This window comes from Scyliorhinus canicula, chromosome 15, assembly GCF_902713615.1.
Source record: "Scyliorhinus canicula chromosome 15, sScyCan1.1, whole genome shotgun sequence".
NCBI lineage: Eukaryota > Metazoa > Chordata > Chondrichthyes > Carcharhiniformes > Scyliorhinidae > Scyliorhinus > Scyliorhinus canicula.
Window position 1 is genome coordinate 9,418,289 of NC_052160.1, and position 536,238 is coordinate 9,954,526.

General features: G+C 47.8%; 5 protein-coding genes and 1 long non-coding RNA gene across 14 annotated transcripts; 2 read left to right on the forward strand and 4 right to left on the reverse strand.

The window, feature by feature from the left end:
- Positions 1-174,916: 174,916 nt before the first annotated feature.
- On the forward strand, positions 174,917-206,006 carry smim22 (small integral membrane protein 22). 4 transcript variants are annotated; one of them, XM_038820772.1, is made up of 5 exons: positions 187,745-187,952; positions 196,162-196,233; positions 199,797-200,000; positions 202,276-202,355; positions 205,711-206,006. In XM_038820772.1, the coding sequence occupies exons 3-5, from the start codon at positions 199,871-199,873 to the stop codon at positions 205,756-205,758; spliced, it is 258 nt and encodes an 85-aa protein (XP_038676700.1). In that variant the 5' UTR covers positions 187,745-187,952; positions 196,162-196,233; positions 199,797-199,870; the 3' UTR covers positions 205,759-206,006. The 4 variants fall into 4 exon arrangements, with proteins under 4 accessions (XP_038676702.1, XP_038676700.1, XP_038676699.1 ...); XM_038820774.1 differs by lacking the exons at positions 187,745-187,952; positions 196,162-196,233 and adding an exon at positions 174,917-175,030; XM_038820771.1 differs by lacking the exon at positions 196,162-196,233.
- Positions 206,007-211,049: 5,043 nt separating this feature from the next.
- On the reverse strand, positions 211,050-254,798 carry rogdi (rogdi atypical leucine zipper). Its single transcript, XM_038819928.1, has 11 exons — positions 254,655-254,798; positions 242,811-242,882; positions 238,222-238,304; positions 229,118-229,172; positions 225,612-225,692; positions 224,344-224,439; positions 222,824-222,922; positions 221,658-221,771; positions 217,985-218,034; positions 216,003-216,129; positions 211,050-214,610 (listed from the first exon to the last, which is right to left on the reverse strand). The coding sequence occupies exons 1-11, from the start codon at positions 254,694-254,696 to the stop codon at positions 214,569-214,571; spliced, it is 861 nt and encodes a 286-aa protein (XP_038675856.1). The 5' UTR covers positions 254,697-254,798; the 3' UTR covers positions 211,050-214,568.
- Positions 254,799-256,024: 1,226 nt separating this feature from the next.
- Positions 256,025-299,074, reverse strand: glyr1 (glyoxylate reductase 1 homolog (Arabidopsis)). Of its 3 annotated transcripts, none has more exons than XM_038819372.1 (16): positions 298,999-299,074; positions 298,773-298,809; positions 296,345-296,424; positions 292,750-292,873; positions 281,996-282,127; positions 281,582-281,650; positions 274,670-274,723; positions 271,566-271,616; positions 269,465-269,538; positions 268,445-268,544; positions 267,056-267,148; positions 265,204-265,305; positions 263,209-263,371; positions 261,617-261,796; positions 261,065-261,189; positions 256,025-259,256 (listed from the first exon to the last, which is right to left on the reverse strand). In XM_038819372.1, exons 1-16 carry the CDS (start codon positions 299,034-299,036, stop codon positions 259,182-259,184), a joined length of 1,497 nt encoding a protein of 498 aa, XP_038675300.1. In that variant the 5' UTR covers positions 299,037-299,074; the 3' UTR covers positions 256,025-259,181. The 3 variants fall into 3 exon arrangements, with proteins under 3 accessions (XP_038675300.1, XP_038675299.1, XP_038675301.1); XM_038819371.1 differs by having other exon boundaries at positions 267,056-267,166; XM_038819373.1 differs by lacking the exon at positions 274,670-274,723 and having other exon boundaries at positions 267,056-267,166.
- Positions 299,075-299,294: 220 nt separating this feature from the next.
- On the forward strand, positions 299,295-384,863 carry LOC119979077 (ubinuclein-1-like). Of its 4 annotated transcripts, none has more exons than XM_038821072.1 (18): positions 299,295-299,819; positions 319,609-319,701; positions 321,588-321,683; positions 326,403-326,546; positions 330,476-330,582; positions 333,549-334,014; positions 337,594-337,664; positions 340,750-340,879; positions 357,463-357,507; positions 358,114-358,232; positions 359,926-360,048; positions 362,155-362,298; positions 366,318-366,368; positions 367,742-367,784; positions 370,668-371,912; positions 375,233-375,503; positions 379,714-379,803; positions 382,863-384,863. In XM_038821072.1, the coding sequence occupies exons 1-18, from the start codon at positions 299,514-299,516 to the stop codon at positions 382,913-382,915; spliced, it is 3,597 nt and encodes a 1,198-aa protein (XP_038677000.1). In that variant the 5' UTR covers positions 299,295-299,513; the 3' UTR covers positions 382,916-384,863. The 4 variants fall into 4 exon arrangements, with proteins under 4 accessions (XP_038677000.1, XP_038677002.1, XP_038677001.1 ...); XM_038821074.1 differs by having other exon boundaries at positions 299,295-299,735; XM_038821073.1 differs by lacking the exon at positions 357,463-357,507.
- An 11,072-nt stretch (positions 384,864-395,935) lies between these two features.
- On the reverse strand, positions 395,936-486,766 carry ppl (periplakin). Its single transcript, XM_038819489.1, has 23 exons — positions 486,548-486,766; positions 448,412-448,511; positions 444,328-444,482; positions 441,678-441,798; positions 439,865-439,990; positions 437,672-437,713; positions 437,269-437,430; positions 433,990-434,097; positions 432,713-432,808; positions 429,374-429,496; positions 427,054-427,200; positions 424,647-424,801; positions 421,637-421,734; positions 420,299-420,328; positions 416,569-416,726; positions 414,530-414,708; positions 412,269-412,407; positions 408,801-408,994; positions 406,918-407,068; positions 404,268-404,351; positions 402,975-403,085; positions 402,269-402,361; positions 395,936-400,807 (listed from the first exon to the last, which is right to left on the reverse strand). Exons 1-23 carry the CDS (start codon positions 486,589-486,591, stop codon positions 397,436-397,438), a joined length of 5,988 nt encoding a protein of 1,995 aa, XP_038675417.1. The 5' UTR covers positions 486,592-486,766; the 3' UTR covers positions 395,936-397,435.
- Positions 486,767-503,381: 16,615 nt separating this feature from the next.
- On the reverse strand, positions 503,382-510,575 carry LOC119978815. Its single transcript, XR_005463577.1, has 3 exons — positions 510,342-510,575; positions 506,170-506,295; positions 503,382-503,640 (listed from the first exon to the last, which is right to left on the reverse strand). It is a non-coding gene; the product is annotated as an uncharacterized LOC119978815 (long non-coding RNA).
- Positions 510,576-536,238: the final 25,663 nt, after the last annotated feature.

A 536,238-nucleotide genomic window follows, 5' to 3' on the forward strand; every position in this document is an offset into this window, starting at 1 on the left:
TGTTCATTTTGTTAATAAACTATCTTACTAGTAAAGAACCAGATGTTCTGTATGCATCTTTACCATGGCCACAACACAGAACATAACAATGGGGAGGACGTGCACAATCCACACAGACAGTCGGCCAAGGCAGGAATTGAACCCAGCTCCCTGGCACTGTGAGGCAGTGGTGCTAACCTCTATGACATCATGGCGGCGATAACACTCTGGGGGCGGGGGTAAACAGGTTCAGAGTTCACAAGATCATAGGATGTAGGAGCAGAAATAGGCATTTGGCCCATCGAATGTGCTCTACCACTCCTACCCTTGAGAGCTGTTGGCCAATCAGTTTAGCCGGCAGTTCTAGCCATCCCAGCAGCAGTATTGGCTGCTGCCGGAACTGCAAAGATATGGAGGAAGAAGATTGATGGTGACGGGATCCAGGGAAGCCCTGGGCCCTTGGGCTGGGGTGGGATCGGCGAGGTAGAGAAAAGAGAGGGATGGGGTGGGGCCATGGATTTGGAAGGGAAATGGGGATGAAAAAAGAAGGGTTGCCATCTTGGTGCTGTGCCCCTGGCGCACACAGGGTGTCCCTGCAATTAATGTGACCTCCCCCTTCCTTCCCACACACCCTGACGGACCTGCTCTGTTTTTCCAGCACTTCCTCTTTTTATTTCGGGTTTCCAGCACCTGGGGTATTTTGCTTTTATTACTAAGCTTTTTCTCACGGATGCACATTTGCGATTTTCCTTCCTGTGCACCGCGCAGAGAATCAGCTTTCAGCAAACGAGCTGGTGAAGTGGGTCATTTACATTGGAGTTGTTAACATTCATCCAGTGCATAGATCTGACCAGAGGTTGCCCAAGTGACAATGGTTTGACTCTCAACCAGTAACCTCCCGTGGGCTCCGGCCAATTGGGACTTCCCAGTGGGCGACATGACCAAGTTGCAAAACGCTCTCATCCACCCAGCACTGCAAATGTTGAATTGAGGTATTGGGGACCGTACCATTGGAGACTCAGCCATGACTTGTGAGTCGAAGCTCTCATTGGGTTTCAAGTTATGAACTATTGAGGCTAACGCCAGGCTCCATCAATCCCCAGACTCGATGGGCCGAATGGCCTCCTTTGGGCAGCAGGGTAGCATGGTGGTTAGCATAAATGCTTCACAGCTCCAGGGTCCCAGGTTCGATTCCCAGCTGGATCACTGTCTGTGCGGAGTCTGCACGTCCTCCCCGTGTGTGCGTGGGTTTCCTCCGGGTGCTCCGGTTTCCTCCCACAGTCCAAAGATGTGCGGGTTAGGTGGATTGGCCATGATAAATTGCCCGTAGTGTCCTAAAAAGTAAGGTTAAGGGGGGGGTTGTTGAATTACGGGTATAGGGTGGATTAGTGGGTTTGAGTAGGGTGATCATGGCTCGGCACAACATCGAGGGCCGAAGGGCCTGTTCTGTGCTGTACTGTTCTATATGCACTGTAGGGATTCTATAGTCACGTGGAGGCAGGAGAGCAGGTAGCAGGATGTGAGAGGGCAATGGTGTTGAGTCTTGTATCGCGTGCTGGGCTTCATTGTGGGGCAGGTCACTGTCTTATCTTAACTTGTTTGGTCTCACAGATTATTATACCAGTGCTGGCCTCTGGTGCTCAATGAAAATCAGTTTTCAATAGTAAGGGTGAGGTACCTCGGCCAACACCTGAAATTATTTTCCTGATGCCAGTGCTGGTGGGTGAGGTACTTTGATGGGGACCCAGGCATTTGAGGCTTCAGGTTATTTTGACAGTGGACTGCGGCATAATTCACGTTAAATCCAAAGGTATCCGGGCAACGATAAATAACGGACCTCCTCACTCTCCCTCCTTTAGCAATGAGGGACTGGAGGGCTGCCTTTGCACTTAGAGCTGCACCACATCAGGAATCGTTCTTTTTTCCCATTACTTACGGGCAAGGGAGAACATTTTTAAACAGAAATAACAAAGAGAAAAATGCGAAAAAGAGCCTTGCATTTATCAATATCTTTAGATCGGGCCTTGTTTTAGGCTTTGGATTGAACAGGGAGCTCACTTGAAAAGCTCGCAGCAAGAGAGCTACCCTGTGATAAATGGTTCGAAAAATGAAAATAGAGCGCGCCCCACTGTAAAAATAAAAAGCTTAGACTTACGAATGACCTGTCGCACACGTATCATAGATTCATACAATCCCTACAGTGCAGAAGGAGGCCATTTGGCCCATCGCGTCTTCACAAACCCTCTGAAAGACCACTCCACATAGGCCCAATCCCCCACTCTCTCCCCGTGACCCCACTTAACCTTTGGACACTAAGGTAAATTTAGCACAGCCGGTCCAACTAACCTGCACATCTTTGGAGTAAGTACAACTACCAAAACCTATTTGTAAGGGCTGTAACAGCCCCCGGGACTCAACGCTGAGTTCAACACCTTTAGATTGTGACCGTTCTCCCCCATCTTAAACCCTTTGTTTAAATTTCCCAGACATTATACCCAATGCAGGGTCCCCATACCAGGTCATCTGTCTCGTCTTCTTCAGGTTGCTATGTCTTGTTGCGATATCTCCCAGCTGCTGTTTAATATCCAACACATTTCTCCCTCTCTCCAGTTCTGAAGAGTCAGACGGACTCAAAATGTTAACTCTGTTTTCTCCCTGTTGCTATCTTTTAGTGCTCTAAATATGGCGGTTAATAAGGTCGCCTTTCTTAATCTTAATTATGAATATGCTTTCAGAGTCCCCAGGTATCTCTCGATACCGCCACAAGGTTCAACCGAATATCGATCAAAGAGCCAATACACCAGTTAGTTAGTTCAAAGTCAATGGTACTTTATTTACACACAGTATGGTTTACTCATGCACAATAACACTACAGGCTAAACTGTATCTATTACTAACACCTATACTTAACTTCGGGTGCCCACTTAGGTCAGAGGAACAATGGCCATTGTTCGGATCTGAAACTGTTGGGTTCCAAGAGGTAACAGGAGAACAGCTAAGGTCGTCCGTCTGGTAGCGAGCGTTGAACTTGAACTTACTTGCTTCTGGTAGTGCAGATGGAGAGGTCTCTCCAGTTGAGAGCCGAATCCAAGAGAGCGAACACATGGCAGGGTTCCTTCTTATACTCGGGGGGGGGGCTTCGCGCGCTTTCAGGCGGTCCTTAAACTTGGTCCCAATCAATTGGGCAGTTCTCGATCACCGCCATCGATCTGAGCCAATAAAGGGGTGGGTGCCTTGATGGCTGGGTGTGTCCTAAGTGGCCATTGGCCTTGCTTTGTTTGTATCTTCTTACTGGGGTAGTGGCGCCGGAATGTCTGGGACAGTATCGGCTACCTGAGCACTAGTCTTTTGTTCATCGGAGATGGGCCATCAGTGTGCAAATCGGTTCCGTCTGCAGTCTGACTTCTAAATACACATTCAGGCTCTGTGCCTGCTTGTTACTTTGCATTGTCCATTTTTCCCTGTAAGTGTCCATTTTATCTGCTGAAAGTGGCCATCCTGGAGTTTATAGCTTGAGGGACATCGCTCCATGTCAAGCGTGTCTGACCAGGAGTCTCTCCCACTTTTAACCCTGGTCATTGGCATATTTGGAAGGATTTTGCAGGTTGACACTCTCAACCTGTTTGGCCGCGTTATGAATGCACCTTCCTTGACCATCAGGTCCTGCTAGACCCGCCGAGGTTTCCCAGCATTCTCTGTTCTTGTTCCAGATTCCAGCATCCGCAGTATTTCGCTTATCTTTCTGTAAGGAGGTTGTTCCAAATTCAGGTTTTTGCTGCTACTTGGGCCCAGTCCTAACCTCAGGTACATTCAGACTTGCCTCCAATTCTGTCGGATACCCCAGTCCATAAATGTTTTATGAACAATGAGCAATAATATTCTCCCTTCAGCCCGAATCCCCTCATTAACCACATTCAGCAGTTTTCCATTTCCCGATAACACCCACCGTTTTAAAAAAAAGTCCTTCATACGTCAGTTTTATGAGGTGTCGGACGGCACTGTGGCGCAGTGGTTAGCCCTGCTGCCTCACGGCGCCGAGGACCCGGGTTCGATCCCGGACCTGGGTCACTGTCCGTGTGGAGTTTGCACATTCTCCCCGTGGCTGTGTGGGTCTCACAACCCCCAGAATCTAAAGATGTGCAGGTTAGGTGGATTGGCCACGCTAAATTGCCCCTTAATTGAAAAAGAATAATTGAGTACTCTAAATTTAAAAAGGAAGAAAAAAAAGTTTTACGAGATGCTTAAAATGAGAGAATTGAACTGAAAATCGCTCATTGTCACAAGTAGGCTTCAAATGAAGTTACTGTGAAAAGCCCCTAGTCGCCGCATTCCGGCGCCTGTTCGGGGAGGCTGGTACGGGAATTGAACCATGCTGCTGGCCTGCCTTGGTCTGCTTTAAAAGCCAGCTCTTTAGCCCTGTGCTAAACCAGCCCCTTCAAGCTTCCATGATTGCTGTACAACAAAAATGGAAGAATTAGGAGGGATGGTGCGAGGAGGGATTTGGGAAGAAGCGCTGCGGAGGAATTAACATGTCCTCGTCATGTGCCAGACATAGTCTTATTCAGTTTAAGGTTGAACACAGAGCACATATGACGCCGGTAAGGTTGAGCTGATTCTCCCTAGTGGTTGATTATTGAGTGCGATGTGTTGGGTCCCCAGTGAATCATACCCCCCATGTTCTGGGCCTGCCCGAAGTTGGTGGGGTTCTGGAGTACAGTCACTGATGCATTGTCTAAGGTATTGGGTAGTCACGCCTTCCCCATGGGTAGCTATTTTCGGAGTGCCTGGAGATGCGGGTGCTCTGGTGGGGGAAGAAGCCGATGTTGTGGCCTTTGCATCCCTGTTAGCCCGGAGGAGAATTTTGCTAAACTGGCCGTCCTCAGATACACCAGGTCTTGGGAGCAAAACCTTGCTGAGTTTCTTCATTTGGAGAAAATTAAGTTCGTCATGAGAGGAATGGGTTCTTGGGGCAAAGGATATGGAGGGAAGGCGGGATCAGGGTATGAACTTGATGATCAGCCATGATCATGATGAATGGTGGAGCAGGCACGACGGGCTGAATGGCCTCCTCAAGCCTGTTCGGGGAGGCTGGTACGGGATTTGAACTGTGCTGCTGGCCTGCCTTGGTCTGCTTTCAAAGCCAGCGATTTAGCCCTGTGCTAAACCAGCAACTGCTGTGATATCCTTTAATGGGTGAATTGAGCCATGAATAGCTCAGGGACTAAGACAAATACAATTGTGTTTAATGAGCAGCAGTTATAGTGATTTCTGTAACAATCGGTGGGATTTTTTGTCATTATGCCAATTGCCGTCCCACATCAATCCTGCCCATTGTCCATTCTCAGTCTGTGAAGGGAATTAATCAAATATTGACGTCGCATTTGCTGCAATCACTCGCCTGCTCCTGATTGCTCCACCTATTTACAATCTGATAGGTTTCGGAGCAAAAGAGAATTGAGGATGTTCTGGGATATCAGGAAAGTTTCCAACTCTTCTGAGCTGCCAGGCTTAAAGAAGTCAGATATTCATTCATGAGATGAACAGAGCATTGTTGCGATGCAAAGAACATCACTCGAAATATTTCATTCCCTTGACATATAAAGGCTAATTCTCCGATCCTGAGAAGAATGATTACACAGCGGCAGCTGCTCTGTCTGAGTTCAATATGAAGTAGATGTAAATTATATGAGACCTGTGACTTAATAAGTATAAGCATAGATTACAAATAGATAATTATATAAAACACAAGATAGGCCTCAGCTGGAGGTTTGTGTCCAATTCTGGGCACTTTAAGGACCTTACAGAGGGGGCAGAGGAGATTTACTAGAAAGGTTCCCGGGGATAGAATCCCTACAGTGCAGAAGGAGGCCGTTCAGCCCATCGAGTTTGCACCGGCCCTCTGATGGAGCACTCTACCTAGGCCCATAGCCCTACCTAACCAGCACATCCCTGGACACTAAGTAGGCAATTTATCATGGCCAATCTACCTAACCTGCACTGTGGACTGTGGGAGGAAACCGGAGCACCCGGAGGAAACCTACGCAGACCCGGGGAGAAAGTGCAAACTCCGCACAGAAGCCCAAGGCCGGAATTTAACCTAGCTCCCAGGCGCTGTGAGGCAGCAGTGCTAACCACTGTGCCACAGTGCCACCCCCCCCCCCCCCCCCCCCGGACAAGGAAATGAGGGGTGGAGAGATTCCAGCTCTGATCGAGGAGAGGTTGGAGAAGTTGGCTGGTCTCCTTAGCGTGCAGAAGGAAAAGAGGAGATTTGAGAGAGTAATGATGGGACATAATAGATTAAGTAAAGAAAAACTGTTTCTACTGGAGGAGGGTCAGTCACCAAAGGACACAGACATGAGCAAAAGAATCAGAGGGAAGATGAGGAGCATTTTTATTCACGCAATGAGTTTTTAACGATTCGGAATGCAGTGCCTGAAGCCTTTTCAAGAGTAACTTTTTAAGAGAGAATCGGATAAATGCATCAAAAGGAAAGCAGTTATAAAACTATCGGGAAAGAGCAGAGAGAGTGGACTTGATGCATGTCCCATTCAAAGCGGTGGCACAGGTACAGTGATGTGGAATGTCCGCCTTCCGTGTTGTATGATTCTGTAAATGTACAACCTCCGCACGGCAAGGCTCCAACAAGACGAGGGGATCTGGCGGCAAGATGGAGAACGAGGGCGCCGCAGATTAAATGCAGTTGGCAAAAGAAGCAATGGCGACACGAGGAGAAACCTTTTCACCCCGTGAGTGGTTAGAATCTGGCATGCGCTGCCTGAGACTACGATGCAGGCCTGGCCAATTCGGGCATTCAAGAGGGAACTGGATTCTTATCTGAGAAGGAAGAATGTGCAGGGTTATGGGGAAAAGGCGGGGGGGGGGGGGGGGGGGGGGGGGGGGGGGGGGGGGGGGGGGGGGGATGGCAATTGCTCGGTACGGGGAGCCAGGTGCAAACATGATGGGCTGAATGGCCTCCTTCTGTGCTGTGCCCCCTTCTGTGATTCTGAGATAGCAATATATCTAGACCCACTTGCTCGGCCGTAGGGAAATGTGACTTCATACCCACACCTCCATTTTCGCCAAGGTACGGGCTCTTTCCATTTCACCAAGTGGAGGGCAGATACAGGGCAGAAGCTGGGACAGAATCACCAGAGACTCTGGGCTGGATTCTCCACCCCCCCCCCCCCCCCCCCCCCACCGGTCAGATACAGGGCAGAAACTGGGACAGAATCACCAGAGACTCTGGGCTGGATTCTCCACCCCCCCCGCCCCGCCATTCTCCGCCCCCGACCGGCCGAAGTCCTGACGGCGTGGACCACTCATGGTCCTGCCATACGGGATACGAGCGTGGCAGCTGCGGACTCAGTCCGCGGCCGCCATGGTCGGGGATGGGCCGATCGGAGGGCATTGGGTGCCTCATAAGGGCCCGGGGTTATTTTGGGCGGGCGGACCCGGTTGTGCAGGCGGCCAATCGGGGGCACTATTTGTGAGGTCCAGCTCCGCGGTCTGAGTCCGCCATGAATCACGGCGCGGACGCTGGAGGCCGCCACCGTGCGCACGGAAGTCCAGTGGGCCCGTATCTGCAGCAAAGGCTGCTCGATTGACGACTGCAGCCCCCTGCAGGGCTATGAATCTGTGGCCTTTCACGCCTGTTTTTCGGGCGTGAAAGGCCAGTTTTTATGACGGCATGAGGACATAATCCCAATAACGGAGAATCCAGCCCTCTATTCTACCAGTGAGAGTGATGATGGCACAGAGTGATCATGGCTCGGCACAACATTGAGGGCCGAAGGGCCTGTTCTGTGCTGTACTGTTCTATGTTCTATGTAGATCTGACAACAGAATTCCCATTCAGCTGCAGGGTACAGCTTCACACGGTTTAGGGAGTACCGCCTTCTCGAAAATACTACCACTACTAATAATAATATTTATTGTCACAAGTAGGCTCACATTAACACTGCAATGAAGTTACTGTGAAAAGCCTCCAGTCGCCACACTCCGGCGCCTGCTCGGGTACACTGAGAGGGAGAATTCAGAATGTCTAATGTCCCCAACAGCACGTCTTTCGGGACTTGTGGGAGGAAACCGGAGTACCCGGAGGAAACCCACGCCGACCCGGAGAGAACGTAGAGACTCTGCACAGGCAGTAACCCAAGCCGGGAATCAAACCTGGGACCCGGGCGTTGTGAAGCAACCGTGCTAACCACTGTGCTACCGTGCTAATCATTTGTATTGAAGGAATTTGGAATGGGGCTCAGCTACGTAACGGGATTGTTACCCAGAGGTTAGAACATACGAAATAGGAGCAGGAACAGGCAATTCATCCCCTGGAGTTTGCACTGTCATTCTGTGCAGCAGTTAACAGCGTTATCTTATGAAGAGAGTTCTGTTATTCCTCAGCTGACCATATTAGTTCAATCCATCACTGGCATCCTGATTGAAACCCTGGTAGATTCAGCAAATGGCCTGAATACAGCGCACAAATGGAAGGTTAAATGTTCACCTTTCCCTGGTGAGTGTAATGACTGGATGTGGGGGTTAGGGGAGGACAGGATGGTTTATCGACAACTGACAACAATAGACAGATCCCATCAAACAAGGAGAATGCAGAAAGCAACAAGGAATTCTGGTACATTGTATCTTTATTTACAATTTATGTGAGGTTTGGAAAAGAATCACGTGCCATTGTGTAAAGGACATGCCGTTAATCTGTCGTTTGTGTTGCCAATATGGTGAATCATTTTGTGTGGACTGGGAAATGTTTGCAGCTAGGTGAAATCAAGCAGGAGTTTTGATGGAAATGAGTTTGGATTTTCAGTTTCCCTTCACTTAATGAAAGCACTCCCTTATCAGACATTCAGGACTGACTGCCCCTGGCCACAGTGTTCAGCTATAAATCGGAGAAACCATTGTTGCAGACTGGTTGGGGGTTAGGGTGAATTGTGGGGGAATTGGCCCTCAGTGTGGAATACTGTGAAATTGCAATGAGACAAACTCAGATGCGATGAAATTCCGGATGTGTTGAAGTCGTCAATCGTTCCTGTCGGCAGAACGGCGAATCCCATGGAACGCGACTGTGAGAAGCTGCAATCCAGGGGCGGGATTCTCCGACCCCACGCAGGGTCGGAGAATCGGCTGGCAGCGGCGTTATTTCCGCTCCCGCAGGATTTTGAAATCTCCCACCGGCCAAAAACCGGCGTTATGCAAATCCCGCCGGCAGCCTCTGAAAACAGCTGGCGCCGGCGGGATTTCATTATATTTTTAGATTCCACAATACTCCGGCCCGGATGGGCCGAAGTCCCGCCGACGTGGCCACGGGTCACGTCGGCGAAAATCACAGTTGATTTAAAACGGCGTCAACCATTGATGATGGTTGACGCCGTTCAGTGTCGGGGGGTGGGTTGCGGCATCGGGGGGGGGGGGTGGGTTCCGGCATCGGGGGGGGGTGGGTTGCGGCATCGGGGGGGGGGGGGGGTGGGTTGTGGCATCGGGGGGGGGGGGGGTTGTGGCATCGGGGGGGGGGGGGTGCGGCATCGGGGGAGTGGGTTGCGGCATCGGGGGAGTGGGTTGCGGCATCGGGGGGTTGCGGCATCGGGGGGGCATCGGGGGAGTGGGTTGCGGCATCGGGGGAGTGGGTTGCGGCATCGGGGGGGCATGGGGGGGCATCGGGGGGGTGGGTTGCGGCATGGGGGGGTTTGGGGGCAGCGGCGTGCAGAGAGGGGGGCGACGGATGCCCGGGGCCAACGCACCGTCGCCCCCCCTCTGTACACCGCTGCCCCCTACCCCAACCACCCCCCCCTCACCACCCCTACCTCCCTCCAACGCCCCTACCCCCCTCCCCACCACTCCTACCCCCCTCCCCACCACCCCTACCCCCCTCCAACGCCGCCCCCCATCTCTCGCAACGCCGCAACCCCCCCCCCCCCAACGCCGGTACCCACACCCCGTCCCCCTCCCTCTGAAGGCCGGTACCCACACCCCCCCCTCCTTCCTCCTCCCCCTCCTCCTTCCTCCTCCCCCCCTCCTTCCTCCTCCCCCCCTTCCTTCCTCCTCCCCCCTTCCTTCCTCCTCCCCCCCTTCCTTCCTCCGTCCCTCCCCCTTCCTTCCTCTCCCCCTTCCTTCCTCCGTTAGTGGGGGGTGGGGGAGTGCGGCGTTGGAGGGGGGTAGGGGTGGTGAAGGGGTAGGGGTGGTGAAGGGGGTAGGGGTGGTGAGGGGGGGGTTGGGGTAGGGGCAGCGGCGTGCAGAGGAGGGGGGCGACGGATGCCCGGGGCCAACGCACCGTCGCCCCCCCTCTGCACGCAGCTGACCCTACCCCAACCCCCTCCCCTCACCACCCCTACCCCCTTCACCACCCCTACCCCCCTCCAACGCCGCACCCCCACACCCCCACCCCCCACCCCCACCCCCCACTAACGCCGCACCCCCCCCCCCCACTAACGGAGGAAGGAAGGGGGGAGGAGCGAGGGAGGGGAGGAGAGAGGGAGGGGGGGGAGGAGAGAGGGAGGGGTGGGAGGAGAGAGGGAGGGGGGAGGAGAGAGGGAGGGGGGAGGAGAGAGGGAGGGGGGAGGAGAGAGGGAGGAGAGAGGGAGGGGGGGAGGAGAGGGGGGAGGAGAGAGGGAGGGGGGGAGGAGAGAGGGAGGGGTGGGAGGAGAGAGGGAGGGGGGAGGAGAGAGGGAGGGGGGAGGAGAGAGGGAGGGGGGAGGAGAGAGGGAGGGGGGAGGAGAGAGGGAGGGGGGGGAGGGGAGGGGGGGGAGGAGAGAGGGAGGGGGGGGAGGAGAGGGGGGGGGAGACCCGGCGTTGAGGGGGGGGGAGACCCGGCGTTGAGGAGGGGGGGGACCCGGCGTTGAGGGGGGGGGGGACCCGGCGTTGGCGGGGGGGAGACCCGCGTTGAGGGGGGGGGAGACCCGGCGTTGGAGGGGGGTAGGGGTGAAGGGGAGGGAGGTAGGGGTGGTGGGGAGGGAGGTTGGGGTGGTGGGGAGGGAAGTAGGGGTGGTGGGGAGGGAGGTAGGGGTGGTGGGGAGGGAGGTAGGGGTGGTGAGGGGGGGGTTGGGGTAGGGGGCAGCGGCGTACAGGGGGGGGGGCGACGGTGCGTTGGCCCCGGGCATCCGTCGCCCCCCCCTCTCTGCCCGCCGCTGCCCCCAAACCCCCCCCCCAAATGCCGGAACACACCCCCCCCCCCCAAATGCCGGAACACACCCCCCCCCCCACCCAAATGCCGGAACACCCCCCCCCCCAAATGCCGGAACACACCCCCCCCCACCCAAAATGCCGGAACACACCACCACCCCCCAAAATGCCGGAACACACCACCAACCCCCCCCCCCCCCACCCCCACCCCCACCCCCCCACCCCACCCCCACCCCCCACCCACCCCCACCCCACCCCCACCCCCCACCCCCACCCCCACCCCCACCCCCACCCCCACCATGCCGGAACACACCACCCCCCCAAATGCCGGAACACACCCCCCCCCAAATGCCGGGTCTGTCTCTCTCCTCCTCCTCCTCCTCCAAAATACGCCGGGTCTCACAACTTCCGCAGCTGGAGAAACTGACGCGTATAGCGTCAGTCAGCTGCTGGCCCCTCCGGGAACGGAGAATAGCGGCCTTAAAGAAGGCCCCGACGCCAGAGTGATTAACACCGATTTTTCTCGCCGGAAACCCGCGTTACGACGGGCAACGGAGAATCCCACCCCAGGACTGGGATTAGCCAGACTAAGTTTGGCATATGATTGCACTGACCAATCAAAGAAGAGATTGATCACGCAAGACCGTGTAATTGTGGAGCTCTGGGCAAGCCATCGTTTGACATTGTGATCTCCCTGTAAACTCTGCGGGTACGGCTAAACCTGTGAGAACGTTGTATTGTCGATTAGAGAGAAGGTGAAGCTGATACAGCAAGCAGAAAACCGTGATGCCAAGCGGAATGTGGACATGGCAAAGGAGTGGGAGATTCTACCATCGGGTTTGTCCATCACTATGAAACCCGAAGCAAACATCTCGAATAGTTCGTCAGGCGGGCATTCTCTCCAACAAGAAGAGGATGAGAACAAATACATATCACAACATTGAAGAAGCTCAGCTACCATGGCAATCTGAGCAGAGACCGTTCCCATCTCCCACCCAATCCTGAAGGGAAGGGGAGTCTCCCTGGTCACGTGGAGCTCACCGGCAGTGATGGATGGCTGGACCAATTCAAGACAAGGCACAGAATCATCTTCCACACGGAAAGGAGTCCCCAAGGGCAGTGTCCTCAACCCAACCATCTTCAGCTGCTTCATCAATGTCCTTCCATTATATTGTCAGAAGTGGGATGTTCATGATCACTGCACAATGTTCAGCATCATTCGAGATTCCTCAGATACTGAAGCAGCCCATGACCAAATTCAACAAGACCTGGACAATATCCAGGCTCGGGCTGACAAGTGCTAAATAACATTTCAGGCACACAAGTGCCAGATAATGACCATCTTGAAAAAGAGAGGATCTACCATTGCCCCTTGACATTCAATAGCACTTCCTTTACTGAATCTCCCACTATCAATATCCTGGGGGTTACCATTATATAGTTACTAACTATATAAATGCAGTGGCTACCAGAGTAGGTCAGAAGCTAGAAATCCTGCAGCGAGTAACTCATGACTCTCCAAAGCCTGTCCACCATCTACAAGGCACAAGTCAGGAGTGTGATGGAATACTCTCCACTTGCCTGGATGAGTGCAACTCCAACACTCAAGAAGCTCAACACCATTCAGGGCAAAGCAGCCCGCTTGCTGGTACCCATTCCAAAACAATTCACTCCCTCCACTACTGACACACAGTAGCAGCAGTGTACCGCCTACAAGGTGCACTGCAGGAACTTGCCAAGGCTCCTTAGGCAGTACCTTCCAAATCCATGACTACTACCATCTAGGAGGAAAGGGCCGCAGATACCTGGGAACCCCACCACCTGGAGGCTCCCCTCCAAGTCACTCCCCAACCTGACTGGGAAATATATCGCCGTTCCGTCACTGTCGCTGGGGCAACATCCTGGAATTCCCTCCCTAACAGCACTTTAGGTATACCTACGCCTCAGAGACTACAGCAGTTCAACTACTCACCATCTGAAGGGCAGTTAGGGAATGGGCAATAAATGCTTGCCGAACCAGTGATGCCCGCATCACGTAAATTAGTTTTTAAAAATAGTACACAGGTAGTTTCAATCACATTCCCATGAGGGGAACTCAATGTGGCAGAGGTTAGATTGTGTAGCTCAGAGAATGACTGAAAGCTGTCACCCAGCGCAGTCCTAAAACCATGTTGTGGTCTGATTGGGCCAGAGGGTGGGATTTTCCTGTCCCTCGTGTCACAGGTATCTTCCGATCCCAGGTTGACTCCTTGTTCCCTGGCGGTTGGGTGGGTGATTCACACAGACGCCCATAGACTTGTGGTTTCATGTTTGTTCCTCGTTGAAACACGGTCATTTTAAGAGTCAGATCACATACTGTATTGATGACATCATTGGCCGTTTGCACGGGCAAACGGGCAGTCTATCCCAACAGCTGGTAGAGTAAACACCTTTCCAATAAAGCTCTTGTTTGGTTGTACCTTCATGGTCTGCAAGCCTATTCATTAAAAATACCACAAAGAAAACGGCAATGAGGAGGTGGGATCCACGCTGGCAGCCTTCGGAGCAGTAAAAAAGAAGAAGAAAGAAAATGTTGATCCATACGCAGACTTTAAAAAGGGATTAAGAAGCCAGAAATGTCGCTGCACCAAAGTTGGAGATGGAGGGGTAACAAATATTGGGAGCAGCCATCGAAGGAATTGAAATTTAAATGTAGATTTCAGAGGAAACAACATTGAAAAGAAGCTTGCTGCGTGCTCTGCCTGGAAAGATCTGGATGAGTAGAGGGGGCACTATGAGTAGCAATTACCCTGTAACAATAGTTTAGAGCTACTGGGGGGGGGGGGTTCCAAAACTTGGAAGGAAACCGGCTGAGCTCAGGGGTTCCTTGTTTGAAAAGAAAAGAAGCGAGGTAGTGTTAAAACAACTCATGGCACTTTGAGCTTATGCAAGCCCTTTCTGTAGTAAAAATGGCAGGATATTTGGTGCCATGGGAATGTATGACGAGAGTGGTGAAGCTCATGCACTGAAAGATTTGATTATTTTGTCCAAACAAATAAAGTTGCAGTAGATATTATGGTCCCAACTTTCCTGAGTACAATTCATGGGCGGGGGGGGGGGGGGGGGGGGGGGGGGGGGGGGTTGGATGGGGGGGGGGGGGGGGGTGGTTAGGGGGGAACAATTCAATCTCCTGCAAAGTCTGGTGCAGCCAGAAAAAACAGGCTAACAATTCTATGCTGAGATTGTAGAGATTGTGGACGTCAGGATTGTTTAGCACAGCGGGCTAGACAGCTGGCCTGTAATGCAGAACAAGGCCAGCAGCGCGGGTCCAATTCCCGTACCGGCCTCCCCAAACAGGCGCCGGGATGTGGTGACTAGGGGCTTTTCACAGTAGCTTCATTGAAGCCTACTTGTGACAATAAGCAATTATTATTATTAGTCTTGTTGAAGTTGTACAAGTCTTTGGTAAGACCACACGTGGAATACTGTGTTCAGTTCTGGTCACCCTATCATAGGAAGGATATTGTTAAACTAGAAAGAGTGAAGAAGAGGTTTGCGAGGATGCGACCAGGACTTGATGGTCTGAGCTATAAGGAGAGGCTGGATAGGCTGGGACTTTTTTCCCTGGAGCGCAGGAGGCTTAGGGGTGATCTTATCAAGGTCTATAAAATAATGGTAAGAAGTCTTACAACACCAGGTTAAAGTCCAACAGGTTTGTTTCAAACACGAGCTTTCGGAGCACAGCTCCTTCCTCTTTTCCCAAAGGCAGAGGAGTCTAGAACTAGTGGGCACAGGTTTAAGGTGAGAGGAGAAGAGATACAAAAGAAACCAGATGGGAAATTTCTTCAAACAGAGGATGGTGAGTGTCTGGAACGAGCTGCCAGAGGCAGTACTGTAATAGAGGCGGGTACAATTTTGTCCTTTAAAAAGCAGTTGGACAGTTACATGGACAGGGTGGGTATAGAGGGATATGGGCCAAAATCAGGCAAGTGGGTCTAGCTTAGCGATAGAAACTGGGCGGCATGGACAAGCTGGGCCGAAGGACCTGTTTCCAAGCCGGAAACATCTATGGCTCTATATTGCAGGGTCACCTCTTACCTAAAACTTTGGTCAATGCCGAGAGGTTCTGGTTCCATAAACGTAACCCAACAGCAAGGTGAATCAATCACAGAGCTCGTGGCTTCTTTGAAGAAATTCACTGAATACTGTGAATTAGGAGAGGTCTTGAATGACACCATTAGAGACAGACTAGTGTGTGGGTTAAGAAGTGAAGCGATCCAAAAAATGTTGCCAACAGAAAGCAACTTAATCCTAAAGAAGGCTTTAGAAGTTGCGATCTCTATGGATAGATAAGGAAGCCCAACAATTAAGTTTTAGTGCTGAGATAAGAACACAGATGAAGGTTCAAAATTGCCACTGATGTGCAAAGACTGAGCCACGCAGCATCAGACTGCTGGTGCAAAGATGCAAATGTAGGAATTGTGGTAAAAGGGGGCACATTGAACATGCATGTTGGGGAAAGAAACCAGTTCCAAACAAGAACTATAAAAAGCAAGAACCAAGTGTATCAAATGGAAAACCAAATAGAGGGAAAAAGGATCCATGTGATACAAAAAGGACGAGTAAAAGAACCAGAATCACAGTCAGGTGACAAACAGCCATTGGCAACACAGTAGCATGGTGGTTAGCACAATTGCTTCACAGCTCCAGGGTCCCAGGTTCGATTCCCCGCTGGGGTCACTGCCCGTGCGGAGTCTGCATGTTCTCCCCGTGTGTGCGTGGGTTTCATCCGGGTGCTCCGGTTTCCTCCCACAGTCCAAAGACGTGCAGGTTAGGTGGATTGGCCATGCTAAATTGCCCTTAGTGTCCAAAATTGTCCTTAGTGTTGGCTGGGGTTACTGGGTTATGGGGATAGGGTGGAGGTGTGGGCTTGGGTAGGTTGCTCTTTCAAAGAGCCGGTGCAGACTTGATGGGCCGAATGGCCTCCTTCTGCACTGTAAATTCTATGAAATCTATGAACATACTGGCCATTTCGGGTGCAAAAAACCATTACTCGCGTCATGATATACAGACACACACATAATGATATACAGACAAGCTGCTAATGAACACAGAGAACAGGACATGAGCAATAAGCAGGCAGGACACTCAAGGGTGGGATCTGACTATAAAAGACACGAGGCACTTACACACCGCCTCTTTCCACTGATGAACATCTAGAGAGTCAGTCAAGGGTGTTGTTACAATCTCACACCTCCACCACGTGGCTAAGAGCTAGTTTGGTTCAGTCAGACAGAGTAACCACACTTAAGTTAGCAGAAAGTCGAAATCACAAAGAACTGTACTAACAGTGCCATTAGTTCAATAAACCTGATTGAACTAACTTCAAGGTCTGGAGTATCTTTTTGATCTATGCTGCATCCAGTTGCAGCCAGTGTTATACCAGTGTACCTAGCACGACAACTGGGTCACCCCTTTACAGGGGGGACAATGGGAGAAGATGGGAGCAGACACTGGAATAGCAGTTTCAATGGCAACAAACGCTGGCTTATCCAGGAAAGGCCACATTCCATAAAAAATAAATCAAAAAGAAAACAGGAACTGTTTACCAAGAGAACCTACGACATGTTTCCTTAAAACCCTCAATATTAAAAAGCTATACTGGGAATTTGTTTTGTTGAGGGGCCGTATCGATGTAAATGTGCAGCTAAACGGACAGATCACAGACTTGCCCCTGCCCATCGTTAAAGGTAACTATCCAACCTCAATGGGGAGAACCTGGCTGGAGAGAATCGAGTTGAACAGGGCCGAGGTGAATGCCTTGTCAGAGTCCGAAGCAGGTCTACCCAAGATTTTAAAGAAACATCTCATTGTTTTTAATGGAGAGGCGGAAGCATGGAAGAAATCTCAGTCAAGCTAATGATCAAGATCTCAGTCAAGCTAATGAAAGAATTTACAGTGCAGAAAGAGGCCATTCAGCCCATCGAGTCTGCACTGGCTCTTGGAAAGAGCACCCTACCCAAGCCCACACCTCCACCCTATCCCCATAACCCAGTAACCCCACCCAACACTAAGGGCAATTTTGGACACTAAGGGCAATTTAGCACGGCCAATCCACCTAACCTGCACATCTTTGGACTGTGGGAGGAAACCGGAGCACCCGGAGGAAACCCACGCACACACGGGGAGGATGTGCAGACTCCGCACAGACAGTGACCCAAGCCAGGAATCGAACCTGGGACCCTGGAGCTGTGAAGCAGTTGTGCTAACCACTATGCTACCATGCTGCCCAAATGTGCTAGGTCAGTTCCGTACGCCATCAGGCTTAAGGCTGAGGCAGAATTGGAGAAGCTGGTCAAGATGTGGGTCCGCGAATCTGTTAATGTAACTGATTGGGCCACACCGATAGTACCTGTGCTAAAGAAAGATAGTTCTGTATGTATATGTGGAGATTTTAGTCACTATCAATACGGTATTGTCTGCAGAGCTGTACCCTCTTCCTTTAACTGATGATTTATTTATTGGAGACCAGCATCTCAGTAAAGTTGACCTTAGTCAAACTTAACTCGAGATTAATGTGGATCCAGATTCACAACAATATTTGACAATCGTGACACACAAAGGGCTATTCAGATATAAAAAATCTTCCATTTGGCATCACGTCCACACCTGTGTTATTCCCACGTGCCATGGATCAAATTCTAAGCAGACTAGAAGCCCAGAGCTACTGAGTCGATATCTTAGTTACTGGAAAGAATGAAATAGAACATCTTCAAAATTTAAATCCACACTCCAGAGACGGGAAGATTAAGGAATACAAGTACAGAAGGTTATGTCATAATATCCACTCATGTATATCATGAGATGCAGACAGGCAGTGATTGACACACAGGATGACCAATGAACACACACGACACAGAACAACCAATCACCAGACAGGACACCACCACTATAAAGCCCACAGGGCATTAAGGCTCTCCCTCTCTCACAGGGAGGGAGAGCTAGTCTGGTCAAGCCAGTAGGAGGTTATCCGTTAGGTTAATAGAGTGTCAACCCACAGCAGATCATACACCAATCAACAGGTTCAATAAAACAGTGTTGGACCATCTCCTGTGTCGGAAGCCTGTTTCTCGTTTTACTGCATCCAGTTGCAGTCGATGTTAGACCAACACAGATAACACATCAGGTTAAATGTGAATTCTTCAAATCTTCTATTTAAGACCTAGGGCACGTCATAGATGCAAAGTGACCGCACAAATCACGGTCAAAAGTAAAAGCCGTAACTGAGGCACCTGCACCTCAAATGTAAATGATCTTTGACCATTTTTGGGCTTATTAAACCAATATAGAAGGTTTGTCCCTCATCCTGCAACTATTCTCAATCCTTTAAACAACTTATTGTTGCATGACCAGTCTTTTGTTTTAATTTAGAGTATCCAATTCATTTTTTTCCAATTAAGGGGCAATTTAGCGTGGCCAATTCACCTAGCCTGCACATCTTCGTGTTGTGGGGGTGAAACCCACACAAACACGGGGAGAATGTACAAACTTCACCCGGACAGTGACCCAGAGCCAGGATCGAACCTGGGACCTTGGCGCAGTGAGGCAACAGAGCTAACCCCCTGCGCCACTGTGCTGCCTGCTGCATGACCAGTCTGAGTGACCGCTTTGCAGAACATCTTTGATCCGTCCGCAAGCAGGACCCAGATCTTTCTGTCGTTGCAATTTCAACTCACCGTCCAGCTCTCACGTCCACATGTCCGTCCTTGGCCTGCTGCAATGTTCCAGTGAAGCCCAGCGCAAACTGGAGGATTAAGCACATTACAGCCTTCCGGACTTAATATTGAGTTCAACAACTTCAGACTGTGAACTCTCTCCTCCACCTTCACCCCATTTTATTTCTATCAATTTATTTTCATTTCTCCCATCGATCTGTTTTCCCTCAGCATTGTTCCCCCCCTCCCCCCCCCCCCCCCCCACTCCACGTGGGCCATCTGCTCCTAGTTGCCCGTTGCCCTTTGTTCTGCCATTCACACATTCTAATCTCTTTATGTGCCACTATCAGCCCCTTCTTAGCCTTAAACACCCCAATTTATGTCTTCTGTCCCCGACACCTTTGTCCATCTCCACCTATCGCTGGCCTTCTGTCCAGCCTCACCACTCCACCGCCCCTCCCCATTACAGTTTAAATCTGACTCTATTCCCAGTTCTCTTCAGCTTTGACAGAGAGTCATCCAGACTCGGAATGTTAGCTCCCTTCTCTCTCCACAGAATCTGCCAGACCTGCTGAGATTGTCCAGCATTTTCTGTTGTTGTGGAAGGAAATATACTTTACTGACAGATCATCGATCGCTGCCAACAATACAGGGGCCGCACCCCGGTATTCCATCTCTAGCAGAGCCAGATGCTGAAATGGGCATTGCTGGCGTCAGAACATACATACACAATGAAATATCATTGAGCAAATCTCCATGGGAACACTGATGGATTCTTTAGATTATCTTTACCTAACGAGTCGTCAATGAATAATTCCAGTGGTAATATTTTCGATTTTGAAGAAAGCGATAACTTCTCCTGTGGTTAGAGGAATGTTAAGAAGTAAACCAGGAATATTCCACTCCTGTCAGAAGTTAAGGACGTGGAACTTTGTGAAAAGACCATGGCAGCAAACCCAGTGTTGAGGCCATATGTTACCCGGAGACCTGGCTGATCCGTACAGACTGGTTGGCTCCTCTGGGGACGAGGGCATCATTCCGCCATTGTTAAGAAACTGTCCTAAACCAACTTCATGGTCATTGTGGGATAGTAAGGATGAAGGAGATGGCCAGAAGTTATTTTTGGTTTCCAGATAGCGAAATCGAGGAAAAGGCGGGTATGTGTTTGGCTTGTGCAAAGGTTCGAAAACTGCCACCTCCATCGCCATTGCACCCACGGGAATGGCCAGAAGGGCCCCGGCAAAGAGTTCATATAGATCATGCTGGACCTTTCGAAGAACTAATGTTTTTCAATGTGGTAGATGCACATTCAAAATGGCGTGAGGTCTCCATTATGAAGACCATGTCCTCTGAGAGAACAATAGAAGGACTGGGTGAGCTGTTTGCAAGATTCAGTTGCCCTGAGCAACAATGGGCCACAGTTCACTTCACAAGAATCCACAAATTATCTAAAGGAGAATGGAATCCAACACATCCGATCTGCTCCTTATCATCCTGCCTCAAATGGGCTGGCTGAAAGGTTTGTTCAGACAATGGAACTCATGAGCAGAGATCAGTATCTAAATGGCGCAGTCAATTCCTAATGACATACAGGGATGCAACATGTTCAACAACCCAAAGTTCTCCGGCATTGCACATGGTAAAACGTCAGTTACGCACAGCGTCTGATTTGCTAAAGACGCCCAAGATGAGAAATTGAAAGTCAGGTTTTGTGGCTGAGAACAGGGATAAACGCCGTGTTTTTCAGAAAGGTCAGGAAGTATTGGTGGGGAACTATACCCCCCGTGAGAAATGGGTACCTGCCATCGTCTTAGCACAGACAGGGCCGGTCTACAAGGATGAAGGGGCCTATTTGAGTAGTCCATGGTTAACAGTTAAGTTGGACCAGCCCCCAATATAAAGTTGGTGATCTGCACTCCTAGGGATGGTCTGTGTTCTGGAATTGGCAGTTTGAAAAAAGTTTCATTAAACTTTTCGTGAAACCTCAAGTGAAACCAAGGCATGGTTGTGCTGATAGTGACCTTACTTCTGCCCTTGAAAGCAACTTGAAATGAAATGAAATGAAAATCGCTTATTGTCACGAGTAGGCTTCAATGAAGTTACTGTGACAAGCCCCTAGTCACCACATTCCGGCGCCTGTTCAGGGAGGCTGGTACGGGAATTGAACCGTGCTGCTGGCCTGCCTTGGTCTGCTTTAAAAGCCAGCGATTTAGCCCTGTGCAAAACCAGCCCCTTTTACTTCCGATGCAAATTGTAACATGCTGGCGCTTATGGACTTATACTGAAGGCCAAGTCATTAGCTATGAATAGACAGAGCATTGCAGTCACCTTTTTCTGACCATTGAAGAGAGGTGACAACTGGGGCACTGATAATAAGAATGGGTTGTTTGTGCAAAGTATGTTACCAGCCCCCTATTTATCACGTTGATGAGCCCATCATTGACATTGTGTAAAAGTCCCGATCCTCACAATAATCCTTCTAAATGCAGCACACCCCACCGGTGCCACTGAACTTTCTGCAGACAATCATTCGCAATTACATATAATTATTTATAATTGCTCACTTTTTGTCAATGCTGACTTCTGCAGGGCGACTAATCTTCTTTGTTTGAAAAGTCCCCAGGAGATTATTTGAGAGATACAAACAATATAAAAATGACAGGTCCCTATTGACCACGAATCCCGTACCTTTGTTATAACAGTGAATGATGGGTATATTTGTACTCTACATACACACACACACCGGCAGACACACAGACAGACACAGTCACATGGCATCACACAGACACACATACACAGAAGACCAAGCATGATGCTTAATCAGAGGCTGCCGTCCACCAACAAAGACTTAGTTTAGCTCATCAGGACAAGGGGTCTTTTTCAGGACGGCAGCCAGTGACTAGGGGTGTGCCTCAGGGGTCTGTGCTGGGACTTTTCACAATATACATTAACAATCTGGAGGAAGGAACTGAAGGCACTGTTGCTACGTTTGCAGAAGGCACAAAGATATGTCGAGGGACAGGTAGTACTGGAAGGCTACAGAAGGACTTGGACAGGCGAGGAGAGTGGGCAAAGAAGTGGCAGATGGTGGAAAAGTGTGAGGTTTTGCACTTTGGTAGGAAGAATGGAGGCACAGGCTATTTGCTAAGTAGGAAAAGGCTTCGGAAATCAGAAGCACAAAGGGACTTGGAAGTCGTAGTGCAGATTTCTCTTAATGTTAACAAGCAGGTTTAGTTGGCAGTTAGGAAGGCAAAAGCAATGTTAGCATTCATGTCAAGAGGGTTAGAATACAAGACCAGGGATGTACAGCTGAGGCTGTATAAGGCTCTGGTCAGACCCCATTTGGAGTATTGTGAGCAGTTTTGGGCCCCGTATCTAAGGAAGGACGTGCTGGCCTTGGAAAGGGTCCAGAAGAGGTTCACAAGAATGATCCCTGGAATGAAGAGCTTGTCATTTGAGGAACGGTTGAGGACTCTGGATCTGTACTCATTGGAGATTAGAAAGATGAGGGAGATCTTATTGAAACTTACAAAATACTGCGAGGCCTGGATAGAGTGATCCTGCGGAGGATCTTTCCACTAGTAGGAGAAACTAGAACCAGAGGACACAATCTCAGAGTAAAGGGACGATCCTTTAAAACTGAGATAATGAAGAATTTCTTCAGCCAGAGGGTGGTGAATCTGTGGAACTCTTTGCCGCAGAAAGCTGTGGAGGCCAAATCATTGAGTATCTTTAAGACAGAGATAGATAGGCTCTTGATTAATAAGGGGACCAGGGTTTATGGGGAGAAGGCAAGGGAATGAGGATGAAAAATATATCAATCATGAACGAATGGCGGAGCAGACTCGATGGGTCAAATGGCCTAATTTTGCTCCTGTCTTGTAATAAAGACAATCATTGTTACTGGTGGATATGTTAGAATAAAATGTCCATTTTAATGGAAACTGCACTTATTGGAGAAGGCAGAGATAATGCTAATTGTTTCTTCCATTGTTTTCTATCTCTTTCTTTGTGTTTGTGTTCTCTGCTCTTGCTAGTCATTGTGATTTAATGGTCTCACTTAGACCAGCAGCAACACAAATATAAAGGCCCACTGGGCAGCCAGATTCAACCAGAGTGTGTCCATTGGAAATTCTTTCAAGGTGGCCCTAACCACAGGCCCCAAACTGTTTAAAGCAAACATTTTCAAGGTGGGGGTCGGACTTCCCTCTGTGTTCCATTGTTCATGATCCTTGTTTTTTAACATCATCCTCACCCACCTCCTTGCCCCTCTGCCTTCCATTGTGCACCCTCGCCTTTCCTCTCCCGCACTTGCCCTCCTTTCACATTGCCCCCGCTTGTTTTTGTCACCCACCCCCCCCCCCTTCACCTTGCACCCCATCCCTGGTCGAACTGCAGTCCATTAGAGTGGAGAGTTCATGCATCCCGCCGCACAGTGCTGCCCATAAAGACCAGCCTGGCATGGGGCTGGAGGGCACGAACCAGCCTGCCCCAGGCAGAGTGGCGTTCAGCACAACAGGAGTGGCGGAGCGTTATGATAGGCAGGCTGTGTATGTTGTAAACCTCCTCTTGCACCCTTGCCACCCTCAGTGTTTCAGAATGTTTTCCAATCCCCTCCTTACCCATCAACCAATCCTTATGTAATATAGAATACCAATGGCTACTGAAATGGAAGCTTGCCAAGTGTACGTGGGCATCATTCCTCCGCAATATAGGGGCGATAAAATACATTGTGAGCGGCATGTTTGTAGTATAAATGAATGTTACATCAGGGCTCCCGATGCAGTGCAGACTGGAGAAATGCAGCGAATGCCACAAATCCTCCTCCAATTAACACGTGTCAAGCATAAACCACATGACCTATTGGATCGGAATGAGGATAATGGAGCTTTGCCGCAGTGAGACTAAATTAGTGAGAGGCTTGCATCAGCTGTACTTCTGCTGACATTTATCAGTGTCTCAGTCTGACTTGACAACCTTCATTCTGTTGCGCTAATCACTAACTGTTGAAACACACAGAGGCGTTCAAAGACGTTTGTGAACGCTGCTGTGAGCCAATTTGTGGAGGGCGAGAAGCCAGAGAAATCTGTGCACTTTATCCCACAGCTGTTAGTTATAATTCCACAACAACCTGATACATAACTGAAATATAAATAAGTAGGCCATTCCCACGCAATGGATCAGGGTATATGGATCCGTATTCCACCAATCAGGCACCAACAGAAATTCCATTGTGTTGCAAGTTGGGAGTTAATGGTTACTCTGTTGGTAAGCTGTGGAGGAGAGGTTGAAGAGAAGATTGGTCAGCTGAAGAGGTGGACAGGGTGCGGGGTACCTCCTCAGTGGAAGTATTTGAGACACAACCTCACTGGAGACAGAGAAGCAAGAGTTTTTGATCTTTCGTCCACCACTGTGCCAAGTCTGCAATGACAGTCAGAGACTCCACAGCGGGCAAGCTCCACGGTTCCAGAGCCGGTGGACTAAGATTCCTGAGAGGTGCTGCTACAAACAGGAGGATGCTGGGTGAGCATCAGACTCATAAGGTGGTACCTAGAACCATCTTAGCGTATCCAAGATGGATGACAGGAGGAGGGGACAGTGGACCGGACTAGTAATCCAGACCGCTCGGGTAATCCGCTAGGTTCAAACCCCACCACGGCAGGGGGTGGAATTTAAACATCTACAATTAAAAGTCTAAAGGCGACCATCAAACCATTGTCGATTTTTGGAAAAACCCATCTGGTGCACAAATGTCCTTTCGAGAAGGAAATCTGCTGCCCTTACCTACATGTGACTCCAGACCCACAGCAACGTGGTTGACACTTAAATTTCCTCCAGCCAGTCACTCAGTTGTATTCAATCACTACAAAGAAAATACAAAGGAATGGAACCGGACGGACCATCCGGCATCTACCCAGGCCCCGAAAACGACAACGGCAAACCCAGCCCTGCCGACCCTGCAAAGTCCTCCTTACTAACATCTGGGGGCTTGTGCCAAAGTTGGGAGAGCTGTCTCTCAAACTAATGCAATGAAGTTTCTGTGAAAAGCCCCTAGTCGCCGCATTCCAGCGCCTGTTCGGGTACACAGAGGGAAAATTCAGAATGTCCAAATTCACCTAACAGCACGTCTTTCAGGACTTGTGGGAGGAAACCGGAGCACCCGGAGGAAACCCACGCAGACACGGGGAGAACATGCAGACTCCGCACAGACAGTGACCCAAGCCGGGAATCGAACCTGGGCCAAGGCAGCAGCGGATAGTGTCTTGGTGCCAAGTCCGTGGACTTGGGTTTCCCCCTCGGGATCGGGGTGGCCTGGCTCAGACCCTCATTGCTGCAGTCGGTCTTTTAAACACACCCCTTTGCTGCTACTTACAGGTTCCTGGCTGCTCACTTTGCTGAGTGCTGCCTGTGTCCTTTAAATACTCAGAAGGCCTCTGGTCATCTGGGAGCCCACCCAGGACGCCCCTCTGATCACCCTCATACCCCAGCTGTATCAAAGAGGACCAGGCTCAATAAGTAGCCCACCAGGTGTTGGCACTGCTCAGAAGCGCTGCCCCATTGCAGAGGGAGCAGGGGATCAGCAGAGCTCACCTCAACCAGAGGACATCCACACCATGGCATTTGAACCCTCCTTGGTTCTCTGTCCCTCTCAGGGCAGAGGACTCACCAGTGATCCCCATCCCTCCGGCTCACCAGCTGTCTCCTGCTGAGACTGGCAGCACAGACTGCCTCTGCCACCACCTTCCAGGCAGTGTTCGGGAGGGCAGACTTGAGCCTGTGGCCCACCCTGGGAAAGAGGGTGTCCCTCCGCTCCTCACTGATATGGAGCTGTGGGTCTACCTCGGACTCCCAGTCTCAGGGGGCAGGTCTTCTCTGAGCCATCTTGGTGGCTGCAGTGAGTGTGTGGTAAGTGGAGCGCTTAAAAACAGCTCAAGCTGCCAGGCTCTTTGCTGCTCATTCCGACTCCAGTGGTTAGAACATCCGCTGGGCTGGGAATTGCTCCGAATTCGCACCAGTAGAGTGCTGGCCCATTCGCATGTCCTGAATTTCTCCCCGAATAGCGCCCCCAATGGGAATGCAAACAGTACTGCAATTCAGTCTCCCAAAAGGAGAATTTCCCCCAGGGTCTGCATGACTAGATCAGGTTTACCCTACTACTGGTCAGTGATAACCTATAGCCAGAACATTTAGCTGGACTCCACATATCTGATGCATCTTCTCTCCTGATAACAGCTCAGTTGACCTATCTTGACAACCTCATGAGGCACCTGCTCGTGTTGATGGAAGGAGACACGACCAAACTGATGATACTAATGACGATGATTCCTGAAAAACGTTTTTTATTTTTCTTCCTGAACATTTGATCCAATTCCACATGTTTAGACAATTTTTAAGAACTCTAAAAAATACTTCTCTTGATTGTTTGATGAGGCCTCAGTTGTTGATCTTTGAAGCGTTTTCAGGTCATGGAAATGAACGCTGTTTGTTGAACAGTTATGTTTTGTTCAATGGAGATTTACTATTCACAACGCTGACAGGACCCAATAAAGATGCCTTGGACCTGGGATTTCCTTGCAGTAAGTTAACCCTGGCCGCTGCAGGAGGTAATTGCAATGATCTGTTCATTTACTTTCCCAATGGTGTTATTAACGGTACAAAATGGTGCAGAACGGGCGTAAGCAGCTGGAACCAAGTAACCAAGAAACATCTGTCCAGTCCAAAGATGTGCAAGTTAGGTGGATTGGCCATGATAAATTGCCCCTAGTGTCCAAAATTGCCCTTAGTGTTGGGTGGGGTTACTGGGTTATGGGATAGGGTGGAGGTGTTAACCTTGGGTAGGGTGCTCTTTCCAGGAGCCGGTGCAGACTCGATGGGCCGAATGGCCTCCTTCTGCACTATAAATTCTATGTAAAGCCTTTACAAAGAGAGTTCTACCTCTTACCAGCAGCAGCAAACTGGGAAGTGAGATCAGAACTCTCTTTGTAAAGGCTATACATAGAATTTACAGTGCAGAAGGAGGCCATTCAGCCCATCGAGTCTGCACCGGCTCCTGGAAAGAGCACCCTACCCAAGGTTAACACCTCCACCTTATCCCCATAACCCAGTAACCCCACCCAACACTAAGGGCAATTTTGGACACTAGGGGCAATTTATCATGGCCAATCCACCTAACCTGCACATTTTTGGACTGGACAGATGTTTCTTGGTTACTTGGTTCCGGCTGCTTACGCCCGTTCTGCACCATTTTGTACCGTTAATAACACCATTGGGAAAGTAAATGAACAGATCCTCCAATTCATTCTTTGCTTCACTTGTCTTGGCAATGTTTAGAGAAACATGGGAAATAGAAGGCGGCCATTTGGCCCTTCGAGCCTGCTCCTCCATTCATTATGATCAGGGCTGATCATCCGACTCAGTGGCCTAATACCCCCCTAGGCCCCAAATGTTATATCTAACTGCTTCTTGAAAATGATTTGGCTTCAACTACTTTCTGTGGGAACAAATTCCACAGGCTCATCACTCTCTGGATGAAGAAATGTCTCCTCATCTCTGTCCTAAAACATTGAATATATTCAATATATTGGAGAATGGGATCAAAGGCTATGGGGAGAAAGCAGGATTAGGCTATTGAGTTGGATGATCAGCCATGATCGTGATGAATGGCGGAGCAGGCTCGAAGGCCCAAAAGGCCTCGTCCTGCTTCTATCTTCTATTTATCTATGTCCTAAATGGTCTACCCCGTATCCTCAGATTATATTACACTTGAACAGCAATAATACTCATGCGCAGAAGGGCAAGCAGTGGTGTCATGGTAATAATAATAATAATCTTTATTGTCATAAGTAGGCTTACATAAACACTGCAATGAAGTTACTGTGAAAATCCCCTCGGTCGCCACATTCCAGCACTGTTCGGGTACACTGAGGGAATGGGCAGCACGGTAGCACAAATGATTAGCACTGTAGCTTCACAGCGCCAGGGTTCCAGGTTCGATTCCCCGTTGGGTCACTGTCTGTGCGGAGTCTGCATGTTCTCCCCGTGTCTGCGTGGGTTTCCTCCGGGTGCTCCGGTTTCCTCCCACAGTCCAAAGACGTGCAGGTTAGGTGGATTGTCCATGATAAATTGCCCTGAGTGACCAAAAAAGGTTAGGAGGGGTTATTGGGTTACGGGGATAGGGTGGAAGTGAGGGCTTAAATGGGTCGGTGCAGACTCGATGGGCCAAATGGCCTCCTTCTGCACTGTATGTTCTAATGCAATTCAGAATGTCCAATTCACCTAACAAGCAAAAATGTCAAGACTTGTGGGAGGAAACCGGAGCACCCGGAGGAAACCCACGCAGACACGGGGAGAACGTGCAGGCTCCGCACAGAGAGTGACCCAAGCCAGGAATAGAACCTGGGACCCTGGAGCTGTGAAGCAACAGTGCTAACCACTGTGCTATCGTGCTGCCCCTAATGACACTGGACTAGTAATCCTGACGGGACATGGGTTAATAACTCCCATCACTCCCCCGCCCCCAATGACATCTGGTGAGATTTAAATCTGGAATTATAAAGTTAGTATCAGTAATGGTGACCATCACAGCTATTATTGATTGACGTAAACCCCCCCCCCCCCCCCCCAATCTAGTTTAGTAATGCCCTTTTAAGGAAATAAATCTGCCACCCTTACCCGATCTGGCCTACATGTGACTCCAGACAAACAGCAATGGATCTGGAGTCCCCCCAAGCAACTGGGTTCAGGGGCAATTGAGGACGGGAAATAAACGCGGGCCCAGTCAGCGATGCCCGCATCTCATGAATTAATTTTTAAAAACTTTGCTCGCTGAAACAGCCAGCCAACATCGGCCCCTGGGTTTGTGGCCTATATTTGACACTGTAAAAACCTCCAGAAGCAAAAGAAGGCATGTCAGACTGCGATTAGAAAAAAAAGTTATATCCTGCAAGACCAACACCTGCATTCAAATGTCAGGGCTGGAATTCACCCCCCATTCACCGTTGGGCAGCACAGTAGCACAGTGGTTATCACAGTTGCTTCACAGCTCCAGGGTCCCAGGTTCGATTCCCGGCTTGTCTGCGGAGACTGCACGTTCTCCCCTTGTCAACTAGGGTTTCCTCCGGCTGTTCCGGTTTCCTCCCACGGTCCAAAGATGTGCCGTTGTAGGTGGATTGGCTATAGTAAAAGGTTAGGTGGAGATAGGGGATAGGGTGGAGGTGTGGGCTTAGGTAGAGTGCTCTTTCCAAGGGCCGGTGCAGACTCGATGGGCTGAATGGCCTCCTTCTGCACTGTAAATTCTATGATAACACCCACCCCTTCCCCCACGCCCTCCAATATCAACTTAGTTTCCCCCCCCCCCCCCCACCCCACCATCCCCTGTTGTCCGTTCCCTGGCATTATTTACCGTGAGTGCATCCATAATCCACATCCAGGATATTTGGTACTGTTTCGCCTCTGGCTCTCACTTAGGAGAGAAGTGGTGGCTCAGTGAGGAGGCTGCGGGGGACATATACAGAAACCTGGGGTGGGGCGAGGGGAGCCATCTTTCAGACAGGATAACTTCCATCTTAATTTCCACCTGAAATAATTCCCTTGGCTGTTCTTGGATGGGGAGCGTTGAGGAAATTTCTTCTCATAAAATACATCACCAAAGTTCAGCTGAACATTACTGAACGTCGGAAGAAAAAATGTCGAATGACCATCTGTGCAGCCATATGGAAACAAGAAGAAATAAATCACACTGATAGCAATTTGGCGAATAGACCCCGGGAATGATTGAAGCAGCTGTATTGTATGAAATGATACCAAATACTTAATGAAATAGAACAAGATGAATAACAGTCCATTCAAAATGTGCCCTTGTTGGAGGAGATTTAATTCCTATGGAAAAATGTGCTGGCTTCTGGTTCCATTTCCAGGTGGAACTTAAAGAGATATCAAAGACCCAACTTTGTCAGGGGAGGGGTAAGGGAGGAAACTGATCGTCAAGCTCCGATGATGTGTCTGATCCCACAGGCTCAGAGTCCAAGTCACATTGGTCCCCATGACAACACATTCTTCATCGCAGCTAACTGCACCTGGAGGCATTTTGAATGCTACAGGTGCTAGTTGAATAAAATTGGAAGGATTCTCCGCTTTACAGATCCAGGTCCTGCAAGAGAAGGTCAGCAGGAGGGAGAATCTAATAATCGCTTATTGTCACAAGTAGGCTTCAATGAAGTTACTGTGAAAAGCCCCTAGTCGCCACATTCCAGCGTCTGTTTGGGGAGGTTGGTATGGGAATTGAACCGTGCTGCTGGTCTTGTTCTGCATTACAAGCCAGCTGCTTAGCCCACTGTGCTAAACCAGCCCCTTTCCCCACCCAGCAGTGCGAGGGTGTCCTGGTTAACATCACAGCCACACTGGACAGAGGCAACCGAGCAAGTTAACACCAGAAGCATTACTCCAAGGACTTGGCTAAAATGCAGAAGAAGTTCAACGACCTGACAAGAGTAACTGAGGTAAAAGTCCTAGTTTATATATCCCAATATGCAGCACTTGTTACCCCAGTAGTCACAACCATGTTTTCGCCTTCACGCTCAGTGACGAAGAAGCTCCACAATTCACCACACCTGTTTGATGAGAAGTTTCTAGTGAGACTGAGGAGGCTAGTGTAACCCTAAGTTCCAGTTTAAAGTCGCCCAGGCTGTTTACCTGCCCTCGGGACTTGTGGATTCGATCAAACACGGTTTTCAGACAGGCTTCTGGGAAAACAGCAAAGGTGCCTGCTCCAACGTGCCAGTGTCCTCCTTATTAACACCTCACCCCTCTTCCCACAGCACCGTCCCATGCAATCACATGAAGATGCCCCTTTGCCTCCTCTCTGCTCACCCTCCAAGGGCCCGAACGCTCTTTTTCAGGTGAAGCGCTTCCCGCGCACCTCCCTCAATTTAGTCTCTTGCATTTGCTGCTCCCAGTGAGGTCTACTCAACATTATGAGAGGAAATGCAGACTGGGTGACCGCTTTGCAACCACCTTCTGCTACCTGATTCAGCAAATGGATATCCACCAGTTTAACAAGCAGCAATATGATAATGACCGGATTAACTGCTGTAGTGATCTTGGTTGAGGGGATCAGGACACAATGGAGAACTCCCCGGTTCCTCTTTGCTGTAGTGCTATGGGATCATTTTTGTTCCCCCGAGGGAGCTCCCTCAACAGTGCAGCACTCCCTCAGAACTGTACTGGGGCGCAAGCCTAGGTAATGCGCTCAAGTGTCTGGAGAGGGGCAGCCCACAACCTTTTGATTTACAGGAGAACCAGGTACCGACTGAGCGACGGTCGAACATCGAAGATTTGAAGAAAGATTCTGTCCACGTTGGCCCAATCTGCAGATGAGTGGGCCAGGAGGTGGTTGGCTCAATCCTGTTCTAATCCTGCCTCTCCCTAACCCACCACTCCAGGTCTTCTTGGAGGGGGGGGCGGGGGGTTGGACTGGTGGGCGTTGGTATAGAATTTTTCTCTCTGGTTAACACGCACACTTTTTCCTAAAGTTGACTTGAATCATCACAGTGACATAAAGAGTGAGAATCCTGGCCTTTGCCCAGCATTAATAATGCCACATTAGGGCGAGCTCGATGAAAACTCTCCAGTCCTCATTGGCATCTCACTCTACAGCATGAAGCAATACTAGAAATGGTGAGTGATGATGCCCTTTACAATATAGTGCTAATAGAGACTGAATTTATTGGTGTTCTGTTGAGGATGTAGCCCTGCTAATGTGTGGAGTGAAGATAATATGTGATGCATATCACAGATTTCAGAAAATATTTAATAAGAGATTTATGGTTAAACAGTAAATGAAGATAGATTGAGTGGTGAATCAGTTGGATGAAATGCAATGAAAATGCTAATAGTTTTGCTTTGCAATTATGGCAAATGCCTCCAGTTACAATATTTATTGACGACATTCATTGTAAATAAAATTTCTCAAGGCAGCTTTGTGCATATATCAACGAACACAGAATCCGAGACGTAAAAGATCTCCCTGTTGCCATGGTAAAGAAAGGAAGTCCTGCGTTAACATATCACCGTTCACGGCATCAGGACATCCCAGAATTGCTGATGAAGTACTTTCGAAGTCTGCTGGGTGTTGAACTGTGGAAAATATCAAGTAAGTTGTTTTTCTTGTGTGTGGTCTGCGCACTGCCCACGCACACGCCGAGACTCTGGAGGTGTTTTCATTTTAACTCTGCCCAGTCCCATCGAATCGTAGAATGGTAATAGCACGGAAGGAGGCCATTCAGCCCATCGTTTCCATGCTGGTTCCTGACGAGAGGATTCGCCTGGTGCCACTCCCCTGCGTGTTCCCCAAAACCCCGGCACACTTCCCCCCCTTGGGATAATGATGCCCTTCCCATTGGGAAGCCAGGATTGAACCTGCCTCAACCGCACTCTCAGGCAGTGCATTGCATCCACTAATTGCACGCTGCATATAGAACAAAGAACAAAGAAAATTACAGCACAGGAACAGGCCCTTCGGCCCTCCCAGCCTGCGCCGATCCAGATCCTTTATCTAAACCTGTCTCCTATTTTCCAAGGTCTACTTCCCTCTGTTCCCGCCCATTCATATACCTGTCTAGATGCTTCTTAAATGATGCTATCGTGCCCGCCTCTACCACATATGGAAGGTATACTTTTGTAATAACTTTCTCAAAGTTAATATTTAACTTTTAATTCATTTATCACAAAGAAGAAATTTAATATTCTGCAAATACTCTTTCACGGTCAGTGATAATCACCCTAAATGGGTTACTCTTAATCCTACCACCAATGATAACAGTTTCTACCCCCCCCCCCCCCCCCCCCACACACACACACATTGGTCGGGGCCCTGTGCCCAGGCATGGGTGTGTCTCATTGTAAATCCACCTCTGACTACTCTATAAAAGAAATCTATTGGTGGTTTTGCGAGATGCTGAGGATGTTGGCAGGTACTATATAAATGCAGATTTCTACTTCTTACCGAAAAGGACAGACATTCGCTTCGCGTTTTCAGTCCCTACAGAGCTCACTGTGTTCGTACCCTATGCTGGGTGGCGGGGAGGGGGGTGCCCGGGAGGGCGGGCGGTATTACGCCATTGCCAGGACTGGAGGATTCCGCTACCAGGAATGGCCGGAAAATCCCGCCCAAGAAATTTCAGAACCTGCAAGTGTATTGTCAAAGTTCAGAAGTTTCCATCAGTGATTCCCTACTTCCCCAAAGAGTGCACTGTTAAAGCCACCGCTTCACCCACCTCGGTGTTGTGTTTGGTCTTCTATACCTTACGAAGGAATCCACCAAACATTTCGACTTGTCCAAACCAGAATCTTTATTGAGCCTTGTGTGGTAAGATAGCAATCTGATACAGAGCACATTATCGTGGAGTCTGCTTATTACTCCTCTGGAATCTGTACCTAGCACTGACCATTCGCATGTGTGTCTTATCACCCTCTCAATCTTCTTCTGAAGATGGCCAAACCTGTCTCCCCTTATAAGGGAGTAACTGGTCACATGACCTTTGTCTAGAGACCACATGGTGTGTTTGCACCGCCACCTGCTGGTTGGAGGTCACACACCATCCATCTGTGATATAGCCCATAGGCATACCACCACACACACAACTGCAAAAAGCATTGAACTGGCGAAAACATCCATTTTGACACTTGCAATCTCACAGTAAAAACCCTCAAAAGTTACATCTTGTGGAATGAGGCGTAATTGGGTGTTTAACAATGTATAAACATCACAATCACTGTTAAACAGCCTCACCGGCTCTGAATAAGAGTGATTTTGTATATTCTCAACGTAAAGTTTCTCCTTTATGATAAGAAACGTCACATATTTTAAAAATAACTGTTTCAAAGCTGTTTAGGGTATTTTAATGCCTACGTCCAATCCATGTAGAACATAGAACATAGAACAGTACAGCACAGAACAGGCCCTTCGGCCCTCGATGTTGTGCCGAGCAATGATCACCCTACTCAAACCCACGTATCCACCATATACCCGTAACCCAACAACCCCCCCCTTAACCTTACTATTAGGACACTACGGGCAATTTAGCTTGGCCAATCAACCTAACCCGCACATCTTTGGACTGTGGGAAGAAACCGGAACACCCGGAGGAAACCCACGCACACACGGGGAGGACGTGCAGACTCCGCACAGACATGTGTATGTCTCGATCATTGATTTCACTGTCTACAAAACTGGGCAAAATGAAAAGTAAACGATTCGGTGATTTTTACTTCCGAGACTTTGATTCCACGTTCCTTTGCTGCAGTGGGATTTTCCCTTCCCGCTGTAGTGAATGGGAGATTTGTGCTGAGCGCCAAATTCTTCGGCCTCGCCGGGCGGATTCACAACGGCGAGTCCCATCCCTGATCCGCCGTCTGCCAGAATACTTTTGGAATTAGTTCATGGGAAAGGAACGTGACTGGCTCGGCCAGCATTTGCTCGAATTGCCCTTGAGGAGGCGATGGTGAGCCACCTTCTTGATCTCTTGCCGTGCGTGTGAAGAAAGTAGTTCCATGGTTTTGATCCAGCAACAGTGAAGAAATAGCGATATAGTTCCAAGTTATAAAGACCGGGGCTCATGTGCCTCCGTTGCAGATGTCAATCTGTTAAACTTGTACATTGATGAGACCATCAATTCACGCGACACGTGATTAGAAGTGAACAGTGGTTTTAATCGTCTTACAACAGAGCCTGCCTGTGACGGGATGAACTCTAGATGAACTGGCAGGCAGGCTCCGACTGCCAAGTTTTATACAACCAGAGGGGGGGAGGAGTCATGGGCGGAGCCAAGGGTGGAGCCCAGTATAAACTTCCGTACATTCCCAGTACACCTCCCCCTAGGGGCAGAGCAGCGCAACTGCTCATGTGCCGAGCTTACAGAGGCATGGTACAACATGTGTGATAACAGTGTGAATTATGCTATTATGATTCAACACATACATTTCCACCTCTTGTGGTGCGAGTGGCAGCGGAAGGGATGGGGAGTCATGAAATCACAGCTTCCAACAATGATTCTGTCTCTGCCGCCTGCCTGGCTGAATGTTTCCCATCAGTTTGTGTTGCTGATGCTCTCACTTAGCCTCCGGGAGTAGTTTTTGGGGCTCTGATAACACAGGAAAGTGATTCTTGTTTGTGGCTGAAGTTGTCGGTGGCCGGCTCGGGGTGGCTCATTAATCTTTTGCGTTCTGGTTATATAATCCATGTACATCTGGTTAAATGATAATCTTTCATAAATTAATCATTTTCCTGGGGGCCAGTATTTTAGTGTGTATGACCTCACACCTTATTCCCATTATTTATGCTCAGTTATGGGTCTCCTCTGGCGATAAAACAAAGTTTCCTGTATTCCATTTGTCATTCGTATCTTTAAACCTGCTGCATAATGTCTCAAAAATACTTTCACCAGGCTGGAGGCAAAATTTGATTGCATATTGCATTGTGGTCAGCTCAGGATCTGCACATAGAGACTCGAGCACAGATAAACCGAGCCTGCCGCTTTGGTGGGTTACTCAGAGTGCCGCCACTGGCAGAGATTACATCTTTTGAATATTATGGGCATCTAGATTTGTCCTGCCCAATAGTATTTAATAATATCTGCAGATCAGTCTGGTCATTGGCGTTGACGTTGACCTTGGGACACAGTTTAGAGAGGCTCTTGACAACTGGATTCTGACCTGAGCAGTGAGGTATCTCGGCTGGCGTGAGGAATCTCCAGTTCACTCTGAAGTTTGAGGGATATCAGTTCTTCCCTCGGGTCCGCCCTTCTGCAGGTTGTGAGCTACCAGCCTCCTCTTTCCAGCTGAGGGCGGAGAGCTAACTGGCTCGCCGAGGAGGCTGCTTTCACTCAAGGCAAAGGTGTCTTTGGGTTCTTCAAAAATGAAGATTTCAGAAGATTGCTCTGGGCAAAAATCTGCAGGTACGGCAAAAACTAGAGCCCAAGCTATTTTCTTACCTTCTAGATTGCCTTACAAAGGCCTTGTTTGCTCTGTGACCTCCTGAGTTCAATAGGGTGGGAATTCAAGATGGGTTGATTCAAGAATGATTCAGCCAAATTGAAAACACCTCCAATGGCATTTCTTTTTCGCTTATTGATTGACGGAATGTGGGCGCTGCTGGCTAGGCCAGCATTTATTGCCCATCCCTAGTTGCCCTTGAGAAGGTGGTGGTGAGCTGCCTTCTTGAACCGCTGCAGTCACGTGGTGTAGGTACACCCGCCGTGCTGATAGGGAGGAAAGAACATGGATTCCAATGGGGCTGAAAGCAGCTGGGCCAATCAGGAACAGATACGTTTCTCTGCCCTCCTACTCGAAGTGACTTGTGCCGTTTGGATACTTGTGGCCACCCAAGGTTCTGGGGAAATGTGGGTGCTGTTCAGCTGAGGCAGGAACACTGTGGTGAACGTTGTGGGTGGGACTAAAAGCAGGTAGTGGCCACCGTTGGGACTACACGAGGTCTCAAGGAAGAAAGAAGATGAAGGTGAGTTGGGGTATCATGGTCAGGGAGGGATTGACGACCCCAACAAGTGTGGTGTGTGGGTGGGGAGGGATAAGTGGGTGTTGGGTTTTAGAGGTCAGAAGGGGCAGGCACAAAGTGGGGGAGACTATTTTGGGAAGGGGGGGGCGGTTACCCTCAATGGCCGCAGGAGACTCCACGAATGGAAGTACCTAACTTCCTGCCCCTCTTTACCCATGAAGTGGAATCCCAGGCTGGATGTCTTCCTTCCACCTTCCCCAGCTGTAAATATTTTAGCGGGGGAGCTGGGATGAGGTCCTTAAATGGCCCTTAGTTGGCTTGAGGGCCTCAATAAGGTGGGCAGACTGCCTTGTCGCCCCCAGTAATATAGGGGACAGGTTTGGGGACGAGCTGGGAGGTAGTCAGCTAGCCTTCGCCTTATTTCACATTGCCCCCCCCAATCTTCAGATATGCCATTAGGGGACCATCAAATTGACCCCCTTGAGCCCCATCACCAATTCCTATGTAATAACCCAACCTCCATCAGTCCATCACAAGAACCTGCCTCCCATCCATTGAGTCCATCTACACCTTCCGCTGCCTGGGGAAAGCAGGCAGCATAATTTTTGGAGGTAGGTGAGCACTTTGGTGATAGTGACCACAATTCAATTACGTTTACTTTAGTGATGGAAAGGGATAGGTATATACCGCAGTGCAAGAGTTATATCAGGGGCAAAGGCAATTATGATGCGATAAGGCAAGACGTAGGATGCATCGGATGGGGAAGGAAACTGCAGGGGATGGGCACAATTGAAATGTGAAGCTTGTTCAAGGAATAGCTACTACGTGTCCTTGATAAGTATGTACCTGTGAGGCAAGGAGGAAGTGATCAAGCGAGGGAACCATGGTTTATTAAACACTTGTCAAGAGGAAGAAGGAGGCTTATGTAAAGATGAGATGTGAAGGTTCAGTTAGGGTGCTCGAGAGTTACAAGTTAGCTAGGAAAGACCTAAAGAGAGAGCTAAGAAGAGCCAGGAGGGGACATGAGAAGTCTTTGGCAGGTAGGATCAAGGATAGCCCTAAAGCTTTCTATAGATATGTCAGGAATGAAAGAATGACTAGGGTAAGAGTAGGGCCAGTCAAGGACAGTAGTGGGAAGTTGTGCGTGGAGTCCGAGGAGATAGGAGAGGTACTAAATTAATATTTTTCGTCAGTATTCACACAGGAAAAAGACAATGTTGCCGAGGAGAATACTGAGATACAGGCTACTAGACTAGAAGGGCTTGAAGTTCATAAGGAGGAGGTATTAGCAATTCTGGAAAGTGTGAAAATAGATAAGTCCCCTGGACCAGATAGGATTTATCTTAGGATTCTCTGGGAAGCCAGGGAGGAGATTGCAGAGCCTTTGTCCTTGATCTTTAAGTCATCTTTGTCGACAGGAATAGTGCCGGAAGACTGGAGGATAGCAAATGTTGTCCCCTTGTTCAAGAAGGGGAGTAGAGACAACCCTGGTAATTATAGACCTGTGAGCCTTACTTCGGTTGTGGGTAAAATATTGGAAACGGTTATAAGAGATAGGGTTTATAATCATCTTGAAAAGAACAAGTTGATTAGCGATACTCAACACGGTTTTGTGAAGGGTAGGTCATGCCTCACAAACCTTATTGAGTTCTTTGAGAAGGTGACCAAACAGGTGGATGAGGGTAAAGCAGTTGATGTGGTGTATATGGATTTCAATAAAGCATTTGATAAGGTTCCCCATGGTAGGCTATTGCAGAAAATACGGAGACATGGGATTCAGGGTGATTTAGCAGTTTGGATCAGAAATTGGCTAGCTGGAAGAAGACAAAGGGCGATGGTTGATGGGAAAAGTTCAGACTGCAGTCCAGTTACTAGTGATGTACCACAAGGATCTGTTTTGGGGCCACTGCTGTTTATCATTTTTATAAATGACCTGGAGGAGGGCGTAGAAGGATGGGTGAGTAAATTTGCAGATGACACTAAAGTCGGTGGAGTTGTGGACAGTGCGGAAGGATGTTACAAGTTACAGAGGGACATAGATAAGCTGCAGAGCTGGGCTGAGAGGTGGCAAATGGAGTTTAATGCAGAAAAGTGTGAGGTGATTCATCTTGGAAGGAATAACAGGAAGACAGAGTACTGGGCTAATGGTAAGATTCTTGGCAGTGTGGACGAGCAGAGAGATCTCGGTGTCCATGTACATAGATCCCTGAATGTTGCCACGCAGGTTGAGAGGGTTGTTAAGAAGGCGTACGGTGTGTTAGCTTTTATTGGTAGAGGGATTGAGTTTCAAAGCCATGAGGTCATGTTGCAGCTGTACAAAACTCTGGTGCGGCTGCATTTGGAGTATTGTGTGCAGTTCTGGTCGCCACATTATAGGAAGGATGTGGAAGCATTGGAAAGGGTGCAGAGATTTACCAGGATGTTGCCTGGTATGGAGGGAAGATCTTAGGAGGAAAGGCTGAGGGACTTGAGGCTGTTTTCATTAGAGAGAAGAAGGTTCAGAGGTGACTTAATTGAGGCATACAAGATGATCAGAGGATTAGACAGGGTGGACGGTGAGAGCCTTTTTCCTTGGATGGAGACGTCTAGCACGAAGGGACATAGCTTTAAATTGAGGGGAGATAGATATAAGACAGATGTCAGAGGTAGGTTCTTTACTCAGAGTAGTAAGGGCGTGGAATGCCCTGCCTGCAACAGTAGTGGACTCGCCAACACTAAGGGCATTCAAATGGTCATTGGATAGACATATGGACGATAAGGGAATAGTGTAGATGGGCTTTAGAGTGGTTTCACAGGTCGGCGCAACATCGAGGGCCGAAGGGCCTGTACTGCGCTGTAATGTTCTATGTTCTATGTTCTATAATCAAAGACCCCTCCCACCCGACTTACTCACTCTTCCAACTTCTTCCATCGGGCAGGAGATACAGAAGCCTGAAAACACGCACGAATAGATTCAAAAACAGCTTCTTCCCCGCTGTCACCAGACTCCTCAACGACCCTCTTATGGACTAACGTCATTAACAATACACCTTGTATGCTTCATCCGATGCCAGTGCTTATGTAGTTACATTGTGTACCTTGTGTTGCCCTATTATGTATTTTCTTTTATTCCCTTTTCTTCCCATGTACTTAATGATCTGTTGAGCTGCTCGCAGAAAAGTACTTTTCACTGTACCTCGGTACACGTGACAATAAACAAATCCAATCCAATCCAATCCATTTCACCTTCTCGAAACCCAGCCATATCTGGCCCCCTTAATACGACTCTGAACATACGAGGCGTGTTTCACAATTCCAAGACAATAGCCAACTGACGCACACAAACTAAAATGACCACTCAGTGTCATAACCCCCGGGAGGACCATGGGGAAACCTTCAGTGATCTTCCCGGGGGACTGGTGGAGCACAAGCTCCCCAGGTAGAGGGCGGAGGCCTATCACCTGGGGCTCGTGATGAGCAAAGGTTAAAAGCAGGCCCAGATTGGGGCCTGGTAAGTTAGGCCTCCCAGCTAGGATGGCTCAGGAAGTGAGATGCTGCGTAAGGCAGACACTTGAAAATACTTGCAAATAAATCTATCTTATGTTTAGCCATCTGCCTCCTCTGTGACTATACTCTGTGCGTAAAGATTTCAGCACTTCCTACTCCCTGAACAGGGACCACCATTGCAATGTAATTTCCTCCTACATTGGTGTGGGATTTATTATTTAATCACAGGTTGTCATTTTCCAGCACATCCAGCCATTCTCACTGAGCCCGCGAGGTTGCTGTTGGTTTAAGAGCTCTCAAGATGAGAGGCCTGTTTTGTCAGGTTAATCTACATATTCACCTGAACAGCGGGAAACATTGAGGACATTAAAAAACAATCTTCCTTCCTTCCTCGTCGAATACCCAGAAGTGGCAGAAATCCAGCTGCTGACACATACTTGCCCCATTTTCCAATTGCCTACTTCACTGGTAAGTGTTGCAAACAAGCTCTAATCTCAATATTAAGCTGCAGGAGGAATTTAACCTTTTCGGTGTACAGCTGCACATTTACAAGAGGAATCGATATTGGGCCGGATTCTCTGGTCGCCGACAGCACAATCGCGTTTAGCGATTGGCCGGAGAACCCCCGTTTGCACCAAAATGGGGGCCGGCGCCGCTTTTGCAGAGCTCCGCCCCTCGGAAACATCACCTGAGGCCCTCCCAAGATGCTCCTGTTTTGTTATGCTCTTGATGTAGCATAAGCTACTTCCTTGATGTGCACTCAGACTTGGAGATAGCTTTAACACATTTATTAAACTGTTAACAATTCTCCTACTTGGATTCGACTCTCCTGTTAATCCTGCTATAGCTACTCAGACTGACGAACCAGTCTGCTACAATCCACGTGGTGGGTGTGATGTGTTTCAAATCAACCCTGTTTACTCACTGAGAGTCTCCACTGGAAAGAGGAAGATCATGTGTGCTGTGTCCTCATATATGGGTTGGTGTAATGCCCCCCTGTGGTAGTGTCACCTCTGTGTGTATCGTGAATGCCCATTGGTCGTGTCCTAGCTTACTGACCTATTGGTTGAATGTCTGTGTCTCATGTCTCTGGTGCTCCCCCTAGTGTCTAGCTAGGTCTAGTGTGTTAACATTAACCCCTTGTGTATTTACAGTGATGCATATCACCACAGCTCCGTCCCCTGATGGGCCGAGTTCCCGACTGCGTGGACCATTGGTCCGTTTTATTTGCGTGAACCCAGCATGGCGGCTGCGGACTGTGCCCTGCGCCACCACAGTCGGACGGGGAGGGGAGCCATTCCGCGGGTAGGGGGGCTTCGATGGGGGCTGGGGGCACTGGTGGGGGTTGTTCCGGGGGTGGTGAGGCTGATTACAGGGCGGGCAGTTTTTGGCAAGCTAGGTCCACGCACGGCCGACGCCATGTTGCACGGTGTGGCCGCTGCAGACCGCCGTTCGCATGCGCGACCATGGACTGGACAATTGTTTGGCCGTGTCTGCAGGTAAAACCGGGGGCTTTACGCTGCATGCCTGCTAGCCACCCACCAGACGGAGGATCGGTGCAGCTATTGCGACGTTTTTACGGACGTAAAACACCACCGTTCCCACGCTGGCGTCAAAACTTAGGGCGGAATTCTCCGCTCCCGGGAAAAATCGGAAGGGCCGTCGTGAACTCAGTTGAGTTTCACGACGGCCTCGGAGGCCACTCCTCGCCCTCTATTCTCCCCTCCCGGCGGGGCTAGGAGCGGCGCTCCGTAACTCTCGGCCGCGGGGGCGTCTCGCCGAGAATGACGCGGCCGGCGCACCTAATGACGTCAGCCGCGCATGCGCAGGTTGGCCGGCTCCAACCCACGCATGCGCGGCTGACGTCACGACATTGACAGCTTGAACCCGCGCATGCGCGGTGGCCGTATTTCCCCTCGGCCGCCCCGCAAGACGTGGCGGCTTGATCTTGCGGGTCGGCGGAGGGGTAATAGTGCGTCCGATTGAGACGCCGGCCTGACGATCGGTGGGCACCGATCGTGGGCCTGTCCCCTCCCGAGCACAGTCGTGGTGCTCATTCCCCACCAAGCCCCCTACAAGCCCCAAACGGGCATCTCCACACACGTTTCACGACGGCAGCGACCAGGTGTGGTTGCCGCCGTCGTGAAACGGTCGCGAAAAGCAGGCCGCTCGGCCCATCTTGGTCGGAGAATCGGCGGTAGCGCCGATTCTTCCGAGCGGGGGGAAGAATCGCGGGGGGCACGAGGGGGGCGTGAAATTTGTCGGGGGCCCTCACGCGATTCTCCCAGGCGCCGTGGGGAGCTGAGAATCGCGCCCTTAGTCTGCAAATCGGAGAATCCAGTCCAAGGTTTCGTCAGACTGGTCTACGGGGAGGCGGAGAGCAGTAAATGCCATTTGGCAGCATTACATCTGCAAAGTATTTAATCAAGATGAGTGTGACCTGCATGATGGAGGTGAACACATCTGATTAAAAAGAAAACCTCATCACTACGGGGCTTCATGTTACAAATTGAAAATGCGGTAGCCTTCTGTGTGTTTCAGCGTAATGCCGTTGTTCGACTATGTACATTGGGACAGGAACTGATTCCCCTGCCACTGGAGCGATCGAAAACACTATCCCCAGCAAAACTAAAGAGTCAACATTCCTGCAATGTGTACGTGGCCTTCAGGCTGCTTTTCCTAATAGTGTTCGAACCCATTTCATTAAACGGGCCAAAGGTTTGAGCTGCCTTTTCACAGCATTTTGCCAGTTTTCAATCTCGCACTGGAATCAACCTGTTCATGGCCAATGTATGAAATTTGTTAGTACCCTAATTTAGAATCATAGAATTTACAGTGCAGAAGGAGGCCATTTGGCCCATCGAGCCTGCACTGGCCCTTGGAAAGAGCACCCATGCCCAAGCCCACATCTCTACCCTATTCCACACCCACCCGATCCCCGTAACCCAACCTTACCTTTTTTGGACACTAAGGACAATTTAGCATAGCCAATCCGCCTAACTCTGCACATCTTTTGACATTTAAACAAATGTATTCCTTACCGATATTGCCTGTTATAGAATCCTTTAAAAATCCTTCGTAAATCACAGAATCGTTGCAGTGCATAAGGACGCCATTGAACCCAACGGGTCTGCACTGACCCTCTGAAAGCACTCCCTACCTAGGCCCACTCCCCCGCCCTACCCCCGTGTCCCTGTAGCCCCACTTGCACTAAGGGGCAATTTAGCATGGCCAATCCACCTAACCTGCACATCTTTGGACTGTGGGAGGAAACCGGAGCACCCGGAGGAAACCCACGCGCACACGGGGAGAACATGCAGACTCCGCACAGACAGTGACCCAAGCTGGGAAACAAACCCAGGTCTCTGGCACTGTGAGGCAGCAGTGCTATCCACAATGCTACCGTGCTGCCTGCTTGCTCCTCTTTTGCTGGAAGTTCTATTGGAGTGGAATCAGATTGCAACCAGACTGCATTGCCCAATGAGGCCAGCGGCACAGCTCATTAGGGTGGCATTGGCTTGCCAGTCAAGGCAGTGGGCATGGGTGGCAGCAAGATTGACCAGGCCAAACGCCTGCCTCTGGAGGGTGGGGCGCAGCGGACAGACGTGTGGTTTTAATATTGCTTCATTGGTGAACAGCAAAAGGTTTATTTACAAGCATCTACACGAGCAGCAGCATGTGTGCAGCTAGTTCTAGCACTCTGAATCTCAGTTAGTCATCCAGGCCAGGTGACCCTTACTCTGCTGTGTTGCCCTTAAAGGGTCAATCACCACAAATATACAGTCTGGAGGACCGCTCCTGCCCTCTTGGGTTCTGCGATAAGATAGGTGTGGAAGGAGAAAATCTCAGCAGGTCAGGCAGCATCTGTAGGGAGAGAAAAGAGCTAACGTTTCGAGTCCAGATGACCTTTTGTCAAAGCTCAGTAGCTCAATTTTTTAGAATAGTGTCCCTGGATACCTAGAGATGAGAAAACATAATAAATATGTTTTTGTGTGTGCGTGTGTGTGTGTGCATGTGTGCGTGAGTGTGTGCGTGTGTGTGCATGTGTGTGTGTGTGTGTGTGCATGTGTGCGTGAGTGTGTGTGTACGTGTGTGTGCATGTGTGCGTGAGTGTGTGTGTGTGTGCATGTGTGTGTGCATGTGTGCGTGAGTGTGTGTGTGTGTGTGCATGTGTACGTGAGTGTGTGTGTGTGTGCATGTGTGCGTGAGTGTGTGCGTGCGTGCGTCTGCATGTGTCCGTGTGTGTGTGAGTGTGTGCGTACGTGTGTGCATGTGTGCGTGAATGTGTGTGTATGTGTGCATGAGTGTGTGTGTGCGTGAGTGTGTGCGTGCGTGCGTGTGTGTGTGAGTGTGTGCATGTGTGTGTGTGTGCGTGAGTGTGTGCGTGTGTGTGTGCATGAGTGTGTGCGTGCGTGTATGTGTGTGTGTGCATGAGTGTGTGTGTGTGCGTGAGTGTGTGCGTGCGTGTGTGCGTGTGTGTGTGTGTGCGTGAGTGTGTGCCACTTGCCATGTTGGACACTTTTTGCCACTTGGCCCAAAGAAATGGGCACTTTTGGGTTTAAATTGAGTGCCATTAATAATCAAGATGTTTGTATGAAATTCCTTTGTCCCCTATGAAAAACACCCTCACTGATATTGCCCAGTGTGCACACCCATTATTGAAAAGTGTTTCGCTTTTAATCAGAGCACAATCTAGGACAAATAGATTTTGACAATAAATTTGACAGTGCCAATGGATCCAAATCTCTCTTTCAAATTAAAATCTCCAATTTTGGTTCCCTAATCCAAGGCACGATTTCTTTTACTGAGGTCAATGCAAGTCTCTTTGCCTGGATAGCAGCGAACAGTCACATTTATTTGGCTGAAGTTTGAAAATTATTTCCTCGTTTGAAAATCAACATCAAATGGACAAATTTGTTCTTCTTGGAGTCACTCTGGAATCAGACAAGACATTTGCAAAAGGATATGTGCAAACTGGGCACGCATATTTCATAGAATTTACAATGCAGAAAGAGGCCATTCGGCCCATCGAGTCTGCACCGGCTCCTGGAAAGAGCACCCTACCAAAGGTCAGCGCCTCCACCCTACCCCCCCCCTCCATAACCCAGTAACCCCACCCAACCCTAAGGGCAATTTTGGACACTGAGGGCAATTTATCATGGCCAATCCACCTAACCTGCACATCTTTGGACTGTGGGAGGAAACCGGAGCACCCAGAGGAAACCCATGTACACACGGGGAGAAAGTGCAGACTCCGCCCAGACAGTGACCCAAGCCGGAATCGAACCTGGGACCCTGGAGCTGTGAAGCAATTGTGTTATCCACAATGCTACCGTGCTGCCCAATATAGATTACGCAAGTTGTTATTCAGGTTTTTATTGAAGGAACAAACCTATACTACAAAGAGACATGCTGTCGAAGTTTTTGTCTTGCACTCATCAGCACTGAATCACGAGGATACCAAATCTCTGAGAGTTTTTAAGCACTGTTCCCTCTGATATTTGGACAGAAATCCTCCAGTCGCGCTCGCTGTGGGATTCATCACGGGCGTGATGGCGAATTCAATGGACAAGTTGACAATCCATTGACCTCAAGCAGGGATTTCTGGTCCCGAGGAGGGTGTGACTGGAAAGTCCTGCCCTTGGTATTCGAGTCCAGATTACCTTTTGTCAAAGCTCTGAAGTTAAAACTCACCACTATTCTTAGAATTCCCCCTATACCAAAAAAAAGGTTGATATTCTAAATGGTGAACAGGGATTCTCACTCCCTGACTCCAGTGCAGGCTTCTGTGGGTGCCATTCAGGTCAAACTATCTTTTCAAGTTATCCCCCGGTATAACCCATACCTTCACCGAAGAATTTTACCTACTTACCCCTTAATAGCATTGATGTCCTGGGTCCTGCGTTATTAAGGAAGTGAAGTAAGCTAATAACCACTTTTTCAGGTTAAGTTATTTTTATTATTATATTTTTTCTTTTAAAAGCTGCAAACACTTTCTTTACAGAAAGGAAAAAAGATCTTGCTTCTGGCTGCTTCAGGCCCACCTTGGCAATCGATCTTCTTAAAATCTGGTCTTCTTGAGTTGTATTCGCTGGTGAACTCGGTTGCTATGTCCTGTTCTTCCCATGCACCAAGCTGTGAGAGCTGGTTCTGCTAGCTATCTCTAAGCTGACTCTGACTCCTGTTTAAATTCTAGTCTTCCTTAGATGTATAACTGTTTAAACTCGGCTGCTTGTCTTGTCTTTCCCATGACCGAGCTCTCTCTCTCTCTCTCTCTGAGTTCTCCTCCCCTTCTCTCCTGTTGCTGTTTGCCTCTGTCCTCTGCTGCTGCTCCCTGGGTTTATATTCTCTTTCTGAGAGTTATTAAGTTTTAACGACTTTATTGTAAATGGGCTTGTTTCACTTTGATAGTTTAAAAGTATCTTTGATGTAAACATCTTACTACTACTAATTATTCATTTTGGGCATATCGTCTCCTCTCAGATCTGATTTAAAAATGCTTTGGTTTCAATAGGTGTTACTTTTAATTCTGTGATTTCAAATCGTTTAATTTTCCAATTGTCCCCAGCTCATAACTTTGCCTTTGATTTTGACTTACATGATGTTTCTCGTAGACAGGTCGTCTCCAATTTTCTTTTAATTGTTTGATGTTCATAGAATTTTACACTTTAAATTTGACACCAAATTTGACTGAGTATCTTCCATCCTTTCCAGCTGTTTACTAAGAGAGTTTATTTCAATTAAGGTGTGAAACTTTGCTTTTAGCGGTATGCTAAAATTTAACTTGGTTATGACTTGAAAGACTTGCCTGTTTTAAACATTCGTCACTTAATGCAATTGAAACTCTCATCCATGCTTTTTCAGATGCTTCCTGACATAGTTACATTCCATGAAGGTGTGAGCCATTGTTTTAGCTTACCACATGAGACCGGTGTGTTTGATTAGCCTGCTTGTGAGCAAGAATCTGCATTTTACAACCCTGCTCTTTGAAGCTGCTATGAAACTTTTGTGGGATCTTTCCCTGTACCCTCTCAAACCAGATATTGCCAGACTTCCATGTTTCAAATGACACATTTTTCTGTATTTTCAAGAACAGCTCAATAGCACAATTTTTTAGAATGGTGACCCTGGATACCTACAGATGGTATTCTTGGTATTCTTACGATTCTGACTTGATGAGTGCAAGAAGAAAAGTTTCAACAACATTTCTCTTTTCTTTTCAGCAATACTCCAGTGACATACGACCAAAACGACTGTTCATACATACAAGTATATTAAAGAATCCCTTCAATTCCAGAGGCACATAGCAACAGACAATGCAAGTTTAAATAATTAATCAACCTTGAAGTGCATATAACAACCAAATCATTATGATTTTGTCAGGGAATGAATTGATAGAGAATTGCTTCATGCATATTGAATGGCCTCTGAATGTCGAACCTTCTTCCCCTCCGTGTCGATCATTACATTTGTGTACCTGTGTTCAATATGTTCCAGCTGTCTCGATCTGGGCATCAACATTTCCTTTTCTCAAAATCCAAGCAAGAAATAGGACCTGGAGTAAACCACAAGACCTGCTAAACCTGCTCCGCCATTCAATACGACCATGGCTGAGTTGGGGCTTCAATTCAATTGTCCTGACTGACAATCCCCCCCCCCCCCCCCCCCCCCCCCCCACACCCCTGCCATATCCTTTAATTCCCTGAGAGACCAAATATCTCTCCATCCCCCAGCCTTAAATATATTCAACGGTGGAGCTTCCACAATCAAAGAACAATACAGCACAGGAACAGGCCCTTCGGCCCTCCAAGCCTGTACCGGCCATGATACCAACCTTTGCCAAAACCCTCAGCGCTTCCTTGTGCCGTATCCTTCTATACCCATCCCATCCATGTGTTTGTCAAGATGTCTTTTGAACGCCGTTAATGTATCTGCTTCCACAACCTCCCCCGGCAACACGTTCCAGGCACTCAACACCCTCTGCGTAAAAAAAACCTGCCTCGCACTCTAAACTTTGCCCCACGGACCTTAAACCTATGCCCCCTGGTGATTGACCCCTCCACCCTGGGAAAGAGTGCCTGCCCATCCACTCTATAAATGCCCCTCAATCTTGTAGACCTCTATCAGGTCAACCCTCAACCTCCGTCGTTCTAATGAATGAATTCTCTAACCTCTGGGGTAAATAATTTGAAAGATTCACAGCCCTTTGAGTGAAGAAATTTCTCCTCATCTCAACCTTAATTGATCGGCCCCTGATCCTGGGGCTGCGTTTTAGGCTGCCCCCCCCAACGTCTTTTAAACCCCAGAGAAACCCCAATTTACTCAGCCTCTCTCTGTAGAACAACACTCCCATCCCAGGGACTAATTTAACGAACCTTCGCTGTACCCCGTCCAATGGGGAGGTCAGAACTGCACACAGCAATCCAACTGTGGTCTCATAGAGCAGGCATTGTCAAACTCAGGGGCACGACCCGCGGGTGGGTCGCGGGCAGGTGTCGGGAGGGTCGCGGAGCGGTCCATCGCGGCGCTCCCGATCCCAGGTACCAGCATGGGTTGGTACCTGGGATCTCGATGTTGTGCCGATTTCGGAGACATGGGTAGAGCAGGGACAGGAATGGTTGTTGCAGGTTCCAGGATTTCGATGTTTCTGTAAGAACAGAGAAGATGGTAAAAAGGGGGGGGGGCATTGTTAATCAAGGAAAGTATTATGGCGGCAGAAAGGACGTTTGAGGACTCGTCTACTGAGGTAGTATGGGCCGAGGTTAGGAACAGGAGAGGAGAGGTCACCCTGGTGGGAGTTGTCTATAGACCTCCGAATAGTTCCAGAGATGTAGAGGAAAGGATAGCAAAGATGATTCTTATTAATAATTATAATAATCTTTATTTTCACAAGGAGGGTTACATTAACCCTGCAAGTTACTGTGAAAGGCCCCGAGTCGCCACACTCCGGCGCCTGCTTGGTTACACAGAGGGAGAATTCGGAATATCCAATTCACCTAACAAGCACGTCTTTTGGGACTTGTGGGAGGAAACCGGAGCACCCGGAGGAAACTCACGCAGACACGGGGAGAACATGCAGACTCCGCACAGACATTGACCCAAGCCGGGAATCGAATCTGGGACCCTGGAGCTGTGAAACAACAGTGCTACCCACAGTGCTGGCCTGTCGCCCAAAGTGGCAATTTATGCGGTACCTTATCGAACGCTTTTTGGAAATCCAAGTATATTACATCTACCTTTTCTCCTTTATCTACCCTGCTAGTGCCATGTCATAGAATTCTAATAAATTTGCCAGGCAAGAGTACCACAATATGAAGCCACGCTGAATCTGCTTGATTACATTGTGTCAAGTCTACCTGTCTCCTGCAGTTCCAATCCTTTTCATTTCTGGACAGCAACAACAGCAGAGCACTGTTACACGAGTTGGTCTATTGCCTGGAAACATGCACTTATTAATCATTGTTTCAGGAGCACTCTGGTGTAGTGGTCTGGCTATCCATATATCTGATGTGTTCAGTGTTGTAGTCAGAGGTGGATTTACAGTTCCTGAGGCCCTGTGCTCAGCTTTATTTATGGATCTCTCTACTCCAACCTTGCACACACTCTCTCGACACCGATCCCCGCACACATTCGCTCTCCATGCAGCCTCACGCACACTCTCTCTGCAACCACCCCTCCCACACACTCTCTCTGCACCCACCCCTTCCACACACTCTCTCTACCTCCCGCAACGCAGTCGCTCAATTGCACACACGCCCTCACACACACACACTTACTTCCTTCCCACACTTCATGCGTGGTCTCTCTTACCCTTCCCCCTCACAGTCGCTCTGCTCTAGACCCCCCCCCCCCACCCCCCGCCCATCCACTCACCCTGCCCCCACCACTACCACCCGTGGTGTAGTGGGGAATTTTAAAATGCAGAATCTCGAAGAAAATATCTTGGCCATATAATTTCTTGATATTCTATTAAATTGTTTTCCTATGTATTAATCATTTCAGTCCCCAAAGATCTGTAGCGATGCTTTTTAATTGAAAAATATTAGTGCCGGTTGGCATTTTATTTCAAACCATGAACTATTGGAGCAGTAATCTTTAGCATAGCTAGAAATTCATTATGCAACAGTTTAATAACCTAATTCCAGCCTATTAAAAACATGAATTATAGACCTCTACCAACACAATATGAAACAAAACTGGGTAAATAGATTTAAGATACAGGACAACCGTAATAGCAGAACCAGCTTATGGGGCTGATTGGCCTGCTCTTGTTCCTGTGTTCCTATCTACTTGTTAATTAATGGGCCTCGGCACAGGTACAAGCATTCCTGCATCAAGCTCAACCTTCAATCAATTCAAACTAGTCCTGATCTCAAATAGCTGTTGCTTCACATCTCCAGGGACCCAGGTTCGATTCCCGGCTTGGGTCACTGTCTGTGCGGAGTCTGCCCGTTCTCCCCGTGTCTGTGTGGGTTTCCTCCGGGCGCTCCGGTTTCCTCCCACAAGTCCTGAAAGACGTGCAGGTTAGGTAATTTGGACATTCTGAATTCACCCTCTCTGTGTACCCGAACAGGCGTTGGAATGTGGCGACGAGGGGCTTTTCACAGTAACTTCATTGCAGTGTTAATGTAAGCCTACTTGTGACAATAATGATTATTATTATTCATCTAAATGGATAGCTTGCATAGTACCTCTCCGATTTTCTGTGAAATTCAAGGTTAAATGTTATCAGAGCCAGCAACTTGATCAATCTTCATTGCCTCAAACCACTCTAAGGCCATTTATGAATTTATAATATCTAAAGCATTTATACCTACTGCTGCATCATCTTCAATGGTGAAAATGAATATAATACATATATATATTTACACGTAAGCTATACGCTAATCCTCAATCTTAGCCACTGTGCTAAATCTTTCAAAGGAACTATGTGGCTTTGCTGGCCACTAACAGAACTTATAAAGCGTTACCATGAAAATGCCACCTGACAAACTGTTTTGTTTCAATTTATTTTTGGCGTTTCAATACGTCTTTAGTTAACTTCAGCTCTATCTAATCCCTCTACATGGAACCTTGCCAATGTTTTATATTTTGTGAAATATTTATTTTTGAGGCTACTTTCTAACTATGTAAATAACTTTATTTTTCTTCTCCGTAACTTATTTCCGTCAAGCAGCACCCCCCCCCCCCCCCCCCCCCCCCCCCCAATCTCCGTTTTGGAAAACCTTTCTTTATCTGAAAATGGATCACGTTCTTACAGCAGGTATCTGCTTGTCTGCAACTATAATTTTCTCAACCAAATAAACGTGATGATTCAATGACTATTGATATGAACTGAGGGGTTGTTAGGACATGAGATGTTCCCACTAGAAACAGAGACAGGAATAGACCCCATCATATTTTTAAGATCTGCAATTTAAAAAGAGGAGTAAGGGAAATAGGACGACATGGATTGCTCTTTCTATGCATTGACAATGATGAGCTGTGAAACTCTACCGATCCCACATGGAAATCGGATATCATTCAGGAGTAATAATAATAATCTTTTATTGTCACAAGTACAGGCAGCACGGTAGCACAAGTGATTAGCACTGTGGCTTTACAGTGCCAGGGTCCCAGGTTTGATTCCCCGCTGGGTCACTGTCTGTGCAGAGTCTGCACGTTCTCCCCGTGTCTGCGTGGGTTTCCTCCGGGTGCTCCGGTTTCCTCCCACAGTCCAAAGGCGTGCAGGTTAGGTGGATTGGCATGATAAATTGCCCTTAGTGTCCAAAAAAGGTTAGGAGGGGTATTGGGTTACGGGGATAGGGTGGAAATGAGGGCTTAAGTGGATTGGTGCAGACTCGATGGGCCGAATGGCCTCCTTCTGCACTGTATGTTCTAAGTATGAAGCTACTGTGAAAAGCCCCTCGTCGCCACATTCCGGCGCCTGCTCAGGGAGGCCGGTACGGGAATTGAACCCGCGCTGCTGGCCTTGTTCTGCCTAGCCCACTGAGCTAAACCGGCTCCAATAATCTACCTTATTGTCACAAGAAGCCTTACCTTAATACTGCAATGAGGTTACTGTGAAAAATCACCTCGTGCCTCAATAGATGAATTTGTTTGGGAGTTATGTACCAGAAGATGTCGTGCATTATAGTTTTATTTATCACCTTTTAAAAATGTCAGCTGTCTTCCTGTTCTATCTCCTAATTCCATTCTGCCCCATTTTTCCTTTTGGTCAGTGTATTTTCCACTCTGATTTTTTTTTTAAATTTATTCATGAGATGTGGGCATCGCTGATTAGGCCAGCACTAATTGCCCATCCCTAATTGCCCTTGAACTGAGTGGCTTGCTGATCTCTTTCAGCGGGGCATTTAACAGTAAAACTGCTGTGGGTCTGGAGTCACATGTAGGCCAGACCAGGTAAGGACGGCAGATTTCCTTCTCGAAAGATCATTACTCAACCAAATGGTTATTTTTTGTTGCAATAATGGTTTCATGGCCAACATTAGAGTTTTATTGAATTCAAATTCCAATGGTGGGATTCGAAGCTTACCGTACGTTTCTGGATTATTAGTGACAATACCACTATGCCTCCCCCACCACATGTGCTCAGATATGTTTCTGAAGTTATACCACAGATGCTGCTTTGCCTATTGAAGACATGCATGATTATTTGATCCTTAATCACCAATACAGGCAGCTCGTATCCCAAAAGCACCTTCAGGTCATCTTTTTCTGGAAATTCTGGTTTAAATCAGCACAGTTTTTATCCATTACACGATATAATGAAGCAGAAAATTATTGAAGAACACAAGAGCTGTATCATCTACATTCGAGTTCCAGTGGATAACGAATTCTGAATGGTGAACGCACTCTCTTTAATGTCACATTTTTCCTTTAGTGTGTGGATTTATTTCATCACCAATAAAGTTTGCGATAAATTATCCTGAGCCCAGTATAATGTCTCTGCTCCTTTTCCAAATAACCTGTACCCAGTGTTGACAGAACAGCTTTGTGACAAAAATTACGATGTGTTTCTTCAAAAGTGACCACTGTGTTTTACACAGACATGTTGCTCATTTTGCACAGCAAACAATTTTAATTTCTTTGCTTGTAGTTTTTTTATTCTTTCCTAGGCTGTGAGCATCACCAGCTGGGCCAGTATTTGCTGCCCATTCCTAATCATCCTGGAGAAGGCGAAAGTGAGCTGCCTTCTTGAACTGCTGCCAAGTGGTGTAGGTACAGTGTTGGGACATAGTGGGCGCGATTCTCCGCACTCCCGACGGTGCGGAGAATAGCGTGGCTCGTAAAATTTTACGGCCACGCTGTTCCGACGCCCTCCCGCTATTCTCCCCCCCCCCCCCCCACGCCCGACTCCCGATACGAATCGCTGCCGCCGTTTTTTTACAGCCAGCAGCAATTCTCAGCTGATGGATGGGCCGAGTTCCCAGCCCTTTACGGCTGTTTTTACGAACGGCAAACACACCTGGTCTGGCCGTTCGTAAAAACGGCCGTAAACTGTCGATTTTTAAAACCATGGCACCGATCGCGGGCAGCGGGCCCGATGCCCGCGCACTCTTTGTCCTTCCGCCGCCCCGCAGTATCCATTCGCGGGGCGGCTGAGGGGCATCCCGGCCCGCGCATACGCGGGTTTCGCGCAAATGCACGATGACGTCATCCGCGCATGCGCGGGTTGGAGTCTTCCAATCCGCGCATGCGCGGCTGACGTCATATGACGCGTCAGCCGGCGCTAACTCCGGCAAGCGGGCTTAACGATTTTCGTTAAGCCCGTCTTGCCGGAGCCTACGGAGTCGGGCTGCTAGCCCCGACCGGGGACCAGAATCGGTCCCCGGTCGGGAAGGGGCGCGCTGCCGTAAAACCCGCCCGGGTTTAGTTGGCTTAGTTGGTCTGCTCTTTTGAAAAGCCAGTGCAGATACGATGGGCTGAATGGCCTCCTTCTGCACTGTAAATTCTATGATTCTATGTACAACATTCTGGCTCAGAGAGAAAGTGTTCCCCTTCAGCCACAGAAATACAGGGCGAAATTCTCCGCCCCCCACGACGGGTGGGAGAATAGCGGGAGGGCCTTCCCGACATTTTTGCCGCCCTCCCGCTATTCTCCCCCCCCCCCCCCGCCGAAGTCCCGACCCGAATCGCTGCCGCCGTTTTTTTACGGCCGGCAGCGATTCACAGCTGTTAGATGGGCCGAAGTCCCAGCCCTTTACGCCGTTTTTACGAACGGCAAACACACCTGGTCTTGCCGTTCGTAAAAACGGCGTGACTAACTCGCTATTAATAACCATGGCACCGATTGGCACGGCCGTACCACGATGCCCGCGCACTACTTGTCCTTCCGCCGCCCCGCAGTATCCATTCGCGGGGCGGCTGAGGGGCAACCCGGCCCGCGCATGTGCGGGTTTCGCGCAAAAAACGCGATGACGTCACCCGCGCATGCGCGGGTTGGAGTCTTCCAAACTGCGCGTGCGCGGCTGACGTCATATGACGCGTCAGCCGGCGCTAACTCCGGCAAGCGGGCTTAACGATTTTCGTTAAGCCCGTCTTGCCGGAGCCTACGGCGTCGGGCTGCTAGCCCCGACCGGGGACCAGAATCGGTCCCCGGTCGGGAAGGGGCGCGCTGCCGTAAAACCCGCCCGGGTTTTACGCCAGCTTTACGATTTCTCCCATTTTGGGAGAATCGCGCCCACAGTAACTACGAGGGCATATGTCCTCCGAATGATTACCATCATGGTAAAGTTGAGATTGGCAGCCTCTTTTCCTGTGGATCGGGAGGTTGGTGAGATTTTGAACAACCGTCTGGCTATTTTGTGGCCTTGCATCAGTTATTTTATTAAATGTTGTTTCTGATTACATTTTCAACCTTTTCAAGTGATTTGAACCATGGCTGATGAACAAGTATCTAAATGTCACTGGGCCCTTCTGAGGTGCATTGCAATCAGTTGTACTGTTCCGCTTTGTAAGTTAGAGATATTTGCCTTGATGGGAATGCATATTTGTCTTACGTTACCAATGAAGTAGCAGTTGCTAAGAAAGATGAGGTTTTGTTTTAATTTGGAAACTATTTGTGAAACAACATGTGTCGGGTCTTCTTGACCTAAGACATTGACCCGAATTCAAATGCAGATTAAAAGGCTCTTCACCTTAGCGAAAATGGCTGCAGAGGTACAAATTTGTCAGTCCTGTCCCCGAACCCAGACTCCACCATATTTACAGGCTGATTGTGTGTGTGTGTGTGTGTGTGTGTGTGGTGGTGTGGGGGGGAGGGGGAGAATTGAAGTGGGCATGCGGACATAGTTCATGGAGGCAATTGCACATATTAAAGTGCAGCTTTCCAAATCCTATTTTGGCTGGTGGGATGTCCAACACACAACATGTGCACTTGGGACCTGCTAGGAGAAGATCTAAAGCTGATGTAGATTCTTGGAGAAGCAGGATGTCCTTTGGGATTGTTAAAATTAGATATCAATGCATTCAAAATGTGCAAATGCACGGGAGCTGTCAAGCTCATTGGAGCTGCCAAGAGGAGGCAAGAGAACTGTCAAGTTGTGTTTTTTTTTAAATCAGTGCTTGCTATTTCACTCTTGCGATTGACATAAGCCTGAAGGCTACTATTACAGGATTGGTGAAACGATGAATACAAATATTGTTTTCATAAGGGATTGAAGGAAGTTGAATGTAGTGGATGGGTTTTATCAATGGGAGTGTTTTCTTCTTAATCGCGAATTCATCAATGGACACTTAAGGACTTTCTTTAATCTCAGCATGGATCCTAAGGTCTGCCAATGTTGTTTACTGGGTGAGTTGGCATGGTAGGGAAACGGGAAAATTGTTGTGGCATGGGTTGGCACTAAGTTGGCACAGGGGCTATAAAGAGCCATGGGGATGAGTAGAGGTTTTGTTTTAATTTAGTGCATAGGTTGGCATTGACGGTATGAGGAGCCATGGGGTGGATGGGGGTATATGAGATGGTACTAGTTGGAGGGGCATATGGGGAGATGGGGCGTGTGAGGGGGCACACTCTTACCTGAACTTTGGGGACATCTTAATGTGGAAACCCCTCCACTGCCCTCTACAGGTGGCATGGTGGCATAGTGATTGGTGCTGTTGCCTCACAGAGCCAGAGACCGGGTTCAATCCCGGCCTCAAGTGACTGTCTGTGTGGAGTTTGCATCTTCTCCCCGTGTCTGCGTGGGTTTCCTCCGAGTGCTCCGGTTTCCCCCCTCAGACTAAAGATATGCAGGTTAAGTGGATTGTCCCATAGTGTTCAAAACATGAGAGTGAAGTTACTGGGTTACGATCTCAGGGGAGGAGAATGGGGGCATGGGCCTAGGCACAATGCTCTTTCAGGGGGTCAGTACAGACTCGATGGGCCGAATGACCTCCACCTGCAGCCTCCGCAGCACCCACCTCTGTCAGTAACACTGCTGTTTGGCCCTTGCAGCTCTGAGAGGTGGGTCAAATGACCTTGTAACTGGCTGCCGCTGGTAAAATCCCGCCCAGGGGTACCTCCTCTGTTGGTTCTGGACCGGCTTTCACTCCCTGGGCGGAGACTGCCAAGGGTTTGGAGAAATGCAACCAGATTATCTCACTGCTATTTGTGACAGATTCCCAAACCACTTACAGCAAGGACGACACTTCAGAGGGCATTTCAGAGTTAAGCACATTGCCGTGGGTCTGGAGTCACATGTAGGCCAGACCAGGTAAGGACGGCAGATTTCCTTCCCTCAAGGGCACTAGTGAACCCGATGTTTTTACTACAATCGATCGATCATTAGTGGCGGCTAATGGCACAGTGGTTAGCACTGCTGCCTCACAGCGCCAGGGACCCAGGTTAAATTCCGGCCTTGGGTGACTGCGTGGAATTTGCACTTTCCCGCGTCTGCGTGGGTTTCCTCCGGATGCTCCGGTTTCCTCCAAAGGTCCAAAGATGTGCAGGTTAGGTGGATTGGCCGTGTTAAATTGCCCTTTCGTGTCCAAAAGGTGAGGAGGGGGTACTGGGATAGGGTGGGGGCATCGTCTTAAGAAGGCTGCTCTTTCTAAGGGCAAGTGCAGACTCAAGAGACTGAATGGCCTCATCTTGCACTGTTGATTCTGTGATCAGACATTTACTTCCATGTTTTCTATTGGCTTCAGATTTCACCATCTGCTGTGGTGGGATTTGAACCTGGGTCCCTCAGAGCTTTACCCTGAGTCTCAGGATTACACATCCGGTGACAATACCTCTACACCATGTTCTTTCAGTGACAATTCCTGCCTCCAATATTTATGGTGTTAGTTTCCCTGCAGGGATTGCAAACTGCAACCCCATCGAGAACTCCAGATGGTATCAGGAACACTTTATGACCAATCCTGTAAATGCCGAAATGACCCTGTGACCTTGAACTCTCAAGTTACCTTGAGGGCTTGTTACTCCCAATGCTACCTGTCCACAATTTCATAATTTCTCAAGCAGAGTTTATTGAAGTTTTTTATCGTCATCTTGGGTTCATTGTTTTTGCTCGCAGCAGCTGTTTTGTATTTTTAATATTCTGTGTGCAGCCTCCGTATTGAGCCAGATGTAAATGGTAAAGCTCATCAACGCCTCGGGAACACCATCTCGGATCAAAAGGATATTGATTCCTATTTGTTTCGATGGCCTGTTTACTGCCTTCAATTTGCGCCTCTGTCCAAGTGTCGAATTCTTGTAGATATGTGGGAGGCAATCCATGAAGGAGGCACAGTTATTCAATAACTGCACAACATCATTTCAGAGACATATTTTACATTGAGAAAAAAGCTCCTTTAACCCCAGAGAAAGGTTGGGCGGTATTCTCCCCCCCCCCCCCCCCCCCCCACGCTGGGTGGGAGAATCGGCGGGGCGCCGTGCGAATCGCGCCACGCAGCCCCGACCCCCGCACGCGATTCTCCCACCCGTCCGAAACCAGCGGCATGCGAATTGCGCCGGGCCGTTCGGAGAATCAGCAGAAACGGCGAGCGGCGATTCTTCGGTCCGGATGGGCCGAGCGGCCACTCCGACACGACAGGTTCTCCCCTGGTCGCTGCTGGCGGGAACTGTGTGGGAACGCTGGGGGGGGGGCGGCCTGTGAGGGGGGGAGGGGGGCTTCTTCACCCGGGGTGGGCCTCCAATGGGGTCTGGCCCGCGATCAGGGCCCACCAATCGGCCGGCCGGCCTCACCCCCCCCCCCCCCCCCCCCCCCCGGGCCTACCTCCTTCTGCGGCTGGCCCCAGAACACCGGCGCCATGTTGGTGAGGGGCTGGCGCGCGTACGAAGTTCCCCGCGCATGCGCAGGATGGCACGGCCCAACTGCGCATGCGCAGGATTGAACTGCCCCAACTGCGCATGCGCGGGTTGGCGCAGCGTCCATTTGGCATGAACCACTCCAGCGCCGTGCCGGCCTCCTGTTGCGGCCAGAATAGGTCGTGCCCGGGACCTGTTCGCCCCGTCGAGTAACGCGACGGCGTTCACGATGGCGCGGGCACTTAGTCCCGGGAGCGGAGAATCCTGCCCGTTCTCTTTTAAAATAGGTCATTTCGGATATTGTTTAGAGATTGAAAAAGCCATACGTCATGAACTCTCGGCTATTTTTCTCTTATGTTATTTAAATTCACCAACCACGTTAAACAAGAAATGAATCAATTAAGGGACCAAACAGCTTTTTAATGGCATCTTTTTCACAACAAGGTACCTGTCAACATTCGTACAGCGCTCTCTGCAAACATGGACAAAAGAGCTGGACTTAAGGGGTGAATTATGAGTGACTTTCCTTGATATCAAGGCAGCTATTGACCGCGTGTGGCATCAAGGAAACCCAATAAAATTGAATTGAATGGGAAATATGGGTGGAGCTCTCCATTGGCTGGGGTCATATCTGGCACAAAGTTTGTGTGTTACTGTAGGTCAATCATCTCAGTACTGGGTTATTCTGCAAGAGTTCCTCAGGGTAGTTTGTGTCCTAGGTCCAATAACCTCCAGCTGCTTCATCAATGACCTTCCTTCCATCGTAAGGTCAGAACAACATAGACCATACAGTGCAGAAGGAGGTAATTCGGCCCATCGAGTCTGCACCAGCCCACTTAAGCCCTCACTTCCACCCTATCCCCGTAACTCAATAACCCCTCCTAACCTTTTGGACACTAAGGGCAATTTATCATGGCCAATCCGCCTAACCTGCATATCTTGGGACTGTGGGAGGGGACTGGAGCACCCGGAGGAAACCCACACAGACTCGGGGAGAACGTGCAGGCTCCACACAGACAGTGACCCAAGCTGGGAATCGAACCTGGGACCCTGGCACTGTGAAGCCACAGTTCTAGCCACTGTACTACCTTGGATGCTCACTGGTGATTGGACAATTAGAACATAGAACATACAGTGCAGAAGGAGGCCATTCGGCCCATCGAGTCTGCACTGACCCACTTAATCCCTCCCTCAGACAGTGACACAGCAGGGAATTGAACCTGGGACCCTGGTGCTACCGTGCAGCCCCAAATGATGATTGAACAATGTTCAGCACCGTGTCCATGTGCGGCAAAACCTGGAATGTGGTAAGCAACATTTGGACAACACAAGTGCCCGGCAATGACCATCTCCAACAAGAGAGAATCTAACCATCTCCTCATGACATTCAATGGCATTATCATCGCTGAATTCCCCCACAGTCAGCATCTTGGGTGTTACCATGCCGGGGGCTATCATTGACCAGAAACTGAACTGGACTAGCCACATAAATAATATGGTTACAAGATCCAAAGACGTGCAGGTTAGGCGGATTGGCCATGATAAATTGCCCTTAGTGTCCAAAAAGGTTATGTGGGGTTTCTGGGTTATGGGGATATGGTGGAAGCGTGGCTTAAGTAGGGTGCTCTTTCCAAGAGCCGGTGCACAGTCGATGGGCCAAATGGCCTCCTTCTGCACTGTAAATCCTATGATTCTAAGAGCAGGTCAGAGGCTGGGAATCCTGTGGCGAGTAACTATCTGATTCGCCATCTACAGTATGTACTGCAGTTAGTCCCCTACTTGATTGGCACCTCACCCACCACCTTCAACATTTACACCCTCCACACAGAGGCAGAAGCAAGCACCCGTGGACAACGTGCATTGCAGTAACTCATTGAAGCTCCTTCAACAGCACCTTCCAAACCCACCAGCTCAGCTACCTGGGAGGGCAAGGGCAAGTAGGTGGATGGGAACATTGGCACCAGTCATGCCTATACCCTGTCATAGAATTTTAAAAACTATTAACGTGCTTCAAGATTGAAAGAAAGTACATCCCCTATTTCACAAAAAAAACACCTTTGCTACATTACCCATTAAAGCCAGGGGCTGAGCGGCGTGTGCAAAAGGAATTGGCTTGAGGGGTAATTGAGGCGGCATTAATCTAATCCATCTGGATTGAGCAGATCCAAAGTTAATTTTCTTCTCTACTTTTACGTTTCAGCGACCATCACTCTCCAATAGACATGTTGTCAGCAATCCAAGGAGGCCAAGGCTGATGTCGTGAGCTCTTTTGTTAGCATTCGGTAAATGCTGAAATAACCCTGCAACCTCATGTTTCCTTGAACCCGTGAACCTATTCCCATGGTGTCTATCGTTTTCCGTCAGAATTTGTACTTGGGTTAGAAATGTGGTGCTCGTTACCGCACGTAAGTACAGGTGCATTTGACGAAATACTAGAAAAACACTGGAGGGAAAAAAGAGGAGGTTATGCAGATAGGGTTATATAAAGAGGGGTAGGAGGAGGCTCATGCGGAGATCAAACACCAGCATGGACCATGTGGGCTGAATGGCCTGTTTCTGTGATGTACACTCCATGAACATCTCCGTAGATTAATTCCTCAATTCATTCTGAGTTGTCCATTTGTTAGTACGAAGAAGTTAAAAGGGAGATAGACAAGGTGGCAGAACTTTCCTGGCTCATCTCATGCATAGGATCTATTGCAAGAGCCTTCTCTCTGCTTCACCAAACCTGATGAAACGAGATTCTTGGGGTTAGTCTGATTTTCACCAACTCAAAACTGTCTGTGTGGAGTTTGCACGTTCTCCCCGTGTGTGCATGTGTTTCCTCCGGGTGCTCTCGTTTCCACCCACAGTCCAAAGATATGCAGGTTTTTTAGCCATACCAAAAATTGCTCCTTAGTGTCCAAAGATGTGCAGGTTGCATATCTGGTTTAGGGGCTGGTTTAGCACAGGGCTAAATCGCTGGCTTTTAAAGCAGACCAAGGCAGGCCAGCAGCACGGTTCAATTCCCGTACCAGCCTCCCCGAACAGGCGCCGGAATGTGGCGACTAGGGGCTTTTCACAGTAACTTCATTGAAGCCTACTTGTGACAATAAGCGATTTTCATTTTCAGTTTAGGTGGGGTTATGGCGATTGGGCGGGGGAGTGGGCCTAGGTAGGGTGTTCTTTATGTGGGTCGGTGCAGACTCGATGGGCCAAATGGCCTCCTTCTGCACTGTAGGGATTCTATGCAGGGAGAAAAGTGCATTATTGAGGTTTAGTCAAGAAATGATTGGTTGAATGATGGTTGCTACTTTAGTATGTCTGACAGCACAGCTATTCATTGAAATTGTCATCAGAAATTCATTAACTATCTACAGAAGAGTTGAATCATTAATGTCTCCCCAGAACACCAGCAATATAATGCTGGTGAGTAAAACATTTATATCCATTTTAATTAAGAGAAGGCATAACATTAGTGCATATCTCACGTTGTTAAAGAAATATTATGGACGCATCTTCTGTTTTCAGATTTTAAATTGAAGGAAGGCAGAGTTCATTATATATTCCATCCATACTTCCTGTTACTCGGCAACGTGAAATGCTCACTGATATTGGCGGAGTTTCTTTTTTTTTGTCAGGTTTCTATCTATTCCTTACTTTAAAACTTTGTTCTTATCTCTAGCTGTGTTATTTTGGTAAGACGTGCTCGGAATGTCGCCCAGCAGGAAGAGGGGGAGAAATTCCTGGCCAAGGATGTGACGGATAGAATGTTGGGATCTCAACCATCAGTATCCATACCTCCAGACGGCAAGGCGCATGTAAAGAGTGTGTGTTGCCACAGCACTCCCCTGAGTAAACTGTAGCACACTAGCACCACAGGGACCTGTATCCTTGAGGTAGGCACTGTCTGGGACCCACTCAATTTCTCAGAAGGAGGTCGGAGGAAGGAGAGGTTAGATCGTGCCAGACTCTGGTGACAGGTGAGCTGCAAAGTTGCTTTGGATCCCAAAAGGAGTTCTCCTCACTGCCCTCTCAACGGGGAATTTGATGAGGAAAGAGCCAAAGAGGATATATACAAAGCATGAGCTGGCAAAGGGCTCAAATGCCTTTCTGCATTAAACCATTCCCAATTGGTTATTCCCTTACTGTAGGTTAGAGTACAATGACAAACGAGGAGAGATTGAGTCGGTTATCATAGAATCTACAGTGCAGAAGGAGGCCATTTGGCCCATCGAGTCTGCACTGGAGGCCATTCGGCCCATCGAGTCTACACCCCACTTAAGCCCACGCCTCCACCGCATCCCCGTAACCCAGTAACCCCACCTAACCTTTTGGACACTAAGGGGCGATTTAGCCTGGCCAATCCACCGCATCTGCACATCTTTGGACTGTGGGAGGAAACCGGAGGAAATCCACGCAGACAGGGGGAGAACGTGCAGACTCCATGCAGAGAGTGACCCGAGACCGGAATTGAACCCAGGACCCTGGAGCTGTGAGGCAGTAGTCTAATCACCGTGCCACTGTGCTGCCCCATCGCTGGAGTTCAGAAAAATGAGGTGAGGGGGAGGGGCTAAGATCTCATAGGAACCTATAAAATGCTAACAGGACTAGACAGCATAGATGCAAGAGGGATGTTCCTGATAGTGGAGGTGTCCAGAACTGGGGTCACAGTCTGAGGATATGGAGTAGACCATTGAGGACAGAGATGAGGAGAAATTTCTTCACCCAGGGAGTGGTGGGCCTGTCGAATTTGTTACTACAGAAAGTAGTTGAGGCCAAAACATTTTCAAGAAGCAGTTAGATCTAGCACTTGAAGCAAATGGGATCAAAGCATATGGTGGGGAATGCGTGACCAGGCTATTGAGTTGGATGGTCAGCCATGATCATAATGAATGTCAGAGCAGGCTCGAAGGGCTGAATGGCCTCCTCCTGCTCCTAGTTTCCAGTTTCTATGTTACTAGGTATTCACTGGAAGATAGGAATGAGAGTGGGCCCATTGGCCCCCTTTAGTCACGTCTGCCAATCAGTTAGTTCACAGTTGCTCTGCATTTTACCTCCACTTTCCCACGTCTGATCCATATTTATTAATACCTAATAAAAAATCTCTTTCAATTAACTCCCAGGCTCAGCAGAGGGAGAGAGTTCCTGATTTCCAACGCCCTTTGGGAGAGCAACTGATTCTTCTTCCCCCTCCCTGTGAAAGCTCTCTAAGCACAAGCCCCAATTTGTTGTGATTCCGGATTGCGCACCCACACATTATTGTGACCCCCCCCCCCCAAACCCGGGTAAGGAGCCACGAACTGGCTCCCTTTTGTTATTCAATCCCCTTGGTTGGTGGCTACAAGGTCAATTTAAGAAAGGATCTCTTCCCTTGTGGACACCTTCTCCCAGTCCAAATGTATTTATATTTTCAAAGGAGCCAATTTAACCAGGCGGTCTTGAGTTGAAGAAAAAGTGAGTTTATTCACTTACCAGAAAAGTAATAAAAAATGTCTGCATTTATATACACACAGAATTGGAGTGAGGAGCAAGTCCCAAAAAGTTAAAAGTAAGACATACAAAGCAGTCTTTTACTTGTCCGCGAGGAGTAGATGGTGATACACTGTGGTGGTTGAGGTGTGTAGATCCAGTAGTGATGACTTCAGTAGTTGAGCGGTTAGTTTGGATACACTGGATTCTGCAGGGTAGCTCGCGAGCTCTGACTGTCTCAGAGGCTGCATCCCAAGAGAGCGGGATAACTAGTGCCCTCTGGCTTTATAGTGGTCGTGTCCTGTCTGGTGATTGGCTGCTGTGTTCTGTGTGTTCACTGGTCATCCTGTGTGTCAATCACTGCCTGTCTGTGCACCATCATATACCTGTGTGTATATTATGACAGTGCCTTTGTTGTCTTTATTTATTTCTGTACCACACACTCTGACACTCCCAACACTGATCAGGTGGGCAACTGGATTTATCACCCAATACCCTGCGTATTCCTGGAAAGGACAAGTCACAAATAGACCTGAAATATAACCTGTAGGATATGATGCCTGCTGAGCTGATAATCAGCTTCCATTGTCTCCACAGGAGATGACAGTTCCATTCGGCACTGCTTCTTCCTTTGCGATGTCTGTCTGAAAAAGAGCGTGTCATCCCACTGTCTCTCTCTCAGGACAAAGTAGAATCTACACAGGAGCTGTTCAGCCAATTACTGAAATACATTCTCAGAACTTATGCCCTCAGTCATCTTTGGCTTTTACGGCCCTTTTTAAAAACCCTGTCTAATTTAAAAATTCAATATGTCTGTACGTAATTCAGGGTTTTGATCTAGTCTTATGATCATAGTTAGATTGGTTACAACAGAACATAAGAAATAGGACCATGGATAGGCTATTTGGTATCCCTTCAGTGACACCATGGGGGCAATTTAATGGGGAAAAACAGAGTCCTGGGTGGCACAAGCTGCCTCATGGTGCCCAAGACCCGGGTTCGAACCAGGGCCCGGGGTCACTGTCTGTGTGGAGTTTGCACATTCTCCCCCTTTCTGTGTGGGTCTCAGCCCCACAACCCAAAGATGTGTTGGGTAGGTGGATTGGCCATGCTAAATGTTCCCTGAATTAGGCGGGTTTAGTGGGGTGTTTCTGCCTGCAGCACCTGGAAAGGCCCCGTTATCAAACGGGACTCTGTTTTTATTTCTGGCCTTGGCGATGGAGTTTCAAAGAACGAGAGGTGATCTGATTGAAACATATCATATTCTGAGGGAGGTTGATAGGGTAGGTGCTGAGGGAATGTTTTCTCTTCTGGGAAATCCAGAAAGGGCAAAGTTTCAAAATTAAGAGTCTTCCATTTATGACAGAGATGAGCAGGAATTTCTTCTCTCAGACTGTCCTTAAGTCTTTAATGAGACTGGGTTTGAAACTCCAGTGGGTATGGACCCGAACTGCTCAAAGTTCCACTATACGTTTTGCCAGCCAAGAGGAATAAGTCTAAGAAAAAGGTTTAGATGCGGCACAGCAAAAGTGAAATAGGCTCCCCCACTCTCATGAAGATGTCATTGAAAAATCATTAGCTCAGTGGCAAAGCAGTGTGAACATCCCACACTCTGTGAAGCATTCTGGTCAGGGTGAGCCATTACTTTCTGTCTTGACATGATTTATACCATCCTATTAAGGGTCCCTGTCGCTAATGAGAAAACGCGGCTGGTGGGGAGTAAGCAAATTGTCGAGCGTTACGCCTGGGATTGCGCTGCTTCAACAGGCAGTGAAAACAGATTTGACATATTGGCTAGGAGCAGGAGTAGACGACTCGGCCCCTTGACCCTGCTCCGCCGTTCAATAAGATCATAGAATCATGGAATTTCTGGCCCTTCGGCCCATGATGTCTGTGCCGGCCATCAAGCACCTCGCTATTCTAACACATTTTCCAACACTTGGTCCTGTGGCATTTGAAGCGCTCATCTAAATGCTGCTTAAATGTTGCGAGGGTTCCCGCCTCTCCCACCCTTTCAGGCAGCGAGTTCCAGATTCCCACCACCCGCTGGGTGAAATAGTTTCCCCTCACATCCCCTCGAAAAAATCCCCTGGCCCTCATCTTCAATCTATGCCCCCCGGTTATTGACCCCCCTCCACTAAGGAGAACATTTTCTTCTTGTCTACCTTATCTGTGTCCCTCATAATGTTGCACACTTCAATCAGGTCCCCCCCCCCCCCCCCCCACCCCACCCTCAGCCTTCTCTGCTCAGCCTACCCAGCGTCTCTTCATTGCTGAAATACTCCAGCCCAGGCGACATGCTAGTGAATCTCCTCTGCACCCTCTCCAGTGCAATCACATCATGGCTGAACACGCTCCCGCCTACCCCCATAACCTTTGACCCCCCTTGCCGTTCATGAATCCATCCGGCTCTACCTTAAACATACTCAAAGACTCTGCCTCCCCCACCTTCTCAGGAAGCGAGTTCCAGAGACTCTCCGCCCTCTGAGTGAAAAATATTTTTCCTCATTCTCTGTCTTCAATGGCGAGGGACCCCTTATTTTTAAACAGTGACCCCCTGGTTCTAGATTCTCCCACAAGAGGAAACATCCTCTCCACATCCACCCTGTCGATACCCCTCAGGATCTTATATGCTTCGTACCAGCCTGGCCTGCCCAACCTTTCCTCATAAGACAACCCGCCCATTCCAGGTATTAATCTACTAAACCTTCTCGGAGTTGCTTCCAATACATTTATATCTTCCTCAAATATGAAGATCAATAATGGCTAGCCAGTGGGCGGAGTCTGGCTCAGCTGGGACTCGTTACCTGGCTCGAACTAGGACCAGCATCCTCCTCGTCCTGAGCAGGACCTATTGGGTTGTATGCTGCTGTAGCAGCTGTTTCTATGACCTTAAATAAACTACAGTTAACGTACCTCCTCGGACCTCCTAGATCTCTATAGATTTAAAAAGGTTAACTCTGTTTTAGAAAGATAGAAAATAGGAGTGGGAGGAGGCCATTCAGCCCTTCGAACCTGCTCCGCCATTCATTATGATCATGGCTGATGATCCGACTCAATACCCTGATCCCTCCATATCATCTGATCCCCTGCGCTCCAAGTGCTGTATCTAACTGCTTCTTGAAGACATACAGTGTTTTGTTCTCAACTACTTTCTGTGGTTATGAATTTCACAGGCCTACATTCTCTGGGCGAAGAAATCTCTCCTCATCGCTGCCCTAAACAGTCTACCCTGTATCCTCAGAAAGTGACCCCTCGTTCTGGACACACCCACCATCGGGAACATCCTTCCTGCATCTACCCTGTCCAGTCCGGTGAGAATTTTTAAAGGTTTATATGAGATCCCTGCTCATTCTTCTAAACTCCAGCGAATACAATCCTCACCGACTCAATCCCTCCGCATACGTCAGCACCGCATCCCAAGACTCAGTCTGATAAACCTTCTCTGGATTCCTTCCGCAGAAAGTACATCCTTCCTCAGATAAGGAGACCAAAACTGTTTCTTAGCAGGTTTTATTTTCAAATCTTTTCTCTTGGATGTAAAAGCTAATTGGTCCAATGTTCCTCTGTCACAGACTGGCATTATAGAATCTCTTCATTCTAGTCGGCTTTGATCTGGAGGCTGATCATTAGTCTTACTGTACACTCGCTGCTCATTGCTAATGAATGGCCATGAGCTTATCCGAATACAACAAAAGGATCCTTGCTGAGGTTGCTACCCGTGAGAAGTAATTACCTTTATCAGTCTTGATTTGATCTTCTTTCATTTCCCACCAACACGGAGGACTGGTACAAAATGAGTCGTAATTGCCAGTATATTGGACACTAACCTGCTCAATGTGCTGCCTGTGGTCACAAAGCAGCTACACATTGAGGGAGTGAAATCCCTTACCATGACAATGATGCCAGCACGGTAGCACAGTGGTTAGCACTACTGCTTCACAGCGCCAGAGACCCGGGTTCGATTCCCGGCTTGGGCCACTTTATGTGCGGAGTCTGCACATTCTCCCCGTGTCTGCGTGGGTTTCCTCCGGGTGCTCCGGTTTCCTCCCACAAGTCCCGAACGACGTGCTTGGTGGGTGAATTGGACATTCTGAATTCTCCCTCTGTGTACCCGAACAGGTGCCGGAGTATGGCGACTAGGGGCTTTTCATAGTCACTTCATTGCAGTGTTAATGTAAGCCAACTTGTGGCAATAATAAAGATTAATATTAATGTGGGTGCAGTTGATGGCACCTTCCAGTCTAGGGGACCCTGGCATGCAGGCGAAGCCCAGGATTTCTCTCTTCCTGTTTTGGTGGTGATGGGAAGGCCCCCTCACCGTCAGATCCTTCATGTCCACCCGAGTTCTCAGCACCACCGTACACTGCCCTCAAAGCGGCAGCGGTGGGGAACTAACTGCTGTCCTCCTCTTTGTGGGACGTGTCTTTGGAAAGAAGGCCTGGATGGAGATACAGTGGTTTGTGGTCAGAAGCGATGGTAAAGTGTCTACCGTGTATACACTGGAGGAATTTCTTGATGCTGAAGATTACTGATAGTCCTTCCTTCTTGATTTCGGAGTAGCTGTTTGCGGCCTTTGAGATAATTCTTGACGCATATGCTATCGGCATTTCAGAGCCATCGTCCATCTCGTGGGCCAACACCACATGGAGAGGCGTCACAGGTCAATATCAGTCCTTTGGATGAGTCAAAGTGCAATAACAGGTTGAGTAATGAAGCAATTGCTTCAATTGTTTGAAAGCTTCTTCCTGGGGAGCCTTACAAGACCAACGGTGGAGTTCCGATAGCAGAATATGCCAAGGGGCATATTAGTGCCGTCAATAAATTTGGTTAAAGAAGATGGGCAGCACGGTAGAATAAGTGGTTAGCACTGTGGCTTCACAGCGCCAGGGTCCCAGGTTCGATTCCCGGTTTGGGTCACTGACTGTGCAGAGTCTGCACATCCTCCCCGTGTGTGCGTGGGTTTCCTCCGGGGGCTCCGGTTTCCTCCCACATTCCAAAGACGTGCTGTTAGGTGGATTGACCATGGTAAATAGCCCTTAGTGTCCAAAAGGTTAGGATGGTTTATTGGGTTACGGGGATAGGGTGGAAGTGAAGACTTAAGTGGGTCGGTGCAGACTCGATGGGCCGAATGGCCTCCTTCTGCACTGTATGTTCTATGTGTAAAGTAGTTTTCCAGTGCAGAAACCTTTCGGCCCATCGAGTCAGCAGCACCCCTCCAAAAGAGTGCTCTACCTGGGTGCACTCGCCCACCCTATCCCCGTAACCCTGCGCACTGATCATGGCCTAATCACTGTGCATCTTTGGGTATTAAGGGGCAATTTAGCGTGGCTAATCCACCTAACCTGCGCATCTTTGGACTGTGGGAGGGAACTGGAGCACCCGGAGGAAACCCACACACACACGGGGAGAACGTGCAGACTCCGCACAGACAGTGACCCGAGGCCAGAATAGAATCCAAGACCCTGGAGATATGGGGCAAGCCATGCTAGCCACTGTGTTCCCTTGCTGCTCCCGAGTCTTCTGAAAATCCAGATAAATGACATCTTCTGAACCTGCAGACCTCATCTGCCAGTTCAGCTGCTAGTGTCCGGATGGAATAATAAGAAATGAGATACTACTTCAATTTCGTTCCGGGCCCATGTTTTCAGCTTCTTTATGAACCGCTTGTGATGAGAAACTGTAAATCACTTTGATGCAGTCTGTACCTACCATTTCCCTCTCTGTCGTGATCACGAAACATGGTAATAAATTATTCTAATGCTGCAAGACAACTGGTAACAAGGCAAGATGGAACTTGCAGCCTTGCTGGTGAAAGAGAGAAAGAGCATTAATCCCTTCCTTATCGTGTACCGCTCCCAATTAAATTGCACTGCAATCACTCGCCAATCAGTCTTCACAAAGAATGGTGGACTTTTATTGACCGAATATTGTCCAGCTTTGTTCACCAATCCATCTTTACACTTTTGAAAGCCGGCCATAGTCCAGCAGCTTTTCTGTCCTTCACTATAGATTCGACTGAGGATTTACCTTTTGTGGTAGTCACCACTGATGTATATACTGTATATATATATGTGTGTGTGTGTTTTACGGTAAGGCCCCTGTACTACAGGTACGGGGATAGATCCCTGCCTGCTGGCTCCGCCCAGTAGGCGGAGTATAAATATGTGTGCTCCCCGTACAGCAGCCATTTGGTCAGCTGCTGTAGGAGGCCACACATCTCAGTGTAATAAAGTCTCCATTACATCCTACTCTCGTCTTGTCGTAATTGATAGTGCATCACCTTTGTGTAAAATTACGGACAGTGAGAGGCTCCAGCTGCAGCGTCCCATGTTCCTCTTGGCCACCAGTAAACTCCTTTGAGTCATGGCTGGAATAATCAGTACCTGCTGGAAGTTACTCAGGAGGCAAGATATTAAGGAAATTCAATCAAGTCATTCTGGGTCATTGCATGGAACCAGGGTAAAATCACGCATGTGTTGGGAACACAACACTTGAAGGTGGAGGCCTCGGGCCTGTGCCAGATAGGATCTCGGGCCTCGTCTCCATATCTCTGCCGCTCATTGAGCATCTGTCTCATTGAGACTTGAACCAGTGTCAACCACTCGCGCTTGAGCTGCCTTGTACAGCTTCTGAGTTGGACAAAATACCAGACACTGAGGCGTTCACCCGGGCTGGCATTTTTATAATAATGATTGTTATTGTCACAAATAGGCTTACATTAACACTGCAATGAAGTTACTGTGAAAAGCCCCTAGTCGCCACATTCTGGCGCCTGTTCAGGTACACGGAGGGAGAATTCAGAATGTCCAATTCACCTAACAGCACGTCTTTCGGGACTTGTGGGAGGAAACCGGAGCACCCGGAGGAAACCCACGCAGACACAGGGAGAACGTGCAGACTCCGCACAGACAGTGACCCAAGCCGGGAATAGAACCTGGGACCCTGGAGCTGTGAAGCAACAGTGCTACCCACTGTGCTGCCGTGCTGCCCATTGCTAAACATCCACACCAGGTTGAGACTGTCACAGCTGAGTTGGGCTGCTCACATTGCCAGAATGCTTGACATTTGCTTCCTAAAGCGAATTTGCAATGGAGACCTTGAGACTGGGGTGCACTCTGGTGGTGGTCAAAGGAAGCACTACAAGGACACTCTGAAGGTATCCCTTCGGAGTTTTGATGTTGCCTTTGATTCTTGGGAGAAGCTCTCGCAGGATTACAGCACCTGACACGGCCAAATAAAGGACGGTGTGCCCTCATCCAATAGCGAGGGCGTAGCAGCGGCAGACAGGAAACGTACGGTCAGGAAATCCCGAGTCAGCAGCTCGCCCATAACTTAATTGTCTGCGGGATCCTTTCCCATTTGTAGCAAAAGCGTCCAGGCACAGATCAGTGACCTGCTTGCTCACCGGAACCCTATCAACCACCCCAAATGGTGAACATTGCCACCTTCACCTGAAAGGATGAATAGGTTACAGCGATGGCCATTTGCAGGGGGAGGCAGATATAATCCGCAATTTCTGGAGACTGTCTCTTTTAGACTGTTATCCACCTGTTCCAAAGGGTGATGCAGTTGTACCTGAAGTTCCTTTTGATGGAGCTTTGCTGTCTCTGTGGTGGATTTCAAACTGGACAGAGATGTGGGGCGGGATTCTCCCTTTTGGGAATAAGTCGCCCCTCCCACCAGAAAATGGGCGAGAATCATTCCGGAGAATCGCGGAAGCGCCGTCGCGCCGGATTTCCGGTGTGAATGTCTATTCTCCACCCCCACGCCGTGCGCGATTCCGGCGCGGAGGGTCGGAGAATCCTGCCCAGGGTCTGGAACGTTAGCGAGAAGGGGAGAGGGATGGTATTACTGCTTCATTGGGAGATTTCTTCTGGACCCTCATTATTAGCAGTTAGTTGCGTTATACTAAAATACATTTCAAATGGTTATTCTGGTCACGTGACCTCCTCCCCCCCCCCCCCCCCCCCCCCCCCCCCCCCCGGGCAGTGATTTCAGAAGATAATTGGGTAGCTCATGTCTGTACAGACCATAACTAGTGTTTTATGGCCTAGGTGATTAGATTTTGCAATGCCCCAGCAATATCTCTGCATGGACCATTCTTTTGCCTGTGATGAGCAGAACAAAGACCTTCCATGTGGCCATTGTCCCAGTAAGACTTTCTATCTCTGCTGAAAGAGTGGCTTTATAAAGATGCAGACGGTAAGAGCCAGTAAGGTTTCAGCTCATTTTGTGAAGTAGTTCTTGACTTTAGCAGATGTGAAATTCAATGGGTGGTGTGAGGTTATGCACTTTGGAAGGAGGAATCTAGGCTTAGACTACTTTCTAAATGGGGAAATGCTTCGGAAAGCAGAAGCACAAAGGGACTTGGGAGTCCTTGTTTATGATTCTCTCACGGTTAATGTGCAGATTCAGTCGGCAGTTAAGAAAGCAAATGCAATGTTAGCATTCATGTCAAGAGGGCTAGACTACAAGACCAGGGATGTACTTCTGAGGCTGTATAAGGCTCTGGTCAGACCCCATTTGGAGTATTGTAAGCAGTTTTGGGCCCCAAATCTAAGGAAGGATGTGTTGGCCTTGAAAAGGGTCCAGAGGAGGGTCACAAGAATGATCCCTTGAATGAAGAACTTGTTGTATGAGGAACGTTTGAGGACTCTGGGTCTGTACTTGTTGGAGTTTAGAAGGATGAGAAGGGATCTCATTGAAACTTACAGGATATTGCGAGGCCTCGATAGAGTGGATGTGGAGAGGATGTTTCCACTTGTAAGAAAAACTAGAAGCAGAGGACAGCATCTCAGACTAAAGGGACAATCCTTTAAAACTGAGATGAGGAGGAATTTCTTCAGCCAGAGGGTGGTGAATCTGTGGAACGCTTTGCCGCAGAAGGCTGTGGAGGCCAATTCACTGAGTGTCTTTAAGAGAAAGATAGATAGGTTCTTGATTAATAAGGGGATGAGGGGTTATGGGGTGAAGGCAGGAGAATGGGGATGAGAAAATATCAGCCTCGATGGGCCGAGTGGCCTAATTCTGCTCCTGTGTTTTATGGTCTTATTGTCTATGGTATTCTTGGTATGCCTCAATTGTCATTCACATTGGAACTGACCAACTGTCCAGCAACTGACCAACTTAGAATTCCAGACTTCAGATGACCTGTGGCAGCCATCTGAAGTCAGTTCCTGTGCTTGCTGTTTTAAAGTTTATTTAAAGCAGTTGAATATATGTTTGACCAGATGATAAAATTAAAGATTCATATCACACAAGCACATGCCACATCATTGTGACACATTTTTCTACCTTCTCTCCATAACCTTGCACATTCTTCTTCTTCAGATAACAGTCAAACCCACTTTTGAATGCCTTGATTGAAGCTGGTTGCAATATACCTTTAAGGGGTAGAAGCATGGTATCACCAGAAGGGAAATGTGTCATGCAATCCAGTCTCAGTTTCACTTTTGCCTTTGAGCAGAACACAGCATAGCTGTGAAAAAGTTGTTATTCTCAAATTGCCTTTACATCTTTTGTTAATTACTTTAAACCTGTGCCCTCTCTTTCTAGACCCTTGCACCAACAGGAACAGTTTCACCCAGTCTACTCTGTCCAGACCCTTCTTGATTTTTAATACCTCCAACAGATCTCCTCTCATATATAGACATAGAACATTTTCACACATTCGTTATGGGATGTGGTCAGAACCCATTTGGAGTATTGTGAGCAGTTTTGGGCCCCGTATCTAAGGAAGGATGTGCTGGGGCCTTGGAAAGGGTCCAGAGGAGGTTCACAAGAATGATCCCTGGAATGAAGAACTTGTCGTAGGAGGAACGGTTGAGGACTCTGGGTCTGTACTCGTTGGAGTTTAGAAGGATGAGGGGGGATCTTATTGAAACTTGCAAGATACTGGGAGGCCTGGATAGAGTGGACAGGGAGAGGATGTTTCCACTTGTAGAAAAAACTAGAAGCAGAGGACAGTATCTCAGACTAAAGGGACGATCCTTTAAAACAGAGATGAGGAGGAATTTCTTCAGCCAGAGGGTGGTGAATCTGTGGAAATGTTGGCTAGGTCAACATTTGTTGCCCACCCCTTATTGCCCTTGAGAAGGGGGCAGTGAGATGACTTTTTGGACTGCTGCAGACTGAGTGGTGCAGGTACACCCACAGTGTTGTTAGGTAGGTTAACAGTCAGCAAACAAGATGTTGTTCAACATACTCTTTTAGTAATGCACACTGAATAGTCTGTACGATGGATAAAGTCAAAGCATTTCATTTTGGAACAAAAATACCGATGTACAGGCACTGCTGAGATATGGAATCATGACTTTGCATTTTAATTAGAGCGAGTGCTATAGACCGTGACTGTTAATTACACATTAGCCTAGAGCTGGTAAACCTTTGCAGCTGAAATAGAATTCTCTGTTTCTGTCCTGAAATGTAATTTCTGGGTTATCTGTGATGCAGCAATGAAGACTGAGACGTTTCGAAAACCTACTGTTGGCAAGATTATTGAGATTTTACAATTCTGCCCATTTCTCCTTCTTGCCAAGTTGCTGTGATAGCCTTTCATAGATACTGCCAGTGTAAAGGAAAGTAAGGGTGGCACAGTGGTCAACACTGCTCCCCCAGAGTGCCGGGGACCCAGGTTCAGTTTTGGCCTTAAGCCTCTGTCTGTGTGTAATTTGCACGTTCTTCCCGTGTGTGCGTGGGTTTCCTCCGGGTGCTCCGGTTTCCTCCCAGAGTCCGAAGATCTGCAGGTTAGGTGGATTGGCCGTGCTAAATTGCCCCTCAGTGTCCAAAAGTAAAAGATGTGTAGGTTAGGTCAAGTGGTTAGGGGGATTGGGCAGGGGAGTGGACCTTTCAGAGGGTCGGTGCAGACTCAATGGGCCAAACGGCCTCCTTTTGCACAGTCGGATTCTATGTTCTAAGCGACTTGTGTCAATCCAATTGCTCTTTGCAATGTTAGAATTTCTTTGAAGGTGTTGCCACTTAGGATATGTGACAGCCAATTTATGCACGGGAAGACCCTGGTGTTGGCAACACTCTCCAATGAGGAGAGATTGGTTCAGCTGGGCCTGTATTCACTAGCGTTTAGAAGGGGGAGCGGAGATAATTGAAATGTATAAAATTCTAAGTGTTGGACAGACTAGATGCAGGGAGGATTTTTCCCTGGTTGGGGAGTCTAGAACCAGGGGGGCGCAGTCTCTGGTTTTAGGACTGAGATGAGGAAAAGTTTCTTCACTCAAAGGGTGGAATTCTCTGCTACAAATGTAGATTTTAATGACAGTAAGTGGCATGGGGAGAACGCTGGAACATGGCATTGAGATTGAGGATCAACCGTGATCATTGAATGGCGGAGCAGGCTTAGAACATAGAACATAGAACAGTACAGCACAGAACAGGCCCTTCGGCCCTCGATGTTGTGCCGAGCAATGATCACCCTACTTAAACCCACGTAACCCGTATACCCGTAACCCAACAATCCCCCCATTAACCTTACACTACGGGAAATTTATCATGGCCAATCCACCTAACCTGCACATCTTTGGACTGTGGGAGGAAACCGGAGCACCCGGAGGAAACCCACGCACACAGGGGGAGGACGTGCAGACTCCACACAGACAGTGACCCAGCCGGGAATCGAACCTGGGACCCTGGAGCTGTGAAGCATTGATGCTAACCACCATGCTACCGTGAGGCCCTTGTTGGGCCAAATAGCCTACTCTTGCTTCTAGTTTTTTGAAGCTGCAATGTGTAACTGGCCAGAACAATCTGAGTTTCAGGGATAAATATCATCCAGGACGAAAGGGAGAACTCCCCGGCTCGTCATAAGAATAATGCTGGAAAACCTTTCGCACCCACCTGAGAGGAAAGAGGGGCTGAAGGTCCCTTGTGAGAGAGAAGGCACCTCTGACAGTGTAGCACTTGGCCAGCGCTGGGAAAGGCAGCCCCGAGGTTCCGCACTCGAGTTTCGGGAGTGGTTTTTGAACCACCTTCAATGGTATGTATGCACGTACAATTCCCAATGGTTCCTGGAGCGAACGCAACAGCAGGAACTCTGGAATTACATAACTTTGTGTCAGTATCGGACAAAACAGCGCATTCCAATTTCAGCATTGCTTTCTGATTTGGGACCCAGCACTTGCCCCTGAGAATTTCTTGGCAATAACCTACTTCTTGTCTCATCTGTCTTGTCAAGAATTTGACACATTAAACTGCTCTTATTTGTCAGTTTGAGAAATATTGCGTCTTTATGAACTAGACAAGAATCTATTTACTCCTCTTTTCTTATGTAAATTATTTTTTGCCAGCTTGTGCAAAGAAACGAAAAGCCGAAGCAAAATTTTCTCCAAATGTAATCACATCTCTGAACACTGCCTGTGTTATTTTTATGCTGTGCTAGCTTTTTGATGCAGCAGTGCATCAAACTGCCGACTATGTCAGTCGTGAAGAAAATGCTAGACTCCATCATAGGATGTAACTAGTAGAGTTGATGAGGGGGGATGTGGTTTATTTGGACTTTCAGAAGGTTTTTGACACAGTCCCACATAAGAGAGTAAAACTAAAGCGCGAGGGATTGGGAGAAGTGTACAGAGATGGATAGAAAACTGGTTGGCAGACAGGAAACAAAGAGTAGGAATAAATGGGTCATTCATTGAATGACAGGCAGTGACTAGTGGGGTACCGCAGGAATCGATGCGAGGACCCCAGCTATTCACAATGTATATCAATGATTTAGATGAGGGAATGAAATGTAATGGGCGCGATTCAGTGATCCTGTTGCATCCAGCATGGATTAATTGTTCGGGAGCCCCACATCGGGCTCTGAGCCGGGCGTGGGGCCGAGAACGAGTCACCTGATTATCTCCACCCGGTACGGTCTGGACCTTGCCTTTACTGGCATGGACAAGCCGTAACGGCACCTCGGGGATCTCGCAGGCAATTAAAGACCCTTGAGTGGTCGGGGACAGGGCAGGATGTTACCCCAGCACTCCCCTTGGCACCTGGGCACCTTGGCACTGCCACACTGGCACAGCCAGGGTTTGGGCTGGGGGGGGGAAGGGCTTGCCTCTGGCTGGGCGGGGGCAGCAGAAGTTCCCAGGGGCATTAGGAAGTTTGGGTAGTGAGGGGCAGGAGGGGGGACAGAAAGTGGGGGGTCCTCAAAGTATAGGGGTGAAGATCCGGGCTGGCAGACAAAATGGCGCTCCAATCGGAAAGCAGCCAACAGCAGAAATTTATTTAAGTGCGGCCTAGATGAGGAGAAAGCCTCCAGGTCATAAAAAATAGCAAAGTGCCATTGAATAGCTGGATGTTTGTCGGTGCTGCACCTCTGAGAAAAATCCGCTAAAAGTGCATGACACAGAACTTTGTTTTAAGTTTGCTGAATCATGCCCATTATTTCCAAACTTGCAGATGACACGAAGCTGGGTGGGAGAATGAGCTTTGAGGAGGACGCAAAGGTGCTGGAGGGCGATTTGGACAAGTTGAGTGAGTGAGCAAATGCATGGCAGATGCAGTATAATGAGGATAAATGGGAGGATAAGGTTGTCCACGTTGGTCGCAAAGGCAGGAAGGCAGATTATTATCTGAATGGCTACAGGTTGAGAGAGGGGAATGTGCAACGGTACCTGGGTGTCCTCGTACACCAGTCACTGAAGGTGAGCGTGCAGGTAGAGCAGGCAGTAAAGAAGGCAAATGGTACGTCAGAGCGAGAGGATTCGAGTACAGGAGCAGGGATGTCTTGCTGCAATTATACAGGGCCTCGTTGAGGCCACACCTGGAGTATTGTGAGCAGTTTTGGTCTCCCTCTCTGAGGAAGGATGTTCTTGCTCTAGAGGGAGCGCAGCGAAGGTTTACCAGGCTGATTCCTGGGATAGCAGAACTGACATATGGCGAAAATTGAGTTGGTAAGATTTATATTCATAGGCGTTCAGAAGAATGAGGGTAGATCGCAGGGAAACCTATAAAATTATAACAAGGCTAGGCAGGATAGATATAGGAAGGATGTTCCCAATGGTGTGGTGTCCAGAACCAGGGGTCACAGTCTGAGGATACGAAGTAGACCATCTAGAATTGAGATGAAGACAACCAGAGGGTGCTTGGCCTGTGGCATTCGGTACCACAGGAAGTAGTTGAGGCCAAAATATAGTGGGCGGGATTCTCCGTCAGTGGGATCCTTCGCTTTGCCAGCACCGCACTCGCGCCCACGGATTTCCCGACGGCGTGGGATGGTCACAATGGGAAATCCCATTGGCCGGCTGCCGGGATGGAGAATCCCACTGTCGGGGGGGGCACACCGCACCAGAAAACGGGTGCGGAGGGATGGAGAGTCCCGTCCAATATGTTTTCAAGGAGTTAGGCAGAACACTTGGGGCTAAAGGGATCGAAGGATGCAGGGGTAGTCGAGAACAGGCTACCGAGTTGGATGATCAGCCGTGATCATAATGAATGGTGGAGCAGGCTCGAGGGGTCGAATGGCTTCCTCCTGCTCCTACTTTCTATGTTTCTATGGTGCTTCTTTTGGTTTCAAACTGAAATATGCAACACCCTCTTTGCTGAAAGGCTTTCATATTGCAATGTTTGTTTATTATTGTTAACTCCCTGGATACGGAGGAAGAAAAGTGCATCGTAAGAGCTAAAGTGTTGCAGAGGAGTACGATTACAGCATGCACACAGGGATAACGACTTTACAGCAAACTCAGTGAACAAAGGGGATATTAATAGGCTGTACTGCACTGAACATGTATGCTATCAACATCAGTATTAATTACTGCTCAACAGTTGTTCCGAATTAGTTCTCGTGTCCACCAAAATTGTGCAACAACAACCGCTTGCCTTTATATTGCTCCTTAAATGTCTTTGTGTCAGCTCTGGTTCAGTTTGGTAGCACCCGTGCCTCCTCTTCAGATGGTCATGGATTCAAGCCCCACTCCAAGATCTGAGCACCGGAGATCAGTACTTTGCGCTTGTGCCCACAGACCCGCTGCAAAGCTCCAGTGAAGCCTGGCACCAGCTGGAGGAGCAGCATCTCATCTTCAAGGTGGGCACGTTGAAATCCTCGGGAACCAACATGGAGTTTCTCCTCCATCTTAAACCCTTTAAAAAAATATCCCACACATGTATTGCCTCAATGCAAATCCCCCCGCCACCACTCCACAAACTTTGTTCTCAAAGTTGCTACATTTTGTTGCACTCTCTCACAGCTACACTTAAATATCCAACACATTCTCCCTCTCTTCAGTTCTGACAAAGAGCCAAAAGGACTCGAAAGGCTTGGTTTTGAAAACTCACCACTATTCTTAGAATTCCCCCTATACCAAAAAGGGTCGACATTCTAAATGGTGAACAGGGATTCTCACTCCCTGACTCCGATGCAGGCTTCGGTGGGTGCTATTCAGGTCAAAATATATTTTCAAGTTATCCCCCGGTATAACCCATACCTTCACCGAAGATTTTATCTACTTACCACTTAGTAGCATCGATGTCCTGGGTCCTGCATTGCTAAGTAAGTAAAGTAGACTTTAGGAATAACCACTGTTTCAGGTTAAATTAAGTTATTTTATTATTATATTTTTTCTTTTAAAATCTGAAATCGCTTTCTTTACAGAAAGGTAAAAAGATCTTGCTTCTGGATCCTGCTGGTTGGTTGAAGGGACCTTCAGGCCCACCTTGACAATCTTCTTTAAAGTCTGGTCTTCTTGAGATGCATTCGCTGGTTAGCTTGGTTGCTGTGTCTTGTCGATCTATGTACTGAGCTATGAGAGCTGGCTCTGCTGGCTATCTCTCAGCTGACTCTGACTCCTGTTTAAATTCTAGTCTTCCTTAGATGTATAGCTGTTTAAGCTCAGCTGCTTGTCTCATCTTTCCCATGACCGAGCTGTGAAAGCTGAATATGCTTCTCTCCTCTCTCCTCTCTCTGAGTTCTCTGAGTTCTCCTCGGCTTCTGCTACTCCTTCCGCTTCTGCTCCCTGGGTTTATATTCTCTTTCTAACAATTATTAAGTTTTTATTACCTTATTGTCAATTAACTTATTTCACTTTGATTGTTAAAAAGTATCTTTAATCTAAATATTCTAATACAACTAAGTATTCATTTTGGGCGTGGCCTTAGCCCTCAGATCTGATTACATTGTCCTTTGTGATGTTCAAAGTTCCTTTGTGAAATTCAAAATGCTTTTGTTTCAATAGAGGTGTTACTTTTAATTCCTGTGATTTCTATAGTTTAATTATCCAATTGTCCCCAGCTCATAACTTTGCCTTTGATTTTGACTTTAAATTATGTTTCTCGCAGACAGGTTGTCTCCAATTTTCTTTAATTTACTTGATATTAGTAGAATTTCACACTTAGAATTGACACCTAATTCAACTGAACCTCATCTTTTCCTTTCCAGTTGTTTACTAAGATAGTTACTTTCAATGAAGGTGTGAACCATTGTTTTTAGCTTAATACAAGAATCCTGTGTGTTTACTAAGCCTGCTTGAGAGAAAGAATCTGCATTTTTTAATCCTGCTCTTTGCAGCTGCTATTCACCCTTTGTGGGATCTTTCCCTGTATTCTCTCAGGTTTCTCTCAGACCAGATATTGCCAGACTTCCATGTTTCAACTGACACATTTTTCTGTATTTTCAACAACAGGCTAACTCTGTCTCTCCTTCCAGACACTGCCAGACCTGATGAGTTTTACCAGCGCTCTCTGTTCTGGGGCGAAATTCTCCGACCCCACGCAGAGTCGGAGAATCGCCCGGGGCCGCCGAGATCCCGCCCCCGCCTAGGCAGAAATTCTCCACCACCCGGGAATTGGCGGGGGCGGGAATCGCGCCACGTCAAGCGGCGAGCCCCCTGCGGCGATTCTCCGGCCCGCAAGGGGCCGAAGTCCCGCCGCTGGGAGGCCTCTCCCGCTGCCGAGGTTTGAACCACCTCTGGTGGCGGCAGGATCGGCGGCGCGAGCGGGCCCCCGGGGTCCTGGGGGGGCGCGGGCCGATCGGACCCCGGGGGGTGCCCTCACGGTGGCCAGGCCCGCGATCGGGGCCCACCGATCGGCGGGCGGGTCAGTGCCGTGGGGGCACTCTTTTTCTTCCGCCGCCGCCACTGCCTCCACCATGGCGGAGGCGGAAGAGAATCCCCCAGCGTGCATGCGCCAGTGGTGATGTCAGCGGCTGCTGCCGCTGACGTCACCACCGGCGCATGCGCGAACCGGCGAAGGTCTTTCGGCCAGCACCGGCGCCGGGCAGTGGGCGTCAAAGGCCGTTGGTGCCGGTTTTGGCAGCAGTCGGCGTGGTGCCAACCGCTCCGGCGCGGGGCTAGCCCCCTAAGGTGCGGAGAATTCCACACCTTTGGGGAGGCCCGACACCAGAGTGGTTGGCGCCACTCCCCTACGCCGGGACCCCCCGCCCCGCCGGGTAGGGGAGAATCCCACCCCTGGTTTCAGTTCAAGGTTGATAATCTAGCACAGCACTGGGGGAGTGCTTCACTGTTGGAGATGCTGTCTTCTAATGGGACATTAAACACACATTAGACACATGGAGGGGGAGGGGAGGCAGGTAAGTGCCCACTAGCCTTCCCTCCCATTAGGCTGACTAAGGCCTGATGAATGGTCATTTAAGGACCTTGGGCAGGATCGCCGGGGGAGGAGGTGTACATCCCGCCCCGCTGCTCTGATGCCAGCTACCGAATTGTCCGGCGCCGTTTTTTTTGGCCGGGGCGGAGATCGTGCCGCACCGGTCGAGGGCCGTTGGCAGCGCTCCCCCCCCTGGCGATTCTCAGGTCCACAATGGGCCGAGCGGCCGCCCGTTTGCGGCCAGTTCCGCCGGCGTGGATTAGACCAGGTTTGTACCGGCGGGACCTGGTTCTGAGGGCGGCCTACGGAGTCCTCGGGGGGGTGCGGGGGGATCCACCGTGGCCTGGCACGCGATCAGGGCCCATCGATCTGCGGGCAGGCCTGTGCCTTGGGGGCACTCTTTCCCTCCGCACCGGCCTGTGTAACGCTTCGCCATGGCCGGCGCAGGGAAGAAATCCCCTGCGCATGCGCAGGAAACACGGCAGCGGTTCTGCGCATGCGTGAGAACACGCTGGCATTCCTGCGCATGCGCCAACTCGTGCCGGCCGGAGGATACCCTTCAGCGCCAGTTGGCATTGCAGCAACCACTCCAACACCGGCCTAGCCCCAGGAGGTGCAGAGGATTCCGCACCGACCGGGCGGCTCGGCGCCGGAGTGGTTCACGCCACTCTTTGGCGTCAGTATGGCCCGCCCTGCCGGATAGCGGAGAATCCTGGCCCTTAATCCCCCATCGCTGGCATAGTAAGTAAGTGGGTGTGCATCCTTTGGTGGAGGGGGAGGGGGGTTTTGTCCTGTGCGCATTGGGCGCAATCCCCTAAGAACATAGCCCCCCCACCCCATTTTGTGCCTCTCTACCTGGCATCCAAAACCCACCCCTTAACCACCTCGCCCCTCCCCACCCACTCCCCACCCAGGACTTTCCCGGGTCTGGTCACCATCGAACTTCCCAGCAGCGTCCACGGCTGCGTTCTGGCACTGCTCGGGCTGCTCAGGTTTCCGCCCACTGAAGGCAGGAAGCCCCACCCTCCACCAACTAGAAAATCTAAACACTGCAGCCTCTGAAAACCTGAGATAAAAACAGAAAGTGCTGGAAAAGCCCAGCCGGTCCGGCAGCATCTGTGGACAAACAGAGTTAACATCTCGAGTCCGTAGGACGCCTCTTCAGAACACACAGCTTCAGGGAGAATCATATTGGGCTGGAAGCATTGGGGCGAATTTCCACCCCCCCCCCCCGTTTTCGGTGGGTGGGAGCAGTGGAGTGGGCGGAGTGTCCAGTGGGAGTCCCAGAACAGTTTTAATGCCGGTGGGAATTTCCGTTGAGATCGTACCCACACCCTGCCGATGACTGGATTCCCACCACAACATGTCCCAGTGGTGGTGGTGGGGGGGGGGGGGGTTGCGAGGGTTCCATGGGGTATTTGCGGTTTATTTTCAGATCGGACTCCCTTTAAAAGCAGAGCCCCGATCTGACATGGGCCGAGGTCGCTGGCGGGGTGGGCTGGGTGGGCTCGTTCACAGAGCTGCCCCGTCCATTTTTTTTTTAAGTGCAGACAAATTACATTTTTTTTTTGCTAAGCGTTAACTTGGCCGGAAAAGCAGAGCGCAGCCCACCAGCTGCCTCGTTGGGTTTTCCCGCTGTCTTTTTAAACACATAAACAGTGATGGGTGGTGGGTTAGTGCCTTACACAGACTTCACGACCGTGGCCAGGAATGTGAGGGCAGCCATTGTGGTTTGTCGGTGCTGTGTGTCAGATGTAGTGAAAGTCTTTCTTGCTGGATCAATGGGAGATGCCTTGATGGCTACAGGAATGCAGTCAGCCGCATCCTCGGAACAAGCCAGTCTACAGCAGGAAAGCCTACAGCCATTGGCTGCAGACTACTGGAGTCCCAGGGGACTGTTCTGAAATCGACCTTGGCGACGAGGATAAAGGTGACCTGCTTCATACAGACACAGTCAGCACACTAACTAAAGTGACCGATGCCAGCCGTCACACCGTGGAAAGAGCCTCAGGTGAAAACTATGAAGGGATGTCGACTCTTTGACTGCCTGAGGTTTCACAATCCCCTCTGACAGCCTCGATGCAGAAGCACAGCCTCTGCATATTGTTCACCTTTGCTTTCAGAGATTTCACATGGACAAATATCAGTCATGTTTTCTGCTGTAATGGCTGTTTCTTGGTGCAATGGGGGAGTGCTCGCTGAGTCATAAATAGATCACACGTCCATCGCTCTCCATGCCGTTCATGCAATTTGTTCAATGGCTGCAAATATCTGCTAATAAATTCAGACAGGAGATATTCCCTTGCTGTTATCATCCATCCTCTCACTAAAATGCAACGTGCTGCCCGTTCCTGGAAAGCTCGTGGTACGATCGGCATTTTACCCTGATGCGGGTCCATCTTTTGTTTTATTTTGCACTCAATTAACGCAGACACTTATCTCCAAAAGGCTTATCGTGTCCTTTACACATGCAGCACAATGGTTTTGTCTTAAAATATAAAGGAGTATGGGTTAGAATTTTTAGAATCCCTGCAGTGCAGAAGGAGGCCATTCGGCCCATCGAGTCTGCACCGACCCTCCGAAATAGCACTCTACCCCGGCCCAGCCCTGTAGCCCCACCTAATCTTTGGACACTGAGTGGCAATTTTAGCATGGCCAATTCACCTAACCCGCACATCTTTGGACTGTGGGAGGAAACCGGAGCACCCGGAGGAGACCCACACAGACACGGGGAGAACGTGTAGACTCCGCACAGACAGTGACCCGAGGCTGGAATTGAACCTGGGCCCCTGGCGTTGCGAGACAGCAGTGCTAACCACTGTGCTGCCTGCACTGCTGCCTCAAGCTGCTGAGGACCCGGGTTCGATCCCGGCCCCGGGTCACTGTCCGTGTGGAGTTTGCACATTCTCCCCGTGTCTGCGTGGGTCTCACCCCCATAACCCAAAGATGTGCAGGGTAGGTGGATTGGCCACGCTATATTGCCCTTAATTGACATTTTTTTGTAAATTTAAAAAATATATAAAGGAATAAAAATGTTTTTGTATCAGCGAACTTAAGTAATTGGACAAAATTTACAATCTTCAAGGGGAAAATAAATTACAGACCCAAAAATTTTCACTCAACCCCATGTTTTCCCTTTCACACTTATCTATATGCTAATTGCTATATCATACAATTGAGCGACTCAAATATCGTATTCATAAAACATAAAGCCATTATAGTCAAACAGATAGGCAATGTATTAACTGGAAGCTGGCGTATATTTGCAATAATTTTTTTTTTATTTTTTTTTATAAATTTAGAGTACCCAATTCATTTTTTCCAATTAAGGGGCAATTTAGTGTGGCCAATCCACCTATCCTGCACATCTTTGGGTTGTGGGGGCGAAACCCACGCAAACACGGGGAGAATGTGCAAACTCCACACGGACAGTGACCCAGAGCTGGGATTGAACCTGGGACCTCGGCGCCGTGAGGCAGCAGTGCTAACCCACTGCGCCATCGTGCTGTCCTATGTTTGCAATAATAACAAGGATAATAACAAGGGAATTATTCAAGGACTGTTCCCCATGTTGGAAATGGTTCATTTTGAAGGCCTGTAAAGAGTTTGGGTCTTTATGTGACTTTGCAAATTGATCACTGCCAACAGGAGACATCAGGAGGCAGCAAGCTTTATTCGAATTTGTGTCAACATTTCCAGAACTTTTCAAGAAAGGAATCGGCACCAAAAGAAAACCTAACCAGGCCTATCTCCCGCCAGGTTTTATTGGATTCTGCTGTATTTTGAGGAGGATTCCGCCAAAGATGTAACAGGAAACTAGGAAAAGCAGAATGGCATTTTAGCGTTAATAGCCAGCACAGAGACATTTTAAATTATGTTTTCAATTGCTGATTTAAAAATTCATCTTTTTATGCTTTTTCATGAAAAACAGGGGAAAAGTAAATCCAGGAAAAATCTGGTTTTGCTTTGAACACCACCACATCCCAAGTGATACGCAAAGTAAAATAAAATGATAAAGTTATCACTCTCATGGACTTCAGTGGCCGTTTGATTTTCTCTTTTCTTTCATAGGACGTGGTGTCGCTGGCTGTGCCAGCATTTATTGCCCATCCCTAATTGCCCTGGAGGGGGCAGTTGAGAGTCAACCACATTGCTGTGGGTCTGGAGTCACATGTAGGCCAGACCGGGTAAGGATGGCAGATTTCCTTCCGTAAAGGACATTAGTGAACCAGATGGGTTTTTACAACAATCGATGATCGTCTCAGGTTCACCATTATTCAGGCTAGCCTTCGATTCCAGATTTAATTGAATTTTAATTCCACCAGTGGGATTTGAGCCCATGTTCCCAAACCATGGGCAGCACGGGCATTACACGATGGTGCAATGGCTAGCACGGCTGCTTCACGGCTCAGAGGATCTGTGTTCGGCCCTGGGGTCACTCTCCGTCTGGATTTGCACATTCTCACTGTGTGGGTCTCACCCCCACAACCCAAAGATGTGCAGGGTAGGTGGATTAGCCATGCTAAAATTGCCCCTTAATTAGAATTTTCGTTTATAAAACATGGGCAGCATGGTGACTCAGTGGTTAGCACTGCTCCCTCACAGCACCAGGGACCCGGGCTCAATTCCGGCCTTGGGTGATTATATGGAGTCTGCACGTTCTCCCAGTGTCTACTTGGGTTTCCTCCGGGTGCTCTGGTTTCGTCCCACAGTCCAAAGATGTGCCAATTAGGTGGATTGGCCATGATAAATTGCCCCTTAGTGTCCAAAGATGTGCTGGTTAGGTGGGGTTACGGGGATAGGGGCGGGGGGGGGGGGGTTGTACACTTTCTAGCAATTCTTTGCATTTGGGGGGGAAAGAATCTCATGTGAAAGTTCTCTATCAATCTCGCAGAGGAGCCGAGACTTTTCAGTTGATGATTGAGCGACGCCTGTCAGAGTGAGACTTCACCGTTGAATATGTCAAGGAGAGACACAGCATGACAAAGCGGGATTCCATCCTTCTCACTGCTCCTGAAATAAAGACGGAATCTCCGTCTCTTACAGAAGGTGCCACAATTGACAGGTGGAGTCATTCAATTGGGAATTTGCAGCTTTTTGCTCCAGCTTTGCTTTAACAGCCAGACTGCCTCAAGCATCAGATTCGAGAACATTTTTTAAACTTTATTCATTAATGGGGTGCGGCATCGCTGGCTAGACCAGCGTTTATTGTCCATTACTAATTGAGAAGGTGGCTGTGGGCGACCTGCTTCAATCTCTGCAGTCCCTGAGATGTAGGTACACCCACTGTGCTGTTAGGAAGGGAGTCCAGGATTTTAACACAGCTGCAGTGAGCAGAAATATTTCCGAGTCAGGATGATGTGTGAGTTGGAGGGGAGCTTGAGGTGACGGTGTTCCCATGTGTCTGCTGCTCTAGTTCTTCCAGGTGGTAGAGGTCACGGGTTTGTGTTTGTAGAAGGAGAGGATTCCAGCAATAAATGAAAAGTTTCCATAGTCCCCAGGGCCCACAGGCTGCTTTCCCCTTTGAGGGGGGGAGCTGACTGGTGGTTATTTAACCGGAGAGTCACCACAGCCTCAGGCGAGGAGCAAGGTTGAGTAGGTGGGGATAACCTCAGCCGGAATTGAACCCGCGCTGTTGGCTTTGTTCCGCATCACAAACCAGCTATCCAGCCAACTGAGTTAACCGGGGATAGAACATTTCCTAGTACAAGTGTGAAAACCATCACTACACCAGCTAATTTCCAATGGTTTTGCAAATATGAAATGGGTTAGAAGAGAGGCGCTTTAATTAACTTCAACACATTTCTCTCAGTTCATAAAAATAATAATAATCTTTATTAGTGTAGCAATGAAGTTCCTGTGAAAATCCCCTAGTCGCCACATTCCGACGCCTGTTCGGGAACACAGAGGGAGAATTCAGAATGTCCAGTTCACCTAACAAGCACGCCTTTCGGGACTTGTGGGAGGAAACCGGAGCGCCCGGAGGAAACCCACGCAGACACGGGGAGAACGTACAGACTCCGCACAGACAGTGACCCAAAGTGTACTGAAGAAATGATGCAGCCTATTAACTATAGTTTGTTCCTGAGCTGGAGCATTTAGTTATGATCTGCAACACTTTCAATTAATTTAAGTTCCCTTGGAGCAGGAGGAGGCCATTCAGCCCCTTGAGCCTGCTCTACCATTCAATAAGATCATGGCCGATCTAATTGTGGCCTTAACTCCATTCATCCAAGTCATTAATATAGATCATGAAGACCCAGCTCTGATCCACTAATTCGTTTACCATCCTGAAAATTTCCACTTATCTCCGATCTCTGTTTCCCGTTGGTTAGCCAATCCTCTATCCACAATAATATATCACCCCCAGCACCATGAGCTCTTATGCAACCATTTATGTGGCACCTTTACGAATGTCGCTTGGAAATCTAAATACACCACATCAACTCACTTCCCTTTATCTACCCTGCTAATTACAGCCTCAAAGAACTCTAATAAATTTTCCAAACATGATTTCCTTTTCACGAAATTGTTCTGACTCTGTCTGATTGCGTGAGGGTTTTCCCACTTGTCTTAATATTACTTCTCTGATAATGGATTCCCCCATTCCCCCCTTCAGTGACAGATGTTAGACTAGCTGGCCAAGGATCTCTTCCTTTCTGTCTCTTTCCTTTCCTGAAGAAATTGTGGTTTTCCAATAGGACATTAGGCCCCAGCACTGATCTCCGTGACACTCCGCTGGTTACACTTTGCCATCCTGAATATTCCCATTTAGCTCCATTCTGGGACTGTCAAAAGGTTGCGTCTAGGGTGTAACTGGGCGATGATTCCACATGATCTCATTACTAAAGGAGCTAAGATACCCAGGGAAATATGAAGAGCAACTATACACAGTAGTTGATGGTTTGTAGAGGAAGGATCTGTCAGAGATGCTTGTAAACTCAAAGTCTGTACACTTACATTTTTAAATGCTATCCAAGTACAATGATTTCTATTTCCAATAAGTGGTAGCAATTTTATTCTGACAGCTTTAAAAGGGACAATATGGAAGGGAAATTACTGCCAGTGATAATAAGGGAGGATCATTTACTGTGTCCATTTGACATTCCTCCATCTGTTACTTTAATGGGAGGGCATTATCATTTATTAGAACATTACCCTATAATGTCCTGAAGAGTGTACAATGTGTTTTGTTTACATACTTAAAATATGTTGCTGCCTTGCCAGAGAAACATTGGGCAGGATTCTCCATTTGGGAGACTCTCCCGTTGGAGATGAATTGCCTCAGATTGGAGCTCGCGCTGGGAGCGGCAGTCCGAGGTGATTCATTCTTGCCATGCTAATTTATGCATGGAAGGGATTTCGAGGGATTCCATTGAGAATCCCACTCTCGGAGTACCATTTTGTGAGGCTGGGCTCCGCCAAACGCCTCTACGATGCAATTCTGCCCCCACCCCCACCACGGGACTTTCTGCCCTTCCCCCCTCCCCCCTCCCCATGGTATGAGGGTGACCCGACGCACCCCCCCACCAGAGACCCCCCCCCCCCCCATTACAGAGACCTCACCAGAGACCCTCCCGTGAGAGAGTAGGATGAGGGAAGAGGGAGAGGGAGGGAGATGGAATGTTTACCAGCTCAAGGATCCTGCTTCTTCAACCTCTCTCCTTCTATCCTGTGGCCTGGAGAGAAGCAATTTCTTAAACACAAAAGAGGGTTAGTTGGCTCACCACATGATGCCATCTCACTGACTGACCAGTTAGCCAACGATGGTCACAGCTAGTTGATTCTAGGTCCATGATTTAGACATGATTATATTATGGCTGAATGAATCCCTTTGTCAGCCATAGTCCGTTGGTCAAAGTTATTTTGGGGGGATCATTGCTCGGCACAACATCGAGGGCCGAAGGGCCTGTTCTGTGCTATCCTGTTCTATGTTCTATTGTCTAATGCTTGATGGATCCAGATGATGATTGGAATGTGTTGTGAGTGGGTCAGGAATTGTTCCATTCACACTCCTCCAAGTGATTATCTCTGATGGGGCCTCCAAGGTGATAGTCTCCGAAGGGGGTTACTAGACAGGCTGACTCCATTTTAATGGCTTGGGAACTTTTAAGGTTCAGTGATTCAAATGTCCAGCCATCTTCGTTGCTGCTATCTTAAGATCATAGAATTTACAGTACGGATGGAGGCCATTTGGCCCATCGAGTCCACACCTTCACCCAATAACCCAGTAACCCCACCCAACACTAAGGGCAATTTTGGAAACTAAGAGCAATTTAACATGGCCAATCCACCTAACCTGCACATCTTTGGACTATGGGAGGAAACCGGAGCACCCAGAGGAAACCCACACACACAAGGGGAGAATGTGCAGACTCCGCACAGACAGTGACCCAAGCCGGGAATCGAACCTGGGACCCTGGAGCTGTGAAGCAATTGTGCTATCCACAATGCTACCCTGCTGCCCTAACTCATGCCTTTTCTTTTAAAAGCTACTGTTCAGCCGTTTTGAAACTCAAACAGTGATTGGGTTCCCAGCCCGATAACTACATAGTCATTTTGATATGAAGTGTGGCTCATAACAATTTTAATGAGGGCCACGGAGAATCCAGCATGAGGTTGTAGAATCAAACAGAAAGCAACAGCATTTACAACAATATGTACACCAGGGGTGGGCAAACTACAGCCCGCGGGCCGCATGCGGCCTGCCAAAGGTCTTTATGCGGCCCACCAAGTCATTAAAAAAAAAGATTTTTTTTTTTTTTAAATCTTTTTTAATTTTTAATTATTTTTTTTAAGGTTAATGGGGGGGGCTGTTGGGTTACTTACTGGTATATGGTGGATACGTTGAATTGAGTAGGGTGATCATTATCGGCACAACGTCGCGGGCCGAAGGGCCTGTTCTGTGCTGTACTGTTCTATGTTCTATATGAGGCGCCCAGAATCATAACCGGGTGAAGTAATTATTTTTCTTAATATACTATGCGGCCCTTTAAAATTGTGAATTTCTGAATGTGGCCCTTGCATGGAAAAGTTTGCCCACCCCTGATGTACACGGTACCAGCCGTTTATACAGCTGCATTGCTAATTGCCCCGACTACCTCAATGGGGTAGCTCACATTCTCCAAGGAACATGGCGTAACTAATTGTTCTTGAATAAGAGTGATGGCCCCACGTTCTGCCAAAACCCCCCCCATCCCCCGCAAGGCTCTCTTGAATTATGCTATCCCACCCCGCTAATCGCCAATGCCCCAACCCCAACCAGGCCATTGTTACCCTCCTACGGCCTCTTAACTCCTAACTCCCATGGCAGCTCACTTATGTGATGGGGTTTACCCTTCGCCAATTGGCTTTTTGTGTCATGCCAGCATGGTCAGCACGATAGCACAATGGTTAGCACTGTTGCTTCACAGCACCAGGGTCCCAGGTTCGATTCCCGGCTTGGGTCACTGTCTGTGTGGAGTCTGCACGACCTCCCTGTGTCTGAGTGGGTTTCCTCCGGGTGCTCCGGTTTCCTCCCACATGTCCCGAAAGATCCGCTCCCCACGTGGCGTGGGAGAATCGCGGGAGGGCCCCCCGACAAAATTCACGCCCCCCTGGCGCCCCCCGCGATTCCCCACCCCAGGCTCGGAAGAATCGCCGGTCGCCGTTTTTCACGGCGACTGGCGGTTCCCCGACCCAGATGGGCCGAGCGGCCTACCGTTCGTGACCGTTTCACGATGGCGGCAAACGCACCTGGTCACTGCCGTCATGAAACGGGAGTGAGAAGCCCGTTTGGGACTTGTAGGTGGCCTAGAAAGGAAAGAGCACCACGACTGTGCTCGGGAGGGGACAGGCCCGTGATCGGTGCCCGCCGATCGTCGGGCCGGCGTCCAAATCGGACGCACTATTTCCCCTCCGCCGCCCCACAAGATCAAGCCGCCACGTCTTGCGGGGCTGCTGAGGGGAAAGACGGCCACCGCGCATGCGCGGGTTCATGCTGTCAGCGTCATGACGTCAGCCGCTCATGCGCGGGTTGGAGCCGCCCAACCTGCGCATGCTCGGCTGACGTCATTAGGCGCGCCGGCCGCATCATTCTCGGCGCGACACCCCCGCGGCCGAGATTTACGGAGCGCCGCTCCTAGCCCCGCCGGGAGGGGAGAATAGGGGGCGAGGGGTGGCCTCCGAGGCCGTCGTGAAACTCGGCCGATTCACAACGGCCCTCCCGATTCTTCCCGGGAGCGGAGAATTCCGCCCATGCTATTTAGTAATTTGGACATTTTGAATTCTCCCTGTGTGTACTGGAAAAGGCGCTGGAATGTGGCGACTAGGGGGATTGTCACAGTAACCTCATTGCAGTGTTAATGTAAGCCTCCTTGTGACAATAACGATTATTATTATTATTATTGAATTGAGGCCTAAGGCTTATATCAGGGATGCCTGGGCCTTTGCCATTTAGGAACAGGAAACATACCCTGTACCTCCTCCCCGCTCCCCCTTCGCACCCCAATCCATAAATGGGTATGTAATATTCTTATATTAGTTGAAAAGCGTGAGGAATTCTGCTATTATGCGCATGGATACATGTACTTCCAGAATGCCACATCGCTCACTCCTGTATCACAGGCATCGTGTCAAAGCAATAATGCAATAATGTACCCAGTGAGATCTGAAGAAATATACTCGATGCCAGCTCCAATATTTGTGTCCAAACGTTATATGATTATATGAGACTTCTGGAAGCCGCCAGTCAGGGTACACTTGAGTTCCTGCTCAGCAGAGTTTTCAGTTCATTTTCAGGGCCCTGTAATTGCTTCTTATTTCCTCAAAGTTCACTTCCTTGAGATAAGGAAGACACACGAACATGAACATGAGCATGAGCAGCACGATTGTGACAGAGGGAAAAGGCCAAAAGGACCTTCATCACCTCTCCTCGGCAGCTGAGGGCCAACCCATTCATGGTGATACAAAAATAGGTGGGACAGTAAGTTGCAATGGGGAAATCAGAACCTGACAAATGGATATGGATAGGTCAGGGAGAATGGGCCAAAATGTGGCAGATGGAGTTTAACGTGGATAAGTGTGAGGTCGTGCATTTTGCTCGAAAAAACGGAAAGGCAACTTATTATCTAAATGGGAAGAGACTTGGGTGGGGCATTTTAAAACGAGAGGCCTTAATCTTAGAATAAGAGATAACAAATTTAAAACAGATTTGAGGAAAAATGACTTCTCCCAAAGGGATTCGCTACCCCAGAGTGTGGTCGATGCTGGGACGGTGAGTAAATTTAAGGAGGAGTTAGACAGGTTTTTAATTGGTAATGGGTTGAAGGGTTATGGAGAACGGGCAGGACGGGGGAGTTGAGGGCGTTAGGCCCAGGAGGCTAAATTGCCGACTCCCGCTCCAAGGTCATGTGTTCCAGGGAGGAGATGCTCTGGCTGATTTTGCAATCCAGCTCTTGGCCTGTCACATGATAGGGAGCAGATGAGGAACATATCAGCCATGATAGAATGGCGGAGCAAACTCAATGGGCCGAATGGCCTAATTCTGCTCCTATATCCCACATCTTATGAACTTATGCAGAGCACTGGGAGAATAATAAACAGCTTGTTGCAAACAAACGCTTTCTTCAGAACCAAAATAAGGAAACCATTGTGAGCAATTTGAACAACTGTCACATTTATTCAGTCAATCAATTGAGGAGTATTATACCACCATTGACACTTGGATACAGAGTTTGAATACAAAATGTGTTGGCCTGAAAATTAATGAAACATTATTCACTGGGTACTTGATTATATTGAAATGGTTGTAAATTCGACCTGATAATAATTAAATTCCTTTCAATGTTTCCAATATTCTCATTTATTGCTTTATATCTAATTTGGGATACTTTTATATCAGTAAAACTAAGTCTCGCCGTGGCATTGTGATGGTTAGGGATATTGTACATTATTGTCCACTGTGGAGAGCTAGTGGCTTAGTTGCAATTTCGCTTGACTAGTGACCCAAAGACTCAGGCTATTGGTCTCAGGCCACGGGTTCAAAGGTCACCGTGGCAGCTGGTGTAACATGAATTCCACAAATAAAATCTGGAGTACGAAACTAGTCCCAGTAACCGCGGTTGTTGTAAAAACCCATCTGGTTCACTCTCGTGTCCTTTAGGGAAGGAAATCGGCCGTCCTTACCTGGTCTGGACTACCCGTGACTCCTGACTCAGAGCAATGTGGTTGGCTCTTAACTGCCCCTCTGACATAGCCCAGCAAGCCACTCAGGTCCGGGGCAGTTAGGGAAGAGCAACAAATACGGACCTCGCCAGAGATACTCAAATCCCACAACATAATTTGAAAAAACTCTTTTGTAAAAGGTCCCATGGCAATATATTGAAGAAGAGAAGGGGAATGATTCCTGATGTCCTAACCTGGTGGAAACAGATACGAAAGCGACGTTTAAGAGCCATCTTGACGAATACATGAATAGGATGGGAATAGAGGGATGGGGACCTCAGAATGCAGAAGGTTTTAGTTTAGACAGGTGACGCGACCATCAATTCACACGAGACGGAGAGTTGAAGTGAACAGTGGTTTTAATCAGCTTGATCTGTGCCTGCCTGCGACTGCTCTGTACTGAGTGCCGCCTACAGGCAGCAGATCTATATACCTCCCCCGAGGGGCGGAGCCATAGGCGGAGCCCACAAGGGCATCAACATAATACAATACAATGTAATGTAATACAATGGTGAATGGTAGCAGAAATACATTCACCACAACAGGCATCATAATAAGCACAGGCTTGGAGGGCCGAAGGGCCTGTTCCTGTGCTGTACTTTTCTTTGTTCAATACCTAACCCTCTATCAGCAGGACTGAAAGATTATCCAACCACTATAACATTCCTGTCTGTGGGAGCTTGTTGTGTCTACATTGTCTGCCATGTCTTTTATATTACGAGATACTACACTTCTTTGCGAGTAAAATGCTTTGGGATAAACTAAGGATGTGAAAGGTGCTATATCAATGCTTGTCTTTCTTTAGATCAAGAGCTCCAACAATACTCAAGAAGCTTGACACCACCCAGGACAAAGCAGCCGTTTGATTGCTCCCCTTCCACAAACATTCGATCCCTGCACCATAATAATAATAACAATAATAATCCTTATTATTGTCACAAGTAGGCTTACATTAACACTGCAATGACGTTACTGTGAAAATCCCCTCAATGTCGCATGACTAGTCGCTTGACATTCCAGCGCCTGTTCGGGTACCCAGGGAGAATTCAGAATGTCCAATTCACCTAACAAGCACGTCTTTCGGGACTTGTGGGAGGAAACCGGAGCACCCGGAGGAAACCCACGCAGACACGGGGAGAACGTGCAGATTTCGCACAGACAGTGACCCAAGCTGGGAATCGAACCAGGGTCCCTGGCTCTGTGAAGCAACAGTGCTCATCGCTGCCGATCAGTGGCAGCCGTGTGTGTCATCTGCACCAAGGTTCCTTCGGCAGCACCTTCCAAACCCACGGCCGCTACCATCTAGAAGGACAAGAGCAGCAGATACCTGGGAACCCCACCACCTGGAGGTTCCCATCCCAGTCACTCACCACCCTGACTTAGAAATATATCGCCGTTCCTTCACTGTCGCTGGGTCAAAATCCTCAAACTCCCTCCCTAACAGCACTGTGGGTGTAACTACACTTCTGGGATTGCAGCGGTTCAAGAAGGCAGCTCACCACCACCTTCTGAAGGGCAACTAGTGATGGGCAATAAATGTTGAGACACCCACATCCCTTAAATGAATTTTTTTAAAAGCTCCCTGTCAAACTGCTGGGCATGCGGTCACTAACACTTGAAAAGAACAATTACATATTAATTCTCACTGACTCATCCACTGGTATAGAGGAAGCAGGAGTACTCCATGTTCAGGGGCTGCCAACTGAAAAACCTTTCCAGAACAATACTGCGAGATCTGCTGCATTATGATAGCCCAGGGAGTTTTAAACGGCTCCTCCGATGTGCACACGTGTGCATAAGTTGTGCAGCCTGCTGAACATGCTGAACTCAGTAACTCCCACACTCATTCTCTTCAGAAGGTAATCTCACGGAGAGTAATGGTTTAGAATTAATGAGCTAGTGATATGTCAAATCAACAGTTATTAAAGGAAAGTTAGGAAGTGTCTTCACATTTCAGCGGCACTGGAGAAAAACAAAGGGGACGACTGAAAAGATTGAATTTATGATAATTCAGTGAATCTCCTGTAAATATAATTCCCTGAGGAGCATAAGCATTTATTGTGAAATATACAGTTAAAATCACTCTTCAACTACTTAAATATGGATTTATTCCGACGACCGGTAACAGCCTCCGCTCCAAAATTTAATAGGAACAAGCCTCAGACTAGGTCGGCATGGTAGCACAGTGGTTGGCACCGCTGCCTCACAGCACCGGGGTCCTGAGATTCATTCCAGCTTGGGTCATCTGTCTGTGTGGAATCATAGAATTTACAGTGCAGAAGGAGGCCATTCGGCCCATTGAGTGTGCACTGGCCCGTGGAAAGAGCACTCTACTTCAGCCCCACGCCTCCACCCTATCCCCGTTATCCCCTTAACCCCATCTCACCTTTTTGGACACTAAGGGCAATTTATCCAAAATAGCACCCTACCTAGGCCCAATCCTCCACCTTATTCCTGTAACCCCATGGGTACATTTAGAAGCAATTTAGCCTGGCCAATCCACCTAACCTGCACATCTTTGGACTGTGGGAGGAAACCGGAGCACCCGGAGGAAACTCACGCAGACACGGGGAGAATGTGGAGACTCTGCACAGACATAGCAATAATAATAGCTTATTGTCACAAGTAGGCTTCAATGAAGTTACTGTGAAAAGCCCCTAGTCGCCACATTCCGGCATCTGTTCAGGGAGGCCGGTACGGGAATTGAACCCGCGCTGCTGGCCATGTTCTGCATTACAAGCCAGCTATTTAGCCCACGGTGCTAAACCAGACAGTGACCCAAGTGGGGAATCGAACCTGCGACCCTGGAGCTGTGAAGCAACTGTGCTAACCACTGGGCTACCATGCTGCCCTGGAGTATGCACGTTCTCACCGTGACTGCGTGGGTTTCCTCCGGGTGCCCACGTTTCCCCCCACAGTCCATAGAAATGCAGTTTAGCCCATGCTAAATTGCTTCTAAATGTCCCATGGGGTTACAGGAATAAGGTGGAGGATTGGGCATCGGTGGTGTGCCGTTTTGGAGGGTCGGTGCAGACTCGATGTGCTGAATGGCCTCCTTCTGCTCCAAAGGGATTCTATAGATTAAAGATTTTTTTTCCAGAATACATTTCAATAATTATGTTGAAAGCTATAGTTTGTTTGCATAACATAACAAAGCTTCTTATTTGCATTTCCAAAGGATCAAGTCCATTTAGTTCAAGGAGACTATCTTCTCCCCCATGTCATGTCAGTGACCTTATGTTGACAAAGGTTGTTTGTTGGAGTATTAGATGTGCTCTAACTTCACTATAAGACGTAGCGGAGAGCATTTCGGTGATGCCTTTTGGGGAAGGAAATCTGCCGACACGGGACTCCTGACCCACAGCAATGTGGTTGACTCCTAACTGCTCTCTGAAATGGCCCAGCAAGCCACTCAGTTCAAGAGTAATTAGGAATGGGTAACAAATGCTGATCTTGCCAGCGATGCCCAACGTATGAACTCGCCAAGATTCCTTAGATAGCACCTTCCAAAGCCACAAGTGCTACGAGGACAGCAGACGCCAGGTGCTATGCTTTTGTTCCTGGTGCCTTTCAAGATCGATCAATACACAAGTAGGCACAGGATGATAAACAAAAACAGAAACTACTGGACAATCTCAGCAGGTCTGACAACATCTGTGGAGAGAGAAGGAAGCCAACGTTTCGAGTCTGGATGACTCTTTGGACGCGATCAAATGGCGTCGCCACGTGCAGCATGGCCACTAGAGACGGGGAGACGCCGCTCCCGGGATCTACCCAGTTCGCAACCCCTCACGGGATCTAACATGATCTCGCGAGACATTACGTTGTAAACTCCAGCCATTGTAGGCAAATCTGCATATCAGAGTGAGTCAGCTAGTCTCACTTTACTGTGAAGATTCTCGAGGTACCTGAAGCTTTGGGATCTAACCCCTTTGTCTTGGAGATCTTGGGTGAGCACTGTCCAGTCCTGGTCTCCACTAACTGGGATGAGACGGAATGGCACTCATGGGAGTCTCCCAGGGGATTGGAGGCCTCCAGGTGCATGCCCTTTGGGCATGGTGGTACCCTGGGATTGCTGATGCCACCTGGGCACCCTGGCAGTGCCAGTGCTGCCTGATGCTGTCAAGGTGCCAAACTGGTATTTTGTGTGCTGTGGCAACTGGGTTGGTGTAGCCTGTGCCAATCCTGGGAGGTGCTGGGATCCTCACAGGTTGGATAATGCTTCGATGGCATCCTGATCTCTCGCTACACTGAGGAGTTCCAGCAAGCGGAGCCCCTCAGTGCAGGAAACGGAACTATGTGCAGTGTTGGGCACGCATTCCCCGCCGAGACCCCCTATCTAACCCAGGTGCCGTTTCATAGCGTTGTGTATCTCAGCACTGGGAGCACCGGGAAACACGTGGCTAAACGCACTTGCTATGGGACTTTGTTCCCATTTAGTTAAATCCCGCCCTTTGTCAAGGTTAGAGGGGACTGTTGTAGAGAGGAGGGGGGGTGCATGCAGTAGTGGGGCTGAATAGGGGGCCAGCGATAGGTTGAGTTTGATAATGGTGGCATGAACAGAAAGACAAAGGAATGTAAATGGCGCTGATCAAGGCTGATAGTGGCAGATAAAGAGATTAGAATGTGTGAATGGCAGAATAAAGGAAGCAGTGCGCCATAGGGCAACTAGGAACAGATGGCTCAAGTGGGGTGGGGGGGGAGTGGAGACAACGGTGAGGGAAAAACAGATCAATGGAAGAAATGAAAATGAAGTGATAGAAAGAAAAATGGGGTGAAGGTGGACGAGAGAGTTCACAGTCTGAAGATGTTGAACACAGGAGGTGGTTAACATTGCAACTATTCGCCAATGAGAAAATCTGAATCCTGTGATGCCACAATGCACTGGCTCCCTCCCTAACAGCAGCTCAAGAAGGTGGCTCACCATCACCTTCTCGAGGCCAATTAGGGATGGGTAATAAACGCTGGTCCAGCTCGCGACACCCATATCCGCTGATTGAATAGACAATTTGGAAGTAAAAGTCCTTTGCATCCTCCAGTGGATATTCTTAGCACATGCAACAGAAAACGATCTTGTACACTCCAAGCATGGAATGAGGAGTTCGGAGAATGTTTAGCATCATAGGAAATGAACATTTGTTGTAGTCATTATCTGAAGCTCCCTGGACAGTCTCATCAGCTGCAGACCGGTAGAGGCTCAGGAAACAGGTTGGGCTTCGTTGCAAAAGTAATTGAAGAACAGATATATTAAAAAAAACAATTGGAGTATACTGTACTAGTGACAGTAATTAACAAACTGCAGACAACCAGGCAGGGGTCAGCGGGACCTATTGAAGGACTGCAGAGGAGCAACATGTATTAACATTGTGCATGAAATGCTTATCAAACGCAGATTGTACTCCCATGTGAAAAGGGAATAAAAATAGAACTCTGGAACGAGCAGCTGACATCATTACTCTACGCACTCCATAAGCTGGACTTTTCGGCCGCTCCTGCTGCAAGATTGTCAGGAGATTGTCCGTTGACCTCGGCCAGGAATTTCCAGTCGCCGGGAGGGCTCAGCCGAAAAATTCTGCCCGATGGGTCCAATTCTCCGGCCACATTACACTCGAGCGAGAGGGCAACCCGGCCGGAGAATCTGGGGAGGGCCCTCTCGTGGGCCCGGGAATCTAGGCAGAGCTCTCTCCTGAAGTTCTGAAGTTCTACTTGGAGGATGCACATTTCTGATTCCTCTCGTGGGAATCGCAGTAAATAAGTCGTTAGCATTTCATCTGAATGTAGATAACCGTATGTTTTTTGGAAACATTTGCAATCAAATGAATTGGCTTTAAAAAGTTGAGTTATATCATAAGATGGAGTGCCGCAGGGGATAGACCCGGGGTGGCACGGTAGCACAGTGGTTGTTACTGTTGCTTCACAGCTCCAAGGTCCCGGGTTCGATTCCCGGCTTGGGTCACTGTCGGTGTGGAGTCTGCACGTTCTCCCCGTGTCTGCATGGGTTTCCTCCGGGCGCTCCGGTTTCCTCCCATAAGTCCCGAAAGACGTGCTGTTGGGTGAATTGAACATTCTGAATTCTCCCTCTGTGTACCCGAACAGGCGCCGGAGTGTGGCGACTAGGGGATTTTCACAGAGCTTCATTGCGGTGTTAATGTAAGCCTGCTTGTGACAGTAATTAAAGTTATTATTCTTATAAATATTCGCAGCATTTGGAATCAGGTTCGGCCACCAGGAAATTGGCAAAATAAACTTCTCATGCTATTCCCCCGCCGTGTTGTTGCTGTGGTGACCAATTGTTCAGTGTTTGAATATGTGAGTCAGGTAAGCGATCTATGCTCACTGTGCTTGATTGGTTGAGCCAGCTGGATGATGAAAAGTAAACTAAACTCGCAGAAACAGCTGAAGGCTGGAGTGAGAACAATATGGAGACGTCTTCAAGTAGTGTAAATAAAATCTGTGATCACAAGGATCCTGCTACTGAGAATCCTGGTGGTTAAGAAAGTCATTCCAGCCCCTCCCTCACTTTGCACCACTCCCTCTTACACCCCATGGAGTGCAGCTGCTCTGCCACTGCTGTGGACGTTATAGGCCTCCCTCACATAACACCTCAAACCGAACACCCCTAATATCTATTTAGGTGGCAAACGGCAAGTCCGCAAGACAGCGGATGCGTTACTGAAACCTGGGCCGGGATTCTCCGACCCCCCCCCCCCCCCGGCGATTCTCCGGCCCGCGATGGGCCGAAGTCCCGCCGCTGTCATGCCTCTCCCGCCGGCGTGGATCAAACCACCTACCTTACCTTACCGGTGGGACCAGGCAACACGGGTGGGCTCCGGGGTCCTGGGGGGGGGGGGCGGGGCGATCTGGCCCCGGGGGGTGCCCCCACTGTGGCCTGGCCTGCGATCGGGGCCCACCGATCAGCGAGTGGGCCTGTGCCGTGGGGGCACTGTTTTCCTTCCGCCTTCGCCATCGTCTTCACCATGGCGGAGGCGGTAGTGACCCCCTCCCCTGCGCATGCATGGGGATTACGTCAGCAGCCACTGACGCTCCGGCGCATGCGCGGACCTCTGCCGGCCGGCGAAGTCCCTTCGGCCCCGGCTGGCGGGGCGCCAAAGGCCGTTCCCGCCAGCCGGCGGAGTGCCAACCACTCCGGCGCGGGCCTAGCCCCTCAATGTTAGGGCTTGGCCCCTAAAGGTGTGGAGACTTCCGCACCTTTGTGGCGGCCCGACGCCGGAGTGGTTCACGCCACTCCATCACGCCGGGACCCCCAGCCCCGCCGGGTAGGGGAGAATCCCGGCCGTGGAATGGGCTTTTAATATTGGACTCCCAACACCGAGAGGCGAAATGCAACCCATTAATCCCTTGTCAAACTGCAGGGTGAAAGCCTCATTGGTAACACTCACTGTCCTGAAGGGGTAAATTGTAACACACTTCATTATTGTTTATGGGACGTGGGCATCGCTGGCTGTGCCAACATTTATTGCCCATCCCTAATTGCCCTTGAGGAGGCAGCTAAGAGTCAATCACATTGCTGTGGGTCACATGTAGGCCAGGCCAGGTAAGGACGGCAGATTTCCTTCCGTAAAGGACATTAGTCAACCAGATGGGTTTTTACAACGATCGACAATGGTTTCATGGTCATCATTAGACTGTTAATTCCAGATTTTTATTCAATTCAAATTTCACCATCTGCAGTGGTGGGATTTGAACCTGGGTCCGCAGAGCCTTTCTCTGGGCCCCTGGTTTACTAGTCCAGTGACAATACTACTACTAGTGACAATAAAGATTATTATTATTAAACCTTAATGAGCACCAAGCTTTCAAGGCATACAGAGATAGGAAGGGCCTTGCGGGCCGATCTTGGGGAAAGTTTCAGTGAGCCCTTTTCCCCTTGCGTTGCCTAGGATACAGAACAAAAATTAGGATAAGCGAGCTGCACCGCATTACCATATTTTTTTGGTGTGGAAAGTGCGGAGAGATTAGCTGATTGCTAACCGCAGCCTGTGAATAGAGACATAATTACAGTCACACTATGACAAATTACACCCAACAATCCGAGCTATCACCAGAATCATCCTGATGGAGCTCAACCCTCGAGGATGAAAGAGTTCTCAGTAATACCTGCCCATGATATGAAGCTAAATCAGCCATCCAGACACTGGGGGGATTTATTTCGTGTGACATTCGTTTTCAGTGAAAACGTGGAGACCGCTGATAGAGAATTGGTGACATGCTTTACAGCGTGATTGGCTCGCCTGTCAGCTGAGGATTGATGGCAGCACATTTACCACAGAGACAAAAGGATCTGGGTTCAAGGCCCACTCCAGATGCTTCAGCCCAAAATGTCTGAGCTGCTCCAACCTTGTGAGTGGCAAATGGACTGATAATTCGCTCCTGCCCAATGGGGGTCTCCTGTTAAAGGCAAATTCACCCCCTGCTGTGTGGGCCGGTTTTCCAACTGCACTTTCCCACTATCTTTAATCATTTTTTTCTCTACGCGTCGTTCCTCAGCTGAAATGGAAATCTGCTCCAAAATCCCTGTTCCTCTGGCCTTGAAATTCTTTTTTTTTTATAAATTTAGAGTAGCGGCCTTGAAATTCTACCGCTTTGCCGCAGGGGAGGGGGTCACGTCCCGGAAGGAAAAGAGTGCCTCCATGGCACAGGCACGCCCCCGGATTGGTGGGCTCCGATCGCGGGCCAGACCTCCGTGGGGGCACCCCGGCGGGGGGCCAGAGAATCCAGCCCCTGCTCTCGCTGCGGTCAATGAGAATTCCCATTGACGCTACTCCATGCCGGTGGGTGGGTGGGTGGGGGGGTGTGCGCTGCCAGTGGGACCAGAGAATCGCGCCACCAGCAAACAGCAGAAGAATTGCGGCCATTATAAGGAAATTCAAAAATGGAATGAGGTGGTGACCTTGACCAACTTTCATCGCTGTCGGGAGCCACAGATTCCAAAGGTAAAAAAAGTTTATCTCCTGAGTGACACCATCTCAGGACATCCCAAAGGACTTCACGACAGATGAAATACTTTTGAAATGCTGTCACTGTTATAATGTGAGAAACGCAGCAGCAAATTTGCACACAGCAAGATCCCGCAGTCAGATAACTCGAGTGTTTGTGATGCTGATCATGGGAGACTATTGCCCTGGGTGCCAGAGAGAACTCTACTGCTCTTCTTTCATATTCACATGACCGGGCAGAACCAGCCTGGGCTTCAGGTATGGTCCAGAAAGCGAATTAAATCAGTGTCCCAGAAGTCCAATTTTATGCTTGTTTTCTAAGAAAGAAAAATTAACGGGAGGGGTGACAGCCCCTGATGGGGCGCTGCAACTAAAACAAAACATCAAAGTAAACTTGCTTAACTGAGCCAAAATATAATTCCCAGGGGTGATGGTGCACCCTAGTCCCCATGGTGCTCACTGGGTACGGGAAGGCCTGTAGTGAACTGGTGGGCACTCCATTTTTATGTGTGTTCAAAGACAATTAACCAATTAATGCCCACCACTTGTTTACCCTTAACCTTAACATTCTAATTGACTGTCGCCATAGTTATTTACAGGACAGATATTCAGGAATAAAAGCAAAATACTGCGTTTGCTGGAAATCTGAACTGAAAACAGAAACTTCCGGATAAACCCAGCCAGTCTGGCAGCATCTGTGAAGAGAGAGAAACAGAGTGAACGTTTCGAATCCGATATTATTATTATAATCCAGAACCTAGATTGAATCTGGACACCAAAAAGACAAAAACAGTGGCAGCTGTAAGGAATACATGAAGAAACGAGAGTGAAGTTTGAAGTGGACAGCGTCACACTGGAACAAGTAGATTAGTTTGTCCGCTGAAGACAAATGATCACAGGAGACAGAAGACGTGGTGAGGAAATTAGGAGGATAGAGAGAGAGCCAGTAGTAATTTTGTGAAGATGAAGGATGTGTGAACAACAAGAAAATTCTTTGAGAAGGAAAAACAACCTCAAGATGCGAACAGACTTTCCTGTTGGCCTCAGAACCGTGGACAGTAAGGAAAGCTCTGTCAAGTTATGTGGAGGCCTTGGAAATGTGGATGCTAAGGCGCGCTCGAAACATTCCATGTACAGATAATAAGACAAACAAAGCGGCGGGTGAAACTGCAAGAGGGGCTGGTTTAGCACACTGGGCTAAATCGCTGGCTTTTAAAGCAGACCAAGGCAGGCCAGCAGCACGGTTCAATTCCCGTACCAGCCTCTCCGAACAGGTGCCGGAATGTGGCGACTAGGGGCTTTTCACAGTAACTTCATTGAAGCCTACTCGTTACAATAAGCGATTTTCAATTCATTCAAGAGCAGAAAGAACTCTGAAAAGTGGCATCCAGTAACGAATATTTCAACATTTCACCCAGGGTATTGAACTTGATGATCAGCCGTGATCATAATGAATGGCGGAGCAGGCTCGAAGGGCCGAATGGCCTCCTCCCGCTCCTATTGTCTATGTTTCTATGTTGATTGGAGCTGAAAAACTCCAGAGGCCCCTTCCAGAGGGCAGAGTGTTGGGCAGCAGAAAGGAGCAGTGGACCTCGGCATGGTTGGATGACGGGTTTCACAGCAGTGGCAGACGCGCCACAGGGTATGTGAGGGTGGCACAGGAGAGACAAGTGTGGCACACCGTGACAACACATCTGGCAGGAGTGCCTACAAGCAACAGCAGTGCACACGTGAAGCGACGTCATAACTATCACGTCAACTTATCCATGTCACTACTTATTTTCACATCTCTAACTCAATCTTGAGCTAGTTCTTTCTGGCAGGGTGTGGTGGTGGTGGTGGGGGGGGGGGGGGGTGGGGGTGGCGGGGGGGGGGGGGGGGGGGGGGGTCTGCTGTCTCTTTTGAGACTACTGAGCAACATTTGCCAGAATCAGGTTAGCTGTTGCGAAGATAGTTCGGTGCACAGAAATGGCGACGTTCTTCCCGAAACGTGATTCCTGGAGTTGCACCGGTGTAGGGTCTGCATTCGAACATCTGCCGCGACTTTAAACCATCACCTGTTGCCTCCTAACCCAAATTCTCATATAAATTTATTCAAAATGTTACATATTTCAGCCTGTTAGGAATCGCACAGAGCTGCTACTTTCAGCAGTTTGCTCAGCGATGCCATGGCAGAAGGGATATGGAATGATTGCCGCTTTCGATTGGACAGAGAGCTGGGGGTTTAACCATCTGCTCGCAAGCCTGGATTTCAGTTAATGGCCTCAAATAATCGACGCGGGTCAAGCAATGAGTTCACTGCGGTGAATTCTCACAGTCTGCCACCTGGTTGGAATCCATTAACATTCTTGAGCCGCAGGTGAATGATTTTGCAATAAATAACACAAGCCCTCACACAGAATTACCTGTGTTACTAACGTCTGGGAGCAGGCAGTGATATGTCCACTTCTCCATCCTGGACCTGCTCCAGTGACCCCCAATTCAAACTGGAGGAGCGGCAGCTCATCTTCCGATTGGGCACTTTGCAACTCTCGGGAGTCAGCATGGAATTCAGCAGCTTTAGACTGTGACCTTTTGTGGTAGTATGACTAGGGGTATTACAGTACCTGGAAATGGGCTGCTATTGGTGCGGAGGACTCGCTGCCCATTGGCCCAGGTAAGTTATGTGCCTCTCAGCCGTTTGGCTGAGAGGTAGGTAGCTCCGCCTACGAGGCGGGATATAAGAACCCGTGCTTCCCGGCAGTCGGCCTTTCTTCTGTACGTCTGCTGCCGGGCCATGTGTATTAAAGCCTATCGTTTGGATCTCATCTACGTTTCGTGTCCATTGATTGTGCATCACCTTTCTCCTTCATCTTAAAACCTTTTTGTAAAACCTACCCCATACATGTATTGCCTCGCCCACACTAGGCCATCTGTCTTTTGTTCTTTTATAGAAACTCTGCACTGCAGAAAAGAGGCCATCCAGCCCATCGAGTCTCCACCGACTGTTCGAAAGACCACCCTATCTCGGCCCAATCCCCGCCCTATTCCTGTAACCCCACCCAACCTTTGGACACCAACGGGCAATTTAGCATGGCCAATCCACCTGCACATCTTTGGACTGTGGGAGGAAACTGGAGCACCGAAGGAAACCCACGCAGACACGGAGGGAAAGTGCGAACTCCACACAGTCACCCGAGGCCGGAACTGAACACTGGTACCTGGTGCAATGAGGTAGCAGTGCTAACTGTAACAATATGGATATTGATGGGAGATGAAGAGTTAACAATTTTATATAAATATTTCTTACCACCAGACGGTGATCAAGAGCAGGCGCATGTATATCACGTGATGCCCCTTGATTCCAGGAGAAGGTGTTTAGGTGTGAGAGAGAGTAGTTGTGTATTTGAGAGTTCTGTAGTTAGAGTTACAGCATAGTTTATTTTAGTAAAATTGTACTTAGGAATACGTTTGAATCTAGTTTAAGTAGTGTTAATAAATCAGCTTTGTTAATTTACTTAGTTTGATGTTCTTTGTTCAACACTACGCATTCAAGACATCCAGGCAAAAAAAACAGAGAACATCACATGGTATCAGGGTTGGTCCCGAAGGTAGTATAGAAAAGTATAAAGAAAAAGAAAAATATCCGTGCGGAAAAAAACTTGCAAAGTTCGAAGGAGGAAAAATTCTCAACCAGACTCCGATTGCAATGACCTCATGGTAGCCAGTATTGCTGAAACAACTGGCCAGCAAAGCACCATTGTGCCACCATGCTGCCCCTTGTTACAATCTCTCCCAGCTACACTTTAATATCTAACACAGTGGTTCCCAACCTTTTCATTTCTGTGGACCATAGATCGCCATTAAAAGCTTTTGTGGACCACAATGTATCCAAGCTGTTTCAAACATTATTTTCCAACATAGCAGAGGGAGGCAGACTTACATATCACCAGGTATTTGTTTGTCAAGCCAATTACATGGCAAATAACACTGTAACATCACCTGTGATACATACGAAGCACATTTAATTGTATCGTCCTTTTTCGCGGACCACCTGCAGTACTCTCATGGACCACCGGAGGCTTGCGGTCCACAGGTTGGGCACCAGTGATCTAACACATTGTCTCTCGTTTCAAATCCCAGCATTGCGCATTTTAGTGTTTGCTCCTCGTTTTCTCATCATTCCTGATCTCCCACTTCCCAGTACATCCACTTTAAAATTCTCATCCTGTCAAACCCCCCCCCCATGGCTGTACCTCTCTCTACCCCGAATATCTTGCAGTCCTGCCACATGCGCCTATATGCCTCTCCCCCCACCCCCCCAACCCCCCAACGCCCGCACCAAGCCCAGTGATCCTCCATTCCTGACCCTATTTTGAATCACTCCTCCCTTCGCTCCACTTTGAAGGAGGCATGAAAGCTCAGTGGGCAGCCTACCATCCTCGATAGCCAGAACCTCCAGCTTCAAATCTCATTCCAGGACCTGTTAGACTCATTACTCCCCGAAGGGGATTAAAGCGTTCCTCAGGATCTGAAATTCCCGTACCAGCCTCCCCGGACAGGCGCCGGAATGTGGCGACTAGGGGCTTTTCACAGTAACTTCATTGAAGCCTACTTGTGACAATAAGCGATTTTCATTTCAAATGAACAACGTTCGCCATTAGTGTCTGTGCCTTTAGCTATCTAGACCCCCACACCCTGGAATGCTACCTTAGTTTCTCTCCCTCTCGTCCTTATCACCCACCTCTATGACCATATTTCTGGTCAACAACTCCTAATGGGGGCAGATGGTGGTGCTGTGGTATTGTAGCTGGATGACTAATCCAGAGGCCGACATTAATGCTCCAGGTTCAAGGGTTCAAATCCCACCCTGGCAATGGTGGAATTTAAATTCCACGAATAAAGACATCTGGAATATAAAGTTTATCTCAGTAATGGTGACCATGACAACTAACATTGGTGAACCAGATGGGTTTTTACAGCAATCACTGTGGCTTCACAGTGCCAGGGTCCCAGGTTCGATTCCCGGCTTGGGTCACTGTCTGTGCGGAGTCTGCACGTTCTCCCCGTGTCTGCGTGGGTTTCCTCCGGGTGCTCCGGTTTACTCCCACAGTCCAAAGACGTGCAGGATAGGTGGATTGGCGATGCTAAATTGCCCTTAGTGTCCAAACAAAAAGGTTGGGAGGGGTTATTGGGTTACGGGGATAGGGTGGAAGTGAGGGCTTAAGAAGGTCGGTGCAGACTCGATGGGCCAAATGGCCTCCTTCTGCACTGTATGTTCTACGTTCTAACATTGGCTTGGATACCATCTCGTTGCAAACCTTCATTTTATGAGCAGTGCTTCATCACATCTGATGGCGTGTATCAACACAATTTATACAACAACCAATTTGTGGCATCAAATCCTCTGTCGGCAGGAAAGGAAAGTTTGCCAAATAATTCCATAAAGGCAGTGGCTATTAAATAGAGTTAAGGTCTGCAAGGTATCCCCAGTGGCCCAGCAATGTCTTTTTTGCAATTAATTTCTTCAAAGTAGTTTCTCGGGTAACTTAGTGCCAAATGTTGCTGAATGTCTCATTCCTTTATTGATTGAGAAGTTAAACTATGAAACTGTAACAGTTTATTGACGAGCTGCCTCAGGAGGGAGGCAGATCCATTTACTGAACATCAACTGAACAACTAATATCTGCGAGGAATCCCAGATGCATCAATGCGTTCTTTCAGCCAAATTTAGTTCCAGGATGTAGCGAATTAATGAGCAATATCGACAGAGTCGAAATCACTCAGATCTATTAAATTTAGGTTAGGGCTAATTTATTAAGGTCGGGATTTTCAATAGTAACAGAGACAAAGTCCATCGAGTCTGAGAAAGACGGTGATGTTGGATGGACTATCTGGAGAGATGGGCAGGGAATCAAGAACAAGGGTCTTGCATCACATGGCCAGAGATTGATGGGAAGAGCAACAAGTGGCAACACATAACAAGGGCAGCACGGTAGCATTGTGGATAGCACAATCGCTTCACAGCGCCAGGGTCCCAGGTTCGATTCCGGCTTGGGTCACTGTCTGTGCGGAGTCTGCACATCCTCCCCGTGTGTGCGTGGGTTTCCTCCGGGTGCTCCGGTTTCCTCCCACAGTCCAAAGATGTGCAGGTTAGGTGGATTGGCCATGATAAATTGCCCTTAGTGTCCAAAATTGCACTTAGTGTTGGGTGGGGTTACTGGGTTATGGGGGTAGGGTGGAGGTGTTAACCTTGGGTAGTGTGCTCTTTCCAGGAGCCGGTGCAGACTCGATGAGCCAAATGGCCTCCTTCTGCACTGTAAATTCTATGAAATAACACCATAAGATATAGGAGCAGAAATGGGCCATTCGGCCCATCGAGTTTGCTCCGCCATTCAATCATGGCTGATATGTTTCTCTGCCCCATTCTCCTGCCTTCTCCCCGTAGCCATTAATCAAGAAATTGGGTGGGATTCTCCGTTTCTGAGACTAAGGGCGGGATTCTCCGATTGCCGACGCCAAAATCGCTTTCGGCAATCGGCTGGAGAGTCCATTATTACGCCGGAATCGGGGGGCAGCGCTGTTTTTCCGATGCTCCACCCCCTCAAAATCGGCATACTCAAGGAATACGCTACACGCCGTATGGACGGCCTCAGGACGTCACCTGAGGCCCTCCCCCGATGCTCCACCCCTGATAGGCCGCATCCCCGATGGTGTGGGGCGCGTGTCCTCCCACTTTTGGGGTCCTTGCATGGCGACTGCGGACTGTGACCAGCGCTGCCACAGTTGGGGGGGGGGGGGGGGAACGGGACTGTTCCTCTGGCCAGAGGGGCTTCGACGGCAGCTGGGGGCATTGGTGGGGGAGTGGTCCGGGGATGGCAAGAGGGGTTACAGGGGGGGCAGTTTTTGGCAGGCTGGGTCCGTGTGCAGCTGGCACCATGTTGTATGGAGCAGCCGCTGCAGGCCGGAGTTGTGCGCATGTGCGGCCATGGACCCGGCCATTCTGCGTCCGTATTGGCAGGTAATTTTACATGGCGTGGCTGCCAGCTCCCCACTGGGCGGAGCATCGGTGCAGGGCCGGCGTCGACCTTCTGCTTGTAAAACCAGACGGATCCTACGGACATTGCCGCAGAATCGGCGAATCTGGCCCTAGGTGTTGCCGCCGGGGCAGGATTCATGGACTTCCACGACAGCAAAACTGGCGCTGCACCTGGACCAATTCTGCAACTGTTTTTTAATATAATCTAGAGTACCCAATTAATTCTTTCCAATTAAAGGGCAATTTAGTGTGGCCAATCCACCTAACCTGCACATCTTTGGGTTGTGGGGGTTAAACCCACGCAGACACGGGGAGAATGTGCAAACTCCACATGGACAGTGACCCAGAGCCGGGATTGAACCTGGGACCTTGGCACCATGAGGCAGCAGTGCTAACCACTGCGTCGCCGTGCTGCCCTTGGACCTCAGCACCATGAGGCAGCAGTGCTAACCCACTGCGTCGCCGTGCTACCCCGGTTCTGCTACTGTTGAGGGGCAGGCACCGGCGCCACATGGAACACAATCGATTCTGACGATAAACGGTACAGGATTTGCCGGAGTCGTGATTGACACTCAGGAGGCTGACAAGCTGCAGCCGCATGTACGCACTTCACTCCCCACATACACACACACACACACACCATCCCAGCCAACAAGATGGCAGCAAGGAGAACAGCTCCACACTTCACCAAGGCTGTACCTCCCTGTATCCCGGCCCGGGAAGGAGGCTGCCAGCTGCCACTGCTCACCGTGTCTGGGCACAAGTGGCAGAGGCAGTCAGCATCATGGGTAACACCATCCGGACCGGCCAGCCGTGCCGGCAAAAACTCCACGACATACTCAGGGTGGACAGGGTGATATGAGTCCGCACTTTCCACCCGTGAGAACTAGAAATGTGCTCAAAATCTGGAGAGAATCGAGAAACAGGATTGGGATTTTCATTCATGTGAAGCAGGGGTGCGACCCATTCCTGAGATCAGGTGACCAGAAGCTTAGCCAGAGGGTAGGTTTTTAAGAGGCGGTTCAGGGAGGAGACAGAGTTTGGGAGACGGAAAGCTTTAGGATAGGAATTCCAGAGCTGACGTCCTGGGCAGCTAAAGATATATGGCCACTGCTAGTGGCGTGATTAAGATAGGGACTATTGAAGGAGGCCTGAGTTGGAAGAGTGAAGACACCTCAAATGCTTGTAGGGCTGGAGGAAGCTGCAGAGACTGGGAGGAGGAGCAACGTGGGATTTGAACATTGTAGGAGCTTGTCCCAATCTGGTGGGCGTTTCACCAGCCAGTCTTTGAATGCACTATTTCTCCAATGGTAATCCAATATAGGTGAATGGTCACAGGAAGGAAACCTACTTCCCCCATTGTAAATGCAAGCAACGTCTACCAGGATCAGGTCCTAGTGAGCATGTCTGTCTGCTTTGTACAAGAACAATGGAATAAATAGAACATAGAATATACAGTGCAGAAGGAGGCCATTTGGCCCATCAAGTCTGCACCAATCCACTTAAGCCCTCAATGGCATCCACAAGGGTGGAACCCGGCTTGATAGATCCAAACTTTTCTTTTTCGTTTCGGTAAGTGGAAGACAGCTGCTAAACAGGGTCACATAATCTGCTTATGTACTTGAAGGAGGGGGGGTTCTGAGCTGAAACACCTTAAAGCTGGATAGCTAGGATAACACTAGATTGGCTCTATATACTTTAGTTTATTGAGGATTGAGACTAATCGTAGAATAGTTGGGAATTATAATGGATGTCTTCCGAGGGTCATAGAATCGTAGAATCCCGACAGTGCAGAAGGAGGCCATTCTGTCCATCGAGTCTGCACTGACCCTCCGAAAGAGCACCCGATCCAGGCCCATTCCCTGCCTGGTCCCCATAACCCCCACCTAACCTTTGGACACGAAGAGGCAATGTATCATGGTCAATCCACCTAACCTGCACGCCTTTGGACTGTGGGAGGAAACCGGAGCGCCCGGAAGAAACCAAGACAGACACGGGAACAAAGTGCCAACTCCACACAGAGAGTCACCCAAGGTCAGACTCGAACCCAGGACCCTGGCACTGTGAGGCAGCAGTGCTAACCACTGTGCCACTGTGATGCCCTGAACATTTTTGTGTTCATTCCCATTTGGAATGGGTCCCATGGATAAAGGAGTGAGAGGTGGTGGTGTAGTGGTACTGTCACTGGGCTAGTAATCCAGAGACCCAGCACAATACTCTGGGGACCCAGGTTCAAATCTCGCTGGATGGTGATATTTGAATTCAATAATAATCTGGAATTAAAAGTCTATTGATGACCACAAAACTATTGTCGATTGTCGTAAATCACTAATATCCTACAGGGAAGGAAATCTGCCACCTTTACCTGGTTTGGACTATGTATGACCCCAGACCCACAGCAATGTGGTTGTGATTGACTCTTAGGGAAATTGTGGATGGGCAATAAATGCTGGCATAGCCAGCAACGCCCATACGCCATGTTCGAATAAACAAAAACTTCTGCCCCCGCGAATCGTGAAAACAGTGTTGATGTGCGATCAAGGAAATGTATTTATTTATCGCAGTAAAACCTCAGCGGAGGCAGAAACAAATACTGCTGGAAAAAGCCACCTGAATGCTGTGCCCGCAAAGGGATTTTGACAGTTAGATTAAAAATTTCTCCTGGCAAGTTTGGGCTTGCTACCTCAACAATGTTCGAAAACACTTATTTTAATGGATCATTTCCAGGAACGCTACTGAGTGATAACTTCAATAAAAACTGATAAGGCAGCAAGCAAAGCTTCTCAGATACATGAGTGGGTACTATCTATCCTGTGAAAAGAAGCATTTATAAGGGCTCCTGTTACTATCCCAGCTGATATTACTACTGGACAAGGGTGGAACCCGGCTTGACAGATCCAAACTTTTCTTTTTTGTTTCGGTAAGTGGAGGGCAGCCGTTAAACAGAGCCACATAACCATAACACTAGATTAGCTCTATATACGTTAGTTTATTGAAGATTGAGGCTAATCATAGAAAGTATACCCAGTAATCATTATTAACCATTAAATATGTGTTGTTAGAACACAGCAATAACAAGTATTCAAACTTTTGCTAAAAGCAGTGGCCGCAGTGCATGATGGGATTTAAGCTAGCTAACTTGGCCACATTCTTAAGACAAACAGAATCTGACAGAAATAATGTGGTTATGTGGATGTGGCTCATAATGTGGATAACACTAGATTAGCTCTATATACGTTAGTTTATTGAGGATTGAGACTAATCATAGAAAGTATACCCAGTAATCATTATTAACCATTAAATATGTGTTGTTAGAACACAGCAATAACAAGTATTCAAACTTTTGCTAAAAGCAGTGGCCGCAGTGCATGATGGGATTTAAGCTAGCTAACTTGGCCACATTCTTAAGACAAACAGAATCTGACAGAAATAATGTGGTCAGCAATAACATAGCCAGCTCAATAAGCAGTTCTTATCAGTCGCCCCAACATCCTGCGCCCAGACAAACAATGATACAAACAGGAACCACTGAAATAAAGGAAGATGGGAGCAGGAGAGAACAAGAGGTAGCGATTACAAGAATCCTGGAAAACAACAGATGGCCAGGGAACAGAATGGGGCTAAATTATGAGCTGATCATGCAGTCACCATGCTGCCTAAAGTAAAATTCATTGTCAAGGTACAATCGACAGCGTCAAGGATTGGACCGAGTCCAACTAAGGTGAGCTATTGATCATTGGAAATTGTATAACTGTTGCATCTGAAACAATGTGAAGTAGAGTGGTTTGAGCATTTATCCAAATCGCTCTCCCTCTTACGTTGACCAAGCTTGGAAAATAAAGCCGCCTTAGCAAGAGTTGATGTATCCGCAGGTCTTTGTGTGTTTAGCTGAGCCTAACTAAGAGGAGGAGTCCCACGTAAAAGTCAGCTCAATACTCAGTCCCTGAAAACGCTCCTACAGTGCTTTTAACAAAAGAATAAAGCATTTATTAAACAGGAAAAGATATACTATAATACACTACTCCTTCACCCAAAACTACGGGGGGGGGGGGGGGGGGGAATTCTCCGACCTCCCCCCCCCCCCCCCCCCCCCTCCCCGCTGGATTTTGTAAGGATAACACAAGTTACAAAATCCAACTTATACTCTAATGTTCACAGTAGGTACACAACCTATGTAAACTAATAGGTGAGCTGTGGTCAGACATCCCACACTCTGAAACCTCATGAAAAATGTTCCCCAAAACAACTTCTATTGATTTACCCTCAATTCCCCCAAGATACTTTTCACACTGTGAGCCAACTGGTCTCACTGAAACTCTGACTTCTACATGAGGGTTTCCAATCTCCACTCTTAAAGAACGCTTTTACTCGGTTGTCTTCACCAAGGATCCACTGCCAAGATTTCAACATCTCCTTCCATTTTTTTCTCTGCATGGATCACCACATGCATTCAGTTTTTGCATTCTGCACACTCTCTCAGATACCCACACATGCCAACAGAACACCACGACATCACAGATCACATTAAGGTGTCACCAACCTTTGACACACATTGGATCTCTGGCTTCTCACAAGTCCACTTTGGTTTCCATCTGCTTTCTGCAGTTTTGCCTTTTTGGAGTCTATTGTCTCCCCATTCTCAGAACCCTTACAGATTCCTCTTATTTGTTCTTTGACTTCACAGTCTTCCTGGAACATTCTTCTGTCCCGTTCTCTGTTTTCTGGCATGTTTCTGATCTTTAGTTTTGGACTTGCTTTCTGTCCGTGCGTGGCCTTGCCTTTCTGGCAATTTCTGTGGCATGCTGTTTTCTTCTGGGCTACCTTGTTCCAACTGCACTTAAGATGCTCTTGCTTTTCTGTGTGGGCCCCTGGTTGCTAGGCAACAGCCCAGTGTTTGTTTTGAGTCAATAAAGCTGATTAAAATTCAGGCAAAGTTTAAAGTGAAACTAACTCTTCTTAACACACAAATATACAAACACAAATTAAGCTTACTTAAAGCTATATCTTATTCCTAACACTCACAAAAACAAATATAAATGACTTTAAACTATCTCTATTTCTTAACATATCTTTCGCACCTCAAGATGTTCCAAGGGGCTTCAGAGCTCATTGAGTAGATTTGAAGTGTGGCCACTGTAGTAATGTAGGAAACACAGCAACAAACTTATGCATAGCAATATCCCACAATATCAATGAAAGAAATTATGAAAAAGTTTGTTTAATAACCATCCATGAAGAGATAAATGTTGACCAGGACATGGGAAGAACTGCAGTGCTCCTTTTTCCAACCGGTGCATGGGATTTTCTTTCCACCTATTGAGAGAGCGGACAGGGCCTCACTTCAGTATCTCATCTGAGAGATGGCACCTGCAACGATACAGCGTTCCCTCAATACAGCACTGAAGTATCAGCCTTCACTCGGTGCTGATGTTGCCTAGCCTGAGATTGTTATCCAACTGTCCTTTGACTCAGAATCAGGAGCACGCCTGCCCAGTGAGCTGAGATCGCAGCCGATCCATATAATTCACTGTGGGACATTTAGGAATTCATCATTTAGGAATGATTCATCATCAATGAATGAGTTAGGCAGATAGTCAGTATATGATGCATGTATATTAATCATGTACATGATTCATGAGTACATGAATACATAATTGCCCTGGCATTAACCCCGGTTGTGCCCCTGATGGGCCCATTACTCATCCAGACCAAGAAAATAACACTAGTTAAGATTAATTCTGTGGAGCCTATTGTTATCTTTCTTTGTACTCTATGTCTTTGTTGCAGCTGATCATCTCATCCTCTACCATTCTGTTGGATTGCTTTCTATTGCTCTCTCTTTCTCTTTTCTATTATACTCCATTATTCCAACATCCCCTTTTCTCGTATTCCTCTTCTCCAAATTCCACCTTTTCCAAAACACAGCCATCCATATCCTTTCCCATTTTAAGTCACATTTGACTATCTACGCCTTCCTTATTTGCACATGCACTGTCCCCACTGTCCCCATATTTAAACTATTCACCCTTATCTTACTGGTGGCAGCATGGTAGCACAAGTGGATAGCACTGTGGCTTCACAGCTCCAGGGTCCCAGGTTCGATTCCCGGCTTGGGTCACTGTCTGTGCAGAGTCTGCACGTCCTCCCCGTGTCTGCATCGGTTTCCTCCGGGTGCTCCGGTTTCCTCCCACAGTCCAAAGACGTGCAGGTTAGGTGGATTGGCCGTGCTAAATTGCCCTTGTTGACCTTGGAGGGGCTATTGGGTTATGGGGATAGGGGAGAAGTGAGGGCTTAAGTGGGTCAGTGCAGATTCGATGGGCCGAATGGCCTCCTTCTGCATCGTATGTTCCATGGTCTTGTAATCCAGAATATTAGACTGTGATGGGAGTTCAAATCCCACCATGGTAGGCCAGGAATTTAAATTTAAGTAAATTGGTCATTAGCTTGTGCCAATAATAGTGTCCATGAAACAACTAATTGTCATTAAAAGGCAACTGGTTCAATTATGTCCCTTCAGGAATCAAATTGCGGCACTGGCCCATAAATGAATTTGATAACATGGCAGCACTCTCAAAATAGTACAGAAAGGCTGCTCCTCAAGGGCAGTTGTTTGTCTTTTCCCCTACTTTTCTCCTAATCCCTCCATCCAGAGTGTTCATTTCTCCCTTAATTCCCACAGGGTAAAGAAATGAGCGATAGGAAGCCTGCCTGTACACAGTTTACACAAAAGGTTACATATATGTGTTATGGTAATTGGGTGCAGTGTTTCTTTAAGAAACCAAGTCTTTGTGAGCTTTTGGGGAGTCTAGTACCAAACCTTGTGTAGTGAAGACCGGCAATAAACCTCTGCTGATCTTGCAAAGGTACTTAGGTGTTTGGGAAACTCATTTATTCTGTACTGTTAGTCTAAAGATACAACAGATAACAAATAGAAAACTGGCGATGAGGAATGGATCATAGAATCATAGAATCCCGATGGTGCAGAAGGAGGCCATTAGGCCCAACGGGTTTGCACTGACCCATCGAAAGAGCATTTTACCTATGTTCACTCCGCTCCATCCCCATAACCTAACCTGCACATCGTTAGAAACTAAGGGGCAATTTTATCACGGCCGATCCACCTAACCCGCACATCTTTGGAGTGTGGGAGGAAACCGGAGCACCCGGACGAAACCAACGCAGACACGGGGAGAACGTGCAGACTCCAGACAGACAGTGACCTGAGGCCAGAATTGAACCAGTGTACCTGGCGTTGTGAAGCAGCAGTGCTAACCACTATGCTACCGTGCCGCGCGGAGAAGAACAAAGTGCCCCCATGGCACAGGCCCGCCCACCGATTGGTGGGCCACGATCGCGGGCGAGGCCACCGTGGGGGCACCCCACGGGGTCAGATCATCCCGCGCCCCCCCCCCCTCCAGGACCCCGGCGCCCGCCCACACCACCAATCCCGCTGGACAGGTAGGTGTTTTGATTCCCGCCGGCGGGAGGGGCTTGACAGCGGCGGGACTTCGGCCCATCGCGGGCCGGAGAATCGCCGGGGCAGGGGCCCGCTGACTGGCGTGTTGCGATTCCCACCCCCGCCAAATCTCTGGAGGCAGAGAATTGGGGACACGGCGGGGGGGGATTGACGCCGGCCCCTGGCGTTTCTCCGACCCAGCGGGGGATTGGAGAATCCCGCCCCTGATCTTTATTAATAATAACCACAAGACGCGAGTATGTTCCATGTATTGGACAAATGACCACACAACCAGTATATTAGTTCAATTACTGTTTATTATTAAACATAGGCTTGGTTCTATGCAAAATAATCTACGCGTGGCTATACGTCAAACTATACCTAACAGCTTAAATAACGTTTACCTAACTTTCAGGTGACCAGCTCTGTGCAGGTTAGACAAGGCCTTTGTCTGAATCCCCACCTGTGGCAGCTGGAAGTTGTCAGGTACGTCTAGGCTGCGGCTCGTCCTTCAGGTAGCGATCGCGGGTCCTTGAACTTGGCTGGTCAATGTGCTGCAGTTGGTGGAGCAGAGGCCGGAACCAAAAGGGACAGAAAGTTAGTCGCGCTGGTCCTCTTATCCGCCGATCTTTCACGCTCTTTTGGTCGGTCCCAGCCCAGGATCCAATGGATCGATGGGATTTCGATCACCTTAATCAATTCTGGCCAATTAGGCGCCGGTACCTTGATGGCTGGGCGGGTCCTAGTTGTTATTGTCCACGGCACGTGTGCACTCCCAAATAAGGCGAATAGGCGCCCCCGAGTCTGTTACTGCTGCTATGTTTCAATCTGAGTCCATTGTCCTGGGGAGATCGGTGATTGACCTTTAGCAGGTGCAAGAATCGGTGTAGGTCTGGTTTCCTCTGCACAATACACAGGGGCTGTGCATCGTCTGTGTCCCAACCTGACCACAACTCCCATTATCCTTTGCGGGCGGCCATTTTGGATGGCCACATATAGTTTGAAAAATGAGGCCATTCAAAGAAGGTTAGTAACAGAGCGTAATTTAGGTCTGAAGACTGGATTGGGTATTGCTCTTTCGATGGGCCACGCGGCTAAGGAGGCTTCCCAGCTCGAGGCCAACACGAGGGCCCACAATGGCTGCTGCCATCCAGAAGTCTACCCAGCAACGGGCATGTCCAATCACTGTCCAAAAAGGGGCCATTCACAGGCTGGAGCAAGGACAGCCAGTGTCAAAAATTGTGGCAAAATTTCCCACACAGCAAGAGCTTGCTGGAGTAAAATAACTTCTCCAGTGAAGGACACTCAAGGGAGGGCACAGAACCCCTTTAAAGGAGAAAACCAAACAAATTCAGCTGAGAAAATTCACAATGTGGAAGGAAAGAACAACAATCGCAATGAAATTAAAGTAATTCATTCTGATGAAGAATCGAAGTTGAACGTGCTCTCAGTCCAGGGTGACTCACAGCGTTTCCGGTAGTGCCAGAAATAAATGGTCAACCTATTAAAATGGGAGGTCAATACAGGGGGCTGCCATCTCTCTCATTCCTGAGACCATCTACGAATGGAGACTAAGCCACCTGCCTTTGAAACCAGCAGATGTGATCTTGAGGTCCTGCAGTGGAGATAGAGCCACTGCGAGGTTATATCACTGCCAAGATTGAGTTAAATGGACAAACTGCAGAGTTGCCTCTCTGTGTGGTACAAGGAAGCTTTCCAGCTTTCTTTGTCTGCTATTGGAGCGCTGTCAACAGCTTAGTTGATTAAAAATCAGACTTACAAAGCTAAATGGAAAAGTACAGCAGTGTTTCTGAAGCGACATCAGGATGCATGAAAGATGTACAAGTGTTCCTGAAGCCGCCCAAAATATCTAAAGACTAGAGCTGTGCCCTATGCAATATGTCCGAAGGTAGAACCTAAATTACCAAGACTTGTGGGAACAGGGGTCTTAGAGCTGCCACTGCTAGTGACTGGGCAACCCCTATTGTACCTGTCATAAAACAGGATGGTACACTTCGTATCTGCAGAAATTTTAAGATGACAATCAATCCGGTCCTTTGCGCAGATCAATACCCGCTACCATTGATTGAATATTTGTTCGCAGGCCTAGCAGGAAGACAGAAGTTCAGCTAGGTTGACCTATCACAGGGATAACTGCAAATTAATGTTTCCAATGAATCTCAAAGCCTGTGCACCATCATCACTCACAAAGGCCTACTCCGCTAGAAGAGATTACCTTTTGGATTAACGTCAGTACTGGCTCTTAGACACGTAATTGACAGTAAAGATTTGCACAAAGCATGTAGAAAAATGGAAGCTATAATGGAGGCTCCATGACCAGTGAATATCACTCAACTTTGGTCATTCCTAGGATTAATCAATTACTACGGGAAATTCGTCCAGAATCTAGCAATCCTATTGGGACCATTATATACATTATTGTATGCAAAGCAAGTGTGGCAAAGGACATCAGAATTTACATCCCACAAGTTTGAAGATTACTTAATATGTTGAACTACACACATCTTTAAGTCAGCACCGTACCACCCATCAACAAATGATTTTGCCGAGAGGTTTGTCCAGTTCTTGAAGCATGCACTGAAGGCTGCTTAAGACTAAGGTTCACTTCATCGCCGTGTGAACGTGTTTCTTGCAACTGATTGTAAGACGACACATGCACCGATTCAAAGTTCACCGGCTTTGTTATTGTTAAAGAGAAAGCTGAGGACGACCCTTTGATTTGCCCTTACCAGAGGAGACATCTGACATAGTAGAGCAGAATTAACAGTCACAGACATTGAGTCAAAAAAGTAACTCGAAGAACTTTGAACATAAAAACCTTGGCTGCCAAGTCATGCAGTGCTGCGGGAGTGGGATCTGCTCTCTCAGGCACTATGTCAAAGAAGAGCTGGGTGGTTAGCCGTGGCATATTTATTTATTTATCCCCCAACCAAAAATAGATTATCGGATCATTATCACATTGCAGTTTGTGGGAGAAGTCTGTAAATTGGTCCCTGTGTTTCCTACAGTCACTATGTTTGAAAAGTGCTTTAGCGGCGATAAAAACACTTTGACATGCCCAATGGTTGCAAAACACTCTATATAAATGCAAGTTTTAAAATATTTTATGGGGCCTCCTGAATCTGTCTGGTTGAGATCCAGACTCTCCAGAGTATCCACCAATGGTGTCTTGGCAAGCAGTCAGGAAGCTCGGCATGAATAAGGTTCATGTGTCCAATACAAACTCTATTTTGAGTGAGAACACTCAACAGCAAAGACGAATCTGTTAGAAATGAACCATTTCTGCATTTGAAGCTATTCATGCCTTGCTGTTTGAATCAAGCCCTGAATATTTAACAATGGCTCCAGCAATGGGCGTCCATTTCCTTTCCAACATACCAGTATCAGACGTGGGTCCCTAGTAGGAAAAATAACCCATAATGCACCTTCCGGCACTACATAGATACCCATGGGACTGCTGGATACAGCGTTGCGTACAGTGCTGCATTCTGTCTCAAAGCAAAGGGAAGAGGAGAGTTAAAAAAATTAGGCAAGGGCCATTTTCAAGAAAGAGAACGCCTTTCTTGTAGCACAGTGGTTAGCACTGTTGCTTCACAGCCCCAGGGTCCCAGGTTCGATTCCCGGCTTGGGTCACTGTCTGCGCGGAGTCTGCATGTTCTCCCCGTGTCTGCGTGGGTTTCCTCCGGGTGCTCCGGTTTCCTCCCACAAGTCCCGATAGACGTGCTGTTAGGTGAATTGGACATTCTGAATTCTCCCTCTCTGTACCCGAACAGGCGGCGGAGTGTGGCGATTAGGGGCTTTTCACAGTAACTTCATTGAATGAAATGAAAGAAAATCGCTTATTGTCACAAGTAGGCTTCAAATGAAGTTACTGTGAAAAGCCCCTAGTCGCCACATTCCGGCGCCTGTTTGGGGAGGCTGGTACGGGAATTGAACCGTGCTACTGGCCTGCTTTCGAAGCCAGCGATTTAGCCCAGTGTGCTAAACCAGCCCCTGTTGCAGTGCTAATGTAAGCCTGCTTGTGGCAATAAAGATTATTATTACCACACAACAGCAAACAAAAATAATTTATATATATGCTATGGGCTGAAAGGCAGCAAAAAGGCAGTTATGATGGAAACATAAATAAATTTATTTTCCTAATCCTCTTGTGATGAGATAAGTATAAATAGGTTCTACTCAAAAGAGATAACTAAAAACCTTTGAGTCTGCCTTTGTAAACAAAATTCAAGTCAATGCCGAACAAAAGTCGTATACTTATTTTTTGGTCTAAAAATAAGGATTGTATCACTCTAGGCAGCCTTATCTATTGTTCTCACCTTATTGTCATGATAATAGTCAGTCACACACGTTCCAGCTTATACAGAATGTTAATCAATGCTCCCTGCTAGCCTTACTTACCTAAGCATTTAAACTTATCCAGTTTAAAGTTTCCTACTCTTTCTTTCTGAGATGTTTGCAAAGCCATTGTTCAGAACCAGGAGGGTGAAGCCAATCACGAATAGCTTTCAGCATCACTGGTCCAAACGCTAGTCAGGCAGAAAACTACCCAAGAACTCCCCCCAGCGCAGGAACCCTCACAGAGAGCAAGGAGGAGAAGCCATGCCCCCAGCTGTCAAATTGTGGAAAGGACTGAATGGCCCCAAATGGGAAGGTTTGTTCGTGAGTGAAGTGAATGCATGGGTGGGTAGGAAGGTGAGGTGGGCAGAGTGGCCGGTGGGCAGGTGGCAGTGGATGAGGTGGCAGGGGGTGGGGTGGCAGGGGGTGAGGTGGCAGTGGATGAGGTGGCGGGGGGTGGGGTGGCAGGGGGTGGGGTGGCAGGGATGAGGTGGCAGGGGGTGGGGTGGCAGGGGGGTGAGGTGGCAGGTGGGTGAGGTGGCGGGGATGAGGTGGCAGGGGATGAGGTGGCGGGGTGGGGTGGCAGGGGGTGAGGTGGCAGGGGATGGGGTGGCGGGGATGAGGTGGCAGGGGGTGGGGTGGCGGGGATGAGGTGGCAGGGGGTGGGGTGGCGGGGATGAGGTGGCAGGTGGTGGGGTGGCAGGGGGTGAGGTGGCAGGTGGTGGGGTGGCAGGTGGTGGGGTGGCAGGTGGTGGGGTGGCAGGTGGTGGGGTGGCAGGTGGTGGGGTGGCAGGTGGTGAGGTGGCAGGGGGTGAGGTGGCAGGTGGTGGGGTGGCAGGTGGGTGAGGTGGCAGTGGATGAGGTGGCAGGGGATGGGGTGGCAGGGGGTGAGGTGGCAGTGGATGAGGTGGCGGGGTGGGGTGGCAGGGGGTGAGGTGGCAGGGGATGGGGTGGCGGGGATGAGGTGGCAGTGGATGAGGTGGCGGGGTGAGGTGGCAGGTGGGCAAGGTGGCAGGGGGTGAGGTGGCAGGGATGAGTTGGCAGGTGGGCAAGGTGGCAGGGGGTGAGGTGGCAGGGGTTAGTTGGCAGGGGATGGGGTGGCAGGGGTGAGTTGGCAGGGGATGAGGTGGCAGGGGATGGGGTGGCAGGGGTGAGTTGGCAGGGGATGGGGTGGCAGGGGTGAGTTGGCAGGGGGGTGAAGTGGGTAGGCTGGCCCGTGGGCAGGTGGGTGAGGTGGCAGGGTGGGTGGTGTTACTACAACCAGGGGCTATGGTGGGAGAATCAATTCAGTCTGGCCTTTAAGGTGCAAACTGATATTACAATCACAGGAATCCTGAGAAAGATTCAAATCGAAAGGTTTATTCAACAAGCCATAGCTAAGCCACAAAGCGTTGGGAAGTACATCTAATCCCAGCCGGAACCACCCGGAGATGCCGGTTCCCTTCCTTGTTTATTGTGAGACACTTCCTCACAGCTATTGGGCGAGATTCTCCCAAAACGGGAGAAATCGTAAACCCGGGCGGGTTTTACGGCAGCGCGCCCCTTCCCGACCGGGGACCGATTCTGGTCCCCGGTCGGGGCTAGCAGCCCGACGCCGTAGGCTCCGGCAAGACGGGCTTAACGAAAATCATATGACGTCAGCCGCGCATGCGCAGTTTGGAAGACTCCAACACGCGCATGCGCGGGTGACGTCATCGCGTTTTTGCGCGAAACCCGCGCATGCGCGGGCCGGGTTGCCCCTCAGCCGCCCCGCGAATGGATACTGCGGGGCGGCGGAAGGACAAGTAGTGGGCACCGATCGCGGGCCCATGGCACCCTTGGCACGGCCGTGGTACTGCCGTGCCAATCGGTGCCATGGTTATTAATAGCGAGTTTGTGACGCCGTTTTTACGAACGGCAAGACCAGGTGTGTTTGCCGTTCGTGAAAACGGCGGAAAGGGCTGGGACTTCGGCCCATCTAACAGCTGAGAATCGCTGCCGGCCGTAAAAAACGGCGGCAGCGATTCGGGTCGGGACTTCGGCGGGGGGGTGGGAGAATAGCGGGAAGGCGGCAAAAATGTCGGGAAGGCCCTCCCGCTATTCTCCCACCCGTCGTGGGGGGCGGAGAATTGCGCCCATTATACCACAAGAAACTCTCACCCCAAAGTGTTCCAAAGTGTTTGTATTTATGGGATAATCAATGTCACATGATTAACGAGCACTTCCCTTCAGAAGGTAGTTCCCACATGCTGTGATTAATAATACATTAACAAGTGTCTGGGGTGTAGGTTGGCAGGTGGGTAGGGTGGTAAGTGGGTGAGTGAGTAGGAGGGTTGGGGGGATGGAGGGTGGTTGGGGGAGTGGGTCTAGTGGGGTCCAGTCAGGAGGGGTAACCAGGTTGGAGCAGGTCAGGTTGGGAGGGCTAGTGGCGGGGGTGGGGGGCGGTTTGAGAGATTTGGGAAGTCAGAATTATACTTACCCAGGTGATGGAAGTGTTTTTTCACTGTCACATTTCCTGGATAATTATTCAGGGAAACAAATCTGACTCTAACTCAGAGTGCTCCCAGGAGCAGGAGTATTCCCCTTTGGAAAATCAAACTTCCGTGGGCTCCCTGAACACATCCTGGGTTGTAGGCCCGGACCCCATTATTGTGCTCAAGTTAATGAAGAGGGTCAGTGCTGGGCAGTGGGAAAAACATGCTGAATATTTTCAACCAATTTTCAGTATGATGCAAGAAGCTAAAAACCCCTGGATACAGGGAAGTAAAAAGAGAAATTGCAGGAAATACTCAGTAAAGTCAAGTAGCATCTGTGGAGTGAGAAGCAGACTGTAAATGTTCTGTTAACTCTCTCTCCACCTCTCTCTCTCTCTTTCTGTCTCTCTCTCTCCCTCTATTACTCCATGGATGCTGCAGAATATGCCCAGAATTTGCTGTTTTTATTCCGTATGAAGCTCTCTCGGGTCAGGAGAACATCCAACACTTAGTGGGCAGCATTGTAGCATGGTGGTTAGCATAAATGCTTCACAGTTCCAGGGTCCCAGGTTCGATTCCCGGCTGGGTCACTGTCTGTGCGGAGTCTGCACGTCCTCCCCGTGTGTGCGTGGGTTTCCTCCGGGTGCTCCGGTTTCCTCCCACAGTCCAAAGATGTGCGGGTTAGGTGGATTGGCCATGCTAAATTGCCCGTAGTGTCCTAAAAAAGTAAGGTTAAAGGGGGGTTGTTGGGTTATGGGTATAGGGTGGATACGTGGGTTTGAGTAGGGTGATCATGGCTCGGCACAACATCGAGGGCCAAAGGGCCTGTTCTGTGCTGTACTGTTCTATGTTTAGTTTTCTCTGCACTGATCTCTTTCCACCAAATGCCAATTTCTGTCACTTCGTCCAGTAATAATCCTGATCATTTACCGAAACGAGATCATCAATCTTCATGAGCTGGCACAGCACAGGAACATGACACTTGACACATCAAATCTCTGCGGCCCCTTAGCTCCGAGAACCAGGTAGATTTAAATCCCTCCCCCCTGCTGTCCATTCCATCCAATATTGCCCTTTCTCTGTCAATGGTTTAATTCCATTTTGGAAGGATTTAAAGTCTCCATTTCCACAATGACTTGTGTCCCTGAATTGTGCGTTTTAACCAGCCCCGTTTAAAGAGATTTTTCTAAACTCCCTTTTTGAGGCGGTGCATGCAGCCAATCAAATAACCCCTTTAGGAAGATGGAAGCAGCTAAATGGGTACTCAGGAATTTCAAGATTGCATGATTTATTCCACTGTACAATTTTTTTCCAAATATGCAGTAATAACTAGGATTCGCCTCCTCAAAGACGTACCCATTTCAATTCATTAGATAATTTCCCACGCCAGGTGGGAAACGTTCGAGCTAAATCTTTCTTTTAGGTCCCTGTTTGTAGGACTGAGGCGAATGGAACTCAGGGGGTGGCGGATCTTCAGGGTTTGCTCCTCAGGAGGGTTGTAGATGCTCAGTCATTGAGTAGACTCAAGACCGAGGTTGACTGATTCCCCTGGTCGGAAATCTCAGAATATGGGGCTGGATTCTCCCAAAATCTGACCATGTCCCCACACCGGCGTAGAAACGCTGGGGCTTCACTCTCCAGACTCCTTGGAAAAAGATGAGGCGATTCACTGACGTGCAGGGGGCTAGCAGGGACCCAGAGTGATTCACGCAGCTATTGCTGCGGGTACTGCCCCCCCCCCCCCACTTCTGGTTTCGAGTCCGTGCATGAACACAGCGGCGGCCTCCAGCGGCCGCACCGAGCGCCATGACGGACTCGAACCACGGAGGCAGATGAACAAAGTAGGCCCCCCTGATCGGCTGCCTGCCTGAAGATCCAATCGCACCGATTTGTCCCTCAGCCGCCTATAAGGCCACCCCCCCCCCCCCCCCCCCCCCCGGGGTGTCCGATTCCCCCCCCCCCCCCCCCCGGTGTCCGATTTCCCCCCCCCCCAGTGTCCAATTCCCCCCGTACCCCCGTCCCCGGTGTCCGATCCCCCCCCCCCAGTGTCCGATTCCCCCCCCCCGGGTGTCCGATTCCACCCCCCGGTGTCCGATTGCCCCCCCCCCAACCAGGGCATCCGCGGACTGTATCCACAGCCGCCACACGAGCTTCCCGAACAGCGATAGGTGGTTAGAACCATGCCGTCAGGAACTCGGCCGGTCGGGTGCGGAGGATCGCTGGACGGGCCTCTGGCAATGACCCCCAGCCGCGCGGAGTACTCCACGAACATGCCGATTCGCAGGTCCCAGAGAATCGCCGGACTGGCGCCGGGCCCGATTTCAGCGTGAAATTGGATTCTCCGCCCCTGCGGGAAACGCGAAGTACGGCACGGGGCTGCGGAGGATCCAGCCCAGGGACAGGAAAGTGGGTTTGGCTGTCAGCCATATTTAAATGGAGGAGCAGGATCAAGGGGGAGTGCGGCCTACCCCTGCTCCCATTTCCTATCTAACTTTGTTTCCCCAGGAGAACATCTCGGTGACTGAATGAAATCTGGTCCGAGGAGATCAATATATTTATTTGAAAACTGTTCATCAATTTAAAACCAATATAAAAAATATATTGCCTTCGTATTGGTGCAAACTTAAGGCCTACTCGCTGGGTTAAACTATGATTGATATTTAATTGATCAAAGAAACAAAGAAAATTGGAGCAGGAGGAGGCCATTTGGTCGTCTGAGCCTGCTCCACCATTCATTAAGATCATCCATTTCAATAGCCTGATCCTGCCTATCCCCCCCCCCCTCCCCCCTCCATATCCTTTAATACCCTTCACCCCAAGTGCTATATCTCACCACTTCTTGAAAACATACAGGGCACGTTCTACCCGAATGGGGACAGAGTCCTGTAGCACAAGAGTGTATCCCAGCAGTCGGAGCACCAAGAAACAACCCGCTATCTAATTCCCATCCGGATAGATCGGAGGCCTCAGTGGGGAACTGCCCAACGAGGCCGCACTTAGCCCCGTTTTCTGCACTGTGGAGTTCCACTCACCGGAACTGCTCAGTGAAGCGAGAGATCAGGAGGCCAGCCAGCTCGATCCTGGAAGTGGGATTTACCGGCATCTACTGGTCAGATTGCCACTGCTTTTCGGCACAACGATAGATCCCACCCTTCAACTGCTCTCTGTGGTCGCGAATGCCACAGGCTCACCACTCTGTGGATGAAGGAATGATTCCTCAGTCATGATCTTATTGAGTGGCGGAGCAGGCTCGATGGGCCAAGTGGCCTCTCCTCTCCTAATTCGTATGTATCGCTGACCATGACGTGACAAAAGTGCCCAGAGAAAACTCGCAGGTTCAGAACATGTTTTATAAGTTTATAAAGTGGAGTTTCGTATTGTTCTGTTTCCAAGATGTTATTTGTCGCTTTGAAGCTAAATGATATATTTGATGTGAGAGCCCCATTATTGTAAAATAATATCCCCCAGAGAGACAATGTGAAGGAGCCTTATAACCAGGGTAGTGTGGAGAGTCTTGAACTAAGGTGTGCTCAATATCACTTAGAAAACACAGCGTGCATCAAGATAACACAATGCAGTATCATCTTTCCCACTTTTCAATAATCTTTATAATGGGTGGACTGGGATTCTTGTTATGCGGTGAAAGCAAAACAAATATGGACTGAGAGGACAACAAAGAGAATGTTGTCATGCTCCCAGAGAGAGTGCGGGAGCAAGCAATTCCACTAATGACTTAGAGCACTCTAAACAGTAACTATAGCAACTGCACTGTCCCAGGTTAGGAGCCCACAATGACCAGTTCAATCATGAAACATGAGCAGTGCAATTGTCGTGAGCCTGCCTGCAGACAGCAGGGGGCAGTATTCAAAGGACCTCAATTGGTTTGTGTCTCCTGATAACAAGTTTAGAACGGCAGTTTAGATAATTATCAAATGTGAATAGCTTACGGAGGAAAAAGAGATTATAGACGACTGGGAAGGTCCCCGAGATATGCATATGTTAATCTATAGTCAAGGAAGTTGAGAGGGACAGACAGCCGAATACACAGGAGGCATAATCAAAAAACAACAAAGGTATAATTGCGCAGATACTGAGTAGCAGGAGACAGTTACCATCCAGCAGTCTCAGAAAGCGGACAGGCCAGTTTCCAGCCACCAAGCCTGAAGGCCAAGTTTACAGCAAGCAAACTTCGAAGTCTTCGAGCCAAGGCAGTGCAGAAAACCTTCATAACAGCAGTTTTAAAATATCTTTGCTGGACCAGGAAAAGGACGGTTCCCAGATTTGAGCATCATCCCTGTTTTGTGTGGCAGCTGCAACTGGTTTTACAATTTGGATGTCGTTTGGGGAACAGGGAAAGTTTTACAGAGTTTAGGAATCATCGATACATTATGTAACAAGGGGTGCGCTCTATAGAAAATGTGTGTGTTTAGTAATTCCTACCTCTTAACGTGTGTGAGAGTAGAGTCATCCTGTTTGCGTGTTTTGTCTTTTCGTCACCTTAATAAATGGTCTTTAATAATTGTTACAGGAAGACTGGACTATTTATTCTGACTGGCGTCTCACTTGTCTCCCCCACCAAAACAAAAATAAAACTGTAGACCCCCACGAACCGGTGTTCCAAATCGGGATACACTCGCGGATGACACCAGCGTGCTTCATGACAACGATCTTCAAGTTTCTGTGGGACGTTTACATTGTTTTAACCCTTTAAAGTCACCCCCATTGAACAGTAAGAAGTCTTACAAATTCACCTGAGGAAGGAGCAGTGCTCCGAAACTAGTGATTCGAAACAAACCTGTTGGACTTTAACCTGGTGTTGTAAGACTTCTTACTGTGCTCATCCCAGTCCAACGCTGGCATCTCCACCTCATGGCCTCCATTGAAGCCTGCCATGACGGTTCTCTGCGCACCAACAGAAATCTCTTGCCTGCAGCTAGGATCCAGTTGTCTATCGGGCCTTGACCCCACACCTCAGAAATAATCCTGAATTTGGGCGGCTCGGTGGCACAGTTTTTAGCACTGCTGCCTAAGGCCCTGAGGACCCGGGTTCGCTCCCGGCCCCGGGTTACTGTCCGTGTGGAGTTTGCACGTTCTCCCTGTGTCTGCGTGGGTTTCGCCCCCACAATCCAAACATGCGTAGGTTAGGTGGATTGGCCACGCTAAATTGACCCTTAATTGGGAAAAAAAAACCGAATTGGGTACTCTCAATTTATTTTTAAAAATGTAAAAAAAAGAGAAATAATCCTGAATTTGAGAGAGAGAAAAAAGGCGGGTAATTTTCACTCTGGGCACGGACGCAAATATGTCGGAACTAGATTGGCCGCCCGTTATACATCAGGTCGGGCTTCAAAGAAATATAAATGTTTAATCAACCTGTTGGCCTAACTGAATTTTAAATTACCTCAAGGTGTCTTTAAGTTTCCCAATGAGTTCAGCAGTTGCCTGACTGGCTCACAAGGGGGCATCCTGCTATCCTCGTAGCTAAAGGGAAGCAAAGGGTGAGGAGGATCTAAGAAGAGCGACTGTCATGGCTTGATGAGGTGAACCACCGCCAAATCGTGGGTACTTCGTGGTGTTTGAGAAATAAAGGGAGCAAGAGGACATTGGAGTTGATTTTCCAAACAAGAATGGATGTAATCTGGGCATTTCCCTGATTTCTCTCTCCTGTTAGCCTAAAGACAGTGTTATGGGCCAGGGTTTAGAGAACCCCAAAGTGTATCATGGAGGTCACCTGACCCACAACTTTTACTAGATTGTGGTAAGGGGAGCACACGGCCCACTCTACAGGGTGTGGTACAGCAGAAATAGAAAAGTATTTTTTAAAGCAAAACAATGTTTATTCTATGAACTCAAGTTAACCTTTTTAAAACATACAGTGAACATCTTAGCAACCATTAATTCAAGTACAACCCCCAAAGAATACAACACTAAGTAAACCTTTAATCTTTCCTTTTTAACATCCATACGACTTAAAAACAAAACCTTTATCAGAAGCACATCAGGTTGAAGTCGCTACTGTTATTAGTTTTAAATCACCAGGATCGATTTACAGTCTTTTGGTTACAGAGAGAGATTCATACACCTTCTGGCTGTGACTGCAGCTATCCAGCTCTGAAAACGAAACTAAAATGCATTCTGCAGCAAACAGCCTAAAACAAAAGTAAAAAGCTGACAGACAGCCCAGCTCCACCCACTCTCTGACATCACTGCAGTAGTAAACACCCATATCTTAAAGGTACTCTCACTACAGATACTTATATACATACCCATTTATAAACAATCATTTCTTAAAGGTACTACCACATGACAAGAGTGATATCACAACAAAATGGTTACTAACCTTTCATAGAGGAAAGGGGCATAAATACAGATTGTTTACTTTCCTCAGTATCTTCCAAAACAATTTGCATTGTTCCAGGAGTGGAAATCGGAGATGAAATGATCGCTTGACCATAACAATACTATCAGCAGGGTAATCCTGTTGAAGTTATTATCACAGTCAGGAAGCCCCAGGGAGCAGTGAAAGGAGTTGGGGCAGTAACGTGCGGCGTTTCACCGTGTTTAGGCAGAGTCCTGTGTGCGAGTGTGTGTTAGGCAACCCAGATTCCGAAGAGCTTTGATAGGGGGGACTCTGAAGGATTGTTTCCGCGAATCAGAAAATCTAAAACATGGGACACAGTCTCAGGATAAGGGGGCTGATCATTTACGGCTGAGATGAGGAGAAATGGCTGAATTCAAAGGGTTGTGATCCTTTATAATTCTCTGACCCAGAGGGTTGGGAGTGCTCCATCGTCGAATGCGTTTAAGGCTGTGGAATAGACAGATTTTTTGGTCTCTCTGGGGAATCAAAGGATATGGGGAACAGACTGGAAAATATAACTGAAGCGGCACGGTAGCATAGTGGCTAGCACTGTTGCGTCACAGCGCCAGGGTCCCAGGTTCGATTCCCAATTTGGGTCACTGTCTGTGTGGAGTCTGCATGTTCTCCCTGTGTCTGCGTGGGTTTCCTCCGGGTGCTCCGGTTTCCTCCCACAAGTCCCGAAAGACGTGCTTGTTGGGTGAATTGGACGCTCTGAATTCTCCCTCAGTGTACCCAAACAGGCGACGGAATGTGGCGACAAGACGATTGTCACAGTAACTTCATTGCAGTGTTAACGTGAGCCTATTTGTGACAATAATAAAGATTATCATTATTATTATTATGATCGTATTGAATTGGTGAACAGGCTCGACAGGCCTCCCACAGTCCAAAGATGTGCAGGTTATGTGGATTGGCTATGACCAATGCGCGGGGTTACGGGCATAGGGCAGGGGAGTGGGATGAGATAGAGAGCTTCAGACTCGATGGGCTGAATGGCCTCCTTCTGCACTGTTGGAATATCTACGGAATGCAAATTGCTTCTTGTGAAAATAAATCCTATTTGATCTCTTTACGTGCATTGCCTTCCACCTATTATTGTCCAGCTCAGAATTTGCTGAAGTATTGAACCAGCATTTTTTAATCTATTGATGAGTTCTGAGCATCAGCCTCGCCTGCGGGTCTCAACAACCCAGAGTTTAGTCATTTGGAATCCCTGCTGGATCAAGGCTTGGCGATAATTTGAAAAGCCGAACGTTCTTGTTTGAGCAGTAATCGAACGGCAGGGCCCCCCACTCATGGTGAGTAAACATGGTAAGCTGATGGTAAAGGTTCGCTGTCCGGGCAGAGGTTCAGCCAGGGAGGTTTCCACGGGTGCCGATTGTCAAGTGCCGAGGCGTCTGAGAGCGAACGATATAAAAGGATTTTGGAGGTCACACAGAGAAAAAGGTGACGAGCTTTTACGTGGGTGTAAATCGAATTCACACAACTAGAAAACACCGCACAACATGAAAATCAATGGGGAGAAGATTGAAAGGTTTAGTTTGATTTTCCCTGGTCTCACCTTGCTTAATGAAATCTCTGAAAGTTCCTTTCCGCATTATGAGCAGCTTGTCATGTCGGATAAACTCATGTGCATTATAATAACGAACAGCAAATAGCAGAGATGCAGCAACAACAATATATACTTATTGCTGAAAAAGAGACATGTTGCCAAAGTTTCTCATCTTACACTCATCAGGAAGGACACAAGAATTCCATACCTCGAGCAGTCACAATTTACATTACAGGGGAAACCGGTGCTGATTGATTAGCAAGGCGACTGATTTGGCTGAGGCGTTGCCATGGAGAAAGCAACGGGGAACTACGGGCTCCCCGAGTACCCAGGTCGTTCAAAATGGAAACCTTGAGCATATTCTTTGTGCTTGAAGAGAATGGGCCCTTGCGCACGAATGTGTGTCACTGGAAACGGACCAGTCTGGCAGAAAAAGTTAAAAAGGACCTAAAAAGATGGGATGCACTCCCGCTTTCCCCGGCGGGAAGGGTGCAGACGATCAAGAGGAACGTACTGCCCAGGTCCCTCTTCCTATTCAGATCCGTACCGATCCACATCCCCAAGGCCTTTTTCCAGGCAATAGACAAAATGATAATAGCATTTGTGTAGGGAGAGGAAAATCCAAGAATTCCCAAAACAATGCGACAAAGGGGAAGAAGCATGGGAGGCCTGGCCCTCCGAACATACAATACTACCACTGGGCAGCCATGGCCAAGAGAGTGAGGGGTGTGGTAGTCACCACTGTTGTATTGTATAGACTGCATACGAGGGTATTACGGTAAGGCCCCTGTACTACAGGTACGGGGGTAGATCCCTGCCTGCTGGCTCCGCCCAGTAGGCGGAGTATAAATGTGTGGGCTCTCCGAGCTGCAGCCATTCCGGCAGCAGCTGTGGGAGGCTCCACATCTCTGTGTAATAAAGCCTCGATTACACTCGACTCTCGTCTCGTCGTAATTGATAGTGCATCAGGGGGATGGGTGAGGAACCAAATACAGAATGGGCGAGGGTGGAGGAGACCTCTTGTACAGAAATGATCCTCTCGGCCCTCACCACGGCAACGCTCCCATCCCCACCAGCAAAACACCCAACAAACCCAGTGGTGGTAGCAGCCCTTACAACCTGGAACCAGGTGAGGCAACACTTCGGTCTGCCCACCATGTCCACCATGGCCCCTATCTGCGACAACTACAGGTTTCCACCAGCCATTCCCAAGGCCATCTGAGGGTCAAAGGATGGCTTCCAGAAAGCTTGGGCGCCATTCACCAATCTGTTTGCAGCCAACAACCAATAGCGGGGGGGGGGGGGACGGGGGGACACGCACAGTAACCATCGGGACCACGGGGAGCAGACAGAAATGGGAGGGGGGCAACGAGGTGGGGGGGGGGGTTGAGACAAGAGGATTTAACAAGGGGGAAGCCTGAAAGCAGCTGAGACAGAGACCAGAGGGCCCAACACTAGGCCACACGTAAAGGAACCCTCAAAAGCAGGCTGGCAACAGGACGGGAAGAGGAGAGAAGAAGGGAGGCCAATCGACAGGAAGGGAGGGGGAAGGGAGGAGGAGGGCACTGTCCACATATAAACACCAAACAACCACCCACGATGAAGTCAATTGCCAAGGAAAGGACCCTGAATGAGCAAGTGAAGGGGAGTTGGGACGAGGGGGGGAGGGGGGCAATACTGAAAAAGAACACCTTGCAAATTGTATCCATCGCATCTAACTTTAATGAATGTACAGTGTAGGCATGTAAAACTTTAATAAAAATATTTCAATAAAAAAGAATGTGCTAACATAAATGAGCCAGGTTACGAGCTTGATTGATTATCATCAATTGGTTGCTGGCGCAGCTAATAGTGCACTCAGGATTGGTCAGCAAGTGCTGTCCAACATGACATTTGGCATTCTTGCGTTTGTCCTGATAAGTACAGGATGAAAAGCTTCTGTAACATGTCTCTCTTCGGCACAACATTCAAGTTCTGCACTGCCAGGCGACAACATCTACTTATTCGGCCGTGTTTTACTTGGTCAGGGCGCTTGAATACTTTCTAACCAGCTAGGAGCCAAATCGGCCGAAGAGTTGAATCACCCATTAACTTACCACCAGGCACTGTTGGTGCTATTCAAAATACGCTGAATTATAGAGAGCGGGATCTAAATTGGATCACTTGATTGTGCCAGAACCAGAAAGACTGTTCTCCTCATCAGGCCCCTTGCTTTCAAACTTAACTTTTTGCTTTGTATAAAATATCATTTCCGTCCTCACTTAGCATCAACTCACAAACTGCAGTTTAATGGAAAGAGTTTGCTTTGAATTTTTGAAAGGTTTGCTGAGACGAAGAATATTGAAGAATGTGAGCTTTCCGCTGACACTGATTGCCTTGCGCTGATCCCACCGCTGAGCGGCGATGGGAATATCGCCAACACATTGGAGATAATTGTTGAAAGAATTCAAGGGAGAAGGAATGTGTTTTATGGGGCGATTGGAATGCGCTGCCTCAAAAGGCAGTGCGAGTTGATTCAAACGTGAACTTTCAAAAGGGAAAGGCCCAAGGAAGGGGAAATTTAAATTTACATGGCGATATGCAGGGAAAGGGCAAGGACGAGGGACCAGCCGGATAGATCCTTCTAGAAGCCAGCACGGTCAGGCCATGGAATGCTCGAGGGAGCATTCATTAATTAGAAGCGGGACTTCTGCCCCTCACTCTGAAAGGAAGCTGGACAATCTGATTGGCCGGCCGAGCTCTCTAGTCCCCGCAGCGCCACAAACTGCAGTGGACAGGACTGGGACTACAAGCGGCCCCCAGAGTCCCAGGCCCAGGAGTCCAGGATCACATTTTGGGGGTCTCAGGGAAGGGAGGGGAGGTGCGGGGGAGCAGGTGGGGAGTGTTACGACACTGCGTGGCCAATTCCAGTCCCAATTGACCCCGAGTCACAACACAATTGAATTACCCAATAACTCTTAGAAAAATACCCAAGGTCTTTGGGCCTTGGCTGCCCAATAATTACAGTCACCGGGTTTGTAAATGTAAACACAATTACCTTTTATTAATAACACGAACTATAATGAAATCTGCAGCGAGTACAACTAGTTAATTATTATCTAATTCCCCTTAAACTTGCCCCCACCCTCTATACACACGCACAAAAGGCAGACAAACACAGAGGGGAGGAAAGGGGTAAATACCATAGGTAAAGGGGAAAAGAGTCTCAGTTTCAGATGATGGTTTCCAGCACCTTATCTCTCTTCAAACTTGGCTTTCCATTTGAGGCTTTTCCGTTTGAGGAATCACCCACAGCCTACCGCTCTTTTGACAGTGGGGAAATTATACAAATCAGAAGGAGGACATTTGGGCCACCACTTTCATGCCATATCTGAAATATTTACATAATTATCCCAATGGGGCTCCTGGAACATGAGCTGCCCTCGCTGAGGGGCGGAGAACTAGAAGCTGGGACTTGTGAACCAGGTACTTAAAGGTCGTTCGCGATTGGAACTGGCAGGTCGATAGTCCCGACTCGGACTGATGTGCTGAATGCCGTGTAGCAGCCTTATTTCCCTTTGACTAAATAAACCTTTACAGTTAAACCTTCCCAGGCTCCTGTGAAAGCTACAAGGCCTGACCAGGTAAGGATGACAGATTTCCTTCCCTAAAGTGCTTCAGTGAACCAGATGGGTTCGACATTCGACATATCACCAAGACTGATTAAATCCAGATTTATTAACTGAGTTTGAAATTCTGCCATGGTGGGATTTGAACCCATGTCCCCAGCGCATTAGCCTAGGCCTCTGGATTAAAGTCTGGCTACATTACCCCCCATGCCACCACCTTCCCCTGACATGCTAGAGCCATTGTCGAGTTCAGGAATCATTTGAATACCAGTGGGAGTGATGGGTGTGATGTTACTAACCCAAGGTGGAAGGGCAAAGTATGGAACAGTTTGGATCCACCAGTGAATTACATAAAGATATTTATTAGATTCCCTCTCAAACATAGAAATCATTGAACCCCGAAAGTGTAGAAGGAGGACATTCGGCCCATCGAGTCTGCACCGACCCTCCGAAAGAGCGCCCTACCCACGGCGCACGCCCCGCCTATCCCCTAATATTTCAGTAACCCCACCTAACCTTTGGACACCAAGGGGCAATTTATCATGGCCAATCCACCTAACCTGCGCGTCTTTGAACTGTGGGAGGAAAGCGGAGCACCCGGAGGAAACCTACGCACACACGGGGAGAAAGTGCAAACTCCATGCAGACAGTCACCCTAGGCCCGAATCAAACCCAGGTCCCTGGTGCTGTGAGGCAGCAGTGCTAACCACTATGCCAACGTGTTGTCCTGGCGGTAAAAGGGCAACACGTTGAGATGTTGAAGGGGTTAGAAAAGGAAGGGCAAGGGTTCATAAGGAACATACACAGCAGCACAGGCTGTTTGGGCTTTGAATGCCATATGACACGTAGCTAACAAACCGGCACACCACCTTATCACACTTATTATCTCTTGGCTGGTTTGAAATTTGACACACCCCATGCCAAAAAAAGACACTGACATTTGGTCCACTTCTCTGAAGTTTCTCTTGAAGCTCTCTCAGCAGCCAGTGACTTGCCCTTGAATTACTGTTGTGTTAACCTTTACAGTGGATGATGTGATTGACTTGACAAGAATGAGCCATTCATCATTTTTCTAACATTGATTAATTGTGATTTGCGAGTGAGATAAAGAGTGCGGTTAGATAGACCTTGCGACAGTCCCCGCAGGATGTTACAGCTGTTAAATAGAATCACGTCAGCTCTATAAAATTACTCACTGATGGATTTGCATGGCGCCGCTGGCAACAGGAGACTGGAGCATTGCTCTGAATCGGCGCCCGACGCAAATCCCGATTTTTGCTCCACACGACATTCTCCACCCGATCCCGATTCTCACTGTCGGGCAGCGGAGAATCCGGCCCTTGGTGTTTCTCAGGATCATTCAGAGGTCAGGGTGGTGAAACGTAAAGGCCGGGATTCTCCAAAACCACAGCCAAGTGTGGACGCCGGTGTCAAAACCAGCGCAAGCGACGCCGGCGTTAATGGGACTTCAGGCCCAGTTATTCTCCCCGTCCTCAGGGGCTAGAACGGCACCAGAGTGCTGTGCGCTGCTCCGGCGCCGAAAGCCGGCCCACCACGGCCGGCGGGGGTCTGTCTCCGTGCTCGCCCGTGGCAACATGGCGGAATGCTACAGGGCCTGGTGTGGAGGAACATAGGGCCCCCCCTCCCCTGGCATTAGCGCACCCAGCGATCAATGCCCACGATCGCAGGCCTGGTCACCATGAGGGCCCCCTCCAGAGTCGTCTCCCCCCCCCCCCCCACCAGGATGGCTCCCGCAGCCAGAACGCCGAGGTCTCGCTGGGTAGGCAAACGCGCCGGCAGGAATCGCCCGAGTACCCGTCGAGCGTGCAGAATCACCGCGGGGGCCGCTGTCAACGGACACTGACTGGCGCCACGCCGACCCCGCCAGCGCGATTGCCGACGATTCTTGGTGTGACAGGATCCGTGCGCCACACGCGTGATTCTCCGACCCGGTGCAGGCTCGGAAAATCCCGGCCAAGGAATCATTACACTTGCACCTCTGAGAGATAGTGGGGCCTGCGGGGCCCATTTAGCATGGCGGACACACAACGGGGCAGTTTCAGTTTGGGAGGGGGGGGGGGAGAAATGGGTAGGGGGTAGCATCGCCCAGCCAATCTTACCGCTCGGATGCTCCGATCAATTGTAGTGATTGGGACCCTCCCATATTGCGTTTTGACTGGGGAGAGTTCGGGCATCATTTCGGGGGCCTCGGAGATTGGGACACCATTTAAAAATGGCATCCTGATCTCCTGCTACAATGGGGTGTTCCAGCGAGCCGAGCTCCCCACTGCACAAAACGGGGGTACGTTCAGGCCCCTTATTCAACACGAGTGGTACTGAATACCCATGTGTTTCTCAACACTGCTAACGCCAGGAAACACGCGGCTAAACCCGCTCGTTAGTGGTCTTTGTTCCCCTTTGGGAGAATCGCCCATAGAAACTGGTGTCATCTCTGCAAAGGTCCGAGATGTAAAATGTACAACATGGGGGAGAGCAGGAAATCCAGGGGAGTGGGCCGCGGGCTCGAGTGGGACCAGCAGCGACAAGGACAGTGTTTGACGCACCAGGGAGCAATCATGGCACAAAACCACAAAACGAAATCAGTCTAGACAAGTGTACCCAATACACTTTGCAGAGTAGTCACTTTAAGAACTGTTAGGATGCCTATTTAAATGTATTAATGAGGCTCCAGACCGGATTGGTCAGGAATGCTGGCATCTAAATTGAAGTCCGCTCCAAAATAGCTTCCAGTAGGCCTTTCACCAGTGAGTCCCTATAGGCCCCAAATTTCCATCTCGCTGATTCCTCGTTTATGCTCGAAAACATGATTGGGGCATGAAGAGAATTGCCCCCGGTATAAAGAGCATGCTTCACGCATCAGTGGTACTGCATTACTGAGGTCACAGGGACAGCATACTCCCCGGGCCCACCCCACCGGATCTGCCTGATGCCTATTTCTCTGGTAAAGCCACAAGCAAAGTTGGAGACTTCTCCTCCCTCTCTCTCTCTCTCTACGTAAATGATGCGGGGCGAGCAAAAACAGCCAAAGCGATGTCACTGATCTCCTTCATAAAGATTCACCATGAATGTAAACAGAGGGAAACCATGGGCCTTGCTTGTGGCCTATTAACTCCGCTTGTGGGTGAGTCACGAGAACCCAAGTAATGGTTCTTCCGCTGATGCTACGGTGGTCGAGCGGGAAAACCGTGATGAATGCCGGCTTCGGGTGTAAGAGTAGAAGGAAGTGATAAATATTGCAGGCAGGTTGACCAACGATCATTCACGACAAGAATCATAGCATTTACAGTGCAGAAGGAGGCCATTCAGCCCATCAAGTCTGCACCGGCTCTTGGAAAAAGCACCCTACCCAAGCCCACACCTCCACCCTATCCCCATAACCCAGTACCCCCCCCCAACATTAAGGGTAATTTTGGACACTAAGGGCAATTTAGCATGGCCAATCCACCTAACCTGCACATCTTTGGACTGTGGGAGGAGACCAGAGCTCCCAGAGGAAACCCACGCACACACGGGGAGAACGTGCAGGCTCCACGCCAACAGTGACCCAACCCGGGAATCGAACCTGGGACCCTGGAGCTGTGAAGCAATTGCGCTAACCACTATGCTACCGTGCTGCCCCAGTAGTATTGCTACTACTCTTCAGACAAGTATTTTTGCAATTTTGGTACAAGCCTTACAAACGTACACATGTCCCACGTGTAAGTACCAACTCCCAGCTCTAATGATACTCTTCTTAACATTGAGTGATTGAAGCAGATGGTCAGGATGGAGAAATTGTACAACCACACAGATGTGGGGACCAGTGCTGAACAACACCTGCCCGGGGTCTCTGAGGGAAAGGGGTTGAATCCCAAATCCTCAGGTACCTCGGGAATCTGCACATTAGAATCAGACTATCTTTAAGAAGGAAATGGATAGATTTCTAGACTCTAAAGGTGTCAAGGGGTATGGAGAGAACGCTGGAGTATGGGGTTGAGATAGAGGATCAGTCATGATCATGTTGAATGGCGGACCAGGCTCAAAGGGCTATGTTTAGATATCAGAATTTCAGATTTGTAAATCATTGTTTTTAGTCCATTGAGGAACATCCTTTCAAATTTACACCACATGCCCCCCTGTTCCACTATCACTCTTGTTGAGAATATGTTTCCCTCCCCACTTCAAGGCACAAAAGATTGTGGGCGAAATTCTCCGCACCCGCGGAAAGTCGGCAAACGGTCGTAAAAATCGGGACCGTTTTACGACGGTCGCGAAGGCTTCATTTCCCGACCGATTCACTTCCTGGAAATGGGCTAGCAGCGCGGCCGCGTCAATTACGTGCGTGATGACGACGGAACGCGACGACGACACGAACCCGCCCATGTGACGCCGCCCGACGCCGTAAAAAGGCGCGGGCGACCACAGAATCTGTCGGGCAGGATGTCGGAGCCTAGGCGAGCTGCACCTCGCTTTATTGATGCAGACGTCGAGGCGCTGCTCGATGCCGTGGAGCAGAGGAGGGGCATCATCCGCCCGCGGAGAGGGCATCGCCAACCTGCCAGCATGGTACGCCAGGCCTGGCGTGACGTGGCTGCTGCCGTCAGTGCTGTGGGGCAGACCCCTCGCTCAGCAGAGCAGTGCCGAAAGAAGCTACATGACCTCACCAGGTCTGCCAGGGTAAGTGCCATGAGGGTGCCCCCTAGTCACAACCATCCCTCCCCCTTAACTGCCCGGGGGGGGGGGGAGAGGGATTGGGGCAGAGTTATTTGAGGGTGGTTCACAAAGTTGTCACAGACCCAGCGCTCTGGCCCCGAGGAGAGATGCAATCATCTGATGACAACTTGCCCCCCCCCCCAAACTGTGCCAGTATCAGAACGGACTTCTGAGACCTACCGTTTTGTAATGATCTACCTATGTTTCCTCCCCCAACAGGCCAAGGCCGGTCATAACCACCGTGAGCGGCACAAGACTGGAGGGGGTTCGCCCAACATGCACCCCCTCAGCACCTTTGAACAGAGGGCACTGGACCTTGTTGGGGGGTCTGCCACCCGCGATATCGCGCAATGCGAGGTTGGCGGAACTGCAGCAAGTGAGACAACCCTCCCTGACAAACACCCTCCCCCCCCCCCATCCTCTGTCCCTTCACACACCCTGCCCACTGGGACACTTCCCCATCCTCTGTCCCTTCACACACCCTGCCCACTGGGACACTTCCCCATCCTCTGTCCCTTCACACACCCTGCCCACTGGGACACTTCCCCATCCTCTGTCCCTTCACACACCCTGCCCACTGGGACCGTCCAGCGGCCTGCCGAGCAAATCGAAATAACCCGTCTCATTCTCTTCCCTAGGACGTGATGCCGAACGACCAGGGCCGTCTGGCTGCAGACGGAGACACGAATCTGCCGCCACCTCAGCCGGGGCCTCACAACAGAGGGTGCCCGATCAGCGGGCAGCCCTATCTGCCCCAACCCAATCTGCGGACCAGGACGCACAGAGGGTTCGAGGTCCACCACCACCACCAGAAATGGCCAGGGACAACCCTCCTGTCGCTGAGCGGCCCCACACCCTGGACGAGGACCTAACCATTGAGAGCGTCGGGCTTGCGGCACTGCTTTCTCCCACCACTTCCATCATCCCAGAGATACACACCCCGGCGGGCCTATTTAGTGATGAGTCTCCTGGGGCACAGTCTGGTTGTCACATCACAGATGAGCAGGTACAGCAGGTGGAGGTCGGAGCAACAGAGGGCCCGGACTCGCGGAGGCCAGACCAGGCCCAGGATGCAGCTGGCTCCCAGACGTTTTCGGAGTTCCTGGAGTTTCTCAACCCACCCGCACAGCCGATGCCTCAGGAAACCCAGGGAAACAATGACGGGATGAGGGCTTCCTTCCAGACTCTGCAGACGCTGTTAGAGGAGTCGATCCGCGTCCAAGAGCAGGGAGTGGTGCCGCTCATGGCAGAGACCCAGTCCGACACCGCACGGGTGGCATCCGCGGTGGAGGCAATGGGTCAGGTTATGCAAGACGTTGGGATTAATGTGCACGCGTCATCCTCGGCCCTGGACAGGGTTGCCCTCTCACAGGCAGCAATGTGCCAGAGGCAAACCGACATTGCCGGCGCCCTGCGGGCCATGGCCGAGTCTCAGCAGGTCATTGGCCAGTCGCAGCACGCCATGGCACAGTCCCAGCAGTCGCTGGCACAGTCCCAGCTGTCAGTCGCCGAGAGCATCAACCGCCTGACACATGTGCTGGATGGCGTCGTGCACAATCAGGTTGAGATCGCACAGTCCCTGGCGGGAATGTCTAACTCCCTGGACTCCGTCTCTGCAAACCTTCGGATCCTGGTGGATACCGTTGCAGGCCTCCAGGACTGGCAGCGCCAGGTGTCGGTGGTGCGACGGGGAACCTCCCCGCTCGCACCTCTGTCCCAAAGTGAGGCCCGGGGGCCACCGGGCTCCCCGAGGGAGGAGGAGGTTTCGGGGCCCGTCCCATTAACTCCATCACGGGACGTCCCGGAATTCTCGGCCTCCCCCCGTCCCATCCCTGGTGCATCGGGTGGGCAGCAGGCAGAGCAGGGTGGCACAATGTCACCCGAGACGCCCGCAGAGCAGCCTGGCCCATCAAGGCCGGGTCGCCCCAGGAAACGCTTGGCCAAGGAGAAACGAGTCGAGGGGGGCGATTCGCAGCAATCCTCCTCCACTCCTGCTGTATCATCTGGGGATTCACTTAGACGTAGTGGTAGGGCCCGTAAGGCAACTAAGATAGACACTGAGTAAGTTGGCACGGGTGAAGGGCACAGTTTAGTTGTAGGGGTAGGGCACCTGTAAATAATTGTTAATATTAAACACACTGTTCCACCTTACTTGTAATACCGTGTGATTGTTCCACAGCCACAGGAATCGTGATGGTGACCGAGTGTCGCTGGGGGTGGCGGGTGGTGAAACCTCGGTGCCGGGTGTGCAGTCCCTGCCCCTACCCCCCTCCCACAGCTAGCCCACGCAGGCACGTGATGGAGTGTCAGTGACGAACTCAGCGGCCACCAAGGTGGATGGTTCAGCTATTGCCATGGGTCAGACTCTCTCTAACGATTCTGAGCTCACAGCTCTTCGCAGAGCGGGCTGTCATCATTCCACATGGCACTGATCACACCCGCTGACACAGCCATCAATGTTGTGCCATTCCGTCTGGACCCAGTGATAAGCGTCATGTCGAAGTGGAGCAGTGTACACTGAGGGGGGGGGGTTTGGTGGTGGCAGTTGTGTGGTGACCCTCTGCATGACTAGCGATGCAGGTGGTGGTTTGGTGTTCATCGGGGACGTCACATGCGATGCGTGAACCGTGCTGCCACCATGGCGTCGCGTGCCCGCCGTCCTTGCCGGGTCCGTCGTGCCGCCTCCTGGACATCACCAGCACCTGGGTCGTGTCTGCGTGCTGCGCCCGCCACTCCACCAGCGTCCTCCTCCTCCTCCTCCTCCTCCTCCTCCTCCTCCTCCTCCTCCTCTGTGCTGGCACCACTGCCACTAGCTTCTCCCTCCGCCTCCTGCAACAGGTCATCTCCCCTCTGCATCGCGATGTTGTGCAGCGCACAGCAGACCACTACAATGCGAGCGACCCTGTCGGCCTGGTACTGCAGGGCCCCTCCGGAGCGGTCCAGGCACCTGAATCTCATCTTCAGGAGGCCAAGGCAGCGCTCCACCACACCCCTGGTTGCTGCATGGGCCTCGTTGTATCGTGTTTCCGCATTGGTCTGAGGCCTCCGTATCGGCGTCATCAGCCAAGACCTCAGCGGATAACCCCTGTCACCTAGCAACCAGCCCCTCAGCCGGGGGGGACGTCCCTCAAACATCGCAGGGATGAACGACTGCGCTAGTATGTAGGAGTCATGCACACTCCCTGGGAACCTTGCACAGACGTTCAAGAACCTCATGTGGGGGTCGCATACCACCTGGACATTAATGGAGTATGTCCCCCTCCTGTTTGTGAACACGTCCCTGTCCACAGCAGGCGGGCGCATGGGGACGTGAACACAGTCGATTGACCCCTGAACCCTCGGTATCCCGGCCACACTGGCAAATCCACGGGCTCGTGAGTCTTGACTTGCTCGGTCCTCGGGAAAGGTGATGTAGCGATCGGCGATGGCATAGAGGGCGTCGGTCACATCCCGGATGCACCTGTGCACCGATGACTGGGAGATCCCAGAGACGTCCCCGCTCGGAGACTGGAAGGAGCCGGTAGCATAGAAGTTCAGAGCGACCGTCACCTTGATGGCTACCGGGATCGCGTGTCCTCCCCCCGTTCCACGTGGGGCGAGGTGCGACAGGAGTTCGCAGATATGTATCACCGTCTGCCTACTCAGCCGGAGTCTTCTCCTGCAGGTGATGTCCGGCATTGTTAGGAAAGAGACCCGGACACGGTACACCCTCGGCTTTGGTCGTCGCCTCTGACGCCGTGGCTGCACCCTCACTCTCTCCTCTTCCTCTTCCTCCTCCTCCTCCTCCTCCCCCCCCCCATGCTGCTCGACGACTGGCAACTCCTCGGCCCTTCCCTCTGCTGCTGCAGCTGGCCCTGCAGCCACTGCGGGTTGTGGGTGTGGATGCTGCTGCATCTCCAAATCCAGTAGAGCTGCCCCAACCACTGCGCAGAACATAGCCGTTCTGTTCCCATGCATCGTGCTAACCTACAGAAGGGTGGTGGGGGGCGGAGAAACTGGACATGTTAGACGGACGTTAGTCGACACCTCGGCAGCCGCCAGCCATGGGATACCTGTGTGTCCCGGTGGCCTGGTCGCGCTGCTGACACGCGGTCAGCCTAACCCCTGGTCACTTCCTGCATCCAACGGCCAGTAAACTATGTCCTCCTCACGGGTGCGTCAGTGGCCTGTGGCCGGAAGCCACAGGGGAACCAGCGGCCGTGTCCTCGTCACCTGCACACCATGGCATGGTGGCAGACATTTTGTTACGGGGTTGGACGGCTCACTCTCTACCTAAACCCCCCCCCCCCTCCGTCGCCCCCCACTGCCTCCCCCGTCTCCCCCACTGCCCCCTCCATCTCCCCCACTGCCTCCTCCGTCTCCCCCACTGCCCCCTCCGTCTCCCCCACTGCCCCCTCCATCTCCCCCACTGCCTCCTCCGTCTCCCCCACTGCCCCCTCCATCTCCCCCACTGCCCCCTCCGTCTCCCCCACTGCCCCCTCCGCCTCCCCCACTGCCCCCTCCGTCTCCCCCACTGCCCCCTCCGTCTCCCCCACCGCCCCCGTTCTGGACCCCCTCCCGGTCCCAGGGATGCCTTCCCCGTTGTGGCCAGACTCGAGCGGTGCGCTGAGCGGTGCGCTGAGCGGTGCGCAGAGTGGTGCCCTGACCTCCTCCAAGCAGTCGTCAGCCAGGCCGACTGGTTGACGAATTTAAAAAGCAGGTGTGTTTCACGACGTCCAAACAGGGCGCCATGACGTCGGGACTTCGGCCCATCCGGGCCGGTGAATAGCGGGGGGGCTCTCAGTGGCGATTCTGGTCGTGTCAGGGGCGGGAAGGAGGCGTTTGTCGGGAAACGCGACTCCGACAATTTGCGGGGTTCGGAGAATAGCGGGAGGGCGTCGGAACAGCGTCGCCGTAAAAATTTCCGACGCCCGCTATTCTCCGACCCGTCGTGAGTCCGGAGAATCTCGCCCTTTATTACTGTTAGCAAAGATTAGCATCTCCTTATTCTTTATCCCATAACAACCTTTTCCATGTTACCTAACCAGACCAGCCCCCATAAATACATTTAATTCATTATTCAATAATGGGAGCTTCAGGTATTTTTCATCGGCAACAGGCTAGTGACAAAATAATTGGCTTCCTCCCCAGGTCGCTCAATCAATTTGAAAACTCTTCTATCCACAGGCATTATCACCGCTAATCATGAATCATTCGATTAGCATCCACTCCAGTCATGGCCCATTGCTCAATCCTTGTTGAGAATTTCCCAGACCGAGGGCTTTGCATTAGATTTGTCACGAATCAGAGTCAAACTTATCAGCAAAGTGGTTAACTCTCGACCCCCCCCCCCCCCTCCCCCTACACACCTCCAGTCTTGGGCAGGCTTCATTAAATAGGTTACAGCCGCCTCCACTTTGCAAAACGCTTCAGAGAAATCACAATCCCTGCTTGACAAAAGAAAATAAGTATTTATAATAAGTTTTTTAAAATAAATTTAGAGTGCCCAATTAATTCTTTCCAATTAAGGGGCAATTTAGCGTGGCCAATCCACCTAAGCTGCACATCTTTGGGTTGTGGGGGCGAAACCCACGCGGACAGTGACCCAGAGCCGGGATCGAACCTGGGACCTCGGCGCCGTGCAGTGCTAACCCACTGCGCCACTGTGCTGCCCTAAGTATTTATAATAATAATAATAATCTTTATTAGTGTCACAAGTAGGCTTACGTTAACACTCACTGCTTGGCTTAGGTTCTTTCTTACCCTGCTGTATTCTTCATGTGCTGCTGATAGTATCGCAGGTTACATAAAAGAGCCTTAGCATGGTACGGCATGGAAAGAGGCCATTCAGCCCATCATGCAAGTGTCAGCTTGACAAATTGTTCAATTGGCCCCACTCCCCTTCTCATCAGCCCTGGTGTATGTTTCCCTTATTAAGTACATATCATAAAACCATGGAATCCCTACTGTGCAGAAGGAGGCCATTTGGCCCATCGAGCCTGCACCAACCTCCAAACAGCACCCTACCTAGACCCACTCTCCCACCCTATCACCGTAACCCCACCTAACCTATACATCTTTGGACACTAAGGGGCAATTTAGCACTGCCAATCCGCCTAACCTGCATGTCTTTGTGACTATGGGAGGAAACCCAGAGGACACCCACGCAGATATGGGGGAAATTTGCAAACACTCCTTTTGTACTGTAGGGATTTTATCGTTCTATCGGTGCACTCTCGATGGACTGAATGGCCTCCTCCTGCACTGTAGGGTCTCTATAGTTCCATGGTTCCACATGGAGTCACCCAAGGTTGGAATTGAGCCCGGATCCCTGGTGCCATGAGACAGCGGTGCTAACCACTGTGCCAACGTACTGCCCCCAACCCCGTTTTAAAGGTTATTATTGATCCTCTCCGGCTGGCCTTTCAGACAGTGCATTCCAAATTTGAGGCAGATGGTGGCATGGTGGTGATGTGACTGGGGGCGGGATTCTCCGTTGCCCGTCGTAACGCGGGTTTCCGGCGAGAAAAATCGGTGTTAATCACTCCGGCGTCGGGGCCTTCTTTAAGGCCGCTATTCTCCGTTCCCGGAGGGGCTAGCAGCTGACTGACGCGATAGGCGTCAGTTTCTCCAGCTGCGGAAGTGGCGAGTCCCGGCGTTTGTGTGGTGGGGAGAGAGAGAGACCCAGTGGGGTGGGGGGAGAAGAGCGACCCGGCGGCGGGGGGGGGGGGGGGGGGGGGGGGGGGGGGGGGGGAGGAAGGAGGGGGGGAGGAGGAAGGAGGGGGGGGGGGAGGAGGAAGGAGGGGGGGAGGAGGAAGGAGGGGGGAGGGGGGGAGGAGGAAGGAGGGGGGAGGGGGGAGGAGGAAGGAGGGGGGGAGGGGGGAGGAGGAAGGAGGGGGGGAGGGGGGAGAGGAAGGAGGGGGGGGAGGAGGAAGGAGGGGGGAGGAGGAAGGAAGGGGGGGAGGAGGAGAGAGGGGGGGGTGTGGGTTACCGGCGTTTGAGGGGGGGGACACGGCGATGATGGGGGGGGGGTTGCGGCGTTTGAGGGTGGGGGGTTGCGGCGTTTGCGAGAGATGGGGGGCGGCGTTTAGAGGGGGGTAGGGGGTGGTGGGGAGGGGGGGTAGGGGTGGTGGGGAGGGGGGTAGGGGTGGTGGGGAGGGGGGTTAGGGGTGGTGGGGAGGGGGGTAGGGGCGTTGGAGGGAGGTAGGGGTGGTGAGGGGGGGTGGTTGGGGTAGGGGGCAGCGGCGTACAGAGGGGGGGGCGACGGTCGGTTGGCCCCAAGCATCCGTCGCCCCCCCTCTCTGCACGCCGCTGCCCCCAACCCCCCCCCCCCCGATGCCGCAACCCACCCCCCCATGCCGCAAACCCCCCCCCATGCCGCAACCCACCCCCCCCATGCCGCAACCCACCCCCCCATCCCGCAACCCACCCCCCCCCCATCCATCCCCCCCAATCTACCAGCACTAAAGTAATTGATTGATCTCTCTCTCTTAACAAACACCTCCCCCCCAATCTACCGGCACTCGAGGTAAGTGATTGATCTCTCTATTCCCAACACCCCCAACCCACTACCCCCCCACCCTACCCCATCCCCCCTACCTCCCCACCCCTCTCTCCCCCCTACCTCCTCCCCATCCCCTATCCCCCCACCGCCCCCCCCACCGCTCCCCACCGCGCTCCAATGCCTTCAATGCCTCCTCTACCGTGCCCCCCACCGCTCCCCACCGCTCCCCACCGCGCTCCAATGCCTCCAATGCCTCCTCTACCGTGCCCCCCACCGCTCCCCACCGCGCTCCAATGCCTCCAATGCCTCCTCTACCGTGCCCCCCACCGCTCCCCACCGCGCTCCAATGCCTCCTCTACCGTGCCCCCCACCGCTCCCCAGCGCGCTCCAATGCCTCCAATGCCTCCTCTACCGTGCCCCCCACCGCTCCCCACCGTTCCCCACCGCGCTCCAATGCCTCCAATGCCTCCTCTACCGTGCCCCCCCCACCGCTCCCCACCGCGCTCCAATGCCTCCTCTACCGTGCCCCCCACCGCTCCCCAGCGCTCTCCAATGCCTCCAATGCCTCCTCTACCGCGCCCCCCACCGCGCTCCAATGCCTCCAATGCCTCCTCTATCGCGCCCCCCACCGCGCTCCAATGACGCTACCCACCCCACGCGCATTCGCCCCCCGTCACTGAACGGCGTCAATGGTTGACGCCGTTTTAAAGCAACTTTGATTTGGCCATGGGTCACGTCGGCGGGACTTCGGCCCATCCGGGCCGGAGATTTGTGGACACTAAAAAAAAATGAAATCCCGCCGGCGCCAGCTGTTTTCAGAGGCTGCCGGCGGGATTTGCACAACGCCGGTTTTTGGCCGGTGGGAGATTTAAAAACTCTGCGGGAGCGGGAATAACGCCGCTGCCAGCCGATTCTCCGACCCTGCGTGGGGTCGGAGAATCCCGCCCTGGATTAGTAATCCAGAGGCCCAGGCTATTGCCCTGGGGACGAGGGTTCCAATCCCACCACGGCAGCTGGTGGAATTCTAATTCAATTAATAAAATGTGGAACTAAAAGCTGGACTCATTGTTGATTGTCGTAAAAACCCAACTGGTTGACAAATGGAAATCTGCCGCCCTTACCCTGCTCTGGCCTACATGTGGCTCTAGTTCCACAGTAATATGGTTGACTCTTAACTTCCCTCTGAATTGACCCAGCAAGTCAAGAGTATTAGGGATGGGCACAAAATGCTGGCCACACCCCACAAAAGGAGCCTTCAGAGTGAGGCAACCCCCCCCCCCCGCCTTCCCTTCCCACCTGAGATGGGGAACAGATTTTTTTCTCATTTTCCCATTCTACCCGCCAGCCTACAAATTGATGCTGGGTGAATGTTGTAACCCGCACAAGGCCAACAGGATTGGAGCGTTCAGTCTCCCCCCTGAATCTCGCCGAGTACAAGCTCCCCGCTAAAGAGTCCGAGGACTTTCATGATGGAGCTCTAGAAAGTGGGCCAGGCAGCAAACCCAGCTGGGACCTGACGTATATTGTAAATATAATTGCTTCACAATAAACATAGTTTTCTTTCACCTTCTCAATTCAGGCTCATCTCTGGCCTACTGAATTGAATAAAAGTCCATTAAAGGGCCAATGAGGGTCTTAATAGGTGGAACGGTGAGTTTCCTGCCTGAGACCCTGCCCGCCTAAGTGTGAAATTGTGTTTGTGTTGGGGAGGGCTGCTTCCCCGTGGGGGGAATCCCGTCCATTCAACTTTAGGTTCCCCTCTCTGCCCCCCCCTCCCCAAGTTTTCACCATACACTCAGCTGAGCTTCTAGTGACTGCTGTGCTGTCTGTTTACTTTACTCTGAGTCCACACCCAAGCTTAACTAATCAAGCACAGTGAGTATCAGTAAGTTACCGGATTCACATAATCAAGAACAATTGAACACCACAGTGGCAGCTTGTGATAGTCCAGCCATCTTGATGCTCGAGTCATCCAAGTTTAGTGTTGGGGTTTAGGGCCTTTGGCATGAAGATATATCCACCAAGTTGACACTCAGCCGAGTGTTGACCAGCAGCCAATGTAGTTTACGGTGACGCCTATCTTCCAGCAATTATTCCATCTTTTTTGTAACAAATGTGCGTCACGGTTCAGTCTTTGTACATCGGCCGGAGGAAGACTTACTGTTGCGTTTCCAAAAGCTGTGACACGCAATTGTTTTTGGGCGCAGCGCAAACCTTTGACTCTAATTTTCCCACCCGACCCAGCAGCCTAAAAATTGATGCTGGGGTGGGAAAAAAAGGCCATTAAGTAGCTATTCCTCAATAGGTGGCACAGGAGGAGGTCATTTAACCCCTTCAGCTTGTTCCACCATTCAATGGGAGGACCTGCAGCCTAATCCCCAATACCCACCTTTGCCCCCATGTCCCTTCAGACCTCGGGGAAACAAAAATCCACAGATATAACATTAACTATTGTTCGAAATAAAAGTAACCATTGATTTAGAAGAAATTTTCAAACTTAAATTCCTGAAAACCTGGAACAAATCACCCCTTTAGCCCTTTATGCTCCAGGGAATAGAACCCGAGTTTGTGTAATCGCTCCTTATCAAAACAAAAATGAGACGTATTCAAATCAGTTACATTTGGAACCAAAGGTTTGTGTCATTACCCGCACAGATGTGACCAGGTGGCAATGATTAAATTCCCTAGGAGCTCCCCCATTACAGGGGGTCGGTACTCTGTACCATGTATAGTTATCTTCTGTATAAAATCAGCCAGTTTGGATACCAACAGGAGAGACCCGGCTGGGATCTTTCACGCTGTGTAAATACTAGTTATTGCATTAAAACTTTATTTCCCTTTAGCAGCTCGGTGTGGACGTCCGTCGTGGTCTACAAAAGTTTGCAAATGATTTAAATTTCCAGCGGGTGGCACAGTGGTTACCACTGCTGCCTCATGGCGCCAGGGACCCGGATTCAATTTCGGCCTTGGGTCACTGTCTGTATGGAGTTTGTACGTTATCCCCGTGTGTGCGTGGGTTTCCTTCGGGTGCTCCGGTTTCCTCCCACAGTCCAAAGATGTCCAGGGTAGATGGATTGTACAAGATAAATTGCCCCTTAGTGTCCAAAAGATTAGGCGAAGTTTGTTGTGTTCTCTATTTTGCTTTACCAGGATGGCTCGGATGCATGGCATTGAATAAAGAACACAAAGCTTTGTTCGCAAGCAAAACTATAAATTTATTACACTACTACATAAGATTCGTTCACATTCCTAAAGTAGAGGGTTTCTATATCAAATTATGCTATCTCTAACTACAGAGCTCTCAAATACACAACTGCTCTCTCTCATGCCTCACCATCTTTTCCCAGAATCCCAGTCACCTGATATATATATATATATATATATGACTGTTCTGTGGTTCCCTCTCCTGGTAAGAAGCATTATCATTAACTTATTAATTCTTTACATCCCGGTCCATATATATATATCATGACAAGGTTACTGGGTTATGCGGTAGGGTGGAGGCGTGGGCCGAGGTAGGGTGCTCTTTCCAAGCATTGGTGCAGACCCGATGGGCCGAATGGCCTTTTTCTGCACTGAAGGGATTCTATGAATCCAGAGAGATCAAGATAGTGGCTGTATCTGATTCTGGTTCATAGATTCAGCACGTCGCTCCTTTAAAAATGTATCATGCCTCGTATTGAGTTATGATTGGCATCTTATTGTTTCCAAGTAATTTGGACATTAATCAACTGAAAGGCAATAACAAAGAGACTTCACTTTGATTAGGTTTTCTGGTTTATAGATTCATTACCCTACAAGCAGTAGAAACATTCCACTGTCTGGATTGATTTACTTTTTAAACACTTGTGCCTCGATAATTTTGTTATGGTGACTTCAAAATGACCTTATAATTGTGTGGTTCTGATGCATTCATTTCAGAGTTTAGCTACTTAATATCGATCTCTCACTGCTGTAGTGCAACAAGAAGCTGTCAATAACTGCAGTGTGTAAAATGGATACGGTGAGTGCAATGAATGAGCAAAGTATTTGAGGAGATGATAATTGCAACACACAGTCTCCTATAATTTGTACTCAGAATTGGTGCACGCAACTGCTAATATATTATTGAGAAGCTGCTCATCAAATATTTATTCCTGTGTAGCCATTGAGTGCAGGATCTATTAACTGAAGAAAACAGGGCATTGTAAAACCGGGGGGGGAACAAAAATATTTCCAAGCCTTTCGAAATAACACATGAATTTGAAGTGCGTGTTTATTGCCAAAGGATGTACAGTCATTATTGTCAAAAACATGGATTTATTTATAGAACATAGAACAGTACAGCACAGAACAGGCCCTTCGGCCCTCGATGTTGTGCCGAGCCATGATCACCCTACTCAAACCCACGTATCCACCCTATACCCGTAACCCAATAACCCCCCCCCCAACCTTACTTTTTAGGACACTACGGGCAATTTAGCATGGCCAATCCACCTAACCCGCACATCTTTGGACTGTGGGAGGAAACCGGAGCACCCGGAGGAAACCCACGCACACACGGGGAGGACGTGCAGACTCCGCACAGACAGTGACCCAGCCGGGAATCGAACCTGGGACCCTGGAGCTGTGAAGCATTTATGCTAACCACCATGCTACCGTGCTGCCTTTAACATAGAGAAGTGTCTCGAGGTGCTTCAGACGAGCGGAGATAGAGATCGAGGCCAGCGATGGATGCACGCAGCCTCCGCGTTAGGAAGGAGTCGGGGTTAGAAGCGTTGACACTGATGCTGCAAAGAGTCCGAGACAATGGGCTGGATTTTAATCTCCGATCGGGATTCGACACCCGGATCAATTCCAGGTCCCATCGTGCAAAGCGCCAAATTGTCCCAGAGGTGATTCAGCGGGGGATTAATGTCACCGGGTGTAGTATCCAACTGTTTAGTGTTTGATCATGTGAGTCTGGTAGCTGAACTATGCTCACTGTGCTTGAATAGTTATACCTGGGTGTGGACTCAGAGGAAAGTAAAGAGACAGAAGCTACTGGAAGCTGAGACATAATTATGAGAGACATTTGTGCTCGCAGAGATATTTAAATCTTCTTGTAAATGAGCCTGGTGCACACTAGCAGGGTTATCTCTGCCTTTCTCTGAGCTATCGAAGATGTACAATGACGGGCGCTTCCTGGAGGCAGTAATTGGCTCTGGAGGGGAGATATCAAAGTCAGATGGTGAGCAAGACTGGGCTTGTAAAATGGAACAGCCAGGAGAACAGAGGGCTCTCAGCCTGATGGTGTATACAACTGGGTCATCAGATATAATTCAGAAAGCCCACCAACGACTCTACATTCTCAGAAGACTAAGGAAATTTGGCATGGCAGCTACGACCCTCACCAACTTCTACAGATGCACCATAGAAAGCATTCTTTCTGGTTGTATCACAGCTTGGTATGGAGCCTGCTCTGCCCAAGACCGCAGGAAACTACAAAAGGTTGTGAATGTAGCCCAATCCATCACGCAAACCAGTCTCCCATCCATTGACTCTATCTATAATTCCCGCTGCCTCAGAAAGGCAGCAAGCATAATTAAGGACCCCACGCACCCCGGACATACTCTCTTCCACCTTCTTCCGTCAGGAAAATGCTACCAAAGTTTGAGGTCACGTACCAACCGACTCAAGAACAGCTTCTTCCCTACTGCCATCAGACTTTTGAATGGACCTGCCTCGTATTAAGTTGATCTTTTCTCTACACCCTTGCTATAACTGTAACATTATATTCTGCAGTCTCTCCTTCCTTCGGGATGCATTGTCTGTACAGTATGCAAGCAACAATACTTTTCACTGTATACTAATATAATAAATCAAATCAAATCAAATTATATTGTTGGACCTTGACTGTTATTTATCTCTCGTGGGGTAAGCTAAAATAAGGGGGGCTGGGCACTGTTTCAAAGTAAAGGGCCTCCCATTTCAGATTGAGATGAGGAGGTTCTGCTCTCAGACTGAGTCAGGGAACTAAAGCTGTTCCAACCTGCCGAACCTCCTTGTTGCCACTGCAAGGCAGGACAGCAGGTCGTCAGGCCGTGTTTAAATCCTCTCCCCCAGAGAGCAGTGGAGGCTAGGTCAGTAAATACATTCACGGCCCGGTTTGGCAGATTTGTGACCTTACAAGGGGGTCAAGGGTTATGGGGCACAGGCAGGAAAGTGGAGCCAGTACCGCCATCAGATGAGCCACGATCCCAGTGAATGATACAGCAGGTTCAAACAGACCAAGTGGCCTACTCCCACTCCTATTACTTACATTTATCTCAAGGCTTGGAATATAAAAGCAGGGATGTACTTCTGAGGCTTTATAAAGCACTAGTTAGGCCCCATTTAGAATACTGTGAGCAATTTTGGGCCCCATACCTCAGGAAGGACATACTGGCACTGGAGCGGGTCCAGCGGAGATTCACACGGATGATCCCAGGAATGGTAGGCCTAACATACGATGAACGTCTGAGGATCGTGGGATTATATTCATTGGAGTTTAGGAGGTTGAGGGGAGATCTAATAGAAACTTACAAGATAATGAATGGCTTGGATAGGATGGACGTAGGGAAGTTGTTTCCATTAGCAGGGGAGACTAGGACGCGGGGACACAGCCTTAGAATAAAAGGGAGTCACTTTAGAACAGAGATGAGGAGAAATTTCTTCAGCCAGAGAGTGGTAGGTCTGTGGAATTCATTGCCACAGAGGGCGGTGGAGGCCGGGACGTTGAGTGTCTTCAAGACAGAAATTGATAAATTCTTGATTTCTCGAGGAATTAAGGGCTATGGGGAGAGCGCGGGTAAATGGAGTTGAAATCAACCATGATTGAATGGTGGAGTGGACTCGATGGGCCGAATGGCCTTACTTCCGCTCCTATGTCTTATGGTCTTATGGTCTTATATTCCTCTGTCCCTATTGGTACCTGGGGCATGAGCAGAAAAGCACTGCGTCCTCAACCCAGCCTGCTGGGAACAGGCGCCAGAGCCAGATGGAAGCCTGTCCAGTAAGTTTCCTCGTCAGCTAGGCAAATCTGGATTGCCCCTCCGAACCCATAGGGAAACTTGGGACTATTCCGAAGAAGGACAGGGGAGCTGTCTGTCGTGTCCTGGCCAATGCTTACCCCTCAGTCAAAGTCACAAAAAAGCATTATCTGATAATAATCACAATTATGTCTGGGAGATTGCTGTGCGCAAAGCTGTTTGTCCTAAACTCCAACAATGACTACACTTCCAAAGTGCTTCATTGGTTGTCAAGCACTTTGAGAGATTCCCGTGGCCATGAAAGGCACTGTCTAAATGCAAGTCTATCTTTTTCCTAACCTCACTGTGACAGATGCTTGTGGGAGTGAGTTTGTGGCCTTGTAGCGAGTGAGGGAGGTACAAATGGTCAATTAACTCTTTGCGGTTAGAAATGGCTCAGCAAAGACAGTTGAAGCCTTGGAAGTGGTCACCAGCTTTGGGTTAATAAAGAGGCAGCAGAGCTATACAGGGGTCAACAGTGAGATGTGTATTTTTGGATTTATTGAAATTATATTTCCTCGCATTGTCTTCCGTATCACAGACCTCAGAACTGGCCACCTGTGTCAAAATGATGCTGTAGACTGTTAAAGGGACAATCAGCATTTGTCCAGGCTCACTGGCCAATGTTGTAAAACGCGTGACTTCCAGTAACAGTGGCACACGGGGCAGCTCAGGTTCGAAGGTGTTGGTTTGGGCACTTTATACCCGTTAGCGGGCTAACTCCAGCGGGAAAGTGGTTCAGAAGGTGGAGAGGGAGAGATTCTCCCCAAGATTGGCATGCCTACTGGCTACCACACCCGGTAGAAGACAGTTAAAGACCTGGTTAAGGAGTTGGAGGGGACCGGTGGTGCAGCAACAATTGTGAGAATGGTGGAGGGGGAAGGGTTGTCGCCAACGGGGAAGCCGCAGGTGGAGCGGTTGATGGTCTTCATCAAGGAGGAATTTCATCAGCAAAGGAAGGAGATGCACGATGACTGGTCGCCGGCCATCGAGGGGGCAGTTCGAGGGGGCAGTTTGAGGGGGCAGTTCGAGGGGGCAGTTCGAGGGGGCAGTGGCACCTCTGCAAGGATCGCTGGGCCGGGTGGAGAAGTGCCTCGAGGTGCAAGGGGCGATGGTACGTGAGGTGGAGAAGCTGGTATCCGACCAGAACGATCGGATCGTGTCCTTGAAGGTGGAGGTGGGGATCCTGGAGGATCTTGTCATAATATGCACACAGGTATATGATGGTGCACAGACAGGCAGTGATTGACACACAGGATGACCAGTGAGCACACCGAACACAGCAGCCAATCACCAGACAGGACACGACCACTATAAAGCCAGAGGGCACCAGTTTCCCCGCTCTCTCGGGATGCAGCCTCTGAGACAGTCAGAGCTCGTGAGCAGCAACTAGAACATCCACCATGTGGTAGTCAGTTAGTCTGGTCAGGCTAGCCTCAGGTCTCCAGTCACGTCAGCATAGTGTCAACCCACAGTTAAGCATGTATTATAGTTAAGAGTTCAATAAAATCGCGTTGCATTTCTCCAGCTGTTAGAAGCCTGTCTCTCTCACTGCTGCAGTAAACGCAGTCCTCGCAGACCCAGCTTACCCAACACATCAGATCTAGGAAAGTCACTGCGGGTGGAGTGGAGGAGCAGGAGAACGGGTCCAGGTGGCAGAACTTGTGGATTGTGGGTCTGCCAGAAGGTGTAGAAGGAGTGAGCGACACCAGGTGTGTGTACAGAATGCAGGCTGGGCCGGAGGAGGAGACGGTGTTGGACAGGGCTCCTGAGGTGGATCGGGCCCATACGTCCTTGAGGCAGAAGTCGAGAGCGGGGTTTCCTCCGCGGGCGATGATTGTGCGGTTGCACAAGTTCGTGGAGAAGGGGAAGATTCTGAGGCGAGACAGCGAATGGGAGGGGAATCATGTTGGGATATATCAGGACATTGGCGCGGAGGTGGCGAAGTGGTGCGTGGGAACCAGTGGGAAATGATGGCGGGCGGTAGAGGGGAATGGAGGCGTAAGCCTCCAGTAAGAGTCGTGACGTGGAACGTCTGAGGGCTAAAGGAGCCGGGCAAGAAGTCCCGGGTTTTTGCACACCTGAGGGGTTTGAGAGCAGAGGTGATTTTCCGACAGAAGGCACTTCTCCAGCTAAAGGGTCAAGGTTGAGGAAGGGATGGAGTTTGTAGGGTGCCAGGGAAGTGTGGGGCGGGGGGGGGGGGAGGGGGGGGGGGGGGGGGGGGAGGTATGCGATAGTGAGTGTGGTGCTGGGGGGAAGCTGGTGGTGCTTGTCAACATATATGCGCTGTGTTGGGACGATGTGGGGTTTGCAAAGGGGATATTGGAGCAATCCCAGACTTAGACACACACTAGCTGATTACGGGTGGAGATTTTAATTGTGTGATGGATCCGAAGGTGGACAGGTCGACCCCAAGTCAATGGGAAGGTCGAGGAGTTTGGAGGGTTTATGGAACGTATGGGAATGGTTGATCTGTGGAGGTTCAGGAACTTGGGGAGGGGGAATATTCCTCCTTCTCACACGTGTATAAGGTATATTCTAGAACGGAATTCTTTGTGGTGAGCCTGGCGGGGTTGATGGGGTGGCGGGGGTGGAGCATGTGGGAATTGTGATTTGGGATCATGCGCCGCATTGGCTGGTGGTGAGGATCAGCTCGGGGCAGGTGCAGAGGCCGGGATGGAGGCTAGAATTAGGTCTCTGGGTGGGTAAGGGGTTCTGCGAAAAGGTGAGGCTGGCGATTGAGGATTACGTGGAGATTAATCAGTGTTATGGTGTCTGATTAACATAAAGTGCTCCTGACCATAGACGACATTGAAAGACACTCCAGTCCTTGAAGTAAGTTGAAAGGATTTATTCAGTAACAACAACTAGATAAATGAGTTTGACACTCTGCTGATTTAACTCTAGTAACTCAGTGATAATGACTAACTGTACAACTGGGATCTGGGCCACATGTGGTGACCCAGCCTGATATCTAAGCTATTCTGGTGTTAATCCTACAGTCCCAGCCAGGAGTGAGAGCGAGGGTCTAGTGTGTGTCTGGTTTTATAAAGAGTTGTGTAATGCCATCTAGTGGTCATAGAACATACAACATACAGTTCAGAAGGAGGCCATTCAGCCCATTGAGTCTGCACCAACCCACTTGAGCCCTCACTTCCACCCTATCCACATAACCCAATAACCCCTCCTAACCTTTTTTGGTCACTAAGGGCAATTTATCATGGCCAATCCACCTAACCTGCACGTCTTTGGACTGTGGGAGGAAACTGGAGCATCTGGAGGAAACCTACGCAGACACGGGAAGAACATGCAGACTCCGCACAGACAGTGACCCAGCGGGGAATCAAACCCGGGACCCTGGCGCTGTGAAACCACAGTGCTAATGGTACAGCAGAAATGGAAAAGTATTTTTTAAAGCAAAACAATGTTTATTCTATGAACTCAAGTTAACCATTTTAAAACATACAGTGAACATCTTAGCAACCATCAATTCAAATACAACCCCCAAAGAATACAAGACTAAGTAATCCTTAAGCTGTCCTTTTAACAGCCATAAGACTTTTAAAAAACTCTTTAAAACACAAAGATCAGGTTTAAATTCACTATTGAGAACAGTTATTAGTTTTAAATCATCAAAGGATCGATTTACAGTCTTTAGATTACAGAGAGAGAGACAAATAGACCTTCTGGCTGTGACTGCAGCTATTCAGCTCTGAAAACGAAACTAAAACACACCCTGCAGCAAACAGCCTAAAACGAAAGTAAAAAGCTGACAGACAGCCCAGCTCCACCCACACTCTGACATCACTGCAGTAATAAACACCCATTTCTTAAAGGTACTCTCACATGACATAATCACTTGTGCTACCGTGCTGCCTGTGGGTCGTGCCAGAGCCGGGTGGTCTGATTAACCCCTTAGTTTCATGTCAGTCTACATATCATTACAATCAGAACCGGGAGGTGTCGGTGGCCATGTTCTGGAGGCGTTGAATGCGGTGGTTCGAGGGGAGATTATCTCGTTGAAGGTGCAGAGGGATAGGAGGAGGAGGGAGGAGCATGGACAGTTGCTGGATGAGATAGTCGAGGTGGACAGGAGATCCTCGGGGACTCCCACTAAAGAGCTTTTGGCGGAGAGGAAGTGTTTGCTGGGGCAGTTTGATAGGTTGACCACGGGTAAGATGGTGCGGCAGCCAAGGAGGGTGAGGGGTTGCAGTATGAGTACGGAGAGAGGGCGAGCCGTACGCTGGCCCCACCAGCTGAGGCGGCAGGCAGCGTCTAGGGAAATTCTAAGGGTGTGGGCAGAGAATGGGAGGTGATATCAGGGCCGGGGAGCATAAATGAGGTGTTCCGGGGTATTGTGAGAAGCCGGGTGAAGAGGAGGGGGATATGGGACAGTTTTTAGATGAGTTGGAGTTCCCAGAGGTGGAGGAAGAGAGGAGGCAGGCATTGGAGGAGTCACTGGGCCGAGGGAAGTGGTAGACAGTATCAGGGGGATACCCGGCGGAGTTTTATAAGGTGCTTGTGGCAGATTTGGCAACTCATTTGTTGGGGATGAGGCGTTGGAGAAGCGGGATCTATGTTGACTTCTTTATTTCTATGTGAACCACAAGCTGTTTCTTATATTGGCCGAATGATCTCACAACCAGTATGTTAGTTCAAAAGACAGTTTATTAACAAACACACCTGTTTTATATGCAATGATTCACGCAGCTACGCACTAAACTAAACCTAATAACTAAGATGACCTTTACTTAACTTTAGGGTGACCGGCTCTGGGCGGGAGATAAGGCCTTTATCTGTGTCCACGTGGGTCGGTTGGAAGTCTTCAGGCTCGTCTCGACTGGGCTCGTCCTTCAGGTAGCGATCGCGGGTCCATGAACTTGGCTGGTTGATATGCTGCAGTTGGTCGCACACAGGCCGATCCAAAGGAGGCCGATCCCTCGAGCACAGGGCTTCTTATCCTTTGTCTCTTTCGCGCCCCGTTGGGCGGTCCTAACTCCAGATCCAATGGATCGATAGAGTTTCGATCACCCACATTGATTCTGGTCAATTAAGGGGCGGATACCTCAGCGGCTGGGTGGGTCCTATCTGTCATTGTCCCAGGAACATAGGCCTTTCCAAATAAGGGAAAGTGGCGCCAGTTAGTCTGCTATTGTTGCCGCTCCTTGATTCAAATTTTATTGTCCTGGGGGAAATGGTGATTGACTTTTAATGGGTGCAAGTTTCGGTCAGGTCTGGCTTCCTTGCACAATACACAGAGGCTGTGTACTTGTCTGTGTCCAAGTTGACCAAATTTCCCATGGTCCTTTGCAGGTGGCCATTTCAGATGGCTACATCTGCCAGAGGCATTGACACAGGCGTCAATCACGCTAATCCCGAAGAAGGGGAAGGATCCGTTGGAGTGTGAGTTGCATAGGCCCATTTCGTTGTTGAATATGGACATGAACGTTCTGCTGTTGGTGGGGAAAATGGAAGGATGTGTTCCAGGGATAGTCTCTGAGGATCAAACAGGTTTTGTAAATGGCCAGCAGCTCTCTAGCAACACCAAGAGGTTGTTAAATGTGGTTATGACTCCGTCAGTGGGGCGGGCACAGGAGGTCATTGGTTCAATGGATGCAGAGGAAGCCTTTGATCAGGTGGAGTGGAGGTATTTATTTGAAATTCTGGGAAGGTTTGGGTTTGGGCTGAGGTTTGAGGCTTGGGTGCGTCTATTGTATGTGTCCCCGGTGGCAAGTGTGCGCATGAACGAGATGAGTTCAGATGGTTCTGGGCTGCACAGGAGCACAAGGCAAGGGGTGTCCACTGTTGCTGCTGTTATTCACACTGGCGATTGAAATGAAATGAAATGAAAATCGCTTATTGTCACGAGTAGGCTTCAATGAAGTTACTGTGAAAAGCCCCTAGTCGCCACATTCCGGCGCCTGTCCGGGGAGGCTGGTACGGGAATTGAACCATGCTGCTGGCCTGCCTTGGTCTGCTTTAAAAGCCAGCGATTTAGCCTAGTGAGCTAAACCAGCCCCTTTGGGGGTCTGCGGAGTGGCGAGGGAGGACAGGGAGCACCAGCTGTTGTACGTGGCTAACCTGTTGATGTTGTGTCGGACCCACTGTAGAGTCTGGGTAGGATCATGGGACTGTTGGAGAAGTTTGGGACCTTGTCTGGGTGTAAGTTGACCATTGAGAAGAGCGAGGTGTTTCCAGTGAAATGCGGCGGGGCGGGGAGCTAATTTGGGACATTGCCATTTAAGCTAGCGAGAGAGAGGTTTAGGTATTTGGGGATTCAGATGACGAGGGAATGGGCCATGATGCACAGATAGAATTTGGCAACATTGGTGGAGGAAGTTCGGAGGGATTTTAAGAGATGGGATACATTACACCTAACATGGGCAGGTGGAGCAGCTGGTAAAAATGAATGCGCTGCCGAGGTTCCTGTTTGTTTCCCAGACCCTCCCGATCTTTCTCCTTGAGGCCTCCTTCTGGAAGGTGGAGACAGCGATTTTGGAGTTTATATGGGCGGGGAAGGCAGGGACAGAAAGGGGTAGTTGGCGTAACCTGATCCTGCTGGACTATTATTGGATGGCGAATGTGGAGAAGGTGAGGTGATGTGAGGGGGGGCTGCTCCTGGATGAGTTGGGAGAGGGCAGGATTGGAGATATATGCGGCTGATTGGGGAAGGGCGAGTGGTGAGGATCAAGAATAAATGGGAGGGGGCAGCACGGTGGCCTAGTGGTCAGCACAACCGCCTCACGGCGCTGAGGTCCCAGGTTCGATCCCGGCTCTGGGTCACTGTCCGTGTGGAGTTTGCACATTCCCCCGTGTCTGCGTGGGTTTCGCCCCCACAACCCAAAAATGTGCAGAGTAGGTGGATTGGCCACGCTAAATTGCCCCTTAATTGGAAAAAATAATTGGGTAATCTAAATTTATTTTTTTTAAAAGAATAAATGGGAGGAGGAGTGTGAGGGGGGGGGGGGTAAAAGGTTGGGGACTGTGGTGTGAGGCGATGCGGAGGCATTAACAGCCCCCTTGTCTCATGTCTGTGACATCTTTGTCAATCTCTCCTGAACTCCGATCTATCCCTGACCTCCCATTCTGCCCCAGCCCCCTCTCCAAGCATTTAATTCACCACATTTCTGTCTCTCTTCAGCTTTGTTGGAGTGTCATATGGACTCAAAGCGTTAACTCTGTTTCTCTCTCCATAGTCTGTCCAGCATTTTCTGTTTTTATAACACACAATCTATGCTGGCTGTTCAGGGGGTGTTGCACAGTGTTGAATGAGACGTGATCAGTAAGTATCCCGTGGAATTGGACCATAAAGAGAATTTGTTTCCATCTGTATGGCTGGTGGCGTCTTTCTCGCCCCTCAGTTCTGGTGTGATTCAATTTTGTACTCATTACCCCGAAGCAAACTTGAGATCGGATGAACTTAAAAGGTTAGTTTATTTGCGTACGCTCAAGACGATAACCGAGCCGATGCTTATCCTACAATCGATACGTAAAACAGGTCAATTTATTTATTTAATTGCTGTTGGTGGAACCGGATAAATGGCTGCTGGGTTTCTGACATTGCAACTGTGACCGCATTTCGAAAGGGATGCAGTTGGTTAGAAAGCGCTTTGGGATGTCCCGACGTCATGGAAGGCCCTATATAAATGCGAGTCTCTCTATTTTCGTTCACTTCTACGAGACGAGAGGCTATGTTCCAATTTTTCTGTCGCACAGCACAAGTTTCTCAGAGCTGGGAGTTGTTGGGGGTCAGTCATGTCCTCTACTCCGCGAATAATCAGCGTCGAGTCTTCTCCAAAACGCACTGACAGCTTTTGACAGGTGGAGATCTGAAGCCAGCACGGTAAATACATCAGAGTGACTTGTGGGAGTGGGGGGTGGGGGGATACTAAATTCCACGCAACCCATGCAAAACATCGCTGAATTCCCCTGCGCAATTTTCCCTTCACCGTTACTGACAGACGAGGTGTTGTGGAGTGAAAACTGGCACGTCACATCGATACCGGCTCAGCTCCACAGAGTACCTGTACCTGTCACACTGTATGTACTTCATACTCATTTCTTCAATCTTCACGGCACTATTGACACCAGATTATAAACCGTTTCAGAACAATATGCGAAGAAACAGCGCAGCATAAATGGGTCCTTATTACCGTCAAGTGTTCAGTCAACCAGACAACAATTAGTGAGCTTCAATCGAATGAGCTATATCCTGGAGGGGATAAGGGGGTGAAGTGCTGACTGCAGTTTGTTTCTTGATTATTTTGGACAGTTTTCAAAGGATGGTGATTTCCATAAAATCAGATTGCGTGGATCCGTGCTGTGATGCTGTATGACACAGAATTATACCTACTGCAGAAGGAGAGGTGACCTCACTGAAACGTACAAGGTTCTGAGGGGACTTGACCGGGTGGATGCTGAAAGGATGTTTCGCTTTCCGGGCGAAATCTGGAACTCGGGGACACAGTTTAAAAATAAAGGCAGCGGAATTCTCCGTCGGCGGCATCCTCCACACCGCCGGCAGCGGGTTTCCCCACGGCGTGGGGGTGGCCACGATGGAGAATCCCATTGGCCGGCTGCCGGAATGGAGGATCCCACTGCCGGGAGGGCGCGCCTCGCAGGGAACCGTGGCCGGCTGAGCGGACAGTCCCGCCCCGGGTCCCCCATTTAAGATGGAGATCAGATGAGATTTCTTCTCTCAGAGTGTCACTGGTTTGGAGTGGAGTGGAGGCTGCGGGTCATTGACTACATTCAAGGCTGAGTTGGTCAGATTTTTGACCTAAGAGGGGAGTCAAGGGTTACGGAAGACAGACAGGGGAAGTGGAACTAAGTTCACGTTTAGATCAACCATGTTCTTATCGAATGGCGGAGCAGCCTCAAGGGGCCGAATGGCCTCCTGCTACTATTGCTGCAGACAAATAGCAAATGGCAAATGGAAGTTGAAAGAATTTACAATGAAGGATTAAAAATCAGTGGCGGCTTCTCTAAGCTTTAGACTGTCTGTCGGCGCACAGCACTGACTGGTCGATTGTCTATCCCAGAGGAAGGTCCCCCCCCCCATGGTTTTCTGGCTTCCACATCATTCAATTCACCAGGTATGGGGCATCAAAGACAGCAGATCGCTGAATTCAGCAATGCTAAATGGGCTAGCACCAGGAGGCTAAATCGTCTGGGGTGAGGGCAGGGGATCGGAGTTATAATGGTGGTAGGATGGAGCATTCGGCTGCGGTCAGCTCCTGGTATTGGCTGAGAAGAGAACATCTCTTCTCACCTGCAACCTCAGGAGAAGCCGGAGTCTGGTCCATCATCCATGCTGCCTTCTTGCTCAGATGCCTGACATCTGCCAATGTCCAGCCCCTCAATGCCCAGGCCCTCAATGCCCAGCCCCTCAATGTCCAGCCCCTCAATGCCCAGTCCCTCAATGCCCAGGCCCTCAATGCCCAGCCCCTCAATGTCCAGCCCCTCAATGTCCAGCCCCTCAATGCCCAGCCCCTCAATGTCCAGCCCCTCAATGCCCAGCCCCTCAATGTCCAGCCCATCAATGTCCAGCCCCTCAATGCCCAGCCCCTCAATGTCCAGCCCCTCAATGCCCAGCCCCTCAATGCCCAGCCCCTCAATGTCCAGCCCCTCAATGCCTGGCCTATCAGTGTCCAGTGTTATGGGCCAGGGTTTAGAGAACCCCAAAGTGTATCATGGAGATCATCTGACCCACAACTTTTACTAGATTGTGGTATGGGGAGCACACGGCCCACTCTACAGGTGTGGTGCAGCAGAAATGGAAAAGTATTTTTAAAGCAAAACAATGTTTATTTATGAACTCAGTTAACCTTTTTAAAACATAGTGAACATCTTAGCAACCATCAATTGAAATACACCCCCAAAGAATACAACACTAAGTAATCCTTAAACTTTCATTTTAACATCCATAAGAGAAAAAAACCCTTTTAAAAGAAGCACATCAGGTTTAAATTCGCTACTGAGAGCAGTTATCACTCTGAATTCACCAAATGATCTAGAGATAGTCTTCAGATGGCAGAGAGATCAAAATCACACATTCCTTGGCTGGCAGCAGTTCCAACACTAAAACGAAACTAAAACCACAGGCACACCCAAGCTTTTCCTCAAAGCGAAACTAAAAAGCAGAGCCAGAGCTCAGCTCCACCCACACTCTGACATCACGGCAGCCACTTGAGCAGACAAACATTTCTTAAAGTGACATTCCCGTGACACCAGCCTGTCAAGGCCAAGCCCCTCAGTGCCAACCACGCTGCAAATGTGACGTGAGAAAACCTTTCCACATAACGAGTGGTTGGGGGCTGGTGGAGGCAGGTTCAATCAAGGCTATCAAGAGGTCATTAGATGATTATTTGAATAGAAACAGTGTGCAGGGAAAAGACTGGGGAACGGCACTAAGTCATGGTGCTCGTTTGGAGACCCAATGCGGACCCAATGGGCCGAATGGCCTTTTTCTGTGCTGTAACTATTCTGTGATCCTTCTCCTGTTTCTGCACAATCTAGATCAGTGGTTCCCAGTCAGCTTTGCCATGAAGACCCCCCCCCTCCCCCCTCTCAAGTGTGTCGCAAATAAAGATACAAAAGGATTCCAATTTCATGCAATTAAACTAAAACTAACCTTCGTCTTCCGCTCTGCGGTCGGTATCTTCAAGACCCAACGAGTCTTGGGCGTCCTGCGCATGCGCCGGCTGGGAAAGAGCCGCACAGGCCTGGTTTTGATTTTCCACGTTGGTCCGGCCCAGGTGCCTGACCAACGGGACTTGGAGCTGAAGACACAGGGTCCCCAGTGCTCCCGCACAAAAAGCGCAAACTCAAAAAGGCTGCTAAAAACCCTGGGAGAAGCGAGAGAGACAGGTAGAAGTAAGAAACAAAGTTCCCAGTAAGGGAAGGTGACAGAGAAAATAGGAGGTATGCCTCAAAATGTTTATAGATGTGCGCCATGACATATAAAAGGTTGGGAACCACTGCTCTAGATCCTCACGAGCACTTGAAGATGATACCGCAGAGAGGAAGAACCCTTTCTGTAGAGGCACCTCCAAGGCCACTATCAGTTCAGGCACCGGTACCCTGAGCAGTTTGGAACTCAAGCTGCAGTAATGACCCTTAGCCATTATGGTTCAGAGAACAGCCCACCTGAAGTTGAGGATCTTTCCAGCTTTGCTGAGCAGCACAAATTAAAGCAGTGACATTTTGATTTCCTTTATTCTTTCACGGAGATGTGGGAGTCACAGTATTATACTGCCCTGTGGAGGTGGGGAAGCTAAGAGTGGTAGGTGTGGTGATATGCCTGTGCACAGTTTTGTATATAGTTACCTATTAATGTATATAGTTATCAATACGACCTCCAACCAGCAGGTGGCGATAGAGATCTACCATGTGACTCGAGAGATCCAGCAGTTGGTAGTAAGTCGTACCAGAGGTCGGTTGCACTGGAAGTAGTTCCAGGAGAATTCACTGAATTAATTTATTTCGTTATCGTTTGTATCATAGTTTGTTAGTCACCTTTCCACGTGCTCATCTTGTTAATAAATGAAATGAAATGAAATGAAAATCGCTTATTGTCACAAGTAGGCTTCAATAAGGTTACTGTGAAAAGATTCCGGCGCGGGATTGAACCCGCGCTGCTGGCCTTGTTCTGCATTACAAGCCAGCTATTTAGCCCACTGTGCTAAACCAGCCCCTAATTACATTACTGGTCAAAGAATTAGATGTTCTGTGTGCATCTGTACTACGGCCACAACCCAGAACATTACCATGGGTTGTCAGTCACATGTCGGCCAGACAAGGTAAGCAGATTAGTGAACCAGGTGAGTTTTAAGCAACAATCATCGACGGTTTTATGTTAACGGTGACTGACACTGCTTTTGTAATTGAATTTAAATTCCAGTAGCTGGCAAGGTGGGGTTTGAACCCACATCGCCGGAGCGTTACGGATTGCTAGTCTGGTCATATTGCCACTACACCCCCACCATCTCCCCCAGATGTCAGGTATCGGAAAGAGTTTCGACACAGGTCTGTCTCCAACTCGTAGAGGAATCTCCCGGATAAAATCGCGTTGGGATCTAAATGATATCAAGCCCCTATTCGAATATAATCTCAGGGCAGCCACCTCCTTCCGGACCGCACTTTTGACCTCAGTCAGCGCACAGTTAGGATGGCCAATCTCCAAGATGCAGTTCTCCCGATTTTAACCATTCAGCCATTCCATTCCTTCCGGACGGATTGGGTTAAATTCAGGGATGATTCTGAAGCCAAATATGCCAGTGCAGTCTGGGAAAGGAACTCTCTCGCAGGTTGCATGCAACATTTGAACTTGCTGGCAGCTTTTTACACCATATGACAGCATTTTTGGTGAAGATCGAGCTTGGATCAAGCCCGAGGGCAGGTGTAATGCCTGTTCCTGACAGCTTAGATGTAGCATTGTGGGGACCATGAATTGGATTCAATTTTAATTGTTTTTTTGGAGCAAGCGAGGAGATGGATTAAGGGCTTTCTCTGTCCATTCTGCACATTGGCTTTGTAACTCCGAGATAGAAATAGAGATCCAGAACCTAGAAAATGAAGCGATTTAAATTAGCGGTTAGAGGCATTCATGTACCGAAAACTGTTCAGACTGAATTAGGTTAAGACAGAAAAAAACAAGGCAAATGATTGGCCTACTTCTGAAGGCTTTGAAAGTTATTCAGACACTTACGGCTTCCAAACTTTGCACAATATTTTATAGCAGGAACATTGAATTCCTTTCAAGAAAGCTAAACTTTAATCCCAACACCCACAGAAAGCATGTTCTTTGCTAGTGAGGGAGTGCAGCGAAGGTTTACCAGGCTGATTCCTGGGACTGTCATACGAGGAGATACTAAGTCGGTTAGGATTATATTCATTGGAGTTTTGAAGAGTGAGAGGGGATCTCATAGAAACTTGTAAAATTCTAACAGGATTAGACAGGGTAGATTCAGAAAGAATGTTCCCGATGGTGGGGGAGTCCAGAACTAGGGGTCATAGTTTGAGGATAAGGGGTTAACCTTTTAGGACTGAGGTGAGGAGAAATTTCTTCACCCAGAGAGTGGGGAATCTTTGGAATTCGCTGCCACAGAATGTAGTTGAGGCCAAAACGTTGTGTGATTTCAAGAAAGAATTGGATATAGCTCTTGGGACTAAAGGGATTAAGGGATACAGGGGGAAGGTGGGATAAGGGGCAGCACGGTAGCATTGTGTATAGCACAATTGCTTCACAGCGCCAGGGCCCCAGGTTCGATTCCGGCTTGGGTCACTGTCTGTGCGGAGTCTGCACATCCTCCCCGTGTGTGCGTGGGTTTCCTCCGGGTGCTCGGGTTTCCTCCCACAGTCCAAAGATGTGCAGGTTAGGTGGATTGGCCGTGATAAATTGCCCCTAGTGTCCAAAATTTCCCTGTCGGGTGGGGTTACAGGGTTATGGGGATAGGGTGGAGGTGTTAACCTTGGATAGGGTGCTCTTTCCAGGAGCCGGTGCAGACTCGATGGGCCGAATGGCCTCCTTCTGCACTGTAAATTCTATGTAAAGGGTATAGAACTCGATGATCAGCCATGATCATAATGAATGGCAGAGCACGGCAGCACGGTGGCCTAGTGGTTAGCACAACCGCCTCACGGCGCTGAGGTCCCAGGTTCGATCCCGGCTCTGGGTCACTGTCCGTGTGGAGTTTGCACATTCTCCCCGTGTCTGCGTGGGTTTCGCCCCCACAACCCAAAAATGTGCAGAGTAGGTGGATTGGCCACGCTAAATTGCCCCTTAATTGGGAAAAAATAATTGGGTAATCTAAATTTTAAAAAAAAAAATGAATGGCAGAGCAGGCTCGAAGGGCTGAATGGCCTCCTCCTGCTTCTATTTTCTAAGTTTCTGTGTTTTGTTGGATTTCCACCTCAATTAGGCCACAACACTCTGGGACAGAGAATTCCAAAGATCCACAACCCTTTCATTTAAGAAAATTCACCTCATCCCAGTCCTAAATGATAGCTCCTTTATCCTTTATTACTGTGCCCCATGTTTTCAATTCTCCGGGCAGCAGAAACAGTCTTATTCTGAGACTGCCCTGATGCTTTCGATTCTCTCGTATGAAAATGGATGTTTTCTTTTATTTTGGGGGAATATTGTGTTATTCTGCAAAGAAGGCCATGGGTAGTGATGTGTTAGGCAGGTTGGTTCGACGTTGACTGCAACTGGATGCAGTGAAGCTAGAAACAGACGTCTGACACAGGAGATGATCTAACACTGTTTTATTTAACTATGGACTGCTGTACATGTTCAGCTGTGGGTTGACACTCTACTAATCTAACTGATGACCTCTTACTGGCTTGACCAGACTTACTAGCTACCGCATGGTGATAGTGCTCACTAGCTTGTGCACTCTGACTGTCTCAGTAGCTGGGTCCTGAGAGAGGGAGATTCTTAATGCCCTGTGCACTTTATAGTGGTGATGTCCTGTCTGGTAATTGGTTGTTGTGTTGTGTGTTCATTGGTCATCCTGTGTGTCAATCACTGCCTGTCTGCATCTCATTATATACATGAGTGGATATTATAACAGGTAGCTGTGTAAACAATTAAATTAAGCTGGGGAAAGGTCAACAGAAACCATTGGTCTGGAATGATTGAGGAAAGGTGTTAGATGTATTCATTTACACTGGGATGTTTCTGATCAAGTGATTTATAATGTTTAGGAATTTGCATCAGGGCCTTTGTTTCCCAGCTGTTAACTTTCAAGGGGGAGTAAGGAGCTTTTACAACTTGCAGTTTCATCAGTAAGCACAGGAAAGCTATTCAATTTTATTTGATGCAAAAGTGGGAGCCAACGGAGAACATGAGAGATTTATATATTTTGGGAAAGTTGAGTTCACAGAAGTGCAGGGGCAGTGGCATGCAGAGGTCTGGTGATGCCCGGCAAATCTTGATTGTATGCCCCAAAGACTCAAGTATAAAGCCTAATATACTGAGAAATATTATGAGAAAGGAAAACATTTTGAATATATAAACACAGATGAAACATGAAATAAACGCTTTATTCAATTTTAATATAAATCAATCAAATTTATTAAGTTCTTTTCCCCAAATGATACCTCCTGTCACAAAAACACCTGAACTACTTCACTTTTTACAGTGAGAAATTCTTTTTCAATGCTTATTAAATCCAGGTTGGTCAGTCGCTCCTGTGACATAGAAGACCTCAGATATGTTTTTATTAATTTCAGTTTTGAAAATGACCTTTCACAGCTTGCGACTGAAAATGCGATTGTAAGCAGTAATCTGTATGAAACACACAGCGTAGGAAAGACATCCCTCCCATACTGCAGTAAAGACTCCAGAGCATCTTTAGGATCAGGGGGAACTCTATTCCCTCCAGCTCGAAGGAGCATCACAAAATCAATCATTTTGTCATATAACTGAATTGCAACCACATCATTGTCATAATAATTTGCAAAGTCTGAACATTCCTTTTTTTAATTTCTCTCTTTCTTGTTCATCTCCAATCACTACTGAATTCAAGTTCAGAAGAAAAGAAAATCGGTCACTGAGTCTTTGAAGACGGACACTGCGGTCTTCAATTTCAGTTTTTAATCTGTTCACAATCTCTACCATTACTCTATTCATTTCTTCTTGTGCCGTCAGTCCACTATCTCTTGCTGACTCTCCAGGCATTATTCTTCTTCTCCTTGTTCGTGCAATTGGTATTCCCCAATTTTCACAATATTCATTGGCTAAATCTATTGCATTGTGGATAATTTCGTCATTCTTCAAATTCAAGATATGAATAAGTCCTCTCAGATCACAAGAAGCTTCATGGAACCCCATTTTCGGATCCTGCAAACGTTTTGAGACTTTCTCCACTGATGATAAAACTGAGTACCAAAAATTTAATAAAGCTATAAACGGGAACTGTTGAATAGAGTTCAGTAGCGATCCTGCATCAGATTTAGTTTCCCTTGAAAATTCTCCTTCACAGCAGGTGTTGAAGGCTTGCAATAACGTTGTCACACTCTTCGTGGATTACTTGCACAGCATCATGGCTGGAACTCCATCTTGTGTCACACTGTCTTTTCACAGTCCGAGTGACAAATGATTTTAACACTTCCTAACGAGAAGTAGATGAAGAAAAAAAAGTAAAGAGTTTTCCTAGAATGCCAAAAAATGTAACAACAGGTTGCACCTCACTTGCATGGACACAGGCCAAATTGAGGCTGTGGTTCTCGCAGTTCACAAACACAGCTTTTGGGTTAACTTCAAGAATTTTTTGTTGAACACCTCCTCTCACTCCAGCCATAACTGCTGCATTATCATATGCTTGACCACGACAGTCATTCATGGAAATTTTGTCTTCTTCCAATTTTTCCTGAATTTTATTTACCAGGCTGACTGCATCTTTCTTGTTGACTTGAAAAAATCCCAGAAATGTCTCCTTTATTTCTACTTTTCTGTTTTCATCAATATGAACGTAACGCAGAATTTCAGAAACCTGATCTTCATGGGCAATATCTGGAGTTGAATCCAGCATTATGCTAAAATATTTTGCGTCCTTAATTTCGGAAATTATATTATTCTTGACAGTTTCACCAAGAAGATTGATTATTTCGTTTTGAATTCTGTTGGACAAGTAGGTGACACTTTTTGGTTTCTCTTCCCTCTCTGCAAGTGTTTTGCTAAGATGTCATCATATTTGGCCAAAAGTCTGATTGTTGCTAGAAAGTTTCCTGTATTTTCACTGACTGTCTCCCCTGGCTCTGATAACCCAGATATTCCTTCTCCTCAATGTCCACGATAGGCCAGATTCTGTTTTGCCAGAAAGCATATAACCTCGACAATCCGTTCAGTTATAGCTTTCCATCTTTTCTTTTCAGCAGACATTTGCTGTTGAAGTTCAGCATCTATCGTAGTTGAATGATGGAGTCGAACTACGAGGTTCAGGTATTCCCTCATGTGAGCTCTATGAGAAGGGCTTTTCTCATGGTCAGGTATTGTTGGGTTTAATTTTCTCCAAGTGGAGAAACCGTCTTCCTTTCCAAAGTTTGACACAGACGACAAATGCTCCTTTGAAAACAAAAAGCAAACAAAACAGTAGCATGCTTTCCGATATGGAGAGTATAACAACCATTTTCTCTCCACAATTTCTCCGTTTGTGGAAACTTTATCAAACCACTGTTTGGAAAATGATCTCCCATCCTTCTCAGCAAATGGACCACTTTTATTCTGATATCTTTCAGGGCCATGTTGTAATATTGTCATCTTCAAATGATCTAGAATCGGTTTCTTCAAACAGCCAAAATCGCTTCTTTGCAAAAATATGCTAAAATCTTCTTTATTTTCTTCACATGGATCATCATCCTGACAACGAGACTGAGGAGAGAGAGTATTATGTTCTGACCGAGCTGAATCCGTATCAGAAAAATCCTTCTCTGCACCCACATCATCTTTTACTTCTCCAGGTTCTCCTACTTCTTCTTTACTTCTTTTTATCCATGCATCTAATGCCCCTCTTTGATGGGACTCTTCTTCGACTCTGGCCCTCTTTTTTTTCCTGTTCTGTGCTCCACTCGGTTCTACACGAAATACTCGTAACATTTCATTTTCTATCTCAAAAACCGTAAGACGCATGAGAAAATGGGAAGAAAATGGTAAACAATCGGTCAGTTGCAGACGGATAAACCATATTTCATTTCTTTGTTCCTTTGTATCAAATTATTTCACACTGATTCTCCACTGATAATTTTGTGCAATTTATATCATAGACTTGCAAATTAGTGGTATCTGTATTCGAATATTAGCATGTTAAGGAATAAATGTCTCCTATTCCGAGATTAAATGCCATAGCAGTCCTCTGATCATCCAGGCTTCACTCTTACTACATCCCACGTAAATATTTCATTAAATATCACCAAAGAACCTATAAAAAACGTAGTTGCACCTGTTCTAGAGCTGTTCACTGACCTGAGTAGGTAAAAGAACTATTCTAGATGCACAAAAAGCTGAAGAAAAGATGAGTTATGACTTGAGGAAACGCAGGAACGAACAGCCACGTCTGCTTGTTGCTTTTGATGGTTGCACCACGTACATCATGCGCATGCGTGTGGGGGGATGGGGAGAAGCACCATTTTCTCTAGACAGAAAGGGCACATCATGTTAAAGGAATAAAGGGCTAACAACTGCCTCTGCAGTGTGGTGAGCCTCCAAAAATTGATTTATCACCGCTGAAATTTTAAAATTACTATCTTTTTTCCTTCTCTGGGGCAGCACGGTGGCCTAGTGGTTAGCACAACCGCCTCACGGAACTGAGGTCCCAGGTTCGATCCCGGCTCTGGGTCAATGTCCGTGTGGAGTTTGCACATTCGCCCCGTGTCTGCGTTGGTTTCGCCCTCACAACCCACAAAATGTGCAGAGTAGGTGGATTGGCCACGCTAAATTGCCCCTTAATTGAAAAAAATAATTGGGTAATCTAAATTTAAAACAAAAAAAAAAAAATTATTTCCTTCTCTGATTGGATGCCCCCATCCAATGGATGCCCGGGGCCAATGCACCGTCGCCCCCCCCCCCCCCCCCCCCCCCCCCCCCCCCCCCCCCCCCTGCACGCCACTGTGCAGGGGACAATGGTATCACAGATAAAAAGGGAAAAGGATATTTAAGGTGAGATGTTGGGTTTGATTTGGTGTTGGCTGTGTGGGGAAGACCTCTAAAGGGAAACGGCTCCCCAGCTGGGAGAGGGTGCAGTTTGAATCTGTCATCCAGACAAGCCAGATAAATCTTGGGCTGCAGAACGCAGTCGTCTTTCTGAAGGTTTCTCGCATCTCCAGAGCAGAGGGGAAGAGAGTTTGAGAGGCTCAATTGAGGTTCAATTCCGGCCTTGGGTCACTGTCTGTGCGGAGTCTGCACGTTCTCCCCGTGTCTGCGTGGGTTTCCTCCGGGTGCCCCGGTTTCCTCCCACAGTCCAAAGATGTGCAGTCACCCGAGGTCGGAATCGAACCCGGGACCCTGGCGCTGTGAGGCAGCAGTGCTAACCATCGTGCCGTGCATGAGACAGGCTTTACACATTCCTAAATGACAGATAGCAAGGAACAGAGGGCGAGCGTATACTGGGTCTTGAAAGTCCAGAAATGTTTCCATGCCCTGTGAATGTGGGTGGTTCACGTCCTCGTCTCACACTCTTCGAACTGTAGTCCGTGAAGAATGAAGTTCAATAATCTGACTTAAATTCAGGGTAAAATGAAGAGAGTCATGTGGCCTGTTCTGAAATCTGCCTGGCAACAGACTGGGTGATGTGGCTGTTGAGGATTAAACAGATTATTTTGTTGGAAAGAACGCGTAGTGTTCCCGCTTGAAGACAGTGGCTCAAGCATCTGGGTTGACAGAGGTTTGACTGCTAGTCTCCAAAATCCTAAGAAGGTGTTGGGAATGTCAGGTTGTAAACACTTATGCTTTAAACCAAGGTTTTTCCAACTCAGGGTCAGGACCCACGGGTGAGTCGCGGGCTGGTGTCGGGAGGGTCTTGACCGATTGGTCGCGGAGTGTCCAGTTGCCGCGAGCGGCTTTTAAATATAAACCATGGAGCCTTCCTGCCACAAGCGGCAGCAGAGGAACTCGTACACTGACGTCACGCACCCTCTACAACCATGGTTTGGTTGCAACATAAAGGAGGAGCGATTCCTCCATTTTGCAGCTGTCAGCAAGCAAGTAACAGGACTGTGTGAAGAACTGAAGATGGATCATTTTGTAATAAAGGAAGAGAGGGCCGCAGACACAAACAGGCCAGGATTTCACAACTATATCTTTTGGAGAGAGCTTCTCAGGAGAGTCCACAGCAGGACAAAGCAGTGCTGGTGTGAGCTGTATCCAGAGCTCCAGGGCCTCTCGTGAACACCCAACAAAGAAAAAACAGAAATCGGAAACAAAACAGAACAAAAATAATTTCTTGAGGTGTGTCATTGTTAGTTTTGCCAATGAAATCGCAGCCGGCGGCGGGGCGGAGAATCCACTTTCACGCCATAATCGAGCCCAGCGCCGGTCCGGCCATTCTCCGGGCCCCGAAATTGGCGTGACCGCGGAGTACGCCGCGCCACCGGGGGGCCATTGCCAGAGGCCCACCCAGCGATCCTCCGCTACCGACCAGCCGAGTTCCTGACAGCGTGGAACTAGCCACCTATTGCCGATCGGGATGGTGGCGTGGCGGCTGCGGACTCAGTCCACAACACCCCGGTCGGGGGAGGGCGAATCGGAGACCCCCGGGGAGGGGGGGGGTATAGGCAGTCAGTGATGAAATGTGCAGGGTCTGATCGGGCGCGTGGCCGATCGGGGACTTTATTTCTTTTGCCTAACTCCGCGGTCTGAGTCCGCCATGGAGCACGGCGTAGCAGCTGGAGGTCACCGCCTTGCGCATGCGCGGCCTCTGACCCGGAAGTGCAGGGGCCCGTATCAGCAGCAAACACTGTGAGATACATTCTGCTAGCTCCCTGCAGGGCTGTGAATTTGTTTAACTTTTTTCAAGGAATTTATGGAGTAATTCTCCACTGTTTTTATGCCGGTGCGGGGACATCATATCATTTTGGGAGAATCCAGCCCTATGTGTGTTATATTCAGGGAAGTGCTGGCAAATGAAAGTTTAAAACCTTCAAAACTTCAAAAACGTTTGAAGACTACTCATGGCGAGTCTTGATTTTTTTTCAGACTATGCAGCTAAACTTACATCGTCAGCTGCAGTCCTTCGCAGAAATGTAACATTGAATGACAAAGCGAGCGAGATCGTGAGGACCAAGCAGGCTTACCTGTCGCATTCAAGGTAAGAAATAATGGTGGGTCACGAAGGTCGGCTGGCGTGGGTCACAAAGGTCGGCTGGCGTGGGTCACAAAGGTTGGCCGGCGTGGGTCACAAAGGTCGGCCGGCGTGGGTCACAAAGGTTGACCAGCGTGGGTCACAAAGGTTGACCGGCGTGGGTCACGAAGGTCGGCCGGCGTGGGTCACAAAGGTCGGCCGGCGTGGGTCACGAAGGTCGGCCGGCGTGGGTCACGAAGGTCGGCCGGCGTGGGTCACGAAGGTTGGCCGGCGTGGGTCACGAAGGTCGGCCGGCGTGGGTCACGAAGGTTGGCCAGCGTGGGTCACGAAGGTTGGCCGGCGTGGGTCACGAAGGTTGGCCAGCGTGGGTCACGGAGGTTGGCCGGCGTGGGTCACAAAGGTTGGCCAGCGTGGGTCACGGAGGTTGGCCAGCTGACAAAAGTGGGTCCCGGGAAAAAGAGTTAAAAAAACACTGCTTTAAACTGCCCATTTAAAGGGGGCTTGGATTGTTTTACCAGGAAGAAGGTGCAAACTCTTTACCGCAGTCTGACTGTGCATAATGGATCGACTGTGAGTCTCCAAAGTCCCAGAAAAATGTGGAGAATGTCGGCTGGGAAGCAGGTATGCTTTGAACTTTCCATTTATTTCCAACATAAAAGAGAGTTGGGAATAGTTAAGGATAGCTAATCAGCTTTTCTCCCTCAATACGGGGCCCATGTGATTCATGTTGTCATAGAAAAGGACTTTGAGAGAAGAATGGCTTTTAAGAAATAAAAACAGAAAATGCTGGATAAACACAGCAGGCCTGGAAGCATCTGTGGGGAGAAAGCGTTAACATTCGGAGTCCAAATAACCTTTCTAAGAAGGTTTGCAACAAGTTCTCACACAGCAGATGACTATGTAAAGTTAAAGCGCATGGGATTGCGGAGAGTCTTGAGATGGATAGAAAGCTGGTTGGCAGACAGGAAGCAGAAAATTTTAATAAATGGGTCTTTTTCCAATTGGTAAGGCAGTGACTAGTGGGGTACCACATGGATCTGTGTTAGGACCCCACATGTTCACATTATATATTAATGATTTGGAAAGAGAACGAAATGTATCAAGAAGGAATTAGATATAGCTCTTGGTGCTAAAGGGATCAAGGGATATGGAGGAAGGAGGAAACAGGGTGTTGAACTTGATGATCAGCCATGATCATAATGAATGGCTCGAAGGGCCGAATGGCCTCCTCCTGCTTTCATTTTGTATGTTTCTATGTATGGCTTGGATTGAAAAGACCAAATGTGTGAGGATTTTAAAGGAGGCTGGATGATTCGCCGAGCTTGAGCTCGAGGGAGAATCACCGAGGAATCCCTCAGCATAAAGACAGATCGGGGGTTACAATCGACTGGGCTTGGAAAGGATAAGAATGGAAGCCAACTTTCAGGGGCGAAGAATTGCTTCAGACTAATTCAGGGACAAATGAATTTCTCCCTGAGGGGACAGTATAATGGGGAAGTGGGATTTTTGGTTGTGATGGAATTAAAAGGGGAAAGTTGCGCAAAACGTGAAATCTTGTACCACCCTTTCAGCTATTAAATGGAAGTTTTTATTTATTTTATTTACGGTTACTGGTCTCTATTGGGAAATCGTAACAAGATTTTGAGGCAGATCAATACTGACACCTGCTGGACACAGGCAACAGGTGCAAGCTGATAACTGTTAAATTGAACCTAAAACAAGGTGAAGTGCATTAATGACACATTTCTTCCGCCCAAGACCCTGTATCATCATCGGACCCCAGACACTGGTGAGTGTGGCGAGGGTGGCTTGGGGAGGGTGGTGGCTGGGGTGGTCAGGGGGCATGGGGTTCTGCAGCAAGGGGGGAGGTTCCCCTTTTCCGATGCCAAGGTCACTGGTCAGTCACTGAGTGGCCGCAATTCAATGGGGGAAAAAGAGAGGTGCTTTTGGCCGCGTTTAGCGGGCTGTTTCTCGGAGAGGCTGCGATCTTCCAACCCCCCCCCTCCCCAACCCCACCCCCGCAAAGCGAACCCACCGCGGCCTCCGAACCACCCTCACCTGCCCTTCACCCAACCTACATCTTCCGGGGTCCTCGAGCAACCCCCCCCCCCCCCCCCCCCGCTCACCCCACCACTTAAGGGCAAGGCACCCCAGCCCAACCCTGGCATGGGCAACCTGCCACCAGGGCACCTTGGCACTGCCAGCCTGGCACCCTGGCAGTGGTACCCGGCGATGAGGTGGGAATGTGATGGGATCGCCACCCGCCTGTGCAATTAAATACCCCCCACCCCAAACTGGCCACAGAAGGAGGACGTTGAATTCCTCCCGATAGGAAACATTTCCACACACAAAGTATGGTCAGAGTTTGGAGCGCTCGACCTCAAACAGCAACTGATGCTAAATCATTTCAAATCTGAGATTTATCAATTCTTGTTGTTGAATGATTTTGGGGAAAGGCGGTTTTATTGAGTTAGATCAGCCGTGCGCTCACTGAACAGCAGAACAGGTTTGAGGAACCAAATGCCTCCTCCTGTACCGAGGTCATGGCGTCGTTTACAGAGCAGAATGAGACCATTCTGCCCATCGAGTCCATGCTGGCATTCCGTAGAGAAATCCAGTCATTCCCACTCCCCCGCTGTACTCCTGCCAGCCCATTCCCTTCGTGCCCATCCAATTCCCTTCAAAATCGTTCATCGTCTCCCCTTCCACCATTACCAGAGCACTGAGTTCGACACCCCTCAGCGACCCCACCGGACCCCTGACTTCACCCAACTTATGTTTTCTTGTGTCCTCGAGCCGTGCCCCCCCCCCCCCCCCCCCCCCGTCACTCCGCTTCTTCAGGGCGAGTCACCCCGGGCCTGACCTCTGGCATGGGCAACCTGGGTACCTTGGCACTGTCAGATTGGCATCCTGTACTGCCAGCCAGGCGCTCTGGTGGTGCTGCACTGTGGAAAAAAGTTCTTCCTCATGTTCACCCCCCCCCCCCCCCACCCCCGCTTGCCCAAATCCTTAAATCTGTCCCCTCGTCCTTGTTTCCACCAGATAATGGGGAACGGTATTTTTGTCCACCTTACCTAAACCTGGAACAATCCCGTATCCCACCTCCCCTCAGTCTCCACCATCACCTTGTGTCTAAACGCCCTCACCTCTGGAACCATTCTGGTAGGACTCCCTCTACACCTCCACAAGGACACTCACATCCTTCCTAACATGAGGTGACTGTTGTGTTATGTTATTGCCAGTAACATAAGCTGCCACTTGATGTAGGCTTTGCTGAAAGATGCTCCAGACTCGGAGATAAGTTTAACGTATTTATTGAATGATTAACAATGCTCCTAAATGAGTTCGACACTCTGCTAATCTGCCTCTCTAGTAACTCAGTCTATTCCACTGACTATAATGTTTGCTCTCGACCACGTGCTAGGGTGTGATGTTGCTGTTCATCAACCCTGCCCTGCTCTCTAGGTTTCTGCCGGTGGAAAAGGCAGAGCCTGTGTGCCTTGTCCTCTTTATATGGGTCATGTAGTGCCCCCTTGTGGTAATGCCACCTCTGGGTGTCCTGATTATCCATTGGTTGTGTCCTGTTCTAATGACCCATTGGTTGCATGTCTGTGTCATGACATCTCTGGTGCTCCCTCTAGTGGTTACTTAGTAGTAGTGTATTTCCATTAACCCCTTGTATATTCAGTGATGCAGATCACCACAGCAACCAGAACTGGGGACAAACACTAACCAGAGTTTTAGGAAGATTCAGCATAACCTCCTCCCTTTTGTAAAGAGATTTTTCCAGAAATCGGCAAAGGCTGGTGCGGGAGTTTAATTTGGTGTTGAGCCCACCAACAGTAATTTGGGTTTTTCCTGCCGTACTTAGTGCCAAAGGTTTTCAGCCGTGGGTTCCATGCCATATTGCTGGCGGGGAGGCCTCTGATTCATCCACACTGCCATCAGCACAGCGCTGCGATCATCGGGGCGCCACACTTAAACGCTGCCCCAACGCACACCAGTCACACCTCGTGGGCTGCCGAGAAATCCCCCACCAGGTTTGCGGACCACTCCCTGGAGAGGCTGGTGAATGCAGTAGAAGCCCGGCGTGATGTCCTCTACCCGCAAGAACCAGCCATCAAGGACATGATGCCACCTTGGGAGGCAGTGGCAGAGCTGGTCAGTGCCATTGCCCTGTGGATCCCTCCAGCGTAGGGAGTGAATGAGTGATCTCCTCCATTCTGCCAGGGAAAGTCACTCTTCTCATCACTCTCAACTCACACTCACTAACCCAGGGACCTCACTCACTGCCAGCTCAAGGGACACCACCTCTCGCCCTCCCACACACACATCTTCATATCGCCTGTGGGCCATATCCTTATCACCTCGCACGTCCCACTCACTATCACATATGCCAGGCATCCGTACCATCTGCCCTGGCACACACCCTGCTGAAACTCGCTCCATCTGCCTTCAAGCAAGAGAGGCAGGCTCACGAGAGGGGGCGATCTCAGACAGGGTGGAGGGATGGCGGAGATGAAGGTTCTCATGGATTTGGAGCCAGCCAGCTGACTGGGGAGTACATCGACTGCTCCCGTACCGATGGTGAGGTCGGCAGCGATAAATCAAGTGAGGATCTAGCACTGCATCTTCCATCAGACAACAACACTGAGTCATGTCTCCTGTTTCTCAGGCTCTGCCCGGCACTAACGACCTCTCCTTCTGTCGCAGGCACGTCAAGGAAACAATCCAGCGACAGCACCAACCAGGTCCTCAATACCAGCTACAACCAGCAGCACAGAGGCGGGAAACATGGACCGCGGTATCAAAAACCATCGCTACGCTCATCCATACCCTTCAGCTGTGCAGAGATACATCACCTCGGTGGGATCGAGTTCCAGAGCAGCCTGGGGGGGGGGGGTCACAATCTGGTGAGCACACATCACACGATCTGAGTCACAGTCGGCAGGGGCAGGTACCTTCCAGGGTGATAGTATTTCTGGAGGCCAGGAATCCGCTGAGTCCCAGTCAGATGATGAGCCTCTGGACTCAGTCAGGCCTCAAGTTGTTGGAGGTACAAAGGCAGGCTCAGGAAAATCAGGAAGGGATGCCAGGTAAACTCCTTGGACTGAAAGGCTGCGTTACAGAACATGTACTCCATGATGGTGGGCATGCACTCCATGATAAAGGACATGCATTCCATGATGAAGGACATTGAATCATAGAAGCATAGAATCTACAGTGCAGAAGGAGACCATTCGGCCCATCGAGTCTGCACAGGCCCTTGGAAAGAGCACCCTATTTAAGCCCACACCTCCATCCTATCCCCGTACCCCCACCTAACCTTTTTGGACACACTCAGGGCAATTTATTATGGCCAATTCACCTAACCTGCACATCTTTGGACTGTGGGAGGAAACTGGAGCACCCGGAGGAAACCCACGCAGACATTAGGAGAAATTGCAGATTCCGCAGTGGGGAATCAAATCTGGGACCCTGGAGCTGTGAAGCAACAGTGCTAACCACTGTGGCACCATGCCACCCCAAAGGACATGCATTGCAAGATGCAAGACATGCATTCCGTGATGAAGGACATACACTCCATGATGATGGACATGCACTCCATAATGGACATGCATTCCATGATGAAGGACATGCATTCCATGATGAAGGACATACACTCCATGATGAAGGACATGCACTCCATGATCAAGGACATGCACTCCATGATGAAGGACATACACTCCATGATGAAGGACATACACTCCATGATCAGAGACATGCACTCCATGGTGAAGGACATGCATTTCATAATGAAGGACATGCATTCCATGATCAAGGACACGCACTCCATGATGAAGGACATGCATTCCATGATGAAGGACATGCATTCCATGATGAAGGACATGCACTCCATGATCAAGGACATGCACTCCATGATCAAGGACATGCACTCCATGATCTAGGACATGCACTCCATAATGAAGGACATGCACTCCATAATGAAGGACATGCACTCCATGATGAAGGACATACACTCCATGATGAAGGACATACACTCCATGATCAAGGACATGCACTCCATGATGATGGACATGCATTCCATGATCAAGGACATGCATTCCATGATCAAGGACATGCCCTCCATGATGAAGGACATGCATTGCAAGATGCAAGACATGCATTCCGTGATGAAGGACATACACTCCATGATGATGGACATGCACTCCATAATGGACATGCACTCCATGATGAAGGACATGCATTCCATGATGAAGGACATACACTCCATGATGAAGGACATGCACTCCATGATCAAGGACATGCACTCCATGATGAAGGACATACACTCCATGATGAAGGACATACACTCCATGATCAGAGACATGCACTCCATGGTGAAGGACATGCATTTCATAATGAAGGACATGCATTCCATGATCAAGGACACGCACTCCATGATGAAGGACATGCATTCCATGATGAAGGACATGCATTCCATGATGAAGGACATGCACTCCATGATCAAGGACATGCACTCCATGATCAAGGACATGCACTCCATGATCTAGGACATGCACTCCATAATGAAGGACATGCACTCCATAATGAAGGACATGCACTCCATGATGAAGGACATACACTCCATGATGAAGGACATACACTCCATGATCAAGGACATGCACTCCATGATGATGGACATGCATTCCATGATCAAGGACATGCATTCCATGATCAAGGACATGCCCTCCATGATGAAGGACATGCACTCCATGATGAAGGACAAGCACTCCATGATGAAGGACATACATGCCATGATGAAGGACATACACTCCATGATGAAGGACATACACTCCATGATGAAGGACAAGCACTCCATGATGAAGGACATACACTCCATGATGAAGGACATACACTCCATGATGAAGGACATACACTCCATGATCAAGGACATGCACTCCATGATGAAGGACATGCACTCCATGATGAAGGACATGCACTCCATGATCAAGGACATGCACTCCATGATCAAGGACATACACTCCATGATGAAGGACATACACTCCATGATGAAGGACATGCATTTCATGATGAAGGACATGCATTTCATGATGAAGGACATGCACTCCATGATGAAGGACATGCACTCCATGATGAAGGACATGCACTCCATGATGAAGGCCATACATTCCATGATGAAGGACATACACTCCATGATGAAGGACATGCACTCCATGATGAAGGACATGCACTCCATGATGAAGGACATGCACTCCATGATGAAGGACATGCACTCCATGATGATGGACATGCACTCCATGATGATGGACATGCACTCCATGATGAAGGACATACACTCCATGATGAAGGACATGCACTCCATGATGAAGGACATACACTCCATGATGATGGACATGCACTCCATGATGATGGACATGCACTCCATGATGAAGGACATGCACTCCATGATCAAGGACATGCACTCCATGATCAAGGACATGCACTCCATGATCAAGGACATGCACTCCATGATGATGGACATGCACTCCATGATGATGGACATGCACTCCATGATGATGGACATGTACTCCATGATGATGGACATGCACTCCATGATGATGGACATGCACTCCATGATCAAGGACATGCATTCCATGATGATGAACATGCATTCCATGATGAAGGACCCGGCAGACTGAGCCAGTATTGAGCAGCACAGAGCCCTCCTTTGAGCCCTCCTCAGAAGTGTTGCTAGCCATGCTTTTTGAAGCCAGTTATGATTCACACCGTTCTGACATCATGTTGCCGTGGATTTTCTGAGGGGGTTGCCAGGAAGGGGGTTGGTGCAGCCAGATCATGAGGTGCTTGGCCTCATTAACGTCCTAGTGAAACCCAACACAAACTGGAGGAACATTACAGCCCTTAGCACTTAACATTGAGTTCAACAACATCAGACTGTGAAGTCTCTCCTCTCCCTTCAACCCATTTTTATTTCTACCAATTTATTTTCATTCCTCCCATCAATCTGTTTTTCCCCTCACCATTGACTCCCTTCCTCCCACCCCACTTGGGCCATCTGTTCCCTGTTCCAAGTTGCCGCTTGACTCACTGCTCATCTTTCTTCTGCCATTGACACATTCTAATCTCTTTATGTGCCACTATCAGCTCCCGTCTTAGCCTTAATCACCCCCATTTACATTCTTTATGTCTTTCTGTCCACAACATCTTTGTCTATCGCTGCCTATCACTGGGCCACATGTCCAGCCCCACTGCTCCCCCCCCCCCTCCCCCCCCCCACTACAGTATAAATCTGATCCTATATCTAGCTCTCTCCACCTTTGACGAAGAACCAACCTGGGGCAGCACGGTAGCATGGTGGTTAGCATAAATGCTTCACAGCTCCAGGGTCCCAGGTTCGGTTCCCGGCTGGGTCACTGTCTGTGCGGAGTCTGCACGTCCTCCCCGTGTGTGCGTGGGTTTCCTCCAGGTGCTCCGGTTTCCTCCGACAGACCAAAGATGTGCGGGTTAGGTGGATTGGCCGTGATAAATTGCCCGTAGTGTCCTAAAAAGTAAGGTTAAGGGGGGGGTTGTTGGGTTACGGGTATAGGGTGGATACGTGGGTTTGAGTAGGGTGATCATTGCTCGGCACAACATCGAGGGCCGAAGGGCCTGTTCTGTGCTGTACTGTTCTATGTTCTATGTTCAGACTCGAAACACTAGCTCTGTTCTCTTTCCACAGACCTGCTGTGATTGTCCAGTAGTTTCTGTTTTGTGTTTCAGATTCAAGCATCCACAGTAATTTGCTTTTATTTGATATGCTTCGTTCTTTTGTCTTTTTAATGATTTAAAAATTCTTTATGTCTTTCTGTCCACAACATCTTTGTCTATCGCTGCCTATCACTGAGCCACATGTCCAGCCCCACTGCTCCACCCCCCCCCCCCCCCCCCCCCCCCACTACAGGGGGCTTTATTCGTTGAGTCCCTCCACAACAGGGCACTTTGATTTGGGTTAGTTTGTGTTGATGATGGGGGAATCCTGTCGATCCTTAAGGGTGAAGAGAAAAAGCTTAAAGACTTCATATTCTCTGAAAGCAATTGCCTCTGCTTTGGAATCAGGTCAAACCAGTTTCTGCTTTAACCCGCCCCATTGCGCTCATACCTCTGTGACTATCAGCCAAATAGCTGAAGACCAATGTGTAAATGGTTAACAACCTTTTGGGTTAGTGCAGGTCAGGTCGGCAGGCTGTACGTTTGTTTTCCAAGAGGATTTAGAAGTAAGTGGCAGGGAGTAGCTGTGACAACCTCGTGGGGACACATGATTCCTTGGTTGCCACGTCAACTCCCTGTTGTGGTGTGCGGTGCATAACAAGGCCCCACCTTGCTGGAGTCGAGTGGAACACGTAAACAGGAGAAGACCAAAGAAAAGCAGCAGCGAGGAAAATAACGTAACTGTTATATCCACGACGATTGCATCCATAAACATCCTCCAGAATGGCATTTTAAATAACCACGTTGAGCGAGCATTTGGCAATGATTAATTCAACAATGGACGGTGGAGTTCCTTCTTTATTCTTCCATAATGTTCACTCCACTCCGCTATAAATCTCTCTTTGCTCACATCACCCCCCTCCCCCCCCCCCCCCCCCCCCCCCCCCCCCATCAACAGCTGATGTGGTTAACTCTGTCCCTGACGTCATTGCCTCCTTTGCCTGCCTGGGGAGTTGGGCAAGAGATGCTGTCTAGGTAACCCATCTCAATTCATGGAAGATTGCCATTTGTGCCCAGGGTGGTGGAGGGGTGGTAAAACCCCAAGCTCCAGCCAGCATGCTTCATAGAATCATAGACTTTACAGTGCAGAAGGAGGCCATTCAGCTCATCGACTCTGCACCGGCCCTCCATGATGAAGGACATACACTTCATGATCGAGCACCCTACCCAGCCCTCCCCGTATCCCAGTAACCCCACCCAACCTTTTGTTTGGACACTAAGGGTAATTTATCATGGCCAAACCACCTAACCTGCACATCTTTGGACTCTGGGAGGAAACCGGAGCACCCGGAGGAAACCCACGCACACAGGGGGAGGACGTGCAGACTCCACACAGACAGTGACCCAAGCCAGGAACCGAACCTGGGATATCGGAGCAGAATTAGGCCAAATGATCGAGTCTGCTCCGCCATTCGATCATGGCTGATCTTATTCTGGCCTTAACTCCACCGTCCTGCCCGTTCTCCATAACCCTTCAACCCATTACCAATTAAAAACCTGTCGAACTCCTCCTTAAATTTACTCACTGCCCCAGCATCCACCGCACTCTGGGGTAGCGAATTCCACAGGTTCACAACCCTTTGGGAGAAGTAGTTTCTCCTCAACTCCGTTTTAAATTTGCTACCTCTAATCCGGAGACTATGATCTCTTGTTTTAGAATGCCCTACAATAGGAAGCATCTGCTCCACGTCTACTTTATCCACACCTTTTATCATCTTGTTTACCTCAATTTGATCTCCATTCATTCTTCCAAACTCCAGAGAGTATAGCTCTAAACTGTTCAATCTCTCCTCCTACGACAAACCCTTCATCTCTGGAATCAACCTAGTGAACCTCCTCTGACCTGCCTCTAATGCCACTACATCTTTCCTCAAATAAGGAACCAAAACTGTGCACAATACTCCAGGTGCGGTCTTACCAATGCCTTGTACAGTCGCCACAACACTTCCCTACCTTTATATTCTATTCCTACAGCTATAAATACCAACATTCCATTCACTTTCTGTATTATCTGCTGTACCTTCATGCTCGTTTTCTGTGACTCATGCACCAGGACACCCAGATCCCTCTGCAACGGAGCACCCTCCCCATTTAGATAATCTGTTGCCTTCCCATTTTTCGGGCCAAAATGCACGACCTCACACTTATCCACTTAAAACTGCATCTGCCACATTTTGGCCCAGTCTCCTAACCTATCTCTGTCAACTTGCAAGGTTCCTATTTCCTCATTGCAACTTACTGTCCCACATATTTTTGTGTTGTCTGCAAAGTTGACTATAGAACCTTCTATCTCTGCATCCAAGTCATTTATATAGATTGTAAATCGCTGGGGTCCAAGGACCCCCCTGTGGCACCCCCCCTAGTTACATCTTGCCATCCAAAAGAAGACCCATTAATCCCGACTCTGTGTCATCCGTCTTCAGATCTTGAGCTGAGGGTTGAAATGTCAGTTGACGCATGCCCGCCACTTCTGGGCATTCTGATGAAAGGTACCCATCTTTAAGATGACTCCATTTGCAATCGTGACCATGTGAAAATGGTGCAACCCCATCTCAGCACAGAACACACAATCCTTTAGCAGATTCTGTTTCCTCTTTATTCTTTCATGGGATATGGATGTCCTGGGTAAGGCCATCCCTAATCGTCCTTGAACTGAGTGGCTTGCGAGGCCATTTCAGAGGGCAGCTAAGAGTCAACCACATTGCTGTGGGTCTGGAGTCACATGTAGGCCAGACCAGGGTGAGGACGGCAGATTTTATTCCCTGAAGAATATTGGTGAACAAGATGGGGTTTCACATCGGATAAACTGGGTGCGGGAACGAACACGGGTCCTCGGTACCGTGAAGCAGCAGTCCTAATGGCCATCGTGCCGTTCTATTATCTAAAAGTCACATGTTCCATCCTTATTTTCAAACATTCATGAAAAATTCCTCCATCCACATTTATAATGGAAGGTTCCTATGTAAACCTGTCACACTGTAATTACAGCCTCTCGTGGGTGGTGGCGCTACAGTGAGTTTTTCTTTTATGATATGTAGAAGTTAGTCAACTTCAAAGATGGAAGTGTCGGACGGAATCCTCTGGTCGTTGCCGTTGAATTTTCCCGCCGGCAGCGGACACCCGCCAGCGGGGTTCCGGGCGGTGAGGCGTGGTTACAAGGAGAAATCCCATTGACAAGCGGTGGGAGGTTAGAATCTGACCGCCAGCAAACGGCGTGCGTGTCGGAGAAACACGCGGCTGGCAGACTGGAGAATCCCCCCCCCCCCCGTCTCACAAAGCCTGCCTAGTCCATAAAACACATACTCGCAGCACGGTAGCACAGTGGTTAGCACTGCGGCTTCACAGCGCCAGGGTCCCGGGTTCGATACCCGGCTTGGGTCAATGTCTGTGCCGGGTCTGCACGTTCTCCCTGTGTCTGCGTGGGTTTCCTCCGGTTTCCTCCCACAAGTCCCGAAAAACGAGCTGTTAGGTGAATTGGACATTCTGAATTCTCCCTCTCAGTCTACCCGAACAGGCGCCGGAATGTGGCGACTAGGGGCTTTTCACAGTAACTTCATTGCAGTGATAATGTAAGCCTACTTGTGGCAATAAAGATTATTATTATACGACACAGATACACGTCACAACAGCTCGATGTTCAACGAGTTATTCCGAACATACCGCACTCCTGGACAACATAAAGGGTGAAAAGCTTCCCTGAGACAGTCATTTTTTAATTCCGAACTTCCTGTGCTGAGCAAAAGACGGTAGAACAAAAGGAGAAATTAAAAGAGAGATTCACAAAATCAGGAAAGTTAACCTCACGTCAAAATACAAAGATGGGCCACGAAGTTACTTTTTGACACGGTATCTCCCTCATATTAATCAGAAGCAAGTTTTGACTTGGAAGCCTGACGCAGCAGTATATTATTGCAGGAGTTAATGTGTGGGTAACAAAGCATTCAGGCTCCTCCCATTCTCCCACTGTAGTTAATGCGGTGAGCAAGCAGCGAGAAGCAGGATGTGTGTGATTTGATTAAGGTGCACTGCCCACAGAAGGGCAGGGCAGGAACAAAGTGCAAACAGCCAACGCAAAGTGCCGCACAAACCTCACGGAACCGGCAAGGGAACGGCCGAAGGGGAACACAGGGAGAGAAGTTTGATTGTTTCAACCAAAGGTCAGTGAGGAATGTGCAAGGTAAGACATCGTGGGGTGTTTTGTTTTGGTTTTGGGAGTCGCGCTTGACGCAATTTGAACCGTCTGCTTTAGGCTTTAGCAGTTTCCAACAGGTGTAAGAGCGAGATCAGGAAACAAGAGGAAAATCTTTCTGAAATTTTATTTTCTTAATGCCGTTTGGTACTCACTTTAATACTTACTTCTTTACATTTGTGTTGCCCAGAAGAAAAATACTTAGAGGAAATGAAATGATCCCAATAATGTTCAAGGAGTAAATAATTTTTTTAATCTTTCCTTTTGCGGTAACATAATTCGAATGCAGACGCTCAAATTACCTCAGGCTTAGCTTTACGTACAAGGCCTATATTTTTAGGTAAACCACTTCCTCTTGGATTTTCCCCATACCTATTCCAACATCGCAATGATTTATTGACAACAAAGGTTACATTTGAATGACAAAGCAGACTGGCTAGTCAGCAGGTCAATCTCCAAATCAACACCGACGGAGCACCTCAGCTCCAGGAATTAAAGATTGATTTCCTGAAAACTGCTTTCCCGGAGAAAAGGCATGGAGACATGAAATTAACTGGGAGTTTCCGTGACGTTTTCTTTGAACGTGCACACCTCTCAGCCCTGGAAATCTTAGCACAGTGGGCTGAATCGCTGGCTTTGAAAGCAGACCAAGGCAGGCCAGCAGCACGGTTCAATTCCCGTACCAGCCTCCCCGAACAGGCGCCAGAATGTGGCGACTAGGGACTTTTCACAGTCACTTAATTTGAAGCCTACTTGTGACAATAAGTGATTTTCATTTCATTTTCATGCTGCCTTCCTATATCAATTGGAAATCAAAAGGGCTCAGGACGGGATTCTCCGCTTCCCGAGCCGGGTTTCCTGTGTTGCGCCCCCTCACAGGCAGTGGGATTCTTCACTCCCGCCACCTGCCAGTGGGATTTCCCATTGTGGCCACCCCAGGCCGCCGGGAAACCCGGGAACGTGTGTCTGCTGCCGGCACAGCGGAGAATCCCGCTGGTGGAGAATCCAGCCCTCGCTATCCAATTGGATGATGCTTGTCTGTCTTTCCCCTTTTCCAATATTTTTGTATCTGGTAAAGGGAAATGTTCAATGAAAATTTAAATTTTTTAAGGCCCGATGATTTTTCTCCAAGATTGCACGCAACAGTGCCCTGGAGATAGATCTTCAGTTCCTGGAGTCTCCAGGCCAATCCTGGAGGGTTTGCAACTGGGATCCTCTTTATCAGCTGGACAGGGGACCCTGTTTAACATCCCCCGCAAAGGACAGTTTGAGCAACAATGCAGCACTGCCTCAATACCGCACTGGCATCTCGGTATAGATTATTTGTTTGAAGTCTAGAGAAGGTTTTGAATCCACCTCCAGTAGACAGATAGGGCAAGCGACAAAGCCAGGCATTTACACTGGGGTATCGACAATGCTCAACCTTTTCAAAGAACAATTATGGAGTTGCTTAGCAATTGCCGAGTCAAGGCCACAACACAGAGGTTAGAGTTTGGACGTTTTAACGAGACGTTTGCCGTGACTGTTTTGTAGCCAGACACCCCATTGAAATCTGTAGAAGTCCAAATAGCGAGAGCTGTAAAACTCAGGCTGATTGGCTATCACCCACCTTCCACACTCACCCAAACCGGAGTCGCCAACCCTCCAGGATTGGCCTGGAGTCTCCCGGTATTAAAGATCAATCTCCAGGACACCGCTGTGAGCGACCACGGAGAAATAACTTATGTACATTTTTTAAAAAGATAGTTTTTTTTTGTAGTTACCTTTGAACATGTTTCTTTTATAAATATAAAAATATTGAAAAAGGGTGGGGGGGGGGGAAGGCTTTTCAGCTGATAGTTAAGCATCATCCATTTGGGTAATGAGCCTTTGTGCTTTCCAATTGGTGGGAGAAGGCCGTGGGCTGGATTCTCCAGAAATGGGGCTGTCACCCTCACCGGCGTAAAAACGCTGGCGTTTCACTCCAGACCTTCCTGAACAAACTATCGAGCAATTCACTTACCTACAGGGGGCTGGGACCCCGGAGTGATTCACACAGCTTTAGCTGTGGGATACGGGCCCCCGCACTTCTGGTTCTGAGTCTGCGCATGCGTGCGGTGGGCTGCCTCCAGCGGACGCACCGAACGCAATGGCGGACTCGGACCGCGGAGCAAGACCAAGAAACAAGGTCCCACCGATCTGCCCCGCGCCGTTCCATCTGACCTGCCCGATCGCCGCTTTGGCCGCCCACAAAGCCCCCCCCCCCGGTACTTGATTCCCCCGCCCCCCACCAGGGCGGCCGCAGACTGAGTCCGCAGCCGCCGCGCGAGACCCCCGACCGGCCAGACGTGGCTAGAACCACGCCGTCGGGAACTTGGCCGGTCGGGACCGAAGTATCGCTGGGAGGGCCGCCATGCGTACGTTGTGATTCGCGGACGAGCGATTCTCCGGGGACCAGGGAATCGCGGGGAGCGGCTCCGGGTCCGATTTGGGCGTAAAAATCGATTCTCCATCCGCGTGCCAAACGAGATTTCCCAGCCCGTGTGTCCCAAGGGTGGGTGTGTTGGTGACTAATGGCTGGAGGGTGGGGGGGGGGGGGGGGGGGGGGGGGGTGCAAATCATGTAAAACCTCCAGGAATAGATTTTAATCCCAGCTGGAAAACTCAAAGTCAAAACAGTTCCCTTTAATTGCGTGGAGAGGAATTTCCTGGGATTGACGGTTGATTAAAATGATATTCCACTGTAGTAATACAATCCTTAGCCAATTTTACCTGGTGTAATTGAAAACGCCATGTTAATATGCCATTTCAGCAAAGTTGCAGCAAACATTCTGGCTGAAGATCTAAAGGGGAAATTTATACAAACACAGAAACATAGAGAAACAGAAGCAGGAGGAGGCCATTCGGCCCTTCGAGCCTGCTGCACCATTCATTATGATTATAGCTGATTACCCAACTCTGTAACCTGTGACCACTTTCTCCCTATATCCTTTGACCCAAAGTGCGAAAACTAACCCCTTCTTGAAAACATACGACAATGTTTTGGCCTCAACAGCTTCCTGATTGCAAATTCCACAGGCTCTCACTGGGTGAAGAAATTTCTCCTCGCCTCGTCGAACCCATATCCTCAGACTGTGACCCCTGGGTCTGGACACACCCAACAGCGGGAACCCTCTCAAGTCCTGTTAGAATTTTATAAGTCTCTATGAGATCCCCCCTCATTCTTCTGAACTCCAGCGGGAACAATCCCAACCTAGTCAATCTCTCCTCATATGACAGCCCTGCCATCCCAGGAATCAGTCTGGTAAACCTTCGCTGCACTCCCTCTGGAGTAAGAACATTCTTCCTCAGATAAGGAGACCAAAACTGCACACGATATTCCGGGTGTGGCCTCACCAAGGCCCTATATAATTGCAGCGAGACATCCCGGCTCCTGTACCCGAATCCTCTCGCTATGAAGGCCAACATTTGCCTTCTTTACCGCCTGCCGCACCTGCATGCTTATCTTCAGCAATCGGTGTGCGAGGACACCCAGGTCTCGTTGCAAATTCCCTCTCCTGATTCATGACCATTCACACAATAATCTGCCTCCCTGTTTTTGCTACCAAAGTGGATAACCTCACATTTAACCACGTTATACTGCATCTGCCATCACGATCATCGACAACTAAAGTACCTCAACATTTGCTCCAATTCTGGCTGTCAACAATCAACAACAACATCTGATTTACGTAGCACCATCAATATAATGAAAGAGCTCAAGGTGCTTCACAGGAGTGCTCTCAAACCTTTTTTTTCTTTTTTAAATTTAAAGTACTCAATTCTTTCATTTTCCAATTAAGGGGCAATTTAGCATGGCCAATCCACCTACCCTGCACAACTTTGTGTTATGGGGTGGGGGGGGGGGAAGGTGAGACCCACGCAGACACGGGGAGAATGTGCAAACTCCACACAGACAGTGACCCAGAGCCGGGATCAAACCGGGGTCCTCGGCGGCGTGAAGCAGCAGTGCCAACCACTGCGTCACTCTGCCGGCCCGGAGAGTTACAAAACTAAGGACAACATCGAGTCGCACAGGGAGATATTGGGCGGGATTTTCTCACCAATCCGCGGCGTGTTTTCCAGCGGGGATGACCCAGGCCAAAGAGGTGAGTTTTAAGACTGTCATAATGGAGGAAAGCAAGACAGAGAGTTGTAGGGAGGGAATACCAGAGCTTGGGGCCTGGATAACTGAGGGCGTGGCTACCGAAGGAGGAGAGATTAATATTGGGAACGCTCAAGGGACCAGAATTAGAGGAAGTACAGATGTCTCAGAGGGTGGGGGCGTTGGGGGGGTGGGGGTGGGGGTGGGGGGGGGGGGGGTACGAATGGGGTTGCAAGGCAATGGAGGGCTTTGAAAACCAGCTTGAAAATTTTAAAATCAGGATTGCACTTGACCGATGTAGGTCAGCGAGCACGGGGGGAGTGATGGGGGAATAGGACTTGTTGTAAGTTCAGACACAGGCAACAGAGCTTTCCATTAGCTCAGCTTTACAGAGGGTTGAATGTGGGAGCCCAGCCAGAAGTGGAGGCCGGACACAATCGTGTCTAAAGGTAACAAGGCACGAAGGAGGGTCTCAGCAGTGGATGAGCTGAGGCAGGGGCAAAATCGAGCGATGTTTATGAAGGTTTATTAATGATGGTGCGAATCTGAGGGAGGCAATTGAATTATCGCTTAGCGTAAGATGGATCATATCCTTTAACTAATACTTGATTTGACATTCTCAGCGACATTATGGGTTATAACTTTGGTTTGGAATAACCCAGTCTGAAATCCATTTTGACTAAGCGCTTGAATATCTCATCAGTTATGACAGGCCCATTCAGCTACATTAGTGACAATTACTGGTTGCAAAATAAGAAGCAGCTGAAGCCAGTGCAGTGAAATTGCTTTCATAACCAATAAACTTCCAGTAAAGAGTTTCTACTTAGCCGTATCATTCACACGGTTTTCAAAGTTCCAATGAATGTTCTCGGGGAAAGAATATAAAATTACCTCAGGTCTGCGTTGTGTTAAAGGGGCCAAAGTAATTGCTTCAATACTGCACTGAATCTGGGCTGAATTCGGAAGAGGCCAAGGTAGGCACTGAAAGTGGGAACGAGGGAAAGAAAGTGCGGTGGTATGATTAGCATAGCTGCCTGCCATTGGTGCAGAACACCGGCTTACCATTGGCCCTGGTCGGTCATGTGCCTCTCGACCGATTGGTTGAGACCAGTCATGTGACGGCTCCCCGATTGGTCGAGAGGCTGAGTTAACCCCGCCTCCAGGGCGGGGTATAAATACCCAGTATTCCCGGCGGTCGTCCTTATACTGTAATCGACCGCAGGGCTAACATCTAGCTGATTAAAGCCATACTTTTGTACAGCAACTCGTCTCGCGTTCAATTGATGGGACATCAGAAAGCAAAATACTTTTAGGATTTGTCACAAGTTGGAGAGGGAGGTCTTGTGGCGCAGTTGGCAGAGTCCCTGCCTAGAAGCCCCAGGTTCGAGTCTAAACCCAGCACTTGTTGGAAACAGAGAGTGTGTTCGTAACAAGGTCAAATAGGTTGACCGTCGACCTGAAAATACTTCCAGCATGCCTATGGAAAGCGGTAGATCATAAGATACAGGAGCAGAATTAGGCCATTTGGCCCATTGAGTCTGCTCCGCCATTCAATCATGGCTCATCCTGGCCTTAACTCCACCGTCCTGCCCGTTCTCCATAACCCTTCAACCCATTACCAATTAAAAATCTGTCTAACCCCTCCTTAAATTTGCTCACTGTCCCAGCATCCACCGCACTCTGGGGTAGCGAATCTCACAAATGCACAACCTTTTGGGAGAAGCAGTTTCTCCTCAACTCCATTTTAAATTTGCTGCCTCTTATCCTGAGACTATGACCTCTCATTTAGAATGCCCCACCAGAGGGAGCATCCGCTCCATGTCTACTTTATCCAGGCGTTTTATCATCTTGTATATCTCAATTAGATCTCCCCTCATTCTTCTAAACTCCAGAGAGTATAGGCATAAACTGTTCAATCTCTCCTCCTACGACAAACCCCTCATCTCTGGAATCAACCTAGTGAACCTCCTCTGAACTGCCTCCAAAGCCACTACATCCTTCCTCAAATAAGGGGATCAAAACTGTGCCCAATACTCCAGGCGCAGACTCACCAATGCCTTGTACAGTCGCAACAACATTTCCTTACTGGTGAGGGCGGGAGAGATTCCTGGTCAGTCATGATTAATGCGGACTGGCAGCCTCAAGCTCCAGGCCCCCAACTGCTCCAGATGAAAAAAAAATAAGCTTTCTAATACAGATGTAAGTTTATGCTTTCTCTAGCTCCTGTGTCCGTAGGAGCAGGAATTCTAAGCAGCAGGCAGGTTGGAGGGTGACAACACTAATATAACATTTAACTCAATGTAGAAATATATTACTCTTTGGTAATATATCATTACTCTTTGCTTTATATCTCCAGAATGGTCTGATGGTGTGATTCTTAACAAACCACCAATCTTCAACATAAAGCAAACAGATTTAATGAATAACGAATTAATTAATATTGAGTTTGCACACTCTTACAGAACTCTAACTAGTGATCAAGTAATTCAGAATAAGGTATTAACTACTTTTAACTACACGTGCTAACTAAGCTATTATCTATCTTTCTAACACCCTGCTGACTAGTCACTCCTGGGTCGATGAGACCCAAGATCCTTTGAGTTCTTATATTTATACAGGAATCTACTGCTGCCACCTAGTGGTTGTCTTACACTATGATGTCGTCATTAACCCTTTATATGTCTCTATATCTACATATCACTACAAGAAACACATTATTTGACTCTCCCTAAAGCGCAGAGAAAACCTCTCTCACTTTGTGTTGTTATCAAACTTGGTCATTTGTTCCCAGTGTGACATGCTGAGTGAAATCATTCTGCAATCCTCCATTTCGTTGCTATCAGTTGGGAAACAAGCACATTTTCACCAACACTGTATGCGTGCCCGTGGCAGGAAGGAGTCAGGTGATTGATTGCCCAAGAGCAATGAATGCATGCCCACCGAACCCGCGTAAACAGACAAACAGCTGCGCTGAAGGACTCCCTCGTAGCTGTTGGTGTCAGCCGTCGCGCGTATAACAATCCCGAGCTGAATACAGGGAGCGGCGAACACAATGGGAAAGGTCAATGTTCCTTTCATCCCCAGATAGAACACCGATTTTCAAAAAAATAGAAAGACTTGTGCTTGGATGGCTCTTTTCACAACAACAAGATGCCTCTTGACAGCTTTTTGAAGCACTTTTTGAAGTGCAGTCACTATTGTGATGTAACACACCAATTTGCGCACAGCAACATCCCACGAACAGCAATGTGATCAACGAGCAGATAATCGGCTATTTTTCAGATGCTGATTGAGGTATAAATATTGGCCGGGATCCCAGGGATAACTCCCGTGTTCTGCTTCAAACTACCGCTGTGGGATTTTTACAACCACCCAAGCTGGCAGCTGGGCCTCTGCAGGGCCCAGGACAGAGGGCCGTGCGGGGTTTACGCCTTCCAGGGGGGTCCCAGGAGAGCAGGTGCACACACTGTGAAAGACTGGAGCCTGGACATTCGGGGGAATGGTGGGAATGGTCCTACATGCTGCTAATCGCTGATTGGGGGCAGCCAGGGAGAGTGGTTTCACACAGTGCTACTCACCGGGGCACAAGGTTCTGGCAGATCTTTCCCCCCCCCTCACAAGGCCACCTCACTTCTCAATGCCCGTAAACAAATGCAGAGTGGTCGCTTCACTTTGGGACAAAGTTCCAGGGCTTGAAATCCGCATTTCCCAGAAAGAGAGCCCGAGTCAGTTGTTTTGAGAGCCTGGAGGCATTCTGGGTGCTGTAGTTTGCGTCTCCTCTTGGCCGCACTCTCACCCTCCCGAATAGGTGGCGGCCCCCTCAAGGACTCCCTGTGCTACTTTCGGAGTACATGCACTCTCACTTGCTCAATTGAAATGTTTTCATCTGAGTTTGGCAGAGTGAAGATAAGGGTAAATGTCGTGAGTTTTTAAGTTCCTTATTACCCTCCTGTACACTTTGCTCTGGTTTATCACAATGGTTTTAGTATTGTTCTTGTTGTTTTCTATGTACAGGGGCGGTTATAAAGTGGACTATTACCTCTGGACAAATTACTCTTTTATTTCTCTGTCTAAGGTCAATTACCAACGTGTGATATAAACCCAATGCTCTTGGTAATTTCTTGCGAGCTGTCTTGAGACGTGCAAGGTAAAACGCTTTAATAGTAAGCCTCTTTTCTCAGCAATCCTTGAGTTGCAGGTTTTGATCGGGTTTCTCCACTGCAGGAAAGATAAAGGAAACAAAAGTGTAGTTTTAGGCAGTAGTAAATTTGGAAATCAATTGAAAGGGGACAGTTATTAGTCCCAATCTCCAAAGTCCCAGAAAAGTGTTGAGAATGTTGGGTTGTGAAAAGTTGTACTTCAAACTGACCATTTACGTCCAAGATAAAATATACAGCCCATGTGATTCATGTTGCCAATGAGATGGGCTTTGAAAGGGAAAGTGTGTCTAAGATATCCCTGACATAGTCACAGGCAGGGTTAGTCTGACAGATCGAGGAGAGCGGGAACAGCTGTAGGCTGTAAGACATTGTGATACATCACACACAGGAATGCACTCAGATTGGAAAGACAAAATGTGTGAGGAGATAAAATAAGTCTGGAAGATTTGCCTCACTTTAGCAGAAGGATAAAGATCCAAGACAAATCACACTGTGAAAGACAGTTCTGGAGTTAAAAGTTTCCAGGCTGGGCAGAAAAAAGATTGAGAGTAAATCCTCAGAAGCTGAGAATCATTTTGGACTGATTCTGGGAGAATTTAATGTCCACTTAAAGGACGATATAATGTATGCCTGATAGGGGGCGGGATTCTCCGACCCCGGGCCAGATTGGAGAATCGGCGGGGGCGGGCGCCATTCACACTCCGCCAATTCTCCAGTGACCGGAGAATCGGCACCATTGGCGCCGGCACAGTCGGCCCGGCGCCGGTCGGGGGTCGCTCTACACAGCACCCCTCCGCCCCCCCCCCCCCCCCCCCCCCCCCCGGCGATTCTCCGAGCGCGATGGGCGAGTGGCTGCCGAGATAGGCCGAGTTCCACCAGCGCCGTTCACGTGTGGTCCTACCTAGTGGGACCTCGCCGTTCATCCTGCAGGGGGAGGGGGCCTGGTGGGGGGCAAGAGGGGATCAGACCCCAGGGGGCCTCCACCGCGGCCTGGCCCGCGATCGGGGGTGACTGATCGGTGGGCCGGCTTCTCCTGGTGGGGGCCTATTTTCCTCCGCGCCGGGCCCCTTAGCTCTCTGCCATGTTGCGTCAGGGCCGGCTAGGAGAAGGCAACTAGCGCGCATGCGCGAGTTCACGCCGGTCATAACGTGCATGCATGAGTTCACGCCAGCCATAGTTCGCATACGCAGACCCACGGCGCCGGTTCTGATGCTGGTATCGGCAGCTAGAGCCGTGTGAGTCACTCCAGTGCCGTGCTGCCCTCCTGTGAGGCTCAGGATCGCTGATCCGGGGGACCTGTTGACGCCATCGTAAAACGCGACGGCGTTTACGATAGTGTAAACACTTAGCCTCAGGACCAGGGAACCCCGCCCAATGTGTTTTTGGTAGTGTTAAAAGTTTGTTCTTTAGTTTAAAGTATAAATCGCCTGTGAAAATAGTGTTTAGTCAATAGTGCTTTTAGTCATTTGTTACAGTAAAATGTGAAATCTTTTCATGTCATCCTTTCAGCTATCAGCTAATAGCACGTATATTTTAAGTTATTAGTTTCTATGCAGAGCATAACAGTTTTTGTAATTGTAAAGCACAAAGCTAAATTTACTGGTAATTAGAATTGAGGGCAACTGATGCATCAGAACATAACCAGCAAGAAAAACTGAACAAGCTGAGGGATGACTGGATAGGCGTCTTTAAAATAATGAAGGTGTCTGCCAGGTTAGGTGTGAAGGAGGCGTTTCCACTTGAACTAAAAACTAGATAAATCAAAGATAGTCACTAATAGAATGTGGATGGTGCTCCCACATGCAGTAGTTGAGGGGAATAGTGTAGATGCATTTCAGGGACAGCTGAGGTAGAAAGAAACAGAGGGATATTCTGATAGGGTGTGAGAAAGCTCATGGGGAGCATAAACTCTGACACAGACCATTTGAACTTGAATGGCCTGTTTCTGTACAGTGAAACTCTAATATTATATGCATGGCATTATTTCCATTATTTATAACTGGTTAACTTTTCCATTAGAATGAATTAGCTGAGCTGGTTGGTTTTGCCAAAGTCCAACTGGCTGATTATTGACATTTTGGGTTGAAATGCTAACTGCCAATGTGAAAGGCTGGCACCTTGGCATGCTTGCCTTTTATTTCAATAACTGGGCAAGCGCATCCAGTCCAGGTTGGTCTAAACAGAGAGGGAATGGTCCATACTTTCACCCTCTCCTGCCGAAACATGACTTACAGTGCAGATCACATTCAAGGTGCACCTTCTACATCCACTCCATGGGTTGATTTGCATTGTTTCCAGTACCCTCGATGCTCCGTGGTCTTTCCTTCTTGAACATTAGCAATAGCTGCACCCGAGTTCGATGCTGAAGTTATGTCGTTAGGTCAACTTCAATCGGAAGTTAAAATTGAGATTGTTTAATACATCCAATCGAGCAAAAGATCCTTCCTCCAGTGGGAGGCTCCTTCCTACCTATTCTGTCCAGATCCCTCACAATTTTGCATACCTTTGGAAAATCGCCTCTCACCTCCTGCTCTCCAAGGAGAACATCACCAGCTTTTCCAATCTATTTACACCCATCCCATTTCTGCACCCTGGTTAGCATTGCTGCCTCACAGTGCCGAGGCCCCGGGTTCGATCCCCATCCCGGATCACTGTCCGTGTGGAGTTTGTCCATTCTCCCCATGCCTGCGTGGGTCTCACCCCCACAACCCACAAAGATGTGCTGGGTAGATGGATTGGCCATGCTAAATTGCCCCTTAATTGGGAAAAGAAGAATTGAGTACTCTAAATTTATTTTTCCAAAAAAAGAACTATTCACAAAGATACAATAATGGGTACAAGCTCGGAGACCTCTCCGTGCTGGCTGGTACACACATCTCTGTCCAACGCTCAACAGATGTTGGGTGCAAGGCTCTCTTACATCAGTGTGTGGGTGGTACAGTACTCAGTCCCACATTAACCGTGTATGTGCCAGACCTTTATGCTACAGATACTACATGCAAGCAAGCTGAGCAATTCTGTAAAGTAAATGTTTATTACAGGTGCTAGGGCATGATTGCTGGTTTAGCTCAGTGGGCTAGACAGCTGGTTTATGATGCAGAACAAGGCCAGCAGCACGCGTTCAATTCCCGTACCAGCTGAGAATTTCTGAATTTTCTCTCTGTGTACCCGAACAGGCACCAGAATGTGGCGACTAGGGGCTTTTCACAGTAACTTCGTTGCAGTGTTAATGTAAGCCTACTTGTGACAAGAAAGATTCTCATCATTTATCTTCACCCAACACTGTCATATCCACAGGTCTTGTGTTTACCTTAACATTTAATTCAAAAGGACATTTCAGTAAATTCACTGAATCTTTTTAATTAAAATTGGCTGAGGTTTTTCCTGCAGCCGGTGCGTTTTAATGATACTAAATCATTCCAGGGAGTTCGCTTCATTTATGAAGCAGCGGGTAAGTAGCGATATTGGACGTGATTACATCCTTTGCAGAATCTGATTGCTCGGAATCTGACACGTTTGGAGATGGTGAACTCTGTCCTGTGTTTTGCAGTTCATGTCGCTTGCCGGCTGACCTGGGGAAGAAGTCTGAACGTTTGAGTGGATTGGGAAGAGGCAGTGTTGAAGATGGCCGACCAGGATTTGGGGTCTCAGGTTGAAGCACAGTTTAATGATGTTGTGAGGAGACTGCAGAGCAAGCAACTTTTTCAATCCAACTGGGACATCGCCACTTTTGCCATTTTCTTTATTTTCATTGGTACGGTTCTGAAGTGCAACAAGGCTGATTCATTTTAAACACTTTACATCATTCTCCTTATAGAACAGTTGCGAATGATACAAACGCATGAGCATACAAAGTAGGAGGAGGATTAAGGCCACTCGGCCCCTCGAGCCTATTCTGCCACTCAATCTGATCATGGTGACCCAACTGCAATCTCCCGCTTACCTCCCCCCCCCTCCCCCCCGCCCCCCCCCCCCTCCCCCCGCCCCCGCCCCCCCCGCCTTGCAGTAACCTTGCACCCTCTTGCTAGATCAGGGGTGGGCAAACTTTTCCGTGCAAGGGCCACATTCAGAAATTCACAATTCACAAAGGGCCGCATAGTACGTATATAAAGTAAAATAATTACTTCACCCGGTTATGATTCTGGGAGCCTCATATAGAACATAGAACAGTACAGCACAGAACAGGCCCTTCGGCCCTCGACGTTGTGCCGAGCAATGATCACCCTACTCAAGTCAACATATCCACCCTATACCAGTAAGTAACCCAACAGCCCCCCCCCCCCATTAACCTTAAAAAAAAATTTTTTTTTAAAAAAAAAAAAAAAATTTTTTTTTATTTTTTTTAGTGACTTGGTGGGCCGCAGAAATACCTTTGGCGGGCCGCATGCGGCCCGCGGGCCGTAGTTTGCCCACCCCTGTGCTAGATCAAGAATCTATCAAGCTCTTCCTTGAAAACATTCCAAGACTCTGAGGAAGCAGAGTCCAGAGGTTCACAGCCCTCAGAGGGAAAGAAATTCTCCTGATCTCTGTCCCCTTTTTTGTAAGCAGTCACCTCTCCACATCCACCCAGTCAAGGTTCCTCAGGATCTTATCTGATTCAATCAAATTGCCTCTCACTCTTCTAAACTCCAGCGGTTACAAGCTAGCCTGTCTAATCTTACCTCAGGTAATAACTGACCCCATGGTATAAGCCCAGTAAACCTTCTCTGAATTGCTTCTAATATATTCATGTCCTCCCTTAAATAAGGAGACCAAGATTATACAAAATACTCCAGATGTGAACTCACCAGTGTCCTGCGCAGAACCTCCCTACTTTTGTTTCAATTCCTCGCACGATAAATGATAATATTCTATTATCCAGGGACATAGGAACTGGAGATCACTCAGCGCCTTCTACCATTCAATTAGATCATGGCTGATTTGTATGTTAATTCCATCCTTTGTTTGGCTATTGGCTTATACTGTGGATAATGATGGCACTCCCTTAAGAGTTGTCTGTTGAATCAGAATTAAATTGGATCTCTGGAATGTTTACATACTGCACTTCTACATATACAGGAGTCGGTCCTCTGCAACCAAAAGTAACATGTCCAGGAATTGTGCCCTTTGGAAGTGTGCACTTTTTCAAATTAAACGAAGACATTGGCAACAATCTTCGCTAAGGAGAGCACAAAGAACCTTCTGGAAATACTAAAGGACTGGCAATGTCTCAATAAATCAGTATTAATAATACTTGCAGTCCAAATGTACTGATGATGTAACCTTTGAAGTTTAGTGTGTGTGAGACAGAATTGTGGCAGCGACCAAGATCCAAATCTTCCTGCTCTGATTGTTGGAGACAGACACATGATGGGAGATGGGGATCCAGGCACTGCGGAAATCTTGACCCTCAGACATACGTGGGAATTGCCTGGGAAGTTTAAACTCCTGATGGGCTGACTCCCTGCTGTGCGATACCCTCTTCCAAAGTCTCCGATTTGGACCTTCAGGGTGGAGACTTGGGTTAGATACTCAGGACTTACCTGGATGTCCACCCTGCAAACGTCAGGCAGTTCAAAACATAATCTAACAAGCGAGTAACTCCTCAACCCATCACAACCCCTCCCCATCCCTCCCCATCCCACAATCACATCCCACATTACCGGAGTGTTCTCTGGACCAGTCCCCTCCTCTCCGCTCCTTATCCAGTGTCTGCCACCTCCCCATTCACTCACTTGCTCACTGATCCTTTCACTATCCTGAACTCAATCGCTGAAAGACTGGACCTTTTAAAAACTTACCTCAATATGGCAGCTGCTGCTGTAAACAAAGGAATGCACCCTCGCCTTCCCATAACTCTCCTCTGCTTGCTGAACGTACCCTGGAGACACTGCACTGTCCATTTTGCTTTCAATGGTGGACAGGAAGATCTAGGTCACCACAGTACAAAATGAGACTGTGCCACTCCTTACCAAGTCCACTCCTCCTAAGACTGTAGACAATTTGCCCTATCATGAATCTGCGCTAATCTTAATGTTTTTCTTACTTAGGTGCAGTGCTGGCTCTGATCCTCTTGGTCCTAATTCGATGCTGCTGGGGTTTCTGTTTTTCTTCCTCACCAAGCAAGAAGGTCTGTATGTGTGTCTGTGTTGTGTGTGTGTGCGCGTCTGTGTATATGTGTGTGTGTGTGCGCGTCTGTGTGTGTGTGTCTGTCTGTGCGTCTGTGTGTGTGTGCATGCATGTGTGTCTGTCTGTGTATGTGTGTGTCTGTGTGCTTGCGCGCATGTATGTCTGTGTGTGCGTGTGTCTGTCTGTGTGTGTGCGTGCATCTGTCTGTCTGTGTGTGTGTGTGTGTGCGCGTGTGTGTGTGTCTGTGTGTGCGTCTGTGTGTATGTGCGTGTCTGTGTGTGCGTCTGTGTGTATGTGTGTGTGTGCGTGTCTGTGTGTGCGTCTGTGTGTATGTGTGTGTGTACGTGTCTGTGTGTGCGTCTGTGTGTGTGTGTGCGTGTCTGTGTCTCTGTGTAACTGTCGCTGCTCATTTTTAACCTACCCGTTCCCAACTTTCTCTTGAATGCCCCCGGCAATAATTTGCCGATTTGCAGATTTCCGTTAAACAAGGGCCGGGGGTAGTTTTTTTTTAAGTAGTAATATAACCCCCAACACTGTGTGTCATGGTTATCATAGAATAAAATCATCGCTGAAAATGCAAATATTTCAAACCTCACATTCACACTGATGTTTATCTGCTCTCAACTCTGCAGTGACAACACCAATGGAAGCTATGCTGTCCCCAGTTGGAGAGTTATCTTCAGCCCCAATTACTTAGCGCGACTTTGCCATCAACATTTAAAAAATAAAGTCTGTATTACAAGAGATAAATTGTCCACTTTACCTCTTTTTCTGGAAATACCTGATTGCAACCTCCATTGTTTGAGTAAAGCCTTCCTGAGTTGTAGGTAACATATCCTGTGCACCCAACATTATCTATGATCTTACACTGAGATCAAAATGGCCAATAATTGGAGGCAGACAGAGAATAAAATGAACCTGGTGTTTGTCTCCATCATTAATTCCTCGATACCCCAACTCCAGAGGCCTGAATTGCTGCTTAATCGCTCAATGATAGCAACAGGAACAATTTCAAGATTAATGCTCACCATGAGCTAATCTTATCTCGGATCACTATCCCAGTTCCATCACAGTCATACCGACTCGAAATGTTAACTCTGTCCCTCTCCCTCTGCAGATGCTGACCGACCTGATGGGTTAATCCAGCATTATCTGTCTTCATTTCCCACCCTGGAGCTTACCTCATTTCCGTCACTGGGTTGTCATGAATGTAATTCGGCCCATCAGTAAAGCTGAAGCCAACCCTGGAGGTTTCAATTGATAGTTTGAAATCCCGTTTCGACTACGCCCTCAAAAGCAAGCAGTGGAACTTTTTGCTTAGCAAACGTACATCACAGTTTGACTATTGTTCGGTTTGTTTCTTACTATGGATGCTAATAGTGGTGGTATATGGTGTACTGATAATAATAATCTTTATTAGTGTCACAGGTAGGTTTACGTTAATACTACAATGAAGTTACTGTGAAAATCCCCTAATCACCACATTCCGGTGTCTGTTCAGGTACACAGAGGGAGAACTCAGAATGTCCAATTCACCTAACAAGCACGTCTTTCGGGACTTGTGGGAGGAAACCGGAGCACCCGGAGGAAACCCCCGCAGTCACGGGAGAACGTGCAGATTCCGCACAGACAGTGACCCAAGCCGATAATTGAACCCGGAACCGTGGAGCTGTGAAGCAACAGTGCTAACCACTGTGCTGTCATGCCGCCAAAATAGGGGCTGGTTTAGCACAGGGCTAAATCGCTGGCTTTGCAAGCAGACCAAGGCAGGCCAGCAGCACGGTTCAATTCCCGTAACAGCCTCCCCGAACAGGCGCCGGAATGTGGCGACTAGGGGCTTTTCACAGTAACTTCATTTGAAGCCTACTTGTGACAATAAGCAATTTTCATTTTTTCATATCACCAGACTAGCAATCCAGAGGCCTGGGCCATTACTCTGGGGATGTGAGTTCAAATCCTACCTGGTGGAATGAAAAAAAATGAATGAAAATGAAAATCGCTTATTGTCACGAGTAGGCTTCAATGAAGTTACTGTGAAAAGCCCCTAGTTGCCACATTCCGGCGCCTGTCCGGGGAGGCTGGTACGGGAATCGAACTGTGCTGCTGGCCTGCTTGGTCTGCTAAAGCCAGCGATTTAGCTCAGTGAGCTAAACCAGCCGAAATTCAATAAAATTCAATCTAAATTCAATAAAAATCTGGAACTGAAAGCTCGTCTCAGTAACTGTGACCAGGAAACTATCATTGATTGACTGGGTTTATCCGGCATTTCCTGTTTATATTTTCAGATTTCCAGCAACGGCAGTATTTCGCTTTTATTACAGGAGTGGGGCTAATTGGATCTCTCTGTCCACAAGGCAGCACTGGCATTATTGCCTGCTTCTAAAAAAAAGAGTTCAATTCAGATTTCCAGGCTGTGGATTTTAAATCATTTTTTGACAGACACAGCACGGCTTTGTGACACCATCTTGCAAAGTGTGACTTGAAGCGAATCAGTTTTTTCCTCCAGAATTAATTTATAAACTGGAGTTAGGTTCTTGTGGCTATTTTGTCAACGGGTAAAGAATGTAGCTTGAAACACAGTACGTTCCTAAATGAAATAAGTTTGAACATAAAATGAATTTCAAAATATAAAATAAATATGAATTCCCCAGTTTAAAAAAAAAACTATCATTGGATCATCTAGTTCATTAACCTACTTCAGAAGGGAAGGAAATCTGCCACCCTGATCTGGTCTGGCCTAAATGTGTCTCCAAGCCCATTTAGCGGCACGGTGGCACAGTGGTTAGCACCGCTGCCTCACAGCTCCAGGGACCCGGGTTCAATTCCTGCCTTGGGTGACTGTCTGTGCGGAGTCTGCACGTTCTCCCTGTGTCTGCGTGGGTTTCCTCCAGGTGCTCCGGTTTCCTCCTACAGTCCAAAGATGTGCAGGTTAGGTGGATTGGCCATGCTAAATTGCCCCTTAGTGTAGAAAAAGTTAGGTGGGGTTACTAGGATAGGGTGGAGGCATGGGTTTAAGTAGGGTGCCCTTTCCAAGGGTCGGTGAAGACTTGATGGGCTGAATGGCCCCCTTCTGCACTGTAAATTCTATGACCCACGACAATATGGTGACTGAAATGGCAAAGGAAGTCTTGGTTCAAGGGCAATTAGGGATGGGCAACAAAGACACCCACTTCCCACGAGAGAATAGCATGCAACGTTGTTATTTTTTTGCCTACAAAACAAACTGCAATAAACTTGCCACCCCCAGGGAGAATCTGAAAGAACCAGAGATTTAAATGTCTTAGGAGTAGCAAGAATCAAAGCATTTTAAGTCGTCCATAATGATCAACCTGATGCTTGGTTTTTCTCTCTTGCAGCATGGAAAGCACAAGGTGGGAGTGGACAATCCGGCATTGGAACCTTAGGGTCTGGAGGCGACTCCCAGCCAGAGGCCAGATCAATTCGCAATATTCTTCACTGCATACCTGAATTTCTCATGAATCCTCTGGAGGTTCTCCGCTCTTATATTAGTCATTTTGACAGGCACCTTCCCTGGATCACATCCAAAAGTGAAATGTATCATCTCTGCCAGCTTTACATCAATCCAGTACTAATGGCTTAACAATACTTTCTATTTGCAGTTTGCACAGATATTAAAATCACCGCAGAATCAGCTCTTTTTACTTTCTAGTGAATTCCGCTTTTAAAGTTTGGTTGAGGAACAGAATGGAGCTTTTCAACAGAAACTTCTTTACATCATTGAATTTACATAGAACAATAGAACATTACAGCGCAGTACAGGCCCTTCGGCCCTCGATGTTGTGCTGACCTGTGAAACCACTCTAAAGCCCAGCTACACTATTCCATTATCATCCATATGTCTATCCAGTGACCATTTAAATGCCCTTAATGTTGGCGAGTCCACTACTGTTGCAGGCAGGACATTCCACGCCCTTACTACTCTGAGTAAAGAACCTACCTCTGACATCTGTCCTATATCTATCTCCCCTCAATTTAAAGCTACGTCCTCTCGTGCTAGCCATCACCATCCGAGGAAAAAGGCTGTCACTGTCCACCCTATCTATTCCTCTGATCATCTTGTATGCCTCTATTAAGCCACCTCTTAACCTTCTTCTCTCTGATGAAAACCGCCGCACGTCCCTCAGCCTTTCCTCGGAAGATCTTCCCTCCATACCAGGCAACATCCTGGTAAATCTCCTCTGCACCCTTTCCAATGCTTCCACATCCTTCCTATAATGCGGCGACCAGAAGGAGGCCATTCGGCCCATCGGGTCTGCACCGGGCCTTGGAAAGAGCACCCCACCCAAGCCCACACCTCTACTCGATCCACGGAACCCCACCTAACCTTTTTGGACACCAAAGGGCAATTCAGCATGGCCAGTCCACCTAACCTGCACACCTTTGCACTGTGGGAGGAAACCGGAGCACCCAGAGGAAACCCACGCAGACACGGGGAGAAAGTGCAAATTCCACACAGTCACCCGAGGCCAGAATTGAACCTGGAGCTGTGAGGCAGCAGTGATAACCACTGTGCCACCGTGCCACCCGTTATCGTGACATGAAGCAGGCCCCTGTGTTTTAACTCTTCCCATGGCAGTCACACCCATTAACCATTCTTAAAGTACAGCTAGCTCATAGCAGAATTGTCTAGAAAAGACTTGGCAGAGTTATGTCTAAGTTGGCGATTCAGATGTGTGGCACTGAACTTTGTGTGCTGTATTAATGAAGTACAGATGAGTTAAAGGTAAGACAAGGCTACGAGAGTCTGACGGGGTGCTGGCATATCACTGGTACAGGGAAATCCCAAGAACTGGAAGGCACCAATATTGCAACTCAAAACTTTTAAACAACTTTTATTGTGTGTGCAAATAATGTCAGCAATGGGTCGCTCTGATTTCACCCGTTGATTTCATGTCACGGTTCGAGTATTCCAATGAAACTTTCACCTTCCATTTTGCAGGCATGAACTTAACTGAGGTGCAAGGCGATAGCAAATCATCTGCTTTTGCTTTAGCCAAATACTTAACTCACTCACCCGAGGAAGTAGCTGTGCTCCGAAAGCTAGCGATTCCAAACAATGCTGCTGGACTTTAACCTGGTGTTGTGAGACTTCTTACTGTTTGTGATGCGGTTAATTAAGAGAACACTAACAAGCAGGTGGCCTGTTCCTAAACCTTCAGTGGTAAAGACCAGCTAAGCCAATTCCAGATGATCCTAAAAATGATGCACTTTTTAATAAACAAAGCAGCTACCCCACCTGAGTTAACACACAACTAAGATCCAGAACCTTATGGTGGGTGCTGGAGATGTACCATGTTCCACTTGAGCTGGGCTAGATATATTTCTGAATATTAATTTTAATTACTGCTAAATTATTTCGCTGAAATTCTAATTAGTGTATCCTTTTCATTCACAATAAGATTGTACTAAAATAAACTGGTGTATCACATATTACTGGCTCAGAGTGCAGTTTGTTCCAACTAAATAGCATGGCTGAAAAAATACATTTTGTCGAAGTTTTTCCTCTTGGACTCATCAGGACAATCGCAAGAATACCAATGTCAGGGCAAACAACAATTTATACTGTATGAGAAGAGAGTGCTGACTGGTTGGCAAGTGGACTCTTGATTGATCGAAGTGCTGCCATGGGGAATGCACCATTGACGGTGACTGACAGGCAAGTGTCAAACATGGTTTGAAATGTTTTCTTTGAGCCTCCTCAGTTCTGTATTACCAAACAACAAAATTAAATTGTGTTCATGCCTTCAGCGTGAATTGCCCAATATCAATCAGCAAGCTATATTGTCAGAATCAATTCACATTTTAGGCAAGCACAAGGAACATTTTGACAGAAACCAATTCAGGCTGACTTCATAAGTACTTCCAAAACTGCAAACTTGACAGAAAAGTTTCTTACTTTTCAGAACAAATGATTTCTTAATTCAAACTGCCATCGAAAATTTAGCATGCTTGCCAATCAGGCCTCAGACTTGGAGATGTTCTACATCGCTTCCGATGATACTTTTACAGTCCACTTTCTTGGTCACAATGCAGAATAACACAAAGTTGATCACATTTAATGTCTCACAAACAATTCCACAGTTTAAAAAAAAATTTAGATTACCCAATTATTTTTTCCAATTAAGGGGCAATTTAGCGTGGCCAATCCACCTACTCTGCACATTTTTGGGTTGTGGGGGCGAAACTCACGCAGACATGGGGAGAATGTGCAAACTCCACACGGACAGTCACCCAGAGCCGGGATTGAACCTGGGACCTCAGCGCCGTGAGGCAGCTGTGCTAACCACTAGGCCACCGTGCTGCCCTAACAATTCCACAGTTAAACTGCATCTGCTTGGTCTGTCAACTGACACATCTGGAGTAAGAATGCCCCCGGAACAATTTTTCAAAGGTTTTCAACACAAATTATCAGGATAGAATTCCTCATTTTCAATTCTATGCACGAAAATACAAAATAGGAGCTGAAGGAGGCCATTCAGCCCCTCGAACCTGCTCCACCATTCAATATCATGGCTGATCGCTTTGTGTCGAGTTCCACATTCCTATCTACCTCGATAACCTTTGATTCCCTTGCCTAACAAGAATCTATCTAACTCCACTCTATTCAGCAATCCCGCTTCCAGTCTTCGGAGGAAGAGTTTCAAAGTCACACAACTCTCAAGAGAAAGAATTTCTCCTCATGTGTTTTGAAAGGGTGATCTCTAATTTTAAAAACAGTGCCCCCCCCCCCCCCCCCCAGTTCTGACCTCACCCACACAGGAAATACCCTTTCTACGTCCACCTGGTCAAGACCATTCAGGATCTTATTTATGTCAATCAAGGGGCAGCACGGTAGCATTGTGGATAGCACAATCGCTTCACAGCTCCAGGGTCCCAGGTTCGATTCCCGGCTTGGGTCACTGTTTGGGCCGAGTATGCACATCCTCCCAGTGTGTGTGTGGGTTTCCTCCGGGTGCTCCGGTTTCCTCCCACAGTCCAAAGATGTGCAGGTTAGGTGGATTGGCCATGATAAATTGCCCATAGTGTCCAAAAGTGCCCTTAGTGTTGGGTGGGGTTACTGGGTTATGGGGATAGGGTGGAGGTGTTAACCTTGGGTAGGGTGCTCTTTCCAGGAGCCGGTGCAGACTCGATGGGCCGAATGGCCTCCTTCTGCACTGCAAATTCTATGATGTCACCCCTCCCTCTTTTTAAAAATAAATTTAGAGTACCCAATTGTTTTTTTTTCCAATTAAGGGGCAATTTAACTTGTCCTACGCACATTTGGGTTGTTGTGGGGGTGAAACCCACACAGACATGGGGAGAACGTGCAAACTCCACACGGACAGTGGCCCAGGGCCGGGATTCGAACCCGGGTCCTCAGCGGCGCAGTCCCAGTGCTAACCACTGCGCATGTGCCGCCCCTCTCTTCTAAACTCCAGTGGAAACAAGTCGTCTGTCCAACCTTTCCTTGTAAGACAACTCGCTCATTCCAGTTAAAAACCTTCTCTGAACAGCCTCCAACACCTTTACATTCTTCCAGGGGCTGGTTTAGCACAGTGGGCTAAACAGCTGGCTTGTAATGCAGAACAAGGCCTGCAGCGCGGGTTCAATTCCCGTACCGGCCTCCCCAAAGAGGCGCCGGAATGTGGCTTTTCACAGTAACTTAATTGAAGCCTACTTGTGACAATAAATGATTATTAATATTAGAGACACCAAATCTGCGCAGACTATTCAAGGTTTGTTCACACTTAAGCTTTCGGATGGTTAGAAGGGAAATCAGCATTTACAGTGAGGGAAGATAATTGAATTCATTATAATTTGGAGACAAAAGTGGAGAAAATGTGATCACAAAATAATTGTGTTTTGCAGTCAGGTCCACTGTTTGCTTCAAGAGTGCCAAGGACCCAGGTTCTATCCCGGCTCTGGGTCACTGTCCGTGTGGAGTTTGCATATTTTCCCAGTGTCTTCATGGGTCTCACCCCAACAAACCGGATGTGCAGGAAGGTGGACTGGCTGCGCTAAATTGCCTCAAATGGCAAAAAAAAGAATTGGGCACTTTAAATTTAAAAAAGAAAATCTGTTACAAATCAATGCCGAGAAGTTTAGAAACTAAAATGTTTCCCGATTGTTTAACGTATCAAATCAACGTACAATATCGCTATCCTAATCCAAAAAAAATCAGGATGTTGTATTGTGATTCTGAAATCAGGTTTCAAACACTTACAGGCATTAATCCTGGCCTTAACCACAATCCAAAGCCACCCATTCTCTCAAAAACTATATTAATGGCTAATTTTCACTCAGCATACCGGGTACACTTGTGGAAATTTATACCATTCCCATTCATTTTTTTAAAATTTAGAGCACCCAATTCATTTTTTCCAATTAAGGGGCAATTTAGAGTGGCCAATCCACCGAGCCTGCACATCTTTGGGTTGTGGGGGCGATGTGCAAACTCCACATGGACAGTGACCCAGAGCCGGGATCGTATCTGGGACCTCGGCGCCGGGAGGCAGCAGAGCTGATCCACTGCGCTGCCCGATTCCCATTCATTTATTTTGTGCTACGTGGACTATGATCTGAATAGACCCGGGCAATAATTGCCACTCCAGCTCAAAAATATCAGAGTGCTGCTTCACTGACAGCAAGTGTATGAAAATGGACACGGGCTCAAACTTAACACTGAACAACCCGATCACTCTTTGAGATCAATACTTTATTGCAGATATAATCTGAATGATTTGTTTGGTCCACAATACATTCCAAATAATTTAGACAATCCATGTTAAATATAATTGGTCTCAGTCACATCATTACATCTACGGCAGACATCAAAACATAAGCACATTATTTGAGATTGATCGCAGGGATAGCAACAGAAAACATATTCAACATACTATATTCATTTTACATGATCCTGGAAGACATCACAGCAGTAAAAAAAAATTAATAACTTATGTGGCACATGCTTATTTATTCTTCCTTACTTCACCTAGAAGTTTGAGCTTTGAGTAAACGTTAACTGGCCTATGTAATGCCCTCACCTATCCCACTCAGCATGTTGCTTTATTCAAAAGTACAGCTTGTAACTTCAGCACACTTTACAACAAACAGCTTCACAATTAACAAAGGGAGATGATGGTGCTAGTGGTAATGTGACTGGAGGAATTATCGAAAGGTCCAAGCTAATGCTCCTGGGGCACAGAACCACGACATCTGGTGCAACTCGATCAATCAATCCATGTATCAATTGTCAGAAAAATCCATCTGATTTAGGGGATGAAATCTGCCATCCTTATTGGGTTTGGCCGACGTACGGCTCCGACAGCAATGTGGATAACTTTCAACTATCCCCTGAAATGGTCCAATGAGCTGTTCAGTTGTACTAAAAGTGTTACAGATACCAGATGGACCGCAAGGCAACAAACACTAACTTTGCCAGTGATGCCCATATCCTCTGCTACAATTTTTAAAAATTGTGTACAAGGCACAACGCCTTTAGACAGGAAACCGTGTCACCACAAGACTCTAGCTGGACTTTGATTTTTTTTTAAGGTAGAAAATCTCTCTCTCTGCCCCCCCCCCCCCCCCAACCCCACTTCTCTCTGCGTGTTCGTGTTAACGGTCCTTGCAGAGAAGCAAAGACTACTTTCTCTCCTCCAGCAAAACATTTCAAGTTGCAGCACAATTATTTCCACAGACCCAGGCAACAAAGTTGAGAAAGAAAATGGCAGAGAAGTCTGTGGTTTGTAATCTACTGCAATCTGTTACCGTCAAGAAAGCATTCATGGCAGGGCAGCCCGGTGGCCGAGTGGTTAGCCCTGCTCCCTCACGGCGCCAAGGTCCCAGGTTCGATCCCGGTTCACTGTCTGTGTGGAGTTTGCACATTCTCCCCGAGTTTGCGTGGGTTTCACCCCCACAACCCAATGATGTGCAGGGTAGGCGGATTGGCCACGCTAAATTGCCCTTAATTGGAAAAATGAATTGGGTCCTCTAAAATTTATTTTTAAAAAAAGCATTCATGCTGACACACTTGCGTTAAATGCCGTGCAAATCAAGGACTCAGCTACTGCGAATATTTTGCATCACCTTACACAGACAAGCATGCCGGCTAAAGTCAGCGGCAGAGTTAGTACTCCCAAATGTTGCTTTTTATCCACAAAGCTTCTAGACGCCAATAACAATCAACAATAAAGTGTAAGTTTCAACACTTAAGAACAGGTTCCACAGCTCCCAGACATTTGTAAGCACAGGGTGTTCCTTCTCAAACAACTATTCGGTGGAACGACAGTTTGAACAATGCTCAATTTGATCCGTGTCGAATATATAATCACAGGATGTTTAATCAGATATTTTTCAAATTGTGTCCCTCACACACTTAGAAACAAATTTCATTATTTACAAAAGAAATCAAAACAGTATTACTGCACACCATGTCAAATTTCATTTCGAACAAACAGGATTGACTTTTGGACAGTCTCCATTCTCAGCTGAAGACGTGCATTAAAAGGTGGTCATTATTTGTACTGGATTCTTAACAAAATTCTTAATAATTAGAGCAGTGCATGGTTAAGATTCAAAGAAAAATCAATGACCTCTGGATACCACAATCTACTGAAATACAATATTTGGATCCTGAATATAATCCCATTGCGAACGGTATTTTCAAGATTAATATCACTTTTGCAAAGAGCTAAAAAAAAAGTTGTCTTAGTTTGCCAGTGTAAGCAATGCATTATGACAAATATCCAAATATTTTGCAAAAATGCAACCGAAATATGAACATGTTAATACACACCCGCTACCCACAAATTATCCAGAGGGGATACACAAATGCACTTTATGTCCTGCATTACGGGGATTTATCTGACTGCTCGAGATCCCCTTGTGCATCCTTCACTGTAAAGCAATTCCCTACATCTCGAAACCATGCCCTGTTGGACTAATGGAACAGATTACATTTTCAAAGTGCAAGGATTCACTTTACTGGAATACACGTTTAATACATTTCCCCTGTTCATTAACGCTGTGCGCAAATCTAATTTTTTTCATGAACTACGCAGTGTAAATTCCAATATTTTAGTGTCAACTGGTCAGTACTCGTGTCTGCTGAGACTCCAGACAAACACATATCCAAAATAATTAGCCAAACCATTTGTTCGATACTCCCAACCGCGTAAAGGGCTCCTAAGCAAATTTTGAGCAATGCAGATCTAGTCAATAAGCTAAAACACTTACAGCACATCTTAGAAGTCTAACGTTTGTGCAAATCAATTTGGGCTCAGTTTTGCGCTATTTTGTTTTGTTCGGTATTTTTCAGTTTTGTCCATTTTAAGTTGCTAACTCATCAGAGAAACAAAAACTTCGACTGCCAGTTCGGAAACCCCGATGCAAGAATAATCGAGGTCCAGGTACAGGATTTCTTGGTAAAGCCACCATGCACACAATGCCTGGTTGATTTGTGACCAGCACAAGTTTAAAATTAACTAATGCCATTGTAATTTAATATATAAATAAACTGCGTAAATATGATCTGTTTAAACTTAAACACGGCTACACTTCAATCTCTCCATTTCTTCTTGATAAAGGAATCTCTGGCTCCCAAGGATATTGTAATTCAAGAATGTTTGGCTGGTCCACTAAGAGGTATAATGTATAGTTTTAGTTAATTTATTTCCCTGTTGAACAGGCTGAAAACATTAGCTTCAGTGCCTGAACAGCAAGCTCTCTCTTCGGGGAGCTTACTTCATCACACAGCCTGCGATTCGGAAATGATCAAAAGTGCACAATGCAAATCTATGGAATTCTACAGGAATCACTGCTTCTACCTCAATACCACCCGCATATTTGCTATCATGTTCCTCACAGCAGCGGTAAACTATATCTTCATCCGTTAAAACCTAATGTTTTGACATGAACAGCGACCAAAAGCTGATCGCAGGGTTGAACATTTAGACGGCATTTTCTTTCGATGGCTCATTTCCAAACATTGCCAGACCTGGCACCACATGGAACCTAACTTTTATTAAAACAAGAGACGCGTATAGAGGGCAGGTGAGCAAAGTGCACCGTGTGTGGCTTATCGATTTCTAAAGTCTAAACAAAAACTGCCGGAAGCATTCAGGGGCAGTGTTTACAGTAGACGGACTGGGAGCTGGGCGCAGGAGGTGGGTACAAAGTGCAGACTGTTCTTCCTTTAGTTTGTTGCTCAGAATCAGTAGTGCTTGAAGTTCCAGTAACTGGAAAACACAGAAATCTGAAAAGACATTAAAAAAAAAATTGTAGCATCCAAGAGTGAAAAAAACACCTCAAACACAGCATTTTACCCACATTCTCAAAGTGGCAAGTTTTATCACCGTGTGGAGGATGAGGGGGAGCGTGGGTGGGGGGGAGAAAGAGATGAGGTGTGGGTTGGGAGAAGAAGGGGAGCGTGGGGGGGGGGGGGGGAGAAAGAGATGAGACGTGGGTGGGGGGGGTGGGGAGGAGGAAGAAGGGGAGCGTGGGTGGAGGGGACGAGGAAGAGGGGGAGCATGGGTGGGGGGGGGAGGAAGTGGGGAGGCGTGAGTGGGGGGAGAGGAAGAGGGGGAGCGTGGGTGGGTGGGAGGGGGAGAAAGAGGGAGGGAGGAAGAGGAGGTGGGCACGGGTGGGGAGGGAGAGCTCCTGATAAGACAGATTTTTGTATATTTGTACATATTATGCAATAATAATTTTTAAGCTTTAATTCTTCAATACAATAAGAATATTTCTCAGGAGTTTTGTCAGAACTCGTGAGGTCCAATGGTTCTGTGGCTGGAAAGTTTGGGAAACTCTGATTTAAGGCAATATTTTTAACATCTTTCATTTGTGCAAGTTTTCAAATCTTAATATATTCAATTCAACTAATACAGCTCAATTTCAAAAGGGCTTAAAATGGCAAAGTGCCCAGGCCAGTAAGATGGCACATCGGAGGAATTTACTAACATTATCTGTAACACCCCACTCGCAAATTTTAAGAGGCCTATAACAGGCAGCAAGGAAGCTCAGACCCTACGTTACAGGACAGCACAGCAGAGAGTTACGTCAGCTGTTAGCTCCCTGCCCAGCAGGGGGCATCAGCGAATGCAGAGGTCCATAGGAGGGGCACAAAGGTGGGTGAGGGAGAAGGGAAGACAGCATGCATCAGACCTAAACAACACCGTGCCAGTTGTCAGGAGGAACCGCCCTGTTTAATTTAGCAGCCCGGAAATAACACAGCCAAATTTACCCAATGTCGTTGGCCATTGTAATCAGACAGCATTTCATTAGAATAACTTAATAACACTGCTCTGGCAATCACAAAACTAGTTTCTTCTGAACACAAATAGCCAATTGTCAACAGACCATCAAAATATTTCCACTTTTGGGCAGCATGGTGGCTCAGTGGGTTAGCCCTGCTGCCTCACGGCGCCAAGGTCCCAGGTTCGATCCCGGCTCTGGGTCACTGTCCGTGTGGAGTTTGCACATTCTCCCCGTGTTTGCGTGGGTTTCGCCCCCACAACCCAAAGATGTGCAGGGTAGGTGGGTAGGCCACGCTAAATTGGCCCTTAATTGGAAAAATGAATTGGGTACTCTAAATTTATATTTTAAAAAAATATTTCCGCTTTAACGAAGTGTAGAAAATAGACTGTACCTTATCCTTTAGTTGCTGACAAAGCTGTAGTGCGATAGTAAAGAAAACCAATGTGTCATTTAGCCAGGGAACCACACATTCCACTTTGTGCACGTGGCTAACTTCAAATTTCTGGTTATTAAGCTCACTGTAACACAGAATAGAGAAAATACCTGTTGAAATTCATTCCTGTTGACACTTAGCCCAGAAGGAAAGACACTCTTGCTGCATGCTCGGTGCTGCTGTCACCGAAGCCCACTGGGATGACGGATCTCTGCTTCTACATTAGGCTGGCAGTCCACCCTGGACTTTCAACTCAAAGCCTAGCTGTGAACGAACTACGGGACAGGATTCCACCCTTGTGACAGCATTTCCTTTCCTTAGATCTCAACGGGCTGCATGCCATTCACAGGCAGGAGGATAGGTGGCGCCTCGCGCATTCCCACTCCAGAGAAGCATCTGGCCTCTGAAAGCCAACTTTGGCAGAGCGTCCGTGATACAAACCCCTCAGCAGGCAGACAAGTGAGGTTACAAACTCTGTATTTAACGTCATATTTAAGAGGAGGAATTGCAGCTTAGATAACAATGCTCCAATAAGATAGTGCAGCAATAGCAACAGTATCACTGAATTTGTTTGAGAGCAACAGTAAACCGTGGCACTAAGTCATCTCAATAATAAATTGTTAGTAACAGTACTCAGAAAAATGGACAGAACTGTGCAGTTTGATCCCAGGAGAAATGCAGGAGGGCCATGTAATAATGCAATTTGAGTTATTGAGCACAAACCAGTGGCCTCAACAGCACTGTGCCATGGTGGCACTAGTACACAGTGGTTTAATGTTTTTAAACCGCATGATTCTAGGATTTTGTACTCTTTTTGGGGATGGAATTCTGCCATTCCATTAACCTTACAACTGAAAAGCTGTGCGTATGTCTCTTTGTAAATTGAATCAACAACATTAATGAAGCATTTGTGGAGAGCCGAGACATCCATTAGCAATGTGAATTTGCAAATTAACTAATGTCCTTTTACATTTAGGCACCAACATTTTAATCTTATTTTGTTGCAATGAAATCGTTGAGAAGGCAGGTGGGACGGATGCAGATCTAATAAACCTACTGAATAACATCCAGTAATTTAGCAAGTCTTTTAAAACATCGAGCATTTGTAATTTGTTAAGTGAATCACAATACACTTGGATCTGCAACGATTTCAATTGCAACCTTTGCCCAGGTTTCTGGAACAAATATTTCAAACTGTAGTCTTCGGCGTTATTTTTAATAGCGCCATTGAACCCCCCCCCCCCCCCCCCCCCCCCCCCCCCCCCCCAAAAAACAAGAAAACAGCTATTCGCCAATCACAGCAAGATACCCAAGAGAGTAAACAAATAAGACGGAAATCATTTAAAAAGCAATAACATTCCTGGGAAGAGTGCGTCAAATGCAAAATGCGACACATATGCAAAATGAAATACACTTACAAACTCTCTGGCTTCCACTGCTCCTGTCACTGAAATTTAAATGTTCCAGATTCAATGTGTGCACAGTGTCACTTTTTCCAGATGTGAGCAAAAACTCAATTTAAAACAAATAGGTCAGAAAAGGCGGCTGGTTGGAGACACTCCAAACCTCCCAGTCTTCAGCTGGGCAATTGTTTTTAATAATCTTTATTGTCAAAGTCGGCTTACATTAACACTGCAATTAAGTTACTGTGAAAATCCCCTAGTCGCCACATTCCGGCGCCTGTTCGGGAACACAGAAGAGAATTCAGAATGTCCAAATTACCTAACAGCACGTCTTTCAGGACTTGTGGGAGGAAACCGGAGCGCCCGGAGGAGACCCAAGCAGACACAGAGAGAACGTGCAGACTCCACACAGACAGTGACCCAAGCCGGGAATCGAACCTGGGACCTTGGCGATGTGAAGCAACAGTGTCAGACTAGCCAAGTCAGTGGGTCAAAATCGAACTGCTGCAACATTTCCCGAAATCAAGAGACACTTACAACATGGATCCCGGGCTGTGCAGCACGGAGCTTCCTGCAGGTTTGAAGTTCTGGAAAGTGAAGGGCAAAGCTGATGAGAAGATAGTCCAAAAACCAACACAAGAACTTCTTACATCATAGTAACCCCAGTAATTCTTTTCTTATTGTAAAGAATGTCAACGCTGCTGGTAAGACATTCATTCCTTCAAAGCTACATAAAAAAATTATAGGTTTATGCTTGACGTTGTAACTTAATAACCAAGGTTGGGAAATTTTCCAGCCTCGAGTCCTGGACTTTATGCTTGTTTTGTACGTCATATTTTAAATGGAACACAATCTGACATGACACAGAGGGGAAAAGCAGGGTGTGTAGAACGATGCTACCTGCCAGGCTAACATTAACAATCTCACCGCCCCACAAGGTCAATCTGTTTTGACAACATTTAAGTTACAGAAGGATGTCACTTTTCAATGCTGAATCTGGGTCAGTGTGAATTTGCATGATGCTGTATAAACAGCATGGCCGATACCCGCAGTCACAGGAACAGGAGGAGGTTATTCAGCCTCTCGAGCTGGATCTGCCATTTAATTAAATCATACCGATTTGGACCTCCTCTTCACTTTGATCCCCATGTCCTGAAACTTTCACCCAACAACATCCATCAATCTCAGTCTTGAAAATTTCAATCGGCCTGCCATCCATAGCCTTTTGGGGGATGCAGGTTCCAAACTGCATTACTCATATTGTGAAAGATGCTTTCTCATTTCATTCCAAAATGGCTTGGGCTCTAATATGAAGATTGTACTCCCTTGCTCCGAATTCCTCCACTCGATAACACGGTTCCTCTATAAGTTTCCGATTGGATCCCTTCACCACTTTAAACAGCTCTATTAGATTGCCCCACCATCTCTTCATCTCAAGGGAACCAGGAAGCAAGTTTATGCAATCCATTCTGAATTGGACCCTGTAGGCCTTGGTAAGATTCTGATGAATCTGCACTGCAGCCTCTACAAGACTATAAAAATGAATTTAACCAAAGCTCTGAGCAAATGGAGAATCACTTCCCTCCCCCTTGTAGTCCAACAGCACGTCCACCTCACACAGGAGGTCAGCATCCTATCAGCCTTTCCAATTTAAAGACCACCATAGGTTTTTATTGATTTGCATTCTTGCTTTTCTCATAATTTCCAGTCTCTCAGCATCAAGGAGAAATTCGGATTTGTTTACTTATTTCCAAAATGGGTGATCTCATGCTGAACTCCACTGGCTATAGTTTTACCTTATCTGTCCATTGTATATAACTTCCTATTCTCATCATCACAACCTAACTGTGCCAAAACTGTGACAAACTCGGTTCATTCGTCCAAAGTGGCGGACCCTACCCCCCCATCCCCCACATTAAACTGCTTCGGCCATATTTTTGCCCACTCTCTCAGCGTGGCAATGTTGCGATGCAACTTCCTGCTCCCATCTACACAGGTTACTCTTTGTCAATGCAGATTCGAAACGTTAGCTCCCTTCTCTCTCCACAGATGCAGCCAGACCTGCTGAGTATTTTCTGTTTTGTTGCAGATTCCAGCATCTGCAATATTTTCCTTTTATTTAAAGTAACAAGTTTTGTTAACTTTATTTATAAGGAGCATTTGAACTGTATTGAGTTACTCAACTGGAATTAGAGGCAGGTGTAGACAGCAAGTTAAAGTTTTTTCTTTCATTTAAGAACTGTTTAACTGTTATTTGTAAAATCTGGATGTTAATCTGGTTAATTCTGTCTTTAAATTAAAGTTGGTTTTAACATGATCCCCTATTGGTCAGACATCACTCTCAGGGCGAAGTTTCCTTTCCTCACAGTTTTACAAATTAAAAATTGTGGGGGTTCTTGTCCGCTTTCCTAACAAAAGTTGGGATCTAGCCCGGTACCCTAATATTACACGTTGGTCAACATCAATGCACCTAATTTTGTGTCACTTACACAAACAAAAAAAAACATTTCTTTCTCCAAGTCACTGATAGAAGTCACGAATAACGACCACAAGCCCAAGTTAAATCTGATCAATGTCATATCACATTCGAAATGTCACGTTTACCAAACTACTGAACAACGGTACAAAACAAACCCATTTACACTGATTACTTCAAACAATTGGGTTGCCAAATCTCCTTGAATTCCAGGAGATTTCAGGCCAATCTTGATCAGTCTCCTGGACTCCCCCCATGTCCTAGCCTGGAGAAAAATCATTTGAGACATTTATAAAAAGATTTTTGGGGGGGGGGGGGGGAGAGAGAGAGAACAGAACTGTTGGCTGACAGACAGTTGCACATCATCCAATTGGGTAAGACGTCTTTTTGACGGTGGCTCAGTGGTTAGCAATGCTGCCCCACAGCGCAGAGGTCCCAGGTTCAATCCTGGCCCCAGATCACTGTCCGCGTGGAGTTTGCTCCCCGTGTTTGCGTGGGTCTCACCTCCACAACCCAAAGATGTGCAGGGTAGGTGGATTGGCCGCGCCAAATTGCACCTTGATTGGAAACAAATGAATTAGTACTTTAAATTTATATATAAAAAAATAAGTCTTTTTGCTTTCCAATTGGTGTAGGAAGGCAGTTTGTTACAAGGATGCATGCATTGGTGACTAATAGCTGGAGTGAGGGGGCAGGTGATGTGATGAAACCTCCAGGAATACATTTAATCACAGGTGGCAACTCTAGTTGGTAATGTAACAATTCCCAGACACCGATAACATGTAAAATTATGTTAGATTTTCAGTGAAGGAGACTTTTCAGTGAAGGAGCACACAACATTCAGTTTTAAGTCTTTTATGGTAACAAATTAAGATAACTGACCAAAGAATTTCAGTAGGCAGATCATACTCAAAACTACAGAAAGTTTCCCATTTAACATTTAAAATGGGAAATCCCCTCTTTGCTTTGAACTTTAAGAGGACACTTTATTTGCCAGAAACCAGTTCAAAGATACTCTCAGCTCCCGGTGACCTCCTTCCTCTTCCAGCCAGATAATTTCTATTCCTCAAACCGACTTTCACAGTGAGGTTACCTTGGAGAGACTTCCCTCTGGCGAAGCTAGGCAAATCTTCCAGCCTCTATCAAATCCTCAATGAATTCGTCAATGAGAGTGTGATGTCTCAACCGCATTCTGTGCAGTGACCAGTAGAGACCGCTGCCTCTATCTCTCTGCCCACTCAGACGCTTGCAGATCGACTATGTCTGTGAAATCTGACGGGTTCAGGAATATCTTTGGAAAACTGCAACCCAATTCTTTTAGTGGCTTCCTACCAACTAGACCCCTAAAGCCCACCCCCATGGCAATGTGAATTGCATGGGCCTCTATCCATTAACTAGGCGGTTCAAAGTATAAGCGTTCGTAACACCTGAACATTCCTAACATCTCCCTGTTATCACTTGAAGAGTAACATTCCACCCAGTCATCACAGATGCCCTTGCCATTATCCCCAGGTGTTAACATCATGCGTCCTGTTCCTGGTAAAACAACACTTTATCCTTTAACAACCAAGCCACCTAAGCTGGTCGTTGGGTAGAATTCAGAACAAGTCACATGACCCCCCTTTTATTTCTCCATTGTACTCTAAATTAAAGAGGCAGTCCCAAAACATAAGCTTACAATCTTCATATTCATAACAGTGATATAATAAGAATGGTGTTACAGCCACATATTACCTTATTCAAATTGGGTTGCAGAAGATGGAGCTGGTACACAATCAAACAAAGTTTACTCAGATTAATGTAGAAATTTGCAAAGACGTCGCCAGGAAGAGGTGGTGTGAACATTTTCTAAAAGAGAATTAAGATATTTAGTTATTACAAATATATACAATTAAACACTGGCTTAAGCTGATAAAATGGAAGTTGCATTCTTTAAGAATATCTTTGTGTATCATTCTTACAAGATCCTAACCTATTGGAATATAAAGTCACATGGGAACATGTTAATGTTGCATGGGAACATGTTAATGTTGCATGGGAACATGTTAATGTTGCATGGGAACATGTTAATGTTGCATGGGAACATGTTAATGTTGCATGGGAACATGCTAATTTAAGTCACATGAGAGCAAGTTAATTAAAGTCATATGGGAACATGTATATTTTGCAGTGTGATACAAAGTCAGTGCACGTCAAGGTAATTGACTTATTGTGAACATATAAATTAAGCAGTCTTGCGTTTGACATGTCCAGTGTTATTTTCAGGTGGAAAAAATGTCGGCCACAATCCTTCCCTAAAGCTTGTTTTCAGACAACACAAAAGCTAATGACAAAGAATGACACGGATTTTGATACCAGATGAACTTGGATTACAATTTAGGCTGCAGACACACTACTAATTATAGTGCTGGTATGAAGCTATTGGCTTTTAATAATAATAATAATCTTTACTAGTGTCACAAGTAGGCTTACATTAACACTGCAATGAAGTTACTGTGAAAATCCCCTAGTCACCACACTCCGGTGCCTGTTCGGGTACACCGAGGGAGAATTCAGAATGTCTAATTCACCTAACAGCACGTCTTTTTGGGCTTGTGGGAGGAAACACGTAGAGACGGGGCGAATGCGCAGACTTCTGCACACACAGTGACCCAAATCGGATCCCTGGCTCTGTGAAGCAACAGTGCTAACCACTGTGCTACCGTGCCGCCCTTTTCTCTGAGGCTACAGCTGCAATACAATACCGGACCGGTTGACAGGTAGAGAGAGGTAGGATAAAATAGGTGGGGGGTGGGGAATCAGAGAGAGTGAAAGAAAGGGCAAGTGAGTGGAGGCGAGAGAACGAGTGAGCGAGCAAAGCAAAAGACACTGGTCAGTCACAGAATAGGATACATGCTCACCATCAAACTGCTCGAGGCAACTTCCGGGAGTGTCATTGCGGCAGGAGTGGTGAGTCTATTGCGAGCACGGGTTAGCTGCAACATTACTGCATCCATGAGCTTAAAAATAAAACGTCTGCGTTTCTGTCAGGTAGGCTTCAGGACTGGTTAATGATTACTGATAATCTTTTGGATTAATTAATGGTAAACAGAATATTAACTTCACTCTAGCAACAAGTGGGGGAAACAAAGCTGCCACTCATTGGACCCAGATATCCATCTTCATCCCAGTTGCTAAGCTGACTTCTGCTCCTTCAGATAGGGTCTCAGACACAGTTGTTTTCCTATATTACTTTTACGTAAAGAATGAGAGGATCTGCCACAATGAATCATAGAGAAAGATAATTATCCTCACAAGACAGACAGAGCAGATAACTTACAAGCATGTCAGGAGTGCGTCAACACTGGAAGTGAATTGGGCCATACATCACGTGAAGCAATTTTCAACTCAGAACTAAATGAATTTTAATCTTTTCGCAGTCAAGGACACAGTGGTGCTACTTTATCATTTTGACACATCAGTGGCTATGAGCTTTTTCAAAGATACTTTACAGAGAACTTTTATATTCATCACTAGAAAGTAGTTTGGTGTTGTAATTTTACACAGAATATTTACTCTGCACTCGTCAGCCAACCTGCAACAATGGCAGTCGGCAATTAAGACCTTCTTCTGGAAGATGGATTTTGGTTCACCCGGCTCTTCTGAAAGCACTGACTCATTCTGAGCGTCAAGTCTCACCCAGGGGGCGTCAGCTGATATTTATGGCTTGATAGTGCCAGTCAGACATTTGATTACTGAAACTCTCAATGTGCACCATCTAACATGGGCTGCTGGAATACAATCAGACACCAATCTGCAGCGCCTCCACTGCCAATTTGGCGGAGGTTGCCGTGAGGAACAGGAAACAGATCCCGGCCTGTACAGCTCAGGGCAGGATCAGGCCTCATCCCTCCACCGGGATCGTCCAGTCCCAGGCGTTTGGCTGCACCGCTGAATCTCCCGTGGTGGGTCCCACCCCGGCGGGTCTGGAAAATCTCAGTCTTCGATACTGACTGGACAATTTGCTGAGCCTTTTAAGGGACGCCATGGTTTTCCATACTATTGTAAGAAACTTAGTTTCAAACCTGGAACAATTTAGGCAAAATGTAGAAACAAGTACTAAAACGCCATAATGAGGCCATTAAAATGCCATTGAACATACCCCATTCCAATTCTCTGCAACATGTCACTTTCAGAAGTAGGGGAGACATGACAGCAACCCCCATCTTTTACCTATCATTGCTTGAGAGTTAACGTTTTATCTGATTTTTGCAGACCACTGGTAGATAGCAGTCACTAGATATTAGCAAAATAATCTATGGTTATTAAATATTTAAAGCTTAGTAGCTTTGAAACGAAATTCATTTAACAATTAATTCAGGCATTGATTATTCAAGGATATTTGCTGCTAAGTTGCTGTAAGTATTTAAACCTGACTGACCTTATTGACCTCGGCCCCGCTTTTAAACTGGTAAGACTGATCTCTGCTGTTCAGCAGGTACAAGGCTTGCCCAACATGGTTCCTGGCATCCTGAATCTGTTAAGCCAGAAAGAGGAAGTTAAATCAAAGACCGCGGAATTGGATGGTGGGGAGGGCAGAGGGAAGAAAATGTTGAAAACAAAAATGGAAGGGGCATTGCTATCCAAGGAATGGCAGGCACAGGATGGCAAGAAGGACTGGAACAAGGAAAAAGCGACGTGGCCCATTAACCCACAAGTTCTAATGTGGTGTTATCCGATTGCTAAGTAGCCACAGATGTACAGCTAAGACGTGCTCGGACTTTGGTGGAAAATGGCTTATATATCTAACAACAAAGGTAATTACAGCATATATACATTTACTACATAAACACTGTACAGCAAGAAGCAGGAGTAGCCTGACAGATTTTATGCTGCTGCTTCTACTCCGCAGAGTTCTCCTCCCACCTTGCTTAATTTCACCCCATTTGTTTATTCCATCCTCCCCCCCCAACCACACACACAAACTTATCTAGTTCCTCTTAGGGACCAAATCATCCAACCATCAAAAATCTCTGACACTGTTAAGTGGATTACCATTTTACCAACTGACACTTCCCAAGCGCACAATGTGCAAATCATAGAATCATACAAGTTACTGTGCAGGAGGCCGCCATTCGGCCCATCCAGTCTTCATGGTTTTGATAAAAGATTCGAACAATGGGTCAATTCTATGTCGTTCTCGTTGCCAAACATTCACAGTTACAATAAAAAAAGACACCCAGCACCCATGGAAAGAGAAACAGGGGTTCATGTTTCAGGTCAAGGGCTTTATGAATCACGGGGTCATCGACATAATTGCCCTCTCCACAGATGCTGGCTGAACTGCTGAGGGCGTCCAGCATTTTCTGTTTTTAATCGGAGGTTGCTCCACCGATTGGAATTCACACCTAATTCCCCCAAGTGCAAATCCTTCACTGCTGTGGAATATTTTATTTTCTTCGCGGAGGAGCTTTCAGTTCGGGTAAAGACAAATCGGCGCGTGATACAAACGACCAAAATTCAGAGCTATACAAGTTGACGTCTAACTGCGGGCTATTGTTTAACAGATTAGATAATGGCACAAGTGGTATCGGAATTGCAACCATGGTCAGTACGTCAATAGTTTACTTGTCAAAATAAGCTGAGCAATCATACGAAAGAATGGACAGCTGCCGACAGTGCCAGAAGTGCTGTAATGAGTTTTTTTACCTGCTGCATTTTCCACTGTTTATCTTCTCGGAAAGTAGAATGCAGGACCTGGTTGTGTTTGGGCAGTCTCAGGTTAATATCCTAGATTGGAAAATAGATGTTCGATTAAACCTCAGGATCAGCCTCTTGGACACAGCAGTTATCTAGAGATGGCCGAACTCTTTATATTTACGCTGCATTTGCCACATATTTATTGGGGGGGGGGGGGGGGGAATGTGTACAGCAGGGCTCATGCGAGTCACTACGAGGAGAGGGTGTTGTGAATTTCTACCCTGACAGTGACAGATTTTGAAAACTCCTTTCACAGAGAGTTAGAGGGAAGCATTTGCAGACAGGAAACTAAAATCTTTACTCGTGGATTATTTCACTGCAGCCATGTTGGTCTAAACTGTCTCACCATCCCAGTAATGCAAGTGGATTGTTGGTATCTGCAAGTGTTTGACCACATTGCCTAATACTCACAGCGACCTACAATCCGCTCTCATTACTTGGATAGTGAGAAAGAGTTTAGAAACACTCATTAACATGACTGCAGTCAGGGCAACACGGTGGCCTAGTGGTTAGCACAACCGCCTCACGGCGCTGAGGTCCCAGGATCGATCCCGGCTCTGGGTCACTGTCCGTGTGGAGTTTGCACATTCTCCCCGTGTCTGCGTGGGTTTCGCCCCCACAACCCAAAAATGTGCAGAGTAGGTGGATTGTCCACGCTAAATTGCCCCTTAATTGGAAAAAATAATTGGGTAATCTAAATTTTTTTTAAAAATGACTGCAGTCAATTATCCCACAAGGAAAGAATTTGTTTCCTGTCTGCACATCCCTCTCTCCCACTTCCAGGCGGCAGGCTCTAGCTGTGAAGCCATTAGATATCTGTGCATGCATGGACCAGTTTGCATGTACAAATGGGGGGGGCAGCTATGTTTCATTGGCAGGGGACACATATTTACACAACGAAAAGCTGTGACATGCGTACAATGCATCTCAGGTAAAATTGCAGTCAAGCCTCCAGCCATATACATAATTATTTTCAATTTATCATGAAAAATTAGGCTAAGTAGTTTTTATAGAACAGTTGCAGGTCCGGAGTTATCAATTTGTTTTATTATATATTCCACGGAATAAGGAAAAATGTTCAACTTGTCAGGAGATCCCATTTTCCTTAAACTATTATTCATAAAGTACAAATAAACAAAAGGAAATATTCCATCAAATACTTCCTCTGTTCAGCAAAAAAGTGCTTTGCTGTAGTCCCGGAGACCAACTTGCTGCCTGCCTTCACTGATGCAGCCTCTGGTAACTGTGCGTGAATCAGCAGAGGACAACTCTTCTCCAACTGCCTCTCTTTTATTGTAAGAAGTCTTACAACACCAGGTTAAAGTCCAACAGGTTTGTTTCAAACACGAGCTTTCGGAGCACGGCTCCTTCTTCAGGTGAATGGAAAGGCCTTTCCATTCACCTGAAGAAGGAGCCGTGCTCCGAAAGCTCGTGTTTGAAACAAACCTGTTGGACTTTAACCTGGTGTTGTAAGACTTCTTACTGTGCTCACCCCAGTCCAACGCCGGCATCTCCACATCATCTCTTTTATTGCACATTGATGGGAGGCCTGGTTTCCCCCCACCGCCCCGCGTGAAGCTAACTGCTGGGATGCGCGGGCGTCCTTGTTGCTGACACGGGCGATCGAACACACTGCACCAGTCCGCTCCCTCGAATGCCCTTTCTTTTAGAAAATGCAAGTTTAAATCTTTCACAGCGCTTTCGAATTCACTCTGATTCCAGAAGTGTTATGATGCAAACTACTTTGCACTTGAAACCAAAGAGATGCGGAATGCAGTCTTCAAGCACAGTGGGGAATATAATATTCTGAATGCTTTAATATTCTATGTGCTCAGACACGGTGATCTGTGTTTTTCTGCCTTGAATTTGTAATCACAGCCTTCAGAAATGAATGGCTATATTTCAGCAACGATTTGGCAACTCAGCAATGGTAACCAGACTAAATCATTACTCTAAAGACAAACTCGTCGCCTGTTAGTAGGGTGGGGTTAAATTCTCCACGTTTCCCAGTCTTGGGTATGGAGGGAACATGTTTCCACTTGACTCCCACTGAAAATAAACTTTATATGCTGCTTGTTGTGTAATGTCTGTGTGGCATACACCATGTCACGCTTGAACGTCTTCCTAAAATATTCAAAACCTGGCATGGTGTAACAAGTTTTCACAACCTGCAAACCTCAACGTGCGGTTACTTCCAAAGGACAGCTTTCCTTTGACTCATTGACCAAGATGTGAATGTCACTGGCAAGGTTACCATTTATTGCCCAGCCCTATACAACCCGTGTAGCTCGCTGGGCTATGTCGGAGGCCACTTAGCACTGCTGCCTTACAGCGCCGAGGACCCGGGTTTGACCCCGGCCCCGGGTCACTGTCTGTGTGGAGTTTGCATGTTCTCCCCGTGTCTGCGTGGGTCTCACACCCACAACCCAAAGATGCGCAGGGTCGGTGGATTGGCCACGCTAAATTGCCCCTTAGTGTTCAAGAATGTGTAGGTTCGGAGGGTGTTACAGGGATAGGGTAGGGGATTATGCTTGGATAGGGCACTCTTTCAGAGGGTCAGTGCAGACCCGATAGGCCGAATGGCCTCCTTCTGCACAGTAGGAGTTCTATGATTCTGTGTATACAATGTCCTCTACAAAAATATGTGTGTGTATGCATGTATGCACAGACATGTGTCTGTATGTGCATTTAGACTTTGTGCATTTAGAATAAGGGGTATGGTACATTATGGGTAGTTATCAGAGACCTGGAAACATGAGTTCAAATCCCACCACACAAGCTGGGGAATTGAAAATCAATTAATTAAATAAATTTGGAATAAAATAACTAATATTAGCAATGGTGACTAAGAAACTATTGGATTGTCTAAGAAGCCATCTGGTTCACTCGTATCCTTTTTGAGGGAAGGAAACCTACCCGGCTTGTCCAGTCAGGCCGATGTGTGACTCCAGAATCTCAGCAATGTGAATTGACACTTTGTTCTCGTATTAATTAAGAGTACCCAATTCTTTTCTCCCCCCCCCAATTAAGGGGCAATTTAGTGTGGCCAATCCACTGGCCCGGCACATCTTTGGGTTGTGGGGGTGAGACCCATGCAGAGACGGGGAGAATGTGCAAACTCCACACGGACAGTGATCCGAGGCCGGGAGCGAACCCGGGACCTCGGCGCCACAGGTAGCAAGCAGTGCTAACCACTCCGCCACCGTGCCCCGTGATTTTTTCATTTTAACTGAAACACATATAGTACCCAGCTACATTTTATTTTTTTCTTAGAAAATATTTTATTAAGGCATTTATAATTTTAACAATTTTAAAACATCAGGTTTCAACAAGAATAAAACAATCTAACCAACACCTCCACCCCCCCAGTAACACCCCAGCTACATTTCCAATTAAAACCAATGAATTATATTATTTAAGTCTATGATGCTTGTATCTATTTTATATGTACTCACAGCCTGAGTCAGTGCATCGGCCTGTAATGTAAGGACACCCTTCACCTGGTCTGTTCTGGAAAAGAAAAATTATCTTACAAAACATTCACGTAGTGGTATGTAAATTTGAGAGAAAAATACGATTTGTACGTACGGTCTATATGCACAATAAATTATTTCATAACTACCCATGGAAGATTGTGACTTAAAGCTTCAGTTAATAGACTTGCAATAACATTGTTTAATCACTTGACCTTACTCTTCCTGATTTCTAGGTAGGAAAACCACGCACAATTCTCTCTATTACATCAAATGGTAAATGGCATTTCCTTCCTTTCCTACCAAGGCACCTTTGGCAATCCTTTGCTGGGGAGGAAAATTTTGATTTAAATTGTCACAGCCGGAAGAGCAGATGGTGCAGGACTGACTGGGTGGGTTGCTACACCGTAACTCTATAACTCAATATTAACAACGAGGATGGTGCTATTTCAGAAGTGCAATTCAGCCAGCGAACAATGTTAAAATGGCTACTGTTTTTAATTGGGTTTTTTGATGAAGTAACAAAGGATCGATTAAGATAAATGTGGTTGAGGTAGTGTAAATGGACATCCAAATGGCTCTTGATAAACTGTTACATAACAAGCCTCACGGTAAAGTTGAAACACACGAAATAAAAGAGACATGGCAACATGGATATGAAGCTGCTTGAGTATGAGAAACAGAGTAGTGTTGAACTGTTACGTTTCAGACAGGTGGGAGCGGTCAGTATTAAGGCCACTGCTTTTCTTCCAGAGGCGCTGCCACCGCTTTTCTGCTCGCCCCACTCCTGGTCCGGACCATAGAACCCTGGGGATCTACTGCAGACCCCTTCCCACGTCGGGAATCGTTGATCAAGCACCGCTGGGGGCCCTAAAAAGAGCCCAAAAGTCCGTTTCTAGCGGGAGCTGCCGAACGTGCGGCTTAGCTCCGCATAGCCGCAACCGGAAGTGGGCCGCTGCTTTTCTTAATCTATATTAATGACTTCGATTTGGGTGTGCAGGGCACAATTTCAAAAATTTGTGGATGACTCAAAACTCGCAAGTATGCGAACTGTGCAAAGGATAGTTATAAACATCAACAAAGCCTGGGCAGGCTAACGGACTGGGCAGGCTAACGGACTGGGCAGGCTAACGGACTGGGCAGGCTAACGGATTGGGCAGGCTAACGGGCTGGGCAGGCTAACGGGCCGGGCAGGCTAACGGCCCGGGCAGGCTAACGGGCTGGGCAGGCTAACGGACTGGGCAGGCTAACGGACTGGGCAGGCTAACGGACTGGGCAGGCTAACGGGCCGGGCAGGATAACGGCATGGGCAGGCTAACGGGCCGGGCAGGCTAACGGACTGGGCAGGCTAACCGACTGGGCAGGCTAACGGGCCGGGCAGGATAACGGGCTGGGCAGGCTAACGGACTGGGCAGGCTAACGGCCCGGGCAGGCTAACGGGCCGGACAGGCTAACGGGCCGGGCAGGCTAACGGGCCGGACAGGCTAACGGGCTGGGCAGGCTAACGGGCTGGGCAGGCTAACGGACTGGGCAGGCTAACGGGCTGGGCAGGCTAACGGGCCGGGCAGGCTAACGGGCCGGGCAGGCTAACGGGCCGGGCAGGCTAACGGACTGGACAGGCTAACGGGCCGGACAGGCTAACGGACCGGGCAGGCTAACGGGCTGGGCAGGAACGGGCCGGGCAGGCTAACGGCCTGGACAGGCTAACGGGCTGGGCAGGCTAACGGGCTGGGCAGGCTAACGGGCCGGGCAGGCTAACGGACCGGGCAGGCTAACGGCATGGGCAGGCTAATGGGCTGGGCAGGCTAACGGGCCGGGCAGGCTAACGGACCGGGCAGGCTAACGGCATGGGCAGGCTAACGGGCTGGCCAGGCTAACGGCATGGGCAGGCTAACGGGCTGGGCAGACTAACGGGCTGGGCAGGCTAACGGGCCGGGCAGGCTAACGGGCCTGGGCAGGCTAACGGGCTGGGCAGACTAACGGGCTGGGCAGGCTAACGGGCCGGGCAGGCTAACGGCCCGGGCAGGCTAACGGGCTGGACAGGCTAACGGACCGGGCAGGCTAACGGGCCGGGCAGGCTAACGGCCCGGGCAGGCTAACGGGCTGGGCAGGCTAACGGACCGGGCAGGCTAACGGACCGGGCAGGCTAACGGGCCGGGCAGGCTAACGGGCCGGACAGGCTAACGGGCTGGACAGGCTAACGGCCCGGGTAGGCTAACGGGCTGGGCAGGCTAACGGCCCGGGCAGGCTAACGGGCCGGGCAGGCTAACGGGCTGGGCAGGCTAACGGGCCGGACAGGCTAACGGGCTGGGCAGGAACGGGCCGGGCAGGCTAACGGGCTGGGCAGGCTAACGGTCTGGGCAGGCTAACGGGCCGGGCAGGCTAACGGCCTGGGCAGGCTAACGGGCTGGGCAGGAACGGCCTGGGCAGGCTAACGGACCGGACAGGCTAACGGGCTGGGCAGGCTAACGGGCCGGACAGGCTAACGGGCTGGGCAGGCTAACGGGCCGGGCAGGCTAACGGGCCGGACAGGCTAACGGGCTGGGCAGGCTAACGGGCCGGACAGGCTAACGGCATGGGCAGGCTAACGGCCCGGGCAGGCTAACGGCCCGGGCAGGCTAACGGCATGGGCAGGCTAACGGCCCGGGCAGGCTAACGGGCTGGGCAGGCTAACGGGCTGGGCAGGCTAACGGGCCGGGCAGGAACGGGCTGGGCAGGCTAACGGGCCGGACAGGCTAACGGGCTGGGCAGGCTAACGGGCCGGGCAGGCTAACGGACTGGGCAGGCTAACGGACTGGGCAGGCTAACGGGCTGGGCAGGCTAACGGGCTGGGCAGGCTAACGGGCTGGGCAGGCTAACGGGCCGGACAGGCTATTGGGCCGGACAGGCTAACGGGCCTGGGCAGGCTAACGGACTGGGCAGGAACGGGCTGGGCAGGCTAACGGGCTGGGCAGGCTAACGGGCCGGGCAGGCTAACGGGCCGGGCAGGCTAACGGACTGGGCAGGAACGGGCTGGGCAGGCTAACGGACTGGGCAGGCTAACGGACCGGGCAGGCTAACGGCCCGGGCAGGCTAACGGGCCGGGCAGGCTAACGGGCCGGGCAGGCTAACGGCCCGGGCAGGCTAACGGGCCGGACAGGCTAACAGCCTGGGCAGGCTAACGGCCCGGGCAGGCTAACGGGCTGGGCAGGCTAACGGCCCGGGTAGGCTAACGGGCTGGGCAGGCTAACGGCCCGGGCAGGCTAACGGGCTGGGCAGGCTAACGGGCTGGGCAGGCTAACGGGCCGGACAGGCTAACAGCCTGGGCAGGCTAACGGCCCGGGCAGGCTAACGGGCTGGGCAGGCTAACGGGCTGGGCAGGAACGGGCCGGGCAGGCTAACGGGCTGGGCAGGCTAACGGTCTGGGCAGGCTAACGGGCCGGGCAGGCTAACGGCCTGGGCAGGCTAACGGGCTGGGCAGGAACGGCCTGGGCAGGCTAACGGGCCGGACAGGCTAACGGGCTGGGCAGGAACGGGCTGGGCAGGAACGGGCTGTGCAGGCTAACGGGCTGGGCAGGCTAACAGGCCGGACAGGCTAACGGGCCGGGCAGGCTAACGGCCCGGGCAGGCTAACGGGCCGGGCAGGCTAACGGCCCGGGCAGGCTAACGGCCCGGGCAGGCTAACGGCATGGGCAGGCTAACGGGCCGGGCAGGCTAACGGGCCGGGCAGGCTAACGGGCCGGGCAGGCTAACGGGCCGGGCAGGCTAACGGCCCGGACAGGCTAACGGGCCGGGCAGGATAACGGGCCGGGCAGGCTAACGGGCCGGGCAGGCTAACGGCCGGGCAGGCTAACGGGCCGGGCAGGCTAACGGGCCGGGCAGGCTAACGGGCCGGGCAGGCTAACGGGCCGGGCAGGCTAACGGCCTGGGCAGGCTAACGGGCCGGGCAGGCTAACGGACCGGGCAGGCTAACGGACTGGGCAGGCTAACGGACTGGGCAGGCTAACGGCCTGGGCAGGCTAACGGCCTGGGCAGGAACGGGCTGGGCAGGCTAACGGGCCGGGCAGGCTAACGGGCCGGGCAGGCTAACGGGCCGGGCAGGCTAACGGGCCGGGCAGGCTAACGGCATGGGCAGGCTAACGGGCCGGGCAGGCTAACGGGCCGGGCAGGCTAACGGGCCGGGCAGGCTAACGGGCTGGGCAGACTAACGGGCCGGGCAGACTAACGGGCTGGGCAGGCTAACGGGCTGGGCAGGCTAACGGACTGGGCAGGCTAACGGGCCGGGCAGGCTAACGGGCTGGGCAGACTAACGGGCCGGGCAGGCTAACGGCCTGGGCAGGCTAACGGCCTGGGCAGGCTAACGGCATGGGCAGGCTAACGGGCCGGGCAGGCTAACGGGCCGGGCAGGCTAACGGCCTGGGCAGGCTAACGGGCCGGGCAGGCTAACGGACTGGGCAGGCTAACGGACTGGGCAGGCTAACGGACTGGGCAGGCTAACGGCCTGGGCAGGCTAACGGCCTGGGCAGGAACGGGCTGGGCAGGCTAACGGGCCGGGCAGGCTAACGGGCCGGGCAGGCTAACGGGCCGGGCAGGCTTACGGCATGGGCAGGCTAACGGGCCGGGCAGGCTAACGGGCCGGGCAGGCTAACGGGCTGGGCAGGCTAACGGGCTGGGCAGGCTAACGGGCCGGGCAGGCTAACGGGCCGGACAGGCTAAGGGGCCGGACAGGCTAACGGGCCGGGCAGACTAACGGGCTGGGCAGACTAACGGGCTGGGCAGACTAACGGGCTGGGCAGGCTAACGGGCTGGGCAGGCTAACGGACTGGACAGGCTAACGGGCCGGGCAGGCTAACGGGCCGGGCAGGCTAACGGGCTGGGCAGGCTAACGGGCCGGGCAGGCTAACGGACTGGGCAGGCTAACGGACTGGGCAGGCTAACGGGCCGGACAGGCTAACGGCCTGGGCAGGCTAACGGACCGGGCAGGCTAACGGGCCGGACAGGCTAACGGGCTGGGCAGACTAACGGGCTGGGCAGGCTAACGGACCGGGCAGGCTAACGGGCCGGGCAGACTAACGGGCTGGGCAGGAACGGGCCGGGCAGGCTAACGGACTGGGCAGGCTAACGGACTGGGCAGGCTAACGGACCGGACAGGCTAACGGGCCGGACAGGCTAACGGCCCGGGCAGGCTAACGGGCTGGGCAGGCTAACGGGCTGGGCAGGAACGGGCTGGGCAGGCTAACGGGCCGGGCAGGCTAACGGGCTGGGCAGGCTAACGGGCTGGGCAGGCTAACGGTCCGGACAGGCTAACGGGCTGGGCAGGCTAACGGACTGGGCAGGCTAACGGCCTGGGCAGGAACGGGCTGGGCAGGCTAACGGGCCGGGCAGGCTAACGGCCTGGGCAGGAACGGGCTGGGCAGGCTAACGGGCCGGGCAGGCTAACGGACTGGGCAGGCTAACGGGCTGGGCAGGAACGGGCTGGGCAGGCTAACGGGCCGGGCAGGCTAACGGGCCGGGCAGGCTAACGGGCTGGGCAGGCTAACGGCCCGGGCAGGCTAACGGGCTGGGCAGGCTAACGGGCCGGGCAGGCTAACGGGCCGGGCAGGCTAACGGGCCGGGCAGGCTAACGGCATGGGCAGGCTAACGGGCCGGGCAGGCTAACGGGCCGGGCAGGCTAACGGGCTGGGCAGGCTAACGGGCTGGGCAGGCTAACGGCCTGGGCAGGCTAACGGGCTGGGCAGGCTAACGGGCTGGGCAGGCTAACGGACTGGGCAGGCTAACGGCCCGGGCAGGCTAACGGGCTGGGCAGGCTAACGAACTGGGCAGGCTAACGGGCCGGACAGGCTAACGGACTGGGCAGGCTAACGGGCTGGGCAGGCTAACGGCCCGGGCAGGCTAACGGTCTGGGCAGGCTAACGGGCTGGGCAGGAACGGGCTGGGCAGGCTAACGGGCTGGGCAGGCTAACGGGCTGGGCAGGCTAACGGTCCGGACAGGCTAACGGGCTGGGCAGGCTAACGGACTGGGCAGGCTAACGGCCTGGGCAGGAACGGGCTGGGCAGGCTAACGGGCCGGGCAGGCTAACGGCCTGGGCAGGAACGGGCTGGGCAGGCTAACGGGCCGGGCAGGCTAACGGACTGGGCAGGCTAACGGGCTGGGCAGGAACGGGCTGGGCAGGCTAACGGGCCGGGCAGGCTAACGGGCCGGGCAGGCTAACGGGCTGGGCAGGCTAACGGGCCGGGCAGGCTAATGGGCTGGGCAGGCTAACGGGCTGGGCAGGCTAACGGGCCGGGCAGGCTAACGGGCCGGGCAGGCTAACGGGCCGGGCAGGCTAACGGCATGGGCAGGCTAACGGGCCGGGCAGGCTAACGGGCCGGGCAGGCTAACGGGCCGGGCAGGCTAACGGGCTGGGCAGGCTAACGGCCTGGGCAGGCTAACGGGCCGGGCAGGCTAACGGGCCGGACAGGCTAACGGGCCGGACAGGCTAACGGGCTGGGCAGGCTAACGAACTGGGCAGGCTAACGGGCCGGACAGGCTAACGGACTGGGCAGGCTAACGGGCTGGGCAGGCTAACGGGCTGGGCAGGCTAACGGGCTGGGCAGGCTAACGGGCCGGACAGGCTAACGGACTGGGCAGGAACGGGCTGGGCAGGCTAACGGACTGGGCAGGAACGGGCTGGGCAGACTAACGGGCTGGGCAGGCTAACGGGCTGGGCAGGCTAACGGCCTGGGCAGGCTAACGGCCTGGGCAGGCTAACGGACTGGGCAGGCTAACGGCATGGGCAGGCTAACGGGCCGGACAGGCTAACGGCCCGGGCAGGCTAACCGACCGGGCAGGCTAACGGACTGGGCAGGCTAACGGACTGGGCAGGCTAACGGCCTGGGCAGGCTAACGGACTGGGCAGGCTAACGGGCTGGGCAGGCTAACGGACTGGGCAGGCTAACGGACTGGGCAGGCTAACGGGCTGGGCAGGCTAACGGGCTGGGCAGGCTAACGGGCTGGACAGGCTAACGGGCCGGGCAGGCTAACGGCATGGGCAGGCTAACGGCCCGGGCAGTCTAACGGACTGGGCAGGCTAACGGGCCGGGCAGGCTAACGGGCTGGGCAGGCTAACGGGCTGGGCAGGCTAACGGGCTGGACAGGCTAACGGGCTGGGCAGGCTAACGGGCTGGGCAGGCTAACGGACTGGGCAGGCTAACGGGCCGGGCAGGCTAACGGCCTGGGCAGGCTAACGGCATGGGCAGGCTAACGGGCCGGGCAGGCTAACGGGCCGGGCAGGCTAACGGGCCGGGCAGGCTAACGGGCCGGGCAGGCTAACGGGCCGGGCAGGCTAACGGCATGGGCAGGCTAACGGACCGGGCAGGCTAACGGGCCGGGCAGGCTAACGGACCGGGCAGGCTAACGGGCCGGGCAGGCTAACGGGCTGGGCAGGCTAACGGGCTGGGCAGGCTAACGGACTGGGCAGGCTAACGGGCTGGGCAGGCTAACGGGCTGGGCAGGCTAACGGGCTGGGCAGGCTAACGGACTGGGCAGGCTAACGGGCTGGGCAGGCTAACGGGCTGGGCAGGCTAACGGGCTGGGCAGGCTAACGGGCTGGACAGGCTAACGGACTGGGCAGGCTAACGGACCGGGCAGGCTAACGGACCGGGCAGGCTAACGGGCTGGGCAGGCTAACGGGCCGGGCAGGCTAACGGACTGGGCAGGCTAACCGACTGGGCTGGCTAACGGGCTGGGCAGGCTAACGGGCCGGACAGGCTAACGGGCTGGGCAGGCTAACGGACTGGGCAGGCTAACGGGCCGGGCAGGCTAACGGCATGGGCAGGCTAACGGGCTGGGCAGGCTAACGGGCCGGGCAGGCTAACGGCCTGGGCAGACTCATGCCAGTTCAAATTTAATGTACAGAACTGTGAAATGGCAGATTCAAAGCCCAGCTTGGGTCAATGTGCGGAGTCTGCACGTTCTCCGTGTCTGCGTGGGTTTCCTCCGGGTGCTCCGGTTTCCTCCCACAAGTCCCAAAAGACATAGAACATAGAACAGTACAGCACAGAACAGGCCCTTCGGCCCTCAATGTTGTGCCGAGCCATGATCACCCTACTCAACCTACGTATCCACCTATACCCGTAACCCAACAACCCCCCCCCCCCCCCCCCTAACCTTACTTTTATTAGGACACTACGGGCAATTTAGCATGGCCAATCCACCTAACCCGCACATCTTTGGACTGTGGGAGGAAACCGGAGCACCCGGAGGAAACCCACGCACACAGGGGGAGGACGTGCAGACTCCACACAGACAGTGACCCAGCCGGGAATCGAACCTGGGACCCTGGAGCTGTGAAGCATTTATGCTAACCACCATGCTACCCTGCTGCCCAAACATGCTTGTTACGTGAATCGGACATTCTGAATTCTTCCTCTGTGAACCCAAATGTGGCGAGTAGGGGATTTTCACAGTAACTTTGTTACAGTGTTAATGTAAGCCTACTTGTGACAATAAAGATTAATAAAATAAAAATAATAAGAAAGCAGTAACTCAATGGAAAACTGTAAATTACTCTGAATCATCCTAAAGTAGTTAGGAAGAGAAGCACTGGAAGATGGTTGGGAACAGATTGCTTGGCTCAGGGAATAGATGGATCCTAAAGGAAAACAGAATTTGGGATTTGGCTGTTGGTGGGGGGGGGGGGGGGGGGGGGGGGGGAGAGAGAGAAGGAAGAAACAAAGCTGGGGGAGGGGGAAAGAGAGAGAAGGAAGAAACATAAAGCAAAAAGTTTAAAATAAGTTCCAAAACAAGCTCAGCCATATGACACCATTTAGTACTACTATACACAACATTCAATGCTTTCCGCATGTGATCAGAGAAGGAATATTTAATGTCCGGACATCCTGGACACATTTGGAAATAAAATAATTTTTACAAAGCCTTCAAATGTAAAAAAAAATCTTCCAAAAGCAGTATTCCCCCTCATTTTTTAATTAAATAAAATTATCTTTTCCATCAACATGATTCTTCCTCAAGTGAGCGCTCTGAGAAAGTGTGTTCGTAGATAAAGGAAGCTTGCTATTTTTAGTGCTCGGCTGACTGTAAACAGGGCACAAAGTCAACTGCTTACACTGAGCTTCCCAGTTTGAAGTTCTCCTGTCGAGTCTGGCCTTCGGGCCCAGTAGCTGACAGAGTAAAACGTCGGGAAGCCTCCTGCACAGAGAGGAGTTCATTGTTAGTTAGAAAGGAAAAGTATCTCTTAAGCAACAACATAGCGTTATCTGCAGCTGGCCAACAATTCTTTTTTTCTGTTGACAATCATTAAAATTAATTTGTTCCGGTTTCCACACAAATTGTGATTTGAAGTGGTCAAAACTCCAAATTATGGGATTAAAATGCTGCAATTCTTGATTTTCACACTGAAAATCAGGACCCAGGATGCACGCATGCCACATAATTGCTAATATTCCACGCATTCAGCAATGATATGCTCATCTACATAGTGTACGATTACATTGCTAATGCAATATACACATTTTTCGACCTGAGCTTCAGCACAATTTGGATTAGCAACGATTATTCTCTTCGATGTTTCGGTTATGATTTAACAAAATGGTGATTCAATCAAATAGGAGATCATGGTGTTCGAAGCAGATGGCAGCAGCAGAAATGCAATTTCTCAACAAACATGAGAAGTCTGTGCCCGGCTGACCACAACGGGACAGAGTCCACCAGACTGCATGATAAATCTCGAGAGTCCAGGGATATTCCCACAGCAATTTCACTGCTGAAAATCAGCCTAAAAATCCTGGATGGTATTGTGTGTTCACGCTTGACTGTACTGAGGCTAATATTAGAAATATCGAAAATATCTAAAGAAATGGATCATCAGTTAGCTGACTTTTCTTTCAAAAAATTGATTTCTGGTCATATTACAAATAGAAACTAATTTGGGTTTATTTTTCCAATCGTACGTTTTAGTGTCCACTTTTTCACCTTAAAAACAAGGACTAATAACAGGGCATTGAGAGAGAGACTCGGATTTTCAAAAGTCAAGTAAAAATGAACTTCAGTGATCCTTAATCATTGAACATGTCAGAAGCGCTATTGACATCTGGACGGCACGCGGCACAGTGGTTAGCACTGGGACTATGGCGCTGAGGACCCGAGTCATCGTCCGTGTGGAGTTTGCACATTCTCCCCGTCGGCGTGGGTCTCACCCTGCACATCTTTGGGTTGTGGGGGTAAGTGGATTGGCCACACTAAATTGCACCTTAATTGGAAAAAAAATAATTGGGTACTCTAAATTTTTTTTTAAATTCCTACTGGCGGTGGAATATACATGTGATGTTCTGCAGCACTGCAATGGACTTTACTCGTCAGCACACTGACAGGAAAACACGGGCTGCTTTACATGACATGCGAAACAAGAGAAATATCTGTTGAAAGAGTTTAAGGGGTATTATTTTATACTGATAATTAACTCAACCGTATATTCTACGATATTTTGTTTTCGCACTAATATGGAAATTGGCCTAGCTGCTAAAGAGCAGTTCCAGAACAAGAACTTTGCAATCTATGTCGTATGAGGAACGGTTGAGGACTCTGGGTCTGTACTCGTTGGGAGTTAAGAAGGATGAGGGGGAATCTTATTGAAACTTACAGGATACTGCGAGGCCTGGATAGAGTGGATGTGGAGAGGATGTTTCCATTTGTAGGAAAAACTAGAACCAGAGGACACAATCTCAGACTGAGGAGACGATCCTTTAAAACGGAGGAACTTCTTCAGCCAGAGGGTGGTGAATCTGTGGAACTCTTTGTCGCAGAAGGCTGTGGAGGCCAAATCACTGAGTGTCTTTGAGACAGAGATTTTTTTTTTATTTTTTATAAATTTAGAGTACCCAATTATTTATTTTTTTTATTTTTATTTTTTTTTCCAATTAAGGGGTAATTTAGCGTGGCCAATCCAACTAACCTGCACATCTTTGGGTTGTGGGGGCGAAACCCACGCAGACACGGGGAGAACGTGCAAACTCCACACAGTGACCCAGGGCCGGGATTCGAACCCAGGTCCTCAGCGCCGTAGGCAGCAATGCTAACCACTGTGCCACCGCGCTGCCCTTTGAGACAGAGATAGATAGGTTCTTGATTAATAAGTGGATCAGGGATTATGGGGAGAAAGCAGGAGAATGGGGATGTGAAAAATATCAGCCACGATTGAATGGTGGAGCAGACTCGATGGGCCGAGTAGCCTAATTCTGCTCCTATGTCTTATAGTCTTAAGCCATTATATTTCTGAAGTGGAACCTGTCCTTTCAGACTTAACAACAATAACTTTTAAAGGTATAAAAAAGGAAATATATTGAACACAGGCCAAATGGAGATTTGAAAGCACTTAATGTCTGAGTTTAGGAGGAACTTCTTCACCCAAAGGGTTGTGAATCTATGGAATTCCTTGCCCAGTGAAGCAGTAGAGGCTCCTTCATTAAATGTTTTTAAGATAAAGATAGATAGTTTTTTTGAAGAATAAAGGGATTATGGTGTTCAGGCCGGAAAGTGGAGCTGAGTCCACAAAAGATCAGCCATGATCTCATTGAATGGCGGAGCAGGCTCGAGGGGCCAGATGGCCTACTCCTGCTCCTAGTTCTTATGTAACGTACATGATGGGGAAATGCTGTGTAATAAACCCAAGACTTTTCACCTAAGAAAGACAATTTAAAAAATATACTTTGTGTAAAGTAAAAGTCAGCTTTTCAGGAGTCAAACCACATTATGATTATTAATTACTCACCAATAAATATGCAGTTCATTTATTTAAGGGTACATGCAGGATCCCATAGATTTTCCTTCTGACAATTATAGCGGCAATCTCCCGGCCAAGTGATACTCGACAACACATTCAAGAAAGATTAACAAGTACGAAGCTTAATCTAAAATGAGAGTTGTATTCACCGGGAAGATGAATAATTGTGCTGTCGCAAGAGAGTTAATGTTTCCAAGAAAAACAGAGACTGGGAGAAAGAGATCCAATAAACTAGGAAAGAGGCCCAAGAATAAGTGCGCCGGCTGAGGAAGACCGAGTCTGGCCGAGAGATTCAAGTGGCAGAATGGGTTGATTAACAACGGCAAGATGGTGACGTCACCACCCGCAGAGCCAGCTGACAATGCCCCAAGAGAAGTGAGAAAAGGTGGCATTCCAGATTTCAAGGCCAGTGCCAGGCGGTGCGCAAGGTTCACGAACAGTCATGATTTAGTAATCCGTCAGAAAACAAATTTCACAGCGTCTGCTACCTGGGCTCAACAATAAAACCATCCTACGTCACCATTTTCTCAGTCAGCATCAACGGAAGAATGCATACCGATTGCCCTTCGTTGGAAATATGGACGGAATGCCAGCGAATTTCAACATGCCAGTAAAAAAGCCCATTCCAAAAGATTGGTGAGGAAACCACCCTTGTGAAGGCGAGTGGCCATAAGAAAAGACGCGGCTCACGGCGGTTCCATCCTTATGGTGGATGGCACAAAATTATAAAGCCGACGATGCTATTCAAGTGCACAGCTCTCCCCCAAAGAGAAATTTCAGAAAGATCCTGTCATCTGTGAGAAAGGCTGGATGGACGGTTGGAGACGATTGCAAGAAATGGTTCAAAGAAGCTCACAATTTGAGACCAGGAGGACGACGCAAAGATAACAATTGCCCGTTTGGGACATGTTCAAATCCCTCCTCGTTGTTGATGTAGCCTTTTTGGGGGGGGGGGGGGGGGGGGGGGGGGGGAAATCAACCAACACTGACGTGGCATTTATTCCCTACAGTCTTACAAACCTCGTTCAGCCTGATGATACGGAGGACGATTACCCGTGGAATGATGATGCCAAAGCTTGTGGTACTACCAATGACCATGATGAAGGTGAACCCTGATGATGTTATACAGCCAGGGCATCAGGCCGAATTGTTCAGTGATTCAGACGACGATCAGAGTGATTTTGAAGGATTTCAACATGAAGTGCTGTAGTTCATTCATTATCGAATATATTCATGTTGGGCTGGATGAACTATATATAGCTGATAACGTTATAAATAATGTTAGCGAATTAACAGGAATTGTTTAATGCTGTTGATTTTCACTTTATTCCATTACGACAGTATTTTTTGAAACCTAAATCATTCATCAATATCAATTCTCAAAGATCACAAGTTAACCCCATGACGTCTGCCCTGAAACAAACTAGTGCCGATAATTCCATTTTTACACAAATATATGGTGATTAACATCGTGTATAATCACCGAATACTACAATATTATACAGTAACTGAATACCTATTTGCACATTTGGACTGCAAGCGATTGTTGAGGAAATAGTACAATTCAGAGCTATCTGTACACTCATGCAAGCGCCATGGTAACACAGTGGGTAGCACTGTTGCTTCACAGCTGCAGGGTCCCAGGTTTGACTCCTGCCTTGGGTCACTGCTGTGCGGAGTTTGCACATTCTCCCCGTGTCTGCGTGGGTTTCCTCCGGGTGCTCCGGTTTCCTCCCACAAGTTCCAAAAGACGTGCTTGTTAGGTGAACTGGACATTCTGGATTCTCCCTCTGTGTACCCGAACAGTCGCCGGAACGTGGCGACTAGGGGCTTTTCACAGTAACTTCATTGCAGTGATAATGTAAGCCTACTTGTGACACTAATAAAGATTATTATTCAAAGAGAGGGCAAATTACCTTCAAAATATCCTTCAGCTGTTTAAGGACAGCATGAACCTCTTCCCGCAATAACCATTTAAATTCCTCCTCCTGAAATATTAAAAAAATATATAAACTTTTCAGAAAAATAATGCAATTTGGAGGTAATTGTAAAAGCAGTGACATGCGTGGGGAGGTGAGAGGCTAGATTTAAGACGGAGGAAGACATACAATATGATGGAATTTAGCATTACATCTAAAATACTCAAGCTAATTGTAATTCAGCATTATAATTGCTGCCTTTATCATGGAGATTATGCACTGAAGCAAGAGACATGCCACACCTTAATTTCATTATTGTTGATAAAATGACCTGGAACTAGCAGTTTTCTCAGATAATTAAATATATCAAGATATTGTAACCAATTTCACACAAGGTCCCCTTTTCCAACATAAAAAACAGACTTGGTCCCATTACACAATGGCGGAGATCTGAGGCCCCCCCTCATTATCATTGGTCCAATGCAATCTGTTGTGACTGTCATAGATTACATAGAATTTACAGTGCAGAAGGAGGCCATTCGGCCCATCGAGTCTGCACCGGCTCTTGGAAAGAGCACTCTACCCAAGGTTAACACCTCCACCCTATCCCCATAACCCAGTAACCCCATCCAACACTAAGGGCAATTTTGGACACTAAGGGCAATTTATCATCTCCGATCCCCCTAACTTGCACATCTTTTGACTGTGGAGGAAACCGGAGCACCCGGAGGAAACGCACGCTCACACGGGGAGGATGTGCAGACTCCGCACAGACAGTGACCCAAGCCGGAATCGAACCTGGGACCCTGGAGCTGTGAAGCGATTGTGCTATCCACAATGCTACCGTGTCGGCTGTTGTGACACTCAGCTGGATCCAGTCCAACCTCCGAGTTCCAGTTCCTCTCTTTATATTAGGTAAAGTAACCAGATCTCTGCCGCAGGGTGTGAGGTTGTGCACACTTGCACCCTTCGCCCCCTCGGTGACAATTTTTGCTTTGCCCCGCTGAAGCTCACAAGCAGAGAGAAAAAGCGCACATGAATTTGAAGGTCAGCACAACCCCACAGTCATTGCCAGATATTTGATATGCTATACAACCAACACAGAATAATTTATGTCCACCGCAAGGCACAAAGAACTGAGTTTGCAGGGCAGCTTAATCAATGCAAATAACCAAACTGCATAACACTGCCAGAGGATAATAAAAGGTCTCTTTATGCCATTGGCACATACCATGGGCAGCACGATAGCACAGTGGTTAGCATTGTTGCTTCACAGCTCCAGGGTCCCAGGTTCCATTCCTGGCTTGGGTCACTGTCTGTACAGAGTCTGCACGTTCTCCCAGTGTCTGCGTGGGTTTCCTCCGGGTGCTCCGGTTTCCTCCCACAGTCCAAAGATGTGCAGATTAGGTGGGAGTGGCCACGCTAAATTGCCCTTAGTGTCCGAAAAGGCTCGGTGGGGTTACTGGGATGGGGTAGCGGTGTGGGCTTAAGTGGGGGGCTCTTTCCAAGGGCCGGTGCGGACTGAATGGGCCGAATGGCCTCCTTCTGCACTGTAAATTGTATGATAAATTCTATGATCAGGCATTTCATTGTTATACGCCACATTTCTTTATATTCAAAAATAAGAATATCAGTGCCAAACTGCAGTTTGTGCAAGGGGTGTTCTATTTTATCTAGGAAGGTTAAGATTGCATGAAGTTGCAACCACAGAATGAAGCTCTTTGAACCATCCAGTCTATTGTTAGAGGATCCCAGGATCAATCTTGCTGTCATGTTCTCTCTCCATAATCTGGTGCCTTCTTCTACTTTCAAACACATCCTAAAATGATGCAATGGTGTATGCCAGAATTCAGCTCATGCGACAATAAACCTGTGCAACGGCATTTCTTCTAATCGCTCTCTGCACCTTGGTGCCTATGTTAATCGGGGGCTTCCCAAATGATGTTAGTTCCCTACTCACTTTTTCAAAACTGTTGTCATGACAACAGGAAACTGAGACAGAGTGAAATCTACCGACAACTTCACCAGCACACCACAGACACACTGAACTATTTAAAGACCTGTTTTTATTTTAGAAAAAAAAAAGACGCGGATCAAAAAAACGGTTGCCACTTCTCTCATAAGTTTCTATATGAATTGTGCTGCAGACTTGTTACATGGAGTTGTCACACCTAGCTGGGCTGTCAAGCTCCACTTCAAACAGGACCTCTCTCAGGAAGACATTAAAAAATGCAAAGTGCTGGACTTTTAATCAACTGTCGTTCTACTGATGCAATGGAAACTGCTAACCAACCAGATATGTATCAGACATTCAAAACCCAGAGGACAACAGAACAATCCCACCTCTGTTGATTTCTATCTTGAAATATGTCAACGATTTCAGAGATCAAAAATGGGATTACTTGGTCAGCAAAAATGACTATAAGACATGCCCATCAAGTTCCTTCATATGAATATACAGACAAGTGTGTTAAAAACTGGTTCAAACAAGCAGACAGGAGCAGAAGGAAAAAGAAACATCTGAAAAACTGCTGGAAGAGAGCAATGATACCCGCCTGCCTCTCTCTGAAGCCAGAATAAATCCAACAAAGCGCAGACCTGGACCAAGGCAATTCCAGAATTCTACAGGAAACCCAACTAACTTCAGACAGCCACAATGTTCAACAATCTACATCTCAATGATGAACAAAGGACTTAAGTGTATTTTTTTTTTCAAAAAACCTTTTGAGGCACTAACTTTCCTGTTTCTGATATGTGTGTTTCACCATGTCGTCATTTTTTTCCTCCGGTTTAGTAGCTAATAGATGTAATCTTTCTTTAAGAAAATCTGGTTTGATTAGCTTCTTATTTACAAATAAACACTTTTGGGTTGAAAAAGGCATTTCCTGGAACAGGAATTTGAAAAAAAAACCTTTGTTGCTGATTCGAGGCAGATCCAGCTGGTCGGAACACTGTTAACAATTTTCACAAGCTGAAATATTTTCTTGTCTTCTCTGCAAATACTCATGGTACCTCAATTCTCTCCTCAGAATTACTTCCAAACCACAGTCTCAACGTTGAATCAATGTTGTAAGCTTGCTATGACTTTAGTGTCAAAATTATTTGTACAAATTACTGCTTTACATATTTTAGTTATACTCAAAAACTGTTGCACTCGACGTCAAAGATAACATCAGTGTATTTACCACTTACAAGTTTTATTATTCTTCAAATCCACTCACTCATTCAACCCAATACCCCATCGTCAATTCATTTCACTAGGAAGAAAGGAATCACATGGTTTTCCTAAAACTATTTAAAAAACACAGGGAGAGCAGCTGAGATAAATCAGCTCATTTACAAATCAAATTAGAAGAGAATCTAAGTGGAAGTGAAATGCCAACATTCGCAAGCACTGCAATCAAGAACCATCGGAACCCAGGCACTTGCCTGAAGATCACAGAATTGTTGTGGCACAGGAGGCCCCGTCATGTCAGCACCAGCTCTGCGCAGACCAATAAGGACGTGGCCAATATTGAAGGGTTAGGTGCTGATTGTTGGACTACAATAAAAGGGGCTGAAAAGATTGTCTTCCCTAACTGTTTTAAAAAAAAATCTGGCCAGGTCCAAAAACAAAATTAAATTAACAACCAAACGCTTTCCACGATGTCTGACAAGTTAATGGACTGTGCCATAAAGCTCCTAACACTGGGGCTGGTTTAGCACAGTGGGCTAAACAGCTGGCTTCTAATGCAGAACAAGGCCAGCAGCGCGGGTTCAATTCCCCTACTGGCCTCCCCGAACAGGCGCCGAACAAAATGTGGCGACTAGGGGCTTTTCACAGTAACTTCATTGAAGTCTACTTGTGACAATAAGCGATTATTAATATATTAAATGCAGCAATGTAAAACAGAAATAACATCCCAATATAATGTAAGGGAACACATTTTAAAGATAAACCGCCTGATTATTTATTTATTTTTAAATTTAGATTACCCAATTATTTTTTTCCAATTAAGGGGCAATTTAGCGTGGCCAATCCACCTACTCTGCACATTTTTGGGTTGTGGGGGCGAAACCCATGCAGACACGGGGAGAATGTGCAAACTCCACACAGACAGTGACCCAGAGCCGGGATCGAACCTGGGACCTCAGCGCCGCGAGGCGGTTGTGCTAACCACTTGGCCACCTTAGGGGTCGCTTTACCACTCATCTTAGTGTCATCTGCAAACTTGGACACATTTCCCTTGGTCATCAACTCCAAATCATCTATGTAAATTGTGAACAATTGTGGGCCCAACACGGATCCCTGAGAGACACCACTAGCTACTGATTGCCAACCAAAGAAACACCCATTAATCCCCACTCTTTGCTTTCTATTAATTAACCAATCCTCTATCCATGCTATTACTTTACCCTTAATGCCATGCATCTTTATCTTATGCAGCAACCTTTTGTGTGGCACCTTGTCAAAGGCTTTCTGGAAATCCAGATATACCACATCCATTGGCTCCCCGTTATCTACTGCACTGGTAATGTCCTCAAAAAATTCCACTAAATTAGTTAGGCATGACCTGCCCTTTATGAACCCAAGCTGCGTCTGCCCAATGGGACAATTTCTATCCAGATGCCTCGCTATTTCTTCCTTGATAATAGATTCCAGCATCTTCCCTACTACTGAAGTTAAGCTCACTGGCCTATAATTTCCTGCTCTCATCCCACCTCCTTTTTTAAACAGTGGTGTCACGTTTGCTAATTTCCAATCCACCGAGACCACCCCAGAGTCTAGTGAATTTTGGTAAATCATCACTAGTACATCTGCAATTTCCCTAGCCATTTCTTTTAGCACTCTGGGATGCATTCCATCAGGGACAGGAGACTTGTCTATCTTTAGCCCCATTAGCTTGCCCATCACTACCTCCTTAGTGATAACAATCCTCTCAAGGTCCTCACCTGCCATAGCCTCATTTCTATCAGTCGCTGGCATTTTATTTGTGTCTTCCACTGTGAAGACCGACCCAAAAAACCTGTTCAGTTCCTCAGCCAGTTCCTCATCTCCCATTATTAAAACTCCCTTCTCATCCTCTAAAGGACCAATATTTACCTTAGCCACTCTTTTTTGTCTTATATATTTGTAAAAACTTTTACTGTCTGTTTTTATATTCTGAGCAAGTTTACTCTCATACTCTATCTTACTCTTCTTTATAACTTTTTTAGTAGCTTTCTGTTGCCCCCTAAAGATTTCCCAGTCCTCTAGTCTCCCACCAATCTTTGCCACTTTATATGCTTTTTCCTTCAATTTGATACTCTCCCTTATTTCCTTAGATATCCACGGTCGATTTTCCCTCTTTCTACCGTCCTTCCTTTTTGTTGGTATAAACCTTTGCTGAGCACTGTGAAAAATCGCTTGGAAGGTTCTCCACTGTTCCTCAACTGTTCCACCATAAAGTCTTTGCTCCCAGTCTACCTTAGCTAGTTCTTCTCTCATCCCATTGTAATCTCCTTTGTTTAAACACAAAACACTAGTATTTGATTTTACCTTCTCACCCTCCATCTGTATTTTAAATTCCACCATATTGTGATCGCTCCTTCCAAGAGGATCCCTAATTATGAGATCATTAATCAATCCTGTCTCATTACACAGGACAAGATCTAGGACCGCTTGTTCCCTCGTAGGTTCCATTACATACTGTTCTAGGAAACTATCGCGGATACATTTTATAAACTCCTCCTCAAGGTTGCCTTGACCGACCTGGTTAAACCAGTCGACATGTAGATTAAAATCCCCCATGATAACTGCTGTACCATTTCTACATGCATCAGTCATTTCTTTGTTTATTGCCTGCCGCACCATAACGTTACTATTTGGTGGCCGATAGACTACTCCTATCAGTGACTTTTTCGCCTTACTATTCCTGATTTCCACCCAAATGGATTCAACCTTATCCTCCATAGCACCGATGTCATCCTTAAATAACAGAGCAACACCACCTCCCTTACCACCCACTCTGTCCTTCCGAATAGTTTGATACCCTTGGATATTTAACTCCCAGTCGTGACCATCCTTTAACCATGTTTCAGTAATGGCTACTAAATCATAGTCATTCACGATGATTTGTGCCATCAACTCATTTACTTTATTCCGAATACTACGAGCATTCAGGTAAAGTACACAGATGTTGTTTTTTTTTTAACCTCTGTTTTGAATCTTAACATCTCCAGTTTTATTCCTTTTAGTATTACTGGGCCTATTCACTGAGCTCCCCTCAGTCACTATACCTTGTACTGTCGCCCTTTTTGATTTTTGACTATGTCTTCTCTGCCTTGCACTTTTCCTCTTACTTCCTTTTGCTTCTGTCCCCGTTTTACTACCTTCCAACTTCCTGCATCGGTTCCCATCCCCCTAGTTTAAACCCTCCCCAACAGCTCCCCCCCCCAGGACATCGGTTCCAGTCCTGCCCAGGTGCAGACCGTCCGGTTTGTACTGGTCCCACCTCCCCCAGAACCGGTCCCAATGCCCAGGAATTTGAATCCCTCCCTCTTGCACCATCTCTCGAGCCACGCATTCATCCTATCTATCCTGACATTCCTACTCTGACTAGCTCGTGGCACTGGTAGCAATCCTGAGATTACTACCTTTGAGGTCCTACTTTTTAGTTTAACTCCTAACTCCCTGAATTCCGCTTGGAGGACCTCATCCCATTTTTTAACCTATATCTTTGGTGCCTATGTGCACCACGACAGCTGGCTGTTCACCCTACCCCCCCCCCCCCCCCCCCAAGAATGTCCTGCAGTCGCTCCGAGATATCCTTGACCCTTGCACCAGGGAGGCAACATACCATCCCGGAGTCTCGATTGCGTCCACAGAACCGCCTGTCTATTCCCCTCACGATCGAGTCCCCTATCACTATAGCCCTGCCATTTTTCTTCCTGCCCTGCTGTGCAGCAGAGCCAGCAACTGAACACACTTCTTGCACGTGAAGGAGCCAGGGACAGTGGACGTGTCCCTGAGCTCCCACATCGCACACGAGGAGCATGATGCGTGCCTTGCCCCCCATCCAGTGTGCTTGCCCCCCCCACCCCCTCCTCCAGTGTCCTTGCCCCCCCCACCCCCTCCTCCAGTGTCCTTGCCCCCCCACCCCCTCCTCCAGTGTCCTTTCCCCCCCCACCCCCTCCTCCAGTGTCCTTGCCCCCCCCCACCCCCTCCTCCAGTGTCCTTGCCCCCCCCACCCCCTCCTCCAGTGTCCTTGCCCCCCCCCACCCCCTCCTCCAGTGTCCTTGCCCCCCCTCCCCCTCCTCCAGTGTCCTTGCCCCCCCCCCCCCCCTCCTCCAGTGTCCTTGCCCCCCCCCACCCCCTCCTCCAGTGTCCTTGCCCCCCCCCACCCCCTCCTCCAGTGTCCTTGCCCCCCCCCCCCCCTCCTCCAGTGTCCTTGCCCCCCCCCACCCCCTCCTCCAGTGTCCTTGCCCCCCCCCACCCCCTCCTCCAGTGTCCTTGCCCCCCATCCCCTCCTCCAGTGTCCTTGCCCCCCCCATCCCCTCCTCCGTGTCCTTGCCCCCCCCACACCCCTCCTCCAGTGTCCTTGCCCCCCCCCCCCCCCCCTCCAGTGTCCTTGCCCCCCCCCCCCCCCCCTCCAGTGTCCTTGCCCCCCCCCCCCCCTCCTCCAGTGTCCTTGCCCCCCCCACCCCCCTCCTCCAGTGTCCTTGCCCCCCCCACCCCCTCCTCCAGTGTCCTTGCCCCCCCCACCCCCTCCTCCAGTGTCCTTGCCCCGCCCCACCCTCCTCCAGTGTCCTTGCCCCCCCACCCCCTCCTCCAGTGTCCTTGCCCCCCCACCCCCTCCTCCAGTGTCCTTGCCCCCCCCACCCTCCTCCAGTGTCCTTGCCCCCCCCACCCCCCTCCTCCAGTGTCCTTGCCCTCCCCACCTCGTGTCCTTGCCCCCCCACCCCACCTCCTCCAGTGTCCCTTGCCCCCCCCCCCCCCCCTCCTCCAGTGTCCTTGCCCCCCCACCCCCTCCTCCAGTGTCCTTGCCCCCCACCCCCTCCTCCAGTGTCCTTGCCCCCCCCCACCCCCACCCCCAGTGTCCTTGCCCCCCCCCCACCCCCTCCTCCAGTGTCCTTGCCCCCCCCTCCCCTCCTCCAGTGTCCTTGCCCCCCCCACCCCTCCTCCAGTGTCCTTGCCCCCCACCCCCTCCTCCAGTGTCCTTGCCCCCCCCCCACCCCACCCCCAGTGTCCTTGCCCCCCCCCCTCCTCCAGTGTCCTTGCCCCCCCCACCCCCAGTGTCCTTGCCCCCCCCACCCCCTCCTCCATTGTCCTTGCCCCCCCCACCCCCTCCTCCAGTGTCCTTGCCCCCCCACCCCCTCCTCCAGTGTCCTTGCCCCCCCCCACCCCCTCCTCCAGTGTCCTTGCTCCCCCCACCCCCTCCTCCAGTGTCCTTGCCCCCCACCCCCTCCTCCAGTGTCCTTGCCCCCCACCCCCTCCTCCAGTGTCCTTGCCCCCCCTCCTCCAGTGTCCTTGCCCCCCTCCTCCATTGTCCTTGCCCCCCCCTCCTCCAGTGTCCTTGCCCCCCCCCCACCCCCTCCTCCTCCAGTGTCCTTGCCCCCCCCCCCCCCCCTCCTCCAGTGTCCTTGCCCCCCCCCACCCCCTCCTCCAGTGTCCTTGCCCCCCCCCCACCCCCTCCTCCAGCGTCCTTGCCCCCCCCCACCCCCTCCTCCAGTGTCCTTGCCCCCCCCCCTCCAGTGTCCTTGCCCCCCCACCCCTCCTCCAGTGTCCTTGCCCCCCCACCCCCTCCTCCAGTGTCCTTGCCCCCCCCCCCCCCTCCTCCAGTGTCCTTGCCCCCCCAACCCCCTCCTCCAGTGTCCTTGCCCCCCCCTCCAGTGTCCTTGCCCCCCCCACCCCCTCCTCCAGTGTCCTTGCCCCCCCCCCCCCCTCCTCCAGTGTCCTTGCCCCCCCCACCCCCTCCTCCAATGTCCTTGCCCCCCCCCCTCCAGTGTCCCTTGCCCCCCCCACCCCCTCCTCCAGTGTCCTTGCCCCCCCCACCCCCTCCTCCAGTGTCCTTGCCCCCCCACCCCCTCCTCCAGTGTCCTTGCCCCCCCCACCCCCTCCTCCAGTGTCCTTGCCCCCCCCACCCCCCCCTCCAGTGTCCTTGCCCCCCCCCTCCAGTGTCCTTGCCCCCCCCCCCCCCCCTCCTCCAGTGTCCTTGCCCCCCCCACCCCCTCCTCCAGTGTCCTTGCCCCCCCCCTCCTCCAGTGTCCTTGCCCCCCCCCACCCCCTCCTCCAGTGTCCTTGCCCCCCCCCCACCCCCTCCTCCAGTGTCCTTGCCCCCCCACCCCCTCCTCCAGTGTCCTTGCCCCCCCTCCCCCTCCTCCATTGTCCTTGCCCCCCCCCCACCCCCTCCTCCAGTGTCCTTGCCCCCCCCCCCACCCCCTCCTCCAGTGTCCTTGCCCCCCACCCCCTCCTCCAGTGTCCTTGCCCCCCCCACCCCCACCCCCAGTGTCCTTGCCCCTCCCACCCCCTCCTCCAGTGTCCTTGCCCCCCCCACCCCCTCCTCCAGTGTCCTTGCCCCCCACCCCCTCCTCCAGTGTCCTTGCCCCCCCTCCTCCAGTGTCCTTGCCCCCCTCCTCCAGTGTCCTTGCCCCCCCTCCTCCAGTGTCCTTGCCCCCCCCCCCACCCCCTCCTCCAGTGTCCTTGCCCCCCCCCCACCCCCTCCTCCAGTGTCCTTGCCCCCCCCCACCCCCTCCTCCAGTGTCCTTGCCCCCCCCCCACCCCCTCCTCCAGCGTCCTTGCCCCCCCCACCCCCTCCTCCAGTGTCCTTGCCCCCCCCTCCAGTGTCCTTGCCCCCCCCCACCCCCTCCTCCAGTGTCCTTGCCCCCCCCACCCCCTCCTCCAGTGTCCTTGCCCCCCCCACCCCCTCCTCCAGTGTCCCTTGCCCCCCCAACCCCCTCCTCCAGTGTCCTTGCCCCCCCCTCCAGTGTCCTTGCCCCCCCACCCCCTCCTCCAGTGTCCTTGCCCCCCCCCACCCCCTCCTCCAGTGTCCTTGCCCCCCACCCCCTCCTCCAGTGTCCTTGCCCCCCCCACCTCCAGTGTCCTTGCCCCCCCCACCCCCTCCTCCAGTGTCCTTGCCCCCCCCCACCCCCCTCCTCCAGTGTCCTTGCCCCCCCACCCCCTCCTCCAGTGTCCTTGCCCCCCCCACCCCTCCTCCAGTGTCCTTGCCCCCCCCACCCCCTCCTCCAGTGTCCTTGCCCCCCCCCTCCAGTGTCCTTGCCCCCCCCCCCCCCCCTCCTCCCGTGTCCTTGCCCCCCCCCACCCCCTCCTCCAGTGTCCTTGCCCCCCCCCCCCCCCTCCTCCAGTGTCCTTGCCCCCCCCCCACCCCCTCCTCCAGTGTCCTTGCCCCCCCCCCACCCCCTCCTCCAGTGTCCTTGCCCCCCCACCCCCCTCCTCCAGTGTCCTTGCCCCCCCACCCCCTCCTCCATGTGTCCTTGCCCCCACCCCACCCCCTCCTCCAGTGTCCTTGCCCCCCCCACCCCCTCCTCCAGTGTCCTTGCCCCCACCCCCTCCTCCAGTGTCCCTTGCCCCCCCCCACCCCCACCCCCAGTGTCCTTGCCCCTCCCACCCCCTCCTCCAGCGTCCTTGCCCCCCACCCCCTCCTCCAGTGTCCTTGCCCCCCCCTCCTCCAGTGTCCTTGCCCCCCCCTCCTCCAGTGTCCTTGCCCCCCCACCCCCTCCTCCAGTGTCCTTGCCCCCCCCCCTCCAGTGTCCTTGCCCCCCCCACCCCCTCCTCCAGTGTCCCTTGGCCCCCCCCCACCCCCTCCTCCAGTGTCCTTGCCCCCCCACCCCCTCCTCCAGTGTCCTTGCCCCCCCCACCCCCCTCCTCCAGTGTCCTTGCCCCCCCCCCACCCCCTCCTCCAGTGTCCTTGCCCCCCCCCACCCCCTCCTCCAGTGTCCTTGCCCCCCCCCACCCCCTCCTCCAGTGTCCTTGCCCCCCCCACCCCTCCTCCAGTGTCCTTGCCCCCCCCCACCCCCTCCTCCAGTGTCCTTGCCCCCCCCACCCCCTCCTCCAGTGTCCTTGCCCCCCCCACCCCCTCCTCCAGTGTCCTTGCCCCCCCCCACCCCCTCCTCCAGTGTCCCTTGCCCCCCCCCACCCCCTCCTCCAGTGTCCTTGCCCCCCCCACCCCTCCTCCAGTGTCCTTGCCCCCCCACCCCCTCCTCCAGTGTCCTTGCCCCCCCCCCACCCCCTCCTCCAGTGTCCTTGCCCCCCCCCACCCCCTCCTCCAGTGTCCTTGCCCCCCCACCCCCTCCTCCAGTGTCCTTGCCCCCCCCACCCCCTCCTCCAGTGTCCTTGCCCCCCCCACCCCCTCCTCCAGTGTCCTTGCCCCCCCCACCCCCTCCTCCAGTGTCCTTGCCCCCCCCACCCCCTCCTCCAGTGTCCTTGCCCCCCCCCCCCCCTCCTCCAGTGTCCTTGCCCCCCCCACCCCCTCCTCCAGTGTCCTTGCCCCCCCCCCACCCCCTCCTCCAGTGTCCTTGCCCCCCCCACCCCCTCCTCCAGTGTCCTTGCCCCCCCATCTCCAGTGTCCTTGCCCCCCCTCCTCCAGTGTCCTTGCCCCCCCTCCTCCAGTGTCCTTGCCCCCCCTCCTCCAGTGTCCTTGCCCCCCCTCCTCCAGTGTCCTTGCCCCCCCTCCTCCAGTGTCCTTGCCCCCCCTCCTCCAGTGTCCTTGCCCCCCCTCCTCCAGTGTCCTTGCCCCCCCTCCTCCAGTGTCCTTGCCCCCCCCAACTCCTCCTCCAGTGTCCTTGCCCCCCCCACCCCCTCCTCCAGTGTGGGGGGTGGGGTCTCGCCACGGTGTCGCCCATCCGTCCCGGTGCCGCACTCACCAACACCGCTCTCTCCGTCTCACTGGCCGCCGCTGCCGCCATCCCGCTCAGTGGAGGGCAGGAGCGCGGCTTCCGGTGTCCGCCGGCAAATCAGTCCGCCGCTTCCGGCAGTGCCGCGATATGGTCAAGATATACAGTATTCATAATGAAGTGTTGAAACTTACATCCCCACATTTTAAACTACAACTGGCTCAGTAACACATCCCTTTAGCCGTGGTCAAATACTCCCTCCACTCTGGACCTCAAGTGAATGCCTCCTCTGAATCCCCCCAGATGATTGTCATATGAGTTTCCAAACTCTACTCCCCAAAAACCACCAAAACCTTTGTTCACAATACTGCTTTCCATTCGTGGTTTGCCTTTTGTAATCCAGTCCAACTTTTCTAAATGACAGTTTTAAAACAAACTTCCAAAGTGAATCCTGTTCAGGATTTTAAACCATTCCCATCTTGACTGCTGACAATTTATTTTACTCTCTATTGCCATACAATATGGGGAGTGGTTTGCAAAGTTGCTTCACAGCTCCAAATCCCAGCTTGTGTCATTGTCTGTGTGGAGACTGCACCTTCTCCCCGTGTGGGAGTGGCAGTCCAAAGATGTGCAGGTTAGGTGGATTGGCCATTCTAAATTGCCCTTAGTGTCCAAAAAGGTTAGGTTGGGTTACGGGGATAGGATGGTGTGCTCATTTCAAGTGACGGTGCAAACTCGATGGGCTGAATGGCCTCCTTCTGCACTGTAAATTCTATGAATATTAAAATGGCAAACATTTATTAAAATGGCATCAAACATTTAATTTACCTCTGAAGTCCGCTGTCCAACTTTAAATCTGGTTCCCAGAATTATCAAAAAACCCTTTATTTCCTGTTCTCTTAACTCGTCGTCAGATTTTCTTTCTGCCCCAATTCCCTGGACCGTAACGTGTTCCTTCAGAAACCTGCATCATTGCAACTCCCTTGTCCTGTCCAGCTTCTCCTGGCAGATCCGAGATGTGAACTCCCTGGTGTCCTGTGTCCAACTGCAGCATATCCAGCTAAAACTTTAAAAATAAAATTCCCCTTTCCTAAGCAACACCCACATGCTTGCGTCTTTTATTTATTCTTCACACCATAGCCCTCCTGAAGCACAACGGAAACAGTTGAGCATGAACCAACCCCACACATGCAAACCCCTTTGTCCAGCATAAATCTAACTACAGGTTTTCACTTTCCAGGCACAGAAACATTAAACACACTTAAAACTATACCTTATTTCTAATGTCTAACAATTCAAATATAAATTTCTTAAAACTACCTTGTGTTCCTAATAACAAGAAACTATTTTTAAATCTCAGCTTGCACACTACTAAATAAAATGCAGAGACAACTATAAACCAATTTCCTGAACAATAACAGCATTTATTGACCAAGCTTGACTCAACTTAATACATTAAAAAAAATATTCACTACACTTCCAAATACTCATTTGACAAGTTGTATACAATTTTGTACATAACAAAATAATCGTTATGGATCAATAAAAATAGTAGCCAATTTCTGCAATATTGATCTTAAGATGAAATATCATAAGGCATATAAAAATGCAATGACAGGATATTGTGTACTTTGGATGCAATTTTAAATTCAGGCTACATGGAAGAAAAAAGTACAATAAATTCACAAAAAAATACCACAGCAGTTTGTGTACACAAGTGTGCTTTACAGGATTCAGGTTCTATCTGTAGTTGTTTACTCAAGACTTTTGCACAAAGTTAGCCAGTGCTAATATTACAAATTAACTGGTATTTTTCTCGAGGGCGAAACTCCAGATCTGTAATAAGCTTGATATCAATCCTACCTGATAAAATGTTAACTGAACATGGATGGGATGGCATTACTATACTTTGTGTGTGTTGGGGGAAGGGGTAATTTTGCAGTGGAAGGAGCATGTACAGGTAGATTTTCTTGATGATTAGTACAATAGTACAGTCAATTTTTGTGAAAGTATAGCACTAAATATGCACCATTCTCGATCACAGATACAGGCCACGCTGTGCATTGCAAGGCAATGGTTTAATAACTCAAGCAAACAAACCTTTGATGCAAAGTGGAAGCACAGTAATGGTTACATGCAAGAGAATTATCCAGGAATGAATTAAATCAATTAAAGTCTCCTTGGAAAAGTTAAAGCTACAACACATAGGAAGATGTAGTAAAATGCTGTTAGTGGTTGTAAGCCAACATTTGTGATGCATCTTGAAATTGGGTTCTTTTGTTTCTGAAATACCATTTACAGAGGTGACATCCCCAGAAATCTTACAAAAAAGTAGTTCTAGTCACAGGAACATCGAATACAGAGATGTACAGTTGCCGCATGGTCCTCAGCATTTAACAGTAAAGCTTGAACGAAAGAGCTGGTGTACTGCTCCTTGGTGAACAGTGCCATAAATCCAGTTTTCTTCACTTGAGGTTCCATAATGATCTTACAGGACAAGCAAGCTGAAGACGTTTCTGCAGTTTAGATACTTGGTGAGACTGTTTAGCAACATTCCCAAAACTGCTAATTCTGGAAACGAGTTAAGCATAGTCCTTCATGTGCACCATCCGCCCAACCTTTGCATCCAATACATTTATCTTGAGGGTTTCCAAGTTTGATAAAGGTGACGGTAATCTGAACCTTAAGTGAAGAGTTCTGAAGAGGCCATCTGTACATTTTATTTCCGACTAGAACCACAGCAAATAGGTTCCATTCTCACTGGATTCGAGGGCAGACTAACTTCAGAGCATGCAAGATACAGAGCTCACACAAAGGCAAAGTTTGATGGCAGCTGATAATTCTGTAAATTATTTCACAGACAGGAATAGCAAACAATAGTAATACAGGCAGAGCCTCAGGGGGCTGCTGACAATCGGGGTGTGCATGCATTTTAGATTAACTTTTGATTTTAGTGTCCCTTGTTCAAGTCAGAAATCCAAGGGCTAATCCCGGTCAAATTTGGCCACTCTTACATATTTATCAAAACCGGCTTAATGGAATTTGACCCATCTTTTTGTCCAATGGGTGGTCACGTTAAACACCTGACCATCATGCTTTGGTGTTGACAAAAGTGATCACATGCCTCACAAAGTAAAGTGAACAAGATTTACATTGCACACCCACTCCATGCAACAACAGGGTGTCAGTAAAGCAAGAACAATTAAAAGTGACGGGAGCCACGTCCAATTTACATTCCCAAGTTGGATCTACATCTGTGTATAATCAGCGCAAAGACCCACAAAGAGCACGGGCCTCGAACATATCCGGCAGGTTTGCATAATTTTTATTTTTAAATAAATGTGTGGGCAAATGAAACAAATACTTCAAACCAAGGAAGGTAAATAAATACAAATTTAAAGAAAAACCTATAATTATAGGTTAAGTACAATCATGCACAGAATACAGAAATTGTATAAATGGTGTAATGTACAGTATGACATTGGGAGCAAGTTTCGCACAGAAAAAGAAATTTACTCAGAAGTCCCTCCAGCATTTATTGCTGGTTTAATACTGCAACATTCTGATTGGGTCCCAAAACATTTTTTTGGAATCGAGAAAAAGAAAAACAGAGGTCCGTCTGATCAGAACAATCAACAATAACCCGGTTGAGTACAAAAACAAAGGAGCAACTTTTCTTTTAAAAGTAGGCAGCAGATAAATTTCCTTTCGGAAAAAGTTTTTAAAGTTACAAAGATCGTTACGGGGTTTTTAAACTCCCAAAGCAGGAGGTCTCTGCACACAAGATACATGTTAGTAATAACTGGACTTGTTCAGGAAGTATGCAGTCTTTACAGTGCCATGTGTATTTCTTCCCCCCCCCCCATTATCTGCCCCAATAAATCCTTTTTCCTCCAGTGCAAACCACACAGGAAACATAAAGCAGGACAGCAGTTCAGTAAAATGTTTCATTTTGTACAGAAGAACAATACCAGACACATGTAGTTATATAACGCAACCCACACTGGCATCACCAAGATAACCAGAGTATAAAACGTACTGCAATATCACCACAGCACAGGCCTTAAATTGTTTGTGTGCCCCACTATTCTCAGCAGTACTCGAGAGATTTCTTCATGTACTTTTGTTACTGATGACTTGGTGCTATAATACTGTGTCTGGTGACTGACAGTCCCAGAACTGGGTTTGTATCAGCAGTTACCACATCAGGAGGTACATAAAGCCAGTAAAACCAGCTATTAAGGGTTAACACTAGCATACACCTTTTTTCAACAACCCATCTTCCAATAACTTCTTAACCACCATCCAAACAAAACTACAACCAAAAGAAAAGCAGCAGCTGGTCAGCACATGCTTATTTCACAGTCTCAGAGGTGCCACTTGCCAGTGTATTAATGACATCTGGCTGGATATGGACCCATTATCATTCTCAGGCACCAGAGGAATCAACGTACAATGGCCAGTGTGGCAGATTAGAGTAGTAACTGATAATGGAAACATAAAAACCAAAATAAATGGCCCCGAATTTAAAAGGAAACAATTAAAACATTGTTGTGGTCACTGGTTGCAGGCCAGGTATACTGCAGACATATCATTTTCAGACTGGTCCAATGCCTTCGCTTTCTTGAACACCTATATAAAAAAAAAAATCAGAGAAGTTTGATACCGGTGTCAACATTGAACAGAACATAAATTGCAAAGCACGGGAAGACGATTTGGGAAAGGCACTAAGGGTGGATGGAGAAATCGAGAGGAATCACCCTGTTTCCACAAATCCGATTAATCAGTTCCAAAATTGAAGGAATGCCAGATATGAATTTTAAAATGTGTTAACTCAAAAAGGATTAACACAGGAAAATCAAGAATTCATGTTACCCCCATTAATTTTTAATGTAGCGATGTGACTTCCAATTACTATACACCTAATAAAATTCCCGTCCTAAAACCTGCCTCAGACCTGTATTACTGATGTTCTGACTCGCTAGGAGGTTAAACATCAGCATTCTCAGACGCCTGCAGGTGGGCATTAGGAGAAAATGATTTTTAAAATTACATTAATGAAATTATAATTTAAGTAATAAAAACAGAGCAGGTGGGGTCAACCTTAGAAGATTTTACCTCCTGGGGCTGCAGGCTTTCTGGGCGGTTTCCACAACACACCTCCACCCACCACGCCTTTGCAAGTGCTTTGCAACTCGAAAAGCCAGAGTAGGGAAAACCTAAAAACTTTCCCGTCTCCTTAAAGGAGAGTTTTTAAAAAAAACTTGGCTTAATTGTTTTCCTAACTTCTCAAAGTGCTTAGGTTTAAAATCAAGATATTCAAAAGAATTAAAGGTTTGATTTGCTCATGTGTATTTGTCCAGAGTAAAAGTACCTAATTGTTTTAGTCTCACTTAAGAAGCAAAAGGCTGACAATTACAGTCATTCAAGCAGATTTATTATTGCTAGCTATTTCATATTTCAGTATTCCCACTGCAAAGTTTTGGAATGGTAACAGGAGTATAGTTCAAAGTTAGATTTATTTCCTAATTATTGATATAACTAATCTTAGTCTGATCGGCCATTTCAAATATCACACCATTTTATGATGTAATCATTGTAGTTGACAACACTGCCATCTTCAGTCACTTTCCGGTTGATTATTTTTTCCACCTCTAACTTTCTTTCTATGCTCACGGTGCCTCTTAACCAACAGAAAATCTAATGTAACATTCAAAGCTGTTGTGGATACGATAGTGGAGGACCACCAGTCCTGTCAGAATGTGCTGCAACACGGGTTGATTTGGGCTCTCAACTCTTTCAATGACCAAAATCAGCAATAAACCAAATGAAGAATGAGAAAACCGTGGGAGAATTTTTACACAGCACAATAATTGAACTTGAACTATGAACACAGAATTGACAAGCAACCAAACGTGCTTTCAAATTCTACAACAGTAATCCTTAAATAGGATTAAAACACTTTGCCTTGTGTAGTCAGTTTAACTGCCAACCTAATGTTTAAGAAATACATTTTATCATAAAACTCAAGTCTAACATATAGATTAAAATTTGAAAGATGAAGCAAAAACAAAGATGAACAAGGCTAGATTGAGTAGAAGGGGAGAGATATTTAACATATATTACCTATACCATATATATTTGTAGAGAGAGAGAGAGAGAGAGAGACTTTCTAAAACTGCAATTAGGACAGCAAAAAGCTGTAGTACGTTCCACTACTGACTGACATACACCGTTCCCAGTTTGCACATTAATTCCCCCATCAATCAGGAACCTCTCAGAATGCTGTGCTTTCTGAACAGTTCAACAGATCAGGACCACAATGTGGGGAAAAGCACAGGTGCCTAATGTCATCCCCACTGATACATGGAGCTAATCCAATGTTATTGATTTTAAAACGTGATTTAAGAAGCATTAAGGGCATAACACATTCAACTTACTTCATTGGCCGCAGCAGCCATTGGAGTTGAATGATTGATAGAATCACCCATAGCAATGGCTAACCGGAGGTCCTTTTGTATGTGTTTCAACAAGAAGTCGGGCTTGAAGCTTCCCTGTAAAATATCTGATAATGAGAGAATCACTAGTGGATAAAAGGTTAATGGGTTTGCTGGTCATTTGTTATGACATATCTTACAACATAGCTATAGCAAAAATCTAAAGGACATCAAATTAAGAGTACAACTTTATGTTGAGCAAGATTAAAATTCTGTAAAAATGTAAGTGTACTGGCCAGTTTAAAAGAATACTGGATGCGTTATGCAAGCAGCCAACTTTCAGATCCCTCTTCAGTCTTACAGCCAACCAAAAATCTTGCTGAGCTTGTGGCATATCTGTGTAATATTCCATAGTAACATCCCCTATTTGCATCTGGATTTTGAACTGGAAATTAATTTGTTTCTACTAATCTGGAATTAATTAACTATATTTTAGACAATCAGAATCCGCTGCATTAACCAATTCCACCCAAAGGAACTAGAAAAGTTATTTACTTTGGCACTTTTGGTCCAAGAAAGCACTTGCCAAAGGTCCCTGACTCAGGATGTAAAGCAATACTTCTTGCGATTGGCTGGCTCTCTTAGCCAATGTGAATCCTTCAGCAACAGAAGCCATGAAACTGCCAAGGATCATGTTTGCAATCAGCATCATCTTCGACGCATTGCCCACCTCACCTGAAAAGAGAACAATAATTTAAGCTTGCCCATTATGTGTTTCACTTAGTCCTGAAAGCAGAAATTGCATCCCAAATTAATTTCATACAACATGCTCAGACTTGTCAAGACAGCCCCCTCGCCTCCGTTAAACAATAGAAACAGAAAATGCCCGACACACTCCGGTTTGGCAGCATCTGCGGACGGAGGAACAGAGCTTCAGGTTTGTGATCCATCGTCAAAGTTCATCAAGCTGAAACCCGGCTCCCCTCTCCATAGATGAAAAATGAAATAAAATGAAATGAAAGAAAAGAAAATCGCTTATTGTCACGAGTAGGCTTCAATGAAGTTACTATGAAAAGCCCCTAGTCGCCACATTCCGGCGCCTGTCTGGGGAGGCTGGTACGGGAATCGAACCATGCTGCTGGCCTGCTTTAAAAGCCAGCGATTTAGCTCAGTGAGCTAAACTAGATCAGCTTTTATTTCCGCTTTCCCTCATTGGCGATACTTTTCTTTCAATCAGACAAATTAGTTACGTATATTAAGCACTGGTAGGATGAGGTGTGTCATTTTGGAAAGCAGATCCCCTCATTAGGGATCGCAAAAAAAAAAGGATAAAATCTATTCACCCTTCAGGTTGATTATAAAAAGCGTTTTGTAATTAAACACAGAATGCTGGTATTATTTAGTAGTGGAGGGAATAAGTTACCAAGCTGGAGAAAGAGGAGGGGACAGAGCTTGAGGATACAGTCAGAATGCTTTGTTGGATTTCATGTGTGTACATTACCTCCTCTCTGGGGAAAATGTCGTGCTATCACATTTAGCCAGTTTCATTAGTTTAAAAAAATTGACATGGCAATATAAGATCAAGAAATATATGTAAATATATCTATGTAAAGTGTTTTTTTCTTATAAATTTAGAGTGCCCAATTATTTTTTTTTACATTAAGGGGCAATTTAGCGTGGCCAGTCCACCTATCCTGCACATCTTTGGGTTGTCGGGGGTGAGACACAGGGAGAATGTGCGAACTCCACACGGACAGTGACACGCGGCCGGGATCTAACCCGGGTCCTCGGCGCCGTGAGGCAGCAGTGCTAACCAATGTGCCACCGTGCCGCCCAAGAAGGGTTGTTTTGAACAGAGCTTTGAAGTCGAGTCACTGACAAAATAATGCTCTGGATCAAAAAAAAGCAAATTGCCGATTATACAGCAACATTTGGTTTGCTGAAATTTTCAAATATATTTAATTGCTTGCATAAATTGTTCCTCTGGTTCGATGCTTAATCGATTTCACCACAAAGTTATGATTTTGCCTTTCCTCCTAAAATAACTTCTTCAGAGACATAGAACTTGCTCACACCATAACAATTCTATCAAGGCAATTCAAATATAGGGGAGAAATAGTTTGAGGATTCTGTAAACACAAACCTACCCAAATAGAAAGACTTCTTTCCCATGGCCTGAAAACAGCTGCTACAATCATCAAATAATGCCTTATCTCCGGCAGCAAGGATCACCAGCATTCCATTTTCCGATAGCTGCCGATTCCCAGAGACTGGTGCTTCGAGAAAGCGCCCCCCTCTGGAAGTGATCACCTATGCAACGGAGCAACAATTACAGATCAGTCCTGGCTACTACCCGTTAAGTTTAAAGAGTATCCCAGAGAAGGTCCGTCAACTATCAGGATTTTAACGTAGCACCCGGCACCTCTCCGGAATCAGAAAACGGGAGTCACGGCACTAAGCGAAGCACCAGTTGGGATTGTGGATCATACTTTGTAAATTGGGTCAGGAAAACTTTGAAACCATCACCAATGAGATCCAAGGTAACAGTGCAGTTGATTTTTAAAACACACAATTATTCCTTACCCACTTCACTTTGTGGCAAGAAAATCCTTCGTGGAGTCACCCTTTCACGTACCAATCATGCACACCAAAATATTTTGTTAAAAACTGGTTGAAAATTCAACATATCTGCCTTTAAATCAAGTCACAGAATCTTCCACGGATTTGGATGATAACAGTGCACTACTACATTTTTGCATCTCAAGAGCTCCTGTCAGTCCTGTTTGCTTTGCAATGCCCACACTGTGCACTTTTCAAGAACAGTGTCAGGCAATGAACAGGACTGGCGATGGTAGCCAACGTTTACCCTCTCTCGCACAGGGAGATGGAGATCCTTTGTCCCATTTGCACTGCTGTGCCAACCGAGCTCAGTTAATCCAGCCCATATCAAAATCAGATCGAGCGTTCTCCAGTGGAATGGCTCAGCACCATATTGTGAGACACATCTGTCCATCAAGCTACTGGGGAAGCCAACTTTCTACACCATGCGTTTTGTTACAAGAGATTGAACTGACACTGACGACAGAAATATTCAAACCAGACTAGAAGCAAGGACAGGAGCACAAGGTTTATCTAAGAAAACAGAAAAGCAAAACATATTTCAGGAGTGGGCAGAGAACACTGAAAACAAACAGCATAGGTGATAACAGCGAACAAAGAAAGATGGCCCCAAATCTTTAGAAGGGCAGACTGGGAACAAAATACAAGAATGGATAATCTTCACTTTTCTACCCAAAGGCAAGTGCTCGACAGTTCCACATAGCGCTGTGGTACATTTTTTTTTTAAAACTGCAACTAGGGCGAGGAGCAGTCAACAAGTCTACCTCAGCTGGACAGAGATCAAACCCTGTACTGTCAGCGTTAGTCTGCTCCAGCTGCCCAGTCAACAGGGAGAATTGGAATGCCCCCCCCCCAGATGAATAACTGAAGCAAAATGTTAGAAGAGAAGCACAGGAAATTGAAACAAAGCTGCAACTAGAAACTGCATTTCAGAATATCAGTAACTATCGTCTATCTGCAGGGTTTTCACTTGCTCAATCAGCCCACCACATTCATTTATTTATTTAAATTTAGAGAACCCAATTATTTTTTCCAATTAAGGGGCAATTTAACGTGGCCAATCCACCTAACCTGCACATCTTTGGGTTGTGGGGGCGAAACCCACGCAGACACGGGGAGAATGTGCAAACTCCTCACAGACAGTGACCCAGGGCCGGGATTCAAACCCAAGTCCTCAGCGCCGTAGGCAGCAATGCTAACCACTGTGCCACCGTGCTGCCCTGCCCACCACATTTATAAGGAAACCTACCCTTAAGACCAGCGGGTGCAAGTCATTATCAATACAACCGGACTGTGAAAAAAGGTACATTGCACGAAGTTGATTTGAATTACGCAATCAGTTTTCGTTCACTTGCAGAATGGTTACATTGTTATTATTGCTTCTTTTTTCAATGTTACAATCTGTTGTTGCATTAAATATTTAGATATGTACAGTTCACTGGCTGAACTGAAAATTAGTACAAGCCCAATCTACAAGACAAGATCAAATCTTGTGCTTTTGTGAAATCTGCTCATCTTATTACCTGTGAGATTTCTGTGGACGTCTCAGGATCCACTGTAGACATGTCAACATAGCATTTGCCCGGTCGAATCCCTTGCAGCACCCCACTGGGACCCAGAACCAGCTGAAAACACAAATAAAACTTACTGAAAATATTCAGATTGTGGGGGTTTTTATTTTTGAAAAGGGTAACCGAAAAATATGTTGAGAAGTTAACGTTGGATTGGATTTGTTTATTGTCACGTGCATAGAGGTACAGTGAAAAGTATTTTTCTGCGAGCAGCTCAACAGATCATTAAGTACATGGGAAGAAAAGAAAAACATAATAGAGCAACACAAGGTATACAATGTAACTACATAAGCACCGGCATCGGATGAAGCATACAGGGTGTAGTGTTAATGAGGTCAGTCCATAAGAGGGTCATTTAGGAGTCTGGTAACAGTGGGGAAGAAGCGATTTTTGAGTCTGTTCCTGTGTGTTCTCAGACTTATGTATCTCCTGCCCAATGGAAGAAGTTGGAAGAGCGAGTAAGCCGGGTGGGAGGGGTCTTTGATTATGCTGCCCGCTTTCCCCAGGCAGCGGGAGGTGTAGATAGTATCAATGGATGGGAGGCAGGTTCGTGTGATGGACTGGGCGGTGTTCACGACTCTGAAGTTTCTTACAGTCCTGGGCCGAGCAGTTGCCATACCAGGCTGTGATGCAGCCAGATAGGATGCTTTCTATGGTGCATCTGTAAAAGTTGGTAAGGGTTAATGTGGAAATGCCGAATTTCCTTAGTTTCCTGAGGATGTATGGGTGCTGTTGTGCTTTCTTGGTTGTAGCATCGACGTAGGTGGACCAGGACAGATTTTTGGAGATGTGCACCCCTAGGAATTTGAAACTGCTAACCATCTCCACCTCGGCCCCGGTGATGCTGACAGGGATGTGTACACTACTTTGCTTCCTGAAGTCAATGACCAGCTCTTTAGTTTTGCTGGCATTGAGGGAGAGATTGTTGTCGCTGCACCACTCCACAAGGTTCTCCGCTGACTCGATATTCGAGATCCGGCCCACTATGGTCATATCATCAGCAAATTTGCAGATGGAGTTGGAACCAAATTTTGCCGCGCAGTCGTCTGTGTACAGGGAGTAGAGTAGGGGGCTACGTTCGCAGCTTTGCGGGGCCCCGGTGTTGAGGACTATTGTGGAAGTGGAGTTGTTGTTCATTCTTACTGATTGTGATCTGTGGGTCAGAAAGTCGAGGATCCAATTGCAGAGTGAGGAGCCAAGTCCTAGGTTTTGGAGCTTTGATAGGAGCTTGGCTGGGATTATCGTGTTGAAGATGGAGCTGTAGTCAATAAATAGGAGTCTGATGTACGAGTCCTTGTTGTTGAAATGCTCGAGGGATGAGTGTAGGGCCAGGGAAATGGCGTCTGATGTGGACCGGTTGCGGTGGTATGCTTATATGCCGGGAGAAGGAGCACTGTCTTATGGCCTGACTTCCCAAAGTGTGGTCGGGGGATGGAACGGTAAGCGCCCTTGATTTGAGTAGCGTTGGTCAAGAGTGTTGTCACCCCTGGTGGGACAGGAGATGTGCTGGTGGAATTTTGACAGTACAGAGGTTGGTTTTGTTGAAGTCTCCGGCTACAATGACCAAGGCCTCCGTGTGTTCTGTTTTAGAGTTGTTTATAACTGTATACAGATCGTCCAGCGCCTTCCTCACTTCTGCCTGGGGTGGGATGTAAACCGCTGTGATAATGGCTGAAGTGAACTCGCGTGGAAGATAATGAGTTCCTCCCCATTAAATTAAAGTGTTTAAAAAAGATTAAGGTAGCTAACATTATGGTCCGTTGTTGCTCAGTCAATCAGGTTAAGAAACAGTAGGTGTACTTACATCTTTAGCTGCCTTTGGGTCAGAGATGCAAGAGAGTGTGATATCACATGTAGAAACCACCTCCGCAGGTGTCCGTCCTAAACGTGCCCCTTCCTGGAGAAAAGGGTCGCACTGTCACAAAACGAAGAGGTGTTTGATAAATTTTCACTTCAAAAAGCAAAATCACATATACTCATTTCAAGAGTGTACTTTCACAGGGAACTAGTGTTCCATAATGCTGTGTCAGAGCTACACGGCGTGGTAGCACAGTGGTTAGTACAGTTGCTTCACAGCTCCAGGGTCCCAGGTTTGATTCCAGGCTTGGGTCACTGTCTGTGTGGAGTCTGCACGTTCTCCCAGTGTCTGCGTGGGTTTCCTCCGGGTGCTCCAGTTTCCTCCCACAGTCCAAAGATGTGCAGGTTAGGTGGATGGAACATGATAAATTGCCCTTAGTGTCCAAAAAGGTTGGGTGGGGTAACTGGGTTATGGGGATAGGGTGGAGGTGTGGGCTTGGGTGGGGTGCTCTTTCCAAGGGCCGGTGCAGACACGATGGGCCGAATGGGATCCTTCAGCACAATAAATTCTATGAAACAAGGATAGGCTAAATATATTTCTGATTTCAGTCTCTATGCCACTGGAATGAGCCAGCCATTTTGAACAAGAGCAAAACAGTATAGAAAGAAAGAGATTCAATCTATACGGTATTTCATATCCCAACTTGTGGTTCAATCCTCGTTATATAACCAGAGCTTGAGTCATAAGGACCTTGTGCACTATAGCTCCATCTTGCAAGCCATTGATTGACCTGCAGTAAAGGGAAGGATTTGCACTCAACACCTGCAGGACATCTAAAAGCACTTTGCAGCTAATGAGATACTTCATGCAGTGAAGGCAGACAGCTGAATTTCTATGGTACTTTTCACAACATCAGGGCACCCACAAACAATGAAATACTTTTGAAGTCTACTTAGTGTTCTAAAGTAAACTTAGAAAATGGGAGGCGGCCATTTGGCCCTTTGAGCCTGCTCTGCCATTCAATATGATCACGGCTGTTCCTCTATCTCAATGCCATATTCCTGTGCTAAGGAAATGTTGCAGCTAATTTACACACAGCAAGGATCCAAGTGAAAGACAAACCAGATCAGTGATGTTTGTTGAGATAAATGTTGAACAGGAGACATGGAGAGCTCGCCTGTTCTTCAAATAAAGCTACGAGATAACGAGACCCAAAAGACAGCATCTCCGAAAGTGCACTGAAACGCCAGTCTGAATTGTTTGTAGTCTCTGGAGTGGAGCTAGAACCCACAATATTTTGACTCAAGGGGCAAGAGCACTAACCATTGAAGCAAAGCTGACAGAATTACTGAGCAACACAATAGTCAACAGATCAGACGTTTGAAGGAGGCATACCTTTTCTCCTGTGCGATTCCACACTGTAACAGTGTGGCCCATTTTCAAGAGATTTGCAACAATTCCAGTTCCCATTAAGCCTAGGCCAAGAAAGCCTATCCTGCAAAGACAGAAATGAAACTATTTATCTTCATCAAAACCAATTTATGTCCTCAATTTAAAATCCTGTGCAAACTTATTTCACAAAGTCGTTCAAAGAGCTGCCAACTTTTATTAAACAAAGTTGCTGATTGGATATATGTAAATTATATAAAGCTTATTATTTATATCTATAAACCAAGTGAAACAGGAACCCTTCTGTCAGGATTGTAGTTATATGATAATTTTATGAAAAATGCTTAATTACCAGATGTTTATTGGATCAATGTGGCACGATTCATCAGTAATTTTCTTTTATTCGTTCACGGGACGTGGGTGTTGCAGGCTGTGCCAGCATTTATTGCCCATCTCTAATTGCCCTCGAGGGGGCAGTTAAGTGTCAACCACATTGCTGTGGGTCTGGAATGCACGTGGGCCAGACCAGGTAAGAACGGCAGATTTCCTTTCCTAAAAGGACATTAGGGTTTTTACGGCATACCTTTTCTCCTTTGCGATTCCAGTGTAACAGTGTGCCCCATTTTCTGCCGTGAGGGGATTCGAACCTGGATTATGCTGGGTCTCTGGATTACAAGTCCATCGACAATACCACTATGCCACCACCTCCCCATGACTATGTGGAAAACCAATAGTGGTCAGAAGACCAAACATATCTCCATCTGCAATTATGCCGATCAGTCAAACTTCCAATAGTCACCGTTGGGAGCCATGGAGCAGCAATATGGCCAGAACCCATTTGACAAGACAAGCGTTTGCAGATCTCTTCAAAAACAAACCTTCAGTGACTATATGTCAGGGATTTGAGATTTCATTTTATGTTGGGAAAGGTTTGATCTTTGGGTCAAGGCCAACCCCCGATCATTTATCAAACTGATGAGACTTTACATTTTTTTTTCCAATATTTACTTTCAGGCCCTTCCTTACCTTTTGTCTGTAGGAGTCACACTGCCATTGGTTGCTGTACTGTCTGCAGCCTGGATGGATGTTGATTCTGCCTCCTATGGAGATAAAACAAGATCAATTAATTCACATGAAGTTGAGTTTTCAACTGAGAACCCTTAAAAGGATTGCATGTACACACACTGGGTTATTTTTTGTTTTAAAAGAGGGATCACGTGCACCAATATATTACATCGTAGCCTAAAAATAATTTTCCCCATCTGGATAAAGAGAAGTTGAAACTGGAAAGAACGGTGTATGCTTAGAACCACCAGCAGTGGACACGGAACAATCATTGGAAGGGCCATTTGAAGATAAAATGTACCGAAGAAATTACTCAAATTTAAGGTAGACAAATCAATAGGATCTAACAATTTATACCCCTGATAGGGTGATTGAGAATCCAATGTTAAATTAAGTCTTTGCCAAAAATTCTACAGAAAGGAAAATTGTACCAGAGACGGCAAATCTGACATTTCTCATCAGAAAAGATGGAAATTATAGGCCAGTCACCTTACTTTGGTTCTTGGTAAATTATTCTATAAACATGGGATGAAATTAATAAGCACCTGAAGAAAAAGGAGCTCTTTCAAGGGCAGTCAAAATAGATTTTTTTAAAAGACAGGTTGTATTTGACTAACTCGAAAGAATTTTGAAATAGGTGAAGAAAAATGCAGTGATACAGTTTATCAAAAATTGTTTACGGTGCCATCTGGATCACCATGGCAAAGAGAATGGCATATTACGGTGAACGGAGAGATTGCGGAGGGCATTAGCAAATGGTGGTTCTTCCACTCAATAAGGACTGAGCTGGTCTCATTTCACGACAATATGTTGGGTCATTTTTTTTTTAAAGTGTATGTGTTCGTGGATATGGATTTAGAAAATCAAACCTATTAAATGCCACCAAATTTCAAAGAAGGTTTTGATTACTCAGAGGGGACACAGATAACCTGAAAAAATGGTGTTGGCGAATGCAGATCCAGTGCAGCAAAATAGACTGTAAAAGAATACGGAAAGGAAATACACCATCAATGTAAGATGTTAAGTGAAATACATGAGAAAGGGACTCTTGGTCATTAAAGGTTGACAGCCAAGTGAATAAGGCCTGAAATAATGCAAGTGGAATTCTTGGTTTTGTACAGGGGTTATGTGGAACATACAGAAGATTATGTTAGTGAGCACACATGTAACAGCATGTAAAATTTTGGACACCGCATTACAAATATACAAATTAGGGAGCAGGAATCGGCCTTCCGGCCCCTCAAGGCTGCTCTGCCATTTATAAGATCATGCTAATCGGACTGTGGCCTCCCCATTCCACCTACCCCTCAAGAATCTACCTCCATCTACCTTAAAAATATTTAAACGACCCTGCCTCCACTGCTCTCTAGGAGAGAGCCCCAAAGAGTCACAACCCTCCGGAAAAAAAATATCTGTGTGTTAAGTAGGAGGCCACTTATTTTTAAACCGTGTCCCCCTAGTTTCTAGCCTCACCCACAAGAGGAAACTTCCTTCCAGCATCCAAGCTGTCAAGTCCCCGCAGGATCTTGTACGTTTCAATAAGATCACCCCTCACTCTCATGGATACAGGCCCAGCCTGTCCAATCTTCCCATTAGAGGATGAAAAGGACAATGATAAGGGTACAGCATGGATTTGTTGGGTGCAACCTCTCATTTAACAGCCTATGCAGAGATCGGAGAAGTCATGGTTATTTTCACTAGAGCAGAGAAACTCAAGTTGAACCTTTCGGTTAACCACAACAAAAATTAATGGGGAACTCAAATTTTATTGTAGTATTTAAGCCAGACTGATTTTGATAAACAGGTCAGAAATGTCCAATTCACGGTCACAAACTTTTGAAGTCCATAACCTTTTTTCTTAAGGGGAAACAGGTGCTTGAAAAGGAGGACCATGAAAAGGCATGGAAGCGAGAATGAGATTTGAGCTAGTGTGGAAAAGCACTTGGAAATTACGTGCTTGTGTGCTGTAACATTTTAAGATTCAATTTAGAAGAGTGAGCAAGAGTTTATCTTTTATGGAAGAGGACATTTAAAAATGGAAGAGAACCAACATATTACTAACCTCTTCTGCTGTGCTCTTTAGTTGTTGAATGATAGCAGAACATGACTCCGACTGTTAATGAATAAAAATGGAGCCAATTACCCATGAAAAATAAATCTACACAATATTGTGCCCAAATACTTTTAACTTCAACGTGTATTCAGATGATAGTTATACAGCTTTATCGAGTTAGTATTTCAGGTCTCCACATATTAATCTGATAGCACTGCTGTTTAGGTATCATATAGATGTATTATCTGGATGGAAATTTCTGTAGGAGAAACTTAATCTCTAGAACTAGCATGTCTATCTCAGAAAATAAACATTGATATGCTGGAGGAAAACAGCTATTGTAACCATTGGAAGCAATAAAAATATTTTCTATGATCATTTCTTTCAATCTACCACCAGCTCCCCTTCTATAAAATGAAACCTATTCCAATTACTGTTTTACCATGTTAAAGATTCTTTGTTGCCCAGACAGTTTTACTCCGAGGGGACCATAAGGCAACTGCAACCTCAATTCAATTTCATACATGTTAAGACTGCATTGTCACGAAGGCTAACGTGGCTGATTATTGAAATGGTGTAACACTGAAGACCGTAACACTGGTGTAACACCGCCTGAAGGGCAACTAGGGATGGGCAATAAGCGATGGGCAATAACCAGCAATGCCCACATCCCATAAATGAATTAAAAAAACAACTGAAGAGTAGGAATTCAAATGGAAGTCATTTATACTCCGCACAATATTAAAAAAGAGCTGTGCGAAAGCTGACGGCAAGACCACCGTCACCGACTTCAAAAAGGAGAATTGGAGTAAACAACCACATCTTAAAAGGGGATTTAAAAAAGGTTGTCCTAATAGGAAGTCTTCCTTAATCAAATTTGATAAACTTAATTGGACGTTAATTTAAATGCATCAAAGTGCATTCGCAGCTTCTGCATGTTAAGAATGGCTTTTGAGTTTTTGACATTTCTGGTGCCACCAATTGAAAAAAAAACAAATACTATTCTCACAGAATTCCATTAGGTAACTGGCAAATGTGTATATTTTACAATTAGTGAAGTCAACAAATGGATGTTTAAAATTATATCTGAAATTTAAAATCTTGTACTTTCAAAGACAGACAACTGAAAATGCTTAATTTGCATCTGGTTATGTTGTCCAATAACAACTCTGCTGGCATATTAATGCCGTCACCCAACTTGCTCTTCCTGATGCTCCAATTTAAGTTAGCGAGGTAGACACACAAAAAGGATGTTTTCAGTTTATTAAATACAAAAAAGCACTCGGCAAGTACTTTGATTACCATGACACAAAATTACTTTTATAGCTACAAAGTAACCCATTTTATATTAAAACCGATGGGTCTCTTTTTAGTTGAATCTTTTGAATATATAGAATCAGAAGGGGCGATTAACACTGATGCTGACAGTTCAATGTGCTGTAGCCAAATATTATGCCACCCCCATACACGGGGTGAATTGCTGATTTCATCCCAATGTTATGGGTATTGTTTTCCAAAGGGGGAAAAAAAGCAAACAGACTGACCCAACATCTGCTGTCAACTAATGCAGTACGTTTCTGGGTTACATCCAGAGAGCAAGTTGCTCACTTGAGTTCTTAACCAAGGTGGTGGTCCACGGAAACGAGTAATGGAGGGGAAGTAACTGGATGAGTTTTGACCTTTAGAAGATTATGCAAACTGAGGAAAGTGATAGTGTTTTGCATCATGAGGCCAGCATGTTTCATGCAATACAGTTACTGCCATCAAGTGGCTGGAGGAGGAAGTCAAAGATTGATGAGATACACTTTTGTTATACCAATTTCCCGTACGCACGTGCAAAAAATATTTATGCTTAACAAACGTTCAGCAGAATCGACTTCAGATGGAAACGTGTTTTGTATTTTCAGAGGACGTTTTGACCCAGTGTTTGCAGTTTAGTGTTGAAGCAGGGACTCTGAACTTGGAAGAAAATCTCACTGCGAGGTCTAGTAATCTCAGCAATGAGAATCCTAACTCTCTTACCAGGCAAGGCAACATTCCATCATGTCTAGAGTTAGTTCTGTCACCAAGCTGTCCAAGCAGCCAATCATGTTAAAGAATTCTCTCAGTCAACAGGAAACTAAAAGCACCAAAATCAATTAACTTAAAAAAAAACTACATTGAGAATGAAACATTCACATGGAGTGAAGGCAGAAGCTGAAATAATCTGAAAATTTAATTTTTAAAATATTAAAAAGATCAAAACTGGAGATATTTAACCAACACTTCAGACATAAAATAATGCTTTCATGAACAGATATTTTGCTCAGCAAGTTTAGATTGCTGTTGAAATCCCAGTTATACCCAATTGAGAAATGTGCAACATTTTAAATCCCGTTTCGGACATCAATGTGAGCAGAAAAGGGGAACTTCTTGACAAATCAACTGAATTCAGTTCTTTGTCAAGAAGCCAGCGATGCGGTCTCTGGATGGGGGTCTACAGCAGTCTGTGATGGAGCAATCAGTGACAGGCCATAACGTCTGTATTTCTGGGTTAATCTGCCCATGCACTAAATCCTGAAGTTGTGCTTAGACTCAAACTTAATAGATCTAAAACACTTACTCAGTAAAATACACCGCAATTTTCAAAACAATTCATTGAATATTTTAAAACCACTTTTTTTTTAAAAAATCAAATAAACTTAGGGTCTATACTTTATTCCAATAACCAGCTTTTAATTAAAACTGAGAACACAAGGACTTAACTGATTAATATTTTATGATCCAGTAACGGGTCAATCTGGTGCTTCCTGCCAGTAGGAACAGTTCCCATTGTAACTCGACCCCATGTGTGTCGTTAAGCAGGACACCCCATGACAGTGTATCCTGAATGGAGGCAAAACATTTGTCGACCAACTTGGTCTGCAGCAATTGTACCCTCAGGTAGCTGAACACACTGGCAGTCAAAGACGTTCTCACCAATTAGGAAAAAAAAATAGCAACATATTTAGGAAAATGAAGATGTAAATGAAAAAAAAAGTGAAGCGTTAATAAAAGAAAGGAGACCAAAGTTTTCTACTACCTGGCATTTTGCTTATTACTGGAATAAACTGCACTAGACTGCACCATCTTACCTTCTCAGACTGACTGAGCAGAAAGTGATGGAAGTGAGGGTCGTCCTTTACTTGCTGCAATTAGAAAAACCAAATCTGAGCACAGTAAGTATCATACTCTGATCCTATAACTGAAGACTTCTATTATAACTGAAGACTTCTATTTGAGACGAGTGGGAGAATTGCACCAGAAATTCCCTCCCTGGCGATCTAAAGGCTTAGTGACGGAAATGTAGTCAACAGGAAACAACAGCTTTACAAAGATTCAACATTTCAGAAAGGAACAAAGGACATTCAACACTTCTGCACCATTCATCACTCCCATTTTTTTGTGAAGAGAGCAACAGAGCACAATTTCTAGAACCATAAACAGGGCTCTCCATAATGGCTCCCACCATTTTCTATGCACAATACTTTTTTTTTTTAAAGTCTTAGGTAATTCAATTACTGCAAAGCTGCATATGCGATTTTAGTAAGCATGCAATGAGGCAGAAGGGTCTCTGCTTTAGCAAATCATTATGGTCAATAGTCTCCCAATGATTGCAATTGTGAGCACCAACTTAGCATACATTATCTAGTTCATGTTTTTCTTCATAGTCCACGTCCTCAATAAAAATCACTTCAACTGAGTTTTCAAATCCTAGTTACACACCATTCACTAATAAGAGTAGTTGAGCCAGTCTAGGCTCATGCGAAGACTGCTTCATTGATTTCTCAAGTTTAAATAAATGGAGGCACTGAAACAAAGCATGATTAAAACGCCAATGAGCTTGGTTTTGAAGTTGGTCACTTCACAGCCACTAACATTAGGGAGGTTCCTCTGTCCTGGGTGCTTGGTAGCGATTTGGCAATGGTCACATTATATGTTGTGAACAGAACCTAAAAAGGATAAATGTGTAGTCAGACTTTTAAAGAGAAGGCTTTCGCCAGGTCCAGACAGTTAAAATAAAGAATACTTAGGAATTAATTTGTTGACATCAAGATACAAACTACTGTTGTGGGGAAGGGAAGCATGTTTATTATTTTGTATTCTTACAAGAACACAGTGTGACTGCAGTCTAATCATTCACTGTTGCTATGCAAATTTGCTTGTTTTGAAATAAAACAACGTAATGATCTATATCTGGCTTTTAAAGCACACTTTAGAAAGACGCAATATCCAGTTCAAATCACAAGGCAATACTTGTACATTTCCAGGGTATGGTATAATCTATATTCTAAACTTAAGATGCTTTGATTGTTTAGGGAGTGACTAGTACTAATGTCCTCCAAAGAACATCTCGGGAAATAACCTAAATTTGAAACCCTCCCATTGCATAGGAGATCTGAAAATCACAATTACAATCTTGCACACATACAAGGAATTGTATCTATGAAATACAAATATCCTCTCATTGTTTATTATGATCCCAGCCCAAACCCCAACGGTGGCTAGGTTACTGGACCAAAACCTCAATATTTTATTTTGTTTTGTAACACTGCGAAAAGAAGGAATTGCTCCAGAAGTGACTGCATGAAGAAATAGGGATTTGGTATTTTTTTGCTAAAAATGAAAAATACAGGACGGCACAGTGGTTAGCACCGCTGCCTCACAGCGCTGAGGGCCCAGGTTCGATCCCGGCCCTGGGTCACTGTCCATGTGGAGTTGCACATTTTCCCTGTGTCTGCATGGGTCTCACCACCACAATCCAAAGATGTGCAGGGGAGGTGGATTGGCCACCCTAATTGCCCATTAATTGGGGGGGAAAAAATAATTATGCACTCTAATTTTTTTTGTTAAATAGAGTACAATATTAAATTCTAACTTCACACAGTACTCAATTCCCCATTAAACAACAAGAAACATACAGCTCTCAATCCATCTTAAAATCAGCATGGCATAGAGTAATACTGCATTACAGAACACATTTGGACTGTTAGAGCCCCTTCAGACTCTGGCGAGATCTCTTCAAAACGTTGGTTCACCTCATGTGTTTCAGCTTCTTCCTTATCCTCAGACAAGACTGCTCTGCTTTACCTATTACTCATTTTATAACTATCCTCCTGGTAGAATCATGATTTCTGTCAGACAGATCAGCCTTCAACTTCGCTCTTCCAAGTTTTCTCAATCTCTTAACTCCACCCAGCAATGAAATCATCGCCAAGCTGAAAAACAAATGACCTCTCTTGGCGAAAATCACATCAACTCCCCGGATACTTTCCCCAGTCAAACCACAGTGCATTAGCCCAGACTGAAAAACACATCCCTCTGGTCAATTTCATCTTCTGGCTCCTAAGGCTCCCAGGCCCAGCAAACAGTAATTTGTAACCACATAACCACTGCAGTCAAACGCATTATAACTCCTAACTTTTAACCTTTAAGTTACCCCAATATTTAGAATCCAATATTCCCAAAATCCACCACCATTCATCATGTTATACTATACATCAATACAGCCATTTTTAAAACACCGAATTATCTTTCAATTGCACCACTTCTCTACGTATGGACACACAAATCACCATTTTAATTATTCACTCGCATTCATTTGTTGCAGTTGTGATTCAAACACTGGAACAAGTGCCCAGCCCACCCACAATTTAGGAGTTCCTATTAAGTAAACAACCCCTTACAAGTTATTCAGCTGATCATTCAGTTTAACATTCTAGACAAGTTCCAACTAGTATAGCACTCTACACCGTTACGGTTTATAAATTATGCAAACTAAATCATGCATAGCTAACGTTGTTGGTTTTAGCATCAAACAGAAGATGAAGCTGGTTAGGTGGAATGCAACTTGATTTTTGAAAGCCAAAATGCTTGAATACGATGAATGAAATATTATATTTTGTCATTGTACCTTCAGCAATGTTGTAAATTCAACCAGTGTTTTCCCAGCAAGTTAGAAAGTTGATTGAATTTTTGAAAGATTGAGTGCACCCACTTATTTATATCCCTGGCCTTTCTACTTTCTATATGAACCCGGTTTAGTAACCAACCAAGTGTTTAATTCCCCGTCTAACAGAAATAATACAAAATAAATGCATACTGAGTGGAAATTTATCAAAATTCATTTACTGTTGAACATACTCTCCCTAACACACCATAGCACTTGTTACAGCCGACACTACAGACAAATGACTGGCAACCGAATTAAAAGCCAGACGAGATTAATATTGTTAATACTTTTAATTCCCAACATAATGAAGGTTATAATTAGAGATCACAGGGAATTCAGATTTTAAAACATTTATCTCTTTTCTTTATTCATTCAAGGGATGTGGCTTTCGCTGGCTAGGCCAGCATTCTTTGTCCATTCCTAATTGGCCTCGAAAAGGTGGTGGTGAGCTGCCTTCTTGAACCGCTGCAGTCCATCCACAGTGCTTTAAAGGAGGGAATTCAAAGATTTTGACCCCTAGACAGTGAAGGGACAGCGATATACTTCCAAATCAGGAAGGTGAGTGGCTTGGAGGAGAACGTTCAGGTGGTGGTGTTCCCATGTATCTCCTTCCCTTGGCCTTCTAGATGGTGGTGCTCATGGGTTCGGAAGGTTCAGAAGGTGCTGTCTTAAGGAGCCTTGCCGAGTTCCTGCAGTGCCATCTTGTAGATGGCACACACTGCTGCTACGGTGTTGGTGGTGAAAGGAATGAATGCTTCCGGAAGGGATGTCAATCAAGCGGGCGGTTTTGTCCTGGATGGTGTCAAGCTTCTTCAGTGTTGATGGAGCTGCACTCATTCAGACACGTAGAAAGTATTCCTTTTTTCAAAGCGCTGGACAAACTTATCATGGCGTTCGTATGGGGGGGTAAAAATGCTAGGATCCCAAAGAAGGTCCTACAAAAAACAAAATCCAGGGGGGGGCTAGCCCTCCCGAATCTACAATTCTACCACTGGGCGGCAACAGCCGAGCGAGTAAGGGGATGGATCCAGGAGCCAGAAGCCGAGTGGGTGCGTGAGGAGGAGGCCTCCTGCATGGGAACCTCCCTCCGGGCCCTCGCCACGGCAGCACTCCCATCCCCACCCAAAAAACACTCCAGCAGCCCAGTGGTGACAGCCACCCTCCAATCCTGGAACCAACTGCGGCAGCAATTTGGCCTGAACAAAATGTTGGACAAGGCTCCCATCTGCAACAACCATAGGTTCAAACCAGCACTGACTGACACCACCTTCAAAAGGTGGAGACAGGACGGGGGGACACTGACAGTCAGGGACCTATACACAGACGACAGGATCGCAACACTGGACGAACTGACAGAGAAATTTCAGCTAGCTGGGGGGAACGAGCTACGGTACCTGCAGCTCAAAAACTTCCTACGAAAGGAGACAAGGATGTACCCACAACCGCCACGACAGACACTACTGGAAGACCTACTGGACGCAAGTATCCTAGAGAAAGGGAACTGTAGTGACACGTATGGCCGACTGGTAGATAGGGACGACACCGTACTGGACGCAACAAGGAGGAAATGGGAGGACGACCTGGGGATGGAGATAGGGTGGGGACTCTGGAGCGAAGCACTGCATAGGGTCAACTCCACCTCCACGTGCGCAAGGCTCAGCCTGACGCAACTAAAAGTGGTACATAGAGCCCACTTAACGAGAAACCGTATGAGTAGGTTCTTCCCGGAGGTGGAGGACAGATGTGAGCGGTGCCAAAGAGGCCCGGCCAACCACGCCCACATGTTCTGGTCTTGCCCCAGACTTGTGGAGTACTGGACAGCCTTCTTCGAGGCTATGTCCAAAGTGGTGGGGGTGAGGGTGGAGCCATGCCCGATAGTGGCGGTCTTCGGGGTTTCAGACCAGCCAGATCTATTCCTGGGGAGGAGGGCGGACGCCCTTGCCTTTGCCTCCCTGATTGCCCGCCGTAGAATCCTGTTTGGCTGGCGGTCAGCAGCACCGCCCAGAGCTGCAGACTGGCTGTCCGACCTCTCGGAATCTCTCCAAATGGAGAAAATCAAATTCGCCATCCGAGGGTCGGACGACGGCTTCCACAGAACGTGGGAGCCATTCATGCAACTGTTCCGGGACCTGTTTGTGGCCAACGTACAAGAGGAAGAATAGTCTGGTGGCCAAGAATCAGGGGAAAATGGACGGGAATCGGGGGAGGGTAGCCGGGGGGAGGGGGGGTTACGGGCTCGTTATGGGGGTTTGCTGGCAAGCCAAGGCCCAAAACCAAACTATAAATAAATGCCTATAAACATGTGCCTCGGCCATATTGGGGAATGTAAAATATGTATGCTGGCTAAAGGGGGCGGCCACAATTGTTGTTATGAATATGCTTACCTGTAAATATTCATGTTAAATTTTTGTGTTTTCTTTTTTTTTCTCTCTAATAATTTGTAATTTGTTATATATAAAATATGAAAACTCAATAACAAACATTTATAAAAAAAAAGAAGAAAGTATTCCTTCACACTCCTGATTTGTGCCCTGTAGATAGTGAACAGGCTTTGGGGAGGCAAGAAAGGAATTACCCGCCACAGAATGCCTAGCCTCTGACCTGCTGTCGTGGAACTCGTTGCCCCATAGTGCGGTGGAATCTGAGTCATTAAATGGTTTCAAAGAAGAGATAGATAATGTGGCCTTGATGTCAAGGGCAGTCGCCCTCACCTCCAGAGTTCAACACTTTTGCCAGTGTTTGAACCAAGGTTGAAATGAAGTCAGGAGCCAAGTTGCCTTGGCAGAACCCAAACAGAGTGTCAGCGAGCAGGTTATTGCTAAGCCAGTGCCACTTGTCATGCGAGTGTCCCTTAAAAGAAAGGTTTTGTTTTACCACATGGCCTGTAGCACGGCGTCAGTGATATCATTTTGTGGTTGGAGCTGGGCGGTGGCTGTCAGGTGAGAGAGGGTTTAGTGTTTTGGTTTCAGTTTGTTGCTTTGGACTGCAGAAGAAAAAACAGTGTTTCCCTGTTTTTATTTTAAAGCTGTTCCAGTGAACTGAAAGCACATCGGCTGTGGCAAACTGTCTTGGTAACTTTAAAGATAAGAGTTGTTTTCCGGAAGGAGTTTTGAATCTGCTGGCTGGAGACTTGGACCAGAATCTCAGGGAAAGGACCAGTCCCATTCAAGTGAATTACAGTGTGCTGCGCCACTCCCTTGAAAGGGGTTTTGGGTTTATTGGATTTTGTATTGAATTGGAGCAGCTACTAAGGGGGATTTATTCAGAGTTATATACATAAATTACTGTAGCTGTTGTGTGTTTTTTCATGTTTGTAATTGATAACAAATTCTTGATAAACACTTTATATATGTTACCTACATTCTTATAATAAACTTTGTTTTGATAAAAGCACCGAGGAAGTCTGATGAATCACACATGAAGCAAAGGCTCTTGTGCTCATCCTAGCCAAACTCAACATAGAAAGTTATAGGTCAGGTGAACTTCCTAAAACACTGGAGTTTGAGCCCTGGCCCACAACACATTTGGATTGCACTGTTGATGACCCCTTCCACCACTTCACTGATGATCGAGAGTATACTGGTGGCACAGCAATTGGCTGGGTTGGATTCGTCCTATGTGTGTACAGGACATACGTGGGAAATTTTCCACATTGCCAATGCTGTGGCTGTACTGAACAACTTGGCAGCATTACTACTCTTTGGGAGCCATGCATGGGCAATACAAGTCGAATTTTCAAAAGGGAAGCACAAATAATAAATTTTATCTCAGGTGTGTAAATGTGCAGAACAACTACATTTTTTTCACTGAGAAAATCAAATGACAAATGGATATTAATAGAATTTTATAGTCACAGCTAGTGTTCCATCTCAAAGTTTTAAACTTTCAGAAAAAAAAACAGATCCAACTCCAATGTTCCCCAAATCTACTGCCACAAACATATTTGGTGTCAGCATGTTTGCACAAGGGTACTCCTACATAGGGCACATCAATAAAAACCTAAAATGGCTAGCCACCTAGGCTTTTTTAGGAAGTAAAGGAACCTGTGACCCACCTTCCATTTGTATCCCACAACTGGACCCGTAACCAACCTCTTCACCGTGGATGGCTCAGGGAAAGAATCCTGTAACGGAAGAAAGAAAATACTAAAGTCACATCTCATAAAGAAGCTATATATTACCTCCTGGGCATAGCATTACCATGCATTCGTCAGTATATTTAACTTAGCAGACAGTTTAATTTCTCTATTAGAAGCCCTAATCACTGTATCAGTCATGGGAATTGTATGAACCCAGTTCCCTGCAGGAAGGAGAAAAATACATTGTTCTAGGGCTGTCTGGCCACATACTGGCAACTAGCATATGCTTATTCACAAATGTACTGGAGGCATAGGGAGAAAATTAAATGTTTGCCCCATAAAAATAAAAAGGATGCTGCTGTGTTTGAATTATTTCTACCCGAGACCAACCTTTTCCTCCTTTGGTGGCCGCCCCCTTTTCCTTGCACTGTGCTCTGAAATTTCTGCTGAGGAGGAATTTTGTCTTTTACCGTCAGATGAAATGTGCCTGTTTTTATCTTCTGATGAAGTGAATGCAGACACCTGAAAAGAAATTAGTCAAAGGTTAAAGACATGGATATGGTTTTCCCCGATATCCAACTTAACTGTTCCTTTGCATGAGGTAGTGAAGCAATTGTTCAATGTTATTTCAAGGGAATAATTTACGACTAAATCCATATGCCCTGCCTACTCAACCTTGCCTCTCGCCTGACGTGCGGTGACCCTCAGGTTAAACCAGTCAGCTCTCAAAGGGAAGAGCAGCCTCCGATCCTCTGGGACTGTGTAGACATTTACATTGTTTAAAAAACTTATCTTCAAGATATCTCAATGAGCAGGATTTTAAAAAATTAATCATGAACCTCAACGCAAATGACTTCAGTAGCGTTCTATCGCACAAATGTTTGTTGTGTTTACAGCATTTGTAACTATATTCAAATGCTCAGTGCAGTGTCTTCATAGATTTCATTCATTGATCCTTTCTGCAAAATTGCAAATCACATTCTTCACAGCCATTTGACAGAGCTTTCTGAGATTTTCTTGAATACAGTAAGCAGTTGAGCTGAATTTCGAAGATGACATCTATGACCTTTGATGCACCCTCAGCAGGCAGCTTGGAAGTAGAATTTTATTACAAACAACATGCCCCCAGAGTTGTGCTGCAACCCTAAAATTCCCCACAGGTTGCACACCAGTTGAACCCTTTCTAAGTTACTGTGCAAAAGAAAATTAAGTTTTAAAAAAAGGAGCCTTGCAAGCAAAAAAAATGGTTATGTTGATGTCAAGGAAAGTAAAAGATATCAAATACAAACTGCATGTTTTTGCTGATTAGTCAATTAATGTGTCCAGGACATAGTTTACATTCTAGAGATCATCACTAAAAGCATGATTTATCATTTACAGCTGAAGTTGTACCATGAATGGAACATTTAAATACGACAAGAACAACCTGATATTCCCAATTTCAAATTAGTAAACTAATTACAGTGATTCAATTCTGCTCATTCCTTGGGCAACATAGACAAGTCACATTCTGGTCCATTAGGGGTGCATTGGTCGACAGACAGGCATATTCCGTGGTGCTGGGCACAAGGGAAATGTTTGGCACGTGCCTCAAATTTTAACAATAAATGTTGATACGAAGAAAAGAGAATAATAACAAGCATGCAGAAAAACCTCCACTTTAAGAAACCAACTGAGTGATGAAGCACAGCAGTTAAAACTATTGGCAATTAAAAAATTTTTAAAGGTTGAAATTAAACAAATGATTCTGCCCCATTTCCCCCCACACTGCCGAGCAGCAACCCCCCACCCCCAAAACATTTTTTTTTTTGAGTTTACACATAGGTGACAAGATCCAAGCAGTATGACAGACACTTAGATTTTAAAAAAAATAGAATTGCATTTAAAAATAACTTGCAATTATGTGGCACTTGAAAGACCAAAGACTTGGTCAGAGGCACACATTAAGCAGCATCTTAAATGAGAAAAATAAAGTAGAAAAGCAGAGAATATCAGAACTAGAGCCAGGCAGCTGAAGGCAAGGCCACCAATGGTGGATCAATTAAAATCAACAATGTGCAAGGGGCCAGAATTCTTGTACATTGGAGTAAATAGGCAGCTGAACTGAATACCAACAGATAAAAACGCTTTGGATATTCAACATTACAGAAGATTTGTCTAAAAGATCTGCAAAAAAACAGATGTGACCTGACACAAAGAAGTCAGCAGAGTATCAGACAGCAATCTTGCAGCCCATGGTCCCATCGGTGTTCTTTTGACAGAAAGACAATGCTGATCACGTACAGCTGTGAAACAGAGCTCCTAATTTCTAATACCCATGAGACAGAGTTGGAAAAACAGTTTCCTGTCTCATGTACTTTAAAAAAAAAAGTTGAATTTTATGAGCCAACAGGAAGGGAAATGGGAAGCCAGTGAACCGAGCAACAGTGGGAACAGATAAGAGGCAACGTCAAAGGGAAAGAGACACTGCTGTGCAAGGTGTGGGTGCAAGAATCGATGAAGCAGAAGCAAATTGGAGACAGGAATAGTTGAGGTGTATATTTTCCCCTGCAGCCCCAATGCTAAACGAAGCCTTTGGTGCTTTACCAAACTATATATCCACCATCTTAAAGAAAAAATGTAGGTACAAGGAAAAAGAGGAACTAAGGGAGAGAAATGGCAGGAGAGGAAAGAGACAAAAGGTGAGAAACAGCAACATTGACATAAAAGATGGGCAAGAGAATATTATTCCCTGATTTATCGTGTAAATTATGTATCTGGGCATTGTTCCTTTCAAATTTTCACATTATAAATTCTCACATCCTCATTTGGAAGGGAAATTGTCCATTTAAACCGGTCATTCTGTAATAACACGCTCCATTTAGTGTCAGCACCACATCACTATCATTGGCAGAAGGATGTAATTATTGTGACAAACTTACACACACACATATAGACATAGGAATTTATAATGGGTATAGTTGGGATCGAGTACACGAACATCTGTGCATCCAGACATGATCCCCCTGCCCTCCGCATTTCATCTGAAGGCTACACCTTGATTATTTCACATTCAGTGCCACAAAAAAAAAGGGACGAGTTTGAATGTGAAAAATCTGGATCAGTGCAGATTTCCCATCAACTTTCCAATATCAATATCTGAGTCCACATTTTTAAACTGGGAACTGCTTGTCATGTGAAATTACATGTCACCTTCAATTGCACTGTCTCTAACAACCTTCAGGACTGATAGCCTGTCATTATACAGACCCTATCCAGAGTTCTTTTGCTCATCAATTATTCAAGATCTGCACTGGTAAAGCATTAAAACATTGATATGTGACACAATTGCCATGATTTTTCCAGGTACCAAATATAATCCTTCTTCAAAGATTAAAGCTCACATGTTCCAAGCTCAAACATTCCAAACACATATCACACAATAACCATCCCTCACATTAATAGTCCAACAAACTGGGTAACAGTAAATCTGCAAAACAATTTTGACTTCATTACCCATTTAAAGAGAAGCCTTGATACTACAGTATGGTACTGTAGGACTACGATTTATATTCCATTTGCAATACTAGCCATACAACAACAACTTACATTTATATAGCACCATATACAAAACATCCCAAGGTGCTTCACAGAAGCTGGGACCAGTATCCTCGCTGGGGCTTTTGCCAGTTCTGTTGGGGAGGTTTGGCACAGGGATTGGAACCCAAGGGAAGGCTTGGATAGGTCATATTCCAATCAGGAACGAGGAGGTAGAACATTAATTACATGTAGTCAGTGACTCGGAAAGACAAAAGAAACCAGGATTAAAAAGCCTCCAGCAAAGGAAACTGATGGGGTTGAGCAGTTTATACTTCAATGCAAGGAGAATTACAAACCAGGTAGATAAAATGAAAAAATGAAAATCGCTTATTGTCACGGGTAGGTTTCAATGAAGTTACTGTGAAAAGCCCCTAGTCGCCACATTCCGGCACCTGTTCGGGGAGGCTGGTACGGGAATCGAACCGTGCTGCTGGCCTGCTTTAAAAGCCAGCGATTTAGCCCAGTGAGCTAAACCAGCCCCTCGATCTTGTATGCCTCAATTAAGTCACCTCTTAACCTTCTTCTCTCTAATGAAAACAGCCTCACGTCCCTCAGCCTTTCCTCGTAAGATCTTCCCTCCATACCAGGCAATATCCTTCCCTCCATACCAGGCAACATCCTTGTAAATCTCCTCTGTACCCTTTCCAATGCTTCCACATCCTCCTATAATGCGGCGACCAGAACTGCATGCAATACTCCAAATGCGGCCGCACCAGAGTTTTGTACAATTGTAACATGACCTCAGGGCTCCGAAACTCAATCCCTCTACCAATAAAAGCTAACACACCGTACGCCTTCTTAACAACCCTCTCAACCTGAGTGGCAACTTTCAGGGATCTATGGACATGGACACCGAGATCTCTCTGCTCATCCACACTACCAAGAATCTTACCATTAGCCCAGTACTGTCTTCCTGTTATTCCTTCCAAAATGAATCACCTCACACTTTTCTGCATTAAACTCCATTTGCCACCTGTCAGCCCAGCTCTGCAGCTTATCTATGTCCCTCTGTAACTTCTAACATCCTTCTGCAGTGTCCACAACTCCACCGACTTTAGTGTCATCTGCAAATTTACTCACCCATCCTTCTACGCCTTCCTCCACGTCATTTATAAAAATGACAAACAGCAGCAGCCCCAAAACAGATCCTTGTGGTACACCACTAGTAACTGGACTCCAGTCTGAACATTTCCCATCAACCACCACCCTTTGTCTTCTTCCAGCTAGCCAATTTCTGATCCAAACTGCTAAATCACCCTGAATCCCATGCCTCCGTATTTTCTGCAATAGCCTACCGTGGGGAACCTTATCAAACGCTTTACTGAAATCCATATACACATCAACTGCTTTACCTTCATCCACCTGTTTGGTCACCTTCTCGAAGAACGCAATAAGGTTTGTGAGGCACGACCTACCCTTCACAAAACCATGTTGACTATCTCTAATCAAATTATTCCTTTCCAGATGATTATACATCCTATCTCTTATAAACCTTTCCAAGACTTTGCCCACAACAGAAGTAAGGCTCACTGGTCTATAGTTACCGGGGTTATCTCTACTCCCCTTCTTGAACAAGGGGACAACACTTGCTATCTGCCAGTCTTCTGGCACTATTCCTTTGGTAAAAGAAACAATTGCAGTTGTGAGAAGGGATGATATACTAAATTAGTTAAGAAATTAGACTTTGTGGGTTAAGCTTAGGAATGGCGGTACGGTGGTGCTGTGGTTAGCACTGCTGGCTCATGACGTTGAGGACCCAAGTTCAATCCCGGCACGGGGTCACTGTCCGTGTGGGGTTTGCACATTATCCCCATGTCGGCATGGGTCTCACCCCCGCAACCCAAAAATGTGCAGGGTCAGTGGAGTGGCCATGCTAAATTGCCCCTTAATTGGAAAAAAAATAATTGGGTACTTTAAATTCATTAAAAAAGGAAAAAAAAAAGAGGCAGTCACAACACTAGGAATATGATACAGACTCCCAAATGGAGAGGGAGATAGATAAAAGATATATGTAGACAAATGTCTGCCTGTAGGAATAAGAGGGCAATAATAGGAGACTTTATCTCAATATCAATATCAACTGAGTTTCAAACAATACAAGGGAGATGGAGGGTGAAAAATACATGTCCTGTATTATACACAATTCCGTTAAGACTTGGTATTATTATGGAAAAAGGAGAGATAAATCAGGAGTAAAAGTTTTAAACTGGGAGTAGGCAAATTTTACATAAGTGATTTGACGGAGGTGGACTGGACAAATGGCAAAATAGTGAGAGGCGCACTAATAAGCGAGATTCTCAGGGTACAAAGCAGACATGTCCCCTCCAAAAATAAGAATTGTACAGCAAAATCTAGATTCCCATGGTTGGCTAGAAAATACAGGGGAAGATTCAGCAGAAAAGAAAGCTTGTGCTGGTCACAAAAAATTTAAAACTGCAGATAGCCGAAGGGAGTATAGAAAGTACAAGGATCAAGTTTATTAAAAAAAGAAAATCAAAGAGACAACATGAAAAAATATTACCAATATTAAGGAAACCCCAAAGTTGTTTTACCAGTATATAAAAAGCAAAAGAATAGTTAAAGAAAAAGTGGGACCTATCAGAGATGAAAGAGGAAACTTGTGTGAAGATGCAGAGGAGAATATGGGAACAGTTTTTAAAATAATGTTTTGTCTCCATATTCACAAAGGCAAGGAATGTTGCGGATAATAGTAATCCAAGAGGAGCAGTGTGAAATATTAGATAAAATAAGCATAATGAGAGAGGAAGTGTTAGAGGTGTTGGAATCCTTGAAATTGGATAAGTTGCCAGGGCCGGATGGATTGTTTCCTTGGATGTTGAAGGAGCTCACGGAGGAAATAGCAGATGTCGGAGGATTATTTTTCAATTTTCACTAGACACCAGACAGTTGCCAGAGGACTGGGGGAATGCAAATGTGGCTCCATTTTTTATAAGGGGTCCGAAGGAAATGCTGAACAATTATAGGCCAGTTAAGCCTTATTTCGGTGGTGGGCAAATTGTTAGAATCAATCCTGAGTGATCGGATAAACTGTCACTTAGAAAGGCCCGGACTAGTGAGGGATAGTCAGCATAGTTTTGCTAGGGGAAGGTTATGCCATAAAAATTTTATTGAATTCTTCGAGGAAGTGCCAAGGAGGATCAATAAGGGTAGTGCAGAGGAAGTTGCCTATATGTATTTTAAGGCATTTAACAAGGAGCCACATGGCAGACTAGTCAAAAACGTAAAAGCCCATGGGACACAGGGTAATGTGGCAAATTGGATCGAAAGCTGAAACCAAAGAGAAAATGCTGGAAAATCTCAGCAAGTCTGGCATCATCTGTAGGGAGAGAAAAGAGCCAACGTTTACAGTCTAGATGGCCCTTCGTCAAAGTAATGATAGAGAAAGTGGGAAATATTGGCTGGCTTAGTAACCTGAAAATAATGGTCGATGGCTGCCCTTGCGAATGGAAAGCTCTTTCAAGTGGTGTCCCGCAGGTCTCTGTGTTGGGACATGAATGTGGGGTGGACAATTTGGAAATTTGCAGGTGATGCAAAAATTGGCATTGTAGTGGATAGCATAGAGCAGGGTTTTTCAAAGTGCGGGTCACAACCCATGGGTGGATTTCAGAAGGGTCGCAGAGTGCAGGGTTGCAAAAAAATAACATGAATGGCAAGGACCAGAATGAAAGAGGGCAGACCAAGATCATAGAATGTGATTTGAAGTTTAGGTAAGAAATGGGAGAATAGATCAGGAGTGTGGCTGATGCAGTGGCTGATTGTGCAGGAGAGCTGAAGGCCGGGAATGCGGGCGACAGAGGGAAGATGTACCTTATGGTACTCCTCAGCAAAGTCACATTGCTAATAATCCCGATTACAGAAATGGTACAGAAGAGCTTGGCAGTAATATATTTGACAGTGCGACTATTGCTGGCCGGAAAGGAGGCGAGAGAATTGCTACTATTGTCAGCGGTTGGGTTAAAGATGCTAGTGTTTGGGTTATAATCTTCCGTTACATCAGGACGGCCAATGCCCCATTGAGACAATCCATCCTGCTTGGACCAGAATAAATCCAGTTCAGAGGAAGGTGAATTAACCTCACCTCATTAAGGTGGCAACTATCCTTCGGTGGTCACCTGTGATATCCCAAAGCCAAGACAACGAGGTCCAACAGAGACATGCACCAGCTACATTCTTTGAAAAACCCTACTCAGAGCCATGGTATCAGCATGGATGCACTTTCTTCAAATCGCTCTTTTGTATGACTTGTGTGGCGTGGTTGGATGTTTTTCTGATCCACTAATTTATTACACAAGATAATGGAACAACAACTGCATGCAACACTGTCACAATCATCTCCGTGGAGTAGAATCTGAATATCCTGCATCCTGAGAGCATTCATAGTGTTTACATGTATTTTATCATTTTTTGAACTGGAATGTTTTATTATGTGAAGTCTCCTTTTTCAGTGCAAGCTCCTGGTTGCCCTTTCTATCCTGTTAAGTTAGTCAGTGCCCAGCTCGGGTGCAAGAAATGCATTGTCATGCCAATTTAGAGGAAGGTGAATTAACCTCTGGGGCAGCAGGGTAGCATGGTGGTTAGCATAAATGCTTCACAGCTCCAGGGTCCTAGGTTCGATTCCCGGCTGGGTCACTGTCTGTGTGGAGTCTGCACGTCCTCCCCCTGTGTGCGTGGGTTTCCTCCGGGTGCTCCGGTTTCCTCCCACAGTCCAAAGATGTGCGGGTTAGGTGGATTGGCCATGCTAAATTGCCCGTAGTGTCCTAATAAAAGTAAGGTTAAGGGGGGGGGGGGGTTGTTGGGTTACGGGTATAGGGTGGATACGTGGGTTTGAGTAGGGTGATCATGGCTCGGCACAACATTGAGGGCCGAAGGGCCTGTTCTGTGCTGTACTGTTCTATGTTCTAATTTACTGTTTCTATAAAACCAAGATAAACTCCCAATGACTTCTGACTATGAAATTGGGAGCTTGAGCTTTATGATTGTCAACATTTTACTGGTGGTTGGGGAGGGGTGGTGTCTTCACAGGGAGAAAAATTGTTTATGCAGAGTCCAATTTATCATTGTAAAAATTTCTTGAGTGAAATATAATCTTGTGTCTTTGTAAGTGAGCATGGTGTGGGTCCCGAAAGTTGGCCAGTTAGTAAAAGTGGGCCCGGGGGGAAAAAATGTTTGAAAAACACTGATGTAGAGAATAGCCGTAATCTCCAAAATGTTCCGGATAGGTTGGAGGAGTGGGAAGGAGAGCAGCAGATGGAGTTCAATTCAAATAAGTGTGAGGCAATGCAGTTAGGGAGGTCAAACAGGGAACACACAGATGGGGGCGTCTGTCTGGGCGCCAATCTGCGACAACCATCGGTTTGCCCCCGGCAGTATGGATGGGGGGTTCCGAGTATGGCGGCGAGCAGGGGCGGGAAGGGTGGGTGATATGTTCCTGGAAGGGAGCTTCGCGAGTTTGAGGAGCTTGGAGGAGAAATTTGGGTTGGTAGGGGGAAATGATTTTAGATACCTACAGCTGCGGGACTTTGTTCGTAGACAGGTCCCATCTTTCCCGCGCCTCCCGCCAATGGGGATCCTAGACAGAATAGTCTCTGGGAGGGACGAAGGGGAGGGTAGAGTCTCGGGTATTTATAAGGTGCTCATGAGGGAGGAAGGGTCCCAGACAGAGGAACTGAAACTTAAATGGGAGGAGGAGCTAGGCGGGGAAATGGAGGATGGGCTGTGGGCAGAGGCCCTGAGTAGGGTAAACTCGACCGCGACATGTGCAAGGCTCGGGCTGATCCAATTTAAGGTCGTTCACCGGGCCCATATGACGGTGGCTCGGATGAGCAAATTTTTCGGGATAGAGGACAAATGCGCTAGGTGCGCGGGAGGACCAGCGAACCATGTGCACATGTTTTGGGCATGCCCTGAGCTGAGGGGGTACTGGGAGGGATTTGCGGGGGTCATGTCCCAGGTGCTAAAAACAAGGGTGGTGATGAGTCCAGGGGTGGCAATTTTTGGGGTTTCGGAAGACCCGGGCGTCCAGGGGGAGAAAGCGGCCGATGTGCTGGCCTTTGCTTCCCTGATAGCCCGGCGACGAATATTATTGGCGTGGAGGGACTCAAAGCCCCCGAAGACTGAGTGGTGGCTTGCGGACATGTCAAGTTTCCTGGGGATGGAAAAAATTAAGTTCGTCTTGAGGGGATCTGTGCAGGGGTTCACCCGGAGGTGGCAACCATTTATTGACTTCTTTGCGGGAGAGTGAGCGTCAGCAGGGGGGGGGGGGGGGGGGGGGGGGGGGGGGGGTAGAGTAGAGTAGGAGGGAAAATATGGCGGGTAGTACGGGTGGGAGGGGAGCGGGCTTGTGCAATATGTTACGATGGAAGTATTGAAAGTACGTGGATGTTTGCACATTTTTGCCTTTTTTGCTTCCTTTCTGATGATGTCTGTAACTGTTTATAAAGCCAAAAACTACCTCAATAAAATTGTTTATTAAAAAAAAACAGGGAACACACAATAAATAGGAATATATTGAGGCGGGTAGATGAAGTGAGGTCTTGCCGTGCAAATGGACAAGTCCCTAAAGATAGTACAGGTAGTCACGGTTGTAAAGAAGGCATATGGAATGCTCTCCTTCACTGGCATAGCTGCAAAATACAAAAGTAGGGATATAATGATGGAACTACATAAGACATTGGTGAAGCCACAACCAGAGTATTGTGTGCAGTTCTGGTCATCGCATTACAGGAAGGATGCAATTACTCTGGAGAGAGTTCAGAGAAGATTTACTGGACTGTTGCCAGGGCTGGAGAATTGTAGCTACGAGGAGAGATTGGGGGTCTTGCCCTAGGAACAGAGAAAGCAGAGGGGTGGCACGATTGAGGTATACAAAATTGAGAGGGGTAGTGGTAAAATAGACAGGAGGAACTTGTTTCCCTTGGCAGAAAGTTCAAAAACGAGGGGTCACAGATTCAAGCTAAATGGCAGAAGGATTAGACAGGAGGAAAAAAGTTTTTACGCTGAGGGTGGTGGATGCTTGAAATTCACTGCCCAAGTTGGTGATGGTGGCAGAAACGCTAAACTCTTCGTACCCAGATCTGCTCCTTGGTCGCGGGGAATGAAAACAGTGACTACAGTCTTACCAATGCTTAACTGCAAGAAATCACAGTTTATTTTATTAATGGCATTCCTCCTGATAAGTCAATCTCAGTCACTGTCCATGTGGAGTTTGAACATTCTCCCTGTGTTTGCGTGGTTCTCACCCCCACAACCCAAAGATGCACAGGGTAGGTGGATTGGCCACGCTAAATTGCCCCTTAATTGAAAAAAAAACAATTGGGCACTCTAAATTTTGAAAAAATTATTAGTCAATCTCAGATCAGGTCGGCATAATGTTGATGGGTTTAATTTCACAATTTGACATCATACATTTAATGTATCATTGCATGATCCTGGAATGCAAGTGTGCTTTATATGGAAACCAGTTTAAATATGCATTACAAATCCCTGACTTATAATATTCTCTCAAACTAATGGTGATTGATCCTCAATACGATGGCACATCTTACCTTAGATTTAATAAATTCCTCAACTGCATCCACCGCCTGTTGGAACCGTTTCCCTTTGGTAGATTTGATCATTTCCTCCTTGTGAACGTGATAGGATTTAAGCTGGTCTACCTTGATCCATGCGCTGCAAAACAATGTAGTCAATCTCTACACTGGTCTTGCTTAAATTGAACTTCCAAGTCTTCCAATAGACAATTTGCATAAAGCCATAAAATAGCTAATGCTTACTGATTTGTGCTACTAAAATTCAAGCAATAATAATAATTAATCTTTATTAGTGTCACAAGTAGGCTTACATTAACACTGCAATGAAGTTACTGTGAAAATCCCCCAGTCGCCACACTCCGGCACTTGTTCGCACACGGAGGGAGAATTCAGAATGTCCAATTCACCTAACAAACACGTCTTTCGGGACTTGTGGGAGCAAACGGGAGCACCCGGAGGAAACCCACTCAGACACGGGGAGAACGTGAAGACTCCACACAAACAGTGGCCCAAGTGGGAATCGAACCCGGATCCCTGACGCTGTGAATCAACAGTGCTGACCACTGTGCCGCCCCAATACAGTATGTAGCTAATGTTGTGTACCTTGATTAGAGAGCCCTACCATGTTCATGCCATTTCCAACGATATTCTGTGCCTCATTAATTTTTCTTTGTAAATGTGCAATCAACTACTGAAGATGACTTCTGCATTATGCACAAGCAGGAATTTCAGGCATGACAATATACAAAAACCAGCTAATTTAGAGAAATTGGTTTCCATCAAAGGGGATCTGAATTAAACAGCTTCCACTGCACTATTTAATTACACAGCTAGTTGAATATTCTGATTATTTCTTCTGTAATTACTCTGTACAGTTAAGGTGTTTGAATAGTGATATTATTTTCTCACCCTGCCACCCCTTTACCAGATTCTCTTTACTATAAACACATTGGCTATTAATATTGCAGAGTAATTATGACACCATGTCTCAGTTCTAAGTGGTTATTACTGTAAATGTTAACATTGGATTAACATTAATGCAATACTGTAGAATTCATCACAGCATGCAAATTGAAATCTGACAAAATCAACTGGAAGTTACCTGGATCTGTTCAGTTTTAAGGATTAAAATGTGCAAGTTAGGTAGAGTGGCCAAGCTAAATTGTCCCTTGTCCAAAAGGTTAGGTGGGGTTACTGGGATAGGGCGGAGGCATGGGCTTATGTAGGGTGACCTTCCAAGGGCCAGTGCAGACTCAATGGGCCGAATGGCCTCCTCCTACACTGTAAATTCTATGATTAAAGGAAGCTTGCCTTTCTTAAATAAATTGTTATATTTCTAGTTAAAGTTCTCATATTACTAAGAAGCAATCACATCCTGAAGAGTTGTCCATCAAGTCTGTGTGTTAGAAAAGAGCCGTCTGTAGTCTTTATACAAGTTCAACCATTTTACAGTTCACTGCCACCAGTCTAGCAGATACTAAAATGTTAAGAGTTGATACCGTATCTCAATTGGCATCTAGGACCATGAAGGAAGTTGATCTAGGCCAACACTTTTTATTGATGAATCACTTAAACTTCAATGCGAGGGCAGCACGGTGGCGCAGTGGGTTAGCCCTGCAACCTCACGGCGCCGAGGTCCCAGGTTCGATCCCGGCTTGGGGTCACTGTCCGTGTGGAGTTTGCACATTCTCCCCGTGTTTGCGTGGGTTTCGCCCTCACAACCCAAAGATGTGCAGGGTAGGCAGATTAGCCATGCTAAATTGCCCATGCTAAATTGCCCCTTAATTAGAAAAAATTAATTGGATACACTAAATTTATTTTTTAAAACGTCAATGGAAACATGTCATTTCCCCATAAGCTGCAATGGGGAGCAGGAATTTAGCTCAACTAAACTGAAAGCAAAAGGATAATTTTAAGTACTTCCACAGCAGGACCTAGATCTATGCGTGATCTGTGATTAAAAAGTGCTCTATCACTCAACTGTTCTCATCACAAGTTGGAAATACAAGCAGGGGCTGTTTAGCTCACAGGGCTAATCGCTGGCTTTGAAAGCAGACCAAAGCAAGCCAGCAGCACGGTTCGATTCCCGTAACAGCCTCCCCGAACAGGCAAGGGAATGTGGTGACTAGGGGCTTTTCACAGTAACTTCATTTGAAGCCTACTCGTGACAATAAGCGATTCTCATTTCATTTCAAATAGAAACACATGTAGCACCTTTATTACATACAAAAGGCACTTTATAATGAGGCACTTTATACAGCAGTACAAAGAGTATTGGAATAACATCCTAGAGACAATAAGGAAAAACGGATTAGGAGCTCTATCGCAATGCAGGCATGTATGTAGATGAAAACAAGCAGTTTCGACAACAGACAGAGTAGAGTGTTAGATTGAAAACTCAGCACAGCACAAACATTTTGTATGGTCTCCCTCAGCCTAAGCAAAAGGCTGGAAGCAGTATTGAAACAGTCAGAATTTAAAGCAAGTGTCACGAACAATGGCTTTGATTTTCCTGAAATTGGATGAATGAATTTGTCACTTGTACCTGACCCACAGAAAAAGATAGAGGAAAAGTTGGATGTTGCGGGCATATATATGGGAAATGACCCAGTGGCAGATGCTAGAGTAGCACCAAAAAGATCAGCAAGTATCGGCCAAGAATAGATCCTTGGACAGGCTCTAATGGTGCGAGCAGGGAAGCAAAATGATTGCTAGAATCTGCTTGGCTGCGACCTAATCGTCAAGGGCAGAAACATGCCATCCCACATGGCTAGAAAATTAAGAGGCAGGGGAGAACAGTATCATAAAACATCAGAGGCTGAAAGGTTTGAGGAGGCAAAGAGGAAACAGGCCATGGTCAGTCAGTTTGGATGCAATTTGAGGCTGCAGCCATGGTGATATCAATGGCCTGACCATTGCTAAAACTGGACCTGAAAAATCGAAACATCGAGCTTCAAGATTAGAATAGGTTTCCGGATTTGGAGGCAGCAACAGAAGTTTTGAAAGGGATAAGGAGGTCTCCTGGAAAGAGCAATTATTGAGGCTTTAAATATTAAAAGATTTGATAACTAAAGAGAGAAAAAATATTTGCTGGTGGGAGGGGGCCCAGCGCAAGAGGGGAATAATCTTAAATTAGGACTGGGCCGTTCAGGGCGTTGGAAGGAAACACTTCTTCATACAAAGGCTAGTGGAAATTAGGAATAGTTTCACACAAAAAGCTGTTGAATGAAAAAAACTCCACTTGAGACTGTTTTTGTTAGGCAAGGCAAGGGTTTCAAAGGATATGGATTAAAGACAGGCGAATGAAGGCAAGGTACAGAACAGCCATGATTAACTGAATTAGAGGGACTGAATGACCTACTTTTCACCTTGGATGGGTGATGGGTCTATGAACTGATTAGTTGGATGGGAAGAATATAAAGGAGAAGAATCTCATGGAAGAGGAATGGGGGCGGCACCTGAGGGAGATGGGGAATTAAGTGCAAAGTGACAAGATCAGTGGTGCAATCTTTGGTAGACTGTAGCCAGCTTGTTCAGCCCAATACAGCAACAGCTTTTTTAAAGATTAAACTATGCTTTTCCAAGCGTCATTTTAAAAAAGTTGACTTACTGGTCTTCAGTTCCAAAGAATTTTACAAAGAAGCATTTTTTCCCCCGTGGTTTCTTTAGATCTTTAGGTGGGTTAACAATCTTAAAACAGAAAAACACGGATTTTAATTGTTAATCAGTTATAGACATAAATGAGAATCACAGTTCCACAAGAGAAGTAACTCTGGAATTCAGTACAAGGATTGATTAGCACAAAGGTAAATGGCTGGTGTTCATTGGTAATGGTGCAGAAACCAATTTGGAGATAACATACTGGTCAACATTCTACCAAATCACAAGTAGCGTTCTCTGCAATAGAGCCGTTTCATATTAAAAAATGTACTAGCTTAGAATACAGTCTTAAGTTGCTAAGATGTTCAAACACAAGTTACTGTGGATACGGGAATGCAAAACCAAAACAGATGACTGTCGCTCCACAAAAAAAATTGAGAAAACTATTTTTTTTGGTATCTTTTGCAGTTTTCAAGAACCCATTTTATAAGTTTCTCTATCAATATTTATATACATATACACGGCAATCATTTTTGTACTTCGTTTTTGCATTAGTTTCTATTGAGGCAATCTTTGCTTTTGAGACTTTTGCAGCATTATTTGAAAATTATTTTATATTTATAATAATTTTGACTTTAGTGCTGATAGGTAGCTTTGTCTAGTTATTTAGAAAGTTACATTCTTGAAATGTTGGTACTGCCTTGCCAGCTCGAATGCCACTTGACAGAAGGAATTGGAAGAATTACCTCCAACAGATCTAGACCAGAAGCTAAACTATGTGTCTGAACTTGCATTACTAAATATGGTCCCAGTTTCAGCAACTTGGTAATCCTTTTTTACTGTATTTTTTCTTTTTGACAAACACTGCAACTGCTTGCACGTCTCCCACTAGCTTTACTTCAGCCAATGTGGCAGCCCTCAAAAACTGCTTGCTCATAATTTCACCATTATTGCTTAGCATCAGCTGTTCCCCTCCTTACTACTGAAATTAACCTTCAGAGGCAAGTCAGAGATCTGGTATTAATAAGTTACTAACACCACAACACCATTCCACAAACACAATGATTAAAAATATCAAAACTCACAGCATGTTGTGTACAAAAGGGCAACTTAAAGAGAGGGCGAGGTTTCAAACAGAAGGCTACATTTTTTTGCATAAAGTAAATTCAAACATCAAATGTTTGTTGCTCTTTAAACTAAAGTCCTGATAATAAGTAATACCACACACACACACTCCGGTCCCCACAGGCCCACCGCCCCCCCTCTCCACACATGCCGCCGCCCCCCCCCCCCCCCCCCCCCCCTCTCCCCACATGCCGCCCCCCCCCCCCCCCCCCCACCACCACCACCACCACCATACACATGCCACCCCACAGATGTAACCTAGACACACCCCCACCACCCTCCACACACACACTCCACCAGCAACCCATCCTGCCCCCCGCCCCATGCACACACACACCCCACCTCCCCTCACACACCCCCACCAGCACCCCACCTCCCCTCACACACCCCCACCAGCACCCCACCTCCCCTCACACACCCCCACCAGCACCCCACCTCCCCTCACACACCCCCACCAGCACCCCACCTCCCCTCACACCCCCCCACCAGCACCCCACCTCCCCTCACACACCCCCACCAGCACCCCACCTCCCCTCACACACCCCCACCAGCACCCCACCTCCCCTCACACACCCCCACCAACACCCCACCCCATCCGGACCCGCCGCAAACACCCCGCCCCATCCGGACCCGCCGCAAACACCCCGCCCCATCCGGACCCGCCGCAAACACCCCGGCCCATCCGGACCCGCCGCAAACACCCCGCCCCATCCGGACCCGCCACCAACACCCCGCCCCATCCGGACCCGCCGCAAACACCCCGCCCCATCCGGACCCGCCGCAAACACCCCGCCCCATCCGGACCCACCGCAAACACCCCGGCCCATCCGGACCCACCGCCAACACCCCGCCCCATCCGGACCCACCGCCAACAGCCCGCCCCATCCGGACCCACCACCAACACCCCGCCCCATCCGGACCCACCACCAACACCCCGCCCCATCCGGACCCACCAACACCCCGCCCCATCCGGACCCACCACCAAAACCCCACCCCATCCGGACCCACCACCAACACCCCACCCCATCCGGACTCACCAACACCCCACCCCACCATGAATACCCCACCCCATCCACACACACCCACCTCCCCTCACACACCCCCACCACCCCGCCCTACAACCCCCACCAACACCCCGCCCCTTCCAGACCCACCATGAACACCCCACCAGCCCCCTCCCCACATCCCACCACCACCACCCACCGTATATACACACACACACACCCATGTAGCCTTCCACAAACCCTACACCCATTTCCTCCACCCTATGCAACAGGTCAAAACGCTCCAGCACGCCGGCTTTCAAGACTCACCTTTCCGGGCCAGGGCGGGTACCGACCCAGCTTCCCCCTGAGGGAAGAGAAAAGCGAGATGTCACCAAAGAAAAAAAAAGAAAGACATAACAAAATGTTTCCTTTTTGTTTTGAAGAGAAGAGAGCGACTCGGTGTGCAGGGCTGAGGGGGAAAAATAACCGCGCAGCGATCGCGTTTAAATTAGTTTTGAAAACCAGCGGGCGGGGAGAGGCTGCCGTGTCTTACCAAACCAGATCGCCCACCCGCAAACCGGCCGCCGCCATCTTGCTCAGAGCCGCCCGTCCATCTCCCTCCCTCCCGCCCAACGCCCTCCCACGTGATCCTCACAGGTCAGAGGTCGACGCCCTCAGATTTAATCGTGTTTCTTTTTTGCACGCGAATGCCGGTTTCCAGCAGCAGGAATAATTGTTTGATTTTTTTTTTTGTGTGGGGTGAGAGATAGTGAAAAAAAAAACTTTTAAAATCGTGGCCCGAGGAGGCGATGGGAGAGAGGGCGCGCGCGCATGCGCGGCTGCTGGGCAAGATGGCGGCGGCCGCCGAAGTTTGTCGGGTTTGTTTTTGTTGCTGTTGAAGGGATTGTGATTGTTCGGCGGCGCGGCTTCTCTCCGCCCGCCCCACCCCCCCTCCTCGCAACTGCCGCCCAGCAAACAAAAGAGAAGCTGGTCGAACCGGGAGAGGGTGAAGGAGCGAGGCGAAGGGGGGGAGAGAGAGAGGGGGTCCCGCGCGCAGCCGGCCGCAACATGGCCGAACCGCGACGAGTGTCCCTGACTACGTTGCCCGTCTCCGCTCCTCTCCTCAAGAAGAGAGAGGACGACGACGGGGAGGAGGAGGAGGCCGCCGCCGTGCTGTTGGTGAAGGGGGAGATATCGGCCGTCACGTCGCGCCACACGCTGGCTCTCTCCGAGTCGAGTGAGAAGAGTTGCCCCGAGTTCTTTTACCCCGAGTTGATGCGAGTGCGGAAGGTGAGCTCTGCCCTGGGGCCCGCCAGAGTGTGCGGGTGTAAAGTTAACGGAGGTGTAGCCGATCTGGAACCTTCCACCCCCCCGGTAATCTTAATTTGTGTTTTGTTTTTAAAAAGAAACCACTGACTCAAAAGAGGTGCAAAGTCTCACCAGCTCTCCGGGCGCCGAATTAAAATTAGCTCGGCTCTCACCTACTTAAGTTGCCGTGAGTTTGCACCGACTTGTTTTGCTAATCCTGCTCGGCCAGTGTTGTCTTTTGGACAGATGGTCGTGCACACATCCGATCTGCCTGACGTAATCTGGAAACCACGCTTGGTACCGTTTTGAGCTGCCCCATTAATTCATAATTTTTTGCGGCTCAAAGGTGCGTTTCAAGCACTAATCCTCCACCCCCCCCCCCCCCCCTTTGCACAGATGAAGTGGTAACATTAATATTCTGCGTCCCACAGTGTTTTCTTTCAAAGGCGCTTGTTTACTGCGCAACGGTTTCACACTCAATGATTTAAGGCGTCAACAATGATTGAAATAATATGGTTTGAACAAGAAAACTGGAAAAAATGCATCAGCTCCAAAACGATGTGTCCCATGGTCAAATACTTTTGTCTGCACGTAACAAAACGTCGTTTTAATGATCGAAACTGCAATACTCGTACTCAAATGCTGTCTAAATTCATGAGATTGTGCTTTGGGAATTAAAAAAAACAAAGTTTTGTTTACCTAAGTTAGTTCCTAATGGGTTGGACAACCAAAGTAGCAGAAGGAACAAGATATGTCCCGATGAGGTGAGGGGTGACAGTAAAAGTGGACTGGAAATCTAAAATCAAGTTTGTCTGACTGGAGTTCGGGCAGCACGGTAGTATAGTGGTTAGCACAATTGCTTCACAGCGCCAGGGTTCCAGGTTCGATTCCCCGCTGGGTCACCGTCTGTGCGGAGTCTGCACGTTCTCCCTGTGTGTGCGTGGGTTTCCTCCGGGTGCTCTGGTTTCCTCCCACAGTCCAAAGATGTGCAGGTTAGGTGGATTTGCCATGCTAAATTGCCCTCAGTGTCCAAAATTGCCCTTAGTGTTGGGTTGGGTTATGGGGATAGGGTGTGGGCTTGGGTAGGGTGCTCTTGCCAAGAGCCGTGCAGACTCGATGGGCCGAATGGCCTGCACTGTAAGTTCTATGAAACTGAGTTAAGTTAGAGCTTTCTCTTGACTTCATCCTGAGCCTTGCTAAGCTTCATACCATACTATAGCAGTAACGTACATGCAGCTGGAGTTTGGTACCCAGCCATCTTACTTGGCTTCAGTAGAGTGAATTTTATTGTGTGTATGAATGCTGTAAGTGGAGCAGCAGGGTAATGCTATTTGCAGTGTAAACGTTCAATCTTAAATTTGTATTTTCCTTGTAAAAAGATGCTTAAAAGTGGAGTAGTAGTTGAAATTTAACTATAAAATTTCAGAATTGATTGTGATATTTGGGGAATGAAACAATGTTAGTGCATTCTCCGTTTTGGTTCTTGCTCTGCATACCATGGTAACAAACTCTTAAAAAATGAAGCGCTGTTGAGAAAAAATGACAAATACAAGGTTTCCACAATTTCGGAGGCATTTCTGCTCCGTGAATTGCTGCTGCTTTCACAATTTTGAAAAAAAGGAACACCTAAAAGACTTAATCAGCCGAATTGTCATAATACTTTTTTCCCTTTAATTTACTCAATTACACATTTTACAGAATTAAACATGGAAATACTCAGGTCTTATTTGAAGCAAGGTAGAATGGCAAATACTTTAGAAATCAGTTTTCAGTATGTCGTGGGTGGGACGATAATCGGGCAAGTTTTCATCTGTTAAGGTTTGATTATTTCCATCATTTGCTTTGGAAATTTGTACTATTGCAAACCAGGAGGAAAGTTGGATTTATATTAGCTACTGTGCACATAAACACAATTTAATTTTTAAAATGTATGTAATGGAGGTTGATTTATGAGCAATGCCATACTCCATTAGCGTCAGTGGCCTCAACCAATGAATTGGCATTTTTTGCCAACAATCTGAGAGTCCACATATGTTGTGAATCCTCTATGACTCTATTGGGGTGGCATGGTAGTACAGTGATTAGCACTGTAGCGTTACAGTGCCGCGGTCCCAGGTTCGATTCCCGGCTTGGGTCACTGTCTGTGTGAAGTCCGCACGTTCTCCCCGTGTCTGCATGAGATCCTCCGGGTGCTCCGGTTTCCTCCCACAAGTCCCAAAAGACGTGCTGTTAGGTAATTTGGACATTCTGAATTCTCCCTCTGTGTACCCGAACAGGCGCCAGAATGTGGCGACTAGGGGCTTTTCACAGTAACGTGCAGTGTTAATGTATGCCTATTTGTGACAATAGAGATGATTATTGCTGGAATAAAGGATTAGCATACTTGGGTGGATGTTTTTGACGGGCGCTGACACAATCGGACGAAGGGCCTTTTCTGTGCTGTAGATCTGACTATAATTTCCCCAAAAATCTATTTTGCAGACAGGCCAAATCATTATTTCAGGATCTAAATACAGCAACAGCAAATGCTTATATCTTCTTGCAAAAATTGAATTTTCTGAGGCACAACACTAATCACAAATGGACTGGTGACCGCAATCAGCTTTGGCTCACCTGAGCCAGGGTTTAGAGAACCTCAAAGTGTATCATCGAGTTCACCTGACCCACAACTTTTAATAGAAATTAAAATGAAAATCGCTTTATTGTCACGAGTAGGCTTCAATGAAGTTACTGTGAAAAGCCCCTAGTCGCCACATTCCGGCGCCTGTCCGGGGAGGCAGGTACGGAATCGAACCGTGCTGCTGGCCTGCTTGGTCTGCTTTAAAAGCCAGCGATTTTAGCTGAGTGAGCTAAACCAGCCCCTAGATTGTGGTATGGGGAGCCCACGGCCCACTCTACAGGTGCGGTAGAGCAGAAATCGAAAAGTATTTTTGTAAAGCAAAACAGTGTTTATTCTATGAACTCAAGTTAACCTTTTTAAAACATACAGTGAACATCTTAGCAACCATTAATTCAAATACAACCCCCAAAGACTACAACACTAAGTAATGCTTATGCTGTCGTTTTAACATCCAGAAGACTTACAAAAAACATAACCTTCAACAGAAGCACATCAGGTGAAAGTCACTACTGAAAACATTTATAATTCTGAATTCACCAAATGATCTAGAGAAAGTCTTTTCATGGCAGAGAGAACAGCAGTGCAGCTGCTTTGTCTGACTTCAGCTCCAACCCTGAAAACAAAACCAAAAAGACACAGACACACCCAAGCTTTTCTCAAAGTGAAACTAAAAAACAGAGCCAGAGCTTAGCTCCACCCACACTCTGACATCACTGCAGTAACATGAGCAGCCAAACATTTCTTAAAGTGACATTCTCATGACAGTTACATTATATATATATAATATAATGGCTGTCAGTTAGACTGCTTAAATAGAAAATGTGGCCCAATCGGTCCTTAGCAGTGTTAATCCTCCATGCGAGTATATCATTCTATTCACATTTACCCAGCCTTTTCTCATGTCCTTTCAACACCTTTTCCTTTGCTTACCCATCCAGTCCAAATGCTGACAATTTCTCTCTTAACCACAGATGCCGGAATTGAATTTCATAGCCTCTGTGAAGAGGTTTCTCCTGCCCCATCCTTTAAATCTCTTTCATAATATCTTCTATACATCACCTCTCATTCTAGCTCCCAACACTCTACTTTTAACCACCTGTCTCATCCTTACAACATTTTACACACTCCTGTTTTGTCATAATCATATTCGCTGCTGACGCAAAGAATGGCAGTCTGACTAGAAGATCCTTGAATGCGACAAGAAGAGAAAGGTTTTGGTTGACATAATGAGGTTGTCACCGCTCAAATCAAATCATTCTATGAATGCAGTTCAGCTGCCTGGAGAAAATATTTTAATTAAGAGCTCCTGTTCCTTCTCCAAATACAAATCTATTTTCATATTGGGAATTCATTTACCAGAAACATAATGGCAAACAAGCTTATGTATAGATGGGAGTGGAGATGGGTTCTACTTATTGATCCTGGTCTTATCAATATTACCCTGGCAAACGTTGAAGTAAGTGACCAGTATTGCATATTGAGTGGAGTTGGTACAGTTGCCATTGAATTCCTGTTGCAAGTTCATTTCATAGTACCAGATTCAGATATGTTAACAGAAGTTGTCTCATGCATAAGTTCACTTGATGGATTGCCCTTCGAACGTTTCTCCATGCTAGATTCCCTGCTGCAGATAAATAGCTGGATCTTATTAAAGTACAAAATTCATTCGTGATACTTAATTTACATGTGTTAATAAGTTGAACTCTGATTATTTTTGATAAGTGATATAACTTGCCTGCATTGCCATCTGCTCAACTACTTTTTGTGGATAAAATTCCTGGTACGTTTCTGATTTTCTGATTTATGGAATTGTGAGGAGATTGCAAATTCTGTGTTTGGACATTTCATTCTGTGTGGTGTGACAAATGCAGGATTTTAGATATAATAGATAAACATTTGTCAATTTAAGGGTTAACAGCCTGGGTTAGAGAGTTTGACTACAGCAGTCCTTTTTTTAATGTTGTTTTGCAAGACCATAAAGCTTTTAGGAGCCAGAGGTGAAATTGACCAGAGTAAAAAAACAGTCTAGGTAAATGCAGACTGTGGGAGTCCCTGGGGAGTACATGTGTTTTCAGCCTGGAGAGTAAATTTGTTTTCAGCTTGGGGAGATGATGCAATTGCTGGGTGGATCTAAGCTATTTAGACATTTTGAGAAAGCGTTGGAGGTAAGTTCTCATCTGGCAACCTTTTCGTCCACACGCAAGGTCTTTTGCACTCGCAGTAGGATAGTTTTATATATATAATAGTATTTAAAGCAGAGCAGACTTGTCTCCGGACAAGGGAAAGGCTGAAAAGAAACAGTTGAAACTGTTTTTTGAAGACATCCAGCCAGAGTCTGCAGAGGTTCTAACAGGAGCCAAATCTGTTGTGGAAATCCTATTACTCTGTGCCGTTGGGCTGTGGGGTGGGTTGAGAGCTGTATCTTTCCTTTCTTCTTGTTTAATTGGGAATAGAGAGATGGTAATTGAATGTATTTTGTATATACTCTATTGAGTAGTATTGTTTATGGGGTAATTGTAACCTATTTTTGGGTGTGATGTTAAATAATTTAATATTGTATTAATAATAAAGTTCAAATACCAAATCCCTATTTCTTCCTGCAATTACTTCTGGAGTGAAGCATTCTTTCCGTGCAGTTTTATAAAATAAGATATTGGGGTTTGGTCCAGTATCCCAGCCACTTTTGGGGTCTGGGATCTTAATAATGCATTGTATATACTTTTCCTTGGGTTTAGCATCAGATATTTATGTGACCATTTGAAATATTTAAAATAGCCCAATTCAATCCTTAATTTTAATGGCTATTTGGATTTGTTTATTGTCATGTGTATTGCGATACAGTGAAAAGTATTGTTCTGCGTACAGTCCAGACAGGTAATTCCATACATGAGAAATACACAATGCAAATACATAGAATCAGGCATTGGATGAAGCATACAGGAGTGTGGTACTACTCCGTAGAGAAGATGTGTGAAGAGATTTTACAATAGCTCCCTTTATTCTTCACTCTTGCAGAATAAATAAATAAATAAATCAGAAATGTGATCTATGTTTGAGTTAATAAAAGTTCCGTATTTCATAATTTGTGATGCATCTTAATCTGTTTTAATGTCAGGTGATTCTTTATCGTTCTGTGTCATGAAGTGATTATCACAGTGGATTGCTCCCATGATTTTGTTACGTGCATTTTGTAGCAGAGATATCAAGCCAAGAGTTACACAGAAATTGTGCTAACCTGATGAATGCTGCTCTCACGGGAAAACTGAAAGTAGGAAACGTGGATTAATAGATTTCTCTTTAGACCCTTGTTGTGAAGAAACATTGAGTTTGCCATGAGGGAAGGTTTCTCCTCTTTCCTCCCCCTCCCCACTTCAAATAGTTTATAGTCATTGTTCTCAAGTTTGTGAATAGAAGTGTTCTTGTTTGGCTGGACATGGCAGCTGTATCTTTCACAGTGGTGGTGAGGCATCTTCTGTCCTAGTGTTCGCCTATTTCCCATAAGCAAAATAGAACAATAAAAACACAGTAAGCTCAGGAGTATGACTTTGAAAGTGAAATTGTGCTAATCTCAATACTTGAATTGTAAGATATGAATCGCTATCCTTTTTTCATCATTCCACTTCAACTTCTCACTCCACTATCTCTGACTCTCACCTCTCCCCATTCCTCTGTTTCTTTCCTTGCCCTTCCACAAGACACCCTTTCTGATCTTTTTACCATTGTGTCCAATTGATTTTGATTGTTTAGCATATTTGTTTTCATTTGTCACATTTCTCATGTTGATTTCTGTACACAGGCACAAAATAAATTCACAAGACTAAATTAGTATTTCAATTCAATATTATTATAATCATGTCATGGAAATATATATATTAAGCTATATTTATGCTTACCAATGTTTGTTTATTTTGCTAAAACAACATAGCATACCCTCTGTTTCTGTAGTACATTTTGTTAGAACCTGTTACATTTGCCCACTGGAAGAATTGGTGTGTTTGTGTGTAAGAAGTTGAGTACAAAGAGAATTTATTTTGTGATACAAGAAAAATGATTAACTAGCTAAGCCAGCATTGCTGTGCTCAGAATTGAACCAATGTATGGGTTTGCATTCAGAGTTCCAGTAAGACAATTACACTTCAATGCTTCAAAGCTTAATTGTGTAGTTTATGTTGAAGGTTCTGTGTGGACATTGTTTCCATTGTATTCTTTAACAGTATTAACAACCTTGATGTTTGAGGCTCTAGCTGGCAGTAAAAAAAATGCCCACTATAAATAGCAGCTTTCACAGATCGAGAGAATGTGTTATAAAAATTAATGGCCTGTGAATCTATTCCATGACTGGTGATTGATAGTCAAAACAAAATTGAATAACCCCAATATATTAACAACCAACCTACATGGACCCTTAACAGTAATAATGAATGTGGTTTAAAGTAGTATTGAGTTGCTCTTTAGTCCTTTGGTAATTATGTTAATATACTTTCACTAATCAAGAAATTAAACAATCCTACCAATATTTTGCTTTAACTGGGTGGTATCTCATTGGCGTTACTAATAAAGTGCAGAGATGGAACGTTCATCCCATCTGGCATTGAAAATCTCATCTGTGCCTTTATCACCTCCCAGGTTCAATTAGTTCAATACTCTGCTGTGTTCCATGCTCTTGTAAAAATAGCTTATCCAAAATTCTGCTTTTATACCAACCATACCAAATCCTTTTTGCCTATCGCCCCTCTTCTTGCTGACCTACAGTAGCTTTATTGTACGACATTCTGAAGGGAGAGGGTGAACAGCCAATTCTCGTGGTATACATTGGTACAAACAACATGGGTTTTTTTAAAAATGAGGTCCTAAAAGTAGAACACAGGGAGTTAGGAAGCAAATTGAAATGTAGGACCTCCAAGGTGGTTGTCTCAGGATTACTACCAGTGCCACCTGCTAGTCTATGCATAAACAGTGGGACATATAGGATGAATATGTGACTGAAAATGTGGTGTATGGGGAAGGTTTTCAGATTCCTGGGGCAATGGGACTGATTCTGTAAGCATCCCATGATCTATTCTGGGGGAGGTAGGACCAGTACAAACTGGAGGGGTTACATCTGGGCAGAACCGGGTCTGCTGTCCTTTGCGGGGGGAGGGGGGTTCTTGTCAGAGCATTCGGAGAGGGTTTAAACTAATTTGGCAGGGGGGTGGGAACCACTAAGGGTTCACAGCAGGACAAATCAAGAACAAGAAAGGCAACAAGGAGAATTGGAACAGTGATAGGCAGAGACATTAAGGGCACAATAAAAAAAATAGTAGGACCGGGTCAAGGAACGTTAAAAGGACGGTTTTGTACCTGAACACTCAAAGCATTCAGAATAAAATATAATACAGCCTTGATTAATTAGTTGCACAGATAGATGTGAAGGGGTATGATATAATTGAGATTACGAGACATGCCTCCATGGTGACCAAGGATGGGAACTAAACATTGAGGGCGATTCAGTTTTTAGGTAGGACAGGCAAGAAGGAAAAGGTGATGGAGTTGCATTGTTGATTAAAGAAGATATTGATGCAATATAGAGGAAGTATATGAGCACAGCCGATGTGGAATATGTATGTGTTGAATTAAGAAACGCCAGGGGGTAAAACAATATTCGTAGGGGCGGTATACAGACGACCGGGTGGGTCTAGCACAGTGGACTAAACAGCTGGCTTCTAATGCAGAACAAGGCCAGCAGCGTGGGTTCAATTCCCATACCAGCCTCCCCAAACAGGTGCCGGAATGTGGCTTTTATATGCATAGTGAGGTAGCTTTTCACAGTAACTTCATTGAAGCCTACTTGTGACAATAAGCAATTATTATTACTAAACTGTAGTAGTAATGTTGGGAATAATATATAATAATAATCTTTATCAGGGCAGCACGGTGGCCTAGTGGTTAGCACAACCGCCTCACGGCGCTGAGGTCCCAGGTTCGATCCCGGCTCTGGGTCACTGTCCGTGTGGAGTTTGCACGTTCTCCCCGTGTCTGCGTGGGTTTCGCCCCCACAACCCAAAAATGTGCAACGTAGGTGGATTGGCCACGCTAAATTGCCCCTTAATCGGAAAAAAATAATTGGCTAATCTAAATTTTAAAAAAAAAATAATAATCTTTATTGCCACAAGTAGGCTTACATTCAGAACATCTGTGATTTATGGGTGACTTTAAAGTCTGCATATAGATTGGGTAGGTCTAATTAGTCACCATACAATAGAGGAAAACATTTTGGAGTGCACATGGGATGGTTTTCTGGACCAATACATTGAGGAACTAACAAGGGAACAGGCCACCTTGGACTGAGAATTGTGCAATGAGAATGGATTAGTTGGCAATCTAGTTGTGAGAGAGCCCTTGGGGATGAGTGACCATAATATGATAGAATTCTTTATCATTGTGGATAGTGAGGTAACCAAAGAGAAAATGCTGGAAAATCTCAGCAGGTCTGGCAGCATCTGCAGGGAGAGAAAAGACCTAACTTTTTTTGAGACCAGATGACCCTTTGTCAAAAGTCAGGGCTTTGACAAAGGGTCATCTGGACTCGAAGCGTTAGCTCTTTTCTCTCCCTACAGATGCGGCCAGACCTGCTGATATTTTCCAGCATTTTCTCTTTGGTTTCAGATTTCAGCATCTGCAGTAATTTGCTTTTATATGCATAGTGAGGTAGTTGATTCTGAAACCAGGGTCCTGAATCTCAATAAAGGTAACAGTGATGAAGGTACTGGCGGGTAGGCTGGAGGAGTGCCTCCCGAAGGTGGTAGGTGAAGATCAGACTGGGTTTATGAGAGAGAGGCAGCTCTTTTCAAAGGGTATTGAACGTGGTTATGGCACTGGCGGAGGGGAAGGAAACAGGTGGTTGTGGCATTGGACTCTTGAGAAGGTGTTTGACAGGGTAGAATGGGGGTACTTGATGGCAGTTCTGGAGCGGTTTGGGATTGGACCAAGGTTTGTGGACTGGGTAAAGCTACTATATAAGGAGCCGAGGGCGAGTGTCTGCACAAATAACATCAGCTTGAGATACTTTTCTCTCCACCGTGGGACTAGGCAGGGTTGTCCTATGTCCCCCTGCTGTTTGCACTCTCAATTGAGCCATTGGCCATCGCATTAAGAAGTTCGGGGGTATGGAAAGGAATAGTGCGGGGGTGGGTGGGGCAGAGCATAGGGCGTCCTTATATGCTGATGACTTGCTGTTATACGTGTCGGAATCGAGTGTGTCAATAGGTGGAATATTGGAGTTGCTTCGGGTGTTTGGGTCTGTCTTGGGGTACAAACTAAATCCAGACAAGAGTGAGTATTTTGTGGTGTCTCGGCAGGGGTGAGGGATCTGCCATTCCGTAGGGCATGGACTCACTTCAGGGGGTGCAGGTCGCCTGGGGTGGGGGGGGGGGGCTTCGCAGGTACAACATTTTTAGTCTGATGGGGAGAGTGAAAGCTGATCTGGCGAGATGAATGGTCTCCCTCTGTCACTGGCGGGTCGGGTACAGGCAGTTAAAGTGAACGTGTTGCCGCGATTTCTGTTTATTTTCCAATGCCTGCTGATTTTCCTGCCAACGGCATTCTTCAGAGAAGTTGAAGGAATGATTACTTTGTTCATGTGGGGAGGTAAGGTGGCCAGAGTTAGAAAGGTGCTGCTACAGAAGGGAAGGCAGGCAGGGGGTTTGGATCTTCCGAACCTGATGTATTATTACTGGGCGGCGAATGTGGAGAAGGTGTGGAGCTGGGTCAGAGGGGTTGATTCCCAGTGGGTCAGAATGGAGGAGAGTTTGTGCAGGGGGTCAGGATTGAAAGCACTAGCAACAGTGCCGCTCCCGATGGCCCTGGGGAAATACTCAGAGTCCGGTAATAATAGCTTCATTGAGAATTTGGAGGCAGTTTCGCCAACACTTCGGGTTGGGGACAGAGTCAGGGGAAATGCCAATTCGGGGAACCACAGATTTGAGCCAAGGAGGTGGATGGAAATTTTCGGAAATGGGAGGAGATGGGGATTAAGACACTAAAAGATTTGTTTCTTGGGGGTCGGATTGAAGGAGCTGGAAGCGAAGTATGGGCTGGAGTAGGGGGAAATGTTTAGATTTATGCAGGTTCGAGATTTTGCCAGAAAGGAGATACAGAGCCTCCTGATGGAGCCGCTGAGGACAGGGGCAACTGGAGAAGGGGTAGTGTCGGCAGTTTACGGAGCTATTTTGGAAGAGGAGAAGGCACCACTGGAAGGGATCAAAGCAAAGTGGGAGGAATAGATGGGAGAGGATATGGAGAAGGGCTTCTGGTGTGAGGAGCTCCGGAGAGTGAACGCCTCAACCTTGTGTGCGAGGTTGGGGCTGATACAGCTGAAGGTGGTATATGGAGCACATCTCACGAGGGTGAGGATGAGCCGATTCTTTGAGGGGGTAACAGATGTGTGTGAAGGTTGCGGGGAGGGCCCCGCAAACCACGTTCATATGTTTTGGTTCGGTCCAAAACTGGAGGATTACTGAAGGGAGGTTTTTGGGGTAATCTCTAAAGTGGTGCACGTGAAACTGGACCCGGGCCCCCGGGGTGACCATATTCGGAGTGTCGGGCGAGCCGGGGTTGGAAGCAGGTGCGGAGGCAGTTATAGCCTTTGCCTCGTTGATCGCCCGAAGGCGGATCCTGATGGGATGGAGAGCAACCTCTCCACCCTGTGCCCTGGCATGGCAGGGGGACCTGTTGGAATTCTTGACGCTTGAGAAGGTTAAGTTTGAACTGAGGGGAAGGATGGAGGGGTTCTACAATTCATGGGCGTTATTCATTATGCATTTTCAAGAACTGGATAACATCAAACGTGGGTTGGGGGGAGGGGTGTGTGTTAATGGTGATTATGGGTGATTCCTGCTGCCTTTTTTGTCATTTGTTTATGTGAACATGCCGGTAATGTTTGGGGTTTGGTGGGAGGATGGGGTCGTTGTTATTGATATGGGGATTGACATATTCGTCACTGATTATTGTTTATTGTTGGTGGCTGTAAAGTGGAGAAAATATGAAAACGGAGGAGAATAAAAATGTTTCTTTAAAAAGTAACAATGATAGTATGAGGCAAGAGTTGATTATGATGGACAGGGAAACATCACTAAAAGGAAGGACAGTGAGCAAGGAACGAATAGGTGAACTCCAAAAGTTGTTTATTCCGATTTTGTCGAAACCATGGCTTACAAGGGAAATTATTGATAGCATTAGATTCAAAGAAGAAGGGAAGGTCTCCGCGGAACTCAATACAGTTCCAAAAACAAATAACAGGGCAGAGAGTAAAGAAATAGTCAGAAACCTAACTTTAGGAACTGCAGCTAACGGTAAAACTGCAAGATGTATAATGGTTAATGGGAACCAAAGAAGCAGGTCAGCATGTGAGGAGAAGGTAGAACTTAATAGTTTGAACAGGCAGGACCAGTCTAATGATAACGGAGGAGAAAGGAAATGTAAAAAATAAAAATGTAAGGTGACTGGGGTCGTGAACGTTGGGGACGAGGCTGAGTGTTATCAGAGTTGAAATCCGAACTCGGAACAGGAGTAGGCCATCTGGCCTTTCGAGCCTGCTCCACCATTCAACAAGATCATGGCTGATCTTTTGTGGACTCGGCTCCACTTTCCCGCCCAAACACCTTAACCCTTTATTCTTCAAAAAACTATCTATGTTTATCTTGAAAACATTCAATGAAGGAGCCTCAACTACTTCACTGGGCAGGGAATTCCATAGATTCATTACCCTTTGGGTGAAGAAGTTCCTCCTAAGCTCAGTCCTAATAAATTGGTCTTCTGTCAATTGGCAGGCAGTGACTAGTGGGAAGTATACTGCAGGGATCTGTTCTAGGACCCCAACTGTTCACATTCTATATTAATGATTTGTACGAGAGAACTAAATGTATTATCTCCAAATTTGCAGATGATACAAAGTTGGGGGGGAGATGTGAGGAAGATCCAGAGATGCTTCAGCGTGATTTGGTCAGGCTGAGTGAGTGTGCATATGCCTGCTGTACCTGCGCGCTTACTTTCAGCAACTGATGCACAAGAACACCAAGGTCTTGCTGAGTATCCACCTCTCTCAATTTACACCCGTTCATATAATAATCTGCCTTCCTATTTGTGTTAACAAAGCGGATAACCTCACGTTTTTAAAATAGGATGGCAAATTATTATTTGAATGGGTGTAAATTGCGAGAGGTGGATACTCAGCCACACCTTGGTGTCCTTGTGCCTCAGTTGCTGAAAGTAAGTGCGCAGGCAGTAAAGAAAGTAAATAGTATGTTGACCTTCATAACTAGATTTAAATATAGGGATGTTTTACTGCAATTGTGAAGGTCATGGGTAAGGTCAAACCTGGAGTATTCTGTGCAGTTTGGTGTCCTTATCTGAGGAAGGATGTTCTTGCTTTGGAGGGAGTGCAGCAAAGGCTTACCAGGCTGATACATGGAATGGCTGGACTGTCATGTGAGGAGAGACTAAATCGATTAGGATTCTATTCATTGGAATTAGAAGAGGGAAAGGAGATCTCATTCTAACAGGATGAGACGGGGTAAATTCAGAAAGAATGTTCCCAATGGTGGGGGCGTCCAGAATTAGGGATCATAGTTTGCGGATAGGTGGTAACCTTTTATGACTGAGATGAGGAAAATTTTCTTCTGTGCATAGAATCATAGAATTTACAGTGCAAAAGGAGATAATTCTGCCCATCAGGTCCACGCCAGCCCTCGGAAAGAGCACCCTACTTAAGCCCACACCTCCACCCTATCCCCATAACCCAACCTAACCTTTTCAGAGACCTGTGGCATTCACTACCACAGCAAGTAGTTGATTGGATTGGTTTATTGTCACGTCTACCGAGGTACAGTGAAACGTGTTGTCCTGTGTGCAGCTCAAACAGATCATTCCGTACATGAAAAGAAAATGCATAATAGGGCAATGTAAATGCATAGACACAGGCATCGAGTGAAGCATACGGGAGTGTAGTGTTACTCAGTAGAGAGATGTGTGAAGAGATCAGATTAGTGCACGAGTCCATCAGTCCATAAGAGGGTCATTTAGGAGTTTGGTAACAGTGGGAAATAAGCTATTTTTGAATCTGTTCGTATGTGTTCTCAGACTTTTGTATCTCCTGCCCGACCAATGGAAGAGAGAATAAGCCGGATGAGAGGGGTCTTTGATTATCTTTCCCAAGACAACGGGAGGTTTAGACACAGTCAATGGATGGGAGGCGGGTTTGCATGATGGACTGGGTAGTGTTCACGACTCTGTTTCTTCCAGTCTTGGGCTGAAAACGTTGCATGATTTCAAGAAGGAATTAGATATCGCATTTGGGGTTAACGGGATTATGGGGGGAGGGCGGAAGAAGGGTATTGAATTTGATGATAATGAATGGCGGAGCAGACTTGAAGGGCCAAATGATTTCCTCCAGCTTCTATTATATGCATATGGTGAAATATAAAATTCTCCTCCATGTTAAAGTACTTTTAAAGCTAGGTCATGTTTCTAACTTCCTCAGGTCTGTTTCTTTGGTTCCAACCTCCTTCGCACTATCATTGATAGTCACATCTTCAGTTACCTCAGCTTCATGTCCCTTTGCCTCTTCCTATTCTTCTTTAACATCCAGCTTTTGGTCACACTTCTGAACCTCTTGGCTTGGCATCCATCTTTTTTGTACTCCAGTTTCCTCCCATAGTCCAAAGATGTGCAGGTTATGTGGATTGATCATGATCAATTGCAATTGCCCCTTAGTACCCAGGGATGGACTGGTCAGGTTGCGGGATAGGGTGGGGTGGCAGGGGAGTGGACCTTGGTAGAGTGCTCTTTGCGGCAGCACGGTAGCATAGTGGTTAGCACAATTGTTTCACAGCGCCAGAGTCCCAGGTTCGATTCCCGGCTTGGGTCCCTGTCTGTGCGGAGTCTGCATGTTCTACTTGTGTGTGTGTGTGGGTTTTCTCCGGTTTCCTCCCACAGTCCAAAGATGTGTAGGTGGATTGGCCATGCTAAATTGCCCTTAGTGTCCAAAATTGCCCTTAATGTTGGGTGGGGTTACTGGGTAATGGGGATAGGGTGGGGGTGTTGGCTTGGGTAGGGTGTTCTTTCCAAGAGCCGGTGCAGACGCGATGGGCCGAATGGCCTCCTGCACTGTAAATTCTATGAGAAGGGTCGATGCGGATGATGCAGACCAAATGGCCTCCTTCTGCACTGTAAGGATTCCATGATTTTCTACATTAAAGGCATTATGCAAAAGCTATTGTTGCATATTGACCTGGCCCATTCCTTTTAGAGCACTGATTAGGTAGTCTCCAGGGAGAGGTGATCAAAATAAGCCATGAGATCAATTAAGAGATTGTTGTTGAAAGTCTGTCTGGATTTCTGCTGCTTGGCTTCTCATTATCTCAGCGACCTTTCAAGGTGAGAAAAAGCAGCAGGGAATAACAAGTGTTCTTTCATACACTGATTCGTTGGGTGTTTAATACGAGTTATTACACTGGAAAGCTTTGAGAATGTTGAAAACTTTTCAGTAGATAATTGTAAGGGGTATAGCTGAAGGAAGATGGGTATTTGTCAGAGAACGAAGGTAGTAATCCAGTTGATTTGAGTTTGATACCACAGATTGCAATAAACTGACTGATTCTGTTTGGCATTGGAAATTTGGCACTGCGTTAATTCCTTTGTTCACATGCTGTTATTATATGGGCATATAAGAATAACTATTTTTAATGGTGGTGATTTGTGCTCCCATTCTTGAAGGTGAAAATAACATTGCTCCATGAAGAAGTGTGTGTCTGTGTGACATCATCAGAAAAATTTTGTGAATTGTTACCAGCACTTGACACATAGGATATTAAAGAGTTAAAAGCATCAAAAGAGGGGAGAAGGTGATAACCCCATCTGTTTTGATTTTAAGATATGTTTTATATAATAAATATAATCTAGGCATTGGTTATATTTGGTTGTTTTGACTTTGAGAGAGAGATGTCGAGAGAGAGCAAACTGTTGAACTGGTCTTCTGACCTTTAATATTTAGCCTTAAAAACATTTTGGAAACAGTCCCAGTTTGAGTGGTTGTTCTCTTCTGTAAGTGATGAACTGGCATATGTGCACAGTACATAAATTCCCTGGTTCCTCTGGCTTTTGGCACTTGTTCTTGAGATACTATACGGAAGAGGGAGGCAGTGATTCATGTGGAATCTGAAAGCTGTGTTTGTGCACACTTCTCCTGTTGCTGTGCTGTAGTGCCAGCTTTTGTGTGTGTGTATATATATATATATATATATATAATATGTCAAAATATAAAAAACAAAATATTTAATTTTTGTGCTTATGACGGTGACTAAATGTTCCTTTGTGGAATTTGTGTATTTTTGAATGCAGCTTGTTACTTTGATAACTTGAAAACATCTATTCATTCACTAGTGTCACACAACTACTCAAAATAGAAGAAAAGAAAAACAAAACTTTGCTCTTCCTTCTCCCTGGTCACTTTTTATCATATTTTTATTTTCTTATGCTAACAGATTCATTTCATTTCAGATAGATTTGTTTTCTAAATGTAACTGTTGCATGACTGTACATTTGATACACCCAAGCCTCTCATGAAAATGTGCAGCTGAACAGCTGATAGAAAATAAGATTAACTGCAAATTTATAAACTGTTAGAAATTAATGTTCCCAGCACAAAAATAAGAACACTGCAGACTAACAATGGAAAATTATTTGATAAGGACTCGTCTACTGAGGTAGTATGGGCTGAGGTTAGAAACAGGAAAGGAGAGGTCATCCTGTTGGGGGTTTTCTATAGGCCTCCGAAAAGTTCCAGAGATGTAGAGGAAAGGATTGCAAAGATGATTCTGGATAGGAGCGAAAGTAACAGGGTAGTTGTTATGGGGGACTTTAACTTTCCAAATATTGACTGGAAACACTATAGTAGAGTACTTTAGATGGGTCCGTTTTTGTCCAATGTGTGCAGGAGGGTTTCCTGACACAGTATGTAGATAGGCCGAGAGGTGAGGCCGTATTGGATTTAGTACTGGGTAATGAACCAGGACAGGTGTTAGATTTGGATGTAGGTGAGCACTTTGGTGATAGTGACCACAATTCCATTACGTTTACTTTAGTGATGGAAAGGGATAAGTATATACCGCAGGGCAAGAGGTATATCTGGGGGAAAGGCAATTATGATGCGATGAGGCAAGACTTGGGATGAATCGGATGGAGAGGGAAAATGCAGGGGCTGGCACAATGGAAATGTGGAGCATGTTCAAGGAACAGCTACTGCGTGTCCTTGATAAGTATGTACCTGTCAGGCAGGGAGGAAGTGGTTGAGCGGGGGAACCGTGGTTTACTAAAGCAGTTGAAACACTTGTCAAGAGGAAGAAGGAGGCTTATGTAAAGATGAGACATGACGGTTCAGTTAGGGCGTTCGAGAGTTACAAGTTAGCTAGGAAGGATCTAAAGAGAGAGCTAAGAAGAGCCAGGAGGGGACATGAGAAGTCTTTGGTAGGTAGGATCAAGGATAACCCTAAAGCTTTCTATAGATATGTCCGGAATAAAAGAATGACTAGGGTAAGAGTAGGGCCAGTCAAAGACAGCAGTGGGAGGAGATAGGAGATATGCTAAATGAAAATTTTTCATCAGTATTTACACAGGAAAAGGACACTGTTGTCGAGGAGAATATTGAGATACAGGCTACTAGACTAGAAGGGCTTGAGGTTCATAAGGCGGGGGTGTTAGCGATTCTGGAAAGTGTTAAAATAGATAAGTCCCCTGGGCCGGATGGGATTTATCCTAGGATTCTCTAGGAAGCTAGGGAGGAGATTGCTGAGCCTTTGACTTTGATCTTTAAGTCATCTTTGTCTACAGGAATAATGCCAGAAGACTGGAGGATAGCAAATGTTGTCCCCCTTGTTCAAGAAGGGGAGTAGAGACGACCCTGTTAACTATAGACCAGTGAGCCTAACTTCTGTTGTGGGCAAAGTCTTGGAAAGGTTTATAAGAGATAGGATGTATAGTCATCTGGAAAGGAATAATTTGATAAGAGATAGTCAACATGGTTTTGTGAAGGGTAAGTCGTGCCTCACAAACCTTATTGAGTTCTTTGAGAAGGTGACCAAACAGGTGGATGAGGGTAAAGCAGTTGATGTGGTGTATATAGATTTCAGTAAAGCGTTTGATAAGGTTCCCCATGGTAGGCTATTGCAGAAAATACGGAGGCATGGGATTCAGGGTGATTCAGCAGTTTGGATCAGAAATTGGCTAGCTGGAAGAAGACAGAGGGTGGTGGTTGATGGGAAATGTTCAGACTGGAGTCCAGTTACTAGTGGTGTACCACAAGGATCTGTTTTGGGCTGCTGCTGTTTGTCATTTTTATAAATGACGTGGAGGAAGGCGTAGAAGGATGGGTGAGTAAATTTGCAGATGACACTAAAGTCGGTGGAGCTGTGGACAGTGCGGAAGGATGTTACAAGTTATAGAGGGACGTAGATGAGCTGCAGGGTTGGGCTGACAGGTGGCAAATGGAGTTTAATGCAGAAAAGTGTGAGGTGATTCATTTTGGAAGGAATAACAGGAAGACAGTACTGGGCTAATGGTAAGATTCTTGGTAGTGTGGATGAGCAGAGATCTCGGTGTCCATGTACATAGATCCCTGAATGTTGCCACCCAGGTTGAGAGGGTTGTTAAGAAGGTGTATGGTGTGTTAGCTTTTATTGGTAGAGGAAATGGGTTTCGGAGCCATGCGGTTATGTTGCATTTGTACAAAACTCTGGTGCGGCCGCATTTGGAGTATTGCATGCAGTTCTGGTCGCTGCATTATTGGAAGAATGTGGAAGCATTGGAAAGGGTGCAGAGGAGATTTACCAGGATGTTGCCTGGTATGGAGGGAAGATCTTACGAGGAAAGGCTGAGGGACGTGAGGCTGTTTTCGTTAGAGAGAAGAAGGTTAAGAGGTGACTTAATTGAGGCATACAAGATGATCAGAGGATTAGATAGGGTGGACAGTGAGAGCCTTTTTCCTCAGATGGTGATGTCTAGCACGAGGGGACATAGCTTTAAATTGAGGGGAGATAGATATAAGACAGATGTCAGAGGTAGGTTCTTTACTCTGAGTAGTAGGGGCGTGGAATGCCCTGCCTGCAACAGTATTGGACTCGCCAACACTTAAGGGCATTCAAATGGTCATTGGATAAACATATGGATGATAAGGGAATAGTGTAGATGGGCATTCGTGGGGTTTCACAGATCGGCGCAACATCGAGGGCCTATACTGCGCTGTTATGTTCTATATTATTGCCTGACTTGCATATCACATAACCTTGCAGATTATGAGTTAATTGGAAATTCTGTGGCTCTTGAGTCTGCTGTTCTTGATTTTTGTGCACCTACTATTAGCCATAATCTAGTCTGTGTTTATTTTATCTGAACACACTGATGTGTTATAGTAACACTTTTTTTATCCCAAGCTTTAAGTATAATATGAACAGACTCATTTCAATTTTCCTTCCTTGGAGACCTTTTCAGGAGATGTGTTCACAAACCAATGTTTCAATTTCTGTATGACGGGAAGGGCCAATATAATCCAGTTTCTTTCGGCTTTTGATACTATCTACTTGCAAACATAACATTTTGGGTTGGTAGTTACTGTACTGATTGGAAGATCTGGTTGTGGTTAGCAATGGGAGTATCCCCTGCATGCTCCACCTTGCTTTGAAATTGAAAGCACCTCAATGATCTGATTAATACTCCACCTGTATGCTTCACCCGATGCCGATGTCTATGTATTTGCATTGTGTATCTTGTGTTGCCTTATTACATATTTTCTTTTCATGTACTAAATGATCTGTTTGAGTTGCACGCAGAAAAATACTTTTCACCGTACCTTGGTACATGTGACAATAAACAAATCCATCCAATGTGTGTGTGTCAAAGAACATACACAATGCAGTGCATGTACAAGGTGCCTCAGATTTCGGGTGGCGTTCATGCAATCAGCTACTGTGAATAAAATAATGGTCCTTGTTGCATTCATTTTTATTGGCAGATTCGGCCCTACAATACCCGAAGGCGATATGCATCTCCACATAGCAGGTTCTAGAGCAGTATTGTGCATCTCCCTATTAGTGAGGAGTATGTGAAGAATGGAGGAACCTGGGGAAAGCAGAAATTGAAAAGCACAGCAATTGTTTTTGCATTCCATACATGACATGGTACTGATTTTTGCTTTTTATTTTAATTTAGAAAGACGCAGCTAAACATTTTGATGCTCCGTTTAATGCTGACCGGAGGGGAGAAGAAATTGAGGCTTTGGCTAAAAAGTTTGAAGAAAAATATGTGAGTTTTACTTGCTGCTGTACTACTTCATCAGACAATTTTAAAAACCTTTTTTTATATAAATTTAGATTACCCAATTCATTTGTTTCCAATTAAGGGGCAATTTAGCGTGGCCAATCCACCTATCCTGCATACCTTTGGGTTGGGGGGGCGAAACCCATGCAAACACGGGGAGAATGTGCAAACTCCACATGGACAGTGACCCAGAGCCGGGATTGAACCTGGGACCTCAGCGCCGTGAGGCAGCAGTGCTAACCACTGTGCTACCTGCTGCCCATTCATCTAGACAATTTTACTTGAATTTTCATTGCAACCTTCAGAATGAAAGCTTATTTTTTTTAAAGATGGTTAAACCTGAAATGCACTACTGGACCTGTTTGTCAAGCTTTTAATATTGGACACGTTTAAATATTACATACCCGATGGGATTGGTTTTAAAATCTCCCATCCCAACAGATATCTCAATGGAAGTAGAGACTTCTATTTAAGATCATCTGATTATAAGTTGATTTTGTGGGTTTCTCCTACATTTGAAGCAGCATAGCAGATTCCATGATTGGGGAATGCAACGGACGGACTGAAATGGGTTTATCGCACAAAATGAGGAATGAATATTTATGGTTCATTTGCAATGGATTATTTCTGAAACTGCTGTTTAACTTTCAAGATCACACAATGGGCACATGTGCATATCCCTTCTCAGCAGCCTGTTAACCTGTCTTCCCCCCCCCCCCCCCCCCCCTCCCATCCCAACACTATTGCTGATGCATTTATTTAATCCTTGCCACGTCCACTTTTTAAGCTTCCTGTTAATGCAATAACCAGGCAAATGTTTTTTTCATTTTCCAATGTATTCATTAGCCTGTGTTCTGAATAAATTGCCACATGACTGCACCAGAATTATAGCAGCTCTTTTTCTGGAGCATGCACCAGCTGTCTACAGTGTTAAACTCCCACAGAGTTCAGTGGTTACTGTCACAAATATTTGAAATGTAAATTTGGGCCAGTGGCCTTTTTAACAGACTCTGGTTGTGGTGCCCTGCAAGTGCAGCAATCGTGATCATAAATTCCTGGTTCCCTAATGTCTCATTCGGGGGGTACCCCAATGATGCGATGTGGAATCCCGCGAGGAAGTTCCCATGTAAGGGTTTACATGGCAATTGGACAGAAGTGTTAACTTCCTCTGGACAGTGCGCTGGACTGGGAACCATCCAACAGAAGTGAATTAAATAGGGGATTCGATGGTTCTGCCAGTATAACCCTGATAGTCTGAGGAGAAAAATCACTTCTACCTCCAGAATAACTATTTTAAAAATCCAGACACCGCCTCAAGCAGGGTACCCCCCCCCCCCCTCCCCCGGACTGGTATTCATAATTTCACAATATTCTCTTGGAGATTACTATGTGGTAGTGACAGGAGTCGCAGGGTGGTTAACAAGTCATGGCATGAATGCTCCTCCAATGGCCATAACCATATCATGCCAAATGATTTGATGGTTAGTCTTGTATATCTAGAGACCTTTGTGAGCTTGTCACAGCCCATACATTTGAGTGTTGGTGACACCCACACTCGCTGAACACAAGTCTCCCGCTGGACATCAAACCCATAAATCAGAGTTGGAGCCTCTGATCTCCATTTGCCGGGACGGGAACATGGTTCAACCCTTCATCTTCTGACTCGAGTGGGAGTGCTACCCTAAATCAAAGTCTCCTTGATCTACTGCGTGAAGAGATTTAATTTGATGCAAACGAACTGCATTCAGAACTTAGTAGAGAAAGGTTGACTTACCTTAGTGGCATGGAACTGGAGTAAGAGACTGATTGAATAAATAAGTAGCACCAGTACAATTAATGATGTCTGTTCATGTATAGTTTTTACATTTTAGGGCCCAAAGAAGCGCAGGAAGGATCGTATCCAGGATCTTATCGACATGGGTTATGGATATGATGAAACTGACCCATTTATAGATAACTCTGAAGCTGTAAGTAAACACACTTAATGAGTGCTGCCCTTAAATAACAGTGACCACTCTTCAAAAGTAATTAATTGGCTGTGAAGCATTTATGATGTCCTGAGGAAATGAGAAGCAGTATATAAATGCAAGTCTTTCATTCTTTCCTTTCTTCCCTCCTTTCTTTTCCTCCAGCAACAAATTCCATTTCAACCCTTCCATTTAGTAATTGGCAAGAATACATACATGTATGCACAGAAAGCAATTCTGAACAATCCCCCCCCCCCCCCCCCCCCCCCCCCCCCCCCCCCCCCGGATCTCTTAAAAGAAAAACTTCTAATAGCGTGTACCGGTCTCTCTGGTTCTTGCTTCAAGATATCAATAATTTTGTGACATTGCCTTTTGCGTTTTATGCATAAAGTAAGGCTAAAATATATTGAAAAGCAATGCTATTTGCAAAACCTTTAGTCATGGTGTCATCGGGTATTTTCTGTACCTGTGTGAGATATTTTAGCCTTCTTTCCATGTTGGTAAGTGGGCATTTTCTGAGGACTCTGTACTCGGCATGAAAGGGAAAGCAATCCCTTTTTATTATGGAAAGAGGATGTTGCCTGGTCTCTCGGGTGTTGGCTATGAGGAGAGGTTGAGTAAACTAGGATTGTTTTCACTGGAAAGATGGAGGCCGAGGGGAGATATGATAGAGGTCTACGAAATTAATGAGAGGCATAGACCGGGTGCATAGTCCGAGGCTTTTTCCAAGGGTGGAAGTGTCAATTTCATGACAGCACAGAAACGGGCCCTTCGGCCCACCAAGCCTGCGCCGATCCAGATTCCTTATTTTGACCTACTATTTATTGCCCAAACGATCTGTATCCCATCATTCCCCGCCCGTTCATGTGTCTAACAAGATTCATCTCAAAAGTTGTTATCGTGCAGGCCGCCACTCCCTCCACTGGGAACGCATTGCAGGCTCCCACCACCCTCTGCGAGAAAAACTTACCCCCTCTCACCTTGAATCTGTGTCCCTTTGCAATTGAGTCTTCCACCCTGAGAAAAAGCTTCTGATTATTTAACCAATTTATACCCCACGTAATTTTGTTGACCTCAATCAGGTTTCCCCTCAGCCTCCACCTTTCCAATGAAAACAATCCGAGTTTAGTCAACCTCTCCTCAAAGAGATTAAAAGGTTCTATAAAGAAAGCTTGGCTGGTGTAATCAGTATGTCATGGTCGTGTTTACTGGTACAAAAACATCAATAATTAAAATGGACAATTGCCTATATTAGTCTAAACCAATAACCATTAACAATTTGTATTAAAGTCAATCTCAATGTTCCCAAAAGGTGTCTTAATTGCTCTGTTTATTTTGGACAGAAATAACTGTTCACTCATGGTTGCTGTCTCATTAAGGTGTACTGTACTGAATTTATTTAGTGACATTTTTAAGATAAACTTCACTTCCCTTCTCTAATTTGAAATGCATATTTAGTGTCCATGAACACTGCCCTCAGATTTTCTCCTGTTCACTGAGTTTTCTCAAGAAGAAACAAACCTAGGACGAAGTAGGAAAAACTGGGGAAGCTGTGCTCCTCTTTAAAAACAACAGGGCTAATATTTCTAATTGTAGAAGAAAACTGCTCAAGGCCAACTAACAAGAATCCGAATTGTTTTTTGAGATTAATGCCATCGCATATAGCCAGTCAATCGCATTTCACACTAAGTGGTGGAATTTGAACTTTAGATCTATTTCTATAGTTGGAACATTCAGTGCCTTGGTGACATTATCTAACATGTTGTACTGGCTGCTTTTCATGTTCAGTTTTTAAAAAAAATAATGCTCCCATCTGGCAGGGAGCTGGCAACACATTGAATGTAAATGAACTGAATATTCCAAACTGCGCTGGGAATTATTTCTGTAAGACTAGCTCTAGGAATGTGAGTATGATTTGGTTTAAAAATTGTCGTATTTGGTTCCTAGGAACAAGGTAAAAGCCCAAAGCCCCATTTGTGGTAGATGATGTAGGTGGTGTATATTCAAGTGTCTCCTGTTCCCAAAGTCATATAATTGTTTCTTTGTTGATACATTTATGTGGTTGCTTATTGTGCATAAAAAATCCCTCCCGTTTTGCAGGTACTGCTGCGTCCATATATCCCACCACCAATCATCTAAGAGGCAGTGAGATTTAGGAGCTTGTAATAAACAGGCCTTGGCTGACAGGTTCAGCTGATAGAGTGCGTTAGATATGCTTGGACCATGCTACTTTATTATAACCTGTTACAGAGATTTGGAGTAAGGTGGTAGGTTCTTGAGCAGAAAAAGTAATATATAAATTACAATCCTGAGTGTTACAGACATAAATCAATATTGAGAAACAGCAGTGCATCGTAGGATAGGAATCAGAAGGGTGACTTTTAGGAAGAAGCAGCGAAAGTAATGTAACATTTGCAAGGATTCAGGACAACTTTGGGGAAAATAATTAAATAAAGTCCAATACATCAAGTACATATGGTTCCCTAGTAGCTCCCTAATCTTAAAACTGAGGACAAACTGAAGCATGAGGAAGTCATGCAGTCTTTGCCAGTGTTTTTCTTTTCATAAGTCACTCAATCAAAAGCCACTCAGTCAAAAGCTATCTCTTGCTCAATATCCACACTTGAATAATCTTCTATTTCTGAATTTTATTTCCAAAAGCTTTACTTCAACAGCAGTTTTGGCAGAGAGTTTTCGATTCTTCCCACGCTCAATGTAAATCTTTTTTCAAACCTTCCTTTCATTATTCTTCATTTTAACAATATGACGATATAAAACTTTGTAACTCTGCGACTCATAATCTTGAAGACTTCTACCAGGTCTCCCCTTAACTTCAAGGGCAACAGTCAGACCAGGAGCTTTCGAGGCCTGCAGTAGAAAGAAAGTTGGCGGAGAGCTCTGTGGCGCCATTGCCCACTCAGTGGTCCACGGAACAGTTAGTGGAGCTTTTGACGATCAAGTTTCAACAGCACAGGCAGGAGGCCTCAGAAGACCTGGCTACGGTGGCGGACCCGATTCGGGCAGCCATTGAGAGATTGGAGGCACATAGTGCGTCACTTCAAAAAGTGGAAGAGTCGGTTGTGGACCTTGAGGATTGGTTGGCCTCATTGGTGGCATAGATGACGCTGGTGGCAGAGGGCCAAAGGAACTGAGGGAGAAAGTAGACGATTTGGCGAATCAGCCGAGGAGGCAGAATCTCCTGATTGTGGGATTGCCTGAAGGCATTGAGGGAACACCGGCCACAAAGTAGATAGCTAACATGCGTTCTTCAACCCCCCCCCCCCCCCCCTGCGGCGGATCAAGCTCTCAGGTCTCTGAGGAGAAGGGCAAAGGATGATGGTGGTATGACAGCACAGACATTTAGGCAAGGAGAAGATTCTACGGCAGGTGAAGATGGCCTATGGAGATACCAGTGGGGAGAGTGTTGGCGTTTTTCAGTTGGGTTGAATAGGGTGTTTGAGGCATTTGATCAGAAGTTGTACAGTATGGAGCACCCAGGAAACGATTTGAGCATGAGACGGTTTTTGGATGGGCTGGAGTTCCCGAGGATGGATGAGGCGGTACAGGGGCTGGGGGAGGTGATGGGAGTGTGTGGGGGCGATGCAGTCAGGAGGTGGGGAAGGCCCCGGGTCTGGATGGGTTCCCTGCTGAGTTTGAGCTTTGGATGGGAGCTGGGGCCCCTGTTAGTGGAGGTGTACAATGAGTCGATGAGGAGGAGTGAGCTTCCCGTCCACGCCGTCTATCCCGCGCCTTTTATAGAAAGATAAGGACCCGGAGCAGTGTGGATCATACCGCCCAATATCGTTGTCAAATGTGAATGCAAAGTTCTTGGCGAAGGTGCTGGCGGTGTGGATAGAGAATTGTGTGACGGGGTGATATGGGAGGACCAGACTGGGTTCGTGAAGGGGTGGCAGCTTTCGGCCAATGTTCGGAGGTTATTGAATGTAATAATGATGCCCTCGCTGGGCCGGGAAGTGGAGGTGGTTGTGTCTATGGATGCAGAGAAGGCGTTTGACTGTATGGAGCAGCCATACTTATTCGAGGTTTTGGGGTGGTTCGCGTTTGGGCAGGAGTTTGTATATTGGGTAAGATTGTTAAGGCTCCGAAGGCGCGCCTGTGTGCAGACCAGTAGTGTCAATTCGGAGTATTTCAGGCTGCATCAGGGGACGAGGTAGAAGTGGCTGCTCTCTCCCTTGCTCTTTACCCGTGCCATTGGCAATGGCACTTAGGGCCTCAATAGGGTGGTGCATCGAGTCTCTTTATACGCTGATGACCTTGTGTTATATGTTACGAATTCAGTTGAAAGTTTTGCCAGGATTATGGGGATCTTGGGGGAGTTGAGTCTTTTTTCGGGGTCTAAGCTCAATATGGGGAAAAGTGAGGTATTCCTGATAAACACCTGGGGCCTAAGGAGGGAGTTTAAGGAGGTTGCCGTTTCGGGTTGTAGGCGTGGGCTTTTGGTATCTTGGGATACTTGTGGCACAGAGCTGGACCCAGCTGCACAAGCTGAATCTGGCAAAACTGGTGGAGGACTTTAGGAGGCGGGATGTGTTGCTTTTGTTGTTGGCTGGAAGGGGCCAGACAGTAAAGATGATGGCACACATTCGGCCTACTGTACTATATGCAGCAGATAAAGTTAGGGACAGCAAGTAATCTTTCTTTGGTCAGCCTAGTCGAACGTTATTTTAAAAGTGATGTATTTTCTTTGTGCTGTTCTAGTACGATGAACTTGTTCCAGCCTCCTTGACCACCAAGCTGGGCGGTTTTTATATCAATAGTGGAACATTGCAATTCCGTCAAGCATCTGAATCCGATGGGGATGAAGATTTTATTAAGGACAAGAAAAAGACAAAGTCTCCAAAGGTGAGAACAAAACTATATTGCTCTGTGCTACATACTCTATAGGTGATTTATTCTAATGTATCAGCACCGTTGAATTTCCGATGCCATTAATTCCAATCTGGCATTTGAAGAGAAAAACTCACCAGGATTTCCAGCACAATTGTATTTGATAAATTTTGACAGATCATAGAACTGTACAAGTTATTGAACTAGACAAGTTACTGCACAAAAAGAAAAGCCATATCTTCAGCTGGAACCAATTCATTTAAACACAATTTTCTGCCCTCCTCCCACATTTGATATTCTTTTTTAAAAGATCCTTGTCTGAACATTTTTTTAAAAGTCTAGAGTGCAGATGGCTATCATACTAATCATTATATCTATTTGATTCTTTGCTAGAGTAATCCACTGTCTATGCTTGTGTGTGCGTGCGTGCGTGCCAGGTTTCTGTTTCAAATATTTAAAAGTGTATTCAATATATTTTAGAGTGGTGTTTGGCCTAATTTAAGGACTGTTACTTCTGAATCAGATTGTCATGGTTTAAGTCTCGCGCCAGAAAACTTGAGCACATGATCCAGGCTGAAACTTATTGCGGAGTCAGGGGTTCTATTTTTCAGATGAGGCATTAATTCCAAAACACCACCTTTATCCATGGAATCCCTACAGTGCAAAAGAAGGCCATTCAGCCCATCAAGTCTGCTCCAACCTTTCGAACGTGGACCCCTACCCAGACTCATCCCCGTAGCCCCATCCAACCGTTGGACACTCGGGGGGCAATTTTAGCCACCTAACCTGCACATCCTTTGGACTGGTAGCCATGATGTGGAGATGCCGGCGTTGGACTGGGGTGAGCACAGTAAGAAGTCTTACAACACCAGGTTAAAAGTCCAGCAGGTTTGTTTCAAACACTAGCTTTCGGAGCGCTGCTCCTTCCTCCGGTTCATTCACCTGAGGAAGGAGCAGTGCTCCGAAAGCTAGTGTTTGAAACAAAACCTGTTGGACTTTTAACCTGGTGTTATAAGACTTCTTACTATCCTTTGGACTGTGGGTGGAAACCGGAACACCCGGAGGAAAATGTGCAAACTCCACACAGTCACCCAATGTCCAAATCGCACCCAGGTCACTGGTGCTGTAAGGCATCAGTGCTAACCACTATGCCACCATGGTGCCCTGACATGGTACAGGAACGTCACATTCCCAGTTTTGGGCTGGTGAATCCATACCGTGTGCTTCCTGTGGCTTTAGTCGCCTGTTTATAATGAGTACTTACCCAGGCAAGACTGCACACAGTATTATGGGTGTGGCCTCGGCCGTAGTTCCCAAATTATATGGTTGATCTTTTAAAAATATCAATTTCCTGTCTGTACTATGATTGATGACTAACCGTGGTTGTCGTTCAATCTTGTTGATTAAATAAGAGTTTTGGATTTTCTATTCTCGTTCTGACTTTTTGATTTTAACAATAAGGTGATTTTCTCGGTTTCCTTTTATCTCTGTGTCTTTGTTTCTGTATTATAGGTTTTTGTTTTGTTGCCATGTCACAAGTTCCTTATCTTTTCAGCAGCTTTTCTCTGCTAAATGTGAAGCTATATCTCCAAACAGTGAAACAAAATTAGAGCAGTTAGAGAGACAATGGTTGCTTTGAGTCATATGCTATCCATTAGGGGCAGCACGGTAGCACAAATGGGTAGCACTGTGGCTTCACAGCGCCAGGGTCCCAGGTTCGATTCCCCGCTGGGTAACTGTCTGTACGGAGTCTGCATGTTCTCCTCGTGTCTGCGTGGGTTTCCTCTGGGTGCTCTGGTTTCCTCCCACAACCCAAAGACGTGCAGGTTAGTTGGATTGGCCATGCTAAATTGCCCTTAATGTCCAAAAAGGTTGGGAGGGTTATTGGGTTACGGGGATAGGGTGGAAGTGAGGGCTTAAGTGGGTCGGTGCAGACTCTATGGGCCAAATGGCCTCCTGCACTGTATGTTCTATGTTCATAACACACTCTCCGGGAGAGTGGGAGGGGTCAGGTTTTCTGCTTATAAATTTGAACTGTCTGACATCGATTTATCTAGACTGAGAAACTTGTTTGCCTATGAATCTTTCCCCAATATAGGGAAGGAAAAGAAAACATGTATTTAGGTGGTTTTAACTTGTGAGGAAAATGTTTAAAAACAATAACATGGATCAGATGAGGTGGAAAAAGTAAGGGTTTTAAAAATAAAGTAGAACAGAGAGCTAAACAGTAGAGTGGGAACATGTATATATTGGATTATTTGTTATTTTTCAGTGTGTAAAATTGTCCTTATTATGGAATGATCATGTCACACTGATCCAGCTACTGAGTCAGGAGATTTGTTCCCTTAATATAAACTTAGTTTTTCTTTAATCCTCATGGTATACTGTTGCAACAATTTCTCAGGTTAGTGCCCTTGCCCAACTACCTGCGGTTAATTCATCAGTGACCTTTCCTTCAACATCACGTTAGAAGTGACAATGTCCATTGAAGGAGTGCAGCGAAGATTTACCAGGCTGCTTCCTGGGATGGTGAGACTGTCATATGAGGAGAGACTAAATCGGTGAGGATTGTATTCATTGGAGTTTAGAAGAGTGAGGCGGGATTTCATAGAAACTTAGAAAATTCTAACAGGATGGGCAGCACAGTGGTGCAGTGGTTAGCACTGCTGCCTCACGACACCGAGGTCCCAGGTTCAATCCCGGCTCTGGGTCACTGTCCGTGGGGAGTTTGCACATACTCCCCGTGTTTGCATGGATTTCGTTCCGACAACCCAAAGGTGTGCAGGGTACGTGGATTGGCCACACTAAATTGCCTCTTAATTGGAAAAAATTAATTGGGTACTCTTTTTTTAAAAAAAAAATTTTTTAAATCAAAAACAAATTCTAACCGGGTTAGACAAGGTAGATTCTGAAAGAATGTTCCCAAAAATGGGGGAGTCCAGAGCTAGGGGTCATAATTTGAGGATAAGGGTAAACCTTTTTGGACTGAGGCGAGGAGAAACTTCTTCATCCAGAGAGTGGAATCTGTAGAATTCACTGTCATTGAAAGTAGTTGAGGCCAAAAAGTTGTGTAATTTCAAGGTGGAATTAGATATAGCTCTTGGGGCTAAAGGAATCGAGAGAAATTTAGAGTACCCAATTCTTTTTTTCCAATTAAGGGGCAATTTAGCGTGACCAATTCATCTGTCCTGCACATCTTCGGGTTATGGAGAATGTGCAAACGCAAACTCCACACGGACAATGACCTGGGATTGAACCGGGGTTCTCAGCGCTGTGAGGCAACAGTGCTAGATCAGCCATGATCATACTGAATGGTGGAGCAAGCTTGAATGGTCTCCTTCTGCTTCAATTTTCTATGTTTCCATATATGTGACAGCATTTTGTGCCATTTGCAAGATGCATTGTAGCAAATCGCCACAGTTCCTTGGACAAGCCAGTGATCTCTGCTGCCTAGAAGCACAAGGACAACAAATGCATGCTAACACCGTTGCCTGCAAATTTCTCCCCAAGTCGCACTCCATCCTAACTTGGAATAATAACATTGGGCAAAATTATGCAACCCACTTCCAAACAGCACTGAGGGTGTACCTACAGCATGCGGACTGCAGATGTTTGAGAAGTTGAGTCATCTATGATTTTTTTTTAAAATCTGAATAATTTTGTCAATTACCAGACTGTCAGTGGTATACAGAACACAGTACAATTAACATTTTAATATTTTATGTGCAGCATGTGCAATCTCTTTACTGTTTGAGGTGCACAATTCAAAGTCAATTTAACCTAAACCAGAGGAACACCGTGCTCTTTTAAAAGCTAATTAAAATCAACTACCAGTTGCAATCTGCATTCATTGTAGAGAATATTCAGGTAGATCTCAATTATGTTAATTTTGTATTCTGATTAGTACCTCTTTATTTTAGTCCTGATATTCCTCTCTTAAACAGAAACGGAAATTAAAAGAAAGTAACGAAAAGATGAAGAAAAGGAGAAAAGAAGATGGACATGAGAAAGAGAAAAAATCTCAAAAATCAAAAATTTCCAAACAGACTGGGTAAGTCATGTGGCTTTTTAAGGGTCTGCACTTGAAAAATAAAATCCACAAACAACATATTCATTCAATTATTCCTAATCAGCAGAGTACAGACCGTACTCAGCCAGCTCACCCTTGCAAAACCCAAAACAAAACATCTGTTGTTAGCTACGATAGAATGCAAGGGCAGCACTCGCTGAGCAATCTGAAAGTGTTAATGCTACACGAACAACCAATTTAAGAGAATCAAACTTGTTAATTTGCGTTTGCGAAAAGCAGCACATTCACATGCAGGGACCCATTTTCTGCAAACAAAAGGAATATGTTCAAGCCTTGTGCCTTTTTTGAATTACCTGGAAGCTTGGGGAGTTTGTAGTTCCCTTTTGCTTTTTAACAAAAAAAAAATTTAGAGTACCCAATTATTTTTTCCAATTAAGGGGCAATTTAGTGTGGCCAATCCACCTATCCTGCGCATCTTTGGGTTGTGGGGGTGAAACCCACACAGACACGTGGAGAACGTGCAAACTCACGGGCAGTGACCCAGGGCCGAGATTCAAACCCAGGTCCTCAGCACCATAGGCAGCAATGCTTGCCACCGTGCTGCCCTCCTGTTGCTTTCTCCACGGCAATGCATTGGCCAATCGGAGTTGAGTCGTCGACCAATCGGCACCCTATCTTCCTGTAGTATAAATTGTTGTGACCATTTCAAATTGGCGTTCTTAGTTTGTCCTGTTAAGTGCCAGACAAAAATCCATCGCAAATTCCACTCTTCTCAACATTCAAGGATCAACAAAGCACAAACCGTGTTATTGCAAGTACCAACCTTTCAATTTGCTGGTCTACTTAAGAGATATTGTAAGAACAAAATACAGTGGATGTTAGAAATCCAAAATTAGCACCAAAAAAACGAAACTACAGGTCTGGCCACGTCTATAAGCAGAAGATGTTTCTGGTTGGTAACATGAACTTGGTACTGATAATTCTGTTTCGCTATAGATGCTGCAAAACATTCTGAGGTTTTTGTTTCCACCTTTCAGATAGAGGTATTGTGCTGTTGTCGTACAAACTATGTATCACCTTCCTGGACCTGGAGGCAGGATGATGGAAAGTTTGATTGACTTTTATTGTGCTTCAATCCCCTAGTTGGTCAACAAAAAGTCCAACAGGAAATTTAGAAGTGGTGAGATTGTGAAACTCCCTACCATAGGGAGTAGTTGATGTAAATCATACAAATGCACCGAAGGATAATCTAGACAAGCATATGAGGGAGAACCAAACAGAGGGTTGCAATGGTAAATTTGGATGAGAAAAGTTCAGAGGAGGCTTGAGTAGCATCATGGGCAGGTTGGACTGAAAGGCATGCATCTATGCTGTATGTCTTATGTAAAAATTGTCATAAAGCACTGGAGTCTTTGCCTCAAAAATAACTTCTTTTTGGGATGTTACTTTTGGAGAAAGTATGTTTAGAATTTGGATTAGAGTTTTCATTATAAGCATTCTTCGTATATAATATGTACCCACAAAATAAATTATAGTTATCGAGTCAGTACAGCACAGAATTATAGCTTGGATTCTTCCTACGATTACAGTGCCATGTCTAATTGTTTTGAGACCAATTTTTCAATGTAAAATTGTTTGCGTCATCGGGATGTCAATATTCTGGAATGGAACATGGCCCTGTCACTTCTAAGTGACTCTCCTGGTTGTGGCATCTTGGCTGTTGGAGATGAAATGGGTTCTCAGTCTTCATGAACCAGCAGTTTCTATAAAAATATTTGAAATTCAGATTGGACATAATAAGATAGCATCCTAGTCATAAAATGTTGTCTTCATGACTATTTGTTGCCACTGCAACATCCCCATGAGTTGGTCATAATTCAACTGATTCTGGAAAAGGACGGAGTGAATTCAGTCTCTAGTATTAATCTGAGGTATTTGATTTAAATACTAAGCTCTGAATGCCCATCTTGTACTTTGTCTAGTTTTGCTCAGTTGCCTGGACAGCTGGTTTGTGATGCAGAGCGAGGCCAGCAGCGTGGGTTAAATTCCCCGACCAGCTGAGGTTGTTCATCATGGCCCCGCCTTCTCAACCTTGCCCTTTGCCTGAGATGTGATGATCCTGAGATGTGATGATCCTCAAGTTAAATCGCCATCAGTCAGCTCTCCCTCTCGAAGGGGAAAGCAGACTATGGTCATCTGGGACTATGGCAACTTTGCTAGTTTTGAAGAAACAAAAGTTTAAAACTTCATTCCGTCAGTATAGGGCGTGATTGAGCCAGGATCCAGAAGTTAAAGGAGAGTTTTCATCATCCAATATGCCAAAATGTATTTTTATTAAAAAGACTGATTTCGGAGGGAAACGGTGGCCATATTTGATACATGTCAGAATGTTGATATGTTCCAAAAATTGTGATATAAGCAAACACTGAATCGTTTTTATTTTGTTATTTTAGAAATTGTTACTTATGTCGATTGTTTTTTTTTGTCTACTGTGTGTTCCCTTGGCCGCAGAAAAATACTTTTCACTGTACTTCGGTACATGTGACAATAAATCAAATCAAATCCATATTTTAAAAGATGTGATTCTGAAAGTCTCTTGGGGATCTCCAGATATATGGCTGTATCTTCAGTAGATTGGTGGAGACCCAGGGGGACTGGGAAAATGGCTTTTTCTGCTTGCCTCCTACCGAAACTGTCAGGCTTAGAGAAAACCCCCTGCAGAAATTAAGGGTCATGGTATTTAAAATTCCAAGTTACTTGAATGGAAACACAAGTGAATCTCACAAGGATATGCTGCAAATGTAGACTTTCTTCTTTGATTGTACAACTTTATGGACCCTTAACTAACGAGAATTTCAATTGATGCAAGTTCTCCGGACCTCAAATCAATCATCTTAAGAAAACAGAGATCTTAATTGAAACACTGATTGCATTCTAATTGTCCTTTATTTTTGCTCATCCTTGCTGTCTGATATTTTTTAAATCAGGTTTATGCCGCTCAACGTCCACAAAGAAGATAAAAAGAAAAAGAAAAAATACATGGGAGCTTTGGGTGTGAGAGAGATGTTAAAAAAATTTGAGAAGGAGAAAGAAGCCTTGAAGAAACGAGAGGAGCAGAAAACGATGCCCATTTCTCAATTCATGGCTGGCACCCCTCTCGAAACTGATAACAGCTCACTAAACATTAATATTTCGGACCCTCTGCTTTCACTTATTGGATCTGCAAATGAGAGTGATCTTCTGAAAGTGGCCAGCAGTGTAGAGCTGGAAATAGACTTGGAACGTCTTCTGAATGACTCTCCCCCAGGGAGTCCTCTTAATGACTTTGATGATGGCAGTGATCCTCTGCCTCTTCTACAGTACTCAACAGCGGGACAAACATCAAAGCAGGTTCCCACATTGCCCGAAGGACTTCCAGCCCTACTAGAAAAACGTATTAAAGAACTAACACAGGTAAGATGCAAATGAAACATTTACCACAGGAAGAAAAAGAAATCACCAGGTATAAGATACCCTAATATAGAAAAGTGTCACGTTTCTGTCATTGGGGGTGACATGTAACATGTAAGTGAATACTCCCACTACATTTGGCGGTATTTAAAGCTGCTGATACTAACAGATCATGTTGGTTTCAGTAGGATTTAACCATCAATAAGGAGCAGCATAAATATTGCTCTCTCAACCTCCAAAATTTGTACATGACAAATGATCCGTTAGAAATAGAATTGAGTACCTAAGCTTTGAGGGCTGGATTTCCAGGCACATAAGTCACATGGTTTCATCATAGAATTTACAGTGCTGAAGGAGGGCATTCAGCCCATCGAGTCTGCACCCGACTTAAGCACACGCCTCCACCCTCTTAACCTTTTTGAGCATTAAGGGGAAATTTACCATGGTCAATCCACCTAACCTGCACATCTTTTGATTGTGGGAGGAAACTGGAGTGCCTGGAGGAAACCCATGCACACACTAAGTAGAGTCTGCACTTTCTCCAAGACAGACACCCAAGGCCGGAATTGAACCTGGGTCCCTGGGGCTATGAGGCAGCAGGGCTAACCAGTGTGCCACCGTGCCGCCACATGTATATAATCTTGCCAATCACTAAATGGAAGGGTTGAAATGGCACTTGTTGCTGGAGGAAAAGAAAAGAAAGGATGAAAGGCATGCATTCAACAAGAATGTTGATGATCGTGTGCCTCATTTTCCCTTGATTTCCTGAGATGCCAACAATCTGTCTCAGCCTTAAAAATAATTAACAATGGATCATCCACTGCCCTCTGGGGTAGACGGTACAAATGATTCACCAGCCTTTGCAAGAATATTCCCCTTACATATGCAGCCTGAAACTGTCCAACCTGTTTCAGATGTGGCCTCACCGAAGATCTGTACATTTGTCATACTTATTTAAAAATTCCAATATTTTCACCTCTTTGCAAGGTCAACATGCGATTTGCCTTCCTAATTGCTGTCTGTAATTGCATACTAGCTTTGTGTTCCTTGTACAGTTGCAAGTAACTCTCTCTGAACATCAACATTTAAGTCTTCTATTCTTATCACCAAAGTGAATAACCTCACACTTCAACACACTCTATCTGTTACCTTGTTGTCTGTCTATATCGCTTTGCAGCTTTGACATAGATTGTACATAGCTGAAGGCCCAACACTGATCCTTGCGGCACTGCTCTCGTCACAACCTGCCAATTTGAAAATACCCTATTTATCCCTGTTATCTGTGCTAATATATAACCCCCAACACCCAAAGAGCCATTATTTTACGTTTTAATCTTTTGAGCGGCATATCAAATGCCTTTTGGATATCCAGCCAAATTACATCTACTTGATTCCCTTTATCTACCTTTTTAGTTAATCCTCAAAAACCCATAAACTTGTTGAACACACTTCCTTTTTGAAAAATAACATTCACTGTGCCAGATCATACAACGATTTCTTAACGTCTTCTTGAGACTTCATCATAATAGATTCCACCATTTTTCCAGTGATTAATGTCAGGCTACCTGACCTGCCGTACCTTGTTTTCACTCTGCTTCCTTTCACGAACAGTGTAGCTACATTTGTTAACTTCCAATCTACTTCGAATGTTCAAAAATCTAAGTGTCTTTAGAAAGTCATAACCAGGGAGGAGCAGATCTTTTACACCACTGATTGCAAACAAGGCTGGTCAAGTCATTGAAAGGAGTTATTTTTATGGTCTATGCAATGTTGCACTTTGATCTAGTGGCTGGAAGGGAATGAGGTGGTGAACAGACTGGGCCACATGTTACAGAAAATCTGGGCATAATTTCTCATCGATAAACTTGGAATTGTTTTAATATGAAGTCTAACCCATACTTAAGTATATTTCATGCCGGAACCTATATGCAAGGCAAACGCTTCTGAGGTAAGTTGGAGGCTGGGCTTGGGCTGATATCACTATGCCAAAGTTAATGAGGCAAAACATAAAGTATTCTTAATGATTTCTCTGTGCACTGTATACTCTGCTGACAACAGCGAGTGGTCTTGGCATTCCAAAGTTAATTCAACTGAAACTCCATGGACGTGCGGGCCAATCAACTAAAGTAAAACTCAATAACTTATTGGTAGTAATCTGTGTTCCACCACCATCCCCACATAATTACTTGCGTTCTCCCCTCTTCTCCCACCGTCCTCACTCCATTCCAATATCCATTTATTTCCCAGCTATTGCCAGCTACCCCTTCATCCCCTTGAAATGGACACTGCCTTCCAAATCCCCTCAGCGGTTCCATTTATCTTCCATTTTCTAACTCTGCTTAACCATAAAAGTTTAAAATGTCTTGACAAGGCAAGTTATCAACATTTTTAAAAATACATATATTTTATAATTAAACAATGACCCAATAAACATTAAAATCTGATGATGCAGGAAAAGGACTAGAGGCAAGTGAGGATCAATAGAAAAAAGAAAACTGCAGAACGAAGATCATAAGTTCTTAAGCAAGAGGCTTTTTTTCTCAATCATTGAAAGAAGGCTTTGCCAATGATGACTAAACTACACAGCGGAGGTTAAATATGCTCTCTGGGCAGGAAAGCAAAATCAAGATGCAACATCTTTGGACGTTGTATTCCGCCTGCCTAACGTGGATGAATATGGAACTTGAGAGAATTGTAACGTCGGCTGGCATGTGTTCTAATGCTTTGGCCTTGATTTATTTCTCGGAGGAAAATAGCTTTATATTTGGGTGAAAGAATTCCTTTGAATTTATGTAAGTGATTAATTTGTGGCCAGTAAACTGAAATGGGGAATATCAAGAATCCGGTGTCTGAACATTTTTACCTGGTTCGCTGATGGATTCAGCGATGCAGAAATGCATGAGGTGTACTTTCATAACTTTACAACCAATGTTTCATAAATTCAGAAACTTATCAGTTGCACGCAATGTTCAACTAATTAATCCATATTATTTTATGAAAGTGAACTATGTTCTAATCCAGATAGCCAGGTAGTGAAGGATTGAACTGGAGCCAATCTTTAGATACGTTACAGGCTTTTATTTACAGAGACAGACAAATGTGCACCTCTAAATTTCATCACAGTTTTTCTCTGTTCATATTTATACCCTTTTTGTTTGGGTTAGGTAATTGACCACTGTTCCTATTTATAGGAAAACAAGTGAATTCCCCACTTAAAAACCACTATCGGAATACAATTATTACGCTCAATTACTACATCCGGGTTCATTAAAACATTGACTGACTTCGAAAAAGGTTAACGTGCATACCAAGATATTAACTTTTATTATTCTTAATCATTTTGGGTCTTTTTTTTTCAAACTTTGTTGATATCTTTAAGGTTAATTTTGAAAGTGAAGTGGCCAGAAGGCTATTGAATTGAATTTTTTTTTCTTCTTCTGTAGTACTTGGTTGCCATTCAGTTTTGTTTATGACAAACTGGTGCTGAAGATCATCAAGAACTGCAGCTCTTTAATCCAATTAAAATAGGCTTTAGAAGGGACCTGAAGTTACGAAAAAGCTGATGATATTCTTGTCTTGTAGGCTGCCAAAGCCTCAGAAGGAGAGGGGAAGCAGAAATTCTTCACACAAGATGTCAATAATATTCTACTAAAGTAAGTATAATCCAATGAACATTGGCTGCCTTTCAAAAACATGGGTTCTTTGAGGGGTGATGTAATGGAGGCTCAAAATTATGAAGGGATTTGACAGGGTAGGAGTTAAAAAGATGTGTTCACTTGTTTAGAAGTCCAAAACTAGAAGGGATAGATAAAGGATTGCTAATTATCCAATTAAGTAATTCAGGAAAACCTTATTTGTTGGGTAGTTGTTGCAAAAAGCACAGATGCGTTTAAGAGAAAACTAGATAAGTGTATGTGGGATATGCCAATAGGATTCAATGAAGTAGGTTCGGCAGCCCAGCGGGTAGCACTGTTGCTTCATACTGATGCCATTCCTGACTTAGATCGCTGTCTGTGCGAAGTCTGCACGTTCTCCCCATGTCTCTGTGGATTTCCTCCGGGTGCTCTGGTTTCCTCCCACAGTACAAAGATGTGCGGGTTAGGTGGATTGGTCACAATAAATTGCCCCGTAGTATCCAAAAGTTAGGTGGGGTTGCTGGGTTATGGGGATAGGTTGGAGGTGTGGGCTTAGGTAGGGTGCTCTTTCAGGGGCCAGTGTAGACTCGATGGGCAGAATGGCCTCCTTCTGCACTCTCAATTCATTGAGGATGGTGGGGTCTTGTGTTGAGCGTAAGAACTGGCACGAATTAGTGGAGTGTTTCTGTGCTGTAAATTCCATGTAATTAAGTTTCCCATCTGTAGAAATGAAGCCGAAGTCATTCTTATGTGAAATTAATCCAATTGAGCAAAAGAGTTGGATAATAAACAACTTGAAGTTTTTGAATTATTTTGAAGTATTGTTTAGCTCAAACCTCATCAGAAACTGCTAATAATTTTGAATTAATAATTAGGAAAAAAATAAAGTAGCTTTTTGTAAAAACGCTGTTTTAACCTTATATTGTAAAAGATAAATATTTTATATTGTGCCTAGACTAGAAATCTGTTTGTCATATATATTGAATTTGAATATGCTTGTGGCCAGACCAACTGGAGTAACTACTGAATAAAAGTTGGCTTGTCAAAATATCTGTAACCACTCAATCGGTCAAGCATTTGGACTATTTTTAATTGAATTAGATGCACAAACCAAAACTGTCTAATATTTTTCTATCCAAATAGTCGTTTGGTGGTACATAGCCTGGGTATTGCTGAAAGAAAGTGGCATGTCAAAGCTTATTTGTCTAACAATCGGGGTACATTTCTCAAGATTACCACAATATGGGGAAAATAACAGTTTATGCTGTATGAAAAGAGAATGCTGATTGGTTGGCAAGTGGACTCTGGTCGAGGTATTGCCATGGAGAATGTACCACTTGATGATGACTGAGAAATGAGCATTGTTTGAGATTTAAGGCAGGCAGCTTGACCCCAATTGGTCAAGGCATTGCCCTAGGGACTGGATCCGCGAAATGCTTCACCTTATTTTGTTTAGCTGAAAAACCGATCTAATGTGCGCTCATGTTCTGTCTGCCCTGTGTATTCATAAATATAGCTTCCAGTACACTCCAACGTGCCGCACTGCAAGCCTGACTGGCCACCTTAAATTAGTTGTCAGCATCTTTCTTAGCACACTGAAATTTTTTTAGAAAATGTTGTCCAATTATGAAATCACATCTAATGTTGGACAACATTTTGAGTTGTACGCACGGGCTGGTTGGGTAAGGCCTGCACCTTGCCCATTCTGAACAATAACTGGAACATGCTGTTTGATACATTCTGCCAATCTTTGGGACATACAGAGCCTCTCAATGGCACTGAAATTCGTGCACCACATTACTCATTTGTGTGATGGGCAGAATGTATTGTTGACTTGACAGCAGCATCCTGTTAATGGCGACTACTTGAAAGAACATGTGCACTTATTGCACCTGATTCAGCTAAACAAAATAATTTGACAGCCTTTCGTTGATTCATTCTCCAGAACAGCCTTGACCAATCAAGGCCAGGCTATCCGGATTAAATTTGAAACAATGCAGTTATCTATCGTCACCATTAGCTAATGCATTGCCCATGGGAACTCCTCTAGCAATCAAAGTCCACTTGCCATCCAATCGATATTTGTTCTTTCACAGTTTAATATACCGTTTTCCCCTTATACTGGTATTCTTGATGCATGCCAGACAAAAGATCTTCGACATGTCTCTTTATTCATACTTAATTTTATATCCCTACGACTGGGCAAAGCTAGATTGGATTGGATTTGTTTATTGTCACGTGTACCGAGGCGCAGTAAATAGTATTTTTCTGCAAGCAGCTCAACAGATCATTAAGTACATGGGAAGAAAAGGGAAAAAAAGAAAATACATAATAGGGCAGCTCAACAGATCATTACGTACATGGGAAGAAAAGGGAATAAAAGAAAATACATAATAGGGCAACACAAGGTATACAATGTAACTACATAAGCACCGGCATCGAATGAAGCATACAGGGTATAGTGTTAAGGAGGTCAGTCCATAAGAGGATCATTTAGGAGTCTGGTAACAGCGGGAAAGAAGTGTTTTTGAGTCTGTTTGTGTGTGTGTTCTCAGACTTCTGTATCTCCTGATGGAAGAAGTTGGAAGAGTGAGTAAGCCGGGTGGGAGGGGGTCTTTGATTATGCTGCCCGCTTTCCCCAGGCAGCTGGTACAGGGCCAGCTACTTTTGCCACCTGAATTCTTGATGTACGTTGTCAACGTTTGGTGCTCTAACACCGGGAGAGCTAATTTGAACAATTTGCCCCTGGGTTTCTGCTGCCATATCACCTTCCGTGCTACATAAAGGAATGGGGTCAACAGGGCACAGTAATGTATCACCTATTATTACTGGCGCATGTTAAGTGATGCAAATAACAAAAGTTATTGATGAGATGGCAAAATTGCTTCCTTGCCATCCAATTACTTAGTGCAGAGGAGTGATGGCATAAAATACAGAGACGAGAAAGCAAGTGTTCAGCCGATAACTGTTTGAACTCCCATGCTTTTCATGATTGTGTAGTGTGGTGAAGAGGCTTTATTAGAGAGAAAATTGGGATGTTTTTCATTTTAGTGAGATTCTTGCTACGCACTCTGAATCTATTTTGATACGGTTATGTTTTCAGTATTGAGCTACAGTCCCGTGAATTGAATACTCAGGCCCGCTCTGGAGTTTACGCACACCTGGCATCGTTCTTACCATGTAGCAAGGACACTCTGGTCAAAAGGGCAAAGAAACTACACCTGAACGAGCAGGTAACTGACATGAAAATGTGTTCTAAATATAAAATCCATTCTACAGATGTAACTCTTGTCTTGAAATTAGGAAAACCATTTACAGAAACTTATCCAGTTTTTAAAAGCTATAATTTGCTAAACATTTGTAATTGCAACCAAGTTTATGATACAAACATGTTTTAAGAGTTATATTTTTGTGCATAAGCATTTTCTATTATTTGTTTTAGTTATTGACCGTAAATTTGAGTGTACTATTAAACAGGGGTCTTATTATTTATTGTTTTATATAGGGTCTTGTTATTGTCTTTGTTTTGTTTTGTCACGTGAAGTGTTTTAATACAGTTGCCTAGAAGGATTTATATTTGATCTAAAATGTTTTGATTATTAATGGACAAATTGCCTTTTTGATAGAGGTTTAGGAGCAGATCTTAACGTTTTGAAAGTATTGAGCAGCAACACATTTCAGTAGCTGCTGGTTTTATGTTTAATGCAATGAACTCATCCATTCCCAGGAGTTGTATGGTTAACGCATGACCTCGTGCATTTCATGCTTCCCCAATATTCAACTTCATTGGTGCATGTTATACAACGCAATCTCCCATTCTTGTCAATATCTAGCTTATTTCTTTGTTTTGTCTGCTCCTGTCACGTTTAGGGATGGCACAGTTTACTGCAATAATTAGCAGAGAAAGACTGATTTATAATCTCATAATTTGCTACTGCTGAGCTCCTTTACTATTAAACAAACTTTTTCTTGCTGGATAAACTCCTATTTAAGTTAGCTGTGTGTGTGTCTGCCTTGTACAACGATATGAGCTTATTATCAAGATTGACACTGCAGTTTCACATTATTGTTGGTGCCCTGATTTGCATGAATGGTTAAAGTAAGACTCACTGTTAATTTGGTGGTTCATGTGAGTGCAGAAGAACCTTGTGAAGAGGAGGAAAGCTTTCCGTACTCTTACATTCTTCAGCACACCATTACTGCCGAGGTCATTTCCTCATTGTGGTTGGTGGGATGTTCTTGGCACAGAATTGCTAGTATGTTTTCCTACGTAAAGCCACTATATTTTTCAGAATAATGTATTGATTGAGTATTTTGATGGAGCATTGATTTTGTGTTAAATGCTTTCAACGCTATAATATTGTTCGAGGTATTTTACATCAGAATCATTATTCGTAGACAAGAAAGCCGAGGTGTATAAACTATCCACCCTTCAGGCCGTGTGACCTCATAATGAGTCTCCAGAATAGAAGGTCGGAACCAAGTCGACTTTCATAGCAAACTCGGTACTTGGGTTCCTGAGCCAGGTTAGTATTTAGCAATTCGGGGAATTGTTGATGAAACAGCCAGGCTAGCTCATTAACCTGTTTCTGGGTTTGGCGTTCTTCACATTCTGCTACACATAATACTGGAAGTGAGTGCAGTATTGCATAGGATAGTCCTGATTGAGCAAGCATTGGGAAATTAAATGGTATGATGTGAATAGGGCGGCAGCTGCAAGATTCTTCAATCAGTTAGGTTGAAGAATGTTTACTGAGACATGCAGTGTCTAGAATGGGTGCCTGGAATGCTTCAGCGGAGGTGGTAGAGGCGGGTACGATAGCATCATTTAAGGTGCATCTGGACAGATATATGAACTGGTGGGGAACAGAGAGAAGTAGACCTTGGAAAATAGGCAACAGGTTTAGATAAAGGATCTGGATCGGCGCAGGCTGGAAGGGCCTGTGCCTGTGCTGTAATTTTCTTTGTTCGAAACCAGAAACAATAAGGCAGGAAATATAAATTCAATTTTAATTGGTGTTCTGAAAGCAAAATAAAGATGGGAAAATACTGGAGAGAAAAGACAGACAGACAAAAATATATATATTTTACCTCTAATACAAATTTTCTTCTGAGGGAATCAGCCTTCACAATTGTAAACTTATTTGTTTGCGACAGGGTGGTTGTTCAGCAGTGATTTATCATTGCCCCAGTTTACAAACTCACTCCTGAATAATTTCCTTAACTGTTTCTAGTATGGAATTAGTGGGCAAGAATGACTAGTTTGTCAGCAAGGACTGCAACAACGTTGAATATACACCGACCCTCCGTAGAGCATCCTACCTCGGTCCACTCCCCCACCCTATCCCCGTAACCCCACCTAACCTTTGAACACTAAGGGGTAACTTAACATGGTCAATCTACCTAACCTGCACATCTTTGGAATATGGGAGGAAACCGGAGCACCCGGAGGAAACCCACACAGACACGGGGAGAACGTGCAAACTCCACACAGGCAGTCAAAGAGAACAAAGAACAACGCAAAGTACAGCGCAGGAACAGGCCCTTCGGCCCTCCAAGCCTGTGCCAACCATGCTGCCCATCTAAACTAAAATCTTCTACACTTCCTGGGTCCATATCCCTCTATTCCCATCCTATTTGTCTAGATGCCTCTTAAATGTCACTATCGTCCCTGCTTCCACCCCCTCCTCCGGCAGCGAGTTCCAGGCACCCACTATCCTCTGTGTATAAAAAAAAAACTTGCCTCGTACATCTCCTCTAAACCTTGCCCCTCGCACCTTAAACCTATGCCCCCTAGTAATTGACCCTTCTACCCTGGGAAATAGCCTCTGACTATCCACTTTGTCTATGCCCCTCATAATTTTGTAGACCTCTATCAGGTCGCCCCTAGAACATAGAACATAGAACAGTACAGCACAGAACAGGCCCTTCGGCCCTCAATGTTGTGCCGAGCCATGATCACCCTACTCAACCCACGTATCCACCCTATACCCGTAACCCAACAACCCCCCCCCTTAACCTTACTTTTATTAGGACACTACGGGCAATTTAGCATGGCCAATCCACCTAACCCGCACATCTTTGGACTCAACCGTCAACCTTCAATCCCTCAACCTTCGTCGTTCCAGTGAGAGTCACCCGAGGTCGGAATCTAATCTGGGTGCCTGGCGCTGTAAGGCAACAGTGCTAACCGCTGTGTCACCGTGCCTCCCATCAGTCTTTGCAGAAAGGCCAAGCCGCAACAGTCAAGGCTCCATTTTAATTCATCAAGGTTCTTCATGTCGCTGTCAAATTAGAGTGGAGATGTTTATCAGTTGTGGATGACCACATTCTGTAATGTAAGAAGGGTTTGATCTAAAATGGACAGACCTTTATTTGTATGTAACCAAATCCTTTTGTAATATTTTACCCACGTGATATTTTATTTCCAGTGGAAATTTTCTGGAACTGATGTTAATGTAGCAAATTGCATTGGTACACGGTATCTTTTATATATTTTAAATGCTATTCTCTTCTCAAAGTGTAGTCTTGATGCAAGGGGTTTTTCCCTGTCTTTTGGAAAGCTACCAGAGAGCAATATATTATTCGGCTTCATTTCCTCTCCGAGCCATAACTCCCACTTTTAACTATCTTGCTACCATAGCACTGTACACTAGGGTATATAAATCACACCTATTTTTTCTTAATGTGGAAATCCTGAAAGGTTCAGTGTAGGCAGAAAGCCGTTTTTTTTCTTCCAGCCACTCACCGATGTTTATGGCTGTTATACAATCCACTCATTGCAATGCAACCATTGCTGAGCACAACTTAAAGGCCATTGATCGAAGTTGGGGTGAAATGTGTTGAGAAACCTCTGTGATGGGCCATGGAGTTCAGGATATTAAGAAAATTTTAAAGATTACGACAAGAACAGACAGACTGACATTTATTTATTTTTTTTATTTGTTTTATTAAAGCTTTTTCAAGCAGAATTTTTACATAACTAATAACAGAAAAATAAAAGGAAAATATTTAATAAAACTAGGTGGCTGTTATCATTATACAAACAGAATATACATTAAATGAACAGTTTGCCCCCACCCCCGGATTGCTGCTGCTGCTGACATTTTAACACTCCTAGAAAGTCAAGGAACGGTTGCCACCGCCGGGAGAACCCCAGCAAGGACCCTCTCAAAGCAAACTTTATTCACTCCAGGCTGAACTCAGCCATATCACTAACCCAAGTCTCCACACTCGGGGGTTTCGAGTCTCTCCACATTAACAAGATCCGTCTCCGGGCTACCAGGGAGGCAAAGGCCAAAACCTCGGCATCTTTCGCTTCCTGCACTCCCAGATCCTCTGACACCCCAAAGATTGCTATTGTTGGACTCGGCTTTACCCGCGCGTTCAAGACCTTGGACATAACCTTCGCAAAGCCCTGCCAGAATAATTTAAGCACCGGACATGCCCAGAACATATGGAGCTGGACTCCCTGAACATCTCGCACAGCTGTCCTCCACTCCAAAGAACTTACTCATCCTCGTCGTCGTCATGTGTGCCCGATGTACCACCTTAAACTGAATTAAGCTGAGCCTGGCACATGATGAGGAATTTACCCTGCCCAGGGCATCAGCCCACAGGCCCTTATCTAGCTCCTCACCCAGCTCCTCCTCCCACTTGCCCTTCAGTTCCTCCACTGGGGCTTCCTCCGCATCCTGCAGCTCTTGGTGGCTGTCCAACACCTTCCCCTCTCCTACCCAGATGCCAGACACCACCCTGTCCTGTGTCCTACGAAGGGGTAGCAACGGAAATTTCCCCACTTGGTTTTTTGAGAAATTCGCAGACTTTGAGGTATCTGAAGGCACTTCCCGGGGGCAGGATGAACTTCTCTAGCGCCTTTAAACTAGGGAAAGTCCCATCTATGAACAGGTTCTCCATCCTGGTTGGGGCTGGTTTAGCTCACAAGGTTAAATCGCTGGCTTTTAAAGCAGACCAAGGCAGGCCAGCAGCACGGTTCGATTCCCGTACCAGCCTCCCCGGACAGGCGCCGAAATGTGGCGACTAGGGGCTTTTCACAGTAACTTCATTGAAGCCTACTCGTGACAATAAGCGATTTTCATTTCATTTTCCTTCTAATGCCTGCCCTGTGCCAGCTTTGAAACCCCCATGTCTATCTTGCCCGGAACAAATGTATGATTATTCTGTATTGAGGTCCAAACTGAGGCCCCCTCCTCCTTCCTGTGCCTTCTCCACTGACCCCAGCACCGCCGTCACCGCCGGGCTTGTGGTGTATCGTGCCGGCGAGAATGGCAGCGTGATAATCCTGTTCACCCGCTTGAAGAAGGATTTGGGGATGAAGATGGGAAGGCACTGAAAAACAAACAGAAATCTGGGGAGGTCCGTCATATTCACGGTCTGCACCCTTCCCGCCAGGGAAAATGGGAGCATGACCCACCTTTTAAAGTTTCCCTCCATCTGCTCATCAAGCCGTGATAGATTGAGCCTGAGTAGGGTATCTCAGTTCCTAGCCACCTGTATACCTAGGTAACGAAAGCTCCTCTCCACCATCTTGACCCCTAGCGTGGATTACAAACAGCTCACTTTTCCCCACATTCATCTTGTACCCCGAGAAGCTGCCAAAGTCCCTTGGGATCCGCATGACCTCCCCCATCCCCTCTAACGGGTCCAAAATATACAATAGCAGGTCGTCTGCGTAGAAGGAAGCCTCCCCCACCGGGACCAATTCCTTGAAGTCGTCAGCGCTATGGCTAACAGCTCAATTGCCAGGGCAAATAGTAGCGGGGATAGGGGAACCCCTGCCTCGTCCCTCGGTGCAGCCTAAAATACTCCGACCTCAGCCAGTTCGTGGGTACACATGCTATGGGGGCCTGATACAGTAGCTTGACCCACCTTATGAATCCCTCACCAAATCCAAACCTACCTAACGCTTCCCACAGGTACTCCCATTCCACCCGTTCAAAGGCTTTCTCTGCATCCATTGCAGCCACTACTTCTACGTCCCCTCCTTCTGAGGGCATCATGATAATGTTTAGGAGCCTCCTCACATTTGTGTTCAATTGCCTGCCCTTGCCGAAACCCGTCTGATTCTCATCAACCTAGTAGCCAAAATTTTAGCCAGCAGTTTGGCATCCACGTTCAGGAGTGATATCGGCCTGTAGGACCCACATTGAAGCGGATCCTTCTCCCTCTTCAAAATGCGCGCGATCAAAGCCTGTGACATCGTTGGGGGGAGGGCTCCTCTCTCCTTTGCCTCGTTAAAGGTTCTTACCAGGAGTGGGCTCAGTAGCTCCGAGAATTTCTTGTAAAATTCTACAGGGAAGCCGTCCGGACCCGGGGCCTTGCCCGACTGTATACTTGCTAGGCCCTTAACTATCTCCTCCAACTCAATCGGGGCCCCCAGTCCCTCCACCAGATCTTCGTCCACCCTTGGGAACCGCAATTGATCCATAAATTGCTTCATCCCTGCCCCTCCCACTGGGGGCTCTGACTCGTACAGTTTACAATAAAACTCCTTGAAGACTTCAGTGATCCTCTCTGGGCCCAAGACCGTGTTACCTGCCTTATCCCTAACCCCCCCAATTTCCCTGGCCGCGCCTCTCCTGCGAAGTTGGTGCGCCAGCATCCTACTTGGTTTTTCCCTAGACTGCCCCCTTCACCTTCCTCAGCTCAGCTGCGCCTCCGCCTTCTCAGTGGTCAGCAGATCAGTCTCCGGCGCACCTTAGCAGCCCCTCCTCGGCGGGGGGGGGGGTCTCGGCGTACTCCTGTCAACTGAGTATCTCTCCCACCAGCCTCTCCCTCTTTGCCCTCTTCCTCTTCTCTCTATGGGACCTAATAGAAATTAACTCCCCACTAATAACTGCCTTCATAGCCTCCCAGACCGTTGTTGCTGTTACCTCCCCTGTGTCATTTGTTGTCATATAGTTTTGGATGCTCCCCCTTATCCGCCCACACACTTCTTCATCCGCTAGCAGTCCCACATCCAGTCTCCAGAGAGGGCACTGCCCTCCCTCCGCCCCCAGTCGCAGGTCCACCCAGTGCGTAGCATGGTCTGAGACCGCAATGGCTGAATACTTGACCCCCTCCACCCTCCGGATCAACGCCCTGCTCAACACAAAAAAAAGTAAACCTGCGAGTAATTTAATCCCTTTAAATGTGAGAACAGGCGGGCCCTTTTGACCGACCCGTTCAGACCCCTCACATTCCACGTGATCAGCCTGGACGGGGGGGTTGACTTTTCCCCACATTCATCTTGTACCCCGAGAAGCTGCCAAAGTCCCTTGGGATCCGCATGACCTCCCCCATCCCCTCTAACGGGTCCAAAATATACAATAGCAGGTCGTCTGCGTAGAAGGAAGCCTCCCCCACTGGGACCAATTCCTTGAAGTCGTCAGCGCTATGGCTAACAGCTCAATTGCCAGGGCAAATAGTAGCGGGGATAGGGGAACCCCTGCCTCGTCCCCCCCCCCCCCCCCCCCCCCCCCCCCCCCCCCCGGGCCGACTAGCCATCTCCCTTTTTCGGCCCCCCCCCCCCCCCCCCCAAACATCCCAATCCCCATGCCAAGCACCCGCTTAGCACTGATTTTCGCCCCCCCCCCAATTACGCTTCCGTAAGTCTGCAGACCCTGGCTGCTCCTTCGGGCCCCCAACCTCCTCTCCCCCACAGGGTAAGAGAGCAAGCGCCATCCACATTCTTCACATGAAATGAGAAACACAACCCGGGCGTTACTCTTAAATTCTAACAGCCTAAATTCTATTACCAATCTTGCATCAGGCCAACACCCAGTTACATATTTCCCCCCACAGGATGTTTCACCCACGTGCAGCTTTAGTTCGAGTCCAGCTTTTTATGCTTAATAAATGTCCATGCCTTGTCTGGCGTATCGAAGTAGTAGTGCCTGTCCTGGTACGTTACCCAAAGCCTCGTCGGATGCAGCAGCCTGAACTTCACTCCTTTGTTGTGAAGGACTGCCTTAGTCCGGTTGAATCCCGCACGCCTCTTAGCCAATTCAGCTCCCAGGTCCTGGTATATCCGAATCTCTCAGTTCTCCCACTTACTGCTCCGCTTCTTCTTTGCCATGCGCAAGACACGCTCCCGGTCTGTGAAGCGGTGGAACCTTATCACCATCGCCCTCGGTGGTTTGTTCACACTAGGCTTCCTCACAAGTACTCTGTGTGCCCCGTCCAGTTCCAAGGGCTGCGGAAAGGCCCCCGTGCCTATCAGCGTCACCAGCATTGTAATTACGTACGTGTTCGCGTCCGCCCCCTCCGCATCTTCAGGGAGGCCCAGGATCCCGCAGGTTTTGACTCCTAGACCTATATTCTAGGTCATCCAGTCTCTCCTGCCATCTCTTGTGCGGGGTCTCTTTGATCGCCTGCTCCTGTACCTTCTGAGCCTTCACCATCCTTTCCATGGAGGCCTTCATTGGGGCCAGCATCTCTGTCTTCAGCTCTGTGAAGCAGCTTCTCAGGAGCTCTTGCTGCTCTCTTGACCACTGAGCCCACGCTGCTTGGTCCGCGCCGGCCGCCATTTTGTCTTTCTGGACCAGTTCCGCTCGCTTCCCCACAACCACTCTCTTGACGGCCCCACTCCGGTCCCCTCCATGCAGCAGTGAGGGGAACCTCTCCAGCGTCTCTTGCCATGCCGGGAATCACTGCCGAAGTGCCGCTACCACTTGGTTGAAGGGCCCAAATGTCCGATCCCGGCGGGAGCTGCCGTGTGTGCGGCCGATCCGGACATGGTCGCTACCGGAAGTGACAGACTGTCATATTCGGTATTACCACATATGAGTTTTGCTCATTTATGTACACGATTGCCTCTGAGTCAAAGGATTTGGAACTCAAGGCCAAATGAAGCGTCACATTGCTGTTCCAGCGCAACACAAAAGGAAATTCTTGGTCGTTTGAAGAGCCATCCTCCTGGTGGGTGATTGAGCAGAAGGCCTATCTGTCTGTTAAGGTGTCTGTTAGACTATGGACTGTTGTTACTGTGTTGTTCCTCGTATCTTAATAAAGCTCGTAGTCTCAAGTGTGGAGAAGATGCTTTATTGTGGGTTCGTTCAGTTTCCAGAGCTCGACCTAGAACTACCTTCCAGTGCTAACTACCAGCTTTGCTTGCTGTGTGTCCTGCTTGCCAGCCCGCCTGCTGTGAAGAGTGACTCCCCACTTCCTGTCCTGATGTATTTATATGGCTCTCCCGTGCTCCCTCTAGTGGTCGCTCAGTTGTGTTGCATCTGGTTAACTTGTGATCACCACATCCCCCTTTTTCTCTTAACATATTTTCTGAACATCGTTAAAGAAAATTGTATATCCTGTCCCAGTGTATTTATAGCTCTCCCGCTCGTGTTTGCTCTGTTGTTTTTGTATCTGGTCAATCTACGATCACCACATCCCCCTCTTTCTCATTACATAGTTTCTGTACATCATTAAGGAAAATTATACAAAACAGTAACTTATGATATGCGTATCTATACAAGTGATGATGCTATTGCCTTGGTTAACAAAGCCAATGTATTTATATGTCCAAACTTGATGAATTTGTTCAGAGCTTTTTTTTTTCTTCTTTTTGTTGTTGATGACGTGGTGATATTGATATTGCAAGTCCGCTGTGAATGTTGTTGGTGTTCCTTGTTATCTTAAGTACCCAATGCGTCATCCCGAGGTGTTTGCATGGTCACATCACTGATGTTGACTGGCATGGACTTTTTTTTTTTGTGCTTGTGGTGTTGATTTATTGTCTCATCCGCCTTGGATGCTGGTGTGCTTGCTTGTTCTGGAGCAGACGTGAGTTTGTGCGATTCGTTGTCATCCCATGACATGTTTGTAGTCTTGTTATCGTTTTGCAGTGTGCTGTGGCATCGTCCATCATGTGCCAAGTAGTGCCATTGTGTACAAGTCGTTGTTTCATTGCTGTTGTTTCTGTCGTTCCTGTTTTTGTTGTTTCCGTTGCCGTACTTGTCGCTGTTTTTGTCGTTTCCGTCTTTGTTGTTGTCGCTATCTTTGCTCCTGACTTTGTTGTGTTTGTTGCCATTCTTGTTGTTTCTGCCTCTGTCGTTGTCGCTATCTTTGTGCCTGACGTTGTTGTTTGTCTTGTTGCGCTTCATGTTGCTTTTATTCTTGCTGTTGTCGTTCTCGTTTCTGCTGTGCTTCTTGCTATTGTTGTTTGTCTTGTCGCGCTTCATGTTGCTTTTCTTCTTGCTGTTGTCGTTCTCGTTTCTGCTGTGCTTCTTGCTATTGTTGTTGGTCTTGTCGCGCTTCATGTTGTTTTTGTTCTTGCTGTGTTTCTTTTGACTTTTGTTTTTCTTGTTATACTCTATGAGTGTCCCGAGTGGATAATTTGAGTCATTGAGCATTCCGTCTCGCGAGTGGTGCGAATGATCTGATGTTGCATCGGTGCAGGTGACATCAATCAGTTATGGAGAATTGGATTCCGCATCTTTGCTTTCTTGGTGCTCGTCTTCCGGAGTCAAAGTCTTCTTGATTACATTTGACGCGGTGTCTGTGGACTCTCGGCGCTCCTCTTCTGGAGTCCAAATCTGCATGATTTCAGTTGACGTGGTTTCTCTAGACTCTTGGTGCTCCGCTTCTGGAGTTAAAATCTTCATGATTTCTGTTGATGTTATCTCACTGGACTCCAAGTGCTCCTCTTCTGGAGTCAAAATCTGCATGGTTTCTTTTTGTTTGATGTCTCTGGACTCCAGGTGCTCCTCTTCTGGAGTCAGAATCTGCATGGTTTCTTTCGGCATTGTCTCTGTGGACTCCAGGTGCTCCTCTTCTGGAGTCAAAATCTGCATGTTTTCTTTTGGCGTTGTCTCTCTGGGCTCCAGGTGCTCCTCTTCTGGAGTCAAAATCTGCATGTTTTCTTTCGGCATCGTCTCTCTGGACTGTTGGGTGGCCCGACTCTGTGCTTCTGTACAGACAAGCTGAGAACTGTCAGTCTCACTGTGATCCTGTACGTCGAGTGCGAGCACCTTGTCACTGTTTTTGCTCTGTGCTTCGGTACAGACAAGCTGAGAACTGTCAGTCTCACTGTGATCCTGTACGTCATGATGTGGAGATGCCGGCGTTGGACTGGGGTGAGCACAGTAAGAAGTCTTACAACACCAGGTTAAAGTCCAACAGGTTTGTTTCAAACACGAGCTTTCGGAGCACGGCTCCTTCTTCAGGTGAATGGAAAGGCTTGTTCCAGAAATGTTTATATAGACACAGTCAGAGATGCCCCGGAATGCGAGCACCTGCAGGCAATCAAATCATCAAAGATGCAGAGAGAGAGGTAACTCCAGGTTAAAGAGGTGTGAATTGTCCCAAGCCAGTTCAGTCGGTAGGCCTCTGCAAGTCCAGGCTTGTTGGTGGGGCCGAATGTAATGCGACATGAATCCCAGATCCCGGTTGAGTCCGCATTCATGCGTGCGGAACTTAGCTATAAGTTTTTGCTCAGCAATTTTGCGTTGTCGCGTTGTTGCGTTGACGCGCAACGTTGTTGCGTTGACGCGACAACGCAAAATTGCTGAGCAAAAACTTATAGCTAAGTTCCGCACGCATGAATGCGGACTCAACCGGGATCTGGGATTTATGTCGCATTACATTCGGCCCCCACCAACAAGCCTGGACTTGCAGAGGCCTACCGACTGAACTGGCTTGGGACAATTCACACCTCTTTAACCTGGAGTTACCTCTCTCTCTGCATCTTTGATGATTTGATTGCCTGCAGGTGCTCGCATTCCGGGGCATCTCTGACTGTGTCTATATAAACATTTCTGGAACAAGCCTTTCCATTCACCTGAAGAAGGAGCCGTGCTCCGAAAGCTCGTGTTTGAAACAAACCTGTTGGACTTTAACCTGGTGTTGTAAGACTTCTTACTATCCTGTACGTCGAGTGCGAGCACCTTGTCACTGTTTTCGCTCTGTGCTTCGGTACAGACAAGCGGAGAACTGTCAGTCTCACTGTGATCCTGTACGTTGAGTGTGATCACCTTGTCACTGTCTTCGCATGCAGTGGGCAGAGGTGCATTGTCTTCTTCTTGTTCCTGTGAGCGTGTTGGACTTTCATAGTCCGCTCTTTCTTCTTGTTCCTGTGAGCGTGTTGGACTTTCATAGTCTGCTCTTGCTTCTTGTTCCTGTGAGCGTGTTGGACTTTCATAGTCTGCTTTTTCTTCTTGTTCCTGTGAGCGTGTTGGACTTTCATAGTCCGCTCTTTCTTCTTGTTCCTGTGAGCTTGGTAGACTTTCATAGTCTGCTTGCGGTTGCTCAGGTACAGCGGGTTTACCTTCATGGTCTTGTTCATGCTTGGTGTCCGCCCGGGAGTGTTTGCTTGCATCCCTGTTGGCGTCTTTCATCACTCGCACTGTGGAGCCTGTCATCGCTCGCTCCGTGGAGTCTTCCTGTGCTCTCTGTGTGGCGTCGTCTTCGTCTTGGGTATTGCTGTCATCCAATGTATCGACGAGCTGCCATGGCACCATGGTGTTGGATTCATCCACCATGAGTAGAGTCGTGTTGAGCTTTGCAACGGTGTCGCTGATGCTGTGATCAGCATGTCCAAATAACTCCTCCATGTCTGAGTAGTATTCTTTGAAACCCATTTCATCTTCGTTGGCTTCTTCTACCACGAGTTGATTCGTGTTGAACTTTGCGACCGTGTCGCTGATGCTGTGATAAGCATATCCGACTGACTCAGCTGTGTCTGAGTAGTATTCTCCGAAAACCAAATCATCCTGGTTGGATTCTTCTACCACGAGTTGATTCGTGTTGAACTTTGCGACCGTGTCGCTGATGCTGTGATAAGCATATCCGACTGACTCAGCCATGTCTGAGTAGTATTCTTTGAAAACCAAAGCATTTTGGTTGGATTCATCTACCACGAGTTGGTTCGTGTTGTACTTTGCGACCGTGTCGCTGATGCTGTGATAAGCATATCCGACTGACCCAGTCAGGTCTGAGAGGTAATCGTCGAAAAACAAATCATCTTTTGTTGTTTCGGAATTCTTTTTGTTCGCTTCACTGTGTGTGGTGAAGGCAGCTTTTTCCAAGGTTTTGTGCAAGTTGTTTTTCACTGTTGGTTTAAGTTCAGGCGTTTTTCTGTGTTCTGAGGCAAGAAAATTTGGTTTTACCACTTTAAGTGTCTTGTTTTCAATTTTCGGGCATTTCCCTTTTAAGTGGGCGTGGTCAGGATTCTCAGACGTCATGACGTCACGCGTAGGAACGACTTGCACATGCGCAAATCGGCTTTCTTTCCTTGTGCGGTTCGGTGTCCATTGCGCTTGCGCATGCGCATGACGGCCCGCGACGAAGATTTTTTTTGACTGCGCATGCGCGGCTTGCGCATGCGCATAACGATCGGCGCCGCGATCTTTTGTAAACTGCGCATGCGCGACTTCCGGTTCCGGCGCACGCGCGACTTCCGGTTCCGGCGCATGCGCAACTTCCGGTTCCGGCGCATGCGCAGACGCGATTTGTAGTTCTTTGCTTACCAGAGACTGCAAAATGTGCTTAGACGCCATTTTATCGCGGATTTCAGCGTTTTTTCTTTCTAAAAGTTGTAAGTTACCTTTTCTTTCCGATCTGGACTGGATTTCAGCGTTTTGGCTTTGTGAAAAATTCATGTTATTTCTTCTTTTTGATCTGTACTGTGCATTCGCGATTTCCTGATCTTTTTGTGATTTTTTAAGTCTTGCATCACTCAGTCTCTGTGCAGGTTGGACTGTGAGCATGCCTTGCTGTTCAAATTTCTCACAGTACTCTTCAAATTTGTTTAGTAACGTTTGTAAGCTGTTCCTGTCTTCACCTTTTGAGTGTTTAAATCCATTATACACTTTCTTATTGACAGGCCCTTCGATGAGAATTGCTATTTTAATTTTGTCTGAGGCTTCTGCTACATCATTAGCTATGAGATAAAAATCGAACATTTGTTTGAACCTTTTCCAGACATTTATTACATTACCAGTCGTGTCCAGCTGAGGTGGGTATCCATGCCACATCCTCGAATTAGCGATGTCTTCCCCAGTCAAATGTCCAGTAGGAGATTTCCATGCCATTTTGTGCTTTCTGTATCTGCAGCTGAGTTGTCCTGTCGTAAGCGTCTGAAATCACTCCTAGGTACCATGTGTTGTTCCTCGTATCTTAATAAAGCTCGTAGTCTCAAGTGTGGAGAAGATGCTTTATTGTGGGTTCGTTCAGTTTCCAGAGCTTGACCTAGAACTACCTTCCAGTGCTAACTACCAGCTTTGCTTGCTGTGTGTCCTGCTTGCCAGCCCGCCTGCTGTGAAGAGTGACTCCCCACTTCCTGTCCTGATGTATTTATATGGCTCTCCCGTGCTCCCTCTAGTGGTCGCTCAGTTGTGTTGCATCTGGTTAACTTGTGATCACCACAGTTACCTTGGCTAACATCCCTTGCCAATCAACATTTATAAAAACTGGTCTTCTGTTTCATTGTTTTTGTGGCATATGCCCGGAATTGCACAACCTCTACGTCCAAAAGCTCTTTGCTGTCAATTCAGTAGTTTTGAAGTATAGCCGCCATAGTTATGTAGATGACCAAAGCAGCTAAAGCATTTGGAGAGGTTCCATAAACAGAAAAGAGACAAGACAGTCTGTTTTTGTGATATTGGTCGAGAGATCAACGTTGAACAAAGCATGGGCAGGATTGCTCTGCTTTTCCTGGCATATTGCTATGCAATCTTTCGTGTACATATGAACAGTGAGTTGGCACCATAGTTTAATGTATGGTTTGAAAGTGACCACTTCTGACAGAGTAGCAATCCCTCAGCCTAGATTTTCTGCCCTCGGCCTGCGTAGGGCCTCAGCTTTCTGAGCTGAGAGTACTGTACAACCGAGCTACCGGCTACTGCACAACCGAGCTAACGGCTCCTGAACAACCGAGCTACCGGCTACCAAACAACCAAGCTACCGGCTACCGAACAACCGAGCTAACGGCTACCGCACAACCAAGCTACCGGCTACCAAACAACCAAGCTACCGGCTACCGATCAACCAAGCTACCGGCTACCGATCAACCAAGCTACCGGCTACCGATCAACCAAGCTACCGGCTACCGATCAACCAAGCTACCGGCTACCGATCAACCAAGCTACCGGCTACCGATCAACCAAGCTACCGGCTACCGATCAACCAAGCTACCGGCTACTGCACAACCAAGCTACCGGCTACTGCACAACCAAGCTACCGGCTACTGCACAACCAAGCTACCGGCTACTGCACAATCAAGCTACCGGCTACCGCACAACCAAGCTACCGGCTACTGCACAACCAAGCTACCGGCTACTGCACAATCAAGCTACCGGCTACTGCACAACCAAGCTACCGGCTACTGCACAACCAAGCTAACGGCTCCTGCACAACCAAGCTACCGGCTACCGAACAACCAAGCTACCGGCTACCAAACAACCAAGCTACCGGCTACCGAACAACCAAGCTACCGGCTACTGAACAACCAAGCTACCGGCTACCGAACAACCAAGCTACCGGCTACTGAACAACCAAGCTAACGGCTACTGTACAACCAAGCTACCGGCTACTGAACAACCAAGCTAACGGCTACCGCACAACCAAGCTAACGGCTACCGCACAACCAAGCTACCGGCTACCGAACAACCGAGCTAACGGCGACTGTACAACCAAGCTACCGGCTACCGCACAACCAAGCTACCGGCTCCTGAACAACCAAGCTACCGGCTCCTGAACAACCAAGCTACCGGCTACTGTACAACCAAGCTAACGGCTACCGCGCAACCAAGCTAACGGCTACTGTACAACCAAGCTACCGGCTACTGAACAACCAAGCTAACAGCTACCATGTAACAAGCTAGCAGGAGCCACGGTTTTGTTCTAAGAGCCTGAATGATTGATTAAATATTGTCTGTCTAGGTTTCCTGTTTACTGATAAGCCAATAAGAAAATGGCAGCACACTATGCAGCAAAAACAATCACTAATCATTTTAACCTCATTTAGACAAATATGCTCAATTTTGTAATAATATTGAGAACTCATAGCCATTCTTGAGTTTTGTCCAGAGTAGTCACTCGTAGAACAGAAACACTTGGTTGCTTAATCCAGGTTTGATTCCTATTGGAAAATAAGATTATTCTGTGACAAGTGTTGCTTTCCAGGCAAACAATGATGTTGTCACTTCAAATATTAACGTTTACAATATATATTATTTGTGTATAATCTTCAAATGTGTCTCCTATAAAGTAACATTAAATTCATCTCGGCAAAATTGAATATCCGGATGTTTAAGTTATTAGTATTAACCGTTTCTTCTATTGTTGAGTAAAAGCATTACTTTCATGCTGGGATTGTTTGATTGTGCCACCCTTAGAAAGTGATCACGAGGAAATAAGATCATACACACTTCATTTATACAGTCTTCTCCTGATAATTCAAAGACACTTCTTGTGCTTAAACTATCAAATCATCCAGTAATTTGAAAAAACAGTGTGTGAGTGACTGGAAAGTAGGATTTTAGTGCTCTGATATTCTGAATGATCACATTTGAACAAAGTCATTTTGAATTAAGCAGAGTAGACTCTTGAATTGACGAAGCATGATCTGCCAGCATAAAACCATGTCAAATCAGCAAACGCATCATTGTTTCGAGTGAATTTAACTTAAATGTGAAGTTAGAACTCATTCTCATACGTGACCAGCTTGTATCCTGTTTTGGCTGCTATGTTGCTTTCTCCATAAAATATTTTTTTGGACGAAGTGAAAGAGTGGGGGAAAGGAATTCTATACTCCCCTAATTCTGATGTGGGACTTCTGTTAAACAACTAATTTTTTTGTCCTCTTAAAAAATTATTGCAGACTGGGGCAAAATGGCTGGTAAAGACAGGTGAATGCTTTATGCAGGTGAGCATTTATACAGGTTTCACTGCCTATCGTAAATAAATGAATTTTAAGGATCGTGTGTGAAACTTTTTAAAGTTATGTTTGGATTGGTTTCTATGTGTCTGTGGTGTGATCTTAAAACCGTTTTTCTATACGTAACCTGCAACAGTCTGATTACACAGCTTTAAATGATATTTAAACCAGTGTTTAGTATTTCACTTGGAGCCATTCATATACATATCTATTCATATATGCTCAGCCTCACTGTGCTTGGCTAATTTGACCAGTTTCATCAGGAATAGCATTTGAATCCACTTCTTCTTCAGATGAGCTTCTACCACCAAGTATCAGAGCTCCTTTTAGCGGCAGAAGAAAAGTTCTACATCGCTGCATTTAATTAAAAGAGTATGTTGTGTAATATTAACAACCTAGATTTACTAATATATCAAGCGTATGCTGTAAATCTTATGTAGAATTAATGGTTTTACATTTTTCCAGGGGCTGGGGGTCATCAAAGATACTATTTTTAAAATTCTGAATCCATGGTATTACCCGGGCCTTACTGATAGGTGTTGGAATTTATTATCGAAGAAAAATGTTTTTTGTTTTTAATTTGTTTTCTTGCAGGATGGCCAGCTGAAGGAACCAATACATAAATTGAAAGAAGCGATTGGGAAAGCAATGCCACATCAGATGGCAAAGTATCAAGATGACTGCCAGGCTCACAGCCAAGCTAAATTTGCTAAGTATGTGCCACATTGCAATACAGTGGATTGCACTTGCATTGAAAACCATTCAGCCCCTCAGTCTGTTCGACTGGACTCTACTCCCTCAACCAACCGTGATTCAAACTTCATAATGCTCATGCCTAATAAATATCCATCATTTGCAGTTTTGAAATGTTCCGTTGATCTAGCCAAACTGCCATCTATTTTAGGAAGGGTTGGAGGGAGGGGCGGATAGGAAAAGGGTTATATATTTCCCCTACCTGTTGTTTAACTAAGTATTTCCTGACATTACCCAAATGGGCTAGCTCTGTATTTATCGTTATTCCCCATTGTTCAGGGCAGAATCACCCCATCCCAGTCAATCTGTTCCACTGCTGCCACAAACTGGCGTCAACTTGACATTGTGGAAAATTGCTTGTGTATGTCCAATCTATGAAGAGGACAATTCCAATCTGGCCAATTTGCACCCCACAAGCCTACTCTTTAAGCATTAGCAAAGCGATGGAAGGTGGTGTCTTCGGTGTTATCAAGTGGAAATTGGCAATAATCTGCTCACCAATGCCCAGCTCCGCACCTCATTACAGCTTTGGTCCAAACCAGGTCAAACAAGCTCAATTTCAGAAGTGAGGCAAGATCAACTGCCCCTGACATCAAGGCCGTGTTTGGCATCAAGAAGCTGTAGCAAAATTGAGGTCAATGGGAATCGTGCAAAACTCTCCATCGATTGGAGTCACACCAAGCACAAAGAAAGATAATTGAAAATGAATCGACTGACAAACTGACTTACTAACTATGCACAAATTTACTTTTGTTCTTTACTGAAGAACTAGAATCATAGAATCCCTACAGTGCAGAAGGTGGTCATTTGGCCCATCACGTCTGCACAAAACCTTCAAGATGAGCATTCTACCCGTGTCCACTCCACCGACAACCCTGGCCTCTCCGCGTAACCCCATAACCTAACCTGGACATAAAGGGGAATTTGTCATAGTCAAACCACCTAACCCGCACATCTTTGAACTGTGGGAGGAAACCAGAGCACCCGGAGGAAGCCAACGCAGATGCGGGGCGAATGTGTAAACTCCACACAGACAGTCGCCGGAGGCCAGGGTTGAACCCAGGTCCCTGGTGCTGTGAGGCAGCAGTGCTAAGCATTGTGTCACTGTGCTGCCTATAATGTAACTAAGTGGAAAGTAAAAAGTGCTTGTTCCAACATAACATTGGGTGTTTCAATGTTGGCATTTTGTCATTCTCTTTATAATCCTGCAAGCAATAAAGTGTTATTTCTAACCTCCTCCAACATATTTCTGTGACTTACATAGTTTTGTCTAGTGCGGGAGCATAAACCTTTTTTCAGGTAGTTATAAAAAGTGAAGCAGTTACTGATTGACATGATTATTCATTTATATGTTTTAGCACACTGGGCTAAATCGCTGGCTTTGAAAGCAGATCAAGGCAGGCCAGCAGCACGGTTCAATTCCCGTACCAGCCTCCCCGAACAGGCGCCGGAATGTGGCGACTAGGGGCTTTTCACAGTAACTTCATTTGAAGCCTACTCGTGACAATAAGCGATTTTCATTTCATTTCATTTCATTAGAAGCATGTAGGAACCAATAAGCATTGTCAATCAATCATTGGGTTTTCCGAATCATGCAGATTGGGCCCGAGGAGTTGGTGAATTTTCAATTTATTTCAAATTTCTGACCTGCAGGATGATGGGGGAGGACAAGGACCAGAAGGAGAGAATGTTCTCTGATGATGATGATGATGAAGACAAGTTGGGAAGAAGAATTGTGGGACCTCGTAAAAAGTTTCACTGGAATGAGGAGATCAGGTTTGATATGTTGATTGTTGTGACAAACCACATAACGGCATTTGTAACAATAGTATGCCTTTTAAGTTAATCTGGTGATTATCCAATTCATTGTGGATTACATCTCTGCTATATATAACTAACTATGGACATAGTGATTGACAGGACTGCATGTCAAATTGGTCCACTGTTACCAATGTTGTGTAGCTGAAGTATGAATATATTGGTGGTTAGTAGAATAGGTTATTGGTAATCCGAATGGATGAGGAGAACCATGCAGGACCTCCAATCTAATGGAAATAGGTTTGAGAGCTACAATACGAAATAGGTGCACGCGACTACAATACAGACAGAGCAACTTGGGAGGCTTCTGAATGCCATGAATGCAGTTTTGGTGGGCAATTTATTTGTTTAGGAGGGTAATCAGGATATTATCCAAGACAATGAAAACTAATTCAAAGTGTGCAAGAGTCAGATTTCAGAGCTGTGGAGCATTGGTCAGGAATGGGACAAGTGAGGTGAATACCATATTTGTGTTGGTGAAGGAGTTCAGAACTTTTTGAGGTGGTGGACAATTTAAGGATCAACAGTAGTTTCTGCAATTTTAGAAGTTTAAGACCAGAAGGGAAGATTGCAAGGCCAATTGGTTGGTTGTTAGAAAAGTAAGAGGACCACCTTTAATAGAATTTTGATGGTATTCTTCAGGAGCAATGGGAATAACAGATGAGATAAATCAGAAACAAACTTGGAGCTAGGTACCTTATCATGAAGAGATACCATTGGAGGTCAGGATTTAACGGCCCAAGTGGAGATGAAACCTTATATTGGTCATAATGGCAGGATAGAATGGAACAATGGTGGAAGGTGCTTTCATGAGATCAGCAAGTCTAGGTTTGGAGGAGAGAACAAAAGTGTAATAAATATTTTAAACAAAGATGTATACTGAGCTGAAATTGGGACATTTATTCAAATTTTGTATTTTACTGTGTGTATTAAGCATTTTAAAGTTGTGCACGTTAGATCATGATCAGGGGTCGGTTAGCTCAGTTGGCTGGGTGGCTGGTTTGTGATGCCGAGCGATGCCAACAGTGTGTCTTCAATTCCTGTACCAGCTCCCGTTATTCATGAAGACCCCGCCTTCTCAATTTTGCCCCTCACCTGAGGTGTGGTGACCCTCTGGTTAAATCACCACCAGTCAGCTCTCTCTCATAAAGCGGGTGTGGCTCATCATCCTCTGGGATTGGGGTGACGTTTACACTAGATCATGCATTCGTTATAATTAAACCATCTGCAAAAACAATGGTATAAATCTTTGTTTGCGCCATGTGGATGGTAATCTGGTGGGACAATTAACTGTTCATTGTTGTCCATTTTATTCTATTACTCTGAACCCCATCAGGTTATCATCCTTGTGGTGAGCCTTAACCACAATACCATTCTTTAAATGGTAGGACTCTATATTGTAGGAGTTTGTTATTTCCAATTGTTGGTTTATTTGTGCGTGTAATTGCTAAACAGTGCTGAATTAGTGTCCCTTTTGTGTAGTGAATTTACAAATGATAAATGTGCTTGAAACTATGAGCCCATTTTGTGATAACCCTTTGCAGCCAGAGGATACACTTGAATCTGGACTTGAACCTGAAACTAGACCAAATCTTGGATATGTTGCAGCCAAAAACAGTCACGTTAAGGGGAAATGTAGGCTGTTGAGCTTGCTTCATGTTCTCTTAAGTGTATTCAGCAAGTAGAATTATGGTGTTTATATGCATGAACAATTTAGAAGTATGCAATTAATCACCTTTATATTATACATTGGAGTTGAGATTTCGCCCACCATCTATTCTCTGGGAACCTCGCCAGATTTTGCACAATCAAGATGAGTGAGAGAGTTTATGTAACCTTGTTGCATTTTCAAAACTACAATAAATCAGCTAGCGTGTTAAGTCTTGCGTATGAAATTGCTCGGAACACTTCTATCCTGATTTCTGTTTGGACCGCAAATCCTGACCAATTAAGAGAAAATGAGACATGGTTGATGTTCTTGGGGTACTTACTCTATGCCCTTCTTGGGATGTCAACATACTGTACCACCGCCTTTTTACACCTCTTTATTATGTTGTGATACAGAGACTTGCTGTGTAGTGTGGTGAGGACAAAAATGGCTTGCTATGAGCAGGAGAGAAACAAGTCCCAAGCTGCGGAAGACTACCTAAAGGCTTTTCTTGAATCGGAGGTCAGACCACTCTGGCCGAAAGGATGGATGCAAGGAAGGTGTGTGGCAACTGTGTATTTTTTATTTACATTCTTCATTGCTGATCCTCTAACATTGTTCTAGAGATTGATAACATAGTCCCATGCAGCACTCCCACCTGTGCTGTCAGGTGTTCTGTGCACCTATGGATAAATGAGCCAACCTCGCACCATAATGTGAAATCAGTTCATTTGAAAGTTTGTAAGCAACACATGTTTCAACTAAGATTAAGTATTTCCTGGTTAAATGAATATCCTATACAGAGTGAGTAATGAGCATTAAGAGGCACGAGAGCTTCTCTATCAGCTGGTGCCTGCAAAAGTAGGATGACGTGACAGTGCGTGTGCCTGCGTGTCCTCACAACATGTGGTGCATGGCAGTCTCGCCGATGCTGTGGATGGGGGCACACTCTGTAATTAGGAGGATATACCCATCAGTACCCCTGGATCAGTACCTGCCACGAAGCATCAAAGAATTGTAGGCCTTTACTCTACTCTAATATCTCGTTTAACATTTATGGGCTGCACGGTAGCACAGTGGTAAGCACTGCCTGCCTCACGGCGCTGAAGACTCGGGTTCAATCCCGGCCCTGGATCACTGTCTTGAGTGGAGTTTACACATTCTCCCTGGGTCGCATCCCTGCCACCCAAAGATGTGCAGGGTAGGTGGATTGGCCACGCTAAATTGCCCTTTAATTGGGGGGAAAAAAGAATTGGGTACTTTAAATTTAAAAAAACTCATTTTGTACTCTCGCAAAATGAAACGGTCACCAAGATTTAGATGGTTACATATACATTGATCCTATCGCATGGCCTCCTTAAAATTATGTCTATAGTCTTCTAAAACTGAATGTCAGTTTTGTTCCTAAACTTCTGAGCTGCTGTTCACCACAGTGTATTTTTCTCAAAAGTATCAAATGCTATTCCCTACTTGTTGTTCTGCATCAATGGCATGTACGAACTAAAAGGAAAATGAAGCTGTAAGCTGCATCATATATGCCTTCCTGATTATTTTGGTGTAGTTGCCACAAAAGAAGAAAAGCTTTGAGACTTTAAATAAATCTTTGAGCATATAAACAGAAAATTCTGCAAATACTCCACCAGTCAGGCTGTACTTTTGGAGCGAAACAGTCTGTAACTTTCAGGGACAACTACAAGAATAACCGCTTCTATTAAACATTTTCACAAATTCATTTTTCTAACCGTATAAGCACCTGTTCAGGATTGCAGGCTACAAATTTAAAAATGTTAAGATTTAATAATGATTCTGCAGTTTGTTCATTAGCTGAATCTCCCAGTTAGTTTTCTGCTCGCCCAGTATCTCCAGTGTAGACACTTAGTTAGAAATTACTTGAAAGATAATTTCTGCTGGTGATTCTGTGACTTTCACTTTAGTAATGGAAAGGGATAGGTGCTTGCAACAGGGCAAGGTTTACAATTGGGGGAAGGGTAAATACGATGGTGTCAGACAAGAATTGAAGTGCATAAGTTGGGAACATAGGCTGTCAGGGAAGGACACAAGTGAAATGTGGAACTTGTTCAAGGAACAGGTACTGCGTGTCCTTGATACGTATGTCACTGTCAGGCAGGGAAGCGATGGTCGAGTGAGGTTGACGAGAGACGTTGAATGTCTTGTTAAGAGGAAGAAGGGGACTTATGTACGGCTGAGGAAACAAGTTTCAGACAGGGCGCTGGAGGGATACAAGATAGCCAGGAGGGAACTGAAGAAAGGGATTTGGAAAGCTAAGAGAGGGCATGAAAAATCTTTGGCGGGTAGGATAAGGAAAACCCCAAGGCCTTTTACACATATGTGAGAAATATGAGAATGACTAGAGCGAGGGTAGGTCCAATCAAGGGCAGTAGCGGGAGATTGTGTATTGAGTCTGAAGAGATAGGAGAGGTCTTGAACGTGTACTTTTCTTCAGTATTTACAAACGAGAGGGGCCATATTGTTGGAGAGCACAGTGTGAAACAGACTGGTAAGCTCAAATTAGTACTTGTTAGGAAGGAAGATGTGTTGGGCATTTTGAAAAACTTGAGGATAGACAAGTCCCCCGGGCCTGACGGGATATATCCAAGGATTCTATGGGAAGCAAGAGATGAAATTGCAGAGCCATTGGCAATTATCTTTTCATCCTCACTGTCAACAGGGGTGGTACCAGGGGATTGGCGAGTGGCGAATGTTGTGCCCCTGTTCAAAAAAGGGAATAGGGATAACCCTGGGAATTACAGGCCAGTTAGTCTTACTTCGGTGGTAGGCAAAGTAATGGAAAGGGTACTGAGGGATAGGATTTCTGAGCATCTGGAAAGACACTGCTTGATTAGGGATAGTCAGCACGGATTTGTGAGGGGTAGGTCTTGCCGTACAAGTCTTATTGAATTCTTTGAGGAGGTGACCAAGCACGTGGATGAAGGTAAAGCAGTGGATGTGGTGTGCATGGATTTTAGTACAGCATTTGATAAGGTTCCCCATAGTAGGCTTATGCAGAAAGTAAGGAGGCATGGGATAGTGGGAAATTTGGCCAGTTGGATAACTAACTGGCTAACCAATAGAAGTCAGAGAGTGGTGGTGGATGGCAAATATTTAGCCTGGAGCCTAGTTAGCAGTGGCGTACCGCAGGGATCAGTTCTGGGTCCTCTGCTGTTTGTGATTTTCATTAATGACTTGGATGAGGGAGTTGAAGGGTGGGTCAGTAAATTTGCAGATGATACAAAGATTGGTGGAGTTGTGGATAGTGAGGAGGGCTGTTGTCGGCTGCAAAGAGACATAGATAGGATGCAGAGCTGGGCTGAGAGTGGCAGATGGAGTTTAACCCTGACAAGTGTGAGGTTGTCCATTTTGGGAGGACAAATATGAATGCGGAATACAGGGTTAACGGTAGGGTTCTTGGCAATGTGGAGGAGCAGAGAGATCTTGGGGTCTATGTTCATAGATCTTTGAAAGTTGCCACTCGAGTGGATAGAGCTGTGAAGAAGGCCTATGGTGTGCTAGCGTTCGTTAGCAGAGGGATTGAATTTAAGAGCCGTGAGGTGATGATGCAGCTGTACAAAACCTTGGTACGGCCACATTTGGAGTACTGTGTGCAGTTCTGGTCGCCTCATTTTAGGAAGGATGTGGAAGCTTTGGAAAAGGTGCAAAGGAGATTTACCAGGATGTTGCCTGGAATGGAGAGTAGGTCATACGAGGAAAGGTTGAGGGTGCTAGGAGAAGGATGAGGGGCGACTTGATGGAGGTTTATAAGATGATCAGGGGAATAGATAGAGTAGACAGTCGGAGACTTTTTCCACGGGTGGAACAGACCATTACAAGGGGACATAAATTTAAGGTGAATGGTGGAAGATATAGGGGGGAATGTCAGAGGTAGGTTCTTTACCCAGAGGAGTAGTGGGGGCATGGAATGCACTGCCTGTGGAAGTAGTTGAGTCGGAAATATTAGAGACCTTCAAGTGGCTATTAGATAGGTACATGGATTACGGTAGAATGATGGAGTGTAGATTAATTTGTTCTTAAGGGCAGTACGGTAGCATTGTGGATAGCACAATTGCTTCACAGCTCCAGGGTCCCAGGTTCGATTCTGGCTTGGGTCACTGTCTGCGGAGTCTGCACATCCCGTGTGTGCGTGGGTTTCCTCCGGGTGCTCCGGTTTCATTCCACAGTCCAAAGATGTGCAGGTTAGGTGGATTGTCCATGATAAATTGCCCTTAGTGTCCAAAATTGCCCTTCGTGTTGGGTGGGGTAACTGGGTTATGGGGATAGGGTGGAGGTGTTGACCTTGGGTTGGGTGCTCTTTCCAAGAGCCGGTGCAGACTCGATGGGCCAAATGGCCTCCTGCACTGTAAATTCTATGATAATCTATGATTAATCTAGGACATAGGTTCGGCACAACATCGTGGGTCGAAGGGCCTGTTCTGTGCTGTGTTTTTCTATGTTCTATGATTGCAACATGGCAACGATTGTTTAAAGGATTGTTACAGGCTCCACATGGGATAAACAATAAACAAAAAAACGCAATATATTTAGATTTGCTTTTCCTCAACAGAACATTATTCAAAGAAAGCAGGAAAGTACATGTTCATGTCACCTCAATACCGTGAGTATTTGCAGTTTTACTGCCGCTATGTATTTGCTGCCCTTTTTTCCCCCAGTGCAAGCAGCTTCAGTAACATATCTGCTCATCCTACTGAGAGAACCTTGTGGAATGTTAAAATGTCGTCTAACATATTTAAATTAAATTAGAATTTAAATTAAATTAAGTCATTCATATTCTAAGACACAAACACTTTTTTAACGACACTGTTGAAATAGATTTTCATGTTAACTGCCTGGACGGTGATCTGATGGTGTGACTTAAGGTATGACTTACTAGCTCTTTATAGAACTGCCTTATTTTCATTCCACTGAAGTCCAGTTCTTGGGCAGCACGGTGGCGCAGTGGTTAGCACTGCTGCCTCTCAATTTCTAGGACTCGGGTTCAATTCCAGCCCCAGGTGACTGTCTATGTGGAGTTTGCACTTTCTCTCGTGTGTGCGTGGGTTTCCTCCGGGTGCTCCGGTTTCCTCCCACAGTCCAAAGATGTGCTGTTTAGGTCGATTGGCCACGCTAAATTGCCCCTTCGTATCCAAAACATTAGGTGGGGTTATGGGGTAGGGTAGAGACATGGGCTTAAATAGGGTGCTCTTTGCAAAGACCGGTGCAGACATGTAGGGCCGAATGGCCTCCACTGTAAATTCTATGATTCTTTGGAGCACCACCAAAGACCAAAACTGCTCATTTTGTGCGTAATATTGTAGTGCCACATTATTGCAGAAAAACGGCCTTGTTCACCCATCTGATACTATGACCAGTCAGATCCCTATATTGCTCAGTACAGGCAATGTGACATAAATTTGGTTGGGGGAGGGGGGGTGAATTCAAACCATTTTAAGTTGCTGCTCTAGTATTCCATTTCCCCTCTCCCGTCTCCCATCTTCCTTGTGTGAAACATCCGTCCCAGATATTTTACCCACTCTACCTGGCCTGGAACCTGCTGTGCATTCCCCTTGGAGGCAATACAGCAGAGGTTCACTAGAACGGCACCTGGGATGAGAGGGCTGACTTGGAATGAGAGGCAGAGTAAATTGTACCCTGTACCCGTTGGAGTTTAAAAGAATGAGAGGTGATCTCATATAAGCATCCAAGATTGGAACTGGAACTGAACAGGTAAAGTAGAATGGGGTGTGTGCCATTATTGAATATATTGAGTACGGTCTCCTCCTGTTATGTTCTTGGTGTTCCAGTTTTCAGCCCTCCCTCACAGAAGTATTGAAGCTCCCTGCCAATCTCCAGGTCCATTCAGCAGAATTATACGCAGAGCACAATTTTTAACGTTGAACCATTACATTGATCATTATATTTGGCATTGTGCTGTGGAAGTACTAAGATACAGATAACTGCAAACTTAACATTGATTGCGTTTTAATCTAGAACGAAGAAGAAAGTCATTGCTGCCCCAAAGACTAAAACAAAGGTAAGTGCCACCGGTGTATTGGGACGAGATCCACAATTGAAATATATTTTATTGGCAAGTAATCCTTAGGCATTTGACTCCTTTATCACAATTGTCTGAATCATTTTTTTACAATGATAGTTCCTGAGATGGGACAAATGAAAGAAATTGAATTTCTAACTAATTAACCGGTAGCATGGTGGTTAGCATCAATGCTTCACAGCTCCAGGGTCCCAGGTTCGATTCCCGGCTGGGTCACTGTCTGTGTGGAGTCTGCACGTCCTCCCCGTGTGTGCGTGGGTTTCCTCCGGGTGCTCCGGTTTCCTCCCACAGTCCAAAGATGTGCGGGTTAGGTGGATTGGCCATGCTAAATTGCCCGTAGTGTAAGGTTAATGGGGGGATTGTTGGGTTACGGGGTTACGTGGGTTTAAGTAGGGTGATCATTGCTCGGCACAACATCGAGGGCCGAAGGGCCTGTTCTGTGCTGTACTGTTCTATGTTCTATGATTCAGTCATTTGACTCTGGGCCTGTTCCATCTAGCATCTGAGCTGGGAGAATGTTATCTTGGCTCTACATATAGAAATGTATTCTGCAGCATTGGGACACTTTACTTTGGCACAAACACAAAATCCAATATAAACGTAGATTATTTAGCAAGGACTTCTGAACAATTAATTAAATGTAGTTTTGGGCTTACTTTCGCTTCAGTAAGCATTCATCAGCATCATCATGTGTGCTATGCCCAAAGACAGGTCCTTGGCTTAGAATAATCCCACTTCTCTCTATTCCGTGCCATTCTTTATATTTGGCAATAACTTCCTCCAATTTTCAAGCCATCCAACGTTCCCTCCGTCATGTCTTCTACAAGTGTTACGGGCAGACGGTGACACAGTGGCGATGTTACTGGGTTCGTAATCCTAATGCTCTGGCCACATGAGTTCAAATCCCATCATGGCAGCTGGTGGAATACGAGTTCAATCAATAAATCTGCAATGTAAAGTTAGCCTCAGTAATGGCAGCCATGGCAATTCGTATCGATTGTTGTGAAACCCCATCTGGGTCACTACTATCCTTTTGGGAAGGAAATCTGCCGAGCTTACCTGGCCTGGCCTACCTGTGGCTCCAGACCCACGGCTGTGTGGTTGACTTTTAACTGCCCTCTGAAATTGCCCAGCAATCCACTCAGTTCAAGGGCAATTAAGGAGGGGCAGCAAATACTGGCTTTGCCAGTGGCATCTACATCTGTGCAAGAATAAAGGGGAAAAGTCTATGTTTCTCAGAGAAACCCAGGACTGGATTCTCCAGTCCCCCAGCCACTCGTGCTTCTCGGCAGCGCGCCATTCGCTGGAGGCAGGATTATATTTTCCCGCCGCTTGTCAATGGGATTTTCCATTGTAGCCACTCCGCACCGCCAGGAAACCTGCTGGCAGAAGTGTATTGTCGGCAGGAAAAGTGAATCGCAACGGCCAGAGAATTCCGGTCCCAGTCTCTCTCCTTTTTTCCTAATTATGTTATAATCAAATTTTTTTTTCATTCAATCTCCTCAGCACTTTGTTACTTTTTCTCCATCTGATCCTTTCCATTCTCCTTCAAACCCACATTTCAAAGCTATTTAGCAAGTTGGATTCTTCTTTCTGCAAGGCCCAAGTTTTTCATCCGTGCAAATAAGGGAGTTATTTATTCAGCTTTCTGGTTAGCAGCTGTCTTCTTACCAAACATGGCCTTTCCCATTATACATTAGCCTTTTGTTGCATCCATTCAGTCATCGTTTGCACATTGGTTTTGTAAACCTCTTTAATGTGCAGTGTAGTAAGGAATATTCAAAGAAAAGGCTAATTATTGCTCCATAGCCAAAGGCCCGATAAAAATCACCAGTTTTTTTTATTTATTACCTTTTCTGAGTTACAAAGCCAGGGCTCAATGTGGACAGGTGCAAACCCCTAATCCAGCTCCTTGCCTGCTCCAAAAACCAATTCAAATTCAAATTGAATCCAATTCATGGTCTCCACAAGAGAGACATACCAGATCCAGGCATTACACCTGATCCCACGTTCATCTTAGCCAAAAGGCCAAGAAAGGGAAGTCGTATGTCAACGAGGGAGACTGTAGATGATTGGTAGCAGAGAACTCCGAATGGGTATCCAGGCTGTGGGATTCTTTTATTAGTTGAAATAGCAATTCCCTTTTCCTCGGGATATTCTTGGGGTAGGGGGACAAATTAGAAATTGTTTGCAAATTTAGAACAGCCAAATGGGACTACAGCACTGGATTCACCGGTCCAGCAACTGTGTTTCTAGGTGGTGCATCGTTTGCTGGTGGCTGTATCCTCTGTTCCAGCCGCTGTCAATAGGACGTCCCATTGAAGACACCCCACGCTGCCGGGAAACACAATGGTGGGGGTGCTCTGCCAACGGAAACACAGAATCCTAACGGTCGGAGAATTCCAGCCATAATCTTTGGTTGCGCCTTTGGTGCCCTAAACAACTCGAATGGAGAAATAAAAATGCAGAATGCCCTTTGTACTGAGGGGGATTACTTTATTCTTTAGATGTGGCATTGAAAAAGAATTACTGGTTATAGTTTGCTTGATGAACTATATTTTTTACAGCAGCTTTTCAGAGTTGCAAAATGTTAGTTACTAATCCACCTCCACACAATTTGCAGGCCAAACTGTGCCTCTGCGCAGCCTTTTCAAGTAACAAAATGTCCAATCTCTGCAGCAAATAAAGTCCCTTTCTTATGTACAAGTTTAAATAATCGACTCTATTTTGGAAATGAATAAAATTCAAAGAAGTAGTGAAAAGAAAAGTAGTTTGACAAACGACATTACAGCGAGGAATGCAACGCAATATGAATTTGTCTTTTTAAGGGGTTGAACGTGAATGCATTTTTTTCTTTTACAGGATCAGATGCTCAAAACTGAACGGAAATTGCAGCAAGCAAGTACCCCAATTCATTGCAGTAACGCTGGTTCCACCGTGCAAGGATCATGCACTCCACCTATCACTCCAATTAATGTCTCAGTTTCCTCCAGTGCTGCTCAGAGTTCCAGTGATACGACAACCCCTCAGTCATTCAGTTTAGACGATTCCCTCGATGATGATCTACCCAATAACCAGCCTTCTCTGGAAGATGTGTCTGTCGCACTGGCTGCTCTCAATGATGCTGCAGGAGGCACCAAGAACTTCAGTTCTTTAGTATCAAATTCATCGAGTGACAAAGTAACGGTAGCAGTGTCATCAGAGAAGAAACTTGTGCAAAAGGTTCCCGCTCCCTCTTCCGCTCCATCGCCTGCTGCTCAGTCACATTCACCTCTCAATCTTTTAGCTGAACAGGCATTAGCTTTGGGACAGTTGTCTCAGGAAAGGACTTTGGAAAGTACCACTAGCCTCATCACTGCCTTTAAAAACATTTCTTCAGCAAACAGCAAAGGTTTTGCAGAGACTCACCAAAATAAGCCGAAGCATCTTTGTGTGCAACGTACATCGCAGTCCCAAGTTCAAAACCAGGTGTCGACACAGGCTGTGAAACAGTACCATCAGACCAGCTCACATCAGAAAAACTTCATGTCATCACCATCTTTTAGCATAAGCAAACTGCAAAGCTGTTCTCAGACTAAAGCTACTAGTCAATTGCAACAACGGCCATTAATTCAGCACCTAAAAACCTCAACAAAGACTCAAAATTTTCATTCTGTCTCATCGTCTTTAGCAAGCAATATACAGACTTCTCCCAGCCCTCACAGAACGCTTGGCACTTCAGTTACTTCTGTCAGTTGTACAGCAAAACATACCAACTGTCAGAGCTCTGCAAATCAAACCTTCAAGTCTCCGATGACTGTTGTCACAACAACTAAGCATTCTATCCCTTCCAGTAGCCCTACTCAGAACGTATCAAGTATTCAAACTTCTGCGTCCAGTAGTTGTCATTTAAATAGACAGTCTCCATCTTCAGGACAGGTGTTAAATCGGCAGTCACCTAATATCAATGTAAAGAAGCCTTCAATTTCTCAGAAACTTACTCTAGTCGCCCCTCCAGGAGGTAGTAATGGAGATTCAAGTAGTGGCACACAGGGTGTAGCTAAACTACTAACATCTTCTCTTAAATCTTCAGCTGTTAATAGTTCCACAGCCTCGGGAGCAATTCTGGTGAGTGTAAACAGAAATGTATGGATTTATTCTTAAAATATACATGGGTTTAATAACTGTTGGAAAGGAGGGATTAAAATAATATAGTTTAGTGTACGGTTTGGATTTAATTGCATTTTGAATATTCTGTTGTTTGCTGCTTTTCCAATTATTTAGGTTAGGCCAGCAGTTACCACTTATTCAGATTAAAGTTGTCTCCTGGTCATTTTGTACATTGGATCATGTATAGTCTCAAGATTTTATTTTTCCGAAATGTTTACTTTCAGAAACCAGAGAATGGTTAAAAAGTTGGGTGTTTCATTCTCACATACAAGCCCTATCTCGCCGATATTCTTCCTTAACTCTGGTCTTTTCTCTAGCCTGTAAGAATCAAGCAATTGGCCTATATACAGTTATACCTCGTTCCTATAAGACCATATTCAGCAGTTGGAGGAGACTGACCTGTGGACCTGCGGAGGTTTTCTGCTTACATCTGCTAATGTTTTTGCCAATATTTCCAGTCATTTAAGAGTTATAAAGCTGAATTAAGATTGCCATTCTGAATTGCTTCACTTAATTCATGATGCATGTACACGCTGAGGCATTCTTCTGCCATGATAACATCCAACGTGATATTTGGCTCAATGTAAAGAAAAACAACGTGCTGTGTAGTTTGGCTTAGGTTGTGGTGTTTCAGTTTAATTTTCAGATTCTGGTCCTTGTTTCACCGTTGGTGGTTTCCCCTACAGCTGTCGAGGCCCTGGGTTCTGGAATTTGTTAAGTGTTATGTTGTTGATCATCCTAAATGCAGCCCATATGCACATTTCGGATCTCTGTTACAGATAATAATTAGCTTTGACTTTCAAAAATGTTGTTGAATCGTGTAATCTACTTGACCTAAAAAGACGCACAAAAAGTGATTAGCAGCAAAGTTTTCACTGTAATCTTTTCAAAGCATGAGGCAATCAGTTTCCTCCTTTCTCTTAAATTTCTCAAGGTAAAATTAAGCAAATGTTAATTCCGTGTGTTACGTAATCTGCTTTTAGGTTGAGACGAATGCAAAAACACCAAGGGCATTGTTACAAGAGTTACCCCTCTCAAATTGCATTCAATTTTCTTTTACTAATGCGACTTAATACTGACAGGGAGATGGTGGCACAGTGATATGTCACAGGGCTAGTAATCGGGAGGCCCAGGCTAAATATGTGCCTTAAGCACATGGCCACTGATGCAATTTAAATTCAGTTGGATAAAAGGAAAGAAAATATGAAATTGAAAGCTGGCCTTGGTAATGGTGGCACAAAACTATCACCAGCTGCAGTAAAAATCCTTCTGGTTCACTTTTGACCCAGTGACCGTGAAGGAACGTCATAGTACCAAGCCAGGATGGTTTGTCTTGAAGGGAAATGGACTGATGGTGTCCCCGTGCTGCATCTGTTGCCCTTGTCCTTTTAGGTTGTAGACGTTCTGGGTTTGGAAGGTGTTATCAAAAGAGGCTTGTTGAATTGTTGCAGTGCATCCTGTCAGATGGTACACCCTGCTGCTGCTATGCATCAGTGGTGGAGGGAGTGAATGTTTAAGGTGGTAGACGGGGTGCCAATCAAGCGGGCGGCTTTGCCCTGGATGGTGTTGACCTTCTTTGAGTATTGTTGGAGCTGCACTCACCCAGGCAAGGGGAAAATATGCTGTCCCATTTCTGACTTGTGCCTTGTTGATGGTGGACTGGCTTTGGGGAGTCAGGAGTCGATTTGCAGAATTCCCAGCTTGGCCTCTCGTAGCCACCATATTTATATGGCTGGGTTCAGGTTTTGGCCAGTGGTAACCCCCAATATGTTGTTGGTTGGGAGGGAGCGGGGGGGGGGGGGGGGGGGGGGGGGGGAAGAGGGGGGGGGGGGGGGGAGAGAGAGAGAGAGGGAGGGATCTTGGTTAGCTGGTTAAATTCTTGTTGGAGATAATCACTGTCTGCAGTTACATGTCACAAATGTTTCTAGTCACATATCTGCCCAAGCCTGATTATTGCCCAGGTCTTGCTGCATATGGGCACAGACAGCTTCAATATCTGAGGAGTTGTGTATAATGCTGAACATTAGTACAATCATCAGCAAACGTCCCCTCTTCTATTCATTCATGGAATGTGGGTCTCGCTGACCAGGCCAGCATTTATTGCCCATCCCTAATTGCCCTTAAGGTGGTGCTGACCTGCTGAAAACCATATGGTGTAAGTGCTTCTACTTTGCTGTTGGAGAGGGAGTTGAAGAATTTTGACCCAGCGACAGTTAAGAAATGACGATATATTTCTAAGTGAGGATGCTGGGTAACTTGGGGGGGGGGGGGGGGGGGGGAGAGAACGGGGAACCTCCAGGCGGTGGTGTTTCTAGATGGTAGTAGTCGTGGATGCTGCCTAAGGAACCTTGGTGCATCATGTAGAGGTAATCATGACTGCTACTATGTGTCAGTGCCGGTGCTGGAGTGAGTGGATGTTTGTGGATGGGGTGCCAATCAAGCGAGCTGCCTTGTGGATGGTGTTGCGCTTCTTTGTTGGAGCTGCACTCATCCAGTCAAGTGGAGAGTATTCCATCACACTCCTGATTGTGGACAGGCTTTGGGCAGTCAGGAGGTGAATTACTGGCCACAGGATTCCCAGCCTCTGCTCTGCTCTTGTAGCTAAAATATTTACGTGGCTAGTCCAGTTTCTGGTCAGTGGCAACTCCCTTCCCAGAATATCTTTTGACCGTATGTTGGAGGGAAAGTCATTGATGAAACAGCTGAAAATGGTTGGGACTGAATTCTCCAGTGATTTATTTGGGACTGAAATGATTGACCTCCAACAACCACAACCTTTGTGTTAAGTATGAATGACCAGAGGAGAGTTTTCCCTCTGATTCCCATTAACTTGAGTTTTGCTAGGGCTCTTTGATGCTACACTTAGTCAAATGCGGCCTGATGTAAGGGCAGTCACTCTGCCCTCACCTTTTTATTTCAACTCTTCTGTCCATGTTTGGATCAAGGCTTATTTGAGAATTAACAAGGTATTATACCGATATACAGCTCGAGTATGGACCTGTGCTGTCTGATAGAACCTAATATGAAAGATGACCATGCTGTCCAAACATTTTCACTACCGAAATGAAATGCCATTTATTTATTGGGTTACTTAAATTATAGACCTGTTAACCAATTATTTTCAGGTGCTATTACACAATATCAAGTATGCTTATATTGCATTGCTTTCAAACTATAAAAATCATGGTATGTAATCCAGGTTAAATTAAGCTTTAATTGAATTAAAATTTTAAATACTGTCTTAACATCGGCATTTATGTTGATATTTTCTGTCTTAGTCTCTACAGGCTACCACAGGAGCAGCGTTACTCGCCAGCTCTCCATCTTTGAGTCTTCTGTCACCTTCCTTTAATGCAGCAAACCAGAAAATAACTTCAGCAACCCTGAGCCAAGCCTCACTCGGGATGATCCCAGGCATTGTTCCTATGCACTTTACGTTTCCCACGGTTTTAACATTAGGCTCAGACTCTACACCAAAATCTGCTGTATCAACAGATGCAATAGTCACAGGACCTGCCCCAGGAACATTCCACCATGGCCTTGCACATAGTAAGTTGTACGTTCTGGAGATTTTGAAGGGTGGACCTTGTTGTTGGGAGATCTCGTACAACACAATTCTTTGGCAGCATTTACAGGAGTGAAGTAGAGAATATCATTCCCTTCAAAATTTAGAGAGCATATTAAGAAGTAATAAAAATGGTTATTCTTAAATTTGCTACTGTTTCTATGGCGAATATTAGTGTATTGAAGGTAAGTGCTGATGATCCGATCAGTGCCGATTGAACAAATCGGCTTGGTTAAACCCAGACGCATGCTGTTAAAATCACACGTGCTTTAGTAATAGCACCATTGTTGATTCCCCTTCTGTGAACTGTTGGAATCAGTAACTCCCAAGTCATTTATTCCCAAACATATTATCAAATGTTAGTATTGCATGACATATTCAAATCATTGACAAAGGGGAAGTGGCCTAGTGGTACTGTCACGAGATGAGTAATCCAGAGAACCAGTGTAGTGCCCCAAGACCCAGGTTCAAATCCCACAACGACAGGTGATGAAATTTGAATTGAACAAAAATACATTTTGAATTGAAAGTCTAATGATAATGAAACAACACCATTGTCAATTGTCATAAAAATCCACCTGGTTTGCTAATGTCATTTTAGGAGAGAAATCTGCCATTCTTCCCCGGTCTGGCCAATATGTGACTTCAGACACACAACAATGTAGATGACTCTTAAACTGTCCACTGAATAGCCACTTGGTTCAAGGCAGTTAGGGATGAGCAAAAAGTGCTGGCACAGCCCACATCCCATGCATTTTCTATTGAAGACACCTCGGCAACATCATCCAAAAGCATTGGGTTCCACATGTATGTTAACGGCACCCAGCTTTATACTACGCTGCACTTTCGACTCCCCCACTTGCCATTGTCTCTAAATTGATGGACTGCTTGCCTGACATCCAGGACTACATGAGCAAAAACTTCCTCCAACTAAATATTGGGAAGAGTAAAACCAGTCCCTGACCTCACTCTTGTTCCCAGGGCTCCTCCATTCCTCTCTTTAGAAATTGTCTGAATCTGAACCAGACCATTCATAACCTTGGAGTCAGAATGTCCAATTCACCTAACAAGCATGTCTTTCGGGACTTGTGGGGGGAAATCGGAGCACCCAGAGGACACCATGCAGACATGGGGCGAACGTGCAGACTGCACAGACAGTGACCCAAGCAGGAATCGAAATTGGGATTAAAAAACTGTGAAGCCATAGTGCTTAAAAAAAATAATTTTGTACCTGCAACAGGGTGTTTCATTTTGAAATGTGGTGTTAAGGCTTTTGATGTACAATTTTAATGTTTTGCTAAGAAACCTGTCATGGCATTGCTTACGGTAAGTCAGAGAATGTGCTGTTCTAAACACAAAATTCATATGCCTACGTAAAATGCAATGTATTAAGTTTGTTTAAGGCTGGTTCCTGAGTTTGCTTGCTGCTGCATAAACTTTGGGTCTTGCCGAGGGTAATTAGAGTCTGCTACTGCTGAGCACCACTGAGTGAATTTGGACGCATCTGTTTAAAAGACAGTAGATAACCTGTCGCTGGAATTTTGTGCTCCTGAAGAGTTCCAAGATCCAAAAATCCACGGTGGGTGGAGGAACATCTGCCGCAATGTGTCAAAGTTCATGAGTTATGAGGAGAGTCATGGGTACTGGGCATTTGACAAGTCAAAAAGGGATAAAGGATGTCCCCTGGGATAGGAGCTACTTTTAGCATTGTTAAAATGTAAGCCCATTACTCATCTTTGGTTCACATCAAGCATTGCTGTAATGACTCTGTAATTTGGCTGATGTATGGCAACTGCTGACTTTGGTATGTTTGGCCCTACCCCACCAGCATCAGTGTCTTTTGGGGAGGGGGATATTATCCACTTCCCTGGATCAGCTGCAGAAACACTCAAGAAGCTCAACACCATTCAGGACAAAGATTGATTGACACTCCATCCACCAATTTAAACATTCACTCCCTCCACCACTGATGTATGGTGGTGGCAGTATGTGCCATCTACAGGATGCACTACTGCAATTCGCCATGGCTTCTTCAGCCTCTTCAAATGCCTTCTCCAAGGGCAATTGGGTGGGCAATAAATGCAAACTTAGCCAGCGATGCCCATGTCCCATAAACTAATTTTTAAAAACTCATTCCCTATAAAACTTTCCTTGAGCAATCGCTCGCTAACGAGTATGATTGTCCACCTAAAAGTCTCCATGCCACTGGTCTTTAGTTCTGTTGATGAGCCCAATCCTAGAGCTACATCTCCGACCACGCACTTGTCAGGTGTTTCCTTGGACTTGAGATCGCTGGTATTTCTTTCTCTGGCTCCTTTTCGAGACCTCCTTTTGCCATCGGGTGTTCTCTAAGAACTATGTCCCTCCAATCAGAGGTTCTTCTGAGCAATGGTCCCCCAGGTGTTGACATCTATGTTCATTTATTAAGGTACGCATTCAGGGTGCCTTTGAAGCTCTTCTTTTCTCGTCCTCCTCTTTGGGAGCCTTTGTTGAGCTCGGCGGAGATGATTTGCCTTGGCAATCAGGACTCTGGCATCCTAAGCAAGTGGCCAGTCCAGCAGAGTTGGTTTAGATGTCCGTGGCCTCAATGGTGGTGCTTTTGGCTCCTGAAAGGACACTGATATTCGTACATCTGTCCTCCCAGATCATGTAGAGAATCCAGGCCTTGTGGTGGTGTCTATATGACCCCCCCCCCCCCCCCCCGCCCCGAACTTGTAAAAGAAAAGGCTGCAACCTTTTTTTTTAAACTGGCGCACTGCGCATGCGTGCCAGATCATGATCGGGCACGCATGCGCAGTGCGGCCACATTTTTTTTACATGTTCGTGGCCATTTTGAAGGCTGCTTGCAGCCGGCTGTTGCACGCAGATTTGCGCGATCTGGAGCGCTGTGACGGACAGCCCCGTGACCCACCCGCAGGTTGCGCCCCCGAGTTTGACTGCCTGCATTTGCCAACCTGACTCGGAAACATATCACCGTTCCTTCACTGTCGCTGGATCAAAATCCTGAAATTCCCTTCCTCACAGCACCATGGGTGTACCTATACATGGGCTGCAGCGGTTCAAGAAGGCAGCTGACCACCACCCTTTCGAGGGAATTGGGATGGACATTAAATGCTGACCTAGTCAGCGGCACCCACATCCCATGAATGAATAAGAAAAACTTTAGCTGATGGCATGGCTCACGGGTTCCTTGGGAACTTTAATCCGGAATTTCTCAAGAGAGGGACAGGTCTCTGAAAATTAGTTTTTACAAAAATATTATTCTGTAAGGTTAATCATTTGTACTGTTTTGTTAATATGTGCAATAATGACACCTGATTTCCTGAGCAAAAGTGAGTGGGAAAACTGATCAAGAAGATGCCTGCTGTGTATGGGGACTGAATGGAATTTACGGTATTTATTGCACCTTACATTGAGTGTTAGCCCTGCATTCAATTGGTAGCACTCTGGCCTCTCGAGTCAGAAGGTTGTGGGTTCAAGTCCCATTCCAGAGACTTGAGCACACAAATGTAGGCTGATGCTCTAGTGCCGTATTAGTGGAATGCCGTACTACTATTGGAGGTTACTGCCTTTTGGAAAAGATGTTTATCTGTCTATGCACTCGGGTAGACTTGAAATATCTCATGGCTCTACTTCGAAGACAATTCGGGAAATTGTCCCCGGAGTCCCGGCCAATATCAATCCCTCACCCAACATCACAAAAAACAAGCTCTCTGGTCATTATCGCACATTGTTTGTGCATATTGGCTGCAGTGTTTTCTGCAGTGACTACACTTCAGAAAGTACTTAACTCGCTAAAAAGACTTTGAATGTCCTGAGAAAGGTGCTGTATGAATGCAAGTCTTTCTCTCAAAATATACAGCAGTGAAACTCCACAGTCAATTTGTTTTAAGCATTTATTGTGGAAATGCAGCAGAGTTAATGGATAAATACTTAAAAGTTGTTATTCTTAAAATAGCGTATTTTGTTTGATTAGTAAGTTGATTGTCCTTGGTTTCCGCTGTCTTTAGCTCTCAGCTGCACCTTTGACATTGAAACAATCGCTGAGACGCTGCAATGCCGATGGCATCAAATCACTTTCCCATCTTATAAACCAGTGATTGTACTTGTCATTGCAGATGGCTATGCCGAAATAACTAATCACTAAATTGCATGCTCACTTTCGGCTCTTTCTCTCTTTTTCCCCCCCTCTAGGTATTTTTGCTGGCTTACGCACAAACCCTCACCATGCAGTGCAGCTTCCACATGCAGTTTTGCCCACCCGCATACAGCAGTCTCTGCAAGGTAATATAGCACGTGACTTTTGTCTCTACGCTGTGCACCCCAACACAACAGTAAATTGCTAAATGTAGTATTGTCAAACATGTCAAATTTCACTTAATTTTCGAGACATTTTTGCCACTTCTTCCTTTTAACGTTTATTTATTTTTTCCTCATTTTAACTTATTTTTGATATGTTGACATAGAGAATTTTATGGGGAAAGGTCTGGCCATGAGAGACTAATTACAGCTTCAATATGCTTGCCTCATACAATGGTTTGTTTTCTTGTCATCCTCTTTAAATTATATTGTATTAATTATGAGTGACATTCAGTTTCCAAAAAGGAGCTGCTTTCCTTATTTTGCAAGTGCTTGCATTAAAATTACAATATTAAATTTGGACCACTACCACTGATAATGTCATAGTAATTATTTTTAAATGTTGGGAATAGTGTTCCTGCTATGCACCAGAACTGCCGTTTTGATGAAAGGCTGGCTAAGTGAACTGCAAGCATACCTTTGCATTCAACTGGTGTCATTTCACGGGCAATGCATAGTTCAGGATGGATACAGTGAGGGATCAACGTTGTGTCTGTCTCTTTACTTGGCCCCTGGAGGTAATTTGCATTGAAGTTGCACACAATGTTTGGAAGTAAATTAGCAAAAATACCCAGTGCAGAAGTGAGGCTTGAAAAGAGCTGAGCAATCTGGATTGTTGCAAAGCACTGTGACCCAAATCTCCAGTCAAAAGGTCTAGTTATTTTTAAAAAGCATGCTTGCATTGAACCACCGAGTGACAAAATGAGTGAAGTTTACAGAATCATTTCTCCCAGCTATGAAGATAGCTGGGGGCCAAGAACTGCTCCATTTTAGGGGTGAAGCTCCTCTTTTCATTCAACTGTATATGTTCTGGTTAGGTTTAATCAGCCCTGTATCTATATTTTTAATGTAAATTTATACCCAATTATTTTTTTCAAATTAAGGGATAATTTAACTGGCCAATCAACCTACCCTGCACATCTTTGGGTTGTGGGGCGAGACCCACGCCGACACGGGGGGAATGTGCAAACTCCACATGGACAGTGACCCAGAGCCGCGATCGAACCCGGGTCCCATGAGACAGCACTTGCCAGCCTTGTATCTAAAATGGTTAAAGACCACTGTTTTCGCAACAATGTTTTTCTCTAAATTGGTGCTTGTATATTTGTAAAGACTGGATGTAAAGATGTTGCCACAGGCTAAAAGGACTGAACAGGAGCTGGTATATATGTGCTTCATGTCTGGTCTTTTATAGTTGTTGTTTGCACGTTTCTTTTTAAACTTTTAAAATACAAACTGAATTGCTTTTGAAAATGGAAGATTATCATAGAATCATAGAATTTACAGTGCCGAAGGAGGCCACTCAGCCCATCGAGTCTGCACCAACCCTTGGGAAGAGCACCCCACTTAAGCCCCAAACATCCACCTTATCCCAGTAACCCCACCCAACCTTTTTGTACACTAAGGGGCAATTTAGCGCGGGCAAACCACCTAACCACATCTTTGGACTGGGGGAGGAATCCGGAGCACCCGGAGGAAACCCACACAGACACGAGGAGAATGTGCAGACTCCGCACAGACAGACTCCGCACAGACAGTGACCCAAGCCAGGAATCGAACCTGAGACCCTGGCCCTGTGAAGCAACTGTGCTAACCACTCTCCTACCCTGCTGCCCACTATCCTTATCCTGGCTTTTTGGGGATATTAAATGCCTTTAAAATAATGTAATTGCAGCATTTGACTTGCATCCCTTATTGGTCCCCATTAAGTTTGTTATTCCCACTCCACGTGTTAATTAATATCCTCACGTGATGTGTTCTCCAGCATTCCGTTTTCAAATAAAAAATATATTCAGGAATATATGCAAGGATATACAGAAGTGGTAGCATACTGCATCTGGTAATGTTACAGTGCCATCCTTAATATTGTAATTTGTCTATTTCTTAAGTGAGGCAGAGAAGGTGGGAAGAGAGGGTTATTTAAAATTTTAAATCGCTCAACACCCTGCCTGCCCTGCCAGGTTCTTCAGTTTTGATGTGAGCAAACTGCAGTTGCACATTCTCACCTCCAATCCAAACGTGTATCATTGTTCATGGGGAACAATAGATGTGCTGATTCTTGGCATTCTCGCTTCTGATCCCAATCCAATTTCCCCCTGCTGGAAGGAGGTAGATTGTAGATGTTGGACGAAGGCAAGGTGCCAATTTGGATGGCACTCCATAATCAAAACGACAGCTCGTGTTCAATGTCCAGTCTGACACTTGCCTGAAGAACTGCTGGGAAACTGCTATCTTTGGATCGCTACTGCCAGCGAGGCGACAGTGACCTCACAAGAGAGAGAAATCATAGCAGGAAAAATGAGTGAGTAAAGGAGGGAAACTAGGTTCCTTATGGATCAGTCATTGTAGCTAATCTGGAAGGCATAATAGGAGTTGTACCGGAATGGAGGTGTGACTGAGGTGATTTAACAAAAATTTCTTCTCCTGGAAGAAACTGCAAATTATTTCTCTCTATTTTCATTCAAAGCTGAGAGCCAGTGTTTGTGCAGCCAACTGACTTCAGAAAAATGGAATCTTGAGATCAAGTTCAATTCAAGTAAAGCCCTGCTTGTACATAAACTGTCCTTTCACCTCTCCAACCTCTTCATCCAGTAATGAAGGGTGAGGATGTCACTTCTCTGCTCGCTCCTTTGTCATGAGCTTGAGCACTCCTGGTCTTACTCCAAATGAACAACAATCCACAGCCTGTAACTGTCTATTAATTGGGGGCTCGAGGGAGAATGGCTAGTGCAAGAAATATAAATTCCCTGTTTTATAGGAGTGGATGTGCTTCTGGAATTTGGCTCGAGATATTGTTAGTCACTTGGAAGGAGCAATGCGTGGCCAGCCTTCTGGGAACTAACATTGGGTGGAAAGATTTTCTGTTTCTCAGCCTTTCAGTCAGACCAAAATCCACTCCCGCCTTTTTCCCCCCCCATCATCCCAGAAAGCCTCGCGTGAAGTTCACTGTTACTCATTGTGTTTTTCCTTCCCTTCAAATGCAGACAGCAACAAGATCCATGGGGAAACTTCCAGCATGCAACGCAAAATGCAGTGAGCTCTGCCACAAAGCACAGTCGAATGAAGCTATTACTGCAGCAAAATCCCGAGGGAGCAGCCACGCTGTAGGAGCTGCTGGGCTGGATGGCCAACTCTGCATTTGCTCTTGTTCACGGATTACTTGCACCCTTTTATTTTTGGGGCAAGTGCACTAGTTGAAATCTGCTGCGTACCTTGTTGAGACTGACTAATGGAAAGGGCTTGCTTCAATGGCAACGGTATCAGGGGGCCAAGTGAATAGCTGGAGGACCTCGAGTTGGTCTGGTGTATGCTTAGATTCGAAACGTATAGAAAAGTATCTTCCACTGAATGCCTATGCAAGAACACTTTTAATATTGACACAGCAACGATGGTCAATAGAACAAAATTGTATACAGTGCATTCCTGAGATTTAAGGCATCGAGAGTGTTTAGGTTTGTTCCTGTATTCTGTTCTAACCATTAAAAAATAATCCTGTGTTCAGCAGTGGGCTTAATTAAAAGCTTTTATATTTTATTCGGGCAACAAGTTGGAATGTGTGCAGACAGGGCCACATTATTGGAAACATAGGCACATGGTGGTGGTGGAGGGAGTGGACTCTCCGACACACTTTTTGTAGAGGTGGCGTGAATTTCAGGATAAGCGGGATAGAAATGTGCAGCTCTGTTTGGCACAGGCAAACTCTGCTGGAGTTTTCTGTTTTTAAAGATGTCCAAGTTCCAATTAGTGTAGAGTTCTTCAGAGCACTATGCATTGGATCAATGAAAAAGAAAAAAAAAAGTTTAAATTGCTATTTATTGCCTGTAATGGTGAATTGTTTAAGGAGCATTTATACATTGTCGTGTTCTTGCTCTGTTGGTGCACTGTGAACAGGACCACAACTCCTGAGGCACTATTGTGACCCTTGTGCTTGTCGAAGCACAAGATAACGTGGAATATAACAAATCAGAACTATGATGAGTTGATTAACGATTCAAGGGAAAAGGTTAAGTGTTAAAGACTTTGCTTTAGGTACCTGTACCAACCACCTCAGTTGCAACTTAGGAGCGACTAGTACTGATCAGCTTGGCCTGGTGTCCAGAAGTTTTTTTTTAAAAAGCAAGCCATTAATCTCAGTCGTATACTCTTACAGTTCCTCATGTTGCTGTAAACCCAGGATTGAAGGTGGGCCCAAGGCCATTGGGTTTGGCCCCGAAAAAAGATGGTCATTTAGTTGTTCGTAATGACGACTACCTACAGTATTGTAAAAGATACTGATAGTAAGAGTGATACAATTGCAGTGCCTTTCCTTGTAGTGGAGAAGATGGAAAGTATGTGCTGAGATTTCATGTATTCTTAATTCCTGTACGACACTAACCTTATTTATATTTTTTTTAAAAAGGAAAATAAACTACAGGATTTGGGAAGTGACTTCTTTTTTTAAAAAAAATAATATTAATTCCCACGTGGTTCATAATTTGGCACAATCTAGTTGATTATCGAGAACCATGTCAGCGGAGAAGCCAAAGATTTTTTTCATGCAAGATAACGCAAGCTTGTGGAACATGGTCGCGGGCTGATGGTTTGAAAGGGGGTTTTTTTTTTTTGGTTTGTTTGGCTTTTTCAGACGATTTTTAAACAAAACTGACATTTCATTTCTGGAGTGCTCCAGTCATATTTGATACTATGGGTGACTCACAGGCAATGACAAATGTTCTACAGAAACTCAGGACTTGAAAATTGCTGGATCTGATTTTGTGTTAATGAAGTTTAGCTCTACTTGAAATTGTATAATCATTCTCGAACTCTGTATATTGTGATGTGCTAGTAAGTTCAATTTGTTTTAATTAAAATAGACATTACTTTGAATGATGGTGCTTCATTGTATATTGTTTTATTCGAGACTTGTGTATGTATTTGCTGCAGAACAAGAAGTGGTTGTTCCTGTTGCACACTGACGTCAATAAACTAGAACATTTTGGAGAAAACGGTGATGATTGCTTATGGTTTTTAACTAAGGATGTTTCCCATCAGCGCAATTGAAAATTGTTTATTTGAGCAATCCTTCAGCGAACGTTGATGGTCACTACTCTTTGTGACATGCTTCCAATTCCCTTTGTCTTTATAAAAATGACACCAATTTTTGTTATAACCGAATGTGAACTATTTTGGGTTATACAAACCGAAGGAGATTATTGAATTGTAAACGACAGGGACCCGGAGAATGTGTGAACTCCACACAAGCCACCCAAGGCCTGGATTGAGCCCGGGTCCCTTGCACTGTTGAGGCAGCTGTGTTAGCCGCTGTGGTGCCATGCCGCGATTTTGGGAGTGGAGTTTGGAAACTCTTCTGTGACAATCATCTTGGAGGGGGTGGGGGGGTGGTTCTGAAGAGAAAACCACACACACTAACTTCAAAGTGGAGTATGTGCATTTGACCACAGCCAATCTTGTGTGTCTAAAAGGGTGTGATAATGGGTCCATTGAAGCTAAAGATGTACTTTGTAATCTGTGTTAGTCTTAAAATATATGTGCATGTGTTAAACTAAGGGGGTAGTATTGTATATTATCCAACTTTACATGTTAAAATTTTTTTTGCTTGTTAAAATTAGTTAACGATCATGTGACTTCCATGTTTTATCAAAAAAAAGTTTCAAGTTACAGCCTTTAGAGCCAGGCCTCCTTTCTGGGATCTTTCCGTCCAGTTATAACAAACTTGGATCGTAACACTTCAGAAAAGTCTAGTACAGTTTTTTAGATTGTGCCTCTAGTCCTTGACTCTCCAACCAGCAGAAAAAGTTTTCCCTTTCTGTCTTGGAAAACCTTCAATAAATCCATCTTGAACCTTTAAGATTGCATTCCCCATTCCCTCCTCTTCCAGGGGCGTAGTGCCTAGAACTGCTCGCAGTACTCCAGCTATGGTCTAACATACCCAGGAGCAGTAGTATACAATTCAGCTCCTTGAGCCCACCCAGCCATTAAAAAAATCTGTCTATCTCCTCCTCGAATCCATTCCATGTCCCAGCATCCACCGCATTCTGGAGGAGTGAATTCCACAGATTTACGAACCTTTGAGAGAAATAATTTTGCCCTATCGCTGCTTTAAATCTGCTACCCCTCATCCTAAAACTATGACCTCTTGGTCTAGACTGCCCCACATGAGGAGACATCCTCTCTATGTCTACGTTGTCACGGCCTTTTATCATATACCTCAATTAGATCTCCCCTCATCTTCTAAACTTGAGAGCGTATAGGCCTAAACCGCTCAACCTCTCTTCGCACGACAAACCCTTCAACTCTGGAATCAATCTAGTGAATCTCCTCTGAACTGCCTCCAATGCAACGGCTGCCCTCCTCGGATAAGGGGACCAAAACGTTACATGGTACTCGAGGTGTGGTCTCACCTATGCCTTCTAAACTTGCAGCAACACTTCCCTGTTTTTCTACTCTTTTCATTTAGCTACAAAGGCCAAATTTCCATTTGCCTTCCTTATTACCTGCTGTACCTGCAGACTAGTTTTCTGTGATTCATGCACGAGGCCACCCAGCTCCCTCTGCACCATTTCTCTCCATTTAGATAATAAGTTGCTTTTCCATTTTTACGACCAAAATGGATGGCTTAATGAGGGCTTTGCAGAACTGAAACATAACTTCCACCCTATTTACATTCCAGTGCTCTAGATATAAGGACCAGCATTCCTTTAACCTTTTTACTTGTTTATTGCATTTTGGACCTAAAGGTTTAAGGAAAGAGTACTTCCTAAATGGTGAAAAACTGGACGTAGTTGAGTGTGAGGGCAGGGGCTATCCAGGTACAAAGATCATTAAAATGCAATAAACATGTAAAAGGGTTAAAGGAATGCTGGTCTTCATATCTAGAGCACTAGAACCGGACAGGTGATTGATGTGATGGTGGGGGAGCAGTTGAGTGATAGCGACCACAACATGGTGCATTGTCTGTTATGCTCAAGCAAATAGACAAATTACAGAAAAAGGTCTTGGATTGTGGGAAAGCAGACTTTAATAAAATAAGGCAGGATCTGGCTATGGTAAATTGGAACAAGTCACTGGTGGGGAGATCTACAGAAGAGCAGTGGGAGGTGTTCAAAGAGGAAATGGGGAGGGGACAGGCCCAACATGTTCCCTCTAGGGAAATAGGAATGAATAACAAGCCCAGAGAACCATGGATGACCAGAGATATTCAGGATCCAATGAGAAGGAAGAGAGAAGCTTTTAATAAATGCAAGGGGAGCAAATCAACAGAAGCATTAGCGCAATACAGAAAGTGCAGGATGGAGCTTAAGAAAGCAATTAGGAGAAATCTCCAGCTGGTAAAAGTAGGGGAAAATCCCAAGATATTCAAGTATATCAATGGGGAACGGATAACTGGGGAGGGGGGGGGGGGGGGCAGCAGCGAGAAAGAGTAGGGCCCATTTGCACCAAGGGGGGAATCTATGGGTGGAGCCAGAGGACATTGGTAGGGTGGTAAATGAATATTTCACATCAGTCTTTACCCAACAGAATCAGGAGGCAGACATGGAAATCTAGGAGAGACAGATTATTGAGCAAGTTGTCATAGGAAGGGACAAGGTACTGAGTTGTTGGCAGGCTTAAAAGTGGAGAAATCTCCAGGTGCGGACAAATTGAGGCCTAGGTTACTGTGGGAGGTGAGAGGAGATTGCAGGGGCTCTGATCCACGTTTTCCGACCAAAAGGGCCACAGAAGAGGTGCCAGAGGACTGGAGAACTGTAAATGTGGTCCCACTATTTGAGAAAGGCTGTAGAGATAAGCCAGGGAACTACAGGCCAGTGAGCCTCACATCAGTGGTGGGGAAACCAATGGAGAAAATTATGAACGGGAGAAAATTCAGAAGGAGAGAATCCATCTCCATTTGGAGAAGCAATGTTCGGGATAGTCAGCATAGCTTTGTCAGAGGGAGGTTGTGCCTAACAAATTGGATTGAAGTAGTTTATATGATTTCAGCAAAGCATTTGACAAGGTCCCACATGGGAGACTTATAAAGAAGGCAAATGCACATGGGATGCAGGAGAACATGATGTGGATTTGAAGCTGGCTGAGCTGTAGGAGTCAGAGGATGATGAAAGACAGCTGCTTTTGTGTCTGGAAGCCAGGGTCCAGTGGCATACCACAGGGATCTGAGCTGGGTCCCCTATTATTCGTTAGTCATTTAGATGACTGTTGAGGGTAGATCAGTAAATGTGCGAATGACACCAAGATAGGCCGAGTGGTTAACAGGGAGGCTGAGAGTCTTGGGTTACAGGAAGCTATAGACTGGATAAATGAAATGAAAATCGCTTATTGTCATGAGTAGGCTTCAAATGAAGTTACTGTATAAAACCCCTAGTTGCCACATTCCGGCGCTTGTTCGGGGAGGCTGTTACGGGAATCGAACTGTGCTGCTGGCTTGCCTTGGTCTGCTTTCAAAGCCAGCGATTTAGCCCAGTGAGCTAAACAGCCCGGTCGAAGGGCAGAAAAGTGACTGATGTAATTTAATCCTGAAAAGTGTGAGGTGTTATACTTTGAAAGGAGTAATTTGACAAGGAAAGTCGAATGGGCGAAATTTCTGCAGATCGTATTATTGGTGGAGGGGCATTCTATTTTACTAATTAGCATATATTGTTGCCTTATTACCATCTGGTACCATTTAATTGCAGTTCCAACTGGTTCCGTGGAGATGTGCGGGGAAGTTTTTTTACACACGGTGATGGCGGCCTGGAATGCACTGCCAAGAGAGGTGGTTGAGGCAGATATGTTTGTGATCTTTAATACTTATCTGGATAGGCACATGAACAGACTGGGTATAGAAGGATGCAGGTGGTTGGTCTACATAGGAAAGCTTGATCGACATAGGTTTGGAGGGCCCAAGGGCCTGTTCCTGTGCTGTACTGCTCTTTGACCTCCCGGGCAAGCAATGTCCTGATTTTTACATTGTCAACCTTGTTTATGGTTTTCAACAAGGTGTCACCCCTCCCTCTAACCTCCTCCAACCCCACATTTGAGATTGAAATTAGATCAGCCATGATTTTATTGAATGTTGGAGTGGGCTCCTATTATTTTATTTTCGTATGTCAACACTCTCCAGGATATCGGCACTACTCCAATTCTGGCATCTTGTGCATTGTAAGACGATAAGAATTAGGAGTGGAATTTAGCCACTCTGCCCATCAAGTCTGCTCTGCCATTCAATCATGGCTGATATTTTTCTCATCCCCATTCTCCTGCCGTCTCTCCAAAACCCCTGACCCCCTTATTAATTAAGAACCTATCTATCTCTGTCTTAAAGACACTCAGTGATTTGGCCTCCAAAGCCTTCCGCGGCAAAGAGTTCCACAGATTCATCACTCTCTGGCTGAAGAAATTCCTCCTCATCTCTGTTTTAAAGGATCGTCCCTTTAATCTGAGATGGTGTCCTCTGCTTCTAGTTTTTCCTACAATTGGAAACATCCTCTCCACGTCCACTCTATCCAAGCCTCGCAGTATCCTGTAAGTTTCAATAGGATCCCCCCCTCATCCTTCTAAACTCCGAGTCCAGACCCAGAGTCCTCAACCGTTCCTCATGCGACAAGCTCTTCATTCCAGGGATCATTCTTGTGAACCTCCTCTGCATCCTCCATTTTATTCTCTCCACCATTGATGGCTTTGCCCTGGCTCCCTGCACCTCTGTCTCGCTTTCCTCCGCTAAGATACTATTTAAAACTTACCCATGACCAAGCTTTTAGTCGCCTAAACCAATATCTCCCGGTGTGACTCTCGGTGTCGTATTTTGTTCTAGAATGCCTGTTCCTGAGAGAGGTCTTGCAAATACGTCATTCATGTTAAAGATGCTATATAAATTAACATCTGTGATGACGAGAGCAGATTAGATTAAGATAAACGCAGCTCACAACCACAATAAGCAGCTTAAAAATCTGCTTTTATCATTTGACATGGCACGAAATGCTGCTGGTTGTGCTGATTAATTAATTTTCTTGTTCACTGCTTAGCCCTTTAGTAGAAACCACCAGTGTATTCAGTTTAATATTAACTTCCCTCATTTCTATTGACTGGTTTCCTGCTTCACTGATGTCTATTGTCCTATGGTTCCTTTTACAACTCTCAAATTCGTTCTTTTTCTTTCCCAATCCACAGAGTTCTCAATTCCTCGGCGTTTGCTGCTCACCCTGCCCCAGGCCCAGTTCCAATCCACCGTCTGATTTGTCAATTTATTCGCTCATTGCCATCTGCTGCCTCATTTGATTTTAAATTGACTCTCCCCTTGCCATTCTTGCATTCGCTGTTGTCAATGCTCTCTCTCGGCTTTAAAATTCAACCTTTCACGACTTGGTACGGCTGAACTTCAGAACTAGCAGCAGGCGGTATGACCCATTGTGTAAGATCGTGGCCAATCTTCTTCATCGACTCCCATTGTGCATCGCGATCCTCCCCCCATATTCATTGATTCCCAATCTTTTTATAAATGTTTTTATTGAGGTTTTTACATTTTATACACTGCATTCAATAAGGATAAATGCATCCATTACAATGTACCAGTCATTTTCCTCCTTACCGATTTTCTCCCCTCCATTCATTGTTTCTGGGTCCTTTCCTGGGATCCTTACCATACAAGTACAATTTTCTGCTCTTTACGTGAGAGCTGTGCCCTTCCCTTCCACCCACCCGCACTGCTTTTCTCCCCTCTCCCATCCTGATTTAGGTGTTTCTTTGGGGGTTCCTTTCCTTGTGGCCTGTTCTAGACCCCCTGGCCTTTGTGTCAGCCATTTTCCGGCCTCCTTGCCTTTTTCTTCGGCCTCGCCCCCCTTTCCCTGTCAGTTCCCTGTCGTCCCGTTGGCTCCCATGCTTCCCCCACTCCCTCCGCTCTATAGGCTGTTGGCCTCGAACAGGTCCTGGAACAAGTTGGTGAATGGCCTCCACGCTTTGTGGAAGCCATCCTCTGACCCTCGAACTTAATCTTCTCCAGGTGGAGAATTATGACAGGTCTGCCAGTCGGTCTGCAGCCGTGGGTGGTGCTGCTGATCGCCAACCGAGCAGGATTCTCCTGTGGGCGATTAGGGAAGCAAAAGCCAGGGCGTCAGCCCCATTCCCCATATGTAGTTCTGACTGGTCCGATACCCCCGAAGACTGGCACTCTTGGGCGTGGCTCCACCTTCAACCCCCACAATCTTCGACAGGCTGTCCAGTACCCGGCAAGCCCGGGGCAGGCCCAGAACATGTGGGTGTGGTTGGCCGGGCCTCCCTGGCACCGTTCACATTTGTCCTCCACCTCGGGAAGAACCTGCTCATTCAGGCTCTGGTTAGGTGTGCTCTGTGCATCACTTTCAGCTGCATGTACCTGCAGACCGAAGTCCCCAGTGGAGGCTGGGCATAGATCTTGTCAGTGAGGGAATATGTGAAAGGATAGAACGGGCTGTCCGTAACTGTGTGGATCAGAATGACTCAGGGAACGATTCTGCCGGGTGCTATGGGAGGCACTGAAGGCCGTGGTTAGGGAAGAACTCGTCTCGATCCAGGCACACAGGCTGAGGGTGGTGAGCGAGGAGCAGACAAGGTTGGAGGCAATCACCTGATCAGGCAATATTAAAGGAATGCCAGAACCTCCAGCTGGATTTTAATCAGGTCACTTCTGATGAGGCAGTGAGCCAAATGTGCAGAGCTAAAAGTTTAATGTATGAGCACAGGGAGAAGGCCAGCAGGATGTTCGCTCACCAACTGAGGAAACGGGCGGCGCCCAGGGACATGGGCAGGCTGAGGGACGAGAGGAATAGGGAGGTAACAGACCCAGAAGGGATCAATGAAATTTTTGATTCCTTTTATCCAGAGACTATACCAATCAGAACCTCCGTCAGGGGACGAGTCAAGATGGCGCTTTTTGGATGGATTAGAGTTCCGAGGGTGGGGGTGCCACTAGATCTACGGGAGGTCAATGCAGTCTGGGAAAGCCCCAGGCCCAGACGGATTCCCAACAGAATTCTACAAATGTCTTGGCGCGCTGCTGGGTCTGTTGCTGGTGCATATGTACAATGAAGCGCTGGAGAAGGGTGTCCTCCGTCACGTCCCCATTTCTCTGATCCTAAAAAGGACAAGGATCCAGAACACTGGATCTTATTGTCCGATCTCGCTCCGGAATATGGAAGCTCCTGTTTAAGACCTTGGCTACAGGGGTGAGTTCCGGGTGTAGTTGAAGACGACCAAACCTGGATCTCAAAAGGCAGAATATTACCACCTTAATATGTGGAGGCTATTAGATGACTTATGATGCCTGCTGGAGGAAGTGGGATGGAAGTTGTAGTGTCGATGGATGGCGAGAAGTTATTCGACCGAGTGGATTGGGTTCACTTGTTTGACATATTGAAGTGGTTTGGGTTTGGACAAGGCTTTGTGGACTGGGTCAGACTGCTGTACAAGCCCAAAAGCAAGCATCTACACCAATGGGGTTAACTCTGAGAACTTCGCCTTGCAGTGTGGGACTAGACGGGGGTGCCCAATCTCTCCTTTGCTATGTGCCCTTGTGATTGAGCCATTGGCGATGACTCTCTGGTTGTTTAGGGAATGGAGTGGTATTGAACGAGGGTGAGTGGAGCACCGGATCCCTTTAAATGTGGATGACCTCCTGTTGTACATTTCTAATCCCATGGAATCGCTTGCTAAGATCTCAGGGATTCTGAGTGAGTTTGGCTCCTCTTCTGGATACAAGCTCAACATCACAAAAGGGGGGCAGGGATGGTGCAGGATGGAGGAGGGTTCACACACTGGCTTCGGCTCTTCTGCTATTCTCACCAAACAAAGTGTGTGGAATCAGCGCCGGCTACAGTTTGGCCTAGAGAGTATGAAGGCCCCAATCTGTGGTAACCATAGATTTATCCCAGCTAGATTAGATGCCAAGTTTCGGGAGTGGGACCATTTGGGGATCAAATGCTTCAAAGACCTATTTCTGGGCAGGAAATTTGCGGACTTGACTGTTAGCGGAGGCTTACCGATTGCCCAATGAGAAAGGAGGTGGGCTCGTTCCCAATGTTGCCATCCCCAGGATTACAGGATAGGCTCCTTTCAGGGGATGAAATTGGGAATGGCGAGATCTCCGACATGCATGCTGGGCTGGCCAAGAAGGGGGAAATGAAAATCGCTTATTGTCACAAGTAGGCTTCAAATGAAGTTACTGTGAAAAGCCCCTAGTCGCCACATTCCGGTGCCTGTTCGGGGAGGCTAGTACGGGAATTGAACCGTGCTGCTGGCCTGCCTTGGTCTGCTTTAAAAGCCAGCTCTTTAGCCCTGTGCTAAACCTGCCCCTTCAAGCTTCCATGATTGCTGTACAACAAAAATGGAAGAATTAGGAGGTATGGTGTGAGGAGGGATTTGGGAAGAAGCGCTGCGGAGGAATTAACATGTCCTCGTCATGTGCCAGATATAGTCTTATTCAGTTTAAGGTTGAACACAGAGCACATATGACACCGGTAAGGTTGAGCTGATTCTCCCTAGTGGTTGATTATTGAGTGCGGTGTGTTGAGTCTCCAGCGAATCATACCCCCATGTTCTGGGCCTGCCCGAAGTTGGTGGGGTTCTGGAGTACAGTCACTGATGCATTGTCTAAGGTATTGGGTAGTCACGCCTTCCCCATGGGTAGCTATTTTCGGAGTGCCTGGAGATGCGGGTGCTCTGGTGGGGGAAGAAGCCGATGTTGTGGCCTTTGCATCCCTGTTAGCCCGGAGGAGAATTTTGCTAAACTGGCCGTCCTCAGACACACCAGGTCTTGGGAGCAAAACCTTGCTGAGTTTCTTCATTTGAAGAAAATTAAGTTTGTCATGAGAGGAATGGGTTCTTGGGGCAAAGGGGATCAAAGGATATGGAGGGAAGGCGAGATCAGGGTATGAACTTGATGATCAGCCATGATCATGATGAATGGTGGAGCAGGCTCGACGGGCTGAATGGCCTCCTCGAGCTCATATTTTCTATGTTTCTAACCTGTTACCACATCCTTAATCATAGGTTCTAGCACTTTCCCTATGATGTCAGGCTAACTGGCCTGTCGCTTCTTGTTTTCTCTCCCCCGCTTTTCTCGTTGCCTTATAATCCATATAGTGGCACTGTAGCTCAGTGGTTAGCACTGTTGCTTCACAGCTCCAGGGTCCCAGGTTCGATTCCCGGCTTGGGTCACTGTCTGTGCGGAGTTTGCATGTTCTCCCCGTGTTTGCGTGGGTTTCCTCCGGGGGCTCCAGTTTCCTCCCACAAGTCCCGAAAGACGTGCTGTTAGGTAATTTGGACATTCTGAATTCTCCCTCCGTGTACCCGAACAGGCGCCGGAATGTTGCGACTAGGGGCTTTTCACACTAACTTCATTGCAGTGTTAATGTAAGCCTACTTGTGACAATAAAGATTATTATTATTAATCCAAGGGGACCATATCTAGAATGTAGGGAAGATCAAAACTGAACACCATCTCTCTCTCCCGTCAACTCTTCCAAAACCCTATCGTGTAGGCAATCGGATCAAAACAATTTGTTGGCTTTTAATCCTTTTAATTCCTCCAAAACATTTTTCCCTTGCTAACAATTTCTCAAAACTTCATTTGATGCATTGTTCCTCACAGTTCCCTCCGTTTCCTTTGTGTCTTCCACATGAAGATAGCTACAAAATATTTGTTCAAACGTCTCTGCTAGTTTCTTTCTTCTCTTCCCTGGTTCTAACTTTCGCTAATCTCTTCATGTTTTACATACTTGTAAAGGGTTGCCGCAATTTGTTTTTCATGTTTTCTTCCAGCTTAATCATATGCGATTTTCTCCTTTACGTTAATGCTCTTTGGGAGAGTTTGGGGACAAGTTAGCTGTTTTGTTTCCCTTGGTGTTGCAATTATGGTAACATTTGAAACACCCTTAAACGGTTGAAAACCGCTTTGGTACATTTTTGGATCCATGAAGGTGCTAATTCTGATTGGTCTCTAAATTGCTCCTAAGTGTTTAGGGATGTGCAGGTTAGGTGGGGTTATAGGGTTGCAGGGTTAGGGTGGAGGCGTGGACCGATGTAGGGCGCTCTTCCAGACGGTTGGTGCAGACTCGATGGGCCAAATGGCCTCATTCTGCACAGGGATTCTATGATATCAAAAGCCTGGAGGAACTCCTTACTCTTCACAGCACTGTGGGCGAACCTACACCACACACCTTCCAAACTGTAGACCACCACAATCTAGAACAGGGGTGGGCAAACTACGGCCCGCGGGCCGCATGCAGCCCGCCAAAGGTCTTTATGCGGCCCACCAAGTCATTTTTAAAAAAAAACATTTTTTTAATTTAAAAAAAAACATTTTTTTAATTTAAAAAAAAAACATTTTTTTAATTTAAAAAAAAACATTTTTAATTTAAAAAAAAAAATTTTATTTAAAAAAAAAAAAAAAATTTTTTTAAGGTTAATGGGGGGGGCTGTTGGGTTACTTACTGGTATAGGGTGGATACGTTGACTTGAGTAGGGTGATCATTGCTCGGCACAACATCGAGGGCCGAAGGGCCTGTTCTGTGCTGTACTGTTCTATGTTCTATATGAGGCGCCCAGAATCATAACCGGGTGAAGTAATTATTTTACTTAATATACTATGTGGCCCTTTAAAATTGTGAATTTCTGAATGTGGCCCTTGCACGGAAAAGTTTGCCCACCCCTGATCTAGAAGGACAAGAGCAGCAGATACCTGGGAACCCCACCATCTGGAGGCTCCCCTCCAAGTAACTCACCACCCTAACTTGGAAATATATTGCCGTTCCTTCAGTGTCACTGGGGCAAAATCCTGGAACTCCCTCCCTAACAGCACAGTGTGTGTACCTACACCTGAAGGACTGCCACGGTTCAAGAAAGCAGCTCACCACCACCTTCTGAAGGGCATGGGCAATAATGCTGGCACTGCCAGTGATGCCCGCATTCCAAGATTGAATAATAAACTGCTTGCATACGAGAGATAAAAAGCATGACTGACTGTACCGGTGACACGCTGGTTTGTTGATTTGCAAACACTCCTCCCATCCTAACATTTCTTTAACAAAAAACTCCATTAAGAGGGGCAGGCAGCAGAACAGATTTTTCTTTTATTATTTCTCTTAACATAAATAAACAGACCCCTTTATAATTATTGTATCCCCTGAAAGAAAGGTTACCATAAATGAAAGTTACAGTCAAGTTACCGAATACATATACTAAATGTACTGAATACATGCAAAATGTATTATTTTCTTAATTTTTTTTTTAGAAAGGTGGTCACCAAAACTTGTTCTTACAAAAGGGGCTACAAAAATTGCTCGACGCATCCATTAATTTTTTGAAGTGGATTTGCTTCACAATCCCTTGGAAAATGAGGTTTGGGTTTGGGCCCTTCCGATCAACCTCTCTGTATTTGGTATATTTGTGTTCCATCCCCATTTCCCCCACATGAAAACATCTTTGATTCCTAAAACAGAATGAATACATTTGCTCAATTGCACCCCCACCCCCCACACATTTGGTTGGTGGGACATGCGTCTCGGCCATAATTGTTAAATTGCCTACGGGCAAAAAATAGAATTTGGAAGTGAAAGCTGGTGTGTTTTTTTTTTTTGCAATACAACAACTTGAGGGGTTTTCTGGTGTCTGGAATCATGTCATGAATCACCTTTTCCTGATTTGCTTTATCTTCCTCAATATGCGTCGCACGATAGTTAAAGACCTCAAAATCCTTGGGATGTTAAAGGCCCGGAAAACTATATCGACAGAGTGAGGAGTCCGATTTTATGGTGGCATCTGTCGGCAATTAAATTCTGATTTGGCCATTGAAATTCTGCTAGGTAGCACCATGGGTGAATCTTCTGCCTGGTCCCCACAACCATCAGAAATTCTCCTTTCGTACCTTCAAAGGTTTCTGCGGGACTCGGGCCCCGCAAAGGTCTTTTGAAAGGCTCCAGCACCTTTACCGGACTAAAGTAACTTGCTTTGGAACGGATGGGACAAATAACCCTGTCCGCAGGCTAACAGACTCCTTTGGGGCCTGTAGACTGTTGACACGTCATTTCCCTCAGGTCCATTGCTCCTTGGGGGAAGCATTAGGCTGAGTCAGGCCTGGCCCAGGGCAGTGAGGCTGATACACAGCTGGCTGGTAGCACACTCCAGTTACCAAAACCAAATAAACAAGAGTTCGGAAGGGCGGGTAGGGGTTCCACATCACTAAACGTGCACACTGAACTTGAAGTTTGGGGGGCAACCTATTGGCAAATATTACGCAAGGTTCAACTGCGACATGGGCCAATTTACTTTGGCTTCCCTTTCCACACGTTAATTGCATTTAACACATCTGCGGTGAAAATCAGAAAGAATGGTCCTTTAAGATATAAAAGCATCTAAAAAAAAAAAAATCTGGAATAGTCATAGCAGTTTACATTAACACCGGCATTAATTTGTGTAGCTGCCCCTCCCCACCCAAATAAATTCAACTTGCTTCGTTCAATAGTTCTAACCACAGTATTCTTTTGTTTTTGAGTAGTCCATAAGTTGATAGTCGATGGAGCTCCTGGTTTTGTGCATGAAGGAAAATGCATTAGGGAGATTTGGAGGAGATAGGTAGCAACAACAGCCCAGTTTCCTGGTCAGTGATGGATATATCCAAAGCTTCCTTGTAGTTAATGGGATGCCTGCTAATCGGATCCACCAGATCTTTAGGGTAGGAGGTCTCATCTTTGAGCTTTTGGGCCATCCGGTCATCTATCAGACCAGATGATTTTGCTCGTGCGAGTGACATTTTATCATGCGTTTCGGGGTCAATCAGGCCTCCAGTCAGGTGCTGTGCCTCCAGATACCATTCTGCCGCCTCATGGTACAGCCAGCTACGATCCGCAGCCTCGGCAACTGAAAGTAGTTTCCTGGTTGCCGGATCTTCTATACCTTTGTAGGCACTCTCAGCAGTGGATAGCTTCTTTTCAAGCTTTCCGTCGATCAGGCCAAGCTCGGCAGCTTTCCGCACACCGTACCTGCCCCCATCATTCACGGAGATAATTCCACCAGTTGCAGCTTGGGCTTCGAGAAGTCTCAGGGCGGTATCGGTGTCAATGAAGTTCCGGTTAGCTGCATTGGTGACGGACATTTTCTGATCCGTATCCACGTCAAATATGCCTCCAATTGGCTGCTGTTTTAGTTTAGTCGAGGGGAATGAGGGTTCTTGGCTCGAGCTGGTGGAAACGTTTGAAAGACGATTATTTGCTTCATTGGGTTTGCTGAACATTCCTGGAGACTCCGAATGTGGGTCTTCAGATTTTCCCGAAACCAGGGTTACAAATTCTTGGATGGGAATTTCCTTATTCACGTACTGTTTAAACTGTCTCTCCGTAATAATCCCATTCTTTAAAGCGTCATCAATGGAATACTTTGCACCCGATGTGCGATCATAGAGAACGGATGTTGTCCCAGTCGGACCTTTCACGGTTATCTCCTCCCAGTCACATTCCTGATTTTGAAGGTTGATAAACATCACCTTATCGATGAGGCCAAGTTTGTAGGCCGTTTCAGGAGACATTTCTTTTCCAGTTTCTGGGTCTATCACCACAATGTGACGTTTTAAACTGTTCTCCCTCTGTTCCCGCTTTGATTTGATTGTGGCTAATTGTTTCTCCAATTTTTTGATTTCATCATCCTTGGATGCTGTTGTCTGTCTTAGATCATCCAGCTCCTTCTGGAGGGATGCAAATTTTGACTCCATAAGGCCTGTGTTACCGTTGGGGGGTGCTGACTTGACCTCTTGGGTTTGCTGGATGGTTGCCTGGATGTCTGATTGCAGAGACCTGCAATCGTTCACCAGATTTTGGTTCCCCCTCTGCAGTTTGGCGTTCTCCTCTCTCAGCTGGTCCAAGTCCTTCTGCCCCTTTGCGTCCTTGAATTCGGTGTCTGACAGTCTGCCTTTCAGGTGGTCAAGTTCATTCTGCAGGTTGCGCTTCAGTTTCCCCTCTTCCTCCAGGTTATTCCGTAGACGTTCCACTTCCAACTCCGTCTCAGGATCTCTCTCCACTTGAACTTTCTCCGTAACGATACTCTTCTCTTTGACCTTTTTGGTTTCAAGTTCCACCTGTTTCAGTTTCAGGGCGTGGAGGTCATTTTCAAGGGCGCTTCGGTTCATTTTTTCATCTTCCACGTGCAACTTAAGCAGCGATACCTCTTTTTCTTGCATAGGGTCCTGCTGCAGGACCAGCTTTTGCTTCACTGTTACTTTATCTCGGACCTCTTTCTCTTTCTCCTCCATGTCAGTGAGCCTGGTCTTCAATCTCTTGACCTCCAGCTCGGCATTCCGCCGAGACTGCCTCTCTGCCTCGAGCTCTAGCAGCTGCTCCTCCAGGTCAGATTTTCGAAGTTGCAACGTCTGGATTTGTGCTTTCAGATTTTCCTTCTGCCTCCTCTCCTGCTCAATCTCGCTTGCCAACGAACCACATTCTGCCTTTAAGGCTGGGTCTTGTTCTACCTTCACCACCTCCTGGTGCACCACTTTCTCTATTACCTGCGCCAGATCTTTCTGCTTCAATTGGATTTTATCCTCGTGCAACGTTTTTTCTCTCTCCTGCTCCAATTGTTTTCTCTGCTCCTCCAATAGCTTGGCTTTCAGGAATGTCACTTCCTCTTTGGTCTTTGGATTTTCACGGTACTGAATGACCTCATTGATAACCTCTCTTGTTTGAACTTGAGGTTTACTCTTCTTCAACATGTCTATCTCTTTTTGGAGTTGACGTATTTCTACCTCAGCCCTTTCAACTTGCCGCGATTTGTCCACCACCTCGTCCCTTAGTCTCTCCAATTCCTGCTCGGTTTCAGGATCCGGTTTGTATTTAATGATTTCTTTTATGTTGTCTTTTATCTCTACTTTTGGGCCTTTATCCTTTAGATGCGTAATTTCGTCGTGGATACTCTTCAGCTGCTGTTCGGCATCTTTGTATCTTCTCTGCTGCTCAATCAGATCATTCCTCAGGTTAGCCACCTGATTTTCAGCCTTTGGATCAGGCCGGACAATCTCTCGCACCTTCTCTTGAACAACAGGTTTCGCTTTTTCTTCCTCCAGAACCTTGATCCTTTTCACAAGGTCGGTGATCTCTCGATCGTGGGAACGTTTTTTGGCCATCTCGTCCTCATGCTTGCGGCGGAGGTTGTTCACCTCCTTCTCCAGGTTTGCGTCCTTCTCCACCTTCACCACCTCCTTCACCGTCACTTTCTCCTCCTCCTTGGCCTTCTCCCTTTCCAGCCGCACCAGCTTGGCCTGAAGCACGCTCAGCTCTTCCTCCTTGTGCTGCCGCAGGAGGCTTTCGTGTTGCTTACTGTCCTGCAGCTGTTTAAACTCAGCCTCGAGCTGCGGGTCATTTTTCACCTTGAACACCTCTTTCTCGGTGATCTTCTCGTGCTCCTTACTCTTCTCTTCGGTCAAAATGCGGAGGCGTTTCTGGAGCAGCAGAATGTCACTCTGCTTTGCCGCCTTCTGCCTTTTGATCTCCTCCAGCTCCTCCTTGAGCCTCAGTATCTCATTTTCCTGATCCTTGTCCTGCTCAATTCGCAGGACCTCCTTGACCACGTACTGCTTGGCCGGCTCCTTCCTCCCTTGCTCCAGGGAGTGTAGCTGACGGCGCAAGATCTCCAACTCATTCCCCAAGGACTTGCTTTGCAGTTCTTCATCGGCTAGTGCCTCCTGAACCCGGTGCATCTCCTCGTCTAGCTGAGGGTCGGCGATCTTTTTGACAACCTCTTTCTTGACCAGGGACCCCCTGAGCTTTTGGCCTTCCAGGGTTGAAATCTCTTGCTGCACTTTCTTAATTTTGTTCTCTACCTCTTGCCTGTGTTGTATCTCATCTTTCAATAGCTTGTCCTGCCTGAAGGGAACATTGGGTCCTGCGGCATAGTTTCTTGATTGGACCTGTTGCTGGATTTGTTCCACTTCTGGTTGCTGCAATGAAAAAGAAAAGGTCAGCTGTGATTTGTGTTTGAAAATCAGGAAGTCATTTTTTTGAGTTTGATCTACTGAACAGGCGATCCTCGAGCTTGCGACACAATTGGTTCCTGAAACCCGCTTGTAAGTCCGCATTGTAAGATTAACATTGTAACTGACTTTCCCATAGGAACAACGTTATAAATGGGGGATTGGTCCCTGGACCTTATTTGCACTGAAAAATAATATTCCCTTTCTGTCAACTTGTGGCTGTGACATCAGGGGCAGAAGTATAGAATCACCCCTTATTTGATGTTTTGTAGTTTTCAAGTGGGAAGGCGATTCCATTTGGTGGGAACGCCATGGTGACATTGTCACTGGGCTGGTAGTCCAGGAACCCAGGGTAATTCTTAGGGTCCTGGGTTCGAATCCCAACACGGCAGATGGTGAAATTGGAATTCAATTAAAAAGAAATCTGGGATTAAAAATCTAATGATGACCATGAAACCGTTGCCAATTGCCTCAAAGACCCATCTGGTTCACTAATGTCCTTTAGGGAAGGAAATCTGCCGTTCTTACCCGGTCTGGCCTACATGTGACTCCAGACCCACAGCAATGTGGTTGACTCAACTGCACCCCACTGGAATGGCTCAGTTCAAGGGCAATTAGGGATGGGTAATAAATGCTGGCCCAGCCCAGCGATGCCCACATCCCAAGAACGAATATTTTTAAAAAAGAAGTCAACTCAAACTTTTTGTAAAACAGGCATTCGACTTAACAGTTTCCACTGAGTCCATTAGTTTTGGTCCTGTTAAAGTTTGAGAGATCTTCAATATCTGAGAAGCAATTTTTCTTTCCTGATGTTGTGAAAGGCAGAAAATAAAAGAATGTAACAGTCGATAAAGACCAACTGTTCGCTGGCGTGGTATTGTAAAGCCACAAAAGGGTGTAAATTTATAAATGTCTTAAGTACAGCGGTTAGCACTGTTGCATCACAGCGCCAGGAACCCGGGTTCGATTCCCGACTTGGGTCACTGTCTGTGAGGAGTCTGCACGTTCTCCCCGTGTCTGCGTGGGTTTCCTCCGGGGGCTCCGGTTTCCTCCCACAAGTCCCGAAAGACGTGCTTGTTCGGCGAATGTGACATTCTGAATTCTCCCTCTGTGTACCCGAACAGGTGCCGGAATGTGGTGACGAGGGGCTTTTCACAGTAACTGCATTGCAGTGTTAATGTAAGCCTACTTGTGACAATAAAGATTATTATAATGTGCCGTTCATCGTAACTCAAGCATTGTAAAGCTGTATTGTGACTGCCTGTATTTCATACTGACTCCAATGGTACCGTTTTAATGGGTGATGTTCCTGGAGGACATTTCTGGCAAAATCTTGGTTAATCTTCGGTAACCAATGTCGGAAGCTGTGCATTTTTTCACCACCCATTTTAATGAATTACCTTTTCTCTGTATGATAAGAGCTGTTACCTGTTTCAACAAGCTTTGTGCAAACTCTAAATTCTTCATTCTCTGATTATTCACAGCTTTCACTGCTGTGAATTTGGTGGCTAAGGCAGTTTCCTGTGGATTAACAACACAATATGTCCTTAGTAGTTGGGTATATAAAGATTCACCTGGTTTGTGATAATAAGCAGTTTGCTGATATAATGCCGGCTATGCTCTAGAAGAAAACTGGTGCTAACTTATAAAACATCATATAAGAATGTAAGAAATCAGAGCTACAAGAGTCCATTCAGCCTTCCTTCTCTGCCATTCAATATTTAAATGAAATTCTCCTCACGATACATAACATTCTATTAGACCTCTGAATTACTTGCTGCACCGAGGCAAACAAACCTTTTGTGATTCATGCACTGGGGCACCAGATCCTTCTGCACCCGAGAGCTCTCATCTGCCTTTTACAAATCCACCTGGCTCTCCTTAATTAAACTATTACCACACAACACTATTTTCTATTGATGCTTTTCATTTCACGTAAATTCTTTGAGGCACAGCACGATGCCCAAGCACTGACGAACTTAAAATAGTTTTGAGTTGCCATGCCCAAGAATAAACCACCTTTCTCATTTCTATCTATTATTTCTTAAAACCTACAATCTAAGCAATTCAGTCAATGAGGTTGGCAGCATGACGCGTACCTTTTGTGACACGGTCAATAGCCCAAAATATTTACCTCCTCTTTAATCTTGTCAGCCGGTGATGTGAATTTTGGTTTTTTGGAAGTCATTTGTGCATTGTCCGGGTTGACTAGCGATTTAAACATCTCGGCCTCAAGTTCGTAATCCTGCAATCGGAGACGGGAGGGGGGAGACATTTTAAATGAAGAGAGGGAGAAAAGGTATGCCAGCGATATTCCTTCCTGCATTTGTCGATCGCGAAGAGTTGAATAACCCGGCCAGAAAATTTTAAAACCAGACATTCAATGTCCACGACCTGGAAATTCGGGAATTCCCATGGTTGGATCACTCCTTACGGACGTGTCATGCAACTGGGACCTCCGGAGCGATTGGCTCGTTGGTCTAGTGCAGGGGTGGGCAAACTTTTCCGTGCAAGGGCCACATTCAGAAATTCACAATTTTAAAGGGCCACATAGTATATTAAGTAAAATAATTACTTCACCCGGTTATGATTCTGGGCGCCTCATATAGAACATAGAACAGTACAGCACAGAACAGGCCCTTCGGCCCTCGACTTTGTGCCGAGCAATGATCACCCTACTCAAGTCAACGTATCCACCCTATACCAGTAAGTAACCCAACAGCCCCCCCCCCCCCCCCCCCCATTAACCTTAAAAAATGTTTTTTTTTTTTTTTTAATGACTTGGTGGGCCGCATAAAGACCTTTGGCGGGTTCAAATCCCGGACGAGCTCCGCAAAGCACATTTCGGCAGCACTGCACCGGTGGCTCAGTGGGTTAGCACTGCTGCCTCACGGCGCTGAGGTCCCAGGTTCGAATCCCGGCTCTGGGTCACTGTCCGTGTGGAGTTTGCGCATTCTCCCCGTGTTTGCGTGGGTTTCGCCCCCACAACCCAAAGATGTGCCGGGCTGGTGGATTGACCATGCTGAACTGCCCAATAATTGGAAAAAATGAACTGGGTACTCTAATTGTAAAAAAAAATGTTTTTTAACTGGGACCTCCAGTTCAGAAAGACCCAGACCGCCACACTGGCATTGAAACAAGTTAAAGCCCCAAAGTAAGCCATCACATAGACAGATTTCTCAACCGATAAATTCCTCCTCCTGCTCCTACAGCTCATGTTCTGGAAACATCGAACAGAAACTCTGGATTGAACCGATCACCCCACCCACTGCCTCGGCCATGTTCCGACACTTGTCCTGTTTTGAACTTGGAAAGAGGCGGCGCTCCTTGTGTGAAATCTACAGACGATGAAAAGTAACGAACATCCCAATACCATAGACCCAACATTTGAAGCCGTCAAACACCAGCTTTCGATTTACTTTCTTACCTTAGCTGCCTGTTCATATTGTTGGGCATTATTGGATACTTTCACAAGTTCAGGTTCCTTCTTGGTAATATCTGCTAGGACACGCTGTTTCAAAGCAGAGAATAAAATTAAGGTTAACACTGTTGAGTAATGTAACACATGGGGCATCAATTATAAATGAGTGCCTTTGTTAATAAGACTTAATGGGCGCAAGCACTTGCTTTTAAGATAAACGGTGTGTGTGGAAGAGAAAACCCCTCAAATCAGGGTCTCTAATCCCCCCCACACCTCGTGCCGATTCATTATACACTTGCTGATTAAATTTGTCAAAGCTCTCACAAGGATCTGAAACCTACATTTAACGATGAGTGATCCTGTTAGGCAGCATGGGATGTAGAAGGGCAATGTGGCTAGTTTGCTGTAATCTCTCCAGGGTTTAGGGTTGGAATTCTTCTGCTGTTCATTGGCAGCGGGATTCAAGGTCCTTCCAGGAGGACATCCCCGCCCTCCCCGGGTTTCCCAGTGGCATGGGGTGTTTTCAATGGAAAATCCCATTGACAAGCAGCGGGATTAGAGAACCCCACCACCAGCGAACGTCACGGCCAAATTCCCCGTCCTCACTAGCAGCGGCAGCAGGACAGATTTGCAACAGAGAATCCCGGCCCTTAGTGTTGACACTGGCTGGAAGGTGTTACTCGGAGGACTGTTATGAGAAATGGGGTTCATATAACCACATTCTTCACCTACTGTAACTGGGTTGCAACACACCTGTTGACTCCATGTTGTCACGAGAGCTGTGGGGAGACCCATGCAGACACGGGGAGAACGTGCAAACTCCACGCGCAGTGACCCGGGGCCGGGATCGAGCTCGGGTCCTTGGTGCCGTGAGGCAGCAGTGCTAACCACTGCGCCACCGTGCCGCCCAACATTCATATTACTATCAATGGAATATAATTTATGCCCTCTGCCAGGCAAATTCAATGCAATCCGATAGGACAATTTATAAAAATGCATTTAACAATGAAGCAATTCAGTAACTTTGTTAACAGATGTGCTCAAGTCTGAATGTTGGTGGGGGCAGCACGGTGGCACAGTGGTTAGCACTGCTGCCTCAAGGCGCCGAGGTCCCAGGTTCGTTCCCGGTTCTGGGTCACTGTCCGGGTGGAGTTTGCACATTCTCCCCGTGTTTGCGCGGGTTTCGCCCCCACAACCCAAAGATGTGCAGGGTAGGTGGATTGGCCACACTAAATTGCCCCTTAATTGGAAAAAAAATGAATTGGGTACTCTAAATTTATTTTTTAAAGTCTGAATGTTGGCAGGGACTGTCCAGGAAGGGATTTCAATATCAGTGTGATCTTTTCACACGCACACACTGAGTAGTGTGGTTTATACGATTGTGTGTAGTATAGTTTATAGTATAGCATGGTTCCTGATTGTAAAAGTCTAAATACATAGTTGCATAATTTTTTTTTTTAATAACACCCAAATCAATCTGAGTCAATGATTTGTCTTTCAGGAGAATAGGGCATGACAAAAACTTAAATGCCCCAGATTTTAACTTTGGGCGAGTGCAGAGTGTATCTACTGCAGCAGGCAAGCAAGCTGGTCCTGAGGGTGCCTGGGGAGATTTTAACTCCCAGGCCTCATTTTAATGTTGGGCGCCAAACATCGACCAGAAAGCCCTTGGGAATCGCTGTCCAGCCAAGAGGGCAGCAACGGGGTTTTGGGCAGCAGGAGGCGTCTGCTGAGGACTGGGGCGACACTGGGCTATATCGCTGGCTTTGAAAGCAGACCAAGCAGGCCAGCAGCACGGTTCGATTCCCGTAACAGCCTCCCCGAACAGGCGCCGGAATGTGGCGACTAGGGGCTTTTCACAGTAACTTCATTGAAGTCTACTCGTGACAATAAGCGATTTTCATTTCATTTTCAAATCCCTTGAGGGTAGAGGGAAGGCTGAAGCAGGGCAGGCTGAAAGGAAGCCATTAGCTACCTTGGGCCTCTTCTCGCTTGACCAAGCATGCCCATGACTGAGCATGACACGCACAAGTTAAAATCATGTCAAGGGGCTAGTTGTGCCAAGGGACTCCAGTGATCACACATTAACAAAGCCCCTCCCAGTCTGTGATAGGTGCCTTGCCCCAATCCAAACGTGTACGATTAAAAAGCATTGGGCAACTGGGTTTGTGTCGACTTCCTGTTCAACCTGCCTGCCCCCTTCCCGTCCAGTAGGTGGAGCTATAATTGAACTTTAAGCCCCTCTGTAAAAATGGTGGTCCAGCCCTCAGGGTTCTCTTTGTCTATTGATGAAGCACATATTTGAAAGCACAACTACTGATATTGGGCAGGATTCTATAGTTCCCCCGGCCGCGTGTTTTTCGGGGGCGCACCGTTCGCTGGTGGTGTGTTTCTATCTACTCGCCACTTGTCAATGGGATTTCCCATCGAAACCACCCCCACACCACCGAGAACCTCGTTAGTGGGGATGAGCTGCCGAGGGGAAAACTGAATTCCGACCATTGTACTCGGTGACTCCAAACCCATTTGTTTCTCTTCCAATTGAAACAGAAACGGAAGTGAATAAAGATCCTGAAATATTTTCACGATCCAAGATTGATATTGGTTGAATATTAACCAAGTATGTGTGCGGTTACACACTAATTACGCCCTGTACCATTTGACTCTTCAGTTTGTTATCAATCGATTTGGCACTATCTGTTTCCCGTGGCTCGTTGTTGGGCACGTTTGAGAGCCAGCTGTCCAAAGCATCACTGCCACTCCGGAAATCGGCATAGGCACTCTTCGCCTTTTGTAATTTTTCAGACCTGTTTAAACACAAGAACAGGAAGAGTTCGCAACACTCATTGACGACGTAATGAGAAAATGCAATTAAAATGAAGTTTTAAAACGAGTTCTGTCACTCACTCCACGCAATAGGACCAGTGGAGTAAGGGAAAGCCATTTGACACCTCAAGCCTGCCCCACCATGCAATAAGATCATGGCTGATCTAATCGTGGCCTCAACTCCACTCCCCCGCACCCCCCCCCCCCCCCCCCCCCCCCCACCACCACCACCACCATCACACCCCCACCCCACCACTCCCCTACCACCATCACCCATACACACGCCTCCGGACCCCCATCACCACACCCCCACCCCGCCACACCCCTACCGCCATCACCCATATACACACCTCCGCACCCCCACCACCACATCCCCACCCATCACACCCCCACCCATCACACCCACACCACCACCACCCATACACACACCTCTGGACCCCCACCACCACACTCCCACCCCGCCACACCCCTACCACCATCACCCACACACATACCTCCGGACCCCAACTACCACACCCCCACCCCACCACACCCCTACCACCATCACCCATATACACACCTCCGCACCCCCACCACCACATCCCCACCCATCACGCCCCCACCCATCACACCCACACCACCACCACCCATACATTGGCCTCTGGACCCCCACCACAACACCCCCACCCAGCCACCCACCTACCACCCAGCCAAGATGAAGCTCAGTCATTAAGTTTACTTTTGAAATAAATTTAGACAGCAGTAATAGTGCTACAGAAATAATGTGGCCTTCAGACTAACGGGGTCCTGTATGCAACTTTTCTAAGGATCCAAAATGGAGGGGGTGGGTGGCACGGCGGCGCAGTGGTTAGCACTGCTGCCTCACGGCACTAAGGGTCCGGGTTCGAATCCCGGCCTCGGGTCACTGTCCATGTGGAGTTTGCACATTCTCCCCGTGTCTGCGTGGGTTTCACCCCCACAACACAAAGATGTGCAGGGTAGGTGGATTGGCCACGCTAAATTGCCCCTTAATTGGAAAAAAAGAATTGGGTACTCTAAATTTATTTTAACAAATGGAGAGGGAGAAGAGACAACAAAATAACAACGGTCTCGCTCCTTAGCTGTGAATCGACAGGAGAGAAATGGGATAAAAATGTTCCCCAGTGTCCAATCAATCCTATGAAAATACACTGAAGTATAGGAATACTTCCTGATTTGCTGAAATACTTTTAAACACACACATTGCCTTTCGCAGCTTGTTGAGCGCTGGCATGGACCGCTTCTGATGGGCAGGAGTATTAAGGGGCATATAGTCTAGGCTGACACTCCAGTGCCATACTGAGGGAGTGCTGCACTGTCACAGGTGCTAACTTTTGATGAAACACTGGGCCGAGGTTGCACCCACTGTCTGCTCTCTCAGGGGGACATAATGGATTTGAAGAAGACCCGGGAAGTTCTCCCAGGTGCCCTGGCCAATACTTATCCCTCAAGGAAAAGATTATCTGGCCAGTATCACATGGCTGTTTGTGAGATCTTTCTTTGGGTAAACTTGCTGCTGAATCTCCTAGAGCGATTACACTTATAGTTTGCTGGTAGTAAAAGGTCCTTGTAGCGGCTTGGGGGGAATGGTTGGTGCTGTATCTGTTCCTTATTTAAGCCCCTGATCAGCTGCTGGCTAGTTTGATTATTCAGATAAAACAAAAAAAAAGAGTTCAGGGGAAACTGGGAACCAACCGGATGTCCAGTTGCTTGTTGAGGTTGTCATAGCGCTGGTTGAGCTTCTTGACCTCAGCGGCCTGTCGCTCGACATCCGGGCAGTGCTCCTGAAAGTTGTCGGTCAGGGCCTTGCAGCTTCTCTTCACAGCGTTCAAATTCTGCTCAGCCTCCTGCAGAATTGGCCTCTTGGATTTCAGCTCTGAGCGCATGGTCTGGTAGAAAAGTAAAACGCTGGATTACACAAAACAACCAAAACACAACTTCCTACCTGTGCCAACACTCCTATTCCGCAATCCGATCTTAACATGAAGCGTCGACATAATTGTGGAGCGTTGAGAAAACGTGGAGCGGAAACCGGCCAGTCAGAGCGTAATTAGTCTTGATCAATCTTCGATGGGAAATTTAATTTTTGATGTGCGCGGACAATAAAGAGATTGAAAGCTGGAAGCATGATAAACGGGAGAGGAGGGTGAAAATGCAAATGAAATGTGAGGATGTGTGAAGGCGGTAAAGAGAAGAAATATGCAAATCGAGGGAATCAAAATGATTTATATCAATGCCCAGGGTATCCATCTCTTCCTTTGTGTACTTTGACCCAACAGAACATTTGTGCCCATTGACTTCCATTGGATCGGTCCATGGTTATTCTTGGCAAAGTACTGCAGTAGTTTGCTGTTACCTTCTGCATTATGGCTGACCAGAAACCTCTTCCCATCTTACCACCTACCATCAGGAATATTGGAAGGATTTACAAGCTGATAATCAAGCTAAAAACAGTAAGTGCTGGATAAACCCAGCAGGACTGGCAGCACCTGTGGAGAGGGAAACAGAGTGAACGTTTCGAGCCGTCATCGCCCTTTCTGTTCAGATTTCCAGCGGCTGATTTTGCTTTTATTTAATCCGTTTGGCCGGGTTATGAAAGTACCATCTGTTGCCACCAAGTCCTGAAGTGGGTCTTGAGCTCAGAGCTTCTGACCCAGACACAGGGACGTTGTGTGGCACTACCACCGTGCTAAATGGGATTGGCTTCGAACAACTCAAGACTGGGCATCCATGAGGCGCTGTGGCCCATCAACAGAATGGTGTTCAATCACAATCTGCAACCTCATGAACACGACATATCCCCCACTCTACCATTACCACCAAGCCAAAGGATCCACCCTGGTCCAAAGGAGAGTGCTGGACAGCATACCAGGCATACCTAAAAATGAGGTGTCAAGCTGGTGAAGCTACAACACAGGACTAACTGTGTGCCAAACAGCATAAGCAGCAAGTAATAGACAGAGCTAAGCGATTCCCCAACCAACGGATCAGGTCTAAGCTCTGCAGTCCTGCCATGAATGGTGGTGGACAGTTCAACAACTTACTGGAAGGAGCCACCACAAATATCCCCATCCTCAATGATGGAGGAGCCCAGCACATCTGTGCGAAAGACAAGGCTGAAGCATTCACAACAATCTTCAACCAGAAGTGAATGATCCATCTCGGTCTCCTCTGGAGGTCCCCAGCATCACAGATGTCAGTCTTTAGCCAATATGACTCACTCCACATAATATCAAGAAACAGCTGAATAACTGGATATTGCAAAGGCTACGGGTGCTGACAATATCCCGGTAATAGTATTGAAGATTTGTGCTCCAGAACTTGTACCAACCTTGGCCATGTGGCTCCGGTATAGCTACAACACTGGTATCTACCCGGCAATGTGGAAAACTGCACATGTGTGTCCTGCACACAAGAAACAGGACAAATCCAACACGACCAATTACCGCCTTACTCTCCATCATCAGCAAAGTGATGGAAGGAGTCATCCACAGTGCTGTCAAGCGGCCCTTACTCAGCAATAACCCGCTCACAGACGTTCACTTTGGGTTGAGCCAGGGTCACTCAGCTCCTGACCTCATTACAGTCTTGGCTCAAACATGGACAAAAGAGCTGAATGCCAGAAGTGAGGGGAGAGTGACTGCCCTTAACATCAAGGCAGCATTTGACCGAGTATGGCATCAAGGAGCCCTAGCTAAACTGGAGTCAATGGGAATCAGGGGGGGGGACTCTCCACTGTTGGAATCATACCTGACACAAAGGAAGATGGTTGTGGTGGTTGGAGGTCAATCATCTCAGCTCCAGGACATCACTGCGGGAGTTCCTCAGGGTAGTGCCCTCGGCCCCAACCATCTTCAGCTGCTTCATCATAAGGACAGAAGTGGGGATGTTTACGGATGACTGCACAATGTTCAACACCATTCACGACTCCTCAGATAATGAAGCAGCCCGTGTCCAAATGCAGCAAGACCTGGACAATATCCAGGTTTGGTCTGACAAGTGGCAAGTTATATTCACGCCACAAAGTGTCAGGCAATGACAAACTCCTACAAGAGAGGATCTAACCACCACCCCTTGACATTCAATGGCATTACCATTGCTCAATCACCCACAATTAACATCCTGGGGGTTACCATTGATCAGAAACTGAACTGTACTAGCCACATTAATACTGTGGCTACCAGGGCAGGTCAAAGTCTAGTAACCGTACGGTGAGTAACTCACCTCCTGACTCCTCAAAGCCTGTCCAGCATCTACAAGGCACAAGTCAGGAGTGTAATGGAATACTCTCCGCTTGCCTGGATGAGTGCAGCTCCAACACTCAAGAAGCTCAACACCATCCAGGACAAAGCAGCCTGCTTGATTGCTCCCCCTTCCACAAACATTCAATCCCTCCACCACCGATCAACAGCGGCAGCCGTGTGTACCATCGACAAGATGTACTGCAGTAACTCGCCAAGGGTCCTGAGGCAACACTTTCCAAACCCAGGACCAGTAGCATGTAGAACGATACGAGCAGCAGATACCTGGGAACCCCACCACCTGGAGGCTCCCCTCCAAGTCACCTACCCCCTCGACTTGGAAATATATCGCCGTTCCTTCACTGTTGCTGGGGTAAAATCCTGGAACTCCCTCCCTAACAGCACTATGGTTGTACTTATACTCCAAGCGGTTCTAGAAGGCAACTCATCACCACCTTCTGAAGGGCAGCTAGGGATGGGCGATAATGTTGACCCAGCCAGCGATGCCCACATCCCGTTTTAATGAATGTTACCCACTGCGCCACAATCCTCCCATCCAGAGTATAGGAAATAAAATTGGAAACTAAAATTGGAAAATAGAGAGCTAGCTCAGGGTTGACAAATGCACTATTTATCTGATAACATTGTGAGGAAGGAAGGATGGGAAAGTTGGAAGGAGAACAATTATTGGAGGCATTAAATAGAGGCACTAAAACACAAGGATTTAAATTGAGGTGGGTGGCAAAAAGAATGCTCGGGATTGGATTGCAACTTAATGAGGAATGGCAATAAGGGATTGCTCACACGGCAGGTGACAAAGGGCAGGTGAGAAAGGCTATTTTCTGGGTTTAACCACTTTTGCAGAGCAGCCCACCTGAGCCACATTGTGTTTGAGCATTGTATTATAGGAGATAGCACTCACCTCAAGCTCGTTCTTCTTGGTATCCAGCCCCCAGATGCTGTCTGGCACGGTCTGATCCTTGACCAGTTTGTTTTCGTATTCCGACAAAGTGTTTCTGGCTTTCTGGAGAGAGTTCTCCAACTTGTGAGCCGCCTGAACCCTGTGAAGATTTGCACAGCAGTGTGCCTGTCATTCATTGTACTGGGGCAAAGGATCACACATCAAGAGTAAAACCTGCATCATGTACAAAGGTTCGGGGGGAAAGCAAAGTACGCAGTACACATCTGCAGAAATTCACCAATTTCACACTGCACGCAGGAGCATTGCTCAATGGGTTCATAAGTGCGAGATAAGGCTCCAGCACTATCGTCCAGACTCGCCTGGGATCCTTCTGTGCTCTAACCCGTGCTACGGTTTAATCTAATTTACAAGCATGATATCAGTGAATCGATCCTGCAAATGTGAATGGCAACAATGGTTCACATACAAGAAGATATACATGTTACTTGTTGAGGGGTGAGCTGATAAAGGTCTACAAGATTATGCGGGGCATGGATAGAGTGGATGGGCAGGCACTCTTTCCCAGGGTGGAGGGGTCAGTCGCCAGGGGGCATAGGTTCAAGGTCTGTGGGGCAAGGTTTAGAGGAGATGTGCGAGGCAGGTGTTACGTGAGTGTGGTGCCTGGAATGCGCTACCAGGGGAGGTTGTGGAAGCAGATACATTAACGGCGTTCAAAAGGCATCTTGACAAACACATGGATGGGATGGGTATAGAGGGATACGGCACAAGGAAGTACTGAGGGTTTTGGCAAAGGTTGGTATCATGGCCGGTACAGGCTTGGAGGGCCGAAGGGCCTGTTCCTGTCCTGTATTGTTCTTTGTTCTTGAATGAACGTGTGTGACTGTACCAAATGTAGAGAGCATTAACTTTAGTCAGTATATGTCGTAATGTACAATTTTTGGAGGGGGGGGGCAAACAGCTGGGAGGCACTCTGCAATTTAAAAAAATCATGATTTCAATGGAAAGAAAATTGGGCGGGTGTACAATGGGCTGTAAATTTGTTCTTCCTTATTTTACACCCAATGTGTCCTTATAAACAAATAGAATAAGGTCAGTTAGACAGAAGACATTTCATGAATTCCCCTAGAAACCACAACATCTAGATTTGGCAGGTCCTGAACATTTTCACCCGGATAAAGAACTGTGTAGCTACGAGGATAGATTGGTCAGGTGGGGACAGTTTTCCTTGTGGAAATGAAGGCTGAGGTGGACGTATTCATGATCCTGAGGAGTATGGACAGGGTGAATACTGAAACCGATCCTGCACAAGAGAGGATCATGGACCACAGGGCACAGATTCAAAGTAATTCGCAAAAGGGGTAAAAGCGATGCGAGGAAAGAATGTTTTCACCCAGAGGGTGGTTGGAGTCTGGAGGAGGCAGGTTCGATCGAGGTATTTGCAAAGGAATCGGATTGCTACCTGAAAATAAAGAATGTGCAAGGTTACGGGGATAAGGCAGGGGATTAGGATTAGGTGGAATGCTCTTTCAGAGAGAGGTGGCACAGTAGCATAGTGGTTAGCACTGTTGCTTCACAACACCAGGGACCCGGGTTCGAATCCTGGCTTGGGTCACTGTCTGTGCGGAGTCTGCACGTTCTCCCCGTGTCTGTGTGGGTTTCTTCCGGGTGCTCCGGTTTCCACCCACAGTCCAAAGATGTGCAGGTTAGGTGGATTGGCCATGCTAAATTGCCCCGCAGTGTCTAAAAGTTTGGTGGGGTTGCTGGGTTACAGGGATAGGGTGGAGGTGTGGGCTTAGGTAGGGTGCTCTTTCAGTGGCATGTGTAGACTCGATGGGCTGAATGGCCTCCTTCTGCACTGTAAAAATTCTGTGATTCTGGGGCAGCACGGTGGCGCAGTGGGTTAGCCTTTTTGCCTCACGGCGCCGAGGTCCCAGGTTCGATCCCGGCTCTGGGTAACTGTCCGTGTGGAGTTTGCACATTCTCCCCGTGTTTGCGTGGGTTTCGCCCCCACAACACAAAGATGTGCAGAGTAGGGGGATTGGCCACGCTAAATTGCCCCTCAATTGGAAAAAATGAATTGAGTACACTAAATTTATATATTTTTTAAAAGATTCTGTGATTCCCACCCAATATCAAACTCTCTCCCTGGATTCCCCTGAAGAGAGTATGTAACGGAATAATCCAGGGGCTTTAATTCTCAACTGTTGTGCTCCAAGGTCTGACTGCGAATATTCACACAATACAAAGTTAATGATACTTACTTCTCCTCAGAACTGTTGAGCAGGAGGCTGACCTGGTCAAACTTGTTGTTTGTGTCGTCCAGTTTGGTGCGGAGCTGCGGTGCGCCAGCCACCTGTGGGTTCTGTGACAGGAAACCCTGACATTCTCTTTCCTTCGACAGCTTTGCGATTTCAATCTGGCCAACGGAACCACTGATGTTCTGGAAGACCCGAAAAAAAGATCGGTATAAAAAAAGAGCCGGTTCGATGTTATCCACATTTCGGAAGTGCTCATCCGTTTAAAATGACCCACTCCCTCCAACATCAAAAAAAACCCAAAAGTCAATCTGATTCGCATTGAAATACTTTGCACGCTTTTATTTCGTCGGCTGGTCGAAATCAACGGGGGTTCATCAAAGATGCTATCCGCTCCAGGATTTATGGAGATAGTGCAGGGAGCGAACTGTTCATTCATCAGGAGTGTCCGAACAGTGAACTATCCGGGAGAAGGGCAGCACGGTGGCCTAGTGGTTAGCACAACCGCCTCACGGCGCTGAGGTCCCAGGTTCGATCCCGGCTCTGGGTCACTGTCCGTGTGGAGTTTGCACATTCTCCCCGTGTCTGCGTGGGTTTCGCCCCCACAACCTAAAACTGTGCAGAGTAGGTGGATTGGCTATGCTAAATTGCCCCTTAATTGGAAAAAATAATTGGGTAATCTAAAATTTAAAAAAAAAACTATCCGGAGATCATCAAAAAGACCAACAATAGACCAAACTAACAAGGGAGTCAAAGGTTATCGGGGGTAGGCAGAATGTGGAGTTAAGGCCACAGTCAGATTGGTCACGATCTTATGGAATGTTGGAGCATGCTCGATGGGCCTACTCCTATTTCCAATTTCTATGCTCGTATGTAACAATTTGCACAGCACTTGATGAAGAAGTGTCCCCCCCACCCCCACCCTACTGAAACATCAAGTGTAACAACAGCAAGATAATTTGACCAATCAGCAATGTGAACACACATAAAACAGCTCCAAGACTTCTTAAAACAAGTAGCTAAAATAGGATTTGATGTTTGTCAAACACAATATTTTTCTTCATAATTTAAGCTTAAATACACCTACTGACCCAGGGATCACCATTTCTAAACTGAAGTCACTTTTATCCTTCCCCCGTTCCATGTTGGTTAGCTGCACAGTATTGGCATCTGAACATTGAAATCTATCAGTATCGCAATGCTGCCCATCTCTGACAATTCATATTCATATGCCCGTGCTGGGCGGCACGATGGCACAGTGGTTAGCACTGCTGCCTCACAGCACCAGGGACCCGGGTTCAATTCCAATCTCGGTTGACTGTGTGGCGTTTGCACTTTCTCCCCATGTCCGCGCCCATTTCCTCCGGGTGCTCCGGTTTCCTCCCACAATCCAAAGATGTGCAGGTTAGGAGGATTCGCCATCATAAATTACCCAGAGTATCCAAAGATATGCATGTAACTAGATTGGCAATGCTAACATTGCCCCTTAGTGTTCAGAGGTTAGGTGGGGTTACGGAATAGGGCGGGGGAGTTGACCACGGGTAGAATGCTCTTTCAGAGGGTCGGTGCAGACTCGATGGGCCAAGTGGTCTCCTTCTGCAGAGTAGGGATTCCATGCAATTGGTCGTAGACTTCCACCTACATCTCAACAGAACGTGCAATTGCTGTGAATCAAGCTCAGTGGCAGCAATCGTATCTCTGAGTCAAAAGGTTGTGAGTTGAAGCTTTAGTCTAGGGTTTAAGGGCATGATCTAGGTGGAAAATTCAGTTACACGGTTGGAAGGTGATATGTCTGCCTTCTCAGGGGAATGTAGAGGTCATATCACGGCATTGAGAGTGCTCCTCATGTACTAGCCAACAGTTATCCTGCAACTCACCCCACCACAAGAGATTATCCTGTCAATTATCTCAATTCCATTTGTGCAAATTGGCTACTGTGTGCCCAACATTGCTTCAACGTGAAAGTACACTCTAAGATTGTGAAAAGTGCTTTGTATGCGAATGCAAATTCTCTGTTTGTCCTTCATTCCAGAAACTGAGTTTACCTTCAGGTCCTGAAGACGTTCTTTGCTGTCCTGGATTGGTTTCTTCTGCTCCAGTGGTGGTCGTGTACAGGACTGAATTGCCTTTTCCTGCTTGACCACATTGTTCTGAATTTTATCCAAATCCGACAGAAGTTTCAGACATTGGGAATCCTGGGAATCTGCCCGTGTGTAATTAGATACAGTTAAAAATGACACGGTATCAACTTCTCTGTCGCTTCTGTTATGGGCCAGGATTTAGAGATTCCCAAATGTATCATGGAATTCACCTGACCCACAACTTTTACTAGATTGTGGTATGGGGAGCCCACGGCCCACTCTACAGGTGTGGTAGAGCAGAAATTGAAAAGTATTTTTTTAAAGCAAAACAATGTTTATTCTATGAACTCAAGTTAACCTTTTTAAAATATACAGTGAACATCTTAGCAACCATCAATTCAAATACAACCCCCAAAGACTACAACACTAAGCTTTCCTTTTTAACATCCATACCTTTTACCAGAAGCATATCAGGTTAAAGTCACTACACTGTTATTAGTTTCAAATCACCAGGATCGATTTACAGTCTTTAGATTATAGAGAGAGAGACCAATACACCTTCTGGCTGTGGCTGCAGCTATCCAGCTTTGAAAACGTAACTAAAACACACCCCGCAGCCTGCTCAAAAATGAAAGTAAAAAGCTGACAGACAGCCCAGCTCCACCCACTGTCTGACATCACTGCAGTTATAAACAGCCATTTCTTAAAGGTACTCTCACTACAGATATTTATATACACGCCCATTTATACACACCCATTTCTGAAAGGTACTCTTACATGACACTTCCCCACTTTCAGAATATGACGCAACCCATTTCAAACCATCCCAAATATAATGACTTCTGTCGGTCTTGTCCCATTTGGCTAACGACCGTTTTTCTCCAGTGGTCAGTCCATGGACAATGGTCTAGTCCATTAAGATTCCGACGACTTCATTCTGCCTACGACCTAAATGGGTAAGCTGTAGTCAGATGTTGTAACTGGGAGGATATCAGTGTTTTCGCCAGAGGGGAAGGGCCAACAACTCACGAGAATTTAATCCCATCCATCAAAGGAACTAAGGTGAAGCTGAAGCAAGGTGAAATGTGGGCAGCAACACTCATCCTGAATCGAACGTTTGCACAGTTGCCATGTGTTTCCAATGTACAGAGGTGGATTTGGATCAGCTCCCAATCTTTTTAGATAGGAAAAAGGAAGAAAATCCCTACAGATACTTGAATTACTTTTACATTGCAATCAGGACGTTTAGTATCAAATAAAGCTGATAGTGGCATAATGCTCATTAAAACATAGTTCCGTCCCAAACCCTCGAAGTGCTGAAATAGAGTTAGTGCAGCTCTTGCGTTCCTGGTGTAACTAGTACAGAAGGAAACAGGGGCGATTCTCCGAGCCCCGGGCCGGAGAATCGCTGTAACCGTGCCACGATGCCCCGCGCCGGGCCGGAGAATCGCTGCAACCGTGCCACGATGCCCCACGCCGGGCCGGAGAATCGCTGCAACCGTGCCACGATGCCCCACGCCGGGCCGGAGAATCGCTGCAACCGTGCCACGATGCCCCGACGCCGGTGCGAGATTCTCTGAGGTGCGGAGAATCAGCGCCATTTGCGCCGGCACGTTTGACACGGCGCCGGCCGCGGCTGCTGGAATCGGTGGGGCCGCTGATTCTCCGGCCCAGATGGGCTGAGCGGCCGCGCCGATATGACAGAGTCCCGCCGCCGCCGTTCACCCCGGTCCCTGCCGGCGGGAACTCTGCCGGAACGCTCAGGGGGGGCGGCCTGTGGGGGGGAGAGGAGGGGTGGGCTCCTTCGCGGGGGGGGGGGGGGGGCTCCGAAGGTGTCTGGCCCGTGATCAGGGCCCACTGTTTGGCGCGTTGCCCCCCCACCGGCCTACTTCCTGGTCCAGCCGGCCCCTGAACACCGACCCCATGTTGGGTCGGGGCCGGAGCGCGGAAGAAGTCCCCCGCGCATGCGCAGGTTGGCGTGGTGCCCATTTGGCGCCGTGTAAGGAGGCTGGAGCGGCGTGAATTGCTCCAGCGCCGTGCTGGCCCCCTGTTCGTGCCGTCGTGAAACGCAACGGCATTCACAACGGCGCGAACACATGGCCTCTGTATCGGAGGATCGCCCATGGTTTACTCTCAAGGCCTATTTATTCATTCAACTTGATTTGGATTTACGAACGACGCATTTATTTCATTTACAGAAGACTCTATTTAATGGCCTGATTGTATCGATGATGTTTGGATTTCAACCGGAGGGCGGCAGGTGAATTAATTCACTTTGGGCTTTGCTCCCTCATCATTCACAACCATGAGTCACACTTCAGCCGGCAGGGGCAGGGTATTCTGGGTCACAATGTCAGCGACACTCTAAAAGTCTGGCAGGAGTCAAAGCTCAACCGGCTTGAGAACAATTTCACTTCCACCCGGATTCACCAAAAGCCAATCATTACAAGATTTCGGCTAGAGATCACTCCATACACAGGTCGTGACAAATGGCGGCCAAAACAAGAGTACACTGAAAGTCTGTCCTCCCCAAACATACGACAGGTAGACATTTATGAAAATGTTAGTCGTAGTTTCCCTCCAATTAAGCATTGGGAAGAATAATGCCATTGTTTCCAGCCACTGCCATGAACACCATTCCTCTTGTCACTGATCCTACCACCCCCCCCCCCCCCCCCCCCCCCCCCCCCCCCGCCCCCCTCTTGTCACTCTCTTTGGTTGAACCAGAATACTTGCAAACATGGTGTCCTATTTGACCTTCAGCTGAACTTCTGACCCCTGTATCCTCTCCATCGCAAAATCCATCTACTTCCAGCTCCATAACACCATCTATCTCTGCCCCTGCCTCAAGCCTATCTGCTGCTGAATCCCTCGTGCAAGCTTTTATTACCCACATATTAACTGTTCAAATACTTTCCTGAATGCCCTTCTATCTTTCAATTTCCGCACTGAACTCATTCAGAACACTGTCACCTCTGTCCTCGCTCCCACCAGTACCACTCACCCTTCTCCCCTGTCCTCCATGACCCACATTTACTCCTGGTCCATTATCTGAAACTTTAAATCTCATGCTGCAATCCCTATTTGGCCCCCGCCCTTCAATAACCCGGCACCCTCCAACTCAATAATCCTCCAAAAACTCTGCAATCCTTTTTTAAAAATAAATTTAGAGTACCCAATTATTTTTTCCAATTAAGGGGCAATTTAGCGTGGCCAATCCGCCTAACCTGCACATCTTTGGGTTGTGGGGGCGAAACCCACGCAGACACGGGGAGAATGTGCAAACTCCACACGGACAGTGACCCAGAGCCGGGATCGAACCTGGGACCTCAGCGCTGTGAGGCAGCTGTGCTAACCACTAGGCCACCGTGCTGCCCTAAAACTCTGCAATCCTTACACACTGATCGCCTGTGCATTTCCCCACTCTCTTTCTCCTCGCCATCCTCAACAATGCTCTCCTTTATCCAGGTCCTAAGTTTGGGAATTTCCCCCATAAACTTCACCTTCTCTCCATCCTCTGTAACATCCCACCTCTTCTACCGAGTTTCAGCTACCTATCCCAATATCTCCTTCTTTGGCTGGAATCAATGCCACCTGATTGTAAGTTTTTGATATTAAGATAAATCTGAAACACAGAAGTCCAAAAAGGTGCACTGTATATTATCCACCAGTGCTAGAAGAAAATCGGACTTACTTGACACGGGCATCTGGGGCGTCTTCACCACTGTGAAGGAACAAGAAACAAAATAACAAAGTCAGTTGAATTAAATAGTGAGGCAGGTCAGTGTCATCCATAATAAAGATTCACCGAAGGCTCAAAATACTCCAGACCCGACCCAGAAACAGCAAACGTTTGCATTCAGAGGGAATTGGCCGTCCTAGTTCACAGGTCACACAGAGATATCATGCAGATGTAGCAAACAATTAGGAAGGTGAATGAAATGTTAGACTTTCTTGCAAGGGGGTTCAAGCAATGAAATCCTACTGCAATTAATCTTTGGACACTAAGGGACCATTTAACTTGGCCAATCCACCTAACCTGCGCATCTTTGGACTGTGAGAGGAAACCGGAGCACCTGGAGGAAACCCACGCAGACACGGGGAGAACGTGCAGACTCCGTACAGACAGTGACCCAAGCCGGGAGTCGAACCTGGGACCCTGGCGCTGTGAGGCAGCAGAGCTAACCACTGTGCCGCTTCCTGCAGCCGATTGTTGAAATGAAGCAGAAAAGGCTGGGAAATACACAGGGGCCGATTCGTACTCGAGAGAGAGAGAGAGAGAGAGAGAGAGAAAAAGGAAGGTCAATCCCCAACCAGAACCCAACATGTCCTCTCTTTATTGCAGAATTCCAAACATACAACTTTGTTTTAAACATTCTGACCATCGGTTTTAAGTGGCAATGCTCAACGTTAAGCATTCGCAAGGACTGTTGTCTCCTACTGTGCCGGATTCTCTCCCTTATCTGGTAGAGCTAACCAGGGTCTCCGGAGCACCCATCACATTTAGGTGAGGATTTGCACTGTCCCCGCCTCCCCACAAAACCCAGATGAAATTCCAAACCTTTTTATTAAAAAGGCACAAAGCATTTTCCTTTAAAAAAAAAAGGGAGAGGGCAGCACGGCGGCACAGTGGGTTAGCCCTGCTGCCTCACGGCGCCGAGGTCCCAGGTTCGATCCCGGCTCTGGGTCACCTTCCGTGTGGAGTTTGCACATTCTCCCCATGTCTGCGTGGGTTTCGCCCCCACAACCCAAAGATGTGCAGGGTAGGTCAATTGGCCACATTAAATTGCCCCTTAATTGGAGAAAATGAATTGGGTACTCTAAATTAATTTTTTAAAAAGGGAGGAAAAGGCTTTGGGAGAAAAGTGTATTCTGGAGATGGGCTGAGTGGCTTTGGAAATACATTTCATGCATTGGGAGGGATTGATCTGAGTGGAGAGATCTTCGCCGTACTTCTAACCAGAGATTACTCCGTTATCCGGTACCCTTTGCAAGTTCCTTCCCTTCCCCCTCACTCAGTTAAAACACGTACCTGGTTTGTCAGTCTGTTTCATCCCTTTCACCCGTTTCTGCAGAAGGTTCTTGGCCGTGCCACTCTTCTGCTTGACGTTATTGTACTGATTGGTGATGCTGTTGGGGGGGGCGGGGGGGGGGGGGGGGGGGCAGATGTAACATAGACACAAATATGTGAACCACAGGTAAAGAACGTTACTCAATTCAAAGCTACCCAAATGGAAAAAAGGCAGCAAGACCTGGGAAATGACTGATAATAATAATAATACTGCCCCTAACCGGTCCCATAGGTCTTAGTTCAGAACAGTACCAGTCATTTCCAGGTTTCACTCGTGGATATACCAAGTCGGATCAGACGATTGACTCATAGAGCATAGAACAGTACAGCACAGTACAGGCCCTTCAGCCCACAATATTGTGGCGACCATTTATCCTAACCTAAGATCAACCTAACCTACACCCTTCAATTTACTGCTGTCCATGTGCCTGTCCAAGAGTCGCTTAAATGTCCCACATGACTCTGACTCCACCACCTCTGCTGGCAGTGCATTCCACACACCCACCACTCTCTGTGTAAAGAACCGACCTCTGACATCTCCCCTATAACTTCCTCCAATCACCTTAAAAATATGTCCCCTTGTGACAGCCATTTCCGCCCTGGGGAAAAGTCTCTGGCTATCCGCTCTATCCATGCCTCTCATCACCTTGTACACCTCGATCAAGCCACCTCTCTGCCTTCTTCGCTCCAGTGAGAAAAGCCCTAGCTCCCTCAACCTTTCTTCATATGACATGCCCTCCAGTCCAGGCAGCATCCTGGTAAATCTCCACAGCACCTTCTCCAAAGCATCCATATCCTGACTATAATGAGGCGAGCAGAACTGGACATAATATTTAAGGAGGTAACTCTAACCCTAACCTTAACCCCAACCCCCACATTACTGTTGTGCATTTCCCCAAGAACAATTGCTCCCACTTTATGCTCCTCAGCTCCTGTCTAATAGCAGTACAATTTCCCCTCCCCCAATTAAATACCTTCCCATACTATCTGCTTCTATCCCTCTCAGTGACTATGGTAAAGGTCAAGGAGTTGTGGTCACTGTCACCAAAATGCTCCCCCACCGAGACATCTGATTTGTTGCCAAGCAGCAAATCCAATATGGCCTCCCCCCTAGTTGGCCTATCTACATATTGTGGAGATGCCGGCGTTGGACTGGGGTGAACACAGTAAAAAGTCTTACAACACCAGATTAAAGTCCAACAGGTTTGTTTCAAACATGAGCTTTCGGAGCACTGTTCCTTCCTCAGGTGAATGGAGAGGTATGTTCCAGAAACATTTAAAGAGACAAAGTCAGAGATGCCAGACACTGCTTGGAATGCGAGCATTTCCGGGTAATCAAATCATTACAGATCCAGAGATAGGGGTAACCCCAGGTGAAAGACGTGTGAATTGTCTCAAGACAGGACAGTTGGTAGGATTTTGCAAGTCCAGGCCAGATGGTAGGGGGGGGGGGGGGTGTGAATGTAATGCGACATGAAATGTAATGTAATGCGATCATTACATTACAAGGGGCTGGTTTAGCAAGGGGCTGGTTTAGCTCACAGGGCTAATCGCTGGCTTTTAAAGCAGACCAAGCAGGCCAGCAGCACAGTTCGATTCCTGTACCAGCCTCCCCGGACAGGCGCCGGAATGTGGCGACTAGGGGCTTTTCACAGTAACTTCATTGAAGCCTACTCGTGACAATAAGCGATTTTCATTTCACATCTTGATTCCCCCCCCCAGTGGGGCTTGTAGAGTACGGGCTTCCCAGGTACGGTGAGGCCCGTTAGACCAGCATAAAAACCGGTACCCAAGGAGGGGCCAGAATGTTGATTGTCTCACCATTCCGTCGATAGTTACTGCCCTGGGCAGCTTATTGTTAAAATCAAAATAAACCTTTTCCTTCCTGCCGCTGGCTTCTTTTGTCGTGAAAGAAACCCTATTCTTATTTCCCAGTTTTGGGCATTTAGAACATAGAACATAGAACAGTACAGCACAGAACAGGCCCTTCGGCCCTCGATGTTGTGCCGAGCCATGATCACCCTACTCAAACCCACGTATCCACCCTATACCCGTAACCCAACAACCCCCCCTAACCTTACTTTTTATTAGGACACTACGGGCAATTTAGCATGGCCAATCCACCTAACCCGCACATCTTTGGACTGTGGGAGGAAACCGGAGCACCCGGAGGAAACACACACAAACAGGGGGAGGACGTGCAGACTCCACACAGACAGTGACCCAGGCGGGAATCGAACCTGGGACCCTGGAGCTGTGAAGCATTTATGCTAACCACCATGCTACCCTGCTGCCCCTAAAGAAATAAAATTTCTTTATTCTGGGTCTCAATTTTGCTAATCCCTTCCTTTTTGCTTTGTCTGATGCTCCGGGAGCATCATCGCAGAGTCAGGCGGCAACACTGAAAACTGGAGGCAGTGATCTAGCCAAGATCGCCACCTTGAGGTGCACGTCGGTACCATCGCCATCATTATTGACTGGCTGGCAGCCACTCTGCTGGATTCATGGGGCTGGATTGTTCCAGTGACCACAGGTCTCTCCCTGCGCTGCTGTCGATAAAGTATTGGTTTGATTGAAAAGGAAGCCTGATGGTTCAGTCCAATTATACCACTCCATGGACATGATGCTCTGTGAGTGTTTGTGGTCACACCAGAGGGAGCTTGAGGGAAAGGAGGAGTTTGGAATAAAGGTGAAGCTCAGTTCCAAATCCTTTCTGGAGAAAAATGGGCAAAAGATACACTGGAATGTCCTGAACTGTTTAAAAAAATACAGACTGATTGTTTTGGTTCAGACAGATAAATTGATAACATTAATTCCACTAGGCCGAATACAATAACTCCATCCACCACCTTCACTGGGAGCTCAGTGTAGACTGGAGCTGCTAAAATTCAAACACATTTTGCTGATAATGAGTTACGCTCCCTTTCCAAACCTTTTGGATATGCACCAGGAGGGGAGTTTTCGGACTTACTCATCTCCAATCGCTATTGCCTCAGGGTCGGTCGGAGGGATGATAAAGCAGACAGCAGGAGGCTTTTGCTTGCGACCAGCTGTATCAGTCACTTCCCAGTGAGTTCCATTGCTGTTCTTATTCAGTATGTACCTCTCCCCACGCTGGATATGTGTCTGTCATACGAGAGAGAAAAGGTTATGCCGACACACGCTCACTTCCCGGGTCAACTAACATTTCCACAAGGGGGCAGCACTTCTGCCTCCCTGTTCGCCACCCTGCATGGAATTGACCAATCAAAATGTTGGGACACAATCGGGAATTTCCAATGGCAAATCTGTCACCGAAAAAAATCTTTGGGTGTCGGGCAACGGAGAATCCAGCCTTGGGGGGGGGGGGGGGGGGGGGGGGGGGGGATGGGATCGGCGCTGATCCGTTTCCAATGCCCAGGTCTCCCGCTGGTGGCGGCATTAAGATTTGCGCCCCGTGCCAACGGGAAGATTAACGGCTGGACACCAGATTCACCACGCCTCCAAGATTCTCAGGACCTCTGGACTGCGATTCACACGGGTGTGGGTTGATACCAGCGTGACGCTGGTGCTGTGGGCCTCGCTGTGGGCCAAGGGGTTAAGTATTTAAGGTAGGTGCCCCCATTGGAGGGCCCCCTCACCCCACAGTGCAAATCCTGCCCACCCCACCCCCAACAGACCCTCATCCTGACCACAATGTTTATCAACATCTAGGAGTTAAGTGCATTCACTTCCTCTTTTTCTCAGCGGAAAGCACTTAACTGCTTTTCATGGGTCATGAGCTGTCAATCATAGCTAGATGTTTCTAAGTATTGCAGTTAATTACACAGCGGGGTGCATGGGATTCACTCAAGCATGAAGGGAAATGAAAATAAACAATCCAGACATCTGGCTGTCTGGATGCTGACATTTACAGCCTAATAAATGATATTTCTCTTTGAAGTGCATACAAGCCTCACAGATCAAAGGATTTGAGTGGGTCTAATCCCTGGTAATGTGGCTTTTGCTTTCTATGCTGCTGCCTTCTCTTCCTGAATGAGCAGCTGTAAGAGACAGGTGAGTTTTAAAACAGTGATTTTATTTCCCTTTTTCTATTTGGACTGGTCTTTAGCTTTGATGCAGGAGGTGTCTCTGTTATGGGGGTGGTGGTGGTGATCTCTGATATAGAGGGGGGCCTGGTGGGGGATGTCAGGTCACTCTCATGTATGCGCACTGTGGAGCGGGATAGGGGGTGACCCAAAAATTCCCGTGGCGGGCGAGGGGCAGGAATTGCGTTGCGGGGGGGGGGGGGGGGGGCAACCGCTAGACCTCGCCCACTCAAATGGCGGCCCAATAGCAGGATTCGCGTAGAAATCCCTCATGATCCCCACCATGCATAAACTTGCACGGCAAGGGATGGTGAATCGCCTCTGGGCGCCACTCCCAGTGCCAGCACAAACCACAGCTGATTAATCTCCGGCGGGAGAACAGTCTCCCAAATGGAGAATGCTGCCCTTTGAATCGGAGATTGGTAGATTTTTGCCACGAGCGAGTACTGCAGAATGGAGAACTGGGTGGAGTTAAGACAGACAAGATTTGATCTTATTGACTGACGGAACAACTTTGAGGGGCTGAATGGCGCATACCCATTTCTGAGGTTCTCCTGCAAGATGCAAGTCACACTGGATATCTCTCATGCTGAAGACTATGTGATTCTGTCTGCCGACATGCCCATCTTTTGCAAACTAACTCCTTGGAACAGGTCGCCTTCTGTCACCAGAAGCTTAAAGCTTGAGGGGCGCTACTCCACATCAAGGGTGTCTGATCAAGAGTCTCTCCCACTCTTATCATCAGCTATTTACTTGTTTGGAAGGAATTTACAGGTTGTAAAGTCACCACAGTCCCAGATGACCTTCGGCTGCTTTCCCCTTTGAGGGGGAGAGCTGACTGGTGGTGATTTAACCAGGGGATCACCACACCTCAGGCGAGGGGCAAGGTTCAGAAGGCGGGACCTTCATGAATAACCTCAGCCGGGACGGGAATTGAACCCGCGCCGCTGACCTCGCTCTGCATCACGATCCAGTTGTCCAGTTAAGTGAGCTAAACCACACCAGTGACACCCAACCTGTTTTGGTCGCGTTAATGCACCTTCCTTGGCCGTCAAGTCCTGGAGTGGGACTCGAACCCAGAACTTCCGGCTCAGAGGCAGGGGTGCTCCCCACTGAGCTCCTTAACATTTGGTTGGATATAATAAAATGTATGATTTAAAAGAGAGGGGGAAAAACGCTGTGGGTTGATTAGGCGTGAGCTCAGCTTTGAATTAGCCTGGCAGGATATCGCTTTCCCTACTTCACCCTGTCAGAGGAAACAGGCAATGTGAGGATTTAGTGTCACACAAATGCGAGCGGGAAATGTCTTACTTCTTCTGCATCAAAGTCACAAAGGGCCTCGACCGGGAAGGGCTTGGTAGGGTTTGCACGTCGATATTTCAGAGGCAGCACCTGCTGGCTGCGTTTCTTCAGGGTTTTCACTGCGTCATCGTACTTGTCCAGCGCTCGATCCTGGTCCTGAGGGATGTTGAAGCAGAAACCGTCATTAGCCTCGAGAAGACTTTGAGGTGCCCGTGCTAACACTACCCTGAGCACTGCCACAAAGTGGCTTCTCCTTTTTGAGCTTTCTAAAATTTAAAGTACCCGATTTTTTTAACCCCCCCAATTAAGGGGCAATTTAGCGTGGCCAATCCACCTACCCCGCACAAATCCACCTACCCCACACGAATCCACCTACCCCGCACAAATCCACCTACCCCGCACAAATCCACCTACCCCGCACAAATCCACCTACCCCGCACAAATCCACCTAGCCTGCACAAATCCACCTACCCCGCACAAATCCACCTACCCCGCACAAATCCACCTACCCCGCACAAATCCACCTACCCCGCACAAATCCACCTACCCCGCACAAATCCACCTACCCCGCACAAATCCACCTACCCCGCACAAATCCACCTACCCCGCACAAATCCACCTACCCCGCACAAATCCACCTACCCTGCACATCTTTGGGTTGTGGGGGAGAGACCCACGCAGACACGGGGAGAATGTGCAAACTCCACACGGACAGTGACCCGGAGCCGGGATTGAACCCGGTTCCTTGGTGCCGTGAGGCAGCAGTGCTAACCGCTACGCCACCGTGCCAGCCCTGTAGCTTCTGTTTAGGCTGACGTGAAAAATGTTAACGGGCCCAATTTTAACCCAGTGCAAGTGGTTATGTGGCAGACCGAAATGACTGTATTCTTGTGTCTGCGATGTACTTTGCACAACTCGAGCCTGGACTGCGAGGAATCATTTAAAGGAGTTTCCACACTGCTTCCCCGTGGAATCCCCGATACGCTGATTCGTCAGCCACACCAGCAGCTTTGAGGTGGTTAGAAATCGTGGCCATTTGGTGAAAGGGAACGCTGGAAAACCGAACTAATCACCGCAGAGCTGGCTTCTGAAAATCCTGAGTGTCTCCACTGGCTTTAGACTGGCTGTCAGTCAGAGTCTGGAGTGCAGGCAAAGTCTACCGTAGCTCAGGCTCAAAATGTCATTGCCAAAAAAAAAAGAACTAGCCATTGTTTGCTCTCCCGGGGATTAACGTTAACAATTTTAAACAGAGACAAATGGACCTTGTTGTGCACGTATTGAACCGTCACAACCTCACTGCCAAGGACATGAGAAAAATTGACTTTCTATCCTTCACTGCAGTGTTTGAACCCTTAAACACTGCTACCTTGAATCAGTGTAGGGTAGATTGTGTAGTGATAATATCATTGGATTAGTAAACAAGCGGCTCGAGCTAACGCTTTGGGTTCAAACCCCACCAGCTGCCGCAAATTTTATGAATTAGCAAATTCTGTTTTTAAATTTAAAATGTTGAATTGAACTTTGAACGAAACTTTGAACAATGGTCATAAAAGTCCATCTGTTTCACTAACAGCTGTAGAATCCATCAGATCCTTGCAGAGGCCATTCAGCCCATCAAGCCGGCACCGACCCTCTGAATGAGCACTCTACCGAGGCCCACTCCCCCCGTCCTATCCCTGTAACCCCACCTAACCTGTACATCTTATCACACTAAGGGGCGATTTAGCATGGCCACCCCACCTAACCTAAACATTTCCGGGACTTGTGGGAAGAAACCGGAGCATCCGGAGGAAATCCACGCCGACACAGGGAGGACGTGTGGACTCCACACAGACAGTGACCCAAGCCGGGAATCGAACCAGAGTCCCTGGTCTTGTGAGGCAGCAGTGCTAACCACTATGCCACCATGCAGCCCCATGACTCTTCCCGCTTAATCTTTAGTGAAGGAAATCTGCCCTCCTGATTTGGGCTGGGTACATGTGACTCCAGACCAGGTAACTCTTGACACAGCAAGCCACTCCGTTCGAGGGCACTTGGGGTATGGCAGCAAATGCTGGCCATCAGCAGAAACACATCCTATGAAAACATAAAAGCACCGACGTTTCTGGAGTCAATGTGATTGTCTCCATTGCAGCTCTATAGCAGGTCTTTAAGGAAACAGCAACGAACAACTGTGGTTCTGCTACAGATACCCAGCGTCTCTCAGAATAAAAATAATTACATTTAAGAGTTTCAATTTGGCTCCGGTGGTGGTGTGTACTTGATAAAAATGTGGGTTAGCCATTCTCGAGTCCAGACATATTGCAACCATAAAGATGGTTCTACTTACCTCGAGGTCACGGAGCATGGTCTGAAGCTGAAATTCATCCTTGAACTCTGGATTGTACTTCTGATCCAGATCATTGTCAACTTTCTTGAGGAGCTCCTGCATGTCCTTCGAATCTTTGTAAAACTAACGGATTGAAAAAGAAGGATAAAAGATGTTAATTTACACAGTTGCACGGGTTAGATTCAGACAAGACAGCTTCACCATTTTGTTGGCTAGAAGTCTTGAGATTTTTGGTGTTAATAATTTAACAGTGGTGTTCTCCCTCTCAGTTCTATCTCAGTTCGCAGCAGCACACCCACTCCTTTTGCCCCCCGATTGGCAGGCCGAGTCGCTGGTCCCCTCATCACTGCTTGTCCAGTACCCGTCACCAGCAGAGGTGGGCTCCATTTTGATGACTCTAGACAGGACGTCCTCTTTCCCAGTGCCAACACGGAGTAGAAGCACAACCGGTGCTCGAGAGCACTGGAAAGTAGGCTAATGTTTCTCTCCTGAAGTTAAAATTGGATATATGGTAAATAAACAGCCCTCAAGAGGGCTGCACTAACACCTTGTGTAGAGGAATGTAGGAGGTGGAGGCCATTTGGCCCATCGAGCCTGCTCCGCCACTCAATTCGATCATAGCTGATCATCTACCTCAACATCACTTTCCCGCGCTAACACAATAATCCCTCAATGTCACTAGTATCCTGAAATCTAGGCCTCTGGAGAATTCCAAAGATTGACCACTCTCTGGGTGAGTAATTTCCTCCTGTTGTAGCTTCCTGCATGGACTCTGTTTGCGGTACGGGCCCCTCTTGTATTATTCAGGTCAGTGGCCCAAGAACACCAACGCTGTGTCTCTCTATACAGACGCTGCCTGACCTCGAATTACAGAATCCCTACAGTGCTGAAGGAGGCCATCCGGCCCATCAAGTCTGCATCGACCCACTGAAAGAGCAGCCTACCTCGGCCCAACTCTCCACCCTGACCCCGTAATCCCATTTAACCTTTGGTACACAAAGGGGCAATTTTTCCTCATGGACAAATTTGGACTGAGGGACGAAACCCCCGCAGACACGGGAAGAATGTGCAAACCCCACACGGGAAGAATGTGCCAACTCCACACGGGAAGAATGTGCAAACTCCACACAGTCACCCGAAGTCGGAATGGAACCTGGGCGAGGCAGCGGTGCTAACCACTGCGCCGCCTCTTGTTTCGTATTTCCAGCATTTTCGGTTCTTATTTCAGATTCCCACAGTACTTTACCGTCATGTCATTTCATCTTACACTTGTTTGCAAGTGACCCTCTTTCCCAGGACACTGAACCATTGTGACCAAACTGCAAAACTGATCTGTAGGAATCGAAGTGAAGGGAAAGTGGCGACTCCGAAGCTAAACTAAAAGTGTCAAACCTCAAAAGAGGTCCAAAGAGGCCCAGGTTAGGTGGATTGGCCATGCAAATTTGCCCATTAGTGTCTGAAAGGTTAGGTGGGGTTGCTGGGTAATGGGGACAGGATGAGGGCCTAGGTAGGGTGCTCTTTCCGTGGTTTGGGCCGAATGGCCTTCTTCTGCACTGTAGGGATTCTATGATTCTATTCTATGATTCTAGGGCAAGGTCATTTTTCTTTTGAAATCTTTTTATTGTCATTTTTCATTATTATAAACAGTTGTATATATACACATCACACTTTTCTTGCCCGTGCTAATTTACTTTATTTAGGGCAGGTAATTTCTTCCGGTCAAATCTTGGCCCGTTCTTCCAGTCATTTCTCTAACCTGACACCAGAGTAATGGTAATTGGAGTATTGCCAAGCGTGTAATGTAACCCTGGCAACAGGGGAGCCTTGTGTTCAGTAGTTGAATCAGCTGCTGACCCAGGATTTTTCCATTCCTGTCTAGTTGTTTATAATCAGGTGTGGACAGGATGGTGTAGCCGCTTTAACCTCCAGGAACCGAGCGTGAATCCTGCCCAGGTAAACGCCATGAAAGGTTCTGCCTTCTGACAGGTACAACAATCCCAATTTAAATAGGTTTGTGCATTGTTTCAGCCCCAATGGGTCCAGGTTCAAGGCACAAAGTCACACAGCATTGTGTGCACATTGCACCTGCCCAGGAAATAAGGTACATTTCCCAGAGTGCCCTCAACCCCCAAACTATGAAGAGCTGGCCTCGAGACACATTGGCAGTGATCACCCGATTGGTCAGTGGGCTGAAAATGTCAGCTCTGGGCACCCACTGTTCTTTCGTCCTGATGTACCTGTTCGTACAAGCTCAGGGAGGTACAATTCTGCTCGGAATGCGCCTCTTGCTTGGATTCATATGAAGGAACAAGCATAGACCCAAACCTCCTGGGAGGGGGGCAGTCTGAGACGGATTGCTACTCCGCTCCTGCCTTTTCACCCCTGGAATGTTCCCGACGCTTTCTCGCCCGACCTCCCGAATCAGGCCCGGCAAGGGCTGTGCAGGGCAACGCAGCGCCGGCGCCTTCCGTCGAGGCCTTTAGTCGGACGCAAGGAGGTTACACCGCCCCACTTTTTGTACAGCACCAGCTGCCGTGAATCAGGCGAGTTTAAAAGGTCCAGCTGCTTGCGAACCAGGCAGAAGGTAGGTTTGTCAGGTAAAGGCTTAGGATTTGTGTGTGTGGGTGTGGGAGAGGAGGGGGTGTCTGGTCAGACATTCAGTGGGGGAGGGTCCCAACAGTCTGGGGGAGGGTCAGTCAGTCGGAGGGGGTGATGCACTATCAATTACTACAAAGACGAGAATAGTGGAATAATCGAGGCTTTATTGAGCTGAGGTGTGTGGCCTTCTGCAGCTGCTACCAGAATGGGAGCAGCACCGGCGAGCACACACATTTATACTCCGTCTACTGGGTGGAGCCAGCAGGCAGGGATTTACCCATGTACCTCTAATACAGGAGTCTTACCGTACTAAATCTAATATACATCTAATACAGTTAGTGGTGACTACCACAGGGGGGACTTGGGACAGTTGGTAGTGGTGGGGGGTGGGGGGGGGGGGGGGGTATGGTTTCTGTGGGTGTGTACAATAGTTATCCAGATGCTAGAGGTGGTTGTAAATCTCCTAACCTTTTGCGGGGTAACTATTGGTGTAAGATAGTCAGAGTCACCTGAGGATTGCGATTGGAATCGTATCAGGGGAAGTTTGACCTTCCTGAGCAATTAGCATGAAAACCATACCGGGTATGATCCGATTGGGGAGGGCACGGGGGCTCCCCGGTCCATCTTTGGGGTCCCCCCACCCACCCAAGGATACATTGCCGAGTCGGAATAATGCTTATGGGCGTGCGCCACTTTGGTGAAGTTTTGTTCCCTCCCTTCAGAGCTGGAAATCCCTTTTACCTTGTGGTAGTCATCCATATTTTTGAGATGGTTCTCCTCACAAATCAGCAGGTTGAGGTATTCTTTCCAGTCAGCATGCACAGCTTCCATGTGCGCCTGAGGAAGAGAGTTAAAGTAATGTAATCATCACCCGTACCATTGATCGACAAAATCCAGCCCTAGTTTTCCCCACCCCTTTGGAATTAGGATTCGGAATGTAGGAGCAGGAGTAGGCCATTCAGCCCCTCGAGTCCGCTCCGCCATTCAACAAGGTCATGGCTGATCTTCCACTTTGGCGCCATTTTCCCGCACTATCCCCATTACCCCTGATGTCTTTAATATCTAGAAACCTATTGATCTCGGTCGTGAGTATTCTCAAATGACCAAGCCTCCATAGCTCCCCGAGGAGGAGAATTCTATAGATTCACCACCCTCTGACTGAAGGAATTGTTCCTCATCTTGGTCCTATTTGGCCTTTATTCTGAGGCTGTGTCCCCTGGTTCTGGGCCTCCCACCCCCAGACAGGGGAAACATCCTTCCTGCATCTACCCTGGTCGAGCCCTTGAAGGATTAGTTCCAATGAGATCACCTCTCATTCGTCAGAACCCTCGGGATTACAGGCCCAGTTTCCCCAATCCCTCCCTCATTGGACAGTCCAACAATCCCAGGGATTAGCCTATGGAAGCAGGAGCAGTGGAAGTTCACAAGAAATTTTTTAAGTGGCTCTTTTTTTAAATAAAAACACCACAACAACAATTAAAATATTGGTCTTTCATTCAACCCATCTATTAATAGTTTGATACAGGAAGATGATGAAAGTATGTTCTTAGTGATGTTAATTGGCTCACTGCATAGCATAGAACATAGAACATAGAACAGTACAGCACAAAACAGGCCCTTCGGCCCTCAATGTTGTGCTGAGCCATGATCACCCTACTCAAACCCACATATCCACCCTATACCCGTAACCCAACAACCCCCCCCCCCTCCTTAACCTTACTTTTATTAGGACACTACGGGCAATTTAGCATGGCCAATCCACCTAACCCGCACATCTTTGGACTGTGGGAGGAAACCGGAGCACCCGGAGGAAACCCACGCACACACGGGGAGGACGTGCAGACTCCACACAGACAGTGACCCAGCCGGGAATCGAACCTGGGACCCTGGAGCTGTGAAGCATTTATGCTAACCACCATGCTACCGTGCTGCCCCAGTCATTGCATTGCAGTCGCAATGTAAGCGAGGAATTGTTTCAGAAGCAGTTTTAAGAAGATCACGGAGGTTTCCGCCATTACCTCGATCGCGTTCCTCCCAGGGTGATTCGCCTGCAACAGTTTATTGCCAGCATCATGGAGTTTGTTAATGGCACCTTCCTTCGCCTCCAAATGTCGGCTCACAAAGCTCTGTAACACACCAGCAAAGGCTCAAGCTGATCATCATTCATGCCAAGTTCCCCAGCTCATGGCAATGATTCTCACACAGGCACAATTCCACTCTTGCAGAAGTAGTTTCATTATTTCAGCCACAATTTTAATGGCCCCTCAGGAACACAGTGGCAGGTGGGAGAGGCGTAAAATTGGGCATCATGCCCACCCGCCCCCACCAACCCCCACTGCAATTTTACCAGCAGCATGACCCACTTACCCGTTGACAATTGAGGCCCTTAAGTGATCAATTAGTAGCCGCATAAAGATCTTGTCCCACCACCACTGGGATTTTACCCAAGGGAGGGGGGCCGATGCCAAGTGTCCAGCTCGCCGGATGAAGTATGGCAGTGGCCGGGTGGAGCAAAGTGTCTCTTTTTCGGGCAGCTCCCCACCACACCTCACCCCATCGCCGGGGCCTGTAAGCCTGTCTCCACCAAGACCTTGCGCATCCCTGACAGTCTGGACTCCATCAGCCTCTCTTCATCAGGGGTGCCTTCAATCCCAGCAGAGCTGCTGGGACAAGAGAGCTGCTGGCACTCTGATTGGCCAGCACCTCTGAGGCGCGACTTCCTCGCCAATGGGGGTGAAAGGCCCACCTGGAGCCAATTGGCTGCCGAGATCTGAAAAAGGTCCGCAGGGTGAGCCAGGCAGAGGGTGGGGAATATAACACCAGTTCCCGGAGTGCTGGACGTGATCTGCTACCTTCATGTGATTGCCCGTTCTTCCTGTCTGGCCCCAAACAGTTGTGTTGTGAAGCTATTTAATGTTGAGCAGCACATGACAGCTAGGGATTGAGCTTGTTTTCACATCTACACACATGCCCATTGAGACCTAGGTCACTTCACATTGATCAGAATTGGAGACCTTGGCCAACTTTGTCCCGTGGGAGGGGGGGTTTGTCCTGAGGCCAAGTCTGGTATCCAATGGGGGTTAGGCAATTGACTTACATACCGGAGAGACACACAATGGGTTTGCCGAAGACACAAACACCTATCTGGATTAGAACTTCCAGTTTGTTTCCAGTTTGCTATCTTATCCATTCTGCTCTTTAAGATGGTGGTCAATCACAATATGGTATTAGTAACTCTGCGAACAATAGATTAATCAAATTCAAACTCGACCAGAACCCATGTCTTCAATCGCATAGTGAGTTACCTGCCCTTACTGCCACTCTGTGGAGATATCACAATTATAAGGCTTTCCATAGCATGGGAGGAACTTTATAATAGGAACCTCTCAGGCCACTCTCACGAGTCGGTCAGTTTCAGACGAGCACTGGCCAATGCATGTGAGCAATTCACCTCTCGACTTCTCGACCAAGGAAGGCATGTGACCCATAGATATTGAAGAGAGAGCAGGAGACAAAACAATTTGTATATTGTACTGTCTGTGTGGAGTCTGCACGTTCTCCTCGTGTGTGCGTGGGTTTCCTCCGGGTGCTCCGGTTTCCTTCCACAGTCCAAAGATGTGCGGGTTAGGTGGATTGGCCGTGCTAAATTGCCCTTAGTGTCCAAAAAGGTTAGGTGGGGTTATGGGGCTACGGCGGGGGATAGGGCCTCATTGAGGCGCTCTTTCGGTGGGTCGGTGCAGACTCGATGGGCCAAATGGCTGCTTTCTGCACTGTAGGGATTCTGTGATTCACAAAAGGATTTTGGATCTAATCATTTGAAGGGGACTCTCGCCTCTGGTGTCCGCGAGGATAGTTGTTTGTAACAAGTTTGGTCTCAGTATCTCCTGTTGCCTGCCAACGTTTCATAGGTTGTCCATAGAGGTGATCGACTGGCTATCCCACAGCTGGTAGTTGAGCTAACCTTGAGAGAGGCCTATTTATCTGGGCTGAGGCAAGGCAACTCTGAACAACCGTAAGGCTGAAAAGTATTGGTCATCCTTCACAGATAAGCTGCAATAATAAATAACAATCATCTGTTGCTGATTCTCTACAATCATTTCTCACAGAGTCGAGGGAGGGAGCTTTAGCTCAGCGATTCAGTCTCAGATTGGGAAGTGTCTATGTGGACACCACCTTAAACATCCACCGCCTCCACGACAGGAATTCACTACAGCAACTCAACAAGGTTCTTTCAACAGTATCTTCCAAACCTGTAATATCCGCTATTGAGAAGGACAAGGTCAGGAGGTCCATGGGAGGGCTACCACCTCCAAGTTCCAACTCATACACCATCCTGACTAGGCTGTACACCGCCGTTCCTTCACTGTCGTTGAGTCCAAATCCTAGGAGCGGAATTCTCCACTCCCCACGACGCCTGGGAGAATAGCGGGAGGGGCTCCTGCCATTTTTTACAACCCCCTGGCGCCTCCCGCTATTTCCCCCCCCCCCCCCCCCCCCCGCACGCCGAATCGCCGCTCGCCGTTTTTCACGGTGAATGGCGATTCTCCGAGGCCGATGGGCCGAGTGGCCGGCCCTTTCCGACCTTTTCACGATGGCGGCAACCACACCTGGTCACCACCGTCGTGAAACGGGTGCCAGAAGCCCGTTTGGGGCCTCTAGGCGCCCGATTGGGACGGGAGCACCATGGCCGTGCTCCCGAGGGGACAGGCCCGCGATCGGTGCCCACCAATCGTCAGGCCTGCGTCCAAAATGGACGCACTATTTCCCCTCCGCCGCCCCTCAAGATCAAGCCGACACGTCTTGCGGGGCAGCTGAGGGGAAAGACACCAACCGCGCATGCGCGGGTTGACGCTGTCCAACCTGCGCATGCGCGGCTGACGTGATTAGGCGCGTCAGCCGGCGTCATTCTTGGCGCGCGGCGTTGACACAGTCGTCAAGGCCACACCACCGAGACCCCCAGGGCCCCGATACTAGCCCCGCCGGGGGGGGGGGGGGGGGGGGGGGGGGGGGGGGGGGGGAAACCGGGTCCCGGGAGCGGGCGCGAAGGCTGCCGTGAGTGACGGCCTCTTTCACAGCAGCCTTCCCGGTTCTCCACCGCTGCGGAGAATCACGCCCTAGAACCATCTCCCTAACAGCACCATGGATGTACCTACAATACATGGACTGCAGTGGTTCAAAATGGCAGCTCACCACCACCTTCTCCAGGGCGACCAGCGCTGGACAATGGCCTTTCCAGCAGTGTCCACATCCCAAGAGTGAATTTTTGAAAATATTTCAAACCCCGGAGTCATGGTTACCTCATACTGGCGATGGCGGCTTTTGTAGTCTAAGTTCTGGTCACTCCAGTCATAACGGATGCGATCTTCCTCCTGGGTGTCCATCCAGTACAGCTCATTGGTGCAGTTCTGCATGTAGTCACGGAGGCTTCCCAAGTCTTTCTGTCGCTGCTGAGACCCTTTCTGTTGAGCAAAAGCAAGTGAATTTCTCCTGACCCGGTCTAATAATAATGAACATTGTACCGACTGTGCATGCTATCGGTGTCATTTTGTAAAAGAAAACCCAGCTCTTTTACAATAATAGCGAAGGAATGTGGCAGTCCCTCCAGACGTTAAAATTACAGCTCAGATGCTTTGCAATCTCAACCAGTTATAAAGCACAAGGGCTGAGAGACAAGAGTGCATTTGTCATTGTCATACTCACCAACAGTTTGTTGTACTTCAGCTGAATGCTATCAACGTATTCCTGTTGAAATTAGAAAGGAAAACATTTTAGAGATAAGCATATGCTCCACCTGATGCCTATGTCTATGTATTTACATTATGTATCTATCGTCTGTCCTAGGTTTTTCATGTATGGAACAATCTGTCTGGACTGTACGCAGAACAACACTTTTCACTGTACCTCGGATTTCATTTGAAAATATGTCACATCCCCAAATAAAAGTTGGAAATGGGTGCGACACGGTGGCACAGTGGTTAGCACAGCTGCCTGATGGCGCCGAGGACCCGGGTTCGAATCCCGGCCCTGGGTCACTGTCTGTGTGGAGTTTGCACATTCTCCCCGTGTCTGCGTGGGTTTCGTCCCCACAACCCAAAGATGCGCAGGGTAGGTGGATTGGCCACGCTAAATTGCCCCTTAGTTGGAAAAAAAAAGAATTGGGTACTCTTAAATTGATTTTTTTTAAAGTTTTGAAACGGGGAGGCATTCTATAGTGAGGCGTTACACAATTCGAGGAAGGGGACCGTCTCTGGGTAGTTAACACGGTGAGAGTAGATCTCACACAACAGCCAAAATTCCCCGCCCTCGCTCATGGCTGGGATTTGCCGATGCCGCTGAAAGGAATGGGATTTTGGCTGGAACGCGTGTTTAGCCGGGAGTTTCCCGGCGCCCGCAGCACCAGGAAACACCATGCTACCTATCGGGGCTTTGTTGCAATTCGGGGCCTCAACAGGAACTCCCCTCGAGGCTGCACTTAGTCCCATTTCCTACACGGAGGAGCTCCGCTCGCCGGAGTGCCAGTAACAAGGCCAGCGACTGCTCCCCATCCCTTGGTCACCTCGAGTAGATGGTGGTCAGCCACTTACAACTGAGACGCTTGTTAGGACATTTCAGAGGGCAGCTGAGGGCGAACCTTATTGCTGTGGGTCTGGATAGTACACTTCCTCCCCTGTATTAATGTTGCAACCCTGTTTCAATGGAGTCACGCTCTAGTTCAAAGTGAGAGCCGCTGATACTAACTGGGGAAGGATTGGGGCATTATTCTTCAGTATATAAAAAACTGGCTACCACCTGAGAGGGGGGGAGGGGTTGGGGGGGGGGGGGGGGGGGTGGCTAGGAAAAGGAAGTCTGCCTGTGTTCTCTGAGTTATGTGTCTAAACCTATGTTCAGGAAACACCTGCCCCAGATTGCTCCTTTACACAGTGAACTTAAAAAAAAAAAAATTTATGCGATGTGTGTATCGCTGGCTAGGCCAACATTTATTTCCCATCCCTAGTTGCCCTTCAGAGGGTGGTGGTGAGCTGCCTTCTTGAACCGATACAGTTTCTGAGGTATAGGTACACCCACAGCGCTGTTAGGGAGGGAGTTCCAGGATTTTGACCCAGCGACAGTGAAGGAGCGGCGATATATTTTCAAGTCAGGGTGGCGGGTGACTTGGAGGGGAACCTCCAGGTGGTGGGGTTCCCATGTGTCTGCTGCCCTTGTCCTTCTAGACGGTAGTGGTGGTGGGTTTGCTATTGATGGAGCCTTGGTGAGTTCCTGCAGCGCACCTTGTAGATGGAACACACGTCTGCCACTGTTCGTCGGTGGTGGAGGGTTTGAATGATTATGGAATGGGTGTGCCAATCAAACGGGCTGCTTGGTCCTGGATGGTGTTGAGCTTCCTGATTGTTGTTGGAGCTGCGCTCATCCAGGCAAGTGGAGAGTATTCCATTTCACTTCAGAATTGTGCCTTGTAGATGGTGGACAGGCTTTGGGGAGTCAGGAGGTGAGTTGCAGGCTGCTAAACCCCTAGCCCAATTCAGTTTCTCATCAATAGTAACATCCAGCATATTAATTGTGGGGGATTAGAACACCCTGAAGGACATTACTGAATGAAATGAGAATTTATGACAATTGGGTAGTTCATGACCAGAATTAATGAAATGAGCAATCTATTCCAGATTTACTAATAAATTGAATGTAAATTACCCCAGCTTCTGTAAAGCATTCATCCAGGCCTCTGGGTTACTAGTCCAATTGTGTTACCACTCATTTATACTACTGTCCACATTAATATTTACGCTTCAGTGTGAGTCTTTATGGATTATCAAATGTGCCTGATGTCCTGTAATAACATACAATGAGAAATTTCAGCCGTACCGAGACCTTTCGCCTACTAACTGCTGGCTTTACCTTGTCTTCAGTCTTGTTGACGTGATCCCCAATTGTTTCGACCTCCTTAGTGAAAACCTTGTGGTGTTCCAGCTGCTGGTCGACAAATGGCAACTCATTGCCAAAGCCTTGGTTGTTCAGTTCTGCCTACAGGAGTAAATGGGCGTTGGTGAGATGTATGGGAGTCACATGTAGGCCAGGCCAGGTAAAGGTGGCAGATTTCCTAAAGGACGCTAGTGATCACGATGGGGTTTTACAACAACGGTTTCAAGACCATCCCCCCCCCCCCCCCCCCCCCCCCCCCCCCCCCCCCCCCTCCCCAGTGGCACATTTTCCAGCACTGGGGGATGGAAGATCCCGCTGATGTCTGTGTGGGGGTTTTGTGTGCCCTGCACCCTCCCCCACTGGTAGAAGCGCCACCGGGTGTGGGGGGGTGGGGGGGGGGGGGGGGGGTGCAGAGATGTTTCAGCGGGATTTGGACAGGCTGAGTGAGTGGGCACATGCATGGCAGATGCCGTATAATGTGGATAAATGTGAGGTTATTCACATCAGTAGCAAAAATAGGAAGGCAGATTATTATTTGAATGGGTGTAAATTGAGAGAGGCGGATACTCAGCAAGGGCTTGGTGTCCTCGTGCATCAGGCGCTGAAAGTAAGCGTGCAGGTACAGCAGGCAAGTGGGTGTTGGCCTTCATAGCGAGAAGATTCATGTATAGGAATAGAGATGTTTTACTGCAATTGCAAAGGGCATTGGTGAGGCCACACCTGGAATATTGTGAGCAGTTTTGGTGTCCTTATCTGAGGATGAATGTTCTTGCTATGGAGAGAGCACAGTGAAGGTTTACCAGGCTGATTCCTGGGATGGCGGGACTGTAATGTGAGGAGAGACTAAATCGGTTAGGATTATATTCAATGGGCAGCAGGGTGGCACAGTGGTTAACATTGCTGCCTACGGCGCTGAGGACCTGGGTTCGAATCCCGGCTCTGGGTCACTGTCCGTGTGGAGTTTGCACATTCTCCCCGTGTTTGCGTGGGTTTCGCCCCCATGACCCAAGAAAGATGTGCTTGTTAGGTGGATTGGTCACGCTAAATTGCCCCTTAATTGGAAAAAAAATAATTGGGTACTCTAAATTTTTTTTAAAAAGAAAAAAAAAGGATTATATTCATTGGATTTTAGAAGAGGGAGGGGATCTCATAGAAACTTATAATAGGTTTGGACAGGGTGAATTCAGAAAGAATGTTCCCGATGGTGGGGGAGTCCAGGACTAGGGGGTCATAGTTTGAGGATAAGGGGTAACCCTTTTGGAACTGAGATGAGGAGAAATTTATTCACCCAGAGAAGTGGTGAATCTGTGGAATTCGCTGCCACAGAAAGTAGTTGAGGCCAAAATGTAGTGTGATTTCAAGAAGGAATTAGATACAGCTCTTGGAGCTAAAGGGATCAAGGGAAATGCGGGGGCAGGGGGAAGACAGGATCAGGTAATTTGGTAATCAGCCATGATTGTAATAACATTTCCCCCTAGTTCTGTGCGCTACTCACCCATCAGCTTCAGCTAGTGTTACCCATTGTTTCCAGAAACACTCGAGATGTGTACACCATTCACATCCTAGGAATGGGGAGGTTAAAATGTTCGTCTTTAACTTTAGGGAATTCACGACCCATCCAATACCCAATAACAAGAGGCACTACTCTCTGAAGCAAACCTGGAGATTCTGCAAACCATGTTTATCCCATTCCGCACAATAACAGGTGTTGGCCACAGGGATTCGGATACCAACTGGTATGACGATGTAGGAAGTGTAGAGATGTTTGAAGGATGATTTTTGTGCCTACCTGTTTCTCATCAATCATTTTGGACCAGTCAATTGTAGGAATGCCATCCGTTCGGGTCAGGTTGTAGACCTTATTATGTTCGACTCGCAGTTTGCGAACTCGTTCTTTTAACTGCTTGATGCTGGAAAGAAACAGCCTTTGTTTTACAGAGAGCCCGCAAGCCATGGATTAATTGCCCTCTGTGCTCCACCTTTACTTCCTCAAATGGAATTCAGCTTTCCTCAACAATGGAAACTATTTCAGTAAAGTATGTTTTCGCCCCTCGCCACTCCCCAACTAACCTAATAGCTTAGTATAGCACCAGGTTATATAGATCGGAAACTGCTGGATTTTAGCATCCAACAGTAATAGGGAGGTGAAAGTCAGTGAGCGTTCCTGTTTCTGGGACAAATTTCCTGCCTAGGCTTGTATTATGCCCGAGAATAAGTCCAATAATTCTCTGAGTGGGTAACAAGCAAGATAGATAAAGGGGAACCAGTGGATGTAATATACTTGGATTTCCAAAAAGCGTTTGATAATGTACCGCGCAGAAGGCTACTTAATAATATGAGAGTTCATGGTGTTAGGGGTGGTATATTAGCATAGATAGAGGATTGGCTAATGAAGACAAGACAGAGAGTTGGGAGATGAGGGGCATTTTCAGGATGACAACCTGGAACTAGTGGAGTGCCACAGGGATCAGTGCTGGAGTCACAATTATTTACAATATATATTGATCACTTGGAGGAGGGAAGTGAATGTACTATTGTTAAGTTTGTGCATAACACAAAAATATTTGGAAAGGCAAGTGGCGAGGATGACACAAAGGGCGGGATTCTCTGAAAATGGGGCTATGTGCCCGCGCCGGAGGGAAAACTGGCACCAACGACTCCGGCATCAATGGCCTCCCAAGGTGAGGAATTCTCATCTTTGTAGGGGGCTAGGTTGCTGCCGGAGCCGTCCCCAGTCCAGCCGACCGCGAAGGGCCTGAACGAGTTCGTGCAAGCGCGGAACAACCAGCGTGATCTTGCGTATGTGCAGACCAGCCGGCATATTTCCACGCATGCACGGGGGTTCTCTTCCCGCGCCGGCCCTCGGGCAATATGGCGGAGCCCTACAGGGGCCCGGCGCAGAGGAAAGAAGTCTCCCCACGGAACAAGCCCGCTCGCAGATCGGTAGGCCCCGATCGCGGGCCAGGCCACCGTGGGGGGGCCTCCCCTGGGGCCGGATCCCCCCCCCCCGCCCCCGAGGACTGCCCCCGCACACTCACCTGCCAGATCCCGGTGTGTGAGTAATTCACACCGGCAGGATTCGCCAAAATTGGACGGGGGGGGGGGGGGGGGATGGCGTGGCGGGAATCCTGGCGCCACCTGAAAAACGGCACCGGAGAATAGGGCAGCCGGCGTCGGGGCGGCGGGGTGGGATTCGTGCCTCTCCCCGGGGATTCTCTGACCCAGCGTAGGGTCGGGGAATCCCGGCAAAAGATTCTACAGCGGGATATAGACAGGTTTGATGAGTGGGTAAAAGGTGGAACATAATGTCGGAAAATGTAATGTTATGCACTTTGGTAGGAAGAATAAAGAAGCTGAATATTATTGAAATGTAGAAAGACTGCAGAAAGCGGTAGCACAGAGGGATTTGGGGGGTCCTCCTGCACAAATCACAAAAAGCTAGCATGTAAACTCAGCAGGTAATAGGGAAGGTAAATGGAATGGTGGCCTTTATTTCAAAGGGAATAAAACATAGGGAAGTCTTGCTAAAACTATACAAGGCAATAGCTACACCACACCTGGAACACTGTGAACAGTTTTGGTCCCCCTATCTAAGGAACGATATCCCGGCATTGGAGGCCGTCCAGAGAAGGTTCACTAGGCTGATCCCGGGTATGGAGGGATTTTCCTATGAGGAGAGGTTGAGTAGATCGGGCCTGTGCTCACTGGAGTTTAGAAGAATGAGAGGAGACCTTATTGAGACATATCGGATGCTCAGGGAGCTTGACAGGGTCAATGCTGAGAGGTTCTTTCCCCTTGTGGGAGAGTCCAGAGCAGAGGGCAGGATCTCAGAGTGAGGGGGTCACCCATTTAGGATAGAGATGTCGAGGAATATCTTCTCTCAGAAGGCAGTGAATCTGTGGAATTCTTTAGCGCCGAGAGCTGTAGAGGCTGGGTCGTTAAGTGTGTTAAAGGCTGAGATAGACGGATTTTTAATCAACGAGGGAACCCAGGGATATGGGGATAAGGCGGGAAAGAGGAGTTGAGGATTATCAGATCAGATGAGTCATGATCTCATTGAATGGCGGAGTAGAGTCGATGGGCAGAATTGCCTACTTCTGCTCGTATGTCTTATGGTCTAAGGAACTCAGGAGCAACTTGGCTACGTGGGTGGTTGAGCTGAACAACGTAGATGCAATTAAGGGGTAAGTGGATGAATTCATGAGGGAGAAAGGAACAAAAGGCAATGGCAGTAGGATAAGATGAAATAGATTGTGTGGGGCATTAGTACTACTGGTACATCCCTTTTGGCCAATGGCCTGTAACTGTGATGTAATTCTGTCTAATTAGTGAAGAAACAAATGTAAGGAACAATGGCTTCCATTTGCTTGGGTCGGACTTGTACGACTGATCTTTGTGTTCAACTCTCATGTCAAATGGCCGTAAAGGGCTGCACTTACTCCTCCACAATCATGTCAGACTGTGGATGCTTCTCAACCACAGCCATTTCTGCATCATCCTGAAGGTTAACTAGTGTCCCATCGGAATCATTCATTAACTTGACAGTTTCCTCACGGAATATGAAGTCTTTCCCTTCCTCTATCCGCCTGACATCCTAGAAGGAGAAATGAAAGAGCAAGGAAATAAAATCGATTCAAGATAAGGCTTTAAATCCTTGAAAATCCCTCTCGGCAATTCTTCATTAAGAGAGAGGTGAATATCCTTCTGCTGAGCAGACTGGAGTCCGCCATCTCCTTTCGGGAGAAAATGGCAGATTTTAACAAAAGATCTTTTGGAGTACATGCAAGCAGTTTTTTGTGATCCTCGTCAGAATTTCTTATTCTGGTTTTCAGCGAATTGAGTGAAGACTCGTTTGCATAAATTTGAGGGTTTTTTTTGATTCTAACACAGGAGGCTGACTCCACCAGAGCGGTGTTGGGATTATGGGTAATGAACCATGACCTTTAAAGGTGTCCACCATGATTGATCATGAGATCCACAAACCAATAACGGATGTGCGTTATGGGCCTAAAAAGGAACAAGAGGTCCGGGATTCTCCATTGCGTGATCGCTGCTGGCGAGAAAGGCCAAGCTTGGCGCACCGTTTGCTGGCGGGCGATTCTCCACTCCCACTGCGTGTCAATGGGTAACTCATTTAGGAGGTCACTTTGTGCTGGTGAGTAAGGTGATAGCAATTAGTTTTCCCTAGATGATGTGGCGATTGATATTGTGATAATCCGAACACGATGGGAGCCGGCGGTGGGTTTAGCTCAGTTGGCTGGACGGCTGGTTTGTGACGCAGAGCGAGGCCAGCAACGTGGGTTCAATCCCCGTACCGGCTGAGGTTATTCATGAAGGTCCCACCTTCTCAACCTTGTCCCTCGCCTGAGGTGAAATCACCACCAGGGGAAAGCAGCCTATGGTCATCTGGGACGAGAGCGACTTTACTTTTAGTACAAACACCAAAAACGGAATGAAGATGAGTTAGTGGAAGTTACTGGCCAGTTTAAAGGAACCGTTCGGTTGCAAACCAATGACTTGGGTCCAATGCTTTGGGTGGTGCTTTTCATCCAGGGATCCTGCAGGAAACTAGGGAAGCAATAGTAAACAGTCTCAGTATAACTATCCACTCTTCTGTACTGAGGAAAACTGGGTCAAGCGGACTCAATGTGACAAGTGGAGTCACATTTTGGCTTATCTGCATATTAGAGTGAGATAGCTAGTCTCACTCTGTCATGCACTCCCATGATCTACCCCAGGCATCGGGATCTAACCCCCACTTAGCCTTGGAGATCACGAGCAAGTGCTGTTCAGTGCTGGTCCCCACAAACGGGAACTGGATGGAATAGCACTGGTGGGGGTTTCCCAGGGGATCGGAGACCCCAGTCGTTTGTTCTCTGGGCAGGGTGGTACCCTGGCACTGCTGGTGTCACCTTGGCACAGCCACCCTAGTGCTGCCAGCCTGCTGCCCTGGTAGTGCTACCTGAGTGGCAACCTGGCAAGGTGGCCAAGTGGCACTGGCAGGGGCATTGCTAGGGTGCCAGACTGGCATTTTCCCCACACTGTGGATCGGGCCTGGGTGTGCCCTGTGCGGGTGCAGGAGGGTGCTTTGAGTGCTGGGAAACACCCGGCTAATCACATGCGCTCCGGGATTATTCCCATTTGGATAGATAGCCCCGTAAGTGTCATTCCGGATGGGTTTTTACTGGGAATTCCAACCCTGCTCGGTTGGTGAGTTCTAACCACATTTAGTCACTTTTTCAGGCCCTGATGAGTTTCTCTCTGGGCTATCCCACACTTAGAATTATCCATCACTGGAGAGCTGAACTCGCTGGCCAAACCTCAAAGATCGGCCCACCATTTTGAGTTTGAGAGTCCCCCACCGCCCCCACCCACTGGCATTGTCCACACCCCCCCCCCCCCCCCCCCCACACCACACACACACGCACACACACACACATGGAGGGGAGGGGGAAGTGCCCAAATGATGACACCCTGCTATGGGGGCCTGCCTCTTTCAGGCCTTCATCCCTCCTTTCATGGACATGCCCCCCCCCCCCCCCCCTCCTCAGGCCCTGACCCTTCGAAATGCCTCCCTGGCACCAAGACACCACCACCTGGCACTCTGGTAGTGCTCCTGCCGGATGCTCGGGTGCTAAGGAGAGAGCCAGGGTGCCACCCTGTCCTGCCCCTGACCACCTAGGGGCCTTCAGTGTCCTGGGAGACCCCCCAGGAGCCATTCCGCATTGACCCGTACTGATTGGCGCCCAGCTGGAGTCTCCCTGGGGAAGCCGGTTAGATCCAGCGTCAGCACTGGTAAGTGCGTTCTTAAACCCATTTAGCCGTGCAAAATTGGGTCCCGTCCAGATCTTGTGAGGTGCAACGGCTGTGGGGAAGCCTGGGGGAGGCATCAACAGCCTTGTCCCGCTCTAATTCCAGTGGGTCATGGCCGGTAGATCGCGCCCAGTGGGCAATTGTGCATCCACGTTCACCGTCAGTGAGAACGGCACCATGGGCACAAAATCTCGCACGAATCGGCAAACGAGATTCTCACCAACAAATCTTACTAACAAGATTACATTTCCAGATTTTCCATGCCCCTCCCCGCCACTGGTAACATAATGAAGCTCACCCTGCCCCCTTCTTATTGGTTGCTGGTCCAAATGGGGGTCTTGGAACAGGCTGGTGAATTGCTTCCACGTGTGGTGAGAAAGCCTTCCTCCGCTCCTCAAATGGAGAATTTTATCCTTTTCATTTTAAGGAATTCCACTAGATCGGACAGCCGAGACAAAGGCTACGGCATCTGCCCCTTTCCCGGGAATGAGTTCCGGCTACCCCGAAGACCGCCACTTGTGGGCACCGCTCCACCCTCACCCCCACAACCTTGGACATTGCCGCGAGAAAGGCTGTCCAGGACCTGACAAGTCCGGGACAGGAGCAGAACATGTGGGTGTGGTTGGCCGGGCCTCCCTAGCACAGTTCACATTTGTCATCCACCTCCGGGAAGAGCCTGCTCATGCATATTCTGGTCATGTGCACCACCTTTAGCTGCGTCAGACTTAGCCCTGCGCATGAGGAGGTGAAGTTCGCCCTGTGCAGTGCTTTGATCCACAGTCCTTCCCCTATGTCTATGCCTAGCTCTTCCTTCCTTCCATTTCTCCCGTGTCTCGTCCAGGAATGACCTGACCTTTTCCAGTAGCCATCCTTACCTGTCAGCGCAGTTACCGTCCCCTAGTTCACCCGTGGTCAGACGCCTGCCCAGTTGCGAGTGTCCTGATAGCTGGGGGGGGTCGTTGCTGCCTCCTTGTGAAGGAAGTTCCTTCCCTGAATGTATCTTAGCTCATTTCCTTTCCAGAGCTGGAGCATCTCCACCAGATCCTTCAGCATTGCTACTCTGCCGTCTGTGTATAAGCCCTTCCCCTAGTGTCTCTCGTCGCAGGGGAAATCTATGGTTCTTATTTTCTTTGGTGTGAGTTTAGTATTCTTTGGCCCAGTTAAGCCATTTCGCTACAGTAATTTAGAATTAAGTTCCATTTTAAAAAATCCTGTACCTATTCAAACTTAGTGAATGGACAACTGTATTAAAAATAGCAACAAAATAATTGACCCCCAAATGTATTCCCGAAGAAAATGAGTTCCTGCCTGTGTTCGGAGGAATCACATCATTGTGAAACGGTTGGAATTTGCACTTCAGCTACTCCACAAACTACATTAGGGTTAACTTCAAATCAGAGCGTGCATCGTATACGGAGCATCGGATGAGTCATTTTTAAATTATGAAATTGAGCTTTAAATCCTGTCCTCTCTGAACAACTCACAGTGTTAGAATTAACACATTGAAGGGTGCGGCTTCATATCTACAACAAGATAATGAGTGAAAGGAAAAAAACACACCGACACACCCACACACACACCCATGCCAACCAACACCAGACTTTCAAACTGGGTGTAACCTCCGAAAACTGCAGACAGGGGGAATTTGATTTAGGAAGGAAGCCAGGTCGTCATTCGAGCCGCCGCCAATCCCAACCAGCTCCAACTTACTTGAAGCAGGCATTCCTCCACCTTGTAGATGTTCTTCTCCACTCTGTCCGCATTCTGCTGCAGTCGCTCAATCAGCTGCGTGAGCTTCGAAGGCACCTTTCTGTGACAGACGAAGGGAGCGATTTCATTATACAGGAATCGACACACGTCAACACGTCCGCTTATTTCCCAGGCACATTGTAAGACTCCCGCATTTCTGTGGTATTGTCCACTTTCCAATGGGTTTCCTCCCCTCCCCATGGTTGTCAGGGATAAAACCTGCCCACTTGCCATCCATCGAGGGCGGTTGGCACAGTGAACTGGGGAACCGATACATCGCTTCAATTCTAATCTTACTTTCCACATACAATCCACATTTTATAAAATGTCGCTCACTACAGGACAAATTATCTTTCAAAGTTTGACACTGCAACGCATGACAGGAATCTAAAAGCTTGCCAACAGAGATAAAGACGGACATTTATGTGACATTTTTCATGACCGCTGGACGTCTAAAAGCGCCTTACAGATTATAAAGTACTTTTGAAATTTGGTCACTATTGTAATGGAGGAAACGCGGGAGCCAATTTGCACATAGCAAACTCCCACCTACCGCAATGTGATAGTGACTGGGTAATCTGTTTGCCCTGCTGACTGAGGGATAAATATCGAGCAGGACACCAGGGGTAACTCCTCCTGACTTTCCTCGGAACAGTGCCATGGGGAAGAGGGGAAAAAATGAGAAAAGTAATTCACACCGTTATCCTTATGGATGTGTTGGTGGCCAAGTTCAGAGTGGCATTGGTCAGGGTTTTTAAAAATATCTTTTTATTCTTCTCCTCTTTCACATTTTCTCACAAATTTACACCCAACAATAAACAATAATCAGCAACAAATGTAATGTCAATCCCCATATCAATAACAACGATCCCATCCGCCCACCAAACCCCAGACGTTGGCCCACATGTTAACATAAATAAATGACAAAAAGGAATCAGGAATCACCCATAGTCACCATTAACACACACAGTCCCGCCCTCTCCCCAATCCTCCCAGCCCCCAACCCCCCTAATGTTCGATGTGATCGAATTCTCGAACATGCATAATGAATGACGCCCATCAATTGTAGAACCCCTCCATCCTTCCCCTCAGTTCAAATTTGTCCTTTTCAAGCGTTAAGAATTCCAGCAGGTCTCCCCGCCACGCCAGGGCACAGGGTGGAGAGGTTGATCTCCACCCTAACAGGATCCGCCTTCGGGCGATCAACGAGGCGAAGGCTACAACATCTGCCTCCGCACCCGTTTCCAACCCCGGCTGGTCTGACACCCCGAATATGGCCTCCTGAGGGCCGGGGTCCAGTTTCACGTGCATCACTTTAGAGATTACCCTAAACACCTTCTTCCAGTAATCCTCCAGCTTTGGACAGGCCCAAAACATATGAACGTGGTTTGCGCCCCCTCCCCCCCAATGTTCACACATCTTCTATCCCCTCAAAGAGCCGGCTGATCCTCGCCTTTGTAAAGTGCGCTCTATACACCACCTTCAGCTGTATCCGCCCCAACCTCGCACACGAGGTGGAGGCATTCACCCTCCAGAGCACCTCACACCAGAACCCCTCCTCCATACCCTCTCCCAACTCTTCCTCCCACTTTGCCTTGATCCCTTCTAGCGGCGCCTTTTCCTCCTCCAAAATAACCCCGTAAACCGCCGATACTACCCCCTTCTCCAGTCTCCCTGTCGTCAGCACCTCCTCCAGCAATGATTGGTCAGGTTTTTAAAATTACTTCCCTTCACGTCCAAGTAACACAAAAAGCAATGTCAGCCTGAAACCAATTCTCCAGCAAGAACACTTTCAAACAATGACAGTTTTGACAACTTTCTTTTAATGAAGTTATTCAGGAAGTAATGAGATGGTGGATATTATTGATTTGCGAAGTTTTGGGGGGCAGAAACAGTTCTATATTCAACCAGAGACATTAGAACTGTACGAGCTGTTAAGCATGGAACCTTTATTATCTTTTCCTGGAGGACTCCCTCTGCTGGTACATGTGTGTATGGTAGCCTGAGGGTGGGCAAAACTAGAAGAAGCCCTGGCCTACAAGTTCCAGCCCAATCCTGCATTTTCTAAATTCCATAGAAGTTAATGCCAGTGTTAATGTTGGCCTTGTGTAGGCACTTAATGGAAGATAATTGTACTGAACTAGTAGTTATTTGACACCAAAGTAGCAAACTTCCCAACCAATGTGCGACTAAGCTGTTTGTATAATCTCCCGTTAGTATATGGTAGTCGTCATTTAACACAAGCAACACATGTAATTCCCCAGAAATGACCAAACTCACCTGGAATCCTGTAAATTAATCCCAATCCAGGCCCAGAGCAGCAAAATGAAGGCTGACACTCCAGTGCTGCTCGGGGAGTGCGACACTATCTTTCAGATGCAACATCGAACCGAGGCCCCGTCTAACCTCCCTCCAGTGAGCGTAAAAGAACACTATTCCGCATGACACGATCCCGAGGAAGAGTTGGGAAATGATTCATGGTGTCCTGGCCAATATTTATCCCTCATCAACTTCGCACCGATCAGGGCAGCATGGGGGTGCAGTGGTTAGCACAGCTGCCTCACGGCGCCGAGGTCCCAGGATCGATTCCGGCTCTGGGTCACTGCCCGTACAACCCAAAGATGTGCAGGATAGGTGGATTGGCCTTACTAAACTGCCCCTTAATTGGAAAAAAATAATTGGGCACTCTAAATTTAAAAACGAAACATCGCAAAATCAGTGTATCTGGTCATTATTGCAGATATCTGGTCATCATTCCAGATATGGCGGAGAGCAGGGATTGAGAGGATGGAGGAATATGTTTATAGAGGGGAGCTTTCCGACAAAATGTAGGCGATAGCTGTGTGCAGATTGCCACATTCCCCCCATTACCAGTGGCTCCACATCAAAGTATTTCATTGTCTCTCAAGCGCTTTTGGACATCTGATGGTTGTGAAAGGCTATATATAAATGCAAGTCTTTTTTTTCTCTCCAGCACTGGAAGGCAAATTGCACGGAATTCTGGATTCAGAATCCTGACTGATTTCGTTTTAAATGCGTTGATCATTGGCTAATGACTTCCCAATTTAGCCACAATCCTCAATCTGTCTAAAATTATGAATTTACTTATTCAAAATTGAAAAGCAAGTGTTTGAAGGAAGATAATGAACAGGTTTCTTAGTACATCTTCAAAGCAGTTATCCACGCTAACTGTTTAAGGGGGGGAAGAACTGAGTGTTGTCTATTTACTGGATTTAAACAGCAGGGAAGGTTTGGAAACTTTACAAAGGCTGATTGGTGTTGGCGAATGAGCAAGTGGAAAAGATAGCCACACCTGAGGCAACATTTGAACAACCTTAGCTCAGGACTATAATAAAAATGTGAAGCACCTTGCAAAGACTTTATTATATTAAAGCGGCTATTTAAATTGTACAAGTTATTTTTCTATCACTTCACTATGGCCTCTGACCTCAACCATCTAAATTCCTTAATTTTTAAAGCTGCCTCCAAACAGCTTTGGTGTGCCGACTTTCTTCAACAATTCTTAACTGACAGTGTTTTCGGATGATCCTAGTGAGGGTTAGCAGGGTAGGGAGCAGCAGAGTCTAGTCAGGAGGCCAAAAGATTTATGGAAGTTTAACTGCAAGATCTTACACCTCAGAACAAAAAAAAAGTAGGCTACGTTCTTAATGAATGATGTTGAATGAAACGAGATCTGGCAGTGGCTTCAACCTGGATTGTGTCCAATCCTGGCACAGCGGCAATTAAAGAAACCAGAAGGCAATTTTATTGGCAAATCAATGGAGTATAAATCGGAGTTTGTCATAATGCAGCTAATAAACACTCGGGTGGTGCGAGGCATGAGGGAAATAGCTCAATTTGGGATCTAGTGAAGAGAAGTCATGCTAGTCTTCAGTGTCAGAGAACTAGGTGATGGGAAAAAGTTTTTAAAAGTGCTAAGGGCGAGATTCTCCCAAAACGGGAGAAATCGTAAAGCTGGCGTAAAACCCGGGCGGGTTTTACGGCAGCGCGCCCCTTCCCGACCGGGGACCGATTCTGGTCCCCGGTCGGGGCTAGCAGCCCGACGCCGTAGGCTCCGGCAAGACGGGCTTAACGAAAATCGTTAAGCCCGCTTGCCAGAGTTAGCGCCGGCTGACGCGTCATATGACGTCAGCCGCGCATGCGCAGTTTGGAAGACTCCAACCCGCGCATGCGCGGATGACGTCATCGCGTTTTTGCGCGAAACCCGCGCATGCACGGGCCGGGTTGCCCCTCAGCCGCCCCGCGAATGGATACTGCGGGGCGGCGGAAGGACAAGTAGTGCGCGGGCATCGGGCCCGCTGCCCGCGATCGGTGCCCACCGATCGCGGGCCCATGGCACCCTTGGCACGGCCGTGGTACGGCCGTGCCAATCGGTGCCATGGTTATTAATAGCGAGTTTGTGACGCCGTTTTTACGAACGGCAAGACCAGGTGTGTTTGCCGTTCGTAAAAACGGCGGAAAGGGCTGGGACTTTGGCCCATCTAACAGCTGAGAATCGCTGCCGGCCGTAAAAAAACGGCGGCAGCGATTTGGGTCGGGACTTCGGCGCGGGGGGGGAGAATCGCGGGAGGGCGGCAAAAATGTCGGGAAGGCCCTCCCGCTATTCTCCTACCCGTCGTGGGGGGCGGAGAATTTCGCCCACAGTCTTCACTATTGAAAGAAAGAAATTTATTTTATTATTTGTTCTTGGCATGTGCACAAGTGTCACTGGTGAATCAACATTTACTACTAATCCCCGATGAGAGGCGACCGCATGAACTTAAACAAGTTGCCAAATTAAATATAATAGGTTAGTCCGAAACAGACGTTTAAGTTAAACCGTGACAGCAGAACAGAGGAAGACAGGTCTTCACCAAGGTATCACCTGGTTCTGCCCTGACTCAACACACTTGCTGCTGAAATGCTTAGTCATGTCTTAACTCTGAGGGCGACACCATGACGCAGTGGTTAGCACTGCTACCTCACGGCACCGAGGTCCCTGGTTCAATCCCGGCCCCGGGTCACTGTCCGTGTGGAGTTTGCACATTCTCCACGTGTCTGCGTGGGTCTCACCCCTACATCCCAAAGATGTGCCGTATAGGTGGATTGGCCAGGCTTAATTGCCCCTTAATTGGAAAAAAATAATTGGGTATTCTAAATTTATTGTTTGAAAAGTCTTAACTCTAGAATTGGCAATGTTCGCCCTCTCAGTCTCCCACTTTGAACGAGCCGTAAACTTAAATTCAACCAAAATCCTGCTACCTTCCACCAAGTCCTGTTCACTCATCACCCTTACGCTCAGAAACCTACAATTCTGTTTAGCTCACTGGGCTAAATCGCTGGCTTTGAAGCAGACCAAGGCAAGCCAGCAGCACGGTTCGAATCCCGTACCAGCCTCCCCGGACAGGCGCCGGAATGTGGCGACTAGGGGCTTTTCACAGTAACTTCATTTGAAGCTTACTCGTGACAATAGCGATTTTCATTTCATTTCATTTCAATTCCTGGTTAAGTCCTTCCATGACCTTCCCAATAGGAAAATACAGTTCCATTGCTTCCATTGACAAAGGGTCACCTGGATTCGAAACGTCAGCTCTTTTCTCTCCCTACAGATGCTGCCAGACCGGCTGAGATTTTCCAGCATTTTCTCTTTTGGTTTCTTATTTCCCAAGTTTTACTGGTGTTCCATTTCAAAGTATACAAGACCAGTATTCTTATTTCCCTGCGTTTTTTCCTTCTGCATTGCCCCTCCTTTCCTCTGCAATCTCCTCCCGCCCGACAATCCTCCAGAGAGGTTTGCAGCCTCCAGTTCTGGCCTCTTGCACATCGGCCCCACAATGGCAGCCAAGCCATCAACTGCTCAGGCCCTCAGTTATGGAATTCCCTCCCTGAACCTCGCCACCTCTCTCGCTCACTTTGCGCCTTTAAGACACTCCTTAAAAAAAATCACCTCAGTGACCAATCTTTTGTGCGTGCGTCCTCGTATCTCCTTATGCGGCTCGATACCAAGTATTTTTGATCATGCTCCAATGAAGCACCTTATTTCACCAAAATCAAAGATGCAAGATAAAAATAAGTCGTTGCACATAAACTGGTGAAAGAACTGGCGTCAAGAAGCTTTTCTTTTAATATCTGGTATAGTCGAGGATACTTGAGGTAAAATTCGTTCATAAACCAATTCCACCCCGTGATGGGGAATATATTAAACTCCAATAGAAAGAGGGGTTAGCGGAGCAAGGTTGCCTTAATCTACCTCTATGATTCCTCTCTTGGAGGCTCTTATTAAAGTTTAAGCTAGGATCCTTCCTGGGCACAGGATTTCTCCTTCCTCTTGAAACCCTGGCTCTCCTCGGGCATGCTACATTCTTCTGAATTTTCTTCCCTCAGTCTTTCTAACTTCTATTTGGGTGTCCGAATAAGTCCCTGAACTGCCCTGAAATCCCGATTCCTCACAACCTCTCGCTCAATTCAGCCACAGAACATTTATTTACCTCAGCCTCTCTCCGATAATGATAAGAATGGAAAATGGAGCTGTGGTGAATGTAACTTAGTAATTCACACTGTATTTACCAATACCATTGTAAGCGCAGTAGCTTTATCCGACCACTAGGGGGAATAGCTCTGGGAATGCTCAGGAGTTTGTACAGGGCTCCACCCTCGGCTCCACCCACGACTCCTGCCCCTGGACTGCTGTATAAATACTCTTGTCCAGAGCCAGCCTGCAGTTCATCGAGAGTTCAACGGGTAACAGGCTGGCTCTGTAGTAAGTAGATTAAAACCACTGTTCATATCTTAAAGCATGTGTCTAGTGAATTGATGGTTCCATCAGGAGCTTTGCGATAGCGTAGGAGGTCAGGGGAGAAACAAAATGGTTTCACGATTCAACAGCCGAAGAGAGAGGCAATGGATAGAGAATGGATAGACTCGGAGGTTGTGTCCACCTGATATCCGTAAAAACCATGAAGGATTAAAGAAAGGAATAAGATGACCCAGCAAAACAAAAACAGAGAGAGAGAAAAGAAACACAGGGAACAAGATGGAGGTAGACGTTATGATCTAAAGCGGAGGTGAAAGGTGAGGTGCTGTTCCTCAGGCTTGCGTTGAGCTTCATTGGAGCACTGCAGGCCAAGGACAGAGAGGTCAGAGTGCGAGCAAGGTGGAGATGGAAATGACAAGCGGCAGGCAACTTATGGAAGTTTTCCAAAAAGTGGTCACCTAATCTATATTTGGTCTCCCCAATACAGGAGGCCACATCGTGAACAGTGAATCCATTTGACTAAATTGACAGAAATACAAGCAAATCGCTGTCTAACGTGGGAGGAGTGTTTAGATAGTGAAGAACGAGGAGGTAAAAGGTCAGATGTTTAATCTCCTGTTCTTGCATGGTAAGAAGCCTTTGGGGAATGGAGGGGGTGTTAGGGGTGGACCCAGGTGTTGCAGAAGGAAGGGTCTGTAAAGATGGACAATCATTTACATATTGAAAGGGGAAGGCAGGGGAACGGTGAGTTTTGGTGGTTGGATCAGGGGGCAACATGGTAGCACAGTAGTTAGCACAGTTGCTTCACAGCTCCAGGGTACCAGGTTCGGTTCCCGGCTTGGTTCACTCTCTATGCGGAGTCCGCACGTTCTCCCCGTGTCTGCGTGGGTTTCCTCCGGGTGCTCCGGTCTCCTCCCACAGTCCAAAGATGTGCAGGTTAGATGGATTGGCCATGGGAAATTGCTCATAGTGTCCAAAAAGGTTGGGTGGGGTTATAAGGGTGTGGTGGGCTTAAGTGGGGTGCTCTTTCCACGGGCCGGTGCAGACTCGATGGGCCGAATGGCCGATGCACTGTAAATTCTATGAATTCTATGGAGCTGCTGAAAATGGTAGGTCCCTCCAACAATGTTTAAAGCAAAGCTTGATTGCCATTCAATCATTTTTTTCAGATTTATCTAGACTTTTATCGGTTTCACTACAACCCCGGAGATATATTGCAATATTGCCGTTGATCCTTCATTTTGGGGTTCCCCTGAATGTACTTGTTCAGACTATTTTAAAATATTTTTGGAAAACCCAGCTCCCATAATTTGTTGGCACAAAATCTGGAAAAACCAAATCAAGTACAAGATTCTGACATGAAGGAAGTTCTAGGCATCTATCCGAGTACAGGTGTATGCCCCTTAAAGCTCTAACAATGTCCTGTCAGTTTAAATTAATTCTATTAGGGTGGCACGGTGGCACAGTGGTTAGCACTGTTGCCTAACAGCACCAGGGTCCCAGGTTCAATTCTGACCTCGGGAAACTCTGTGCGGAGTCTGCACGTTCTCCCCGTGTCTGCGTGGGTTTTCTCCGGATGCTCCGGTTTCCTCCCACAGTCCAAAGATGTGCAGGTTAGGTGAATTGGCCATGATAAATTGCCCAAAAAGGGCAGCACGGTGGCGCAGTGGTTAGCTCTGCTGCCTCGCGGCGCTGAGGTCCCAGGTTCGATACCGGCTCTGGGTCATTGTCCGAGTGGAGTTTGCACATTCTCCCCGTGTCTGCGTGGGTTTCGCCCCCACAACCCAGAGATGTGCAGGGTAGGTGGACTGGCCACGCTAAATTGGCCCTTAATTGGAAAAAAATAATTGGGTACTCTAAATTTATTTTTAAAACATAAGGTGGGGTTACAGGGTTAGGAGTAGCAAGTTGGGCCGAGGTGGGGTGCTCTATTGGAGCAAGGGCCGAAGCAGACTCAATGGGCCGAATGGCCTCCTTTTGCACTGTAGGGATTCTATGATTCTATTAAAACGAAGTTACAGAGACGGCAATGATGCTAAAACTGCATCACTGTGGCTGGGGAAAGTAATTGAAAAGGAAAGACTGGCCCAAACTTCAGGGAGGTTCATTGTTACTTAGACGAGAACGTGTTGGGTGGTAGAAAAAGGTGAGTATCAGGGAAAAATGTACTTGAAAAATTGAACCTGTGCTGCTTGCCGCAATGGTTTGGATGGTGGTGATGAGGCGACCCACTTGCCAATGGCAATTCTACCCAGGGTGATGATTCATAACAAAGTGACATTAAGTAAGGTGATTTTATTCTGTGTAAACTTGATCGATGTCGCCGAAAGGTCACAAGACCATTACACGGATGTTCGATGTTTCACTCAGCATTATAAAGCTGAAAGCAATTTGCCTTTGGTTTCCCCATTGTGGGCAGGATCATGTCAGCGTCAGTGACATTTGCACAGTTAGTTAGTGTTTGAATTGCACAATACACACGGGGTGTCCATTTAAACCCTCCTTTGGTACCACTGTGTTGTTCCTCGTATCTTAATAATGCTCGTAGTCTCAAAGTTGGAGAAGATGCTTTATTGTGAATTTGTTCCGTCTTCAGAGCTTAACTTACGGCTACCTCAAATGCTGCCTGCTTGTGTCTGTGTCCTGCTCCCAGTTCTGCCTTCCGTGAAGTGTCCTCACTTCCTGTCCCTGTGTATTTATAGCTCTCCCGTGCTCCCTCTAGTGCTTGCTCAGTTGTATTGCATCTAGTCAGATCTACAATCACCACATCCCCCCCTTTTTTCTTTACATATTTTCTGTACATCGTTAAAGAAAATTGTACAGAACAGTTACTTATGATATGTGTATCTATACAAGTGATGGTGCTATTGCATATTTTACAAAGCCAATTTGTATTTATGAGTCCAATCTTAATAAAAACATTTATGAGTCCAAACTTGATGAATTTGTTCACTGAGTTTTTTCTTTTGTTGTTGTTGACATGGTGACATTGATATTGCAACTCCGTTGTGAATGTTGTCGGTATTCTTGTTATTTTAAGTAACCAATACATTATCCCATGGTGTTTGCATGGTCGAACCACTGATGTTGACTGACAGGGACTTTTTTCTGCTCAATGAGTGTCCCGTGTGGATAATTTGAGTCATTGTCACAGTTATTGGTGCGAGTGTCCTTTGTGGAATCTGTTACATTGAAAGTTTCGTCTCGAGAATGGTGAGAATGATCTGATGTTGCATTGATGCAGGTGACATCAGTCATTTGTGGTGGATTTGATTCGTCGTCTTTGCTTTCTTGGTGCTCCTCTTCTGGAGTCAAATTCTTCACGATTTCATTTGACGCAGTCTCTCTGGGCTCTTGGTGCTCCTCTTCCGGAGTCAAAATCTGCATGGTTTCTATTGGCGTGGTCTCTCTGGACTCTTGGGTGGCCCTACTCTGTGCTTCTGTACAGACAAGCTGAGAACTGTCAGTCTCGCTGTGATCCTGTACCTCCTGTATGTCAAGTGTGATCACCTTGTCACTGTTTTCGCATGCAGTGGGTAGATGTACATCGTCTTCTTCTTGATTTTGTGAGTTGGTAGACTTTCATAGTCTGCTTGCAGTTGCTCAGATATGGCGGGTTGATCTTCATGGTCTTGTTCATGCATGGTGTTCACCAGGGAGTGTTTGCTTGCTTCCCTTTTGGAGTCTTTCATCACTCTCACTGTGGAGCCTGTCATCGCTCTCTTTGTGGAGTCTTTCTGTGCTCTCTGTGTGGCGTTGTCTTCGTCTTGGGTATTCGTGTCATCCAATGTATCGGCGATCTGCCATGGCACCATGGTGTTGGATTCATCTACCACGAGTAGATTCGTGTTGAGCTTTGCGACCATGTTGCTGATGCTGTGATCAGCATATCCGAATAACTCAGCCATGTCTGAGTAGTATTCTTCGAAAACCAAATCATCTTTTTTTGCTTCGGATTTGGTATCGTTGTCTTCACCATTTTTTGCATATCCGAATAACTCAACCATGTCTGAGTAGTATTGTTCGAAAAACAAATCATCTTTTTTTGTTTCGGATTTCTTTTTGTTCTCTTCACTTTGGGTGGTGCTGACTGCTTTTTCCAGGGTGTTGTGAGAGTTATTTTCAACTGCTGGTTTAAGTTCAGGCGTTTTTCTGTCTTCTGAGGCAAGAAAATTTGGTTTTACAGCTTTAAATATATTGTTTTCAATTTTAAGGGCATTTCCCTTTTAAGTAGGCGTGGTCCAGATGCTCAGACGTCATGACGCTCGTGACGTCATGCGTAGTAATCAATTGCGCATGTGCAAATCGGCCTTCCTTTATTGTGCGGTTTTGTGTCCACTGCGCATGCGCATAACGATCAGCAACACAAACTTTTTTAAACTGCTCGTGCGCGGCTTCTGTTTCCTGCGCATGCACAGACGCAGATATTAAAATGTGCTCCGATGCCATTTTATTGCGGATTTCAGCGTTTCTTTTCTTTCTGAAAGTTGTAAGTTACCTTTTCCTTTCGATCTGGACTGGATTTCAGCATTTTGGCTTTGTGAAAAATTCAAGTTATTTCTTCTTTTTGATATGTACTTTTCACTCGCGATTTCTTGACTGAACCCTTTCTGGTTTGATAGTGATTGTTTGAGTTTTGCATCACTCAGTCTCTGTGCAGTTTGGCCTCTGAGCATACAGTGCTGTTCAAATTCCTTACAGTACTCTTCAAATTTTTTTAGTATTATTTGTAAGTTGTTGCTGTCTTCATCTTTTGAGTATTTAAATCCATTATATACTTTCCTAGCTTCATGTCCTGCGATGAGCATTGCTATTTTAATTTCGTCTGAGGCTGCTGCTACATCATTAGCTATGATATAAAAATCGAACATTTGTTTAAATATTTTCCAGACATTTCTTACATTGCCTGTCATGTCCAGCTGAGGTGGGGTTCCAAGCCACATCCTCGAATAAGCGATGTCTTCCCAAGTCGAATGTCCAGTAGGAGTTTTTCTTGCCATTTTGGTCTTTCTGTATCTGCAGTTGAGTTGTCTTGTAGTAAGCGTCTGAAGTCACTCCTTGGTACCATGTGTTGTTCCTCGTGTCTTAATAATGCTCGTAGCCTCAAAGTTGGAGAAGATGCTTTATTGTGAATTTGTTCTGTCTTCAGAGCTTAACTTACGGCTACCTCAAATGCTGCCTGCCTGTGTCTGTGTCCTGCTCCCAGTTCTGCCTTCCGTGAAGTGTCCTCACTTCCTGTCCCTGTGTATTTATAGCTCTCCCGTGCTCCCTCTAGTGCTTGCTCAGTTGTGTTGCACCTAGTCAGATCTACAATCACCACAACCACGTCCACCGTAATATAAACAAAGGTAAACTGTTAATGCCAGCTGATGACAGCTAGATAGATCGAGAAGATGGAAAGGTAGACAAAGATAGAGAGAGATAGAGAGATAAATAGGTGAAACAGCCTGGAGGAGTGAGAAGCAAACTGGGTCATTGAAAGAGGAGCAAGGTTTTTTCCCTTCGCCGGAGAGTAAAATTCCAAGATTGTTCCCTGTCGAGGTGATACTGCCAATCGAGACTCGTCCCTGGTTAAATCAAGTTTGTTTTCACCCTAGGACAGTGGGCCAGAATTTAATGGAAAGTTGTGGTGCACAGCCTGAAAATGTATGACCTACTCCACCCCTACCCCCACCCTCCCCCACTCCAGCCCTGCGTTATCGGTTGGAATAAGCAGACGGAAATCTGCCCCGTGAGCAGAACCCTGGTCTGGGTGACAAGACAAAGAGGAACATAGAACATAGAACAGTACGGCACAGAACAGGCCCTTCGGCCCTCAATGTTGTGCCGAGCCATGATCACCCTACTCAAACCCACGTATCCACCCTATACCCGTAACCCAACAACCCCCCCCCTTAACCTTACTTTTATTAGGACACTACCAGGGTCCCAGGTTCGATTCCCGGCTGGGTCACTGTCTGTGTGGAGTCTGCACGTCCTCCCCGTGTGTGCGTGGGTTTCCTCCGGGTGCTCCGGTTTCCTCCCACAGTCCAAAGATGTGCGGGTTAGGTGGATTGGCCATGCTAAATTGCCCGTAGTGTAAGGTTAATGGGGGGATTGTTGGGTTACGGGTATACAGGTTACGTGGGTTTAAGTAGGGTGATCATTGCTTGGCACAACATCGAGGGCCGAAGGGCCTGTTCTGTGCTGTACTGTTCTAAATTCTAAATTCTAAACTACGGGCAATTTAGCATGGCCAATCCACCTAACCCGCACATCTTTGGACTGTGGGAGGAAACCGGAGCACCCGGAGGAAACCCACGCACACAGAGGGAGGACGTGCAGACTCCACCGGGAGTCAGCCGGGAATCGAACCTGAGACCCTGGAGCTGTGAAGCATTTATGCTAACCACCATGCTACCCTGCTGCAAAAGGGGGAGGCTTGATCAGTGAGGCACAGGGCAGAAAGCAGCTCTTATTGACCGCCCGGCGTCAACATCAGCTCCAGCAAAGGAGCCCCGCAGGATTTCCTGGAGTAATTTTCCAGCAGTGAACAACTGCCATAAACGTCAAAGTAACTTATCCATAAATATATTCCAGATAACGCCAAGCAAATATACGGTAATGAGAAAGAGTATTTAATAAAGAAAAACAAGCAAAGAGTCGAATCAGATAACATCCTGCAATGGCAAGTGTGTCCATCTCACAACGCAAATGCTGAGCTGCCACTCATTGCCATCTCATCAGCCACCCATGTTGCCACTTCACCCGATGGTGGCATCGCCAACCCTCTGGGATTGTCCCCTGGCCTCTCTCTGCACAAATTAACGGTTAATTTCTTCGACTCTGTGCCAGGCAATAGCCAGAGGAAAGATCACAGAGCCTTTGAACAAATCTGCGTGGGGCGGAATTTTACCAACAATTTGTCAGTGTCAGGTTCCGACTGAAGACCGGCGAGTATCTCTCCAGAAACACAGTTGGGTTTTCAGACCAGGCTTTTGGGCCCTTGGTGTACAGAGGATCTGGAGGTGTGGTTTGTGCCATCACTCTGGTGTGCAAGGTCTGGTGGAGCCAGCAAGGCCAGTTCCACAGAGATCAGGACGACATCTTTAAAGGGCGCTCTGTGCTAAGAATATACTTTCCCCACATCCCAAGGACATGGACAAACCTCTTTCAAGCATCAGGCCGTCCCAACAACACTGAAGAAGCTGAGCTCCATCCAGGACAAAGCAGCCCGCTTGTCTGACACCCCATCCACAAATAGTCACTCCCTCTACCTCTGACACATAGTACTGGCAGCATTATGCACTGCTGGAGCTCACTAACCTCCTTAGACAGCACCTTCCAAATCCATGGCCATTACAATCTACAAGGGCCACATGATGGCGCAATGGTTAGCACTGCTGCCTCACAGCACCAGGGACCCGGGTTCTTGGGTGACTGTCTGTGTGGAGTCTGCACGTTCTCCCGTGTCTGCGTGGGTTTCCTCCGGGTGCTCCGGATTCCTCCCACGGTCCAAAGATGTGCGGGTTAGGTGGATTGGCCATTTAAAATTGGCCCTTACTGTCCAAAAGGTGAGGTGGAGTTACGGGGATAGGTTGGGAGATTGGGCCTAGGTGGGGTGCTCATTTGGAGGGTTGATGCAGATTTGAAGGGCCGAATGGCCTCATTCTGCACTGCGGGGATTCTGTGAATGTAGAAGGACAAGTGCAGCAGAGACATGGAAACACCAACACCACCAGAGGTTCTCCTCAAGGTCCCTCAACATCCTGACTTGGAAATATATCATCGTTCCTTCACTGTCATTGGGTAAAAATCCTGGGACTCCCTCCCTAACAGCACGGTGGGTGTACCTACTTCAGTGACCACATATGACTCCGAAGTGAGTGGATAAAGAGAAACTAGTTTTATTGCAATATAGAACATAGAACAGTACAGCACAGAACAGGCCCTTCGGCCCTCAATGTTGTGCCGAGCCATGGTCACACTACTCAAACCCACGTATCCACCCTATACCCGTAACCCAACAACTACCCCCCCCTTAACCCTACTTTTTTTATTAGGACTCTACGGGCAATTTAGCCTGGCCAATCCACCTAACCCGCACATCTTTGGACTGTGGGAGGAAACCGGAGCACCCGGAGGAAACCCACGCACACAGGGGGAGGACGTGCAGACTCCGCACAGACAGTGACCCAGCCGGGAATCGAACCTGGGACCCTGGAGCTGTGAAGCATTTATGCTAACCACCATGCTACCCTGCTGCCCCAATATCTACAATACTTTTCAGATCCAGCCAGGTCTGAGGTGTTGGTTCCACTTCTGGCCGACTTTTGTATCAAAGGCCCTGTCCATGGGCTCCCCTCCCCTCAGCGGGGGACTTCGTACTCAAGGAGGCTCATGGGGTGACTATTTGCTCCAACCCCGTAGATTTGTGTGGGCTACATCACCTACACAACAGCAGCTCACCGCCAACATCTCAGGGGCAATTAGGAATGGGCAATAAAAGTTGGCCCAGTGAGGGACAGCAAGTCTCACGAATGAATAAAAACTCTCTGCTGCACTGCAGCATTTAGAAAAAAATTCCAACGTAATCATTTTGCACCTCTTGGAACAAATACGTTGCCTTTGCCTTGACCCAAGGAGTTGCGGTAGTAGGTGGTGGGGCAGATGATAAAGCTCGTTACGTAACGTGTACTTGCCAAAGGGGCAGGTCATACCAGTTAGACTACTCTTGGGCCACACAAATACACTAAATTTGCATCTAGTGATCCGATCGGCTTTGTACCAGTCACTAAAACATCCATTGTTCAAAACAAGTCTGAACTCCAGTTTTGGCACAGCTTTACAAATACAATTCGACCTATATCTGATTCAAGAGACACCCCAACGTAATCTCAACAACGTACATCGGTCGCTGCGCATCCTGTCTCCCAAGGTAAATCCCAGACTTCGCTGCAGTACCTGCTTGTTAATCACCATGGCAACCAAACATTTAATTAGCGACTCCCAACAGTTCGAGCCAAATGTGGTTAGACAGCTTTTTCACCCAGTGGTTTGGCTCGATACAACATACAGGTGTGGTGAAATATTCCGTCTTGGCTATCAAGTGAAGCCTCATCAAAATGGTGTGAATACCCAGTTCCTAACTCCTCTATTACTTTTTCTGAATTACAAAGACAGGGTTCAGAGTGTGGACAGGGGCGAACCCCTAATCCAGCTTCCTACCTGCTCCAAAAACCAGTTCAAATTCAAATTGAATCCAATTCATGGTCCCCACAAGCGAGCAGAATATAATTTTCAGTCTTAGGATTTAAAAGATCAAGTGTGAGATGAGGGGAAAGACTTGGTTTAGAGATTGGTGCATGTGCACCTCATGTCCATGCAAATCAAACAACCCTGAGTTTAATAAGTTAAAAGCTAATAGGTGTTTAATCTTACAAGTAAGAAGTCTTACAACACCAGGTTAAAGTCCAACAGGTTTGTTTCAAACACGAACTTTCGGAGCGCAGCTCCTTCCTCAGGTGAATGGAGAGGTATCCTCTCCATTCACCTGAGGAAGGAGCTGCGCTCCGAAAGCTCGTGTTTGAAACAAACCTGTTGGACTTTAACCTGGTGTTGTAAGGCTTCTTACTGTGCTCACCCCAGTCCAACGCCGGCATCTCCACATCAATCTTACAAGGTCAGAGTTTAGTGCGTAAAAAAAAACCTCAAAACAATGAATGATCCATCTCTGAGTTTGTAACGGAGCCTGAAGGTATACCCTGGTTTCAATTAAAGGTTTAAAATTTTCATGGGCTTCCCAGATGAAAGCTAAAGTCAGGGCAATTATATCCATAAGAGGTATACATTATTCATATGGTTCACAGAATCAAAGGGTTTTGTTGTGAAAGTAAAAGATAGTTAATCTGTATTTCTGCTTGAACCATCCCAAGCATACCATGTTGTCGTGGGCTGGGTGGATTAGAAAGTTCCTTTGTGTTTGTTATCTTGGTTTCTTTCTCACAGATGACAGATTTGATGTTACGTGGGCTGAAGCTTGCTGAGTCAGGAGGGCAAAAGGAGATAAAGGTTAGTCTGGGCCTGTACCTCAGGCAGAGAATATACTAACTGTATTGCCCACCAAGGGGAACGCAGGTAGGGGCTCGAACTCGAGCTCGAAGCTGGAAGATTTGCCTAGTTTGGAACTGGTGGGAGAAATCTACAGTGGTCCTCACAGGACCTTGCGGCAGAAAGCAGTCAGCAAATTTGGTTTGGAAAGCTGCAAAAAAAGGCAGTTTTATATCTGCCAGCAGCTACGATAAGGAGCCGAGGAATCCAGTCATGAGCCTTTGAAGGAAAAGTGGGAGGGCTTCTTAGAAAATGCTAATGGAAGGATTCTCATAAATACTGTAATAATAATAATAATTATTAAGGGCAGCACGGTAGCATTGTAGATAGCACAATTGCTTCACAGCTCCAAAGTCCCAGGTTCGATTCCGGCTTGGGTCACTGTCTGTGCGGAGTCTGCACATCCTCCCCGTGTGTACGTGGGTTTCCTCCGGGTGCTCCGGTTTCCTCCCACAGTCCAAAGATGTGCAGGTTAGGTGGATTGGCCATGATAAATTGCCCTTAGTGTCCAAAATTGCCCTTAGTGTTGGGTGGGTTTACTGGGTTATGGTGGAGGTGTTGACCTTTGGTAGGGTGCTCTTTCCAAGAGCCGGTGCACACTTGATGGGTCGAATGGTCTCCTTCTGAACTGTAAATTCTATGATTATTTTTAAATAACTCTTGTGGCACCCAGCCAATTGGCACTTTAAAATTATCTAGTCATTGTTGGGTAGAGCTTGGTAGGTCTTATTAAGGCATTCGGAATCTTAGATAGTTCAACAGTAGGTATTTATTAACTATGGGAATAGATACAATAAAGGTCCAAGCTGTCTCCATGCTTGCTCCTACCCACGTCTCTGTCCAACACTACACTATGGGCAGGTCACGTGTTCTCTTCCATCACTGAGTGTGGTATTGTACTCAGTCTCATGTTAACCGTTTAAATGCCTGTCCCTTATTTTACACTCGTTATTACATTGCTGGCTGTGGGAGTTTACTACGCTTTCATAAGACGATCAGAAATAGGAACAGGAATAGGCCGTTTGGCCCCTCGAGCCTGTTCTGCCATTCAATAGGATCGCGGCTGATCCGACATTCCTTTCCTGCTCTTTCCCCATAAACCTTGATGCTCTTCCTGATCAAGAATCTATCCGTCTCGACTTTAAATATGCACAAGGACTCTGTCCCCACAGCTCTCTGTGGTAAGGGGTTTCAAAGGCTCACAACCCTCAGAGAAGAAATTCCTCTTATCTCAGTGTTAAATTGGCCCCACTTTATTCTGACACTTTGCCCTCTGGCCCTAGACTCCCCCACGAGGGGAAACATCCTTTCAGCATTTACCCTGTGAAGCCCCTGAAGAATCCTGTATGTTTCAATGAGATCAGCTTATTCTTCCAAATTCCAATGAGTAGAGTCCCAACCTGTTTAACCTTTGCTCATAAAACAATCGCTCCATAACGGGATCATACTAATAAACCTTCTCTGCACCGCTTCCCATGGAATAATGGGCACCATCTTCACAAAAGGGAACACAGTCCCCTAGCGAGCACGGTTAGCTACACGCGTCCGGCGTTTACAGTGCCGAGAAACACACGGGTATTCAACACGACTCGCTTTGAACAAAGGGCCTGAATGGGGAACGCGTGGCCGAGGATGGGGAGTTCTGCTCACTGGAACGCCCCGTTGTAGCGAGAGATTGGGATGCTATTTTTAAATGGCGTCCCGATCTCCAAGCCCCACAAAAAAAAACCCCCCCACCTCCCCTCAACACCCACACTGGGCAACCCCAGCCCGATTGCGCGTGCGCAAAAGATGCCAGCTTGACACATTGGCAGTGCCAACCAGGCACCCAATAGGTGATCCTGTCAGCTGGCACTGCAACCTAGCCAGTGTCAGGCTGGCACTGCCAGGGTGCCCAGCTAGCACCAGCAGTGCCTGGTCACCACTCTGCCCAAAGGGCATGCACCTGGAGGCCTCCCATCCCCTTGGAGACCCCCAAAAGGTGGCGTTCCACCTGGTCCCTGTTTGTGGGGGATCAGTAACAAACGTCGCTCACTCGACATCTCCAAGGTGAAGGGATTGAGTCCCAAAGCCTCAGGTCCCTCGGGAATCTGCACATTAGAGTAAGATTTACTGCCTCCCTCTAATATGCAAATTTGCCAAAAATTGATCCCACCCATTGTAGACGGGATTCCCTTTGCAACGTTGCGAGGCATTGCGAGCCAGGTGGATCCCGGGAGCGGGGTCTCCCAGCTTTCACTGGCCACACTGTGCCACGGCGAGCTGCTTTTCCAGCCCAGCATGGCCAGAAGATCGCACCTAATATCGTTCCTCAAATAAAGGGACCAAAACTGCTCACAATGCTCCAGATGTAGTGACACATCAATATATCTTTGCAAACTGTCTGTATCTCTCTCGCGACTTGCCTTTCCACCTATTTTTGTGTCTTCTGCAAATTTGGCTGCAATATATTTGCTTCCTTCTTTCAAGTTATTAAAATATATTGTAAACAGTTGCGGTCCCAGCACTGATCCCCATGGAGCCTCACTGGTTGCAGGTCACCAACCCAAAAAAGAATCCCTTCTCCCCACTCGCTGTTTCCTGCCCATTGGCCCATGCCAAATATACTACCTCCAACACCATGGGCTCTTATCTTATGACTTAACGTTTTGTGAGGTACCTTGTCAAACACCTCCTAGACGTCCAGATACAACACATCTACTGGTTCCCCTCTACCCAATCTGGTTGAAATTTCCTTGAAAACTTCTAATAAATTAGTCAGACACGATTTCCCTTTAATTAAGCCATGCTGACTACTTGACTAATTATGATTTTCCAAATGTGCTGCTATTACTTTCTTAATAATTGATTCCAACATTTTTTCCAACAATAGATGTTAGGTTAATCGGCCAATAGTTACTCACTCTTTGCTGCCCTCCCTTTTTAAATAGGAGTGCCAAATTGGCAGCTTTCCAATACCCCAGTCCTTCTCCAGATTCCAACGAATTGTGGAAAATTACAACCTTTTACGATCCTAGGATGCAAGCCATCAGGGCCAGGGGGATTTCTCTGCCTTTAGCCCCATTAGTTTGTCTAATGCTTAGTTATGGTTGGTTTATCTCCCTCTCAGAATCTTTCCTCCTTACTGGGATATATCTTTGTTGAGAATCACGAATTATCTCCAATGTCTGCCACTGCTTGGTTTCTGTCTTTCAGTTAATCTATCCGCCCATTCCACTTTTGCTAACTCTATCTTAGTTTCATTGTGATTCCCTTTATTTAAGTTAAATATGGCTGTCTTTGACCAAAGTTTTTCACTTTCAAACTGAACATGAAATTCTATCATGTTATGATCACTACTTCCGTGGGGATCTTTTACTTGGAGGCCATTTATGCCTCGTTACTCATTACCAGATCCAAGGCAGCCTGTTCCCTGGTAGGCTCCATGACATATTGCTCTAGGAAATCATCCTGAATGCATTCTGTGAATTTGTTGCCATAGCTACCCGTACCAATTTACCAACTTGATTAACCCAATCAACATGAAGATTAAAATCACTCATAATTATTGCTCCTTATTTTTACATACTCCAATAATTTGTTGATTTATACATTTTCCTACATTGTGGCTACTGTTTGAAGGGTTTATACTCCTACCAATGTCTTCTTTCTTACAGTACAACAATGGCTACGCTTAATGTATCTCGGCCTTTCGCTAAGATCAAGCATCAGATCGAGCCCAGGATGAGGTGAATGGTCTTTTCTTGTCAGCTTGTCCCTCTTGTGGAGACCTGGCTTCAATTTGAATTGGTTTTTGGAGCAGGCAATGGGATGGATTAAGGGTTTGCCCTGCCCACACTGCACATTGTCTTTGTAACTTTAAGGATAGGATTTTTAAAAAAATTAAACATAGGATACGCTTCAAAAAAAGTACTGCACTGGCTGTGAACCGCCCCAAAGTCATGAAAGGCACTATAAATAAAATAAGTAGACAAAAAAGAAAAATCCAATTTACAACTAAAAACGACGGATGGAATTCTCCTTTGCCCGACATTGAAATCGTAATCGGCGATCGGGCAGAGAATTGGTTCAGACGCCGAAACCGGGGCCAGCGCTGGTTTGACGGGTGTGGAGAATCGTGAAATGGCGTCATCGTGAAGCGCACATTCCGCAGTCGCAATGCCGTTGGCGCCTCACCGGCCAGCCCACCCGTGATGCTCCGCCCCCGATGGGCCGGGATCCCGACGGCGAGGGACACGTGTGGTCTGAGCCGGTGTTCCAGCTGCGGACTGTGTCCAACGGCGTTACACTCGGCTGGGATCCATGCCGCTGGGCGGGGGGGCGTCTGCCAGGGCTGGGGGGACTGGTGGGGGGTGGCCAGGGGGTGGTTTGTGTGGTCACGGTTGGCTGGTTAGGTTACGCGCATGGCCGGCGCCATGTTGTGTGGCACGACCTGTACAGGTCTCCAGCCGTGCGCATGCGCAGCCCGTGACCCGGCCATTATCGGCACGATCCGTGGGCGTTTCACCCAGCGCCGGTGCTAGCCCCTCACTGGTATCGGAATCGGTGAGGGATTTGCACCGGTTGTTTTGACATGACACTCTCGCGGTTTTCCATTTAAACCGACACTTAGCCGCAGGGCTGGAGAATCCTGCCCAAAGCTTCCCAACATTAGATTTAATGCTTCAAACAATGAGAAAGTTGTCCATGTACCATATGGTCAGGTATTGGAACATAGCAAACATATCTGAAATATTTATCAACTCTGTTACCCCTAGAGGCGCAAAAAAATTCCACCAGAAATAGAATATAAAATCTACCATACAAAAGCCATAATGTGCACACACACTGGACATTTTAATGTTTCCAATTTTCTCTCCCACACCCTTTGACTGTTGCTAGGATACGGTGCCAGTTGATTGTCGGTACCTTATCCAAGTTTCTGTTCTTCCTGGTGGAGCCTGATCATTGAGTGTTCGTGATCACAGAAACCATCCAAAATCTGGTCTTAATCCTCCCCAGTGTCAACGCTCAGAATGATTTTCCAGCTTGGATTACTGCATTACAATTGGATGAGGGAACCAATACTATTATTTCCCTTCCCAGGTCAGCCCGCAGACATCAAGGTTAAAGAGAGTCATCAAATTATCCCCCCCCCCCCCCCCCCCCCCAAGACAAACTAACTCAGCAGAGATCAATGTGAATTTTACTCTGACGTGACGTGTCATGTCGGTTTGAGGCAAATGTAATGTAAAGTCCCCGATGACCATCGGCTGCTTTCCCCTTCGAGGGGGAGAGCTCACTGATGGCGATTTAACCCGAGGATCAGCACACCTCAGGTTTGAGAAGGTGAGGCCTTCATAAATAACCTCAGCCGGTATGGGAATCGAACCCGCGCTGCTGGCTTCGCTCTGCATCACAAACCAGCTGTCCAGCCAACTGAGCGAAACCAGCCCCCTCTGCAGCAATAAACTTGGGATCTCCATTGACCCAAAGATATTGGAGATGTACCATCTTCAGGGGTATTGGAAGCTGTAACTGCCTCTGTAAACGTTCTTGGTTTTGGTTCAAAGTGGTGACAGTAACATGGGTAAGTGAGGGAAAGTGGTCCACAGGGTTTGTGCTTATATATTCATCAGTAACTTTGCTAGGCTCCCGACTGAAACATTCAAAAGCTCCTTTAATGATAAACTTGACCTCTCTATCAATGGTGCTTTGATCAAATAAACACTTTGCTTCCTGTTAAAATTCACACTCCCACTACTCAACGCCGAGCAGACATCAATGAAACTATGATGGGCAACATTCGTGACGATGGACAGTGAAATGAATGTACACTATCGGAAAAGGTCGTTACCATTTTGGATTCTCAAGCCAGGATTGGTTAGATTGCAATGGAAACCTCTGAAACTGCCACAGAGATTGAGAATCGATCAGCCAAGAGTTATTAACTTCAAAAATTGTTGGAACTAGACCATGGAATTGCTACAGAGCAGAAGGAGGCCATTTGGCCCAACAAGTCTTCACTTGACCTTCCGAAACCCACTCCCCCGCCCTATTCCCCGTAATCCCACTTAACCCGCAAGAAGGGGCAATTTAGGGGCAATTTAGCACGGCCAATCCATTCAACCTGCACGTCTTTGGACGAAAGAAATTCAGATTTAAATGCTCACCCATTATAAAGTTTGCAGAGATTCAGTCAAAACAGGGGCAGCACGGTGGCGCAGTGGTTAGCACTGGGACTGCGGCGCTGAGGACCCGGGTTCAAATCCCGGCCCTGGGTCACTGTCCATGTGGAGTTTGCACATTCTCCCCGTGTCTGCGTGGGTTTCACCCCCACAACCCAAAGATGTGCAGGATAGGTGGATTGGCCACGCTAAATTGCCCCTTAATTGAAAAAATTATAATTGAGAAATCTAAATTTATATTTAAAAAAAAAGATTCAGTCAAAACAGAAGCGAGGAGGTGCAGGAGGTTATATCAGTTTGACATTCTCATTCCACTCGTCTTGTTGAAACAATTAAAGGTTAGCACTCAGCTTTCACTACTGTCATTCCCCTCTAACAGGTGTGGCCCTTTTCAGCCACATAATCGAGCAGTCGCTGGCATTCCTTCCCCTGTCACATACTTGAAATTGCGGTTCTCAAAGAGTTAAGCAATGTGCTGAAGTTAGACCGGTTTCAACCCTGTTTTACCATGGCAAGTCAAACACACCCAATGCATTCCGTGCATAGTTGCTGGATCTGACTCCTCCCCTGGCAAAGGGCTACATGTTGCATTTGAGTATTCAACAAGATTGAGTGGATAAGATAGGTAATCAAACGATGTTACCACAGGAGTCAAGTTTCCCTCAGCCAGCAACAAATGAAGATCTTTAAAAGGAACATAGAACATAGAACAGTACAGCACAGAACAGGCCCTTCGGCCCTCGATGTTGTGCCGAGCATTGTCCGAAACTACGATCAAGCTATCCCATTCTCTGTCATTCTGGTGTGCTCCATGTGCCTATCCAATACCGCTTGAAAGTTCCTAAAGTGTCTGACTCCACTATCACAGCAGGCAGTCCATTCCACACCCTAACCACTCTCTGAGTAAAGAACCTACCTCGGACATCCCTCCTATATCTCCCCCCTGAATCTTATAGTTATGCCCCTTGTAACAGCTTCATCCACCCGAGGAAATAGTCTCTGAACGTTTTAGCAGGATTTTCCGATTCTATCCGCCAGAGGAATCGTTGCGGTGGGTGGGGTGTGGGGAGGGTGCAGAAAATTTGACGGAGCAGCTAAGGTCCGTTTATTGCCCATCCCTAATTGCCCTTGAGAAGGTGGTGGTGAACCTCTGCAGTCCGTGAGGTGCAGGTACACCCACAGTGCTGTTAGGGAGGGAGTTCAAGGACTTTGACCCAGCAACAGTGAAGGAACAGCCGATATATTTCCAAGTCAGGTTGGTGAGTGACTTGGAGGGGAACCTCCAGGTGGTGGGTTTCCCAGGTATCTGCTGCTCTTGTCCTTCTGGATGATAATGGACCTGGGATTGGAAGGTGCTGAACGAATCCATTCCGTAAAAATGGCATTGTTTAGCATTACTTTGATTATCCCTCGTTCACTGTTGTTTTGGGACTGCTCAGCACTGCTAGATAATTTATTGAAACAAAAAGGTACAAGATCGTGTTTTATTATTTAGTCGAACCTCAGAGATGATAGCCCAGCTACAGAGGACAAGTCTAGTAGATTAAACCTTCCCCAGAAACATTGTGTAAAATAAATAACTGTGTGACTTTAAAAACATCTCCATATCATAGAACGTACCTCTCTGCAACAGAGCTACTTCATAGACCAGTGTCTTTCAAACTTTTTTCCCCAGGACCTACTTTTGGAGTCGGCTGGAAGTTCATGGGCGGGATTCTCCGACCCCACGCAGGGTCGGAGAATTGGCGGGAAGCGGCGTCATTTCCGCTCCCGCAGGTTTCGTAATTCTCCCGCCGGAAAAAAACCGGCGTTGTGCAAATCCCGTCGGCGGCCTGTGAAAACAGCTGGCGCCGGCGGGATTTCATTTTATTTGCACTGACCTGAAATCTCCGGCCCGGATGGGCCGAAGTCCCGCCGACGTGGCCACGGGTCACGTCGGCGCAAATCAGAGTTGGTTTAAAACGGCGTCAACCATTGATGATGGCTGACGCCGTTCAGTGTCGGGGGTGGGTTGCGGCCATGGGGGGGGGGGGGTGGGTTGCGGCCATGGGGGGGGGGGGGGGGGGTTTGCGGCCATGGGGGGGGGGGGGGTGGGTTGCGGCCATGGGGGGGGGGGTGGGTTGCGGCCATGGGGGGGGGGGGGGGGTTGCGGCCATGGGGGGGGGGGGGGGGTTGCGGCCATCGGGGGAGTGGGTTGCGGCATCGGGGGGTTGCGGCCATCGGGGGGGGTTGCGTTGCGGCCATCGGGGGGTTGCGTTGCGGCCATCGGGGGGTTGCGTTGCGGCCATCGGGGGGTTGCGTTGCGGCCATCGGGGGGGTTGCGGCCATCGGGGGGTTGCGTTGCGGCCATCGGGGGGTTGCGGCCATCGGGGGGTTGCGTTGCGGCCATCGGGGGGTTGCGGCCATCGGGGGGTTGCGTTGCGGCCATCGGGGGGTTGCGGCCATCGGGGGGGGGGTTGCGGCCATCGGGGGGGGGGGGGTTGCGGCCATCGGGGGGGGGTGGGTGGGTTGCGGCCATCGGGGGGTTGCGTTGCGGCCATCGGGGGGTGGGTTGCGGCCATCGGGGGGGTGGGTTGCGGCCATCGGGGGGGTTGCGTTGCGGCCATCGGGGGGTTGCGGCCATCGGGGGGTTGCGTTGCGGCCATCGGGGGGGTTGCGGCCATCGGGGGGTTGTGGCCATCGGGGGGGTGGGTTGCGGCCATCGGGGGGGTTGCGGCCATCGGGGGGTTGTGGCCATCGGGGGGGTGGGTTGCGGCCATCGGGGGGGGGGGTTGGGGGCAGCGGCGGGCAGAGAGGGGGGGGCGACGGATGCCCGGGGCCAACGCCCCCCCCCCCTCTGTACGCCGCTGCCCCCTACCCTCACCACCCCTACCTCACTCCAACGCCCCTACCCCCCTCCCCACCACCCCTACCCCCCTCCAACGCCGCCCCCCATCTCTCGCAACGCCGCAACCCGCCCCCCCCCTCAACGCCGGGTTCCCCCCCCCCTCAACGCCGGGTTCCCCCCCCCCTCAACGCCGGGTTCCCCCCCCCTCAACGCCGGGTTCCCCCCCCCCCTCCTCAACGCCGGTTCCCCCCCCCCCTCCTCAACGCCGGGTTCCCCCCCCCCCTCCTCAACGCCGGGTTCCCCCCCCCCTCCTCAACGCCGGGTTCCCCCCCCCCTCCTCAACGCCGGGTTCCACCCCCCCTCCTCACGCCGCAACCCCCCACCCTCAACGCCGCAACCCACACCCCGTCCCCCTCCCTCTGAAGGCCGGTACCCACACCCCCCCCCCTCTCCTCCTCCCCCCCTTCCTTCCTCCTCCCCCCTTTCCTTCCTCCTCCCCCCTCCTCCCCCCCTTCCTTCCTCCTCCCCCCTTTCCTTCCTCCTCCCCCCTCCTCCCCCCCTTCCTTCCTCCCTTCCTTCCTCCGTTAGTGGGGGGGGGGGGGGTGGGTGCGGCGTTGGAGTGGGGTAGGGGTGGTGAAGGGGGTAGGGGTGGTGAGGGGAGGGGGTTGGGGTAGGGGCAGCGGCGTGCAGAGGAGGGGGGCGACGGTGCGTTGGCCCCGGGCATCCGTCGCCCCCCAAATGCCGGAACACACCCCCCCCCCCCAAATGCCGGAACACACCCCCCCCCCCAAATGCCGGAACACACCCCCCCCCCCAAATGCCGGAACACACCCCCCCCCCCCCAAATGCCGGAACACACCCACCCCCCCCAAATGCCGGAACACACACCCCCCCCCCAAATGCCGGAACACACACCACCCCCCCCCCAAATGCCGGAACACACACACCCCCCCCCCCCCCAAATGCCGGAACACACACCCCCCCCCCAAATGCCGGAACACACCCCCCCCCCCCAAATGCCGGAACACACACCCCCCCCCCCCAAATGCCGGAACACACCCCCCCCCCCAAATGCCGGAACACACCCACCCCCCCCAAATGCCGGAACACACACCACCCCCCCCCAAATGCCGGAACACACACCACCCCCCCCCCCAAATGCCGGAACACACACACCCCCCCCCCCCCAAATGCCGGAACACACCCCCCCCCCCCCCCCAAATTCCGGAACATACACACACACACACCCCCCCCCCCCCCCCCAAAATGCCGGAACACACCCCAAATGCCGGAACACACCCCCCCCCCCCCCCTGTCTCTCTCCTCCTTATCCTCCAAAAAAACGCCGGGTCTCACCACTTCCGCAGCTGGTGAAACTGACGCGTATCGCGTCAGTCAGCTGCTAGCCCCTCCGGGAACGGAGAATAGCGGCCTTCAAGAAGGCCCCGGCGCCGGAGTGATTGACACCGATTTTTCTCGCAGGCAACCCGCGTTACGAAGGGCTACGGAGAATCCCGCCCAATATCTTACTCTGGGCTCTCAACCTCAAGGAATGTTTCTAGCCAATCGCAAAGAAATAATCCATTTTCTGGCCTAGCCTTTCCTATCCCGCTGCCTGTGGAGAGGCAGGATATGATGGCCTGGATGGTGGGGGCTGGGAGTTGATTTTGGTTTTAGAATCTGTCATTCATGAAGCTCCACGAATCCGTGAGCAAACAAACAAAGTCTACAAGCCTCATTCACAATTACGAGCAGTACAGCTCTATTATGTTTCTTCCATGTCGCTCCCGTACATCAGTTCATTACTGAAATACCAATAACCCTCTGAATAAACATGGCCATCGCCATGCCTGGAATACTACAACAACAACATGCATTCATAGAGCACCTGTAATGTGGTTCCGAGGCATTTTACAAGAATGATTATCAAACAGGTTTTGACACTGAGCCCTTGAAGGAGGTATTAAGATATGTGGTGTGGGCTTTAAGGAGAATCAGAAAGAAGGGACATAGAGGCACGGAGGTTTAGTGGGAGAGTTCTCGAGCTTTGGGTTTGAGTAGCTGAAGGACAAAAATGTGCGATATTTTTAATTTTATCATTGAATGTTGTACAGATATATCATAAGCTAATCCAATAAACTTGTGACCTCTAAAACCAATAATCATGCATGTGTTTTTTACTATGAGAAGTGAATATTTCCTCGAGTCTTGGTGATAGCAGTTTAGAGGTTTATAGAACATAGAACATACAGTGCAGAAGGAGGCCATTCAGCCCGTCGAGTCTGCACCAACCCACTTAAGCCCTCACTTCCAGCCTATCCCCGTAACCCAATAACCCCTCCTCACCTTTTTGGACACTAAGGACAATTTATCATGGTCAATCCACCTAACCTGCACGTCTTTGGACTGTGGGAGGAAACCAGAGCACCCGGAGGAAATCCACGCAGACACGGGGGGGGAGAACGTGCAGAACGGGCAACACGGTAGCATTGTGGATAGCACAATGGCTTCACAGCTCCAGGGTCCCAGGTTCGATTCCGGCTTGGGTCACTGTCTGTGCGGAGTCTGCACATCCTCCCCGTGTGTGCGTGGGTTTCCTCCGGGTGCTCCGCTTTCCTCCCACAGTCCAAAGATGTGCAGGTTAGGTGGATTGGCCAGGATAAATTGCCCTTGGTGTCCAAAATTGCCCTTAGTGTTGGGTGGGGTTACTGGGTTATTGGGATAGGGTGGAGGTGTTGACCTTGGGTAGGGTGCTCTTTCCAAGAGCCGGTGTAGACTCGATGGGCCGAATTGCCTCCTTCTGCACTGTAAATTCTATGATCTATGATCTATGATCTAGACAGTGACCCAAGTGGGGCATCAAACCCTGGTGCTGTGAAGCCATAGTGCTAACCACTATGCTGCCCTACAGGCATTAAGGACATGGTTTATTGGGAGCAGAGATCCCCGCACTCCTAACTACTTTGGGGCTTTGGAAGCAACAGCAGGCAGCTCAAAGCACTGGAGAAATACCACCAGCAGTGCCCTTGCAAGAATCTCCAAATTCAGTGGCAGGAAAGACAGTCAAACAGCAGCATCATCCACCGAAACCAATATGCCCAGTGTCAAAGTATCGAGCGGGGCATGACGGTCGTATTCCGGGCACGAGACTCCTGAAGCACCTGCTCCAGTCGGAACTCAGCAAAGGCAGAAGACTCCTGGGGCGACAGCAGAAACACTTTAGGGGCATCCTCGAAGCATCCCTGAAGGAGGTCAAACTTGCCCACCAACTCATGGCATTATGACCGCTCATGGCTCATTCGGGAGGGCACCGGGAATGCGCAGAGGCAAGGTCGAGATGTCGGAGGAAACATTCAAACCTCCAAACAGCCTACCTGCCCAACCCTTCAAGCGCACGGGTCTGCAGGTCACACATTGGATTCTGAGATGGATGATCAATCCATCGAACTGGAGTGGATGCAAGTCACTCTCGATCCAGAGGGCTTGCCCCAAGAAGGGGAATGGCCCGGAAGCAATTAAACAGAACCCTAGGGAAGGCACTTAGAATTCGGCAGCTTGCAGTCGAATGTTCATTTTATATTAATAGTTTATAAATGCGATTGGGGTGTCATTTGGAATTTAACGGTGCTGTTTAACTACACATTGTGTCTTGTCTGGAAATGTGGTTCCAAAACAGTGCCGCAGTCAAATGGGATGCAAACCCATTGCAAAAATCAGAAACACTTTTAATCCATAAATGTAGTTAAAGTGACAAAGAAACTATTGAGAAGTATCTATAATTTGGAAGGGAGAGTTTTGTTAATTTCACATGTAAATTTCAACAGCTATGTGCTTTTATGGGACCCATAATTGACCATAGTTCCGTTATTACAGAGTGGATCCTGTCCGTAGCTACACGACTCAAGGGGGACAAGGGTCCAGAGTGAGTTAATCCAGCCCCATGATTCCCAATGGAGCTTTCAAACTGGGAGAGGTGCACTGTGCGGTGAAGTCCTGGAATGAAGAACTTGTCCTATGAGGAACGGTTGAGCACGCTGAGTCTGTACTCATTGGAGTTTAGAAGGATGAGGGGGGATCTTATTGAAACTTACAGGATACTGCGAGGTCTGGATAGAGTGGACGTGGAGAAAATGTTTCCACTTGTAGGAAAAACTAGAACCAGAGGACACCATCTCAAACTAAAGGGACGATCCTTTAAAACAGAGATGAGGAGGAATTTCTTCAGCCAGAGGGTGGTGAACCTGTGGAACTCTTTGCCGCAGAAGGCTGTGAGGCCAAATCACTGAGTCTCTTTAAGACAGAGGTCGATAAGTTCTTGATTCCGGCTTGGGTCACTGTCTGTGCGGAGTCTATACATCCTCCCCGTGTGTGCGTGGGTTTCCTCCGGGTGCTCCGGTTTCCTCCCACAGTCCAAAGATGTGCAGGTTAGGTGGATTGGACATGATAAATTGCCCTTAGTGTCCAAAATTGCCCTTAGTGTTAGGTGGGGTTACTGGGTTATGGGGATAGGGTGGAGGTGTTGACCTCGGGTAGGATGCTCTTCCCAAGAGCCGGTGCCGACTCGATGGGCCGAATGGCCTCCTTCTGCACTGTAAATTCTATGTTAATCTATGATAAGAGGATCAGGGGTTATGGGGAGAAGGCAGGAGAATGGGGATGAGAAAATATCAGCCATGATTGAATGGCTAGCAGACTTGATGGGCCGAGTGGCCTAATTCTGCTCCTATGTCTTATGGTCTTATCTTACTTCTTCACCACTAGGTGTTTTGTGGATTTGGGCTCAGTTGCTCACAGTTCCATCAGGAGCCTCTATATTTCCGAGCAGGAGGACAAGTTCACTATACGATTTGCTTTAACCAATTTTCTGACTTTTTCCCCTCCCAAAATCTCCCAAATCCTCTGTGCCGGCGAACCTGAAAGGTTTTCCTCTACAATCAATGGCCTTGTTTTACAATCTTTGCCATTGCCTAGACTTTTAGAGTCTAAACAGAGTTTTAAAAACTACCTCATTCCTCTGGTAAAAACCATCAATTCTTCTCCAGTAAACTGCCTGTATGGTCCTCCGTGTTGTTGGGAGTTCAGGGGACAACTTCACTTTTGCCACATCACAGGAGTTGACGAGACTTCAAAACTATGTAACTGGCTATAAATTACTTTTAGATGTCATGAGGTCATGGAGGGTGCTATATAAATGCAATAATTCTGAGTATTATTCTGAAAGAATCATCCCCAACTTGATAAACAGTGTTCAGCACAAATTACATGTCTCATTGCTATAGTAATGGCAGAGTTTGAGCAGCAAATTACCCTGATGACATCAGAGTAAAAGGACTCCGAATTTTGACATATTTTTGGCTTACATCACCAATCCTTCACTGACTCTGTACCACTTGGTTAGCGCAGTGGCGGGCAGCACAGTGCTTAGCACTGCTGCCTCACAGGGCCGGGGACCCGGGTTCGATTCCAACCTTGGCCGACTGTCTGTGTGGAGTTTGCACGCTCTTTCCTGTGTGTGCATGGGTTTCCTCCGAGTGCTCTGGTTTCCTCCCACAGTCCCAGGATGCACGGGTTAGATGGATTGGCCGTGCTAAATTGCCGCTTAGTGTCCAAAGGTTAGGCGGGGTTCCGGGGATAGGGCGTGGGAGTGGGCCTAGATTATGGTGCTCTTACATGGAATCGGCACAGACTCGATTGGCCGAATGGCCTGCTGAATAAAATGAAATGAAAATCGCTTATTGTCACGAGTCGGCTTCAAATGAAGTTACCATGAAAAGCCCCTAGTCGCCACATTCCGGCGCCTGCTCGGGGAGGCTGGTACGGGAATTGAACCGTGCTGCTGGCCTGCCTTGGTCTGCTTTAAAAGCCAGCGATTTAGCCCTGTGCTAAACCAGCTCCTGCCCTGGAGTAATTCCGAGATCAATTCTGGCAGTTCTGCTTCATTTACCGAGTCATTAAACATAAACGGAACAGTCATTTGGGTGAAATTTGGCTGTTAGGGATTCCAGTTATTGATTCTAAAAAATTCTTTAAACACAGTTAGAATTTAACTAACCACACTTTACTATATTCTAACTAATTTGCTGGAATAACTACTGCAAAGTTGACATTCTTTTGAAGACTTTCGTCTGGTGTTGGAAAGTTAAGTCTCACCACAACCACTGAAACAATTGAAGGAACCCAGTGCAGGGTGCTCCTTGTTTGCCCAAATAATGGGTGTGGGCTCCACCCCATTGCGATGTACAACTGCAACACGAGTGGAAAGACCTGATCGGAAAGTTTGCACAGTGACATTACTTTCCTTAATTGCAATGGGCTTTGCTTTAAAGGCAATGTTTTGCATTAGTTTCAATGCTTCAGGCACTGAGACAGAATGTTGTTGAACCTGCAGAACCTCACTCAGTCGGAGACGCCTGGTAACATTCTCTCTGTTTAATACATTGCAGCTTTTGTATTTCCGTGCGCTGCCTCCATTCTCACGAGATGGGCAGGGCTGCTGGGTTTTTGGTTTTGGTTTTGACAGGATTCAGCCCTCAAAACACCAGTTAAAATTCCGAGGGAAATCAGAACAGAGTCTTTTCCAGTCACCCCCCCCCCCCCCCCCCCCCCCCCCAAGCCACCAGGTGCCTTTACCATTATCAAAGCTGCTGTAAACCCGCAGGTTTACTGTCCACAAAACATGTTAATAGATGCTTGCATGTTAAATCATAAAGGATGAGTTTTAATTTGCGAGAGGTAATTTTTTTCGTAAGGGATTGTACAGAGTAACAGATCTTTTGATGTGTCTCTCGCTCACCAAATCTCCCACTGGATTCCTTACTGTGGGCTAATCAGACAATTCACCCTCTTTCAGAAATTCATCCAGACATTTTTAAAATTGGGACCGTTTCTCCTGTGCTTTTTTTTAAACAAAGTTCATTCTCGGGATATTTATTGCACACACCTAGTTGTGCCTCACACTGTGACTTTGAGCTACTTTCATGCACTGTGGCTGTTTGATTTTTTTTTACTCCCTTTATTCTTAGGTGGGATGTGGGTTTGGCTGCAATGTGCATCATTTGGTGCCCATCCCTAATTGCCCGTCAACTGAGCAGTTTGCTTGACCACTGCCGTTAAAGGTCAAGTACATATTGTGGGTCAGACCAGGTAAGGACGGTGGATCTCCTTCCCCAAAGAGCATTAGTGAACCAGATGGGTTTTTACGACAATCGATAGCGGTTTTGCGAGAACTCTCATTGAGTCTAACGTCATATTCCTGATTTACTGAATTTGATTCCGGAATCTGCCATGGTGAGATTTGAACCCGCATCCCCAGAGCATCACCCTGGGCCTCTGGCTTAATTAGTCCAGTGACATTACCACCGCACCACCATCACCCCGATGCTGTCGAGTGAAGCTGCTCCCACTATTCTGTTGGGGAAGGAATGCCAGGACTTTGACCCAGCAACCATGAAGGAATGGCAATCGATACATGTCTAATTCATGCTGGTAACCTGCTCCACAATTCTATCAACCTTTCCCCCAAAGAATAGTTATCTAAATTGCCTCATTACCCTGTTGCAGTTTAGGCCTCAGTTCTGGAGCCCTGACTGAAGAACTCATTTCTGTACATCCTCGAAAATGTTACAAGACCCCAAACAGTTTTGTCTCTTTCCTCCTCTTTTTCAGAGAGTGAGGCCCAACAAACTTTCTTCAAAAGTCAACCCCTAAATCAGCCTCATAGCACTGAATAGAACACCCTCTAAATGACTACTACTTTCTTTTGCAATAACAGTGAAGAATCAATATTGGCATGCATGCCAAGGCCAGGTACGACTTCAACAGCACCTTCTTTGACTTATTAACCACAGCCTACCTGCAAACACCGATTCAATGATTTTAAACAATCGACCCAACAAAACCCTCAGACTTTCCATCCTGCTTGTTACTGCATGAATGCCCTCATATAATGTTTGCCCAACTTCCGAACACTTTATGCCAAATTTTATCATTTTACACTTATCTGTGCTGGAGTCAATCTGCTGTCATTCTACCCATAGACCAAGACTATCTAGCTTCCTCTGTATTATTGCACATTGGCTAAAATCTTCGGCTACTGTACCCACTTTGGTGCCAACTAATAAACAGCAGCCCCATCATCTTGGGACTCTACTGGGGTCCAATCTGACATTGTCAAGTCCTAAACATTACAATCCCATGCATTCCCGTACCAGCCTCCCCGAACAGGCGCCGGAATGTGGCGACTAGGGGCTTTTCACAGTAACTTCATTTAAAGCCTACTCGTGACAATAAGCGATTTTCATTTCATTTCATTAGTTTGGCCGAACATGTTATCATCCATTCCTCGACCGATCACCTTTCGAATCAGCTAGTTCTTGGGCACAGTGTCAAACACCTTCCTGACATCTAAACCAGAGTAGCACCCTCATTCATTAGATGTATAATTGGATTGGATTGGATTTGTTCATTGTCACGTGTACCGAGGTACAGTGAAAAGTATTTTTCTGCGAGCAGCTCAACAGATCATTCAATACATGGAAGAAAGGGGAATTAAACAGAATTCAAGAAAATACATAACAGGGCAACACAAGATATAGAATGTAGCTTTAGAATTAATTTTTAAAAGATGAGAACGAGTATAAGTTAAGTAAAAAGTGGATCTGTTGGGGAGAGCTCGCAGAGAGTCGCCTCGCTCCGGAGTCACCTTGAATGCATTGAATGTATAATCACCAGTAGAAGTCCTGTGAATCACTCAGACACCTGGGCCGCGATTCTCCGCAACCACGATGGGTGGGAGAATAGCCGGAGGTCCGCTCCCACACCTCCCGCTATTCTCCCACCCCCCCCCCCAAAATGGCGTGTCCGGTTTTGCAAAACGCCGCTCAGAGAAACGCGGGCCGCCGTTTTTCACGGCGACCGGCGATTCTCCGGCCCGGATGGGCCGAGCGGCCTGCCGTTCCCGACCTGTTCACGACGGCGGCAACCACACCTGGTCGCTGCCTTCGTGAACATGGCGCGCCAGGTAAGTGTGGGGCCTGTGAGGGGCGGATCGGGGATCGAGCACCACGACCGTGCTCGGGAGGGGACGGGCCCGCGATCAGTGCCCACCGATCATCGGGCCGGCGTCTCAAGGGGACGCACTCTTTCCCCTCTGCCGCCCCGCAAGATCAAGCTGCCACGTCTTGCAGGGCAGCTGAGGGGAAAGACGGCAACTGCGCATGCGCGGGTTTGAGCTGTCCAACCCGCGCATGCGCGGCTGATGTCATTTGGCGCCGCCGCCACGGCATTCTTGGCATGCCGGGCCTTGAAGCCAGGGACAAGGCCCGGCGGCTGAGTTTCCCGGTACGGCCCTCCTATCCCCCCGGGGAGGGGAGAATAGGGGGCCGGGAGAGGCTTCCGACGCCGTCGTGAACCTCTCCGGGTTTCACGACGGCGTCGGGCCTTGCGGAGAATTCCACCCAATTTATCCATTAGGCATTCGTGTTGACTGGCTTCCCATTTGCCTCCTTTGGACAACAACAATGCATTTATATGGCAGCTTTAATGTAGTAACATCCCGAGCCATTTCCAATCAAATACTATCACAATTTCTTACAGTGGTCCAGGTTATTATTATTTGATATATCCTCCCATTAAATTACCCTAGGAATTTATTAATTGCCTTATGCCAAGATAATGCAACACCAGTATTTCACATTTAGGAATAGGTGTACCACAGAGAGACCGCTTTTGATCACAAAGCAGCTAAGATTACTGCCCTGACCAGTAAAAGATTACACGGTTTCAACCTCAAAGCAGCAGAATTCATGTTGAAACTTCAAAATAAAAGCCGAACATGGAGAGAAGCACTGCTCACTGTGCTTGGCAGCATTTAAATTAGATGCTTCGCTTGAGATCTGATGTAAGGTCCCACCCAAAGCATTAACCTATACATCTCCTTTGCATGCAGATAGATTCATTTCCAGCATTTTGGTCCAAGTTTCAGATATCCGGCAATTGTACTTTTGTTCCCTTTTCTTGAAAACACAACTGTTAGCGAAAAGCTGAGGTCATTCAACATATGCACTTCAACTGCATTATCTCTGGGTAAGGGGTTCCCCGTTTGTCAGTGACGAGGAGGAATTTCTTCTCTCAGAGGGGAGCGAATCTGTGGCATTATTTACCACAGAGAGCTGGAGAGGCTGGGTTGTTAAGTCTGTTCGAAGCCGAGGTAGGATTTTAGTCAATAGGGGAATCGAGGGTTATGGAGATAAGGCAGGAAAGTGGAGTTGAGGATTATCACGTCAGATCAGTCATGTTGTCATTGGATCGAGCAGATTCGATGGGCTGAATGGCCTACTTCTGCTCCTACATTTTATGGTCTTCTCTGGACCCCGTCTGGAAGCTGTGTTTGGTTTACCAAAACAGCAGCTCACCAATAGGGTTAGAGGTCCTCAAGAAGAGGATACATTTGGCACAGGTAGGCACAACAGCATAAGCACCTGAACTCACAGGGTGTTCAGTACATTGGCTTTGAACAGACCAGCTTCGCTGATTCCAGAATCTGCAGTGCGAAGTAGGAATCTCCTTCCCTTTTACATGGAATCGGATCACTGAACGGGCCACGGAGATAGAGGTTTTGAATGTGGTACTGGTTAGGCTTCATTCTATAATCAAACGTTGATAGTGCATTTGTTGAGAATTCATTATTTTCTAAGAGTTGACCAGGGGATTGAGCTCCACCCATTTCAGTGTAATCAGGATTCTGCACTACTGATTAGGATACGCGAGAGAATGTTTTTGGTGTAGTGACTAATAAATGTCAAAATAAGATCAGTCTAGAATAAGTGCAAAATACTGCGGGTGGTGGGAATCTGAAATAGAACAGTACAGCACAGAACAGGCTCTTCGGCCCTCGATGTTGTGCCAAGCCTTGTCCGAAACCAAGATCAAGCTATCCCACTCCCTGTCATTCTGGTGTGCTCCTTGTGCCTATCCAATAACCGCTTGAAAGTTCCTAAAGTGTCCACACCCTAACCACTCTCTGAGTAAAGAACCTACCTCGGACATCCCTCCTATATCTCCCACCCTGAATCTTATAGTTATGCCCCCTTGTAACAGCTACATCCACCCGAGGAAATAGTCTCTGAACGTCCACTCTATCTATCCCCCTCATCAACTTATAAACCTCTATTAAGTCGCCTCTCATCCTCCTCTGCTCCAAAGAGAAAAGCCCTAGCTCCCTCAACCTTTCCTCATAAGACCTATCCTGTGAACCAGGCAGCATCCTGGTAAATCTCCTTTGCACCCTTTCCAATGCTTCCACATCCTTCCTATAATAAGGTGACCAGAACATGGCTACAGAGATGGAGGTAGACAGTCTTGGCGATGATATGGATAGCTGGTTGGATAAACACCGTAAAGTAAATGTTGCACTGGCTCATGCGCGTAAATGTTTTTTTAAATAAACCAGAAAATGCTGGGAAAACTCAGCAGGTTTGGCAACACCTGCAGAGCGAGAAACAAGAGTTAAGGTTTCATAGAACATCAGTGCAGAAGGAGGCCATTCGGCCCATCAAGTCTGCACCGACCTACTTAAACCCTCACTTCCACCCTATCCCCGTAACCCAATGACTCCTCCTAACCTTTTTGGTCACTAACGGCAATTTATCCTGGCCAATCCACCTAACCTGCTCGTCTTTGGACTGTGGGAGGAAACCGGAGCACCTGGAGGAAACCCACGCAGACACGGGGAGAACTCCACACAGACAGTGACCCAAGCTGGGAATCGAACCTGGGACCCTGGCGCTGTGAAGCCACAGTGCTATCCACTTGTTTTGAGTCCGCAAGACTCTTCTTTGCTCTGATCAGCCTGTCTATCTGCGAACTGGTGTTTCACATTTACTGACTGGACAGTGGATTGATAGACTCAGTGTCAATATTGAAGCAAATGTTTTGGAAAGTCCTCCAGCCAGTCAGGCTGGAGGTTAAAGCGAGTTAGATGGACTTCAAAATCTCAGCATCGCAGCCTTCCATGTCGCTCATGCCTGTTTTAATCAGACTTTTAAAAAGTTGCCTCAGTGGCCACACCCTCCCCTGTTTTGAGTGTTTTGAAAGCAATTTTAATTAGAAGAGACACAGGCAGATCAAAGATGCCGGGGGAAAACAGGATCTTACTGAATTTTTAATCAAAGGAAAAGCTTGAAAAAAAATCAGAAGCACACTAACTTACTAAAATTCACTTCAGAAATGCAGAAGTACAAAATAATCAGGGCAGCACTTACTTGGTTTTAGGAGGAGACGCATTCCTAGATTTCTTTTTAAACATCTTGGCTGTCCCTGAAAGTTGGTTTCACAGGGAGATGATGTGATAAATCCTTATCCACCACAGGGTTCCTTTTAACAGAAGAGATCCCTGCTTTTCTCCTGCTTGTAGCACAGCAGTGTGTCAAGCGTGTGTGCGAGAGAGAGAGAGAGCTATCCAGCTCACCTGTTCTCGCCTCCACCGCCTCTCCACACTTCACCTGTGAGCTGCTGGGGTGATTGACAGTTGCCGAGAGCCCAGGGCTCGCCCCCATTGGCCAGCCCCCGCCGCCCCCTTATTTGCCCATAGGCCACCCCCTCTGCCTCCGCCCATTGTTGCCCAGCAACCTGCCCTGATTGGCACTCTGCCACCCCGCCCTGTTGCTCTGCTTGGCGGGGCGTGTTCTCCTATTGGAGGCTGCAGGCTCTTGCCCAATCCCAGCTGTCAGCCTTGAGTCTCAGGTAAAAGCACTTCCTCATTCCTCAGGTTCGGTCAGCCCAAAACACCCTCCAGAATGGCAATAGGAAATTCTCACTTCAAATATTTGACATGACTCATATTTCCCAAAGGGGGAATTTGCAACTGGGGGGGGGGGGGGGGGGGGAGGCACAGTTCCAAAATAAGGGGTCTCCCAGTTAAGTAAGAAGCCTTACAACACCAGGTTAAAGTCCAACAGGTTTGTTTCAAACACGAGCTTTCGGAGCACTGCACCTTCCTCAGGTGAATTCTGCTCACCCCAGTCCAACGCCGGCATCTCCACATCATGTCTCCCAGTTAAGACAGAGGTGAGACAGAATGTCCTTTCTCAGAGGGTCATTAATCTTTGGAATTCACTACCCCCGAGAGCAGTGGTTAGCACTGCTGCCTCACAGCGCCAGGGGCTCAGGTTCGATTCCAACCTCGGGTGACTGTCAGTGTGGAGTTTGCACGCTCTCCCCGTGTCTGCGTGGGTTTCCTCCGGGTGCTCCGGATTCCTCCCACATCCCAAAGATCCTCAAGTTAATCATGCTTAATAAGGGGATCAGGGGTTATAGGGTGAAGGCAGGAGAATGGGGATGAGAAACACATCAGCCATGATTGAATGGTGGAGCAGACTCACAGAATCATAGAATCACGACAGTGAAGAAGCAGGCTATTCGGCCCATCGAGTCTGCACCGGTCCTTGCTCTGATAGAGCACCCTGCCTAAGCCCAATCCCCCAATCCTATCCCCATTGCCCCACCCAGCATTTTGGGCAATATTAGCATGGCCAATCCACCAAACCTGCACATCTTTGGACTGTGGGAGGAATCCTGAGCACCCGGAGCAAACCCACGCAGACATGGGGAGAACGTGCAGACTCCGCACAGACAGTGACCCAAGCCGGGAATCAAACCCGGAACCCCGGAGCTGTGAAGCAACTGTGCTAACCACTGTGCTACAGTGCCGCCCTGTGAAATCTTGTTGTGTCATTCATTCAGCCAATGTTGTATTCCCAAGTTGCCCGTGGCTGCAGTTGCTACCAGCTTCCACATTTCACAGAGAGACTTTGAGTGACCACATTCAGGTGCTTTCCTCAGCTTTCCTTAAATCTAACATCGGCCTGTTCCGATGAATCTCCTTCCTCTTGGTCATACAAGTATAAATCAGGAACCTTTAGGTGGCTACTGGATGTATCTCTTCGACGACAGACTGTCTCCCTCCAGCATCTGGCTGTCATAGCTTGTAAAGTCAACAACCTTTCTCTCTGCTGACCACAAAGAACTGATGTTGTCTGTGATATTCAGCAATTTATAGGGAAGCATTGAAAACTGGCTTTCTTTGCCCTCTTCCCCATGCAGCATGAAACACACAACCCAGCATTGAGGCAGAAATGCTATTTAGCTACTGATCCCAACTCCCTTTCATCTTAGGAGTAAACGGGCAGCTTACAGCAAAGCTTCCTTCTGAACAGCACTGTGGATGTACCTGCACCACATGGACCACAGTGATTCAAGGTAGCCACCAATTATATTATCTGAACAGTGAGAGATTGAGGACAGGTTTGAGATGATTCGGCCTGTCTTCACTGGAGTTTAGAAGGGTGAAAGGGGATCACACTGAAACATATAAAATTCTGATAGGGTTGGACCAACTGGCTGCAGGGATGATGTTTCCCGACAGGGGAGCCTAGAACAAGGGGTTAGAGTCTCAATGTACTGGGATAGGCCATTTATGAGTGAGATAAAGAGAAACTTCTTCACTCAGAGGGTGGTGAACCTGTGGAATTCTCTACCACATCAGGTGATCACCTGATGAAGGAGCAGTGCTCCGAAAGCTAGTGATTCCAAATAAACCTGTTGGACTTTAACCTGGTGTTGTAAGACCTCTTACTGTCCACCCCAGTCCAATGCTGGCATCTCCACATCATGCCTATTTTCTACGTTTCTATTAACTGGAAGTTCAAATTAATTTTTGAAAGTTATCAGTCTCTCTGGAGATTGTAACACTTGGCACAGTCTCACATCAGAAATGTGATGCAGAAGCAAGGAAATCTCATTTTGGCAGGATACTATGTCATTCACAGGTTTTTCTACATTTACTACATGAGAAAGTTATCTCAGAAAAATTCTTCTAATGCATCTCTAGGCATGTGTGGAACAAAATTCAGTTCTGTCAGGCATGGTTTTTCATATAAAGTTAAATAAATTATGGAATTCATTCTTGGACCTAATTATTGATTCCAAAACTGTATTTATCACGGACACATTCAACATGGTATTTCAGATCTAAAATATTTATGTTCATATTTTGATTGTTATTAAACTTTTCACTTTATATTTTAGCTTTCAACATTGAGTACAGGACACCCGAGTGAGCCAACTACACATTCTCACTGTGAGAATGTCCATAGAACAAATCCTATGTTCATTTGATTCTTGGTTCGGCAAAGTACACACATTGCATGTGTGCGTGTGCCTGATGCACAAGTCCATTCTCAACTCGGTGCACAAACTTTGAGTCAGTTTTTCATTAGCTCAATCTCAGAGTCACATGAATGTACAACCCACACTAACTCACCTTTTTTCCTGGAAATGCTGCTTCATACAAAACATGACATAATTTTCAACTGAGAATCACTGAGCACTGTCTTCAGCCACGTTATTTTCCAACAAGCTAAACTCAAAGAATTATCACGTACAGAATCTGTGTTTCGTTTTACTGCCCATGATCGCTGGGTCACTGACGCTGTGAGGCAGCAGTGCTAAACACTGTACCACCCACAGACCCGATGGGCCTAACGGCCTAATTCTGTTCCCGGAATGTGGCGACGAGGGGCTTTTCACAGTAACTCCGTTAATCTAAGCCAAAATTATTATTATTACTACGTCTTGTGGTCTTATTGTCTTCGGTTAGATGGATTGGCCATGCTGAATTGCCCCTGAGTGTCCAAAGGAAGGTTAGGTGGGTTTATGGGGATAGGGTGAGGGAGTGGGCCCAGGTGGGGTGTTCTTTCGGAGGGTTGCTGCAGACTCGATGGGCTGAATGGCGTCCTTCTGCACTGTAACGGTTCTATGGGGAGCGCTGTCGACTGTGCCATTGAATATAGCCAGCGTTGAGTTAGATTTTTTAAAAGTATATTTATTAGGATTTTACATTTTAACAATTAACACAACAAAGTTACAAAATAACGGCATGCATGAAAAGAAGCGAATGAAAATAAATGGGCGCAGGATGGCACAGGAGAACGGTATCGGAATTGGTTTGGTACAAGCATTGGACAAAACTGAATGCTCTCATTAACCCACCAAGAACTGAAGGAAAAACAGGAGACGGTCATAAAAAACATGACAAAACGGCGCATTGCCTCCCCACGGAGGCCAGGAGTACAGATCAGGTGCACACCAGCATACCTTTCCCCCTGCCCCAGCAGCCACGGCCACCAGTAACCCAACATAGCCATCTGCTTCCGATATCGGACCCAGCCGAACCCACGCAGAAGAGTGGATTTGTTACACCCAGCTCTACAAAAAACAAAAGAATACCCACGAGGGCCCCAGGGGAAATTACATACATACCCCACAACGCAAACTAACCTCCTTTCATACCAGAAACAGAACCAATATCATTCATACAATTATCACATTGTAAAGAGAGGACCAACAAGTCTGAGTTGATCTCTGACCCAGGGTTTCCCATAGATGGAGAAGAAAAAGATAGAGCGGGATGGACAGGGGAGTGGACATGGATAGGGTGCTCTTTCGCAGTGTCAGTGCAGACTCGATGGGCCAAATTACCTCCTTCTGCACTGTATGCATTCTATGATTCTATTCCATGAACAAGGAATCAGTAACCAACCAACACCCCCAACCTCTCGGGCAGCCGCCCGAGACACACCAACGAGGCGGAGAGCTAGCCACCAAGCAACAAGGGGGACATCACACCTACTCCAGGGAATAAACAGGATATCTACTAAGTACAGAGCTCAACCCATCCCCACTCCATGCACACCAGGGACCAAACCCACCCTCTGCCCCCTGCAAATAGACACCCTCAAAGAGGGGCACCCCCCCCTCCCCCGATCCTCGGGGACAACAGGATGTCAACCACGGTGCCAGGCCCGGCCTGGTCCAGCATCGTGCAAAAAGGAAACTCAGGACCTTATATACCCAGGACGTCTCGCACAGCTCCAAAACCTACACCTTGCTGGGCCGGCATAAACACGATGGACTGAAAGGCCATCTTCTGTGCTGTAACCATTCTGTGGTCCATCCAACACACATCTGCCCAAACACCTACCTATCACCTCAGTGCACTGAACATAAATGAACATTGGAACAGGAGTAGGCTATCCAGCCCTTTGAGCCTGTCCCGCCATTTAATGAGATTGTGACTGATCTACATTATGTATTCCCCCCCACTCCCGCCACCGCCCACCTCACCATTGGCCCCCAAGTCTTCATCCAGGCTGATCACATGGAACGTGAGAGGGTTGAATGGGCCGGTCAAGAGGGCTCTCGTATTCGCACGTTTGAAGAGTTTGAAGGCGGACGTGGCAATCTTACAGGAGACGCACCTGAGGGTAGTGGATCAGACTAAGCTGAGGAAGGGGTGGGTTGGGCAGGTATTCCATTCAGGGCTAGACTCTAGGGGGGAGGTAGCGATCTTGATCAATAAGCGGGTGTTATTTGAGGTCGGGAGCATAGTGGTGGACTCAGGGGGTGGGGGGGGGGGGGGGGGGTGGGTAGATACGTTCTGGTGAGTGAGAAGCTGGAGGGGATGCCGGTGGTATTAGTGAATATCTATGCACCAAACTGGGGGACGATGCAGAGTTTATGAGGCGGGGTTGGGGAAGATTCTGGACCTGGACTCGCATAGGCTGATCATGGGGTGTGGATTTTAATAGGGTTATAGGTCCGAGGCTGGATCGGTCGGGTTCAAGGACAGGGAGGGTGCCAGCCGCAGTGAAGGAGCTAAAGGAACAGGTGGGAGGGGCGGGGGGGGGGGGGGGGGGGGGGGGGTCCGTGGAGGTTCGGGCAGCCAAGAGCGAAGGAGTTATCTTTTTTCTCCCATATACACAAAGTATATGGATCGATTATTTCATTTTGAACAGGGCTTTGCTGGTGGGGGTGGTGGATGCCGAGTATTCTGCCATTGTTGTGTCTGACCATTCCCCGTGCTGGGTGGATTTACGGGTAAGTAAGGAGGGGGGGGGGGGTCAGTGCCAGCAATGGAGATTGGATGTAGGACTGTTAGCAGATGAGGGGAGGGTGTGTCCGCGGATGAGGGAGGCTTTCCAGAATTATGTGGAGATAAATGACACAGAGGAGGTTTCAGCAGCAATGGTATGGGAGGCGCTGAAAGCAGTAGTTAGGGGGGAGCTGATTTCGGTACAGGCTCATAGGGAGAAGGTGGAGCGGGCAGAGATGGATAGGCTGGTTAGGGAGATCCTCCAGGTGGATAGAAGGTACTCGGAAGCCCCCTAGTTGGGGCTGTTGAAGGAGCGGCAGGATCTGCAGATGAAGGCTGGTCGATATCCACAGGGAAGGCGGTGGGGCAGTTGAGGAAGGCGAGGGGGGCGGTGTATGAGTAAGGGGAGAAAGCCAGTAGGATGCTAGCACACCAGCTCAGGAAATGGGAGGCGGCCAGGGAGATAGGAAGAGTGAAGGATAAAGGGGGGAACTTGGACCCAGCGAGGGAGAACGAGGTGTTCAAGGAATTTTACAGTCGGCTGTATGAGTCGGAGCCCCCAGCTGGGGTAGAGGGGATGAGGCAATTCTTGGAGGGTTTGGAGTTTCCGAAGGTGGAGAAAGGGTTGGTGGGAGGCTGGGAGCCCCGATTGGGATTGTGGAAGTAGTAGAGGGATTGGAGGCCGTGCAGACGGGCAAGGCCTCGGGACCGGACGGATACCCAGTGGAATTTTATAAGTGGTTTTCTGGGGTGCTGAGTCCACTGCTGGTGAGGGCATTTAATGAGGCTACGGAGCAACGGGTTCTCCCCCCCAACAATGTCACAGGCTTCGATCGCATTGATCCTGAAGAGGGAGAAGGACCCAGAACAATACAGGCCAAACCCCCTACTAAATGTTGCCGCCAAATTGCTGGCCAAGGTATTGGCCTCGAGAATTGAGGATTGTGTTCCGGGGATGATAGGGGAGGACCAGACGGCATTTGTTAAAGGAAGGGAGCTAACGGCCTACTTTAGAAGGCTCGTGAATATCGTCATGATGCCCTCCGCGGAAGGGGGGGAGGTGGAGGTGGTGGTCGCTATGGGCGAGGATAAGGCCTTTGACCGGGTGGAGTGGAGGTATCTGTGGGAGGTCCTGGGGTGGTTTGGCTTTGGGCAGAGTTTTGTAGACTGGGTCTGGCTGCTGTACCAGTGGCGAGTGTGCGGACGAACTGAGTGAGTTCGGAGTATTTCAGACTGAGCCAGGGAACGAGGCAGGGATGTCCACTCTCCCCACTATTGGTTGCCTTGGTTTTGGAGCCAATGGCGATGACGCTGAGAGCATCAAAGGACTGGAAGTGGCTAGTCCGGGGAGGGGGTGGGTGGGGGGGTTGTAGAACACAGGGTCTCGTTGCATGCGGACGACCTACTCCTGTATATTTCTGACCCGTGAGGGGGGGATGGAAGTGATTATACAGATCGTCGGGGAATTTGGCCGGTTTTCGGGGTATAAATTGAATATGGGTCAGAGTGATGGTTTTGTGATCCAGGCGAGGGGGCAGGAGAGGAGGTTGGGGGAGTTGCTGTTTACAGTGGTGGGAGGGAGTTTTCCATACTTGGATATTCAGGAGGCTCGGGGATGGGAGCAACTGCAGAAATTAAATCTGGCCTGGTTACTTGAGCAAATGAGGGAGGACTTTCAGAGATGGGACATGGTCCCGCTGTCACTGGCGGGGAGGGTACAGACCGTAAAGATGACGGTTCCGCTGAGATTCTTGTTTGTTTTCCAGTGCCTCCCTATTTTTATACCAAAGGCCTTTTTTAAGCGGGTTAATGGGGTGATTTCTGGGTTTGTGTGGGTGGGTAAAAGCCCGTGAGTAAGGAAAGTGCTGTTGGCGCAGAGCCGAGGGAGGGTGGGGAAGGGTTGGAACTGCCAAACTTTGAATTACTACTGGGCGGCAAATATAGCCATGATCAGGAAGTGGGTAGTGGGGGAGGGTTCGGTGTGGGAGTGGGTGGAGGTGGCATCTTGTAGGGGCGGAAGTCCAGGAGCACTGGTAACGGCACCTCTGCCATTCTTGCCGGCCCGGTACTCTACAAGCCCGGTGGTGATGCGGCTCTGAGAGTTTGGGGGCAGGGGCAGAAGCATGCGGGAGTGGAGGGAGTGTCAGTGTGGGCTCCAATTTGTGGCAATCACCGGTTTGTCCCGGGGAGGCTGGATGGGGGGTTTTGAAGGTGGCAGAGAACAGGGATTGAGAGGCTGGGGGATCTGTTTATTGATGGGAGCTTTCCATGTCTAGAGGATATGGAGGGGGAGTTCGAATTGCCGGGAGGGAATGCGTTTCGATATCTGCAGGGAAGGGATTTTTGTCAAAGGCAGGTTTCGATCTTTCCGCTTCTACCGCCACAGGGGATACAGGCCAAGGTAGTTTCTAAATTGGGGGGTGGGGGAGGGGAAGGTCTGGGAAATTTACAAACAGCTTCTGGCCAGATAGCTGAGCTAAAGGGTAAATGGGAAGGTGAGCTGGGAGGGGAGGTAGAGGCGGGTCTGTGGGAGGACGCTCTGAGCAGAGTAAACACGTCCTCATCATGTGCCAGGCTCAGCCTGATACAGTTCAAGGTGGTTCACCGGGCACACATGACGGTGGCCCGGATGAGCCAGTTTCTTTGGGTGGAGGACAGGTGTCTGAGGTGCGCGGGGTGGGGGGGGGGGTGGGGGCAAACCATGTCCACATGTTTTCGGCATGCCCTAAGCTTAGGGGATTCTGTCAGGGATTTGCCAATGTCATGTCCACGGTGCTAAAGACAAGGGTGGCGCCGAATCCAGAGGTGGCGATCTTTGGCGTGTTGGAAGATCCGGGAGCCCAGGGGGCGCGAGAGGCTGGCGTTTTGGCCTTTGCCTCCTTGGTAGCCCGGAGACGGATCCTGTTATCCTGGAGGGACCCGGAGACCCCGAAACCGGGGGTATGGGTTAGCGACATGGCCGGGTTTCTCAGGCTTGACAAAATTAAATTCGCCCGGAGAGGATCAACGTTGGGGTTCGTTCGGAGGTGCCAGCCATTTATCACCTTCTTCGGGGAAAACTAAACTGTTAGCAGATACAATCAGGGGAGGGGGGTTAGGGTAGGAGGGGGTAGGGGGAGATAGTTTTGTTTAGTTTAGGCGGAGGCTATGTGTGTTCTGTTGGTTGTGGGGAGTGTTACATACTGAATTATGTTTACATTTGTATTTGTATCTTTTGTTGTTATAAAACCATAAATGCCCCAATAAAATGTTTGTTAAAAAAACATTAAATAAAGGAAGGCTGTGTGTGGGCAATTGATTTAATTAAACTGGGAAAAGGTTAATGGAGATGGTTTCTCTGGCGGAGTTGAGTGATAAAGTGAGTGGAGGTGTTAAATGCAGGCATTATTAATGAAGCAATGGTCACGTAGATTTATAATAAGTAAAAGTTAGATGTTTACATTGGGAGATAGAGCTGTTAAATTTCAAAGTGGAACAAGGCTTCTACAACTCGCAAAGGTTTCCTAAATAAACGAGGGAAGATTTTTACATTTTACTTGGCACAAAAGTGAGGGCCACAGGAGAATATGAAAAAAAATATTTTGGAAAAGCTGAATTCAAAGAAGTGTTGAGAACAATGGAATCAAAAAATGAAAGGGAAAAAAGACCGTTCAAGAGAGGCTCCTGAAGGGCGGCACGGTGGCGCAGTGGTTAGCACTGCTGCCTCAAGGCGCCGAGGGCCCGGGTTCGATCCCGGCTCTGGGTCACTGTCCGTGTTTAGTTTGCACATTCTCCCCATGTCTGCGTGGGTTTCGCCCCCACAACCCAAAGATGTGCAGGGTAGGTGGATTGGCCACGCTAAACTGCCCCTTAATTGGAAAAAAATGAATTGGGTACTCTAAATTATTTTGTTTTAAATGGAGAGGTCCTGAGATGAAATGTGATTGGATGTGTGGGGAAGTCCCCCTGGGAACAGCTCTGTGTTGGGAGAAGATGCGAAGTTTGAATCGGCTATCCAATCAAGCCAGAAATCTTTGTTGCAGACAGCAGGCTTATATCTGAGTATTCTTGTATTTCCACAACCGAGTGGGAGTGAGTGAGAAGTTGTGTGCTCTGCCTTTACTAAAGTGACAGCAGTTTTGGGTAATATTACTGGAATTTTATAGTTGAACATCTGGAAGGTGTTTATTTGTGGGTTTGACTAAGTAGGATTTTATGGGAGGATGTTTAGCAAGACAATTTTAACTATGTAACTGTAATCTTGTGTGCTGAAGTCTTCTTTTCATCTCGTTAATAAATCTTTTAATTTTTTAAATCCTAATCTTGTTTTCAGAATACGCAAAAGGCAGTTAGAGTCCATAAGACAAATTTCCCTCTTGCATTTCGTTTGCTCGGCAATTAACATATGTTGTGGTCCGCTGGTAACGGCACCGTTGCTGCTCCCTCCAACGAGGTATACCACGAGCCCGGTGGTGGCGGCTACCCTCAAAATTTGGGGGCAATGGAGACGGCATGGGGGGAGGTGGGGGGCTCGATGGAGTCCCCGATATGGGGGAACCACCGGTTTGTCCCAGGGAATATCGATGGTGGGTTTCTGGGCTGGCACAGGGTAGGTATTAGGAGGTTGATGGACCTGTTTGTAGATGGGAGGTTTGCGAGCCTGGGTGAGTTAGAGGGGAAGTTTGGGCTCCCCCCGGGGAACATGTTTAGATACATGCAGGTTAGGGCGTTTGCCAGGCGGCAGGTGGAGGGGTTCCCTCTGCTGCCCCCACATAGGGTACGGGATAGGGTGCTCTCGGGGGTGTGGGTTGGAGGGGGGAGAATTTTGGACGTGTTCCACGTCATGCAGGAGGTGGACGAGGCCTCGGTGGAGGAGCTGAAGGGTAAATGGGAGGAGGAGCTGGGTGAGGAGATTGAGGAGGGGACGTGGGCGGATGCCCTGGAAAGAGTGAATTCATCCTCTTCCTGTGCGAGGCTTAGCCTCATACAGTTCAAGGTGTTGCACAGGGCCCACACGACCGGGTCGAGGATGAGTCGGTTTTTCGGGGGCGAGGACAGGTGTGCTAGGTGCTCGGGGAGCCCAGCGAACCACGCCCATATGTTCTGGGCATGCCCAGCGCTGGGGGAATTTTGGAAGGGGATAGCAAGGACGGTGTCGAGGGTGGTAGGATCCAGGGTCAAGCCAGGCTGGGGACTCGCAATTTTTGGGGTTGCAGTGGAGCCGGGAGTGCAGGAGGCGAAAGAGGCCGGTGTTCTGGCCTTTGCGTCCCTAGTAGCCCGGCGGAGGATTCTTCTTCAGTGGAAGGATGCGAGGCCCCCGAGGGTGGAGGCCTGGATCAATGATATGGCGGGGTTCATTAAATTGGAGAAGGTGAAATTTGCCCTGAGGGGATCAGGGATCAGTACAAGGGTTCTTTAGGCGGTGGCAGCTTTTTCTGGACTTCCTGGCAGAACGGTAGGAAAATAGGTTGGCAGCAGCAGCAACCGGGGGACGGGGGAGGGAGGGGGGGGGAGAGAAATGTGTATATGTGTTTATTGAATATGCCGGGTGTTTATCTATTTCTTCTTTTTGTAGTTACTGGGGGGGGGGGGGGGGGTTGGTTTTGGGGGTTGGTGTGTTTTTCTTTTTGTTGTTGTTAATACTGTTTTCTTGTTATTTTCTGTTTTTGATATGTTTTTGAAAATCTCAATAAAGATTATCTAAAAAAAAACATATGTTGTGGTCATAACACCTAGGCGAGATTTTCCTGTCCTTCGCACCAGTCGGCCCTTCCGGCGGCAGGACAGGCAAGCCGCGGGCAGCTCCGTCGGCATCGGCAGGACTGGAAGGTCCCACTGACAGCCAATGCCAAACTGCTTCCACTGCTCGAAAACACGCCGCAGGGGTGGGGTGCAGATGCACTTAAGTGCAGCACATTGACATTCTTTGGCAAATGGTTTGCATCTACAGAATGTTATTTGCATGTAGCTGAAGGTGGGGCAGAAAAAAATGGGAGACAGAGCAGCAATTTAGCTCAAAATGCATATCTTATAATCCAGCGTTATTTAATTTCCTTCCCTGGGTTATTGGGGTAGGCACAGTAGGAAGTCTTACAACATCAGGCTAAAGTCCATCAGGTTTCAAATAAACCTGTTGGGCTTTAACCTGGTGTCAGGCTTCTTACTCATGGGGAACAACCATTGAATGTACAAAACCAAGAGTTTGAAACCATTTTTATACTCGTACAAGTGATAATCAGGTCAATGCCTGGACTTGGACTTGAGTCAGGTTCCTTTTGGTGCCAACTTGCTGACATTTCTGTTACAATTAATGGAACCGGTTCTGCCGCATTCACATCCAACATCTTATTATCAATATGACACTGCTTTTCTATTCATTTATCAAGGTCAGGTTTCTAATGGTGACAGCATTGTCTCAGATGTTCAACACCCCGAGGGAGCTACCCCTTTTCCCGCCAGACATAAAGGGGGTCGCAGCTCTATTGGACTTGTCAGCCCTCCCCCGGTGGAGAATATTCTTCCCATTCATTCCTTGCATCTCTCCTTCTCCCAGATGACGTTAGAGAAAGAGACACAATCCCTCACAATTTGTACCTGTCCGCTCTCTGGTGCCTGAGTGTGGTGCAGTGGCTGTGCAAAGCCATTTGGCAGGATGTAAGAACATACGAACTAGGAGCAGGAGTAGGCCATCTGGCCCCTCGAGCCTGCTCCGCCATTCAATGAGATCATGGCTGATCTTTTGTGGACTCAGCTCCACTTTCCGGCCCGAACACCATACCCCTTAATCCCTTTATTCTTCATGTGTGGCGGTATTGAAAACTGCAGTGTTGCCACGGGTTGCCAACTGCGGTTAAACGTATCGCTGGAAGTTTCATCACATAAGCACCCCCCCCCCACGCCGCCCACCAGTCATTAATCCATGAACCAATCCACCCTTGTGACACACTGTGACACACTGCCCTCCTACACCAATTTGAAAGCAAAAACACTCATCGCCCAATTGAATATTAGCCAGCCATTCTCCATTCTTAATATTTTTTAAAAATCTGGTGAAGAGAAAATCTCAAAGGACGTGACAACCCCCCCCCCCCCCCCCCCCCCCCCCCCTCAAACATTTTTTTTTCAAAGTCCCGATGATTTTTCTCTAGGAATGCACACAGCAGTGTCTCGGAGATTGATCTTCAATCCCTGGAGACTCTAGGCCAGTCCTGGAGTGTTTGTGGCAACAGTTTCCCAGCCACTGGGGATGAACAGCATGTTTGGTCTTTCTGAATTTCATAGAATTTACAGTGAAGAAGGAGGCCATTCGGCCCATCGAGTCTGCACCGGCTCTTGGAAAGAGCACCCTACCCAAGGTCACCATCTCCAGCCTATCCCCATAACCCAGTAACCCCACCCAACACTAAGGGCAAGTTTGGACACTAAGGGCAATTTATCATGGCCAATCCACCTAACCTGCACATCTTTGGACTGTGGGAGGAAACCGGAGCACCCGGAGGAAACCCACGCACACACGGGGAGGATGTGCAGACTCCGCACAGACAGTGACCCAAGCCGGAATTGAACCTGGGACCCTGGAGCTGTGAAGCAATTGTGCTATCCACAATGCTACCGTGCTGCCCAAGCTGAATTACCGTGCTGAATTTGGTAACCTCTACTTTAATCGCCGTAGCAGTACTGAAGGGTGCAACTACGCAGTATTTTCAAAGTGATGGGAGTGAGGCCAATCGCTTTCAAAGACCAAAAATGTTTAGATTCTCTTTTGTTGGAGATGGTTATTGCCTGGCACGTGTGTGGTGCAAAAATCACTTGCCACGTATCAGCCCAAGCCTGAATGTTGTATAGTTCTTGCTCCAAATGGGCGAAGACTGCTTCAGGAGCTGAGCAGTTGCGAATGGTGCTGAACATTGTGCAGTCATCAGCGAACATCCCCACTTCTGACCTTATGATGGAGGGAAGGTCATTGGTGAAGCAGCTGAAGATGTTTGGGCCGAGGACAGTACCCTGTGGAACACCTGCAACGATGACCTGGAACTTAGATAATTGACCTCCAACAACCACAACCATTTTCCTGTGTGTCAGGTATGACTCCAACCAGCGGAGCGCTTTTTCCCCCTGATACCCATTGACTCCATTTTGCTCAGGTACCTAAATGCCACACATGGCCTTGACATTCAGGGCAGTCACCCTGATCTGGGCTGAATGATTGATTGATTGATTAATTGATTGATTTATTGTCACACATACCGAAGTACAGTGAAAAGTATTTTTCTGCGGCCAAGGGAATGTAGACAGTACGTATACAGTAGACAAAAAGAATAATTGGCAGAGTACATTGACAAATGATACATCGACAAACAGTGATTGGTTACAGTGCGGAACAAGGGGCCCAACAAAGCAAATACATGAGCTAGAGCAGCATAGGGCGTCATGAATAGTTTTCTTACAGGGAACAGATCAGTCCGAGGGGGAGTCGTTGAGGAGTCCTGTAGCTGTGGGGGAAGAAGCTGTTCCTATGTCTGGATGTGCAGGTCTTCAGACTTATGTACCTTCTGCCTGATGGAAGGGTCTGGAAGAAGGCTACGCCTGGGTGGGAGTGGTCTCTGATAATGCTGTCTGCCTTCCTGAGGCAGCGGGAGGTGGGGGCAGAATCAATGTGGGGGTGGCAAGCTTGTGTGATGCATTGGGCTGAGTTCACCACACTCTGCAGCTCCTTGCAATCTTGGGCCAAGCAATTGGCATATCAAACTGTGATGCAGCCGGATAGGATGCTCTCTATGGCACATCTGTAGACGTTTGCGAGAGTCGATGCAGATATGTTCCTGAGACAGCTGTTAGCTTTTCTCAAAATATATTTCCCTGTCGTTTAAGTTGTATGATTGATATATTTATATTGTTGCTGCTGTTTCCTTGTTGGGAAGAATAGGCTCAGCAAAGTAAGCCCAGCCGATGCAGGTAATGAGGACTGGTTAAGGATTGCAGGAAGCACAAATGGCCCTGAAATGTGCCAGGAGTGCAGATGGTGAGAGCTGCTGGTACTTCCAATACCAACAAAAAAGTTGTTTTCATCATGCTGAAATCAGCCTCTACTTTCTGTGAGCATTCAAGAAGTTGCATTAATGGAAACGACAGACAGTTTGTGGTTAACCTAATTGTTATGAGTGTGAGACTTTACAAGGCAGTTATGTTTTAAACTGTCTCTTTTAATTTAATGTCCTGAAATGGGGGATGGTGAAATGAGATGCCACTTTCACTGGGTCAAAATCCTGGAACTACCCACCTGTCATGTGAGAGTACCCTTTAAGAAATGGGTGTTTACGAAATGTACCTTTAAGAAATGGAGCTGCTCGTGTTACTGGAGTGATGTCAGAGTATGGGTGGAGCTGAGCTCCACTTCTGCTTTTTAGTTTCAGTTTAAGAAAGAGCTTGGATGTGTCTGTGTTTTTCAGTGAGCTGAATCTGAAGTTAAAAGTGAGCTGCACTGCTGTTGATCTCTGCCATCAAAAGACTATCTATGGATCATTTGGTGAATTCAGAAGAATTATAAATGTTTTCAGTCATGAATGTAAACCTTAATGTGCTCCTGTTTGAAGGTTTGTTAAGTCTGTTGGATGTTAAAAGAACAGCACACAGATTACCTAGTGTTGTATTCTTTGGGGGGTGTATTTGATTTACTGGTTGCTAAGATGTTCACTGTTTGTTTTAGAAAGGTTAACTTGAGTTCACTGAATAAACATTGTTTTGTTTTAAAAACCACACCTGTCGAGTAAGCCGTGTGCTCCCCATGCCACAATTTATTAAAAGTTATGGGTCAGATGAACTCCATGATATACTTTGGGTTTCTCTAAACCCTGGCCCATAACACACCACCCCCCCCCCCACCCCCCAACAGCACAGCGGGTGTGCCTACACCACGTGATCTGTCGTTGTTCAAGCAGGCAGCTCACGACCACCTTTTGAAGGGCAATTAGGGATGGGCGATACATGCAGTCTAGCCAACGATGAATTATTTGTTAAAAAATCAATGAAATCAATGAAAAATCACCTCCTGATTGCCATTTACAGGTAGATGGGTGATTACGGAGTAGGTGAATCGGATTTAGGGTCACGGGAGGGAATGACATGGCAGCTATATTTAGGGCCAGACGTTAATTGCAGATCGCCTGGCAGCCACCGTTTAAAAAAAAAAGATTTCTTTTAATTAGACGTCAATGAGATTCAAAGTTCAAGGATAATGTTGCGGTGGAAGTATTCTATTCAGCAAAATAAAAACATAAAACCTTGGCTCTGAAGATTTTAATGGTTCTACTGAACAAAGATGGCGTTGAGGTTCAAATCCGATCAGTAGCAATTAATCCATCACATGGACACTCGAGACTTGCATTCCATGAATGGGTGAGGAGCAGAGAGTGAACTGTGTTACACCAGGTTTTTAATAGTGCCACAAAACTGGTTTGTGTGTTACTCAGAGATAATTGTATTTGTGATCCAATCCCATTCCTGATCTGTCCACGATGAAGGCAAAGTATGTCTCTGCATTGCTGATAAAATAGTTAGAAAACAAATCATCAAGAAATGAAAAGCTTCTCATTTCTAATATTTGATAAACTCCATCCTCCTTTTGAGTACTTCACTGTCAGAATCTTTTCCTTCGGTTTGAAATTGTCCTGAATTACAATGGGCAGCACGGTAACACAGTGGTTAGCACTGTTGCCTCACAGCTCCGGGTTCCCGGGTTCGATTCCCGGCTTGGGTCACCGTCTGTGCGGAGTCTACATGTTCTCCCCGTGTCTGCGTGGGTTCCCTCCGGATGCTCCGGTTTCCTCCCACAGTCCAAAGATGTGCAGATTAGGTGAACTGGCCATGTTAAATTGGCCAAGTTAAATTAATACGTGCTTGTTAGGTGAATTGGACATTCTGAATTCTCCCTCAGTGTACCCGAACAGGCGCCGGAATGTGGCGACGAGGGGCTTTTCACAGTAACTTCATTGCAGTGTTAATGTCAGCCTCCTGGTGACAATAAAGATTATAATTATTAAAATTACAGTCCAGCCATTTACATACATAGATACATAGAAGATAGGAGCAAGAGGAGGCCTTTTGGCCCTTCGAGCCTGGTCCGCCATTCATCACGAGCATGGCTGATCATCCAACTTAATAGCCTAATCCCGCTTTATCCCCATAGCCTTTGATCCCATTCTCCCCAAGTGCTATATCCAGCCGCCTCTTGAATATATTCAATGTTTTAGGATCAACTACTTCCTGTGGTAATGAATTCCACAGGCTCACCACTCTTTGGGTGAAGAGATGCCTCCTTATCACAGAAGGTCAGTCGCTTGGAGGCAATAGACCTAAAATATTGAAGCAAAATTCCTCTCCGACGGATTCCAGTCTTTCTGCAAAGAAACAGAAAATGCTGGGAACACTCGGCAGGTCGGTCAGCATCTGTGGAGAGAGAAACAAGAGTTAATGGGCGGGATGGTTTGGCCACACCTACCATCAAGATTATCCATCAGGTCCTGCCAAATGTCAATGGAGTTTTAACCGGGGCTGGTTTAGCACAGGGCTAAATCGCTGGCTTTCAAAGCAGACCAGGAGCAGGTCTTTTTTAAGGCAGGCCAGCAGCACGGTTCAATTCCTGTACCAGCCTCCCCGAACAGGCGCCGGAATGTGGCGACTAGGGGATTTTCATAGTAACTTCATTTGAAGCCTACTTGTGACAATAAGTGATTTTCATTTCATTTCATTTTCATTTCATTTCACTGGCACATTGCACGGTGCCACACTGGTTAGCTCTGCTGCCTCACAGCGCCAGCATCTCAGGTCCGATTCCCGGCTGGGTCACTGTCTGTGCGGAGTCTGCACATCCCGTGTGTGCGTGGGTTTCCTCCGGGTGCTCTGGTTTCCTCCCACAGTCCAAAGATGTGCGGGTTAGGTGGAATGGCCATGATCAATGTGTGGGGCTACAGGAATAGGGCAGGAGCGTGAGCCTAGGTAGGGTGCTCTTTCAGAGGGCTGGTGCATCCTGAATGGGCTGAATGGCCTCCTTTCTGCACTGTGGGGGTTCTGTGGATTCTATGGAAAATCCCGCCAATGCTCCGTGACCTTCCCATGACCATGAAGTGCTGTTAAACCACGTTCTGAATATTATGTCCTTTTGAATTAAATATTTAAAACTTATCACAGCACGGTGGCACAGTGGGTTAGCACTGCAACCTCACAACGCCGAGGTCCCAGGTTCAATCCCGGCTCTGGGTCACTGTTCACATTCTCCCCGTGTTTGCATGGGTTTCGCTAAACTGCCCCTTAATTGGAAAAATGAATTGAGTATTCTAAATGTTTTTTAAAATATTTAAAACTTGGTTAGGGCTGCATGGTGGCACAGTGGTTAGCATTGCTGCCTACGGCGCTGAGGACCCGGGTTCGTATCCCGGCCATGGGTCACTGTCCGTGTGGAGTTTGCACCTTCTCCCCGGGTCTGCGTGGGTGTCGCCCCCACAACCCAAAGATGTGCAGGGTAGGTGGATTGGCCACGCTAAATTGCCCCTTAATTGGAAAAAATAATTGGGTACTCTAAATTTTAAAAAAATAAAAAAACTTGGTCAGAAGTTTCTTTGGATAAGTGCGGAGACACATTCTTAAATGTACTAAATGCAAGTGTAAAATAATTTCAACCCATTGTTCATTACTGTTGGGGCAACTTTGCTGTGTGTGGATTGGTTGCCAGTCCTTTGCTTTCATGCACAACTTTAGAGTCCTATTTTAGTACACTGGGCACAATGTGACAGATTGGGTGGGTGGAGGTAGAGCAGGTACTTTGGAAGCTAGTGGACAATACAGTCATGTTTGGGCGTTCCCATTCAGCTGCACACACCCTGCTTTCCATCATTCCGGTTGTTGGAAGAACCAGTGGAGCAGGCTAAAGCTGCTTGGGCTACGATTAATAGGGAGCAGTCGGTGTACTTTAAAAAAGGTGGGACGAGTTTGCTTCAACTAAACATTCAACATTAAAATGCAAGAGAATGGCGAGTTGGGAGTCCTTTATGAGGTGTTTGGGAGGATGAAAGGATTGGATTGGGTAAATAGATCTATTTCTTCTGATAAGCAAGTCCAGGATCGGGGCCGGGGGGGGGGGGGGGGTTACCTTTAATTTCGAGCTAGACCATTCAGGAATGTGAGGAAACATTTCCACATACCGAAGATCATGGAAATCCGGAGCGCTTTTCCCCTATAATGCCAGGCTAATTGAAAATATCAAAACGGCAATTCCCGAGGGCAGCACGTTGGCGCAGTGACCTCACGGCGCCGAGGTCCCAGGTTCGATCCCGGCTCTGGATCACTGTCCGTGTGGAGTTTGCACATTCTCCCCGTGTTTGGGTGGGTTTCGCCCCCACAACCCAAAGGTGTGTAAGGTAGGTGCGCTAAATTGCCCATTAATTGGAAAAAAATTGGGTGCTCTAAATTTATATTTAAAAAAATAAGAATTCCCAAACAACGTGCTTGTTAGGTGAATTGGACATTCTGAATTCTCCCCCAGTGTACCTGAACAGGCGCCGGAATGTGGCGACTAGGGGATTTTCACAGTAACTTCACCGCAGCGTTAATGTAAGCTTACTTGTGACACCAATAAAGATTATTATTAATTGATTGAATTTTATTCCGCCGGATTTATTTAAAGTTGTGGAACCAGAGTTAAGATACAGATCAGCCATGATCTAGTTGAATGATAGGATTGGTCTGAGGGGTTGAATGGACTCCGGTTCCTATGAGTCACTCCAAGGCTGCTGGGTGAGGCAGTGAGAGGGAAACTCAAACAATGGGCAGGTATTACCCGAGCACCAGAATGGAATCACACACATCACCGTCAACACTGAGATCATTAGTAATATGAAGCTATTATTCTGTTCCATGTGAGACCCAAGATATTGCACAACGTTGAGAATAAAGATTGTTCTTTCAAAGGTATCTACTTACCGATATAGAGACAATTTCCCTCAGAGATGCTTTACCAGTATGTTCAAACAACTGGGAATTAATTTTTAAATGTAGATCCTTTGGTGTAAAACAGGAGCAAAGTATTGCAGATGCTGGAAACCTGAACTAAAAATGGAAAATGTTGGAAATACTTAGCGGCATCTGTAGAACATAGAATATACATTGCTGAAGGAGCCCATTCGGCCCATCGAGTCTGCACCGACCCACATTAAGCCCTCGCTTCCACCCTATCCCCGTAACCCAATAACCCCTCCTAACCTTTTTGGACACCAAGGACAATTTATCATGGCCAATCCACCTACCCTGCACGTCTTTGGACTTTGGGAGGAAACCGGAGCACCCGGAGGAAACTCACGCAGACACGGGGAGAACGTGCAGACTCCGCACAGACAGTGACCCAGCGGGGAATCGAACCAGGGACCCTGGCACTGTGAAGCCACAGTGTTAGCCACTTGTGCTACCGTGCTGCCCATAAATCATCAAAGGCCTCGTCCGGGATCTCCAGCCCTGCTGTGCCGGGACCCGGAATTCGGCAGCCCAGCCAAACATCCGTTGACTGTCGGTGGAATCGGATGGTCCCAGCAGTGGGCGGGGCTGGAAAAGCCCACCCAGAGTTTGACGCTTCACTAATTCTGATCTTCCCGTGCGGCACATTTGGCTTCCCTGACCGCTGCTGTGCAGTGTGTAGAATCTATTCTCAGGGCGGGACTTTCCAGCCCTTCCCAACGGTGGGATCTTCTGGCTCGCCGAAGGCAGTCCTCCTGAGTCCAGGTTCCCAGGTGGCAGGAAGGGCGACCCACGGCAAAATGGCATAGACATCAGCGCGACTGGTAGATGGCGCCAGTGACCAATGTCAAGCTGAAAACGTGTCATGTGGGGTGGGGGTGGGGGGAGAAAATCCCACATGTAGGCCAGGAATGTCTGCCTGAGCTGTGGTGGGTCCTGTCGCAGTGGGGGGGAGGGGGATGCAGTGGGCCGACCAAAAGCCCGTTGACTTTCGGCGAGACAGGAAGATGGCAACGAAGGACAGGACAGCAGCATCACGGCCATCATCTTTATCACAGTACAGAATTGTGTCTGGTGTTAACTCTCAAAGCACCATCTCAAGAAGCCTTTGTATTTTCACAAAAGGGGACTGTGCATTTTATTAATAAGGCTTTACAAATTCAATGATTTTACCTGGGTGCTTCAAAGTCCAACATGCAGGTGGGGCACTCCACATGTGCAGGATGCACTTCATCTGCCATCGTGTTAAAGGCAGAAACAAACACCTCCAGTGCCCATAGCTCAAATAAACAGAGGGCCTACTGGTCACAGATTCCGAGCTATCCATTTGATCTTGTTGTCAGGGCAGAACCTGGTGGCGTTTACAGAGGCAAAACGCAGCTAGGTGTAGTTCATGACTCATTTTTAAAGGCATTTCTAGTTGAACACTTCTGATAACATCCAACTGACAATCCTCATTAATTACTAGACACACCCATTGTTCTACAGCAGTAATAGTTCAGCCAGCGCTGAACCTTTGTGTTTAGGTGTGTAGAAAATAGAGCTGCTGTTAATTTAACATTGTCTGGGCCCTACACTAATACGTACAAGGGTTTAAGAGTTGAAGGGAAACCTATTACTTGTATCACAGTGTACTCTCCTGGCACTACAATGCCTTCCTCCTGCTCTATGATGGAGGAATCATGTGCCCAGGGCTGGACTGAATGCAGCCCAGTGCAAAGGGAGCCTTGGTGATCAGGCCCAGTTAACCACAAGAGTGGTTCATAGAACATAGAACATAGAATTTACAGTGCAGAAGGAGGCAATTTGGCCCATCGTGTCTGCACTGGCTCTTGGAAAGAGCACCCAACCCAAGGTCAACACCTCCACCCCATCCCCATAACCCAGTAACCCCACCCAACACTAAGGGCAATTTTGGACACTAAGGGCAATTTATCATGGCCAATCCACCTAACCTGCACATCTTTGGACTGTGGGAGGAAACCAGAGCACCTGGAGGAAACCCACGCAGACACGGGGAGGATGTGCAGACTCCACACAGACAGTGACCCAAGCCGGAATCGAACCTGGGACCCTGGAGCTGTGAAGCATTTGTGCTATCCACAATGCTACCGTGCTGCCCCGCATCAATGGTTCCGCATCAATCTCCCAGAGATCCCGCATCAATCTCCCAGAGATCCCGCGTCAATCTCCCAGAGATCCCGCATCAATCTCCCAGAGATCCTGCGTCAATCTCCCAGAGATCCTGCGTCAATCTCCCAGAGATCCCGCGTCAATCTCCCAGAGATCCCACGTCAATCTCCCAGTGATCCCGCATCAATCTCCCAGAGATCCTGCGACAATCTCCCAGAAATCCCGCATCAATCTCCCAGAGATCCCGCGTCAATCTCCCAGAGATCCTGCGTCAATCTCCCAGAGATCCCGCGTCAATCTCCCAGAGATCCTGCGTCAATCTCCCAGAGATCCTGCGTCAATCTCCCAGTGATCCCGCATCAATCTCCCAGAGGTGGGAGAACCACACCCCATAAGGTGGAAGGCGGGAGGGGATGGCTGATGTGGTATTCCTGACTGTCAATGGTGAGATCTCAATGAGGTTCATTAATGAGGCAACTGGCACCCATTATCCCTGAGGCCATTGGAATGTGCTGGTGTCACAGCGATTAATGGGAGCCTCGCAGCTACGGCTTTCCTACGGTGTTGGAAGGTCACCCACCCAACCTATTGAGTTTGCCAGTGACCTCCTGGAGGGAAAAGAGGGGGTGTCACTTGTCATTAGATACTCTGTGACTGACCTGGGGAACTGAGATCATTGAAAGCCACAACACTGCTTCAACGCCAACCCAGCCCCCACCCCTGGGACCCACACCTGTGACCCACATCTCGCTCTTGATCACCTTTGACCTGGAGTCCCATGACATTCCTGGGCCTCTGATGGGTGGAAGCGCCATCAACAGTCACCAGTGACACTGGCGACATGAGGGACTGCCATCTCCCAATTGGCCGGCAGCTCTGGATGGGTGGGATTCCAGCCACCAGGTGCCTCATTTGCGGAGGGGCCTGACGATGGCCCGTTAAGTGCCTGAAGGGTGAGTGGGGACCCAATTGACCCGACAAAGGCTAGCCCATTGTTACTACATCGCATGTGTTAATTAACAGCAAACAGGGAACATCCCAATCCCATTGAGTTTTGACATGAATCTGTGGTGTTTCCATAAAAAGGTAAAGGCGTGGGACGCGATTCTCTGAAATGGAGACAGTGTTTGCAACGTTGTGAACGCTGTCGTGTTTCACGATAGCGCGAAACGGCGCGGGCACGACCGATTCTTGCCCCCACAGGGGGCCAGCACGGCGCTGGAGCGGTTCACGCCGCTCCAGCCTCCCTTCCAGGAGCCAATTGGGCTCCGTGTCAACCCGCGCATGTGGGGGACTTCCTGCGCCGGCCCCAAGGCAACATGGTGTGGGGGTTCAGGGGCCGGCTGCGTAATAAGGTAGGCCCGGGGGGGGGGGGGGGGGGGGGAGGCCGACCCGCCGATTGGTGGGCCCTGATCGTGGGCCAGACCCCATCGGAGGCCCCCCCCCCTCCCCCCGGTAAAGGAGTGCTTTTCCCCTCCCCACAGGCCGCACCCCGACCCTACACGCAGAGTTCCCGCCGGCTGTGAGCAGGTGTGAACGGCGCCGGCGGGACTCTACCATTTCCGCGCGGCCGCTCGGCTCATCCAGGCCGGAGAATCGGCCTGTACGGAGTCTGCACGTTCTCCCCGTGTCTGCGGGGGTTTCCTCCGGGTGCTGCGGTTTCCTCTCACAGACCAAAGATGTGCAGGTTAGGTGGGTTGGCCAAACGCGCCGGCGCAAATGGCGCCGATTCTCCGCTCCTCGGAGAATCGCCTGCCAGCATCGGACCGGCGCCGCGGGAAAAAATGGCGCAAACGCCGATTCTCCCATCCAGCGCGGTACTGGAAGGAGAGAGCAGAGTGGGTTACAATTTATTACCGATTCACCCTGCCTTCCGCCCACCACTCTTATCCCACACTTTGGTACCGAAGCTGAGTTAATTTGAAAGCTCAGTCAGATAAGCACAAAGGAGACACAAGCCCTGGCCCGGCCTCCTTGCGTTGTGGTAAGTCAGTTTGATGTATTGTACTTACAGCAATTACAGGCAACAATCAGGCTTGCCGGAGCAGGCCTCTCTATACTGAAGTCAACTTGAATCAACAAGTGTTCTTTAGAGATTGGTGGGGCAGATCAGTGACTCAATATGAGGTCAGAACGTCAAAATAACTGGAACCTCATACTACTGGCAGGCAGTGTGAGGCCTCCTCCCAGTGTCTACCTCACTAGGAGCTAATGCTGAAAACGGGCCTGCAATCTCTAAATATAGATTTGAGTATTAACCATTCCCGCAGGCTGCAGTAGCAGCTGATAATCACAGAGCCTGACCTAGGATTCCTACAGTGCAGAAGGAGGCCATTCAGCCCATCGAGTCTGCACCGACCCATCAGAAAGGGCACCCTACCTAGGCTCACTCCCCCGCCCTATTCCTGTAACCCCACACATTGATCATGGTGAGACTCACCTGAGAAAGGCAGCACAGTAGTTAGCACTGTTGCTTCACAACTCCAGGGCCTCAGGTTCAATTCCTGGCTTGGGTCACTGCCTGTGCGGAGTCTGCATGTTCTCCCCGTGTGTGCGTGGGTTTCCTCCGGGTGCTCCGGTTTCCTCCCACAGTCCAAAGATGCGCAGGTTAGGTGGATTGGCCATGATAAATTGCCCTTAGGGTCCAAAAAAGGTTAAGTTGGGTTATGGGGATAGGGTGGAGGTGTGGGCTTGGGTAGGGTGCCCTTTCCAAGGGCCGGTGCAGACTTGATGGGCCGAATGGGCTCCTTCAGCACTGTAAATTCTATGATTCTATGAAGGAGCTGAGCTCCGAAAGCTCGAGATTCCAAACAAACCTGTTGGACTTTAACCCGGTGCTGTAAAACCTCTTACTGTGCCCACCCCAGTCCAACGCCGGCATCTCCACGTCACTGATAACAAGGAAAGGAAGACCAATTTCACGTGCGTCCGACACCGGTCTCATTGAACACAAGCTGCACACCCCTCCTCCAGGATTGGGCGCGTCCAACTTTTAGGCCAGGTGTTTATGCAGTTCACCCAGGGGAAACAAGGCTGGCAAAAGTGGTTGCTTAGCAACCAACAGTTCCACCTCGTGGTGTGCCACTTAAAGGGGGTGTGAAGAAGCCAATGATCCATGTCAATGAATGAGGAAAAGGGAACGTGTGAAAGAACAACTCTGATTGGCCATTGTGAAATATTTAGAAAGTGAGGGAATCGGGGATTTTTTGACTGGCAGCAGCTTACCCCAATGTCAGAAATGGATGTGAATAGAACACACCGTGCCTAAGCACAGGGCCCTGACCAAATGGGGGGGTGGGGGGCCCACGCCGGCCCGTGTCTGTGAGCACCAATCAGAGCCTGATAGCCCTCTTAAGAATAACAGCAGGCAACACAGAGCGTCGTCAGTCTCTGATTGGCCAAGTTCCCTTAGAGCGGGAAAACACTGGTTGAGGTGACGAGGAAGGAGAGAGGCAGCAGTCAGGGCAAAGATCTCCTGTCTTTATTTGACTAACTTTTTTCTTTAGGGCGGCACATTGGAGCAATGGTTAGCACTGCTGCCTCACGGCCCTGAGGACCCGGGTTCGATCCCGGCCCCGGGTCACTGTCCGTGTGGAGTTTGCACATTCTCCCCGTGTCTGCGTGGTTCTCTCCCCCACAATCCAAAGATATGCAGGCTGGGCCGGGCTGGGTGGATTGGCCACGCTAAATTGCCCCTTAATTGGAAAAAAAGAATTGGGCACTCTAAATTTATTTTTTAAAAACTAACTTGTTTTGCGAATTGGTTAAAAAAAAAAGCCACGAGGGTGGGAGGTGTGAGTCAGCTGGTTGGCACCCAGAAGCAAACTGTCATCAAGTGTGGCAGGGGGGACTCCACCTCCCCCCCCCCCCCCCCCCCTCCACCGGCCAGCGCGCAGCTAAGCCAGCAACGAGGCAAGGTCGTCGAGGTGAGGTTTGAGGTTTTCAACAGTGCATAAACTCATCCTCATCCACCAAAGTATGGGTGAATTATCTGATGACTAAGACTGAGGCTGAAGTCTCCATTCTGAAGACAAAGTGTTGTCGCCAACGTGAAACGGTGGAATTTCACGACGGCGTGACCGGGTCCCCCAGCTGCAACGATTCAAGTGCTCACAAGGGGCTAGCACAGGTGGACCGGGAAACCCGTCACGATATTAACGGACTGGCGGCCTGTTGACCGATTCTGTGATTACACCCCACCGCAGCTGCACATAAATCATTCTCCCCCCCACCCCACCCCACCCCCCCACCCCACCCCCCCACCCCCCCACCCCCCCCACCCCCCCACACCCCCCCCCACCCCCCCCCCCCACCCACCCCCCCCCCCCCACCCCACACACACACACACAAGCATCGCAGCCAAGATGGCCGCAAGGAGGGCAGCACCGCGATTCCGGGGCGCCGATCTCGAGACTCTCCTGGACTCCGTGGCAGAGAGGAGGCTGGGGCTGTAGCCCGGGCAGGGATGGAGGTCAGCAGCCGCCATCGCTCGGCATGCCTGGGCGGAGGGGGCAGCCGCCGCCAGCGCCATCGGGGTGGTGGCCCGGACTGCAGACCAGTGCAGGAAGAAACTGCACAACTTCCTCAGGGCGGCCAGGGTGAGTACCCAGCGCGGTGCCCCTGGCACCAAACAGCCTACCCCCCCACACACATGTGACCCCCCCCAGGGGGATGGCCGGACCCCCAACCTGACACTTTTGGCTGCACCCATGCCAGCTGCAATGTACGGGTGCCGTGACCGATGATGCCATCAGATACCCAACCCCTGGCTGCGTGCGTCGGACCGTCTAACACTGTTGCTGTTTGTGTTTGCCCTCCCAGGACAAGGCTGCGCTCAACCGCGGGGAGCGGGGGAAAGACCGGAGGGGAACCACCAGACCTGCGTCCCCTCACCGCGCCCGAGCCGAGGGAGCTAGACATTGTCAGCGGGCCGTGGAGAGGGAGGCGGGCCGTGGAGAGGGAGGCGGGCCGTGGAGAGGAAGGTCGCCCGACGCAGAGGTCAGCGGCACGCCATGAAGTGAGACCCCCCCCCCGGCCTGGTTGCAGGTCCTCACGACAAATGTGTGCCTACCCCTACGCCCCACACCCCTCGCCCCACACCGCAACCACCCACCCCCCCACCCCCCACACCCCTCGCCCCAAACCCCAACCCCCCACCCCCCCACCCCCACACCCCTCGCCCCACACCCCAACCACCCACCCCCCCACCCCCCACACCCCTTGCCCCAAACTTCAACCCCCCACCCCCCCACCCCCCACACCCCTCACCCCAAACCCCAACCCCCCACAACCCACACCACAACCCCCCACACCCCAACCCCCCACACCCCAACACCCCACACCCCAACCCCACACCCCTCGCCCCACACCCCAACCCCCCACACCCCCAAACCCCCACCCCCCACACCCCTTGCCCCAAACTTCAACCCCCCACCCCCCCACCCCCCACACCCCTCACCCCAAACCCCAACCCCCCACACCCCCACCCCCCACACCCCTCACCCCAAACCCCAACCCCCCACAACCCACGCCCCCACACCCCACACCACAACCCCCCACACCCCAACCCCCCACACCCCAACCCCCCACACCCCAACCCCACACCCCTACACCCCACACCCCTCGCCCCACACCCCAACCCCCCACAACCCACACCCCCACACCCCACACCCCAACTCCCCACACCCCTACGCCCCACACCCCTCGCCCCACACCCCAACCCCCCACAACCCACACCCCCACACCCCACACCCCAACCCCGCACACCCCAACCCCCCACACCCCAACCCCCACACCCCACACCCCAACCCCCCACATGCCCACACCCCAACCCCCCACACCCCAACCCCCCACACCCCAACCCCCACACCCCACACCCCAACCCCCCACACGCCCACACCCCAACCCCCCACAACCCACACCCCACACCCCAACCCCCCACACCCCACACCCCAACCCCCCACACCCCAACGCCCCACACCCCAACCCCCACACCCCACACCCCAACCCCCCACATGCCCACATCCCACCCCCACACACCCCAACCCCCCCACACCCCTCACCCCAACTCCCCACACCCCACACCCCAACCCCCACACCCCACACTCCAACCACCCACACCCCTCACCCCAACTCCCCACACCCCACACTCCAACCCCCCACACGCCACACCCCAACCCCCCACACCCCAACCCCCACACCCCACACTCCAACCACCCACACCCCTCACCCCAACTCCCACACCCCACACTCCAACCCCCCACACCCCCACACCTCACACCCCAACCCCCCACACTCCAACCCCCCACACCCCCACACCCCAACCCCCCACACCCCAAGCCCCCTAACCCCCACACCCCAACCCCCTACACCCCAACCCCCACACCCCACACCCCAACCCCCCACACGCCCACACCCCAACCCCCCACAACCCACACCCCCCCCCCTCAGAAAGCACAGCCAGTTTCCGATACGGGAGCCCAGTTCCCCCAAGCCACATCTTACTTCCTCTGGCAGCCGCCTCAGCCAACCCACCGGCTTCACGATTTTGAAAGGGTGGTTAGAAGCACACCCTCGCTTTAGATACATGCAGGTTCGAGACTTTGCCAAAAAGGAGATACAGAGCTGATGTACCATCAATTGAACGTGAGACGAGCTGCTGAACAAAAGTATCGCTTTAATATACTAGATGTTTTTTGGCTTTTATAAAATAATTTTTTACAGAAAATATAACAACAAACAATGAAAAGCAACAATAAAACACCATAATAACTGTAACACCCCCAAGACCGTATCAACGCATGTATCACACCCCCCCCCCCCAAACCCAGTAAACAACAAGAGAACTTAAAAATAAATTAAATTAAAATTAAATAAGCAAACATGGTCAACGTCCTCCTCCCCCCCTTTTTTCCCCCCTCTCCCCCGGGTTGCTGCTGCTGCTGACCCAGTACCCTATCGCTGAGCCAGAAAGTCGAGGAAAGGTTGCCACCGCCTAAAGAACCCTTGTACCGATCCTCTCAGGGCACATTTGACCTTCTCCAGCTTGATAAATCCCGCCATGTCATTGATCCAGGCCTCCACGCTTGGGGGCCTCACATCCTTCCATTGTAGCAAAATCCTCCGCCGGGCTACTAGGGACGCAAAGGCCAGCACACCGGCCTCTTTCGCCTCCTGCACTCCCGGCTCCACCCCAACCCCAAAAATCGCGAGTCCCCAGCCTGGCTGGACCCTGGATCCTACCACCCTCGACACCGTCCTTGCCACCCCCTTCCAGAACTCCTCCAGTGCCGGGCATGCCCAGAACATGTGGGCATGGTTCGCTGGACTCCCCGAGCACCTGACACACCTATCTTCACCCCCAAAGAACCAACTCATCCTAGACCCGGACATGTGGGCCCGGTGCAGCACCTTGAATTGGATGAGACTAAGCCGCGCACATGAGGAGGAAGAGTTAACCCTCTCCAGGGCATCAGCCCATGTCCCATCTTCGATCTGTTCCCCCAGTTCGCCCTCCCACTTAGCCTTCAGCTCCTCTACTGACGCCTCCTCCACCTCCTGCATTACCTTGTAGATATCAGATATCTTCCCCTCCCCGACCCAGACCCCCGAAAGCACCCTGTCACTCACCCCCCTCGCGGGAAGCAAAGGGAATCCCTCCACCTGTCACCTAGCAAACGCCTTTACCTGCAGATACCTGAACATGTTCCCTGAAGGGAGCCCAAATTTCTCCTCCAACTCCCCCAGGCTCGCAAACCTTCCCTCAATGAACAGGTCCCTCAGCTGTCTGATGCCCGCTCTGTGCCAACCCTGGAACCCCCCATCAATGTTCCCCGGGACGAACCGATGGTTCCCCCTTAACGGAGCCTCCATCGAGCCCCCCACTTCCCCCCTATGTCGCCTCCACTGCCCTCAAATCTTGAGGGTAGCCGCCGCCACCGGACTCGTGGTATACCTCGTAGGAGGGAGCGGCCACGGCGCCGGTACCAGGGCCCCCAGGCTTGTGCCTCCACAGGACGCCATCTCCAACCGTTTCCATGCTGCCCCCTCCCCCTCCATCACCCACTTGTGCACCATCGACACATTGGCCGCCCAATAATACCCCGAGAGATTGGGTAACGCCAGCCCCCCACCATCTCTACCCTGCTCCAAGAAGACCCTCTTCACCCTCGGGGTCCCATGCGCCCAAACAAAGCTCATGATGCTGCTAGTCACCCTCCTAAAAAAGGCCCTAGGGATAAAGATGGGCAAACACTGAAAGAGGAACAAGAACCTCGGGAGAACCGTCATTTTGACGGACTGCACTCTACCTGCCAACGATAACGGCACCATGTCCCACCTTTTGAATTCCTCCTCCATCTGCTCCACCAGCCTGGTAAAATTAAGCTTATGAAGAGTCCCCCAACTCCTGGCTACCTGCACCCCCAGGTATCTGAAACTCTTCTCTTGCCCAGATTCAACTTATAGCCCGAGAAGCTCCCAAACTCAGCCAACAGCTCCATCACCCCCGGCATTCCCCCCTCTGGGTCCGCCACATACAACAGCAGGTCGTCCGCACACAGCGATACCCTATGTTCTTCCCCACCCTGCATCAGGCCCCTCCACCTCCCCGACTTCCTTAGCGCCATCGCCATTGCAAAGAGCAAGGGGGACAGGGGGCACCCCTGCCTGGTCCCACGGTAGAGCCTGAAGTACTCCGATCTCCTTCCATTGGTAACTACACTCGCCATCGGGGCCTCATAGAGCAGCCTCACCCATTTGATGAACCCCTCCCCGAATCCGAACCGCTCCAGCACCTCCCACAGGTACCCCCACTCAACTCTATCAAACGCTTTCTCTGCATCCAGCGCCACCACTATCTCTGCCTCCCCCTCCACTGCAGGCATCATAATAACATTTAACAATCTCCGCACATTCGTGTTGAGCTGCCTTCCCTTGACAAATCCTGTCTGATCCTCGTGTATTACCCCTGGCACACAGTCCTCTATCCTGGTGGCCAGGGTCTTCGCCAGCAACTTAGCGTCAACATTGAGGAGCGAGATTGGCCTTTATGATCCACACTGCAAGGGGTCCTTATCCCACTTTAGGATCAGTGAGATCAGTGCCCGCGACATCGTCGGGGGCAAAGCCCCCTCCTCCCATGCCTCATTGAAGGCTCGCACCAACAGGGGGCCCACCAGATCCGCATACTTTCTATAAAATTCCACCGGGAACCCGTCCGGCCCCGGCACCTTACCTGACTGCATTTGTCCAATCCCCCTGACTAGCTCCTCCAACTCTATCGGCGCCCCCAGCCCCTCCACCAGCTCCTCTTGCACCTTTGGGAAACGTAGCCTGTTCATGAAGCTCTCCACCCCCCCCCACCCCCCCCATCGGTGGCTCCAACCGGTACAGTTCTTCGTAGAAGTCCCTAAAGACCCCGTTCACCTCTGCCCCCTTCTGCACCACATTCCCACCCTTATCCGTCACTCCACCAATTTCCCTAACCGCATCTCGCCTACGGAACTGATGCGCCAACATCCTGCTCGCCTTCTCCCCATACTCATATACCGTGCCCTGCGACCTCCTCCACTGTGTCTCCGCCTTTCTGGTGGTCAACAAGTCGAACTTAGCCTGCAAACTACGCCGTTCCCCCAGCAACCCCTCCTCCGGGGCCTCCGCGTACCTCCTATCCACATCCAGGAGCTCCCCCACCAGTCTCTCCCTCTCCCTCCTCTCCCTCCTTTCCCTGTGGGCCCGGATGGAAATCAGCTCCCCCCGGATCACTGCTTTCAGAGCCTCCCAGACCATCCCCACCCGGACCTCCCCTGTATCGTTGGTCTCAAGATACCCTTCAATACTTCCCCGGACCCTCCTACACACCTCCCCATCAGCCAGCATCCCCACATCCAGGCGCCAGAGCGGGCGCTGGTCCCGCGCCTCCCCCATCTCCAGATCGACCCAGTGCGGAGCATGGTCTGAAATCGCTATGGCCGAATACTCGGCATCCTGCACCTTCGGGATCAATCCCCTGCTCAGGACGAAAAAATCTATTCGGGAGTAAACCCTATGCACATGGGAGAAAAAGGAATACTCCCGCGCTCTCGGCCTCCCAAACCTCCAGGCATCCACCCCTCCCATCTGGTTCATAAACCCCCTCAGCACCTTGGCTGCCGCCGGTCTCCTACCCGTCCTTGAACTGGACTGGTCCAGTGGGGGATCCAGCACTGTGTTAAAGTCTCCCCCCATGATCAGGCCCCCTGCCTCCAGGTACGGAATGCGACCCAACAAGCGCCTCATGAAGCCGGCATCATCCCAATTCGGGGCATATACATTAACCAGCACCACCTTCTCTCCCTGCAGCCTACCCTTCACCATAATATATCTGCCCTCCTTGTCCGACACCACCTCAGCCGCCTCGAACGCCACCCTCTTCCCCACCAGAATCGCCACCCCCCGGTTCTTCGCGTCTAATCCTGAGTGGAAAACCTGCCCCACCCACCCCTTCCTCAGACGAACCTGGTCCGCCACCTTCAAGTGGGTCTTCTGGAGCATAGCCACGTCCGCCTTCAGCCCTTTCAGATGGGAAAATACCCTAGTTCTCTTAACCGCCCCATTCAGCCTCCTCACGTTCCAGGTAATCAGCCGGATCAGAGGGCAACCCGCCCCCCTCCCCCGCTGACTAGCTCATCAACTGCTCGCCCCAGGCCAGCACACCCCGCCTGACCCGTTCCCCATGACGATAACGCTGTGGTATTGTGCGAAGCAAATAATGGCATGATGGGAAAACTAGTCTTGGTACTTCTTGGTACAATTGAATTTAAACTGATTTCATATAACCTAAGGCACAGATACAAAATACACAGATACAGCCGAGGTCAACATGACCTGAGAACTGGGTGACTCTGAAATTCTAGATAAGGCGTGTTCGTCATGAACCTAGAAGCAGTCTCAATACATACCAAGCTGAAAAACTGTCTCTTCCTGTACGTAAACAAATTTGTCCCTTTCTTAAAACAAAGACAAGATAATGATATGAAACTCCAGTCCCCTAAAGGTCAGCAAGGTGACGCCATTGTAACGATTATTACTTATGTTTTACTTTAGATCAAATTCCTGACCAAGTTGTATTCATGTTATCTTGATCCTATAATGTATAAAAATCGCCTTATTCTTCTGTAATATGGCAGACTTGGGACAGACCAAGCAGTTTGTATTTGACTGCCTTCCGACTTCAAGTCTCAGCCATTACTGCTAGCAGTCAGTTCTAATTCGTAAATAAAGTTCAGTTTTGCTTACCCAATGAATGCTGTTTGAATTTCTCTATCACAGTCAAGAAGCGGGGAAAATATTGAATACCACAACGCCTCTCCTCTACCCCCCTGGCCCACACCAGCTCCTTCCTGGCCATTCCAGCAGCAACCCGGTATCCCCCCCCCCAGGCTAGGACCTCTCCTAGCCGCGACGCACCCTCCATGGTACTTCCGTGAGTCAGCTGACTTCTGCTGACCCCGGCAACTCCCGCCAAAACCTGGCCCCTCCCGACATGGGGTCATCCCCCCTCCTGCCGCACCTCCTTGGCACCGCTTCAGCGCGAGAAAAAAACAGTAGAGGCCACGCCCCCACCGCCAGCTCCACCCCCCCCTGCCCAGAGGAAAGCCCGCACTCTCATACTGCCACACCCCACTCTTCTAAACGCAGCTCCCCAAATTCCAGCTCCACCCCATTCCCCAGCCCCATACAGAAGGGAAAATAAAAAAAACAAACTCCCAACATTCCCCACATAACCCAAAACCATACCCGACAGACCCACCCGGAAACAGAGCAAAAACCAGCATAGAAAACACATGTCAAAATTGCAAAAAAAGCAACCACCGTAGTACACAGGACCCCGCAGCCCCCAGACCCTAGTTCAAGTCCAGCTTCTCCGCCTGTACAAAGGCCCACGCCTCCTCCGGGGACTCGAAGTAGTGGTGCCGGTCCTTGTATGTCACCCACAGGCGCGCAGGCTGCAGCATTCCAAATCTGACCTGCTTGGCATGCAGCACCGCCTTCGTCCGGTTGAACCCGGCCTGCCGCTTAGCCACCTCCGCATTCCAGTCCTGGTAGATTCGCACCACCGAATTCTCCCACTTGCTGCTCCTCTCTTTCTTGGCCCAGCGCAGCACACACTCCCGGTCACTAAATCGATGGAACTGCACCAGCACCTCCCTCGGGGGCTTATTTGCCTTAGGCCTCCTGGCCAGCACTCTGTGAGCTCCCTCAAGCTCCAGGGGCAAATGGAAGGACCCCGCCCCCATCAACGAGCTCAGCATCGTGGTCACATAAGACGGAAGGTCCGACCCCTCCAGCCCCTCCGCCAGGCCCAGGATCCTCAAATTCTTTCGCCTCGTGCGACCGTCCAGCTCCTCCAAGCGGTCCTGCCACTTTTTGTGAAGTGCCTCGTGCAACTCCACTTTCCCCACGAGGACCACGGCCGCCTCCTCCCGCTCAGCGGCCTGCTGCTGCAACTCCCGAATGGCCACCCCCTGTGCCGTCTGGGTCTCAAGCAGCTTGTTGGTAGTCGCATTCAGGGAGTCCAGCAACTCAGCCTTCAGCTCCGCAAAACAGCGCAGAAGAGCAGCTTGCTGCTCCTGCGCCCGCTTCCACCAATCCTCGGGTGCTCCGCCGGCCGCCATTTTGTCCTCCTTCCCCCGCTTTTTCTGGGGAGCTGCTGCAGCCTTTTCCTTTGCCCCACTCCGGGTAAGCACCATAAATTTCGGGGAATGTTCCTCCAAACACCTTCCCCCACCGGGAATCGTTGAAACAGCGCAGTTTGGGGCCCTAAAATAGGCCCGAATGTCCTTTAATAGCGGGAGCTGCCGAACGTGCGGCTTAGCTCCGCATCACCGCAACCGGAAACAATATACTAGATGTTAGCCCTGCGGTCGATTACAGCAGAAGGACGACCGCCGGGAGTACTGGGTATTTATACCCCGCCCTGGAGGCGGAGTTAACTCAGCCTCTCGACCAATCGGGGAGCCGTCACATGACTGGTCTCAACCAACCGGTCGAGGGGCACATGACCGACCAGGGCCAATGGTAAGCACCATTGTTCTGCACCAATGGCAGGCAGCTATGCTAATCATACCACCACAAGAGCTTCCCAGTAGAGCCGACTTCCACATTGCTGGAGGAGATGCTGACAACAGGGGGACTGGAGAAGGGGGTAGTATCGGCGGTTTATGGGACTATATTGGAAGACGAGAAGGCACCACTGGAAGGGATCAAGGCAAAGTGGGAGAGATAGTTGGGAGAGGGTATGGAGGAAGGGGTTCTGGTGTGAGGTGATCCGGAGAGTGAATGCCTCCACCTCGTGTGCGAGGTTGGGGCTGATACAGCTGAAGGTGGTGTATAGAGCGCACCTTACAAGGGCGAAGATGAGCCGGCTCTTTGAGGGGATAGAAGATGTGTGAACATTGGGGGGGAGGGGGCGCAAACCACGTTCATATGTTTTGGTCCTGTCTAAAGCTGGAGGATTACTGGAAGGAGGTTTTTAGGGTAATCTCTAAAGTGATGCACGTGAAACTGGACCCGGCCCTCAGGAGGCCATATTCGGGGTGTCAGACCAGCCGGGGTTGGAAACGGGTGCGGAGGCAGATGTTGTAGCCTTCGCCTTGTTGATCGCCCGAAGACGGATCCTGTTAGGGTGGAGATTAACCTCTCCACCCTTTGCCCTGGAGTGGCGGGGGGACCTGCTGGAATTCTTGACTCTCGGGAAGGTCAAATTTGAACAGAGGGGAAGGATGGAGGGGTTCTACAATTCTTGGGCATTATTCATTATGCACTTTCGAGAATTGGATCACATCGAACATTAGGGGGAGGGAGCTGGGAGGGTTGGGGGGAGAGGGACTGTGTGTGTTAATGGCGACTATGGGTGATTCCTGATTCCTTTTTGTCATTTATTTGTGTGAACATGCGGGCTAATGTTTGGGGTTTGGTGGGAGGATGGGATCGTTGTTATTGATATGGGGACTGGCATTACATTCGTTACTGATTATTGTTTATTGTTGGTGGGTTTAAATTTGGAGAAAATGTGAAAAAGGAGGAGAATAAAAATATTTTTTAAAAAAAGAAACAGGCCGGGGGGAATGCGGCCCATCCAAGGCTGTCGACTGTTTCGTTTGCAAATTATTCCCTGACACTAGTAAGGAAAAACAATCATTCATTAACGGGTACTCTGACTGGAAAAATGTTGGGGGAGACATTGCTGATCATCAAACATCCAAAGTTCCTGTTTCAATTCAGCAATTATTCATACAGGCGTGTTTTAACAAGTTAAAAAGCATAAAAGCAGTGATCCATTTGTGTATTTTTGTGGGTTGCACCTTTTTGTGGGACGAGAGTGGGTGGTGTCGGGAGGGGTGTGACATTTTTGGAGGAGGGGCATGACATCATTGGGGAGGGGAATGACGCATTGGTGGGAAGGGGTATGATGCCTTTGGTGGGGAGGGGAGTGATACCGTTGGGAGAGGGGTGTGACACATTTGGGGGAGGGACATGATGTCATTGGGGAGGGTGTGACATCATGGGGGAGAAATGAAGGTGAGCGCGGGGCCCCACAAAGAGTAAGTCCGCCACTGCCTCGGGCAGCACGGTGGCCCAGTGGTTAGCATTGCTGCCTCACAGCGCTGAGGTCCCAGGTTCGATCCCGGCTCTGGGTCACTGTCCACGAGGAGTTTCCACATTCTCCCCGTGTTTGCATGGGTTTCACCCCCACAACCCAAAGATGTGCGGGGTAGGTGGATTGGCCATGCTAAATTGCCCCTTAATTTGAAAAAAAAAAGTCCGCCACTGCCCATTGTTGCCTTCAGCAGTCACTTGGGTTTCTGGGGTTGGTGGGCGCATGCCTCATTCGCGTTGGGAAGAAACACTGAAGGCATGGATCTACTGCCCGCTTGCCATGTGCCCAAGGACAGTTCCACGATGGCTTGTCCTACGGGAATGTGGCCTTGTCAACAGCCCCTTGAGCCCCTTGTTCAAGGCAGCTGATCTACCCATGGTTCACATTCACCCTTACCAGATGCTGAGGGTGGAGCAGGAGTCCAGGGAATGCCCCTCACTGGTTTTGCCTTCTGCCCGTCAATAATAGACAGATGCTCCTTAGTCAACGAGGAAGGTTTTAGACAGGTGGAATCCCTGTAGAATTTAAGATCCATATTCTTGTCCTTCTATATCATCCAGCTCATTGCTCACCCACATCTCAAGCTGTTGTTGGTATTGGCACAGTCCATAATGTTTAACAATCCAATTATTTGTCTTGAAATCTGGCCTCTATTTGCTAAGTTATACAATTGAACTGTGAGTTTTGAATTGCTACCAATGTAAACAAGTCTCCTGGGCAAGTCTCATCAGCAAGTTCATTTGCAAATCCTTGCGAGTATAAACCCCCGAGGCACTCCTCCCGCTCACACTCACTAGTCCCATATCGAAACACTCCATTTCAAAGTATTCCACCATAGGAAGGTATCTAGCCACACGTGAAGCACTGCACCCAGACTATGGGGTCATGTCTCTTTATTATTGAAGAGCAAGACTTTTTCACACGTGTCTATTGTTCAGAATTAATGTAAAGCCACTGGATTAAATAAATAAATACGTCTACACGTTAAATTGTACCTTTGTCATCACAGTTAACATGAGTGCTTTGTGGGTATCTTATAATTAATTTGAAACCAGTGATCACTGGGAAATGATGGTGGCCTTTGACCATTTTGTGGCCTTACATCCTGTCTTGAAAGAGGGACGACAAGTTGCCTTTTTTTTTTGATTGCGACATTTTAAATTCTTGATCCTGTTCCTCGTGAATGTCACAAAGCTGCTACGGGCGGATGTGCTGGTCTAAAACATTGACCGTGCAGTATTTTAGGCACTGAACAGGCCCCAATGTTTTGGCAGGAAGCTCACGGATGTGCGCTGCTCGCCATATTGGGAAAGGGTGAAAACGAGGTCCGTGTGCAGTCCCCACACCCACAACAGGCTTCAGGTCCCTTATCTGTTGCTGTTTGTAGCTACCAGACCTGCTGTCTTGGGATACACGCTCGTCTGTCTTGTGCCATCTTCACATATCCACGTAGTTCACCTAGAAGCGATCTGTGATGTCCGTCGTCCAATTATGCCTAGGCCGACGCTCTTCCTTCTCCTCTAGGGAGATCTCTATAGCTTTCAGCTCTGACCACAGGGCAAAATATTTTTTAGATGTTTTATTGAGCAAATAAGAGGTCCAAGGTCGATAAGGGGCTCCCACTGCGGAGGGTACCAGCACTAGAAGCAATGAGGAAGGTCAAGGACGGGATTCTTCCATCTGGGACCAAGTCGCAGGGCGGGGCTGGGAACATGGAGTGTTTCCCATTGCAGAGGCTGGCAGGAAACCACACCATATCATCCCGCCACTACCTCATTAATTATGCAACTGGTGCTTTGCGCCATTTTCCGCGGCGAGGTAGGCGTGATGACTCATAGCCTGTCGCCGTATCGGGGTGCGAAGTTGACTCACTATGAGAGAAAGAATGTGGACTTGCTGATAATGAAGCTGGATGTCCAGGAACACCCTTGAGGCCGGCACTGAATCAGGGAGATCCACTGGCAGACGCTCCAGCCACCCATTGGTGTGCTCTTCCGGGGTCCAGGTTTTCTGGCGCCTCCATCCCGAATCCCACAGGTAACCTCGCACATATTTCAGGTGAGTGCCAACATCCGCACGCCTCGTGGTTCCAGGTGTGTTTAGGACCGATGTGTTTCCCTGCCGGCGTCGCAGAGAACCAGGTGTGGGCGGAAGAGTCCGGTCAGGCCTTCATCTGCATCCTGTGAGTGGGATGAAAGTCAGGTTCCATGATCCACCACGGGGGCCACCAATGGAAAATAGCACGGGAAATTCACGACAGCGTGAAACCCATTCTTGAACGCTCACCAAATTCTCCCCTCAGTATCATTGAACCCGCCGGGGGGGGGGGGGGGGGGGGGGGGGGGGGGGGGGGGGGCTCGGGAGAATTCTGTACCATGTCAGCATGCTCAGACCACAAACAACAAATCTTAACATAAGCTTACCTGAATGTGGAGCCTGGAGCCCCAGCAGGAGTGTTCCTCCTCGCTCAACACTCCCAGAATGTGGGATGCTGCCGAGCCACCATTCCTCCCCATAACCGATCGTCACTGCTACCTACCCCCCACTACCCAAACTCCCCTAGTTATGGTTACCTTCCAATTCAGTCAGCTCCCTTCCCTGCTCGAGGGGAGAACAGGATCGAGAAAGGTGCGGAGGGAAGAAATTCAGCATCTGAACCATCGGCTGCAATTTGTGGTCCTTTCCGTCAGCGGGGTTTTCCAGTCGTGTCGAAGCCAATGGACCCTTCTCTGCTGTTTACAGCCTCCCCCCCCACCATGACGGGACTGTAAAATTCCACCCGTTAGTCTTACTTTCTGCAGCTGCGTTTATAGCGATATTAAAAGCACTGCTTGACTTCTTTTCAGAGGCGTGAGGGAGTTGACAACAGTCGAAATACCGGGAGCTACTGACTGGGAAGTGCCAGTCTAGAGACACCCAGGCTCTGATGGAACTGTCGACATTTTTACGCTCGGCGAAAACTTATCGTGTTTTATGTCACCCAGGTTTGGCTCACACTTAATCTTCATCACCAAAGACACCTTCCATCACTTCACTGCGTGGCTGTGTTAACTTCCAATCAGAAATCACCTGCTGGTCTTGCTCGACAGTTTTCACTTTGGTTCTGCTCACTCTGTCCAAATATTGAGAACATACCTGGATTACTGCGTACAGTTTTATTCACCGTCTCCCACCAGCGTTCCCGATGTGGCGGAGAATCCCGCGCGGGGAGAAATTAGAATAGGCACCAGACATCATGCAGAAATTTGCATGGCATAGGCTTAGGAATTGCTTCCCGATTTGCCGTCCCAAATCAGTTGCGATTCAGCTCCGGTGGGAGAAGATGGGCGGGATTCTCCGATTGCCGACACCAAAATCGCGTTCGCCGATTGGCTGGAGAATCCCAAAATCGCCGAAACCGGGGGGTGGTACAGTTTTTTGGATCCTCAAGAACGGCATAATCGCTGAACGGATGTCACCCTGAGGCCCTCCCCCGATTCTCCGCCCCCGGTGGGCCGACTTCCCCACAGAGCCGTTCGCGTCTCCTCTCGCTTTTCGGGGACCGTGCATGGCGGCTGTGGACTGTGTCCGGCGCTTCCACAGTCGGGAGGGAGACGTTCCGCTGGCATTGGGGGGGCTTTGGTGGGGGCTGGGGAGACTGGTGGGGGGGTGGTCCGGGGGGGGGGGGGTGGCGAGGGGGGTTACAAGGAGGGGCACTATTTGGCAGGCCCCATCTGCGTGCGGCCGGCGCCATGTTGTACGGCGCAGCCGCCGCAGGTCGCTGCTGTGCACATACGTGGCCATGGACCCGGCCATTCTCCGTCCTTATGTGCAGGTAATGACGGGGAGGGGGGGTTTACGTGGCTCTGCTGCTAGCCCCCTCACCGGGCGGAGCATCGGTGCGGGGGCGCCGCCGACATTTTGGTCGTAAGACCAGGCGTATCCTCCGGACATAGCCGCAAAATCGGAGAATCCAGCCCATAGTCTCCCAAATGGGGAATCGCGTCCACATTAGAAACAGTTCAGAGAAGGTTCACTCAACCCATTCCAGAGATGAGGGGCTGATCGTACGAGCAAAGGTTGAGCGGGCCGGAGTTCACGGAATGAGAGGTGATCTGACTGAAACGTAAGATCCGGAGGGGATTTGTCAGGATGGATACCGGGAGGGTGTTTGCACTTGTGGGAGAAACTAGTTCTTCATCTGAGCAATGTTTTTTAAAATTCTTTCATGGGTGAGTATTTATTGCCCATCCCTAATTGCCCTTGGACTGAATGGCTCGCTGGGCCGTTTCAGAGGGCAGTTAAGAGCCGACCACACTGCCGTGGAGCTGGAAACAGACCAGTCCAGGTAAGGGCGCCAGTTAACCAGATGGATTTGTACAGCACAGAGCCAAACCTAGGTGACATAAAACACGATAAATTTTCGCCGAGCTTAAAAATGTCGACAGATGGATTTGCGCGACAATGGTTTAGATTTTTGTTGAATTCAGATTTCACCATCGATCTGCCGCGGTGAGATTCGAACTCAGGTTCCCAGAGCATTACCCTGGCTGCCTGAATAGATAGTCCAGGGACAATACTACTACTTTGATGCAAAATAGACTATTTGATGATGTTTTGTGGATTATGGGGTGAGTTCTCCATTTGGGAGACCCGCCAGAGGAGAATTGCAACCGATTTACGATTCCCCCCTGGGAGTACAAATCAGGAAGCAATTCCGTATTCCTTGCCATACAAATATGTACACGGCGAGGAACACGAGGGGTTTCTGGGGAATCCCGCTATTGGGCCATCATTTTGAGCAGGCAGCGCAATAGTGAAGTCCCCCGGCCAGCCACACCCTGCACTGCCAATCAGCCACAAACTCCCCCCCCCCCCCCACACCACAAAGCAGCCCCCCCCCCCCACCCCCGGATTGCCTGGGTGCCGCCCCTTCCCCCAAGTGACCCAACCCGACCCCCGGGACCCCTTAATGGGTGAGACCCTCCCAAGGACCGCTGTAATAGGTAGAACCTCCAGAGACAGAGGGACACTCCCACACGGAGACCTGTGATAGGGAGATCCTCCCCCCCCAAGGACCCCTGTAAGAGGGAGACCCCCACCCCAGGGGACACCCCTCTAATAAAAGGGACCCCCAGGGACCCCCTAACTAAAGGGATTCCCCCTCTAACGAAAGGGATCCCTCCCAGGGACCTCCTAACCAAAAGGACCCCACACAGGGACCCCCTAAATAAAGCCCACATACCCCCCTCCCTCCTAGAAAAGAGACCCCTATCTGGAAGCGAGAGAGCAGTCCAGGCAGGAGCAGTGAAAATAATTAAAGCTGTAACACTTGCCTGGTAGCTCCCCGTGTCTATTCTTTGAAGGAGGACAGCTGTGACGTGTGTTTCGACTCCGCAGATCCATTCGCTGTGAGCCATTCAAAACATTCTAGTAGTGGGCTGAAATTGACCAGCTTCCACCCACATCCAGCCTTGATTCACTCATCTTCCTTCATGGATCAGGGACTCTAAGTGGAGAAACAAACATTGACCCACATCAAAGAGAGGTAAGTGCATTGCAATCACATGCTTGAGTGATTGGAATGCACTTAGTGCTTCCAGACAAGGGTCTTTTTTCTGGGAGTGGGGGGGGGGGGGGGGGTTGATCGGTGGTGGGGGGTGGGGGGTGGTCTATGGAGTGGGGAGTAACAGAATCATGTCTGGCCGTAGTATAGCATGCCGGGCCTGCTAAATGAACGCAGATGGGTGATTAATACCCATTTTCATTTATTTACATCCGCCCGCTGGTGTTGGTTGAGGACCTCAGGATCTTGGTGTTGCGGGTTGGGGAATCCAGCCCATATGTGTGGAACAAAGAACAAAGAACAAAGAAGAAAGGAAAGTACAGCACAGGAACAGGCCCTTCGGCCCTCCACGCCTGCGCCAACCATGCTGCCCGTCTAAACTAAAATCTTCCACACTTCCTGGGTCCGTATCCCTCTATTCCCATCCTATTCATGTATTTATCAAGATGCCCCTTAAATGTCACTATCGTCCCTGCTTCCACCACCTCCTCCGGCAGCGAGTTCCAGGCACCCACCACCCTCTGTGTAAAAACTTTCCTCATACATCTCCTCTAAACCTTGCCCCTCGCACCTTAAACCTATGTCCCCCAGTAATTGACCCCTCGACCCTGGGAAAAAGCCTCTGACTATCCACTCTGTTTATGCCCCTCATAATTTTGTAGACCTCTATCAGGTCACCCCGGAAGGAGAATGTAACTTGAATACATTATTTGTACCAACGGTGGTTCTGTCAAAAGACTGTTATGCTAATGTTCTTTTGACGTGCTTTAACTTGGAGTGATGAGCAGTCTTAGAGCCAGATCCTAGCAAAATACTGCACAATAAAATTTATTTTTATCAACAAATCATCAACCTTTGGAAAAATGTTCCTGCTGTAAGGATAAACAAAGTGTACTGACAGACGGTGGAGACAGAAATAGCCATTTGGTAGTACAGAACTTGATTATTGCTGAAAAAACATATTTTGTCAAAGCTTTTAGTTTTGCACCCATCAGGATACAACGTAAGGGAAATCAACAAATTTATACTGTAAGAGAAGAGGCTGCTGATTAGTTGGCTAGTAAACTCTGATTGCTAGAGGCGTTGCCATGGAGAATGCACTAGTTGATGGTGACTGCCAGTTAACTGCCAAGCACCATTTGAAATTTAAATCCGTCAGCTTGACTCCGTCCGTTCAAGGCATTGCCCTGAGGAATGAACCAGCGAATGGCTGTCACTTATTTTCTTTAGCTGAAACAGGCACAATATGTGCACATGTTATCTCTGTCTGCAAAGAACATGGTCCTGTGCACTATGTAGCTTCCACTGTACGCCAATGCATCACACCTGCGAGCCCAATCTTACAATTGGTTGTCAGGGTCATTCTTAGCATACTGAGGATTACGTAGCAAATGCTGTCCAGTCGCGGAATCACATCCAATGTTAGACGCTGCGTTTTGAGCTTTGCAAGCACAGGCTGTTTGGGTTATGGTCTGTGCCTTGCCCGTTGTGAAGAGCGGCTGGCACAGGATGTATGATACGCTCTGCCAATTATTAGCACGTACGGCCTACGTATCGAGCATCACACTGGCACCGAAATTGATACACCACTTTACACATAGGCGGAATGGAAAATGTTCAATTTTTCTGCGCACTAATAATAAACGTTAAAATAAAACCCCCCACGTACTTATCTTTGTTGCACGCAGCGGGATGCCATGACCTGGAAGGGTAATGAAAGCAGATTCAGTCGTAACGGTTCAAAAGGTGATTTGATATGAAGGTCAAAGGTAACGAGGATGTGGGGAAAGACGAGGAGGAATTGAACTAGTTGGAGAGCGCTTTGAAAGAGATGACAGGCATGTGGGCTGAATGGCCTCCTTTTTGGGTGCATGATTCCATGAAGACTAAATGTGTAAAACTAACCTCAAGGCTCTGGTGATGTATTACAACTAAGCGTCACCTTTTTGAATTTGTTGTAACTCAGTCGGGATCACTGTCATTGTCCGTGGATTACACAGAATGGGACATGTGGATAGAAGCGGGTTACATGGTTGTGTTACATTGAATGGAAATCAGAAACCAATGCAATTAAATCTGAGCTCTTTATTAGAGGTATGAGAACCCCACTAATGTGTTACTATCTTAAAATTAGCACCTATCTGCCCTTCTAATAATGCACTTACCATTTGGTGTCAGTTAGTCACAGCACTAATTAAATTCATAAACTACATGTGCATCCTATAACTTACACCATACTGATATCATACTACACATTTACAATGTGCCGCTATTGTACATCGATACAGTCAGTGATACAGGAATTTAGATTAATAAATGTTACAGAAAGGTCATACCGTTTGTGGATTTATTTTTTGTTGAGTGAAGCGAGTGATTATGTTTCAAAAGGGTCCCGTGCAAACTACAGTGGTTCTCGACTGCGACTTTAAAACAAGCCTCCTTCTCCAGTGCAACATTTGGAGAGGGAAGGCTGGAATTCAAGTGGGGGGCACGTTGGGCATCTCAAAACCCCCCCCCCCCCCCCCCCCCACCACCCACCCTGTCCAACACGTCCTGCCAGAGGTGTGGCGATCTCAGGTTAAATCACCTCCTGTCAGCTACCCCCCCCCCCCCCCCCCCCCCCCCCCCCACCACCCACCCTGTCCAACACGTCCTGCTAGAGGTGTGGCGATTCTCAGGTTAAATCACCTCCTGTCAGCTACCCCCCCCCCCCCCCCCCCCACCCCACCTCCCAAAGGGGAAAAGCGGCCTATTATCATCTGAGATTATGGTGGATTAACCTTTTGCATGGGAGGTGACACTGCTATTGGCACAGAGTGGGAGGCCCAGTGTTTGTAACCCCTTATTCACCTTTTTTCTTACAATAGGCGTTCTAGAATGTGTGAGCCCATTCTGATTGGTGTCTGTATGAGCTGTTGCATTGTGCTGACTGGGAGATTTACTCAGCCACAGGGGCAGGGTGGCAACCCCCACCCACACACACACACACACACACACACACACGTACACAATCCTGGGGGGGGGGGGGGTAGCAGAGGGATACAGGGCAGAAGGTATTCAGCAACAGGGTTGCCAACCTTCCAGGATTGGCCTGGACTCTCCAGGAATTGAAGCTCAAAATGAGGTACAAAACGATGAGGGGCATCGATAGGGTGGATAGGAAGAAACATTTTCCTTAGTGGAGAGGTCAATAACCAGGAGGAATAGATTTAAAGCAATGGGCAGAGGGTGAATCTGGAATGAAAGAGTGTTGCAGGTGGGAACCCTCACAACATTTAAGAAGCATTTAGATCAGCACTCGAAACACCATAGCGTACAAGGCTACGGACAAAGAGCTGGAAAATGGGATGAGAATAGAGAGGTGTTTGATGGCCAGCGTGGACTCGATGGGCCGAAAGGTCTCTTTCTGTGCAACCCTGGTGTAAAATAATCGAACATTGAAAATGACAGTTTAAATAAAAATCTTTGAACATTTCTCTTTGGCATGATATTAAAATGTTGAAAATGGGGGAAAAGGCTATTTGGCTGACAGTCGATCATTATCCAATTGGATAATTGTCTGTTTTCCAGTTGGTGGAGGAAGGCTCTGCGTCACAAGGATGGACGTGTTGGTGACTAATGGTGACTAACTGTGGGAGGAAACCCTTGTGGTGAAACCTCCAGGAAGACATTTACTCACAGGGGGCAACCCTAGTCAACATCCAAAGAAGGGGCTGTTTAGCACACTGGGCTAAATCGCTGGCTTTGAAAGCAGACCAAGGCAGGTCAGCAGCACGGTTCAATTCCTGTAACAGCCTCCCCGAACAGGCGCCGGAATGTGGCGACTAAGGGCTTTTCACAGTAACTTAATTGAAGCCTACTTGTGACAAAAAGCATTTTTCATTTCAATTAAACATAGAACTTACAGTGCAGAAGGAGGCCATTCGGCCTATCGGGTCTGCACCAACCCACATTCAAGCCCTCACTTCAACCCTATCCGTGTAACCCAATAACCCCTCCTAACCCTTTTGGGCACTAAGGGCAATTTATCATGGCCAATCCACCTAACCTGCACGTCTTTGGACTGTGGGAGGAAACCGGAGCACCCGGAGGAAACCCACGCAGACACGGGGAGAACGTGCAGACTCTGCACAGACAGTGACCCACCGGGGAATCGAACCTGGGGCCCTGGCGCTGTGAAGCCACAGTGCTAGCCACTTGTGCTACCGTGCTGGTCAAAGACTGGGATCTCCCCTGGGGGCATTGGCCTGGCCTATCAATACTTCCAAGCATGTTTGCAAGCCTTGGTCAATTTTCCGTGCTTCCCACTTTGAGAAGCAGCAGAAATTCGGAGGGAGAGAAAAGGGGCAATAAGCAAGTGCCCATAATTGGAATGAAAGCTTCCTTTCAAAAGCAAACGCCCTTTGGTCGTGTCGATATTTTATTGTGGGGCGACGCCTCAGGTATGTGAAGCATTTGTGTGTGGGAGTTCCCTAAGGTTGCTCAGATCACAGATACAGCCCACGTGAAACCAATAAAAAAAGGTACAGGGCATATTGAGCAAGGGCTCCCACACCGTGAAAATGACTCCACTTTTAGTCAACACATCCCCTAAAAGTGGAAACGATGGCATTCCCACCGTTGGGTGTCAATCCTATCCTCCGAGCACATTCCCAAGAGGAACTTCAGGCACAGACGCTCGTGTTTGCTGTTGTGCCCACGCTCACTCTATGGCCAGAGGCTTCTAGACTACTCCCAGTCTCTTTTGTGGACGGACTGAGAGATTCTACATCCACTCAAGGCAATTCATTCAATACCTTCACGTTTTGTGCAAAAATTACCTCCTTTTATTCTCCGAGCACCTGTTTTAAAAACTTCACAACAAAATGTGGATTGTGGGAAAACACTGTTTTCCTGGGTTTTCGCAAAGCTTCTGATGAAGTTCCACATTGGAGGACGTCTAATTGCCATGGCAACCAGGGGTCGAATATGAGACAAGGAGGTCAGAGACTGGGGTAGCAGCCAAGAGGCCATGAGCATCCAGACAGGAGCCTGAGGAGAGTTATTGGAAGGCGGAATTTAATGTTTACAATGGGGGGGTCACGCCCAACAGCTGGAGAACTGGGGGGACTTCCCCATTGTCTCCACTGGGGAAGGCCACCGGGATTAAATGCCCCCCCCCACCCCCGGCACTTAACTGGCTAGTGCTGGCCTTTCCCCAAGATTAAACCACTGGGAGTGTACGTCCTGCCTCCAGAGAGGTGCTAATCAATAGGAAATTGGCATTAGCGCCACCGAGAGCTGTGGCCGCTGCTGGTAATGCATCCATCAGAGACTTTAGATTGACGAGGGTCTCAGGTGACAGGGGAGTACGGACACAATGGCGGTTGTGTGGAGCAGGCTGTGGGGGTGGAGGGGGGGGCGGAAGGGGGAAGGGGGTTAGATGAAGGCGGCACTGGGGTTGGTTCTGAGTAGCTGCCCACCTCCCTTCCTGGTGCTGGATCGGTTGATAAGGTACTGAATCCATTGAATGAGGGCCAACCCCTGGAATTCGCCCAGGTTCGCTGATCGGTGACTCTGCGACCCACTGCTCTACATCTTCACACTGACACCAACCATTTAAATTCCCAAATGGTAACTAAGAAAAAGAACTTGAGGAGGGAAGGGGGGGGGGGGGTTGAGGAGGGAGAAAATTGGTACCCCTGCAAGAATCAGAACATTCAGTAGAGGGGGGGGGGGGGGGGGGGGGGGGGGGGGGCTGGGAAGAGGGAACAGATTTTTTTTTCAGAGAGAGAGATTTGGTTGTTAGGACAATCAACAATGTTGGGACTCCTGCATTGGAATCTGGCTGAGGAATACACCTGTAACTGTGTGTTTCCTGCACCTCTTTCCAGCCATCTCCAGCCACCTGCTGCTGTGGGGGGGGGTGTTGCTGAGAATACGTGCAGGCACACCCAGGCAAAACATCTCAAAGGAATGCCAGGAACCAGCCCAGCCGGGTTTGACTGAGGTGTGGCTGTACAGTGGCCAAAGGACTGGAATCCAGTGATGATTATTCAAACGGAGAACACTACAGGCAACAGCCGTCACACAAGAAGCCAGTGTGTTACATTCAGCATCAGTTTTTGTGGTCTTTGTCCCAGTTTTTCCCAGTCTTCCAGCAAGATCTCTGACGGAATTGGGGCCCAGCGCAGGCTTGTAGGCCTCACTGTTGGCCCAAAGTACGGAGCAGAGACAAATCTGTCTTAAACGCACTAAAATGTGTATCGATTTTCTGTCATTGGCTCGGGGGGAAGGCGGGATCGGATTAAGATTTATAAATAGGTGCTGACCCTGTCTGTCTCTGCATTCGGGGGGCTATGTGGGAAGGTGCTTTAATAGTACAGGAAGCTTGTGCTAGTGCCAATGGCCGATTGAAGTGCTGATTCTTGATCAACTGCTTGCAAATGGGAAATTGGCAGGACTTGTTAAAACTGACAGTTAGGTGGATCTGTCTTCAATGGTTAATCTGTACCTCTGGTTTCAGCTAGGCTTAATGAGCCCCTTCCCACTGTGCTTGAAGTTGGTTCTGGTATGGCCCAGGTTTGACAATCCCGAGTGCTGAAAGCTAAAAATTCAGCTCACGTACCTCCTGAAGTCAATCGCCAGTGAAAGCAGGACAATGTGTATAGATGGCACTCCTGCGAAACTGGATGCAGAGTATGAGCAAGTATTAAAAGAATGCCTGTACGTACTTCGTTTGTACAGAGGCCAAGTTCCCTTTGATTATAGCGACTCGTCATTTTTAAAAAGCAAATTTAAAATACCCAATTCTATTTTTCCAATTAAGGGGCAATTTAGCGTGGCCAATCCACCCAGCCTGCACATCTTTTTGGGTTTCGGGGGTGAGACCCACGCAGACACGGGGAGAATGTGCAAACTCCTCACAGACAGTGACCCGGGGCCGGGATCGAACCTGGGACCTTGGCGCCGTGAGGCAGCAGAGCTAACCACTGCGCCATCGTGTTGCCCGAGGTCAGCATGGTAGCACAGTGGTTAGCACAGTTGCTTCAAAGCTCCAGTCCCATCTTCGATTCCCGGCATGGGTCACTGTCCGAGTGGAGTTCTCCCCGTGTCTGCGTGGGTTTCCTCCGGGCGCTCCGGTTTCCTCCCACAGTCCAAAGACGTGCAGGTTAGGTGGATTGGCCATGATAAATTGCCCTTAGTGTCCAAAAATGGTTTAGGTGGGGTTACGGGGATGGGGTGGAGGTGTGGGGCTTAAGTGGACTCTTTCCAAGGGCCGGTGCAGACTAGATGGGCTGAATGGCCTCCTTCTGCACTGTAAATTCAGTGACTCTAGGAGGCGACTCCGTCACTTAGCGGGAGTGTCTCTTTGCTCTGCTGGTTCTCGATGGGGGTACTGGCTGGGGTTATGTGTCTCCTACATTTTGAATCAAACTTCTTTGACTGAGGAGTTTGCATTTGTCTATAAAGGATGTAATTTAACAGGCCCGTTAGCTGTGGGCACACGTCCCATCGAGGCCGCAAAATATCGCGAGAGGCCGGAAACAGGATTTGCATCCACATGATTACCAATTGTGACATTCCTGGGCCCTCCCCGATGATGTGATCAGGTTCACACCCAGGAAGGGCGCGAACCTGACTTGCATCAATTTGAATGCATTGTAATGAATTTAACGAACTTAAAGTTGAATCTTCAGACCTCATTGAATCTTCCCATCCAACAGGTGTGATCTCACGTGGG

Coding starts and splice junctions, on each gene's coding strand:
- smim22 (XM_038820774.1), top strand. CDS start 199,871: ATGGCCGACCAGGATTTGGGGTCTCAGGTTGAAGCACAGTTTAATGAT. Junction 200,001..202,275: donor CATTTTCTTTATTTTCATTG/GTACGGTTCTGA, acceptor TTTCTTACTTAG/GTGCAGTGCTGGCTCTGATC. Junction 202,356..205,710: donor CTTCCTCACCAAGCAAGAAG/GTCTGTATGTGT, acceptor TCTCTCTTGCAG/CATGGAAAGCACAAGGTGGG.
- rogdi (XM_038819928.1), bottom strand. CDS start 254,696: ATGGCGGCAGCGGCGGCCAGTGAGACGGAGAGAGCGGTGTTG. Junction 242,883..254,654: donor AGACGGAGAGAGCGGTGTTG/GTGAGTGCGGCA, acceptor TTAATATTTCAG/GAGGAGGAATTTAAATGGTT. Junction 221,772..222,823: donor TTGCCTCGAGCAGTTTGATG/GTGAGCATGTAT, acceptor ATTCTCTTTTAG/AAAATGTTCACACCACCTCT.
- glyr1 (XM_038819371.1), bottom strand. CDS start 299,036: ATGGCGGCGGCCGGTTTGCGGGTGGGCGATCTGGTTTG. Junction 271,617..274,669: donor TGCTCAGTCAGTCTGAGAAG/GTAAGATGGTGC, acceptor ATTCATTAACAG/TCGGAGTCATGTTCTGCTAT. Junction 269,539..271,565: donor TAAAGAGCACAGCAGAAGAG/GTTAGTAATATG, acceptor TTATCTCCATAG/GAGGCAGAATCAACATCCAT.
- LOC119979077 (XM_038821072.1), top strand. CDS start 299,514: ATGGCCGAACCGCGACGAGTGTCCCTGACTACGTTGCCCGTCTCCGCT. Junction 330,583..333,548: donor AAAATTTCCAAACAGACTGG/GTAAGTCATGTG, acceptor TTTTTAAATCAG/GTTTATGCCGCTCAACGTCC. Junction 371,913..375,232: donor CAGCCTCGGGAGCAATTCTG/GTGAGTGTAAAC, acceptor TTTCTGTCTTAG/TCTCTACAGGCTACCACAGG.
- ppl (XM_038819489.1), bottom strand. CDS start 486,591: ATGTTTAAAAAGAAATCTAGGAATGCGTCTCCTCCTAAAACCAA. Junction 420,329..421,636: donor GAAACAGACTGACAAACCAG/GTACGTGTTTTA, acceptor GTTCCTTCACAG/TGGTGAAGACGCCCCAGATG. Junction 404,352..406,917: donor ACAAACTGAAGAGTCAAATG/GTACAGGGCGTA, acceptor GCTTTGAAACAG/CGTGTCCTAGCAGATATTAC.